The sequence below is a fragment of the Tamandua tetradactyla genome, chromosome 23, assembly GCF_023851605.1.
Source record: "Tamandua tetradactyla isolate mTamTet1 chromosome 23, mTamTet1.pri, whole genome shotgun sequence".
Taxonomy (NCBI): Eukaryota; Metazoa; Chordata; class Mammalia; order Pilosa; family Myrmecophagidae; genus Tamandua; species Tamandua tetradactyla.
Genome location: NC_135349.1, coordinates 42,431,206 through 42,983,173, shown reverse-complemented (window position 1 = coordinate 42,983,173; position 551,968 = coordinate 42,431,206). Strand labels below are relative to the sequence as shown.

Here is a 551,968-nt window from a genome sequence, read left to right as displayed (position 1 = left end):
AATTCTCTCCTCTCCCTTGAAAGTCTTCAAGTGATTGGATCAAATCCAACTGATTGGATTATTTCATTTATTGGAGGCATGCCCTTGGTTGATCATAAATGTAATCAGCCACAGTTGCAATTAGCTGACTGATGACCTAATATACGAGCCTTCCAATGTATCCACCAACCATAAAATACCCTTGCAGCAATGGTTAGGCCAGTGCTTGTCTGACTAGACAACTGGGTTTTATCACCTGGCCAAGCTGACACCAAAACCTAACCATCACACCTGGGAATGTCTAAATGTCTCCCTCATTTTATTATTATTATTATTAATTAAAAAAATTACAAGAAGGAAATGCAAACATTCTTAATATATGCTCATTCCGTTCTACAGATAAAATCAGTAATTCACAATATCATCGCATAGTTGAATACTCATCATCATGAGCATTTCTTACAACATTTGCATCAATTCTTACAACATTTGCATCAATTCCCTCATTTTTGGAAGACAATTTTGCTAGATGCAAAATTCTGAGTTGGCAATTTTTTGCTTTCAGCACTTTAAAGATGTCACCCCATTCCCATCTTGCTTTCATGGTTTCTGATTAGAAATCAGGATTTAATCTTATAGTGGCTCCCTTTTATATGACATGTTGTTTCTCTCTTGAGGTTTTCAGAATTCTCTATTTCTCGGCATTTGACAGTTTGATTATAATATGTTGTGGTGTTGTCTATTGGGTTTATTCTGTTTGGAGTTTATTGAGCATCTTGGCTGTGTACATGCATGCCTTTCATTAAAATCGGTAAGTGTTCAGCCATCATTTCTTTGAATATTCTCTCTTTTTTCTCCTTCTGGATCTCCCACAGGGTGTATAATGATACACTTGACGGTGACCACAGTTTCTTAGGCTGTGTTTATTTTTCTTCATTCTTTTCTCTTTCTGCTCCTCAAACTGGATGATTTCAGTTGTCTTATCTTCAAGGATTCTTTCTCTTGCCAGCTCCAATCTGTTGTTGACCCCCTCTAGGGAATTTTTAATTTCTGTTGCTCTAGTTTTCAGCTCTGTTTGGTTCCTTTGCATAATTTCCATCTCCATGTTGATATTCTCCTTGTTTTCCTCTATCATTTTCCTGATTTCCTTTAGTTCTTTGTCCATGATTTCCTTTAGCTCTTTGAACATATTTAAGGCCATGTTTTTAAAGTCTTTTTCTGGAATGTCCCATGTCTGATTCTCAAACTGATAATTTCTAATGCTTTAATCTTCTCCTTTGCCTGGGCCATCACTTTCTGTTTCTTTGTATGTTTTATAACATTTTGTTGAAACATTAACATTTTGATATTTTAATGTGTTATCACTGGAATTTAGACTGGAATTTTAGACTCTGAGGTTTCTTCAGTCTATATCCAGCCAGTATTATTACAGATTTTCTTGAATGCCAGGAGTTAAAAAAAGAAGTGGGAGGAGAAAGGAGGAGGAGGTGGAGGAGGAAGAGAAACACTTTTCCCAGTCTTTGCAGACTGACTTGTGAAAGTGCTGTCCTTCAAAACTTATCCATACAATGGGTTTGGAGAATAGCTAAAAGCCAAAGTGTAGGGCTTCTCTGATCTTTTCCACATGGAAGTCTTATCTGGGCATGCTTGCGTGGCCCTAGGAATTCCCACATTTGCATAGACAGGAGTTTCTCCTTTTGCCTAGAAACGGTTTCCTCATGATCCCAGACACCCACACTGTATGTCTTACTAGCCAGCATTCCCTTGCCACAGGCAGCACGACTTGACTGCTCTCACACAGAGTTTTGTAGGAGAGCTCTGTGAGCTGTCCTCTACATGCGGGGCAAGTTCTGGGGTAACAAGCCTGTGAGAAGTATCCTGGTTCAGTTCCTCAGGCTACCACCAGACATACATGCTCTCTTTTGTACACAATGATTACTCTGCTCCCTCCAAAACTGGGACCAGAGACCTGCCTTGGGATTGTGGGCCAGTTATATGCCAAGCCATTGAGAAGATGGGGGAAGGGCCAACAAGGATGCCACATGATCCTACCATTTTTAAGATATCTTTTCTTGATTCAGTGCTCGTCCTGTTATGCAATCCTTCAGCTGTTTTCTGGAGCTTATAGAAAGATATTTCTGCCAGTTCTTCCTTGTTGTTCTAAACTTATGTTGGGAACAGAACCTGGAAGCTTCTCGCTCTGCCATCTTGGTGGGTCTAAAGTATCTTTTGAGGATCAAAAGTTCTTAAAAGTATAAATATTTTCTTGTATAATTAATGTTTTATGTTTGAGATTTGAGGGGGGGTAGCTTGCAGGGGCCAGGTCCTGGTGGAATTTAGAACCATAGCAGGGTTTGATAATATTTATTAGTTGTGTTTTTCCCCTGATTTTACATGTAACATTATCTCATCAAATTTGAACTATGGATAAGAATATATAAAAAAGGGTGGGCCACGCTGGCTCAGTGGCAGAGTTCTCACCGGCCATGCCAGAGACCTGGTCATTCCCTGGTGCCTGCCCATGTTAAAAAAAAAAAAAAAAAGATGGAAAAAAAGAAAAACGTAACCCCACCACCCAAGCCTTTTCTTAACACATATTAATATGCAAATATGTTGATACACACATTGCTTGTTTTTCATGAAAGGTGGTCACCATTTATATTGCCTGGTAGCATTTATATACTTATAGTATTTTGTAAGATTTTTACCTAACATTGTCTATATTTTTCCAATGTCATAAGTGTTTGACATCATTATTTGAGTGGTACAGTGTATCTTGGTGTATGGATGAGATCTAAAATATTTATCAAGTGGTCATCACAGCTACCACTCAGATGGAAGCTTGCCAGACCATTCAAGGCTCCCATTCATTCCTACCAGCCTGGATTTTTTTAATAGACCAAGCTATATGTTAACCATTCCATTGTTTTCAATTGTTCCATATTAGAAATGATGATGAGTGAGTATATTTTAGGGTGGGCCATGGTGGCTCAGCAGGCAGAGTTCTCACTTGCCATGCTGGAGACCTGGATTCAATTCCTGGTACCTGCCCATGCTAAATAAATAAATAAATAAAAAATAAACCAAGGCCTTGTGCACAGTAATGATGATTTTCTCAGAATGAGTTCTAAGAAGTGGGAATGCCTAGTCAAAGGGTAAAAAGTATGTTTACCCTTTGACTTTAAATTGCCCTCTGAAAATATTCTACCAACTTGTATTTTCATTAGCAGGATATAAAAGAGCTCATTTTCCCATACCTTCACTAAGGATAGTGTTCTCATGCCTTTTATCATCAATATGTGAAATCAAAATGCCATTTCACTAATTTAATTTGTCTTTCTTCAATGACTTACTGAGGTTAAGCTTTTTCTCAGATGTTCATTGGCCATTTATGTGTGTGTGTGTTTTTGGTTTGTGTTGTGTGTGTGACTTTCCCATTGGTGCCCTTTGCCCTTTTATCAAATATTCTTTCTCTAATGTACTGTAGAATTCTATCTGTTAAGGTGTTACCAGTTTTCATCAGCAGTGCAGATATTTTTCTAAATTTATCCGTGTCTTTTTTCCTGTGCTTTTACCGTTCAGATTTTAAAAATTTATATATTGTTGAATCTTTCTGTATTTTACAAATTTCTCTTTCATTCTGAGAATGCATAAAATCCCCCAATTGTTTTCTTTTTACATTTAAATATCTATCGCATCTGAAACTTATGTGATACATGGCATGGTTCTAACTTTTTTCAAAATCATTAGCCAGTTGTCCTAACACACTTGCTAAAATATACATTCTTTACCTGATGATTTGAATTGACATCTTTTTCTTACACTGTTTCTATGTTTACACTTGAATATGTTTCTGCGCTTTCAATTTTGGTCCTTTGTTATATAAATTGTTCCTGTATTCACATCTTACATGTTTAATTTTCATTTTTATAATAAATTTTAATAATTTATTGGAAAATGCCTGTCCAAAATTTTTATTAGCTATCCTTAAGCATTTATTCTTCCAAAGGAACATTTAAGAATCTTTGGCCAAATCCCCACACACACACACACAATCATATTTAGATTTTTATTAGAATTGCATTACATTTATACTATTTATTGTTATATTATATTATTTACAATAATGGCTGTGGGGTGGGCCATGGTGGCTCAGCAGGCAAGAACACTTGCCTGCCATACCAGAGGACCTGGGTTCGATTCCCGGTGCCTGCCCATGTAAAAAAGAAATAATAATAATAATAATAATAATAATGGCTGTGTTTACAATATTAAAAAAGGCATGTTTTACCATTCATTGAAGTCTTGTTTCATGTTTCTCAAAAATATTTTGTAGCTTGATTCATATAGGCCCTGCACCTTTCTTGCCAAGTTATTTATTCTGCTTTTAAAGATAGAGGTAGGCAATCACTTCATTCAAACATAATAATGATAATGCTTTTATTTTTTAATATTTATACCTCTTTTATATTTTTTGTCATACGGCATGGGTTCAGAAATTCGGATACCCATAGGGCCTGAGTAAGTAACACAAATATGTTAATTGGGCCAGGTAAAGTCTCACTCTAACAAGAAACAGGCTTGTCAAAAGGGGAAAGCTCTTACTCAGCTCCGACCAAGTAGTGCCATTTGGGAAATAAACCTAGTGTTGAAAGAATGTCAGATTTAAAAAAAAAAAAAGATATGCCAGAGATCAGGGCTTTTTTAATGCAAAAGTTATGAATCTTTTGAGTGTTGAAAATGTATTCTAAATTTTTAGAACACCAAGCAAGTCAAATATAGAATGCTTAATGATCATATTCAGTCCAGACTCACAGTTTGCCCCTACTTTGGCTAGAACTTCTAGAATCGAAGAATGTATTGCTTTGAAATATTAGATATTCTTGCTTTAGCCTGGTTTAGTAAAGATGCCTCCATTAAATAACTCATAGCTATCCTGTAGGTGCTTAATTTGGGATAAATATTATTTATTATTCATGTGAAGTCTCTGTCTGTAATTTAACAGGTAGATTGAATAAAGAAAGAATTTTGAATTCTTCTAAGCTGATGTGGTTTTCTTCTTCGATCTGCGAATGTGATGAATCTGTAAATGTTTTAATATTGAGCCATCTTGCCTTCATGATTTGTGGAGTTTAACTATACTTAATCACATTATAATATTCTTTTAATCAAACCATTGTATTCTATTTTCTAATGGGAGAAATATAGCATTTTTAGCAGCAAAAAAACTCACTTATTGTCTCTCTACCACTACCTCCTACTTTTGGGGGTAAATAGTGGGATGCGCGGCTTTGAGGGAAAAGAGAAATGGCAAGACTTCATCACATCCAACCATTAGTGCTTGTGAACTAACAGATGATTCTCTGGCTTTTATTTTCCTGAGGGAAAAGGGTTAAAGCTGGATTGTTCTCAATAAAGAAACCTTGCTTTCCCCATGACTTTTGAAGGAGGGTGGGAGAAAGCACTTTAAGGACAGGACAGAGATATCAAACAGTTCCTGCTATGATAACATGGTTCCTTCCTCTGATATTCCCACCAGGTCATGCACGCAGTACCCTTTTGTCTTCAGCATGCCGTAGAGTTGGATCTTGTCTTGTAGTGGGACACACTGCTGAGCAGCCTCACCCTTGTAGAGACCCAGGCAAGGGTACTTCCACCTTTGCTTTAGAGGGTCTTCTCTGCCCCTCCTTTGACCACATCCTCCCCAACAGGTGAAGCCTCTGCAGGGCCAAGCAGGCAGACCCTGCAAGTGGATTCAAGCCCCTTTCCTTAATGAATTCTGGGACCCCAAGTACCTGGATCCTATGCTCCTTATCTTCAAGTATACGTTCTAGATGCCCAGGAGCCCAGAATTCTCTACCTAACGTCCCTACCCTGTTTCTAGGAACTCTTTCCAAGTTCATTCTTTGAGAGGGAACATGCTGCTGGTATTTGCACTTCTATGCCTGAAATGATGGGAGTGACCTAGGATGGCAGATTGCACGAAGGTGTAAACAAAGCTTGGACATGGGGGTGTCTATTCTTATTCACAGAAGACTCATCATGATGCGGAATGGCGCTGGGATAGAGAAGCAAAGGGCATCCAACTCTCCTTGTGCCGACAGCTCAGCGCTCTAAGGAGTTGTGGGGAATTCTAAATTCAAACATGACTTTCCAAGTTGTTTTGAAGGTATAGTTGTCAAAGTAGATGTATAGGACAAAGTGTTCAACAACAGTTTGTTAGCTTGATAAAAAGCTTTTAAGTACATTAGATTATGGTATATGGATCTCCTGTTCTACTCTTGCCCCAGGTCCCACAGTTGTTTGCTGACTAGATCCTCCAGGTGGACATGAGATCACCTATGGGAGATCTACACTAGTAAACAATATTGGGATTTTCTTCTTTTCTTTTGGGGGGGGGGGGTGCATGTGCAGGCACCGGGAATCGAACCTAGGTCTCTGGCATGGCAGGCAAGAACTCTGCCCGCTGAGCCACCGTGGCCCCCCCCATATTGGGATTTTTGTATTCATTGTTTCCAAGATGATAATCACAGCCTGAAATGACCAAAGGAAAGAAAAATATTTGCATCCCTATGCCTAAATATGTTTGCTCTATATTGCTTGCATTCTTTCTCACTGTTACTCTTAATCCTCTCAGTATTTAGTTATCAGGGTGAGGTTAGTTTTGCAAAATTAATTGCGACACTGTGGTAGTTTCCTAGGCTGCTCAAGCAAATACCATGAAATAATTCAGTTTAAACAGTGGGAATTTATTCACTCATGGTTTTGAGACCGGGTAAATGTCCAAATCAAGGCATCCTCAAGGCAATGCTTTCACCCCAAGAATATTACTGGGGCTGGTTGCTGATGATCCTCAGTTTGTCTTTCCGATGGCAAGGCACATTGTAGCATCTCCTTATCTCATCCTTCTCTTCCACGTTCTATTTCAGTTTCTTGCTTCTTACGACTTTCTCTGACTCTGTCTGAATTTCGTTCCATCATAAAGGATTAAGTAATAGGATTAAGACCCATCCTGAATCAGGCAGGTCACACCTTAATTGGAGTAACCTCATCAAAGGGCCCTATTTATTCACACCCACATGAATGGATTAACTTTAAAACCATGTTTTCTCAGATAAATACAGTTCCCACACTCCACCCTCTGGACCCCAAAAAGACATTCTTTCCACATGCAAAATACATTCATTCCATCACAACATACCAAAAGCCTTAAGTCATTTCAGTAGTAATGCTAAGTACAAAGTCTACCAAAATTAGTTATTGGTCTTTCCTGGGGCACAATTTCCCTCTGTCTGTGGATCTGCGAAACCTAGAGAACAAGTTATCTGTTTCTCATAGACAATGGAGACACAGGCATAGGATAAAGGGAAGAAATTGGAAGGAAAACTGGAGTCACAATCCCAAATACTTTCAAAACCCTGTAGGGTATTCTCTGTTAGATTTCAAGACCTGAGTCATCTATAGAATGGTGTTTTGTCCTCCAGGCCTGATAGAGTGATAGCCCCGACCCATCCAAGCATGTGCCCAGTGGCCTCAACACTGGGGTGAAGTTTCCACCCTCTGCAAGCATCAGGATGGTGGCCAAGTTCTCGGCAAATGCAAGAGTATGGGCTCCACCCTCTCTGAGCATTGTGGTGGCAGCACTCCTCTTGAACAACAGGGTAGGAATGTTCACCCTCTCTAAACTCCAGGGCAGATTCACTCTTTCCACACACATGTGTAGGTCCATTCTCTTGGCCTGAGAAGATGTCTTTGGTCCAGACCACAGCTTCCACAGTTCTGCCCTGAAGTTATTTTTTCCTTCAATTTGTCCCTTCTCTTCTTTGTCCCTTTAGTCCAAGCTGGTGGTGGTTCCGTTCATATAGACTATGCAAAATACTTGTCAGTTTCACATGTAGTACACAGAGGTCCCAACCTTAAGATAGTAGGACCTTCCACAAATTCTTCTTGAATAACTGTATTTCCAATCTTGGCTTCCTCTGAAATGGTTGTCTGGTTCCATGTTCAGTTAGGTCTTCATATGAAGCACTATTCTATGGGGATTCACTTTCCAGAAGCTTAGAATTTTCCAAACCATCAATTCCAGGTTTCTTTGTGCCCAGGAGTCCACTGCTCAGCTTATCCTTTCTGTTTTGCATTTTACTATAAGCTGCAAGTAGAAACCAGGCTGTACTTACCACGTTTAGCTTAGAAATCTCAGCTAAATATCCAAGGTCAAAACTTTTAAGTTTTGCCTTCTATTTGACATCAGAACTCATTTTCACCAAATTCTCTAATGTTTTAAGACAAGGAGTGCCTTTCCTTCAGTTTCCAATAACACAACCATCATTTCCTTCTAAGGCCTCATTGGAAGTACCTTTAGTATCTATATTTCTACCACCAATCTCTTCAAAGCTATCTAGGCCTTTTTTTCTCAAGTACCTCACAATTCTTCCAGCCTCTATCCATTGCCCAATTCCAAAGCTGCTTCCATATTTGCAATAACAGCACCTCACTTTCCTGGTACCAAAATCTGTTTTAGTTTCCTAGGCCTCTCCAGCAAATATCATCAAATAGTTAGGCTTAAACCATGAGAATTTATTTGCTCAGTTTTGAAGCTGGGAAAAAGTTCAAATCAAGGCAACATCAAGGGGATGCTTTCTCCCCAAAGACTGTGGCAGTCTGGGGCTGGCAGCAGCAATCCTTAGTCCTGATGCTTGTCACATGGCAAGGCACAAGGTGGCATCTCCTGGTCTCTTTTTCTCTTCCAGATTCCATCAATGTCCAACCTCTTGCTTCCTGTGGCTTTCTCTTTCTGTCTGTCTGAATTTTGATCTCTTATAAAGGACTCCAGTAATAGGATTAAAACACATCCTGATTGAGGTGGGCTACACCTTAACTGAAATAACCTCATCAAAAGGTCCCACTTATAATGGTTCAGACCTGCAAGAATGGATTAGCTTTAAGAAAATGTTTTTCTGGAGTACATACATTTTCAAACCAACATGGACACTTAAAACACATTTTATTTGTTGGAACCAATTGAATCATCTGGAATTTACCTCTTCCCTTAAGCTTTGACAGAACTTGACCCTTTCTCTCCACCCTCCTCCCCCAATAAATCATCTGAGCCCAATATACTTCATGGAAATGGTGAGAGTTCTGTATCATGTTCTTCCATGACTTTTCATCTAGTCAGACTTTTCTACTTCATCTTGAGTAAATTTTGAGCCTTTTGTGTGTGTGTGGCCAGTATTTCACTAGAATAAATGTAAATGCATTATGCTCTTAATTTTCATTTTCTTCCATCTTTGTGTTTCTAGTCCCTTTTTAATTCTAGCATTATTTATTTGTCTTTTTTTTTTCTTGAGTAAACTTACCAGAGGTTATATGGGTATTTTATTGGTCTTTTAAAATAACTAGATTTGGGGATTTATTTTATCAATTCAATTGTTTTTCTGTTTTCTTATTTGTTTTTTTCTGCTTTTGTTTTTTTTGTATTCTGTATGGCAGGGGTCACATTTCATTCTTTTCCCATTTTTGCAGCACCACTTATTGACTTTTTTGTTCGTTTGCTTGTCTGTCTGGGAGTGCATGGGCTGGTAATCGAATTCGGGTCTCCTGCTATGTCTGCTTCTTTCTATGACTATGACTTCTTTCTTCTCTTGTCCATAGATTTATTTTATTCATTTTATCTCAATTTTTGAGCTAAATGCTCCACTTCTGTGGTTTTTTAAAAAAATTTAATTCAAAACAATTTAAGTTTGGTCAAATATTTTTCTTCAACGATTTGTCAGAGTGATAGATGCACTGAGAGAACATGGTAGCTAGGACAGGAGGCCTGGAAATAGAAAGAACCAAACCCACATAACTCGTAAGCAAATTCATAGAGACAGAAGGTAGATTACAGGTTGCCAGGTTGGAAGGAGAGGAAATGGGAGTTAACACCTAATAGGAACAGAGTTTCAGATTTGGGTGATGATAAAGTTCAAGTAATGGATGGTGGTGATGGAAGCACACATTGTGAATATAATTAATGTCACTGAACTGTTCATTTAAAATGATTAAATGGCAAGTTTTGTTTTACATATATATTACCATAATACTTTATATATATTTATATATATATTTATATATATATAAAATATATATATATATATATTTTAAGTCCACATTTCTCTGATGGGGACCTGGTTATGCGTTTAAACTGCCAGTTCTCTTCATGTAGGGCTACTATTTGCGTAGTCTCATTTGAACTGTTGTTCCTGCCAAATGTTTACTCAAACTCAAGGTGTTCTCTGGTTAGGAGACTGGACTCCATGTTTCCAGCACTGATACTGCATACTGATACTTTGACCTTTTCAACTTTATCCCAATATGATTCAAGACCTTTCTGAATCAGTTTTATCTTATTCGGGGGCCCTAGGACCTAAGTGGTAATTGTTTGGAATTGCATCAGCCAGCCAGAGAACGCTACAGCTGTAAATGGCAGACAACTTAATGGCCTGGGTGTGTTTCTTACCCTCTGGCCTGAGAGGCTCCCTCTACCCAACCTTAACCTCCTCAGCACTAGCGCAATTTATGTAAGTGCTCATTGAGAAACATTAAGAAGACCAACTGGAGCCTGGGATGGGAACAGATTAAAAATATTAATTGTTGTAGTCATAGGTTTAAGAATGATGGTGGAAAGTAGAATGAAAAACACTTTTCAGCCAATCAGGTGATTCTGCTTAAATGTCTTGAAAAGGCTCAGTTACCTGCAGCCTCTACAAAGAATCACAAGGACCCGAGCTAGGATATTTGACACTGATCCCAGGCCTCTAAGTGGAATTTGATGGACAGTGTGAATATCCACTGGTCTTTTTCAGGTGATGGTCAATGTTTTAGCTTTTTGGAAGCCAAAACAAATAGCATATAGTGGGTTGTCTTAGCATCACGAATTTATTGGCTCTTGGTTTTGGAGAAGGTTTGCTTCCTCCTAGGATTGGTATCTTCTGGCTGGTCAGCAGTTTTGGGGGTACCTTGGCTTCTCTGTTACAAGGCAATGCACATGGTGGAGTCTTCTCCTGTCTCTCCCAGGTCCTGTTAGCTTCCAGTTCTGGCTGCTTCCTATGACTCTTTGTGTCCAATTTCCTTTGCTCATAAGGACTTCAGCCGTATTGGGTCAAGACCACCCTTATTGACTTTGGGCACACCCTACTTCAAAGATCCTATGTGTAAATGGGTTCACACCCATCAGACAAGGGGTTGGGCCCTGAACATGCCTTTTGTGGGGGACATGATTCATTCTAACAGTCACCTTAGAGGAAACACAAAATTTGGAGGTGAAAGAATGTGGGTGTCTGCCAACTCCCCAAATTCTTTCTCCTTCACTCTATGTAGATCCTGACTCCCAATCAATTCATGGCAGAATCTCAGTTCTGGAATTTCCTTCCTAAGACATGAATAGCAAACATTTACTGAGATGTTATGTGCCAGATATTATACTTAGTGTTTCTTTAGCTGCTTTATTGAGATATAATTTACATACCATGAAATCAACCTATCATAAGTGTACATTTTAATGATTTTTAGAAAACTTTAAAAGGTCTGAAGCCATTATCACAATCCAGTTTTAGAATATTTCTATCATCTCCAAGAGCACCCTGGAACTTTTCAATCCCCACTCCCACTCCCAGACCCAGGCAGTTACTGATCTGTTTTCTGTCTCTACAAATTTGCCTTTTCTGGACATTTCATATAATGAGAATCTTGTAATATGTAGTCTTTTGTATCTGGCTTCTTTCACTTAGTATAATATTTTTGAGGTTCATATAGTAGCATATATCATTCTTTCATTCCTTTTTTTTTGCTCTGTAGTATTCCATTATATAGATATATCATACTTTGTGTATATATCTACCAGTTGATGAACATTTGGATTGTTCAAGTTTGGATCTATTATGAATAATGTCACTGCCATAATTTGCAGACAAGTCTTTGTGTAAACATCTTTTGGTTAGATACCTAGGAGTGTGATTGTATGGTAAGGAGTGAGTTGTATGGTAAGCTTATGTTTAACTTCATTAAAAACTGACAAACTGTTTTCCAAAGTGGTTGTGCCATTTTACATTCTCATCAGCAATATACGAGGGTTCTGGTTTCTCTACATTTTTGCCAACATTGTATCATTTGCCTTTTTTATTATAGCCATGTTTGTGAGTATGTAGAGGTATCTTAGTTGTGCCTAGTTTTTTGTTTTTTGGAATTTTTACTTCTAATCCTTCCACCAACACTCTATTAGCCAGTAAAGACTATCTTATGCTTTGTAGCAAACAATCCCAAAATCTCAGTGGCTTAAAACAACAAAAAGGTTTATTTCTCAGTTATGCTATATACTCAGTGATGACTGGAGCTGAGGGAAAAGGGAAATCATCAATGACACTTATGGATCCAGGCTGATGGAAACTTCTGAGGTAGGAAAAGCAAACTGCTCAACAACTCTTCAAACCTCAACCAGAAAATGAAACATTACTCTCACTTACATTTCACTGGCATGGTTAACATGGTTAAAATGGTCATGGATAACCACAAAAGGCAAGAAGTATAGTAATCATTTTATCCTGTGTCTAGAAGGGGAGGAGAATTGGAATATTTATGAATAGCCTAATGACTTGCACAAACACTATGAGAAAGGTACTACTATCCTCAGTTTACAGATTAGGAAACTGAGGCTCAGCATTTAAGTGCCTTGATTAAGGGCTCACAGCTAATAAATTGAATCAAGGCAATCCAACTTTCAAGTACATTCTTAACCACTTCATTAAAGTTGTCATTGAGACAGTGTTCATTTTAAGATAGCTTTTTGAGACCTCTCTGTGGTAGTTAGATTCAGTTGTTAACTTGGCCAGGTAAAGGCACCTAGTTCTGTTACTGTGGACATGAGCCAGTGGTATGTGAACCTCATCTGTTGCTCTTTACATCTGAAGTCGGCTAGGAGACGTGCCTGCTGCAATGAATGATGTTTGATTTAATTGACTGGTGCTTAAATGAGAGAGCACAACGTAGCACAACCCAAGCAGCTCAGTATACCCCATCTCAGCACTCACAGCTCAGCCCAGGCCTTTGGAGATGCAGAAAGGAATCACCCCGGGGAAAGCTGTTGGAACCTAGAAGCCTGGAGAGAAGGCCAGCAGAGATCACCCTGTGCCTTCTCGCATAAGAAAGAACCTCAGTTGAAAGTTAGCTGCCTTTCCTCTGAAGAACTAATGAAATAAATCCCCTTTTTAAAAAGCCAATCCATCTCTGGTGTGTTGCATTCCGGCAGCTAGCAAATTAGAACACTCTCCATTGGTGCATGGTTTTGCTCTATCCCACAGTGGGATAGACCACATATCTAGAGAGATCTGTGACAAGGTTGCTAAGTTCTACTTGTGATATTGGTGACCTTCTAAACCAGGGTCCATGTAATCCTCTCCTAAAACTCAAGAAGACTTCCAATCTTTGTAAATTCAACTCCCTCTGCTCAGCCCCCAAACATGCACCATGTTCTTGCTCTCAAAACCCCCTCGAGACCATCTTCCAAATAGAGAACTGGGTAGTTGGATCTAATCGGATAAACTCCTTAATTGAAAGTCAATATAAAATCATCACTAGGAGAGAAAGGTATATTTTAGTGAGCAGGGCGTAGCAGCAGAGAACTCCAGGCCATAAGAGGGGAATGGTCCTGGGTTGCCAGGTACCGTGTGCTGAGAATAGTTTTGTAGTTTGGAGCCTAGGCTCCAGGATTAGACCAGATTTGGAAAGCTGGCTCTGCTCGGCCGGTTATGAAACCTCAGCCTAGGTACTCCCCCAAGCCTCAGTTCCTTCCTTTATAAAGGAGGATATTAGGAGGATCCATATTGGGATTTAATCAGAAAACATATGACAAGCACTCAGCGTGGTGCCTGAACTTGGTGAGTACTTGGTGATCACGTTAATAATACCAGTATCAGGAGAATAGCAAAGCAGTCTGGTAAATGAAAATAAGAAAATCTCCAGACTTGCTGGTTCAGGGATTTGCTGGTCTCTGAATTGTATTCTCGACTGAAGTTATCCCTAGATAGTTTTACTCACCTCTGCTCAGGTCTTCACTGCTGCTAACACTATTTCAAGACCATTTATGATAAATTGAGGAAAGGGAAGGGAATTTAAGAAGAACACAATAAATCTGAGAAGGATAGGATAGAGGCTCTTTTCCCTAAGAACAGGGAGAGACAGTAACTTTCTTGAGACTAGAAACACCATAGCACTGGGGTTAAGAACATGGCTCTCCCTTCTAAGAAGTTTATTTAACCTGCTGGCCTTCTGTCTAGAAGAACTCATGGGTGAAATCATCAAAGCAACTTTGGTTTTGTCTCCTACTGTCTCTTTAAAATCCCAACGGGGTAAGTCCTTACCCCAGCACTGGATAAAAACTCACCCCTGTGCCATGACTTTCCTTTGCACTCTTAGTTAAAAAAGAAAACAGTCCTATGATTTCTAAATCACAAATTGGTCTCAAAACCAAAATCAAAATGTCTTGCCCAAAATACTAATCAATACTTCAAACTTTATTTAAAGTTGAGCCTCTTTCCCGCTTCCTCTTTTTTGGCCCACTGTAATGGGCTGCTTGTCTTTAGGGAAGAGGGAACTAGCCACTCACTATCAACCCCATCCCCACCCCACCCCAACACACCCACAGGGTTGGAGGGGTAAAAAAGGTCAGACAAACAAGGGTGGGGAAGGAAAGTACTTACTTGACTGTTAGAGAAGAAAGAAGGCATCACATCCTCTGGTTATGCTCAAGTACCATTGGGGTACTTGAGTAGGAGGCTGGGAGAGTCCCCAGTATGGGAACTCCCACCCCTAGGAAGTTGGTGGCCCATCTCCAGCCTCTATCTGATGAGGGCTCGTTGTCCTTGTAGGCTGCCCTCTGGGTCAGTATTTAAGATGATCCATTGGCCAGCTCACTCGTGCACAGTCAACAGACAATCCATAGGAAACGCTCATACTCTTTTTCAGAACAAACTTTGGAGGTGCAAGCTGATGTCAGCAACCTAGCCACATGCTTTTATCCTCTGGACTGCTCAGGAGTGAGTCAAACACAGCCACTGTGCCTCCCGCTCTCCAACTGCTGGGTAAGCTTACCAAACTCTCCTTAGGATCTCGAAGAAGCTGCTCTCACTGGCCTCAAGGTGAGGGAGTCATTAAAGATCTTTTGTGCTTGGGGTGGAAGAGGAGGAATCAGAGGATAACATGTGCAAAAAATATATATATCTTTGTAAAATCCTCTCTTAAAATCTATTGATTCTTTTATATCCTCTTGGTGGGTTAGGAATTTTTAGAGTTATGAAACTAGTTCCAATCTATTTTGCTTTGAAAATCTACATCTTCAACTGGTAACTCACTTTGCCATTTCAGATCTATCTATTAGATCTTGGCATCTCGTGGTAACATCCTGATTTAACTCCCAGTTACGGGTAGAACCTGTGGGGTCATCAATGCATGTTTAATGCTAAGTAGGGTGTCTACACCTAGTAAGAGCTCAGATACAGGTTGATATTATTCGCCCTGAATTCTTAGCAACTAGCCCAGGATGTGACACAAAGGAAGTGTTCAATAAATGTTAATGAATGATTTGTAAATAACTAAATGCATTTCAAGGCAGAATAAAATCAGTGCTAAGTGTGGCAATCAGGGAAAGCAGTAGGTAATTCTGAAGGGTGCAATCCAAGAAAGCTTCAGCAGGGAGGTAGTGTCTGGGATTTTAGTAAGCAGAGAATAGAGTCAATGAGCAAGGGCATGGACACGGAATGGTCCACGTGCTTCTGGACTGACGAAGAGCCCAGCAGGGCTACGGAAAGTGCTGCTGAGGAGGTTCTCATTTGTGGATGAGGCGGAGATGTTGGCTGGGGACAAATCATGTTTGAGTGTGGGCCAGGCTCTCCCACTTAGATATCTTTCAGCTGTAAATGATAAAAAATCAACTCTAACCAACTTTAACATCAAAGAGGAACTAACTATTGGCTCATGAAACTGCAAAGTTCCAGGGTAGTTTCCAGCATCAGACCCAGCTGGATTCAGGGTTCAAATAGCTCTGCTTTCTCTGGGTACTGATTTCGGTACTACCCCTAAGGTAATAGGATGGTTGAGTCGGTTCTCAATGCTGCCTGCTTCCAGTTCAAATCCAGAGGAAACCCAGTGTGTCGTCATCCCAGCCTTCCCAGCATGAGTCCTAGATTCACTGTGTAGAATTGGCCTGGCCATATGGCCATGCCTGTCTGAGCCCCTGTGGACAGGTTGGTGCCAGCTTTGGCCTGGCCCCTCAGGTACTTCCCTCTGAGCCCAGGTTGGTGTTACCTTCACCAGAAACACACAGACTGAGAGTGCCCTGTGGTCACATGGGGAGGGAGGAAGAGCTCTTAGACACTAAAGACAGAGGCTAGGTATTAAAAGTCCTTGATTTTTAATAAGAGACCAGGCTCTGGAGCCAAACTGCCTGCCTCTGGATCTTGCTTTACCAGATGTGTGACCTGAAGCAAAGGACAATCTCTCCATGCCTCACTTTCCTCATCTGTAAAATCGAGACGATGATAATAGTGCCTACCGCATAGGGTTTCTTGAAAGAGTAATCAAGTTTTTTCCAAATGCTTAGAATAGGGCCTAGCTAAGTGCTGACTCAGTGGTGGTCGCTGTCATTATTAAAGCATGGTGATTCTAGATGCTTTACTGCTTTCTGTTATTCTCAGTCATTCCATGTGTTTCCAGGCCCCACTTGCCCACATGCTGGTGTGAGCACACCACATCCCAAGCACACCCTGCAGTGTGATTAAAGCCAAAACCACAGCAGCCCTCACTCCTGCCTGCCTGAAATCTCACCTTGCATGAGAAGGTCCCTTGAACCATGGCCAAGGTCTGCCATGGAGATCCTTGTCCTTCTTGTTCCTGACGGCATGCGGGAACCAAGAGGAAATCCCACCACTTGGTCCCTTCCCTTGGAGAGTTTGCAATCTAATCTAAAAGACCAGAACACTCTGTTACATACTCCCTTAAGCCAGGATCCGTTCCCAGAGGGAGCTGCCAAATGGCCTAGCAAGGATGTTTGCAGAGGGACATGGTTCCTCGGCCACTCTGTCTCAGTTATAGTATAAGTGAGCATTTAGAGATGAAGAAAAAATTGGGCCAATTCCCAATATCTGACTCACCTGCTTTTTTCTCCCCCTCCTGGTTAACACTTGGAAAGAAAATGGGCAGCCCTTCCCCTTGTCGTACCAGCAGGGTAACCCGAGAGCATCCATTGAGTGTGTCTGTCCCTGTGAAAAGGACCTTTTGGTGACACTGAGCTGAATGTATCTCCGCTCTATTTATAGATGCTGTTTGTTTAATTTGAGTCCAGTCTCCAAGAATAAATAATGAACTCATTCTGGGGACAAGCCAGAGCCTACAGCTCTGAGACGAATCATAAATCCCTTTTCCTTCCCTTCTGAATCAGGAAGGGAGTCTGTAGCTCACAGGTGAGCCCCTTTTGTTTGTTGGGTTAAGGTGGGTTTCAGACCTATGAATGTTTGAAGGTTTGGTTTTTCAGGATAGCTTTTGGGTGGGTTTTTTTCTTTTTTTGGTGTTTTGTTTTGGACTGGTAATTGAAAAACAGCACTGTGACCTCCCCATTATTCCCCAAAGGAAGAACAAAGACCTCTGAGCCCTTGAGCCCTTGGTTGGTTAAACTTCAGATGCAAAGAGGTCCAACTGGGACTCAGATATCCTTCAGTGAGGAGGGTGGAGCAATGGAGAAGAAAACTTCCTTTCTTTCCAATATCCTCCCAATCTGGTAGCAGAGGCTGGGGCCAGACTATCTCGTAAGGGACAGTAGCATCCCCAGGCTTTTTTTCAGGGTGTGTGATAAAGACCCAGAGCCGTGACCCACTTAAACTTTTAAGTATCAAACCCCGGAGGCTGTTGCCAGGAAGTCCAAAGAAGCATTGTCTCTAGCATTTTTGTTTACACTTTAAGTTCCCCCCTTTTGATCTGTTGGTTTAGTAAATCCCAGAGACAAACCTACCAAGTCTAAAGGGAATGCCCTGAATGGAACCTTTGAATTTGGCTCAATATGTTTACATATTGTAGCTTCCTTCCTTTACCCTCTCCATAAACTTATATTTAAGAAGGTAGCCAGGCTACTCTTGGAAGAGAAAGAACAGTACCATCCATTGATTTATTCTCCCAGTATCTACTGGGATCTCTCTTCTAGACCAGATGCTATTCTAGGCAGGGGAGATCCATCAATGAAGAAGATAAGGAGATGATAAGGTGATGAGGTGTGATCTTTGTTGAAAAAAATTCAGCCTCCTCTGTCTCTCTCTCTCTCTAGGCTGAGTCAGGCTGGCATGTGAGGTGCTCTCCTGGCAGGCTCTGGACTCCATTCATTTATCCATTCTTCCATTCAAAATATTTACTAGGTATACTCTATGGTTTAGGCACAGGGCCAAGTGACTGGATATAGTAGTGAGCTAAAGAGATCCGTCCCTGACCTTCAGAAGTTTTTGGTGTCCATGGAGGAAGATGGATATTAATCAAATAATCACCTAAATAAAGGTATTATAGAAAACAATGGTAAGACATGTAGAGCGAAGTTCAGGGTGCCATGTGAGCATAGAAGAGAGGGTGAGGAGAGAATTAGCAATGACTAAGAAAACACCAGTTGCCTCTGATGGCATGTTGTCTCCTGACCACAGAGATGACTGATCTTCACTTGGAGGCGTGTGCTTGTGAGTTTGTGTCAGCTGTGCTGGGCCTTCCAGACTCTCTTGACTGATTGTTCTCAAAGCTGTCACAGGAGAGCAGTTCTCCGTAGCCTGGGATAGCGCTCGTGTTCACGGAGGACGTGAGGGTCTCCATGTGGGGGTTGGCACATGGAGGTTTGACATGTTCTCATGGGTCTTCAACATCCGAGGTGAGACGTTCTCTTTCTCTAACTGGACAAAGGAGTAAACAACAGCATCACATCATCGCAGGTTGTTTTCGGGCTCTTCCTTGTGTGTAGTGGTCTCATCATCATACTCAGAGACTTGATAGAAAGATGGCCCATGTTCCCCTCTGCAATTTCATTCCTTCCAATGTTCACATGCATCAGCTTTGGAAAAGGAGCCCCTCAAAGAAACAGGGAGTGCCTCCAAGGTAGCCTTCTGTTCTAATTCGAGTGCGGTTTTGAGCAAATCCCTTAGCAAGAGCTTCAGCTTCTTCATATGCAAAATACAATATTTTTGTCTCTCTCTTTAAAATGTGTGTTAGAGAAGTTGTAGCGCTTACCAAAAAATCTAACAGAAAGTGCAGAGTTATAATATATGCCCCCATTATTAACACCATGCCTAAGTGTGGGACATTTGTTACAATTGATGGAAGAGTATTATATTAGTTGTACTATTTATTTAGTCCATTGTTTATATTAGGCTTCACTGTTTGTATTGGACAGTCCTATGTTTCTAAAATTTTTATTCTATAAACATATATACAACCTAAAATTTTCTCTTTTAACCATGTTTGGTGCCATTAATTACGTTCACAATATTGGGCTAACATAGCCACCATCCATTTGTCTTCTTTTATGACTAGCACCTTATTAGGGGCCAAGTTAAGAAAGAAAAGTGTAAGAAATTGCCCCTGCCCTGGAAAAGTTTACAACACTGTTCAGAAAAGGATTGTCATTTATTGAACACATATTTATTGGGTAACTACAATGAATGTACCAGATGCAGAATCAGGAATGGTGGATATACCTGTGAACAGGCTGAGCGGCTCCTCGCTTCGTGGAGCTTACATGCCAGCGAAGGAAGAGAGAAGCTCAACCACAAATGAACAAGATCATTTCGGATGGTTTTATGTGCCGGGTGGGCTGGTCAGAGAAGACCCCTGGGTGGGCATGACATCTGAGCACAGTCCTGCGAGAAGAGAGGGGCCAGACAGGCAAAGATGTAAGGGAAGGACATTCCAGACACAGAGGAGCAGCAAGTGGGAAGGCTGTGAGGCACAGAGGCAATGGGCTTGTTTAAGGAACAACAAGAAACTGGGAGTGGTTGTGGGAGCCAGTGAGAGGTGAGAGCGGGGGGGCAGGGGGCAGGGGCCAGAGCACGTGGCCAGGGTGTAGTGTGGATTTTATTTTGAATGCAGAGGAAGCCTTTGGCAGGTTAAAAGATGGCTTTTCAGCCTGTATCTTACTAGGATCCATTCCACAGCCTGAGATTCTGAGAACAAAGAACCCCAGGTAAACCTACAGATGGAAAGAGGTTGGCCTGTTTCTAGAAAGAAAGAAGCTTTCCTGCATAGTAGAAGATGAAACTGCAACATGCATAAACCACAAAGCAGACCTCCTGTTTGTTGTTCAACCTCCCTTCCCTCACCTTTTGGATGTCATGCCCTAAAATCTCCTTTGGGGAAAACCCTTGCTCCCCTGTTCTTAACCATGTGGTTTGGCTCAAGCTAATCAGCAATATATTCTTATTTTTTTTACATGGGCAGGTAACGGGAATCGAACCCGGGTCCTCTGGCATGGCAGGCAAGCATTCTTGCCTGCTGAGCCACCGTGGCCCGCCCAAACAATATTTTTTTTAAGTCCCACTGTCACACCAAAGTGATTGGCTCAGGGCTAGGCACACAATCCAGTCAGAGCCAGTGAAGCACAGGAAGACCTTCCCTAAGGCCTCTGGCCAAAAGAAGCTTCCTTCTTCCTTGGGAGCCCCCCAGACTGAGGATGTGATGTCTGGAATTACTGCAGCCGTCTGTGACCATGAGGGGAGGTCCTGGAACTGCTGGGGGTTGTGGCAGCAGAGGGTGGAGCCCGAGAATGAGGCCAGTGCCGCAGAAAGCAGAGCCCAGAGATGGAGGGAAACCGAGTCCTTGTGATGTCATTGCACTCCTGGACTAAGCCCTGCCTGAAGCTGGGATCCACTGCTGGACTTCAAGTGGCCTCCGCCCCATAAACGTTCCCGAGCATATACGCCAGTTTAAGTTAGGTTTTCTGCATCTTGCAACACGAAGCGCCCATATGACAGGCTCTTGAAATAGGTACTGACAGCCTCTGTGCCGGCAGATCTCTAGGAGGAAGTGAGACTGTTCCAGAACCCAAATAAAAGGTCTCGCCTCCCACTCCTCCCTTTCCACGTTTCCATGCCTCCTGTCACCATAGCGCTGTGACACGTGTGGAAAGGCAGGGGAACCAGAGGAGACAGGGGCCTGTTTCCAGGCTGTGTTGCCACAGATAATGGTTGGGGTGGGAGAAAGAGAGGCGGCTCCAAGCGTGACATTTCAGGATAGAGATAACAGGGTAAAAATAAACTCCCAAGCGCCTGTCTCAGCACCCACCCCACAGTCCTTATCTCTCTCCACTTCGGGGACAGAAAGGTTCCTTTCAGGCCACCACTTGGCCTGCCTCTCTCCAGCCCTGGAAGGTGAGGGAGAAGTATGGAGAGTTGGCTTCTGCCAGGCTGCACCTGCGCATTCACCTCTGGGCAAGTCAAGTGATTTGCAAATAATCCTTCAACATCCCGTCCTTGGGGGAGGGGTGGAGGGGGGGTGAGTGAAGCAGATGGAAGCAGCTGCACGTTGCAGATGGGAAAAGCAGTGCAGCTCAGAAAGATTAAATGCTTTGCCCACAGGGCGGGCCAGGGTGGCTCAGCAGGCAGTGTTCTCACCTGCCATGCCGGAGACCGAGGTTCGATTCCCGGTGCCTGCCCATGCAAAAAAGCTTTGTCCACAGTCCTCCAGCCAATGAGGACAGATGTGTCTGGGCTAAATCCAGGGGCTTTGCTGCATTCCTGTCTTTGACAAGGTGTAATGAGAGTTTTGATTTCTATCTGCAGGGCCCATGTAAGGGTCTGTGGCCTGGGTACTGTCCCCCTCCCGGGGGGAACAGCCACTTTACCTGTGCTGGCAGCCTCGAGTGCAACCCGGCAGCCCTGCCCTTTCCCCTGTTTACCTCCCCTCTAGGCACATATCCTGAGAGTGGTGTGTTTGCCAGGTGAACACACGATTTGCTGAGTGTAAGGGGGGGCAGGAGCTGGGACTACACAGTCTCTGGCACACACCCTGATTCTGCCACCGAGGTTCACAGAGGTTCCCCGAGCCTCAGTTTTCTCGTCTTTAAAATGGTAATAGAATTATACCTATTTGCTAGGATCATTCTGAGGATTGAATGAGCCATTGCGTGTGAAGTACCTAGCCTGTCCCTGGTGTACATCATCTAAAATTTGGAGCTTGGGTGGCTCGTGACAGCACCGCTTACCCATGTCAGCAGGACAGGCCCTTGGAGTTCTTTCTCGGCTGACAAGGATTTGCACTGAGCCGTTTCATCAGTTAAGACTCTTGCGGTTGCAAGTGACCGAAACCCTGATCCTAACCGGATTGCAGGAAAGGGGAATTTGTTGGCTCAGTGGGCAGCTCTGAATGCAGCCAAGGACAGAGCCTTGCTGCAGGCACAGCTGAACCCAGGGATGGAAAGGAAACAATTGGGATTGGGTTTCTCTCCCCCATTCTTGGCCCCCACCCTCTCACCATCAGTGTCCTCCTCGCGGTGGCAGAAATGCCTGTAGCGACTCCAGCTTCCCATCATCTCGGGTTCAAGACCAGTGGGAAGGAGTCCTGCCTGGGCATTCCCAGCCAAAGTCTCTCTGGCTGTCACTGACCATCCCTGAACCAGCACAGCGTTGTGGCCAGGGGGACACGCTATCCGGAGGGACGTCTCCCCTTCCAGGGCCAGAGGGAATCGGGAATGGTGGGAGAAAGTAGAGGTGTCTTCTGCAGCTGCCCACCCTCCCTGGTACGGCGCCCGAAGGGGGCCCTGCTGAGATGACAGCTGTAATTGCAGGGAGCAGGTCCGAGCACCCTGACCTGAGGCTCCCCCAGCACCCGCTGCTAACCCACCCACACACCAGCTGAGTGTCCCTGAGCTCCACCCGCAGCTCCCCACTGGCAGCCAGCTCCCCCGGCCAGGGGCACACAAACGGGGCTCTTTGCCAGGCCCCATGTCCTCGTGCCACCTCCTTAATCATTTACCAATGATTTGTCTTTCTTCTAAAAGGGAGTCAACCGTCCATGCATAGCCCCTCTCCTGGGCCACACAACCCAACACGGTGCAAACCAAGGTGATGACCAAATCGTGGCTCTTTGCTCGGCCCCGGGGCCCTGCTGAAAGGCAAGATTAGCAAGCATCGGAGGTGTTGAAGACACCCCCGGGAGCACCGCCTGAAGACATGATGAAATTAGAAGGGTAGAAACAAATAGGAAAGGGAATAAGTTTCCCCTTTTGTGATTCTGTTGTATCTGGTGCTAGGAAGGAGCTATTCTTGTTGGTTTCCTGGGCCATCCAAGTGGGTGCTGGGGGATCAGGGGCGGGCATAGGGTGGGTCTTGGGCTGCTGGAATAGTCCATGCAGGTCCACCTGCAACCCCAGGCCATGCTCACAGCTGCTTCTCTCTCCCCTCCTCCCCAAGGCTGCAGCCGAGGTGAAAAAGAAATGGGTAAGAGATCAAGAAAGATTGTTAAAATAATAATAATCACGGTAATCATGTATGTATTTCCAGTGGGAGAGTCTGGGAATTGTTCCTAACAGACTGGAAAGAATTTCCTCTTTTGATCTCCATTCTGAGCCAGAGAAAATCAAATTAAGAAAGAAAAGCAACAGAAAATTCTCAGTGGGGGAGAAGGAGCAGGGTTGGGACTGCTCGTGAGGTCCTGGGGAGAAGAAGATGCAAGGGGAAAGTCTCCAGAACTGCAGACACCACGATTCTTCTAGATGTGGGAGACAGGTCGGCTGGAAGAGCTGGGAGCTAGAGAAAAGCAGAGACGGGGGCGAGACTGTCTTCACCCCTTCCCTGCGGCACTCCCGGAGAACTTTCCCCGGGAGCCACCGGCCACCTTCCTGCAGTATCTTCCAGCAACAACCCCGGCTTCCAGGGGCGGCCTGCCGGTGTGTACACTCGAGGAGCCGCCACAACAAATCCGCCAGCGTAGGCGTGTGAGGAGTTTAAAAAAAAAAAAAAATCTTCCCTTTGGGACCTGGGAGAAATGGTCCTGTCACTTCTTTAAATTTTCTTCTGTGGTTGCTAAGCAGCACGCCTCTTCCCCCTTCCACTTCCCTCTGCTCCCACGTTGTCTCCCTCCACCCTCCGCCCCCACAGCCACAAGCATATTGGAAATGCAGAGAACAGTCCCTGAGCGTTTGCAAAGGCGGACTCCCTGCGGAGGTGGCCCGTCCCTCTCCGCAGGACCCGTGCAAAAGTCCTGGCAGGGAAGACCATTGCTCAGAGCCACCGAGAGAAGCGAAGGCTAACTCTCCCTCCTCCCACCTTCCTCTCACCCTTCCTTCCTCCCTTCCTTCCAAAATAACACTCAGTACTCACCATATGGCGGGAGTCCTCAAGGAGCTCATAGCCCACTGAGGGAGCAGGGCGTAAGCAACTGGAACACACGATGTGAAGCACGAAGAGTCTGTGACCCAGATGTCAGCTGGCCCAGTGCTCCCTGCCTCATGCCCTTGAGAGCCTCCATCCCCCACCCTGGCACCCACACATTAGTGAGGGCTGTAGGTTCTCCCAAGGGTGCCTCAGGAGCATGCTAAGATGGGCTTTACAGGCACACCTGCATCTCATTTCTCTCCTAGAACCCAAGGACTTGCTCCACCCTGAGTTCTCTCCTAGTTTTCTCTCTGATCGCCTCTCTGAAAAGCTCTCTCCCCATTCTGGCTCCTGCCCCAGTCTCCCTGCACCCATGTCGGCCCTTCCCATTTGTCCCTCCCCTGTCCGTTCTCGTGTCATGCAATTTACTGCTCTTCCAGCTTTTGCTCTCAGCCTTGCAGGAAGCTTCACCCACGGCTTCCCACACTCATGTTGCCAGCACCCATTAGCAAAGGATTATCCATTTTTGTAGACCCTGTCTGGTGTGTGTGTGTGTGTGTGGATGTGTGTACACGGGCACATACATGCAAAACACTACTCTGTATCATTTAAGGATGGATGCAGATTACAAAGAGAGGCACAGAAACGGTAACCCCGTTTATGTTAATGGTTTCCTCTGATGAGGAGCAGATCTCCATGCAGGCGGTGGGGGGGGGGGGGGGGGTGCGGAGGCTGCATGGGGTTGACCAGCCATCCCAGTCTGCCCAGAACTGAGGAGTTCCCAGGAAGCAGAACTTCCAGTACCAAAACCAGAAAGGCCTGGACAGACTGGGATGGGTCGCTCACCCTAGGGTGTGGTGTCTCTATAATGCTTTATTCTTTAAGGCAGGAGTTTGCTATATCATCGCCATACCTGTTTGTATACTTAGAACATTTCATTGCTGTGCTGGTTTGACATGATGTGTGTACCCTAGAAAAGCCACGTTTTAATCCTAATCCCGTTTTGTAAGGGCAGCCGTTTCTTCTAATCCCTATTCAGTATTGCATGTGTGAAACTGTAATGAGATCATCTCCCTGGAGATGTGATTTAATCAAGAGTGGTTGTTAAATTGGATTAAGTGGAGACCTGTCTCCACCCATTCTGGGTGGGTCTTTATTAGTCTTCTGGAATCCTATACAAGAGGAAACACTTTGGAGAAAGGGAGAGATTCAGAGAGAGCAGAGAATGCTGCAGAACCACAAAGCAGAGTCCACCAGCCAGTGACCTTTGGAGATGAAGAAGGAAGACACCTCCCGGGGAGCTTCATGAAACAGGAAGCCAGGAGAGAAAGCTAGCAGATGACGCCATGCTTGCCATGTGCCCTTCCAGCTGAGAGAGAAGCCCTGACTGTGTTCGCCATGTGCCTTCTCACTTGAGAGAACTTCATCGGCCTTCTTGAACCAAGGTATCTTTCCCTGGATGCCTTTGATTGGACTTTTCTATAGACTTGTTTTAATTCTCGGCCTTAGAACTGTAAACTAGCAACTCATTAAATTCCCCTTGTTAAAAGCCATTCCGTTTCTGGTATATTGCATTCCGGCAGCTAGCAAACTAGAACACAGAGTTTTGTAATTGTCCCCTTATCCCTCTTGCTGAGTGCTAAGCTGTGTGCTGCAGGACGGCCAGCCTGTAGCCCCAGCACCTAGTAGGTGCTCAGCATATGCCTGCTGAATGAGGCTATGGAAATGCAGGCAGGTGCAACTGCATAGGCTGTAGATGGAGGCTGGCTCCTGGCGTGAGCTGAGCAGAGAGAGATGAGTGAGGCCAGCACACTGGCAGGGGTAGGGGGTGGGGCTGGACAGTGGACAGGAAACGAGGCTGGAGAAGCAGGCAGGGGCCAGGTCATCAAGTACCTCCCAAGCCATACTGCGTGCTTCTTGCCTGGAAACTAGAGGAGGAAAACTCAGAAGCATGGCAGATGGTAGGCAGGTAGGGCCAATGAGGGAAGGAACCTGGATGTAAGAGAACCGGGAATGGTCGAAACTGTTTTCTAAGCTGCTCCTGCCCCTTCAAATCTAAGTGGCACTTGCCTAAGGAGGCAGTGGCTGCTCAGCTCCAGCTGCCTGGGAGATGCAAGAACAGGGCTTGGTATCCAAAGAGAAGTTGGAACGCCAGATTTGTATTTGAAACTTCCAGATTTAAAGAAAACAACAACCCTGTGGACCAAACAAAAACCCATCCGTGGGCTTGCAGCCTGGGAATGGTAGCCAAGCAAGGTCCTTACAGCAGGCAGGTGGCACACTCACATTGCAGTCTTAGCTGGGTGGCTTTGGTAGCAGAGTGATTGGTGGGGAGAACAACTCCCAAGAACTCCTCAGAGAAGCCAGAAGGCTGGTAGTGACCCTGGACCCTGATTTCTGTACGACCTTGATTTGGGACAGTGGCCCGGTGGAAACCAGGCAAGTAATTGGGTGAATGAGCTGTCACTCTTCCCTTGTTTCCCTAAGCCACCCATCCCACTCCATTCTGCTTCTCCCGAGTCCAGGAAGGCCACAGTTAAGAAGGACCAATCACTGGGCAGGTGTGGCCATGAATGATCCCAAAGGATCACAGGAGATGCTACAGTGATGCATCACTTTCCAGGCTAAGTTGCAACCAAAGGGAATCGCAATGGGGGTCACTGCAGGTCACTGGGAAGCGGGGTCCAGTACATTTGGGGATGTGTGACCAGGCTCTCTGTGGTGGTCAGGACCAGCTCACTGGATTTCACAGCTCACCCCTGACCCCTGCCATTTTTCCTTACCCACAAAGTCTTTGGATGCCAGAACCAAGCTCAGGGACTGCCACCCCGCCCCCAACAAGCCAACCAAGCCCCAGAGGGAGCAAAGGAATGGTCAGCAGCTGAGAGCTCTGTGAGAGAACTAACATTCGGAGGAGGAAACTTCAGAGCTCAGAGAGCACACGGCTGCCTGCGTTCGGTTCCATGCCTGGAATTCCCTCTGTGGGAGCCAATCCCCAGCAGCTCCCACGTGAAGCCAGATCCATCATCAACCCTGCTCAGCTACCAGCACAGCCCAGATCCCATCTGTACACCTAGCTCTCAGGCCCAGTTTCTGAGGCCTGCCTCCCCCAGCTTCTTTTCCGTCATCAGGAAAGGCTGAAGTGTGCCTGGATCTTACCTGCCAAGAGCCTGGCCCAAATCATCCAAGTTTCCAAGAAGGGCTGAGGGAGCCCCGCTGGCTGAATGGGGACGTTTTCTGTCCCACCACCTTCCTCCCCACGCACAGAGGCACACACAGCATCATCCCATCATCCCCTCCCCCGGGCTGGCCCTGCCCCCTGAGCCACAGGGAACTGATGAACAACAGCTGGGAGTACAAAAGGCATCCGTGGAGAAGGACAGAGCCAGCTTCTTTATATATTTCTCTGTTTTTAAAATTAGGGAAGGGAGTGCTCTTCATGGGCCTTTTTTCCATCTTGTGTGTTTTAAAGGAGTGAAGAAGGTGTGGGGGGGGCGGGTAGTTCTGGCTCATAAAGTCAATTCTACTCAGTGAGCATTGCTTGATGACCGACTGAGCACTAGGCAAAAGGAAGGTCGGTTCCAGCCCAGCTTGGATCTCCCGGCAGAACTTGGCAGGGAGGTGAGAGGAGAGCAGTGCAAGAGGCTCCTAACAGCAGGCAGGCACCGTGCAAGGGGTTTTGCGGTGCGTCTTCACTGGCCTTGTGAGGTAGGTGGTGGTATTTCCATTTGACAGGCAGGAAGGTGAGGCTCAGAGAGATCTGAACAAAGGTATGCTGCTCTAGAAGGCGGACTGAGTATTCGAACGCATGGCTGGCTGGCTGCACAGCTGAAGATCTTTGCAGGAACAGCCAGGCAGTCACTGCCAAGCTGAAGAAATAAATGTTGCAAATATAAGTTTAGCGCCCAGTGTATCCTTCATGCACTAACAACCCTCACCCCAAAACTACCATCATGAATGCATGTGTGTATCGCTCCCATGCACATCTTCATGCTTTCACTACTTCTGTGTGTTCCTGCACTGGTTGCCTAGCTCAGATTCTATAGGAATAGTAGCACGTTGTATGTATCCATATGCAACTTGCTTTTTAAAAACAGCTTTGAGATCTGTTCACATAGCATATCACCCCTTAAAGTACATAATTTGATGGCTTTTATTATATTCACAGGGTTATACGTCTATCACCACAATGAACTATAGAACAATTCATTATCCCAAGAAGAAACACTGCCCTCTCCTTTGCCATCACCCCCATCTCAATCTTCCTACCACCCACCCCATATCTACTTTCTATCTTTTTTGAGTTTGGACATTTGGACATTTCCTATAAATAGAATCCCATATGTGACCTTTGTGTCTGGCTTCTTTCACTTAGTATGATGTTTTGAAAGTTCATGCATGACATAGCATGTACCAGCACTTCATTATTGCCAGCTATTGCGTTGTATGTATGTACCACATTTTGTTTATCCAGTCATCAGCTGATGGCCATTTGGGTTATTTCCTCTTGGGGACTATTATTAGCAATTCTGCATGAACACTTACGTACAAGGTTTTGAGTGGATTTATGTTTTCATCTCTCTTGCGCATGTGCCTAGCAGTGGAATTGCTGAATCACATGTTAACTCTAGGTTTAATCCTTTGAGGAACTGCCAGAGAGTTTTCAAAGTAGCCGCACCATTTTACATTCCCATCAGCAATGTTTGAGGGTTCCAGTGTCTCCACATCCTTGTCAACATTTATTATTGTCTGTTTTTTTATTACAGCCACCTAGTTGATGTGAAATAATATCTCACTATAACTGATTTGCATTTTCCTCATGGCTAATAACAGTGAGCATCTTTTCATGTGCTTATTGACCATTTTTATATCTTCTTTGGAGAAATGTTTATTCAGATCCTTTGAGTATTTTTAAATTCATTTATTTGTCTTTTATTGTTAAATTGTAATACTTCTTTATATAGTCTGCATAAAGATATACAGTTTGCAAACATTTTCTCCCATTGTGTCTTTTCACCCTCTTGATGTTCTTTGAAGAACAAAAAAAAATTTTTTTTAATTTAATGATTTTCCAGTTGATCTATTTTTTTCTTTTGTCATTTGTGGTTTTGGTAAAGAGTGCAAATAATTATTGCCTAATCTAAGGTCATAAAGATTTACCCATGTATTTTTTTCTAAGAGGTATATAATTTTAATTCTTACATTTAGGTCTTTGATCTGTTTTGAGTTAATTTTTGTGAAAATGTAAGCTAGGGGCCCAACATCATTCTTTGCATGTGGATATCCAGTCACCCAGCACCAATTGTTGAATTGAATTGTCTTGGTACCCTTGTTGACAATCCTTGACCAAAAATATGACGATTTATTTCTGGATTCGCAATTCTATTCCATTGATCTATATACATATTCTTATGCCATTGCCATACTGTCTTGATTACTGTAACTTTGTAATAAGTTTTGAAATTGAGAAGTGTGAGCCCTCTAATTTTGTTCTTCTTTTTCACAAGTTTTGACTATTTTGGGTCCCTTGAATTTCCATATGAACTTTAGGATGAGCTTGCTGTTTTCTGCAAAGAAGTGAGCTGGTATTTTGATAGCGATTGCCATGAATTTGTAGAAAAGTTTGGGGAGTAGTCATCTTAACAATATTAGTTTTCTATTTCATGAACATGGGATGTCTTTCCAATTATTTATGTATTTTAAATTTTATTTCAACAATGTTTTGCGGTTTTCAGAGTTTAAGTTTTGCACTTCTTTTCTTAAGTTTAATCCTAAGTATTTTATTATTTTTGATGCTACTGTAAATGAATTTTTTATTTTACTTTTTATTTGTTGCTACTTAATATTGATTTTTGTAAATTGATCTAGTATCATGCAACATTGTTGAACTGACTTATTAGTTCTAACAGATTTTCAGGGGATTCCCTAAGATAGTCTGTATTCAGGATTATGTCATCTCTAAATGGAGAAAAATTTTCTTCTTCCTTTATAATCTGAATGCCTTTTCTTTCTTTTTTCTTTTTCTTTTTCCCTGATTGCCCTGGCTAGAATCTCTAGTACAGTGTTTAATAGAAGTGGTAAGAGTAGACATCCTTATCTTGCTCCTTATTGTAGGGGGAAAATACTCCATCTTTCACCGGTAAGTATGATGTCAGCTGTGGGAGTTTTGTAGCTGCCCTCTGTCTGGTTGAGGAAGTTGCCATCTATTCCTAGTTTGTTGGGTGTCTTTATCAGGAAGGGTGTAAGTTGCTTTTCTCTCTCAACATTGTTTAAGAGGTTTATCCATGTGTCACTGTAGTTTGTAATGTCTACTTTTACTGAAGATTTTGTAGGAGAGATGGAAGAGAAGGTTAAATCACACATCACCCATCTCCTTCCATTATGTCTTCTTTATCTCTCTCATACCACTTCCCAGATGTCTTTGCCACAACTCCTCCCACTTACTCCCTCCTCTCACAGCCACTCGCTCAGCAAAAGGCTTCTAACAAAACAGGAAGCTTCCTCCTTTGTTGTCCATAAGGGGACAAATTTAGGAGTATGGGATTTTGTAGAAGAACGTCTTCACTCTGCCTGGGGGTGAGGTCAATCAGAGAAGGCTTCCTGAAAAATGGTACATTTGAGTGGGACTTAGATTAGAAGAATGAATGCGATGTTGTCAGCGACAAGGCACCTCAGGCTGTGCCCTGCTACTCACGAAACTGAAGCCAGCCTCTAACAAGGTCCAGGTAACTTAGCCTCAACGTTAGGCCAAGAGTCTCTTCTACTCATCTGATAATTGCTCTGTAACTTTCAGAGAAATCACTTCCTCTCTCGGATTTTCCCATTTTCAGCACAATCCTAGGAGCCCATCCAGGGACTTCTAGATTCTATGGTTATTTGCCAGAAAAGAACATAATACGCTGCATTTCTTTCAGACATAGAGACAAGAGCTTTGGACTTAGAGATAGCAACAGCTGGTTCCAGCACTCAGCAGCTGAGCTATCCTGGACAAGTCACTTAGCCTCTCTGATCCCCAGTGTCCACATCTGTGAAGAGGGGATTATTGGGAGGATGAATTAAGAGGGATATAAAGAAAGCATTTAGAAAAAAGATGAAGGATTACAGGATGTCCCTAAATCAGATAAAGTTGGAAAAGTGATAACAAACAAAGCTAACGGGTTTACTTGCTGTGGGATTCCTTGGAGCCTTTAATATCCTAATGTGCACCATGAATCCTTAAGCATTTCCCATTGACATGACCACAGACTCCTTTTTTTTTTTTTAAATTCCCCCAAGGAATGGCTCACAGGAAATAATTAGAGTCACATGGAACACACCTGGGAATCGTCAGTCTCTAGCTTTCCTTGGCAGCAGTTTGCACTGATGGCTGTCGCCCAGAGTTGTCCCTGAGAAAGAGTCTGTCCTAAGGAAGAATGTGAACGATGGGGTGGGATAACATTCTAGAGATAGCTTCAAGTGAGGGCAGCTGTGAGAGAAAACCGGTGATGGAAGGGAGAGCATGGATCTGCAGAAAGGTGCAGGGGTGGCAGCGAGAGACTACGGTTGACCAAATGCAAATTATATGCCAGGCACTGACCTAGGCATTTTCTTATGCATCATCTCCCATCCTCAGAACAACTATGGAGGCAAGAAATATCATCCTCATTTTATAGCTGCAGAGACTGAAACTCAGAGAGGTTAAGCAACTTACGCATTGTAAGTGACAGCTAGGAATTGAGCCCCAGGCTGCCTGAGTCCAAAGCCCTGAGCCTAACCCCCCTCCCTCAGTGAGCCAAGAATGTCATGACCCCGGAGCTTTAAACCAATATAAGACGGGGAACAAGCTGCCTGTGGCTTATAAACCTAAATATTGTCATCATCTGGCTGTTTTCTTGTATCTGGAGTGAGCTCTTTTGACTGGAATAAGCTTAAGCCCTTATCCTACCCAAGTCTCTAATCAAAGATGCTTCAAAAGCCCCCAAAGCAGGGCTAAAATAAGCCTTTTATCCTTGCCACCTCCCCACCCCTTACTTCCTTGAGGATCTCCAGCACTTAGGAGGCCAATATTAAGCCTGAGATTTCAGGAACAATTTTTGTGAGCCTCTCACATACCCATGTCCTAAGGCCCGTGATGAAGCCCAGAGATACTGGGCAGGAGGCTGAGAGCCCGCACTCGCAGACAGTGAATTCTATGAGTTCTGTGAGGGTCTGTTGGTGGATTATGCGATCCTCCTCTTGGGGTCTGGAAATTGACCAATGGTGATCAAAAGCAGTTGTATCCATTTATTTGGAGAGCTCTAACTTCTTAAGGACATTGAACCTTGGTCTCGGTGGTGATCAGGCCAAAATAGACAACCAAACCCCTCAGGTACTCACTAGCACTTCAGCATTTAAAAACAGGCTGGTAGGTTGGCAACCTACAAAGAGAGAAGCAGGGAAAACGTTGTCAGTATTCGGTGCTTCTGACCACTTTGGCCCAACTTGAAAACAGACATTTTCATTTGCAAGTTAATTAGATTAACTCAGCTGTGATTACAAATGGAATCCCTTGCTTCAGCAACAACTAACGTTTGTTGGACATGGGTTGTAATCTTGTCTTTAAATACAACCACATGTATGACATATTTTGTTTTCTCTTGGCCATTGAACTGGAAAACTATTAAGACAACATCTGCTTTGCTTTCTGATTGAATCTGGAGCAAAGAACAGGTCTCTGTAGCGTCCTTCAGATTATGCCTGGGATATTGGGTTACAGCTGCTAACCACTTTCCCACTCCCAAAGAACCTGATCTTGAACATGAGTTTTCTACTGGAAACTCCAGTCTTACTCACTCTAGGACCAAATTGCTTTCTGACCTTGGCACCCGCCTATGAAGTCCACCCTCGCGTATTCCACATCTCGCCACTTCTCTATTGTAACCCCTTGTTGGTTTCTCAAATTGTACTTGACTCCATTTGAAATGATTGCATTTTCCATTCAGTTGTTTTGTCTGTCTTCACCATGAGAATATTCCCTGCAGGAGGGTGAGCTCCATGCCTATTCCCCATCTATCTCTTCCCTCTACGGCCAAGAACACTCAATAGGCAACTCAATAAGTATTTGTTCAGTATACCATGATGTTTCCCAAATTGGGTAGAGATTTCAGTAAGAGTGAACCATTTGGTGAGAAAGTTATTGCCTTTGCAATCATTACAGTCCTTCTGATAACATCCAGAGACTTCATTTGGTGTTAATATGCCTAACATCTTTTACACTGCTGTTCCCTTCCTTTACTCCCACCTCTTAATGGCAAATCCATTTCTGTGCTCAATGCTAAGAACAGTTATGCAGACTAGCTATGGCTTAAAAGCATTGTTTTGTCTTCTGAGTATTTCATTTTTTTCAATTAATATTACCGTCAATTTGTGATAAATGGTTTGTGCCTCTACATTTATGGTGATATGAAATTTCCTTTGAAAAGAAATTTAAGTTCAAGTGTATTGCTTTCCAGAAAAATCATAACAGTGGAATGAAGCAAAAAGGTCATGAAAGTGATATCTGCATAACTGAAGTTTGGGAATGAATGAATGCAGCAAGCATGGACAGTCACCTGTCGGAATACCCACATATAGTTCTGTTTGGCCACATCCTTGTGAAATGCAAATCAGCCAAGGAACTTGATCTTCCCTCTTCCCCCAAATAATTTAAGTCTGTGCTGTTAAGCCTTGCCTTTTAATCTTCTCTGTCCCTTCCTCCTTTCCCCAAGGCTGCCTTTTAGGGGGTTATAATTCAGAAATAGATCAGGTAAGATGGGGGACCTGGGATGATATTAGGTCTGACACATGCAATCCCTCAGGATGTTAAAGCAAATACCTGGTGCCACGTTCTTTGCTGTGGCTGGAAATTGCAGACAAAATGTACAATTTTCTGGAGAGAAGTTCTTTATCATTCATTCTTAATATGACCTACAACAGGATGGGATCCATTGGCTTGGAGGCTCCAATCAGAATAAGTCTTGGCTATGAAGTTCTGACTCTTGGTTTTCTGCCACACACACAGCTGGTCAGTTAATAATGCAGCGAATTAATAATTAAAATGGGGATTATATGATCCTTAACGATGCAGATTTGCTCAGTCCCACCTTCACTTGAAGAATATTGTCGCCATCAAAATCAGTGAGATCTCCCAGGCTCTGTCCTTACCTGTGTCATAAGAACAGGAAAACATCTACCTTTCGTCTGCATTCTCCACGAGGCAGTGAGCTCATACTGATAGGGATCAAGGATGTCTGGCTCAACCTTCTGCCATCATAATCTTTCATTTTTAAATGCTTGTACTTTCATCTCCCAAATTCCCCCGATATCTCTTGTTAGTACCCAGGGTCAGTGTGGGAGGGGGCAGGAGACTTTGGTTGGCTGTGTGACTTTAACCCAGTTACTTAACTTCTCTGACTCATAGGAATGTTGTTAAATTTAGATCAAATGAAGGAACAGATGTGGGAAAGCTATACAAAGTCAGAAGCTCCATAAGATAAGAATCTGTTCACACAGCAGCAGTGAAGTTTCCAGTAACTCCCAGGAGCCCCTGGAATAAGGCTCCTCCCAGTCAGAAATCAGCTTTTAGTTTTTGTAGTGTTTAAGCATGAATTTTTTTTTAGATGCTTCCACTCAAAGATTCTTCAAGGCTGGCATAATTTGTCCTCTGTCACTAACTAAGATGGGTATTAATGTTATTTTGGCAGGTCCCTTTTTATTCAGGTAAACCACATTGCCCAGTTCCCAAGCCGCGTGGCCTGAAGTGGTGTTGATTGGCTGCAGATGTGGTCATGTGACTCAAAATGGCCAATTAGATCACTGCATTCCCCTAGTCATAATCTAGTGGTTCAGACATGAAGATGTCATTCAGATTGGGCCAATCAGATGCAAGAATGCATTTACAAGTATATCTGAGGCAGCGTTCTGCTTAAAGAGACCAAAACCTCTCTTGATACGGGTTGAAGTTTTTGCAGCCTTCGGGTTAGCACAAGAAATGGAACAAAAGATGGAGAGAGAGGGAGATGTGAAGAAAATTAATAGACTCCTTGAATCCAGTTGTGCCTCAGTCATTGAGCTTTTTAATTATATGGGATAGGTTCTTTTTCTGAAGCCGTGATATAGGTTTTGTGTCACAATCATGAATCCTGGCTGATTACACGACTATTAGCATCTTTGTCAAAAGCTGTTTCTTTCTTGAGGTTGACCCCTTCCAACCATGGTTTTAGGCTACATCTGTACCCATGGACCCATCGAAATCACTCATTTTAATTTCTTTCTTTCTTTTTCTTTTTGAGCCTGGTTTAGCACCACAAAATGGTGACAACTATCTCTTATATTAATTCCGCACTTTACAGTTTACAGAAGGTTTCTATGAGTGCTATATAATTTAATTATGTATTGCCCCCACTTTACAGTTGAGAAAACTGAAGATCTAAGAATTGAAGTAACCTCAGGCCCAAGACCACACAATTAGCAGGTCATGAGCTTAGGGCTTCTGGTTTTCAAGAGTGTGTTCTCTCAAGGGTTCATAGCTGTGGACCCTTGTGGACGCATCAGAGAAGATGCAGGTCAAACCCTAATTTCATAACCAGGATTTATGTTTGTTCCATCCCGTGTTCCCTTCCTGCAGCCTCATTTGCATGTCCTCACTACTTTAATATTATGTATGGAGGGGAGGGGCACAACAAGCTCCCAGTAGTGTCAGGAGTACCAAAGCAACCCTAGGGCTTGTTCCTAAGCCAATGCCGTAACCTTCTCAGATGGTGGGAAAGTTTGCATCCCGAACTATTTATTATATTCTCCTGGCCATACTATTTTTTATCTGGTGGCATCTCTGCCCTCTTTCTCCCCATTTCCCCTATGTACTTAATCATCCTTTCCGTATGTATCAGGGTTCTTGGTTGTAAATATTAGAATTCACTTTAGCGATTTTGAGAAGAAAGGAAAAACGGTAGCTTGTATCAGATAGCACACAGAATCTGCCGCAGGATCAGAGAATCGAGTTGGAGGCTACGTGTCTAGGACCAACATCTGCATTCTAGCTGGAAGGAAGGCTAGGAATGTGAGTTTCTGGCTTCTAGCTTAAGGAGATGGGACTCAGTTGGAAAATTCCTCAGGCCTAGAAAGGAGATGCAAGAGGTGCGGTCAAAAGCTCAAGAATTTGTATGTTTAAACTTCCTAATTCTGCTTCGATGTCAATGCTGCCACTAAACTGCCCTCCCTACTGGGTCTGTAGTTGTGCACAGGATTCTTCATTGGACTGCCCCACCCCCACCCCCACCCCAGCTATTAATGCTCTTTCTCCATTCCTGACACACCTTGAAATCTGCTCTGCCTATAGGGTCTCTTCGCCTCCCAACCACCCCCAGGCACTTTTTCACCTAAGTAACTTCCATTCATTCTTGTCTCACTTCAAAAGTTTTAACCTCAAAACAGCTGAGGCTGACTTCTGTCACAAATTATGTACTCTCCTTTTAAATTCATCTACTTATCATAGTTTATATATTTTTGCATATTATATATTGTAGACCTGTGTCCCCTATTGGACTTTAAGATCCACGAGGGCAGAGGAACACTCCTGTTTGGTTTGCCATGGTACCTACAGCCCCTAGCCCAGCACTTGGCATGGCATACACTCAGAGTATAGCAGATGAATAAAATAAGGAACTGAGTGGATACATTGGTCCTAGATTGATGGCAGGGAGTATGTCTGAAGATTTCTGTCTGAACAAACAGATGATTGCACAGTTACTGGTTATTGGAAGTAACCTGTCTAGGTTTGTGTCTTCGTTTGTCAGGTCTGCTATTACAAATACTACACAATGGGTTGCCTTAAACAGGAATTTGTTGTCTCATGGTTTTGGAGGTTTGAAGTCCAACATCAAGGTATTGGAAGGGCTTGGCTTCTTCCAAAGTCTGTAGCATTCCAGCAATTCTCTGTCGCGAGGCAATCTCTCTCTCCTTATGTCTGCTCCTCTGATTTCCATTTATTTATCGTTTCCACTGACTTCGTGTCCAATTTCCTTTGCTTATAAGGACTCCAATCATATGGATTAAGACCCACCCTGATTCAGTTTGGCCTCATCTAAATAGGACCTTCAAAGAGCTTATTCGCAAACAGTCCTACATCACATCTTAACTAATAACAATTTCAAAGGTCCTATTTACAAATATGTTCATATCCACAGGAACGTGGTTTAAGATGTGAACTTGTCTTTTATGGGGAACATGATTCAATGCCCAAGAAGTTTGCCAGGGCTGCTATGACAAATACCACACCATGGGTTGACTTAAACAACTGCAAGTTATTGTCTCACAGTTTTTGGTGACTAGAAGTCCAAAATTGAGGTGTTGGCAAGACCACGCTCTCTATAAAGGCTGTAATGTTCTAGTGATCGCTTTCCAGTGATCCTCTATCACACATGTGGCAATCTGCCTCCTTGTGTCTCCAGCTCTGGTTTCCACTTCTGGCTTCTACTGACATGTGCAATTATCCTCAGCACATAAGGACTTCTGCCATATTGGATAAAGGCCCATCCTGATTCAATTTGTCCTCATCCAAACAGGATCTTTGAGGTTCTATTTACAGATGGGTTCATGCCCACAGGACTGGGGGCTAGAACATAAACATATCTTTGTGAGGGATACAATGCAATCCATTTCATTGTCATAGTATATTTTGAGAGCAATTGAAGCTGAGTGATATATTACACCAGAAGAACACAGCATGTCCAAGAAGGATGGGAGGCTGTTTCTCTTGGAGAGTGCGAGGAGGTGGTTATGAGTCCCCAGTCCTGGGTGAAAGTAGAAGCTGAGTGGTTGGATGACAGACATACCAGTAGATCTTCAAGGGCAGACTGACCCCAGCTGAGTAGTATGAGTGGGCCTGCTGGCAGGAGCCCCATGGCAGGAGCATGAAAGGGGTGGCGAGGTGGGAAAAGTTGTTTAGCTCAACCTTTTAGCTCGACTGAGAGACAGAGAAAAGGAAGGAAATCTATTCCCCTTTTGTCAAACCCTGTTTTACTTTAGCTCCACCAGCCACCTTGGGATCTTCATGCCTGGAGCCAAGGCATGTCCAAACTGCCCTGGCTGTGAGAGGACCGTCAATCTCTCATTCTCTCTCTCTCTCCAAGGCCTCTTCCTCAGCAGACAAACATGTCCTTATCTGAAAACATCATCCAGTACCCCTGCTTTCTTGTCAAGTTACTCTTTCCCTTCTCTCGGCCTCACTGCCAATTTTCTAGAAAGGGTCCTTACTGTCCACTTTCTCTTTAACCCCTGGCAACCCAGCTTCTGTTCCTCAGTCCACCGGAATTGGCTTCTGTGGCCCAAAAGTGGCTAGCCATGCCAGATCAGTCACTCTTCACCTTTCTGGGGTCTCTAACCCCTTTGAAAACTTTGTGGAAACTGTGGATTTCCTTTCTTAATAAAATATATACTTATACCCACAGAAACATTTCCGTGTAATTTCAGGATTTCACACGCCTCCTAAAGCCCATCCTTGATCCCCAGAATAATAGCCCCTTTCCCAAGTGTGAAACCCAGAGTCTTTTTCTTAGCCAGTTTTAGTGATAAAGAGCCCAGGCTCTGGAGCCAGACCAGCATGTGAAAATTCTGGCTCTAGCCTTACTAGCCACATGCGCGTGGGCCATGTGCCCTATTCTAAAAAGGAGATGGTAACACCTAACTCGGTAAGGTTATGGTGAAGCTTAAATGAGTTAATTCAGTAAAGCACTCAGAATGGTACTTCGCAGGTATTAAATGCTCAAATGTGAATCATCACCACCACGCTCATCATCATTATTGTTATTATTTGGTTTAATCATTTGTTATTCTCACCTACCTGATTAATTCCAGATCACGTGGGTCTACATCTGACTCACAGATATGTCTTGTGGGCTGCACGTTATTTATTTATTTTTTCCATGGATTCATTCACAATATTTAGAAACTAAAACAGTTCGTACAAAAATCTGGCTCTTCCGCTTTTCTTGAAAAGTCAGATCTGACCAGCCTGTGCTGCATGCTGTCTGGCAGCCTGGGCTGGTGCTGAGGAGCTCTCCAATTTGCACAGTCCCCACCACTCCCCAGCACTGAAGCAGGAAATTCATAGACCTAAATCATTGCATTGACACAGTCGTGTCCCTTATGGTCAAGAACTTGTTCTTGTACCCACAAAACATGAAAGACCAAGGAAGCTGTGTGTTTTATTTATTTGTTTGTTTGTTTATTTTGGCATGGGCAAGCTCTGGGAATTGAACCCAGGTCTCTGGCATGGCAGGTGAGAATTCTGCCACTGAGCCACCATTGTACCACCCTGTATTTTCTTTTTTTTTTTTTGTATTTTATTTATTTATTTGTGTTTTATTTTTAAAAGCATCAAATACTTTGTGTAAGTAAAGACTATGCCTATGAGTTTAAGGTTGCAGACAGCTTCACTGGCTTGCTTTACTGCTGGTTCCTGGGGGCATTTGAATTTCCAGTCCCTGGTTCCAGCATCTCTAACCAACAGCCCATTCCTTCTTTCTCACATTCTCTCCTCTACCGCAGATGAAAGCGTTTCTCTTTTTCTTTTCACTTCTGTTGTGGTGGAAACGATGTTTTAGAGCTAAAAAGTCCCAGGTGAAATCCTAACTCTTCTGAGCTTCAGGTTTTGCATCTATGAAATAGGTACAATGTTCCAACCTTGTAAGGTTATTTGAGGATTAAACAATAGGATTAACCTCCAGCCCTTAACACAATGCCTGGAAAAATAGTAGCTGCTTAATAGGGTTGGTTTGCTTCCGCTGGCTAAATAACAGGAGTTGTCATCAAGGTTGGTCTGCAGACCCCGTCTCTCAGTGTAGGGACTTCTTGGCTTTGGTGCCCCTTCCCATTCCTATAACTTTGACCTTTGACCTTTGACCTATGCTTGACATCTCTGACTTAGCTCTTTAACCTCGACCATACTTGCTGGGGCTCTCTCTCCTCTTCTTCCTCTTTGATTACCTCTTCATCTTTGACTTTAAAATACCATTTTCTACAGCAAGAACAGAAAGATGATCCAGTCTTCCTCATAGCATGTTGAGTGAGTGATGTTTTAAAATTATTGATAGGTTATCATTTTTCTTTGACCTTTATGCCTTGTTGGTAATATGTTAATCATGTATAGATTTTTTAGGATTATTGTTAAGTTTCGGAAAATCTCTCTCAAGTTTCTTTTGTATGTGCACTGAAAGATTTGGAATAATTTCCCACAAACCAGCCCCTGGCTCTGTATGTTGTAAACCTTGTTTCTCCTCTACTACCTGCATACTTTGGGACACACTCATATTGTGATGCATCTTCACATCGTAACTCCAGGTGAGTCAACCACCTGGATTGGGTGGTAGGCGTAAAAATTCTTGGAACTCATTCTGACACTAGGATAGCTATCAATTACTTAACAATGCAAAGAAGTGACTGTGGGCCACATAAATATATTCCTCTCACCCCAAATTAAATGTATCCCCAATTCAGCTTCCCTTTGCTAGAACCAAAAATATCCTCCCCCATTCCAGTGGTACCCAACGCAAGAGGAAGCCAGATGGGTGCTATGGAAGAGAAGGCAGGTGGAAGGAGACAATAGTCTCAACTGATTGCAGTTAAACCATCTTTTTGCATATTTTACAGAAACATATGACCATGTGTGGTAGGTTGAGTTATATACCCCAGCAAAAGGCATGTTCTTAATCTTAATCCACATTACTGTGGGTGTGAAACCATTTGTAAATAGGACTTTTGAGGATATTATTTTTGGTTAAGGAGTGGCCAGCGGAATCAAGGTTGGTCTTAATTCATATAAAGGGGGCCTCATAAAGAGAAGAAACCAGATGCCAAAAGTCAGGGAAGACCACACAGAGAGAAGTCAGAAGTCAGCAGAAATCAGACGAGCAGGCACAAGGAGAGAGAGCTCATCACCAGTTGGTAGGGAGAAACCCAAGCCAGGGAACTCCAAGGATTGTGACAAGCCAGTGCCAGAGCTACAGGGAGAAAGCCTGGCCTCGCCAATGCCTTCATTTGGACTTCTAGCCTTTGAAACTGAGAAACACTAAATGCTTATTGTTTAAGCCAACCCACTGTGTGATACTTGTCAGAGTAGCTCTGGCAAACGAAGGCCCCATGTGAACACAGCGTCAGGGCCCTAGCAGGGTCTTGGAAGTACCTGCACAAGTGGGGTCCCCGAGCATCACACCATATTCATCTCTGCCTATACACTCTTCATTCTGACCAAAATGGATTAACACCCACTACTCAAGCACCCCTGCCTCATCCCACTGCCTCGCCTTTGCTTGTGTTTCCCCCTCCTCTGGACCAAACCCTACCTGGGTCTAACACCCTGCCTCCCATGACATATCCTTGACCATTTCAATTAGTTTTCTTCCATGCTTTTCTATATGCTCATAGGATTTCATTCCTTATCTCTTTTATTGCATTTGTCAAACATTACCGTGTATTTTATTCTTAGGAAAATATTTACTAAATACCTGACCATGCGAGCGACATAATTTCAGAGAGTGATGGGGCCATGAAGATCAGAATGACTGGAGGAGAGGGACACTGCTTGTTATGGGTTGAATGGTGTCTTCCGCCAAAGATATGTACAAGTCCTAATCCCCAGGCCCATCGAGATAGGATAGCTGAGGATCTGATTAGTTTAAATGAGGCCAAATTGGATTAGGTGAGCCTTCATCCAACATGAGTGGCGTCCTTATAACAAGGGGAGAATTAGACACAGACACTGAGGAAAGGCCATGTAGGGATGCACAGGTTGGACTGATGCATTTGCAACCCAAGGAACATCAGTGATCGCCAGTGAACACCAGACGCTACAAGAGGCAAAGAAGGATTCTTCCCTACCGGTTTCGCCCTCCCTACTGACACCTTCATTTCCGACTTCTGGCCCCCAGATCTGTGAGACAATCAATTTATGTTATTTTAAGACACCCAGTTTATGGTACTTTGTTCTGCCACCCCTGGGAAACTAAGACACTGCTTTAGCCAGGTGGACATGGATGAGGTGATGCTGGAGCTAAGACTGAGTGGTAAGAGGGAGCCAGCCCTGAGAAGAAACGAGGGAAATGCACTCTCGGCAGAAGGAAAAATAAGTGCAAAGGCCGCCAGGCAGGAATTTCTACAAGGCCATCATGGCTCCAGATAAAATTGTTAAGGGGGCTAGTTTGGGGAGGGGGCGGGTATCTGCTCTCCTTCCTGTAGCAGCTGAGCCCTTGGTGCCTGCATGCTACTCAGAGTCCTCTAACTTCTGTCTTCAACCTATATCTTCTCTTTCAGAGCAGGATCCCTTTTGTCTGGAACTTTTGGCATCTACGCTCAAACATGCCTGTCTGGGTGTGGGAAACAACTCTGGTAGCCTGTTGGTTACTGAGAGGATGTTAATGCATGGCTTCATGTCACCGAGTGTCTGTGCTTATCCACAAGACTTTTGTTGAGAAAATGCCTTAATTTTAAAGGTGCCTTTGTAAGCAGGAATATCAGTCAATGTGGCAGGTCAGTAGAAGAGATATTTGCAGACAGAGAGAATGCCTGGACCCTGAAAATCAGTGTGGTGTGGTGTATTTGTTTCCCGTTGCTGCTATAACAAATTTCTGTGGGTCCCGAGTCCCGGTGCAAAGTGGCTCAGCTGGGCCCTCTGCTCAGAGCGTCACAAGAGTGAGATCAAGGTATCAGCAGGGCTGCCTTCCTTCCTGGAGACTAAGGGATGAGTCTGCTTCCCGGTCCACTCAGGTTGTTGGCCGAATTCACTGCCTTGGGTTGTAGAAATGAGGTCCCCGTGGCCATCTGGAGCTGGTGTTTGCTTCTAGAGTCTGCCTGCATTTCTTCTCGTGCTTTCCATGGGCCCCTTGTCCCCAGTAACAGCAGGTCAAATCCCAGGTCAAATTCCTCTCATACTTTCAATCTCTGACTTCTTCCACATCTCTCTGACTTCAGCCAGAGAAAGTCCTCTTCTCTTAAGGGCTCATGTAACTAAACTGAGCGTAATTAAATTGGATTACCCAGGTAATCCAAGAGACTTTCCCTCTCTTAAGTATTCATCAGGTTAATGAAATCGGCAAAGCGCCTTTTGCCGTGTAACACAGTGTATTCACAGGTTCCAGGGACTAGGTATGAACTTCTTTGGGGGGCCATTCTGCTACCACGCTGGGTAAGGAGACAGGCCAGTATAAAATGGCACCCAGACTCTCGTGTGTACTGTCACTGGGGGCGACTCTGTTAGTCCCCTCTGAGTTCCCGTCCCTACCTCTCTCAACGAGGGTTGAGGACTAAGGATTAAAAACCCTATCCTCATCTGATTTTGCAGTTTTCAGCTTAAATTAAGTTGCGTAGACAAATGCACTGCACTGATTCAGCATCCTCATGTGAGCCCCTGTTATTGTCCTGACAGTGCAGGGTACTGATTGCTCTTTACGTTGGGTGGTCCCCTCTCCTCCGCCTTCAGGAATTCTCTAGCAGGAAGTCGCAGCGGCAGCAGAGAGGGTTAAGATTATGGGCTCTGGAGGCAGAGAGCCTGCGTTTAAATCCTGGTTCCTCTGTTTACTGTGTGATCCTGGGCAAAGTTACTGAAACTCTGTGCCTCAGTGGCTTCATCCTAAAATGGAAATAGTAACATTTGTTATGAGGAGTAAGTGGGTTTCCTAGTGCAAAGTGCTGAGAATGTGCCTGGCACATGGGGGCAGCTGCTCTCGTCTCCATCCTCCAGGTATAGGCAGCAGCCACACCTCTGCATTCTGTTCCTGCCCTTTCACAGCTTCTTTATTATTTGCAGTCATAATTTTGTCTGTGTGTTTGCTCAGGGTCTATTACTCCCCCAAGGTTTAAGCTCTGTAAGGGCTATTTTGTTGAGGAAGTTGCTGATGATTAATTTTTTTTTTTTCATTTATTGAGGAGAAGAGTCACGTAACATAAAATTAAACATTTTATAGGGAATGATTCAGTGGTGTTGAATACATCCACAATTTTGTGCACCTACCACCTCCATCTAGTTCCAAAACATTTCCATCGCTCTAAAACAAAACCCTGTATCCATTAAGCAGTGTCTCCCTTTCCCCCAGCGCCTGGCAACCACCCATCTACATTCTGTCTCTATGGTCTGATCTATTGCTTATCATTAATTAAAAAATAATAATTTTACTATGGTAACATAAATACAACAAAACTTCCCATTTTTGCCACTTTCAAATATACAATTCATCAGTATTCATTACATTTACAATGTGCCACCCACAATAACCTCCATTACCAAACCTTTCTCATCACCCTTGACACTAATTCTTTGCCCATTAAGCCATCCCCCTACCACCAGCCTGTCCGTGGTAACCTGCATTCTAATTTCAGTCTCTAAGAAATTGCATATTGTGGTAGTTAGATTCAGTTGTCAACTTGGTCAGGTGAAGGCACCTAGTTCTGTTGCTGTGGACATGAGCCAATGATACGTGAACCTCATCTGTCGCTGATTACATCTGCAGTGGGCTAGGAGGCGTGCTTGCTGCAATAAATGACGTTTGACTTAATTGGCTTAATTGGCTTAAATGAGAGACTCAGCATAGCAGGGCCCAAGCAGCTCAGCATACCTCGTCTCAGCATTCGCAGCTCAGCCCAGGCCTTTGGAGATGCAGAAAGGAATCACCCAGGGAAAGTTGTTGGAACCCAGAGGCCTGGAGAGAGGGCCAGCAGAGATCACCCTGTGCCTTCCCACGTAAGAAAGAACCTCAGTGGAAAGTTAGCTGCCTTTCCTCTTAAGAACTAACGAAATAAATCCCCTTTTATTAAAAGCCAGTCCGTCTCTTGTGTGTTGTATTCCAGCAGCCAGCAAACTAGAACACACATTCTATTTATTTCACGTAAGTGAGATCATCCAGTATTTGCCCTTTCGTGCCTAGTTTATTTCACTCACATGATATCTTCAAGATTCATCCATGTTGTCGAATGTAACTTATGATTAATATTAAATTGCAGCAGTCATCATGAACACGCTTTTTAAATAAATTGGGGATAAAGCTCTTGGTCTCTTCAGATGCCATGCTTCCTCCCAGCCCTTCTCTCCTTCTGCAGTAGGTCTGACCATACCAAGTGCCATGCTGAGGATGGAGACATGGAAATGCCCAGACAATGTAAATTGATATGGCCACTGTGGCCTCCATGGAAGGCAATCTGGCAGATGCCATTAAAATAAAAAATGGGCATTTCTGATGACCCAGAAGTTTCACTTCTCAGAAGATACCCTAAAGCCACATTGGCACATATACCCAAGGAATCACGGTCAAAGACGATCATTGCTGAATTCTTCATAATAGTGAAAACGGGGCCACTAAAACATGCATCAGAAGAGGACAACAGTGCATCCTAAGTGGTAGTGCAAGAAGAAAATGTAGACCTTCTAGCTCTGTTTTTTTTCTTTCTTTCTTTTTGGGGGGTGCATGGTCTGGGAATCAAACCCAGGTTTCCCACATGGAAGGCGAGCATTCTACTACTGAACCACCCGTGCACCCTAGCTCTGTTTTCAAATTTCATATTTTTTTATTTGAATTTCCCATGCTTTAATAATAAGAGCAAACCTGCAGGAGTGGCTATGCATCAATCCTGGTTCTAGGCATTTACACAGGTTTACTCATTTAATTTTCACAACAACATCATGAGGTAGATACTATTATTATCTCTATGTTATAGATGGGTAAACCGAGGCACAGAGAACATAGGTAACTTTCCCGAGGTTATTCCTTGAAGCAGGGACTTGCACTCAGACAGTCTGATTCCCAAATCTATGGGATTATTCACTATGCAATACAGCTTTTCCTTTTTATAGGCACACAGTATATCAATACAGAGTTCATGTCTTAATATGTGAAAAAACAATATTCTTCTATTGAAGGTATGTGTTTGAAGCTTTAGGTGTGCCTATTCACTAAAGTTTGGAAATGGCTATAGAAGACTATATAGTCATAAAATAAGGATGAAGCAGACCTTTAGGGATTTAGAACCCCTAAAGGGATCAGTTCTGTACTATTTAACTGTCGTTTCCCCAGAGCTTATCCCAGCACCTAGCACATAGTAAGAACTCAGCAAGTGACTGTGGAATAAATGTGTGCCCTGTGTGCCCCAGTCTGACCTGAAGATAAGGAAAAAGAGCCCACACCAGGCCTTCTTGCTCTTTGCCGGCCATTCCCCAGGCCCTGTGGCCCTAGAATCCTGGCTGGGTGGTGCAGGGAGGCTTGGGTTTCCTGGATCAGAGAAATGGAGGTCTGCAAAGCTGAGTGGCAGAGCTGGGGATTCCTGGAAGAGTGAGAAGCAAGCTAAAAAAAATAGACTCCTGGAACTAAGAAGTGAATTTACAAAGGTGTCAGGATACAAGGTCAAAACACAAAACTCTATGTATTTCTATATTCCCAATAAACAATTGGAGCCAAGATTAAAAACACAAGACCATCTACAGTCTATCTACAATTGCTCCCAAAAAAAAGCCTTAGGTATAAATTTAACAAAACATGTTTACAATCTATAAGCTGAAAATTACAAAATGCTGATGGAAGAAGCCAAAGATCACAATAAATAGAAAGATACAATGTGTTCTTGGATTGGAAGACACAATCTGGTGACAATGCCAGTTCTCCCCAAATTAATTAATGGGTTTAATGCAATTCCTATCAAAATCCCAGGAGCTTTTTTTTTTCTTTTTGTAGATACAGACAATCTGATTCTAAAATGTATGTGGAAAGGCAATGTTGTTTTAAATTAGAGCTGGAAGGAAAAAGTGAGAAGAATCACCACCTAAGTTAAGGCATACTACATAGTCACAGTAATCAAGACTCGGGGCACTGACACATAAATCAGGGGAACAGAATAGAGAAGCCAGGAACTGACCACACAAATACACCCAGCTGATCTTTTTGTCATAAGCAATTGGCCATCCATAGGGAAAACTGAACCTTGAACTGTCTCACACCTTATACAAAAAAAATAACTTCAAATGGACCATAGATAAAAATCTAAATCAAAAGGCACACAACTTTTGGAAGAAAGATAGGAGAAATCTTTGTGACCGGGTTAGTTGAAGAGTTCTTAGAAGTGACACCAAAATCATAATCTGTAAAAAGAAAACATTGATAAAATGGACTTCATCAAAATCGAACACTTTAGCTTTGTGAAAGAACCAGTTAAGAGAAAGAAAAGATAAGCCCCAGACTGTGAGAAAATGTTTGCAAATATATATCTGACAGAGGACATGGGTCCTGAATATATAAAGAACTTTCAAAACTAGATACTAAAAAGTCAATCCAATTAGAAAATGGGCAAAATGGGTGAAACAGACGTTTCGCTGAAGAGGATATGCAGTTAGGTAACAAGCACATGAAAAGATTTTCAATATCGCTGGCCCTTAGGGAATGAAAAATAAAGCTGTAATGAGATATCACTACACACTTATCAGGATGGTTCAAATAAAAAATACTGACATACTAAGTGCTGACAAGGATATGGAGTAACTGGGTCACTCCTACATTGCTGGAGGGAGTTGTAAAATCTATAGTCACTCTGGAAAAATAGTTTGAAAGCTTCTTATAATGTGAAACATACACCTACCATATGACTCAAGAATTGCAGTCCTGGACATTTATACAAGAGAAATGAAGACATATGTCCAAACAGAAACCTGTATCCTAACATTCATGGCAGCTTTATGTGTAGTAGCTGAAATCGGAGACCACCCAAAAATCCTTTCACAGGCAAATGGATAAACCAAACTACTAAGCCAGAAAAAAGGAGCGAACTATTGATACATACAACTCAGAACGAGCTCAAGAATGTTCTGCTGAGTGAAAAAAAGACCGTCTCAAAAGGTTGCCTATTGTATGCTTCCATTTTTATAATGTCTTGAAATGACAAAATTAAAGAAGTAGATGTGAGATCCGTGGCTGTTAGGAGCTAAGGTTGGGAGGAGGGTCTCAGTATAAAAGGCAGCATGAGGGACTTTCTTTGTGGTCATGGAACAATCTGATTGTTGTGGTAGTTACACAAACGCATAATGATGAAATTTCAGATTATTATATACCAAAAAAAAAAAGTGCATGTGAAATCTGAATAAAGTCCCTAGTTTAGTGAAAGCTATTGTGCCAGTGTCAGTTTCCTTGTTTTGAAAATGTGCTCAGGTTATATAAGATGTTATCACTGGGAAAAGCTGGGTGAAGGTACATGGGAACTCTGTGTGCTATTTTTGCAACTTCTCCTGAGTCTAAAATTATTTCAAAATATAAAGTTAAAAAAAAACCTTTAAAAAAGGTTTTTGATCACAAAAATTTGGAGATCACTAGCTACAGAGACACATACAGCCAGAAAAAGGGATAAAACATCTCTTTAGAGACCAGTTCTGTCTTTTTAATTATCATCCCCTTAGAGCTTATCCCAGCACCTAGCACATTATAAGAACTCAGCAAGTGACTGTGGAATAAATGTGTGCCTTATGTGCCCCAGTCTGACCCTAAAGGAAAGTAAAAGGAGCCCAGACCAGGCCTCTTGCTCTGGTTCCAGCCCTGTGGCCCTAGAATCCTGGCTGGGTGGTGCAGGGAGCTCGGGTTTCCCGGGCCAGAGAGATGGAGGTCTGCAAAGCCGAGTGGCGGAGCTGGGGATTCCTGGAAGAGTGACAGGCAGGCGGGTGACCGGTGCCAGTGCTGGCCCTTTGCTGGGCTCCTTCTCCTGGCCCAATTTTTCCCCTGCCCATGCTGGGGCTTTGAGCTGCCTGCTCAGCTCTTTGAATTTCTCTGCCTTCCTGAGAAGCAGCTTAGGCTGCAGTGTGAATCCCCACTCCACGGCTTCCTTGCTGGGTCATTTTAGGACAAATCATTTCAACTTGTTGAGCCTCAGTGTTTGCATCTGTAAATTGGGAATGATATCCCCTCTGCCTTCTAGACTCTTGTGTGCAATTATGAGCTGATTCAGGTAGAAGTCCAGGCAGTTTGGGTGTACTCGGGGACAGGTTTGCCTTTCCCTCTCCTCTTCGTAACATTCATCAGACGCAAATGGAGGGGGATTGGGGCCAAGCATTCCAGATGGGTTTGTTTCTTAATCCATGCCAGGGCAATCACTAAGGGCCAGGGACATAGATGTCTTAAAAGGGCAGCCAGTGAGGCAGGGATACAGTTGGGGCTTTAGAGAGGGTAGTGAGATGCTTTCACTGGTTGTGTGCCAGGTTGCCGGTTCAAACCCCAGCCCTTCTCCTAATTAACCCATGGGCACGTTCCTGAAGGTCCTAAAGACTCGATTTCCATATTCTAAAATGGGGATAGTAGAGGCCACCGGCTCCCAGAGTGGTTGCATTAAATGAGATACTGTGTGCAAAGGCCCTGGCAATTTGCCTGGTACCTGCTGGGTGCTCATTACCGCGCATCACCAGCCTTCGCCATTATGGTGCGAGTGTACGTTTGGAAAGCAGCATTGGAGGATTTGCAAGTATTTTTAGCTGCTGGAACTACCGCCTCCTCCTCCCTCGTGGCTGTCTTAGGGAGTCACTGTCCAGCCCTCAGAGCGCAGCCCCTGCCCATTGTCCCCCGGGCACTGGAACTCTCATGGGCGGCATCCGCTGGGACAGTCGGTGACTATCTGGGTTACCTGTGGCCTCACGGGCCTCCTTCCCCGGAAACTCGGCCCCAGCGGTCAGGGCCAAATGGCTTTGTTGGGCCTGGAGATAACATCCTCCGTGTCCTCAGATGCCCTGAGAGTCGGGTAGATGCCTGGGCATGGGGAAGGAAGGGGAGGGGAGAGGGAGGAGTGCAAGCCGTAGGTGCTCAGCAAGCAGCGAGCCTCACTGGCATGGAGAGGAGGGAGCTCGGCGTCCATGCAGGACAGCTGCGGGCTGCCTTTGCAGAGCCCGTGGCTGCCTGACCCTCCAGCCCAGTCTCTTGCAGAGGACACAGGTCTTAGGAATCCACCAGGGCCTCAGAAAGCATTTGCCTCAAAGGCTTTGTTTTCTCATGGGGAAACTGAGGCCCATGGAGTGTTAGTAGTGATGTCCCTGCACGGGCAGCAACTCCTGACACCTGCTCCCTGGCTCCCAGCTCAAGTGCTTCCCTCTCGCCTCTAGCCTAGGGTGTTACAGAGTCAGGGGCAGCCAGGTTCAATCCCGAGTTCCATGACTTATTTTCTGTGGGAACTAAGGCTGCATGCAGGGGTCACCTCTCCAAGCCACCCTTCATCTATGTGAAATGGAATTATAACATGAACCCAACAGGATAGTTTTTCTTTTACATGGGCAGGCACTGGGAATCGAACCCGGGTCCTCTGGCATGGCAGGCGAGCATTCTTGCCTGCTGAGCCACCGTGGCCTGCCTCTAACAGGATAGTTTTGAGGATTAAATAAGACATGCAAGGGACGTGGATGGTACACTGTCAACAATTAAAACATGTAGGTGTGCTTTGAAGTTGATCCCAATTGCTTGCTGTGTGCTAGGCACTATTTAGAACCTTTGCACATATTAACTCGTACAATCCTCCCAACAGTCTCCTGAGGCAGGGACAAATTCAACCTCACTTTACAGAAGGGGAAACTGAGGCACAGAGACGTTGAGTAACTTACGCAACGTGGCAGCAGAGGTAATAAAATCAGGCAGTCTGGTTCCTGAGTCTGTGCTCTTAAGGAGACCTCAGTGTGAGCACACCTCCAGGGGGCTGTAAAATAAATTGATTTATCAGTAAAATGGTAAGACATAGAGAGCAGGCATCATGGTTAGGGACCAGGAACTGGATAGTTTTGACTAGGAACTTCTCCGGAGTGGTTCTCAACAGGGCGCTTTGAAAATGGTGGTATGGGGGGGGGCGGGGCTGGTTGTCATGTGTCAGGGGGCCCTTGGCTGGCATGTAGTGGGATGGGGTTAGAAATGATAAATGTCCTGCAATGAACAAGACAGTCTTACACGAAGAATTACCCAGCATTGAGAAAACGCTACATTCCAAAATGTCCAACAAAGAACCCAATTAAAATAATTGATGAAGGAAATGAATGGACATTTCTCCAAAGAAGATTACAGATGGCTACTAAGCACATGAAAAAATGCTCTGCATTGTTAGTTATTAGGGAAATGCAAATCAAAACCACAGTGAGATTCCACTTCATACCTATTGTGAAATAAATATGCAAAAAAAAGCAATACATTTCAAAATACACTGTAACAAGTAGTTATAGAACAGATTTCAGAGTTTGGTTACGGGTGACAGTTCCACATTTTAGGTTTTTCGTTTTAGCTGCTCCAAGACATTGGAGACTGAAAGAAATAGCAACATAATGATTCAGCAGTCATACTCATTTGTTAAATCCTATCTTCTGTGTTATGACTCCTCCTTCTCCTTTGATCCTTCTCCTAATCTTTAGGGGTATTTGAGCTATGCCCATTCTGACTTTTTCATGTTGGAAAGGGCTGTTGACTACATGGGATGGGGGGTGGAACTAGTTGATGTTCTTGGAGAGGCTAGTCCCTTTGGGTTTTAGAACTTTTCTGGCCTAGGAACCTTTCTGGAGGTTATAGTTTCCTAGAAAGTAATTTTAGAATCTTTTGTAGAATCTCAGACAGAGCCCTGGGTGTTCTTTAGGGTTAACAGGAATGCTTTTGGTTGGGGGTTGGCAAACCATAGTAAATAGCAATATCTAGCTGAAGCTTGCTTAAGAGCAGCTTACAGAGTAGCCTCTCAACTCTATTTGAACTCTCTTAGCTGTGAAGGATAACTTGCTGCAGCTTCTTTATCAGTACTTGCCACTTCACTTTGTACTTTTATGATATGGAGATGGCTTCTTTCCTTAAACCTCATGAACCAATCTCTGCTAGCTTCAACTTTTTTCTGCAGGCTCCTCACCTCTCTCAGCCTTCACAAAATTGAAGAGAGTTAGAGCCTTGCTCTGGATTAGGCTTTGGCTTAAAAGAATGTTGCAGCTGGTTTGTATTTCTATCCAGACCACTAACATTTTCTCCATATCAGCATAAGGTTATTTGACTTTCTTACCATGTGTATGTTCACTGGAAAAGCACTTTTCATTTCCTCCAGGAACTTTTCCTTTGCTTACAACCTGGCTAACTGGCATGAGAGGCCTAGCTTTGGGCCTATCTGGCTTTTGACATGCCTTCCTCACTAAGCTTAGTCATTTCCAGCTTTTGATTCAAACTGAGAAACGTTTGACTCTTCTTTTCGTTCGAACACCTAGAGGCCTTTGTGGGGTTATTAACTGGCCAAATTTCAATATCATTGTGTCTCAGGGAACAGGGAGGCCCAAGGAGAGGGAGAGGGAGAAGGGGGGGAGCAGCCAGTGAGTGCAGCTGTCAGAACACATGCAACATTTATCAGCTAAGTTCTCCTTTGGCTTGTGGTGCCCCCACAATGACAACTGTAATAGTAACATCGAAGACCACTGATCACTGGTCACCACAACAGTATAACAGATAGAATAGCAATGAAAAGTTGTGAAATAGTGCGAGGTTTACCAAAATGTGGCACAGAGACATGAAACATGCTGTTGGATAAATGGCATCAAGAGATTTGCTCAGTGCAGAGTTGCCACAGACCTTCAGTTTGTAAAATGAACGCAATATCCGTGAAGTGCAATAAAGCAAAGCACAATAAACCGAGGTGTGCTGGGACCAAAAACAGCTGTAGCCCCTGGACAGAACTTGACTCTGTAGAGTGGGTTAAAGGGAGTGCCTCCCTGAGCCCCTCCAGAACCGCCTTCCTACAAGCCAGGGACTGAGGCGCGGGAGAAATGCACAATGACAGGGTCACACAGCTGGCAGGTGGCAGGTCCCCAGGGGTGAGCCATCAGACCCCAGCCCTGCTTTTATTCCAACCACTTTGTACCTCGGTGACATGTCCTGCCTTTCTCTCTTGAATATTGTTACTTATTGAACAGGCAATTTTTGTGTCCTTGATGCAAAATGCAGAGCTGTCCTTTGCTTTTTGATGGCTGAAAGAGAAAGAGGAGGGGGCAGGATGAGGAGGAGGAGGAAAACAAGAAGGAGTACTACCACCACTGCTACTAAACAACTTACATCATACTCACTAAAAAGTGTGCCAGATACTGATATTTATTTATTTATTTATTTGCTAACTACAGATACTTTTCTTAAGGTTGATCATATATTAATCCTTGGGACACTATGAAGTAGGCACCATCACTTGCTCCACTTTTCAGATGGGAAAATGGAGGTGCCATTACGACTTGCCCAAGGCCACATAACCTGCAAGAGGCAGGCTGGCATCTGGCTGCAGAGCTTGTGCTCTTCCTGCTACGTCTCACTGTCTCCCACCTAAGCGTGTCTGATTGACTGATGGGCCTAAGTATGACCAGCATCCAATCTTTAGCTATTACTGTACTGCAGTGAATTTCCCCATACCCGTGTGTGTTTTCTGCATGCATGTAAACATATCCACTGGAGAAGGGCCTGGGAGTAGAATCGTTGGGTCCAAGGATAGGGGGGTGTATGTATTATCTTGTGTTTTTTTTAACCATGATTCTTTGTTTCTTTTGTTAGTGAGGGGAGAAGTAAATGGGGGAGCATAAGCTAAACTTGCCTTAGTCACTAATTTTTATTCAATGTGATTGAACAAACCTGTTTTGGACAGAGAAATGGGGAAGTCTTGAGTGCTGTCCTCATGACCGAGCAGGGGGCCTAGACCAACCCCTAAGCAACCCCTGCGGTCTGGGTGGCTGGGTCTTGGGCTGCCTGAGTGTCATAGCCCAGGGTTTCGTAGGCTTAGCGCTCCGGAGCCCAGTCTGGGAGAGGCTCCCGGCTCCACTGTACACTCTTCTGGCCCATCTCATGTTGTAGTTAACATTTGCCATTGCTGCTGTCACATCCCCCTCCAGCCAGCCTCCCCCCCTCCCCCCCGCCCCGCCAACACTCTCTACATCTGAGTCACGGCTGCCTCTTTTTATTATCCCTATCAAGTCCAAAGAAGTCAATTATCTTGCCAAAGTTATACTGCCAGATCATCTTGGTTTTTTTTTTCCTGGAGACTCTAGAAAATTGGCTTTTTAAATGTGAAATCTCCTGACTTTTTGATGTGAGCAACTAATTAGGATTGCTTTTTTTTAAAGAAAGCACACATACACACAAAACATCTCAGGCTAAACAGAACCCATCTGCAGACCAGATGTGGCCGTTGGGCCACCAGCTTGCCTTAGAATGGGGCAGTCTGAGGTTTGTGTCGCAGCTCTGCCACCCAGGAGCTCGGAAGTCTCTGCGTCCTCATCTGTAGAATGGTGGCGACTGTCCCACTCTCGGCCTTACTGTAAAGACCACAGTTCATGTGAGGCACCTGGCACGCTGTTGGCCCTCAATAGGGGTGGACTGCTATCATAGTTCTGAGATGACATTAAATGAAATAAGGACAGTGGGAAGTAGAGAAGTTAGAGATAGAAGAAGTATTCCATTTCGAGCTTACTAGGTTTTAGGTGTTAAGGACACCCAGATGGAAATGTCCGGAAGACAGCTGGAAGCGTGCATGGGTGCTGGAGATTGTATATGGGGGAGGGAGTGTCTTCCATGGAGAGTTTCTATTTCATTAGAGGTGAGGCTTTTGTCTATTTATTTTTTTTTAACTCTTTGTGAGTTTTGAAAAGTTTGTGGACTTCTGGCCACCTTCTTGTTGTCTGCTCTGATGGCTTGTTGCTGTTGTCTCTTGGAGAACTGTGCAATTCCCCGAAACGGCTCTTCTTCCTTTGGGAGGTAAACCTGAAAGAGAGTCAAACCCAGGCTGGTCCTTAAAAATAAACTGCAGGATGGGAAGCATCCTCGAAAGTCTTGCTTGGGACTGGATAATTCACTTGTAAGGTGGCTCAGGTTGGTACAGGCTGTTGGCAGGAGCCCCCAGGTTCCTTGTCATGGGGACCTCTTCACTGGCTGCTTGAGTGTCCTCACAGCATGGTGGCTGGCATCCCCCAGAGCAAGCAATGGAGAAAGCAAGAGAGTAAGGAAGAAGCTGCAATGTCTTTTATGATGTGCTGTCAGCCATATTCATTGTGGGAGGGAACTACCCAAGAGGGGGAACACCAGGAGGCAAGAAGCATTGGGGGTCAACTTAGACACTGGCGTACTAGAAGTTAGCAACATTTATTACTTGAGCAACTATTTTTCTGGTTATTGTGCCTATCCTTACATACACAGAAAATGTATATTAATAATTTTTACTCTATAAGTTTGCATGAATGACATGTTACCTGTATTATTCTGAAATCTCCTTTTTTTTCCACTCAATAATATGTTTTTGAGATCGGTTTGTGTTGATCTAAATAGATCTGGCTCATTCCTTTAAACCATCCATTCTCTTATTAATAGCCATTGAGATTGTTTCCAATTTTTGCTTTCATAACAATGATGACTGAGCTTCCTCATGCGTATCCTAGGATAGGCATTGAGAAGAGAATTTGCCCAGTTATATAGAATTATGTGTATTTTATGTTTTGTGACCTGGGGCCAATTGCCTTTCAGAAGATTGTACTGATTTACACTTCCACCTACCAAAGAGGAATATTTTCTTTTCCCTACAATATTACTAGCACTCATCATTGCCTGCGATATTAACATTTGACAGTCTGATGCATGCAAAAAACGGTATCTCAACATTTTAACTTTCCTTCTTACTGAGTATTGGTGAGCTTGGACATCTTTTCACAATTCCACTTTAACGATGGGGGAATTATAGTTCTGGGCAGTTAAATCAGTTGTCCCAAGGTGCATAGCTAGTCAAGGAATTAGAGCTGAATTAGAACCTTTCAGTTGTAAGGTTTATAAACGCGAGCTCCTTCCAGTCTGTTACCCTGCCTTTAAATAGGCAGTGTCTCTTTAAGAAAGGAGCGGGTGGGTGGGGGTGGGGGAGCAACTCCACACTTCTGAATTCCCGCCAGTTGTGCCTCTGACTAGTGGGGAATCCACAGAGCATTATTGTTCTTGGACCCGCAGGCCAAGTGGCGTTTACCTCCACCTAGGAGGAAGCAGCGCCTAAACTCATACCCCGGACGGGAAATGTGTGCCCAGAAGATTAGCTCCATTGTGTGGGGCTGGACGCTTTCCACTGGCTTTGTTTATGAGACAGATTGTTTTTGCAAAGTTGTTTGCTCCGGTGAGTCTCAAAGCTCTCGAGGCCTGCTGACCATGGAGAGGGTCAGATTTACGGGTAGTCCGGAGCTTGGGCAGGAAAGACCTGCAAAGGAGCAGGGTATCCAGAGTTTGGGCCGGAAAGAACTGCAATGGAGCAAGTCCCCCTTGGGGACTTCAGGAGTCTGGGGCTCCCTCAAAAAGCAAAATTGTGGCCCTATTTTCTTTTATTTTTAAAATTGAATGCACAACTCTTGGCTGTACAGGCTGATATTTTTGTGTTCCAGTCTACATCCAATGTCAGCTCACCTCTGCACATGTCCATATGCGTTGCTGGGACTTGGAGGGGTTTTTGTTTGGTTTGGTTTGGTTTTCCCAGTTCTCACTGCCAGAACCGTCATGCACCCAATGGCACCAACTCCCGGGCATCCATTTCTTCCAAATCAGTTAGCAGATGGGGCCTATGGATTACACGTAGTTAACATGGTCTCTGCCCAGAGACCACTAGGCATTTCTCCTTGGGTGGTCTCGGTGCTGTGGTCCTGCGCAGGAGAATGCATTGTGTCTGGCATCCCACTCAGATGCCACTGTTAACATGTGATCTCTCTTCATTGCTGAATCTTCCTACCCACCCAGCCAGCCAGCCAGCCAGACCAGACTGCCCCATCACCCTGAGCTTCCATCCTGTTTCCAAGCCTCAAGAATTCAGACCAGGAGCTCTAGCAAAGGATGCAGACATAGGAAGATACATCAAGCTTCTTCACTTTTCTGAGCCTCAACTTTCAAAGAAAGTTGGTACAAAGGTATGATAAGATCATCCTGGGTCCTGAGACAATTGAAGGAGTCAAGGATACTAACCTAGCACATTGCTAGTTAAGTGGGAAACACTCAATAAATGGTTATTATTTCCCGAATGTCCTTCTTGCTCATGACCCTGACAGGGACACAGGAAGTTGAGATGAGATCTAATCTTGTCTCTAAGAACTCACTGGAAAGTGAGAGAAGCCCAGTGAACAGGCCAGTATACATAGTACAATGACACAGGAGTACACAGGTTAGGTACCAAACCAGTTGGAAGACTTCCTGGAGGAGCTGGCAGCTGACTCAGGCTTAAAAGTGATCCCTCTGCTAATTAAGTTTTCCTGCCAAAAGCCTGCCAGAGCCTCACATGACACCACTTGATATCCATGTCCAATGGGAGACCTTTCCTATCTACCAGCCTTCACCTAGGATTCTGTGTGCCTGGAGGGCTTGCCACACACGAGCAGGCTATCTCCTTTGGACAGCCTTCTCCATTCCCCACTTCACTGGATTGATGGGGCAGTCTCTTCTTATTTCTTCTTTCTATCTGGTATGGAAAAGGCTCTGTCATACCCACTTCTTTCTCATTCACCTTATGAGTGGAGAGAAAGAGTTAAAGGGGAGAAGCGAGGTGTATATAAGTGCAATAAAGCAATATAAATTGCTTTACAAAAGGGCATAGACAAAAAAAAAAAAAATAGAAAAGATGCTGGAATTTTCCTGGAGTCAAACTACTTGGGTCCACTTTCTATCTCCACCCAGCTAGATGCTATGTGACCTTTGGCAAGTCGTTTTAACTCTCCAAATCTCAGTTTGCTCAGTTATAAAATGGGATGATATTAACCCCTACCTCATCAGCTTGTTGAGAATTAAATGAAACAATATCTATGGTTTCATTAAGAAGTGTGTTTGGATATAATAACAGAAACCCTCAATTTAATTCCAGGGATATGTAGTCCCTTGGTGCCACCTGGAATAAAAGTGAGTTCTTTTTATAATAAGAAAGAAGAAGGCAATGGATGTTGGGCAGGTTCCTAGCAAGTTGTCCCTGCCATGTTTGGTAAAGTGGATCAGCATAGCACCTGGTACAGAGTAAGTACTGGAAAATGCTAGTAAATAGTAGTAGTACTGGTTGTGGACTAAGTCAGGTGAGATCGGAAATTTGGGGCTGGCATCTGCTTCATATTTGGTTGTGAGGCAATAAGGGAAGAAAGACTTTGGGGTCCCTTGGCATCAACAAGTTGTACTCATTTCAGTAAAGGCTGCTTCCTGCCAGACCCCACTCTGCATGACACACAGCACTTGACAAATATTTTTGTTGAACGAATGGACATCTTCGCCCTAGCAGCTGTCCTTCCCTCCCCCAGAACTCATGTTGAATCTCTGTCCCTATATCCTCCAGTTGACCTCTGAATGGCTTTCACTGAGCACCGTCGTGAGGTCCAGTTCTCTTCTTCCCATGGTGTACAGCAGCAAAACTGCGTATTAGATTTCATTTCCAGCACTCCTTGGCCTGCACTTTGGAATAAGCCAGGCTTTATGCATGCCACCCTTTCGTGTGTCCGTGTCTGCCCCCTTTCCACCCTGCAAAGGTGCTAATCCAGCAGCTCAATGTAAATGATGTGAATTTCTTCCAACTGCTGTGGTCATGTTTCTTAATCAATAGCCTGCCTTGTCAGCAACAGGTAAACACCGCTTTGATTTGAGAAGGAGGAAGCCAAAGGAGCCACTGCACAAGCACATGGAGAAGGAATCCTTTCTTCCATGAAGTAGGTAATTCATTAAGTCAATAAATCATAGAAATTATTATATATCAGGCAGTATATATAGCATTCTAAACACTGTAGATGTACCGAATGTTTAATCCTTACAATCTTGTAGGTAGGTGGTGTAATTATCCCTACTTTGCGTATAGGGAACTAGGGCACAGATAAGTTAATAGTTGTTAAATTCTGCTAAGAGTCAGGACTTGCACCTAGAGGCTGAGAATATGGTGGTCAAATAAGACAGATGTGAATTTCTGCTTAGAATCTAGTGGGGAGCCATGGATGAAAAGCAAGCAGCTGATGAATGTAATTTGAAAGTCTTTCATTTAGGAGTGCTTTTGGCTGCAAGAACCATATAACCTAGTTACAGAGGCTTAGATTCTAGAGGTTTATTTTCTCTATTGAGTAGAAGGTAAGAGGATGCTGGAGTTGTTTCTATGGAACAAGGCCATTTGTGTGGCCTTTCTCTTATGATCATGGGACCATAAGAGCTCTAGTCATCACCCCTGCTATTAAGCAGGAAGGAGGAAGAAGGGGAATGGGCTGTGCCAGCAGATTTCTGCACCTCTCATTGGCCAGATTAGGGTCAGGCGACCACCTCTGCCTGGATGTCACTAGGGCCTAGGGAGCTGCCTTAGTTTCCTAGCTGTTAAAGCAAATAGCAGACGATGGTTTGGCTTAACAACAGGCATGTATTGACTCTTGGTTTCAGAGGCTAGAAGGATTGCTTCCTCCCAGGGTTGGTATCTTTTGACTGGCCAGCAATCTTTGTGATTCCTTGGCCTTTCACTCACATGGTAATGCATATGGTATCGTCTTTCTCTTTTGGATTCTTTAGACTTCCAACTTCTGTTTGCTCCCTGTGGCTTCCTCTTCCTGTATCCAATTTCCTTTGATTTTTAAGGACTTCAGTCATATTGGATTAAGGTCCACCCTCATTCAGTTTGGACACACCTTAACTAGTAACATCTTTGAAATTCCTCTTTGCAAATAGGTTCATACTCATGGGACCAGGGGTTGGGACCTGAACGTGACTTTTGTGGGGGACATAAGTTAATCCCCAACAGGAGCTGACAGCAGAGATTGGGTCAGTCAATGTCAGTGTCTGCCCCAGAAAGTGCCAGGAAGGAAATCAAATAGGATAATGGAATTAAGGGTAGTTGGGGAGATGACATTTGAACAGAAAACTGATGACAAGAAGGAGTCAGCCCTACAAACATCTGGGGTCAGAGCATTCTACACAAGGGATGACACAGTGCCAACCACCTCATTTGGAAACCAGCATGATGAGAACTTTGGAAGGAGAGAAGACCAGAGTGTCTGGAACAAGTGAGCAACGGGGAGCGAGGCAAACCAGGGCCAGAGAAGAAGACGGGAGGTAGATCGCACAGGGTCTTTTAGGTCCTATAAGGAGTTTGGCTTTTATTCCAAGTGTGAAGAGAAGTTCCTGGAGGTTCTTTATCAGGGAGGAATATGACTGGATTCTTGTTTTATAAAGAACTATTGGAGGGATGAGTTACGTGAGTCATGAGGAGTAAGAAGACTTAATTCTAGGTGATGGTGTGGTTTTACCCAGATCCTGCATCTCACGTTTATTTTTTCTGTCTCTTGGACATTCCCGCCCCAGTTTTATTTCACTGTGGCTCCTGGAGAGCACGGGTTATGTCATGCTCATCCCTGACTCTCCAGTCCTAAGATGGGACCATGCATGTGGCAGGAGTTGGTAAACATCAGTTGAGCTGAACTGGACAAAGTCGAGTTCTCTATGTCAAGCTTCCCAAATTTCACCCTCCACTCTGGTGGTTTTGGCTGAGGCCATGGGTCTTATTCCACGGCCAATTTTGCCCCCACTGGGGGACTTTGGACAATGTCTGGGGACATTTTTGGCTGTCAGAACTCAAGACATCTAGTGGGTAGAGCCAGAGATGTTATCGAACATCCTGACACCATAGCAAAGAATTATCTAGTGTTAATAGTGCCGAGCCAAGAAAACCTGGGCTGGGTTTACTTAGCACTTGTTCTGTTATTTCATTAATATTTTCCTTTAAATTAGTTCACTTTTTATATTTAAAATTTTAAAAACCCATGTATCACCACCATGAATAAGAAGCTTGTACCACTTGCCATAAATAGAAGGTATTTGGAAAGATAAATACTCAGCAAACAAAAATGTCTTATGTTCTAGCTAGACACCATTTCAAGCTCAAGGCTCTCAGGGAGTTGGTCAACATCATGAATGACAAGAAGGATTTAGGAAATGTTCCAGAGTAGAGGAGAGTGAAGAGAAATGACAGTTACATGCAATGTGTCATTCTGGACTGGATCCTGAGTCAGAAAAATTTAAATGACCAAAGTGGGCTTTATGGGGACAACCGGCAAATTTTGAATATGGACTGCATATTAGATAATGAATGGTGTAATAGCAATAGTAAATTTCCTGAATTTGATATTGACAATGTGGTTATGTAATGGCATGTCTTGTTCTTAGGAAACACTTGAAATATTTAGGATTAAAGGATCATAACATCAGCAACTTCCAAATTTTTTTTAAAAGTGTGTATATGTAAATTGTGTGTGTATGTGTGTGTGTGTGTATGGTATGTGTATATATTCATGTAAGTGTGTATGTAGATATGTATATCCATCTCTGTATATTTATATCTATCTATCTACAAGTTTATAAATATATATACATGGAACAGATGTTGCAAAAATGTGAGCAACTGGTGAATCTAGGCAAAGGGAATATGAAAGTTCATTGTACTGTCTTTGCAACTTTTCTGTAGGTTTGAAATTTTTGCAAAATAAAAATTAAAAGCAAGCAAACACAAAGCATCTCCCTCACAAGTCTCCATTTTAAAAAAGCTCAGGAGGGCTTCCATATTAATTACTTTCTAATGAATTGAATGCTTCCTATTTGATTCTTGAAATAATTAACAAAATTAAAACGTCTAGCAAATGAAGAAAATGCTACCTTCCATGTCATCATATTTATGTAGCTAAGACAGCCAAATTAACTAAAAAATGACCCTATAATTGGGGGGGTCTCCCACTGTTGTTGGGATGTCACATATCTGTAGAGGTGTCATTATAGTTACATATATGTCCATCTAGAGACTAAGGACCAGTGTGCATGAGGTTTGTGACACTTTTAACAGACATTGATTGATAATAAAGAAAAAAAATGGTTTCTTTAGAAAAAGGTTAAGTGTTAGAGAGGTGTTAAAGATAGGCTATCAGCAACCAGAGACTTTCTCCTTGAATTTATCAGGAGTGAAAGCCATTTGAGAGGGGGAATGATCTCCTCTCTGTATGATGCAGTCAAGGTTCAGTCCATCCTAGAGGCCGCTGGAAGCTGCTCATCAGTCTTAGGAAAGTACCAGCTGTGAGACTCAGTTTTCTCAGCTGCAAAATGGAGATAAACAGTGTCAGTCAGCTGCCAGCCTGGGGGCGGACCATTCTGCCCTCTTGGGTCTCTAGACAAATACTGACTTGACTCTCCACTCCCACCTGCATTCCAAATCCTGGGGAAATTCCAATGCCCTTGCAGAGATGTCATGGACTTCCTGGGGCCTTACATTCTTACTGTCACCTGGGGCTCTGACTTCCTCCCATCTGGGCTGAATTCTTCTTCTCCTTCAGACTGTTGGGGCACTTTATTATCTTCACTCTGGCAGGAATTCAGCTCCTTGGTGTGATTTCCACCACAGGCACCAACACAGAGACACAAACAGACACACCCAGATACAGACCGACGCAGGTGCACAGAGATGGAAACACTCACAAGCTCACAAACAGGGGCACAGAGAGATAAAGACACAACCAAACACAGACAGATGCAGACATACACATGGACAGAGACAGACAAAAACATTCACACACTCACAGACACACAAACATACAAAGACAGACATACCCACACCCACACCCGCCTTCCCACACCCCAGACTTGCATGTATGCCAAACTTTGTGAGAGCCTGGGGACATGCAAGGAGTTTGCAATGGAAACCACTTATTTATAAGTATTAGGTGTCTTCCTTCAAAGCCCCTTGAACATTCTGCCATCCTTTCCCCCCATTTTGTTCCCCTCACCCCCAAATATTCATCTTCACTTTTTTCTTATCAGAGCAATTGATTTTTCAGCTCCCTAATTTCAAACTCTGCTCTGGACATCCCTTTGCATATCTCTTCTCTCTTTAACTGCTCTGTTGAGAAACAGGTCTTCCATTCCAGTTCCTTCCCCTAGAACCAGGTTTTTGCAAAGGGAGAGAAGTGGGGAGATAAATAGGTAAAGTCAGCACCTTGTTTATTTTTAACTTTTTATTTTGAAATAATTTTAGGCTTATGGAAAAGTTGTAAAAATAGCAGATTTATTTCCCCAACAATATGAATTGGTCCCCACGTCCTCACATAACCTTAAAATGCTGGAAAGATTATCTCCACTTGGTTATTACCACTGAGAGAGGTTTTGGTGGTGGTGGAGGTATGTACCATGGATTTAGAATTCTAGTCTACGTCAACGACAGCCTGGTGCCCATGGTGTTCTGTGCCACGTCACCTCCAATATGCCAAGCTCCTTCCTGGCACAACATTTTGTACATGTTCTTCCCTCTGTCTGGGCCTCTTCCACCCACGCTCTTGTTGTGTTTGGTTCCTTCTCATTCTCAGGTCTCAGCCTCAGTGTCATCACCCTAGAAATGCTTTCCCTGACCTCCTTATTGATTTTCTTCATGGCGTCTTTTCAGTGCTCCCAGCTGATTACATTTTCCTTTCTTTCTTTTTTTACTTATTTTCAGTCTGTTTTCCTTCCCTAGAGAGTAAGCTCTATGAAGACAGGAACCATGCCTGTCTGTTCACCATCATATCCCCAGAGCCTAGCACAGTTCTTCATAGTATTTGTTGTTTGGTGATGCTCCCCCTGATAAACCCTCCCCCTGGAAATGGATAGCAATTAATAGCCTTATTTCTTATACCAGTTTTAGAATGGACAGTTTCCGGGTTCCGCCTGTTCCTAGAAAACCCTATCAGCAATAAATAGGTAAAGTCAGCACCTTGTTTATTTTTAACATTTTATTTTGAAATAATTTTAGGCTTATGGAAAAGTTGCAAAAATAGCAGAGCGGGCCATGCGACGGTGGCTCAGCAGGCAGACTTCTCGCCTGCCATGCCAGAGACCCAGGTTCAATTCCCAGTGCCTGCCTATGCAAAAAAACAAAAAAGGAAAAAAAAAAAGCACAGAATATTCCTATATACTCTCACCCAGCCTCTCTCAATGTTAACTTCTTTCATAACTATTGCACAATGATCCAAACTAAGAAATTAGTATAGGTATAGTACTATTAACTAACCTATGGGCTGTATTCAGATTTCATCAGTTTTTCCCTTAATGTCTTTTTTCTGTCCAGGATCCCATCCAGAATCAGACACTCCTTTCAGTTGTCATATCTCCTGGTTTCCTTCAATCAATCGGTAGCAGTTCCTCAGTCTTTCCTTGATTTTCATGACCTTGACACTTCTGAGGAAAAATGATTAAGTGTTTTGTAGAATGCTTTCAATTTGGATTTGTTTGATGTTTTCTCATGGTTAGACTGAGATTATGGGGGAAGATGTTAAGAGGTGGCATGCTGATTTCATCACACTCCTATCAGCACATATATCAACATGAGTTATTACATGGTTAACTTCAATCACTTGATTAAAGTAGTGTCTTTTGGGTTTCTTCACTGCAAAGTTATTATTTTCCCATTTGCAATGAATAAATCTTCTAGTTTGCTAGCTGCCAGACTGCAATATACCAGAAACAGAATGGTTTTTAAGAAGGGGGATTTAATAGGCTGCTAGTTTACACTTCTAAGGCCGAGAAAATATTCCGATTAAAACAAGTCTATAGAAATGTCCAATCAAAGGCATCCAGGGAAAGATGCCTTGGTTCAAGAAGGCAGATGAAGTTCAGGGTTTCTCTCTCAGCTGGAAGGGCACATGGCAAACATAGTGGGATCTGCTGACTTTCTTGTGGTTCTACAAAAAGGGACTGTCTCTAAAATGTTTCCTCTTTTAAAGGATTCCAGTAAGCAACTCCACCTTCAATGGGTGGAGACACACCTCCATGGAAATCATCTAATCAAAAGTTACCACCCACAATTGGATAGGTCACCTCCCCATGGGAACAATCAAAATGCTCCCACCCAGTGATACTGAATGAGGATTAAAGACATGGCTTTTCTGGGGTCCACCACAGATTCAAACCAGCACAATAAACATCTTGGGGGAGACTCTTTGAAACTATGCAACTCCTGTTTCTCCTTAAACTTTTGTCCACTAATTTTAGCATCCATTAGTGGATCTTGCCTACAACAATTATTACTATGGTGTTATAATGGTGATTTTTAAATTTATTCCCCTATTCCTTCTACATTAATTGATTTCCTCTTTAAGTACTGCCTCTCCTTCCTTGCTTCCCTCCCTTCCTCTCTCTCTCTCTCTCTCTCTCTCTCTCTCTCCTTCCGTTCCTACCTTTTTTCTTTGTTTCATCAGTATAGACTCATGGGTATTTATTTTATTCTATGGCTTATAATCCAATACTATCATTATTTATCTTGTTGCTCATACTATTCTAGTTTTGGCTATTGGAGCTCTTTCAAGTGGTTCCAGTGTCCTTTGACAAGCCTCCATCCCTGTTTGAGCACGTCCTTATTTTCTGGCACAACAATGTGTTCCAGGCTTATTTTGTATTATCCCTGCCCCAGCTCTGTAATCAACCACTTCTCCAAGGAGTCCTGGTTCCGTGTGTTGGAAAATGGTGTTTAGAAACCAAGATCTGGATAACAGTGTGCTATTGCTACTGGGGTATCCTTACTTCTAGGTCCTTTTAGTGTTCACAGCTGGGAAATATATTACGTATACCGATCTCTGTATAGACACATATTTATATCTGTAAGTATGTGTTTTGTATGTGTCTAGTCTATACTATGGTTCATACTGATACTACCAATTTCAATTTCAATTCCAGCCCTCCTCATTTCCTTATGTGAAATTTCTTTTGGGTTTTAATTGAAGAACTGAGCTTGACAATTTTTGTTGTTAAATTTCCCTCCCACTCCGCCCCACTTCCTTTCTCCTCTGCAAAGAGCTGACATGCAAACACAACATTTAATGCTAAATGTTGCTGTCAGAAGCTAGACAAGAGAACCCAGCAGATTGTCCACTGCTTCTTAGTATATTTTATCAACAGGGAGCTGTGTGAGGGCCAGCCCAGGCTCTGGAATGTGAGTTCACTGCTTTGGCCAAATGAGTCCTTTGAGATAAGAATGCAAATGTATTTGAACAGTTTGTGTCAACAAGACTCTGGAAGAAAAATTGTTCATTTTCTGCTCTAGCCCTCTAGAGAAACTTCTCACCCAGTGGTATTCTCATACTCCCAGCTACTGTCCCTGCTGCTGGAAGCATTTTGTCTCTTGCTGATTGCTTTTTAATCTCCACATCAATTTCCACCCTTTTCTCCCTCCCAACATGCATTCTGCCCATTTCCTTACTGACTTCCCATCTTTATTTTCCCTTTCACAGACCCTGTGAATTCTCACCCAAAAGCAGTTCCTAGCAGAAACTTGTCATCGCTGGGTCTTCAGAACTTTCTCAATCAGAAAAGCCCAGTTTACATCTTCCTCTATTTTACTGTCTGAGGTTTGGTTTTTCTGTTAGGTTCTTGTAACACTTGGCGTGTGGGGGAATTTTCTGCTTTTCCGTCCTTTCATAACCACCCAGAGTTGTTCAGCATGAAACCTCAAGGAATGCTTTGCTGAGAACCTAGATTTTGCCCACCACACACCGGATATGTGGAAGATAAGCAAGGAAGGGCAAGATTTGCTCACTCTGGTGGAGTACGGAGTACGTGTTATTTGAAACTCAAAAGCCTGACTCTTCTAGCTGCTGGGAAGAAAGAAAATAAGTCCATTCCAGTTATTATTCTTTCAGCATTATAATGATTCTGGAAGCCCATGGGCCTGTTTCGACTGGGATCCTGCCACTCCCACCGCTCAGGGTGGGGGCCACCTTTGTGGTGAACTGCTCTGACCAGGATATCCCTAGTGGGTGGGGGTAGGGAAGTCACTGAAAGAAGGAGTCTCAGGGGAGCACTTACTTTTCTTAGCTGTATCCAAGAAGTCAGAATGGAAAGGTCTTGGCAGCCACAAACTTCCTGAGGAGCAAACTGGGCAGCTTTCTGGGGGTACCAGGGGTGCTACGTTATTGCCAGGGCACTGAACCATGATGAGACAATGAAGAGCTCATTTTGAAAATTCCGAAAATACTATCTGTTCTTAAAAGGAATACTTAGCAAAGCCACTTAGGGTTGGCTGGAAGGGAGGGAGGATGTGGTAAGGAATAATATTAGTAATGATGGCTATAGGGCGCTGAGTGGTGGCAGAAGTAAGGATAAGAAGAAGAAGAGGAGGAGGAGGAGGTGACAGAATTGATTCAGTTTTTCCTTATGAGCCAGGCATTGTGCATAAGGGCATTACACATATTATAGCTCATGGAATTCTCACAACAGCTTTGGGAGGTGGACACGGCCATTACCCATTTTCTATCTGAGAAATTGAGGCCCAGAGAGATCAGATGTGGTGCTTAACAGTTACAGAGCTATAATGTAGCAGAGGCTGGATTAGAACCCCAAACCTGCTTCCTTAAATACTTTGCTATATTGCTTTCTCAGGAGGGTCTGTCCTATAACCTGTAGGACTTTGGGTTTTCTGAGCCTAGGTATTTGGGAGGCTGTGGCTAATGCTTTAGCACAAGTCCAGTGCTCACAATGCTAGTCAGATGGCATGAAAGAAAGAAGCCAAGGCCTGCCTTCTACATAGCTGTAATCTAATGGCAGAGGCACCCCTTCGGCAAGTGCAAAACCATTTGCAGGGCTACTCTGTGGAGGATGGTCTCAGCACCCAGGATGGAGCTATCAAGCCACATCTCGAGAACTGTGCAGGTGTTTGGAGGCAGGGCAGTAGAATGGAGAGCAGGCATGGTAGGCAGAGGGACCAGCATGAGCTCAAACACAGAGACATGAAATAGTATCGTGTGGACCCTGAATGATAAGCAGTTTTGTGTGGCTAGAAGTTAGGGTTCAGGGTGAAGGCAAGGGATGTGGGGGAGAAGGGGAAGACAAGAGTTAAAGCTGGAGAAATAAGCCAGGGCATTACATGAGTCTAGTGGTTAAGAACTTGGGCTCTAGGTTCGGAGAGACCTGGGTTTGAATTCCAGTTCTGCCATGGGCTAGTTTTAGAACTTGTCTTGGCTTCAATGTTCATATCTGGAAAACTGCGAGACAGACACTACTACATATGTTAGGATGAGGAAATGGAGACCCAAAGAACCTAAGTACCTGCTTGGTTCACACAGTTGGCGAATGGATTTGCCAGGATACAGACCCACTTTCTATTACATGTGGAGCTGCAAAGTCCATGAAGCACCTACATATATTTATGAGATTTGCAGATTTCAGATCACTTGCTATGTTTATGCGGTAATATTTCTATCTCTGCACCTGCCTCCCCCGCCCCAGTCTATGTGGCCTCAAAGGTGGAGGCTATTACTATTCTCCCAACATGGGGTTGGTCCATAGTAAGGTGGGAGGGGGGAGGAGTGTTCCAGTCTTGCCAGAGCATCAGAATCAGTGGGGAGCTTCAGAAAACTGCAAGCATCTGGGTCCCATCCCAGATATACATAACCAAAATCTTCACGGTTGTGGCCCAAGCTTTTTTTCTTGTGCAGAAGTGGTTTTGAGTCAAAGCAAAAAAAACAAAAAGTGTTTCTTGAGTGTCTAAATGAACTAGTGATAAAACTGAAGGTATCTGTGGGATAGGCTATATTCTAGTTTGCTAGCTGCCAGAATAACCAGCAGAATTAGAATGGCTTTTAAAAAGGAGAATTTAATAAGCTGCAGGTTTCCAGTTCTAAGGCCATGAAAATGTCCAGACTAAGGCATCCAGGGAATGATACCTTAATTCAGGGAAGGCCAATGGGTCAGAAACACCTCTGTCAGCTGGGTAGTCATGTGACTGGCATCTGCTGATCCCTTGCTCCTGGGCTCTGTTGCTTTCAGCCTCCAATTCTCTACCTTTGAAGACATTTTTCCTTCACTCTGTCTCTTTTCTGTCTCTTTTAGTCCAGACTGGCAGTGGTTCTGTTTATACAAATCCCACAATACTCTTGTTGTTTTTCTATGCAACACACTGGGATCATGCCCATCAGACAAAAGGACTTTCCACAAATCCTTTCTGGATTACTCCATCTCCATTCCTCACTTGTCCTGAAATGGCTAACTACTTCCATGCTTGCGTAAGTCCTCACATGGGGCCTTATTCACTGGGGTCTCACTTTATGGAAGCCCAGAATTTTCCAGAACATCACTTTCTGTTTTCTTTGTACCCAAGCATTAAGTTCTCAACTTACCTCTTAATGCAAGAGAAGCCAGACTGCTTTTCCATATTTATTTTGGAAATTTCCTCAGCTAAGTATCCTGGGTCATTGCCTTTAAATTCTAACTTCCATGCAACAGCACTACACAATTTGCAAGATTCTCTTCACTTTAAAACAAGAGTCGCCTTCCTTACAGTTTGCAATGGCACATTCCTCACTTTCATCTAAGGCCTTATCAGAAGTATCTTAGAGTCCATAATTCTACCAACAGTCTCTTCAAAATCTTCTAGGCCTTCTCCATCAAGCTTCTCACAACTCTTCTAAAATCCCTTAGCCATTTAAAAAGCCGTTCCAACGTGTTTTGTATTTGCAAACCGCAGCAGCACCCCACCCCTGTACCAAAATTTGTATTAGTTTGCAAGCTGCTAGAATGCGGTTTACCAGGAATAGAATGACTTTTACAAAGGAGAATTTAATAAGTTACAAGTTTACAGTTCTGAGGAAGTGAAAGTGTCCCAATTAAGGCACCAACAAGAGGCTACCTTCACTCAAGAAAGGCCCACTTCTACCAGCTGGGTAGTCACGTGGCTGGCATTTGCTGAAGCTCCGCTGCTTTCAGCCTCTGTGCCTGTGGGGTTCCTCACTTTACTTCTTCAGGGCTGGCTTTCATCTTTTGGCTTCCCTTGGTTGTCTCCAGGTTCTGGCTGGCTTAACAGCTCACGGCAATGTCTGCTGGGCTCTAAGCATCTCCAAACATCCGTGTCTCTGTTCTCTGAAGTCACTGTTCTCCAAGCATCTACCTTTGTTCTCTCTGTTGGCTCTGAGCCTTATGTCATTTCTGACACTTTCCAAAATGTTTCCTCTTTTAAAAGATTCCAGTAAACTAATCTAGACCATTTGGATTGGGTGGAGTCACAGCTCCATTTAATCAAAAGATCACACCCACAATTGGGTGTGACACGTGTCCATGGAGAAAATCTAATCAAAATTTTCAAACTACATATGAATCAGGATTCAAAGAAACAGCTGTCCCCACAAGATGGAATCAGGATTAAAACATGGCTTTTCTGGGGTACATAATACTTTCAGACCAGCACAGCCTAGTACATGGTATGACAAACAATAACCCCTTAATCTCAGTAGCTTAAAACAACAAAGGCTGGCTTTCTGCTCACATTATATGTCCAGGATGTATCCACTGGGGGCTCAACTGAACGAAACAGCTACCATCTCGCGTCACTGCTTGACATGCCTGAGAGCAGAGCGTTGCATTATGTCTAGCATTAATGACCCAGGCCCAGAAGGGACATGTATTCCCTCCATCCATACTCCTTGGCTAGGACCAGGTGCTACAATCCTACAAGAACACAGATAACTACCAGACTCTATGCAGCTAGCACCATTGGCTTCATTTCACAGTGACACTTAAGAAACTTGCTCAAGGCCGTATAGCAAGTATGGAGCTGGATTTGAGCTCTTTTCCCCTGGCTTAAGGCTATCCTTTTTTTTTTTTTTTTTTTTTTTTAAATATGTAATGAGGTTGGATGATGCAAAGCATTAAACCTTAGTGGTTAAAAAAGCCTAGGATATGGAATGCTCCCAGGACTTCAGTTCTCCCACTTACCGGATGTGTGAGCTGGGCAAATAATAGAACCATATTATGTACATTAAATTGATTAAAAGTGTCAAGGAAGGATGTGTTTTCTGCAACAAAGTGTTTGGAACCAGGTATGACTGATATTGAAGGGGAAGAGGGAGGCAGATTTAAAAGGTCGTATAGCTTTGCGATTGGCTCCTGATACAGCCAGGGAGGAGGCATGCTTGTTCCACATAAGTTGCTTTCTTCCTCCCTTCATCAGTGTGAACATTTAGGCTGCAAAGCACAGAGAATCCAACCCAAGCTGGTTTAACCACATGCATTATTAGCTCAGGGAGAGGATGTCCAGAAACCTTGTGGGTCTGGGGTCAGTCCAGCATCTGGTGATGTCATCAGAGCCAGGATCTGCTCTGCTTTGTGTTTCTCTGCTTTGCTCTCTGCTGTTCAGGCCCCATTCTAAGATTGGTTCCCATCACAGTGTGGGAAGAGCAACTGGTGGCAACTGAGGCTCCTGGAAGGGAAGGGGAGTAAGCTGACTTCCTGGGGCCTCTCTCTTACAGCAGGGAGAGTTCCCTACCCAGCATCCTCTAGCAAGCCTCTCTGCAGGCTCACTGAGTATGCTTAGCTTCAGCTTAGGAGGGGTCAGCATTCGTGGGTAGAAATGCTGGCTAGTTTAATCCAAAAAAGGAATGTATTAAAGGATGTTAGGTATCCCACAGAATCATTGGGAGGGCTGGAGAAAAGAACTTGAGGCTAAGCTTCTAGGAAAAATGCCCCAACCACACTGCGGGCCTGGCCCCAAGAACAAACCGCACCCGCTGCCTCTGCCACCGTGCAGGACCAAGTGCCAAGAGCTGCCCTCAATACAACCACTCTGCCGTCAGCACCAGGGTTGTTTCTCCAGCAGGAGCTGAACCCTGCAACCGCCATTCCCTGAGCTGGCTGCTTGTGCCACCGGTCGCAACAATAGAATGGAGGCTCACGTTGTTCGTCTCTGAAATCTGTTCTCTGTAGTGCCCCTGGCCAGCAGAGCCAACATCATGCTCCTTTCCCTAGCTGCAAGGAAGGCAGGAGATGGGCATTCTGATTTCTACTCTGGGGCATCCAGACTTAAAATGTGAGATTTCCTCAAATACAGGTAGGCTACAGATACAACAGTCCACTACAGCCTGCCTGTTCTCGACCAAGCCCTGGTGGGGCAGCAGTGGTAGGATATCATAATGAACTGTATTTATCTACGGGCAGGATGGGCATCTGCAGAGCATTGTCCATGACAGTGTTTTGCCTCCAGTTTGGTCCTTTTCTCATCTTTACCTGCTTAGGATGCATACATATCTAAAGGACCCTCTTAGGGCCTGGGCCGGGGCAACAGATGGTTTCGCCCCCACAGACACTTACTCATCCATGCTGTCCTGGGTCTGGAACGCGCTCCCCTCTCCTTCTTGCCTAAATTCACTCCAACACATCCTTTGGAACTCACTTCAAGCAAGTTCTTTTTGGGTCAATTGCTCTTCTTTTTCATTCCGCCCATCACATTATATTTTAACACTTATTTGTTCAATTATTTGATTAGCATCTCTCTCTCCCCCACTAGGCCATAAATGCAAGGCAAGCGTGATCTGTCTGTCTTGTTCATAACTACTAACACAGTAGCTGACGCTTAGGTGCTTAGTGGGTTTTGACTGAACAAATGGGTACTAAACTAATCCCACTATAGGTATTTATGAAATTCCTCTTGGATCAACAGATACTTAGTGCTCTTTGGAAACCATATCTTGAACCCTTAGAGGTCTTCATATTAGAATCATCCCAGCTTTGTTTGTGTTTGTTTTTTGTCAAAACACAATGCCCCCTTTGGATGCTGCTGTGCCCCAGCCTCTGTGTTGAGGCTCATATCCACAGAGACCCTTTGCCATTGAGGGGAACCCTTTGCATGCCTTGTGTCAGGGTGGATGCCTGGATTTAGGATACCATGATCCAAGGCTGGTGGCAGTAGCTATAAAACCTTTTCCCTGCAATCATGATGCCTCTAAGGTATTAACCCCAACCTTGCCAAAACTTTCTGGAAAAATCTGCAGCTTAATTTTTTTTGCCCATAAAGTGACTTTCAGAAGCTAAATCCCTGAAAAATATTTGGGTGGCTTTTCATCTAGCTCACCTAGGCCTGTATCAGGGGAACCCTTTATAAAACAAGCTGCCAGTCTCCCAGGAGAGGGGGAAGAGAGAGAGAGTGTCAGAGCTTCGGGAAAGCTGGTCTTCCTTCATGGTTAGGAGGAAGTGCTGAGGTAATTTTTTCCCATTTAAAATACATTTATTGATTGCAGCGTGCTACAAATTAAGTTTCTTCCCTTGTTTAAACAGATGAAGTCACATCCTCAACTTGATTTGGAATTTACATTACGAGATGGAGGAAAAGATCAAAATATCCCAAAGAACCCACCCCTGGTAATAACAACTATAATTTACTGACTACTTACTCTGTGCCAGGCACTTTTCTATATGTTTCACTTTTATTAACTGTTTTAGGCTACCAAAGCTGCCAGAATGCAACACACCAGAGATGGACTGGCTTTTAATAAAAGGGGATTTATTTAGTTAAAAATGCATAGTTCTTCAAAGGAAAGGCAGCTAACTTTCAACTGATGTTCTTCCTTACTCAGGAAGGCTCAGGGTGATCTCTGCTGGCCTTTTCTCCAGGCCTCTGGGTTCCAACAACTTGCCCTGGGGTGATTCCTTTCTGCATCTCCAAAGGCCTGGGCTGAGTTGCAAGTGCTGAGATGAGGTATGCTGAAATGCTTGGGCTGTGCTACGTTGCACTCTCTCATTTAAGCACCAGCCAATTAACTCAAATGTCATTCATTGCAGCAGGCATGCCTCCTAGCCAACTGCAGATGTAATCAGCAACAGGTGAGCTTCACATGCCATTGGCTCATGTCCACAGCAAAAGAACTAGGCACCTTCACCTGGCCAAGTTGACACGTGAACCTAACTACCACATTAACTAAGTTAATCCTCCCATCAACCCATCAGTATGCTTATTTTAGATGAGGTTACTGAGGCATGGTCCCTCCAGAGGAAAATATACAATATCCTAGCCTGGAAATCTGACTTCAGGGAATTCTAAGCTGTCAGATCATCTGGGGGCAGGGAAGGACACTTGGAGGTCACTGAGAGCATAGCTTTATGGATTTGGGGACAGGCTGACCTGGGATTGAACTCCAACCCTGCCAGTTACCTACTTGTGTGCCTTTGGGCCAGTTCTCGCATGTCTTAGACCCTTGGTTTCCTTAAATGTTTAATGGGGACAACTGTACCTTGTTAAGTGAGTTAACTAATAGCACCTGGTACAGTGCTTGGCGATTCAAAGCTGCCCATCAGATGTGACTTTCCTTCCTCGTTTACTTCCCCTGGCAGGTGGGTTGGGTGATGGTGACACATGGAGAGGCACCCATAAACTCTGGCTTGTAGAGAGGAGATTGTTCCTGGAGGCAGTGGACATGCTTGGAGGGTAGGTGGGCCAACTTTTGCTGACATTTATATGACTGTCACAGGTGGGCTGATGCAGGGTAAAGGGACAGTTAGAACCTCCAAAGCTCTTAATTTTACAGCAGCTTGTTTGGCCTAGGTGAGCTAGATGAACTAGCTCAGCTGGCTCATGGCAACTTAGTACAAGGCAGTGCTTGCTTCTGGACTCGAACCTAGGTGTAAATCCTATGGAACCTCAGGCCAGTTTTTTCATCTCCCGGAGTCACCATTTTCCAATGGTTTCTCCCTAACATCATGCACATTCTGGTTCTATGGCCCCTGTCCCATTCCATTGTGCTCTACCATTAAAGGTCACCAGTTTAAAGTGGGGACAGAACTGGAGATAGTTACACAGTTTTCAGGGCGATTAGCACAGAGAGGCTTTTGGAAGTTGGTGCAGTGAGAGCGAAACATTTTCCTTGGAGCAGCTCCATCAAAACCAGAGGGACTGTAGTGACCGACCTCCTACGAGCGCCTCCTCTCAGCTTAGTGAGCTCCGGGTTGTAGTGAGGACTGGGGTTGAGACAGGCGCCCTCAGCTGAAGGAGGCGCTAAAATGGGGCAGCGTTTGGCTCGGGCGCCAGACAATCCCAGATTCCAATCCTGGCTCTGCCAATTCCTAGCTATGTGACCTGGAGCCCGTGAATTATTCACCTTGCCAAGCCTCCATTTCTTCCTCTCTGGAATGGGGAGGATGTTACAATGCCCACTTCCAGGAGCCGGTGCGAGAACCGAAGGGGATTTATAAAGGCACCCGGCCGCAATCAGCCCTCACCGGCTGCTGTGTAACTGGTGTCACTGTTGTCAACGCTTTGGAGAAGGCTCGCAGGTCCAGGGGCCCGCGCATGCGCACGCACGCCCCGCTGGCCAGGTGAGGAGGCGGCCGTCTCGCACCTGGGTTTTAACTCTTCTCTGTCACGGGGGTGGGCGGAATGAATGGTGGGCGGAGGGTCGCGAGAAGGGCTAGGCTTGACCCTCAGGCTGGGGCCGGTGTGCAGGGAGCCGGCAGAGCCAGTTCCAGGCCAGGGTCCGCGCGCGCCGCGCAGAGGGAGGGGGAGCGGAGGGGAGCGAAATATCGCGAGATCGCGCGGCGGCGGCGGTAGCGGCGGCGGCGACGGCGGCGGCCCTGGAGGTGAGCTGCGGGAGGCGTCGACGGCCGGGGCCGTTGGGGGCTGAGGCGAGGGTGAGAGTCGAAGAGAGCGAGGGGTGGGGGTGTGGGGTGAGCGGGGCGACTGGCGCCTGGGGCCACAACCCCAGCTCGTCTCGTGGCTGCAGCGAAGCCGCTTGGTCCGCGCCGTCCTGGGACCCGCGCGGGGCGGGGCGGCCGGGCCGGGGCGGCCGGGCCAGTCCCCTTCGCAGCCGGTCCACGCGCTGGAGGGCGTCCCGGGACCCGCCTTTGTTGGCCCTGGCAGCGGGGTTGGAGCCGAGGAGATGGTGCTACTGGCCGTGGCAATCCCAATTTTATTGAGCCTTTACTGTAAGCCAGGCACTTCACTTATGCGATTGCGCGCCAGTGCTGCCCAGAGAGGTTAAGCGCCTTCGCCAAAGTCACACTGCTGGGAAGTGGTGGGATTGGGGTTCACACCCAGAAACGCTGACTCCGGAGCCCGCGCCCCTTCCTTGCCTCTCATCCTTCTCCCCACCCCCACTCGCAGCGTTTTGGGGCACGAGTCCTTTTCCAGGGGTCCTGTTTGGGCTACAGAGGGTGTGTCTGGGAATCCCTCGAAATTGGATGCCGCATGTTAGGAACTTCTTGGGAGAAGGTTCACAGCTTTAGTAAGATTCCCAGGAAGATCCCGGACCCCCTAATGGTCAAGAATCATTGTTTTGCCCCGTGGGAAGCAAAGTTGGGGTTAGAGCAGCGGTTTTGTGCTGTGTGGGTGGGAGGTGTCAGGCCGAATGTAGTGGCACCACCCGAGGCTAGGGCTTGCCTTAGTCAGAGGGAACTTTTAAGTTTGATTTTTGTTAAGCACGTGATTTCATTCTTTGAACCAGTAGTCTTCGACCTTGTCAGAACCAAGGCCCTCCCCCTTTGGAACAGACATTTGTGAAGCCCACTGTACTACTCTGAAATAAAACTCATTAATAATATAATCTAACTGCACACGTAATTGAAACTCAGTATGATGCACCAACTAAAACCTAAGGAAGAAACAAGGAAAATAGATCATATGTATTATTATATGTAAATGGTTAGCGCGACTCCGCTGGAAGACACCGTGTGCTGAGGTGTGTTGGTCTGGTTCTAATGGATACATTTGGAATGAAGAGAGTCAAGAAAAATCAGGAACTATTTCGCAGAATAACATTAAAATGAAAGAGCAGAGACATAGATGGACACTGGGGGAAAAGTACCTAGTGTTGGGACCACCCACTTATGAAATAAAGGAAACAACCTAAATTGAAGTAGGGATCACTTGTCAGGATTATTACGAACTGTCTCAAACACCACGTAACTAGTATAAATATGACCCTTCCATGGGTGCTATATTTTCAGATTACATCATAAGATGTCTTTTGTGTCTCAGACTTTGAGGTACTGCTACTTTGGGAGATTACTGGATTCTCTTGTCAGTAATGAATAAAATGTTAACAAGAGTAAAAATTTTAGGTTCGTTATTCTCTTGCTAACGTAAATGCTCAGTATTATGATACTGATTATATGAGTAAATATTATGTGAATAATTATACTGAGTATTATATCTTGAATTAATATGTGGTGTGAGGAAATGGTCAATAATTTTCAGTTTATCCTGTTTATACTTCCCTCTTTTTAGCTAATGTCTTCCAAATTACTGAGCTTTTCCATAATTTCTTATAAAACCTTTCAGTATTACGTTCTTAAGCAATGCCACATTATAATGGGGTTAATCCGGCTGGATATTGAAAGGACTCCCAGGACAAGGATGAATTTTCATTTTACAGGCATTGTGTGGAGTGTGGAGTCTAGCATTCTCAGTCCTCAAGCTGAGTACCAATGTGTTTCCCATCATTTTGTCACTAAAAATGTCCCTGAGAATCCTGTACCAGTTCCCTGGAGAACCACCCTACAGAACAATCTCCATTATCTAGTGAATGTAACAGGAAAGGGGGAAGAATTTTACTGACACTTAATTTTTGTTGGGAACTTTTTTTCTTTCCTTTCTGAATAGAAAAAAAAAAAGGCAGGTTCTTGACTGGCACCACTTTCATTGATTATTCTAGACTCTCATGGAGAGGTAAGACTAACACCTATGTCCATCTGTCACAAAAATTTGCTTTGTGTAATGGAAATTTTTGAATCAATTAGCAATTTTGGGTTAGAATAGATTTGTAATGGGATAGCAATTGTGTGCAGAATAACTGAAAAGTTAAGTAGAATACAAATTAGTGTAATCATTTTAAAAATAGGTTTCCTTTCTAATAATTAATGTTCATATTAGAGAATTTGGAACCTGGGAAAGTATACAAAGGTGAGAATTAAAATTACTTATACTCTCATATCCTCAGTCCTCCTGGTATGATTTGTTAGAAATTGACTTTACATTTGAAACTCTTCTAGTCTTGCTTCTTAGGAAAAAAAATGCAAATTGAGTTTAAAAAGTTCATCTTGGACTGTGATGGAGCTGTAATTTAACATTATAAATTTCTTCAACTCTTGTTTAAATTTTAAAAGGAAGTTATTTTTTTCCATTTTTGCTGAATGAATAAATTGCTTCTTGCTTTAAGATGTTTGCTTGTTATTTTTGAAAGGTGCTATGGAAACAAACATGTAAGTAAAGGCTGTTGTCAAAATAGGGTATATTTTAAATTATCTAGAGATGAACATTGAATACTTTTGGGTTGGAAAATTATCCAAATTGGAAGTAATTAATTTTTTATTACTTTGAGCAAGTAGTATCATGTTTCAGAGTAAAAGAGGTCACAACTTTTTTATATTCACTTAAATGAATCAAATAAATATGTATTGCACAAACATTGAAATTATTTCAGTTTTCTAGGCATGGGGGATAACGCTGTTGACAAAAATCCGTGTCTTACAAAGTTTTATGTCTTACAAAGTTTTACTTTTGGGAGACACAAGATGTTAACTAGAATGAAACTAAACCCAGTTAGTTTACTATATACATTTGTTACGCACATCTCTGTGATTTATAATTAAGGTATTTCAGTGATTTTTAAGTTGTACATCCGAGAAAGAATGTTATAAAATTGGCATGTCATGGTTTAATGGACAACTTTGTTTCTTTCTTAGTGGTACATGTAATTGAAACTGATGGTATCTTAGGTTCAGTGAAGAAGGGTGTATATAAAATTTTCAGGACATTTCATTTAATTAGTGTTAAACACTAAAAATCTTATCCAAAGGATGACTTACAAAATGAAAATATACAACATTTCTGGATTCTTCCACCTATTCTGTAATTTTTTACTCGAAAGATTCTTGTAGAGATTTTTCCCCCATGTTAAACAAATGGGGAATCAGTGTTTGTAAATAGAAGAACCATTTTCTGAAAATGTTTAGAAGGAAACAAACTGCTTCGTGATTTTTCATGGAAAGCAGATGGTGTCATTAATGTGTTTGAGGTAAACTTAATCAGACAGCATAACCAAGCAGTATGAATATGGCTGATTTTTTGCTTTATTCTTTTTCATTCTGGAAGTCTTGTAGGTCTACTTATAAATGAAAGTTTTCTCAAACAAGATATCCTTAAATTAGATTTCAGTGATTCATAGTTATTATTGTCTTAATTAGAAATTTGTTTGAAAATATATTTACTCTGTGAAGTACTCAATTTATGTGGGTGGCTACAAGATATCTCTTAGCCGGGAAACCTGGGTAAGGACTTTTTCAGCTTGGTAATGAGGGCACATTTCTTAGGAAATGCAACCACAAGAAGACTGGAAGACTGTTTGCATACATTACACCTCAGGTGGACTTCAGTTTTGCTTCTGAAAGTATGGTCCTTAAACCAGGAGGAAGTCAGCAGCATCCTAGAGCTTGTTTGAAATGCTGACTTTGGGGCCCACTGAATCAGAATCTGCATTTTAACAGGATCCTTCCCCAAGACATTCATGTGAAAGTTTGAGAAGTACTGGATGGAAACAGTGGCTTTCAAATTTGAGCATTAGTTTCACCTAGAGGGCTTGCTAAACTAAGGCTCGCTTAGCCTACAATTCCAGAGTTTCTGATTTAGTGAGTCTTGGCCTGGGGCCTGAGAATTTGCATTTCTAACAAGTTCCAAAGTGATTTTGGTGCTGCTGGCCCAGGGACCATATTCTGAGAACCACTGGACTAAAGAATCTTTTCCATTGTACCTTCCCATTCTGTCTTCTAATTTCTCAATCCAAATAGGTTTTTATAATCATATGCTTTATCTTGATTTTTAGAGAAGTCTACACTTAAGTTGCTTGTCAATATCTAATTTCAGAGAAAAGTTCTCCTTTTTTGTGCTTGTTGGATTTTGTTTCTGAATTATTAGGTAGGTAGTCTCCTTTCTGTAAGATAGTGTGTTAAAATTTTTCTATTATTTTTGTATAGATTATATATTTACAGTTCAAAAATGAAAACAATACAAGGCATGTTGTGAGTCTTGCTTCCAGCTCTGTCTTCTACTCCCTATTCTCCTCTGCTCCATAGATAATCTATTTTATTAGTTTCCTACGGTTGTCCAGTGTTTCTTTATGCAATTACAAGCAAACACTAATATACTCTATTTCTCCCTCCTTTTTATATAACATAAAGCATGCTATATAAATTATTCTGTCCTTTGCTTTTTTCTGTTTATATATCCTGAATATTTTTCCATATTAGTGTATAGGAAGTGTGTGTGTGTGTGTGTGTGTGTGTGTGTGTGTTAACAGATGAAGCATACTCCATATTACTGCTATGGAATATACTGCTTATTTAACTAGCCCCTTATTATATTTGAGCTACTTCTTTTGCAGTCAAAACAGTACAGCAGTGAATAACCTTTATGCGTATCAATAGTCTGTGTTCTCAGAGGTGGATTGCTGGCTCCATGGACAGTACATATATAATTTTTGAAAAATATTACCAAATTGCATTCCTTTGAAATTATTCCATTTTGTACTTTCTCAAGTAACATAATTGTTCCTCCGTAGCTTCTCCAGCAAATTGTGTTTACCAACCTTTGGATTTGTATTAGTAAAAATGATTTTATCAGATAATAATGGCATTTTAGTATAGTTTGAGTATGCATTGAGCATGTCTTATTAGGTATGAAGCTGATCTTTTCATCTGTTTAAAAACTGCATTTCGTTTTCTGTGAACTATTTATTCAGGTCTTTTGCACATTTTTCTTTTGGATTGCTTTTTTTTCGTTCCCTTTTTAGTTTTATTTTTAAAAGTTTTTTTTTGTAGAGAAGTTGTAGATTTACAGAAAAATCATGCATAAAATATAGTTTCCATATACCACCCTATTATTAACACCTTGTATTAATATAGTATATTTGTTACATTTCATGAAAGAGCATTATAATTTTACTATTAACTATAGTATGTTTACATTAGACTTCATGTTAGGTTCACCGTGTTGTACAGTCTTATTTTTTTTTAATTTTATTCTAAGATATATATATATACCTAAAATTTCCCCCTTTAAGCACATTCAATACTGTTAATTACATTCATAATATTGTGTTACAATCACAACCATCTGTTACCAAAATTTTACCGTCAACCCAAATAGAAACTGTGCATTTTAAGCCTTAATTCCCTATCCCTATTCCTACCCTGTCCCATGGTAACCTATATTCTAGATTCTGACACGTGAGTTTGTTTATATGGAATGATTGGATTTTAAAATCAATTCCTAGGAATTTATAAACTAGATTAAGTTTTTGTAATATCAGTTACAATTTCCCCAATTGTCACTTTTTTACTTTCATTTATTTTGACATTAAGTTAATATTTTTCTTTAAATTTTAGTAAAAAATGTTAATCTTTTAAGTATGTGTGTCATGTTTAGAAAGGCCTACAAGATTTTTGAAATTTGCCCATGTTTTCTTTTAGTATTGTTATGGTTTCTTTTTCACACTTTAATCTTTGATCCATTTAGAGTCTGTTCCAGTGTTCAGAGTGATAAAGTCGGATCTATCCAACTAAGATGTTTTTTTCCTTATGGCTACAAGATGTCTTTTTACGTTTGTTTCAAAGGCCATCTTTAAACATACATTTATTGTATTTTTGAACTTCTGGGTACCTTGGGGTGCATTTCTGGACTTTGTATTCTTTTCCATTAATCTTTCTCTTTATGTGCCAGCACCACGTTGTTTGTTTCATAAAATGTTTTAATACCATTTAAAACTAGTTTTTTCTTGTTACTCTTTACTTTCTTGGCAATCTTCTATGCTTATTTTTCTGTGTCAACTTTAGAACCATTTTATCTAGTTCAGAACAAAAAAACTTTTTGTAAAAAAAAATAGGATCATGTTAAATTTATAAACTAAAAGAGAATTGTTATCGTTCTGGTGTTGTGACTTCCTATCTAAGAACATTATATATCTTTTCATTTGTTTGGTTTTACTCTGAGTTCTTTTGGAACATTTTAAAGTTTTCCCAAAATAGGTTTTACAGTTTCTTATTGAATTTATTTCTATATACTTTATCTTTTTGTTGCTTTTGTAAGTTCGGTCATCTCTTTCTTTATTTGTTCCAAGTGGTTTTGATTATATGTAGAGAGGCTGTTTATTTCTGAATAAATACGGAAATTTATGTACCCTGAAGTATTTAGCAGACTTTAAATCCTGCAAAATCTCAGGTACATTTTTGCCTGAGTGAAGGAAAGACTTAGATTTTATTCTGTGTCTGCTTTTAGTAGTTCTGTGGACATTGGGGAAAATATTTGACTTCTCTGAGCCTCATTTCTTAATCTGTAAAAAAAAAAAATAAATACTGTCTTTATAAGAGTGTTGGAAAGATTGGTGTGAAGTTCATCATGTAGTGCCTCTTTCCACCTTTTTTTCTCCTCGATACCCACGTGGGTCTAGATTGTTGTTCTCTCTTCCTTTTTTCTACTTTTACCTCATCCACCTTTGAAAGAGAAAAAAAGAGAGAAACCGAGAAGAACAACATAAAAATTAGAATCGAAGTTAAAATTATGCTCTTATTAAAGTTAAGCAGGATGATCAGTGTACTTGAGAACAACAAACTCAGCCTGGCATTCAAGGCCTCCCTCCCACTTTCTAGTCTTGGTACTTACTGCTTGCCTTGATGTCCCTAGACAGGAGGCTACTTAGTGTTCCTCAAAGACCCGTGTTTCCTATACTATCCGATTTTAGTAACTTCTATTTTATTCTTTAAAATTTATCTCAGATTTACATTCTTCAGGAACCTTTTTCCAGCATTGCCTGACATGTAATAGATGTTCAATAAGAAGTAATTTTCACTTTTTTTTTTTTTTTTATTCTTTCAGGTTCTTAATAACGGTGCTAACAAGGAGAATGTAAGACAGGAAAATATTGAATATTTTTACTGAGGTAAGTTTTTTTCCAATTATAAGAAAACTTTCATTTTTTTTAGTCCTCTCTGTGGTGTTCTTTTTTTAAAAAAAAATTAATTTTTTCTTTTTTTGTGAAAAATAACATACAAAGAAGAGCAATGCATTTCAAAGCACATTGCAACAATTAGTTATAGAACAGATTTCAGAGTTTGGTATGGGTTACAATTCTACAATTTTAGGTTTTTGCTTCTAGCTGCTTTAAGGTACTGGAGATTAAAAGAAATACCAATATAATGATTTAGCAATCATACTTGTTGTTAAATCCTACCTTTTCTGTATAGCTCTATCATCTCCTTTGCTCTTTTTCCGACTCTTGAGGTATATTTAGGCTTCCAACTTTTTCATGTTGGAAGGGGCTATCGATACCATGGGATGGGGGAATGAAACTAGGTGATGTTCTAGAGAGGCTGGTCCCTCTGCATTTCAGGACTTCTCTGGGCCAGGGATCTATCTGGAAGTTGTAGATTTTTGAAAAGTTACCCTAGTGCATGGAACCTTTGTAGAATCTTAGTAATGCCCTAGGTATTCTTTAGGATTTGCAGAATCAATTTTGGTTGGGTTTTGGCAAGTTATGGTAGGTAGCAGTGTTTAACAGAAGCTTGCATGACAGTGACCTCCAGAATAACCTCTTGACTCGATTTGAACTATCTCAGCCACTGATGGCTTATTTGTTACACTTCTTTCCTTGCTTTTGGTCAGGATGGCATTGTTGATCCCACAGTACCAGGGCCAGACTCATCCCTGGGAATCATCTCCCACACCGCCAGGAAGACTTTCACCCCTGGATGTCATGTCCCATGTAGGAGGGAGGGCAGTGAGTTCACCTGCAGAATTAGGCTGAGAGAGAGAGAGAGGCCACATCTGAACAACCAAATAATTCCTCTGAAAGTAACCCTTAGGTATACTTATAGGTAGGCTAAGCTTCACAAGAGCAAGCCTCAAGATCAAGGGCTTGGCCTATTGATTTGGGTGTCCCTAATGTTTGACACAGTATCAGGGGATTCCCTGATGGTAAAGTTTAATAGTTTCATATTTTTTCTCCCATCTCTCAAGGGACTTTGTCATTTTGGTTATCTGCTTAATATATTCTAGGATGTGTTCAGGTATTACATTAAGCTATACAGGATTAAAGGAACTCATTCTTATTCTGGGTTCCCTGTGTTCGGATTGTTTAAATTATCTTTCCTGACAGATTGAGTTAGATTATTTGCTACAGAAAATTGAGGCTCTGGACAAAACAAACCTTTCTTCCTTTGGTCTCAAAAAAATAGATGAGGTTCTAAAGTATAGACAATGGCTTCCTTACCCCTGTATTCTGAATTACCTTAATCCTGACCTGATCGGTTTCATTCTTATCTCTAAATACCAAGTTATACATATGTAAAACAGCCTCTCAAAGTCCAGACATAACAATTATGTTGTGCTCTTTCTTAAAGTTTAACTGGTGTTGGTTCTAGGAGTGTTTAAGTTCCGAGAAGCTAGGATTTTTAAGATATATGCCAGGAATGTTGGCTGTTTTAATAAGGTCATTTGGCTTTCCCTACCTCTTTGAATCTAATCTTTAAATTCCCACTACCTCTATTTTAAAATGCGGTACTGAGAAAGAGGTCTAGAGGTAGAACCCATAGGCTGTTTGGTGGTACATATCCTTGCAATATTTAGTGAATACCTTCTTTTTGAAATAGAGAGTTGAAAAGTTTTGAAACTGTTTCTGATAAGATAGCAATTCTTCTTTTTATTAAATGGAAATTGTTGTCTTTTAAAATTATGATTATGTGAAAAACTTCCACCCATATGAAACAATATAATGAAAAAAGTGAGAACCTAAATTCTGCCACCCAGAGATTACTGCCATTAATATTTTCATGAACAAAATCCTAGAAACTATATATATACAATTATTATTATTATTTTTGGTGGGGGGCAGTACACGGTCTGGGAATTGAACCCAGGTCTCCTGCATGGAAGGTGAGCATTCTACTGTTGAACTACTACAAAATTATTTTTATACAAGATTTTAGATTAGTTGGATAACCGTATTCATGGTGTTCTTTTTTTTTTTTTAATGCAACTACATGTGAATTGGAAAGACAGGCATAATCATACCTAATCGTTTTACTGGCTATATAATATTCCATTGATAGAAGAACCATAATTTACTACTCTTTTGATGACCATTTAGATTATTTCTAGTTTTTCTTGTGGATAATAGTGTATTCATTATACTCATATCATTGTATACTTGCTCATTACCCTCTTAGACGTAACTAACTTAGTAAAGATGATAATACGTTTTATAAGCTACCCTTTGTAAAAGCTACCAGTTTGTACTTCCACCCAAAATTCCTGAGAATCCTATTTTCCTATCCTATTTATATCCTTGCCAACACTGAGTTTTGCTAATCATTTTAATGTTTTCTAATCCACCAGAAGAATGATTTCTTTTTGAGTTAGGTTTTTGATTGGAAGAAACTGTTTATGTTTTTGAAGACCTCTTTCATTTGATATTCGTACTGACATGAATTTTTTATTGAAAATGTGACTGTGGTTCTCATGTTTAAGTGAAACATCCCTTGAACATTAAATGTGATAACAATGTTAAAATATGTTGAGTTCTTTTTTCTAGGTCTGTCCCCTACTTAACTCATTATGGGTATTTAAAAATTATTGGTCAACTAACTGCAGTTCTTTTCAATACTTAAAGTTTTCCTCTACTTTATTTTCTGTTTGTTCATAGGGGGAGGTAAAAAGAAACTTTAAAATCTAATTTCTTAACGTCTTTGAAACACATACCCATTTCAAAATAGCATATGAAATATGATTTACAAACTTGGCGTTTATGGAATGTTAGAGAGTGTTTGAGTTCACATGCATACTTATGTATACTGACGTTGAGTGTCTTCTGTCCAAAGAATTTTACGTTTCTGATATGAATGTGATCTTTAATTTTATGTTTGCTTTAGATTTTATTTCAATCAAATAAGAGTTCCTTAGGGAAGGTCTCACATTAAGTAGATACCAACTTAGTCATTGGCCTATTGTTTGTCTTTGACTTAATAAAAAGCCAATTAAAATCCACCATTTTTTTCCTATACATGGGTACATCTCCTTATAATCTAGATTGCCCTTTGTTGAGGGTACTTCTCTTTTCACTCCTAGTTAACGTTGTTGACCTAATGCCACCAAAACAGGGACCAACTGTTTTAGTCACCAGTTTACATCTAGCACTTAATGAGGTTCCTGGCTTGTACATGGATGACATTCAGATAGTTTGGAAGTGTTGAATGGTTGGTGTATATTGTGTCATTATTAAATTAGGATTAAGATACTTTTGAACTCCTAAATTATTTCTTAGAAACTTTCAATGTAAATGAAAAGTTTTAAAATTTTAAATTGGAGAAGAAAACTATCATCTATGATTTTTTATCCAAACATAAATCTAGGCATACATAATTTTAGTGACATTATTTCCCATAACAGCATTTTGTGACATTTTGATTGGACTGTTGATTAGTGCTGTACTCCATTTATTTTCAAAATAATATATATATTGTCTTAAATCTGCTTTGTTTTTTGTTTTTGTGATTAAGGTTAAGTAAGTAGGCCAGGTGAGATACTAGCTTTTATTAAAAATCCTATTTTATATTATAGATACAGGAATTTTTTCACCATTGTATTATTTGAAGCCAAGGATAACGTGAAATGCTCCAAAACTTACTTTTAGTTAATATGGAAAGAAATTGAGCTATTTTTGAATTGTGTGGCTCAGCATTTATTAAAAATAAAAGTAGAGAAGGAGTGCCAGCCCTTGAGAAGAATGTGTAAATCTTTGTCCAATATCCTGCCTATTAAGCTTTTCTGACTTGTAACCACTTTTTCACAGCCAAAGTAAGCAGAAAGAATGGAATAATTATCTAATACATTTAAGCAGTGTTGCAGTCTCTCATTTCACCCATTTTGTTTCCATTGGAATATGAAATTCTAAAGACTGTCTGAGCTAGGTTTTTAAAAATGTTTTTTATTGTGAAATATAACATATATACAAAGCAAAGAAAGAAAACACAGTAATTTTCAAAACCCACTTGAATAAGTAGTTACAGAACAGATCCCAGAGTCTGTCGTGTGCTACCAATCCACCATCTCAGATTTTTCCTTCTAGCTGCTCCAAAACACTGGGGGCTGGGAGGAATATTAATACAGTGATTCAGCAGTCATACTTATTTTTTAAATCGTATGTTCTCTGTTATACTTCATCCTCCTCTTCCTCCTCTGATCCCTTTCCCAATCTATAGGGATCTTTAGGCAATGCCTATACTGACTTTTTCATCTTGAGAAGGGGTGTTGACACTAAAGAATAGGAGGATGTAATTAATCCATAATCTGGTCCCTCTGGGTTTCAGGGTTTATCTGACGTAGGAATACTCTGGAAATTATAGGTTCCTGGAAAGCATACTTAGTGCATGAAACCTTTATAGAGTCTGCCTAGCTGGTTTTAATAGGTATTTTTTATTTTATTTTAATATTGCAAAAAATAACATACACAAAAAAGCAATAAATTTCAAAGCACACCACAACAATGAATTATAAAACAGATTTCAGAGTTTGCTGTGGGTTATAGTTCCACGATTTTAGATTTTTCCTTCTAGCTGCTCCAATACACTGGAAACTAAAAGAAATATCATTAATTAGTATTTTAGCAGCAGTATATTTGCCTGTAAAATTTTAAAAATTGATTAAATAATCCTCTAGCCATTTTTATTTGCATTTTGCTTTGCTTAGCAACTCCCTTCTTAATAAACAGTGAAAAGTTAAATATACACAGACTTGAAAGAAAAATTGAGTTTTCATTAGTGGGGTCTGAATTGATAATGTTTTTCTGAACTTTTCCCTCTGATGTCATATTGTGGCTTATAGTATAATCTTTTTTTAAATTAATTTATTTTTTATGATACATAACCACATACAAACACAAACATTCTTATCATATGATCATTCCATTCTTGTTATATAATCAATAACTCACACTGTCATCACAAAGTTGTATATTCATCATCATGATCATTTCTTAGAACATCTGCATCAATTCAGAAAGAGCAATAAAAAGAAAACAGAACAAAAATTCATACCTACCATACCCCTTACCCCTCCCCTTCACAAATCACCAGCATTTCAATCTACTAAATTTATTTTAACATCTGTTCCCCCTATTATTTATTAATTTTTAATCCATATATTTTACTTGTCTGTCGATAAGGTAGATAAAAGGAGCATCAGACACAAGGCTGTCACAACCACAGAGTCACACTGTGACAGCCATATCATCATACAGTTATCTTCCAGAAACATGGCCACTGGAGCACAGCTCCACATTTTCAGGCAGTTCTTCTCCAGCCTCTCCATTACACCTTAACTAAACATGTGATATCTATTTAATGCATGAGAATAACCTCCAGGATAACCTCTAGACTCTGTTTGGAATCTCTCAGTCATTGACACTTTATTTTTATCTCATTTCACTCTTCGCCTTTTGGTCGAGAAGATTTTCTCAATCCCTTGATGCTGAGTTCCAGCTCATTTTAGGATTTCTGTCCCACGTTGCCAGGGTGGTCCACACCCCTGGGAGTCATGTCGCATGTAGAGAGGGGGAGGGCAGTGAGTTTGCTTGCTGTGTCAGCTGAGAGAGAGAGGCCACATCTGAGCAACAAAAGAGGTTCTCTTGGGGGTGACTCTTAGGCCTAATTTTAAGTAGGCTTAGCCTATCCTTTGCAGGATTAAATTTCTATGAACAAACCCCAAGATTGAAGGCTCGGCCTATTGCTTTGGCTGTCCCCACTGCCTGTGAGAATATCAAGAATTCTCCACTTGAGGAAGTTAATTTCCCTCTTTCTCACTAATCCCCCTAGGGACTCTGCAAATACTTCCCTATTTACTGTTCAAATCGCTCTGGGATTTATCTGGTCATCACTCTGGACAAACCTACAAAATCTCATGCCCTATGCAAGGTTCCAAGTACTGTGGTGGTCGATTAAGGTGTCCACGTAAGTTATATTTAATGGTATAATCTTGTATTTGTTTTCTAAAGTGCCCAAAGTTCTGGGTTCTTGAATCTCTTTTCTGCAGCACTATAGGGATTTGCCTTATAGTACCTTTCATTTTGCTGATGAGTTAATTTCTTTAATTGCATTAAAATCCTGATTCTAAAAACACTCTTGGAAAGGGAAGAATTACTAATAGTAGTTGAACAGAAGTCATAATTACAGTTAAGCCTTTATCATGTATTTCTCCTTTGCAGCATTTGTAAAAATTTTTATACTCTATTTAAATAGAAGATTATAAGACATTCTTGCATAGAAGGAATTGGATTTTGTGCTTTTGTAATAGTTTTTCCCTATTTTAGGCATAAAGCTTAAAGTTTAGACTGGCATTGTATAAGTGATTACTTATTTGATTAGAAAGTTGGGCAGAGGAGAAAAGTTGTCTTCATATATAGAATTTGTGGTGGTGGAATATTCAGATAAAACTTTTATGGTCGGGGTGAGAACATTGAACTGCAGTAGGAGGAAAAAATATTTATATGCTTGTATGCAGATAGAGAAGAGATTTCTAGCAAAACCAGCAGGCAGAGTTGAATTACATAGTATTTGTAACTTAGTTGGTCTCTCCCAGGGGTGTTATTAACTCAGGGTCTTAAAAGGGTAGTTTTGGGAAGAGGGGTAGAGAATAGCAGTTCCATAGGGAGCTCAGCCTTTAGTGAGCCTCCCATCATTCTTGAGAAATTTTCTTCCTTCTTAACCCTGGAAGCTTTGCCTAGTGTTGCAGCCATGCTGGAAATTTGTCTGGACCTGGGCAGAGAGCATTGGACCCTGTTGTTTGCTGCAAAATCTGGACATTCTTTTTCAGTAGGCTTCCAACATGGGAATACTGCTGAAAAGCACCATTTCCCCCTGTATTATAGCAATGTAATGATAAGTATTGGAATTTCACACAGACTTTTCCTTCATGTCAGTTTGTTCATAGAGGACAGTTGTGTTCATGGTGAGGGTTAAGTGTTTGTTAAGTCAGGTAAATATTGTTTTAAATATTTTTCATTCTATTCTAATGTAACAAAGTTCTTCATAGTGTGAATGTGCTAGCAGACATCACTCAAATGTTAATTGCTGTCAGTGGAAAAGGATATCCTCCTACGTCTCTTTTGGAGTGCTTGAAACCATCCCACTTCCTTTTTCTTTTACCTTAAGAACTGATTGCTGACACTTGGGAATTACAATCATATTGCATCAATCTTTATGGAAAGGTTACCAATTATTGCACTGCAAAACACGCATTTGCTTCTAATAGTGTTTCTCTTGGTGTGTCTCTCAGTTCAGTGCTTTTAAATGCCTCTTAGGTGAACGAATACTTTGTGTCATGCCCTGATTTAATACATTTAAAAGAGACTTTGATGGCTTTCTTACTGAGGGGGGGTGTGTGTGTGAGTGTGGGGGCGAGGGAATAATTTAATTAATATGAAATCTACATGGAATCTGTTGTTTGTGTAGATGTCCTTGGGGTAGAATAAGTATGGCCCCTGTCAATTATACTATACTATAAGTTCTATAATGAGTATTTGCTTTGAAGAGTTGACAGCAGTAAGGATTTTTATGGTGGGATGTACATTATTGAACATTGTGCTATGCCCTTGGCTTGCAGTGCCTTCTTTCATCCTCTAGCAGTCTGTAGAGAATAGATTTACCTCAGTTTTGGAGAACAGAGGGGCTCCATGAGATTGTGAAATTTATTTTGGGAAATGTGGATCTGTCTGGCTCCCAAGTCCAGGCTCTCTTCTTATGTACACTAACAGAGCAAAGGCTTTCAGAGTTCTTAGAATTTTTCCGTTATTGTAGAGAATTGAAATGTTGAGCAGAATGAGAATGAAGATCCCCATCACCATTTTCATCATCTTTATTTCAAATGTTCTCTAACGTCAACTGAGGAACTTTAACAGCCTGCCAGGGTGTCTGGCTCATTGTGTTCAATACCAAATAGGCTTGTTTAATTGAGTAGTGCTTAGAAATGAAAGGTTCATGGCTGCCAAGTACAAACAGATCTTCTGTGAGATGTTAATTTTGTTATAGGAGAGAATGCTGTTTTTCCTTGTTCTGTGTTAATAAAGAAGCTGGCACATTTTCTCACAAGTGGAAGGACTTTGAATTGTTTAAGTCTGTATAATCAAAGGGAAATGAGCAGTTCAGATAAACATTTTTGTTCGTGCAGTCTTTAACACCATTCCATACCTGCCAGCGAATTGCAAATTGTGTGCTCTTGTTCTTTCCTCTTTTTACTTTGGATTTGGTTTTATGGTTGGTTGCTGCAGGGATTCAGTGGTAGGGAAATAAGATTATTTCCTTGTTTGAACAGATTGTATGTTTTTGCAATAGGTTGTCCTGTAGCAGACAGGGTGATTCAAACAGGCTGACTTTGTGCAGCCATTTAAAAATATATATACCATAAAGTTCACCCTAATAAATGTGCAATTCAGTGGTTTTTAGTATGTTCACAGAACTGTACATCTAATTCCAAAACATTTTCTTGGCTCCAAAAAGAAACGTGATATCCATTAGCAGTCATTCCTCATTCACTCTCCAACCCCTGTCGAGCAATAATCTATTTTCTTTCTCTATGGATTTGCCTTTCTAGATGTCACGTACAAGGAATCACACAGTACAATATGCAGCCTTTCCATCTGGCTTCTTTCACTTAGGATAATATATAGGGGTTCATTGATGTGATAGCGTGCATCAATATTTTGTTCCTTTTTATTGATAAATAGTATTCCGTTGTTTGGATAGACCACATTTTGTGTATCTGCTCACCAGTTAGTGGGCATTTAGATGGTTTCCACCTTTTGGCTATTATGAATAATGCTACTATGAACATTTGTGTACAAATTTTTGTGTGGACATGTTTTCATTTCTCTTGGGTATACATTTAGGAGTGGCATTGCTGGGTCCTTGTGATAATTCTATGTTTAACTTTTTCAGGAACTTCCAAACTGTTTCCCAAAGTGACTGCACCATTGTACATTCTCACCAGTAATATCTGAGGGTTCTAATTTCTGCACATCCTCACTAATACTTGTTATTTCTGTTTTTCTGGTTATAGCCAGCTAAGTGGGTATGAAGATATCTCCTGGTTTGCTCATGACTAATGATGTGGAGCATCTTTTCATGTGCTTATTAGCTATTTGTATATCTTCTTTAGAGAAACATCCATTCAAACCCTTTGCCCATTTTTAAATTAGGTGATTTGTCTTATTAATGAATTTGTAATAGTTTATGCATTTTGGGTATGAGACTCTTAATCAGAAACATGATTTGTAAAATCCTCTCCCATCCTGTAGGTTGTGTTTTTATTTTCTTGATGGTGTCCTTTAACATATAAAAGTTTTTAATTAGGTCCAATTTATCTTTTTCTTTGGTTGCTTGTACAATTTTATATCTGTTTAAAGTTTTCTGTAACTTAAAAGAAATCATACCTTATCTCTAGATGTCTTCTTTTTAAAAAAATTGGTCCAAAATTAAATGGTCAGTTGGTTAACTGTATAGTGACTTAGAGATATTAAATATCTTTTGTATTTTCAGATATTCCCATCTAATCTAATTCGTTTTGGGAAGATTGAGTTTCCTAACCAAATAAATACCCAGTGTGCCTGTTATTATTATTATTGTTATTATAAATGTCTTTCAGTGTTCTGCATGAAATTAGCCCATGAACATTTATAAGCATCTATTGTGTATGAAGCACTTGGCTGGGATTTCGGATCCAGAGGTGATGTGGATGTAGGTGAAGGTGATGTTGATGCTGAGAAGTGAGCCTAAAGAAAACTTTTGTTCTTTAATTTCTTCAGATTTTCAAAGTTTTCAGAAAGGAAGATGTCCTAGATGCCGATAAGGTTAGCGTAGTATGTTTGTGTGTGTGTGTAACCCAAGTAATTCTGTGTAGTCAGAATATAAGCATGAGACAGGTGGTAGCAGGAGCTTGGCTGGAGAGGAAGATTAATTATAGAGAGTTGGGTATACCCCTGTTAAGGAATTTGGATTTTGCCTTTAATGATGGGGGGGGCCATTGCAGGATTGCTCTGGTTACCGTATTTGGTACCAAAGACTAGTTGGAATGTTACACTAGTCCAGGTGCGAGTTGATGAGACCCTGGACTGGGTCACTGATGGCAAAATTGAAGACAGGCTGGTAATAATTAGATTAAGTAGTACTAGTCAGAACTCTTGGCTGCAAGTAGCAGAAAGCCCTGTTCAAGCCATTTTAAGTTAAAAGAAGGGTTAAATTGGAAGATTATTGGAGAAACTTGTCAGAGGAATGAAATATGGCAGAAACTGGCAACTTCAGGGATCTCAGGGACGAGAAATGGTTCTCCTTATTACTGGGACTCTTTGCCTGCTTCTATTCCCTCAGGCTTCTCCACAGAGCAGGGGCATTCTGACACTCTCCATCCAAGAGGAAAGAAAGAGCTTCTCCCTTCCTAGCTTTAGTTGTTAAAATTCCAGGGGCACTCTTGGCCTTGGATGTTGTGCCCTGTGGCTGGGCACTGGGATCTTTGTTGAAGGTGCTGTACCACCATCACTGAAGGAGTTCCCGAACAAGTGGAGGAAGATTGTATGGGCAGAGCCAACTGTGTATATCCACTCGAGAAAATAGGCCGGATCCAATGATTTATATCTGAGGAAGAAGGAAGAGGCCAAGGATGCCTCCCTGGTGTGTAGCTTTGGTAACCTGTGATGCCATTTCTCTCCAAGTAGTAGGGTTCTGGGAAGGCAGAATAGAGTGCAGTGAGTTCACTGTTAGACCAGCTTAGTAGGAATATATAGCTAATAATAGTTTGTATGTTACATATTTTGTGTTTTTTTGTTTGTATTGATTTGGCTTCCTTTACTATAAGAAGTCCCGTGAGAGCGGGAACTTAACTGTTTTCTTTGCTGTGAATCTCCAGAACCTAGCACACTGTACTTGGGCAAAGAGTAGATATTTAGTAAATATCTGTGTGACTGAATGATTGCAGGCAGATATGTCCACTGGGCAGTTGGATGGATAATTTAGATTTCACATGAAGCTAGGAAATAGTGGTTTGGGAGCTATCAAAGTAGGGCTAGATGATAGACAAGCCTAAGAATTATCCCTATTAGCTAAGGGAGGCTTATAATGTAAAAGTTTCAATTTTTTGTTGACCTATACTCTTCATGTCCAGGTAATAAAATTGTGGCTCTTCTTCTTTTATCCTCACTAGCGTTTAATGCCAGTAACTATCTGCTGGCGATCTGCTAATATTTTTTTTTCTAAATTTTGTGACAGAAGAAAATTAGATTTGTGATAGCTAGGGAAATAAAGGTGATAAAGAGAGAGATTCTGTTTCCTTATAAGAATAACTGACTCATAGAATGGAACCTTGGATATGATTTCAGATGTCTCCTATAAGCTCTCACAAAAGATGTTTATAAAATACTTGAAACAATACAGATTGTACTAAGAAAATGTGCTTTGATTAACTCTGGAGATACAAAGCAGGGAACTTAATAAATCAAGCCCTATTTGTGAATGGAAAGGAATTGAAGTTCATCTTAATAATAATAATTCAGGGTGGTGCAGTGGTGGCTCAGGAGGCAGAGTTCATGCCTATCATGCCGGAGACCTTGCTTCGATTCCTGGTGTCTGCCCATGCCAAAAAAATAAAAATAAAAATAATGATAATAATAATTCAGTTCCCATAAGGACTTAAATGTTGTATTCTGAATAGCAAATGTTAACTTAGTTTCATCTTTTAAATAAAAATAAAATGAATTGTAGATTTCCAATCTTGGCATCTTAAAATCTGACTCCTGACCCCTATCTCTTAATAACTATTGGAACATAAATGTAGAAATGAAATTTGACTTTGGTTTTTTGTCCTTTGAGTTTGGAGTTGAATGTGCTTCTAGCTCTGTCTTCCTCTATAGTCAGGAAAACCAAACCACTATTAGTTTGGGTATGCCATAATTTTTATTGTTTAAGTATTAGAAAAGCATAGTAGTGTTTATATAAAGTAGTAATACGAGGTGGGTTTTTTAAGTTTTATTTTAAAGGCATGTGTACTTTTGTACTTTGTAGGCTAAACAGTTTTTTAGCCTACCATCCTGCCATATGACAAGATACTGTAGTGCTACGTGACAAGATACTGTAGTAAATTGTACATATTTTTAGTATCTTCATTTATTGTGTAGAGTCATCTTTTATACTGAAGTAGAGATGTGAACCAGTTTAAATTATTTATTTATTTACATTTTCACTAAAGAGCTTTCGTTAAATGTGCCTGGCTCAGTATTTAGGCTAGAGTTTTTTTAAGCAGGTCCTAATTTAAGAGCATTTCTATCTATCTAAGAATGTAAATAGATTATGACATCTCAGCCTTTTTAAAAAAAAACAACAGCTTTTTATTTTGAAATACTTTCAGACTTATGGGACAGGTATAAAAATAATACAAACTCCATACAGAGAACTCCACCACATCCCACCTCCCTGATCAATCAATCAAACTGTTTTTCTGTCTTTGTATCAATCCATTTTCTGAACACTTGAGTGTAGATTGTCTACATCATGCTCCTTGAACATTTAATACTGCCACGTACATTTTCTAAGAACAAGAATATTCACTTATGTAACCACTTTAAGTGCAGTTATGGAGTTCAAGAAAATTAACATTGATATAAGGTTTACGGTATATATTCCTTTTTTTTCATTTGTCCTAATAATGTCCACTGAAGCCTTTTCTCCTTCCTTATTGGCTCACACTCAGGATCGTGAATTGCATTTAGTTTAGCTCTTTGTTTTTTTAACTGTGGGAACATATATACAACATAAACTTTCCGATCTCAATCACTCCTAAACATACTATTCAGTGGGATTAATCACATTCACAATATTGCAGTACCCTCATTACTTTTCATTACTAAAGCTTTCCCATCTCCCCAAACAGAAGCCCTATACCCATTGTGCATTAACTCTCCGTTCTCCCTATGCTCTGTCTACCTGTACTCTAATTTCTGACTTTGTGAACCTGCATGTTCTCTGATACATTCTGTCATTACCGTGGGGCTTAAATTTAATAACTTTAAATCTATAACAATCTTGTGTGCTTTAATACCAACTAAACTTCAATAGTATATAAAAATTGTGTTCCTATACTCCTCCACCCCCACACTTTTATATAGTTCTTGTCTGTGTTAGGATTTTCTAGAGAAACAGAACCAACAGGAGAGATTTTTAAATATGAGATTTATAACACATATTTTCACACAACCATGGAAATGGAAAAGTCCATAATCTGTAGGGCAGGCTGTGAAATTGGTGACTCCAATGAAGGATCCGGACAGCCTCCACAGGAAAGGCTCGCTGGCTAAAAAAGCACTGAAAGAGTCTCTCTTCTTCTTTAAAAGCATCAGTGGATTGGATTATCTAGTTGTGGGAGACACATCTTAGTTGATTGCAGGTGTAATCAGCCACAAATGCAACTGATTGATGATTTAATCAGCTAGCCACTAAATAATTCCTTGCAGCCAGTGCTTGCCTAACCAGGCAATTGGGCATCATCACATGGTCAAGTTGGACACCAGAACCTAACCATCACAGTCTACCTCTAGTCAGCTTGGCAGCTATATATATCACCTTGAAACACGCTTAATTTCCAAATAGAACACAATAACAGACATATGTTTCACTTAACAATACTCAGCTGTCCTGTGTGCAACTGGAAATGCACTACATCTGTTCAGAATAGAATGCAAGTCCTTAGGTAACATTCATTTTTAAACTTCATATCCTATGACAAATACTATAATGTGAACAATACAACTTGTGCCGTATGATAAGAGGAAAACAAGATATTTGCTTATATACAAATGCAAACATACTTGAAACAGGAAGGAAATATTCATACAATCACAGTCCTTGTTTCTGTAACTGGTCATGGTGGTCATAGTTCATATTTATCACTACCTCCTTCTACTACCCATTCCATGTTCCCTTTACCCTCAGCAAGCACTTCAGCTGGTCATGGTTCTTTGCCAGGTGGGGTGACCCAGATCTTCATTCCTAAAGTTTCTGGGCTTTTGATAGTCCTTCCTGGATTGGGTTGTTGTACTTTTCCATTGACTTTAATCACAGGGCACGGTAATACTAAGAGACACTCTAGGGGATCTCCTATATTCTAGGAAAACTCTTCTTTACCTCCATTGTATAGTTGCAGTCCTGTTTCCCCTTGATAGTCAGGATCAGTCAACTCCAGACAGAATAATCCCCTTTCATGCCTTAGGATTCAGTGGCATGAGAAGCCCAAAATGGCCAGGTGGCAGTCTTAACTTTCAGTTTAATAGAATCATTGTTGTGTCTCCTGGAAGGAATACTCCTCTTTTTGGAGCTAAGATCTGTAGACCAGAAGAGCTTAAGGTTTCAGGGACAAGAAGCAAAAATTTTCCTAGTGGATCAGTAGGGATGATGCTGAGTGGTGTCACTCCCATTTCCACCCCTTGCTTCCTTGACCCATGAATCCTGGCTATGGGAGAAACATCATCATAGAGTGGATGTTGATTCAGAGCATACACAGCCTCCTGGAGAACATTACCCCAGCCCTGCAAGCTATCACCACCTAGTTGGTACCATAATTGAGTCTTCAAAAGGCCATTCCACCTTTCTATGAACCCAGCTGCCTCTGGGTGATGGAGAACATGGTAAGACCACAGAATTCCATGAGCATGTACCTATTCCCACACTTCATTTGCTATGAAGTGGGTTTCATGATCAGAAGCAATGCTGTGTAGAATACCATGACGGTGTATAAGGCATTCTGTAATTCCAAAGGTGGTAGTTTTTGCAGAAGCATTATGTGCAGAGACTGCAAACCCATATCAGGAGTGTGTGTCTATTCCAGTTAGAACAAATTGCTGCCCTTTCCATGATGAAAGTGGTCCCATGTAATCAACCTACAGCCAGGTAGCAGGCTAATCATCTTGGGGAATGGTGCCATCTTGGGGACTAAGTGTGCATCTCTGCTGCTGGCATATTGGGCATTCAGCAGTGGCCTTAGCCACGTTGGCCTTGGTAAGTGGAAGTCCATGTTGCTGAGCCCATGTACAACCTCCATCCCTATCACCATGCCTGCTTTGTTCATGAGCCCATTGGGTAATCCAGGAGTGGCTGAGGAAAGAGGATGATTTTGTATCCACAGAATGGGTCTTCGTATCCACAGGATGGGCCTTCTTATCCACTTGATTATTGAAACCTTCCTCTGCTGAAGTCACCCTCTGGTGTGCATTCACCCATGACACAGATATCTTCAAGTTCTTTGCCCAGTCAGAAAAGTCTATCCATATATCTCTTCCCCAGACCTCTTTGTCACCAGTTTTCTAAACCTGCTCTTTCCAATTCCCTGACCATCCAGCCAAACCATTAGCAACAGCCCATGAGTCAGTGTACAAATGCAGCTCTGGACAGTTCTCCTTCCAAGCAAAATGAATATAAACAGGTGTACTGCTCAAAGTTCCACCCGCTGGGAGGATTTCCTCTCACTACTCTCTTTAAAGGACATCCCAGAACGGAGTTGTAGTGCTGTAGCTGTCCACTTCCTGCATATCATGCTTAACCATCTGTAAACCAGGCCCGAGTTTTCTTTTCCTCAGTCCGCTGACTATAAGGAACTCGCCGAGAGGCCATAGCTCTGGTCTGGAAAAGAGAAGGTAATGTGACAGGAGTAGGGCCACTTCCTCATGTAACTTACATGTGCCTTCAGGACCTGCTGAAACCCTATCTCTAATATACCATTTCCATTTTATGATGGAGTGCTGCTGTGCATGCCCAACATTATAGCTTGGTGGGTCAGACAACACCCAGCTCATGATAGGCAACTCAGGTCTCATGGTAACTTGGTGGCCCATGGTTAAGAGTTTAGTCTCTACTAAGGCCCAGTAGCAGGCTAAAAGCTGTTTCTTAAAAGGAGAGTAGTTATCTGGAGGAGATGGTAAGGCTTTGCTCCCAAATCCTAAGGGTCCAAGTTGTGATTTTCCTATTGGGGCCTGCCAAATGCTTCAGATAGTGTCCCTATTTGCCCCTGACACTTCCAGCACCATTGGATCTGCTGGATCGTATGGTCCAATTGGAAGAGCAGCTTGCACAGCAGCTTGGACCTGTGGCAGAAATTCTTCTTGTTCCACTACCCACTCAAAACTAGCAGCTTTTCTGGTCACTCAGTAAATGGGCTGGAGTAGAACACCCAAATGAGGAATATGTTGTCTTCAAAATCCAAAGATGCCAAGTAGGCATTGTACCTCTTTTTTGGTCCTAGAAGAGGCCAGATACAACAGCTTATCCTTCACCTTAGAAGGAATATTTCAACAATTCCCATACCAGAAATTCTGACTGCTCAGAAATTTCACTGAGGTGGAAAGCCTTTGTATTTTTGTTGGATTTATCTCCTATCCCCGATACTCAAATATCTTACCAATACGTCTAGAGTAGTTGCTACTTCTTGCTCACTAGGTCCGGTTGGCATAATATCATCAATATAATGGACCAGTGTGATGGCTTATGGGAGGGAGAAATGATCAAGGTCCCTATGGACAAGATTGTGCCATAGGGCTGAAGAGTTGATAGGCCCCTGAGGCAAGACAGTGAAGGTATACTGCTGGCCTTGCCAGCTGAATGCAAATCATTTCTAGTGCTCTTACTGATAGCTATTGAGAAAAAAGCATTGCCAGCTCAATAGTTATATACCAGGTACCAGGTGATGTTGATTTACTCAAGCAATGATACCACATCTGGAGCAGCAGCTGCAATTGGAGTCACCACTGTCATCCTCCAAGTCCCATCTGTTTCCTGCACAGCCAAATAGGAGAGTTGAACAGAAATCACCACCCTGCATCCTTCAAGTCATGAAGAGTGGCACTAATCTTTGCAGTCCTTCCAGGAATACAATTTTCCTTCTGATTCACTGTTTTTCTAGGAAGGGGCAATTCTAGTAACTTTCACTTGGACTTTCCTACCATAACAGCCCTTACTCCATGAGTCAGAGAACCAGTGTGGGGATTCTGCAAGTCACTGAGTATGTTAGTTCCAATTTTGCATTCTGGAATTGGGGAAATGACCATAGAATGGGTCTGGACTCATTGTAAGATAGACCTGAGCTAAAACTCATCGATCACCTGACTTCCATAAGCCCCTACTCTGACTGGTGGGCTAGAGTGATGTTTTGGGTCTCCTGGAATTAGTGTCACTTCTGAGCCAGTGTCTACTAATACCCCAAATATCTGATCATTTCCTTCTCCCCAGTGCATGATCATCCTGGTAAAAGGCCATAGGTCTCCTTGGGGAAGGCTGGGAAGAAGGTTAACTGTGTAAATTTTGGGCAGTGTAAAATGATCCTTCCCCAAGAATACCCAGCCCTCCTTTCATTTGAGGGACTCTGGGTCTGTAAACTGTCTCAAGTCTGGGAATTGATTAAGGGGCCATGATTCTATGTTTTTGTAATTCAAGTTAGACTTTGTTCACTTGACCTAGAGTTCTTCTGCTTATATAGCTCAAACAAGAATTTAGTAGATTGTCCATCCAGTTTACTTCTAGGTACTCCATGATATACTAGCCAATGCCACAAGTCTCTGTGAATCAGATTATTTTGACTGCTGCTTTGATTCTGCTGTCCATTATGGTGGTCATGCCCACCTTGTCTATGGTTATTAACTGTTACCATATGGTGTCTGCCAACTTAGGATCTGATCATCATATTGTGTGTAAGGATTCCAGCTCAGTGACAGCAGTTTATACATGTGCTAGTTTATATAAAGGGTTTATGTAAGAAAAAGCCATGTTTTAATCCTAATCAGTTTTGTGGGAGTAGCTGTTTCATCTAATCCCTATTCAGAACTATAGGTTGGAAATTTGATTAGGTTATTTCCACAGAGATGTGATTCACCCAATTGTGGGTATCAACTTCTGAATAGAGGGAGCTGTGACTCCACCCCGTTTCACATGGGTTTTGATTAGTTTGCTGGAATCCTTTATTAGAGAAAACATTTTGGAGAAAGCTTGAGAATAATGAGAGCAGCAGAGACATGAGAACTACAGAGTCCACCAGCCAGTGACCTTTGGATATGAAGGAGAATGCCCCTGAATGAACTTCATGAAGCAAGAGGCCTGGAGAGGAAGCTAGAAGGTGTCGCTATGTTCTCCATGTTCCTTTCCAGTTGAGAGAGAAACCCTGAAGGTCAATGGCCTTCTTGAACCAGGGTATCTTTCCCTGGATACCTTAATTTGGACATTTTCTCAGTCTTAGAACTGTAAACTAGCAATTTGTTAAATTCTTCTTTTTAAAAGCCATTCCATTTCTGGCATATTGCATTCTGGCAACTAGCAAACTAGGACACCGCAGTAATATCTGATCTACAGAGAAGGGTGACTACAGTGCTCTTCAAGGATGATGGAGGTGGCTTCATGAATTTATTTCTCAAGGTTCTGGTGAAAGATGTGTCCTTTGGACATTCTTGGGGTGTATGAATAGTCTTCCTTGATACATCCATTCTAACATTCCCATCTCTCCAAGCCTCTGTATCCCCTCATCTACATTATACCAAGGTAGTTCTGGTAATGTTGGCCACTTTTGGATCCATGTTTCAGCAACAATCCAAACAAGCTGTTAACGTCCTTTCTAATCCCTTGAGCTACAACGTTGAATGCAGAATATCTGGTTAGTTGGCCCATATCAATAAATTCACCTTGATCCAACTTTATATTCCTTCCACCATTATTCCACACCCTTAATGTGCATTCTCACACATATTCCCCTGATTTCTGTCTATATAGATCAGAAAATTTATGCAGTTCTTTTGGAGTATAGCATACCTCCTCATGGGTCATACTTTGTACCCCACCTTTTGAGGCCTGTTGGGACTTTAGTCTAGTTACAGGTCTTCAAGTAAAGAGAGTGGTGGTGATGGCTCATAAAAAGAATTAGAAGTGTCTTTCAAGCCAGTTCTCAGGACATTCCATTGCTCTTTCATTTGGTGAAACAGGATTGGTTGCTCCAGATGGAAGAGTGACTGCTGTTTCCCCAGGGAAGGTGGTTACAGGGTTAGCAGGCAGTGAAGAGTTAATCTTATTATGTGGAGATTAGATGGAAGACTCCTCTGAGGAGACTGGAGGCCTGGAACCTCTTTCCTCAGGACAGTCCATTACATATCTATCTAGCAAAGGCTCAGCAGATTCCAGGGATCCTGTCTCCCCTTCATCATCATTATCAAGTCATATATCTCTATCTCACATTTCAGGATCCCATTCTTTTCCAATCAGAGTCCTTACTTTAACAGCAGACATCCTGCAAGATTGAGATTTTAATTTACGGTGTAAATCTACTACTTGCACAGTGAGGCTTTGTGTCTGGTTTTCAGACATCTCAAGTCTGTGACCCAGCAAATAAGATTTTCTTTCAGGTCACACATGCAAACTTTTACATTGTTCATATGGCACTGAAGTTTCAAATTTGAAGCTTTTTTTAAGGCTTTTGTTAGATTTGAGAAGTTTTCAGCTGTTATTTCTTTGAATGTTCTCTCTGCCCTTTCTCTCGTCTCCTTCTGGGACTCCCACAGTTCATATTTTGGTATGCTCGATTGTGATCCCCAGGTTCCTCAGGCTCTGTTCAATTTTCTTTATTCTTCTTCTCAGACTGGATGGTTTCAATGGTGTTATCTTCAATTCACTGAGTCTCTCTTCTGCCAGCTCCAGTCTGCTGTTAAATTTCTCCAGGGAATATTTAATTTCTGTCACTGTGGTCTTCAGCATGGTTTGGTTTCTTTTCATAATTTCCATCTCTCTACTGATATTCTCTTTGTGTTCCTCTTTTGTTTTCCTGATTTCCTTTAGTTCTTTGTCCCTGTTTTCCTTTAGCTCTTTGAGCATATTCAGAACCATATTTTAGAAGTCTTTGTTATGTACGTCCCGGGTCTTTTCTCTTCAATGATGGTTTCTATGCTTTAAACTTTTCCTTTGCCTGGGCCATCACTTCCTGTTTCTTTGAATGCTTTGTAACCTTTTGTTGAAATCTGAGCATTTTGATATTTTAATGTGTTATTACTAGAATTTAGAATTTGAGACATTTTTTCCTTCTCCTTGATTATCAGGAGCTAACCCACAGCCCTCCCCGCCCCCAGAGGAAAAAAGGAAAAGAAGAAGAAGAATGAAAAAAGAAAGCACCTTTCCCAATCTTTGCAGATTGACCTGTGCAAGTGCCTTCTTTCAGGGCTTATTCATACAGTGAGTTTGGGAATAACTCTAGGCCAAAGCTTCATGGCCTCCCTGGCCCTTTCAGTGCACCTGTCTTGTCTTGGGCATGTGTATATGGTGCTAGGAATTCTCCCATTTATATGATGCCAAATGTCTCCTCTAGGAAATGGTTTCATGGTCTTGCGCTGCACTCTGTGTTCTACAGCCAGCAATCCCTTGCCCCAGGAAACTATTCATGACATGACTGCTCTCCCACAGTATTCTGTAGGAAAGTTCTATGGGATGCCTTGTATACATAGGGCAAGTTCTGTAATGGTGAGTCCCTCAGGTCAGTACTAGACTGATTGGGCCAGACATATACATGCTCCCAGTAAGTGCATGGGGGTTATTTTGATCCATCCAGAAGTGGGACCAGAGATCTGCATGGGGAGCATAGGTAGAAGGTTGGGGAGAGACCAGCTGGTGTACCATGAGATCCTATCACTTCTTTAAAAAAATTTTTATTAGAGAAATTTTGTGTTTACAGAGCAATCATTCATAAAATACAAGATTCCCATATACCTCCCCACCACCAACGCTTGCATTGGTGTGGAAAATTTGTTATAGTTGATGGTAGCACTTTTCTTTGGTAATTCTGTTTTTAACAATAATTATATTATTACAGTTGATGAAAGATTATTAAAGTAGTACTGTTAACTGTTGTCATAATTTACGTGAGGGTTTTATTCTCCCATATTCCCAGCCTATTTTTTCATGCTGCTTTTCTGTTTTTTTTTTTTACAGGATTAAATGTTTTTATTATTGAATAATAAGGAGACAAAGCATTCAATTCAAGCATGTAAAAAGCAAGCAAGAAAGATGTAATAAACATACAACTAGAAACTAGTTAATAGCAAGTAAAATTAGAGTGATGGGTAAAACCAAGAGTTGGCATTTGGTGAATAAATGAAAGATAATTTTTTGGCAGAACAAATTGATTCTCAGAAAGAGTAAATGGAGACACCGGTTAGAGATGTTGAGTTGAATACATGACTTTAACTTCCATTCATGTCCCCTTTGAAACAACTGAAATACACAAGGGTCCTCGATTACCTGCAGGAAATACCAAAGGTCATTTTGGAGGCAAACTGATTCATTCTGGGTCTGACATTGGATTTGGGAGGTAGAAAATCTAGCATTCATTTAATTCATTTATCATTCATCCAACAACATGATATGTTTACTACTTATTATATGCCAAGGATTGGGCACAGGTTTGAAAAGATAAATAAGACTCAATCCTGCCATCAAACATATCTTGTGGTTCCTGCAAGTTTGGGCTTCTCTTATCCAATTTGTAAGAGGAAGGCCAATGAACTTCGATAACTTAGATGATCTCTTTCTTTTTAAAATTAGAGCAGTTGTAGATGATTTAAAAGAGATGATTTCTAAAGTGTTTTGCAGCCCAAATTATACTTTTCAAATGCTAATGCATATTTTACTATGTATATATATATATATTGGGTGCATGGACCAGGAATTATTGTATGTTTTAATGTATTTAATTTATCACTCATCTGCCCATCCACTAGGATAAAGGGAGTGTCAGTCACATGGTTTTTACTCACGTGGTCATAGATGAAGGCTGTATAGTTATACAATTGTTATCACAGATCAAGGCTACTGGATTACAGTTCAACAATTTCAGGTATTTTCTTTTGGCTATTCTAATATACTAGAAACGAAAATAAATTCTATATAATGAGTCAATAGTTATACTCATTTATTAAATCTTCTTAGTTACAGCGCCTCCCTCTCATTTGATCATTCTCTCAATCTTCAGTGACCATTCTAACTTCTTCATGCTGAAAAGGGATTTCAGCATTGTGGGGTCGAGGAAGAAACTGGTTGATGTTCTCGGAGAGAGCAGTACCTCTGCATTTAAGGGTTTATCTGGCATAGGAGCCATCTGGGGGCATTTCTGAAAAAATATACTTGAATAGGTAAAACTTTTATAGAGATCCTATCACTTTTAAGTTGCTTTTTTCTTGATTTGGCATGTGCCCTGTGACTGTAATCCTTTAACTGTTATCTGATACTTTGGAAAAGATGTTTCTGCCAGTTCTTGCTGGTTATCCAAAGCTTCCTAGCATCTCACTCCTCCTTCAACAGGACCATGTTAATTTTTCTGACCACTATTAAAGGTTATTTTTCAAATACAGGCATACCTTGGAGATTGTGGGTTCAGTTTCAGGTCAATGTAATACAGTGAATATTGCAGTAAAGCAAGTCACATGAATATTTTGTTTTCCCAGTATATACAAAAATTGTGATTACACTGTTCTATCGTCTATTAAGTGTGGAATAGTATTGTCTAAAAAAAAATAGCATATTTATCTTAATTAAAATGTGACACAGAGACAAAAAAGAAAGCATGTGCTATTGGAAAAATGGTGCTGATATATACTTGTTTGACACTGGGTTGCCACAAACCTTCAATTTGTAGAAAACGCAGTATCTGTGAAGCACAATAAAATGAAGCACAATAAAAAGAGGTACACCTGTAACTGAGATTATTTTCTTTTGGATTTTTAGAGTTTCAACAATTGTTTATGGACCAAAACTTTGTGTATTCTGAGTTTTACAAGCCACTCAGAGTGACCACATTTTGAATTTTGATGATAATGAGTTCAACTCATAAGTTTAATTCCTTCAGAGGTTAGTTGTGTAATTACATGGAATATCTCTGCCAAGGCCAAGACACTTGTGAAGTACCACATGTTAGATATTAGTTGCAAAGTTGAAGTTAAGAATGTTGACTTTTGGAGGTACCCCTTCTCAGCACCTGAATAAAGTAAAATGTAACTCGTGTAATGTATCATTTTTTATATTCTGAAATAATTATATTATTTAGGAGGTAGCTTTATTCTTCGCTATTTAATTCTTCCAAGATGGCATAATTCCAAATTGAGAGAAGAGTTCACAACCTAGATATGGAGGGAGGAAGTAAGAAGCCTTACGTGAGTAGGCAGCCTGATAGAAGGAGCCAGGGTCCCTCCTAAAGCTGGTTTCTGAACCTGTCCAGTCTCTCCTCTCCTGCATTGCCCCAAATGACAAGATTACCTTCACATACACTATGTTCCTCTTTATTTAATCTGGGATATTTTAATGACTGATAAATATAATTCAAAAGGACCATTAAATATTAGGGGTGGGGTGTGAGAATACAAATCAAAATTTTTTTTTCTCTACCTAGATTTAGTCTCTTTACAAGAAGAATTTGTCTGAATTATGGGGACTGTAAAGCAATTGAAATGCCATTCTGTTTGTGTGTATAGGCTAGTATGTTGCCTGGAGATACAAGGAACCTGATAAATGATTCTAAGTAGTATATACATATTCTGGAAGTAAATAGACAATTCTAATGTGCTTTAATCGTTTCTGAAGTCTAAGTAGCTGACAAATCTCATTCTCTACTACATAGTGTTTCTTAGTGGACGAGGAGAATGTAAAAGCTTTTCAACTAGTTTTAGTTCTAGACTGTATGCTAGTGAAGTCTAATTTTAGTTTTAAGCTTCATCTCAAAGATAGCAAAATAGTGTGCTAAAATTCTCTAAGGGATGCTGTTTGCGAACTTCTTTCCTGGATATGTTTGTTATCCATGAAACTCTAATATATGAAACAGGTATAGGAGTCAGTGGGGCAGTGGAAGACTCGGCTAGTGCTCCCCTGGGACTCCATGAGTGTCATTTAAAAACCACTGTTCTGTGCTATCACTAATAGAATAAAGTCTCTTTACTCATTTGTGACTCCTGAATGTTATAACTTTTACATTGTATTACCTGCTTATGTACTAAGCACTGGTATAATTTTATATCAGAATTGTTTTAAACATTTAAAGCCACTTTAAACATGGCTGGGAGTAATCACACCACTTGTTAGGCTACTGTATAGCTCTAAAATAGTCTTCTTGCAGAAAACACCTTGCCTGTATTTGAAAGATTATGGTTACAAAGGGTAACTGAAAACCAAAGCATAGAAGATAAAGCGTGGTGTGTTTCTTGTCCTGTCACTATGTTGTTTCTCATCCGTTTTAGGAATACAGTCAGTTTAAAGTGAATTAGAGAATAATAGCACTGAGAAAAATTAAGCACAAGGTGCTCATGGTCAGATGAGTCTGTATTCTCAAGGAGGTGTGGTCTCACTTGGGGCTTGGCCTGGGAGAGACTCCCTGCTGAACGGTTCAAGAGTTCCTCGGAGGTTTTAGTTATAGGGAAGTTTGGCCGTAGCTTAAAGTCATTGTTAGTCCACTCATCTGTAAAATAGTCCACATAGGATTGTTGGGAGGATGAACAGGGAAGTGGTATATGACGTGTTTAGCACAGTGACAAAGCCTGGCACTTTGTAAATTGCCAATATTTGTCCGACTATGAAATGATACTTTCTTTTAAAAGAAAATGTAATAGTCGGGCAATAATTGACAGTGGAGGTGCCATGAAAAAGCACAAATTTGGTTCTCAGTTTGAGTTTCATTCAAACCACAGCAGGTGTCATTTTGCCATCTTATTTAAACTAAATATAGGTGAGATGGAAAAGTTCCATGGTTAACTATCAGTTGTTGAATATATTTTTGATACTTTTCTTATCATTTTAGCTGAAACAAAACAATTTTCATTTTTCAAAATCTGAAAAACAAAAGTAGAAGGTAAAATGACTACTGTGGTTTGGTCTTTCACATTTAGTTATTATGGTTATTGCTTCTCTATGGGAATGAGAATATACACTATGCTTGCAGAAACTGGTCTGGAGTGCTGTGGTTTCTGAACACTTAGATTATTAGCAGTACTTAAAGTGGATATGATGCATTTAGAGCATGTAACAGGAAATCTCTATGTCAGTCAAAATTCACGTAAAGCTTATTGTTTGGTAAAATTGTTCTCTTGAGAACAAAAAGCATGGCAGTTTGGAGGCTATCCGAAAAATTTCAAAAGGAGTAACGTTTTCAAGAGAATTTGAAACACAATGTGGCATCCAGTTATCTCTAACAGCGTATTTATTGATCTTTATCTACTGCATCAGTTCATTGGATTCTTCTTCATAGAGTGTGAAAGATAAGTACCTCTACAAGGGATAAAAAAGAAAGTAAAAGAGTGTCAAATGATGCCCTTGGTAAACTGTAAGTTATCCTGTATTTTTATGGCAGGAGATGTGGACCTTTGGGGTTTTATGATGAGTAAATAAGCTTACCTTTCCATAAGATGTGATTACCATCCTTGGTCCAGTTAGCATAGAACTCCCTAAAATTGTTAGTAAGAAATATGCTGTGTATTGTCTTTTATACAACTTTTAGGAAATTTGTGTAAAACTTTATAGTTTTTGGTGTTTTTTTTTTTTAAATCGTTTTGGGTCTGGCTCCGTAAGCTTTTCATATCCTTTTATATTTCCAAGCCAGGAGGATCTTTTTGGGAGCTGACCATCTCCTTTTTTTCTGGCTGTGTATAGAAGTACTTTTTTAAAATACTAATTGTGAGTTCACTGAGGCTTCAAGAGATATTCCTCACTTCAAAATTCTAAGCTATGGGTATATGATTCTTTGTTCATTTTATCATTAATATTTATTATTTTAGTTTTGACTTTATTAGAGGAATAATTTTCTGAGTTTGCTACAGCTTGTTATTTCTGTTGATATTGTTTAGTTGTATTGTGTCTTTAAATGCAATGATTAAAACCTTACAACTTATTCCAAGAGTAGATGCAGAATGGTTTTGTAATTTGGTGCTGACCTTTCCACTTGAAATCTAACAGTCACAATAATGCCAGACATAGAGTACATGTGCAATAAATGTTTATTTGAATTAATGAATTGCTTTAGGGCAGTTTGTGGTTACAATATTTTCAATATTAAGTGACTTGAGATTTCGGTGTTGGTAACTTAGCTAAATGTTCAGCCTTCTTTCAAAGCCAATAAACAGCACTGTGTAATCCAGGGAGACCAGTTTGATCACTTTTCCATCCAATCGTAATTTACTTTTATAGTTGTGTTTATATAGAGTAAAGGTCAAAGGAAGAGGTGTATTTGAGGCAGTTATAGCAATTGCTTTTCTTTTCTTTGAGAGAAGATTTTCACTATGCTCAGGTAGAAGGGACAATTTAAAATGGGTAATATAAAATTTAGACAGCTCTTTTTCCTGCTTTTTTTTTTTTCATGGGCAGGCACCCAGGAATCGAACCCGGGTCTCCGACATGGTAGGCAAGAACTCTGCCTGCTGATCCATCATGGCCCGCCGTAGACAGCTCTTTTTAAACATCTTTATTGAGGTATAATTGACATGCAATAAACTAAACTTGTTTAAAGTGTACAACTTAATCAGTTCTGACACATATGTGTATCCATGAAACCATGATAATAATAAGGATAATGAATATATCCATTACCCCCCAATTTCTTGCTAACTTTGTAATCCTCCCCTCATGCTCCTCCCTGTGCCTCCTCCTCCACTCCTGTCTCCAGGCAACCACTGATCTGCTTTCTCTCACTGTAGATTAGTTTGCCTTTTCTAGAGTTTTATATAAATAGAATCATATAGTAAGTATTCTTTTTTTTGGTCTGACTTCTTTCACTCAGCATTATTGTTTTGAGATTCATCCATGTTAAGTATATGAGTGATTTCTTTTTATTGCCAAGAAGTGTTCTATTATATAAACATACAACAATTTGTGTATTTATTCATTATTGATAGCCATTTGACTTTCTGGGTTTTTGCTATTACAAATAAAACTGATCTGAGTATTTGTGTACAAGTCTTTGTATGGAAATAGGCTTTCTTGTCTCTTAGGTAAATACCTAGGAGTGGAGTGGAATGGAATGGAATGGCAGAAATCATTTGATAGGTATATGTTTAACCTTTTTTAAAACTGCCAAATTTCAATTTTTCCAAATTGTTGTGTTCTTTTCCATTCCCACCCATGGTACATGTGAGTTCCATTTGCTCTACATCCTTGTCATCTCTTGGTGTGGTCATTCTCTTTAATTTTAGCAATTCTAATAGGTATGTAATAATAACTTACTATGGTTTTTTTCTTTTCTCAGTTTTTTTTTTTTTTTTTTTTTTTGGGAGGGGGCCCGTGCATGGTCAGGAAATCGAACCCAGATCTCCTGCATGGAAGGCGGACATTCTAACCACTGAACTACCCATGCACCCTAGTTTTTGTTTTTTTGTTTTTTTTTTTCATGGGCAGGCACCAGAAATCGAACCCAGGTCTCTGACATGGCAGGCAAGAGCTCTGCCACTGAGCTACTGTTGCCTGCTATTGCGGTTTTAATTAGCATTTTCCCATTGACTAATGGTGTTGAATATATTTTCAGATGTTTATTTACCATCCTTTGGGGAATTCTCTGGTCAGATCTTTTGCCTGTTTATTTATTGGATTGTTTTCTTATTGAATTTTGAGAGTTCTTTCTATACTCAGAGTACAAGTTCTTTATTGGATATATAATTTTAAGATATTTTCTTCTAATCTCTGACTTGCTTTTCATTCACTTAACCATGTCTTTCAAAAAGTAGAGTTTTAATTTTGATGAGGTGCAATTTATTAGTTTGTTCTTGTGGATTGTGTTTTTGCTGTCATATCTAAGAAATTTCTACCTAAATCACACTCTCAGAGAATATCTCCCAAGTTTTTCTTTAGACATTTTATGGATTTAGATTTTACATTTAGGTGTATGATTTATTTTTATTTATTTATTTATTTGTTTGTTTATTTATTTTGCATGGGTGGACACTGGGAATCGAACCCGGGTCTCTGTCATGGCAGGTGAGAACTCTGCCTGCCTGCTGAGCCACCGTGGCCCACCCATTGATTTATTTTGAATTAATCTTTGCATGTGGTACAGAGTATGGATCAAAATTCATACATTTTGCATGTGGATTTCTAGTTTTCCAACACTGTTTGTTGAATAGACCATCTTCTTTTCACTGTATAGACTTCCAGAGTCTATTTCTAAACTCTGTTTTGTTCCCTTAGTCTATCTTTATACTAGTACTACTCTGTCTAAATTACTATGGCCTTATAGTAACTGTTGAAATCAGGTAGTGGTAGTCTTCCTGCTTTGTCCTTTTTCATGGTGTTTTGCCTATTCTGGGTCCTTTGCATAGCCATATAAAGCTCAGAGTCTACTTGTCAGTTTATAACAAACAGCCTGCCAGGATTTTTATTGGGATTTAATGTATAAATTTAGGGAGAATTGAGTTGTTAATAACATGATATATTTCTAAGAAAATTGAGATTTTCTTATGTTTTTCTCACTAATGTTTTATAGTCTTCAAAGTACAGATCTTGCACATCTTTTGTCAGATTTATCCCTAGGTACTTCATATCTTTAATATTATAAATGCTATTTAAAAAAATTTCAATGTACAATTCTTCATTGCTACCATTTAGAAGTACAATTCAGTTTTGTTTATAGAACTTATATCCTGCAGCTGTGGTAAATTCACTTGTTAGTTCTAGTAGCTTTTTTTTGTAGACATGACTGGTCCAGATCTCTTGCAATAAATATACAGGGTAATTTTTTGGCTCTTCAAGGGCATCCGTAGATGAGTGTGTCATTTTTTAATAAAGAAGGTTTAATTCTTCCTTTCCATCTGGATGCCTGCTACTTATTTTTCTTCCCTTACTGCACTGACCAGAATCTCCAGTATAATATTGAGTAGAAGTGGTAAGAGACATCTTTGTCTTGTTCTTCATCTTAGAGAGAAAACATTCAGTCTTTCACTACGAAGTGTGATGTTAGCTGTAGGTTTTTCATAGATGCCCTTTATCAGACGCAGGAAATTCTCTTCTGTTCCTAGTTTGCTAAAAGTTTTTTTTATCAGTAATGGATATAGAATTTTCTTAGATATTTTCTGCATCTACTGGGTTGGTCATATGTTTTTTATTTTTTTATTTTGTTAATATATTAAATTAGATTGGTTGTTTTTTAAATGTTAAACCAGCTTCTGTTTCTTGAGATAAACCCTACCTAGTGATGATGAATTATCCTTTTTATGTATTGTTGGATTTCATTTGCTAAAATTGTGTTTAGAACTCTTGAATGTATGTTCATGAGGGACATAGTAGCTTCTTGTAAATGTCTTAGTTGGGTTTTAGTATCAGATTAGTGCTGGCCTAAGAACTATAGAATAGTAACTATAGTACTGTAGGTTATAGAATAGTGTTTTAGTTTCCTAGGCTGCTCAAAGCAGATACCATGAAATGGGTTGGCTTAACAATGGGAATTTATTAGCTTAAAGTGTGAGGCCTGGAAAATGTCTAAATCAAGACATCATCAAGGCGATGCTTTCTTCCTGAAGACCAGCTGCCAGCGATCTTTGGTTCCTCTGCCACATGGTAAGTCATATGGTGGCATCCGCTGGTCTCTCCATTCTCTTCTGGGTTTTGTTAATTTCACCTTCTTGCTTCTGTGGCTTGTGTGCTTGTTCTCTCTCTCTCTCACTCTCTCTCTCTCACTCTATCTCTCTATTCATTCTGTTTATAAAGAACTCCATGAATATAGAATTGAGACCCATCCTGAATGAGGTGGGTCACACACTTAACTGAAGAAGCCTCATCAAAAGTTCCTACTTGTGTTATGTTTACACACACAGGAATGGTTTAAATTTGAAAACAATGTTTTTCTGGGGTACATACAACTTCAGACTACCACAAATAAAGTTGAAAGGTATTCCCTTTGTTCAGTTTTCTGAGAGTTTGCATAGAATTGGCTTTTTGTTTTTTTCTTAAATGTTAAGATTCACCAATGAGTCATGTAATTGATGTTTTCTTTGAGGGAAGGTTTTCAATTACAAATTCAATTTCATTAATAGATTTAGGACTATTCAGTTATCTAGCTTCTTGATTGAGTTTTAGTAGTTTGTATATGTCCATTTTATCTGAGTTGTTTAATTTGTTGGAATGAAGTTTTCATAATAATCTCTTATTGTCCTTTTCATATCTGTAGAATCTGTGTCGATATTACTGCTCTCATTTCTGGTATTAGTAATTTGTATCTTCTCTCTTTTTTCCTGATCAGTCCAACTGGAGATTTCACAATTTTATTTACCTTCTGAAAACAAAACAAAACAATATTTTGTTTCATTGATTTTTCTTTTTTCTTCTGTTTTCTAATTTATTGATTTTCAGTTCTGATCGTCCTTTATTGTTTCCTTTCTTCTGTTTCCTTTGTGTGTGTATAATTTTTTATTTTTATTTTTGTTTTTTGATTTTAACAATGTGATTCTATTAGCCTGCACATATAAAGTTCTGAGAACATGAAAATGTTCAAATTGAGGTATATGCAAGATGGTGCCTTCTTCCTGAAGACAGGCTACAGGCAATCTGGACCTCTGACATTTGCAAGGCTGATGTCTGCACCTGCTAGTCCTTCTCTCCCTCTCCCCAAAGACTAGCTAGCTACCAGTGATGGTCAGCTCCTCTGCCTCATGGCATTTACTCATCTCTTCCTTCTCCTCTGGATCTCTCTGACTTCAGATTCTGACTGCTCTGTCTGTGGCTTTCTTTCTGAGCTTCTGTGTGAGTCCTTTTCTCTCAGGTTCTCTTGCTTTTCTCTCTCAGCTTCTGTGTTCTCTCTCTTTTTTATGTTTTTATAAAGAACTCCAGTAAGAGGATTAAGGCTTACCCTGAATGAGGTGGGTCACATTTCAAGTTATGATCCTACTCATCAAAGATCCTCCTTATAATGCACACCCACAGGAATGCACTTGCTTTAGAAACATGTTTTTCTGGGGTACACACACCCCCAAACCATATCATCTAACATGTGATTAGAGTCCACTAAAGAGAGGAGAATAGAGATTTTAAAAATCCCACAGATCTAAGGAGGCCAGTGTACTCAAAGAAGAATAAACATAAAGGATATTAAATCAATATGTGTGTATAATTTAGAAATTTTTTCTCTTAGTAAATTCCTCTAATTGTAAGGATATATATATACTTTTTAAAGGTCTTGGGCTAAACTTTCTTCCCCAAAGCAGATAAGAATATTGAGGCCCAGAGAAGTTAAGACAGGCAAATAGTTAAATGTATAACCTTGGGTCCTTTTTCTTACAGCATAATAAATGCTGTGATGGAAGCAAGTAAGGCTGAAAGGGGGAGTTTATGAGAAGGATGCTTAGCCTGTAAGGAGTGGGACAGAGGACTTCCTTTGAGAAGCTTATGTCTGAGGTATCTTATTTGGTTGAAGTCAACATAATCCTTTACTTTTTAGTCTGATATACCTTAGTCCTAACCAGGTCAGCTTCATTGTATCTCTAATTGAAGTCTGATTTCTTTTTCAGCTTTTTGAACAGTTGCTGCATGGGGTAATGCTGGCTTTCATAGCTGTAGAACTCTAGCTCTGAGTCTCAGGTGTTATACAAAAAACCCAAGTTCCAGGAAATGTCCAAGTCATACACAAAGGGCTCAGCATCTCAAAATTTAGAAATAACTGTTATAACTCAGGAATAGATATGACTGCTATAAAAGCTTACAATCTAGGAACCTTTACAATAAGCCTTCCCCTAATAACCTTGAATTCAGTTTGCAGAGTTTGCACATTATAGTTAGTCCATATTACTGAGGTGTTATAGTATTTGTCTTTCATTTATGGCTCATTTCATTCAACATACTGTCTTCAAGTTTCGGTGAGGTTACTTCACAACTTCATTCTTGTAGCCACTCAGTATTCCATTGTGTGTATACACCACAGTTCACCCTCTGTTTATCACTCATTGTTCTAGTTTGCTAGCTGCCGGAATGCAATATACCAGAAATGGAATGGCTTTTAAAAAGGGGAATTTATTAAGTTGCTAGTTTGCAGTTCTAAGGCTGAGAAAATGTCCCAGTTACAACAAGTCTATAGAAGTGTCCAATCAAAGGCATCCAGGGAGATACCTTGGTTCAAGAAGGCCGATGAAGTTCAGGGTTTCTCTCTCAAGTGAGAAGACACATGGCAAACACAGTCAGTTTCTCTCTCAGCTGGAAGGGCACACGGTGAGCAAGGTGCCATCTGCTAGGTTTCTCTCCTGGCTTCCTGTTTCATGAAGCTCCCCGGGAGGCATTTTCCTTCTTCATCTCCAAAGGTCACTGGCTGTGGGCTTTCTGCTTCTCATGGCTGTGTCATTCTTCTCTGCTCTCTCCGAATCGCTCATTCTCCAAAATGTTTCCTCTTTTATAGGACTCCAGTAAACCATTCAAGACCCACCAAAATGGGTGGAGACACGCCTCCCCTAATCCAGTTTAACAACCACTCTTGATTGGGTTACATCTCCAAGGAGATTACATACAGTATTGAATACGGATTATTCTGCCTTTATGAAATGGGATTTTGATTAAAACATGGCTTTTCAAGGGTACTTACATCCTTTCAAACCAGGAAAGTCACTGTACACTTAGGCCACCCCATGCATTGCAAAATAGTGAATACTGTTGTCATAAACATCAGTGTGCAAATATCTTTGTGTCCCCACTCAGTTCCTCCAAGTATATACCTAGTAATGGGGTTGGTTGCAGGATCATATGTCAACCCCATTCCTAGCCTCCTGTGGAGCCACCATGCTGCCTTCCAGAGGGGCTGCACCATTCTACCTCCCTACCAACAGTGAATAGGTACATCTCTCTCTTCACATTTTCTCCAGCACTTGTATCTTTCTGTTTATTTTTTAAACAGTTTTATTCATACTTCATGCAATCCATCCTAAGTGAACAATCAGTGGTTCCTGGTATAATCACATAGTTATCACATAACTATGTGATTACCACTACAATCTATATGAGGACATTTCTATTTTTTCCACAAAGAAGAGGAAAATAAATTTTTTTTCATTAAAAAACATAATAAAATATAAAGGAGAAACAATAACAATAACACCAAGCATCAAATACCCATCTTGTGCTAGTGTGAAATTGTTGTGAACTCCAGAAAAGCCATTTTCTTTCAGTCCTGATCCAATCTTGTGGGGCCAGATCTCTTGTTTAGGGTGGAGCCTTTGATTAATTGTTCCATGGAGAATGGCTCGCCCAGTTGTGAGTGTGGCCTCTTGATTAGATTACACCTGTGGAGATGTGACATGCACAATTGTGAGTGTGACCTTTTGATTAGATGGAGATGTGACTGCCCAATTCAAGGTGGGTGATGATTAGTTTACTGGAGTCCTTTGAAAGGGGAGACATTTTGGAGGAAACACAGTTGCTTCACAACCAACACAGACACAGACATTGGAGATGCTTGGAATGCCAGTAGAGAGCAGACTTCTAGACATGTGCATTTGGAGATATAGAGCTCAGCAGATTTCACCATGTGCCTTTTCATTTGACAAACATTGACTTTTCTTGAGTCAAGGTATCTTAAAACTTGTAACTTAATAAATGTCCTTTATAAAAGCCAAGCCGTTCTGGTATATGCATTCCAGTGGCACTAGCAAACTGAAACACCATCCCTTCTATCCCCCTCTTATTGACACTTTGCTTTGGTATGTTACCTTTGTTATATTTAATGGAAGCATATTACACTGTTATTGTTAACCACAGACCGTAGTTTGCATTGATTGTATTTTTCCCATATGCCATCCCATTTTCAACACCTTGTAATGTTGACATTGATTTGTTCTCCCTCTTGTGAAAATTTATTATTTTTGTTCATGTGATCAACATCATTGTCCATAATAGTTTTGCTAAGTTAGACAGTCCCAGTTTTTATCTTCTATCTTTCCTGGTGTTATACATGTCCCTAGTTTTCCTATTGCAGCCCTACTCATACTCAGCTTTGTTCAGTGAATGAACAATAATGTGCTGCCATCAGATAGTATTGTGCTATCCATTTCTGGATCATTACAATCAATCCTATTGAACATTCTGTACTCTTTCAGCATTAAGTGCCCAATCTCTGCCCTCTTTCTATCTCCTAACAACCTTTGTTCTCCACTTTAACTCTCAGAGTTCACTCATTAATGTTAGTTCATACTAGTGAGACTATACAGTATTTGTCCTTTTGTTTCTGGCTAATTTCATTCAACATAATGTCCTCAAGCTTCATCCACAATGTTGCATGTTTCATGACCATATCTTGTCTTACAGCTGCATAATACTCCATCAGATAATACCACAGTTTGTTTATCGACTTGTCCATTAATGGACATTTGAGCTGTTTCCATGTCTTGGCAATAGTGAATAGTGCTACTGTAAATATCGAATATGTGCAAATGTCTGTTCATGTCCCTGCCTTCAGTTCCTCTGAATATACACCTAGCAATGGTATTGCTGGATCATATGGCGGTTCTATACTTAGCTTCCTGATGAACTGCCAAATTGCCTTCCAGAGTGGTTGCATCATTCCACATTCCCAGCAACAGTGAATGTGTGCCTCTTTCTCCACATCCTCTCCAGCACTTGGAGTTTCCTGTTTTTTTTTTTTTTTTATAATGGCCATTCTAGTAGGTGTAAGATGAGATATCTCATTGTGGTTTTGACTTGCATTTTTGTAATAGCCAGTGAAGTTGAGCATCTTTTCATATGTTTTTGAGGCATTTGTATTTCCTCTTTGGAAAAATGTCCTTGTGTTTTACCCATTTTTAAATTGGGTTGTTTGTCTTTGTTGTTGAGTTGTAGAATCTCTTGATATATTCTGCATGCTAAAACCTTATCTGAAAAATGATTTCCAGATATTGTCTCTCATTGTGTAGTCTTCCTTTTTATTTTCCTCACAAAGTACTTTGATACACAGAAATGTTCAGTTTTATTTCTTCTTTCATTTCTCATTCTTTGGGTATATGGTCTAGGAAGTCACCTCCTATCACAAGATTTTTAAGAATTTCCCTACATTTTGTTCTTAAAGTTTTATGTCGCTATCTTTAATTTTTTGTATAAGGTGTGAGACAGGGGTCCTCTTTCATTCTTTTAGGTATGAATAGCCATTTTTCCAAACACTGTTTTTTGAAGAGGGTGCTCTGTCCCAGTTGAGTCAACTTGACCACCTGATCAGAGATCAGTTACTGTACATGAGAGGGTCTATTTCTGAACACTCAGTTTGATTCCATTGGTCAGTATATCTATCTTTATGCCAGTACCATGCCATTTTGACTACTGCAGCTTCTTAATTGCTTTAAAGTCAGGTAGTATAAGACCTTCCACTTCATTCCTTTCTCTAAAGATACTTTTAGCTATTCAGGGCATTATTCCAAATAAATTTTGTTACTGGTTTTTCTATTTCTGAAAGTAAGTTGTTGGGATTTTAATTGGTATTGCATTGAATCTATAAATCAGTTTGGGTAGAATTGCCATCTTAACTATATTTAATCTTCAAATCCATGACCATGGCATGTACTTCCATTTATTTAGGTCTGATTTCTTTTAGTGATTTCTTGTAGTATTCTGTGAATAGCTCTTTTGTGGACATGGTTGCACTTATTCCTAAATATTTTATTCTTTTGGATGCTATTGTAAATGGAATTTTTTTCCTGATTTCCTCCTGTGATTGCTCATTACTAGTGTGTAGAAACACTACTGACTTTTGCATGTTGCTCTTGTACCCTGCCACTTTGCTGTACTCAGTTATTAGCTCTAGTAGCTTTGCTGTAGATGTTTTGGGGTTTTCTACATATATTATCATAACAACTTCAAACAGTGAAAGTTTTACTTCTTCCTTTTCAATTTAGATGCCTTTTATTTCTTTTTCTTGCCTAAGTGCTCTAGCTAGAATTTCCACCATAAAATGTTCCTAATCTTAGAGGGAAAGCTTTCAGTTTTTCCTCATTGAGTATGGTATTTGCTGTGGGTTTTTCATATATTTCCTTTATAATGTTGAGGATGTTTCTTCTGTTCCTGTCCTTTGAATTGTTTTCATCAAGAAAGGATGCTGAATTTTGTCACATGCCTTTTCTGCAGTGATCGAGATGATCATCTGGTTTTTCTTCTTTGATTTACTGATGCGGTGTAGTACGTTCATTGATTTTTTTGTGTTGGGCCAGACTTGCAAACCTGTAATAAATCCCACTTGGCCATGGTGGATAATTCTTTTCATGTGCTGCTGGATTCAATTTGTGAGTATTTTGTTGAGGATTTTTGCACCTGTATTCATTAAAGAGCTTGGTCTCTAATTTTGTTTTCTTGTAGTATCTTTGTCTGGCTTTCATATTCTAAAACCTCCTCTTCAATTTTTTGGAGAGTTTGAGCAGGATTTACTATTAATTCATCTTAGAATGTGTGACAGAATTCACATGTGAAGTCATCTGGTCCTGAACTTCTCTTTTGGGGGAGCTTTTTGATGACTAATTCAGTCTCTTTACTTGTAAATAGTTTGTTGAGGTCGTCTTTTTCTACTTGAGTCAATGTTGGTTGTTTAAGTTTTCTAGGAATTTGTTCATTTCATCTACATTGTCTAGTTTATTAGCATATAGTTGTTCATAGTATCCTCTCATTATCCCTTTATTTCTGTGGTGGATTCAGTAGTTATGTCCTCTCTTCCTTTTCTGGTTTTATTTACTTGCATCCTCTCTTTTTTCTTGTCAGCCTAGCTAAGAATCCATCAATTTTATTGATAGTCTCAAAGAACCAACTTCTGATTTTTTTTTAATCTCTGTATTGTTTTCATGTTCTCAATTTCATTCATTTCTGCTACAATCTTCATTATTTCCTTCCTCCTGTTTGATCTGGGAATTGGTTTGCTGTTCTTTCTCTGGGTCCTCCAGGTGAACAATTAGTTCCCTGATTTTTGCTCTTCTTTTTTAATACAGGGATTGAAGGCAAGAAATTTCCCTCTCAGCACTGCCTTTGCTACATCCCATAAACTTTGATATTTTGTGTTTTCATCTTCATTTGACAAAAAATATTTACTTTCTCTTGTAATTTCTTCCCTGACCCACTGGTTGTTTAAGAGTATGTTGTTTACCCTCCATATATTTGTGAATTTTCCAGTCTTCCACCAAATGTTGATTTCCACTCTTCCTTCTGTTATGATCTAAGAAAGTGTTTTGTATAATTTCAGTCTTTTAAAATTTATTGAACTTGTTTTGTAACCCAACATGTGGTCTATTCAGGAGAATGATCCATGGGCACTTGAGGAAAATGTGTATCCTGTTGTGGGGTATAATGTTCTGTAAAGGTCTAGGTCAATTTATCATACTGCTAAAAATCTCTCCTTCCTTATTGATCCGCTTTTTAGATGTTTAATCCATTGATGAAAGCAGTATATTGAAGTTTCCAGTTATTATTGTAGAGGTGTCTACTTCTCCCTTCAGCGTTGTCGGTATGTGCCTCATATATTTTGGGGTACTCTGGGTTGGTGCATAAATATTTATAATTGTTGTGTCTTGATAAATTGTCCCTTTTCTTAATATGTTGTGTCTTTCTTTGTCTCTTAATTGTTTTGCATTTGAAATACAATTTTTTAGATATTAGGATAGCTACCCCTGCTCTTTTCTGGTTGTTGTTTGGTGAAATATCTTTTTCCAACCTTTCACTTTCAACCTATTTTTGTCCTTGGCTTGTCAGTTTAACTAAGGGACCATTGATTTTATTGATTTCCTCAAAAAACCAACTTCTGGTTTTGTTGATTTTTGTCCTGTTTTTGTTCTGAAGTAAGTCTCTTTTGATTCTGTCATTTTGTCTTTTGGATTTTGTATGTAATTTTTTTTTCTCTCCCTCTTTTTACCCTTATTGGTAGTCTTCATTTCTACACTCTTCTCCAACCTCACTCTTGCGTATTTTCCTATCTGCCTGTAGTACTCCCTTTAGTATTTCTTGTGAGGTTGTCTCTTGTTCACAAACTCTCTGTTTCAGTGTCTGACAATCTTTAAAACTCTCCCTAATTTTTAAAATTTTTTGTTTTCTTCTTTAATTTTAATGTGGTTTTACTGAAATATATTCACATACCATGTAGTCATCCAAAGTGTCCAATCAGTGGTTCATGGTATCATCATATAACTATGCATTTTATCATCACAATTGACTCTTCTTGTGTGTGTGAAAATAACATATATTAGAAATAAATTTAAGGCATAAAATTCATTGTAGAACAGATATCGGAGTTTGCTGTGGGTTACAATTTGTTCTAAGACACTGGAGACTAAAAGAAATATCAATATAATGATTCAGCAATCATACTCATTTATTGAATCCGGCATTCTCTGTATAACTCCATCATCTCCTTTGATCTTTCTCCCATTCTTTAAGGGCAATTATGCTATACCTATTCTAGCTTTTTCATGTTGAAAGAGATTGTTGATAATATGAGATAGGGGTATGGAACTAGTTGATGTTCTGGAGAGGCTGGCTTTTCTGTATTTCAAGACTTATCTGGTCTAGGAACCCATCTCGAGGTTGTAGGTTTCTGGACCATTTGCTAAATTTTTGTTTGCTTGTTTTTTTTTTTTTTTTTTCATTTGTTTGTTTGGGATGTGCATGGGCTGGGGATTGAACCCAGGTCTCCTGCATGACAGGCAAGAATTGTACCACTGAACTACCCTTGTACCCTGCTTCCCTCCACCCCATTATTTATTTATTTATTTGTTATTTATTTTTAAATGCAAGCATTCCTATTTTGATCATTCTGTTCTACATATATAATCAGTAATTTTCAATATCATCACATAGTTGCATATTCATTATCATAATCATTTCTTGGAACATTTGCATCTATTCAGAAAAAGAAATGAAACGAAAACAGAAAAAAAAATTATACATACCATACTCTTTACTCCTCCCTTTCATTGATCACTAGCATTTCAAACTAAAGGATTTTAACATTTGTTCCCCCTATTATTTATTTTTATTCCATATGTTCTACTCGTCTGTTGACAAGGTAGATAAAAGAAGCATCAGACACAAGGTTTTCACAATCACATAGTCACATAGTGAAAGCTATACCATTATACAATCATCTTCAAGAAACATGGCCAGTGGAACACAGCTCTACATTTTCAGGCCGTTCCCTCCAGCCTCTCCACTACATCTTGAATAACAAGGTGATATCTATTTAATGTGTAAGAATAACCTCCAGGATAACCTCTCTACTCTGTTTGGAATCTCTCAGCCATTGACACTTAGTCTCATTTCACTCTTCCCCCTTTTCGTGGAGAAGGTTTTCTCAATCCCTTGATGCTGAGTCTCACCTCATTCTAGGGTTTTTCTCAATCCCTTGATGCTGAGTCTCAGCTCATTCTAGGATTTCTGTCCCACATTGCCAGGAAGGTCCACGCCCCTGGGAGTCATGTCCCACTTAGACAGGGAGAAGGTGTTGAGTTTGCTTGTTGTGTTGGCTGGAGAGAGAGGCCACATCTGAGCAACAAAAGAGTTTCTCTTGGGGGTGACTCTTAGGCCTAATTTTAAGTAGGCTTGACCTATCCTTTGTTGGGTTAAGTTTCATATGAACAAACCCCAAGCCTGGGGGTTCAGCCTTTGGCTTTGGTGTCCACACTGCTTGTGAGGATATCAAGAATTCAACTTGGGGAAGTTGAATTTTCCCCTGTTCTCACCATACCCTGAAGGGGACTTTGCAAATACTTTTTTATTCACTGATCAAATCACTCTCCTCCACCCCCTTTTTTGAAGGATAATTTTTCTGGATATAGAATTCTTGGTTGGCAGTTTTTCTCTTAGGACCTTAAATTTATCATACCATTGCCTTCTCACCTCCATGGTTTCTGCTGAGAAATCTACACATAGTCTCATTGAGTTCCCCTTGTATGTAATGGATTGTTTTTCTCTTGCTGCTTTCAAAATTCTCTCTTTCTCTTTAATGTCTGACAATCTCATTAGTAAGTGTCTTGGAGTATGTCTGGATCTTTTCTGTTTGGGGTGCACTGAACTTCTTGGATTTGGAATTTTATGTCTTTCATAAGAGATGGAAATTTTCAGTGATTGTTTCCTACATTAGTCTTTCTCCTCCTTTTTCCTTCTCTTCTCCTTGTGGGACATTCACAACACATATATTTGTGTGCTTCATTTTCTCATTTAATTCCCTGAGGCCCTGCTCATACTTTTCTGTTCTTTTCCCTGTATTTTCTCTGGTATGTTGGATTTCAGATGTCCAGTCCTCTAGTTCATTAAGCCTTTATTTTGCCTCTTCAAATCTATTGTTGTAGGTTTCTGTTGGTTTCTTTTCATCTCTTCTCTTGTGCCTTGCATTCCCATAAGTTCTGTGATTTGTTTTTTTCAAACTTTCAAGTTCTTTTTCTTTGCCCAATGTCTTCTTTATATCCTCCCTATCTCCTTGAGTTGATCTGTGATGGGGTTTTCATGTCTGTTCAAATATCCTGAATTAGTTGTTTCAACTCCTGTATCTCATTTAAAATATTGGTTTGTTCCTTTGACTGGGCCATATCTTCGATTTTCCTAGTATGACTTGTTATATTTGCTAGTGTCTAGACGTTAAATTTCCTTAATTAGTTTGTTCTGGAGGTCGTTTTTACTTTTACCTAGGATTTTATTGCTGAATGGCTTTGTTCTCTATCTGTTCTTTGACATTCAGTTCAACTTATTCTAGAGCACTTATTCTAGAGCACTCTAGCATAGGTTCTGTTTAACTGAAAAGAATTTTTCAGTTCTTGTTTTTCTGTTTCTTGCCCTGCTTAAATAGAGCCCCCCCCCCCCTTTTTTTTGGTGGAAAAGGGTCTCTTCAGCTATTATAGATCCCAGTCAGATTTTCCTTGATGAGATAGGCCCATGGAAATTGTAGCCAGCATCAGTTTCCCCTGAGGGAAAACTCAGGGAAAAACTTTCCTATATAGCCTCTAGAACGCTGTGCTTTACCCATCCTGCCCAACATGTGGCACTTGTCTGCCCGCAGCTTTCCACCAGTGTAAAGTGATGCAGTGCCTTTAACTTCAGCAGATTTTCCTTGCTAGGGCATGGTTGAGACAGAGATGGGATAATATGGTGGCTTTAACTGCTTCACTTTTCCAGTCCCTGGGTCCTGAATTCCTTGAAGGAGGGATTCCATGAACTGAGCCCCACCTTCCTCTTGGGGAAGGTGCAACCTTTAGGGAATTAACTCTTTTCACCTGAGTATTTAACTTTGTCTCTGAAACAAGCTTAGTTTCCCCTTTGCCTGGGGCACTGTTTGAGCCTGAAACACTTTGAGTTCTATCTAATGAGCTGTTAAGGAGCAGAAAAAGGCAAAAAATAAAAGCCTTTTCAGAGCCATACCTGCTCCTTGGATTTGTCAATCAAGAGCATAATTTGGTTCGTGTCTCTGAATATCTCTAGGTTCTGTGTGCCCCCTTTTATTGGGGTCCAGCCCTTTTCCAGTATTTGTGCTGCCCCACTCAAAAAGCCTCCATTTTTTGTTGTTGTTTTTTGTTTCTTGTCAACCCCACCCCCTCCCTCTCTGCCTGGGCAGAAACTCCTAGTACCTTTAAGGCTTAGTTCATCTGTGCTTGGGGCCTATTTTCAGTAGTCAGAATTTGTTAATTAATTCCACAATTGGAGCTTCATTCAGGTAAGCCCTTGCTGCTAGTAAAGCCTTTTTCCTTTCCCCTCAGGAACCATCTTGCTGTGGGTGAAGGCACCCGCCTCTGTGGCTTGGGGGCTTACCGTTCTGTGTAGGGTCACAGCCTGCCTACCTAGTCCAGACTGGTATACGTGGCGTGTCTGGTCACTAATGTTTCTCCAACAGTTGTTCTGTACCGTTCCTGGATATTTAGTAGCTGCGCTGGATGGTGAACTAAATTCCATACCTCAGTAAGCTGCCATCTTTCTCTCCCTCACTTTTGAAGGACAGTTTGGCTGGGTAGAGAATTCTTGGTTGGAAGTCTTTCTCTTTCAGGATCTTAAATATATCATACCACTGCCTTCTTGCCTATATAGTGCCTGTTGAGCAGTCCAAACTGAGTCTTATGTGGTTTCCCTTCTATGTAGTAGATCATTTTTCTCTTGCTGCTTTCAGGATTTTCTCCTTCTCTTCAACATTTGACAGACTGATTAGTGTGTCTTGATGTAAGCCTATATGGATTTATTCTATTTGGGGTTCATCAGCTTTCTTTTATTTACATATTTATGTCTTTGATAAGGATTGGGAAGTTTTCGCCCTTTGTCTCAGGTAATCTTCCTAGCCTTTTACTCTTCTCATCTCCTTCTGGGACACTGATAATTCCTATGCTTGCATGCTTTTTTTTGTCCATCATTTCCCTGAGATCCAGTTCAAAATTTTTCATCCCTTTTTCATTTTTCATTTGCTCTTTTGTATATTTGAAATCAGTTGTTCTGTCCTCTAGTTTGTTTCTTCTTTCTTCTGCCTCTTTAAATCTGCTGTTATGTGTCTCTAATCTATTTTAAATTTGATTTACAGCTTCTTTAATCTCTGTGATATCTGCAATTTTTCCTTTCCTTCTTTCAAATTCTTCTTTAGGCTCTTCTAGTATTTTCTTGATCTCCTTTATGTCCTTAGCCAGTCCATTGATTTTATTTAGTAGATTTATGTGAATATCTTTGATTAGTTGTTACAAGGTCTGTGTCTCGTCTGGTGTTTTAATTTTGTCATTAGGCTGGACCATATCTGTCTGCATGCTTTTTGATTTTCTGTGGTCTTTGAGGCATGTATATATCTTGATAGGGTTATTTTGGAAGTTAATTTCCTTCAGTAGTCTAAAGTTTTGTATTTGTGGGACAGATATGGGACAGCATGTGGAGTGAGGATGAAAGCACAACAGTGTGGTGATGGGTTACAGCACAAGTATTGGCATGGGTCAGGGGCGCTGGGAGCATGGGGCGTGGTTCACTGTGTTTTGAAGGGACAGTACAGGGGCTGTGGGTACAGGGCAGAGATCATGCAGGCCTTTGCAAAGGAACAGGGTGTGGTGTGGGGGATATTGAGGTAGGTTGCAGTGGGAAGTGGATCACAAGGTGCTGTGTGGATGCATGGGGCTGGTGTACAGGCAAGATGTAAGTGTGCATGTGTAACGCGGGGTTCATTAGTGTCAGAATGTGGGGATTGGGTGCAGAGATCGGGACATGGGAAGGGGAGGGTGCAGATGCGTCATGGCACAGGGAAAGGAGGTCCAGGTGGACCACTGTGCCGATGTGTGCGTGTGCAGGGATGGGGCATTTTTTTTCTTTCTTTTTTATTGTGAAATATATATATTAAAAAAAGCAATACATTTCAAAGTAAATTTTAACAAATACTTGTAGAACAGATTTTGAAGTTTGGTATGGCTTACAGTTCCGCAATTTCAGGTTTTTCCTTATAGCTGCTCCAAGAAACTGATGACATAAAAAGAAATATCAGTATAATGACTCAGTAGTTATACTCATTTGTTAAATCCTAACTTCTCTGTTGTAACTCCTCCAACTCCATTGATCCTTCTCCCAATCTTTAGGGATATTTGAGTTATGCCCATTCTAACTTTTTTCATGTATGTAAAGGAGTGTCATCAGTATGGCATGGGGAGTGCTGCCAGCAGCATGCATCTGTAGTGTGTTCAAGGAATGTGATTTGGCTTACTTCCTACTTCCTGTCTCCTATCCCCCGTCCCTGTCCTTCTGTCTACACTCATGAGGGCTCCAGGCCTCCATTTGGGTAGGGACGTGCTAGGCCGTCTACACGAGCTGGATGATCTTTGGTTCTCTGCATCTCGATTCCTCAGCTTTTGCAACCAGGGCCTCCCTAAGTGGTACAGAAGACCCTCTCAAGTCATACCCTGGAATCACAGTTCTGGTCATTTTTCTTTCACTTCTCTAGCTGTTCTTTGGAGCTGGGGTGAACTTGACCTATCCTATTCTCCCATCTTCCCAAAAGTTTCGCCCTCATTTTTTAAGGACATTGTTTTCAGATATAGAATTCTTAGTTGGCAGTTTTTCTCTTTCAGTGTCTTAAATATTTTATACCATTGCTTTCTCACTTCCATGGCTTCTCTTGAGAAATCCACACATAATCTTACTGAGCTTGCTTTGTATGTGATGGGTGGCTTTTCTCTTGCTGCATTCAGAATTCTCCCCTTGTCCTTGACATTTGAGAATCTTATTAGTAAGTGTCTTGGAGTAGGTCTGTTTGGATCTATTCTTTTTGGGGTATGCTGTTCTTCTTGGATCTGTAATTTTGTGTCTTTCGTAAGAGATCGGAATTTTTCAGTAACTATTTTCCCTATTCTTTCTGCCCCTTTTCTCATCTCTTTTTCTTCTGGGACACCCATAACATGTTTGTTCTTGCACTTTATGTTATGATTTAATTTCTTGAGGTCCTGCTTATATTTTTCCATTCTTTTCCCTGTCTGTTCTCTTGTGTGTAGGGTTTCAGATGCCCTGACCTCTAGTTCGCTAGTCTTTTCTTCTGCCTCTTCAAATCTGCTGTTAGAAGTCTCCATTGTGTTTTTCATCTCCTCTATTGTACCTTTCATTCCCATAAATTCTGCAGTTAGTTCAAGCTTTTCAGTTCTTTATGGTTGCCCAGTGTCTTCTTTATATCCTTCATCTCTTTTGCCATATCCTCCATCAACTCATTGATTTTTTATTTGATTTAGCATGTCTGTTTGAGCATCTTTAATTAGTTATTTCAACTCCTGCTTCTACTTTGAAGTGTTAGTTTGTTCCTTTGTGTGGGCCATATCTTCATTTTCCTTAATGTGAGTCATAAATCTAGGCATCTGATTTCTTTGATTAGTTGATCATAGTGGTCATTTTAACTGATCAGAATTTTTTAGCTTTTTCTTGTTCTTTCCTTGCCTAAATGGAGTCATTTTTTCGAAGAGGGTTTCCCCAGATATGATTGACTCCAGTCAGGTTTTCCCAGACCAGACAGGCCCAGGTTTTAGGTGGTGGCTGTTATCAGTATCCAGTTTCCCTGAGGATGAGACCCAGCAGGCTGCTAGTCTTTACTGTGAAGCCTCTTGATTCTGTGCTTTTCTTTTCGTGCCCAGCAGGTGGCACTTGCCAGGCCACAGCTCCCTGCTGGTATAATTTGGTGCAGTGCCTTTAGTTCTCAGTAGATCCTGTCCCTGCCAGGGGTTTGGTTTACACAGAGGCTGAGGTAGAAGGGAGACTTAAGCTGTTTCTCTTTTCCAGTCCCTGTGGCTGAATTCTCTGAATGAGGCCACCCCTTGTGCTGGGTTCTGCTGCGTTTTTTCTTGTTGAAGACAAGCCCTTTAGGGAGTTATCTCCTTCACCTGACACATTACATGGTCTCTCAGAGCTCTCTTAATTCTTCCCTGTGTGGGTCAGTGCGACAATTGAAAATTCCTCAGGCTTTCTCTGATGAGCTACTTAGGGTAGTTTCCAAGAAGAAAGGAAAAGAAAAGAAGAAAAAGAAATCCCTTTCAGAGCCAGCCCCCAGCTCCCAAAATTTGTGAGTCAAAAGTCAGCATTGGTACCTGGCTCTCAATACCCTTTTTCTTGGGGCATAGTGCTTTTCCAGTATTTTGAGCTTGGCCAACTCCAAGAATCTTTTGTCTTTTGCCCATCAGCCCTGCCTCCTCTCTGCTAGGAAAGACCTCTGGTTTCCTTTCCTGCTTGCTCTGGGCTTATCTGTGCTTGGAGCTTGTATTCAGCAGTCAAAATTTCTTAATTAAAACTGCAGTTGGAACTTGGTTGAGTTACTTTCCCATCCTCTAGAGACTAATTCTTTTTTGCCATGGAGAAGTATCTCCAACAGAGACTTCCATGCCAGTGGGGGAGGGGTTCCACCCCCCACAGTTTGGGGGATTTACTTAGAGTTTTGTTTTGTAATCTCGGCCCTTCCACCCATTCTTAACTGGTGTACAATGTGTGTCCGGTCAGGATGTCCCCCAAGCAGTTGTTCCAAACAGTTCCTAGCTATTTGCTAGATGTTCTAATGGATAAACCGTATTCAATATGTATATATGCTGCCATCATGTCCCACCCCCCCAAGACAGATTTTTAAAATGTAATTTTTGAGAAACAGTGAATTTTAAATTAGATCCTTTCCTTTAAGAGACCTAGTCACCCAGGGTATTTGGGTAGCAATTACATTCATTTGGTTGCTTTCCAAGTAGGATATATGATTCCTTTCTATGTTTTGTTGACCTGCCATGCTGAAGCTGCTATGGCTGAGCATATGTACTCTACAATTGAGATGTCTTTACATTTCTACTTTCTTATCCTTATTAGAACTTAGAGCTACTGTCAGTGCATTTTTATTGGCCTAAGATGTAAGGATTAGATGGAAGGGAGGAGGCCATCTATTAAAGAAAAATATGAATCAGTCCTCAGAGATTGGAAGCTTAATGTTTGGAAGTTGGTAAACTTTCAGAGAGTTAGCAGTCTAATTGAGAATGAAAACTGAACCATTTTTACTTGATTTTGAAGTAAGATTACTGAGTTGGTGGAGGACTTGAGAAGTTGTCTTCTTATCATTCCCTTTGCCTGATTTAGGCTATGTTTTAAATTAGCTGTGAGAGTCCTCTCTCATCTCTTTCTTAGAGAATTTTTCATGACATCTGTTATGAAAGGTCAACTGTCGAAGAGGGGTGTTTTTTTTTACTAAAATTCAACAATTTATGTCTTACAGTTTGTTGATCTCTGATATATTGCTATGACCTGATTGAATGTATTCTCAATATCTTAGATTTGTAAAGTAATAAGATGCTTTATTTGTAGACCATTATAGTCTACTTATGCTTGAAAAATAAATTTGCATTTACTGGTATTGGTGAAGTTAGAATGTTCTTAGAGAGGAAGTTACAGAAAGTTAAATGCTGTCATTCTGTCTCTTCATTCTCAGAACAAAAGCAAATGATTCTGAAGTATTTCAGTGGGTTGAACTTTTAGGTTAGAGCTTGTCTTTCCTGGCATTATAAGGAGCACTTTGCTTAGTTGCTATGGAAAAAAATTTAAATTATTGAGTTGAAAGTTATGATGTAGATCTTGATATTGTGCTGTGAAAGATGTTGCAAACTAAAAATTTTAATGGTATTCCAACAAATATTTCAAGATCAAATACTTTGCACTTGCTGTGTGCTAGGTAGTATGCTTGAGTCTTGAGGACATTGTACATAGATGAAAAATGAGGTTCTCAGTCACTAGTTGCTCACACTTCTCATGGGGAAGCAATACAGACATGGATACCAGGGGAGGACAGTTAATAGAATGACGGTGCCACCAAGGTGCAATTGGAGTGTTGCAGAAAGGAATTAGGGAATGATTGAGATAATATTTTTTCCTTTTTTCTTTCTTTTTATTGTGAAATATAACATATATACAAAAAAAATACATTTCAAGGTAAATTTTAACAAGTACTTGTAGAACAGATTTTAAAGTTTGGTATGGGTTACAGTCCCACAATTTCAGGTTTTTCCTTATAGCTGCTCCAAGATACTGAAGACTAAAAAGAAATGCCAATATAATGACTCAATAGTTATACTCATTTGTTAAATCCTAACTTCTGTGTTATAACTCCTCCTTCTCCATTGATCCTTCTCCCAATCTTTAGGTATATTTGTGTTATGCCCATTCTAACTTTTTTCATGTAGAAAAGGAATGCCAACAGTATGGGAGAGGGGGATGGAACTGGTTGACATTCTTGGAGATAATGGCACATCTGGGTTTCAGCACTCAACTGACATAGAAAACACCTGAAGGTTTTAGGTTTCTGAAAAGAAAACTTAGTGTATGCAACTTTTTAAGGATTTCAGAGCCCTGGGTGTTCTTTAGGGTTAACAGGAATGATGTTGGTAGGGGTGTGGCAAACTGTAATTAGCAATATCTAGCTGAAGCTCTAGCCTCTCAACTGTATTTGAACTCTCTTAGCCACTGATACCTTATTTTGTTACATTTCTTTTTCTCCTTTTGTTCAGGAAGGTGTTTTCAATCCATGGTGCTGGGGAAGGCTCATCTCTCAGAGTCATGTCCCACATTACCAGGAAGACTCATAGCCCTGGACGTGATATCCCACATAAGGGTCAGGGAAATGATTTTACTTGCAGTGTGTGGGTTAGAGAGAGGAAGAGAGGCCACATCTGAGCAACAGAAGTTCTCTGGAAGTAACTCTTAGGCAAAATTGTATGTAGCCTTAGACTTTCCACTACAGAAATTGTTTTCATAAGAGCAAGCCTCAAGAGCAAGAGCTTGCCTGTTGACTTGGGAGTCCCTAGTGTCTGAGATAATATCAGGGGTTTTGCAGGTGAGAAAATTTAATGGTTCCGTATTTTTTCTGCAGTCCCTTAAGGGACTTTGCCAATGTTTTAAAATTATGTGCCCAACATAGTCTGGGATATATCTGGGTATTACGTTATACTATGCAGAATTATAAGCCCTTGTTCCCGTTCTTGGCTCCATGTGTTTTGGTTGTTTAAACGAGCTGTCCAGACAAGTTGAGTTAGGTTGTGTACTACAGAAAATACAGGTGTTTTTTTTTTTTTAATTTTTTAATTTTATTTTTTTAAATACCGAAAAACACCTAATAAACACAAACATTCCTATTTTGATCATTCCATTCTACATATATAATCAGTAATTCACTGGTTATATCATCACATAGTTGTATATTCATCATCATGATCATTTCTTGGAACATTTACATCTATTTAGAAAAAGAAATAAAATGAAAACAGAAAAAAAATTGATATATACCATACCCTTTAGTGTCATTGATCACTAGCATTTCAGATTAAATTTATTTTAACATTTGTTCCCCCTATTATTTATTTTTATTCTGTATGTTCTACTCATTTGTTGACAAGGTAGATAAAGGTTTTCACAATCACACAGTCACGTTGTGAAAGCTATATCATTATACAATCATTTTCAAGACACATGGCTACTGGAACACAGCTCTACATTTTCAGGCTGTTCCCTCCAACCTCTCCATTACATCTTGACTAACAAGGTGATATCTACTTAATGCATAAGAATAACCTCCAGGATATCCTCTCAACTCTGTTTGGAATCTCTCAGCCATTGACACTTTGTCTCATTTCACTCTTCCCCCCTTTGGTCAAGAAGGTTTTCTCAATCGCTTGATGCTGAGTCTCAGCTCATTCTAGGATTTCTGTCCCACGTTGCCAGGAAGGTCCACACTCCTGGGAGTCATGTCCCACTTAGGCAGGCAGAAGGTGTTGAGTTTGCTTGTTGTGTTGGCTGGAGAGAGAGGCCACATCTGAGCAACAAAAGAGTTTCTCTTGAGGGTGACTCTTAGGCCTAATTTTAAGTAGACTTGACCTATCCTTTGTGGGGTTAAATTTCATATTAACAACCCCCAAGACTGGGGGCTCAGCCTATAGATTTGGTTGTCCACACTGCTTGTGAAAATATCAAGAATTCAACTTGGGGAAGTTGAATTTTCCCCCATTCTCACCATTTCCCAAAGGGGACTTTGCAAATACTTTTTTATTCACTGTTCAAATCACTATGGGATTTATCGGGGCACCACTCTGGACAAACCAACAAAATCTCATGTCCTATTCAAGGTTCCATCTACTTATGGTGTTCAATTAAGCTGTCTACATAAGTTATGAAAATATAGATTTTGTACAAAATAAAGCTCTCTTCCTTTGGACAGACACTCATCCATTACCCTGTATTCTGATTTACCTTAGTCCCAACCAAATCAACTTCATTCTTATCTCTAATTGAAGACTGATCACTTTTTTGGTTTCTTTAACAGTTGCTGTATGGAATAATGTTGACTTTCAGAACTGCAAAACTCCCAACTCTGAGTCTTAGATGTCACACAGGTATTAAAGTGCCAGAGTAGTACCAGGTTATACAGATATAGCACAGCATCTCAGAATCAAGAACTAACACTTAAAGCTCAGGAATAAATGTGGCTGCTGTAAGAGCTAGCAATCTAGGTCCCAATTTTCTTATAAGTATTTTCTAAAAGAGACTATACAATATTTTTCATTTCGTTTCTGGCTTATTTTGCCCAATATAATGTCCTTAGGGTTCATTCACCTTGTTGCCTGCCTCTTGACTTTGTTCCTTTCTGGAGCCACCCTATATTCTGTCATATGTAAGTACCACAGTTCACCTTTCTGCTTCTCAGTCATTGTACCCTTCAGCCACCTCTGTCCATTGGGCATCATGGTTATTGTCCAAAATAAACAATCCCTTTCTCACAGTGTCTTCTCTTGGTTGTCCAATCATCATCACTCTCAACTTTAGACACTGTTCATTGCTCCAAAGAGAAAAATAACGGATAAACACACCCTCACCAAAGAGAAAATCCCAAACTCCCCTGAACTCTTTTCCTTCCTCCCTCCCCTATGCTGTGGTACTGTTGATATCCTCCTGTTAAATATAGGCCATAGCAGGCAATAGTGGTTTCCTCCATACCCCTCTATTATTGATTTTTGTACAAAATTCATACCTTTGAAGTGGTTCATGCAAAAACTTATTTATATTTGTAGTGTTCTTCAGTGAGATACATGGCTCTATACAACTTTCAATCCTGTTCCCTTTCAGTATGGCAATGTTACCTATAAATCCACTAATGAACTACTGTCACTTCTATTCATTCCCTTACTTATAAGTTCAATCTCATTTAGGTAACCATTCACCTATCTCTAGCTTATGTGTATCTCTACGTCCCCTATAGTCTACTTTTGACTGAGTTTACGTTTGCCAGAGTCATATTAGCAAAATCATACAGCATCTGTCCTTTTATGTCTGGCTTATTTTACTCAGCATTATGTCCTCAAGGTTTATCCATTTTGTCTTATGCTTCAGGTCCTTATTTTGTCTTACTGCTGAATAATATTCTGTTGTATGTATATATCACTTTTTTTTAAATCCATTCCGTTGATGGCACGTGGATTGCTTCCATCTTTTGGCAATTGTGAACAGTGCTGCTATGAATTTCAGTGTTCAAATGTCTGTTTGTATCACTGCTTTCAGCTCTGCTGGGTATATACCAAGTAGTTGTATTGCCAGGTCGTAGGGCAACTTGATATTTAGTTTTCTGGGGAAGTGCCAAAATGTCTTCCACAGCAGTTTGTACCATTTAACATTCCCATCAGCAGTGGTTAAGTGTTCCAATTTCTCCACATCCTTTTCAACATTTGTAGTTTCCTGTTTGTTTAATAGCAGCAATTCTTATAGGTGTGAGGTGATATCTCATTGTAGTCTTGAGTCATTTCCCTTATAGCTAATGAAGATGAGCATTTCTTCATGTGCTTTTTAGCCATTTATATTTGCTCTTTGGAAAAATGCCTATTCCTATCTTTAGCCCTTATTATAATTGAGTTGTTTGTTCCTTTGTTGTTGAGTTGTATGAATTTTTACATATGCTGGGTATCAAACCCTTATCTGATACTGGTTTCCAAATATTTTCTCTCATTGAATTGGTTGCTCTTCACCTTCTTATCAAAGTCCTTTGAGGTACAGAGCATTTGATTTTGAAGCTTTCCCATTTATTTGTTTTTTTCTTTCTTTGCTTGTGCTTTGGGCGAAAAGTTTAAGAAGCTCCTTCCTACCACTAGGTCTTGAAGATGTTTCCCTATATTTTCTTTTAGGAGTTTCATGGTAGTGGCTATTATATTTAGGTTTTTTATCTACTTTGAGTTAATTTTTGTATAGAGTGTAAGGTAAAGGTCCTCTTTCATTCTTTTTGCTGTTGATATCCAATTCTCCCATGCCCGTTTATTGAAAAGACTATTTTGTCCCTGTTTGGTTAGAGGGCCTTGTTGAATATCAGTTGACCCTAGATTTGGTGGTCTATTTCTGCACTCAGTTTGATTCCATTAATCAATATGTCTATGTTTGTGCTAGTACCGTGCTGTTTTGATCACTGTGGCTTAATATTAAGCTTTACAATCAAGAAGTGTTAGTCTTCCCACTTCATTCTTCTTTTGTAGGATATTTTTGGCTATTCAAGGTCTCTTTCCCTTTGAAATAAATTTGATAACTACCTTTTCCATGTCTTCAAAGTAAGTTGTTGGAATTTTGATTGTTATTGCGTTGGATCTGTAGATCAATTTGAGTAGAATTGACATTTTAACGACATTTTACTTTTCTGTCCGTGAGCATGGAATGTCTTTCCACCTATTTAGATCTTTGATTTCTTTTAGCAATATTTTGTAGTTTTCTGTATATAGGTCCTTTACATCCCTGGTTAATTTTATTCCTAAATTCTTGATTCTTTTAGTTGCCTTTTTGAATGGAATTTTTTCCTCAATTGTCTCCTCCGTTAGGCAGTTACTTGTGTATAGAAACATTACTTATTTTGCACATTAGTCTTGTATCCCCCCACTTTGCAGAATTTGTTTATTAGATCAAGTAGCTTTGTCAGATTTCTCAGGATCTTCCAAGTATAGGGTCGTATTATCAGCAAATAATGAATCTTTTACTACTTTCTTTTCTATTTGGATGCCTTTTATTTATTTATTTTTTCTTGCCTGATTGCTGTAGCTAGAATGTCTAGCACAATGTTGAATAATAGTGGTGACAGTAGACGTCCTTGTCTTGTTCCTGATCTGAGGGGGAATGCTGTCAGTCTTTCAGTATTAAGTATGATGCTCTCTGTCACATATGACCTTTATCATATTGAGTAAGTTTCCTTTGATTCCTACCTTTTGAAAAGTTTTTTTTTCAGAAAGGAATACTGAATTTTGTTGAATGCTTTTCCAGCACCAATCGAGATGATTATGTGATTTTTCCCTTTTAATTTGTTAATTTGTATTATGTGGATTGATTTTCTTGTGTTGAATTACCCTTGGCCTGCATGCCCAGTATAAATCCATCTTTTCATGATGTATAATTCTTTTAATGTGTCATTGGATTTGATTTGCAAGTATTTTGTTGAGAATTTTTGCATCTGTATTCATTAGGAATATTGGCCTGTAGTTTTCTTTCTTGTAGCATCTTTATCCAGTTTTGGTATTAGAGTGATGTTAGGCTCATAAAATGAGTTAGGTAGTGTTCCTTTTTCCTCAAATTTTTGGATGTGTTTGAGCAGGATCTTTGTTAAGCCATTTTGGAATGTTTGGTAAAATTCCCCTGTGAGCCATTTGGCACTTGGGCTTTTCTTTGTAGGAACATTTTTGATGATTGAAATTTTTTACTTGTAATTCGTTTGTTGAGACCTTCTATTTCTTGTCAAGGCAGTGTAGGTTTCTCATGTGTTCCTGGGAATTTGTCCATTTTATCTAAGTTGTTTAGTTTGTTGGCATAAAATTGGTCATAGTATCCTCTTATTATTTCTTGAGTCAGTGTAGGTTGTGTTTTTCTAGGAATTTGTCTATTTTATTTAAGTTGTCTGGTTTGTAGGTGTATAGTTGCTCATAGTATCCTCATATGATTTTTTTTTTCTTCAGGGTACATGGTAACGACCCTCCTCTCATTTCTGATTTTATTTGCATCCTCGTTCTTTTTTTCTTTGTCAGCATAACCAGGGGTCCATGAATTTTATTGATTTTTTTCAAAGCACCAACTTGTGGTTTTATTAATTCTATTATTCTTGTGTTCTCCAATTCATTTATTTCTGCTTTGTTCTTTGTTATTTCTCTTCTGTTTGCTTTGGGATTAGTTTCTTGTCTTTTTTTCTAACTCCTCCAGGTGAGCAGTTAAGAACTAAATTTTTCTATTTCTTCTTTTTAAATATAGGCATTTAGGACAATAAATTTCCCTCTCAGCACTGCCTTTGTCACATTCCATAAGTTCTGATACAATGCATTCTCATTTTCATTCATTTCCAGATATTTAGAGATTTCTCTTGCAATTTCTTCTTTGACCTGCTGATTAAAAGTGTGTTATTTAATTTCCATGTATTTGTGTAAGTTCCAGTTCTTTGGTAGTTATTGATTTCTAGCATCATTCCATTGTGGCCAGCGAAAGTGCTTTGAATAATTTCAATCTTTTAATATTTACTAAAACCGGTTTGTTGCCCTAGCATATGATTTATCCTAGAGAATGTTCCATATGCACTAGAGTGGAATGTATATCCTGCTGTTTTGGGATATAATGATCTATATATGTCTGTTAGGTCTAAATCGTTTATCACATTGTTTAGGTTTTCTATTTCCTTGTTTATCCTCTGTCTGGTTGCTCTATCTATAGAGGAAATTTGTGTATGGAAGTCTCCCCTTATTATTGTAGAAATGTCTGTTGCTTCCTTCAATTTTGCCAATGTTTGCCTCATAGTTTGGAGCTGCTTTATTGGGAGTATAACATTTATGATTTTAATTTTTCTTGGTGGATTATCTCTTTTATTATTATGTAGTGTTCTTCTTTGTGTCTTTTGACATCTTTACAGGTAAAGTTTATTTTGTCTGATATTTAGTATAGCTACACCTGCTTTCTTTTGGTTATAGTTTGCATGGAGCATCTTTTTCCATCCTTTCACTTTCAATCTGTTTGTATCCTTAGGTCTAAAGTGAGCCTCTTATAAGCACATATAGATTCATGATATTTTTAAATCCATTTTGCCGTTCTTAATCTTATGTGGCTTCCCTTGTATGTTTTGAATTGCTTTTCTCTTTTTGCTGCTTTAAAGACTTACTGCTTCTCTTCAGCATTTGAGAGTCTAATTAGTATGTATCTTGGAGTGGGTCTATTTGGATTCATTCTATTTGGAGATTGTTGAGATTCTCTGATTTGCATTTTTATGTCTTTTATCAGGGTTGAGAAGTTTTCCCCCATTATTTCCTCAACAATCCTTCCTACCCCTTTAGTCTTCTCTTCTCCTTTTGGGACACCAATGATTTTTGTATATGTGTGCTTTGTGTTTTCCATCATTTCCCTGAGGTCCAGTTCCAATTTTTCTATCTTTTTTTTTGTCATTTGTTCTATTGTGCATTCGAATTCAGTTGTCCTGTCTTCTAGTTTGCTTATTCTTTCTTCTGGCTCTTCAAATCTGTTGTGTCTCTAGAATGTTTTTAATTTACTCTATAGTGTCTTTCGTCTCTGTGAGGGCCACTATTTTTCTATTTATTCTTTATGCTCTCCCAGTGCCTTTTTGACATCTTTTATGTCATTCACCATCCCATTGATTTTTGGGGGGGGAGGGTGGGGTCTGGGTGGTGCATGGGTCTCCCGCATGAAAGGCGAGCATTCTACCACTGAACTACCCGTGTACCCTGCATTAAATTTATTTAGGAGATTTGTATGAATGTCTTTGATTAGTTGTTCCAAATTCTGTCTCTTCCCGTGTTTTTTTTTTTTTTACATGGGCAGGCAGCAGGAATCGAACCCGGGTCCTCGGGCTTGGCAGGCAAGCATTCTTACCTGCTGAGCCACCGTGGCCCTCTTCCCGTGTTTTAATGTGGTCACTTGGCTGGGCCATATCTGCCTGCAGCTTTATGTGCTTTGTAAATTTCTGTTGACTTCAACACATTTGATTATCTTGATAAGGTTATTTTGAACCTTGATTTCCCTCGCTCATCTAAGGTTTTGTATTTGTGAGCAGTTGTGTTGAAGGTCTCCTTTTATTCTTGGCTTGTCAGTAATTCCCTGCCAAACCAAGGCCAGGTTTTCATGCAGGAGATGTAACTCTGCCTGAGGATCTGTTTAAACCTTGGCAGTTTGCAGATTGCACTTTCTGTGTCTTCTCAGTAGGTGACACGCTTGGGCGTGTCTCTTTCCCTCTGACCCACCTCTCTCAGACTGTGGTAGCCAGGTGAGCACAATGGAGACCTGGTGCAGTTCCAGCCAAGGCTGCTGATCTTGGTGCGCGCTGAAAACCACCAACACTGGGGCTCAGTGTCAGCAGTGTATACCATGGCATAAAAGTCACTTTTGGGCACGATGGGTCTGGTAGTAGCCAGATTCCATTTGGGATGACCTTGGCCTGTGGGACTGAGTATTTCAACTGCCCCTGCCCTCAGCCAACCTGGAGAAGCCTAGCAGTGCGATGCGGTTTGGTTTACTTCCTTGGCCATGCTTTTCTGCCTGCTCATGCCTGAGGCTCCGGACCTCAGTGTAGAAGGGGAAGCAGTAGCACGACCTAATGATTCTCTTTCATCTGCCAGTTGTCACACTGGCTCCACTCTGCGTCTCATTCCTTCTCCCAAAAGAGGGCACCTCAGTCTCTGCCAAAAAGCGAGGCACCCACTACAACCTGTCTCCGGGGCCAGGGACAGGCACTACACTAGCTGGAAGGTCTGTATACAAGCAAATCAAGTCTCTTGGCTTCTGGGTTCCCCATGGGGACTCCTGGCTGCGGATGTGAGAGGGAAGATCTCCCAAACTAGCTGCAGAGTCAGGTAGGTATGTTGGGGCGCTCCATGCCTTCAGGATCTGCTCCTGCCCATGCACCACCGCGTGCCCCAGATGGAGTCCTGACTGAGCACACTCATCCTGTTCTTTCCATTCCAATTTCTCCACTTTTTCACATAGGACTTCCCTATATAATGTAGAAGACCCTCTCTAGTCCCTTGTCCCCTAGAACTGCTAACCTGGTCATTTTTCTCTCACTTCTCTAGTTGTTCCATGGAGCAGGGCTGCACTCAGCCTATCCTGTTCCTCCATCTTCCCAGAAGTCTGATTGAGGGGAATTTAAGGATGTATAGGAATTTGACGGATAGACAGAGAGGTGGGATGAAGATGGTATTTCCACATAAGGGAGCCACATGGGTATGAGCTAAGAGGTAAAGTAGTTATTTTAAAGCAATTCTTTTTTAATCGCTATACTTCTTAGCCATATCATTAAGAAATAATTGGAGGATCTCACGTTTTTTAATTGATCTGTCAATTGAATGCAAGTTCTGGAATGAGACTGCCAGCTTCCACTTAATGACTGTGTATCCGTGAGTTATTTAACTTTCCAAACCCCACAAGGTTGCTACAAGGATTAACTGAGACTGTGTTTAAAGGGCATAGCTCAGATTTTGGCATTTAGTAAATTCTTAATTAATCTGAATTGCTTTTGAGTACCATCATATCTTTGTTGTTAATATCAGCTTTCTGATAATTTTGAGTGCTTTTGAAAGAGTATGGGTACTGGGTTTTTAACCATTCCAGTGCTTGCTGAAGTACCTCATTGAATATCTTCTGTGTGCTCAGCATCAGGCTAGGACTTGATGTCAAGTATATATGGTTTCTGTCCTTATGCAGCATCCAACTTAGTTGTTAGTGAAAATGGACAAATATGAAATAGCATAGTTCAGTGCTGAACTGTACTGTATGGCTATGTGTGCAGTTGTTCAATTTATTGATTAGATCAGTGTGATTGCTTGTGTGTCCAGATAATGTTTTTAAGAGAGTTTAGGCGTGGATTATCAGAAAGAGAACAGAGATTTGAGATAGTTTTTAGATAGGACTGAAGACTCTGAAGACTCAGGGAAAAAAAGCTAAATGGGAAAGAGCGTTTCCCTATGGTGGACCTGATGGGTATAAGAGAAGCAATTGCCCCTGTGGTGTGATTTCTGGGCTGCTGCCTAGAACCTTTCTCCCATTCATGATATAGCATTGAAAATCCATCATTTTGCAGGAGTAATAAGCAAGGCCTACCCCATAACTATCCTTGTCCTTTTGGAAAGAAGGGTTTTATCATCCTTTCCTGACAGAAGATTTTTTTATCAAATATAAGGAATGAGATCACTGGGCATGGAATAGAAAGCAGGCACCATGGGGGAAACGTGGCACTAGACATAGGATATACTGATAGACAAACTTCATTTTGGCCTGAGACTCTCCAACAAATATAGTTCAAGGGTCAATGCTGAGTGGCTGCCTTGTGGCAAATCCTCTGATAAAAACTAGAGGCAAACCCATGAATGAAAAGATGTGCTTAGAATCTTACAGGCAATTCTAAAGACAAACATAAACAGATAAATATAATGCACATGGATGGCAACAACTAGAGAAAAGGGTTCAGAGAGATCAGTGGTAGTCTAGTGCAAAGCACACTAGGGAAAGGGCACAGTAAGGGTGGTTGGGAACTCAGGAAGACTCACTGACCTTTGGTCTAACACAGCTTCATTATCTTCTCTAAGTATCTGAGTCATGGTAGAGACAGAAAGTGCTAATTCTCATTTCAGACATCTGCTACCAAGTGTCTTTTCTTCCATGACTGCTTCTCCAAAGACCCTTTACTTCCCGGGGTCCAGGCCCCAGCAGTAAACTGCGGTTTCTTCCTGGAGTTAGAGCCAACTTTCTGGCTGAGTTGAGCTGCTTTGTGACTGGCACTGCTCTTCAGAACAGGGTCATATGCCTCTCTAAGCCTTGATTTGGGAACATCTGCTGCTGGGCCTTGATGCTGTACTTTGAAAAGGGTAGGGCTACAGTGGGTTAAAGACATCCAGGAAACTTTAAATTACCTGAATTTTGTATGGCTGTCGTGTTCTTTCCTGAACAGTACAAATGTTTACAGTTCTCTAAGCGTAGTGGAATCTTGAATATTTGATAGGGTCTAAGATGAAATTTTAACATGCAGGAAAAAATACTGTGAGAATGAGAGATTGAATTTATTTATAAGCTTGAATTCATTTAGCAACTCTGTAGAAAATTTCTAAAGGCATAGTAGTAGTCCAGTAAATTATGCAGGGAGACAAGTTAGAGCCATTGAACACTGTACCCATCTTTCTGTTGTTATCTGTTTAATGAATGATAGTGGTGCAGGTGGACGCTGGATAACTTGGCCACTTTGTAGCAGTTTGGGAAAAGAAATTTAAGGCCTGTACTCCAAAGAGGTTACTTTTCTCTTCCTTGGAATGCAGGATTTTGGATGCATCTTACTTTGTTTAGTTTTTATTTTTTAAGAGCATACTCAATTATTTCTGGTTTAGTTAGAGCCTGAAGAGCTGTGGTTAATAATGAATTTGATGTGTGAGTTTCTTTGTGTGTCCTTTCATCAAACCAACATCAGTAGCAACAAAGATAATCTTTCCCCCCATCATCTCTCCCACCAAATGCTGTAGCTTTATCTCTGGGACCCTTAAAGCCAAAAGTTTTAATGTCTGTCATTTACTGGAAGAAAATGTGAACTTCTTTATAGTAATCTAAAAACTTTCAATCCATTTTCAACTTTTTACCACATTTCTGTTTTACTAGGCTCTTTTTCTATTCCCTGCTTGATTTAAATTTCAAAGTTATTGGAAGAAATTGTTCTGCAAAAGATTTGAAGCTTCAACTGTTTAAAGACATAAATATAATTTCTTCATTGTTTCTTAGCAATTCCTATGAAAATACAGTATTATTTTCATACAGGAAGCTGAAAAAGCAGGCTGTTCTAAAGGAAGCAGTCGTGTAGTTCCTTCCTTTCTAAATTTTAAGCTGAATGCTTTTCCTCACTCTTAAGTTCAAGGGCTTAGTTTACGTGCATGAAAATAAACTGAACAGCACCTGCCGCTTAGTCACAAAAGAAAATTTCTTTAAGCCATTAAGCAAACAGATGTACTTACAAAGCAATTTAAGCTTTTGAGATACTCAAAGCATGTGGTAGAAAAATTAAATTTCAAAATGAATAGTTTGAGGAAATAAAGTAAGAAGAAAACATAAACGAAAGGGCCAGATTTGATGCCTGCATTGTCTATATTTTAATCATAATATTGTCATCACTGCAGTGTGACTGGTACTTCAAAATTTTGTCATTGAAAAAACAGAATTGCCAATATTTACCACTGAAGGATATGGCATATTTTACAGGTTATTTTTCCTTCCTTTTTCTTAACTTGTTTCAACTTTTTGGAATAGCATGAGAAGAAAAAATAATAATACTAAACATTTTTGTTATAAAATTATTGAACATTATCTGTTGCCTTGATTCAGGCTCTTGGGTTCAGATAGTTCAGAACAGTCCTGTCTCACTATGATTTAATATGGACAGTTTGCTCAACTCAGAGGTACCTTGTTAGAGTTCTTATTGACACTGGCAGAGGAAATGATATTGTCAAGTTGTCCATTTTTATTGTCTAAATAATCATGCTTGGTTTCCATTAGAATGCTGGAAGCTATGTTCATGTAAACTTCTGTCCAGACTCATGGTTTACTAGGAAATTGTCTGGAAACTCCTATTTTCTATGAGCATGTTCTGGAAAGAAAATGTAGAAACACTGCTAGACTACTTTGTTATCAGTAGAGTACTCTGAGCTGGCAGTATGAAGAATACCAAACACACATACCAATCTTTGTTAGGGAATCATATATATGGCTCAAGACTTTGACAACAATGAGCCAAACAGTGTCTTAAATTCTGTAAATGAGTCTGAATAGGAGGGGAAGAAGGAAGCAATATGAGGTCAATATGGTCTGCCCTTTAATCACCAAATCATTTTAATGATCCCTAGAGTAGGGCTATGTCTTATTTACTCTGTTGCATTGAGACGTGGACTTACTTGAAACTTCAAAACAGCTTCTGGACAAATAGCCAAGTCCAAAATGGCCTTCCATTAAAGGACAAGACAGGGTTATCCCCAGGAAGGTCCTAGGGTGTAGTCAGTCCAACACCTTTGAAGCTGTTGATTGTTGACATCTCACTCTCCTGCACAGGATATGTGCAGATACCAAAAACAGGTGGCTGTTTCCACAATTTATATTTTTTCAGCGAAAGTTTGGCACCAGTGGGCAAATTGGAAACTTAGAATGAGATATAGAAAAGGTGGCAGAGTATAATGGAAGGAGATCTAATCACAGGAGACAGGGTTGAGTCCCAGCTCTGTCAGCAACTTGCTCTGGGATTTTTGACAAATCTTTTTACTTCTGTGGGCCTCAGCTTCCTCATTTATAAATTGAGAGAGCTGAACCACATGATCTAAAAGATCCTGGTCCCATCCAGCCTCAAAGTGCTGTGATTCTAAGAAATTGACCAGTGCAGCGCCATGCCTTTTGTCTCATTGTAACAATGACATCACTCTCCTCCCAGGTTTTAGGCTTGGAATTCATACACAATATACCAAATAGTGAGTTGCAGCCAGAGTTGGGTATTGGTATTTTTGAATAGGCTCTGTCCCCTTTGTTACCCCCTGCCAGGTTGTAGACTGGAAAAGAGACTAGTTAAGGCAGGAGCAGGCTGGTTGGCTTAGAAGAGGGAGACACTAAAACCCAAGAAAGGTATCAAGTCAATTCATTCTCCCACTCTTCTAGGTAACTATTTCATATTGTCTCCTCTACCCTCAGTTCTCTAATACCTCCTTCCCCATCTCATCCTTACTTGATGACCTTCTTTTCTATATACTGAGAAAATAGAAGAGAACTTCCACAAGCTTCCACAACCATTATCCCACCACCTAACTAAATGTGTGTCCTTGTATTCAGCTTTCTCTTCTTTTCTATGGATGAATGCTCTCTGCCCTTATTAAACGATTCCTTCAGTAGTGGATATCATCCCATATTACCTATTCAAAGATATCTTGCCACTGATTTTCTCCTTCCTATCATTTTTTTCTGTTGAAGGGCAAATGAAGCAGGGATAGACTGGGATTTAATCAGTTTGCAGTTCTGCGAAGCAGGTTTTTTTTTTTTTTATTAGTTAAAGAAAAAAGAAATTAAAACAACATTTAGAAATCATTCCATTTTACATATGCAGTCAGTAATTCTTAACATCATCACATAGATGCATGATCATCATTTCTTAGTACATTTGCATCGATTTAGGAAAAGGACTAGCAAAACAACAGAAAAAGATATAGAATGTTAATATAGAGAAAAAAATAAAAATAATAATAATAATAAAAAATAAAAAAAGACAAGGAAAAAGAAAGAAAAAAAACAAAAGACACAAACAAACAGACAAACAAAAAAAAACTATAGCTCAGATGCAGCTTCATTCAGTGTTTTAACATAATTACATTACAATTAGGTATTATTGTGCTGTCCATTTTTGAGTTTTTGTATCTAGTCCTGTTGCACAGTCTGTATCCCTTCAGCTCCAATTACCCATTATCTTACCCTGTTTCTAACTCCTGCTGGTCTCTGTTACCAATGACATATTCCAAGTTTATTCTCGAATGTCGGTTCACATCAGTGGGACCATACACTATTTGTCCTTTAGTTTTTGGCTACACTCACTCAGCATAATGTTCTCTAGGTCCATCCATGTTATTACATGCTTCATAAGTTTATTCTGTCTTAAAGCTGCATAATATTCCATCATATGTATATACCACAGTTTGTTTAGCCACTCTTCTGATGATGGACATTTTGGCTGTTTCCATCTCTTTGCAATTGTAAATAACGCTGCTATAAACATTGGTGTGCAAATGTCCATCTGTGTCTTTGCCCTTAAGTCCTTTGAGTAGATACCTAGCAATGGTATTGCTGGGTCGTACGGCAATTCTATATTCAGCTTTTTGAGGAACCGCCAAACTGCCTTCCACAGTGGTTGCACCATTTGACATTCCCACCAACAGTGGATAAGTGTGCCTCTTTCTCCGCATCCTCTCCAGCACTTGTCATTTTCTGTTTTGTTGATAATGGCCATTCTGGTGGGTGTGAGATGATATCTCATTGTGGCTTTGATTTGCATTTCTCTAATGGCCAGGGACATTGAGCATCTCTTCATGTGCCTTTTGGCCATTTGTATTTCCTCTTCTGAGAGGTGTCTGTTCAAGTCTTTTTCCCATTTTGTAATTGGGTTGGCTGTATTTTTGTTGTTGAGTTGAACAATCTCTTTATAAATTCTGGATACTAGACCTTTATCTGATATGTCGTTTCCAAATATTGTCTCCCATTGTGTAGGCTGTCTTTCTACTTTCTTGATGACATTCTTTGATGCACAAAAGTGTTTAATTTTGAGGAGCTCCCATTTCTTTCTTTCTTTCTTCAGTGCTCTTGCTTTAGGTTTAAGGTCCATAAAACCGCCTCCAATTGTAAGTTTCATAAGATATCTCCCTACATTTTCCTCTAATTGTTTTATGGTCTTAGACCTAATGTTTAGATCTTTGATCCATTTTGAGTTAACTTTTGTATAGGGTGTGAGATACAGGTCTTCTTTCATTCTTTTGCATATGGATATCCAGTTCTCTAGGCACCATTTAATGAAGAGACTGTTCTGTCCCAGGCGAGTTGGCTTGACTGCCTTATCAAAGATCAAATGTCCATAGATGAGAGGGTCTATATCTGAGCACTCTATTCGATTCCATTGGTTGATATATCTATCTTTATGCCAATACCATGCTGTTTTGACCACTGTGGCTTCATAATATGCCTTAAAGTCCGGCAGCGTGAGACCTCCAGCTTCGTTTTTTTCCCTCAAGATACTTTTAGCAATTCGGGGCAACCTGCCCTTCCAGATAAATTTGCTTATTGGTTTTTCTATTTCTGAAAAATAAGTTTTTTGGGATTTTGATTGGTATTGCATTGAATCTGTAAATCAATTTAGGTAGGATTGACATCTTAACTATATTTAGTCTTCCAATCCATGAACACGGTATGCCCTTCCATCTATTTAGGTCTTCTGTGATTTCGTTTAACAGTTTTTTTGTAGTTTTCTTTGTATAGGTTTTTTGTCTCTTTAGTTAAATTTATTCCTAGGTATTTTATTCTTTTAGTTGCAATTGTAAATGGGATTCGTTTCTTGATTTCCCCCTCAGCTTGTTCATTGCTAGTGTATAGAAATGCTACAGATTTTTGAATGTTGATCTTGTAACCTGCTACTTTGCTGTACTCATTTATTAGCTCTAGTAGTTTTGTTGTGGATTTTTCTGGGTTTTCGACATATAGTATCGTATCGTCTGCAAACAGTGATAGTTTTACTTCTTCCTTTCCAATTTTGATGCCTTGTATTTCTTTTTCTTGTCTAATTGCTCTGGCTAGAACCTCCAACACGATGTTGAATAATAGTGGTGATAATGGACATCCTTGTCTTGTTCCTGATCTTAGGGGGAAAGTTTTCAATTTTTCCCCATTGAGGATGATATTAGCTGTGGGTTTTTCATATATTCCCTCTATCATTTTAAAGAAGTTCCCTTGTATTCCTATCTTTTGAAGTGTTTTCAACAGGAAAGGATGTTGAATCTTGTGAAATCCCTTCTCTGCATCAGTTGAGATGATCATCTGATTTTTCTGCTTTGATTTGTTGATATGGTGTATTACATTAATTGATTTTCTTATGTTGAACCATCCTTGCATACCTGGGATGAATCCTACTTGGTCATGATGTATAATTCTTTTAATGTGTTGTTGGATACGATTTGCTAGAATTTTGTTAAGGATTTTTGCATCTATATTCATTAGAGAGATTGGCCTGTAGTTTTCTTTTGTTGTAATATCTTTGCCTGGTTTTGGTATGAGGGTGATGTTGACTTCATAGAATGAATTAGGTAGCTTTCCCTCCACTTCGATTTTTTTTGAAGAGTTTGAGGAGAGTTGGTACTAATTCTTTCTGGAATGTTTGGTAGTTTTCACATGTGAAGCCGTCTGGTCCTGGACTTTTCTTTTTAGGAAGCTTTTGAATGACTGCTTCAATTTCTTTACTTGTGATTGGTTTGTTGAGGTCATCTATTTCTTCTTGAGTCAAAGTTGGCTGTTCATGTCTTTCCAGGAACCCGTCCATTTCATCTAAATTGTTGTATTTATTAGCGTAAAGTTGTTCATAGTATCCTGTTATTACCTCCTTTATTTCTGTGAGGTCAGTGGTTATGTCTCCTCTTCCATTTCTGATCTTATTTATTTGCATCCTCTCTCTTCTTCTTTTTGTCAATCTTGCTAAGGGCCCATCAATCTTATTGATTTTCTCATAGAACCAACTTCTGGTCTTATTGATTTTCTCTATTGTTTTCATGTTTTCAATTTCATTTAGTTCTGCTCTAATCTTTGTTATGTCTTTCCTTTTGCTTGCTTTGGGGTTAGTTTGCTGTTCTTTCTCCAGTTCTTCCAAGTGGACAGTTAATTCCTGAATTTTTGCCTTTTCTTCTTCTCTGATATAGGCATTTAGGGCAATAAATTTCCCTCTTAGCACTACCTTTGCTGCGTCCCATAGGTTTTGATATGTTGTGTTTTCGTTTTTATTAACCACGAGATATTTACTAATTTCTCTTGTAATTTCTTCCTTGACCCACTCGTTGTTTAAGAGTGTGTTGTTGAGCCTCCACGTATTTGTGAATTTTCTGGCACTCTGTCTGTTACTGATTTCAACTTCATTCCTTTATGATCTGAGAAAGTGTTGTGTATGATTTCAATCTTTTTAAATTTGTTAAGACTTGCTTTGTGACCCAGAGTATGGTCTATCTTTGAGAATGATCCATGAGCTCTTGAGAAAAAGGTGTATCTTGCTGTTGTGGGATGTAATGTCCTATAAATGTCTGTTAAGTCTAGCTCATTTATAGAAATATTCAGATTCTCTATTTCTTTTTTGATCCTCTGTCTAGATGTTCTGTCCATTGGTGAGAGTGGTGAATTGAAGTCTCCAACTATTATGGTATATGTGTCTATTTCCCTTTTCAGTGTTTGCAGTGTATTCCTCACGTATTTTGGGGCATTCTGGTTCGGTGCATAAATATTTATGATTGTTATGTCTTCTTGTTTAATTGTTCCTTTTATTAGTATATAGTGTCCTTCTTTGTCTCTTTTAACTGTTTTACATTTGAAGTCTAATTTGTTGGATATTAGTATAGCTACTCCTGCTCTTTTCTGGTTGTTATTTGCATGAAATATCTTTTCCCAACCTTACACTTTCAACCTATGTTTATCTTTGGGTCTAAGATGTGTTTCCTGTAGACAGCATATAGAAGGTTCCTGTTTTTTAATCCATTCTGCCAGTCTGTGCCTTTTGATTGAGGAATTCAGTTCATTAACATTTAGTGTTATTACTGTTTGGATAATATTTTCCTCTGCCATTTTGCCTTTTGTATTATATATATCATATCTGATTTTCCTTCTTTCTACACTCTTCTCCATACCTCTCTCTTCTGTCTTTTTGTATCTGACTCTAGTGCTCCCTTTAGTATTTCTTGCAGAGCTGCTCTCTTGGTCACAAATTCTCTCAGTGACTTTTTGTCTGAGAATGTTTTAATTTCTCCCTCATTTTTGAAGGACAATTTTGCTGGATATAGAAGTCTTGGTTGGCAGTTTTTCTCTTTTAGTAATTTAAATATATCATTCCACTGTCTTCTAGCTTCCATGGTTTCTGCTGAGAAATCTACACATAGTCTTATTGGGTTACCCTTGTATGAGATGGATTGTTTTTCTCTTGCTGCTTTCAAGATCCTCTCTTTCTCTTTGACCTCTGACTTAACTAGTAAGTGTCTTGGAGAACGCCTATTTGGGTCTATTCTCTTTGGGGTGTGCTGCTCTTCTTGGATCTGTAACTTTAGGTCTTTCATAAGAGTTGGGAAATTTTCAGTGATAATTTCTTCCATTAGTTTTTCTCCTCTTTTTCCCTTCTCTTCTCCTTCTGGGACACCCGCAGCACGTATATTTGTGCACTTCATCTTGTCCTTGAGTTCCCTGATACCCTGTTCAAATTTTTCCATTCTTTTCCCTATAGTTTCTGTTTCTTTTTGGAATTCAGATGTTCCATCCTCCAATTCACTAATTCTAGCTTCTGTCTCTTTAAATCTACCATTGTAGGTATCCATTGTTTTTTCCATCTTTTCTACTTTGTCCTTCGCTCCCATAAGTTCTGTGATTTGTTTTTTCAGTTTTTCTATTTCTTCTTTTTGTTCAGGCCATGTCTTCTTCATGTCCTCCCTCAATTTATTGATTTGGTTTTTGAAGAGGTTTTCCATTTCTGTTCGTATATTTAGCATTAGTTGTCTCAGCTCCTGTATCTCATTTGAACTATTGGTTTTTTCCTTTGACTGGGCCATATTTTCAATTTTCCGAGCGTGATCCGTTATCTTCTGCTGGCGTCTGGGCATTTAATCAAGTTCCCTGAGTGTGGGACCCAGCAGTTTGAAAGATTTTTCTGTGAAATCTCTGGGCTCTGTTTTTCTTATCCTGCCCAGTAGGTAGCACTCGTGGCGCTCATCTGTCTGCGGGTCCCACCAGTAAAAGATGCTGTGGCTCCTTTAACTTTGGAAAACTCTCGCTGTAAGGGAGGGTCGCCGGCCAAAGCGGCTTGGGGAAGTGCCAATCTGAATCTCCCAGCCGGCCCAGGAATCCACGCGTGGGGAGGGTTGCCAGCCTCCGTGGCTTGGGGGAGCGCCTGTCCAAATTTCCCAGCCAGCCCGGGGCGCCAAGCGTGGCGGGGGGCCGTCGGCCACCGTGGCTTGAGGGAGTGCCTATCCACCGTTCCCAGCCGGACCGGGAAGCCACGTGTTTGGAAGGGACCCCGGTCGCCGTTCTCCACGGTTTGAGGTATCTCCGATCCAATTCTCCCAGCTGGTCTGGGGGGGCCGCGCATGGGGGGGCACCAGCTGCCGCGGCTTGAGGGGACCGCCTGTCCAATTCTCCCAGCCGGCCCGGGAAGAAGGGAGGGAGGGACTCCGGCCACCTGCCACCCCGGCATGGGGAAGCGTGCGCCCCTCGGCGATCTCACCGCAGCGGGTTCTCCCAGCCAGTAAGCCGTTCCAGAATGGGGTACGCTGTCTTCTCGGTCTCTGTCGTGGCTCCGGGAGCTGTTCTGTATTGTTTCTACTTCCCTAGTAGCTGTTCTGGAGGAGGAACTAAGACCCGCACGTCTTACTAAGCCGCCTCTTCTCCCAAGCAGGTTTAATGAAGCAATGGAGTTTGAGTGATTGACCATTAAGCAGAAGAGGGGAGAGACCACATTAAGGGCTGTCAACAAATCAAAAGGTGGTTGGACCTGTGACTTGGAGATCCCAGTAGAGAAAAAGCATGGATAGTTGGATTCATAATTGGAAAGAAAGTGAGCTGGAAAGATAGGAGGTGGTGGTTAGAGAATAGTGCTTGAACTTACCATGGTTAAGGAGTTGTTGTTGGTTTAGGAAATCATCATTGGGAAGAGTGGGGGTTGTTGGATGATAGTCACGGTCTGATAGAGTCTGATGATATGAGATTAAAAGCTGAGGGATTTTAGGAAACAGGGAGAGAGAATGATTTGATAGCAGTTACAAGCTGGGATAACACCTACTAGCCCAATAGTGTGAAGGTTATGAGAGAAAAAATAAACACTACCACTTGAAAGGATCACAAATGAAGCAATTTCTCCAAGGTTAGTTAGAGTCTGGTTTTCCTACTTCTGCCCGTAATCCCTTACATTCTGTTCTTAACAGCTAGAATAGGCCTAAGTGATCCGGTCCCTTGCCCTCTTCCTTTTGCTCCAGGTAAACTAGCATCTCCCTTATTCCTAGAATGCACCAGGAATATTCCTGCCTTGGGACCTTTGTACTTCCTGTAGTCTGTGAAATATTCTGTTTCCAGATATCTTTCTGCTTGCTCCCTTGTCTTCTTCAGGTTTTTGTTCATGTCTCTTTCTTTCCCAGGGCTTTTCTGACGCTTCTATTTGAAAAAATATTCTGTTTCCAGATATCTTTCTGCTTGCTCCCTTGTCTTCTTCAGGTTTTTGTTCATGTCTCTTTCTTTCCCAGGGCTTTTCTGACCCTTCTATTTGAAAAGATGTTTTTAAGTAGCCCATTTCAGAATTGAGGCTGTAGATGAAGTTTAGGATAGGATCATTGTGGAAAGTTGAAGTGGAGAAATTGGGAAGGCTCCGTTTTGAGAAGTTGAATCACTGGGAAACTGGATAATTAGAATTCTGACTCCTATAGCATGATGATAGGAGATGATATAGAAAGGAAACTATGAATCTGGGCTATAGTCACTGAGGAATTTAGGAAAGTGTCTGGGTGGTCATTTGATGACACCAACAAAAATAGGGAGAGAGGAAGGCAGGAAGGAGCACACCACATGGCTGTCCCCTTTCCCTGCCTTCTTCTACTCCTGATGCCGCCTGCATCTTCCTTCTGGGTGGACCCGAATGCCTCTGTGAGATGGCAGTTGAGATTCTGGCTCTCACCATGGCCACTGAAAAACCCCAGGGAGGAGTCAAGACTGAGAACAATGATCATACTAATTTGAAGGTAGCCGAGTAGGATGGTTTTGTTAAGCAGTTTAAGATTTGGAAGTGTCAACACTTAGTCAATTTATGAAAGCTATTTGTGACGCCCCAGGGTTTGTCAATGAGGCAGATCAACCATTTGAGGGGCAATCAGTGAAATAGATACCACTTGTACAATAGAAAATGGTAGATGAGGATACAATTGATGTGTTCCAGCAACAGACCTGAAGTGTCTACTAAAAAGAGAGCCTGCTGTTTTACTCCAGGACATTGTTCCTACAGACCAAGAATATTCTCTATAAGAAAAACCACAGTTGGGTCGTACCACATCTTCATTACTATAGGATAGTCTTCTCTATTCTTTTATTTTCCCCTTCCCCACTCCTTGATTGTGTATAAAGTAACTGATATATGTGCATAAGCATGTTGGTTTTGTTTTGTTTTTGCTAGGTGGCCAACAGTATGTTTTGGTTGACATCAGATGGGAGATGGGATGGGGAAAATTATGGGTTCTGTGAAAATGCCCTCTTTTTCCATTAGTGGCATCCTCACTCAGCTCTTACTTTTATATTCTAGTGAGTTGCTTTGATTTCACTCTTTAACAACAACCAGCAACATAAAAAATCCCGTGTATCCAATTCGAGTGGAGAATTTTAATGTTTTTTATTTATCATTGTAAAACCAGCGACTATTTTATAACTTTTTTTAAGATAGTGGTTACATGTAGGGCAATCTGCCTTTAAGTAGGGGTAAATTACTCTAAATGAAATGAGCGCCTTGCTGTTTAAATAAACTTCTTGTTTAAATAAAAGGGGGTGGAGTGGGGGAGGGATGGTTTTTAAAGAAACAAAGTACTAGTTGTAACATATTACGTTCCCATTACACCAAGCTTAGTTCTTTTCCAGTTCTCCTGTATACACTTAGTTAAATGTAAACTCTTTTGGTTTAGTAAGTCTCTTGAAGGTTCTCAGAATAAAAAAAATACGCAGACGTGTAAAATATGCTGACACTGGTTTTTAAGTTTGTTTATCTGGCATTTTGGGTAACAAAAATCTGTTAATAAAAATAGTTGTTATGCAACATAGATGGACCTTAAGGACATTATGCTGATTGAGATTAGCCAGAAACAAAAGGACGAATACTGTATGGTCTCACTGATATGAACTGACATTAGTGAATAAAGTTGGAGAATTTCAGTTGGTAACAGAAACCATCAGAAGATAGAAATAGGGTAAGATATTGGGTAATTGGAGTTGAAGTGATACAGATTGTGCAACAGGACTGATTGTAAAAATTCAGAAATGAATAGCACAATACTACCTAATTGTAATACAGTTATGTTGGAACACTGAATGAAACTGAATGTGAGAATGATAGAGGGAGAAGGCCTGATGGAACAAGTGAAATCAGAAAGAAAGATTAGACGCTAAAGATTGTGAGATGGAATGTCTGGAGTGTACAGTGATAGTGACTAAATGTACAAATTTAAAAATGTTTTTGCGTGAGAAAGAATAAAGAAATGTGAATACTGCAAGGTATTGAAAATGGATGGTAATTATATGAAATTTTAAAATTTCAACTTATGTGTGAGATGAAAGCAAAAAATGCTTATTTGGTACAAAATTTACATTTTGACTAGTGCATTTCCTATTATAACTTATGTGGACAGCTTAATTGAACACCATAAATACATGGAACCCTTGAGTAGGGCATAAGATTTTGTTGATTTGTCCAGAGTGATGTCCCAATAAGTCCCAGAGTGATTTGAACAGTGAGTAAAAAAAGTATTTGCAAAGCCCTGTTGGAGGAATGGTGAAAAAGGGGGAAAGTTCAACTTCCCCCAGTGGAGAGTTCTTAATATTATATCCACAAGCAGTGGGGACAACCAAAGTAATAGGCTGAGCCACCAGTCTTGGGGTTTGTTCATATGAAACTTAACCCCGCAAAGGATAGGTCAAGCCTACTTAAAATTAGGCTGAAGAATCACCCCCTAGAGAACCTTTGTTGTTGCTCAGATGCAGCCTCTCTCTACAGCCAATACAACAAACAAACTCACCGCCCTCCCCCTCTCTACGTGGGACATGACTCCCAGGACTGTGGACCTTCCTGGAAATGTAGGATAGAAATCCTAGAATGAGCTGGGACTCAACATCAAGGGATTGAGAAAACCTTCTTGACCAAAGGGGAAGAGTGAAATGAGACAAAATAAAGTGTGAATGGCTGAGATATTCCAGAGTCGAGAGGTTATCCTTGAGGTTATTCTTACACGTTAAATAGATATCACCTTGTTATTCAGGATGTAGTGGACAGGCTGGAGGGAAGTGCCTGAAAATGTAGAGCTGTGTTCCAGTAGCCATGTTTCTTGAAGATGGTTGTATAATGGTACAGCTTTCACAGTGTGACTGTGTGATTGTGAAAAACGTGTGTCTGATGCTCTGCTTGTCTACCTTATCAACAGGCGAGTAAAACATACAGAATAAAAACATAATAGGGGGAACAAATGTTAAAATAAATTTAGTGGATTGAAATGCTAGTCATCAATGAAAGGGAGGGGTGAGGGGTATGGTATGTATGAATTTTTTCTGTTGTCTTTATATTTCTTTTTCTGAATGGTTGCAGATATTCTGAGAAATGGTCATAATCTGGCATTTTGGGTAACAAAAGTCTATCAATAAAAATAGTTGTTATGCAACATGGGTGGAACTTAAGGTAACAGCTGGTGACAGAAATCAGTTCGTATGCAACTATGTGATGATATTGTAAATTACTGATTATATATGTAGAATGGAATGATCATATGTTAAGAATATTTGTGTTTGTTGTATTTTCAAAAAATTTAAAAATTAATTCAAAAATAGTTGTTATGGATTGCTGATTGCTTTGGATCTTTGGTGTAGAGTACTAGCACTTGCTTTTCAAACTGTCATGGGATCAAAATACAGATGATGATTTAACCTGACATATTTGTGTTTAGAAACTTTAATGTTGTCAGTGTCTTCTAGTTGACATCTGAATATCTCAATTATGTTTCTGGTAAATTTATTATTTTAAAATGCCCTGCCAGACCATAGTGTTTACAAAGTTGGCACTGTACTGCTGATGACCTAATTTATTGTTCAAACTCCTTGTAAGTTTTAATATACAGCTATTCATTTTATCCATTTGAAGTACATTTTAGGTATGCTTTATAACATGGAAGGTTGTTTTCCCCTAGCCCAAATAAGTATAAAGTAAATTTTAAAGTATTTGTGCTTGTTTGAAACTATTATGTATCCCAGGAAATGCCATGTTTTAGTCCATTCCTGAGGGTGCAGACCTGTTGTGAGAACTTTTGACTAGATTATTTCAATTGAGAAGTGACCTATCCAATTCAAGCTGTGTCTCAGTCCTTTTACTGGAGTCCCCTATGAAGAAAATAGAAAACAGTAAAGCTAAGAGAGTTCAGAGAGAAACACCAGAAAGCAAGCTCACAGAGGGAGAAAAGCCCTTGAGAAGCTGAGAGAGGACCCACAGATGCTCAGTGGAAAAGCTACTGGAATCAGAAGCTGAAAGCAATGGAACTGGAAGAGAAGGACTAATAGATAAATGCCAGCCATGTGCCTTCCCATGTGACAGAGGGGTCCTAGATGCCAGCAGCCTTTCTTCCGAGTCCAGGTATCATCTTCTTGATTCCTTAATTTGGACATTTTCATGGCCTAAATACTGTAAGCTGTAAAGTAATACATCCCACTGTAAAAGCTAACCCATCTCTAGTATATTGCATCGCAGCAGCCTTAGCAAACTGAAACAGTATTTAAAATTGCACTTCCCACATTTATTTTAAGTGCAAAGTACCTTCTAGATCATCAGAGGTGTCGATTTCAGATAGATTCCTTACTCCTTTCGGGGCCACACGAGAAGCTATATTCCACCATGCTTGTGCCATCTCTGAGTTTGTTTTAACTTCCACCTTTAGCTATCAACCATTATTTTCTCTATTCTCTGGTTTTTTCTTTAGTTTCTTCCTCTTTTACTAGTCTATTAGGATCAATAATCCCTAATTATCCTTCTTGACTCACTTTAAAGATGGTTCTGCTGGATTCTTTCTTCCTACTCTCTTAGGCCCTCTGCTATATCCATCATCATTGTGCTTTCCCATCATAGCTTTTCACACTTTATTTAATTTTATGCTTCTCATTCATGTACCACCAGAACCCAGAACCTCCAAGGACACATCTGTCTTTTTTTTTTTTTGCCCTGATTTTTTTTTTATTTTTTATTTTTTAAAATTTTTTTATTAACGGAAAGAAAGAGAAAAAAAAAAGAAATTAACACAACATTTAGAAATCATACCGTTCTACATATGCACTCAGTAATTCTTAACATCATCACATAGATGCATGATCATCGTTTCTTAGTACATTTGCATCGGTTTAGAGGAACTAGCAACACAACAGAAAAAGATATAAAATGTTAATATAGAGAAAAGAAATAAAAGTAGTAATAATAGTAAAAAAAAAAAAAAAAACCCTATAGCTCAGATGCAGCTTCATTCAGTGTTTTAACATGATTACTTTACAATTAGGTATTATTGTGCTGTCCATTTTTGAGTTTTTGTATCTAGTCCTGTTGCACAGTCTGTATCCCTTCCGCTCCAGTTATCCATTATCTTACCCTGTTTCTAACTACTGCTGGTCTCTGTTACCAATGACATATTTCAAGTTTATTCTCGAATGTCCGTTCACATCAGTGGGACCATACAGTATTTGTCCTTTAGTTTTTGGCTGGACTCACTCAGCATAATATTCTCTAGGTCCATCCATATTATTACATGCTTCATAAGTTTATCTTGTCTTAAAGCTGCATAATATTCCATCGTATGTATATACCACAGTTTATTTAGCCATTCTTCTGTTGATGGACATTTTGGCTGTTTCCATCTCTTTGCAATTGTAAATAACGCTGCTATAAACATTGGTGTGCAAATGTCCGTTTGTGTCTTTGCCCTTAAGTCCTTTGAGTAGATACCTAGCAATGGTATTGCTGGGTCGTATGGCAATTCTATATTCAGCTTTTTGAGGAACCGCCAAACTGCCTTCCACAGTGGTTGCACCCTTTGACATTCCCACCAACAGTGGATAAGTGTGCCTCTTTCTCCGCATCCTCTCCAGCACTTGTCATTTTGTTTTGTTGATAATGGCCATTCTGGTGGGTGTGAGATGATATCTCATTGTGGCTTTGATTTGCATTTCTCTAATGGCCAGGGACATTGAGCATCTCTTCATGTGCCTCTTGGCCATCTGTATTTCCTCTTCTGGTAGGTGTCTGTTCAAGTCTTTTTCCCATTTTGTAATTGGGTTGGCTGTATTTTTGTTGTTGAGTTGAACAATCTCTTTATATATTCTGGATACTAGACCTTTATCTGATATGTCATTTCCAAATATTATCTCCCATTGTGTAGGCTGTCTTTCTGCTTTCTTGATGAAGTTCTTTGATGCACAAAAGTGTTTAATTTTGAGGAGCTCCCATTTCTTTCTTTCCTTCTTCAGTGCTCTTGCTTTAGGTTTAAGGTCCATAAAACCGCCTCCAATTGTAAGTTTCATAAGATATCTCCCTACATTTTCCTCTAACTGTTTTATGGTCTTAGACCTAATGTTTAGATCTTTGATCCATTTTGAGTTAACTTTTGTATAAGGTGTGAGATGCGGGTCTTCTTTCATTCTTTTACATATGGATATCCAGTTCTCTAGGCACCATTTATTGAAGAGACTGTTCTGTCCCAGGCGAGTTGGCTTGACTGCCTTATCAAAGATCAAATGTCCATAGATGAGAGGGTCTATATCTGAACACTCTATTCGATTCCATTGGTCGATATATCTATCTTTATGCCAATACCATGCTGTTTTGACCACTGTGGCTTCATAATATGCCTTAAACTCCGGCATCGCGAGACCTCCAGCTTCGTTTTTTTTCCTCAAGATGTTTTTAACAATTCGGGGCAACCTGCCCTTCCAGATAAATTTGCTTATTGGTTTTTCTAATTCTGAAAAATAAGTTGTTGGGATTTTGATTGGTATTGCATTGAATCTGTAGATCAGTTTAGGTAGGATTGATATCTTAATTATATTTAGTCTTCCAATCCATGAACACGGTATGCCCTTCCATCTATTTAGGTCTTCTGTGATTTCTTTTAACAGTTTTTTGTAGTTTTCTTTATATAGGTTTTTTGTCTCTTTAGTTAAATTTATTCCTAGGTATTTTATTCTTTTAGTTGCAATTGTAAATGGGATTCGTTTCTTGATTTCCCCCTCAGCTTGTTCATTACTAGTGTATAGAAAAGCTACAGATTTTTGAATGTTGATCTTGTAGCCTGCTACTTTGCTGTACTCATTTATTAGCTCTAGTAGTTTTGTTGTGGATTTTTCTGCGTTTTCGATGTATAGTATCATATCGTCTGCAAACAGTGATAGTTTTACTTCTTCCTTTACAATTTTGATGCCTTGTATTTCTTTTTCTTGTCTAATTGCTCTGGCTAGAACCTCCAACACAATGTTGAATAATAGTGGTGATAGTGGGCATTCTTGTCTTGTTCCTGATCTTAGGGGGAAAATTTTCAATTTTTCCCCATTGAGGATGATATTAGCTGTGGGTTTTTCATATATTCCCTCTATCATTTTAAGGAAGTTCCCTTGTATTCCTATCTTTTGAAGTGTTTTCAACAGGAAAGGATGTTGAATCTTGTCAAATGCCTTCTCTGCATCAATTGAGATGATCATGTGATTTTTCTGCTTTGATTTGTTGATGTGGTGTATTACATTAATTGATTTTCTTATGTTGAACCATCCTTGCATACCTGGGATGAATCCTACTTGGTCATGATGTATAATTCTTTTAATGTGTTGTTGGATACGATTTGCTAGAATTTTATTGAGGATTTTTGCATGTATATTCATTAGAGAGATTGGTTTGTAGTTTTCTTTTTTTGTAATATCTTTGCCTGGTTTTGGTATGAGGGTGATGTTGGCTTCATAGAATGAATTAGGTAGTTTTCTCTCCACTTCGATTATTTTGAAGAGTTTGAGGAGAGTTGGTACTAATTCTTTCTGGAATGTTTGATAGAATTCACATGTGAAGCCGTCTGGTCCTGGAGTTTTCTTTTTAGGGAGCTTTTGAATGACTAATTCAATCTCTTTACTTGTGATTGGTTTGTTGAGGTCATCTATTTCTTCTTGAGTCAAAGTTGGTTGTTCATGTCTTTCCAGGAACCCATCCATTTCATCTAAATTGTTGTATTTATTAGCGTAAAGTTGTTCATAGTATCCTGTTATTACCTCCTTTATTTCTGTTATTGCCTCCTTTATTTCTGTGAGGTCAGTAGTTATGTCTGCTCTTCCATTTCTGATCTTATTTATTTGCATCCTCTCTCTTCTTCTTTTTGTCAGTCTTGTTAAGGGCCCATCAATCTTATTGATTTTCTCATAGAACCAACTTCTGGTCTTATTGATTTTCTCTATTGTTTTCATGTTTTCAATTTCATTTATTTCTGCTCTAATCTTTGTTATTTCTTTCCTTTTGCTTGCTTTGGGATTAGTTTGCTGTTCTTTCTCCAGTTCTTCCAAGTGGACAGTTAATTCCTGCATTTTTGCCTTTTCTTCTTTTCTGATAAAGGCATTTAGGGCAATAAATATCCCTCTTAGCACTGCCTTTGCTGCGTCCCATAAGTTTTGATATGTTGTGTTTTCGTTTTCATTCGCCTCTAGGTATTTACTAATTTCTCTTGCAATTTCTTCTTTGACCCACTTGTTGTTTAGGAGAGTGTTGTTGAGCCTCCATGTATTTGTGAATTTTCTGGCACTTCGCCTATTATTGATTTCCAACTTCATTCCTTTATGATCTGAGAAAGTGGTGTGTATGATTTCAGTCTTTTTAAATTTGTTAAGACTTGCTTTGTGACCCAGCATATGGTCTATCTTTGATTATGATCCATGAGCATTTGCATAAAAGGTGTATCCTGCTGTTGTGGGATGTAATGTCCTATAAATGTCTGTTAAGTCTAGCTCCTTTATAGTAATATTCAGATTCTCTATTTCTTTATTGATCCTCTGTCTAGATGTTCTGTCCATTGATGAGAGTGGTGAATTGAAGTCTCCAACTATTATAGTATATGTGTCTATTTCCCTTTTCAGTGTTTGCAGTGTATTCCTCATGTATTTTGGGTCATTCTGGTTCGGTGCGTAAATATTTATGATTGTTATGTCTTCTTGTTTAATTGTTCCTTTTATTAGTATATAGTGTCCTTCTTTGTCTCTTTTAACTGTTTTACATTTGAAGTCTAATTTGTTGGATATTAGTATAGCCACTCCTGCTCTTTTCTGGTTGTTATTTGCATGAAATATCTTTTCCCAACCTTTCACTTTCAACCTATATTTATCTTTTGGTCTAAGATGTGTTTCCTGTAGACAGCATATAGAAGGATCCTGTTTTTTAATCCATTCTGCCAGTCTTTGTCTTTTGATTGGGGAATTCAGTCCATTAACATTTAGAGTTATTACTGTTTGGATAATATTTTCCTCTACCATTTTGCCTTTTATATTATATATATCATTTCTGACTTTCCTTCTTTCTACACTCTTCTCCATGTCTCTCTCTTCTGTCTTTTTGTATCTGACTCTCGTGCTCCCTTTAGTATTTCTTGCACAGCTGGTCTCTTGGTCACAAATTCTCTCAGTGACTTTTTGTCTGAGAATGTTTTAATTTCTCCCTCATATTTGAAGGACAATTTTGCTGAATATAGGAGTCTTGGTTGGCAGTTTTTCTCTTTTAGTAATTTAAATATATCATTCCACTGTCTTCTAGCTTCCATGGTTTCTGCTGAGAAATCTACACATAGTCTTATTGGGTTTCCCTTGTATGTGATGGATTGTTTTTCTCTTGCTGCTTTCATGATCCTCTCTTTCACTTTGACCTCTGACATTCTAACTAATAAGTGTCTTGGGGAATGCCTATTTGTGTCTCATCTCTTTGGGGTGCGCTGCACTTCTTGGATCTGTAATTTTAGGTCTTTCATAAGAGTTGGGAAATTTTCAGTGATAATTTCTTCCATTAGTTTTTCTCCTCCTTTTCCCTTCTCTTCTCCTTCTGGGACACCCACAACACGTGTATTTGTGCGGTTCATATTGTCCTTGAGTTCCCTGATACCCTGTTCAAATTTTTCCATTCTTTTCCGGATAGTTTCTGTTTCTTTTTGGAATTCAGATGTTCCATCCTCCAAATCATTAATCCTATCTTCTGTTTCTTTAAATTTATCATTGTAGGTATCCGTTGTTTTTTCCATCTTTTCTACTTTATCCTTCACTTCCATAAGCTCTGTGATTTGTTTTTTCAGTTTTTCTATTTCTTCTTTATGTTCAGCCCATGTCTCCTTCATGTCCTCCCTCAATTTATCGATTTCGTTTTTGAAGAGGTTTTCCATTTCTGTTCGTATATTCAGCATTAGTTTTTTCCGCTCCTGTATCTCATTTGAACTATTGGTTTGTTCCTTTGACTGGGCCATATTTTCAATTTTCTGACCGTGATCCGTTATCTTCTGCTGGCGTCTGAGCATTTAGTCAGATTTCCCTGGGTGTTGGACCCCACAGGTTGAAAAATTTTTCTGTGAAATCTCTGGGTTCTGTTTTTCTTTACCTGCCCAGTAGGTGGCACTCGTGGCACACATTTGTCTACGGGATCCACCAGTGAAAGTAGCTGTGGGTCCTCTAACTCTGGAAAACTCTCGCCGTAGGGGAGGTTTGGCAGCCAAAGCGTCTTGGAAGAGTGCCAGCCGGCCCGGGGGTCCGAACGCGGGGAGGGTCGCCGGCCGCCGCAGCACGGGAGAGCGCCAGACCGAATTTCCTAGTCGGCCCGGGGCGCCAAGCGTGGCGGGAGGGCACCAGCTGTCGCAGCCCGGGAGAGTGCACTGTTCCCAGCCGGACCGGGCAGTCACGTGTTTGGAAGGGACCCCCTGGTCACCGTTTTCACAGTCTGGGGATTTTCGACCCAACTCTCTTAGTTGGTGCAGGGGGCTTCGCGTGGTGGGGGCGCCAGCTGCCGCGGCCCAAGGGGACCGCCTGCCCAATTCTTCCAGCTGGCCTGGGAAGGAGGGAGGGAGGGACTCCGGCTGCTTGCCGTCCCGCCCAGGAAAACCCGTGCCCCTCAGTGATCTCACCGGAACTGTTTCTCCCAGACAGTCAGCCGTTCCAGGATGGGGTACGCCGTCCCTTTGATCTCCGTCGTGGCTCTGGGAGCTGCTCTGTATTGTCTCCACTCCCCCAGTAGCTGTTCTGGAGAAGGAAAGGTGAGGGTGGCAAGGCTGTCGAGGCTGATGGCGGAGGAGCCAGTGAAGGCGGAAGAGGGCACTGTGGTGCTTGGAGAGCCGCTGGAGCAGGAGGGGGAAGAGGGGAGCGGCAGACCAGCGGACAAAGGGGAGAGGAGGGCGGGCGGGTCGGCTGCTGCGGGGCGTGGGCGTCGCGCGGTGGGCCGCCGGACAAAGAGGGGAGAGGAGGGCGGGCAGGTCGACTGCTGAGGGGCGTGGGCACCACGCGGTGTGCCGGCGGACAAATGGGAGAGGAGGGCGGGCCGGTCAGCTGCTCCACATCTGTCTTTTTAATCGCTATAATCTCAGCTCCTAGAATAGTGTCCTGCACCAAAAAAAAAAGCATTTGGTAGCTATTTGTTGAATGAAAGAAAGAATAAGGGTGAGTCCTAGTCGGTTCCTCCTTGCCTCTGTAGCCACTTCTGGTGATCATTTTATTTGCAGCATTACCATTTGGCTACCACACTCCTTGACACAAGTACAGAGGGACCAGGCCTCCTCTCCTGAGGAAGTTTCAAGTCACTGACATGTTTGTGGCTGGGCTGATTGGGAGGGTGACCTCAAATCTCTTTCAATTCCTAACTGATTTTACTTGAAATTATTCTACTGGGGTGATGATCTGGCTTTTGGTATGGATTGAACCCCCTTTTTCTTCTGTGTGGCAATCCCCGGAGGAGGAATAATGAAGTAAATAAATTTCTGTGAACTATATATATAGTCAGAATATAGATTGTAGTTACTGTAGACAGGGTGTGGATAAGGAATAGGAAGTTAATGCTTAAAATGTACAGTTTCTCTTTGGTATGATAGAAAAGTTTTGGTAATGGTGCTGTTGGTAGCACAACATTAGGAATGTAATTAACAGCACTGAATTGTATATTTGCATGTTTGTATGTTTGTTTGTCAAAATTTACAATGAATTGTATATTTGAATGTATTTAAAAAGGGAAATTTTATTTTTTGTGTTACTGAAATAAAAATTAAAAAAAAAATCTATGCAACTGCACACCATACAGTGACCCCTAAGTTAAACCATGGACTGCAGTTAATAGTACAATTGTAAAATGTGCTCTCATTAATTATATTACATGTAACACAGTGAAGATGTTAAAATAGGGTGATATATGGGAACCCCTGTATTTTATGCATAGTTTTTCTATAAATCCACTACTACTTTAACTAAAACACAAAACAAAACAACATCCTCACCTCAAGATGTTCCCAGCCTAGTTAGCAAGGCACTCTTTTTTTTTTTTTTTTAATTTTTCGTAAACATAACAACATACGAACACGAACATTCTTACCATTGATCATTCCATTCTTGGTATGTAATCAGTGACTCGTAATATCATCACATAGTTATATGCTCATCATCATGACCATTTCTTAGAACACTTACATCAATTCAGTAAAAGAAATTAAAAAAAAAAACTCATGCATACCAAACCCCTTACCCTTCCCTCTCATTGACTGCTAGTATTTCTATCTACCCAATATATTATAGCCTCGAGCAAGGCACTCTTGTGCATAAAATTATGATATAAGGCAGGGTTTTTTTCTGTCCATAAGGCCCTCTCACCTTTCCCTTCCCTTCCCAGCACATTCTTGTTCATTCTAACCAAGCTACATTTGGTTATCTCGTCCCATTGACCTATTCTTTTCCTTCACAATGTTCCTCACAATTTTAATTATGTTTTTTCCCTATGTCTGTTTAATGTTTCTGTTCCTTGAGACTAAGTTCTGTAGAGAAAGGGGCAATTTTGTTTTGCTCATATATGTGTTATTTGTTTCTGGCCCATTAATTGGCACATTGTAGGCTTCTAATACATAGTTTATGTATAAATGAAAATGCATGTGGTAGTTTCTTCAAGAACCCACTTTCCCCAGAGGAGACAGGACAGTGTCTATTATAATGCCAAGGTCTATACCCAAAAAAAAAAAAAAAAGAAAAATTGCAGTGGTTTGGGGGATAATTTGGGCTGGAAGAATCTGGGATGACTTTATGTAATGCATCATTTCTTATGTTTGGCTTTTTCAGTTTCCTCTTTTTGACTTGTTTGCTTTTATATGTATTTCTATTGGTCTATAATTTTTTCCTGATGGATCTTTAGTATTAATTATGCAGGACCTGTCATAAGAACCTTGAACATATGGTTATGGTTGAAACTTAGAGTCTGGAGATAAAAAAGAATAGGTGGCACTAGAAATGTATGTTGACACAATATTGTAAAGGGCTTTGAGGAAACTTGCGGGCCGGGATGAGACCTGTGTGTGGGAACAGGTCACTTGGTCCTGGCAGTGATAGCAGTTGTGATTACGGGTGTGAACTTTTGGCAGCAGTCTGGTTTTTGCAAAGGTAGCTTAAGATCTCAAGATATTATTATTTGTGAATTCCCCACAAATTTGTGCTTATGCCTTACTTTTTTTTTCTGGAGATCTTTCTATGATCTCTTTAAAATGTTACCCTCTAAAAATCTCACCAGATGCCTCCAACTTCTATTACAAAAGTCTTTAGAAACTGGTTATTATCAGCATTCATTCTTCGGTGTTATAATCTTCACTCAAAAACTGTTTTTTACCATCGCCATTTTCTTTTTCTGTTTAATTTTTTTAAACTTTAGGCATAATTTTTTTTTCTCAACTTTGTACTGAATTGAATCAGGAAAAAATGAATGCTATTTTTAAACGCCATTATTCTTTTGAAGAAAAAGCTTCAGTTTATAATGTTTATCTAAGGGGTCTCTGCTAAGACTGAATAACATGACCTTTTTAGATTTTAGAGAATAAGAGTGGATGTCACAATGCTGTAAATGCATGTCATTTTCCTTATTTTTGGTGGCATTTGAACTGTTTAGAATTCTGAGTATAACTTGCAGTTAGTAAGAATCAAATTAGGGAAAAATTGGCTAGTATACAGGTCATTAAGACTTTATGAAACCTCTGGTGCTTCTGTGATGTTTGAAAAGGAAGTATTTTCCCCAGTAGACTAGGGGTAAAACCCGAATTTTTTTTCCTCCAAATAGGAAATGTCTTTATTCTCTTTTCAGCCTTCATAGTACTGCACATTATAAGAGTTTTGCACAATACAGAAGAATACAGAATGGCACTCCCCGATAGAACTTTCTGCAATGATGAAAATATTCTTTTGTGTGCTCTCCAATACGGTAGCCATTAACCACATGTGGTTATTTGAGCACTTGAAATGTGGCTAGTGCAACTGTAAAACTGAATTTTAAATTTTAACTAATTAAAAAAAAATTTTTACTAATTTAAATTTAAATAGTCACATGAGGCTAGTGGCTACTGTATTGGACACTCAGTTATTGCCAGGTTGATGTATACACTCCGTGACTGTCTTTCTGTATTTATTGGTCTTTCTTTTTGTTTCCTGTCCCTTTTCGTTCTTTGTCTCCTGCACTATCTTTTTTGTCTTACTTCTCTCCATTTGTTTGGTGTTCAGCCTGTCATGCACACATGTATACACTCTCCCTGCCTGCCTGCCTGCCCTGACTTGCCAGCCTGCCTGCCACCCTCTCTGCCTGCCTCAGCCTGCCGCTCTCCCTTCCTGCCCCATTCTTTTCTTGTTTTCTCTGTGTATGTGTTATATATAAACATGTAGTACATTCTGTTCCATAACAGTTAAGTTTTTCTGCTTAATTATATATAATGGCTATTCTTTTCTTTATATATACATCTAATTTTTTTTTTTCCGGTTGTGGCATAATTTCAGTGGAATGAAGGTACTAACGTTTATTTAAACTACTGATAGACAATAATTTGTTGCTTTAGTTTCTCAGCTGTTAAAACAAATACTATACAATCGATTGGCTTAAACAACTGAAATTTATTGGCTTACAGTTTTGAGACTTGGAGAAGTCCAAAATCAAGACATCAACAAGGCAGTGCTTTCTGCTCCAAGACTGTGGTATTCTGAGACTGGCTGCTGGCGATCCTTGGTCCATTGCTTTCCTGTCACATAGTAGTGTACCTGGTAGCTACTTCTCCTTTCTCTTCCAGGTTCTGGCTACTCCTTGTGGCTTCTCCTTCTCTGGTCTGCTCTATAAGGCCTCCAGTAATGGGATTAAATTAATTTGCTTAGGTGACACCTTAACTCAAGTAACCTATCAAAAGGTCCTATTACAACAGTTTACATATTCAGGAATGGTTTAAGATCATGTTTTTCTGGAGTAAAATCTCCAAGCCACCACATGTGGTTTTGTTTTTAGTTTTTTCTCTATAGATATGTTCTTTTTTTAAAACTACTACACGTTTTTGTGTGTGTTCTTTTGTACTGCTGGTGTCCACTGGTTTGGGTTGTCAGAAGCTTCCCCTTTCCTTTGTACTGTGGTACCTTTTAGAGTTCTCTAAGAACTTCAAATAAAGACCCCACTGGAATCACTTGCTTGCAGCCTCCAGGACCATATTGAGGTTGGGAGTTGTTTAATAGTGCAAAGACATGATTCTGACTACTTATCATCGACAGTGCTAAGGAGAAAGAGATAAGGATATTATGTGAAGAAGAGTGTTTGCCAGCTGCTGCCTGTCTCAGATAGGTCTGCTGAGTGCAGTGCTTCTGCCTTCCATTAGGGTGCTTTGGCAAGGATAATGTATGGTAGCAGCACTAGGCATGCTTGCTGCCTGCCCTCCACAGGCCAGCTTCATTTTATGCTCAGAATTCCACTGGGGATAAATATTTTGGGCTTGAGATCTCTCAGATACAAAAGGAAATTTAAATTCCTACCTCAGGTGTAATGGAAATCCTGGTTGGCAAAGTGAACAGTCATGTCAGCCAAAGGGGGCAGCTAGGAGAGGAAGCCTTGGGTAATTGGTATTTGGTAGGGATAGATGAGGGTAAGTAGAATTCTTCTCTAAGTTCTGTTCAGTTGGTAATTTCTATAAGATCTCCCAGAAATTTTCTAAAACTATTTTAGTTTTACTCATCTTATAAATAAAAACCTTGAGTCTTTTTCTTTTTGGAGTAACTTGTGTATTGACATTCCAAGTAATAGTTGCTTTTCTTATTTGGTAGGTAAGTTTTCATGCTTTAAACCTGTTTTAGAAGGCTTATAATATTCTGAGTTCATTTCCAAGTGTGTACCAAGTGATGATTAAAGATTTTTAATATTTATCTGAAAATGATTTTTCTTAAGAACAATGATGTATTCATAAGAAGTAATTAAAATAATATTTGAAAAACAAAGGATTTGTGGAACATAAAAATCTGAGTTGCCTTCCCCTTTGTTAGTTTAGTCATTTCCAATACAGAGATTGTAACTCTGAATACTTATTTTCAAGGGCTAAATTAAATCCTGACCTTCTCTGGCTACTTTTAGAAAAAGCTTAAGAGACACTATGTAATAAGGAATAAAGAATGTATGGAGAGATTTTATTTTACTGATTGGGCAATCAGTAAGAAATGAGAAAACTTTGGGAAATCTCTGCAATCCATTGCAATTGATTTGGATTAAGAAGTGAGTTTAGGAACAATCCCCTTTTTTGAAAAAACAAGAGTTGTGTTTTATTTTCTCTCAGAAAATACTATTTCAATACATTTAATCACGTTGTGATACCAAATATCTATAAATCTAAATTCTTGTTGAGTCACAGATGTTGGAGAAAACATTGCACGATATAAATATTGATTTCAACCTCTATTACTTTTAGAGTTAGTCTATATCATTACTGTGTTAGAGACATTTTTAAAAACCTATTACCATTTATTCATCAGAATATTTTTGTCCAGAATATGTATGTGGAGTAGAGTTGGTAGGAATAAACTTTTTTATTTGAAAATTTTTTAGTATAATTAGAAAGTCAAGGCAAGCTAAAAATTAGATTTAGTATGAGGTTTTGAAAACAATTTAGATAGTAATTTTAATACTTTTTATGTTATTTCACATAGTAGATGTACAGAACCAGAAAATGTTTTTGGCAAAATAGTAACAGTAATTGCTGACATTTATTGCCTAATTACTATATCTGAAGCTCTGCTATCCACCTCAAATTTATTATCTCTTCAATTCTCGTATCAATCCTGTGAAATACGTGTCTTTGTCACCCCATTTTAAACTAAAGATCAAATGGCTTTGAAAGGTTAACTGACTTGCTCACCCCTAGTATTTTAGTTTGCTAGCTGCCAGAATGCAATATACCAGAAATGAAATGGCTTTTAAAAAGGAAATTTAATAAGTTGCTAGTTTACAGTTCTAAGGGTGAGAAAATGTCCCAATTAAAACAAGTCTATAGACATGTCCAATTTAAGGCATCCGGGGAAAGATACCTTGGTTCAAGAACGCCAAGGACGTTCAATGTTTCTCTCTCAGCTGGAAGGGCACAAGGCAAACATGGCAGTGTCTACTGGCTTTCACGTGGCTTTACCAAAAGGGGACCCTCTCCCAAATATTTCTTCTAAAGGATTCCAGTAAGCAACTCCACCTTCAGTGGGTGGAGACACATCTCCATGGAAATCATCTAATCAAAAGTTACCACCCACAATTGGGTGGGTCACATCTTCATGGAAATAATCAAAATGCTCCCACCTAGCAATATTGAATGAGGAGTAAAGGGCATGGTTTTTTCTGGGGTCCACCATAGATTCAGTCTGGCACACCTAGAGAATTTCAGAGCTGGAATTTGAACCCAAGTAGCCAAACAACAGAGTAGGAACTCTTCATCGCCACAGTTCTTCCTTGACAACATCTCTCATGGAATCAGGCTGAATCCTGTATTAGTTAGGTGACTACGTCAGCCAGGGAACCACCATGCCTAAAAACAAAGTCATTGAACAGTTATTCAATGTCTTCACAGTGCCAAGCATGACTGCAAGTACTTGACATATATTATCTCGTTTAATTTGCACCCTGCAAGAGAAATAATATTTATTCCCATTTTATAGAGAGGCTTAGGGAGATTCAGTAACTGGCCCATAGGCATGATTCTTGTAGAAAAGTATTAAAAAAAATTATTTTTGTTTTGATTAGTTTCCTTTTAAAACATAAATAATACATTCATTTGTTCAAAGATAATATTACTTTCACTTCTGTTGGCAGTCTCTCATGTTCACTGCTCACTCTCACACAGTCTAAACCTCTTTACTTTTTTGTGTTTTCATTTTAGCAAAAAAGGATGTATCTGTCTTCTTTCCTCCTTTTCTAAGTTACTGTTTCACTTAGCATCAGATTTTAGAGATCTTACTCTCACACATTCTAAGAGACTCTATTTTTTTGTGTCTTCATTCAGAATTTTCATTTTAATAAAAATAAATACATAGGGTGGGCCACATGGCTCAGCAGTCAGAGTTCTCGCCTGCCATGCAGGAGACCTGGGTTCAATTCCCTGTACCTGCCCATGCAAAAATAAATAAAGAAATATATATAGATATATATTTTTTCATTCTTTCCCCTTTTTCTAATTCAGTTTTTCACTTAGCAACAACTTTTAGAGATCTTTCCAACTCAGTATTACATAGAGAGTGTCCTTATTGTTTTATATAGCTGCACAGTATTCTATTGAATGTTTGTACAATAATTTAACCCATCTCCTATTGATGATGGGTTGTTTCTAATTGTTACCTATTAAAAATCCTATAACAGTGAATAATCTTATGTAATATCATTGCTTTATTTATTTTTAATTTACGTATGGTAAAATTCACTGATTTTTGACATTTGGTTTTGAGTTTTGACACAATCATGGAGCTCTTAACTACCACCATAATCAAGATATAGGACAGTTTCATCATCCAGAAAATTGGCTTAGATACCCCTCCTGCACCCACTGATCTTTTCTTAGTGTTTATAGCTTTAGCTTTTCCAAGAAGTCATACAAGTGGAATGAGATGGGATTGAAGTCCTTGAGTCTGGCTTTTCTCACTTAACATTAATGCATTTGAGATTCAGCCATGATTCTGTATATGTCAGTAGTTTGTTTCTTTTTGTTGTTTAGTAGTATTCCATTGTATGGATGTACCATAATTTGTTTATTCAGTCACCAGTTGAAGAAAATTTGAGTTGCTTCCAGTTTCTGATGATAGTGACTAGAGCTGCTATAAATGTTTCATACATAGATTCCAATATCATTTTTTATTTGTAACATATGTATAATCTAAAATGTCCCCCTTTAACCGTGTTCAGCTGTATAATTCGGTAGTGTTAACTATATTGACAGTGTGCTACCATTGTCATCATTCATCACACAACTTTCTATCACCCCCAACAGAAATTCCATACCCTTAAGTTTTTAACTCTCCATTCCCTAGCCCTCCCTAGCCACAGGGAAACTAATTTCAGCTTTCTAACTATGAATTTGCTTGTTCTAATTCTTTCATTTCTGTGAGATCATATAATATCTGTCCATTTGTGTCTGGCTTAGTTCACTCAACATGATATCTTCAGGGTTCATCCATGTTGGCACTTGTATTAGAAAATCTTGCCTTTTTGTGGCTGCATAATATTCCAGTATATGTATATACCACATTTTACTTATCCAGTCATTGTTTGATGAACACTTGGGCTGCTTCTTTTGGCAATTGTTAATACTACTGTTGTGAACACTGGTGTGCAAGTGTCTGTTCAAGTCTTGTTTTCCAGTTCGAGTATATACCTAGAAGGGGGGTTGCTGAGAAATACAGTAATTCTATACTTAATTTTATGAGGAACTGCCAAACTGTTTTTCACAGACATTGCACTGTTTTATAGTCCCACTAACAATGAATGTTCATTCCTGTTTGTCCACATACTCTCTAACACTTTTTTTTTTAAGGAGTAGCCGGTCTAGTGAGTGTGAAGTGGTGTCTCATTGTGGTTTTGAATTGCATTTCTCTCATAGCTAATGATGATGAGCATCTTTTTATGTATTTTAAAAATACTTTCTTTGTGGATTCTTGTGGTTTGTATTATACAGCCCAAGTCTATGGCATAGTATTTTGAGAAGATACCAACTTAACTTCAGAAGCCTGTACATTTTCTGCTCCCATGTCCCTCTGTTTTCCTTCTCTTTGTTGTTTTTGTCTTATATTACCTCTATATTTTGTGTGTCTGTTATCAGGAAGTAAGATTATTTTTTATTCAGTTATATTCTAATTCTTAAAGGAATTAAAGAGTAGAGTTATATATTGGCAATACAATACAACTGGGTTCTGAATTTACCTGTCTAGTTAGTGTTGCTCAAAGTCTATAGTTCTTCATATTGCTCCAAGCCATACTCTGCCATACTCTTCTGTCTTTTCCTTTCATCCTGAGGAACTCCCTTTAACAGTTCTTTTAGGGTATGCCTTTTGATGATGACTCTCTGTTTTTGTTTATCTGGGAATGTCTTAAATTTTTTTTTTTTTTGCATGGGTAGGCACTGGAAATCAAGCCTGGGTCTCTAGCATGGCAGGTGAGAATTCTGCCACTGAGCCACCGTTGCACTGCCCTATTTTTTTTTTTTCCTCCCTCCTTCATTTTTGGAGGACATTTTTTGCCAGATAAAGAATTTTGGGCTGGTAGTTTTACTCTTCAGTACCTGAAGTGTGTCATACCGCTGCCTTCTCGCCTCCAAGGTTTCTGATGAGAAATTGGTACTTAGTCTTATTGTGGTTCCCTTGTAAGAGACAAATATCTTTCTCTTGCTGCTTTCAGGATTCTCTGTTTATACTTAACACTTTGAATAGTGCATATCTTGAATTTTAGCCATTCTACTGGGTATGGAGTGGTATTTCATATACCATATTTCGGTGTAGTTTTAGTTGCATTTCCCTAAGAACTAGTGATGGTTAGCATCTTTTCCTGTGCTTTTTGGGCATTCATATATCTTGCTTAGTGAAAATGTCCATTGAAATCTTACTCTTTTTAAATTGGATTGTGTTATTGAGTTGTTAGAGTTCTTTTTGTTCTGGACAAGTCTTTGTCTGATTTGCAAAATATTACAAAATCCCTTATTCTTACTAAGGCTCAGTAGATTTTTCTTGAATAAATGCTTTTTTGGTCAATTTCCAGAGTTCTGAAATGGTTGTTTTGACAGTTTTGACAGTTTTATTCTTGCATTCTGTGGGGAAGATTTGTTGAGCTCTCCTTGCTGCCGTTCTGGAGGTTCGCACTTACAGTATATCATTTTAAAGTATACAAGTGTGTGTGTGTGTGTGTGTGTGTGTGTCTGTGTATAAGGAATGAATTCTCAAAAAATAATCGCTGGGTCAGAGGGTTCATGTGTTTTTAATTTTAGTAAGTATTGACAAAGTTTCTCCATGAGGTTGTAACAAGTAATACTCCTCTAATATATGAAATTTGGGAATACCATTTTCCCCTTAGCTTTCCAGTGGTATGTGTTATTAAACTTTCCAATTTTTGCCAATATGAAAAGTAAAAAATGATGTCTCATGGAAGTTTTACTTTACCTTTCTCCATCTTGAGTAGGGTTGAAAATCTTTTTATATTTTTAAATAACGTTTCCTATTCTGTGAACTTTGTTCGTAGCCCTAGACCCTTTTTTAAAAAATAGGGTTATTGGTCTTTTCTTAACTATAGGAGCTTAGTGGTTTATACTGTAAATTGCAAATACAAATTTCCCATTTTACTTTTGATCTTGTTTATGGTTTTCTTGCTATGCAGAAATTTATGTATATATGTATACACATATATTGCAAATGTATATTTATGTAGTTATATATGTCCAAATTTTTTTAATGGCTTGAAAAGTTTGAACAATAGAAAGGTCTTGTCTGCTACACACTGGTAGAGGACTTCCCATATTTTCTTCTATAACCTTGATAGTTGCTATATTCTAATCTATAAATCTCTGATTCATTTCCTGATGAATTGTGCCAGGTTGGGTTCCATGTTTTTTTTTTCCCAAAATAATTGCACAGTTATTCCAATATTTTCTTTGAAAAGTCTTTCAGCTCTAAATTACAGTGTCAACTTTGTCATATACTAAATTTCCGTGCGTATTTGGAGTATTTGGGGACATTCTCTCTGTGCCATTTGTAAGTTTGTTTCTTGCTTCATGTACTAATACCATACTATTTTAATTATTGAGGCTTTGTAAAATAGTTTAACATATGCTATTGCTACTGACGTTCTCTCCCATTTCTATTTTTTTAAACTTTGCAAATTTTTTATTTGAAATACTATCAAACTGAGAGGACACTTGCAAAAATAATTCAAAACTCACAGAGAATTCCAATATACTCCACACAATCCATATCTACTCACTTTTTTAAAAATGCAGTTTTATTGAGATATATTCATGCAATATAATCCATCCATCCATTTCTTTTTTTATCCTTAGAGTCTTTTTTTTTAATAGTTATCACCTTTATTACAGAGTTGTAAGCAACTTTTTCTTATTTATTTATATATTTCTCAACATACTTATTTGCTGTATGGGTTTTATCCAAAATTGAGAAAGGTAGTCCTTTGAAACTCAAGACACAAAAACCAAAGGGTTCAGTTATTAATAATGCGTTTAAATAACTATATTACATTTCTTCTGCTTTAACCAATTACCACAAATCTGGAAGCATAAATCAATGCAAATTATTTATTATTTGACAGTTTTGTAAGTCAAAAGTCCAACATGAGTCTCATTGGATTGAAATATAGACGTCAGCAGGTCTGCATTCCTTTGAGGCTCTAGTGTGTTGTTTCCTTGTGGTTCCCAGCATTTAGTGGCTGCCTGTATTCCTTAGCTTATGGCCCCTTTCTTCCATCTTCAAAGCCAGCAACTGTAGGCTGAGTCTTCCATGGTTTAAATCTCTCTTATTCTGGAGGACTTCCGGAGAAGATGGCGGCTTAGTAAGACGCGCGGGTCTTAGTTCCTCCTCCAGAACAGCTACTAGAGAAGGAGAAACGATTCAGAACAGCTCCCGGAACCACAACAGAGACCAAGAAGACAGCGTACCTCATTCTGGAATGGCTGACTGGCTGGGAGAACCCGCTCCGGTGAGATCGCCGAGGGGTGCGGGCTTCCCCGTGCCGGAGCGGCAGGTGGCCGGAGTCCCTCCCTCCCTCCTTACCGGGCCAGCTGGAAGAATTGGACAGGCGGTCCCCTCAAGCCGCGGTGGCTGGCACCCCCCCACACGCGCAGCCCCCTGGACCAGTTGGGAGAATTGGATCGGAGATCCCCAAGCCGCAGAGAACGGCGACCGGGGTGCCTTCCAAACACGTGGCTTCCCAGTCCGTCTGGAAACGGTGGATAGACACTTCCCCAAGCCGTGGCGGCTGGCACCCCCCCGCCACACTTGGCGCCCCGGGCCGGCTGGGAAATTTGAGCAGGCGTTCCCCCAAGCCATGGAGGCCGGCGACCCTCCCCGCGCGCGGATCCCCGGGCCGGCTGGGAGATTCGGATTGGCACTCCCCCAAGCCGGTTCGGCTAGAGACCCCTCCCCCCTACAGTGAGAGTTTTCCAGTTAAAGGAGCCACAGCATCTTTTACTGGTGGGACCCGCAGAAAGATGAGTGCCACGAGCGCCACCTACTGGGCAGGATAAGAAAAACAGAGCCCAGAGATTTCACAGAAAAATCTTTCAACCTGCGGGGTCTTACACCCAGGGAAATCTGATTAAATGCCCAGACACCAGCAGAAGATAACGGATCACGCTCAGAAAATTGAAAATATGGCCCAGTCAAAGGAAAAAACCAATAGTTCAAATGAGATACAGGAGCTGAGACAACTAATGCTGAATATACGAACAGAAATGGAAAACCTCTTCAAAAACCAAATCAATAAATTGAGGGAGGACATGAAGAAGACACGGCCTGAACAAAAAGAAGAAATAGAACAACAGAAAAAAAAATCACAGAACTTATGGGAGTGAAGGACAAAATAGAAAAGCTGGAAAAAACAATGGATACCTACAATGGTAGATTTAAAGAGACAGAAGCTAGAATTAGTGAATTGGAGGGTGGAACATCTGAATTCCAAAAAGAAACAGAAACTATAGGGAAAAGAATGGAAAAATTTGAACAGGGTATCAGGGAACTCAAGGACAATATGAAGTGCACAAATATACGTGCTGCGGGTGTCCCAGAAGGAGAAGAGAAGGGAAAAGGAGGAGAAAAACTAATGGAAGAAATTATCACTGAAAATTTCCCAACTATTATGAAAGACCTAAAATTACAGATCCAAGAAGTACAGTGCACTCCAAAGAGAATAGACTCAAATAGGCATTCTCCAAGACACTTACTAGTTAGAATGTCAGAGGTCAAAGAGAAAGAGAGGATCTTGAAAGCAGCAAGAGAAAAACAATCCATCACATACAAGGGAAACCCAATAAGACTATGTGTAGATTTCTCAGCAGAAACCATGGAAGCTAGAAGACAGTGGGATGACATATTTAAATTACTAAAAGAGAAAAACTGCCAACCAAGACTCCTATATCCAGCAAAATTGTCCTTCAAAAATGAGGGAGAAATTAAAGCATTCTCAGACAAAAAGTCACTGAGAGAATTTGTGACCAAGAGACCAACTCTGCAAGAAATACTGAAGGGAGCACTAGAGTCAGATACGAAAAGACAGAAGAGAGAGGTATGGAGAAGAGTGTAGAAAGAAGGAAAATCAGATATGATATATATAATACAAAAGGCAAAATGGTAAAGGAAAATATTATCCAAACAGTAATAACTCTAAATGTTAATGGACTGAATTCCCCAATCAGAAGACATAGACTGGCAGAATGGATTAAAAAACAGGATCCTTCTATATGCTATCTACAGGAAACACATCTTAGACCCAAAGATAAACATAGGATGAAAGTGAAAGGTTGGGAAAAGATATTTCATGCAAATAACAACCAGAAAAGAGCAGGAGTAGCTATACTAATATCCAACAAGTTAGACTTCAAATGTAAAACAGTTAAAAGAGACAAAGAAGGACACTATCTACTAATAAAAGGAACAATTAAACAAGAAGACATAACAATCATAAATATTTATGCACTGAACCAGAATGACCCAAAATACATGAGGAATACACTGCAAACACTGAAAAGGGGAATAGACACATATACCATAATAGTTGGAGAGTTCAATTCACCACTCTCACCAATGGACAGAACATCTAGACAGAGGATCAAAAAAGAAATAGAGAATCTGAATATTACTATTAGTGAGCTAGACTTAACAGACATTTATAGGACATTACATCCCACAACAGCAGGATACACCTTTTTCTCAAGTGCTCATGGATCATTCTCAAAGATAGACCATATACTGGGTCACAAACCAAGTCTTAACAAATTTAAAAAGATTGAAATCATACACAACACTTTCTCAGATCATAAAGGAATGAAGTTGAAATCAGTAACAGAGTGCCAGAAAATTCACAAATATGTGGAGGCTCAACAACACACTCTTAAACAACGAGTGGGTCAAAGAAGAAGTTGCAAGAGAAATTAGTAAATACCTCGTGGCTAATGAAATCGAAAACACAACATATCAAAACCTATGGACGCAGCAAAGGCAGTGCTAAGAGGGAAATTTATTGCCCTAAATGCCTATATCAGAGAAGAAGAAAAGGCAAAAATGCAGGAATTAACTGTCCACTTGGAAGAACTGGAGAAAGAACAGCAAACTAACCCCAAAGCAAGCAAAAGGAAAGACATAACAAAGATTAGAGCAGAACTAAATGAAATTGAAAACATGAAAACAATAGAGAAAATCAATAAGACCAGAAGTTGGTTCTATGAGAAAATCAATAAGATTGATGGGCCCTTAGCAAGATTGACAAAAAGAAGAAGAGAGAGGATGCAAATAAATAAGATCAGAAATGGAAGAGGAGACATAACCACTGACCTCACAGAAATAAAGGAGGTAATAACAGGATACTATGAACAACTTTACGCTAATAAATACAACAATTTAGATGAAATGGACGGGTTCCTGGAAAGACATGAACAGCCAACTTTGACTCAAGAAGAAATAGATGACCTCAACAAACCAATCACAAGTAAAGAAATTGAAGCAGTCATTCAAAAGCTTCCTAAAAAGAAAAGTCCAGGACCAGACGGCTTCACATGTGAAAACTACCAAACATTCCAGAAAGAATTAGTACCAACTCTCCTCAAACTCTTCAAAAAAAATCGAAGTGGAGGGAAAGCTACCTAATTCATTCTATGAAGCCAACATCACCCTCATACCAAAACCAGGCAAAGATATTACAACAAAAGAAAACTGCAGGCCAATCTCTCTAATGAATATAGATGCAAAAATCCTTAACAAAATTCTAGCAAATCGTATCCAACAACACATTAAAAGAATTATACATCATGACCAAGTAGAATTCATCCCAGGTATGCAAGGATGGTTCAACATAAGAAAATCAATTAATGTAATACACCATATCAACAAATCAAAGCAGAAAAATCAGATGATCATCTCAACTGATGCAGAGAAGGGATTTCACAAGATTCAACATCCTTTCCTGTTGAAAACACTTCAAAAGATAGGAATACAAGGGAACTTCTTTAAAATGATAGAGGGAATATATGAAAAACCCACAGCTAATATCATCCTCAATGGGGAAAAATTGAAAACTTTCCCCCTAAGATCAGGAACAAGACAAGGATGTCCATTATCACCACTATTATTCAACATCGTGTTGGAGGTTCTAGCCAGAGCAATTAGACAAGAAAAAGAAATACAAGGCATCAAAATTGGAAAGGAAGAAGTAAAACTATCACTGTTTGCAGACGATACGATACTATATGTCGAAAACCCAGAAAAATCTACAACAAAACTACTAGAGCTAATAAATGAGTACAGCAAAGTAGCAGGTTACAAGATCAACATTCAAAAATCTGTAGCATTTCTATACACTAGCAATGAACAAGCTGAGGGGGAAATCAAGAAACGAATCCCATTTACAATTGCAACTAAAAGAATAAAATACCTAGGAATAAATTTAACTAAAGAGACAAAAAACCTATACAAAGAAAACTACAAAAAAACTGTTAAACGAAATCACAGAAGACCTAAATAGATGGAAGGGCATACCGTGTTCATGGATTGGAAGACTAAATATAGTTAAGATGTCAATCCTACCTAAATTGATTTACAGATTCAATGCAATACCAATCAAAATCCCAAAAAACTTATTTTTCAGAAATAGAAAAACCAATAAGCAAATTTATCTGGAAGGGCAGGTTGCCCCGAATTGCTAAAAGTATCTTGAGGGAAAAAAACGAAGCTGGAGGTCTCACGCTGCCGGACTTTAAGGCATATTATGAAGCCACAGTGGTCAAAACAGCATGGTATTGGCATAAAGATAGATATATCAACCAATGGAATCGAATAGAGTGCTCAGATATAGACCCTCTCATCTATGGACATTTGATCTTTGATAAGGCAGTCAAGCCAACTCGCCTGGGACAGAACAGTCTCTTCATTAAATGGTGCCTAGAGAACTGGATATCCATATGCAAAAGAATGAAAGAAGACCTGTATCTCACACCCTATACAAAAGTTAACTCAAAATGGATCAAAGATCTAAACATTAGGTCTAAGACCATAAAACAATTAGAGGAAAATGTAGGGAGATATCTTATGAAACTTACAATTGGAGGCGGTTTTATGGACCTTAAACCTAAAGCAAGAGCACTGAAGAAAGAAAGAAAGAAATGGGAGCTCCTCAAAATTAAACACTTTTGTGCATCAAAGAACGTCATCAAGAAAGTAGAAAGACAGCCTACACAATGGGAGACAATATTTGGAAACGACATATCAGAGAAAGGTCTAGTATCCAGAATTTATAAAGAGATTGTTCAACTCAACAACAAAAATACAGCCAACCCAATTACAAAATGGGAAAAAGACTTGAACAGACACCTCTCAGAAGAGGAAATACAAATGGCCAAAAGGCACATGAAGAGATGCTCAATGTCCCTGGCCATTAGAGAAATGCAAATCAAAGCCACAATGAGATATCATCTCACACCCACCAGAATGGCCATTATCAACAAAACAGAAAATGACAAGTGCTGGAGAGGATGCGGAGAAAGAGGCACACTTATCCACTGTTGGTGGGAATGTCAAAGGGTGCAACCACTGTGGAAGGCAGTTTGGCGGTTCCTCAAAAAGCTGAATATAGAATTGCCGTACGACCCAGCAATACCATTGCTAGGTATCTACTCAAAGGACTTAAGGGCAAAGACACAGACGGACATTTGCACACCAATGTTTATAGCAGCGTTATTTACAATTGCAAAGAGATGGAAACAGCCAAAATGTCCATCATCAGAAGAGTGGCTAAACAAACTGTGGTATATACATACGATGAAATATTATGCAGCTTTAAGACAGAATAAACTTATGAAGCATGTAATAACATGGATGGACCTAGAGAACATTATGCTGAGTGAGTCTAGCCAAAAACTAAAGGACAAATAGTGTATGGTCCCACTGATGTGAACCGACATTCGAGAATAAACTTGGAATATGTCATTGGTAACAGAGACCAGCAGGAGTTAGAAACAGGGTAAGATAATGGGTAATTGGAGCTGAAGGGATACAGACTGTGCAACAGGACTAGATACAAAAACTCAAAAATGGACAGCACAATAATACCTAATTGTAATGTAATTATGTTAAAACACTGAATGAAGCTGCATCTGAGCTATAGTTTTTTTTTGTTTGTCTGTTTGTTTGTGTCTTTTGTTTTTTTTCTTTCTTTTTCCTTGTCTTTTTTTATTTTTTATTATTATTATTATTTTTATTTTTTTCTCTATATTAACATTCTATATCTTTTTCTGTTGTTTTGCTAGTCCTTTTCCTAAATCGATGCAAATGTACTAAGAAATGATGATCATGCATCTATGTGATGATGTTAAGAATTACTGATTGCATATGTTGAATGGAATGATTTCTAAATGTTTTGTTAATTTCTTTTTTTCTTTAATTAATAAAAAAAACTCTTATTCTGTCTTATTTCTCCAATTTGATTGTAGATTTTTTGTTTTTGTTTTTGCAATGTCTTGCTGAAGCTTGCATACGAGTAACCTCCAGAATGACCTCCCAACTCTATTTGAATTCTCTTAGCCACTGAAACCTTATTTTGTTTCATTTCTTTTCCCTATTTTGATCAAAAATGTTCTCAGTCCCATAATGCCAGGGCTAAGCTCATGCCTGGAAGTCATGTCCTACATTGCCAGGGAAACTTCAACCCCTGGGAGTCATGTCCCTTGTAGGGGGGAGGGTAGTGAATTTATTTTCAGAGTTTGGCTTAGAGAGAGAGGCTATATCTGAGCAACAAAAGAGGTTCTCTGATAGTGGCTCTTAGGCATAATTGTAAGTAGATTTAGCTTCTGCTTTGCAGGAGTAAGTTTCATATTCTATCCAAAGTATACAATCATTGTCTCATAGTATTCTCACTTAATTGTGCAATCATCGCACTGAATTTTAGACTATTTTCATTGTTTCAAAGAGAAATATAACAGACACACACACACAAGAAAATCCCAAACATCCCATGTCCCTTATCCCACCATTTATTTACCCCTAGTGTTGGTGTGGTAACATGCACTGTGGATTAAAGAATATTAAGTTATTGCTGTTAAATATAGTCCATTGCATGCAATAGGTAATTTTCCTTCATATACCACTCTATTATTAACTCTTTGTTCAAGTGTCATAAATTTGTAGTAATTCATGCAAGAACTTTCTTACATTTGTAGTGTTAACCAGTGACATACATGACTTTAAACAATACCCTTCAGTCAAATTCACCTATAATATGGCACTATTACTTATAATTCCATTAACAAACTATCACCTCATCTATCCATTCCCAAACATTTAAGTTCAACCTCATTGACAATTATGTACCTGTTAGGTAACCACTTCCCCCTCCCTATTTTCTGTCTCTAGGTCCCCTGAATTCTACATTTTAAGTCTCTGAGTTTACATTTCTAGGTAGTTCATGTTAGTGAAATAGTACAATATCTATCCTTTTGACTCTGGCTTATTTCACTAAGCATTATGTTCTCAAGTTTCATCCACATTGTCATATGCTTCAAAACTTCATTCCTTCTTACTGCAGCATAATATCCCATCATATCTATATACCACATTTTGTTGATCTACTCTTCTGTTGATGGGCTTTGGATTGTTTCCATCTTTTAGAAATTGTGAATAATTGTGAGCATTGGTGTGAAAATGTCTGTTTGTGTCACTGCTTCAACTCCAGTTCTTTGGTGATAATGGATTTCCAGCTTCATTCCGTTATGATCAGAGAAAGTGCTTTATATAAGGTGAGTCTTTGAAAATGAAGACCTGTTTTGTGCCCCAGCATATGATCTATCCTGGAGAATGTTCCATGAGCACTTGAGATCATCTTGGTGTTTGGGGATGCAGTGATCTGCCTATTAAGTCTAATTCATTTATCATATTGTTTAGGTTCTGTGTTTCCTTATTGATCCTCTGTATGGTTGTCTATCTATAGAAGAGAGTAGTGTGTTGAAATCTCCCACTATTATTGTAGAAGCATCTGCTGCTCCTTTTGGTTTTGCCGGTGCTTGCCTCATGTACTTTGGAGCTTCTTGATTGGGTGCATAGACATTCATGATTGTTATTTCTTCTTGGTGAACTATCCCTTTTATTAATATGCAGTATCTTTCCTTATCTCTTAGGACATTTTTGCATTTAAAGTCTATTTTGGTTGATATTAGTACAGCTAACCCTGCTTACTTTTGGCTACAACTTGCATGGAATATCTTTTTTCATCCTTTTACTTTCAACCAATTTGTATCCTTGGGTCTAAAATGAGTCTTTTGTGAACAGCATATAGATGGATCATATTTTTAAATCCATTCTACCAGTCTTTGTCTTTTAATTAGGGGATTTAATCTGTTGCTATTCAAAGTTATTACTGTAAAGGCAGTTCTTGATTCAGCCATCTTATCTTTCAGTTTTTATTTTTCAGATCTATTCTGGCCCATTGATTTGGGAGTCCCTATTATTTGAGACAGCACCAGGGGTTTCCCCAGTGGTAAAATCTAATAGTTCCACATTTTTTCCCTCATCCCTCAAGGGACTTTCTCAATAAATTTTAACTGTCTTCCTAACATACTCTGGGATGTATCCATGTATTACATTAAGCTATACAGCATTACAAGCCCTCATTCCCTTTCTGTGCTCCATGTGTTTGGGTTGTTTAAATGAGCTGTCTAGATGGGTTGAGTTAGATTATGTGCTACAGAAACTTTAGGTTTTGCACAAAATAAAGCTCTTGAGGTACTAAAATACCGATGATGTCATCCTTACTTGCATAGTCTGATTTACCTTAGTCCTGACCTAGTCAGCTTTGTTCTTATCTCTCAGTGAAGCCTGATCACTTTTTTTGGTTTCACTAATAGTTGTATATAGGAAAGCTGACTTTCAGAGTTGCAGAACTCCAACCCTGAGTCTTAGGTGTCACACAGGTAACCAAAGTTCCAGGGAGATACTAGATTTTACAAATGTAGCATGGCATCTCGAAATCTAGAAATAACATTTACAGCTCTAGAGTAAGTGTGACTGCTATAAGAACTTACAGTCTAGGCCCCAATTTACTTAAGTCTTTCCTGAAAGAGACAGTATAATATTTGCTCTTCTGTTGCTAGCTTATTTTACTCCACATAATGTCCTGAAGGTTCATTTTACCTCATTGCATACCTCATGCATTTGTTCATTTCTGTAGCTGCACAATATCCTACATCATTGTCTACATCAGTTGCCATTCTATTTCTCAGTCAATATATCCTTCAACCATCTCATGTATAAAGTCTATAGTCAACAATCCCTTTCTCACGTTTATCTGTGAAGATTTTAAACTCTCCCTCACTTTTGAAGGACAACTTTGCTTAATAAAAAAAAAATCCTTGGCTTTCAATTTTTTTCTATCAGAATTTTAAATATGACATACTACTGCCTTCTCACCTCCATGGTGTGTGATGTGTAGTGAGTGCTGTTTTATGTGACCTCCCTTGAATGTGGTGGTCACTTTTCTCTTGCTGCTTTCATGACTCACTCCTTCTTTTCAGCATTTGACAGTGTGATCATTATGTCTTGGAGTGGGTCTGTTTGGATTTATTCTATTTGGGATTTGTTGGGCTTCTTTGAGTTGCATATTTATGTCTTTTATAAAGGTTGAGAAGTTCTCTTCAAATATCTCCTCAACTAATCTTCCTAGCCCTTTATTCTTCTCTTCTCCTTCTGGGATAATAATGATTCTTACATTTGTACGCTCTGTGCTGTCCATTATTTCCCTGAGCTCCAATTCCAATTTTTTCCATCTTGTTCACCATTTGTTCTTTTGCTCATTTGAATTCAGTTGCCCTGTCCTTTTGTTTGCTTATACTTTCTTCTACCTCTTCAAATCTGAGGTTATGTGTCTTCAAATTTGATCTACAGTATCTTTCATTTCTATAAGACTTGTTATTTTTCTATTTATTCTTTCAAATTCTTCTTTATGCTCTTTAGCCAGCCCATTAAATTTATTTAGGAGAGTTGTTTGTACATCTTTGATTAGTAGTTCTGAATTCTTTTTCTCCTTGGGCTTTTTAATTTATTCATTTCTCTTAGCCATATCTTCTTACATCTTCATGTGCTTTGTGATTTTTTTGTTGGTTTCTTGGCATTTGATTATCTTGTACGGTTATTTTGAAAGTTGATTTCCTTGCTTGTCTAATATTTTGTAGTTGGCTTGAGTTTGTGCTGAAGGTCTGTCTCCTTTTGTACTTCTTTCTCAATCATTTCAGCCAAACCAGGGCCAGAGCCTCACATAGGAGGTGCAGACTTCCTTGGAAGTCCCTTAGGAGCTGGGCAGAAAAGCAGTTTGCTAAATTTCGCTTTCCCTGTCTCCCAGCAAGCAGCACTGTTCAGCCACCTCTTTCCACAAGCCCACTTCTCCCTGGCTAAGGCAACAAACCAATCAAAGCTACAGTTCCCCATAGGCACTGGAATCTGCTGACTCTGGGGGTAAGGCATCCCATTTCTCTTTTGGGGGGAAGGGCAAGGACTGGGAATCAAACCCAGGTCTCCTGCATGGCAGGCAAGAATTCTACCACTGAAGTATCCTTCCTCCCCACTCCCCCACCCCATTTCTTTTTAAACTGCTTTTCCAGGCTTCTTTTTATACCATGTGTTCTTTAAAATTGGTTTGTTCCAGTTCTCCACTCCCATCTCCAAAGGAAAAAAATCCTTTTTGTATGTTTATTTCAGTCATATTAATTTTATGAGCTAAATTTGGCAGATTAGACAACTTTGTTGTATGGAGTCTTCCTATCCAAGAATGTGGTCTCCTCTAGTTCTTTAAGCCTTCTTTTGAGTTCTTCACTAATGTTTTGAGATTTTCCTCCTGTAGATTTCATACATTTCCAATTATGCTAATTTCTAGATATATTATTTCTTTGTTGCTATTGTTAATGGATTCTTTTCTTCCACAACATCATCTACTATTGATTGATTGTTAAAGACCATAAATGGATGGAATAATGGGTTGTACATAACAAAATCTTATTTAATAAAGAGAAATATGAGGTCCTGATTTTGGATTAAAGCAGCAACAACAATCAGTTCAACAGAAAGAGGAGGAAGAACATTTTGGTGGGCAGAAACAAATAATATAATAGCAGGTACCTGTGTGTCTGTCTTTATGGAAATTCCGTAAGTTGGATACTATGAGCCCAGTTTAAAAATGAGGAATTAAGCTTTATTGAAGTTATGTACCCTGCTCAAGGCATGTAGCTTTTGGTGATAGTGCTGGATGTTTTTCCCCATATCTAACTCCAAAGCTTCAACTTTGAATTTATACCTGGTACTATACTATTTCCTCTGTGGAAATTGATTTTATTTAAAGTTTATTAAAGTGTAACCATGTAGTAGAATAAATAGTTAAATGAATTCATCATAAGCCTACAGAAGACTTAGAATCAGCCTTGGTTTTTTCCTTATCTCTAGTACTGGAAATTCACTGAATTTATTCTTTATTATCCCAAGTGTAATCCCAAGAATTAAGGAGCCTTGAGTGAATATTACAGTTACTGCTATTGTGTAACAAATCACTCCAAAATTTAGTAGCTGAAATCTGCAACAACTTTTATTGTCTCCTTCAGTTTATGTGGGTCAGGGATCTGGAAGGCTTAGGTGGGCAATTGTGGTTTGTCTGGTGTAGTTGCAGTCAGATAATGGATGGAGCTGGAATAGCAAGGGGTGGGGGGTTGTAACTAAAGTAGTAGGATGGCAGTGGCTATTTGGGCATCTCTCTGTATCATCTCAGGGCCTTTCATATGCTCTCAGACTGGTTTAACTCTGTTATATTCCCCATAAAAGGCTATGTTCTCTTAATCCATCCCTCTGGGGGCAGAACTATTGTGGGTGGGACCTTTTGGTTATATTATTTCCATGGAGATTCAAGGTGGGTCTTAATCTCCTTGCTGGAATCCTTTAAGAAAGGATAAAAGACAGATGAAACTGAAAGTTCCTAGAAAGAAAATGTCCCAGAAGCCAGGAGGACCCATAGGAGCTGAGAAAGCCATTTTATAACCAGAATCTAGGAAAGAAGGACCAACAAATGTCACCATGTACCTTCCCATGTGACTGAGGAACTCTGGATGCCAGCAGTCTTTCCTCAGAGAAGGTATCTCCCTGTTGATGTCTTAATTTGGACATTTTCATGGCCTTAGAGCTATAAATTTATAACCTAATAAATCCCCTTTGTAAAAGCCAGTCCATTTCTGGTATATTGCATTCTGGCAGTTTTAGCAAACCGAAACATGTGGCATCTCAGTAGTTCTAAAAATAAATGTTCCAAGAGACCCAGACAGGAATTGTGTTACCTTTTATGACCTAGTCTCAAATCTCAAAAGTCATATAACATCCTTTACCTTGTAGTCACAAACCAGCCCAAATTCAGGCAGAGGAAACATAAATGTCACCTGTCAATGAGAGGGATGTCAAACTCACAATGTAGAAAAAATTTGGGATGGGAGATAATGTCCTGTCCTTCTTTGGAAAATACATTCTTACACAGCAATGATTTTCTTTCAGTACTGAGAAGGTCTTATTCTAGTAGAACTTTCTGATATGGAAAGAACTATCCCTAGAGGAACAGGAAGTTTTCACCATTGGGTGTCCCTAGTGAAGGCTTGGTATCCAGAGGGTGGGGTGATTTTGATATTTTGATATCAAAGAAGTTACACAAATGGCCAACAAGAATATGAAAAGCTACTCAATGTCAGTTGCTGTTAAAGAAATGCAAATCAAAGTCACGATGAGATACCACTTAACATCCACTAGAATAGCTGTAATAATACAAATTGGAGCCCTTATGTATTGCTGGTAGAAATGTAAGATAGTACAGCTGCTTTTGAAAGTTTCGCAGTTCCTCAAATGGTTAAATGTAGAGTAACTATATGATCCAGCAATTCCTTTCCTAAATATATGGCCAATAAAATTGAAGCAGTATGTTCATGCAAAAAGACATATGTCAGAATTTATAGCAGCATTACTCTAAATAGCCAAAAAGTGGAAACAGTCCTAATATCCATGAATTATATAAACAAAATATTCCATATCCATACCAGGGAACATTATTCAGCCATAAAAAGGAATGAAGTACTGGTACATGGTACAACATGAATAGATCTTAAAAACATTATGCTAAGAAGCCAAACACAAAAGGTCACAAATTTTATGATTCTGTTTGTATAAATGGTATGGCTAAGAGGTTACACTGAAGTCTGGTGATGCAATTCTGTTCCTACTAATTGAGTTGTGTGCTAACCCAAACCAGCAGTGGCCATAATTATGGACTTTAAATATTATATAAACTGATGAAATATGAGTGTAAAAAAATTAAATTTTGTGGAAACATGGATACATGCTGCTGCTTAAATAACGCTATTCAATTGGGTGTGGGTAAGAAACTAAAAATATTGGGTTTATCTTTTTTTTTTTTTTTTTGTAATTTAGGCACATCTTGCACTCAGAATCCTTAAAATTTTTCTTCCACCTTGTAGAAATGGAAACTGGAAATCATAGACAGTGGTTCTTTGTGCCAGAGAGGTCATAGGCAGCTACAGTTAGCTGAAATATGTGCAAAGAGAGAGCCTTGGCCCTGTTCAGAAGACTGGCAAACAAACTGATATTTATGTACTCTAATGTAAAAGAAAGAGTTTTAAGGGCGGGCCACGGTGGCTCAGCAGGTAAGAGTGCTTGCCTGCCATGCCCGAGGACCCGGGTTCGATTCCCAGTGCCTCCCCATGTAAAATAAATAAATAAATAAAAATAAATAAAAGAAAGAGTTTTAAGATTCATGTGTATCATTTTCAATGACTTGTGTCTGAACTGAGTTTTTCAGTTTACCAGTCCACTTGGCAAGATTACCTCAGACAAGAGGGTTTCTCCTCTGGTTGAGTACAAAAGAGTGTGCTTAGAATTGTTTCTGAAAACCTATATCATAAGTTGAGGGACTCATGGTCCCACTTCTGCTACTTAATTTGTCATATCTTGGACAAGTAAATCAAGCTTAAGATTTTTTTAATGCATTTTGCAGTGATTTTGAATTTAGCTAATATCTTAATGTTTAAATTTTAATTCTACTTATGCCTAAAAAGGGAAGTACTAAGAGACTCTTCCCTTTATAGTTTCCCTTTCTCTCTTTTTCTCCCTTATTCCCTTCTTTTCTCCCTGCCTTAGAGAACTTGGAAATAGAAATACAGTGTACTTTTTATCTGTTGTAAAATTTTTCTTCTTTAATCTGTTTATAATGTTTACTTCTTAGCATTTAAATCCAAATGTGAATTATGGTTCTGCAAAATCAGAGTCTGTTGTAAACCCAGTATTTGGTAAATATGAAAATTATCCCAATTTAAAATTAATCCTCCAACTCTTATTCTCTGCGAAACATTCATTATGAATATACTTGGAGACACAAACTCCAGTCATTCAAGCTACAAAGATTTGATTTTTGGCCATTTTACCTACAGAACAAGTAAAACTTTGTAATTCTTTCTGTCTTTTTATGTAGTGTTTTAAAAGCCATGTGCATTTTTAAGACTTTTGCTAATTCAAGTTTTTATTTATAGATAGATCATAATGAATATTTCAGACCACGATTTGCTTAAGTATAGTTAAGTACTTGTTAAGAATATGTCATTCATGGAATGGTAACCCATAACAAACTCTTTAATCTGTTCTGTAACTACTAAGTGTACTTTGAAAATCATTGGTTTTTTTTCCTTTTCTTTGTATATGTTATATTTAACGGTAAAAGATGTTTAAATAAAAAAATACATCGTTTCGGGTGGTGGTAAGTATATAGTTTGCTCCATGTTATATTCGTTTGAACTAAATTTACTGTAAACAAGTTTAAAAATAAATCATCACATTGGCATTTTTAGAACTATAACAGCTACTTCCAGCATAGGAGAACAGTTATATAACTTTTTCCATACAGTATGTTGTCAGTGTTTTGGTGCATTTATGGTATGTTTTTGCTGTGCACTTAATGAGTAAACATAAAAAACCAACTGCTACAAAAAGAAAAACCTGTTTGGATATTGTTTGAAAGAATTTAATCTAGTGCCTAAAACATGCTGTGTTTATAGGCAGTACAGCTACAACTGTAGATTTCCTTTTCTTCTGGTCTGGAGTTTAATCTCATTCACACTGTCAGGGTTTGTTAAAATGGAGCAATAAGAGGAGTAGTGTTTCCTTAGGTCTGTGATGAAGCAAACCTACTGTACTTGCTCCTTTTACAGCACTTACATTGTAGGGTATATGCCTCTTAGACAAGGTCTTACTTTACCTCCTTAAGGACAGGGGTTACAGTTGATTCAACATTGTAACCCTAGCACCCACCACAGTCCCTAATGGGAATGGCCCTTCAATATGGGTTAAAGCATTGCATGAAAGGATCTTTTTTACAACTTGGCCTCATACTTCCCCACTGCTACCCCCACTCCCACATCTGTCTCTCAATCATTTGTTCCAATTTAATTTTATTTGGGGACATCATTGTCACGATATCATGAAAGGAATATGGATCTGAAGTCAGACAGACCTAAATTGGGATCCTGGCTTTAATGCCAGTCTCTCAAACTTGTTTAATCTTTTCAAGCCTTTAGGGTGAAATTAGGAAAGTTGTAAAAATACCATGCGAGTAGAAATGCAGTAAATATTCTTCCCTTTTCTTCTTTTCCTTTGTTATTCTGCTTTTTTAAATTAAGTCTAGAATTAGACTAAAATTAAGTCTAAAATTAACTAGAGCCCTGAGAGGTTAAATGATTTGCCTGAAGTCAAATAGCTGTCTCTTAAAACACAGCCTTTGTTCCAAGCCTCCTACCCAGGATACCTCTGGTTTTTCAAAGTGAGCACCCCCTTCTTCCCTGCACCCCTTACTCATTTTTGCCTTGGTGCAGTGATCCCGCCAGCCCTTTCAACTGCCCAAATGTAGAAACCTCAGTCACCCTCAATTCTTTAATCGCTTTTACTTTTCAAATGAGCCAGTCATCAAGCACTCAAATTTTGTCTTTTAAATAACATTTGGATAAATTCCGTTTTTCACATTTCCTCTCTCTGAACTCAGTCCCTCAGTATTTCAACATTAGACTTTATCAGTCACTGGCCTTGGCCAGAATTATCTTTCCAAAATACAAATCTGATCATATCACAAATTTTTTTTAGAACCCATATCCCTTCACAGTTGCGCTCTACTTTACCACACCAGCCTTGTCTTTGATTGCTCAGTCTCCTGCCTCTGTATTTTAGCCCCATCAAACTTGTTGCTTTTGATAGCTCTGTTCATAACACTGTGCTTTTTCTGATTAAAAGAAACTTTTCTTGCCTGACAAACTCCTGTTCTTTCTTGAAGATATTCTTAACTTACCCAAATACACTTAAACATTCAGTTCTCTAGGTTCCCCTAATACTTTTTGTTTTATTAGAGAAGTAGGATTACAGAAAAATCATGCAAAAAATACAGAGCTCTCATGTACTAACCTAATATTAACACCTTGCATTTGTGTACTTTTGTTACAACTTGTGAAATAACATTTTTATAATTGTTACTATTAACTATGGTCCATTCTTTACAATAGTTCTCTGTATTGTACATTCCAATATATGTTTTTTAAAAAGTTTTATTCTAGTAACATAATACAACCTAAAATTTCCTTTTAACCACAATCAAATATATAATTCAATGCTGTTAATTACATTCACATTCTTTTGCTCCCATCACCGCCCTGCATTGCCAAAACTTTATGATCAACCCAAATACAAAATCTGTACAATTTAAGCTTTAACTCCCCATTCCCTTCCCTCAGTTCATCCCCTGGTAACCTATATCCTTGATTCTGACTCGGTGAATTTCCCTGTTCTAATGATTTCATTTCAGTGAGGTCATACAATATTTGTCCCTTTATATCTGGCTTATTTCACTCAATATGATGTCTTCAAGATTCATCCATGTTGTTGCTTTTATCAGTACTTCATTCCTTTTTACGGCTGAATAATTTTCCACTTATTTTTTCCACATGTACCACCCTTTTTTTATCCATTCATCAGTTCATAGACACATGGGTTGCTTCCATCTGTAGGCCATTGTGAATAATACTGCTGCACACATTGGTGTGCAAATATCTGTTCGAATCCCTGCTATCAAATCTTTTGGATATATATCTAGAAGTGGGATTGCTAGGTCATATGGTAATTCTATACTTAATTTTCTGAGGAACGACCGAACTGTCTTCCACAGGAGCTGTGCCATTTTACATTCCAGCCAGCAATGAATGAGTGTCCCTATTTCTCTACATCCTCTCTAAAACTTGTAATGTTCCTTTTTTAAAAATGTTTTAAATATTTTTATTATGAACAACAAACAAACATACATTCTTGACATACAAACATTCTTGACATGGTTAGAATCAATGGCTCACAAGATCATCACATAGTTGTGTATTCATCATCATGATCATTTTTTTGAGCATTTGCATCTCTCCAGCAAAAGAAAGGAAAAAGAAAAAATTCGTACATGCCATACCCCTTACCCTTCTCTCTCATTGATCACTAATATTTCAATCTACTCAATTTATTTTAACCTTTGTTTCCCTTATTATTTGTTTATTTCTTATATATATATTTTTTAACTTATCTGTCCATAACTTAGATAAAGGGAGCATCTGACACAAGGTTTTCAACAATCACACAGTCACATTGCGAAAGCTATATCATTATACAATTATCTTCAAAAAACATGGCTACTGTAACACAGCTCTACAGTTTCAGGTACTTCCCTCTAGCCACTCTAATATACCATAAACTAAAAAGGAATGTCTATATGATGTGTAAGAATAACCTCCAGGATAACCTCTCCACTCTGAAATCTTTCAACCACTGACACTTGATTTGGTCTCATTTTTTCCTTCCCCTTTTGGTTGAGAAGATTTTCTCAGTCCCTTGAAGCCAAGTCCCAGCTCATTCTAGGGTTTCTGTCCCATGTTGCCAGGAAGGTTTAAACCCCTAGGAGTTATGTCCCATGCAGAGGAGGGGAGGACAGTGAGTTCACTTGCCATGTTGGCTGAGAGAGAGAGACCACATTTGAGCAACAAAAGAGGTTCTCTAGGGGTGACTCTTAGGTCTAATTTTAGCCTATCCTTTGTGGGGATAAGTTTCGTAGGAGTGAACCCCAAGATTGAGGACTCAGCCTGTTGGTGTGGTTATTCCCACTGCTTGCAAGAATATCAGGAATTCTACAAATGGCAAAGTTGAATTTTCCTTCTTTCTCACTAGTCCCCCAAGGGGACTTTGCAAATACCTCTTTGTTCACTGTTCAGATCACTCTGGGATTTATTGGGGCATCACACTAACCTGGACAAACCATCAAAATCTCATGTCCTATTCAAGGTTCCATGTACTTATGCTGTTCAATTAAACTGACCATATAAGTTAAATTAGGAAATGCACTAGTCAAAATATAAATTTTGTACCAAATAAACATTTCTTACTTTAGTCTCACACAGAAATTGAAGTTTTAAAATATGAAACACCATCTATTTTCAACACCCTGGAATATTGACATTCCTTTGTTCTTTCTTCCTCATGCAAAAACATTTTTTAATTTTTTATATTTAGTCACTATTATTTTACATTCTAGGCATTCCTTAATTATACCATCTCAATCTTTAATGTCTGTCTTTCTTTCTGGTTTCAGATGTACCCCTAGCCCTCCTCCCTCTATCATTCTTATATTCAGCTTCATTCAGTGTACTTACATTATTGTGCTACAATCAGGTAGTATTGTGCCATCTATTTCTTAATTTTTACAATCAGTCCTGTTACACAATCTGTATCTCTAAATTCCATACCTAAGCCGACATCTTGGAGCCTCAATCCTCCCCTTTTTTTTTTTTTGCATGGGCAGGCACCAGGAATCGAACCCAGGTTTCTGGCATGGCAAGCAAGAAATCTGTGTGCTGAGCCACTGTGGCCCGCCTCCGTTTTTTAATATTAGTCATTCTACGTCATGTGAAACAGTATTTTGTGATTTTTATTAGCATATCTAATTTGATTAGCATATCTCTAACAGCTAATGATGCTGTACATCTTTTCATGTGATTATTGGCCATTTGTATATCTTCTTTGGAGAAATGTCTTTCCCCCATTTTTTTTTTTTTTTTGAGGGGGTAGGGCATGGTCCAGGAATCAAACCTGGGTCTCCCGCATGGAAGGCAGGCATTCTATCCACTGAACTAACTACCTGTGCACCTCTCCCCATTTTTTAAAATGGGTTTTTATCTCCTTATTGTTGAGTGAAGAATTTCTTTATATATTCTTGATATTAAACTCTTTTAAGATATGTGATTTCCAAATATTTTCTCCCAATGAGTAGATTGTTTTTTTACTTTCATGGTAAGTTCTTTGCATGAAATTTTTAAATTTTAGTGAGGTCCTGTATTTATTTTATTTTCATTTCTTATGCTTTGGGTATAAAATCTAAGAAATCATTGTCTAACACAAGGTCTTGAAGATGCTTGCCTATGGTTTCTTCAAGGGGTTTTTAGTTCTGGGCTCTGATGTTTAGGATTTAGATCCACTTTGAGTTGATTTTTGTATGCAGTGTAAGGTAGGGGTACACCTTCATTCCTTTGTGCATGAACATCCGGTTTGCCCAGTGCCATTTTTTGAAGAGATTATTTTTTACCCATTGAGTGGATTTGATACCCTTGTAAAAAAAATTAGTTGGCTGTAAGTGATTGATTTCTGAACTTTCAGTTTTATTCCATTGTTCTATATGTCTGTCCTTGTGACAGTACCATGCTGTTTTAATTAATGTGGCTTTTACTAAGTTTTAACATGAGGAAATATTAGTCTTCCAACTTTTTTCTTCTTTCTCAAGCTGGCTTTGGCTATTCAGGGCCCTTACCTTTCCATATAAATGTGATGACTGACTTTTACATTTTTGCAAAGAAGGTTGTTGGAATTTTGATTGGGGTAGCATTGAGTTTGTAAATCTCTTTGGGTAGAATTGACATCTTCATAATACTAGTCTTCCAGTCCATGAACATTCATGTCTTTTCGTTTATTCAAGTCTTCTTTGATCTCTTTTAGCAATGTCTTGTGGTTTTCTGGATACAATTCGTTTACATCCTTTGTTAGACATTCCTATACATTTGATTTTTTTAGTTGCTATTGTAAATGGATTTTTTTTAATTTGTGTTTCAGATTGTTCTTTACTAGTATAAAGAAACACTACTGATTTTTGCATGTTGATCTTGTACCCTACCACTTTGCTGAATTCATTTTTAATTCTAGACCTTTGTTGTGCATTTTCAGGATTTTGTGTATATAGGCTCATACCATTTGCAAATTGGAAAATTTTGCTTCTTCCAGTTTGTATGCCTTTTATTTCTTTTTCTTGCCTAACTGCTCTAGTTAGAACTTCTAGCACAATGTTAAATAAAAAGTGGTGACAGTGGGCATCCTTGTCGTTGTCCAGGTCTTAGAGGGAAAGCGTTCGGTCTTTTACCATTGAGTATGACATGAGTGGTGGGATTTTCATATGTATTCTTCATCATGTTTAGGAAGTTCCCTTTCTTCCTAGCTATCATCAAGAAATGGTGCTGGATTTTGTCAGATACCTTTTCTGCATCAATTGAAATGGTTATGTATTTTTTCCTTTGTTCTGTTAATGTGATGGTACATTAATTGATTTTCTTATGTTAATCACCTTGCACTTGATCATGATATATAATTATTTTTACATGCTGTTGGATTTAGCTTGCTAGTATTTTGTTGAGGATTTTTACATATATTTTCATGAGGGTTATTGGCCTGTAATTTTCCTTTCTTATGGTATCTTTTTCAGGATTTGTTGCGAGGGTAATATTGCCCTCAGAATGAGCTAAGGAATCTTCCCTCTTCTTTAACTTTTTGGAAGACTTAGAGCAAATAGGTTTTAATTCTTGGAATGTTTGATGAAATTTCTCTGTTAAAGTCATCTAGTCCTGGGCTTTTTCGTTGTTGTTTTTGGGAGGTCTGTGATAAGTGATTTAATCTCTTTATTAGTTATTTGTGTGCTGACATCTTGTATTTCTTCTTGAGTCAGTGTAGGTAATTTGAGTGTTTCTAGGATGTTGTCCATTTCGTCTAGTTTATTTAATTTTTTAGCATACGAAAAATAGTATGCCAGTTCATAGTATCTTCTTACAGTTCTTTTTATTTCAGTGGGGTCAGTAGTAAGGTCCCCTTTTTCATTTTTTATTTTAGTTACTTGTGTCCTTTTTCTTTTTCACCAGTTTAGCTAGATCTGTTATATTGATCTTTTCACCAGTTTAGCTAGATCTGTTATATTGATCCTTTCAAACCAACTTTAGATTTTGTTTATTGTCTCCTTTTGTTTTGCATTCTCTATCTCATTTATCTCTGCTCTAATCTTTCTTTCCTTCCTTCTGCTGGCTTTGCATTTAGTTTATTCTTTTTCTAGATTGTCTAGTTTTGAGGTACGTCTTTGATTTGAGATTTTTCTTCTTTTGTAATGTAAGCATTTAGAGCTATAAATTTCTCTCTGAGCACTGCCTTTGGTGCATCACACAAGTCTTGGTTTGTAGTATTTTTATTTTCATTTGCCTCAAGATATTTCCTAATTTCCCTTGTGATTTCTTCTTTGACCCATAGACTGTTTTAGAATACATTTTTTTAATTTACATATTTGTGAATTTTCTGTTTCTCCCTTTGTTGCTGATTTCTCACTTCATTCCAGTATGGTCAGATAAGATACATTTATGATTTCAATATTTTTTAAATTTATTGAGATTTGTTTTTTGACCTGATGTGGTCTATCTTGGAGTATGATCCGTGTGCACTAGAGAAGAATGTGTATTCTGCTGCTTTTGGGTGAAGTGTTCTGTATATATCTATTAGGTCCAACTGGTTTAAAGTATCATTCTGGTCTATTTCCTTAATGATGCTCTGTCTAGATGTCCTGTCTGTTATTGAATGTGGTGTATTGAAATCTCCTTTTGGTTACTGTTTGCATGGGATATTTTTTTTCCTTCCTTTCAATTTCAGCCTATGCATGTCTTTGGATTTAAAGTGAATCTCTTGGGTCATGCTTTTTTTTAATTCATCCTGCCAATCTCTGTCTTTTGACTGAGGAATTTAATCCATTTGCTTTTAAAGTAACTACTAATGATATAGATTTTCTTTGGCCATTTTGCTGGTTGGCATTTGTAAGTCTTCTACGTTTTTGAACCTCAGTTCTTCCATTAATACCTACTTCCATATTTATTTGGAATTTTATGTTGTATCATTTTGAGTCCTTTCTCATTTCTTTCTGAATATTTTTTTTCAGGTATTTTCTTTGTGGTTATCCTGTAGTTAAAATTTAACATTCTAAGTCTGTGACACTCATATTTGATTTGATGCCAACTATCTTCAATAGTATACTGATAAATGTTTCAAGAAATGATCATGATGATGAATATGCAACTATGTGATGATATTGTGAATTACTGATTATATATGTAGAATGGCATGATCAAAATAGGAATGTTTGCAGTTGTTATGTGTTTTTTGGTATTAAAAAATAAAAAATAAATAAAGAAAAATAAAAAAGAAAAACAAAGAAAATGGCATACTGATAACACTGTTCCTATACCCATCTGACCCCCTGATAAATATTTTTGTATTTGTAGAAATTATATCTTTGTATATTGTATGTCAACAACCATTGATTTATCATACTTGTTATGTATTTGCATTTTAGCACCTTCTTATGAAGCAAGAAGTAGATTTACATAAGAATACAACAGAATAGAACTGGCATTTATAATTACCCATATGATTACGTTTACTACAGGTCCATTTCTTTGTGCTGCTTCAACTCGCTGTCTAGTGTTTTTTGCTTTCAGTCCAAAGAACTTCTTTTAGTATCACTTGAAGGGCAGGTCTAGTGATGAAAAATCTTCTCAGCTTTTATTTATCTGGAGATATTTTAATCCCTCCTCATTTTTAAAAGAAATTCTCATCAGATATAAAGTTCTTGGTTGACAGTTATTGTCTTTGTGCACTTTAAATTTTTTTTTTAACCTCTGCCTTCTTGTCTCCATGGTTTCTCTTGAGAAATCACTTAGTCTTATCAGAATGCCCTTGTACATAATTTGTTGCTTTTTTTTTTTTTTTTTTTCAGTTCTCAGAACTCTCTCCTTGACCTTGGCATTGATAATTTGGTTACAACATGTGTGGGTGTCATTCTCTTTGAACCTCCTATTTGCGATTCTTGGGACTTCTTGAATGTGTGTATTCATTTCTTTGGCTTAAATTTGGGAAATTTTCTGCTATTATTTCCTTGAATATTCTGTCTTCCCCTTTCCCTCTTTCTTCTTCTGGGGCATTCATCAAGTATATACTGGTACAGTTGATGGTGTCCCTAGATCTCTTAGGTTATTCATTTTTTTTCCCTTCTTTTGTCTTTCTGCTCCTCAGACTGAATAATTTCAGTTGTCTTGTCTTTGAGTTCACTCATTCTTAATTTTGCCATCTCCAATGTGATGTTTAAACCATCCAGGGAATTTTTCACTTCAGTTATTGTATTCTTCAACTCTAGTATTTCTCTGGAGAGATTCCCATATTGTTCTTTCATTGTTTTCTTCATATCCTTTAGTTCATTCTCCATGGTTGCCTTTATCTCCTTGAGCACATTGAGGATCATCATTTAAAGTCTTTTTCTGAAAGTCCAAAATGTGATCCTTTCCATTGATCGTTATGGATTTTTATCTTATTCTTTTGGATGGGCTATCATCTCTTGTTTCTTTGTCTTGTAATCTTTTTATATACTGTATCTTCTAATATTTTAAAGTTTTACCTCTGGCATTTAATTCCTTGGTTGTCCATTAATTTTGTATCTATCCATTGATATGACAGATTTTCTTGAATGCCAGGAACTAATGAGAACAAACAAAGGCAACAAAAAAGTACCTTTCAATCTCTGCAAATTGGCTCTGCTTTCACTGGTAGTCTCAGTCAGAGTTTAACCCTGCTATAAAACAGATCAGCCTCGCATATGGGAAATACAGGGACCTCTATGGTGTTAATCTGAGCCTGTCTTGTGCTGGGATCCTGTTTCTTTTCCTGGGCTTGTACTTGCTAGAAGCTTTAGGAATTCCCTGTTTATTACAGTCCACAGGAGTTTTAGTAAATGCTGCCTCTCCTTTCTCTTTGGAATAGTCCTCCTCCCCTTCCTGGGTGCTCTTTTGAATGCTTAATCCAGGTAGTTCTTTGCTCTGATCCTTTTAACTTAATTGTTTCTCCCACTGTGTCAGCTGTCTATATGCAGCTTCTCAGCCTCAGGACAAACTCTGGGAGGACAAGTTTAAGACATATTTGGGCTCAGTTTCTCAGACGTAACACCCAGTAGGTTGCCAATGATGTACATACATGTCGGTATGCACACAGGCCACTCTGTTTCCTATGGAACAGGGCCAGAGACCCACAATGGGAGCACAGTGTAGCTCCACCCTTTAAATTGGGGGTTGGGGAGTGGGAAGGACCAGCAAATACCAGGAGCTTCTTCTACTGCTTTTGAAACTGCATTTTCTTAATTCAACAATTACCCAGTTAATGTACTCCTTTAACTGTTTTCCATAGTTTTGGGGGAGGGTTACTTTTTAAGTTTTCTGCCACTTTTGCCCCAGGGGATTTGGAGCATAGTGTGGGTCGCTAAAGAGCTGAAGTAGCTGATTAAAGGTAGAGATCTGGGTTTAGACTACACCTTTCTGGAGTTTGGAGGACTAGTTCTTTATGTCCCACCCTGGCATCAGGTTGTTGAGCAGTGCTCATCAGTCTTTATAGCAATTTACCAGCCTCTTCCTTTAGCTCTGTCCTGGATGCTACATCTTGAAACTTACTTAGCTTTTGGTTTTGCTGACATGGGACTTAGCACAGGGTGCATCTGGATGGGCCTACTAGGTTTTATTTATCAACACTTAATTCTGAATTCTTGATACAATTAAGAAATTTCATATAGAATAGAATTATACAGAAAAAACATTATTAAGAAAATATTTTTGATACATACTACTGACATAATCTTGTTATACTAGTAAGTGAATAATAAACTGTAACATCAGATATTTAAAAAATTAGCATCAGGATGATTTGGAGGAAGAATAGGTAACATAAAATAACCCATGGTTTACATCACTAATTTACTTAATCCAGTGACACAAAGTTATTTTTCCAATAGTGCATTTGACCTGAAAATTTCAACTTGTTTGATCATAGGACTTAATGATAAATACTTTTCTAATGTAAGGAATTACTTTGCATGTGTAATTAACTTTGTCTTTGAACATTCTAAAACCAAGTCTGATGTTTTATCTTGTTTGAATTTAGACGTTTTTTTAAATGGGCTGTTAACCAGGTGTTTTCCTAATGTTTGAAATTCAGTGGAGCTTTAAAGGATAGGGACAACTGTTTTGCTGTTGCTAAAACTGTTTGTGTTGAATATATTTGGATAATCTACCTGTCAGCATTAGGCTGATTATATATTAAACTTGTGAAATTTGACATTATGTCCTTTAAACTCTTTTATTATTTACAGCCACTTGTATATAGCAGTGATTGTGTACCATCTTATTTAGTAGTATTCCATCTAAATTATTCATTATAGGCAATAAAATGGGGTAGACAGGGATTTAGCTTTGGTCTTGTACTCAGTTAAGAACAAATGTTAGCACTGACTTCAGGATCCCCTTGGTCTGATAGCCCAGCAACCTTTTAAGTTTTAGATCTTTTTTTTTTTTTTGATGTTATCATGACTCTATTCAGAGAAAATGAATAGATGAGCAAATAAAGGTGTGATACCTCTTGCTTTTTTTTGTATTTTTTCCCTATCTCTGGCAATGTAATATCTGATAATGAAGTGTTTGTTTTTTTGTTTTGAGAGCAGGAACCATATCCCAGATTGAGTTAGTGCTTTCCCACTATTGGCTAAATGTTGAGTTGGTTTGATTTTGGAATGCAGATATGTTATTGGGACTTATAATTTAACTCCATTTTCATTCATTTTATTAGTTCTAGCTAAATAATATTTTGTACCAGTTCTTCAAGATTAAATGATAATGAATGCCTTACTCTAAGTTGTGACCTAATGAAAGAATCAGTTCTAATGCTATTTATTTAACATCTCAATTAGAAACTACTGGATGGAGAGTGTTTCAGTTGCAAAAGAAAATTATCAGGCAGTTAAGTAGTTTCAGATGCTAGCTGGCAAATTTGGTAGTAAAATTTCAGAAAGGATATAGCCTATAATCCATCAAAAATGTTCAGGAAAATATTAACTTAAAAATTTTTTGAGCACTTATTCTCTCCCTTTTGCTACATTTTGTAAAGATTTTCTTTGCTTATAATTTTCTTAATTTGGAGGGATGTGTGGGAATTTAAGGTGAACATGGTGTCAAGGTATAATAGATTGAAGAAAATTCTTCAAAATGAAGAACTGATGAAAGTGCACATTTTAAAATCTTATGCCAAAAATAATCTTCTAAATCATTATCAATAATATTCAGAGTTTGTCTATTTTGCCATTATATGTGCATTATAGTACTTGTCTGAGAATTAATTTGGTGTGAACAGATTTTATTTTATATGAATGAATACTACAAAAGGAAATTCATAGTTTTGAAAATATCTAAGACTCATATTTTAATATTCCTTAGTGAAAAAAGCCATTTTTGCATGCAAATTCACATACCTAACACATGTTTGTGAAGTCTACTCTATTTGATAATAAGATAGTCATTCCAGCCTTGTTAGTCTTTTTGCATGATGTATCTTTTTTCATCCACTCATTTTCATCATATTTTGTGTCTTCGTATTTAAATGTATCACTTTTAGGACATACCTTTTATCTATTCTGTCCATCTCTACCTTTTAATCAGAGTATAATTCATTTACATTTAATGTAATTATTGATAAGGTTGGATTTAGGTCTACTATTTTACTATTTGTCTTTTTGTTTTTCCCATCTCTTTTTTGTTTCTCTATTCCTCCTTTTTTTGGGGGGGGTTAACTAACTTTTTAGAATTCTGTTTTATTTCAGTATTGGCTTTTTTTTTTTTTAATTAATTAACGGAAAAAAGAAAAAAAAGAAATTAACCCAACATTTAGAAATCATACCATTCTACATATGCAATCAGTAATTCTTAACATCATCACATAGATGCATGATCATGGTTTCTTGGTACATTTGCATCGGTTTAGAAGAACTAGCAACACAACAGAAAAATATATAGAATGTTAATATAGAGAAAAAAATAAAAGTAATAATAATAGTAAAAACAAAAAAAAAACAAAAAAAAAACAACCAGACAGACAAAAACAAACAAAAAACAAAAAACAACAACAAAAAAAAAACCTATACCTCAGATGCAGCTTCATTCAGTGTTTTAACATGATTACTTTACAATTAGGTATTATTGTGTTGTCCATTTTAGAGTTTTTGTATCTAGTACTGCTGCACAGTCTGTATCCCTTCAGCTCCAATTACCCATTATCCTACCCTGTTTCTAACTCCTGCTGGTCTCTGTTACCAATGACATATTCCAAGTTTATTCTCAAATGTCGGTTCACATCAGTGGGACCATACAGTATTTGTCCTTTAGTTTTTGGCTAGACTCACTCAGCATAATGTTCTCTAGGTCCATCCATGTTATTACATGCTTCATAAGTTTATCCTGTCTTAAAGCTGTATAATATTCCATCGTATATATATACCACAGTTTGTTTAGCCACTCTTCTGATGATGGACATTTTGGCTGTTTCCATCTCTTTGCAATTGTAAATAACGCTGCTATAAACATTGGTGTGCAAATGTCCATTTGTGTCTTTGCCCTTAAGTCCTTTGAGTAGATACCCAGCAATGGTATTGCTGGGTCGTATGGCAATTCTATATTCAGCTTTTTGAGGAACCGCCAAACTGCCTTCCACAGTGGTTGCACCATTTGACATTCCCACCAACAGTGGATAAGTGTGCCTCTTTCTCCGCATCCTCTCCAGCACTTGTCATTTTCTGTTTTGTTGATAATGGCCATTCTGGTGGGTGTGAGATGATATCTCATTGTGGCTTTGATTTGCATTTCTCTAATGGCCAGGGACATTGAGCATCTCTTCATGTGCCTTTTGGCCATTTGTATTTCCTCTTCTGAGAGGTGTCTGTTCAAGTCTTTTTCCCATTTTGTAATTGGGTTGGCTGTCTTTTTGTTGTTGAGTTGAACAATCTCTTTATAAATTCTGGATACTAGACCTTTATCTGATTCAGTATTGGCTTTTTAACTATAATATAAATCTTTGCTTTCTTTTTTGGTCTTATTTTGTGTTTAGTTTTTTCTTTGTTTTCCTAGAGTTTCTTTTTAATTAGAAAAGTTGTGGGTTACAGAAAAATCCTGCACAATTGTTCCCATATACCTCCCTATGGTTAACACCTTGCATTAGTGTGGTACATTTCTTACAAGTCATGAAAGGGCTTTTTTAAAAAACTTTTTTTATTGTGTAGTATAACATATATGCAAAGCAAAGAAATAAAAAAAGCAATAGTTTTCAAAGCACTCTTCAACAAGTAGTTACAGGACAGATCCCAGAGTTTGTCACGGGTTACCATATGATCCTCCTTCTAGCTATTCCAGAATTTAGGAGGCTAGAGGGCTTAAATATTTTTTATCATCACAATCAACATTTTTCCTTCTTTTTTGTGAAAAATAACATATACAAAAAAGCAATAAATTTCAAAGCACAGCACCACAATTAGTTGTAGAACATATTTCAGAGTTTGAAATGGGTTACAGTTTCACAATTTTAGGCTTTTATTTTTAGCTGCTGTAAAATGCTGGAGACTAAGAGATAGCAATTTAATGATTCAGCATTCATATTCATTTGTTAATTCCTATCTTCTCGGTATAATTCCACCATCACTTTTGATCTTTCCATCCCTCTCTTTAGGGATGTTTGGGCTATGGTGATTCTAAAGTTTTCATCTTGGAATGTGTTCTAGTTTGCTAGATGCCTGAATGCAACACACCAGAAACAGATTGGATTTAATAAAACGGGATTTATTTTGTTAACTCTTCAGAGGAAAGGCAGCTAACTTTCCACTGAGGTTCTTTCTTACATGGGAAGGCATAAAGTGATCTCTGCTGGCCTTCCCTCCAGGCCTCTAGGTTCCAGCATCTTTCCCTGGAGTGATTCCTTTCTGCATCTCCAAAGGCCTGGGCTGAGCTACAAGTGCTTGGATGAGGTATGCTGAGCTGCTTAGGCTGTGCTACATTGAGCTGTCTCATTTAAGCACCAACCAATTAAGTCAAATGTCATTCATTGCAGCAGGCACACCTCCTAGCCGACTGAAAATGTAACTAGCAACAAATGAGTACCATTGGCTCATGTCCACAGCAACAAAACTAGATGCCTTCACCTGACCAAGTTGACAACTGAATCTAACCACCACAGAAGTGTCTGTCACTAATATAGGGTAGGAAGATGGAACTATCTGATGTTCTGAAGAGGCTGGGCTAGGTTTCAAGAATTATCTGGACCAGGGACCTAACTTGAGGTTATAGCTTTCTGGAAAGTTACTCTAGTGCATGGAACCCTTGTGGAATCTTCTTTATTGCCCTAGGTGTTCTTTAGGATTGGCTGGAATGGTCCTGGTTGGGGGTTGTCAGATTATGATAGGTAATAAGGTCTAACTGAAGCTTCTGTAAGAGCAAACTCCAGAGTAGCCTCTCGATTCTATTTGAACTCTCTCTGATAGTTTTATTAATTACACTTCTTTTCTTCCATTTGGTCAGAATAGAATTGTTGATCACCTGGTGCCAGGTCTGAATTCATCCCTGGAAGTCATCTCCCTCGTCGCCAGGGTGACTTTACCCCTGGATGTCATGTCCCACGTAGTGGGGAAGGCAATGATTTCTTTTGCAGAGTTGGACTTAGAGAGGCTGAGGCCACATCTCAGGAACACAAAAGGTTCTCCAGAAGTAATTCTTAGGCATGCCTGTAGGTAGTGTAAGCTTCTCTGCTACCTACATAAGGCTCACAAGAGTACGCCTCCTGATCGAGGGCATGGCCTATTAATTTGGGTGTCCCTAAAGTTTGACATAGTATCAGGGGATTCCCTGATGGTAAGTTTAATAGTTCCATATTTTTCTCCCATCACTCAGGGGACTTTGCCAATACTTTTTGATTATCTGCTTAATAAGCTCTAGGATGTATGCAGGCATTACAATTATCTATACAGGGTTAAAGAACCACTTTCTTATTCTGTGCTCCCTGTGTTTTCAGTTGTTCAAATGAGCTATGCAAATAGGTTGAATTAGATTATACGCTACAGAAAATTTCAGGTCCAGACCAAATAAACCATTCTTCCATTGGTCTGAAAGAATATGTGTGGTTCTAAAATACAGACGCTGTCCTCCTTACTCCTATGTTCTGAATTACTTTAATCCCAACCTTTTTGGCTTCATTCTTATCTCTAAATATCAGGTTATATATAAAACACCCTCTCAAAATCCAGAAATAATAATCTCCACTCTGAACTTCATGAGTCTGTTCTAAAAGCTTACAATCTGGGCCCCTGTTTTCTTACAGCATTTTCTAAAGGTGACCATACCATTCTTGTTCTTTTGATTCTGGCTTATTTTGTCTCACCAAATTTTCCACATTCACATCATTCAATGCCTCATTACTTGTTCTTTTTAGTAGCAGCACAACCTTCGTTCATAGGTATACACCATCCTTCAGCAATCTATTCTCCATCTGTGCATCCTTTAGCCACCTGCATTCTTTGGACATCATGTAGAGGGCCCAAAGTCCACAGTCCATCAACATTTTCAATTTTAAGTAATTTCATTGTTCCCAAGAGAAAGAAAACTAATAAACACACCCTCACTGAATAGGAAATCAAAACCTCCTCTTAACTCTTGTTCTTCCCCCCTTATTTACCTCTGCTGTTGCTGTGGTGGTGCAGATGGTTTCCTTTTGAACGTAGCTCATACCATATAATAGCAGTTTTCCCTCTGTACCGTGGCCTTTAATACTCTTTGTACAACCATCATGTCTTTGAAGAATTTCTTGTGAGAACTCCTTCATACTTCCAGTGTTAATCAGTGGGACACGTAGGTCTATACAACCCCTTTCAATCTGGTTCGTTTTCAATATGGTAATATTGCTTATAGACCCACTAGAGAACCACCGTCACTCCTGTCTATTCCCTTACATTGAAATTCATCCTCCTTAGCTAACAGTTCACCCCTCTCTAGTTTCTATGTATCTCTGAGTCCCCTATATTCTGTATTATAAGCCTCTGATTATACTTTTATGCTGGTCATAAAAGTGGAATCATAGTGTCTATCCTTTTGTGTGTGGCTAACTTCACTCAGCATTATGTCCTCAAGGCTCATCCATCTTATCATGTGATTCAGGATATCATTTTGTCTTACTGTTGCATAATATTACATCATATGTACGTACCACATTTTGTTGATTCACTTGTCTGTTAATGGGCATTTGGTTTGTTTCTATCTTTTGGCAATAGTGAATAATGCTGCTATGAACATTGGTATGCAAATGTCTGTCGGTGTCATTGCTTTCAGCTCTTCTGGGTATATACCAAGTAGTGCTATTGCTGGGTCATAGGGCAACTTGATATTTAGTTTCCTAAGGAACCGCCAAACTGTCTTCCATTGTGGCTGCACCATTATACATTCCCACCAGCAGTGCATACGTGTCCCAGTTTCTCCACCTCCTCTCCAACATTATAGCTTCCTGTTTGTGTAATAGCAGCCATTCTTCTAGGTATGAGGTGGTATCTCATTATAGTCTTGATCTGTATTTCCCTTATAGTCAGTAAAAATGAGCAGCTCTTCATGTGCTTTTGAGCCATCTGTATTTGCTCTTCAGAAAAAATGCCTATCATATCTTTATCCCACTTTATAATTGGGTTGTTTGTTCTTTTGTTGTTGAGTTGTATGATGTCTTTGTATATAAAGTAAATCAAACCTTTTTCCAATATGTGATTTCCAAATATTTTCTCCCATTGAATTAGATGCCTGTTCACCTTTTTGACAAAGTCTTTTGTAGTGCGGACGCATTTGATTTTGAGGAGTTCCCATTTATTTACTTTTTTCTTTTGTTGCTTGTGCTTTGGGTGTAAAGTTTAGGAAGCTACCTCCTATTACTAGGTCTTGAAGGTGTTTCCCTACATTTTCTTCTAGAAGCTTTATGGTGATAGTTCTTTTATGTGTTTGATCCACTTTGAGTTAATATTTGTGCAGGGTGTAAGATAGGGGTCCTCTTTCATTCTTTTGGCTATTGATATCCAATCCTTCCATGCCCAGTTATTGAAAGGACTGTTTTGTCCGAGTTCAGAGGATTTGGGGGCCTTGTCAAAAATCAGTTGACCATAGATATGGTGGTCTATTTCTGCACTCTTGATTTGATTCCATTGGTCAGTGCTTTTATCTTTGTGCCAGTACCATGCTGTTTTGACCACTGTGGCTTTATAATAGGTTTTAAAGTCAGGTAGTGCTAATCCTCCCATTTAGTTCTTTTTTAGGATGCTTTTATTATTCGTGGTCTCTTTCCCTTCCAGTTGAATTTGGTAGTTAGCTTTTCCAAATATTCAAAGTAGGTTTTTAGAATTTTGATTGCTATTGTGTTGAATCTGTAGATCAGTTTGGGGAGACATTGTAACTATATTTAGCCTTCCTATCCATTAGCAGAGAATGTCTTTCCACCTATCTAGATCTCCTTTGATTTCTTTTAGCAATTTTATGTAGTTTTCTGTGTACAAATACTTTACATCCCTAGTTAAGTTCATTCCTAAGTATTTGATTCTTTTAGTTGCTATTTTAAATGGTATTTTTTCCTTAACTGACTCCTCAGCTAGGTCATTGCTTGTGTATAGAAATGTTACTGATTTTTACACATGAATTTTATATCCCACTACCTTGTTGAATTTGTTTATTAGCTCAAGTTACTTTACTGTAGAATTCTCAGGTTCTTCCAAGTATAGTATCATATCATCTGTAAGTAATGAGAGTTTTGGCATTTAAATGATATTAGCTTCATAGTTTTACTATTTCTTTGTCCTGCCTGATGGCTCTAGCTAGAACTTCTAGCACAATGTTGAATAATAGTGGTGACAGTTGGCATCCTTGTCGTGTACATGATCTTAGGGGGAAAGCTTTCAGTCTCTCTCCATTGAATACAATGCTGGCTATTGGTTTTTCATATATTCCCTTTATCATATTGAGGTAGTTAACTTTGATTCCCATCTCTTAGAATGTTTTATCAGAAAAGGATGCTGAATTTTGTCAAATGCTTTTTCAGCCTCAATTGAGATGATCATGTGATTTTTCCATTTTGATTTGTTAATGTGCTGTATTACATTGATTGATTTTCTTGTGTTGAACCATCCTTGCATTCCTGGTATAAATCCCACTTGGTCATGATGTGTAATTCTTTTAACGTGCTGTTGAATTTGGTTTGCTAATATTTTATTGAGAATGTTTGCATCTATGGGCATGAGGGAGATTGGCCTGTAGTTTTCCTTTCTTATAGCATCTTTACCTGTTTTTGACATTAAAATGATATTAGCTTCATAAAATGAGTTAGGTAGAGTTCTTTTTTCTTCAGTTTTTTTGGAAAAGTTTGAGCAAGATTGGTGTTAGTTCTTTCTGGAATGTTTGATAAAATTCCCCTGTGAAGCCGTCTGGTCCTGGGCTTTTCTTTGTAGGAAGATTTTTGATGACTGATTGAATCTCTTTACTTGTGATTGATTTGTTGAGATGCACAGAGCTCAGGGGGATCAGAATGAGGCTGTTTGACACTATGTACAGGGGAGCAGGGGGACAGGGGTAACCTAGGTATGAAGGTTAGTGCCCGCAGCCTTTATGGGCTGGTGACAGCCTGTGGAGAACAGAAATGGGAGGTAGTGCTTGGGAGGGTGCAGGAGAGGTAGGTTGGATTGCATTTGGGGTAGGGGTGGGGGGCATGTAGGTGCAGTGGGAGCTGGTGGCGTAGGGGTGCCTGGATTGTGGGTAATAGGAGCAGGTGATGGACAGGGTTTGGGAGCATGGGATGTGGGGTGAGTCACCAGTCATGGGGCTGTGTTGGTGAGGGTAGCGCGCCCAAAGAATGCGGACTGCCATACTCTCTAGTCCCGGGCTCCCATCTGTGCAGTTCGGCGGGCTCCCCGTCTCCATGCTTCCATGCCTCTGCACCAGGCTCCATCTTTCTGCCTCTTGGTTCCTCAGCCTCTGCAAGCAAGGCTGCCCCATGTGGTGCAGAAGGGTCTCCCAGGTCAACCGCATTCCTGAATCACTGCCTCAGTTGCCCTCGTGTCCCTTCTCTAATTTTTCCATGGAGCAAGGCTAATCTTGAGCTACTCTATTTGGCCATCCTCTGAAAGTCCTTGAAAGAGCATTTTTATAATTGCTCTTAACTAGAGTCCATCCTTTACAGTAAAATTCATTGTTTGTGTTTTGCAGTCCTATGTTTGCTTGTATTTAAATTTTTAGTGTAGTAATATATATACAACCTAAAATTGCTTCTTTTAAGTACATTTGCATATGCAATTCAGTGTTGTTAATTACATTCACAATGTTGTGTTCCCAGCACCACTGTCCATTCCCAAAACCTTGCAGTGAAAGCAAATAGAAGCTACACAGTGTAATCATTAACTCCTCATTCTCTATCCCCACCCTAGCTCCTCATAACCTATAATCTAGATTCAGACTTAGTGAGTTTGATTATTCTAATAGTTTCATATCAGTGAGAACATACAATTTTTGTTCTTTTCTGTCTCATTTATTTCAACATCATGTCTTCAAAATTCATCCATATTGGTACATATGTCAGAACTTAATTCCTTTTTGCAGCTGAATAATATTCCTCTGTATATATATAGCACAGTTTGTTTATTCATTCATCAGTTAATGGACACCTGGGTTTCTTCCATCTTTGGACAATTGTGAGTAATACCACCCTGAACATTGGTGTGCAAGTATCTGTTTGAGTCCCTGCTTTCAAATCTTTTGGATATTTATCTAGAAGTGGGATTGTTGAATCATATGGTAATTGTATATCTAACTTTCCAAGGAGCTGCTAAACTGCTGTAGGGACTACAGTTAACTTCTGAGTCTACTTGAAATTAAAAATTTACTACTATTCATAAAATATGAGAATCTTGCAAGTCTTTTAAGTCCATTTATCCCTCCTCCATCCTTTGTGTTATAATTATTATATATATATAATGTCTATATACATTATAAACCCCATAGTACAGTGTTGAAGTTTTGTTTTGAATGGTCATATTAAAAAAAGTAAGAGGAAAAACTAGTCTTTCTTGTGCTGCATATTTATCATTTCTCATGCTCTTCATTCCTAAGATCCAGACTTCTGTCTGATATCACTTCCCTTCAGCCTGAAGAACTTCTTTTAGATTTTTTTTTATTTTAAAATTTTTCTTAGTTTTTATTTAAACAATTTTATTCCCACACCTCCATCCTAAGTGTACAATCAGTGGCTCTTTGGTATAATCACATAATTATACATTCACTACCATAGTCAATTTGAAGAGCATTCACATTTCTTTTGAAAGTACAAACAAAAAAAAGTCCCATACCTTTTATATCCTCCTATTATTGACATTTGGTTTTGGTATAGTGCCTTTGTTACAATTAATGAAAGAATATTACAATGTTACTTTTGACTAAAGATCTTAATTTGCATTAGTTGTATTTTTTTCATAAAGCCTCTGTTCTAGTTTGCTAGCTGCCAGAATGCAGTATACCAGAAACGAAATGGCTTTTAAAAAGGGAAGTTTAATCAGATGCTAGTTCACAGTTCCAAGGCCGAGAAAATGTCCCAATTAAAGCAAGTCTATAGGAATTTCCAATTTAAGGCATCTGGAGAACAATACCTTGGTTCAAGAAGGCCGATGACGTTCAATGTTTGTTTCTCAGCTGGAAGGGCATGTGGCGAACATGGCGGCATCTGCCAGCTTTCTTGTGGCTCTACCAAAAGGGACTCTCTCCAAAATTTTTCCTCTTTTAAAGGATTCCAGTAAGCAACTCCACCTTCAGTTGGTGGAGACACACCTCCATGGAAATCATCTAACCAAGTTACCACCCACAATTGTGTGGGTCACATCTTCATGGAAACAATCAGTATGCTCCCACCCAGCAATATTGAATCAGGATTGAAGGGCATGGCTTTTCTGGGGTCCACCACAGATTCAGACCAGCACAGCCTCCATTATTAACACCTTGTAATAGTGATTTGAGTTTGCTCTAGTTCTTGTAAGAACTTTCTCATATTTGTACAATTAGCCATCGTCATCATCCACTCTTAAGTTTTGTGAAGTTGTACAGTCCAGTTTTACCCTCTAGCTTTCCTTCTGGGTACATACATGACCCTGGCCTTCCTCTATCAACTATACTTACACTTAAAGTTACTTAAAGTATTGTGCGACCATCACACAGTATTGTGTTATCCCTTTTTGAACCTTTACAATCAACCTTATTAAACATTCCATACCCCTTAAGCATCAGTTCCCAATTTCTACTCTCTTTTTATTGCCTGATAACCTATACTCTCAAATTTAACTTCCACAGTTTGCTCATGTTAGTGAGACCATATAATATTTGTCCTTTTGTCTCTGGCTTATTTCACTCAACATATGGTCCTGAAGGTCATCCACATCATCATATGCACCACAGTTTTATTCCTTCCTACAGCTCCACAGTTTCCCTACCACTCATCTATCAATGGACATTTGGGCCTCCTCCATCTTTTGGCAATTGTGAATAATGCCTCCACAAACATTGGTGTGCAAATGTCTATTCGTGTCCCTACTTACAGTTCTTCTGAATTATACCTAGTAATGGATTTGCGGGATCATTGATAATTGTATGCTTAGCTTCTTGTGGAACCCCCAAACTGTTCCAGAGCATCTGCATCATTCTACATTCCCACCAACAGTGAAGAAGAGTAACTATTTCTCCACATCCTTGCCAACACTTGTAGTTGTCTGTTTTTTGATAATGGCCATTCTAGTAGGTTTGAAATGTATCTCGTGGTTTTGATTTACATTTCCCTAGTAGTGACATTGAGCATCTTTTCAGCCGTTTATATTTCCTCTTTGGAAAGCATTTCTTTTAATGTGTGTCTTTGGTAACAAATTGTTTTGGTTTTCTTTTACCTGAATATATTTTGCCTTCATTATTAAAGGGTATTTTAATGCTTATATAATTCTGGATTGACAACTGTAGATGCTGTAGTTCCCTCTCAAGAGTGTTTTTTTGTTTTGGCAGACAGTTAACTTTGCTGAACTCCAACTGCAAACTCTTGTCTTTTTTGTGGTAGATAGAATCGAAAATCTTAATTCATTTGTGTTGCATTATCTGGACTGCTCTGCCCATGCACAGATTAGGGGTCAGAAATAGTTTGTTCACAGAATTTAGGTCTTTCCCCCTTTGACTCTACCCTTTCTAGGAACATCAATAGAGAGAAAAGAAAGAAATCCACACATAAATGGTGAATTGACTTTCAACAAAGATGTGAAGACAACTGAGTAGAGAAAAAGTCTTTTCAACAAATGATGCTGGAACAATTGGATTCCAAAGGCAAAAAACACAAACAAGCAAAAAAAGAAAAGAAAAAAACCCAACAATTTTCATCCATGTCCTCCAGAATAAAGAAACAAACACGTACTCAAAGTGAATCATGGACTGAAATGTAAATCCAAAAACTATAAAATGCCTGGGAAGAAAAGCATAGGAGATAATCTTTGTGACTTTGGCTTAATCAAAGGTTTCTTAGCTATAAGACCAAAAGCATAATTGCTAAAAGAAAAAAATTGATACACTGGACTTCCTCAAACTAAAAGATCTGTTCTTATACTAATAAGAACATAAAAAGCTTTAAGAGCATGAAAAGATAAGCCATCAGCTAGGAGAAAGTATTTGCAAATCATGTATCTGATAATGGAATTGTGTCCAGAATGTTAAGAACTCTTAAAACTTATTAATAAGAGCACATACTATCTAATTTTTTTAAGTGGACAAAAGATTTGATCAAAAACTTAACCACATAAGCTATATGGATGGCAACTAAGCACATTAAAATATGTTCAGCATCATTACTCATTAGAGGAATGCAAATTAAAAATCAATGAGATAGCACTACACACCCATTAAAATGGTTAAAATTAAAAAGGTTTAGCATATCAAGTCTTGGTGAGGATGTGGAACAACTGAAACTCTCCAATGCTGCTGATAGGAATGCAAAATGTTACAGCTACTTTTGAAAACAATTTGTCAGTTTCTTAAAAATTTAAACACCTGCCATATGATCTAGTCACTCGTTTCATAGATATTTGCCCAGGAGAAATGAAAGCATATATCCATATAAAGACTTTTAGAGAAATGTTTATAGCAACTTTATTTGTAATAGACAATAACTAGAAACAACCCAAATGGCCGTCAATGGGTGAACGGATTAACAAACTTGATGTGGAATGCTTCTAAGCAGGCAACCATTTTATCAAATGTTGGGCTATAAATAACGCTGACTGCTTCCTAGGTTCTGATAACAGGTTTATTATTGCCCACCACTCAGCTCTGAAGCCAGTGCTACAGTTTAGGGATTTTGTTATATCTTTGGTACTTATGGTACCAATTTCTCTATTAGTCAGAATGGGCCAGCTTATGCTCATTTAAGCCATCTCAGTGGCTTAAAATAAGGATTTGTTTCTTTGTCATATGCTGTTTGTTCATCATGGATTAGGTGAGAGTTCTGTCCCTATAGTTCTCACTCTGAGAGTTGGGCGTTAGAACAATCATTATCTGAAACATTTGCATTTGCTGAGAATGTTGACTAATTTAAAGTTGCTTGATATGTAGGAGTTAAGATGGTTTTTCAAGCTGAACTGCTTTTTTTATATGCATCACCATTTGTTGGCTTTCTTCTCATTTTAGTATGCGTTAAAATCTTATTTTAAGTAATGACACCAATAGCTATATCTTTAATCTGTGGCACTAAAAGCTGTTCGAAATACTTTAAAGCTACTATTTACCTTATAAGTACTTTTTTTAGAGGGGAAGTATGTTGTTCCTGTATTTTGGACAGAAAGGGCAAATGAATTGGTAATGGGTACACAACTATGAATCTAGACTAGAACCCAGGGTTCCCATTTTAATACTTTTGTGTAAATTGCAAAATAAATAAGTATATCATCTAATTATACATTCTTTATTTCAACAGTTTCTTTAACAGGCCACTTTGAAGAGGTGTCTTGTATACCCTGTTTGTTGTCAGTGGCTGGAAAACAATGGATCATACAGGAGTAATAGACACTGAGGATGAATTGGGACCTTTAGCCCATCTTGCTCCAAGTCCTCAAAGTGAAGCCGTTGCTCATGAATTCCAGGAACTCTCCTTGCAGCCCAGTCAGCACTTACCCCCTCTGAATGAAAGGAAGAATGGTAAGTTACCTAACATGTGCAGCAGGACCTTTGTAAGCCTAATCTATTCCTCTTTGTTAGGAAATTTTGTCAATTACATAATGGCAGTCTGTCACTAAGGAGAACCTCAAAGGTACTGGCTAGTTTTGAAAAGCAGACAGAATTTCACTTAACATCCGATTCTTTTATTATTTCCTCAGTAAATATCTTTGGTAGCAACATTATCTTTGGAAATAAGTTCTAGATTCAACCAATTTAGCACAAGCAGATGATTCATGCTGGAATACATTGAAAAGTAGCTTCCTATGCAGATTCCAGGAAAAATATATGGTATAGCACTATGGTTAATTATATGGTGTGTGAATGTATTTCCGTAAAATTGCATTAAAAAATAGATGGTATAGGAATAGATTTTCCTCCTTTCTCTCTGATGCATGTTATATCTTAGTTTCAGAAATGGCAAAATATAATCTATCTTAATGATCACTATAAGAACTTCTTATTTATTTTTTATGTCATGTTTCTTTGGGTGTAGTATATGACCATATTTTCAGTCTTTAACTGGTCTATCCTTATATGAAATAAATATTTTCTATTCATTTGCTGTCTGTTCATGAAATGTGCATTGTTCACAGAGGCAGCCCACACTCTCTAGTAAACACCACATTGTCCATTTTCAATATAAATGAAGAGAAATAGATAATACTAAGTTTGTTTAACATGTAAAACATTAAAACTAATGAAAACAAAATGCTAAAATTTATAAATGAATTAAGCATACATATATAAAAAACAGAATTAAGAATTTCTACTGGATTTATTTCACTTTCCGCAGTTCTGATGAGTCTTACATTTACAAATGTATTTTTTAATTTCAATTTTAAAGACCAGAAGAAATAAATATGTGTCCCTGTGGAACATTTCTGTATGTACCTTGCTACTTATTTTTCTGGGTTCTGAGCTTTTCCCAATCTTAGTCATTATTGACTTTATCTTATTCAAGAAAGTTGATAGACTTATATTACTATTCTTAATTATTTAGTACATGTTTCTGAAGTGTACTCATTCTAACTTCAGATAAGGTTTTTATTTGTATCTGATACTTGTCATGCACAGTCCTTGCCTAGTTTAATTATATTAAACATTTTAACTAAGGCAGTTCCAGAGCCTTCAGGTGGTGTGGTTGACTGGTGATGGCTTTAGAACCTTCCAATAGTTAGGAATCTAACTCAGACAGTGGCTGAGAGAATCTAAGTACATTTACTGCAGCATAACTAAAAATGTGATCAGATTTATACAATAAATTTGGAACAGTGTGATGTTTAAATTATAACTCTCAAAGAAAATAAGAGTTGAAATGGTATAAAATTAGAATATATAATTGCTCAAGAAGACAGCTATATGTTAGCAGGGGAGGGAAGTACATGAAGAAAGTCTGCACTTTGATACAGCTCACCACATTCCCTTGCAAAAGTTACTACATATGCCTGAATATATGGTAAGCCCAATATAAAGTGGTCTTCCCTTATGAACTTTTAAGAAGGTAAATGAAATGATCAGATTTTTAATTGATTAATTTAGTTATATGTACATAATTAAAATCGTGTTTTATGAAGCAATGCAGGAATATAGAAATAATACTTTTATCCAGTTTCTTATTTCATGAACGCATCATGCTTAAGCTCTATACATCAATCTTTGTGGTCAGTATTTTTATCATCAGTAGAACCCCTTTAAATTATCCATCTAGCACTAATTTCCAGGGCATATCTTTATTTCTGTCTCTTTTAAGTTATAATTTTTTAATACATGTCTGATCTGACTGAAAATTACCTATTCACTAAACAGTGGATCTTTTTAAATAAATTGTCATGTAGTTGTATATTCATGATCTCTACAGTGTAATCACTTATGTTTGATTTGTTGTTGGTTGTAGCATTTTGCGGGGGTATGATTTCTATTTTAGAATTTAGCATTATTTATTATTTTTTTTAGTAGGCAATACATTCATATGATTTAAAATTTAAAGAATACAGAGGGTATGTGGTGAAAAGTAGATAACTTTCCAATTTTTGTCCCTCAACTGCCCAGTTACTCTCCCAGAATTAACTACTTTTCAGTATCCTTCCTGTGAGAGTATTATTGACTTTTAAAAAAGTGTTCTTTAAAAGGCTGCTTTGTAACATCTAACACTTTCATTTTTAAAGTTACTTACTTGGATAAAAACAGTGTTTTAAGTTTTGCTCTTCTTTCTCTTTTTCTGATTCTGTTAGGATATTTCTATAAGCATCTTCAAATGAGTTTTGAATGAATTTGTTTTTTAAGCAAATATGTTTTCTCCAAGTACTTTTTTGCTTAATATGAAGTAAATGAAACTCTGTAAGGATTCAACTATGAGACATTTCCTTCCTTGCAAATGAATAATTCAGGTTAAAAACCTCACCTTATATTCAGGCATATACTGTGATTTCAGGCTTCTGATATATCAGCTTAATTTGCATACACATTTCAAGACTAAAAGGAATCCTTGTACAGCTATCTGAGATCTAAATCTTTGTTACAGTTATATTGCATAGTTTTGACATCAAGCAGTATATAGATGAAAGAATTTGCATAGTTATGCAAATTTTTTAGATCTTCTTAGTGCCATGTTAAATCATATCATATACAAAATGAGTTAGCTTCAAAATTAATCTAAACAAAGTATTGTTTAGATATTATGAAATCAAATTTAGATAGTTTCTTGGTTGTTGTCTTTGTTATTCTTAAGCATCTGAATTTTACTTTTTAGAATGATTTTCTATGGAGGAAAAATAGAGATATTTCGGTTTGGGGTTAATGTATAGAAGGATTATGTCATCAGACAATTTATAAATAAACTTTACAAGATAAATGAAGTTTACATTTAAGTAATGATTCCAGGGTCTTCCCTCATTTTTAGTTATTATTTATGTTGGCAATGGTGTTGGAGTAGCAAAATATTCCCACTGCTGGAATAAATAGGAATGATATTTTAGTAATTTTAAGCTAGAGTTTTCCTTTACCCTTCGAAGTAGCCAAAAATAATTCTTTAGGTAGTAGAACCTCAAAAGTAAGGCAACCATTTAGGCAGTTAATTTTTCCCAACAAATTAGCCCTTCTTAAAGGAAAAATGGGTATACACAAACACCTAAGTAATGTACTTTTATTAAAACAACATATGCCCAGGGAAACTGAGTGTCATTTTGACATACACACAGTAGTTCCATTTTCATGTTTCAATATTAACATGAAACATGATCAGCATGGTCAGCATTGACCATGAAAGAAAGGAAAATCAAAGGACAAGTTCTGTTGGTATCTAAATAGGGAAAATTTAGATTTATAAAGCAAGGAAAGACAAAATAAAATGGAAACAACATACCTGAAGGTTTACTTTTTGCAGCTACAGCTCTTTCCTTGTGCCTATTCTTTGCCAGAGCCCTAAGAGGAGAGGCTTTTCATTCAGGAAGTGGTTGCAATACTCAAACTGTCGGGCAGAAGGACTCTCTGAGTATGCTGGTTGGCAAATTTAAGTTTTTCAATTACAACCAGTATTATTATAGAGTAAGTGGATAAATTGATTTTAATTTTAAAAAACTCTTTGGTGTTTTAATTCATTTTGGTTGTCTCTAAGTTCAGGGATTTTTAAGATAAGGATCAGTTATGTTTGTGTATTTACTATATGACCACAGATATGCTGTAGTCAAGTAGCATCAATTAAGTATAAAATTAGTATTTGCCACCTTTCTCTTGCTATATTAAAAGGCTTTTGGAAATTCTATTTACTACAAAATAATCAGTGTGTTTTAGGCTCCACCGAAGAAGAGCAAGCGACTTATTAATCTTACTTAAAAATATTAAAATTACTAGTTGTTGCAGTTGTTACAGTTTTAGCTTATTGTCCCACCCTGATTTTTTTCCTAAGATTTTTCCACCCATTAAATTTATAACATTGAACAATTTTAGACCATGTCTTATTCTGTTCCTGAATGATCGCTTACTAAAGAGAAAATAATTTATACAAAATTCATAAATTTGTTTCCACAAGGGAACACAGGTGTCTTTTTGCATTGGATTCAATGCATGTATTAATATATATTTGGGAATAGTCAGGTGACCTTTGCTTAGCTGTGGAACCCAGCCAAAGAAAACTAAATGCATTGCACCATAGAAAATAAATGGCATGTGTTCATAGCTGGTCTTTTCTTCTGGTTTTACTTTGAAAACTTTTTACTTTGCCTCATTAACATGTCAAGTTTACAGTTACTCCAGGTGTTTGACAATGCCCAAAGGTGATAAGAGTTTGACTTGGGCAAAACCGTGCTCCTTATCATGTACATGAGCTGGCATAGTTCAGTGGAGATTGATGAGGCAAAGAAAGAAAATTTCCATTTTCCTCCTTTACGGCCAACCAGACAGAAAGTTCTTTTAGTGTCATTATTGGCAAGGAAATAAATAGATGTTAAATAACCAAGACATAGAACTATGGGATTCTTGCTTTTCCTTTCTATTACTGGAGATAATAGAAATGAGTAATTTTCTGTAAAACAATCTTGCTGACTTTGCTGTTAACCTATTTTGAATCTTGACTGTCTGAAGTAATTCTCAGAGACGTCAATAAATATATTCAGATGATACATGTAGATATTTTTTAATGCTTTCAGGAGTTACTTCAGAATATTTAGACTGAGAAGAGAAATATATACTCCTTGAATGTAATTTTCCTTAATCAGTTTACTAGTTGTTTTTTCTTTTAAGAGCTTTAGGACTTCTGCTAAACACAATTGTAAAGTTAAAAAGCAAGCTCTATACTTCCTGACAACTTCAAATAAAATTTGTGATTGTGGTAGCTCTCATGTTTTTTGTTTATAGCAATCTCTTAAAACCTTCAAAATGGAAAAGACAGCCTATAAGTAGCTTAATTATAGGAAGTCTCCTGTTAAAATAACAAACTTTGTTTCACAAGATAAATAAGAACCTGTAGTGCTGTCTCCTTCCTTTTTTTCTATTTTGGGTTTCTTGTTGAGATAGTTTTGCTGTTACTGAAGATTTAGTTTGCTTCAGTACATTGCTGAACACAACCAAAAGGTATGTTGGGGGAGGGGCAGCTGTGTTCATTTATATTCTCATTTGTAGCTGGCAGTGATTCTGATCTCTGGGCCAAAGCAGTGTCAGAATGCTAACATAACATAAGCGTCCTTTAGTTATCACTAAGGTAGTGAATGAAGATTATCATTTCAGAAGTGCATCAGCAAGATCATAGACCCCATATCACTCCTAAAGCCTTACTTTAAATTATTTATATAGTTGTTAAATTGTGTCCTTTCACAGAAATGCCCTTGGAGTGTCAACAGTTGGCATATTCATTATAAGATGTACACATAATAGCAATTAGCATTTTAACTAGCATGAGACTACATTGTCTTAAACTTACAAAAAAAATATTTTTGTAAGACTTCTCTAGAGTTACTAGAGTCATAGAAGTACGTTATTTCTTATGTAGATTGAGATCATTTTTATAAAACTAGAGTCCATGATATTTATTTTAGACCACTGAGTAAACAAATTTATTAATAAACACTCTTTACTGTTCCTCAGAAAGTTGTTATGAAGAATAGCATATAATAAATATTACTCAACTGTAACCCCTTGGCTATTTAGACTTCTCAAGGCTACCTGTAAATGAATAGTTAATCGGTCCCTCAGCTAGACTAGAGACTTAGTTATAATTGAGTTAGGGCTCTTTTCACTTGTGTCTGCCCCTAACCCAACCACAAAGACCTCTTAAAACTAAAAAGAAGAGAAAAGAATAGATATTTGACACCTGCTCTCTACTATACCTCTAAAAGGTACTGATAAATATAGAGAGTGGAAAGGTGACCCATGATTATTTTTCCTGTGTTAGTTAACTTATGTTTTAAGATGGGGAACAATAAGACAAATATGGTAGAATAACAAATGTATTGTAGTTTTCTTTTTGGTTTGTAGTTAATAATCACCCAGACTTATTAGCAGATATCATACGTAATGTTTTTCTAACTCCGTTAACTTAATCCATACTGTTGGCTCTCCTACCCTTACCTGCTGCCCTCACTATTATTAACAGGAAGTGTAGTCTTTTGGGAGTCAGGACTCCAGTCTCCTCTGCTGACTCTGTCTGTGAGCACAGGTAAGTCTCAGAAGCTCTCTGTGTCACAGTATGCCCATCGTAATATCTGTATGGTAGCTTTCAGCCCATGTGTCTTTCTCTGGCTGCCCTTCCTCATTACATCATGTGTTCTTATATCTCATCATCACTTTTGCCTTGTGCTATTCATTGGGCAGCAAAAACAGAAAGAAAGGAAGATAACTTCTATCTCAGTTAACAAATGGAATTATCCATAGATACCAGTTAATAAAGTTGCTGTTTAATATGTGCTTCATGGATGTATTACTAAACATACATGCCAGCTCTCTCTATTAGTCTGAATTTCCCCCCATATTTAAAAGGAAAGAGAAATACTGACTCAATTTATGTTGTTCTAAAAATTAGCATATCTAATTTAGAATATGCAACATGATCCTATTGGTTTTCAAGTGTTGGCAGGTATGTTTCAATTTATTTATAGTCATATCAAATTATCAGTTAAAAGGACAATATTTCAGGTTTTTTAAAGGCCTAAATTATTCATACTATTTTCTGGTCATTTCTCTCATTGCTTTCATTAAGAAACTGCTATTAGCTGGGTGTCTGTTTTCACTAACTTAAATTTTTGCTGTATATACTCTATAATATCTTAATTAAGATATAACAAGAAAATTAAAACTTTGAAAACAATTTGCCTTTGATTCTTGTAGAATTAGTTTAAGAACTGACAACTGCACTCTCTGCTGACTTGAGATTCATAGCTATAAAATAGAAGACTCTTTGACAGAAGCCTAAGTCCTAATATAGTAGTTAAAAACTTAATCTATTGTACTGCTTGATCAAGCCATCATCATTTATTACATAAAAGAAAAGTTGGCTATGTTGGAATTCCAGCTCTCCCAACGTAGTAAAAAAATCAGTATTTTAAGGGTGGAAGTGGGACACTTTTTTTATTGTTAGCAAACATTTTAAATGATCATTCTGTATTCTACCCAAAAATAATTCCTAGATTTTAAGTCTCTAGTACAATGTTGGCAGTTCAAAATGTTGTATATTCTCATAAAATTATTGAACACATAGATCTTTAAAAGTAATTCCACATACTATAAACAGAAAATTAATTTGGAGGTGATTCTTGCAGATATCTGAGGAAAAGTAACTAGTTTAAAGAAAAGGGGCTATAGTCTCAGGCTCAGACCCTGTTCTATCACACTAGATGTATGATACCATGCCACTCAAAGTTCATGCCTCTCATCTATAAACAGGAAAAATATTACATGTACCTCAAGGTTGTTGGGAGGATTAAATGAAATAAAGCCTTTAACTTGATAAGCGCATAGATGGTACATCATAAGCACTAGGTGCATGTTATAGGTATCCAGCATTGGGTGCCTGATTACAAGTACCATGAAAGAGGCAGCATGTACTGTGGCTAACATACCAACTCTAGAGCCACCTGTCTGAGCCTAGATCCTGACTGTACCACTCCTAGCCATGTAAACTTGAGCAAATTATGTTTTTTTCCCTTTTGCCTCAGTTTCCTCATCTGCAAAATGGGGATCATATTAGTCTCTGCAACTTAGAGTTACTATGAAGAGTAAATCAGTTAATATAGAAACAGTACCGACAAGTGGTTAGCACTTTATTTGCTATTAAGTACACATATTTTGAATATGCAAAATATGGACATCACCATGTTTGCCATGTGCCTTTTCAGTTGAGAGAAAAGCCGTGAACTTCATTGACCTTTCTTGAGTAAACCTCTTGATGATGCCTTAAGTTGGACATTTTTATACACTTACTTTAATTTGATGATTTTCAGGGCTTTAGAACTGTAAAAATAACTTTTAAAAGGCTGTTCTGTTTCTGGTATATTGCATTGTGGCAACTAGCAAATTAGAACAGATTTTAGTACCAGGAGTGGGGTGCTCCTGTGGTCTGCAAATACCAAACATGTTGGAATGCTTTTTAAATGAATAAGGGGAAGATTCTGTAGGAGTTGTGAGAAGCTTGATAGAGAAGGCCTAGAATGCTTTGAAGAGATTGTTGGTAGAAGTGTGGACTCTAAAAGATGCTTCTCATAAGACCTTAGACAGAAATGAGGCATGTATTATTGTAAACTGGAAGAAAGAAGATCCTTGTTTTAAAATGGCAGATAATCTGGCAAAATTGACTAGTGGCTTTGGCTGGATGGCAGATTTTAAAAGCCATGAACTTGGTTATTTAGCAGAAGAGATTTCCAAATTAAATATGAAAGTGCAGCCTGGTTTCTCCTCACAGCTTATAGTGAAATGTAACAGGAAAGCGATAAGCTGAAAACTGAACTCCTGGGTACAAATAAACTAGAAATTGATGTTCTGGAAAATTCCGGGCTTCCAGGAAAGGAGACTCCAGAGAAAAATGCCCCATGTGAGGATTTAACAAATGTGGGGTCAGTCAGCCATTTCAGAGAAAGCCAGTATTGGAAATGGAGTTATCCAGGAAGGATTTGTGGAAAGTCCTTCTGTCTGAAGAGCACAATCCTTACTAACTACATAAAAAGCCAACAAGAGTGCTGTGGGACCTGTATAAATGGAACCACTGGCAGTCTTGACTTAGGTACTCAGAAAAGGGGAAAAGTGAAGGTAAAATGTCTTCAGAGCAGAACCATGGAGGCTGCTGGGGTCGGAAGTCAAGAAGCCTCAGGCCAGGAAAGCAGATCCACCCAAACACGTGGAGAAGGGTGAGTTTGTCCCAAAGGCAGAGAATGGGCCTTCCACCTCATTGCAATGGAAGAATGGTGCCATCTTGAAGAGGGCAGAGCACATTCCTTGGGGATTGCAGAGAGCCTGGCTGTCTCCACATAGAGGGGTTGAGCGTGTGCCCCAGAGATGGTAGAGAGCCTGGGTGCAGCCCTGATGCTTAGAGAAGGTAGAGCTGAGAAAATGTCCCCCAAGGTTGCATTCAGAGAGAGGTGGGCCACTGCCTAGGCCTTTGGAAAGGGTGGGACTGCCACTTTCTAAAGCCCAAGGATAAATGACTCTCAAACTTTGAAATCTAATGGAGTTTGCCCTGCAGATTTTCGAAACTGCTTGGATCCAGTGACCCCTGTGTTCCTTTCAATTTCTTCCTATGCAAATGGAAATATGTATTCTATGACTGTCCCTCCTGTTATGTTGGCAGCAAATAACTTGTTCTGAGTTTTACAGGTCCAGAGCCAGAGGAGAATTTTGCCCTAGGACAGACCATGCCTGTATCTGACTTTGAAATTTTGTAATGGTTCTAACTTTGTATTGCATTTGTATTGTTACTGTAATGCTGTAAGGCTTTCTGTTATTGTGATGGAATGAATGTATTTTGTATATGGGAAGAAGATGTCTTTTTTAGGGTCCAGAGGGTAAAGTGTAATGATTATGTTCCCTAGAAAAGCCATGTTTTAATCCTAATCCATCAGGGGGAGGCACCCTTTTCTTTTAATCCCTATTCAGCACTGTAGGCTGGGAACCTGATTAGATTATCCCTGCAGAAATGTGACCCCGCCCATTCCAGGTGGGTCTTGATTAATTTACAGGAAGCCTTTAAAAGTAGAAGCATTTTGGAGAGAGCCACAGATTCATGAGAGCCCAGGCAGCCAGAGACCTTTGGAGAGGTAGAAGGAAAACACCCCTGCAGAAGCTTCATGAAACAAGCCTGGAGGGAAAGCTAGCAGAAGTTGCCAAGTTTGCCATGTGCTTATCCAGTTGAGAGAGAAAACCTAAACTTCATCGGCCATTCTTGAGTGAAGGTAACCTCTTAATGGTGCCTTAATTTGGACATTTTTATAGACTTGCATTAATTTGGAGATTTTCCTAGCTTTAGAACTGTAAACTTGCAACTTAGTAAGTTCCCCCTTTTTAAAAGCCATTCTGTTTCTAGTATATTGATTGCATTCTATCAGCTAGTATACTAGAACAGAGACTTAACTGAATGAATACAGCTTTTCAGGATTCCACCCTGGTGTTTCTTTGATTAGTCCCAATAATTTTTAGGCCTGTTTTCCACAAGTATTTCTTGGTAAAGAAGTCAAAATAGCATTCAGGTGTACACAAGGTGTTTCAGTGGTAGAATGCTTGCTCTCCATGTGGGAGACCCAGGTTCAATTCCCAGACCATGTACCCCCCCAAAAATAAATTAATAAAAATAACATTCAGTGTCTCGTCATGTTCCTCCATAACATTTGAAGAGCAGCTTATCTGATGAGTGCTGAGAGGGCAAATGCAGTAGGCACTGATTTCCCATGAAGTTTGTCTCTCTTGTCGGTACTGCCAGTTCCCACAATCCTAACATTCCCTGGGCATCAGTCAGTGTCTACAAGGAATGATTTTCAAATATTAAAGCATGTGAAAAGACAAACAGGCCAAAACTCATAGCTCTCTAGGGACTGTGACCTCCAAAACAGACTCCATTCTGACATTTTCACAGGCTACTTGAAGGAATTCCAGCAGGGTCATTCCATTTGGTAAACTCCTAAACAAACCCTCTGTCATCAAGGACTGATTTATAAATTTTTCTTCTTATATACTTGTTTCTGAAGAGATTAAGATGGTAGATATGGTTGCTGAGAGTCTTCTAAGGCATTTGATGTATATGATAAATACTGTAAAGAAGATTTTTGGTATTTTGAAGTAATAAAACTGTTATTTGTTATGTTTAAAGAGATTTCTTGCTCAGATTGTCTTTTTAATTCCATGAAAGATATGGGATAATCATATCTCTAAATTTAAAAAATTTCATTAACTCAATTATTTAACAGACATTAATTTCAGAAGGGATCTTTTAAAAAACAAATGGATGTGTATTTTAAAGCATATAAATATATATGTGAATGTAGGTATGTATATATGGTTACTTGTTTCACAGTGACCTTCGGAATATGTGAAAACAGAAACAGTTCTAGTGTTTTAGAATATTCCTTGAAATCTTGGTGTGATGGCCATTGTTTAAATGTTGCTTTAATGTTACTAGAGGCGGTGGATCTATAAATTGTTTTTTCAGTTAATCTGAATCCCCTTAAAATTATGTTATTGTATATTATTAAGCATTTCATTTAAAAAAGAATATAATGCTAAAAATAAATGAGAAGAGCAGAACCCAAGAGATTTGGAGCCTGGAAAGCTTAAGGGAATGTGTAATTAGGATTTATTTGGTTTATAGTTAACCTTAAATGTTAACAGTCCTTATAACTGTTACAATCTGAGGTCTGTGAGTGGCATATATGAAATTTCCAGGCGTGAACAACATTCCACATTTGAAGGGTAGGTTTGTTGGGAGGATTTTATATGGTTTGTTTCTTCCTTTGCATGTTTCTTTTTTACAAGTTAATCCTTTGGGTGAATCCACAGAATTTTGACTATTAAATAAAAAAATTCCGATCAGAAATGTCTTATGATTTAATAGCTAATGTTGCTGGAATATGATTTGAACAAATTTAATATGTGGGACTGGCAAATAAATAGATATGTACTCTCAACCAAGCCTCTTAAAATTAATAGTAAAAATAAAAGTTAAATATTTTCATTTTCTAATAACCTTTCAGAAACCTAGCATATTTTAGAGGTCTCATTAGGAGAATAAAATAGAAACAAAAGTGAAATAATAAATTGTTTAGTAATTGGTCACAAATAATTACTGAGAATTTTGTTTAAAATATAAATAAATATAAATGATAAAAGGTATATATAATATATATGTTACCATTTTTCTTAAGCCAGTAATAACAGATATTTAACTTGACATGTTCTTAATGTAAAAGAAAATTCCGCTTACTAGATTTTTCTAATATAGATTTCTCTCTCTGTCTCTCTATTTGTCTCCCTCTCTCCCTCTCCCTTTCTCTTCATTTTTCCATTAAGTGCTCTCTTCATTTTTGAAATAAAAGAAATTTGGTTAAATAACAACTTGCTGATAAACTAGTGAAAACTCTGGGTGCATAGTTGTTTGTTTATTTGTGCTAGAGGTAGAGTAGCTGCTTGATTGGTTGCCAGATGCTTTCCGAACACTTAACAGAAACAAAATGCATATGTTTCCCAAAAATTGAAGGTTGTTCTCGACCAAAAGAGGGAAGAGTGAAATGAGACTAAGTGTCAATGGCTGAAAGATTCCAGACAGAGTCAAGAGGTTATCCTGGAGGTTATTCTTACGCATTAAGATGTAGCAGAGAGGCTGGAGGGAACTGCCTGAAAATGTAGAGCTGAGTTCCAGTAGCCATGTTTCTTGATGATGATTGAACAATGATATAGCTGTCACAATGTGACTCCGTGATTGTGAAAACCTTGTGTCTGATGATCCTTTTATCTACCATATCAACAGATGAGTAGAACATATGGAATAAAAATAAATAATAGGGGGAACAAATGTTAAAATAAATTTAGTTTAAAATGCTAGTGATCAATGAAAGTGAGGGGTAGGAGGTATGGTATGTATAATCTTTTTTTTCTCTGTTGTCATTTTATTTCTTTTTCTGCTTTTTATTTCTTTTTCTAAATCAATGCAAATGTTCTAAGAAATGATGAATATGCAACTAAGTGATGATATTAAGAATTACTGATTATATATGTAGAATGGAATGATATGTTAATATTTTTGTTAATTTTTTTAATTAATAAAAACTGGAAGGTTATAGTTTGTTGTAGTTTGTTAAAGCTGCTATAATGCAATATATCAGAAATGGAACAGCTTTTAAAAAGGGAATTTATTAAATTGCAAGTTTATAGTTCTAAGGTCATTAAAATGTCCAAACTAAGGCATCCAGAGAAAGATACCTTGATTCAAGAAAGGCTGATGGGTCTGGAACACCTCTGTCAGCTGGGAAGTTACATGGCTGGTGTTGCTGGGGTCTTTGGCTTTTCATTTCAAACAACTTCCCCAGAGGTGTTTTATTCCTTCACCTCTAAATGTCTAGGTCTCATGTTGGCTCTGTCGGCACTGAAGCTTTTTCCAAAATGGTTCCCTCTTAAAGGTCTCCAGTAAGCGACCCTACTTTGAATGGCTGTAGAGACACCTCCATGGAAACCAAATCAAAAGATCCCACCCAACAATATTGAATGAAGATTAAAGAGCATGGCTTTTCTTGGGGTACAAAACAATTTCAGACCAGCACATGTTTTGGACATCCAAATAGAATTTGGAAGATTTTACAAAAAAAACAAATTTAAACTTACATCAATCAGATGAGTTATTGCTAAAAATATTGAAATTTAAAAGAAGTCCATAAACTCAGTCTTAAACTATAAATGTCAGAGTCCGGTGGGTTTTAGAAAGTAGTTTGATTTTGCTTTCTTTGGATATTGTGTTGAAATTGTTTAGTGTATATGCTCTCATGAAAATGTATACGTTTCTTAAATGGCCATGAATGTCTTTATATACCTTTGACAAGATGTGTATTCTGCTTTTGTTGGGCGGTGAGTTCTCTAAATGTCAACCTGGTTTAATTGGTTGACGAGGTTGCTTCTCTGTCCTTACTTATTTTCTTTTTACTCGTTCTATTGACTACTCAGAGAAGAATGTTGAAAACTCCAACTAACATTGTGGGTAAATTTATTTGTTCCTTCTTTCAGTTCTGATTGTGCTTCATGCATTTTGGTATTTTATGGCTCTATTATCTCTTTTTGATAAATTGATCCCTTTAGATTATGAAATATCCTCCCATCCTTGGTAATGATTCTTTTTCTGACGTCTCCTGTTTTTTGTATTAGCATAGCCCTTCTAGGTTTCTTAAGTTTAGCATCACATGTTATACCTTCTCCCATGCTTTTACGTTTAACCCATTGTATCTTTATAGTTAAAGTAGATTTTTTATAGACAGCCTAGAGCTGATTAACAAACTATCTTTAAATTGGCCTGTTTATATCATTTATATTTAAGGCAGTTATTGAGATGGTTCATGTGCTGGTTTGAAAGGATGTATGTCCCCTAGAAAAGCCATGTTTTAATCAAAATCCCATTTCATAAAGGCAGAATAATCCCTATTCAATGCTGTATGTTTGAAACTGCAATCAGATCATCTCCCTGGAGATGTGATTTAATCAAGAATGGTTGTTAAGCTGGATTAGGTGACAACATGTCTCCACCCATTTGGGTAGATCTTGATAAGTTTCTGGAGTCCTATAAAAGAGAAAACATTTTGGAGAATGAAAGTGATTCAGAAAGAGCAGAGCAGAATGACATAGCCACAAGAAGCAGAGTCCACTAGCCAGCAACCTTTGGAAATGAAGAAGGAAAACGCCTCCTGGGGAGCTTCATGAAACCAAAAGCCAGGAGAGAAGGCTAGCAGATGACGCCATGTTCACCATGTGCCCTTCCAGCTGAGAGAGAAGCCCTGACTGTGTTCACCATGTGCCTTCCCACTTGAGAGAGAAACCCTGAACTTCACCAGCCTTCTTGAACCAAGTTATCTTTCCCTGGATGCCTTAGATTGGGTATTTCTATAGACTTAATGGTGACATTTTCTTGGCCTTAGAACTATAAACCAGCAACTTATTAAATTCCCCTTTTTAAAAGCCATTCTGTTTCTGGTATATTGTATTCTGGCAGCTAGCAAACTAGAACAGTTCATGTATTAGTTTGCTGTGTGACAAATTACTTCAAAGTTTAGCAGCTTGCCACACACATTTATTACCTCATTGTTTCTGTGAGTCAGGAATTCAAACCTGGCTTAGAGCTCTCATGAACCTGCAGTCAAGGTGTCAGGCAGGGCTGCAGTTTCATCTGAAGGTCAACTGGAAAAGGATCCATTTTCAAGCTTACTACATGATTCTTGGCAGGTTTCAGTTCCTTGAAGGCTGTTGAACTGACGCCTTCACTTTCTCATTGGTTGTTGGCCAGAGTCCACCCACAGTTTCTGCCATTTACTTCATCAAAGCCAGTGAGGGAGGAGAGTCAGCTAGCAAGACAAAAGTCATGAGCTTTTGTACACTAATCACAGAAGTGACATTGCTTCCATATACTCTTTTGATTAGAAGCAAGTTACTCAAGGAGAGAGGATTGTACACGGTCATAGACACCAGAAAGCAAGGGCTTTGGGGAACCATCTCAGAAGCTGCTTACGAGAGTTGAGTTTAAATCTGGCTATTTGTTGCCTTTTGTTCTATCTTTCTCTGTACCTTTCTTCCTGTTTTCTTGTCTTTTAAAAATTATATTTTAGGGTTTCATTTCATTTTTGTGTTCACTATTGGCTTATTAGCTATAACTTTTTTTTTTTTTTGTAAGTGTTCACTGATCTTTCCAAACAGGTCTAATATGTTACTTATCCCACCCAATAAAATGTTCATTTCAGATATTGTAATTTTTATCTCTAGAAGTTACATTTTGCTCTTTTTTGCGGTCTGTTTTTCCATTATGTTCATTTTTCCTTTTAAATACTTATGTATCATTATATTAGCTACCAGTAGTTCCATTTTTTTCTGTCATTTCTGTGTCTGTTTTAATTCTGTGTCTAATTTTTTTTCCATTTACGGGTCACAATTTCCTGCCTCTTGGCAAGTAGTCTAGTGATTTTTTATTGAATATAACATTGTGAATGTTAGATTGTTGAGTGTCTGGATTTTGTTTTTGCTGTCTTCCTTTTAAGCTTGAGCTTTGGTTTGAAAGGCAGCTAAGTTACTTTCAGATCACCCTTGATCTTCTTAAAACTTTGTTAGGGAAGACCTAGGGTAGCATTCATGCCAGGGATGGTACTCTAACTACTAAGGCTTAACCTCTCTGGAGTCTCTGTTGAATGCCCCATTTTTAAATGCCCTGGGGAGGACTTTTCACTCAGGCTGGTTGGAGCTCAAATATCTCCCAATCTTGTATGTGTCCTGGGAATTTTTTAGCTTACAGTTCCCTAGACATTTTTGCCAAGCCTTGTGAAATTTCATTCTATGCACATGTGACTTATTATTCAGCAAAGATTCAAGAGGACCCTTATACAGATTCGTGGAGCTGTTTTTCAGCACAGGTCCCTCCTTTTCAGAAATGCAATATCCAGCTGCATTAGCCTTCCCCAGCACCAAGCTCTGCTGTCTCCTCAGCTCAGAGAGCCTAATTGGCTCTTTGGGAGTTATCCCTCCTTACATACACAGTCTGGAAATTGCCTTCACGCAGAAAACTAGAACAGTTGAAGGGCTCAACTCATTTGTTCCCCTTCTTTTGGGTATCACAGTCCTCCATTGCCTGTTTTCCAATGTGTGAGAGCAGTTGTTTCATGGGTTTTGTCCTGTTTTCTAATTTCTTATGGTAGAGGTTAAGTCCAGTCCCTGTTATTTCATCATGGCCAAAATTGGGATTCGAGTTGAGATTTTTAACACAAGTCTTGTGGTTTGTTTGTTTTTTTTTCACTGAAACATGCTGCCTCTTCATATACATATGTGTAACTGAGCTTTCTGACTAAACTACAGCACCAAGGTCATTTTATTTTTTAATCCACCCAAACACTCAGACCTTGCTGATCACACTAAGTAGCTCTGTGTTTTTTGACCAATGAATAAGTGACTCATGTTGTTCACTGAGGCTGATTGTTATAGTTGTTTGTCACAGCAAGTAGCTTTCCAGCTTTACGGTGGGTCAGGAGTGGTCAGCAGGATTGTCATAAAAGATAGCATATTAGGACCTCTTGGGTCTCTTGAAGCCAGTGACCCATTATTCACTCGGTTAAAGTCATCTTTTTTTTTTTCCTTTTTCACTTTCTCTTTACAGAAAAATTGAAATTTTAAAAAATTCTTTTTGCCTTGGTGTTTTGAGTCAATTTGGGAAAAGACTTAAAGATTATATTTTCATACTGCACATATAGGAATTTGCTTGTCAGAATTACCTAGATTATATTAAAAGTGGAGAATAGGAATAAAATTGTAGATTCATCATGAGCAAACTAATCATCCTCTTTACACTCTCCCATCAACCCCTGCCTCTCCCCAAAAAAGGACACCTGTACGTAGGAAAAAAAGTCCTGGAAGGAAATATGTCATATTTTGAGGGAAATTTACTTACATATACAATACTCCCATCTCCTTTCTTTTCTATATTTTGCACTTTTCATAACATACTTATATTTTATATCAGTGAAGACAGACACCTTTTTAAAATGCCATATTTTACAAGCAGCCTTCAGGAGTGTCAGGGAGATTTAATAGTTCATGCTCATATTACGATATTAGGGGGATTCTGCTACATCAACTGAATGTTAAGCTGAATCCTCACAACATGTCTTGGATTCTCATTCTTTATTGATGAACAGATCTCTTAAGGAGAATTTGTGTTGGTACAAAGTTTTGAGTGATGAGATAGGAATAAAATAGAATATCACTGAGGTAACCTGGGAAGCATGGAAAGATAATTAGATCAAAATCTCTGTAGTCTGCCTCCCATATTTTGTACTTCTTATTTTATCCTTGGGCCCAGTGGCTTAAGGCTCCACCTCTCAATTCACACCACGGTCACCTTCACTGCCCACATATGCTCTTGTGTGACTGTCTCACTGTCACTGAGGAGCTGGGGTGGGAGTTAGTGAGGACAGATCAAGGTCTCTAATAGTGGGCTGACTTCACATGGGCAAACTGGCCCCAGAAAGCCAGAATAATCACTTTCCACCTAGGAGCTATCAGTTCTGGTTCTAGCTCTTACTGGTTTAGGTGATTGATAGCAGGTAGAAACCAATTAAATAAGAAACTATTGACTAAGTGCAAAGTAAATAGACATTATTATTTTTTAATCACGGCCCTTGAGGTATACTTTGTTCTTAGGAATATATTTGGTTTTTACCAAATGTTTTGTATATGCAATTCCATCTTATTGGCCTAGATGTTTGCAAACATAAGTATTTAAATTCATGTATTAAGTTGTTTATATATGCTAATACAGAATATTTTCCAAAAGACTTTTTAGTTTCATACTATAAACTCTTTAAAAGGTGCTTTTCAAACTTACTGTCCTCCCCCTGTCTACATGGGACTTGACTCCCAGGGGTGTGGACCTTCCTGGCAACATGGGACAGAAATCCTAGAATGAGCTGGGACTCCGCACCAAGGGATTGAGAAAACCTTCTTAACAGAACAGGGAAAGAAAGAAATGAGACAAAGTAAAGTGTCAATGGCTGAGAGATTCCAGAGTCAATAGGTTATCCTGGAGGTTATTCTTACGCATTAAATAGATATCACCTCTTTAGTTAAGGTGTAACAGACTGGAGGGAACTGTCTGAAAAAGTAGAGCTGTGTTCCAATAGCCATGTTCCTTGTAGATGATTGTATAATGATATAGCTTTCGCAGTGTGACTGTGAGATTGTGAAAAAAATAAGTGTTTTTCCCCACCTTTACTTTTCTAATGAAAGTAATCATGTAAATTAAATACCGTTCATTTTGGCCTTCTTAGTTACTATTTGCCTTGTAACAAAATTCAAACCACTTTTTTTTTCTCATTCCCTTCTTCCATAATATAACAAGTCAGCACTTATTTTTTCAGATCCAAACTACAAACAAGGCACTGTGTTAGGTTTTTCCCTGTGTTTCTTTCTCCATGTTCCTTTACATTCTTCTCCCTTGTCCACATAGTACACATGGAACCCAAACTGATAAAGAGCCAATGAAAAGTACTAAATTCTGCCAGTAGAGAGAAGTTTTCTTCCTTGAGTAGGAAAAGGCATTGTTCCTATGAGGTGGGTTTAATTTGTTTCCATTTTATAGGATTTATAAATTCAGGGTCAGAGAGCTTACATAATGCAAGGACTCAGCTAGTAAAGTTTTAAGATATATTTGGTTTAAAGCTGCCTTTAAAGATTATGAAGGGTGCTTGTGCTGATTTAAAATGATGTATGTACCCTAGAAAAGCCATGTTTTAATCCTAATCCCATTTTGTAAAGGCAGCTGTTTCTTCTAACCCTATTCAGTATTGTATGTTTGAAATTGTAATTAGATCATCTCCTTGGAGATGTGATTTAATCAAGAGTGGTTGTTAATCTGGGTTAGGTGATGACATGTCTCCATCCATTTGGGTGGGTCTTGATTAGTTTATGAGAATCCTATAAAAGGGGAGACATTTTGGAGAAAGGGAGATTCAGAAAGAGCAGAAAACAACAACATAGCCACAAGAAGCAGAGTCCACCAGCCAGCGACCTTTGGAGATAAAGAAGAAAAGCACTTCCCGGGGAGCTTCATGAAACAGGAAGCCAGGAGAGAAAGCTAGCATATGATGCTGTGTTCGCCATGTGCCTTCTCACTTGAAAGAGAAACCCTGAACTTCATCAGCCTTCTTGAACCAAGGTATCTTCCCCTGGATGGATACCTTTGATTGGACATTTTTATAGACTTTTTTTAATTGGGACATTTTCTTGGCCTTAGAACTATAAACTAGCAATTTATTAAATTTCCCTTTTTAAAAACTATACCATTTTGGGTATATTTCATTCCAGCAGCTAGCACACTAGAACAGTGCTATTGCAATGGGGTAGATTAGTTCTGTTTGAAGAAAGAAGTTAAAAGTATTTTTTAAGGTAGACTACTTTTAACGTTTATATAAAAAAAAAGTTACAAAAGACATAACCGCATATAAAAACTACAAAAAATGTTAAGATTTGGCTTGAGCAGGATAGTTTTACTTTGTAAGTAAAAGCCTGTGTAAAGTTAAGACATTTTAATCACCACTTCCTGAGCCTGTAAGAACTGCCTTCTCTTTAAATTCAATGAACATATATGATGAATTCTATATAAAGTATTCATGTGGAAGGACAAAAAGAACCATGTTTACTGCTCTTTTCTGATGTCACATTGCAACTTAATATTATTCTTAGAAGATATTGCCATGCTGGGAAGAATTACTTTATGACTGAGCATGTTGATAGTTCAGAACAGAGAAATTGAATCAACTTGTTGTTCCTTTTCATTCTAGCCTAATACTTTTGAAGATACTCAGCGAAATGAATGAAGAAATCTTTAAAAAAATCTTTTTAACATTTCAAACAAATGTGTTTCCAGAATTGGGGGTAAAATTGAGAGCCTAATAATAGATTACCCTGTCATGACAAATTACTTCTTAACAAAGTATTTCACATTTAAAGACTAAAATAGAAATCTACTTTTAATAGTTCTATAAATCAATTGTATCTTTTCTATGGAAAAATATAAATGTACAAATTTCTCTTCTAATTTACAATAGTAGGGTAAGCATCTTTTCGTATAATACTTTAATTCCTGGAATTAGATCAATTTATTACCTCTTTTTTAAAAGAACTGTTTAAAAGTAAGCTGCAGGCATAAATATGTTAGAATGAGTCTTCTAAGAATAAATATTTTGTATAATCACAAGATAGTTATCAACCTCAAGAAATGTAACAGGGACACAGTGGTATTATTGATCATATTTCCCACTTTTCCTGAAGTTGTCCTTTGTAGTTTTGTTTTGTTTTTAATCCAAAATCTAAGCAGATATCACTCATCACATTTCATTGTCATATCCCAGTTTTAGAACTGTTTGCCTACTTTTTTAGGTTTTTAATCTTTCACAACTTGGCAATTTTGAAGACTCCTGGCCAATTATTTTGCAAAATAAACCTCAAATTTGTGTTTGTCTGATTGTGTCCTTTGTAAACTGTTCAGGTTAAAAATTTTTATGAGGTTCTATATAGGTGGTGTTATGTCCTCAATGAATCACATCAGGAGGAGCATGATAGTCTGTCCCATTATTGGTTATTAAAAATAATATGGTCACTTGGTTAAGGTGCTGTCCCTCTTCCCCCTACTCCTCTTATATATACGTGCCCCTCTTCTTTGTAATTAGTAATGAGTGAGAAAGTACTTCGAGAATATATGACTTCTGTTTTTCCAACCACCTTTCAGCCAATAGTTTTAACGTCCATTAATGGATTTTGCCTAAATGATTATGAGTAGTTCAAACTGATGATTTTCTGATTCTCACACTCCTTTTCTGTCTATTGGCTGGCATTCTTCTGGGGGTGGGGAAGAGCCTTCTTGTCTTAAGTGAACTATTGCTATGGACTCAGTTTATTTTTTTAATTGGAAAGGTATTATCCATTGCTGCCATCCTTTTGTTTGTTTTATTAAAGAAGTTGTACAGGAAAGTCGTGCAGAAAATACAGTTCCCAAATACCTGCCCCTATTTTTGACATGTTGGTGTATTACCTTTCTTTCAATATTATTATAACGTACTATTAACTATAGTCTGTAGTTTACAATGGTTGTTGATTTTTAAAAATTTTTATCTTAACATATATACCACCTAAAATTTCCCCTTTTAACCACATTCAGATGTATAATTCAGTGGTGTTAATTACATTCAGTGTTGGTTTAATACCACATTACTAAAACTTTTCCATCACTCCAAATAGAAACTCTGCACCAATTAAGAATTAACTTCCCATTCTTTACCCCCACTGTATACCAGTTTCTGCCTTTATGAGTTGGCTTATTCTAATTTTTTAATAACAGTGAGATTATAAAATATTTGTCCTTTTGTGTCTAGCTTAGTTCATGCAATATGATGTCTTCATGGTTCATCGATGTTGCTGCATGTATCAGAACATCATTCCTTTTTATGGCTGAATAATATGCCACTGTATATATGTGCCACATTTTGTGTATTAGTCATGTATTGGGGGACACTTGAGTTGCTTCCATTTTTGGCATTTATGAATAATTCTGGTACAAACATCAGTGTGAAATATCTGTTCACATCCCTGCTTTCACTTCTTTTGGGTATGTAACTAATAGTGGGATTGCTAGGTCTTACAGTAATTCTGTAATTAACTTTCTAAGGAACACCAACTATTTCCACAGCAGCTGCACCATTTACATTGCCTCCAGAAATGAAGAAGTGTTCCCATTTTTCCACATCCTCTCTGAGAGTGTATTTTTCCATTTTTTAAGCAGTAACCATTCTAGTAAGTGGGAAATGGCATCTCATTGTGGTTTAATTTGCATTGGCTAATGATGTTGAGCATCTTTTCATATGTTTATAGATCATTTCTTTATCTTCTGTGGAGATATGTCCGTTAAGTGTTTTGCCCATTTTCTAGTTTGGTTCTGTTTTGTTGTTGATTGTAGAACTTCATACTAAACCTTTATCAGATATGTGCTTTTCAAATTTTTGTCCCATTCTGTAGGTTGTTTTTATGCTTTAATGACAAAGTCCTATGTTGTACAAAAGTTTTGAATTTTGATGAGGTCCCACTAAACTGTTTTTTCTTTTGTTACTCATGCTTTTGGTGTAAAATCCAAGAAAACATTGCCTAACACAAGGTCCTGCAGCTGCTTCATTTTCTTCTAGGAGTTTTAAAGTCTTGATTCTTATATTTAGGTCTTTGATCAATTTTAAGTTAATCTTTGTATATGGTGTATGGTTGGTTGCACCTTCATTCTTTTGCACATAAACGGTTTTCCCTGTACCATTTGTTGAAGAGTCTGTTCTTTCCCAATTGAATAGATTTAGCACCCTTGTCAAAAATCAACTGCCCATAAATGTAAGGATCTAATTCTTAACTCAGTTCAATTCCATTGGTTAGTATAGCTGTCCTTGTGCCAATATCATGCTGCTTTGACCACTATAGCTTTACAGTAAGTTTGAAAATCAGTAAGTGTGAATCTTCCTACTTTGTTTTTTTAAAAGATGGTTTTGGCTATTTGGGACCCTTTACTTTTCTATGTAAATTTGATGACTGGCTTTTAATCTCTGCAGAGAAGGCTGCTAGGATTTTTATTGGGATTACATTAAATCTATAAATTGCTTTGGATAAAATTGACATCTTAACAATACTTAGTCTTCCAATCCATGAGTATCATATGTCCTTCCATTTATTTATGTCTTCTTTGATTTCTTTTAATAGTGTTTTGTAATTTTTGGGTATAAGTCCTTTACAACCTTGGTTAAATTTCTTCCTAGATATTTGATTGTTTTATTTGCTATTTTAAATGGAATTATTCTCTGAATTTCCTCTTCAGATTATTCATTGCTGGTATATGGAAAAACTACTGATTTCTGCATGTTGTAACTGTAACCTACACTAAACTTTAAAATCTGTTCTATAACTACTTGTTAAAATGTACTTGGAAACTTTTTGCTTTTTTGCATATATGTTATATTTCACACACAAAAAAAAACATTAAAAAAAACCCACCACTAAATCATATAATCAAAAATCATTGAATCTTATACCATGCCACTTTGCCGAATTCGTTTATTAGTTCTAGGAGATTTGGTGTGGATTGTTTAGTATTTTCTATATATATAGGATCACGACATCTGCAAATAGAAAAAATTTTACTTTTTCCTTTCCATTTTGGATGTGTTTTATTCCTTTTTCTCACCTAATTGTTCTGTCGAACTTCCAGTACAATGTTGAATAGCACTGGTAACAAGTTACCAACATCCTTGTCTTTTGCCTGATATTAGAGGGAAAGCTTTTTGGTCTTTCACCATTGAGTATGATTTAGTGGTGGGTTTTTAAAATGTTTGTGTGTGTGTGTGTGTGAAATATAACATATATACAAAAAAGCAAAAAGTTTCCAAGTACATTTTAACAAATAGTTATAGAACAGATTTTAAAGTTTAGTGTGGGTTACAGTTCCACTTTTTTTTTCTTTTTTTCTTTAGCTGCTCCAAGACCATAGAGATCAAAAGAAATATCAGTATAATGATTCAGTAGTCATACTCATTTGTTAAATCCTATATTCTCTGTTACACTCTTCTTTCTTTTTCTTTTTTGTGAAAAATAGCATATATACAAAAAAGCAATAAATTTCAAAGCGCATTGCAACAGATTTCAGAGTTTGGTATGGGTTACAATTCCACAATTTTAGATTTTTATTTCTAGCTGCTCTAAGGTACTAGAAATAGAAACTAAAAGAAATATCAGTATAATGATTCAGCACTCATACTCATTTTTTTTTTAATAATTTTTTATTAATTAAAAAGAAATTACAAGAAAGAAACACAAACATCCGTAATATATGCTCATTCCATTCTACATATATAATCAGTAATTCACAATATCATCACATAGTTGCATATTCATCATCATGATAATTTCTGAGAACATTTGCATCAATTCAGAAAAAGAAATAAAAAGGCAACAGAAAAATAAAACAAAAACAGAAAAAGAAAAAGAATTTTTACATACCATATTCCTTATCCCTCCCTTTCATTGATCGCTAGTATTTCAAACTGAATTTATTTTAACATTTTTTTCCTCTATTATTTATTTATTTTTTTTCCTGAATCTACTATGTGCTTTTATTTTTTTATCCAATTTTTAAAATTTTTTTTAATTAATCAAAAAAAAAGAAAAGAAATTAACACAACATTTAGAAATCATTCCATTCTACACATGCACTCAGTAATTCTTAGTATCATCACATAGATGTATGATCATCATTTCTTAGTACATTTGCATCGATTTAGGAAAAGAACTAGCAAAACAGCAGAAAAAGATATAGAATGTTAATATAGAGAAGAGAATTAAAATAATAATACTAATAAAATATATATATATATAAAAAGGAAAAAGAAAAAAACAAAAACAGAAGATACAAACAAACAAACAAACAAACAAAAAACCATATTTCAGGTGCAGCTTCATTCAGTGTTCCAACATAGTTACATTACACTTAGGTATTATTGTGCTGTCCATTTTTGAGTTTTTGTATCTAGTCCTGTTGCACAGTCTGTATCCCTTCAGCTCCAATTACCCGTTATCTTACCCTGTTTCTAACTCCTGCTGGTCTCTGTTACCAATGATATATTCCAAGCTGATTCTCGAATGTCGGTTCACATCAGTGGGACCATACAGTATTTGTCCTTTAGTTTTTGGCTAGACTCACTCAGCATAATGTTCTCTAGGTGCATCCATGTTATTACATGCTTCATAAGTTTATTCTGTCTTAAAGCTGCATAATATTCCATCGTAGGTATACGCCACAGTTTGTTTAGCCACTATAAAAACCTAGTAGTGGTATTGCTGGGTCGTAATCCATTCTGCCATTCTATGTCTTTTGATTGGGAAATTCAGTCCATTACCTTTTAGTGTTATTACTGTTTGGATAATATTTTCCTCTACCATTTTGGCTTCTGTATTATATATATCATATCTGATTTTCCTTCTTTCTACACTTTACTCCATACCTCTCTCTTCTGTCTTTTCGTATCTGACTCTAGTGCTCCCTTTAGTATTTCTTGCAGAGCTGGTCTCTTGGTCACAAATTCTCTCAGTCACTTTTTGTCTATAAATGTTTTAATTTCTCCTTCATTTTTGAAGGACAATTTTGCTGGATATAGAAGCCTTGGTTGGAAGTTTTTCTCTTTTAGTAATTTAAATATATCATCCCACTGTCTTCTAGCTTCCATGGTTTCTGCTGAGAAATCTACACATAGTCTTATTGGGTTTCCCTTGTATGTGACGGATTGTTTTTCTCTTGCTGCTTTCAAGATCCTCTCTTTCTCTTTGACCTCTGACATTCTAACTAGTAAGTGTCTTGGAGAACGCCTATTTGGGTCTATTCTCTTTGGGGTGCGCTGCACTTCTTGGATCTGCAAATTTAGGTCTTTCATAAGAGTTGGGAAATTTTCAGTGATAATTTCTTCCATTAGTTTTTCTCCTCCTTTTCCCTTCTCTTCTCCTTCTGGGACACCCACAACACGTATATTTGTGCGCTTCATATTGTCATTCAGTTCCCTGATCCCCTGCTCAAGTTTTCCCATTCTTTTCCCTATAGTTTCTGTTTCTTTTTGGAATTCAGATGTTCCATCCTCCAGTTCACTAATTGTAGCTTCTGTCTCTTTAGATCTACCATTGTAGGTATCCATTGTTTTTTCCATTTTTTCTTCTTTGTCCTTCACTCCCATAAGTTCTGTGATTTGTTTTTTTAGATTTTCTATTTCTTCTTTTTGTTCAGCCCATGTCTTCTTCATGTCCTCCCTCAATTTATTGATTTGGTTTTTGAAGAAGTTTTCCATTTCTGTTCGTATATTCAACATTAGTTGTCTCAGCTCCTGTATCTCATTTGAACTATTGGTTTGTTCCTTTGACTGGGCCATATCTTTAATTTTCCGAGCGTCATCCATTATTTTCTGCTGGTGTCTGGGCATTTGATCAGATTTCCCTGGGTGTGGGACCCGGCTGGTTGAAAGATTTTTCTGTGAAATCTCTGGGCTGTTTTTCTTTTCCTGCCCGGTAGGTGGCACTCGTGGCGCTCGTCTGTCTGCGGGGCCCACCAGTAAAAGATGCCGTGGCTCCTTTAACTGGCCAGTCCGAATCTTGCAGTCAGCCCGGGAAACCACGCGTGGAGGGGGTGGATCGCCGGCCGCCGTGGCTTGGGGGACTCCGGTCCAAATTGCCCAGCTGGCCCGAGACGCCAAGCGTGGCGGGAGGGCCCCACTATCCAACGTTCCCACTCAGACCGGGGAGCCACGTGCGTGGAGGGGACCCCAGTCGCCAGCCGCCCCGGCCGGGAAAACGCGCGCCCCTTGGATATCTCACCGCAGCGGATTCTCCAGCCCCGTGGGATACTGGGAAGAAAGCAGAATATATTAAACTTCCCCATCTGGGGAATTCCTTATGTTCTCACAAGCAGTGGGGACAATGAATTCAATACGCTGAGCCCTCAACCTTGGGGCTGGAGAAGGGTGAATGGTTAGCTAATAAGGTTGAACTTAAATGTAAGGGGATGGATAGAAGTGAAAGCAGTTCATTGGTGGGTTTATAAGTAATATTGCCATATTGAAGTTGAACGTGATTGAAAGGGATTGTATAGAGCCAAGTATCCCACTGATTAACACTACAAATACAAATAAGTTCTTGCGTGAACTACTTCAAAGTTATGAATTTTTTACAAAGAGTCGATAATAGAGGGGAAAACTACTATTGCATGATATGGCCTGTGTTTAACAGGAAGACATCAACAGTATCACAGCAATACCCAGGGTAAATAATTATAGGAAAGGACAGGAGTTGTGGGGAGGTTTGAATTTTCTATCTGGTAAGAGTGTGTTTATTGTTTTCTTTTGTTTTGTTTTTTGAGTGATGAAAATTGTCTAAAATTGAGAGCATTGATTGTATAATTAAATGAGGATATAGTGGGACATGGATTGTTGACTTTTATACCTGAAGTTCGGTAGATGTAAGTGACTGAAGTATATACTGAGAAGTAGAATGGCAAACTATAGTATAGACATATGATGAAATACTGTGTGGCTACAGAAATGAATGAAGTCTTGAAGCATGCAATGAGGTGAATGAACCTTGGGAACATTGTGTGGTACAAAATAAGTCAGAAACAAAAGAACAAATATTGTATGGTCTCATTTAGAAAACACTTGCAAGAATATTGGGGCCTAGATTATAAACTCTTATACCAGTCACATTTAGTCTGGAGCTGTAAATGTTATTACTAGATTTTGAGATGCTGTGCTATATATGTATAATCTACTATCTCCCTGGAACTGTGGCTACCTGCATAACATTTAAGAGAGCTGGGGGAGTTCTGCAGCTCTCAAAGTCACCCGTGCCACATACAACAACTGTTAAAGAAACTAGGAAGGAAATCAGCCTTCAGTTAGAGGTAAGAACAAAACCAATCAGGTCAGGACTATGGTAAATCAGAATGCATTTCTGGTATATTGATATACCAGAAATGGAATGGTTCTTAAAAGGGGGAATTTATGAAGTTGCTAGTTTACAGTTCTAAGGCTGTGAAAATGTTCCAATTAAAGCAAGTCTATAAAAATGTCCAAATTAAGGCACCATCAAGAGGTTACCTTCACTCAAGAAAGGCTGATGAAGTTCAAGTTTTCTCTCTTAACTGCAAAAGCATGTGGTGAACATGGTGACGTCCATTAGCTTTCTCTCTATGCTTCTTGCTTCATGAAGCTCCCCAGGGGGCATTTTCTTTCTTTGTCTCCAAAGGTCTCTGGCTGTGTGGGCTCTCATGGTTCTCGTGGCTCTGCTTGTGGCTCTCTCCAAAATGTTTCCTCTTTTAAAGGATTCCAGTAAATTAATCAAGTCCCACCTGGAATGGGTGAGTCACATCTCCTTCTAATCAAAAGTTAATACCCACATTGGGTAAGCCACATCTCTGTGGAGATAATATAATCAAGTTTCTGGCATATAGTACTGAATAGGATTCAAAAGAAACGGCTGCTTCCACAAAATTGGATTAAGATTAAAGCATGGCTTTTCCAGGGTACATAAGTCATTTCAAAATAGCACAAGGGGTAGGGATCACACTGTGTGTACTTTAGAACTTCACCTACACTGTGAGACCAAAGGAAGAGAAGTTTATGTTGTCCAAAACGTAAATAATCTGTCTCAGTCTGTCTGGATAGCTCATTTAAACAACCCAAACTCAAGAAGCCCAGAAAGGGAATGAGCACTTGTAATGCTGTATAGCTTAATGTAATACCTGGATACATCCCAGAGTATGTTGGGCAGATAATTAAAAAGTATTCGCAAGGTCACCTGAGGGAATGGAGAAAAAATACAGAACAATTAAACTTTTCCACCTGGGTACTATCTTAAACATTAGGGACTACCAAGTCAATAGGCCAAGCCCTTGATTTTGAGGCTTGCTTATGTGAAGCTTGTTTCTGTAGCAGAGAGGCTGAGCCTACCTATAGTTATTCCTAAGAGTAACTTCCAGGAAACCTCTTTTGTTGCTCAGATGTGGCCTCTTTCTAAGCCCAATTCTACAAGTAAAATCATTACCCTCCCCACTACATGGGACATGACTTCCAGGGGTGAGAATCTCCCTGGCCACGTGGGACATGACTCCCAGGCATGAACCTAACACATGAGATCAGCAACATCTTCTTGATCAAAATCAGGGAAAGAGATGTAGCAGAATAAGGTGTTAGTGGCTGAAAGTTCAAATAGAGTCGACACACTATTCTGGAGGCTGCTCTTAAGCTTCTGCTAGATCTTGCTGATTACCAGTTTGCCAATCCCCAACCCAAACCATTCCTGTTAACCCAAAAGAACAAATAGGGCTCTATCTGAGATTCTACATGTTTCATGCACTAAGTTTTCTTTCCAAAAACCTATAACCTCCAGGTGGTTCCTAGACCAGATAAGTCCTGAAACCCAGATGGGCCAGCCTCTCCAGGAACATCAACTAGTTCCATCCTCCTATCCCATAATATTGACACCCCTTTCCATCATGAAAAAGTTAGAATGGGCCATTGGTAGTATATTATGTCATCTGACTCCTTCAGACAAACTACGTAGTATCTTTGTTATGTAGAAGTATTTTGTGGGTTTTTAAAAATAATCTTAATTCTTTTCAAATGGCTTCATTCTTAATGTTTTAAAAGGTATGTCATGCATAATTTATTTGCCAAACAATATGGAGAATAGCTATAGCGTATAATATTTCAGAGTTGTTTCTTGGGACAGTATCAGTCATATAGATAAGGAAACTTCCATTTTGCAGAGATAGGGAATGCAAAGATTTGTTAATAGCACTGACAAAATACGTTACTCATTTCTTTTCGATTTTAAATCTAAAGAAATACTTTAAAATTGTTGAGTCCTCTGAGAAAACCCCTAGAATGAACTGAGACTCAGCATCAGGGGATTGAAAAAACCTTCTTGACCAAAAGGGGGAAGAGTGAAATGAGACAAAATAAAGTGTCAATGGCTGAGAGTTTCCAAACAAAGTCGAGAGGTTATTCTGGAGGTTATTCTTACGCATTAAATAGATATCACCTTGTTAGTTGGCTTTCACAGTGTGACTGTGTGATTGTGAAAACCTTGTGTCTGATGCTCCTTTTATCTGCCTTATCAACAGATGAGTAAAACATATGGGATAAAGATGAATAATGGGGGAACAAATGTTAAAATAAATTTAGATTGAAATGCTGGTGATCGGTGAGGGGGAGGGGTGGGGGTATAGTATGTATGAATTTTTTTCTGTTTTCTTTTTATTTATTTTTCTGAATAGATGCAAATGTTCCAAGAAATGATCATGATGATGAATATGCAACTATGTGTTGATATTGTGAATTACTGATTATATATGTAGAATGGAATGATCAAAAGTTAGAATGTTTGCATTTGGTGTTTTTTTTGGTATTTTAAAAAAAATTTTAATTAATAAAAAAATTGTTGAGTCTTCTCAGTGACACTCTGACTTCTTTTTTATAAGAGTTATGTATTTATCAAGATCTATAATACCTTAAAATGTTTAAATGAATTATAAACAGACAGTTACTATAAAAAGACAGTTTGGATTACCAGTTCAGCAAATTTTAATATGGAAAACATCTTCTTAAAATGTGGTCTTTTTTCATCGTAAAAGTAGTACATGATCATTATAGACCATTTTTTAATTCAGAAGGATAAAAAGTGAGGAATTTAAATAATTCTAAGTCCTACCACTGAGAAACAAACACTGCTGTAACATTTTGGAATATTTTCTCCTGGTTTTTTATTTGTTCATATAACTTTTTAGAAAAGCAAAATGAAAAGCTTACTGAACATACATTTCTTTTGTGTGCTGTATGGCGGGGTCACATTTCATTATTTTTCCATGTGAGTATCCCCTGCAATATTTTATTGCAGCACTATTTGTTGAATTTTTGTTTGTTTGTCTTCTGTTTATTTTATTTTTGAGGGGAGAAGTGCATGGACCAGGAATCGAACCCGGGTCTCCCACATGGCAGGTGAGAATTCTACCACTGAACTACCCTTGCACAACCTTGAATGTACATTTTTATGGCCTCCTTTTCTCCCCTCAGGCTGATAGCAAACACTTCCTCATGTTACTAAATATTCCTCTGAAAACAAAATCACTTTTTGTTTTTTAGCCCATCGTAAGCCCACCCAGTTATTTTTGATGGTTTTTAAGCTATTATTATCAGTGGCTCTTCAACATTTCACTATTACATATGCACCATAATTCAGTCATTGCCTTATTGGTTAACCTTTAGATTGTGTCCTGAGTTTAGAGTTAATTCTGGGATGAATCATTAATATATTCCAGAATATTTTTTAGAATAAAGTTACAGATATTAAATTAGAAAGCCAGTGAGTTTAGACCTTTCTGGATTCCTGAACGTATTTCCAAATGCTGTTTAGAAATATTATACTAATTTACACTCTTATTAGTGGTGTTTGAAAATATTTCACAGCATGCTTATCTATTTGAAAAACATTTTGTCCTTAAGTTTTTTGAGTTTATATTTTATTTACACTGAAATGCACAGATCTCAAAAGTATAGAATGAGGAATTTTAAAAAACTATTTTGAAATAATTTCTGACTTAAAGTTGCAAGAATTGTACAAAGAATTCCTGAATATCCTTCATCACTGTTTCTCAGATGTTACTATCTTAACCTGACACTTGCTTTATCATATTCTTTCCCTATCTATATGTTGTTGGTTTTTTTCCAGAACCATTTTGGAGTAAGTTGCAGGTGGGACACTTTTTTTGCCCCTAAATACTTTTGTGTTTCCTAAAATAAGATCTTAATCCAATTTTGCCAGTTGTCCTTTTATGGTGAAAGGAAATAAAAACTTGCTTTCCTTGATCCATAATTCATTCCTGGATCACATGTTGCATTTAATTGTTAGGTTTCTAAGTCTACATAAAACAGTTCTTTAGTCCTTTTGTTTTTGTTTTTTTGTCTTTAGTGACATTTTTGAAGAGTATAGGTCAGCTATTATGTGGTTCAATTTGGTTTCATCCCTTGGTTTCTCATGATTAGATTCAGGTTATGCACTTTTGGCAGGAATACCTCAGAAATGATGTTATATCTTCCTGGTAGGGTCATATCAGGAGGCATATATCTGTTTGCCCCATTACTGGTGATGTTAACTTTGATTAGTTGGTTAAGGTGGTATCTTCCAGATTTCTCTACTGTAAAATTACTGTTTTTCCCTTTGTATTTTTGTAATAACTATCATGTGAGAAAATAGTTTGATCTCTATAAATATCCTATTTCTCATCAAACTCTAACCTAGTCTTAGTATACATTAAGAATTCCTGTCTAAAACAGTTATTACTCTGGTAATTACTAAGTGGTGATTTTCTAATTCCATCATTCCTTCTATATTTATTAGATGATATTCTGTTTTAAGGATGAGCTTTCCTTTCTCCATTTATGTATTCATTCATATGAGAATGGAATGATGGACTCATTTTATATAATGGTTTACAATTTTGTTGTTATCATTATTTTGATGTTGATATCAAATTGTTCCAGATTTGGCCACTGGGAGCTCCTTCAAGCTGGCTTCTGTGTCCTTTTACAGGTTCCCATCATTCTTTTAGCAACCTCCTTACTTTTTGGTACTGCAAGATGTTCCTGGCTCTAGTTGTACCTTCCCCACCTTAGCTGTGGAATCAGGAATTTCACCAACGAAGTTCAGTTCCTTTGAGTATTTAGAACCCAAAAAATTGATAACTAAGAGTATTCATTAACTATTGTTCATTACTACTGCTTCTGGACTTTCTTAGCAGACAGAAATAGGAAATATGTATATAGAGGCACACACACAACTGCGACTATTTCTATCTACCTCTATTTCTGTGTCTATTTAAAAACCATGTATCCTTACTGATATCTCCAATTTCCCTCCAAAATCACACAGGTTTTAATCTAGCCTTCCCCCTTTCCATATTTGTAACTCCTTTCTCAGACAATGAGAAACCTTACTTCTGTTACTACTAATATGTTTTCTTATGTATTCAATTCTAAATACACATAAAGTAGTTGCAGCATTGCTAGCTCATATCATTGTGAAAAACAGATCTGCTGTGCTCTAAACAGAGGAACTTTATGGTTTATAAACTATACTTCAATAAAGCTGTTTTAAAAATCTGCTAACTTGCGGGGTGCAAGTATAGTTCAGTGGTAGCATTCTTGCGTGCCATGCGGAAGACCTGGGTTTGATTGCCTGCCCTTGCACTTCCCACCTTCAAAAAAAAAATTACAACAAATGGTGCTTCAGTAACAGGGTAGTCACGTGGAAAAAGAGTGAAATGTGACATTCACAATACAGCATACAAAAAAAACCTAACTAGGGTTGAATATTTATTTATTTTCTTTTTGTCTTTAGCCCACAGGTATATAGTCAAAAGTTGCTATATGCATGATTTTTTCTGTAAACCCACAACTTCTCTAAAAAAAAAAAAAAAGATTAACCCCAATTCTGTACCTTCATCAGTGTGTCCATGCAATTTGTTTGAAATACAGTTGGATTCATTTATTTTTGTATTCAAATTTGGGTTTTCCGGCTCCTCATTGCTGATTTCATTCATTTTTTTAAAGGTAATTTTAATTGCATTTCTCTAATTATGAGTAAGGTTATCTTTGAGAGCAGTTTTAGGTTTACAGAAAGCTTGTACAGAAGGTAGAATTCCATACCCTCCATTCATTTATTTTTGAATATGTGAAATATTAACATGGCTTTAAAAGTCAAAATAATACAAAAAATGTATGTTTAGAAAAGTGTCACTCCCTCCCCCATCTCTCCTATCCCATCCCCATCACTCATTCATCTACCCTGTTCCCTCCACCTCTAGAGGTAGTCAATCTCATTAGTTTCTACTTTATCCTTCCTTTGTTTCTTTTTTGCACAAACCAGCAGCACTAAGTGTATTTTCTTATTTTCCCTCTTTCTTACATAGACGATAACATATAGATACTGTTTTCATTTGATATGAATGTATATTCTGAAAATCGTATCTGTTCACAGAGATTACCCTCATTGCTCTTTTTTTTTGGGGGGGGGTGCATGATTCAGGAATCAAATTTGGGTCCTCATTGCTTTTTATAGCTGTATTATATCTCATACTATGGCTGCACCTTAGTTCATTCAACTAGTATCCTTTCTTGGGGGTATTTAAATTCTTTCCTCTATTTTACAGTATTAAGTCATGCTTCAGTGAATAAATTCAGACATAGGTATATTTTAAAGTTGAAGTATTGCTTTCAGGTAAATTCTTAGAAGTGGGGTTGCTGGTCATAAGATACATGCATATACAATTTTGTTAGGTATTGCCAAAGTCTTCTCCAAAGGTTCATATCAATTTATATTCCAATCAGCAGTGTGTGAGGATGTTTATTTCCCCCTCAGCCTGGCCAGCAGAATATGCTGTCACACATTTTTTGCCAACTGAGAGGTGAGAAATGACATTTCAATGTAATTTTTTTGACATAACAACATACAAACACGAACATTCTTACCATATGACCATTCTATCCTTGGTATATGATTAATAACTCACAATATCATCACATAGTTGTATATTCATCACCATGATCATTTCTTAGAACATTTGCACCAATTCAGAAAAGAAATAAAAAGAAAAAAACTCATACATACCATACCACTTACCCCTCCCTCTCATTGACTGCTAGTATTTCCATCTACCCAATATATTTTAGTCTGTTTCCCCTGTTTTTTTCCTTACCACTCCCTTTCATTGATCACTAGCATTTCAATCTACTAAATTTATTTTAACATTTGTTCCCCTTATTATTTATTTTTAATCCATATGTTTATTCATCTGTCCATACTGTAGGTAAAAGGAGCATCAGATACAAGGTTTTCGCTGTGACACAGTCATATTGTGAAAGCAGTATCATTACACAATAATCTTCAAGAAACATGGCTACTGGAACACACTTCCCTCCAGCCTCTCCAATATACCTTAACTAAAAAGGTGATATCTATATAATGTATAAGAATAACTTCAGGATAATCTCTCAGCCATTGCAGCCATTGACACTTTATTTTGTCTCACTTCTCTCTTCCCCCTTTTGGTCGAGATTTTCTCAATCCCTTGATGCTGAGTCCCATCTCATTCTAGGATTTCTGTCCCACATTGCCAGGAAGGTTTACATCCCTGGGAGTCATGTCCCATGTAGAGAGGGGGAGGGCAGTGAGTTTGCTTGTCCTGTTGTCTCACAGAAAGAGGCCACATCTGAGCAACAAAAGAGGTTCTCTGGGGGTGACTCTTAGGCCTAATTTTAAGTAGGCTTAGCCTGTCCTTTGTGGGGATAAGTTTCATATGAACAAACCCCAAGATTGTGGGCTTGGCCTATTGCTTTGGTTGTTCCCACTGCTTGTGAGAATATTAGGAAATCTCCACATAAGAAAGTTGAATTTTCTCCCTTTCTCGCCGTTCCCCAAAGGGGACTTTGCAAATACTTTTTATTCACTATTCAAATCACTCTGGGATTTATCAGGGTATCATTCTGGACCAACCTACAAAATCTCATGCCCTACTCAAGATTCCATATACTTATGGTGTTCAATCAAACTGTCCACATAAGTTATATTAGGAAATGCACTAGTCAAAATTTAAATTTTGTACCAAATAAACATTTTTTGCCTTGGTCTCACACATAAATTAAAGTTTTTAAATATGAATTACCATCTATTTTCAACACCCTGCAATATGGATGTTTCTTTGTTCTTCCTCATGCAAAAACATTTTTTAATTTGTGCATTTAGTCACTATCATTGTCCACTCTAAGCATTCCTAGATTATACCATCTCAGTCTTTATCATCTCTCTTTCCTTCTAATTTCATCTGTGCCCCCAGCCTTCCTCCCTCTGTCATTCTCACATTCAGCTTCATTCAGTATACTAACATTATTGTGTTACAGTTAGGTAGTATTGTGCTATCCATTTCTGAATTTTTACAGTCAGTTCTGTTGCACAATCTCTATCCCTTCAGTCATTGTAATTTTAATTGCAGTTCTCTAATTATGAGTAAGGTTGAACACCTTTTCATATTTAAGGCCATTTCAATGTCATGTGTGTATATTTATACATGTGAGTGAATTGTCTGTTCGTGTCTTTTATTGATTTCTCTATCAGGTTTTTTCCTAATTGTTTTCAATTGTAAAAAGTTAATTATATATGAGGGGTATTAGCCCTTCATCTTCAGTATATATTGCAAATTATTTCTCCTAGTGAGCAGTTGTCTTGCATTTAGGCTATGGTATTATTTTGCTATGTAACAGTTTTTTAGTTTGTTTTTAATGTAGCCAAAATTTATCACTTTTCTTTTATTGCATTTGAATTTTGAATCACAGTCAGAAAACCTTTCCTTATGCCATGTTTTAGAAGAATACCATCCATGTTTACTTAGAATATTCACATGATTTATATTTTTTACATTTAGATCCCTGAATTAGTCATTTTTACTGAGATTATTTAAAATTTGTAAATTAACTTAGAAAGAACTGACATCATTATGATGTTGTGTTATCCTATCCAAGAACAAGGACTGTCATTCTATTTGTTTAAGCCTACTTTTGTATTTTTCAGGAGTTTAGCACATTTCTTACTGTTTATTCCTAAGGGTTTTATCTTCTTTCCTATTATTAATGGGTTTTTCTATTACTATATTCTCTAACTGCTTTTTGTTTGTGTATCAGAAGGCCACTGATTGTTATATATGCTTGAATTTATCCTACTTGAGGTTTGCTAAGTTTATTGATTATATAAATTTATGCTTTTCATCAAATTTAGGGAATTTTCATCCATTATATTTGCAAATATATTTTCTGCCCCATTTTCTCTTTGCCCTCCTTCTGGGGCTCCAAGATGGAACTTGTAATATTATCCCATGGGTTACTGAGACACTGTTTGTTTTGGCTTTTTTTTTTAATCTGTTTTTTCTCTTTGGCCTATAGTTTATTTTCATTCTTTCATTTTTATTGACATAACAGTTTAGGATTTGAATTGTTCTCTGACCATGTCTTTGAATGTATGCCTTAGATTTTGATATATGGTGTTTTGACTATCAAAATTTTTTTTAGAAATTCTTTTGTTTCTGTTTGTATTTTTGCTCTTCCGTATGAGTTAATAGCAGATGTTATTAATTTCCAGGTAGATGTGCCTTTTTAACTTTTTATTTTATTAATAATTTCTGGTTTTATTGCATTAAGATCAGAGTGTTTGCAGTATTTTTTTATTTTATGAAACTCATTGAAGTTTTGTGACTTAATATGTTGATTTTTTAATATCCCATGTATATTTGAGAAGGTGTGTTCTCTATCATCAGATATGAAGTTTGATATATATCAATATATTGATTTTACTGTTTAGGTTATATATATCCTTACTTATTTTTCATCCACTCGATCTGTCTTATATTAGGAGTAGTGGATTATAAAGTCTCCTATTTTATGTGTGTTCCTACCTATATCACATTGCATCTGCTGTCATTTTCATTATGTTTAGTGGGTCTTGCTGTGTTGTTTTGTGCATATTCATAACTTTTACATATTCATTGTTCATAGCAGTTGTTAGCATTAAGTAGTATATTTTGTCATATTTAATGTTTTTTGTTCTGTTTTTTATTTAATGTTTTTTTTTAACTGGACTTCTGTGCTTTCTGCTGTCAAGACCACTGCCCCTTCACCATCTTGCGTGTGTAACACAGATTAACCAACCATAAGAGTACAGCCATGCCTGTCAAACTGGGTTGCTGCACTATCATCATGCATTTTAGAAGTCATTTTTAAAATTATTATTGATGTGATTTCTTTTCATGGATAAGTAGTTTGTTTTGTTTTAAGACCCTCTAGAATAGTTCTGCTCAGTTGTTACCAGAGTTTAGATGCCTTCAGGGTTCAGGTGGCCAAATAAATAATATTTTATTGTATTAAAGTTTTATAAGTAAGTAGAGACTGTTTCAAGGTTATCATATTTCATAAAGGAATTTCTCTGTTTGTTTCCTCAAGTACTCTAGTGGGTTTTGGGGGACAACTTTTTTATCACTGTATAATTGATGTACAATAAACTGCACATATTTAAAGTCTTCAGCTTGACATATGTACACACCTGTAAAACCATCACCACAATCAAGATAATAAGCATTTTCATCACCCTTAAAAATTTCCTTATGCTCCTTTATAATCTACCCTGCTTTCCACCATAGTCCCCAGGCAAATACTGTTCTGCTTTCTGTCATTATTGATTAGTTTGCATTTTCTGCAATTTTATATAAATGGAATCATATAGTATATGCTCTTAGTTTGTTTGGCTTCTTTGATCCAGCATAAATATTCATGTTGTTACATATAATTTATTCTTTTTTATTGCTGAGTGGTATTTGCATTGCATGGTTAAAATTCATTTATTCATTTATGGAAGTTTGAGTTGTTTGCAGTTTGGGGCTAATACAAATAAAGCTACTATGAACATTGTTATACTTGTGCATATCCTTGTGTGGACATATGTTATGATGTCTTTTGGGTAAATAGGAATAGAATGGCTGAGTGATGTGGTTGGTATGTTTACCTTTCTAGGAAATTGCCAAACTGTTTATAGGGTAATTTTATAATTTACATTCACACCAGCAGTATATGAGACTTAGGTTGCTCCACATCCTTGCCAACCCTCATTTTAAAATTTGACTCCTTCTATAAGTATGTAGTGGCATATTGTGGTGGTCTTGATTTGCATTTCCTTGATGACTACTGATGTTGATCATCTTTTCATGTGCATATGGGTCATTCATATATCTTCAATTGTATTCTTACACACCAACAGTAAAAAATTGGGAAGTGATATTAATTTGTTCTCATTTATAGTAGCATTAAAAATCATAAAGTTTTGGGGATGATAGTATATGGATAGAGATCTCTAGGATTCACTTCAGTCCTTCAGAGCAGCTAGTAGTCAACCAGGAACTGTCTGAAACAGCTGTTTGGTGGCTCTAGAGACAAGAAGAACACCATACACTGTCCAGGGAAGAGGAGGGAAGGGAGTGATGAACCACAATGAAGATCTACGAGTTGATCTCTTCACACTGCGGCAGCTGGTGCCCATCACCCATTGGCATGGCAGGTTGTCTCAGGAGATACTCCCTAGCTGAAAATAGAAGTCCTCTTTCCCAAGAACTGGGGTTGGTGAGTGGGGGTGGGGGTGACACAGCCAGGTACGGATTGCAGCTTTTGATTAACAAAGTTGGATTGCTGGGTGTGGTAATTAGATTCTGGTGTCAGCTTGGCTAGGTGAAGGTACTTAGTTCTATTGCTGTGGACATGAGCCAATGGCATGTGAACCTCATCTGTTGTTGATTACATGTGCAGTCGGCTAGGAGACATGCCTGCTGCAGTGAATGATGTTTGATTAATTGGCTGGTGCGTAAATGAGAGACTCAGTGTAGCACAGCCAAAGCAGCTCAGCATACCTCATCTCAGCACTCACAGCTCAGCCCAGGCCTTTGGAGAGGCAGAAAGAAAACACCCCAGGGAAAGATGTTGGAACCCAGAGGCCTAGAGAGAAGGCCAGCAGAGATTACCCTGAGCCTTCCCATGTAAGAAAGTTACTGCCTTTCCTCTGAAGAACTAATGAATTAAATCCCCTTTTATTAAAAGCCAATCTGTTTCTGATGTGTTGCATTCCAGAAGCTAGCAAACTAGAACACTGGGTTTCAGCTCTTTAGATACAGCTTCAATCTACCCAGGACAGAAAGCAGCTGGATCCTCTATGTTAACCCCTCCTCTGCAGAGGAGGAAGTGGGGCTGAATTAGAGATACAATAACTTCTCAAGGCAGTGGGAAACAGTTTCCTGAAGGGCAGCTCTTGTCCAAGAAAAGGGTGGGGGTAGATGGGCACTCGGCCCAGTGTAGTTTGTAACTTTTGATTAGATAATTCAAATAGCAGGGTCTGGATCTGGGCAACAGTTTTAACCCACTCGGGAAAAGCCACTGGTAGCCTTTGTCTCAACCATGCCCCAAAAGAGCTGAAGTCTCTTGAGAATTAAAGGTAGTGGCATGTCAAGGCTATGGGTAGCAGTTGGCTAAAGAGCACCATCTGCTTGTTAGGCCAGGAAAACACACATTTGGGGAGCCATCAAAGAGAAGATTGGTGTCGGTCTGGGACTCCTCCCCAAGATACTTTTTAACTGACCTACACCGCCTTCATAAACCCTGGGTCTGTTTTAACTGGGAAAAACTGACTTGGGAAAGTCTTTTCCTGGAGATCCCTCTTCCCAGAATTAGCCCTCTACGTAAAAGCAGCTAGAGATAATGAAAGGAGTTTTAAAAAATATACAGAGGCAAATCAAAAGTAGACAGAACAGATCAACATTACCAGAAGGGGAACAAAACAGGGAAAATAAGCTTTCTCCTGGGAGTGAAACAATTACACAAATGGTGAAGTCTGAAAAATATGATCAGTTAAATACAAGTTGTTATAAAGGTCTAGAAAAAGTACAGCAGACTAACCAAAGAACAAGCAGAAAGAAAGATTAAAGCAAAAATAAATGAAATAGAGAATTTAAAAAGACAATAGAGGGAATCAATAAACTGGAAGTTGGTTCTTTGGGAAAACCAATAAAATTAATGAACCTTTAGCTAGATTGACAAAGAGAAAAAGAAAAAAGATGCAAATAAATAAAATCAGAGATAAGATCGGGGACATTCTGTGCCCACACAGAAATTTTAAAATATCGTAAGACGATGCTATGAACAACTGTATGCCAACAAGTTGGGCAACTTAAATGAAATGGGCAACTTCCTAGAAACACATGAACAACCTACATTGATTCTAGAATAAATAAAAGACCTCAACAACCAGTCATAAGTTGAGATTAAAAGTGTCGTCAGAAACCTCCCAAGAAAGAAAAGCCCAGGACTAGATAGCCTCATAGGTAAATTTCATCAAGCATTCAATAAAGAATTAGCACTAATCTTGCTCAAACTCTTCCAAAAATTGAAACACCAACTAGCTCATTCTATGAAGTCAACATCACCCTAACACCAAAGCCAGGTAAAGATAATACAAGAAAAGAAAATTACAAACCAATTTCTCTAATGAATATATATGTAAAAATCCTAAAAAATACTAGCAAATCAAATCCAAGATCACATCCAAGGATTGCACAGTATGACCAAGTAGTGTCTATGCAAAAGTGGTTCAGTCAAGAAAATCAATTAATGTAGACACCACATTAGCAAGTTAAAAGGGGAAAACCACATAATGTTCTCAATGGGCCCAGAAGAAGTGCTTGACGAATTTCAGCATCCTTTCCTGTTAAAAACACTCCAAAAGATAAGAATAGAAGGAAACTTCGTCAGCATGATAAAGGGCATATATAAAACACCCACAGCTAAAAGTGTACTCAGTGGTGAAAGGCTACATCTTTCCGTATAAGATCAGGCATAAGACAAGGATGTCCATTGTCACCATTGTTATTGAAATTGTTGTAAAAGTTCCAGCCAGAGTAATTATGCAAGAAAAGCAAATAAAAGGCATCCACAACATAAAGGAAGAAGTAAAACTTTGACTATTTGCAGATGACATGATCCTATATAATGAGAGTCCCCAAAATCTACAGCAAAACTACTACAGCTAATAAATGAGTTAGCAAAGTGACAGGATACAAAATCAACAAACAAAAATCCATAGTTTCTCTATACACTAGTAATGAGCGGTTTGAGGAGAAAAAAAAAAGTCCACCTAAATAGGAGCTAAAAGAATTAAATATCTATGCATAAATTTAACTAAGAATGTAGAGGACCTATATTGAGAAAACTGCGAAACATTGCTTAAAAGAAATCATAGAAGATCTAAATAAAGGGAAGGACATTCCATGTTCATGAATTGGAAGACTAAATATTTTTAAGATATCAATTCTACAGATTCAATGCATTCCCAATCAAAATTCTAACAGCCTACTTTGTAGAAATGGAGAAGTCAATTGTTACATGTATTTGGAATGGTAAGGGGCCCCGAATAGCCAAAAAACATCTTGAGAAAGAAGAGCAAAGTTGGATGACTCACGCTTCCTGCCTTTAAGGCATATTACAAAGCTTCAGTGGTCAAAATAGCATGGTACAGGCAGAAAGATAGATATATTGACCAATGAAATACAATTGAGAGTTCAGAAATAGACCTTCACATCTGTGGTTAATTGATTTTTAACAAGGATGTCAAATTCACTCAACTGAGACAGAACAGTCTCTTCAACAAATGGTGTTGGATGAACTAGATATCCATAGCCAAAAAAAAGAAATAGGACCCCTATCTCGTACCTTATACAAAATTTAGCTCACAGTGGATCAAAGAGCCAGGACTATAAAACTCCTAAAAGAATGTGTGGGGGAGCATCTTCAAGATCTTGTGGTAGGTTGTGGTTTCTTAGACTTTCACCCAAAGCAAAAGCTATGAAAGAAAAAAAAAAAACAGATAAATGGGACTCTCTCCAAATTAAATACATTTGTGCTTCAAAAGACTATCTCAAAAAAGTGAAAAGGTAGCCTACTCAATGGGAAAAATAAACATATGGAAACCACATTTTTGATATCCAAAATATATAAAGAAATCCTACAACTTAACAATAAGAAGACAGTCCAATTAATAAATGGGTTAAAGATCAGAGAAAAATGACTATTTTTCCAAAGAAATGAAAATGGCAAGAAAGCACATGAAAAGATGCTCAGCATCCCTAGCAGCTGGGGAAAAGCAATTCAAAACCACAGTGAGATATATTTCATACCTACTAGATTGGCCACTGTTAAAAAAAAAACAAAATTACAAGTGTTGGATAGGATGTGGAGAAATAGGAACATGTATTCATTGATGGTGGGAATGTAGAATAGTGCAGCTGCTGTTGAAGACAGTTTGGTAGTTCCTCAGGAAGCTAAGTGTAGAATTGCACATGATCTGGCAATGCTGCTACTAGTTATGTAGGTGAAAGAACTGAAAGTAGAGACACGAACAGACATTTGCACACAGATGTTCATAGTGGCATTATTCACAATTGCCAAAAGATGGAAACAACCTAAGTGTCCATCAGCCGATGAATGGATAAACAAAATGTGATATATACATACCATGGAATATTATTCAGCTGGGTAAGAAGAAAAAAGTCCTGATGCATGCAGCAACATGAATAAACTTTGAGGGCATTATAGTTGGATGAAATAAGTCAAACACAAAAGGACAAATAATGTATGTTTCCACTAATTTAAACATATTATAATGAGCAAACTCATGGAATTAGAATCTAGAATATGGGTTACCAGGTGATAGAATATGGATAGAGAATAGGGAGCTACTGCTTAATCTGTGCAGAATTTCTAACTGGGTTGATTGTAAATGTTTGAAAATGGATAGAGGTGATGGTAATACATTATTGTGAGTGTACTTTAACAGACCTGAATTTTGCTGCATCCCATAAGTTTTGATATGTTGTGTTTTCATTTTCATTTGCCTCGAGGTATTTACTAATTTCTCTTGCAATTTCTTCTTTGACCCACTCGTTGTTTAAGAGTGTGTTGTTGAGCCTCCACATATTTGTGAATTTTCTGGCATTCCGCCTATTATTGATTTCCAACTTCATTCCTTTATGATCCGAGAAAGTGTTGTGTATGATTTCAATCTTTTTAAATTTGTTAAGACTTGCTTTGTGACCCAGCATATGGTCTATCTTTGAGAATGATCCATGAGCACTTGAGAAAAAGGTGTATCCTGCTGTTGTGGGATTTAATGTCCTATAAATGTCTGTTAAGTCTAGCTCCTTTATAGTAATATTCAGATTCTCTATTTCTTTTTTGATCCTCTGTCTAGATGTTCTGTCCATTGATGAGAGTGGTGAATTGAAGTCTCCAACTATTATGGTATTTGTGTCTATTTCTCTTTTCAGTGTTTGCAGTGTATTCCTCACGTATTTTGGGGCATTCTGGTTCGGTGCGTAAATATTTATGATTGTTATGTCTTCTTGTTTAATTGTTCCTTTTATTAGTATATAGTGTCCTTCTTTGTCTCTTTCAACTGTTTTACATTTGAAGTCTAACTTGTTGGATATTAGTATAGCCACTCCTGCTCTTTTCTGGTTGTTATTTGCATGAAATATCTTTTCCCAACCTTTCACTTTCAACCTATGTTTATCTTTGGGTCTAAGATGTGTTTCCTGTAGACAGCATATAGAAGGATCCTGTTTTTTAATCCATTCTGCCAGTCTATGTCTTTTGATTGGGGAATTCAGTCCATTAACATTTAGTGTTATTACTGTTTGGATAATATTTTCCTCTACCATTTTGCCTTTTGTATTATATATATCATATCTGACTTTCCTTCTTTCTACACTCTTCTCCATACCTCTCTCTTCTGTCTTTTCGGTTCTGATTCTAGTGCTCCCTTTAGTATTTCTTGCAGAGCTGGTCTCTTGGTCACAAATTCTCTCAGTCACTTTTTGTCTGAGAATGTTTTAATTTCTCCCTCATTTTTGAAGGACAATTTTGCTGGATATAGGAGTCTTGGTTGGCAGTTTTTCTCTTTTAGTAATTTAAATATATCATCCCAGTGTCTTCTAGCCTCCATGGTTTCTGCTGAGAAATCTACACATAGTCTTATTGGGTTTCCCTTGTATGTGATGGATTGTTTTTCTCTTGCTGCTTTCAAGATCCTCTCTTTCTCTTTGACCTCTGACATTCTAACTAGTAAGTGTCTTGGAGAACGCCTATTTAGGTCTAATCTCTTTGGGGTGCGCTGCACTTCTTGGATCTGTAATTTTAGGTCTTTCATAAGAGTTGGGAAATTTTCAGTGAAAATTTCTTCCATTAGTTTTTCTCCTCCTTTTCCCTTCTCTTCTCCTTCTGGGACACCCACAACACGTATATTTGTGCGCTTCATATTGTCCTTGAGTTCCCTGATACCCTGTTCAAATTTTTCCATTCTTTTCCCGATAGTTTCTGTTTCTTTTTGGAATTCAGATGTTCCATCCTCCAAATCACTAATTCTATCTTCTGTCTCTTTGAATCTATCATTGTAGGTATCCATTGTTTTTTCTATCTTTTCTACTTTGTCCTTCACTTCCATAAGTTCTGTGATTTGTTTTTTCAGTTTTTCTATTTCTTCTTTATGTTCAGCCCATGTCTTCTTCATGTCCTCCCTCAATTTATCGATTTCGTTTTTGAAGAGGTTTTCCATTTCTGTTCGTATATTCAGCATTAGTTGTCTCAGCTCCTGTATCTCATTTGAACTATTGGTTTGTTCCTTTGACTGGGCCATATTTTCAATTATTTGAGCGTGATCCGTTATCTTCTGTTGGCGTCTGCGCATTTAGACAGATTTCCCTGGGTATTGGATCCAAAAGTTTGGAAGATTTTTCTGTGCAATCTCTGGGTTCTGTTTTTCTTATCCTGCCCAGTAGGTGGCGCTCGTGGCACATGTTTGTCTGCGGGTCCCACCAGTAAAAGGTGCTGTGGGACCTTTAACTTTGGAAAACTCTCGCCGTCCGGGAGGTTCGCTAGCCGAAGCGGCTTGGAAGAGTGCGAGCCGGCCCAGGGCCCAAACACGGGGAGGGTTGCTGGCCGCCGCAGCCCGGGAAAGTGCCCGTCCAAATTTCCTAGTCGGCCCGGGGCGACAAGCGTGGCGGGAGGGTGCCAGCGGCAGCAGCCCGCCCGGGAGAGTGCACGTTCCCGGGGAGTCACGGGTTTGGAAGGGGCCTCCCCCACCCGTCACCGTTCTCCGCAGCCTGGGGATTTCCGATCCAATTCTCTCAGTTGGTCCGGGGGGCCGTGCATGGTGTGGGCGCCAGCCGCCGCAGTTTCAGGGGACCGCCTCTCCAATTCTCCCCGCCGGCCCGGGAAGGGGGAAGGGAGTGACTCTGGCCACTTGCCGCCCCACCCGGTGAAGCCCGCGCGCCTCGGCGATCTCACCCGAGCGGCTTCTCTCAGCCAGCCAGCCGTTCCAGGATGGGGTACGCTGTCTTTTTTATCTCTGTTGTGGCTTTGGGAGCTGTTCTGTATCGTTTCTATTCCACTAGTAGCTGTCCTGGAGAAGAAACTAAGATCCGCGCGTCTTACTAAGCCGCCATCTTCTCCCTGCCCTCCCAGAGCTGAATTTTGGATGTGAATTTGGTTGAAATGGAAAGTTTGGGGTCATGTATGTCACTTGAAAGGAAAGCTAGAGGATAAAACATGGGACTGTGTAACATAGCGAACCTGGTTGTAGATGATGATTATAGTCAGTAGTATAAATAAATACAAGAATGTTCTTCCAAGAACTTGAACAAATATGTCTCTATTACAAGGTGTTAATAATAGGCTGGTATATGGAAAAACAAATATACCTAATTTAAAGTATGGACTATACTTAACAGTAATATTTAAATATTCTTTCATTAGTGGTAACAAAGGCACCATGCTCATGCTAAGTGTCGATAATAAGGGGGTATAAAGGGAATGGGAGTTTTCTTTCTGGAGCAGTGAAAATTTCTCAAATTTACTGTGGTGATGAATGTACAGCTCTGTGATTATACCAAGAGCCATTGGTAATACACTTTAGATGGATTGTATGGTGTGTGAATAAAACTGCATTAAAAAGAAAACAGTAAATCAAGAATATGGAAAGTATGCAGACAAGCGTTGAGAGAATGTACAGAGTAGCAATTAAAATCATGTGGTCTATCTCAACTAAGGTTCTGTGTGAGGATTAAATCCTATAAATGTGATTTGTGTGACTATTTTCTCATTTCTCTCAAGGATGATATAGCTAATACCACTTTAGTTAGATAGGAAAGAAGTTAATTCCTTACATACAATGCTTGCCTCTAAACATTAATGCTTAATTCTCTCATGGAACCCATCGAGAAAGGCTAGTAGACTGAAGCTATACTGCCTTGGCTAGATATCTCTGTTCTTCTCCTTCAAACTAAGTAGCTGGATGAATTATATAACATGTTGGTGTCTCACTGTAAAATGGAGATAGTAGTAGAGGTACCAAGTTGAGTTAATATACATAAAGCACTTAGCCCATGCATAAATACAGTGTTCAAGTAAACAGTAAGTGCTATATAAATGTTACAGATAAGCAGCAGCATCATTATCCAGAATGCTGAGTCTTCTGATAACAGGTATCAAGCATGAGTGTTCACAGTGTGCAGAGGAAAAAGGCCTGATCTGGGGTGGAGAGAAACGTCCTGGAAAGCTTCTGAAGGAGATTAATACTTTTTCTTGAAGATTGTTTAAGTACAATTTCCTTGGGCAGAGATCAAAAATGTGAAAATCCAGGCAGAAGAAAAAACTTGAGCAAAAACGAGGAAAACTCAGAAAGTATTCAGGAGCAATAAACAGTGCGATTTAGCAGAAGCATAGGGAACATGGGCTTAAAAATGCTACTCAGGAAGATGGGAGCCAAGGCATTGATGGCTTTGAATGCTAAGCTAAGAAATGTGAGCTGAATTAGATAGTAGATGTTTTAGTTTGTAAGCTGCCAGAATGCAGTATACCAGAAATGGAATGGTTTTTTTTTTTCACAGGCAGGCACTGGAAATTGAACCCAGGTCTCCAGCATGGCAGGCGAGAACTCTGCCACTGCACCACCATTGCCTGCCTAGGAATGGCTTTGAAAAGGGAATTTATTAAGTTGCAAATTTACAATTCTAAAGCCTTGAAAATGTTCAAATTAAGGCACCAACAAGAGGTTAGCATCACTCAAGAAAAGCTGATGCTGTCCAGAACCCTCTATCAGCTGGGAAGGCATCTAGCTGACATCTGCTGGGGTCTCTGGCTTCTGTACACCTCTCTCAGCTGGGAAGGCACATGGTGACATGTGAGAGAGCTTTCTCTCCTCTTTTCATAAGGCCACCCCGGGGGCATTTCCCTTCTGCATCTCCAAAGATCTCTGGCTGAGTGGGCTAGATTGGCCCAGAGCTTTTTCCAAAAATGGTTTCCTCTTAAAGGGCTTCAGTAAGCAACCCCACCTTAAATGGGTGGAGACACATTTCCATGGAAACCATTTAATCAAAAGTTACAACCAATAATTGGTTGGGTCACATCTCCATGTAAACAATAAAAGAGATTCCTCCCAATAATATTGAATGAGGATTAAAGAGCATGCATGGCTTTTCTGGGATACATGACAATTTCAAACCCGCATAGTAGGGGAAAGATTTTGATCAATTGAGTGGCATCTGTTTATTTATTCAAGCAGCATTAATGGAGCAGTTTTCATATCCTAGGCATTGGCACTACAAAGATAGATACAACAGCATGGTATAGTTTTTAAGAGCATTGTCTGGAGCTGGACCAATCTGAGGTCTAGCTTAGCTTAGTCGCTTGCCATTGTTATTTTTGTTATCTTTGTTTTCCCACTAAAATCAAAGTGTGTTATAAAATTTGGATGATTTAGTCCTGAGTCTGGTATATAGCCTCAAATCAAGGATATCTTAACTCTATAAAGCAAACTCATTTAGAGAGCAAGAAGCTTGTGATCCAGAGGTAGTGTGTGTGTGTATTGGTATGTGTTTAGAGCTAATAGTTGAAGCCAGTGCAAGATGGTCAAAATCTTAGGAGATTAGAAAAAGGAGGCATTCAAAGGGAAATATGAATATCTTCCAGGGCACAAAGGATCCAAATGGAGAGGAGTAATGTGTTGATCACAGTTTTGTAGATAGGCAGAAGAGGACTATAGTCCTAAACGAATGTGTCTAGAGTCTCCAGAAGAAAAAGAATTACTTCTTCTTCCAACACACTTGATAGAATGGGAGTGGGAAGGTGAAGTGGAGTTTGTGTCTGAAGATCTCAATATTGTTAGTAACCTAGGAGTCCAAGCTACCTGTTAAGTATGGCCTTGAGTAAAAATAGAAGTGCTTTGGAACAGTGATGCAGGTTATTCAAAGTAGAGTCAATAAGAGATAAAGGGACTTCCAGAGAAGATGGCGGCTTAGTAAGACGCGCGGGTCTTAGTTCCTCCTCCAGAAAAGCAACTAAAGAAACAGAAACAATACGAAACAGCTCCCAGAGTCACGACAGAGACCAAAAAGACAGCGTATCCCATTCTGGAACAGCTGAATGGGCAGGGAGAATCTGCTGCGGTGAGATACCCGAGGGGCGCGCGTTTTCCTGGCCGGGGCGGCTGGCAACTGGGGTCCCCTCCACGCACATGGCTCCCCAGTCTGACTGGGAACGTTGGATAGCGGGGCCCTCCCGTCACGCTTGGCGTTTCGGGCCAGCTGGGCAATTAGGACCAGCACTCTCCCAAGCCGTGGCGGCCAGCGACCCCCGCCTCCACGCGCGGTTTCCCCGGGCCGACTGCCCCGCAGACAGACGAGCTCCACGAGCGCCACCTACTGGGCAGGAAAAGAAAAACAGAGCCCAGAGATTTCACAGAAAAAGCTTTCAACCAGCCGGATCCCACACCCAGGGAAATCTGATCAAATGCCCAGACACCAGCAGAAGATAATGGATGACGCTCGGAAAATTGAAGATATGGCCGAGTCAAAGGAACAAACCAATAGTTCAAATGAGATACAGGAGCTGAGACAACTAATGCTGAATATACGCACAGAAATGGAAAAACTCTTCAAAAACCAAATCAATAAATTGAGGGAGGACATGAAGAAGACATGGGCTGAACAAAAAGAAGAAATAGAAAATCTGAAAAACAAATCACAGAACTTATGGGAGTGAAGGACAAAGAAGAAAAAATGGAAAAAACAATGGATACCTACAATGGTAGATCTAAAGAGACAGAAGCTACAATTAGTGAACTGGAGGATGGAACATCTGAATTCCAAAAAGAAACAGAAACTATAGGGAAAAGAATGGAAAAACTTGAGCAGGGGATCAGGGAACTGAATGACAATATGAAGCGCACAAATATACATGTTGTGGGTGTCCCAGAAGGAGAAGAGAAGGGAAAAGGAGGAGAAAAACTAATGGAAGAAATTATCACTGAAAATTTCCCAACTCTTATGAAAGACCTAAATTTGCAGATCCAAGAAGTGCAGCGCACCCCAAAGAGAATAGACCCAAATAGGCGTTCTCCAAGACACTTACTAGTTAGAATGTCAGAGGTCAAAGAGAAAGAGAGGATCTTGAAAGCAGCAAGAGAAAAACAATCCATTACATACAAGGGAAACCCAATAAGACTATGTGTAGATTTCTCAGCAGAAACCATGGAAGCTAGAAGACAGTGGGATGATATATTTAAATTACTAAAAGAGAAAAACTGCCAACCAAGACTCCTATATCCAGCAAAATTGTCCTTCAAAAATGAGGGAGAAATTAAAACATTCTCAGACAAAAAGTGACTGAGAGAATTTGTGACCAAGAGACCAGCTCTGCAAGAAATACTAAAGGGAGCACTAGAGTCAGATACGAAAAGACAGAAGAGAGAGGTATGGAGTAAAGTGTAGAAAGAAGGAAAATCAGATATGATATATATAATACAAAAGCCAAAATGGTAGAGGAAAATATTATCCAAACAGTAATAATACTAAAAGTTAATGGACTGAATTTCCCAATCAAAAGACATAGAATGGCAGAATGGATTACGACCCAGCAATACCACTGCTAGGTATCTACTCAAGGGACTTAAGGGCAAAGACACAGACGGACATTTGCACACCAGTGTTTATAGCAGCATTATCTACAATTGCAAAGAGATGGAAACAGCCAAAATGTTCATCAACAGACGAGTGGCTAAACAAACTGTGGCGTATACCTACGATGGAATATTATGCAGCTTTAAGACAGACTAAAGTTATGAAGCATGTAATAACATGGATGGACCTAGAGAACATTATGCTGAGTGAGTCTAGCCCAAAACTAAAGGACAAATACTGTATGGTCCCACTGATGTGAACCGACATTCGAGAATCAGCTTGGAATATATCATTGGTAACAGAGACCAGCAGGAGTTAGAAACAGGGTAAGATAATGGGTAATTGGAGCTGAAGGGATACAGACTGTGCAACAGGACTAGATACAAAAACTCAAAAATGGACAGCACAATAATACCTAAGTGTAATGTAACTAGGTTGGAACATTGAATGAAGCTGCGCCTGAAATATGGTTTTTTGTTTGTTTGTGTGTTTGTATCTTTTGTTTTTGTTTTTTTCTTTTTCCTTTTTATATATATATATTATTAGTATTATTATTTTAATTCTCTTCTCTATATTAACATTCTATATCTTTTTCTGCTGTTTTGCTAGTTCTTTTCCTAAATCGATGCAAATGTACTAAGAAATGATGATCATACATCTATGTGATGATACTAAGAATTACTGAGTGCATTTGTGGAATGGAATGATTTCTAAATGTTGTGTTAATTTCTTTTCTTTTTTTTGATTAATAAAAAAATTTAAAAAAAAAAAAGAGATAAAGGAACTTGTGTGAGGGTATAATGTCATTTAATATTGGATTCAGATAGGTCATCTTGACTCCTTAATTTCTCAAGCCATGTTGGTGTTATCTTCACTTTGTCATGACTCCCAAGGTGGCAAAATAGGTTGCACAGTCATGTTAGATAAACAAAGGCAAATGTTTCATTTCTAATTGAGGATAACATTCTGGGGCCATGAAAGGCAGTAAAAACTAACTGTGAAAGCCAACTAGTCAATTAAATGGGTCCCTTCTCCCCATTTGAATTATACAGTGAAGTTAAGTAATATACAGACCCTTTTAATAACAATTAGTAGAATCCCAAGGATGACTTAAATTTTATTAGTATAATGTTGCTTAACTGTGTATAAACATAAATGAAGTATCCTTATGCTTAGTAGCACTTACACACTACTGAACAGCAGCAGTTTGTATATTAATCACAAGAACAACTAAACTAATGAAATGAAAATTTGTATTTATTGTGATATGATGTTTCTTTTGCCTAAATGATATTGCTGTTTGACACCTGACAAAGGTACTCACTAGCACAGGCTCAGAATCTGTACTGCCAGATACCATGATGACTCACTTTTCCCATACCTTTTCTCTTTCAAAGCACGACAGGCTGGGATCATTTTGCCTTCTCTACGGGTTTGAATCAGTCATCATCACAATGTCCAACTCTCTTTATTTTTCACTAGTATATGGCAACACTTGATTATAAAACAATACCCATTCAAGTGATTAAAAAGATTCCTTTTTGTTTTCCTGGTTATAAACAAAAGGAAAACACAAAATTTAAAAATTTTTATGAACAACTCATGAGGCCCCAAAAATGCATCCTTAGACTCCTGACATTTTGTCCTAGTGTTGTTCAGCCTAATTTTCACACCCTACAATTGACTGCTCAGCCATGATTAGTCCACTTTGGGTCAGAGGAGAGGCAAAAAACAATGACAAGCTGTGAAGAAGAGGCTGAGATCATTTATACTAGATTCAACGATAATTAAAGAATTGAAAAGAGGGACATGAGCTCATACTCTGGAGAGAGACGAAGAAGTTGGAAAGAAGTTAAGATGAATGTGTAAAGCACTGAATTAGTGCCAGTCCACAAGCTTTTTCTTCACAGTCTGCTGTGAGATAACTTCTGAAACTGAGAGTGTTTAGAAACTTTGATGGCAGTGTGACACAGGTACAACATTTAGGTACATAAACAGCGGACCTCTCTTGTTGAACGGAGTGGAGACCAGTTTTAGTATTGTCAAGTAAACATGGTCCTAATTATCATGTATGGTACAGCCATGTATTGGTCCATAACAGATTGGAAATTTTAAATTGCCCTTAACCACAGACAGTTGGAGAAACATAAAAAGAATGTTCTAATTAGAGTAAAAGAATGAAATAGAAATAAGGGAAATCAGAAAGGGATTTTTAAGATTGCTAGACCATGATTGGGAGCAAAAATTGTGCCTCTGCTGCCTAACATGATCCCCAGTCCAAAGAATGCTCTTAGAAAATGTGTGTTGACCTTCAGTGAGTTGTTTTAAGTGATGGTGAGACCTTAGATGTGTTAGTATCAAAGTGGTGATAACATGACATTGAAAGAAAAATCCTTTAAAATATCAATTTCTTAGCCATTTGATTTTTATGTTTCTTAAACCAGTTTTTCTATCATTCCAATTGAGGAAAAAATATCAGCAGGACTCTCTGCATGTATAAAAATTTAATTTTAATGTAATAAATTAAATCTCTAGTAGGAAAACACTAGAAAATATGGAATGCCAAGCCAAAAAAAAAAAAAAGATTAGCTTTATATCTACTTAAAACTTTCAATGTAAAGTGTTTTACTGAGTTTTCGTAAATGTTTTTTAAATGAAGTATATGTAAGAGAAAATTAAATCACTTTAAAATTCTACCTCCCACAGAAACCAGTGCTAACACTTTTTTTTTTTTTTTTTTTTTAAAGAGAGAGGAAGGAAGGGAAGGAAAGACAGAGAGAAGGAAGGAAGGGAGGAAGAAAGGGAGACATCTTTAAACATTTTCTTGTTTTATTATATTTTGTTTGTTTGTTTGTTTCTTACATGGGCTGGGGCCGGGAATCGAACCGGGGTCCTCCGGCATAGCAGGCAAGCACTCTTGCCCGCTGAGCCACCGCGGCCCGCCCAGTGCTAACACTTTTGCATAGGTTTTTCTATCCTCATGTCTATATATTTTTGTGTGTATAATTTTTATTGCAAACGTGAGATAGTCATGAAAATGAAGAAATTAAAAAGACACACTGTGTTCCTGAATGAGCAGCCTCAATATTCCCAAGATGTCAGTTCTCCCCTACTCAATCAATAAAGTTTATTACAATTTTGATAAGAATCTCAGTTATAAAGTTAAATGAGAAGAATAAAGAAGAAAGATCGTTTGTACCATCTCCTCCTGTCCATACTCCTCATGCTCCATCTGTGTGGAAAGATACAGATGTTGAAAGATAAATGACAAACTTGGAAAGCATTGCCACAGATGACAGAGTTAATGTCCTTGATACCTAAAAATAATTTAGGGGGTGCAGTGGTAGAATTCTCACCTGCTATGCAGGAGATCCAGGTGTAATCCCTGACCCATGTACCACCCCCCCACCCAAAAAAAAGAAAATTCAACAAATGGTGCTATAATACAGGATAGTCACATGAAATGTGACCCCAGCCATACAGCATGCAAAATGATAATTTAGAAATCAATAAAATATAAACAAAATAGCAAAATGGTTAAAAAACACAGGCAGGTTACAGAAGAAGAAGCACAGATGACCAGAAGACATTTTAAAATGTGCTCAAACTCACTAGTAATTTAAAATCAGCAAATTAAAACCTAGATAATAGATTGGTAAAGGGGAAAACAATTTGTAATGTCCCGTGTTGGCAAGAATATAGTAAGAAGACATTCTTCTACACATTTGGTGAAAATGTAGATCGATAACCTTTCAGGAAGTCAATTTGATAATATTAGTATTTCCCCTTAAAAAGTAACTGAATATGTGTGTTTTTAAAGATATTAATGCAGCATTACTTATTAAAGTGAATAATAGACTTAGGAAGTTCTCAAAGTCATTCAGCACAGGTTTTGTTAAAATAAGTTTGGTATCACTGTATAGTAGACACTGCAATTCTGAGTGACAAAAAAACCTTTACTCACAGCTACATTTTTTGTTTTTATTAATTAAAAAAAAATTAACTAACACAACGTTTAGAAATCATTCCATTCTACATATGCAATCAGTAATTCTTAATATCATCACATAGATGTGTGATCATCATTTCTTAGTACATTTGCATCAATTTAGGAAAAGAACTAGCAAAACAACAGAAAAAGATATAGAATGATAATATAGAGAAAAAAATAAAAATAATAATAAAAATAAAAAATATATAAAAGGAAAAAAACAAAAAACACAAACAAACAAACAAAAAAACTATAGCTCAGATGCAGCTTCATTCAGTGTTTTAACATAATTACAATTAGATAGTATTGTGCTGTCTATTTTTGAGTTTTTGTATCTAGTTCTGTTGCACAGTCTGTAACCCTTCAGCTCTAATTACCCATTGTCTTACCCTGATCCTAACTCCTGATGGTCTCTGTTACCAATGACATATTCCAAGTTTATTCTCGAATGTCGGTTCACATCAGTGGGACCATACAGTATTTGTCCAAACTGCCTTCCACAGTGGTTGCACCATTTGACATTCCCACCAACAGTGAATAAGTGTGCCTCTTTCTCCGCATCCTCTCCAGCACTTGTCATTTTTTGTTTTGTTGATAATGGCCATTTTGGTGGGTGTGAGATGATATCTCATTGTGGTTTTTTTTTTTTATTAATTAAAAAAAAAATTAACTAACACAACATTTAGAAATCATTCCATTCTACATATGCAATCAGTAATTCTTAATATCATCACATAGATGTGTGATCATCATTTCTTAGTACATTTGCATCGATTTAGGAAAAGAACTAGCAAAACAACAGAAAAAGATATAGAATGATAATATAGAGAAAAAAATAAAAATAATAATAAAAATAAAAAATATATATAAAAAAAGGAAAAAACAAAAAACACAAACAAACAAACAAAAACTATAGCTCAGATGCCACAGCTCCATTTTATGCCAATGATAGTAAGTTGTGTTATATTGGTATGCAGTCCATATATCCACCTAGGCTGCACTTTGGGCATGGTTGGAAAATGTAGAATGTATATACAATGTGGTAGCTAGTGTGTTGGTCTTTATGTGTATGTATGTGTATCTTGCCAGAGAAACCCCAAATCTAGCAAACATCTAGCCATGGAAGATAAGGGAAATCCTTCCAGAAATGAGTCCTGACAGACACCACCATTTGGGGAATGCCTGTTACACCTGTGCTGAGTATTTTATATGCATTTTTCCAATTATAGGAAATGGCTATAATTATTAGTTATTATTGTTGCACTTCCATAGATGAGGCAGCCAAGACACTAGGACGTTGTTGCTTTTATGCCACTTCCAAGCCACTAAGTGGCATCACTAGGACTTATATTGAATTATGTCTAACTTTAAAGACACAAAGCCATCCTACCTCTAAATTTCATGAAATCATCTGTGTTGTTACTATCCCCCTGCAATTAAATAACCAATTTTTCTTAATAAATGCCTTTGAAAATCATACATAAAACTAGTAAAAAGAAACAAGATACATACAGCCTTTGTTTTTGGCAAAAAGAGTCTTAGAGTTAGAAACCTGGATTAAAGATGTATGTTCAGCCAAGTGGCATGGAAGCATGTCATTTTATATCTAAACTGTAATTTTTATTTTTTAATAAAACATAAATATCACCTTATACCTCAGCGCTACTGAAGATCCAAAAGATCTTAAATGCTAATTTTAGTTGCAATCTAAAAGTCATTATTAGAGATGGTGAACATTTTTATTTTCTCATTGACGGTTTCCTACACTAATCTTATTATCTTACAATATTTTTCTCAGCAAAATAGAAAACATTGACTTTCATTCTGTCTTCGAGATTTAACATTCTCAGTGGATGAAAATTGGTCCTTGGGCAGTGAAGCAAAAACAGTCTTACTCTTTTTATATAAAAGGTACAGGTAAAACATTTAGTACACCATGTTTTACCTGGACCTTTTATATATAGTATATCTGTGGTATTGAAATGTCATGGGAGGAGATTAAGAAAAAACTATATAAAAAGTTTCCCTAGGGCGGGCCATGGTGGCTCAGCAGGCAGAGTTCTTGCCTGCCATGCCAGAGACCCGGTGCCTGCCCACACAGGAAAAAAAAAAAAAGATTCCCTAGCTGGGAGGAGACAATAATGAAACAAAGGTTGAGAAACTCTGTTGTGTATTGTTTTCTTATCATAAGTAACTGCTGACCTCAGCACCACACCGAATATAGCTTAATCATCTACATTTCAGTCTGTGCTTGGATTTCACTGTAGCTTTTCACTCAGTCCTTCTGTCTATGCTAAACTTTCATTCCATTCCATTCCATAAGTAGGGAAGTCATCTCAGAATCAAGGATGCTAATGTAAGGATATCATCTCATCTAAGGAAAGATTAGCATTTATGTTTATAAATGACTATAAAACTTAGAAGCAGAAAAAGGATTTGAATGACTTTTATTTTAAGCTGAAAAAAAAAAAGCATAAATTCTGTCATCCCTTGATTACCTATGCCAGTGATTTGGGCAAGAGGAGACAAATGGCATCCAGACTCTCCTTTATGAGGAGAACACTCCAATTGAGTGACACCACTATAATGTGGAAACTTAGCTGAGAATTAGCTCAGAAATATGTTCTTGCCTAACCCTGCCATTTGCCCCCATCCCATATGAAGTTCTCTTCTCTTGGTCTATGCAGAAGTTCATCAGCAGACCATGAGATGGTACAATTCCAATCTCAAAGCCTTGTCATAGTTGGAGGTCTCATTTTCAGAGAGGGTAAAGGAGTAGTACTGTATGTCAGTCATATCGGTTTGTATTCTAGGGTAAAAGATAAGTACAAATTACAGACCAAATAATTAATTCATTAAGCTGTTTTCCCTTATTGTAGTGGTGTAAAGTCCCTTTTCTTTAAATGACTAATGCTTTTCTTTAAAATCTTAATATTTTAGAAATATTAAAAAAAATTATCCCCTTTCCATGAAATAGTGTTTCCTTAAGGGCCAATTTGTTAAATTGTTTACATCTTACATACTGTAGATTCAATATCCGTGCATTTAAAGAGTGATAAAAATGAAGGACTTTCAAGATCAATATCTGATTTCTCGATCTTTAGAGACAAGTGTGAATTCTACAAGAAAAGTACGAACCTATGTTTAGCATTCTTTTTGCAGTCAGTTGCTAATTATTTTATTCATTATTTTTAGATACTCATACTGGTGAAACATTGCCCAACTGGTAATATTCTCAGATTTTCCTTATTGAAATACCACATCATCAGAGCAATAATCTTTTTATCAGTAGTGTAATAAGCATATGTTTTCTCTGCCAAGGTTTTGTATAGGTCCCTTGAGCCATGTTTGAGTTGTAATTCTCTGAAGCCTTTCTTGGATTGTTTCTAGTCACTAAGCCATACAGTTTTTCTCACGCTTATTGAGTATTCATGCTGGGGGTGGTGGGAAAATTGACTTGATTTATGGTAGCCTCTTTCATACTAACACAGCTCTTTTGAGTATGTATACACACAAACACTGTCAAAGCAGATTTATCATAGCATAAATTACTTTAATCACATCATTCGAAGTTAAATGTCCCTCGTGGCAATACAGCCAAATGACAGCAAAGATAATATAGTATGTAAAGAACTAGAGTAGATTTACTAGAAAGGAATTCATGTGGCAATTAAGGACTTCTCTCTCTTAGTTAGAGACAGTGTTTGTTTGTTTGTTTCATTTGGGTCCTACTTACCTCCTTTTTACTTAGAGATAATGTTTGTTTGTTTGTTTTCTTTAGGTTCTACCTATCTCCTTTCTTCCACCCTAATTCAATGTGGGGCTGAGTGAGGCAGCTGCCCAGGTGAGGGGTGGGGGAAATACAGGTCCTTGGAGCCTGTGGCGGCTGAGGTGGCATCTGTACAGGGTTTGGCTACAACAGTGACATTTGTGAGGTCAATAGGGAAGAGACCAAGGGGACAGGCTTCTCACTGTGGGAGAAGGGAGATGCAGATATGGGAAAGATAAAAAACGAGGATGAACCTTGTGGCAGTGGGTTGAAATTGGAGGCAACAAGGTGAACTCATTTTCAATATGTAAATATAGACGTAAATATATGTGTATGTGTCTTTATGTACACACACCTACATATGTATTCCCTAGCTTTGTCTACAGGGAAGGTCTGGAACAGTGACACCTTAATAGCAAAGAAAACACCTAGCATTCAGACCTTTCTTTCTAAATACCTTTCTCTATTAAAAGTAGACAAGACTCCTTAGAGAAATAATTTATTCCAGTGCTGGGACAGGAAAATTACAAGATAAGCCTGGAACATCTTGTTGTGCCAGAAAGTCAGAAAGTGTTCAAAGAATGATAGGGTCATGAGTTTGAAGGGACTCCCACTGGCCAAATCTGGATAGTCTGAGCATCAAAATAATGATCATAGCAAGTTATAACCCATTGAATAACACAGGACTCCATGAGTGCATGCTGATATAAATAAATAAATTGGGCAAAGATAATTCCTCACAGTAAGATATGCTACTAATGTAAAAGGAATGATGGAATTTTTAAAATCACCATTTGGCAGCAATCATAGCAATAAATAATTCAGCCAAGAACATCAATGGATTGGTCTCAAAGTACCTCTCCACAAAATAATTACAAAGGGAAAACTAAACTTTACTGTGGAGAAACCTGGCAGTTACCGTCTTGATTAATTGATCAAAATAAACATCATTAGTAGGGGGACAAATTGAATTTGTACTACCTGGTAGGATCCAGCAAGCAATCATTTCTCCTGTGGTATTCCTGCCAAAAATGCAACACCCAAATTTGATTGTGAGGGCATATCAGACAAAATCAAATTGAGGCTAACTCTAAGAAGTAGTAATTATCAAAAATTTCCAGGAAAAATTTCCTTGTGATTTTCAAAATTCATGGAAAGGGAAGTCAAAGATTGAGTAAATATTCAAGATGTAAGGAAACTAAAGAACCTTAATAACTAAATGTGTGTATATAATCCTGATTTAGATCCTTTTGTTATAAAGGATATTGGTACAGTTGGTGAAACCTGAATGGGGTCTGTGGATTAGATAGTAATGATGTATCAGTGCTACTTTCCTAATATTGGTGATTATATTACCATATGTAAGAGAAACAAGAATATCCATGTTTGTAGGAAATGCACACCCATGTACTCTGGGGTAAAGAAATATCATGTCAAAAACTTCCTTACAGATAGTTCAGAGGGAAAATATTCTCTGTATTTGTAATTATCCTTAAATTTTAAAATAATAATAGCAAGATAAATATTCTGTAAAGCCTATTCACCACTAGAGAAATTATTTCCTTTCAAAACTACAAAGGCAAGGGCGGGCCACAGTGGCTCAGCAGGAAAAGTTCTCGCCTGCCATGCCGAAGACCTGGGTTCAATTCCCGGTGCCTGTCCATGGAGAAAAAAAAAAAAAACATTAATAAAAACTACAAAGGCAAGACTCCTGATATAAACTTACCATAGGACAATGAATTTCCTTTATTGGGATTTTGATACTTATTGATATAAAAATCTATATGTATTTATATATATAAAAATAATAAGCTTACAGAGGATCCTTAAAAAGGAACTGATTTGAAAAAAAAAACAGCCCACTCACAACCAGAATATCATTTTTAAATGACTTATGTAATTAACATATCTACTCGGGTTTCTGGGCTTATGACCTAAAAACAGTTGGGCAAGATTTAAAAGCAACATTCTGAAAAGGAGAATATTAGGGTTTGTTGTTTTTGTTGTTCTTTTTGCAAAGTCATGAAGACTTAGGCCCTAGAGCCAGGCTGCCTGCTTTGGAATCCTGACCACCACTTACAAGATAGGAGAACTCAAAGTATTTGATTTCTCCAAATCTCACTTTCCTCATCTGTAAATCAGGATAACGATATTGAACTCACAGGTCTGTTGGCATGGTAAATGAGAATATACAGAAAGCACTTAGACTGTGGCACAGAGTAAGCACTAAATAAAGTTGACTGCTTTTGTTATTAGTTTATGAAAGTTAAAAGGTGTTCTGGTATGATTATGTTGACTTCCTTCTCTGTCACCAGGAGTGGAATTATTAGAGGCCATAAAGTTTATGGCCTTTTGCTGTTAAACCTTTTGCTTTTCAAAATGAAACTAAAACTCAGAAATGGGACTTATTTTAGAAGACAGCACTCTGCAATGCACTATAAAGAACTTGGGCTTTGGAGAACTAAGACTCTGGTTAATTCCAGACTTCCCACTTAAAAGTTTTGTGACTTTGGTCTTGGTCTTTAAAATGTCTAGCATACAAATAACCCTAGAGATCACACAGCGCTGTTTGGAATTAAATGAGATAAACTCACAGAGCATCTAACAGACATAATGTCCTCAAAAAATGGTTATTTTCACTACTCCTTTGAAAGGACATGAGTAGTTAATTTAGAAGAAGGCCTTTAGGATCCGATATAGTAGCAGAGCATTTGAGGGCATTTATGAGAAGTGTCATAAGTATGTCAGTGTTTGTTTTGGACTGCCACGAATGGTCTTAACTTGCTTCAGAAGGGATTTCAGATGACAAGAAGCATGTCCTGTGTTGTATAATCTTACTCTCAATAGATGCTGGAGGATAGATAACTATCTTTCTAGAACAGCATGGGTTTAATGCATACCAGCCTTGGAACCAGGGACAAGGAACAGAGTGCTTCATCCAGTCCCCTGCCTCTCCCATCTATGTTTAAACAGAGAAAAGAATATTGAATATTCTTCTGGCTGTAAAAACGTGAGCCTTTATCCCTCAGGAGGATCCTGTCAGTGCACATTCAAAAGATATTTGTACATGTTCTTTTAAAAAGAAAGTTAACTTCCCTTAGAGAATCTTGAATTGTTCAACTAAAATTATTGGTTCTCTATCTTTGATCTGGGATTCTATAGAACTCTGAGTTTTCCTGTTGAGCTTTCTTCTGCTTTAATTCATTCACTCATTCATACAACAAATATTTATTAAGAATTCCCAGTAATCCTGACACTTTACTGAGATTGGTAATAAAAAAATGAATAAAACAGATTCCTGATGGAACAGATTCACAGTCTACTGCTTTTATAACCTCTAATGGATTTTATGGGTGCTCTTTGCAAATATATATACCTTGAACGATTAAAAATTTTTCTTTGGGCTCAGCTATAGATAGATACATGGATAGGCAAACTTGAGGCTTTCTCCCCCATTTCCTGGACAGACATACCTAGAGATTCCCTTCAAGCAGCATCCCTGGTATATAGTGAACAGCAGTCTGTGACTTGCCAGAGAGGTGACCATCATTGATACTCACATGAAATTCAACGTGGGCTGGTTACTGGCTGCATCTGTTGTGAATGAAGCTATTTACAGCACTGCTTTTAATCCATGGGAAAAGATTTTTCCTTAGAAAACTCATGGCGATGCTAACTCTCTCAGCCAACTAGTGGCATGAAGGAAAACTGCTGCTTAGATCTGAATTGCCAGAGGAAGAAAGCTGCAATCACAGTGCATTTCCCTGTTACAAAGAGCATTGGCTTAGCCAGGGAGGGTTGAACACAGCAAAAAGTACACCATAAAAGAACTTTCGTGGTGAAATGATTTTGCTTATATCCAGATATGCTACTACCGTGTTTATTCAGTGTGGTGCCTCAGGCGTGATAAGACCTGCTTCCTTCAGATGCCCTAGACTGCCGTTTGTTTAGCTGGGGAACTTAATGAGTAATGAATGTGCTTGTCTGGCTGATATAAAGTATTTCCATAGCCTGCGGCTGTGTTTATAGAGAGGAGAGGGAGACCACAGGCAGCAATTTTTCTTCTTAGGTATCAGCAAAGTCTTCTCCTTTAACAACTAGAGGATTTATTTTTAACTGCTTGACTCAGTGTTTGTCAGATGATTCGGACCGTCAAACTGCAGATTGAAGACCCAGCGCAGGGGAAGCTGGAATGGCAGAGGAAAGGGGGCTGGCTGGGAAAAGGGGTGGGATTTTAGAATCGTGCCTCCGTGGCTCTGCCTCCCAATGTGAGAGAGAGTTGAGGGCTTACAGCAGCATGAGTTATTTGCAGGTCAAGCTGGGAACTAAAGGGTAATGGCTGCCTTCGTTTCCTTAAAGACATAATTGCCCAATGATTGGGATATTGTGAGGAGGGATCGGAGGACCCAGGGACCAGAGTAACCTGAGCATCATTCTCTGCTGTTTGGCAAATTGAGCTTTTCTCCTGCTTGATGCTGCCTGTCTGGAGAAGCCTCTCACCATGATCGATAGCTCCAAGAAGCAGCACCAGGGCTTCCCAGAGATATTAACTGCTGGGGATTTTGAACCATTAAAAGAAAAGGAATGCCTTGAGGGGAGCAACCAGAAAAGTCTTAAGGAAGGTCAGTCTGCCTGTGGACAGGGCAAAACTGCCACATTCCTATTCCTGCCAACCAGGCTGAGCATGTCTGTCTCTTACTGTGCCGTGTGTCTGCACCTCTATCCAGTCATGTACCTTACATCCAAGTTCTTTGCAATGAAAGCTAAATGTTGTTCTTGGTAGCTGTTACTAAAGATTCATTAGCTGATAGAACTGTATAGAACTCGAGGGATTTTGCAATAATTGATAGAGAAATGGGGCCTTATGAAGCCAGTCCTTATTTCATTATTATCTTTCTAGTTTCATTTTATGTATTTTTTCATATTTTCCTTTTTTTTTTCTTTTTTGCCTTCTATGTCCCTCATTCCCCATCCCACCCCCCTTTTTTTTTAAGAAGAAGCCATTTCCTTTTCAATGTTAGTCAGAAGTCTGTTTATTTTAGGTTGGTAAATTCATGATATAGGAAAATTCATTCTTTTCAATTAGCATATTTGTAGGTTTCATTGTTTAAAAGGATTGGCTTAATTCGTTTTGATGCATATTTCTTAATTTTTTCCAAAGCAAGTAATATACTTGAAAATGCTATCAGTTATTGTTTGTGACCACTGTACAGGTACCTCACTGACTTATTTAAGCAAATGGATAAAGGTAAGGGCATTTCTGTTCTTTGTCCTGGCATACTAAAGTGTGGCAAGACTATTGGACACTTGCTTTATTTTGGCAGTGGAGATCAAGGGCCATGGCCAAGGGCCAGGATGTACAGAGAATAAGTTTCTCCTAAATTTAAGACATGAATATCACCGCCCTTAATTCAAAAACTGATTTTCTAGTCCTCTTTGAGGAAAATAAAACCACAGAATAACGTTTTGCCTGTTATCTGTTTTTACCTTCGCCATCAGCCACCCCCTCACCTTTCCACAGTCTCCTTCTAATCTCATAGCGATCCAGAGAGTAAATGTAGAGTTATCTGCCTAAGTAGAGCTTCTTCCAGAAGGATATCCCCGCTTTTTCCCTTAGACATTAGGAATAGGAGAATTTGACTTCAGATTGGTACAGATTTGAAAGAGAATAATAAGAAACAATAATTGGAATTAAACTACTTTTGGGTAGGGGTGAAAAAAAAAAACACTTAAGATGAAAACAAATGACACACAATGAAGTATAAATAGCTGTTGCTAGGAGCCAAACAATGGAGTTGCCTCTGCTTGTGCACAGCAAGCTTATTGTAAATGTCTTACAAAATCAATACCAGTGGAATTTTTAGGACACAATTCTGAAAAGTTGGAGAAATAAGGAGAGCTCATTAAGTGCAACTTAAATTTTTCAAGATCATTAATTTAAAATTATTTATGCATCATTTAAGTCAAGTTCAGTTGCCAAGTTCCTATTAGTACCTTACAGTTAAATGTTTGTGCTACTTGTAAAACTGGCAAAGTATTAGAAAATGGAGTAGGAAAAATAAAAAGATGTCATAATAGTGGAGTATGATAAAACATATAAAGCAAGGATTAAAAATAGAAAAACAAAGCAGGAGAATTATTAACAGCAACAGCAGAGTAGAGTTGAGATTACTACATTTATGATGTATAGATTCTTTCCCTAACAAATCCGACCCTGCTTTCTGTTCATACATGTACAGTACTATAATGTCAGGAGAGCATGGACCCTGCAGTTAGATAGATGTTCTTGGATTCAAATCTCAATTGCACCATTTACTAGCTTTGTGACCCAGGATTAGTTCACTGCTCAAACTTTGATTTCCTCATGTATACAATGAGGATAAATAATAACTACTTCATAGTGTTTTTATGTAATACCTGGTGTAATGTCAGTTTCTCATCCTTCTTCATGTTTATTTTTTTAACCCTGTTATTTTCCCCTTCTATTTAAAATTTTAATTTAAAAATTAAAAACATTTTATACATTTATAAAATAGAATACATTTATAAAATAGTACAGATTTGCATGCTGTGATGTAAATTGATAGGTGTAAAGAGGTAGGGGAGAAAATTTTCATATTTCAAAATACTGTACAGAAGTAACTGTATAATAAAATTCATCTATCTCACCACAATTTCACTGAATTGGAATTTGCTTTATATCTTTTTTTTTTTTTTTTTTTTTTTTTTTTTTTTTAAAGACAGAGAGAAGGAAGGAAGGAAGGAAGAAAGGGAAACATCTTTAAACATTTTCTTGTTTTTATTGTATTCTGTTTCTCCGTTTTTGGTACATGGGCTGGGGCCGGGAATCGAACCGAGGTCCTCCGGCATAGCAGGCAAGCACTTTGCCCGCTGAGCCACCGCGGCCCGCCCTGCTTTATATCTTAACAGACTATATTTCTACTCATTTTCTGCTGTAGATAGGCTTACAGTTAAAAAAATAACGTAGACATCAAGGATGGTCTGTTACCTAAAAGTTTAATGACACTGAAAGAAGATTAGATCTGAGTTTAATAGCAATGGATAAAAAAGATTGTCGACAGCCACCTTCTTATCTGATAATAGTATGGAAGTAACTCGGTTCTGTGTTTAAAATTGAATACCTGAAGCTCAGTCTGTCAGTTATTGCCTGCAGATGGGCACGATGGTCACATCATCAGACTCAGAACATTGGGATAAGGCACTGATGAGTTCCATATATATTTGGGTCATAAGTCAATTTTATTTGATTATGAAAATCAATTGATGTGGCAGCAGTTCTTCACACACCTTTGTGTGAAGATGTGTCTCTTTAAAACTCCTTAGAGACTACTTAGATCCTATGCTGTTTGGTCAATAGAGACGCAAATACAAGTGACTTTTGGTAATAGTATATGCCTTGTGTGTTATGGGACATTAATTTAAAATACTATATTTCACATTAACAGTGTTAGATTTTCCACTCATTTTTGGCAGAGGTGTTTTTATATTTTTGTGTGTTTGTTTGAAAGAGCAGCCTCTGGAATTCTTTTTTTTTTTTTAAGTGTCTGAATCATAAGTTTCCAGATAATAAAGGAAGGATAAATTTGGGGCAGTTTAATTCTTATTACATAAACACGTAAACACACATTATCTTAGGTGTTTCTGACATATGTCCACTGTCAGAGATTGAAAGTCCATTTTGCTTCTTAAGTGATTGCTTTATTTCTTGCTTATATTGGGATATTTTGGAATTTGCATTATTATTTACAAACTACTTAGTGCTAGTTTGCTGAAAACTATTGTGGGGGGCGCTAGGGAGACAGACTTTGTATACAGAAATAATTGTAGGTTTCGGGCCAGCCTTTCCAGAACATCAGCTAATTCCATCTCCCTACCCCTTATTATTGACAGTTCATCCAACATGAAAAAGTTAGAATGGGCATAGCCCCAGTACCCTTAAAGAGTGGGAGAAAGCTCAAGGGTGATGGTGAAATTATACAGAGAAGGTAGGGTTTAACAAGCGAATATGATTGCTGGATCATTAATTTGATGTTTCTTTTAGTCTGCAGTACCTCAGAGCAGCTAAAATACCACAAAAATTGTGGTGTTAGAACCCGTACGAAACTCTGAAATCTGTTCTGCAACTAATTGTTGTGTTGTGCATTGAAACTTACTGCTTTTTTGTATATGTTATTTTTCACAAAAAAGAAAAAAAAATGTTGATTGTGATGATAAAAAATATGCATTCCTTCTAGCCATTAATGTTCTGGAGTAGCTAGAAGGAAATATCTGAGATGATGGTATGGAAGCCCATGACAGACTCTGGGATCTGTCCTGTAGCTACTTGTTGAAGAGCACTTTGAAAACTATTGCTTTTCTTTCTTTGCTTTGTATATACAGTATATTATACAATAAAAAAGTTTAAAAACATGATTTCAAATTCCATTAAAATGTTGTGGTTCCCCAATTTACAATGAATTTCTTTTGTACCGCCAAAAAAAATAATAATAATAATCATAGGTTTCATGAGTTTATGTGATACCTTTACTACCTTCACTAAAAGTTTAGTAAGACCTATTGAAAATTTAAAAGGGGAAAATGTTCTAAGTATAAACTCCTTATAAATAGTCATCATCACATACCAGGTTATCGTTTGAATAATACAGCTTATAATCTCACAGTTTTGTTAAAGCTTATACAAATTTTTTGATAAATTCCAACCAACATATGTAGCTAAATAGTTCAGTTATTTTCTGCTTTAGGTGACAATAGCAATAAATGTCATTAGTTCTTCTCATCAAATTCAAGATAGGAAATTTTTCTTAGGCTTGTTTTCTTTTATCAGAGCAGCAATAGGGAATATCACACTTCTGGCTTGTAAACAAAGGCTGAGACCATTTTCTAATTATGCTCAATGGGGATGAGATTTAAATTTAATATTTGGTTTTGCTACTCAAGAAGGATATTCTAAACTGTTTTGATTTAACATCTGAAGACTTGATAATTATGAATTTTGAAGAAAAATAAAATAAATTCAGATTATTTGATTCAGGGAAAAGATTTAAGTTGAATCATTGAGATAAGCAAATCATAATACCGATGCTATTAGCTACCCATATTCCACATTTATCTAAGGCAAAATGAGTTCAAAGAGGAAAACGTCCATTGTGTTTTAATTACATTGACTAAAACTAACTACATTCCCAAAACTCAGTGGTTGAACGTAAGCAAACTGCATTTCTTACACACAACCCCAGTCCAATATGGGTTGGGTAGCTATTCCTGAGCAGCTGTCCTCTAAGAAGTGATCTGGGGAGCTGGGCTCCTTTCATTGTATAGCTCAATCATGTGTATGGATGAGGGGAAGTTATAGAATTGGGTACCACATTCCCAATTCTGCCATAGATTGGTTAGTTACAATTGTCAAACTATGTGAAAGGTTGTGGTAGATTGCATAGTAAACAGTGGAGTAGGTTAGTGAGATAAACGGGAATATGCCTGTAGTAGATTAGTTTTAGAAGAAAATGAACATTTGTCTGAGATATTCTGAAAACCTGGGGAAGATAGATTGAATAAGTACCTTTACCAGCCACAAAACTCTTTAAAATGTTGGGAATAATCTCATACATACTACCTGCCCTGCTCATTATGGTAGTCTCTAGTCACCTGTGACTGTTTAAATTTTAAAGAACTAAATTGAAATAAAATTTAAAATGCAGCTTCTGAGTCACACTAGTCACATTTCAAGTATTCAGTTGCTACATATGGTTAGTGGCTACCATATTGAACGGTACAGATTATAGAATATTTCCATCATTGCAGAAAATTCTACTGAACAACACTGCTGTATACTTTCCTTTTCCATGCCTTTACTCACCTCATCCTTGCAGGTCCAAAGTCTATTAAAACCCAATTCCTGTGCCATTTCTAAGAAAATCACTTGAGCCTGCCAGCCAAAATTAATTTCTTCTATCCTGTATATTTCCAGTGACTTAGTCTGCATCTTTTTATGGGATTTATCCCATATCACCTTGTGCCATTGTGATCTTTATCTGTACCATCTTCATTATGAGACCATAGTGTCCTTAAGAGATAGAATCATTGTTTGGTTCATTTTTGTACCCTACTGCCAGTGTCCTGCATCCCATAGTAACATTATCATTATACAACAATTATTTAAAAAGTTTTTTACCCTTCCCTACCTTCTTAAACAGAGTATAATAACTATTATCTTAAGACATAATTTATAATTCAATTATAAACTAATGACTAACAGAATATAATGCATTGGTGCTTTTATGGACTGTCAAGGTATATAGAACTGTTTACCCAAGCATGGAATGATCCCTAGATGATTACTAGATCACTTGAATTTTTATGTATTGCTTTTTATTTTTGTCATCTACCACTTCTGGCTGTTCTCCTTTTTCTGATTTGCTGTTTCTAAATCCTCTTTAAAATTGTAACAAATTAACAAAATATGATAACACAAAAAGTAAAGCACATGAATTTTGCATCATTTATTTTGATTTTTCTGGGAGTTTTTTCCTTCCAACATTCTACAGAATAGAGGATGTTGTATAAGTGATGTGTTAACTAAATTTATATATATATTTAAATAAACTATGTATAGATATGAAGGAAAAAGTAAAAGATCCCTTTTACCAGACGTGATTCAATATTTTTAAAAAATGGATACATGCTACTTTTTTTTTTTTTTTTTAATTATGGGTCAGTGTGGTTTCTTTTTTTTTTTTTTTCACTTTTTTTTTTATTAATTAAAAACAGAATTAACAAAACAATTAGAAATCATTCCAATCTACATGTACAATCAGTAATTCTTAATAACATCACATAGTTGCATATTCATCATTTCTTAGTACATTTACATCGATTTAGAAAAAGAAATAAAAAGACAACAGAATAAGAATTAAAACAATAATAGAAAGAAAAAAAAACAAAAACAAAAAACTTATACCTCACATGCAGCTTCATTCAGTGTTTTAACATAATTGCATTACAATTGGGTGGTATTGTGCTGTCCATTTCTGAGTCTTTATATCCAGTCCCGTTGTACAGTCTGTATCCCTTCATCTCCAATTATCCCTTCTCTTTTTTTTTTTTTTTAATTAACGGAAAAAAAGAAATTAACCCAACATTTAGAGATCATACCATTCTACACATGCAATCATTAATTCTTAACATCATCACATAGATGCATGATCATCATTTCTTAGTACATTTGCATTGGTTTAGAAGAACTAGCAACATAACCGAAAAAGATATAGAATGTTAATATAGAGAAAAAAATAAAAGTAATAATAGTAAAATCAAAACAAAACAAAACAAAACAAAACAAAAACCTATAGCTCAGATGCAGCTTCATTCAGTGTTTTAACATGATTACTTTACAATTAGGTATTATTGTGCTGTCCATTTTTGAGTTTTTGTATCTAGTCCTGTTGCACAGTCTGTATCCCTTCAGCTTCAATTACCCATTGTCTTACCCTGTTTCTAACTCCTGCTGGACTCTGTTACCAATGACATATTTCAAGTTTATTCTCGAATGTCCGTTCACATCAGTGGGACCATACAGTATTTGTCCTTTAGTTTTTGGCTGGATTCACTCAGCATAATATTCTCTAGGTCCATCCATGTTATTACATGGTTCATAAGTTTATCTTGTCTTAAAGCTGCATAATATTCCATCGTATGTATATACCACAGTTTGTTTAGCCACTCTTCTGTTGATGGAGATTTTGGCTGTTTCCATCTCTTTGCAATTGTAAATAATGCTGCTATAAACATTGGTGTGCAAATGTCCGTTTGTGTCTTTGCCCTTAAGTCCTTTGAGTAGATACCTAGCAATGGTATTGCTGGGTCGTATGGCAATTCTATATTCAGCTTTTTGAGGAACCGCCAAACTGCCTTCCACAGTGGTTGCACCCTTTGACATTCCCACCAACAGTGGATAAGTGTGCCTCTTTCTCCGCATCCTCTCCAGCACTTGTCATTTTCTGTTTTGTTGATAATGGCCATTCTGGTGGGTGTGAGATGATATCTCATTGTGGTTTTGATTTGCATTTCTCTAATGGCCAGGGACATTGAGCATCTCTTCATGTGCCTCTTGGCCATCCGTATTTCCTCTTCTGAGAGGTGTCTGTTCAAGTCTTTTTCCCATTTTGTAATTGGGTTGGCTGTCTTTTTGTTGTTGAGATGAACAATCTCTTTATAAATTCTAGATACTAGACCTTTATCTGATATATCATTTCCAAATATTGTCTCCCATTGTGAAGGCTGTCTTTCTACTTTCTTGATGAAGTTCTTTGATGCACAAAAGTGTTTAATTTTGAGGAGTTCCCATTTATTTATTTCCTTCTTCAGTGCTCTTGCTTTAGGTTTAAGGTCCATAAAACCGCCTCCAGTTGTAAGATCCATAAGATATCTCCCAACATTTTCCTCTAACTGTTTTATGGTCTTAGACCTAATGTTTAGATCTTTGATCCATTTTGAGTTAACTTTTGTATAGGGTGTGAGAGATGGGTCTTCTTTCATTCTTTTGCATATGGATATCCAGTTCTCTAGGCACCATTTATTGAAGAGACTGCTCTGTCCCAGGTGAGTTGGCTTGACTGCCTTATCAAAGATCAAATGTCCATAGATGAGAGGGTCTATATCTGAGCACTCTATTCGATTCCATTGGTCGATATATCTATCTTTATGCCAATACCATGCTGTTTTGACCACTGTGGCTTCATAATATGCCTTAAAGTCAGGCAGCGCGAGACCTCCAGCTTTGTTTTTTTTCCTCAAGATGTTTTTAGCAATTCGGGGCACCCTGCCCTTCCAGATAAATTTGCTTATTGGTTTTTCTATTTCTGAAAAATAAGTTGTTGGGATTTTGATTGGTATTGCATTGAATCTGTAAATCAATTTAGGTAGGATTGACATCTTAACTATATTTAGTCTTCCAATCCATGAACACGGTATGCCCTTCCATCTATTTAGGTCTTCTGTGATTTCTTTTAGCAGTTTTTTGTAGTTTTCTTTATATAGGTTTTTTGTCTCTTTAGTTAAATTTATTCCTAGGTATTTTATTCTTTTAGTTGCAATTGTAAATGGGATTCGTTTCTTGATTTCCCCCTCAGTTTGTTCATTACTAGTGTATAGAAATGCTACAGATTTTTGAATGTTGATCTTGTAACCTGCTACTTTGCTGTACTCATTTATTAGCTCTAGTAGTTTTGTTGTGGATTTTTCCGGGTTTTCGACGTATAGTATCATATCGTCTGCAAACAGTGATAGTTTTACTTCTTCCTTTCCAATTTTCATGCCTTGTATTTCTTTTTCTTGTCTAATTGCTCTGGCTAGAACCTCCAACACAATGTTGAATAATAGTGGTGATAGTGGACATCCTTGTCTTGTTCCTGATCTTAGGGGGAAAGTTTTCAATTTTTCCCCATTGAGGATGATATTAGCTGTGGGTTTTTCATATATTCCCTCTATCATTTTAAGGAAGTTCCCTTGTATTCCTATCTTTTGAAGTGTTTTCAACAGGAAAGGATGTTGAATCTTGTCGAATGCCTTCTCTGCATCAATTGAGATGATCATGTGATTTTTCTGCTTTGATTTGTTGATATGGTGTATTACATTAATTGATTTTCTTATGCTGAACCATCCTTGCATACCTGGGATGAATCCTACTTGGTCATGATGTATAATTCTTTTAATGTGTTGTTGGATACGATTTGCTAGAATTTTATTGAGGATTTTTGCATCTGTATTCATTAGAGAGATTGGTCTGTAGTTTTCTTTTTTTGTAATATCTTTGCCTGGTTTTGGTATGAGGGTGATGTTGGCTTCATAGAATGAATTAGGTAGTTTTCCCTCCACTTCGATTTTTTTGAAGAGTTTGAAGAGAATTGGTACTAATTCTTTCTGGAACGTTTGGTAGAATTCACATGTGAAGCCATCTGGTCCTGGACTTTTTTTTTTAGGAAGCTTTTGAATGACTAATTCAATTTCTTTACTTGTGATTGGTTTGTTGAGGTCATCTATGTCTTCTTGAGTCAAAGTTGGTTGTTCATGTCTTTCCAGGAATCCGTCCATTTCCTCTAAATTGTTGTATTTATTAGCGTAAAGTTGCTCATAGTATCCTGTTATTACCTCCTTTATTTCTGTGAGGTCAGTAGTTATGTCTCCTCTTCCATTTCTGATCTTATTTATTTGCATCCTCTCTCTTCTTCTTTTTGTCAATCTTGCTAAGGGCCCATCAATCTTATTGATTTTCTCATAGAACCAACTTCTGGCCTTATTGATTTTCTCTATTGTTTTCATGTTTTCAATTTCATTTATTTGTGCTCTAATCTTTGTTATTTCTTTCCTTTTGCTTGCTTTGGGGTTAGCTTGCTGTTCTTTCTCCAGTTCTTCCAAATGGATAGTTAATTCCTGAATTTTTGCCTTTTCTTCTTTTCTGATATAGGCATTTAGAGCAATAAATTTCCCTCTTAGCACTGCCTTTGCTGCGTCCCATAAGTTTTGATATGTTGTGTTTTCATTTTCATTCGCCTCGAGGTATTTGCTAATTTCTCTTGCAATTTCTTCTTTGACCCAGTCGTTGTTTAGGAGTGTGTTGTTGAGCCTCCACGTATTTGTGAATTTTCTGGCACTCTGCCTATTATTGATTTCCAACATCATTCCTTTATGGTCCGAGAAAGTGTTGTGTAAGATTTCAATCTTTTTAAATTTGTTGAGACTTGCTTTGTGACCCAGCATATGGTCTATCTTTGAGAATGATCCATGAGCACTTGAGAAAAAGGTGTATCCTGCTGTTGTGGGATGTAATGTCCTATAAATGTCTATTAAGTCTAGTTCATTTATAGTAATATTCAGATTCTCTATTTCTTTGTTGATCCTCTGTCTAGATGTTCTGTCCCTTGATGAGAGTGGTGAGTTGAAGTCTCCAACTATTATGGTATATGAGTCTATTTCCCTTTTCAGTGTTTGCAGTATATTCCTCACGTATTTTGGGGCATTCTGATTCGGTGCGTAAATATTTATGATTGTTATGTCTTCTTGTTTAATTGTTCCTTTTATTAGTATATAGTGTCCTTCTTTGTCTCTTTTAACTGTTTTACATTTGAAGTCTAATTTGTTGGATATTAGTATAGCCACTCCTGCTCTTTTCTGGTTGTTATTTGCATGAAATATCTTTTCCCAACCTTTCACTTTCAACCTATGTTTATCTTTGGGTCTAAGATGTGTTTCCTGTAGACAGCATATCGAAGGATCCTGTTTTTTAATCCATTCTGCCAATCTATGTCTTTTGATTGGGGAATTCAGTCCATTGACATTTAGTGTTATTACTGTTTGGATAATATTTTCCTCTAACATTTTGCCTTTTGTATTATATATATCATATCTGATTTTCCTTCTTTCTACACTCTTTTCCATATCTCTCTCTTCTGTCTTTTTGTATCTGACTCTAGTGCTCCCTTTAGTATTTCTTGCAGAGCTGGTCTCTTGGTCACAAATTCTTTCAGTGACTTTTTGTCTGAGAATGTTTTAATTTCTCCCTCATTTTTGAAGGATAATTTTGCTGGATATAGGAGTCTTGGTTGGCAGTTTTTCTCTTTTAGTATTTTAAATATATCATCCCACTGTCTTCTAGCTTCCATGGTTTCTGCTGAGAAATCTACACAAAGTCTTATTGGGTTTCCCTTGTATGTAATGGATTGTTTTTCTCTTGCTGCTTTCAAGATCTTCTCTTTCTCTTTGACCTCTGACATTCTAACTAGTAAGTGTCTTGGAGAACGCCTATTTGGGTCTAATCTCTTTGGGGTGCGCTGCACTTCTTGGATCTGTAATTTTAGGTCTTTCATAAGAGTTGGGAAATTTTCAGTGATAATTTCTTCCATTAGTTTTTCTCCTCCTTTTCCCTTCTCTTCTCCTTCTGGGACACCCACAACACGTATATTTGTGCGGTTCATATTGTCCTTGAGTTCCCTGATACCCTGTTCAAATTTTTCCATTCTTTTCCCTATAGTTTCTGTTTCTTTTTGGAATTCAGATGTTCCATCCTCCAAATCACTAATTCTATCTTCTGTCTCTTTAAATCTATCATTGTAGCTATCCATTATTTTTTCTATGTTTGCTACTTTATCCTTCACTTCCATAAGTTCTGCGATTTGTTTTTTCAGTTTTTCTATTTCTTCTTTATGTTCAGCCCATGTCCTCTTCATGTCCTCCCTCAATTTATCGATTTCATTTTTGAAGAGGTTTTCCATTTCTGTTCGTATATTCAGCATTAGTTGTCTCAGCTCTTGTGTCTCATTTGAGCTATTGGTTTGTTCCTTTGACTGAGCCATATTCTCAATCTTTTGAGCGTGGACAGTTATCTTCTGCTGCTGGCGTCTGGGCATTTATTCAGATTTCTCTTGGTGTTGGACCCAGCAAGGTTGTAATATTTTTCTGTGAAATCTCTGGATTCTGTTTTTCTTATCCTGCCCAGTAGGTGGCGCTCGTGGCACACGTTTGTCTGCGGGTCCCACCAGTAAAAGGTGCTGTGGGACCTTAAACTTTGGAAAACTCTCGCCGTCCTGGGGGTTCGCTAGCCGAAGCGGCTTGAGCCGGCCCGCGGTCCGAACGCAGGGAGGGTGTCCGAACGCAGGGAGGGTTGCTGGTCGCCGCAGCCAGGGAAAGAGCCCGTCCGAATTTCCTAGTCGGCCCTGGGCAACAAGCGTGGCGGGAGGGCGCCAGCGGCAGCGGCCCGCCCGAGAGAGTGCACGTTCCCCGGGAGTCACGGGGTCACTGTTCTCCGCGGCCTGGGGGTTTCCGATCCAATTCTCTCAGTTGGTCCGGGGGCTGCGCGTGGTGTGGGCGCCAGTCGCCTTGGTTTCAGGGGACCACCTCTCCAATTCTCCCAGCCGGCCCGGGAAGGGGGAAGGGAGTAACTCCGGCCGCTTGCCACCCCGCCCGGTAAGGCCCGCGCGCCTCGGCGATCTCACCCGAGCTGCTTCTCTCAGCCAGCCAGCCGTTCCAGGATGGGGTACGCTGTCTTCTTTATCTCTGTTGTGGCTTTGGGCGCTTTCTGTATCGTTTCTACTCCCCTAGTAGGTGTCCTGGAGAAGAAACTAAGATCCGCGCGTCTTACTAAGCCGCCATCTTCCAGGAAGTCCTCACAGTGTCTACATGCTACTTTTGAGATGAAATTGTATAATTTTTTATTAGAAATCATTATTTAGCAGTAAATTGAGTGCTTCTACATAGCACCATGCCAGATGTTGTAAACCTCCCTAAGCCACTGTGTTCAAGGAACAATGATGACCTAAACAGCAAGAAACTAAATGATAATACAGGGGCTTAGGGGAAAAAAAAGTTTATAAAAGCGATAACAGAACACAACCATTTTATGATATGGTCCAGATGAGTGAGGATTACAGACCTGTGTAGCCATCTGCTTTACCAGTGGCTCCAGTGAGCGTTTTAGTCTTCCCATGGAGCATATTTCTCCAGGGTTTTCTATCGGTAAATGGCACTTATGCTCCCTTAGTGGTTCATGCCAGAAACCTACATGGAACTGATCCTTGACACTGTCCTTGACCTCCTCCCCACTTACAGTGTTTCACCAAATATAATTCTACTTTAAAAATATTTCATTTTTCCACAGCATTTAGCAGCATGACCACCACCCTTGACCTGTTTCCCTTTCAGTCTCAGCTGAAAATAGAGCTGAAATAGCTGATCCCTACCCACCACTCCAGCCGCCTTCTTCCATCATCCTCCATTAATCTCAAGAGTGATCATTTTTAAATGTAATCTTAATTATGTCACTGCTTTATACCCTGCAATGGGTCTTCATTGTACTTCAGGATAAAAATCCAAAATTCATGGAATTAAAGGTCCTGCTTATCTCTCCAGAAGCCTTTTGTACTTCTCTCTCCCTCTGTCTCTGTTCTTTCTCAGAATGCCTCACCCTTCCTTGCCCACCCCATTCCATTGGCCTGGATGACTGTGGAACATCTTTTCTACTTCAATTCAGGTGTCACCTTCTTACAGAGGCCTTTTGGTCCCACTGCCCCATCCTCACACTAAATTAGGTCCTTTTATTCTTTGTAGCATTAGTCACAATTATATTATTAAATGTTCATCTCCCCTTGTAGACCATCAGTTCCATAAGAGCAGGGGCTGTGTCTGTTTTGCTCACACTGTGTTCACAGCTCATACCCATAGTGTGTGCTTCTCATTCAATAAATGTTATGAGATTTCAAAAGAGGGAAAGATTTCCTGGGGTGAAATAATTGGAAATCCCGTGTGGCTGCCATGGTTATCTCAATTCTATCATCTCAAAGAAAAAAGTTACACAAAATTACCATTTGAAAACATTTTTAAAGTCTCTAAGTGGCATTGGGATAGGCATTGACTACTATTTTATATCACTATCACAGAAATAGTAAATAACATGCTATCATTGCATTCTAATTTTTATTAAAAGGTTTCAGAAAAAATATAGGTCTAGGTTTCAACATTGGGTTTTCAAATATTTCCCAGTGATAGTTTTATTAGGATTTTTTAAACAGGCTTCAGAATGGCAAAAAAAAGGATAATGTTATAATTTGTTTGTGTCTTCCCAGGGAATTCTTTTCATGTATGCTTCTATTGGAATTCATATGGGATTTCTTATAAGGTTAAGGCAATGCGATAAAAAAGATTGCTGAGGTTGTTTGGTGTGGTGGCCAAGATTTTAATAGAATATCAGGAAATATTTCTTTTTGTTTGCTTAGGTTTTTTGGTTTGTTTTTTTTTTTAAGAAAAAATACCCTACAAAAACACCACCCAACTTACCTTGTTAATTCTGGCTCTGCCTTCCACTAGCTGTGTGATCTTTGATAACTGCTTAATTTCAGTATAAAAATAAACATTAATACCCACCTCATAGGGTTGTTGTGAAGATTAAATGAGGAAGATTAAAACTCATAATGATGCCTGACACACAGTAAGCCCTCAGTAACTATTAAAGGGAAAAATTCCTGTTGGTCCTATTAGCAATCTTTAGGGCAAAGTAAAACAAATTTCAAGGCTTCCTAAGCTGGTGCACACACAAGAGGCTGATGATTTTCCAGCTGAATAACATTTCTGAGGAGATATAAGTGTCCAGTCTCTGCCTATTGGCTAATATGAATGTGAATGCAAATACATTTCTCATATAGAGAATTACAGCAGTGGTGAGTTCGGGCATGTGTGTTCATCTGCTCGTTTTGCACATGGAAACAAAGGTCATAGCACACAAGTAGACTGTCTCGGACTCTAAATAAAAACATCCAAACATCAGAATCTTTCTCCATGTACTACACTTATAAAACATGCCCTTATAATAACTGAAGAACAGTTTGCTGTCATGTGTGGCAAGAGATGATGGCATGATCCTCCAGGCTTTCATGGTGGTTTGGCACAGTGCCTTCTGAATCTTAATGCATAGTTGCTTTGATATTAGCATAACACCCAACTCTTGACAGTTCTCAGTGGTCTTTATGTTTGGGTGGGCAAATTGCACCCACATGTATGATACACATATCTAGGTGGGTGTATATTTTATATACATACATACATATACATATATATATTGGTGTATATATTTGTGTATGTACATATACTTACGTCCCATTCTCGAATCCACAAAGTGAGAAGAAAAATAAAGATATTGGCCTGGATTAAGTGACCTTAAAAGAGTGACATGTGCTTACTATTCTGGGAAAAATTGGAGGTAAACAATATTTCACTGCTTTCCTTTTCATTGTTAATTGTTCTTTTATTCAGAGAGCCTGCCTTAGGAATTTATGTTAAGGCATTTCAGAATCTTTCATACAACCTACATTTTTCCGTTCTATGGAGTGATTAGCCCATAAGTACTTCTAACTTTAGCTGCATCCTGAAATTCTAATGCAGTCGTGGAATAGGAAATTTCTGATTATCACAAATATCAAAAAATAAATATTATCTTCTTTTCAAACTGTATGCATAAGATATGTAGAAGTTCAGTTTTAGAATCAACATGGTCCTACAAATTAAAGACTGATTGATTGCTCAAGAAGTTAAATCAAATATTTTATTAACCTTTCTGCATTGCTGTTGCTTAGACAGGTGAGTGGATTAATTTTGCTTTTGAAGTGCCTTGCTATTTGTGTTAAATTTCGTTGCACTTTATTTACAATACTTTTTAAACAAGTAAGATGTTTTTAAATGCATATATGTAGGATATCTTTCTGTGTGTCTGCCATGGGCTAATGTTTTCCTGCCCATCTGTGCTAGGCCCCCTGGCTTGACATTATATTGTCACACAAGAGGAAAACGCTTTAAATTCATTCTAACTTTTGACAAAAAGGAGAAGGAAATTTGTGTGAAGCTATGATCAGTTTAAAGAAACATGCCCCATTTTTAGCAGTTTGTTTCTATGGTTACAGAAGCAGCAGCCAACCACAGAGTTACCAAAGCTGCTGTAAATTTCCAAAGCTCAATGATGAAAACATTGTCTTCCTGACCTCATGCTGCAGATCAATGCAGGGAACCTGAGTATGTTGACCTGGAATAATGATAATTCTGTTAGCATTTCAGTTTTTTCCCTTTATTTTTGCTCTTTAGTTCATAAAAGAGGCTAAATACTGCATTCTGGACTGTGACCTCTTATGGGCAAGGGACAGTTTGTAAGGAATTCCACCTTTTGTACCATCTATCTCTTCCTGGTGTTCTCCCAACCCCGGAGATGCAATTGATCTTCTTACATTGAAATGAATGGTGGTATTTCCTAATACTCTAAAACTTTATTTTTCTATCAAACACTAATTTGTGCCATTTTTTAGTTTTGTTATTCTCTCCCTTTTTTAAACTCAAGATAATCATAATTATAAAAATTCCTGATCAAATGCTATTTGCTCTTTCCAGTGTCTGAGGTTTAGATTTATGTGCAAATTTTGTAATTCAGCTTTTGTTTCAGACAGGAAGTGGTGATGAACTTTGTTTAATGAATACAGATAGCATGGCTCTTACAAAACAAACCAAATACCATCTTATTTTTAGCCTTTTTGAATTCCACTTTTTAAAAATCACTTTAAGAAGAACTGTACTTTATAACTAACAAATTAGACCCTTGAAAATATAACCAAAAATCTGTGATCTTTGGTTGCTACTTTTAATCATCTATAAGAATATTTAAGGGCTTTGTCTCTTTTTTAATGCAACATGAGTTCCACATTAATTGTAAGTGGAGCTGAAACGAAATTACTGTCTGCCACTTTTTCATGGTTTTCTTTACTCCTTTGCCCTTAGCCTTTCCTTTTTAGTCTTCTTTTACCCTTCAAAATGGCTTGGATTTTATCTTCTATCCCTACCACCAGCACCAATTCAAAAATAACCCCAATCCCAAATTCACAAAATGAAGGGAAAGTATTCATTTTACCCCATGATAATCATTTGCCCATTGAAAATCCTTTTGGTTATTTATTCTTAAATTTGACACAGTATTCTCTTTTCTTAGAAAGTAGTAACTCAGTTATATATGCTTAAGTATTCCAGGTAAGATTAAGAAAAACAAATGAGCTAGCATTGTGGAAAGTTCTAGGTATATAAGGATGAGGTCTAGTGGAACAAATAAGCAAAAGCAAATACTTAGAATTTCAGTATGATGGAGAATATGTAATATAGCTATTCTTGCGGTTATCAGATTATCAAAGATGAATTCACCATTGATGGTTAATAGTATTATGTGCTGAGAGAGGGCCAGCCATGGGTAGGTGAGAAGTAAGAAATTTGATTACTGAAAAATTAGTTTCTTAAAGTCTTTAGTTTCTGCTAACTGTTCTTCACTATGAGCTTTAGAAAGAACTGCTAAAAGTTCTGGTTTTGTATCTCGTTTTTTTTTCTGATAAGAAATTATATAGTTCAGAGCCAACAAATGACTTCCTAAACAGTTTCCTGACTGACTTCTCTCCCCTAGCTCTTGGCATTATTCATTGGAGTTAATAATGTTTCTCTTTTTAACTTACTCTTAACCGCAAACAGTGATTATTTCAAACTGCCTTCACTCTAAAAATTTTCCCTTCATTCCTGTTGTCTTCAACAGATGACCTTCCTTCCTACTTCTCTGAGAAAATAAAAGCCAACATCTAAGAATTCCCTGGCTATCCAGACCAAATCTATAAACCTACCTGCAGCTCTATCCATCTTCATTACCCTCCAGTCATAACAGAGAAGTATATCTGATCAAAGTATGTCCTTATGTGCTCTGACTTACTGCCTTCACAAGACCTGCTGTCTTTTACCCTCTTATTCATTCTTATATTCTCATTAATTCCTTCTCATTCTTTTTTCTCCTCTCCTATTCCCTCCTTTCTCCCCCTACCCTTACTTTAATTTTAAAATTTTAATTTTTCTCTTTTTTCTCTCTCTGCTTGTGCTCCATCAGTTATAAATATGCTCAGTTTTTTCCAACGTAAAGTTCCACATTATTAAGCTTTATCTTCTCTACCCTTCTTCATGGGCAACATTTTGAAAGCATCACTGCTGTTAACTGCATTCACACTTTTGCATCTCCTGACCTCCCTGTCTGACTTCTACCCATCATTCCACAAAAGCAGCTCCTCCCTGTATTAAAGCAGCAGCATTTGACCCAGTTGATCATGTCCCCCCTTTAGAAACACTCTTCAGGCACACCCTTCAAGCTCCTCCTATTTCTTTGACAGCTTCCTCTGACTTCCTTTGTTGGGTCTTCATCCCTTATCTAATCTATAAATGGACTTTTTAATTGTTGTCTTTTCTAAGAGCTCAGCCCAGGACTTTTTGTTTTGTTTTGTTTTGTTTTTTCCCCTTGCCTTCTCCATCTAATTCCTCTATATTAGTAAACTCCCATGGCTTCATATACAACATAAGTGATGACTTCTAAGTTTCAGGCTCCAGGCAAGACCTACCTTCTGAAATATGGATCCATAAAACCAGTTTCTACTTGGACATTTCAACTTCCAGGTCAAACATGTCAAAGACTGATCCCTGTAATGGCCAACATGTATTCTTTATGTCAGTAAATGGTCTACCAGGTGTTTAAGCCAAAAACCCTGTCATCTTTGTTGTCTCTTTCTCTTTCAAACCCAACATCCAATCCCTTACCAAGTCCTCTTAATTTCATTCTAAATATATTCTGGATCTGTCCATTAAATCTTTTAACTGTGTTAGAGCTTAAGAAAAAATTGAGAATTCCTGGGTTGAAGGCGTCTACCTTGAAACATCAGTAAAAAATGATACCAAATTTCTCAACATTCATAGTTTGCAAGAAAAAACTTAACCTGAGTTTCTTACAGTCACTGTAAATGTCCCCCTGTTCAGTGAAAAATACCTACCTAATTCATTTGGTATTTTTTTTGTTCCTTGCTGCTTATTAGTTATAATAACATTATTATTCTGATATGGTAATGACACTGTCCTTGAGGTAAGAGGAGGTAAACTTTGTTTCTGAATTTAAAGTTACCTTAAAATATTATGATGCACATTGTGTGGTAGGGTGTACTCTCTTACCTTGTAAGTGGGAATACAGATTGGTAGAGCCATTTGGATGGCAAAGTGACCCTATCAATATTTTAAATACATTTTCAATTATTAGCAATTTAATCTGTAGCTGTATCATCAGACAATGCCAAAATAAATGAGTGAGGTTATTCTTTGCAGTATTTGTTTACAATAACAAAAGTCTAGAAACTTAAAGGTACACATATTGATACAAGCAATATTTTGGAAATCAGTGTAGCCATTTAAAAAAAGAGATAGATTTTGTTTTTCTAAAAAAAAATTTTTTTTTTGAACTGCATGAATAATATGATCCCATCCCATGTATTTCCTTTGGAATATATATAAATTTTTGGAATATACACAAAACATTTTCTGGAGCCATACAAAACTTTGGAGAGAAGGACTGTATGTCTAGGGAAGAACTGATTTTTACTTTTCTTTTTAATACCTTTTTATTATATTTATGTACCACTTTTAACAAATAAACAACAAATTTTATTTTAAAAATACAGATTTTTTAAAAATAGAGTTGTTGGTGGTACATATAGTGGTCTGTTTCTGAACCCCACGCTTCAGGAAGGGACTTCTTGTCCTTTGAGTGTAAAATAGAAAAAGTTATGAAGTATGTAACAACATGGATGGACCTTAAGGACATTATGCTAAGTGAGATTAGCCAGAAACAAAAGGAAAAATACTGTATGGTCTCACTGATATGAACTGACATTAGTGAATAAACTTGGAGAATTTCATTGCTAACAGAGACCATCAGGAGATAGAAATAGGGTAAGATATTGGGTAATTGGAGCTGAAGGGAAACAGATTGTGTATCTGAATGTAAAAACTCAGAAATGGACAGCACAATACTACCTAATTGTAATACAATTATGTTAAAACACTGAATGAAGCTGAATGTGAGAATGATAGAAGGAGGGCTGAGGGCACAAAAGAAATCAGAAAGAAAGATAGACAATAAAGACTGAGATGGTATAATCTAGGAATGCCTAGAGTGTGTAATGATAGTGACTAAATGTGCAAATTTTAAAAATGTTTTTGCATGAGGAAGAACAAAGGAATGTCATTACTGCAGGGTGCTGAAAATAGATGGTAATTAATATCTTAAAATTTCACCTTATGTGTGAGACTAAAGCAAAAAATGTTTATTTGGTACAAAACTTATATTTTGACCAGTGCGTTTCCTGATATAATTTATGTGGACAGCTTAATTGAACACCATAAGTACATGGAACCTTGAGTAGGACATGAGATTTTGTTGGTTTGTCCAGAGTTATGCCCCGATAAATCCCAGAGTAATTTGAACAGTGAATAAAAAAGTATTTGCAAAGTCCCCTTTGGGAAATGGTGAGAACGGGGAGAAATTCAACTTCCCCAAGTTGAATTCTTGATATTCTCACAAGCAGTGTGGACAACCAAAGCCATAGGCTGAGCCCCGGTCTTGGGGTTTGTTCATATGAAACTTAACTCCAAAAAGGATAGATCAAGCCTACTTAAAATTAGGCCTAAAATTCACCCCCAGGAGAACCTCTTTTGTTGCTCAGATGTGGCCTCTCTCTCCAGCAACACAACAAGCAAACTCACCACTCTCCCCCTGTCTACGTGGGACATGACTTCCAGGGGTGTGGCCCTTCCTGGCAATGTGGGACAGAAATCCTAGGATGAGCTGAGACTCAACATCAAGGGATTGAAAAAAACCCTTAAATGAGCTGAGACTCAGAATCAAGGGATTGAGAAAACCTTCTCGACCAAAAGGGGGAAGAGTGAAATGAGACAAAGTGTCAATGGCTGAGAGATTCCAAACAGAGTCCAGAGGTTTTCCTGGAGTTATTCTTACGCATTAATTAGATATCACCTTGTTATTCAAGATTTAATGCAGAGGAGGGGCCAAGATGGCAGCTTAACAATGTGCGCATTTTAGTTCGTCCTCCAGAACAACTACTAAATAACCAGACACAGTATAGAACAACTCCTGGGGTCACGTCAGTGACAGGACACACAGCATACCCCAGTCTGGACCAGCTGGACCGGCTGCGAGCCCCCACAGAACTGTGAGCTCCCCAAGTTGCGGCAGCCCGTGCCCCTCCCCCACAGGCTGCTTCCCAGAGGGGAAAGGAAAGAAACTACCAGCACCAGGGGCTGAGCCCAACCAAATGCCAATTATGGAATTAATTAACAAATTCTGACTACTAAAAAATAGGCCCCCAGCTCAGGTGAACCTGGTCAAAGTGGAGGTCTCTCATTTTTGCCCCAGCGCCAAGGGGGCAGGGCTGATGGAAAAAGGAAAAAAAAAAAAGAAAGAAACAGAGGTTTTTGTGACTGTATTTCTACAAAGGCTTGACTGCCTTTGGATGCAGTGGCAGGGCTCCTCAGACTGCAACTGCCCCAGGCATAGGCAGAAACAAACTCCTTTGAGGGCTTCTCTGGAGCCTGAACCTTCCCCCAGGGAAGGGGTGAAGCTCCACTCAGGTGGAATCTGTCTCTCAGGGAATTCAGACACCAGGGCTTGGTAATTTGAAGCCATTAAAACCAGCCTACAATCTCTCCTCTGTCTCCACCACGCCCCCAGCCAAAGTTAAAGGTACCGCATCATCTTATGCTGGTGGGACCTTCAGGCAAACAAACACCACATACTGGGCAGGATACTAAAAAGTCCAGAGACTTCACAGGAAAGTCTTTCAACCTGCTGGGTCTCACCCTCAGGAATAACCGACACAGGTGACTCTTTCCTCCTTATAGGCCAGTTTGGTCTGGGAAAATCCAGCTACAGTCTATAATAGCTAAGTAGACCCTCCTAAGTGTGGGGGGAAAAAGGCATCATACAAGCAGGGCAAGAAACAAGAAACAAGAACTGAGAAATTCTCCTCTGTTAAACAAAACTTAAGCTAGAGGTTCAGATAAAGCTGAATTGAATGTTAAAAAACAGATAGACAACAAATTCATCCAGCAAGAAAACCCTAAGTAAAAGAAGTGCAAGCATTCTCCAGAATAAACTAATTAAGGTAATTAAATGCCTAGACACCAGCAAAAATTAACAACTCACACTAGAAAAACTGAAGATACAGCCCAATCAAAGGAACAAACCAACAATTCAAATGAGATACAGGAGCTGAAACATTTAATTCAGAATATATGAACAGACATGGAAAACCTCATCAAAAACCAAATCAATGAATTGAGGGAGGATATAAAGAAGGCAAGGAATGAACAAAAAGAAGAAATCAAAAGTCTGAAAAAATAAATCAGAGAACTTATGGGAATGAAAGGCATGGTAGCAGAGATGAAAAAAATACAGTGGAAACCTACAATGATAGATTTTGAGAGACAGAATATAGGATTTCTGAACTGGAGGAAGGAACATCTGAAATCTGGCAAGAGAAAGAAAATATAGGGAAAAAAATGAAAAAATATGAGCAGGGACTCAGGGAACTGAAAGACAATATGAAGCGCATGAGTATACGTGTTGTGGGTGTCCCAGAAGGAGAAGAAAGGGAAAAGGAGGAGAAAAACTAATGGAGGAAATTATCACTGAAAATTTCCCAACTCTTATGAAAGACATAAAATTACAGATCCAAGAAGTGCAGCGTACCCCAAAGAGAACAAATCCAAATAGACGTACTCCAAGACATTTACTAATCAGAATATCAGAGGTCAAAGAGAAAGAGAGAATCTTGAAAGCAGCAAGAGAAAAGCAAACCATCACATACAAGGGAAGTCCAATAAGACTATGTGTAGATCTCTCAGCAGAAACCATGGAGGCGAGAAGACAGTGGGATGATATATTTAAATTATTAAAAGAGGAAAACTGCAAACCAAGAATTCTATATCCAGCAAAACTGTCCTTCAAAAATGAGGGAGAAATTAAAACATTGTCAGACAAAAAATCACCGAGAGAATTTGTGACCAAGAAACCAGCTCTGCAAGAAATACTAAAGGGAGCACTAGAGACAGATACGAAAAAACAGAAGAGAGAGGTGTGGAGAAGAGTGTAGAAACGAAGACTATGAGTAAAGGTAAAAAGAAGGAAAATTAGATATGACATATAAAATCCAGAAGGCAAAATAGTAGAAAAAAGTACTACCCATGCTGTAATAACACTAAATGTTAATGGATTAAATTCCCCAATCAAAAGACATAGACTGGCAGAATGGATTAGAAAACAAGACCCATCTATATGCTGGGTCTTGATATAGACCTATCAAGGACACAAATGGACATTTGCACACCAATGTTTATAGCAGCACTATTTACAGTTACCAAGAGATGGAAACAGCCAAAATGTCCATCAACCGACGAGTGGCTAAACAAACTGTGGTATATTTACATACGATGGAATATTATGCAGCTGTAAGAATGAAGTTATGAAGTATGTAACAACATGGATGGACCTTAAGGACATTATGCTGAGTGTGATTAGCCAAAAACAAAAGGACAAATACTGTATGGTCTCACTGATATGAACTGACATTAGTGAATAAACTTGGAATATGTCGTTGGTAACACAGACCATCAGGACATAGAAATAGGGTAAGATATTGGGTAACTGGAGCTGAAGGGATACAGATTGTGCAACAGGACTGAATATAAAAACTCAGAAATCAACAGCACAACACTACTTAACTGTAATACAATTATGTTAAAGCACTGAATGAAGCTGAATGTGAGAATGATAGAGGGAGGAGGGCTGGGGGCATAAATGAAATCACAAAGAAAGATAGATGATAAAGATTGAGATGGTATAATCTAGGAATGCCTAGAGTGTATAATGATAATGACTAAATATGCAAATTTAAAAATGTTTTTGCATGAGGAAGAACAAAGGAATGCCATTACTGCAGGGTGCTGAGAATAGATGGTAATTAATATTTTAAAATTTCAACTTATGTGTGAGACTAAATCAAAAAATGTTTATTTGGTACAAAATTTATATTTTGACTAGTGCATCTCCTAATATAACTTATGTAGATAGTTGGTTGAACAACATAAGTACATGGAACCTTGGGTAGGACATTAGATTTTATTGGCTTGTCCAGAGTGATGCCCCAATGAATCCCAGAGTGATTTGATCAGTGAGTGGAAAAGTATTTGCAAAGTCCTTCAGGGAATGGTGAGAACGGGGGAAAATTCAACTTCCCCAAGTTGAATTCTTGATATTCTCACGAGCAGTGTGGACAACCAAAGCTATAGGCTGAGCCCCTAGTCTTGGGGTTTGTTCACATGAAACTTAACCCCACAAAGGATAGGCCAAGCCTACTTAAAATTAGGCCTAAGAATCACCCCCAAGAGAACCTCTTTTGTTACTCAGATGTGGCCTCTCTCTCCAGCCAGTACAACAAGCAAACTCACCACTCTCCCCCTGTCTATGTGGGACATGACTCCCAGGGGTGTAGACCTTCCTGGCAACGTGGGACAGAAATCCTAGAATGAGCTGAGACCCAGCATTAAGGGATTGAGAAAACCTTCTCGACCAAAAGGGGGAAGAGTGAAATGAGACAAAGCATCAATGGCTGTGAGATTCCAAACAGAGTTGAGAGGTTATCCTGGAGGTTATTCTTACACATTAAGTAGATATCACCTTGTTTGTCAAGATGTAATGGAGAGGCTGGAGGGAAGTGCCTGAAAATGTAGAGCTGTGTTCCAGTAGCCATGTTTCTTGATGATGATTGTATAATGATATAGCTTTCACAATGTGTCTGTGTGATTGTGAAAACCTTATGTCTGATGCTCCTTTTATCTACCTTGTCAACAGACGAGTAGAACATGGAATAAAAATAAATAATAGGGGAACAAATGTTAAAATAAATTTAGTCTGAAATGCTAGTGATGAGTAAAAGGGAGGGTAAGGCGTATGGTATGTTTAATTCTTTTTTTCTGTTGTCTTTTTATTTCTTTTTCTGAATAGATACAAATGTTCCAAGAAATGATCATGATTATGAATATGCAACTATGTGATGATATTGTGAATTACCGATTATATATGTAGAACGGAGTGATCAAAATAGAAGTATTTGCCTTTGGTGGTTTTTCGTATTTAAAAAAATAAAATAAAATAAATTATAAATAAATAGTTCACAACAAAGAACTATAAGTGTGTGAACCTTTGGGAAATTAAAATTTTTAAATGTTTGGTTTTATCTGTTTTTAAAAATTGGTTGTCTGCACTAAGTATCTAAAGTAATAATTTTAGAAACCACCACCACCTTTTTAAGAAATAGTAAGAGTTTGTCAGTATTTTGCTCTGGCGATATACATTTTTTCAAGATGTGGTTTGCCCATACCTGATTAAACAAATGCAATCCTAAACTAAAATGCTGCTTGATCAACAATGAAACCAGAATTGAATGGGTCGCTCAAACTTAATTGTTTTAAGGTGTTCTTCCTGTATCAAAGCTCAAAGATAATAAGAGGATGTTGGCTTTTATAAATTGTCTTGTTTTTATAGGATCTGCCACCCAGTTAATGCTCTTTGAACAGTGCTTAATAAATTTTTGCCAAAGTGCAGCCACTTCATTCTCTTGTCTTAACTACTCAAACATCTGTTTGAAAAAAATTAAACTGAAACCAGGATCTTTTTTTTGCCTGGTATTTTAGAGTATTTTTAGTCCTCCCTTTGTTTTTGCCATGGTTTTCCAGCCTTACTTCACTGTTCTGGTTTTTTCACTTTCATAACTCTGATCTTTATTCTATCTATTGCTCTCTGATCAAATAATGTACATCATATCCTCTCACTAACCTGCAAACAGCTTCTCATCTCCACTGCCCTCCTCCAGCTACTTTCCTGAGATCTTTAACTGAAATCTAACTTGTTATAAAGAATTTCCAAGACCATGACTGACTGCCATTCTTTTTCCCAGAAAGTGGCATTTCTTCCTTGTTTTTGAAATGTGCAGTCCTTAAGTATTCCCTTGCAACCCTTCTGAGCCAGAAGCTGTGCTTTGTTTTGGCTTGTTCAACTCATGCTAAACTCCTACATATTATTAAAATGTTGCATAATGCACTTTCTTTTCTTTAGAGTGTAAAAGTACTTTAGTTAGGTCATATTAAGAAAATATTTTAAATATCCTACTTACAGAAAAAATAGAGAATAGACATATCTTAGTTAAAAAATAGCTGAAAATTTAAGTGATGTAGGTATAAGTGTTATGTGAAAAGAATTTATTATATTCAAGTTTTGTTTATATTGCAAACTAATCTTAAAATTCTGTTCTAAAAGCACTTTACACTATTTAATAAGCAGAAGAAAGAAGATAGTTTTAAAAATCTAAACTGTGGTGCTAAGAATGACAGTTAAGTTTAATGTTATGTAAATGTTTTCTTTTGGAGAGAGGTAAATAAAATCTAATTTTTACCTTATGTAAAAATATAGCAGATTCAAAAATATCAACATAATATTGTTTTTATTTGTAATAACAAGGAATGAGCATTTTTAGTGTAAATTTTTAAAAAATTGTATCTGTATTTCTCTTTGAAATGTAATAAGAAACCATGACTGTTAGCATAAGATATAATAAAAGACATTATCTTGGAAAGGTTCAATGATTAATTTAAAATTTTCTCTAAAAGAAATGGATATAAAGTCATTTTTATCATGTTCTCACTCATCTGTAATTTCAAAGATGATGTTTGCAAACAAAGAAATTAGTCTTATTACTTTATGTTGATGGTTGTAGACCACATAGAGGTGTTCCTCCTTCCAGTAATTTAAATTAAGAAAATAGCTGGAAATAAGGAATGAATTTTATGCACAAAAATCCCACTGCAGCCTTATTTATAGTTGGAAAAATGAAAACAATCTAAATGACAAACAGTAGGGGGCTATTTAGTAAACGGTGACATGTTCCAACCCAACAAAATATTTTATGTAGCCCTTTAAATAATAAGAATGCTATCATTGTTGCTCTAGAAAAACAGAATAAAAAATCATGCTGAGAAAGCACAGAAAATACGCTAATCTGAGAACTGTAGTTGTCTTTGAGTGGTGACGTTATTAGTGACTTTCTTTTTTAATTTCTTCCTCCTATTTGTTTTATTTCCTTATTTTATGTAATGAACATATACCAGTTACTCTTACAGGGGTGAAAAGTTGTTTTTTATTTTGTATTGTTTTGTTAATAAAAAGATAGCCTTAGACTCACTGGTGAAAAAAAGATGTAATAACAGCCTGCAGGCAAATAAGCTCTGCAACCTCACTCTTCTGCCTCCTTTGTTGGGGCTCCTTTGCTCAGTTCTTGTGAATTTTGTCTTCTGGAAATACACAGCTGTTATAGAATTCTTAACATGTGATATATGTTTTTGCTAAAAGAATATAATTCTAGCTGTACAAAGATATTTACTTATTTATATCTGCCCCCTCCCCCCTTTTTTTGAGGAAACCAGACAGATTTAAACACAACCATTTTACACTTAAGAACTTCTTAGGTTTATGTACTTGATTGTTGTAGTTTCTACATATTCCAAAGAGAAAGCCATTCTTTAAAAACGTTCAAGTGTGAGCAATTGTAACATGAATTCTATTTCACTCCATTACTTATTTGTGTTCCTTTGTTTTCTAAGAGGATGTAGCTACTTAGTCACTGAGTTTTTAGAACTGCTTTTGCCAGAATTCTCTAGATTTATTTATATGTATTCCTTTCTTGTGTGCAGTTACTTGTAGGATTGTTGTGCAGTGGAATATACTAAATTTTAGCCAATTTATTAATAGGTTAGAGGCAGGGACCTCAGCCCAGTGGCACAGTTCACCAACTCAGCCACCTTGCAAGAAAAGAATGTGGTCAGGTTCTGTTTTCTGGTTGCTTAGGCAGCTGCAACACCCCCACCCTCGCCACCACAGTGGTAGGCCAGCATCTGGTCTCGTTTGTAGCCACAGAAAGGCAGTCTTGTCCTCACATCCAGAATGTGTAAGGTTTTCCAGAGATCAACCAGCATTCCAATTTATTCCTTTGTCTTGAGAGCTACAATATGTAACAGTCCCAGTAGAGATAGTGACCTGGGTCTTCTCTCACTCCACACAGAAGTGAGCACACGTAGGGCAAGCAAGGAGGCTACAAAGGGGGCGAGTTTGTCTCCAGGCTTAATTCATAAAGGTCTCAGAGAAACTTGATGAAGTGTCATGATCCCATAAACCATGAATGCTTCTCTGATTGTTGACTCGGCCCTCTTAATCCCTTCACAGTCCTAGATAAACATTACCAAATTCTGCCCAACTCCTGTTTTCCCGTGTTGCACGACAGCTAAGCTGTCTAGATCATTCAAGTCTTATTCTTAGCCCTGGACGTTGTCTTTTAAGGTGCAGATATCTGTTATTCATCATGCATTAATTTGATGAGTGGGATGTACTGAAAGGAAGTTTGCTACTTTCTCAAATTATAAGCCTGTACTTATTTGGTCAGTACTTTTTATAACTGGTAGTTCTCAGAAGAGCCATTGTCAAAGTTGCAAGTGACTGTTGTATTTGATATGAATGAATACTGTAATTGTGTTTTAACATTGACTGAAGGTGACATAATACCTGAGTCTCTTCATAGGACTTTCTGTTCATATTAGATATAATGTGTCCAATGTTGTCTTCCTAATTGTACAAATGAAAACCAAATCAGGCTGATAACCAACAGTGTTAACAACATGACTGATTATTTGCAAGTCTGCCAACTCTTCCATTCATTTCTTTGTAATGTTTTTAAAAAACAGAACTTCTACTCACAGCTGCTATTTCTCTTTCCAATGTTTGAATCCCAAAAACCACTTTGCATACAGCCCCTAATAGCCACCCAATATTCCCTAAATAAATGAACATGATTGGAGAAGGCTAATGGTGTTGGTGCTGTGACTTAATACTTGTAGTGTGTTATTCTTTTTTCTCAGAAAAATTATTCAGGCAGTCGTGAGAGCGTTGATTGTGAACATTATCTTCCTGCTTTCAGGCAGTATGACATATGAAGGGGTTTTTTGTTTGTTTTGCCGTCTAGAAAATTGGATGGGTAATAGTTTCTGTTTGCCTTGTGTTTTTTAAAAATTGGTAATTGGTGACATATAACCATTTTGTATGTTACTTTTGTCAGAGCAGGAATCTTCAGCATAAAAATGTGTGATTTCTAGTCAAAATGCTATAGGCAACAAGGCTGCTATCATAGTGCATGAAATGACCTGTGATGGTCAGGAGATGCTTCCAGGACTAAAAAGCTCTTATCATCAGTGTTAGCTTGCAAATCAAATTGTTGCGATGTATACATCATCCAAATATGCCGTCCTCCAAAAAATAACTATTGTCTTTAATACATTTGGCTTAAAAGTATAGAGCTTTTTGTTGGTTGGATGGTTGGTTTTAAATTTAAAAAAGAGGACTTTTGATATTTTCATTACCATTTTTCTTTTTTTACTCCTTTCTTTGAGGACTCCCTTGGTAAAAGGAAGGAGTCTTCTGCTAGAAATTCTCCAACAGACATAGACCATCATGTTCCAGAATGTCAGTCTTTGAACTGGAGAGCTGTTCTAACCCTTTTCTCCTCTCAATATTCCTTTGCTTGGGATTCTGCCTCTTTAATAAGTGGCAAGCATTAACTTTAGCATTCCTAAGAGAATGCTAGAGTATGCCAGCATTTGGGTGCTATCAGATCCACAGGTCATCTCCTTGGTTATTTTTGTTCCTAGTAAAGTACAGAGGGAACATACTAACCCCAATAAACTATAAATTATCAGGGGAAAGATCTTTATGTTAGAGCACAATTGATTCAAAATACCACAAAACATTTTAATGTGAGAAACGTAATATTTTAAGACTCGTTATATTTTTATTTTGTTTTACAGAGAGAATCTTATGTCACTTGTTTCTGTCCTAAATGAGATGTTAGTGAAGTTTTGTGACCCTGTGGCCCCAAAGAAGCCAAAAACAAACAATAACAACAAATACTTATTTCTGTGTTAATAAAGAATGGCATTCCTATCTAGCATGAATAAAAGAATATATTTTACAGTTTAGTACCTTTTTGATGTATATCTAAGATTGTGCTCTCTGTGCTCTGCACTCAGCACACAGCAAAGCAAAAACAAACAAACAAACAAAAAAGGATCTGAGGGCCATGGTCTCTGTATCTTCAGGTCTCAGGGTTTTATTTGCCACATGCACTGCATTTGAGGCTGGGTAAGAGACTGGCCTTAGCCAGCTGCTTCTTCCAGTCATCATGCTCGTACCAAAAATGTTCTCTGTCTTCTTTCTCCACCTAGCATTGACCTGAAATTTAAGAAATATACATAGGTAATTTTTTAGCATATTAACAGTCCTTAAGCAGATCCTTAATAAATCTAACCTCAGTTTTTACCCATGGTTAAAAACAAAAATCAAAATGGAAATTCAAAATTAATTGTAAGTTATATCAAAAATATGTTTTCAAAATTACTTCATATTTTCCTCTTTTATGAAATAGGCTTATTTTCCAGAAAAAAAATATACAGATGCTATAAAAGAAAGAACAAAAAATAGGTTTAAAACATTTAGGAAAAAATTTAATTTTGATCTAATTTGGCACATCAGATTTCTATATTTCATGACATATACCTCATTCTCTATCACTTCTGGAATTTCAGTCTTTAATTAAAATGATATGTTGTCAATTGATTTGACTTTTTTAGAACTTATATACTGGGTTATGGTGTTATTCTTATGCCAAGGTTATTAAACTTTAAATTCTTAATTTAGAAATTTTCCTTTGGGTAATTAGTAATATGTCAGAGGTCTAATTTTTATTTTCCAGTTAGCCTTCATAAAGCTCCTGAAAATGTGCTCCAAATGGAGTAAGTCCCTTCAAACAAGTCGCCACTCTTTCTTTAAAATATATTTTTCACTATTAACTTCAGAAAAAAAACAAACTAAGGAATGTCAAGGAATCTGACATTTCTATTTCCAAAAACTATTAGTTGGCTTAATGTTTAAGCCAACTGTTTTTATTTTCTGGTTACTATTTGAATGTATTTAAACAAGAAATGCTTAACTTTTTTTTTTACCAAATTAAGATTTTTAATTAACTATATGAAAAATGTGTAGAGTAAACTTCAGAGTTCACCAAAGAGGTAGAATCACAAAATAATTTCTTTTTTCACAAATTGGATAGTGCCAGGTAATAGTCTTCTGCTCAGTTATGAAATAAAAGATGTTTAATAAAGCTTAATAGTATTTTCTCTGGAATTTTTTAGTTAGATTCTAAAGTTGCCTATAAATTCCAACAGTAATGATTTCCTTTTTACAGTGCTCCAGCTGAGGCTGCAACAGAGAAGAACAAGAGAACAACTAGTGGACCAGGGCATCATGCCACGTAAGATTTGCAGTGTCATTGTCATCTCTAACTTGATACAACAAATGGGTGTGCCCTAGGAGAGCCTTTATCATACTTTCCTTTCATTTGTATCCATTTAGTCAATGTACAATTGCCAGACTGATTTATAAGAAAAAATCAAGTGTCAGCATTGCCAACCTGAGAGAATCATTTAGAATACATTTTTTTCAATAGATACACCATAATAAGAAAAAATGCAAAAAATATATAGATGTAGCATAAAAGATGGACTTGAATTTTATATTATATAAAGTATACCCATAAAGCTCTTTAATTAGGCTGATGTCAGTTTTTATTTCAAATGTCAACATTTGTTTTAGTTCTAAAACAATTTTTGCAAGATTGGACTTGTAAAAATACGACAAAATTAATTCACAACTTTGTTCTGCTTTATCTTATTGATTTCAAATTAATTATCTTTGGTGTTACAGTGTGGTTTATATAATAAAGTATTTCTCAGTTACAGGACTGATAAGCATTCTATTTATAATTAATAAAATATTTCTTTCCCAACTCAGATATTTTCCGAGTAGCCCTAGGCTTTATTCCTTTAAGAGACTGAGAGTTGATTAATTTTACAATATTTGTCCAAATTGTCTTCTTTGCCCTTTTGTAGTTTGGAGGTAACTTTATATGTTAGAAGGGAAGAGTGGTTGTTTTGTGTAGGCCATTAGTATTATTCTCCATCACCACATTACTGCCTAAGAACCAGTCAAACAGAATTAAATGTTAAACCTGCTCTAGTCTGCTAGGAGTTGATCTCGAGCCAAACCTGACTGGTGTAGGCTTCTGGGAATATCTGCAGTGCTTCAAGAACCAAAGCTGAAAATAGTGCTGATCAGGAGCCAGTTAGTCAAATCTGAGAGGTAATAGCACAAGTGAGCCTAGATCTGTGTCCTATCTACCTCATCTGACTGCCCATGGTAATTAGTGCAATGCGTTATCAGGCAGTGGTGGAGACAGATAGAAAAGATTTAGCAAAGATAATTAATAGAAAGCCTAGATTAGGTGATGTTTTGGTAAACTCTGCTTACCCTTACTCTAGGATTTTGAAATATTTAATGTACTTGCAGTTAATATATTAAAGATCACTATTTTGTTAGAGTTAGTTGCATTGTGGTAGAGTGAGCATGCCCTTTCAAATTCAGAATCGTAGATTTAAATCCCACTTGAACAACCATCCAACTTTATGACTTCAAGAATTCATTTACCTTCTCTGAGCCTTTCACCTGTACTGGGCTGCTGATTTTCACCCAGCAAGGCTGTTGAGAAGATGAATGGTAGTGTAACTGTGATTGACCACTGTGCACAAGGCTAAGTACATTGTGGACTCTCAGGAAATAGTAACTCTGATTTGTTGAACTTGAAGTGCAATGTGCTGTCCTCATGTTAGTGATGAGTCACACTCAAGAACACTTGGGCCTCTCCCAGGAGCTTACATGGCTCCTAAGAGTGAAAAGATCTGTCAAGGAATCATTACATGGCTCTCTCAGTACTGGAAATTTGCTCCAGCTAGAGGTTGGGACTAGTCTGACCTTATATTTTGCAATGTCATTATGTATACAACTCTATTTTAAATGTATACTCACTTTACTCATGAAATACATCATTTTAGTTCTTTATCATTTATGGTTTCAAATTTTGCAGATTTCATAAAGAAACTAATAAATTAATGGAACTGTAGCTATGAACTAATAAGATTAAGAGGAAATATGAACACGATATACCATAAATTTTGACTTAAGTATTAACTTCACTATTTATACTGTGGAAACTATTTTTTTTCCTTTTGCAGCTTTGAAGAGCCCAGCTGCATTCCATGAACAGATAAAAAGCTTGGAACGAGCTAGAGTAAGAAATTTCAGTTTAAAATGTTCTACTTTTCTCTTTTATCCTAAAATACCTGTAGACAGTCTTGCTCCTAACCATGTTCTTTAGAGAAAATACAGTGTCCACTCAGGATACGTGATGTATAGAGTAATATATTTGGGGATAGTTTTATCTTGGAGTATTATATTTGTAGACATTCCAATCTTGTAAGTAGTTTTTACATGAAGGACCAATCACGTCTTTACTTTCTTCCTCTTCAGGTCATAACAACAGTTTTAAAGACTTATTAGGGGAATAATTCTGCCATTTGTTACCCCTGCAGAGGGACAGCTCAAGCAATGAAGTGATACCAGATTCTTAGGTGGTTTCCCTGTTGTATTTATGTTACCTGTACATTTGATCAAGGGTAGGAGGGTTTGGCTAATTGAAAGAATATTGCTGTATTTTCTCTGCTTTATTCTTTGCGATGATTCTATCATTGTTGCACACTGACTTGACATTTATTATTTTTCTTAAAAGTACTGTTTTCCACATGCATTCTTTATGGGGTTTTTTGTTGGGAAAAACTCCTATTATGTAATATGAAAATAAGCATGATACAAAAAAATCCTTAAGAATTTTCCCAGAATACCATTAATCTCTTAGAGTCGTAAAAAATATAAAACCTATTTTAAAGCCCTATATTTACAGTTGAAGTACAGTTCTGAGTAAGAAAATAAAACCAAGGATGTGAACTCATCAAAGAAAATACATTGGAATTTTTGGAAAATTTCTTATCATCTGAGTGGATTTTTACTTAACCTAAAGTGTGTATTTTATTGATTTTATTTTGTTTGTTTGTTTGTTTTTTTCACATGGGCAGGCACCGGGACTCGAACCCGGGTCCTTGGGCATGGCAGGCAAGCACTCTTACCTGCTGAGCCACCGTGGCCCGCCCTATTTTATTGATTTTAAACATTTAAATGATCCAAATCCTATCTGTTCTAAAATCTTCAAAATTATGATCTCCTGCCTTTGCTGAGTTTTAGGATATAAGTCTAAAAGTGCTTACTTAATACCAATATATATATTTCAAGTACCTGTGAGATTTAAATCCTGTATCAGATATTAGTTTGCCTAAATGCTAATTTCTACTAATTTCTTCCTCTCAAAAGAAAAAAAAAAAGGATATACAGTGTATTTAAAGGGAGGTCCTTGAGAAAAAAATTTAAAACCACAATAAATCAGATTATAAGAATTTCTCTCTTCTTTTTAAAGACTGAAAACTTTTTGAAGCACAAGATTCGGAGCCGACCAGATCGTTCTGAACTTGTCAGGATGCACATTTTAGAAGGTAAAAGTTCTATTTATGCATATTTTGCTGCATTTTTCTCACAAAAAGAAGTGCGAATTCTACCATTTCTATTTATCCCCACTTTAAAACATTTTTACCACCTCACGTGCCAACATCTTCCAAATTGGATAGCAACATGAAGACCCAAAACTGAAAGGTTGTGTTAGATACTTGGGGAAGGTTTGATTTTCCAAATAACCAGTTGATGGACTGATTCATCCCCACCAACTAGAAAAACATTTTTAGCCCAGAGGATTTCTTCATCAGTGAACAACCATTTCCTACTTTGGAAATGGTCTATTTCCTACCCAAAGTCTCTGACTAATAAAGCTTTTCCAGAACTCTAGTAGTAGGATCGAAGTAGCTACCAGCTATCAGGGATAAGTGAATCCTCAGAGAAGCAAGTTTACTGATAAGTAACTGGGTGAATGGCTCCTTCCATTCCTGAAAATATCTTGACCTATAAGGAGAAATAGACAATATTGTCTGTTCAACTTGTCTTCCATCTGTAACACGTTTTATTAATATAATTAAAACCAAGGCAAATACCAAGAAGAATCATATTTGCCTTTAAAAAAAAAAAAGAAAAAACTACCCCACATGTCAAAGCTTAACAGTGTATATCAATGAGATGTAAAAGAGTTTTTAGGACAGCTATTCTCAAATTGGATTTTTCCAGTAAGAAGGAATGTGTCATCTACGATTTTTAAAATGCCTTAGAACTACCCCCACTGTATTCTAACATTAACTCAATTTTGATTGGATTGGATATTTGGCATGCAAAAGTATAAATTATTTTCTGAAGTTCAGCAGCTAAAATCCAGTCATGGGCATCAGCCAGGCCATTTTACCTTCAAAATGGAGAACTTCAGTTAACCCTCAGATTACTTAAGGCAAATTTCATTAAAAGATCTCTAGTATTTCAAAGGCACATAGCTTTCAACTTAGAGTTTTGGGTTGACATCTCATCATTATCATTATAATCAATTATAATTGATCTTTACGGGAAAAAATGTTCAGGTAGTTACCCAAAACAAGTAAATGACAGATGAAGCAAATGAATTAGTTATGATATTTATAGCAGTTCCACTTCTGTCATGCCAGCTTTATACATCTGTAAGTCAATGAGTTAATGTTGCTATGTGACTATGCCTGTGTAATTGAATGCTTCTAACAGACAGAAGGGTATTTAATCAGAAATAAATCCAAATACTTAATTATGATGATTGACTTGAGACACATAGGGATCAGTTCAAGAATGTAAATTACAGTTCTCCCATTGACCCCTGCAGAGAAGTTTCTGTCCTAAGCTGCAATGTCTTCTCTTCTAGGAATTGATATTCCAAAGAAGCTAAGTTTGTTTTGAAAACCTCAACGGTCTTGTTCATGTTCCATATCCCCAGTAGAGAAAATGTGAATCCGTCCCTCCTACCATAAACAAATAATAACAACACCCCATTTAAGTTTAAGTTCTTGTTAATTTGAGTCTACAGGCATCTATATTGTCCAGCCAGTATAAAGCTATCCATAACTAAAAATATAAAATATGTTCTGGATTGTCTTAAACAGTCATTTTCTCTTTCCATTAATATATTGAGAAAACATAAATATGTTTAAACTAGTCTAAATTAAATTAGATGTTCTGGAATGATATTATGGAATAGAAATAGTTATTCAAGTAATGGTTAAAACCATGTTTCCCTGTTGAACTGTGTTCCAGTAGCCTTGATTCTTGAAGACGATTGTATAACTATATACCTATTACAATGTGACCGTGTAATTGTGAAAACCTTGCATCTGATGCTCCCTTTATCCAGGGTATGGACAGATGACTAAAGAAATAAGGACAGTAAATAAATAAATAATGGGGGGGGCGATAAGGGGGAAAATTGGGTAGATTGAAATGCTAGTGGTCATTGAGAGAGGGATATGGGATGTATGAGTTTTTTTCTGTTTTCTTTGTATTTTTTTTTGAAGTGATATAAATGTTCTAAAAATGATCGTGGTGGTAAATACATACTATGTAGCTATATTATGATCCATTAATTGGAAACTTTGGATGGGTTGTATATGTGTGAAGATATCTCAATAAAAATATTTTTAAAAAAACAAACTATGCTTCCTCTTTTAGAAACATTTGCTGAACCATCCCTGCAGGCTACGCAGATGAAGTTGAAAAGAGCTCGGCTAGCCGATGATCTCAATGAAAAGATTGCTCAAAGACCTGGTCCTATGGAACTGGTAGAGAAAAACATCCTTCCTGTAGACTCCAGTGTTAAGGAAGCAATTATAGGCAAGACTAAAAATTTACTATTTTACTGTGAGAGAAAGTATTTAAAACTTATCATTTTTTTTAGATAAAACAAATTTAATTTTAAAAAGCCAGCATCAGTCATGGGTATTCTTTTCTAGGTTATTAGAAATTGACTAGCATTTGCAGTGATTCTTATTATTGTTGTTGATAATTATGTAAGATTAACGTCTGTTACCAATTAACTACAAAGATTCCCCTTCTTACATTTGAAATTTAAGTCCTATTTTCTGATTTAATTATCTTGTTTTCTAAGTTAATCTTATCATATTGTACTGTTTAGTTTTTGTTCTTTTTGTTTAATATTTTTACAAACATTCAGTTATTTTACTCCTATTTACTTCTAGTTATCTAGAATGTTCAATTTAGGTCAGAAATGTGAAAAACATATAACTGTAGATCCATTCATTAAGAATAATATCTTGGGCGGGTCACAGTGGCTCAGCAGGCAGAATTCTCGCCTGCCATGCCGGAGACCTAGGTCTGATTTCCGGTGCCTGCCCATGCAAAAGAAAAAGAGTAATATCTATCTGTTTTTACATAATCTGATCAACTTAATTACTAACATTTATTCTTCTCCCTCATCATTTTTTTTCCTGGCATAAATTTTAGCAGAAAAAAAAAATGATTTCAAGGATAATGTTATTCAGCAAACAATTTTGGAACTAATATCCTATTTTTAAAACTGTTAAAGTCTCAATTACTCATGGAAATTTCATATTTTTAATTAATATGAATTTAAGTCTTTAAGAAATTTGTGTTCAGTAATTCTGATTGGTGCAATCCACTTATAACTCCATTTAATCCCAAAGAGATAGGCCCCTAACAATAAAATACCAGTATAGTTGGGCTGTTCCTGGAAGTGGGAACAGATAAATCATAGTCTCATTTCCTGACTATTGCATGATGTTTTTTAATTGTTGGGTTCAAATCAGTTTGAAACAAAGTCCACACGTCGCCTTTGGTTGATATGGCTTTTATGTCTTACTCTTCTGGTCTCCCTCCCTCTTTCTTCCCATACTTAATTATTTATTGACGAAATGGGATTGTTTTGTCCGCTAGCATTTCCCATATTCTGGGTTTTACTGATTGCATTTACATCCCCAGGTGTCATAAAAACATTTCTTTCTCCTGTACTTCCTGTAACTGTTAGTTAGATATAGCGACTTAAATAATTCAAGTTTGACACCCCCCCAGAACACATCATAGGTAGTGATATGTTCTTCCACTCCACAAAATGTTCAATAATATGGTGTTTTTTTTACCCAACTTCTTAAGTTCTTACAGAAAACAACGTTTCTCCCTCTTTTTCATTTTAAATGTGTATTCCAAGGTCAAAGTAATTTAAGAATACTTTCTCATTTTAGGTGTTGGGAAGGAGGACTATCCCCAAACTCAGGGTGATTTCTCGTTTGACGAAGACAGCAGTGATGCTCTGTCTCCGGACCAACCAGGTAGCCAGGAGTCACAGGGGTCAGCTGCATCCCCAAGTGAGCCAAAAGTTAGTGAATCGCCATCTCCTGTGACTATGAACACTCCAGCCCAGGTATTCTTTTTGTTTTTACTTCTTACTAGAGAAATTCCCTTTTTTTTTATATGTCAGGATGATTCATTTTCACCAGAAAAAAATTCTGGAAGTGCTGAAAATTATAAGGATTTTCCACCTGTAATCTAACCACTATTAACATTTTTTAGTACATCCTTGTTATTATATATATCTTATTTCTGTTCTACATACATATTTTTATTTTACATATAAAAATTTTCATGTAACTCCTTTTTTTAACTAAGATATAATTCACATATCATATCCTTTTGAAATGTACAATTCAGTGATTTTTGCTATATTTACAAGGTTGTGCAACCGTCACCAACTATCTAATGCGAGAACATTTTCATCATTCCAAAAAGAAAACATGTACCCATTAGTAGTCACTCCCCACTACCCTACCCCTTCCAGCCCCTGGCAATCACTAATCTGTTTTCTGTCTCCATGGATTTGCCTATTGTGACATTTTGTATAAATAGAAATAAACAATTTGTGATCTTTTTTGACTGACTTCTTTCCCCTACCATAATGTTTTCAAGGGTCATCCATATTGTATCATGTATCAGAACTTCATTCCTTTTGATGGCTAGACAATATTTGATGGCTAAACAATATTTAATGGCTTGAATTTATTTTTGTTTTATCCATTCATCAATTGATAGACATTTGAGTTGTTTCTACTTTTTGGTTATGAATAACACTGCTACAAACCTTCCTGCTCAAGTTTTTATGTGAACATATGTGTCCAGTTCTCCTTGGGTATACTTAGAAATAGAATTGCTGGGTCATATGTAACTCTTTGTAACTTGCATTTATACTTTATACCTTAATAATAATCATAAATAGCTTTCCTTGTCAATAAGTATACGACTATATCATTTTTATATATAGTATTTGATTGAACTAATATACTGTATCTCTTTTAGCCAGTTCCCTATTGTTAGTTATCTAGATTTGTTTCCTGTTTTTTTCACTCTGATACATACATTTTTATACTAGTCTTTGTTCTATTCTCACATCTTTACTGTACCCTGATTTTTTTTTTTTTACATATATTGTTTGGTATTTGTTGATTATTTCTTCAGATAAATTACCAGATACTGAAATGGACTTGTTAGACAAAAGTTAGGCCCTCTGTCAACTGCCTTCCATAAAGGTAATGCAGATTTCCTCAATCACAGTGTCTTTACCACAAATAGGTAATACCATTGCTTTAAATTTTGTCACACTATTTGCAGATTTGAATGCTTTGACTCTGATTATTGGTGAGATTGAATTCATTTGTTCAGTAGCTATTTATCAAGCACCTACTATGTGTCAGTTATATTCAGAACTAGAGATCTAATGCATGCAAAGGAATAAAATATTTTTTAATAATTGCATTGAAAATTTGCATTTCTTATTTCTTCATGGGTGTTCATATTCTTTGTCCATATTTGCTTTGATTTCATAAGAACTCTTGTGCTGCACATACTCTCCACTGGTTTGTTGTTTGGTATTTCTTCTCATGGCATTTTGCCTTACTAAAATAATAATATTTAGTTATTATAAAGTCAAAACCATTGAACTACTTAATGGGAGTGATCAAGTTCAGCAGAAAATGTTCTTGTTAAAATAAAGCATGGTGACATAGAATTTTTGAGATTGAACATAATTTGGAAATTATCTGCCTTAACCCATAGACAAGAGGAGGCCTGGACCCAGAGAGTATCAGAGTTTGAGGATTAAAGCTATTTTCTTACAACGTTCCTTCTCATCCATAAACATCTTTTTTTGTTAGGAACCATGTCTTTCAGTATTGTTTTCTTCATTGCACTTATCACCGTGATCTGAAATATGTTAGTTTGTTATTTCTATGCCCCAGCTAAAATGTGAGCCTAGTGAAGACAAGGACTTTGACTCTTACAGAACAACAGCTATTTTATGTTGTGTGTCTTCATCTTCTATCACAGGGCCTGGTACAAAAAAGGTGCTCAGTGAATGTTGAATTGAGCTAAGACTGATAGAGAACATTTGTGTTCTCCTTCCATTTAAGAGAAGAGACTCTCCAGCTTAGATTCATCAAGGTGGTGTGGGTGGCTACAGCTCACATTCTCCGTCAAAGTTCAACATCAGCCAGGGCAAGAGTGACTTTGACCCCTTGGCTTTGCTGGGACCTGCCCTGGAGGGCAGATGAGGGTCACTGACCAGCATATCCTCTGAACAGAAAGAGAGAGTAAGGGAGACCAGCCCCAACAGTATTCTCACATATTTGCTGCACCTTGGTTTTGAACGTTAAAAATAGGACTAAAAAGAATGTTAACTATGCAAGTAAATACTATTAAAAAACAATTCTATTAATCTATTTGGGCTGTTTGTTCTCTGCTTCTGTCTGAAGAAGTCAGGATATTAGACAGTTCTCAGCATGCCCTTAGCTTTTAATTAGTAAAGCAGAATTTTGTCTCCTTTGGTAATGGCTTCATGGCAGTTCCACCTGCATAAGAGATTACCATTCTTTTCCCTGTATTGCTTGTATTCTTGTATTATCTATGATGTTTTTTACTTAGCTCTTGAAACTTCGCCTCAAGCTAAATTTATAAGTGAGAAACTTTAACCAGAAGCAGTCCCACCCAGTGGAGTTGACATTCCAGAATTCCTTGAAGGAAAGTAGGAATAGCAACATTTCTTGAAGAATAAATGTGACCTGTTTATCACCAGTGCTATACACACAAAACTCAGGTCACTCCTGAACTTAGCTGGTTTTTATAATGCACTTGTTTTAGTTTGCTAGTGCTGCTGAATGCAATATACCAGAAATGTGATGGCTTTCATAAAGGGGATTTATTAAATTACAGGTTTACAGTTCTAAGGCCATAAAAATGTCCAAACTAAAGGGTCCAGAGAAAGACACCTTGACTCAAGAAAGGCCAATGGCATCCAGAACACCTTTGTCAGCTGGAAAGGCACGTAGCTCGTGTCTGCTGGTCCTTTAGCTTTTGGTTTCAAACAGCTTCCCTGGGGGCATTTTTTTTAACATCTCCAAGTGTCTCTCCCAGGGTCTGCCTGAGGTTTTTCCAAAATGGTACCCTCTTGAAGGACTCCCGTAAGATTAAGACCCACATTGAATGGGCAGAAATACATCGCCATCGAAACCACTTCACAAGGTCCCACTCCCAATTGGGTGGGTCTCATCTCCATGGAAACAATCTAATCAAAAGGTCCCACCTTAAACAATTGGTCTGCTCTCACAAGACTGGATTAGGAAAAAGCAAAAAAAAAAAAAAAAAAAAAAAAGGCTTTTCTGGGACAACAGTTTCAAACCAGCACAACTCTGAAGAAAAAAAAACCCAGAGTCTGTCTCCACTACAGCTGTACCAAAGTAATTAAACTGTCTTTCAGAAACTTCCATTGTGTTAAGAGTTCTGATATCTGTAAGTCAGGAATTTGACAAAGTTTCTTATTTAATATACATATAGCCATGAAATTAAAGAAGCATCTCTTTAATAACTGCTATATTGACATTGAGGAAAGATAATCTGTAAGTAGCAATAGGAGTTAAATTGATTTTAAGTATGTTTTAGGGTTTGTTTTTGTTTTGGTGTTTATGTGTGTGTGGTTTTTTTATCGACTACAGAGGCAAACTTTATGATGTCTGTGAAGTCTTTAGGGTTTTTGCATCATCTGGAAATGATAATTTGGTTTTGTCTGGCAAATTCTGTAGTTTAATTACATTGTGTTACCAGTATTTGTTTATAGAAAATGGCATCTCACTTGATAGATATAAAATATATTCATCTATCTAAATATAATTACTTTTTTTGCATTTGTAACTCAGGTAGGAAAGTAACTTAAAACATTGTTTCTCAATAGATAGTGACATGCTTATTGATTTCATGAATGAAAGACCTTAGGAGATTATCTGTACAATTTTTTTTTTCCTTCTTTAGAATTAGCAATACATGTGTAAAGGGCAGTCTCATCATTATTTATTATAATAGTCCCTTTAAAACAAAGATAATAAAAGAGTAATGTAAGCTTCTTGTATTTTTAGGTATTCTTTAAGTTCTTAATTTTTAATCTTTAAAATGGAAACTCAGTTTAAAGTTTGGTGGTAAGTTTATAAGCCAGTATTTCTCAAACTGCCTAGAATAAAGGACTAGTGTGTGTTTGCTTGCTTTTAAATAGTTGTTTGTTTAATTTCCAAATCATTGCAGACTAATCCTCTCCTAAGATACAATGAAAGTTTTGGGGTAACATCCGATTTTTGTAAGACTTTTCTATAGTTATCTTGTCACAGGTTGGTAACCAAGGACCACAGACCACACACTGAGTAGCCCTGCTATGGACTTTGCTTTTCTTCTTCTTTACCTGAGCCAAAATTTTTCATGTTAATTAATCATCATTTTGTCCAAAAGTTATATTTACAGATTATTAGTTAAGAGAAAAATACACTCAAGATTTCATCATGCTCTGCTTTATTCCAAAATATTTTATGACATGTAATCTCCTTAATTCTTTTTCACAACGTACAGATACCAGAAGAGTAAGTTATAGAAAACGATTCAAATATAAGAAGCATTCTCTATGAAAATTATTGTAATTCGTAACATCTAGGTAAAGAACAGATTTTTCAGGTACTTCTGTTACAAACCCAGTGCTAAAATAATAATGACTTCACAATGTATACAGTACAAAACACCACTGTGTCCTTTTCTCAAAATGTAAATTTTAATAGTGAAAAAATTCTTCTTTGAAATACGCATTTCTGTGTGGTCTGTAAGAGGCAAAAACTACTTATCCTTGGATTTTTCTCTTCTTTTTTCAATTTTGATCAAGTGCAGCTGGAAAATATTTTGCCAAAATATTAATGTAACACACTTCACATGTTGGAGCTCAGTTTATTTTAATGCTAAGCAGCTCTTCAACAATAGTAAGCTGTAGGATATTGGGAACAGCAAGTACGTGTGGGCACCAGGAGCTGTTACGTTGGCCCTCCTAACTGAAGACTTCTTTCTCTCAGCCATCTCTTAAGCCCATTGATTAATCACTTATGATAAATACCCAAATGTGTAACTTTAAGTGTGGCCAAACAGGACCTGTGTTAATTCTCAAAGACTGTCAGTGCTGAAATGAACCTTGTTGATCAACTACTTTGTATATTTTCAGAAAGGCAAGTTTAGGAGAATTTGGTGAACTATTTGCTTTTTTTCCCATTGTACCAAGTAACATTTAAGTACATGACCTTTTTGCCAAATATTATAGAAACCTCAGGTTTAAGCTAACAGAGAGAATGATCAGGGTTTCATGGATAAGCCATATACATATATGTTAAAAAATGAAAATTATTCTAATTCTTTTTTTATAAATACTTAGAAATATCAGTAAATTTCCAAATAGGGCACAGATGAATGACTTTAATTTCTATTGTTGGCCTTTCAATTACACCCTTTACGCAAGAGGACCCTGCCATTGTTAATACTTAGATTTTGGATTGGATTCCAACAGGGATTTTTTATTTAACATTTTTATTGTCAAACCTTAACAAACAAAGGTACAAATATTCTTGACATACATTCTATACATGGTATACAATCAGGGCACACAATACCGTTACATAGTTGTATATTCATCACCATGATCATGTTTTTGAACATCTGCATCTCTCCAGCAAAAGAAAGAAGAAAGAAAAAAGAAAAAACTTATACATACCATACCTCTTACCCCACCCTCTCATTGACCACTAGTATTTCAATCTACTCAATTTATTTTAACCTTTGTTCCCCCTATTATTTTTGTTTCGTTTTGTTTTGTTTGCATGGGCAGGCAAGAATTCTGCCTGCTGAGCCACCATGGCCCACCATTATTTGTTTATTTTTTATTCATATTTTTTACTCATCTGTCCATACCCTAGATAAAAGGAGCATCAGACACAAGGTTTTTACAATCACACAGTCGCATTGTAAAAGGTATATCATCATACAATCATCTTCAGAAAACATGGCTACTGGAACACAGCTCTACAGTTTCAGGTACTTCCCTCTAGCCACTGCAATACACCATAAAACTAAAAAGAGGATATCTATATAATGTGTAAGAGTAACCTCCAGGATAACCTCTCTACTGTTTGAAATCTCTCAGCCACTGACATTTTATTTTGTTTCATTTCTCTCTTCCCCCTTTTGGTCGAGAAGGTTTTCTCAATCCCTTGATGCCAAGTCCCAGCTCATCCCAGGATTTCTGTCCCATGTTGCCAAGGAGGTTTACATCCCTGGCTGTCATGTTCCACGTAGAGGGGGCAGGCAGTGAATTTGCTTGCTTTGTCTGCTTAGAGAGATAGAGCCCACATCTGAGCAATGAAAGAGGTTCTTTTAGGCCTAATATAAAGCAAGCTTAGCCTATCCTTTACAGGAATAAGTCTTACAGGGGCGAACCCCAAAATTGATGGTTTGGCCTATTGATTTGGTTGCTGCTTGTGAGAATATTAGGAATTCTCCACATGGGAAAGTTGAATCTTTCCCCCTTTCTCCCTATTCACCCAAGGAGACTTTGCAAAAACTTGTTTATTCACTATCCACTCACTCTGGGATTTATCGGGCACCGCATTAACCTGGACAAACCAACAAAATCTCATTTCCTGTTCAAGAGTCCATGTACTTACAGTGTTCAATTAAACTGACCTTATAAGTTAAATTAGGAAATGCACTAGTCAAAATATAAATTTTGCACCAAATAAACATGTCTTCCTTAGTGTTTGCTTCATGTATTTTGGAGCACTCTGGCTCAGTGCATGAATATTTATGATTGTTATGTCTTCCTGTTGAGTTGTTCCTTTTATTAATACATTGTGTCCTTTGTGTCTTATAATTGTTTTGCATTTGAAGTCTAATTTGTCAGGTATTAATAGAGCTACTCCTGCTCTTTTCTGATTGTTGTTTGCACAAAATATCTTTTTTCAACCTTTCACTTTCAACCTATTTTTTGTCCTTGGGACTAAAATGCATCTCCTGTAGATGGCATATAGATGGGTCCTGTTTTTTAATCTATTCTGCTGTGTCATTTGATTGGGGAGTTTAATCCATTAACATTTAGTGTTATTACCATAAAGGCAGTACTTTCTTCTACTATTTTTCTTTTCAAATTTTGTATGTCATACCTATTTTTTTCTCTTTTTACCTTTACTGATAGTCTTCATTTTACACTCTTCTCCACACCTCTCACTCCTGCCTTTTCCTGTCTACCTCTAGTGCTCCCTTTAGTATTTCTTACAGAGCCAGTCTCTTGATCACAGATTCTAAATGTTTTAATGTCCCCCTCTTTTTTTTTTTTTTTGGCTTTTTAAAAGGGGAATTTAATAAGTTGCTAGTTTATAGTTCAAAGGCCGAGAAAACGTCCCAAATAAAACAAGTCTATAGAAATGTCCAATCAAAGGCATCCAGAGAAAGATACCTTGGTTCAGTAAGGCTGATGACTTTTGGGATTTCTCTCTCAAGTGAGAAGGCACATGGTAAACATAGTCAGTGTTTCTCTCTCAGCTGGAAGGGCACATGGTGAACATGGTGCCAGCTTTCTCTTCTGGCTTCCTATTTCATGAAGCTCCCCGGGAGGCGTTTTCCTTCTTCATCTCTAAAGTTTGCTGGCTGGTAGACTGCTTCTCATGGCTGTGTCGTTCTCTGCTCTCTGAGATCGCCCATTCTCTAAAATGTTTCCTCTTTTATAGAACTCTAGTAAACCAATCAAGATCCACCCAAATGGGTGGAGACACATCTCCCCTAATCCATCTTAACAACCACTCTTGACTGGGTTACATCTCCATGGAGATGATCTAATTACAGATTCAAACATAGAGTATTGACTAGAGATTTCTCTGCCTTTATGAAATGGGATTTTGATTAAAACATGGCTTTTCTAAAGTCCATACATCCTTTCAAACCAGCATACTTATCTAGTGCTTGCATAAGCCTGGTAATAGTGCCTGTTCCTACCAGCCATACTGGAAAACTTGAGATTTGTGGGATGCTGGGTAGAGTCTTTACTCATTAGTGGGGAGTACTTAGCTTTAGACTGAGCACTGCTCCAGTCCCACCTAAAAAAAAAAAAAAAATCACAAAAGCAACACCCAAAAGAATCAAACTAATTTAAATTTAAGTAATTTAACTACATCCCACAATAAGCTCAGGTATATTCACAGGAACACGAAATTCTCCAGCATTCAGCAAGGTACAATTCACAATCAGACATCCAATCAAAAATTAACAGGCATGCAAATAAGCAAGAAAATATGACCCAAAATGGAAAGGTAAATCAAGCCATTGAAACCGACCCAGAATTGATACATGTTAGAAATAACAGATAAGGATATTAAAAACGGTTATTGAATTGTGATTTATACATTCAAAAGGTTAAGTAGAGACATGGAAAATATCCAAAAGATATAAATTGAACAAGGAATGAGAGCTGCAATGTGAAACATGAAAAATACAGTGGATGGGATTAATGACAGATGGGACATTGCAGGGAAAAAATGCTGACCTTTAAGACATAGAAAAAGAAACTATCCAAATGAAAGCCAGGTAGAAAAGGCAATAGTTTTTAAAATTTGGTAGAATATCATTGAGCTGTGGGACCCTTCAGTGGGCCTAAAATTGTGTAACTAGAGTCTCTAAAAAAGTGAAGCAAGAGGTGGGGACAGATAAAATTTTGAAGAAATAATTGGAAACATTTTTCCAAATTTAATGAAAACTATAAGCTCAGAGAGCCAAGATGTTCCACAAACCCCAAGTACAAGGCACTTGTGGAAAACTACACTGAGGCACTGGTAAAGAGAAAATCTTAAAAACAGGCAGAGAAATAAGACATGTTAATTACAGAGGAAAAAATATTTCTCAGAAACGAAAGAAGCAATGACAGTGGAGTAGTATCTTTAAAGTATCGAAAGATTAATCTCATTAGCCTAGAATTCTATACACAAGGAAAACATTTTTCAAAAATGGTGGCAAGATAAAGACCTGTACAGACATAAAAATCAGAGTTCATTGCTGACTTGCAAAGGAAAGTAACTGGACCAAGTTTAGTACAACCAATAAGTGAGAAAGCATTGATTCAGCACTTCAACATGTGAATTTCCAGGAAAATACTGACAGTTCTGAGAACAGTGTATTATAGCTGAAACTCAAATAAGTGATGGGCAGCTAATAGACAGATATGAATAGTTGGCCTGTTCCTTGTTTGTTCAACTGAGCGTAAAGCTTCTTGGGAATCTGAAATGAAATTTTTAAATCATACCATATAGAATATAATAGAAGCCCATTACAAGCACCCTGAATGGAACAAGATCTAATTTTGCCTCTTATAAAGGTAATTAGAAACATAACTTTTACATGACAGATTTATGCAGCCTAAGAGATAACCTACAAACTTCTCATTTTCTGTCAGATACAAATTGTATTACATAAAATAGCCTATTTTGTTTGAAAATTTTTTCATGTTATTTTATTGGCTGTTTCTTTTTAATTAAATAAAGGTAGAATATTCAGAGTCACAAATCTTCAAATACACAAAAAGGAAAATAACCTATAGCAAACACTATTAACATTTTGGCATAATTCTGTCCAGCCATTTTTCTGTCTCTATGAGTTTGTGTCTGTGTGTATATATATGCATATTTTACCAAATTGAAATCATACATTACGTCCAATTTTTTTGCCCAGCATGTCTTGTTAAATTGTTTTATTTTTATTTTTTTATTTAAATTAATTTTTTATTTATGGTATATAACCACATACAAACACAAACATTCTTATCATATGATCATTCCATTCTTGTTATATAATGGAATAATCACATAGTTTATATTCATCATCATGATCATTTCTTAGAACATCTGCATCAATTCAGAAAAAGCAATAAAAAGAAAACAAAAAAATTCACACATACCATACCTCTTACCCCTCCCCTTCACCAATCACCAGCATTTCAATCTACTAAATTTATTTTAACATTTGTTCCCCCTATTATTTATTTATTTTTAATGCATATGTTTTACTTGTCCATTGAGAAGGTAGACAAAAGGAGCATCAGACACAAGGCTCTCACAACCACACAGTCACACTGTGACAGCCATATCATCATACAGTTATCTTCAAGGAACATGGCCACTGGAGCACAGCTGCACATTTTCAGGCAGTTTTGCTGGAGATAGAATTCTTGGTTGATAGTTTTTCTCTTTTAGAATCTTAAATATATCATACCACTGCCTTCTCATTGCCATGGTTTCTGCTGAAAAATCCACATGTAGTCTTATTGGACTTCCCTTGTAAGTGATGGATTGTTTTTCTCTGGCTGCTTTCAAAATCCTTTCTTTCTCTTTGACATCTGACAGTATGATTAGTACGTGTCTTGGAGTATGTCTGTTTGGATCTGTTCTGTTTGGGGTATGCTACACTTCTTAGATCTTTAATTTTATGTTTTTCATAAGAGATGGAAAATTTTCAGTGATAATTTCCTCCATTAGTCTTTCTCCTCCTTTTCCCTTCCTCTTCACCTTTGGGACACCCACAACATGTATATTCATGTGCTTCATGTTGTCATTCAGTTCCCTGAGACCCTGCTCATATTTTTCCATTCTTTTCTCTGTATTTCCTTTTGCTTGTCAGATTTCAGATGTCCAGCCCTCCAGTTCACTGATCCTTCCTTCTGCCTCTTCAGATCATTGGAGGTCTCCATTGTTTTTTTCATCTCTTCTACTATGCCTTTCATTCCCCTAAGTTCTGTGATTTGTTTTTCCTAGCTTTCAGTTTCTTCTTTTTGTTTGCCATTGCCTTCTTTATATCCTCCCTTGACTCCTTAATTTGATTTTTGATGAGATTTTCCAAGTCTCTTCGAACATCCTGAATTAGTTGTTTCAACTCCTGTATCTCATTTGAATTGTTGGTTTGTTCCTTTGACTGGGCCATATCTTTGATTTTCCTAGTATGATTCATTATTTTTTGCTGATGTCTAGGCATTTGATTTCCTTAATTAATTTATTCTGGAGATTGTTTTCACTCTTTTACCTAGATTTTCTTGCTAGGTGGCTTTGTTCTCTATCTGTTCTTTGACATTCAGTTCAGCTTATTTTAGACCTCTAGCTTAGGTTTTTTTTTAACAGAATTTTTCAGTTGTTGTTTTTCTGTTTCTTGCCCTGCCTGTACGGACCCTTTTTTTTTTTTTTTTTAAGCAGGGTCTACTCAGATATTATAGACCCCAGTCAGATTTTCCCACGCTGGACTGGCCTGCTCTCAGGAGGAGCAAGTCACCTGTATCAGTTTTCCCTGAGGGTAAGACCCAGCAGATTGACAGACTTTCCTGTGATGCCTCTAGACTCTTTGCTTTTCCTGTCCTGCCCAGTATGTGGTGCTTGTTTGCCTGCGGCTTCCCACCAGCATAAAGTGATATGGTGCTTTTAACTTCAGCAGACTCTCCCTGAGTTCTGTGTAGGGTTTCAGCTGCTCCAGCTTATCTAGACTTTTGTACACTGTGGGTCCAGTCACTGATTTGTCCCAAGCAGTTGTTCTGTACTGTCTCTGGCTATTTACCACCTGTTCTGGAGGACAAACTAGATTCCATACCTCACTAAGCTACCATGTTGCCTCTACTCCAGTTTCCAGGGGTTTTGGCTACGAATTTGTATTCCATCCCTCTTATTAACTTAGTTCTCCTATGACCATATAGCAAAGTGCCTCAAATAGTGTATTATACAGAATAGACCTTGCGTATTTCTTTATAAATAATTTTTTGCTGAATATAATTGAGATGATGAAAATAATGCCCAATACTTGCTGAGCACTCACTAAAGCCAGACTCTGAGATATATGCTTTACCTGGGTCAGATGCCATGAAAAACTGTCTGTCTGTCCACATAAGATTTGTACTAAGGACCGTGTTCTCATTAGGGCAGCAGTTTGAGATCATTTTTCCTCACTTCATCCTGTGTTACACTGTTCTTATTCTTGGTGACTCTATCATGTATGTTACTGAATGTGTTACATATATTCAGTATGTATTTCCTCTACCCCACATAGTTTACATAAGTATCATAACTCAGTTACCAAAAATGAATAGTAATTCTAATACTTATTATGTATCCACATTTTGGCCTATAACGGTCACTTTGACTAACTTGTAAATCACCAGCATGGTCACAGCAGGCTTATAATAATCATTCCACATGATTTGGGAGAATATGATGGATAATACATGTCAACTTTATAAAAGGAACTGTATTTAATATAAGCTAGACATTGGCTCAGGGTTATCCCAAGTCAATCCAAAGTATTAATGAAATTTTTGTCTGGTTGCTTACTAATGGTTAGAGTAAGTTGGTGATACTCTAAATGATTAAATCGCCCTTTGGCTTTGTGGCACTACTTTATTTTGTAGTAATGGTGGTTATAATAGAACTATTCAAAATTAGAAGCACTTAAAAAACAGACTCACATTTTGTAATTTTATGCATGTTATTGAAATGCTTTTACACTGTCTTAACACAAATGATAGAAAATCTCACTACAAAAGGTAATGCATTTTTAAAGCAGGATGAGGGATACATGGAACCCTCACTGCTAATCAGGTACAAGCTGAATATCCACTATCATGCCAGCGATCAATTTACTTTTAATGGTCAAATACTTGTTCTAAAAATGAACACCTAAGTTCACAATTATATACTACAGAAATAAGTAATTGATGAGTAATGCATTTTGAAGAGCTAGAATTTTACATAAACTATTCAACATACAAAGCATAAGTTTTTTATTTGTATTCACACATTCACTGACTGGGTATTCATTTGATTTCTCTGTATATTAGAATATGAAAATAGCATTTAAAGAATAATTGTATTTTCAGTTTCTTCTTTATTGCATCTTAATTAAGAACTCTGCTGCATTTTAAATTAGAAACACATCTGTAGATTTAAATCTGTAATGCAAAAAAGCTTTGTTATTACCTATTTTTAGTAGAGGTTTTCTTTTTCTAATTTCTGAACCTCAAGTTTGAATAAAGAAAGTCTAATTTCAAGAGAGAGGAAATTCACTGGAGAAAAATGATTGGTCCTTGACAAGTATTATGTTCTTCAGAAAGAACCAGTCAGAAAACTGAAACATACAAAACTTTAATCACCTTAGACATTTGTTCTTTTACTTTTTATTTTGTGCCTGAACTTCCCTATAGCAATTTCTAGTAAAAGGAAAGTCAGTCTTTAAGACTGAAAGTGCTTTATTTTGCATTTTATTTAAAACATAAATATCCATCATTAGACAATAATTTTTCTGGCATATTCTTTTATGGTATAATGATAAAATTTAAAGAATGGTAATCATGAGACCTGTGTTTGTAATGGAAACAATGATCAGATCCAATAAAACGAAGCCACGCTTACAACTTTTTTGTATCTTTGAGGAAAAGATTCTGAGTTGTTTTGAAATTAATTTTGATAGTATAAAGGTGAACTTAAGTCTTTGTGACAGCTTAAACATATTTAACATAGCATTCTTTTTAAGATTTTAACACATTGTTCAATATACTATGGAGCAATATTACAGTAAGTATTCTTTATGGCCTGGATCATCCTTACTGTAATATTGTAACTTCAGAATTACTAGCATTTAGATTCTTTTGGTAACTTTAGTCAATAGGATCCCAATACATAGATCTAAGATTTTTGGGTGAGGAGGGGGCTCCATTCTGTGACACATTGCAAAGGCTTGCAAAATTTAGAAAGGAGTTTAGCCATTTCCCCATTTTAATCAGAATTTATCTTCAGATGAGGTAAAGTTAAAAATCACTGTACTAACCACTGTGGAAGGCAGTTTGGCAGTTCCTCAAAAAGCTAAATATAGAATTACCATATGACCCGGCAATACCATTACTAGATATCTACTCAGAGGACATGAGGGCAAGGACACAAACGGACATTTGCACACCAGTGTTTATAGCAGCATTATTTACAGTTGGGAAGAGAAGGAAACAGCCAAAATGTCCATCAATAGACGAGTAGCTAAACAAACTGTGGTATATACATACGATGGAATATTATGCAGCCGTAAGACAGAATAAAATTATGAAGTATGTAACAACATGGATGGATCTTAAGGACATTATGCTGAGTGAGATTAGCCAGAAGCAAAAGGACAAATACAGTATGGTCTCACTGATATGAACCGACATTAGTGAATAAACTTGGAGAATTTCATTGGTAACAGAGACCATCAGGAGATAGAAATAGGGTAAGATATTGGGTAATTGGAGCTGAAGGGATACAGATTGCGCAACAGGACTGAATGTAAAAACTCAGAAATGGACAGCACAATACTACCTAACTGTAATACAATTAAGTTAAAACACTGAATGAAGCTGAATGTGAGAATGATATAGAGAGGTGGGCTGAGGGCACAAATGAAATCAGAAAGAAAGATAGACGTTAAAGATTGAGATGGTACAATCTAGGGATGCCTAGAGTGTATAATGATAGTGACTAAATGTACAAAGTTAAAAAATGTTTTTGCATGAGGAAGAACAAAGGAATGTCATTACTGCAGGGTGCTGAACATAGATGGTAATTAATATTTTAAAGTTTTAACTTAGCGTGAGACTAAAGCAAAAAATGTTTATTTGGTACAAAAATAATATTTGGTCTAGTGCATTTCCTGATATAACTTATGTATCTAGCTTAACTGAACACCATAAGTACATGGAACCTTGAGTAGGACATGAGATTTTGTTGGTTTGTCCAGAGTGATGCCCGGATAAATCCCAGAGTGATTTGAACAGTGAATAAAAAAGTATTTGCAAAGTCCCCTTCAGGGAACGGTGAGAAAGGGGTAAAATTCAACTTCCCCAAGTTGAATTCTTGATATTCTCACAAGCAGTGTGGACAACCAAAGCTATAGGCTGAGCCCCCGATCTTGGTGTTTGTTCATATGAAACTTGACCCCACAAAGAATAGGTCAAGCCTACTTAAAATTAGGCCTAAAAGTCACCCCCAAGAGAACCTCTTTTGTTGCTCAGATGTGGCCTCTCTCTCCAGCCAACACAACAAGCAAACTCACCACCCTCCCCCTGTCTGCGTGGGACATGACTCCCAGGGGTGTGGACCTTCCTGGCAATGTGGGACAGAAATCCTAGAATGAGCTGAGACTCAGCGTCAAGGGATTGAGAAAACCTTCTTCACCAAAAAGGGGAAGAGTGAAATGAGACAAAATAAAGTGTCAATGGCTGAGAGATCCCAAACAGAGTTGACAGGTTATCCTGGAGGTTATTCTTATGCATTAAATAGATATCACCTTGTTAGTCAAGATGTAGTGGAGAGGCTGGAGGGAAGTGCCTGAAAATGTAGAGCTGTGTTCCAGTAGCCATGTTTCTTGAAGATGATAGTATAATGATACAGTTTTCACAATGTGACTGTGTGATTGTGAAAACCTTGTGTCTGATGCTCCTTTTATCTTATCAACAGAGAAGTAAAACATATGGAATAAAAATGAATAATAGGGGGAAAAAATCACTGTACTTCAGTTGGGTTATTCTTGTACTATGCTTGAGTCTTGGTTTTCTGGGTAACAGATTCGCACTGAAAAACATCAAAGAGCTAATGAGATGGTAGAATCAATAATTAAAGCTGAAATAAATAAGGCAACATATACACACATAGGCAAAACATTTGTAATGAATATTATAATTGATACCACATCTTTGCTTCCAGGTTATGTTTCAGATTATTAACACTGCTCTCAAATGCGTCATTACTATATTATATCAGTCGGGATAGGGAGGGTAGACAGGTAAAATAGCTTGCCACATTATTAGAATCTGTCTGCAAGGAATTATATGTACAGTACAAAATTTAAACATCCGGGGCAGGCCATGGTGACTCAGTAGGCACAGTTCTTGCCTGCCATGCCAGAGACCCGAGTTCAATTCCAGGTGCCTGCCCATGAAAAAAAAAAAATTCAGACATCTGATTCTACTTTATATAGCAGTTATATAATAGGCAAGGAATTTATTTTTTCCCTTGTACAAAAATTGACCAGGGGTTTTAGTGTTCTCATTTTCAAAAAATATTCAAGGTGAAAGGAAAACAAATAACACAAAAGTACATCCTTTATGGAATTCATCAACTAGCCCTCATCTTTCATTTTATGTGTGAAGTTTGGGTGGTCAGAGAGGGTCTTTGAGGAGTTGGCTATCTCAGGGATGGATGAGGACAGAAGCCTGCCTAGAATATAAATATCCAGACTTTTGGATGAGTGCTTTCCTTTATTTCCATTTGAAAATTAAATTGAGTATAGCCATCTATACAAAGGGAGTAAGAGTTGTTCTTTTATATTATCAGTGCTGCCATTATTAGCAATTACTCAAAAGCTGAAGTAGATGGCAAAATGAAAACAATTTCTGGGAAGAGTAGGCCTGGGCATGCACAATTAATTTGCGCACTCACACACATAGTCATAATCTCATCTAGGTTTGGGAGTCTGCACTAGCATGAGCAAAGCCACAAGAAATTTCCATTTATCCAATAAACAAATATTTATTGAGTAACTGATGTATACCAAACTTCATATTCCTTGCTGTTAATAGCCCTTTGAGTTTTCAGGTCATTTATTTTAAGGACAGAAAATATAATCTGTTATTTTAAAACCCAAATACTTCAACAAGAAAACTGATATTGATTATTGGTAATAGTAATTTGAGAATTGTTCAGGGAAGTGGAAGTGATAAAGGAAGAAATTATTCCTTAAGATAAGACTAGTAATAAGTCCAAGCAGTAACTAATATGCAAAATTTGACTGATTTATTATAATAGTAATATCTCTTTCCAATAAATGAATACTTAAAATCTATTTAAAGTAGATTATTAGTGGGACCTCAAAATCTAATAAAGTCTCCTGTAGCCTCCTTTGTTAATATATGACTCTAAATTGAGATTCAATAATCGTTTTTTTTGGCCTCGATAACAAATTAGCTCTTGTTTTAAGTGAGGTGGTCTGTCGAGAAAACATGTCAGTCTTATCAAAACATTCTTCAGATCTTCTCTTATTGCACAAGAAATGGCGGAAGTGATTCATGAGTGCTAGTTAGATTTGGAGAGAGTAAGATCAGCTGTCAGGCATCTTTAAGGATGTGTACACCTAGTGGGCTTCCAGTCAGCAGTAGTGCTATCACCACAGGCCACAGGGCCATGTAGCTGAGGTGAGGCAAAGTGGGTCATCTGACTCTGGGACGAAGACTGAATATCCCATTTAAATTAGCCAGGCTTGGTGTGACCTGTAAGGCAAGAAAACCTTATGAAACTATAGATGATCTATAAATCTATAGATATATAAATGATCAAATTTATTTTTGATCATTTTTTACAAGTCTTAGGTTTTTTTCTTTTGTTGCTTTTTTTTTTTTTTGCCACAAAAGGGTTCTGTGACCATATTTTTGAGAAACCATTTACCACAATTTAGTCTGTTTAGCTTTTGCATTTCATTGCTTTTGAAGCAAAAACTAAATAATTGGCTCCACCGTTGTAAGGCATGTTATTCCACCATTGGGGTCTCAGACACAATAGTCTGTTTTTCTTTTGTTTCTTTTCTAGCAGACTTAAAAAAAGAAAGAAAAAGAAACATTCCCTTCCTTTTTTTTTTCTTTTCTCTTTTTATGGTCATTGATTTCACAGACTTGTTCCCTTTCTGCCTTTTCCACCAGTTTACTTCCGTGTCCCCAGCAGTTCCTGAATTCTTGAAAACTCCTCCTGCAGATCAGCCTCCCACAAGGTCCACAGCTCCTGTCCTTCCCACAAACACTGTGTCCTCAGCAAAGCCTGGGCCAACACTGGTAAAGGTAGGTACCTCAGAAGCACACTACTTTGAGTATCTTCACTTAAAGTATTGTCTGTGGCCTCTTGAACAGAAAACAAATCTTCAGGCATTTATCAAAGTCACCCAGCCTGCCTTTTTAGCCTGCAGTGTTGAACACTAAACCATGGAAAGACTTAGTAGTACTGGGCTTTATGACTAAATTGAGATTCAATAATTGCTTTTCTCAGCCTAGGTAACAAATGACCTATTGTCCTATAGTCACAGAAATACCACAGAATTTAGTGTAGGTAAAATGACAGGATCTGTGCAGAAAGGTTTCGGGAGGCATTTTATCAGCAGTTCCCAATTCTGCTACCACCCAGGCCACTAAGATGAAATAGGGAAAAGTAGTGAAAGGAAGAATTGCTTCAGCACAGCATTTGTGATTCATGAATCTCAAAACAGATGTTTTTCCTAGTAACGTGGTTTTAGAGTTAATACACAAGGTCATGATCAGTGGTATTCTAGATATATTACATGATAGGGTAAAGGTTTTAAAGAAGCAAATACAGTTCTTGATTTAGTGGATTTGGCCACATGAGGCTTGGTTTGTTCTTCAGATAAGCTGCACATTTGTGGCACTGTTCCCAATGTTTTACTTAGTAGAAATGATTTAGTTAGAATAATTCCCAAGGAAGATTAAAAATTTTAATATATAATACATTTTTTTAAAGTTTTTAAAAGTGTATTTAGAGCTGCTAAATAAAGGGGAGGGGCATGTAAACAGTACTAATTTAATCATTTTAGATTTGGTTTAGCCAGAACTGGAACACAGATATCAAATTTTTAGAACTAAAAATAAAAAAAAGATATGAGAGCTAGCTACCTCTCTTGCCACCTTCAGATGAGGATACTGAGGTCCAAAGAAGCAAAGTGACAAAGCCAGGAAGATTCCCAGTCTCCCTAGTAACAGTCTGACCTTCTTTCAGCCTCCTCAGATCATCAGTTGTGACACTTTTCTGAGCCAAGGGAATGTCTTTCAGATTAGCATGGTGTATATTCCACACTTCTGTCCGCCTAGAAGTGTTCTTGCCACTTGGCCTCCCTGGATTTCTACTCCAAAGGCTGTCTTTTTCAGTAAAGCCAAGTGTGCATGTCTTCAGGGTTTATCAGTGCATTTCACAGTCTTCCCTTGCTTAGCAGTGGAGCCAGACATTTCAGACGGCAACGGTGCCAATAAAATCAGCTCTTACCTACCTCTTCCAAAACTCCGTTTTTTATACCACTGATGGCACAAAGAGGATGTGAATACCAAACTGTCTGCCCTGTGAATTTGTTCTCTGCCTCTCCTATTCTCTGAATATCTGTTCCTCACTAGTGTCTTTCTTTAGGTTCTAGGGGAAGAAGTATTGTTTAAGAATGTAAAATTGAGGCATTGGTTAGAGAATCCTAAGACTATACCAGTAGAGAAAAGAGCATGTACATATTAGGAAATAGACTACAATTCTTTGGGCCTTTATGAGGAAAGCTGCTTCCCAGCCTCACTTACTGAGAGAACAGACTCATACCATCTAATAGATAATGTTAGATTTAGTCTAGCAGTTATGTTTATGCCTCCCTCCATCTCCCAACAGATGCCTTCCTGATTGTGGTTGAGTCAGCAATTTTATCATTACATTACAGTTACACTCAAGCTTCCTGAACTCAGACCCCATTTATTGTTATGATTAATTTGAAAACACTGGAAATAAAATTTATTAATAACAAAATAAGTGTTGGTCAGTGAGTTGATTAATGCCTTGAGCTTGTATGGGGATGTTTAAGCAAGTAAGAAAATGTTCTGACATTTGTGATGTAATTTAAGTGCTTGATAATTATAGTGATTTCTAACCAGCATACACAATCACCATTCATTTTCAGCAGATTTTTTTCAAGCACCTTCTATGTGCCAGGCCATGTTTTGGGTGCTAGAGGTAGATAACACAGTGAACCAAACAGCACAAATCCCCACCCTTGGTTAAGAGTGGGGAGGTAATCAAAGAATAAAATAAGGAGTATCACAAGTGGTGAAGAATAAAGTGAAAATAGAAGGGAAACAAGGGAAGACATTTCTTTTTTAAATAGGGCAGTCTGGGGTGGTGCGACAGTGGCTCAGCAAGCAGAATTCTTGCCTGCCATGTCAGAGACTCAGGTTTGATTCCCAGTGCCTGCCCATGCCAAAAAAAAAAAAAAAAAAACACTTAAATAGGGCAGTCTGGTAAAATAAGCAGATGACATATGGGCAGAGATTTAAATGAGGTGAGGAAGTGGACCACAAAGATATCTGGGAAAAAATTTTAAGCTTCTGAACAAGGAAGCCAGTATCGTTGAACACAGATGACCAGAGGGTAAAAAGTAAACTAGGAGGCCTGCATGTGACCAGGGACCAGATTCCATAGAGCCTTGTTAGAAGTTAGGCTTTTTACTGCAACTAAGATATGAATCTGCTGTAAACTTTGAGCTGATGTGTTAAAAACAATAAAGGTGGAAGTAGAGACCAGTTACAAGATATTATCCACAGCAGAAGACGATCATAGCAGTTCAAAAAGTGGCTATATTTTGAAGACTGAGACAAAAAGATTGGCTGATGGATTGAATATGTGGTGAGGAAAAAAGAAGTCATGAACCAGTCTACTGTTTTTTATGTGATAAACTAGAAATTTGGAGTTGTCATTTCTTGTGATGGGATGGAACACACCTGAAATTTAAGATGCTTATTAGACACCTGAGGAAGGTGTCATAGAGGTAATTAGATAGACAAATCCAGACTTCACGAGAGAAGTCTAGACTCAAAATAGAAATGTGGAAGCCACCACTCTATAAATGACATATAAAGCCATGAGACCTAGGAAAGTTACCTAGGAACTAATTGTAGATAAAGAAGAGACACAAGAACTGAGTCCTTGGGCACTCACATTTTAGGGAGATAGGAAGAACCAGCAAAGGAGTTTAAGAAGAAACAGCCAGTAAGGTAAGACAGTGTGGCCTGGAAGCCAAACAAAACATTTCAAGAAGAGAGAGATCAACTGTGTCAAATGCTGCTCTAGGTCAGTTGAGATGAATATTGTGGACGGGCCTTGGGTTTAACAAGCAGAAGTTACAGTAACTTTGAGAAGAATAGTTTCAGTTGAGCAATAGAGGCAAAATCTGGATAGAAGGAGTACGAGAGAGATCATAAGGGAGAAACTGGAGATAATGTGTATATAGGAAATGTTTTTGAGGACCTTTATTGGAAAGGGTTGCAGGGAAATGGGTCAATAAGTAGCTCATCAAGATGTGGGATCAAGAAAGCCAATGGCAGTTGTCCCAAGAGGGGAGAAGCAAGATTGGGTGGAGTGTTGTACTGGAGAGAAAGTGCTGGCTTTAGGCACCAGCCCAGACAGTCCATAGCAGCAGAAAGGAAAACCACATACCGAGTGCAGACAGAGACAGGTGGTTAGATGCCAGTGTGGGAATATGTGGAAGTTCTTTGCTGGTCTCTTATTTTCTTGGTGTTTAGGAAGCAAAGCCATCAGTTGAGGCTGGAGAAGGAGGAATTAAAAATTTAAGAGGAGAGATTAAAGTAGTAGAGTAAGGAAATAAACAGGACTAGAACAAATGCACTAGGTTGGCCAGGTAGCACTAAAGCGCACTTTCTTTGGTGGTCATGAAGTTAAAGCGAGGTTGATCAGCATGATTTTATGTTTTTCTGTAGCTACTTTAAGCTGTGTGTAGGCATGTAGACTAATTGTTCTCAGTAGGGGGTGATTTTGCCCCCACCCCTCCTGGGGATATTTGGCAATTTCAGGAAGCATTTTTGGTTGTCACAAGGTGGTGGGAGGTGCTGCTGGCATCTAGTGTGTAGATAGAGTCCAGGGATGTCACTAAACATTGTACAATAAACAGCAAAGTATCAATTTAAACTGTCCATAGAGCCACTGTTGAGAAACCCTAAATGTTGACAAAGAGTTTGATTGGGTTTTGCCAAGTGAGTATGACAAAGGGTGGGCCATGGGACATAATTAGGGTCAGAGGAAAGTGAGGGGCAGTGTAAAGGTAGGAAGATAAATGAACTGTTGATACCAGTGGCATTAAATAATTATTGGAGATGAGGGCCCTAGATGGAGTGAGGTGAAGGTGGTGGTTGTCAGAGAATAGGATCCTGGAAAGTGAGAAGGAACGATTTTTGGGTTGTGACAAGTTCCAGGTTATGACTATAGAGTGAGTGGCTGAGGTAGTAGATGAGATACTTAGAAGAAAGGCAGCCAAGGCACTGAGAGACCAGAATATTAGAAGAATTGTGCATGTTATTAAGATCACCAAGAACCATGAACGGAGTAGAGAAAGTAAGAGGTGGGTAGGTGTGGCCTAGGGCCTGGGAATCAGTAAAGAACTAAAAAGGACAGGTCCCAAGTCCCAGTGGGCAAGTCTGAGACCTGAGATTCACAAGAACACATCATTTCTGATACATATTTACTTTTTACAAATCCTCACAAATGTTCAAAATAGGCTCCTAATTAGTTGGATTATGCTGTATCCAGTGGTGTGCTGGTAAATGTTTAACAACTGACTCTGGGATGGGGGTGGTTTGTAGCCTTTGCTGATTCCCAAGGTGTAAATATTCCCACCATGGTGAATTTTGAACTGCTTAATGGGATGTCACTGAATGGGAAGTGGGAGAAAGGCACAGTGCTGGCTCTCATGAGCCAGTCATAGCTGGCCCCAGCACACCATTGCTTATGTTCATAAACTGTTAGGAAATACAACCATCAAATCTTGTTGCAGAATCATTCTTTTATGATAAAGGAAGAAGTTCATGGCGTATTAAGTGATGGGAGGGAAAAGGTATGTTTCTGAAAGGTATCATTCCAATTATGTTAAAAACTTTAACACATTTATGCATATGCATAAGACGGATATAACAATTTTAATAGTGACTATTTCTAGTCTGGAATTATGGTGAGTTTTATTTCCTATGTGTGTTGTTTGTAATTTCTAACTTTTTTGAACATTGACTTATTTAGCATGATTGTATCAATAGCTATATTTAATATAGTATATCTCAAAGTATCCTATTATTGTTTGGTGTTTTACCTAAAATAGCTTAGGAATAATTTCCTAAACCTTGTTTTGGGGGAGAGATTTTTTTTTTTCAAAGGAAGTTATTTTATGAATAAATATGAATTAAATACCGACGAAATAGAAAATTATCTGATAACATAAATTGAGAAGACGAAAACAACTCAGAAAAAAGAATCATCTGATTCTTAATTGTAAGATAAGGGGTACAGAGTCTCCTTTATATTATATTTTGAAAGTAAGTAATATATTTTGAAAATATTTTTAATATTCATCTTCATGTTATTCAGTGTTTTCATTTTTGAGTTATTTTCTATAAAATTCTGCTTCATTCTCATTAGAAGCATTTTTCTGTGTTTACATGTCCTCATAGATATTTTTAATGACTATAGTGAAATTTTCTTAATCTTTTCCCCAGTGTATATTTATTATACAGCCTGTTTTTCCACTATGAGGTAATATATGTAAGCACTTAGTAATGTGTCCCCATAGGAGACCCAAAGTAAATGTTTGTTGAATTTTACCCTAAGGGAACAGTACAGCAGGAGAAAATAGTTCTTAGAAGCAAGATTTCTTAGTCAAAGTAAGTATGCCAATGCTTTCATGGCTCCTGAAATGTATTTAGCATATTTCTGTCCAAAGTGGCTATACTAGTTTCTAAGGGTGCACTGCTTTTTCATTTCAAATCACTTAGGCACGTGGTAGAATAGATTTTCCTGTGGTGACATCTTTTAATATCATCTGATTTTCTTGTCCTCAAAAATAGCAAAGCCATCCCAAGAACCCAAATGACAAACATCGTAGCAAAAAGTGCAAAGATCCTAAACCACGGGTAAAGAAGTTGAAGTACCACCAATACATTCCACCAGATCAGAAAGGTGAGAAGAATGAGCCGCAGATGGACTCCAACTACGCCCGCCTGCTTCAGCAGCAGCAGCTGTTCCTGCAGCTGCAGATCCTGAGCCAGCAGCAGCAGCACTACAACTACCAGACCATCCTGCCTGCGCCCCTCAAGTACGGGCTGGGGGCCAATGCTTTCTTCATAAGGGGGCTGGACTGTGGTATTTTATGAGGCATCATAAGTTACTAAAAGGATTTGCAGTCAAGGATTATTTTCATTTTATTGTCAGCAAAGCTTATCACCCAGTGCCTAAAGTCACCCTGGTAAAATGGCCCACGTTCCAGTCTAGTTTGTCTTCCAGAATAGATTTTGAACTTTTCAAATGATAAATGCCTTTTCACATTATTCGTCTAGGAGAGATTTGACCATTATATATTCAAAGCAGTACTGACGCTTTGTCAGGGAAATAAGACGTACAAAGCCTGAGGTAAACAAGTTAAAAAGATAAATGAGCACAAAAGCTGGAGAGGTCAAGGAAAGCTTTGTGAAAAAGACAGGATTTGCTTATGTGGAAGAGCTCAGGAGGGGCTCTTCCAAGTAGAGGGAAATTATATGAGTGCAAATACTGAGGGAGGGATGAGCAATGCCAATTTATTGCATTGGTTAAGAATTTTGCAATAAATTAGACATGAGATGATAAAAGGGAACTGATGGAAAGGAATAGATAATAGACATTTCAAAACACAATAAGTTCTTGGTGACCAACAACTGGAGAAGGAAGATGTTTCCAAAGTTTGAGCCCTGGATGATTGGGAGAATGGTGTACCACAAATTATCAGTTCAAAATAGGAGAGACAGAAGGAAGTTCGTTCTGACAGTTGCTAAGAATGAATTCATAGCAAGAAATCCATAGCTAATTTTAATTATTCTAGACATACACCCCCAATCTGCTTTTTCTAGGAAATACAGATTTTTAAAATGCTAACACCCTGTTCTTCATTTTTCCCATTGCTCAGAGGAAAAGTAATATTTGCATTTAACTCTAGAAAAAGAGATATAAGCAATGTCCCATTACAAGGAAAAAGTATCTTTGATCAAGCCATTCATTTTATTATAATGTGATCCTTAGAACTCTGCTTCTTTTTCCTACACATAGGCTAAGGATACCTTTCCTTAAGTGGCCCCTATTTTCTAGGAGTCAAAAGGCTAGTGGAGGATAAGGACCGACTAAAAAGTTTCTGTTTAAAAAAAAAAAATCTCATATGGTAATGATTATCAATTCATTTTTTTCTTCTAAGATTCAAATATCTCAAAAAAAGTTAAACCTACTTGTAATTCAGACTTTATCATGAAGCCCTTAAATTTAAAACCTCAGGACATACAGATGAAAAAAGAAATAATTTTGTAGAGCATGTTATGTTGAGAGAGCGAGCAAGCAGGCCTGAGTGAGCTGTGGATATCATAAGGGAACCAGGAAAGAACAAAGAGAATTGGAAGAGTATCAGAATTAAATTGCTGCTATTTTACAGTTTTGGCCAGGACAGAGGGAGGCATCCTCCACTGCTGCTGTCCTTTAACACCAATGGTAATAACAACAGTGATGATAGCTAATATTTATTTACTATTTGCCCCAAGCTCAGCACTTTAATAATCGTCCTCACAAAATCTGGGAGGAGTTGATAGTATTGACCCCATTTTACCGATGAGGAAACCTAAGCACATAAAAGGATTGTTTTGTGGTATAATCTATGGAACAGTCTTTGCTGTAATGAAAGAATTTGGCTGTGTGAAGCTGACTGTGTAGATGGGAAGAGTATATCTGAGGTGTGGGGTAGCTGAACTCTAAACACGTTTCTTGTCCTTCCCTTAGGTCTTAACTCCTTTCACCTCCTCAAGCATTCCCACCATTAGAACAATCAAGCCACCAGCCCAAAGAAAAATCGATACAAAAAGATCCAGAAACTAGGAGGAGGAAAGAACCCTTATTTTTGTGTATTATTTCACCACACAAAGTCTGAACATAAGTTCTGTTTAATTTCCAAAACCAAACACTGGAGATGTTTTCTAGCACATTTAATTTTACCATATTCCATTATAAGAAACTGAATTTGGAAGTCCTGTGGAACTCACAGTAGTGGAATTTTATCTGTATAAAGTTTCCCCTTGGTACACTGGAAAGAGCAAAAACCTAAAAAGATTGGGATTTAGTGTCAGCTTTTCCACACACGGCCCAATAGGTCCTGGAAGGTCACTTTTCTCTGAACTTCAAGTTCTTGTCTACATAGTTATCACGTTCACCAGGCCCCCCTTTTTTTTATTCTGTTGATTTGGGGGAAACAAAACTTAGTTTTGTTATTTTAAAGATTAAATTACTCAACTGTTAATCTTGGGACCAAGTACAGTACTATAGATTCCCAACCCAAAAGACAGCCTGAATAATTACTTCAAGCCAAACATTCCTGATGGGGACAATATTGCCCTTAGGGAGTGAAAGTTGATTTGGAGGCAGAGTTGGAGAAGGTGAAAAAATCTCATTCTTTTTTATGTACAACGTGCAAACATAGAGTACCTAATAGATATACAGTATATCTGTGGAAATAAAATTTCATGGGGAGGGTTATTTGGAAAAAAATGTCTTAAAAGGGCTCCTTGATTCCGGACCATGCACCCCCACCCCAACCCCAAAAAGGGGGATTGCTCCTTAAGTTGACAGTAATGAAAATAAGGCTAAGAAACACTAATTTAAATAATTTATTTTTGTAATTCTAACAGAGTTTAAAAGTAGAATTTTTAGGGCAATAAGAATACATAAAATATTTGTCATTTCATCGAAACTTCAAGAAACTTCATCTCAGATACTTCAGTATTTAGCTTGAGGCAGGTTTGTAAAGACCCCAAAATGAATGGCAAAAGGTAGCTGTTGACAAGCACAGATCAGCTTCAATACAGACTTCCTACAACTCATTTAAGGACACTCATCCAGTTGTGTTGCATGTGCACTTGGGAAGAACATGTATTCTGCTTTTAATGATGGCATGTTCTGTGTATGTGTGCTAGGACTATTTGATTTATATAGTATTGTTCAAGTCCTCTGTTACCTTGTTGATCTTCTACCTGCTTGTTCTCTCAATCTGCTTATTGAAAGATTCTGACTATTATTGTGTACTTTCTGTTCCTCCAGTTCTGTCCATTTTTACTTCATATATTTTAGGGCTCTGGTGTTAGGTATGTACAGGCTTATAATTGTTATATCTTCTTGATAATTGAATCTTATCAATATATAATGTTATTCCTTGTCTTCTGTAACTTTTTTTTACCTAAAGGCTATTTTTTCTGACAAGAATATAGCTACCCCATTCTCTTTTGGTTATTATTTGCATGACATATCTTTTTACAGCCTTTCATTTTCAATAAAAGTCTTTGCATCTAAAGTGTCTTTCATAAACAACATATAGATGGACCATGTGTTTGTGTTTGCCCATTCTACCAATTTCCGCCTTTCAATTGGAGAGTTTAATATATTCATATTTTTTTCATTCACTTTTTTTAGAATTTCTCACTTCATTTTAATTCCAACAAAATTCATCATTCAGTATAATACCAATGACACTTTATTCTACATTGTTGTCCTACATTTCATTAGAAAATCTTGTTCAGAATTCTTGAATCTTTGCTGATTGAGTGCTAAAGGATCTGTATAAAAGATTTCATATTTACACTGAATTTTCTGATGTGAAATCCAACTGAAGAGTTTCCAAAATTGACTTTAGGATTGTTGATTCCTCAGCATAAGAATATTAATGCTAAGGCTGAGTGATCACTGAAGACATGCCTTCATTCGTGACACCTATGAGTCTTATACAGTGTGAATTTGCACTTGGCGTACAAGTGTTGTTTGAATAAATGATTTTGTTATTTTTCATGAATAACATCCCCAGCTTGCATTATCTGGCACTGTCTCAAGGAGCTTCATCCTGTGTTACAGACTTGCCTGTTCATCAGGAGGAGCAGTAGATACAGACTCTTCCACTTTCATTACATGCACATTATGATTTTTCTCATGTTGTATGACTATTGAAGGCTTTTATACACGTGTGACATTTATACTGATCTTCTCCAGTACAAATTGGTTAGATTGATGTAGTAGTCAGGGTAACTAAAAGCACTAACCAAATTTATTACAGTGTTTTTTGCTCAGTGTGTGCGTTTTCTACCATGTTTATAGGTTCACTCAAGGCCTGAAATCACTTCCATATACAAGACTCTTTTGTATGAGTTATCTTATGTCATCTAAGATCAGAGTATTGACTGAAGCCTTTCACATATATGGCATTCATAGGGTTTCTCTCCAGTTTGGGATTTATCCTGTTGCCTAAGGTTATAGAAATAAACTGTTTCCCCACATAGATGATATTCTATGGTCTCTCTGAAGAGTGAGTTTTCTCATGTTTTCTAAAGGCAAAATGATAAGTGAAGGCTTTCCCACAAAGATGATACCAATAGGGTCACTACACTGTGAGCAGTCTCATGTTGTCCAAGGACAGAACACCGAGTGGCGGCCTTCCCACACAGATGGCAGTCATACTGTTTCTGTCCAGGGTGAGTTCTCTCATGGTGTCTAATCCATTCACATTGAATTACTGATAAGGATGGATTTGCTTCTTCCACTTGGCAATTTGTTTTCCGCATAGCGTGTTTTTTTATTTCTCAATTCTTCTATTACTGCCTTTTTGTATTTAGTTAATTTTAGTAGTGTCCCATTTTCATTCCCTTTCCTTTTCTGTATATTTTCTAGTTATTTTCTTAGTGGCTACCTTGAAGATTACAATTTACAACAATGGAGTTTCAGTATACAAATACTCTGCTTCTATACATCTCTGTCCCTTCTCCTTCATAGTGTTATTTTCACAAATTAAATCTTTATATGTTGTGTGCTTATTAAAACGCATTTATAATCATTGTTATCATTTGCCTTTTAAATCACATAGGGAACAAAAGAGGAGTTATAATTCAAAAGTACAATAATACTGGCTTTTACATTTACCCAAATAGTTATCTTTACTAGTGTTCTTTACTTCTGCTTAAGGCTTTGAGTTACTGTCTAGTGTCCTTTCCTTTCAGCCTAAAGGACTCATCATTTTAGCATTTCTCATTGGATAGCTATATTAGTAATAAACTCCCTCAGCTTTTCTTTATCTGGAAATGTCTTAATCTCTCCTTCATTCGTGAAGGATAATTTTGTCAAATATAGAATTCTTGCTAGACAAATGTTTTTCTTTCTGGACTTTAAATGTGTCATCCTTATGGATTCTTCATGGTATCCATGGTTTCTGATCAGAAATTAGCTGTTAATCTTTGAGGATGGGTTGTATGTGATGAATCAGTTCTTGCTGCTCTCAAAATTCTGTCTGGCTTTTGACATTTTTGACTATAATGTGTCTTGGTGTGGGGTCTCTGAGTTTATCCTGCTTGGAGTTAATAGAGCTTCTTGGATGTGCATATTCATGCCTATAATGAAATTTAGGAAGTTTGGGCCATTATTTCTTCAAACAGTTTTCCAGCCCTTGTCTCTTCCTGCTACTACTTTAATGAGTATGTTGGTATGCCTGATGGTGTCCCATACGTCCGTCTGTTCATTGTCTTCATTATTTTTTCTTTCAGCTCCTCAGTTGCCTTTATGTTCAAGACCTCTGATCCTTTCTCCTGCCTGTTCAAATCTGAATTTTTTACTTGTTATTGTGCTTTTCAGCTCCAGAATTTGTTTGGTTCCTTTTCATAATTTGTCTCCTTACTGATATTCTCATTTTGTTCCTACTTCATATTCCCAATTTTCATTAGTTATTCATGATTTCCTTTAGCTCATTGTGCATTTTTAAGACAGCTGATTTAATGGCTTTGGCTATCAATTTTAACATTGGGCTTCTTCAGGAAGGATTTCTGCCAAATTCATTTTTTTTCCCTGCAAATGGGCCACATGTCCTATTTCTTTGTATGCTTTGTTATTTTTGTTGACAACTGGACTTTAAGTATTATAATGTGGTACCTCTAAAAATCTGATTCTCCCACTCCTCAGGGATTGCAGATTTTTTTCCTTATTGAGTACTGGAGCCATTTGTGACTTTTACTTACTATTTTTGTAAAATGTGTATTCCTTGTAATTTGTAGTCACTGATAATTTCCTTAAATGTCTGGTTCCAAAAAGGAGGTAGAGGAGCATGTGCTCATTTAATCTTCTGATAGGCTTTACCACGAGGATAAGCCACTGTAGCCCAAGAGGGCCAAAACCAAGGCAAACATTTGTACCAGTCTCTGGGAATACCACTAGACCAACCAAAACACCAATCCCCAATTTTTGGAGAACAAGGTCCCCATTGCCACCACTCCAGAAATGTAGATTGCTTGCCAAAGCTGTGGCAAGGCTGAGAAATGAAGGACATTAGCTGGTCCATGAACACTGCACGCTTAATAAAAGATCAGCAGTCTTTCCATCAGGCACTCACCTTGTTGTTTTAGGTGTCTCATCAGTTTTCAGAGTTCCAAAATAATTGATTTCAAGCACTCTTTCCAGCTCAATAGTTGCTTCAGTGGAGGTATCAAGCCCAAGAATTTCCTACTCTGACATTTTGCGGATTGAGTCTCATCCAACTATGGATCTCACCCCATAAGCATTGTTAACCTTAGATCTCTATTTCAGAATGGTGAATTAAGAATCTATTTGGTTTTTACACCAAAGCTTTGCAACAACCATAAAGCTGCAGTGTAGGTGCATGTGTATCTTTTAATAGGCATTGACCTCCCAGAAAAGGAAATGCTAATGCTTCCAAGAATATCACAGATGGAAGAGGTTAAGGAAAGATCTGCCTTTGATATGGAAAGGGGTTTAGGGAAGTTAATACAAAGCACCCATCTTTTACGACTTGACAACTGATTTGCTAACATTTTTTAAATAAACTTTTTAATTGAAATATATATACATAAAAGTGTGTAAGTAGAAATTGATACCAAAGTAAACATGCCCCTATAACCACCACCTAAATTAATAAATGAAACATTATCAGTTTCCCTGCAGAATCCCCCTTATATCCCCAAAGAATAGTTTTGCCTGTTTTTGAACTTTATATAAATGCAATTTTTTAGTACTTTTGTGTGTCTGGCTTTTTTTGCTCAACATTATGTTTGAAAGATACAGCTTTCTTGTTGCAGATGACAGTAGTTACTTTTTATTGCTGTTTAGTATTCCATGTATGACTATATCATAATTTATCCCTCATATTCTTGATGGACAGGTTGCTTCCAATTGGAATAATGCTATAATAAGTACTCTGATCTTTGACTTTTGGTACACATATATGTGTCTTTCTGTTGGGTATCTGTTTAGGAATGGAATTGCTGGGTCATAGGATAGGTATATGTTTAACTTTAGTAGATACTATAAAATAGTTTTCCAAAGTTATACCGATTTACATTTCTACCTCCAGTGTACAAGAGTTCTAGTTGCTCTAAGTACTTGGTATTGCCAATGCCATTCATTATAGCAGTTCTACTGGGTACTGATTGGCATTTCTTTGTGATTTTAATTTTCCTCATACTTAATGAAGTTGAGTACTTGTCCATATATTTATTGACCACTTAGATATACTCATTTTCTTTAAGATAATAGTTGATAATGATCTCTCTCTGCCCCCCCCCCGCCCATTTTTCACTGGGTTTTCTCTTTTTCTTACTGATTTGTAGGGCTTTTTAATATATTTTAGATATGAGGCCTGTGTCAGAAATGTCTTACAAGTTTCTTCTGTTCTGTGGCTTAACTTTTCACTATCTTAAGGTGTCCCTTTTAGTTACTAGTTTTTGTGTCCTGCTTAATAAATCTTTGCCTATCCAAAGAACATGAAGATAATATCCTAAGTTTTATTCTAGAAGCTTCATTGTTGTTTTGGTGTTTTTTCTTCCAGCATGGCAGGAGACAGTTCTGCCACTGAGCCACTGTCGCACCACCCTAGAAGCTTCATTGTTTTACCATTCACGTTTAGATTTGGGAAATTATATGATGTATAGAGATCAATCAAGAGGCTCTTTTTTCCTGAATGAATATCCAGCTGGCCCAGCACCATGTATTTCAAGGACCACCTTTCTCCATCGCCTTGGAGTGTGATCTTTGTGATAACTCAGGAACCTGTATATGTGGTCTCTGTTTCTCAGTTCTCTTTTCCATTTATTTGTCTTTCTGTCCTTGCATCAACACTACACTGTTTTGATTACTGTGGCTTTGTAATAAATGTTGGTATCTGGTGATGTGATTCTTCTAACTTTACTTCTTCAAGGATGCCACAGCCATTCTTGGCCATTTTCATTTCCATATAAAGCTTAGAAACACCTTCTAAATTGCCACCAAACAAAACCCTTAGGTATTTTTATTGGGATCTAATTTAATTGACATTTTATTGAGTCTTGTAGTCTATGACTATGTTTTTTTTTCTATTCAAAAATTAACAGTCAAACTGATAATAGAAAGCGACAGCAAACCCAGAAATTATTTTATTATGAACTTTAATTTTCCTTTTCTCTTGAAGGCCACTCAATGACAAAAATAACAACAGTGGGAATTCAGCTTTGAATAGTACCACGCCAAACACACCAAGACAGAACACATCTGCTCCTGTGAGGAAGCCAGGACCACTGCCTTCTAGCTTGGATGAGTTAAAGGTGATAATTAATTCTAAGTAGAGCTTATTCACCCATAAGCACCACAAAATGTAAATAATTTTCCAGATTTGTCTAGCAGATTTAAGTAGTTTGAATAGACATACAATTTACCAAAACCATGATAACGTTTACAGAGACACTTTCTTTTTACTTTCAGTAAGGTTCTTTTAAAACAATAACTCTCATTTATTGAGGACATATTATATACCAAGCCCATACCACTTCTGTTTGCCTCCAGAGGCTGTAATTTTCTTCTTCCCTGCCCATGCCAAGTTTGAGAGAACCAAGAATTGTAACAGTTAAAAACATGAACTCTAGGGCCAAGCCTTCCTGGGTTCTCCTAGCTCAGCCTTCTAGTATCTGTGGTACCTCAGGCCAGTAATTTAAACTCTCTCTGCCTCAATCTTTTCATATGTAAAATACAGCTAATAATAAAACCTACTTCATAGAGTCATGTGAAGATTAAATTGAAAGAATACGTGCAAAGCACTCGCACAGTGTCTGGCACATGATTACTAGTCAATAAAGGTGCCTGTTTTCATCATCATAATGCCTAGTAGTAAATCTTTTCTTTGACCTAAAGGAAGAGTTACCCTTAGAATCCCTTACTTTATCATGGGCTCTCAAGTTCTTCAGTTCTCCAGTTTAATGTGTAAAAAAAAAAAAAAAGAAAGAACTGTCCCATTTTTAGATATGCAGTAACACCAAGGTCTCTGTCTCTGCCTTTTTCCATCATGAAAAATACCATAGGTTTATCAGAAAGTTAAATACCAAAAGAGGAAATCTGATATGTTTGTACTATTTCTAGGTATCAGAACTCAAGACAGAACTGAAGTTAAGGGGTCTGCCAGTGTCGGGCACCAAACCCAACCTTATTGAACGCCTGAAACCCTACCAGGAATTGAACAGCAGCGGCCTTGCTGCAGGTGGTATCGTGGCAGTGTCAACCTCTGCCGTCGTCACCAATAACCCTGAAGTCACCATGGCCTTGCCTGTTACTACACTACATAACTCTGTAACTAACTCAGTCTCCACTTTCAAGGCAGAATTGTCATCTGCTGGAACTAGCAACTTGGCTCCTGTTGAAAGTGTTACTTCTCCTCTGCCAATCTCACCATCTCCCTCCGAACAGTCTAGTCTCAGTACTGATGACACAAACATGGCAGACACTTTCACTGAGATTATGACCATGATGTCTCCTTCACAGTTCTTGTGTTCTTCTCCTTTGAGAGTGACAAATACTGAAGACAGCTTAAGTCCAACCAGCAGCACTCTGTCCAGTCTGGAACTGGATGCAGCTGAAAAGGATCGCAAGCTCCAGGAGAAAGAGAAGCAGATTGAAGAGCTAAAGAGGAAACTGGAACAAGAGCAGAAGCTCGTGGAAGTACTTAAAATGCAACTTGAGGTTGAAAAACGGGGCCAGCAGCAGCGGCCACCGGAACCCCAGCCCAGCACATCAGCTAATTCTGCCAATAAGTTAGATCAAAAACAAGGCAATGTTGCTTCTGCTGTCAAAGATGAGACTTCACTCACTGACTGTTGCAGCTCAAGGCAACCCATCCCTGTAGCCAGCCATTCTGTAGGCCAACCTGTCTCTACAGGCAGCCAGACCCTTGTTGCCAAAAAGGCTGTAGTTATCAAGCAAGAGGTACCTGTGGCTCAAGCAGAGCAGCAGAGCATCGTCTCACAGTTTTACGCGAGTTCCCAGGGACAGCCTTCGCCTGCCGTTGTTGCTCAGCCTCAGGCTTTACTGACCACACAAACTGCTCAGCTGCTGCTCCCCGTATCCATCCAGGGCTCAAATGTCACCTCAGTCCAGCTCCCAGTAGGCAGCCTCAAACTCCAGGTGTGAAGTGTGTCTTCTAACTTCCTTGTCTTACAGCACATGTAGAACAGAAACTCTGCTAATGATAAAACCATAACTGAGTGTCCTCCTATGTGCATCCAAATTAGGTCTCACAATTATAGAAAACTTGTGGTAGTGGGGGAGTAGTAAAGATTTAGAATAGCTAGCACTGCCTTTATACAGTAAAAACAAATGTGGAATGCTTTTCTATCTCTATTACCTTTTTTCTTTTGGTGCATGGTCTGGGAATTGAACCCATCGCAAGCATTCTACCACTGAACCACCCATGCACCCCTTATCTCTATTACCTTTTATCTTTTAATGAACATAGTCTATCATATATGTTGACATTTTAAAATACCAGTAATGTCATAAAATAGCTACGGCTGTTGAGCACTTCTCATGTGTAAGGCACAGCATCCAGTACTTTTTGGCTTACTTCACTTAATCCTCCCTCTCGCCCGAAGAACCAAGTGATATTCCCACTTCTAGATAAGGAAACAGAGGCCTAGGAAGATTTAGTAAGTTACCAAAGGACACAGCTAGGATGTAACAGAGCTAGCATTTGGAGCTTTGACTCCAGAGCTTTTACTCTCATACCTTTTCCTATATTCTGTCTCTCAAAATTAGTTCTAGAAAGCCATCATTAATGTCAAGATATCTAAACTAAGGAAAATATTACTTCAAATTTAGGACTGACAATGTTATTGAGAGATAATAAAACACTAATTAATGTAAAATTTCATTTTATGCCTATATAACCTATGTAATTATATTACATTCTTTTATGTAATGCAGTATCGGTGGGTTTGTATGGTTTTTTTGTGGGGGTGCATGATCTGGGAATCGAACCCAGGACTCCCGCATTGAAGGCAGGCATTCTAACCACCGAACTACCTGTACACCCAGTATTGGTAGGTTTGAACCAAGTGTGAAACACAGGTAAACAGGAAATCCTTTGGAGCACTGTTCTTCAATCTTGACTACCAAAATACCCTTAACAGCAGAGAGGAATACGCTTGTACCCCTAGGGTTAACAGGCTTGGCTCAAAAGATCCTTGGCATGTGCAAAAATTCTGATTCTCCTCTTTTAGCTTTAAAGCACCAGCAAATTTAAAAATCTGCATCATAACATATCTTTTGGAAAATATTTTTGTCCAACTCTTCCATTAGATTTGATTTTCTAAGAACAAGAACTACTTTTTATATTGTGGCTGTGTGTACCCCTGCACACTGCTGCCTATATCCAGAGAGTGCACATACTCCAGCTTAAGAAGCAGGAATTTGGACAAGGAAATAGAATTTGTGGCTATTAAAAGTGCTGCAGAAAGGGCGCGCGGGTAGTGCAGTGGTTAGAATGTCCACCTTCCATGTGGGAGACCCGAGTTCGATTCCCAGACCATGCACCCAAAAAAAAAAAAAGTACTGCAGTTCCTGACCTATGTATATGCATAGCTGTAATAGGTTCTTTTTATTTCAGTTTTCTATTTTCCCCAGATTTCCAAATGATGACCTTAGCCACATAAACAATAAGAACATAAAAATACTTCTGTGGTGTTTAAATCTCTGATTTAAAATTAAGATTCAAATTTATATACATATAAATTGAAGTCATTTAATCTGAAATGCCAGTCAGCAATCTATTACTAAACAGTCTTAGGACATATATTTCTCTATTCAAATAAATCTGATTTTAAATACTCATTAAAATCTGAAGAGGGCCATGAAAACTGTCTGCAAACATTTTGTCTTATTTTGTTCTAGATAAAATCCCCAAGTGAACGTTTATTCCATATCTAAACTTTTGATTCTAACGATAAAATTTATTATTTTTATTCACCTCCTAGACTCCACCACAAGCAGGCATCCAGACTCAGCCTCAAATAGCAACTCCTGCACAAATGTCAACTGCTCCTGCCTTGTCCTCTGGGTTGGCCCAGACCATACCTCAGAAACAAGACACTTTCACACAGCATGTTCTCAATCAGCCTCAACAAGTCAGAAAGGTTAGTGGATGCTAGCAAGTAACAACAGCTTGTTGCTTGATTTTACTATCACCCAGTCATCCATTCAACAAGCATCTTCTGAAGTCTCCTCGGAGTGGGAAACTCCCTGCTTGGTCTTCTCTATGATCACTCTCTCATCAGGGGGGTCTTAGGTCAGATGCCATTTGGTTATAGATTATCCAATGATTTGGGATGGAAAAAGAAGTTCTTACTACTAAAAGAGAGCTCACCTTAACAGTCAAACCCTTTATCCAAGTTTTTTTTTTTTTAATTCTCCTATTTACTGGGTTTTTTAGAAATTCTTTTCAAAGTAAAACATTTTATGGGAAAAAAATTACTGTTCCCAGGGAAACGATATTTGAAGATGAAAAAATACTTCTGAAATTTTTATCTTGACAATGATCTTTATAATGTTACGTTTAGGATTTTGTCATCCTACAAATTATTAGCCAGAGGATCTAGGTCTGGTTATCATTCTGGTTCACTATTTTCTGCATATTTAGTCTTTAACAAAATGTACTCACTTTCTCTGCATATTGGTCTAGTACTTAGTGTCCTCTATACAAGTTCTTACCAAAATAGGGTGTTAAATAGCTCCAAAAGTTAAAAAAAACTCCCCCTCATCCAGTAGGTGGAGCTAAATGCACGTCTCTTTGTCAAAAAGATACCTGAGGGCCTTAAAAGTAGGTCTTACTTTTTTTTTGCGGGGGGGGGGGGGGGGGGGGGGCCGGGGGAGTGGGGGCCGGGAATCAAACCTTGGGTCTCCAGCATGGCCAGTGAGCATTCTACCACTGACCCCTGTGCACCTGGGTCTTACAATTTTAAACCTCGAGAATAATTACTAGTCCCAGAGTTTTAATCTTCAACATTAAAGGACCCAGATAATTAATACACCTGTAGAGAAGCCAGAAGTAGTTTGAACTGCTTAGGCTAAGGCAAATTTAAGAAGAGACAAAAGGCCTCTCGCCTCAGCAACAGTCACAATTAATGCATGTTCTCTTTAGGAAGCTCCTCTGAGAAATGCAGTGAGGAAGAAATTATGCTTGCATATTCTTTAGCTTGAGGAAAGCGCAAAATATCATGTTAGTGTAGCTATAAGCTCAGGAAATATTCAAATATTAGGACAGATTTTTGGGGGCGTTTTAGGGAAGAAAGGGATAAACAGTTTCTTGACAGGTAAATATGGGCTTAATCACTAAGTCTCAAAATTCTAGACTTTAGAATCATTCCAGTTTTTAACAAATATAAGGAAATGTATCTTTTTCAAATAGATATGTTTATAGAACTCATCACCCAAAGAAGTTGTACTGTTTGGAAAGGACATATATATATATGCATGTATCCTCTCACACTAAAAAAACATGTATATGTATTCATAATAAAAATATAAGGGAAGAGGTTTTCTCTTTCGGAATAATATTAGTATAAAGTACATTAAATATTCCTATGGAGAAACCAGGTTCTTTGAAATACATCTGTAAAAGCCCTAAAGCCTGACAGGACTAAACATTTCGGGATTCCATGGGAAGAAAGTCCCATCTCTGTCTGATACAGCAAAGGACTGCCTCTCAGAAGGGGGTGGATTTTAGACAGGGCCTTGAATTTAAAAGATTAGAACAAGTTTTCAGAAAACTATGGGGAATTCAGCATGGCCTACATGGTTTAGGGTAGGATGGAAGAGGAGCCAGGTAGGAAGAATTACATGCAAGCCGGAGAGGTAGAGCTTAAACACAGGCCAGTGGAGTTTTAGGCAGGAGTGTGGTAGCAACTCAGGTTTGTGTCTAAGAATATAATTTTAGTGGAGGGTTGTTAGCCTGGGAGGCACAGCTAGGCGGCTGTGGCATTATTCGAGTGAAAGATACCGACCTGTGTCAGGATAGCAATTAAGAGAACAGAGCCTCCTTCAAGAGACAGCTCTAAAACATGTGAGTGCTGGGGAAGAAAACAGGGGTGACTGATGGCTCCATTTTCCAAAGTTTAAAACATTAAATAAAACAGAAGGCAAAACCAAGAATTATTTTCCCTCAAATGTTGGGGATGGTGGGAGGAAAGGGAGAGTTTCATTTGGAATATATTAAATTTGAGATGTCCAGGAAGAAATATGTTGTAAATGTGGCTTTAGCTTTTGGGACTAATGTTGGAAGTGGAGAGGTACGTTTGGGGATTATTAGCATAATTGTAAAAATTAAAGACATGAGAATTGATGTACTCGCTCAGGAGGAATATATGGAATTCGGGTGTCATTTAAAAGGAAAATTACACTGAGCAAATGCTATGTTCTCCCACAGAGCACTGCCCACACTGTCATCAAAGACAGGCTACTGCATAAAGGGACTGCTTGTGCTCAAACTGGAGTCAGCAAATCATGGCCTGAGGGCCAAATCCAGTTTACCACCTGTTTTATAAATCAGGCGGTATTTATAAAATACACCATGCCCATTTGGGCTGTCTAGTGCTTCAATGACAGGGTTGATTGAGTAGTTGTCACAAAGACCACGTGGCCCATATATTTATAGAAAAGTTTGAACTATGCTTTGAAACATAGTTGTGTCTTTACTTCATTAATAAGAGCAAAAGAACAAGTTGATGAGAAAATATTTATTAATTTCAGATTTTCACAAACTCAGCATCAAATACAGCCCTTCCCTATCAAAGACAACCTGCCCCAGCAGTCCAGCAGCCATTTATTAGTAAAACGTCCAACAGCGTTCTTCAGTCCAGAAGTGCTCCACTTCCATCAGTGCAAAACGGACCTAACACTCCCAACAAGGTAATCCTGTGATGACTGTGCAGCCATAAAAACGCTTGCTTGGGCATAAAATCATTACAAAGCTGAGGGCTTTTAGATGAGAAATGACAGTATCAATTTTAATTGTGTGAAATAGCAGAAAATACAAGGATAATAACTTGATAAGGGGCAGCTTAGCAATTATAACAGTGAATACAAACCTCCCCACATGCTGTGGTCCACCAGTGCTGTCATCCTCACAGATGTTAATTTAGCTACCAAGCAAAGAATAATAGCAGAGCCAAGTCTAGCCAGGGCATGAGGAAGGAAATTGTGAAGAGCTAATGTGTTTCATCTCTGTTCGTCCCCTCCACCCCAACAATTTGTTGTCCAGCACTTGCTGTTTTGTAGCCCAGTCACCAAAACAAAAGACCCTCCCCGCTACGAGGAGGCCATCAAGCAGACTCGCAGTGCACAGTCTTCCCTTCCAGAGGTGAGTAAGAATAGTGGTCACAGCTTGTAAGTGGTGTTTCCACATTTCAATTTAAAAATAAAATTTATGTTTGATGTGGCATCCTCAAATCTTGATATACCTTGTTATGAGTTCCTTGTCTAAGATTGTCTTGCCTCAATAGAAATATGAATTTTATAGTAAAGAGCCTTTTTTTATTTAAAAATGGTTATTTAAAAGCAAAATGTTAGGCAGGCAGAGTTCTCTCCTGCCATGCCAGAGACCCAGGTTCAATTCCTGGTGCCTACCCATGCAAAAAAAAAAACCACAAAATGTCATTCAATTGAAGTGTCCTCAATAGCTTTCAGCAGCTGTATAACCTACAGTTACTACTTATTTGGAAATCCAGGTCTTGTCTTTTCATTTTTCCTTTGGGACAGAAGATCAGATGTGTGAGGCATAGATATGATTATGACCAGGGCACATATTTTTATACAGGCCCTTCTTTTTTAAAGCTACCATCTGTCAGGCTGGCATCCACTTGACATTCTTCCACCTGGCTGGCATCCATGACTGCCCACTGCCTAAATCTACTCTGTCCTGCTTCATTCCTCTCCAGTCTCCAGCACCTTCTGCTCTTGGCAAACCAGCCCATGCAAGTAACGTTGCTTGTCCATTGAACCAGTGCACTTTGGAGGTTACAGATCTGAGGTCCTCTTGATAACCACGTGGCTTTGGACAAGGTGCTTAGTCTCACATCTGGGCCTTCCTTATTTCGTTGATTAAAATAGGAGCAGCAGCACTATTCTCAGGAATAGGAACTGAGCTCCTAATTTTAAAAATATCTGCCTATAGGGCAGTGCAGCAGTGGCTCAGTGGCAGAGTACTCACCTGCCATGCCAGAGACCCAGGTTGGATTCCCAGTGCCTGCCCATGCAAAAAAATATGTATATATGTATGTATGTATGTAGGTATCTGCCTATGGTGGTGTCCAGCAACAATAGCACTTGCCATACCTTACCCTAAACACTCTTCCTAGTCTCCCTGCCTATCTAAACCTTTCTTTCAAGGCTTAAAACAAAGCTCTCTATCAAGAAGAACCCCAGCCTCATAGAGATGGTAAGGAAAAAATCTGACACCACTCCATGGGTGCTGAAAGTAGACAAGGGGTCATAAGACATCAAAGGAGATTATTACTTACAGCAAACATCAAGAACATCAACACAATTGTGACGGCAACCCCATGCTCCCGTATTCCATAGGGTTACTCACTGGGGCCACATAGTGGCTGTACATGCAACAGGCTGTGCTGCACCTAAGGAACATAGCAAAGACTTAGCATTTTTTTGCAGAAAGCAGCAAACAGTCCTCACCTAGGGAGTGAGCACAGTCATTCTGTGGTTGCCTTGACCTACTTAATTGCCAAAGTGAATAGCTCCAGAAGTGCTGAGTACCAGGGGCAGTGTGTAGTTTGGTACTCTTAGAAAGGACATTCAGGGATGTTCAGGGCCTGTGGTGGGCTGTACGGACCATTCGATACTACATGGGCACATACAGTTACCCTATGCTTCTCTGTATTCACGTAGTGCCAAGTAAAATAACTTTTCTAGTTATAAACCATTCCTTTAGTTCCAGACTCAGAGCCTTTTTATCTGTGAGAGAAAAGCCAAATTTTAGAAGTAGATTTAAACATTTACAGTAAGAATTGAAATGGTGGTACTAAACTAGACCACCCACCCCCATGGTCCATTCCAAACTGACTTCTGTTCTCTTTACAGAGAACCAGAGCTGAAGTGAATTGCCAAGACCTTAACTGCAATTTTTAAGAGAATAAAAATGTAGCACCCTGGTTCTGGTGTGTATATTAATATATACTACTGATTTATGTAACAACAACAACAAAGAAGAATCTTTCATTTTAACTTAAGATAGTTGATAGGCATCACTAGCATTTATACATCTCTGGGTTCGTTTTTATAGATGGAAGGAGCCAAGCTCTATATCAGTCTAGTATTTGAATGAGTAGCTATTATCTCTTTATATGCCCCTGATCACCAAACTCCAGGAATTTGGGGGTGGCTTTTTTTTTTTTTTTAATACATTTACTCAGACTTCCACTTCTACTATTGGCTAAGTAAGGCCCTACTGGTCCAACCTTCCCACACATAACTGTAAATAATATAAAAATCAACTACATGAAGGCATTGAAGAATGAATAAAAACAGTCATATTATAATGGTGGCGTCTGTGGGTCTTTCTCTTTTCTTCCGGGTATTGTTGATTTCAGCTACTTGTTTTGTGGCTCTCTTTTTGTCTGAATTTCATTCCACTTATAAAGGACTCTATAAGGAGATTAAGAACCATCCTCATTGAGGTGGGTCACACCCTAACTGAAATAATTCCTCAAAAGACTCTACTTAAAATGAGTTTACTTTAAAAAGTATTTGCAAAGTCCCCTTGGGGGAATGGTGAGAAAGGGGGAAAATTCAACTTCCCCAAGTTGATTTCTTGATATTCTCACAAGCAGTACAGACAACCAAAGATATAGGCTGAACCCCCAATCTTGGGGTCTGTTCATATGAAACTTAACCCCACAAAGGATAGGTCAAATCTACTTAAAATTAGGCCTAAGAGTCACCCCCAAGAGAACCTCTTTTGTTGCTCAGATGTGGCCTCTGTCTCCAGCCAACACAACAAGTATAAACTCACCACCCTCGCCCTGTCTGCGTGGGACATGACTCCCAGGGGTGTGGACCTTCCTGGCAACGTGGGACAGAGATCCTGGAATGAGCTGAGACTCAGCATCAGGGGATTGAGAAAACCTTCTCGACCAAAAGGGGGAAGAGTAAAATGAGAAATCAAGTGTCAATGGCTGACAATCAAGTCAGATTGTCAAATCAAGTCAGACAAGAATCAAGTAAAAATCAAGTGTCAATGGCTGAGAGATTCCAGACAGAGTCGACAGGTTATCCTGGAGGTTATTCTTACGCATTAAATAGATACCACCTCGTTAGTCAAGATGTAGTGGAGAGGCTGGAGGGAAGTGCCTGAAAATGTAGAGCTGTGTTCCAGTAGCCATGTTTCTTGAAGATGATTGTGTAATGATACAGTTTTCACAATGTGACTGTGTGATTATGAAAACCTTGTGTCTGATGCTCCTTTTATCTACCTTGTCAACAGATGAGTAGAACATGGAATAAAAATAAATAATAGGGGGAACAAATGTTAAAATAAATTTAGATTGAAATGCTGGTGATCGGTGAGGGGGAGGGGTGGGGGGTATATGAATTTTTTTCTGTTTTCTTTTTATTTCTTTTTCTGAATAGATGCAAATGTTCCAAGAAATGATCATGATGATGAATATGCAACTATGTAATGATATTGTGAATTACTGGTTATATATGTAGAACAGAATGATCAAAAGTTAAGAATGTTTACGTTTGTTTGGTGTTTTTTGGTATTTAAAAAAAATTTTTTAATTTAAAAAAAATGAGTTTACACCTACTGGAATGGATCAGATTTAAGAACATGTTTTTCTGGGATACATACAACTTCAAACCACTACAACTTCTCAGCAATAAAACAGAATGAAATGTTCCTAAGGTAGATGCTACAACATGGATAAATCTCTAAGTAAATAGGCTGAGTGAAAGAAACCAACCCTCCCACCCTCCAAAAAAGAGTACATCCTCTTTTTTAAAATGAATCAATTTATTTAAAATTCTAGAAAATGCAAACTATAGTGAAAGAAAGCAGGTGAGTGTTTGTCTGGGAATGAAGGGAGGTTTACAAAGCAGCACAAGGAAACTTTTGGGGTGATGGTTTCATGGATCTATACATGTGTTAGAACTTACCAAATTGTATACTTTATGTATATACAGTTTATTATATGTCAGTTAAAACTCAAAGCTGATGAAACACATGTATAGTATGATCAGCTTTAGACATGCAAATGTTTACCTAAATGCAAATGAATAGACAGTTTTAAAATAAAGTTTTGGAGGCCTCTGAAAAATGCAATCAATGACAGAAAGCAGGAACTGAAACAGATACTTGTACACCAATGTCCATAGCAGTGTTATTCAGAATAGCCAAAAGGTGAAAAGCTAGGTGTCCATCAACAAATGACTGGATAAATGCTGTGTGGTTTATACATATTGTGGATTATTATTCAGCAATAAAAAGGAATGGAGTTCTGGTACTTGCTACTATGCAGATGAACTTTGAGAACATACTGTTTCATGAAATAAGTCATACACAAAAGGACAAATATTGTATGATACTATTTATATGAAATACCTAGGATAAGCAAATCCATAGAAACAGGAAGTATATTGGTGGTTTCCAGGGGCTGTGGAGAAGGAGAAGAACGGGGACTAACTGCTCCATGGGCACAGAGTTTGTGTCTTGGGCAATGAAGAAGTTCTGATAATGGATGGTGCATTTTAGTAATGGCAGTACAACACTGTAAATATAGTTAATACCATTGAATTAGACACTGATAAATGTCTAAATTGGCAAATTTTATGACATATATGTAACTACAATTAAAAAATTGTTTAAAAAAACACAATCAATGATAGAAAATAAGCAAAGTGTAAAAGTCAGTCAAGCTCAGTACTAGCCCCAACTGTGACATGTTGGGTACAATGCTTAACTTCTCAGGGTGGAGTGTTTTCAAATTATTACACAATAATTTAGAATTAGATGTTCTATAAGATCATTTAGCACTCCCAATTGTATTATACTTCCAGGATTGTATGACCAAAAGCTAATTTATGATCTCCTTTGTTGTAGATTTCCAATGCTCACAGTCAGCAGATGGACGACCTCTTTGATATCCTCATTAAGAGTGGAGGTAGGTGAAAAGTCACATCAGACCAATATATAATAATCTCTTTATCACAAGTATGTGAAAATTTTTCTTTAGAGCTCACAGCTTTTCTTTGGGTACTAAGAAATACATTCTTCTAATTCTAACTGAATTTACCATTTTAATTTTTGTTAAATTTAGGCCATTATAACAACTTAATAGTGTAAATGAGGGAAAAGCCATTGACTTGGTTTAAAATAGTAATATAGTGTTAGAAGTAGCCATAGAGTATGCCAGCTGAAAACGAAAGACCATCTCAAAATAGCAAAGTAGAACCAGACTTAAATTCAATGAGAAGTTTCAAACTTGTCTTTGTATTTCAGTCATTGTAGTAAGATAAAAACATTCCAATTCATGCGTTAATTTTGTGACAAGCTTTACCTATTTTGGGCTCTGATAACTTGTTCTGGTTTGCTAGCTGCCAGAATGCAACACACCAGAGACGGATTGACTTTTAATAGAAGGGGATTTATTTTATTAGTTCTTCAGAGGAAAGGCAGCTAGCTTTCATCTGAGGTTCTTTCTTATGTGGGAAGGCTCAGGGTAATCTCTGCTGGCCTTCTCTCCAGGCCTCTGGGTTCCAACAACTTTCCCTGGGGTGATTCCTTTCTGCATCTTCAAAGGCCTGGGCTGAGCTGCGAGTGCTGAGATGAGGTATGCTGAGCTGCTTGGGCTGTGCTATGTTGAGCTCTCTCATTGAAGCACCAGCCAATTAACTCAAATGTCATTCATTGCAGCAGGCACGCCTCCTAGCCGACTGCAGATGTAATCAGCAACAGATGAGGTTCACGTACCATTGGCTCATGTCCACAGCAACAGAACTAGGTGCCTTCACCTGGCCAACTTGACAACTGAATCTAACTACCACATAACTTAAAATTCAAAAGCAATGCTAAAGCACTTTCTACATCTAATATAAACTGTTAAGATTTTATAATATATATAGTTTTAAAAAGGGCTACAGGGTATTAACCATAAAAAAGTCAAGGACATCTCTGCCTCAGTTTATATATCTTTAAAAAGTATAAACTCTATATTTCAAAAATTAAAATACTATTTTAAGATAGCCTAATGTATCCTTAAATTACCCTGATGAAAAAAATACCCTGATGAGTTTTTAAATAACAATCAAAATTTCTCTATTCATAGCTAGTACTATTTGATATTGAGGTTAATATTCTGATTATAATATTTGTCATGACAGAATTATTGATGTTTGAATTATTGATGCACAGCTCTACATGTGCAAATAGGATTTTTTGCTAAGAACTGTATTGGCCTTGTGAAATAATTTATACTCATGGTGTGTCTAAACTATGGAAATTAAAGAGATAAACCTTCTATGCCCTGATTTGGAAATTTAAATATATATATATATGGATAATTTTTACAGCTTAAATTTGAAAATTAAAATGTGACCAAGTCATCAATTTTTAGTTATTTTTGAAAGGAATGATTTTTGTTATGACAAGGTATCCGGTAAATGTAGTATTTCATCTTCTTATATTCTAATACCAGAAATAATGAAAACTGAAATTTAAATAGCTGATTATAAGATTAGTTGCTTGGATTGAACTTAGAGCTTTCAGAACAATTCGAGATGACTATAGATAGTGAAAAGAACATGAGTTGACCTAAAAACCCAAGCATTAGCAGTTCACCTATAAGAATCAAATCATAGGTTCTTCTCTCACTGATTTTATCCATCCCAGTCATTGAGCTTGAAGAGCTATCATTAAACCTATTTTTCCTTGTGCATCTGCATGCTATAGGTATATAGATAAACAAAACCAATCAGATGCTCCTAAGAGTAAAAAAGATATTTTATCAAACATGTAACTAAGTGAACACTAGTATCTGTAGCAGACGGTCCATTTATTTTCTATTTGATCTGACAAGGATTGGTAAATGTCTTATTAGGCACTCAGTTTCTCAAGGTTTTATGCAGACTCAAAAAAAAGTAAGAAATAAACAGATGATCCCCCTCATCATAAAGAGAAAGGTCAAAGGAGCATATATTAGCTTTAATTCAGAAATGACAGATGCTGGTCATTTCAAAATGTATAAAGAATATATTTGGTCAAATCCAGCACAGTCCAACTATAATGATATAAAAAGGAAAAATAATTAACTAGGTTTTTCATAATATTAAGGATGTACTTTATGTCTCTGCACAAGCTGAGGAAAGCACTGTCAGTATTAAAATACATTTCAAAACCTTAAGGGTGTCCTCTGCTATGATAGCAAATGGTGGGATATAAGGCACAAGCCCTGTCTTGAGCCTAAAATGACTGAGAATAAGGACCCAAAGATAACCATTTACTCCCACCTAGTGGGTTATAACTGCTTTTAATGCTTAATTTTCCTAAAAAGAATTCAAAACCTATCAGAATGTTATAAACTTGTATATTTACCTATTTAGTGAAAATGATCCATCATCCTTAAGGTTTTCAGGGATTGTACTGGCCGATAGCATTCTCCTTCTAGCTGTAAGATCGATGTGTATAGAAGGAGTTGCAAGATAACAAAATAATTGTCCTGGTAAGTAATAATTTTTTCTAAATAATAGTAAACATTTACTTACTAATTACTTCCATTATTTTGCACAGAGATCTCCCTCCCTATAAAAGAAGAGCCATCTCCTATTTCTAAAATGAGACCAGTAACAGCCAGTATCACCACAATGCCAGTCAATACAGTAGTATCCCGGCCACCACCCCAAGTCCAAATGGCACCACCTATAGCCTTAGAACCTATGAGCAGTTTAGCCGCCAGCTTAGAGAACCAACTAGAAGCCTTCCTGGATGGAACTTTACCTTCAGCCAACGAAATTGCTCCACTGCAAAGCAGCAGTGAAGACAGAGAGTCCTTCTCTCTAATTGAGGATCTCCAGAATGATCTTCTGAGTCACTCAAGCGTGCTGGACCATTCACATTCACCCATGGAAACTTCCGAGGCCCAATTTGCTGCAACTACTTCCTGTCTGTCACTTGACCTTTCTGACACCAATTTGGACAACATGGAATGGTTAGACATTACCATGCCTAACCCATCATCAGGACTCACCCCTCTCAGCGCCACTGCTCCAAGTGTGTTTTCTACTGACTTTCTAGATCCACAGGATCTACCATTGCCCTGGGACTAAAGTAACAGATTTCTGGGCTCAGAGTTTATGAGTTTTAAGAACAAGAAAAGGACTCTAAAAGGTCCATTTTTAGAGGTAGATCCATAGTTGCATTGTTGCAATTAAAACAGGTTGTCACAGAAAGAATGGATAGAAGGTTATGGCCTGGAAACCAAGTCTGAAAACTTTTCATTGCATTCCGCAGTGAGTTTTTATGATTTTATATATAGCACAGGGCCTTCTAAAAATATACGCTAGTTACGGAAGACTCATCTGTTACTCCAGACTTCAGTAAAGAATGAAAATACTTTTAGATAAAAACATGAAGAAATGTATGCAGGAAAATGCCATTTGGATTCTCTGGTAATCAACTACATTTAAACCTCCATGTCACTTGAAGACCCTAAACAAAAGGCAGATGGCTCCACTGAAAAAGTAAGGCTACTGTGAGGGAGGCAAGAGCAGTGGAGAGCACTAGCCGTCTGGGGAAAGTGACACTTCTAGCTGAAGACTTTTGGTTCCACCCAGAAGCCTATGTAATTTTGTGTGTGTTATAGTTCATTTTGTGATCTGGGGAATCTTACTTTAGATTTCTAAATTTAACTTTAAATAGAAGATCTTTCACTATAACCAGAAGATGTCTATAAAATACTGTCATAAACAATCAGCTGTAAAAAGTCCAGGTATACTGATAACACTGAAAATTCTATTAGCAACCCTTTGGGTTGATTATTTTGATTTTAATGTGTATATTTGACATTTGTATGTATGCTCTGACCTTGTAATTTGTACAGCCTACATTGGAGTAAGGAAATGGGTATCCAATGGTCCTACTTCTTTTAATAATTTGAATAATTATTCTTGAGTACTTGAGCCACATGTATTTCTGTATGTTAATTAAAGAATTGCTGGCTAATCTTCAGGTAACCAGACCCATCTCAAAGAACCAAGAAAAGGCTTTAGCCCAAAATATCTTTCTGAGCCGGTGAGTTACTAATAGAGGACAAGGGGAAAGCTTGTGGCGAGGATTTTCCCGTGGTGGTTGCAGGTTAGACTGTGCCACAGGCCGGCCTTCAAAGCCCAGGCCTGGCTGTCCCTCTTCTCTGGAGCTATTCCTTAGTTATCATTTTACAGGCTTGTAACTGGATGGCATATCCCGGCTCTCACTTTATTATCAAGCCTAAGATTGAAAACTGGAGGTTTTATTAGTTTTTTATACAGAAAAAAAGTTACTACATATTTACCGTGTAGTTTCTTTAGAATTTTCTAAAATGCCAACTATTACAGGATTTCTGAAATTAATTCAAGGTATTTAAGTATATGACAAAATATAAATTTAAAAAAAAAATCTGCCACAAGAGGCTGGGAGTTTCTATTGAATAATATTATGTGCCCTCCACTTCACTCTTGTATAAATTCTAGGCTCAGAGGTTGATGTCCCTGGGTCATTTAATGGTGAATATTCCCATAGTGACCTGCAGGAAGGTAACTTGATCCATTATTTGGAAAAAAATGTGTGAATTATTTCTGGGGTTGTACTTTGTCTAAGTGCTAATCTTATTTCAGTTGTTTTTGTTTTTCCACCACCCTTCTCCAGCCCCCCCCCCCCAACTTATACATTTTACTCCATGTAAAAAAGTATGGTTTTCCAGCATTCAGTCAACCAGAACACTGGAGCTATCTCTTCACTGGCACTGCCTAACTTGAAAGCACTAAAAGAGCCGACATGCCTTCAGTATCATTCAAGGCATAGGCTGTAGGGAGTAATGTTTGCCTTTAGAAATTGTTAGTCCAGTGTATGAGATACAGTGACTTCGTGTTAACCAGAACCATTGTCATCTTACCAAACCTAACAGGAGAGTTTCCTGTATTAAATGTGATAAAAATCCTTGGGTCGGGTTCCATGGAGAGAGAAGGGTCCTCACTCCAGGGCTGGGGCATTTACTTGGGAAGGTACTTTTTTATGGTAGGTTTTGGTTATGGAATTTCTGCTAAGGGTTTTTGTCTGCGGTTTATCAGGTCCATCCTTATACTCTGAGCATCATCTTCATTCAGATCTGAATGGCTTATTAGATTAACACCAATTATTAGTGAGAACATAGCAGGCAACTGAACAACTAGTACTGTTAACTCTTGTTGAGCAACTTTATATCTCCATGATCCTAAGTTGTATACATAAGTAATTTTCTAGCCCTTCGATCCCTGTATTGCTTTTTTTAAAAGGGTTTGAAATTTGCCACAGGAAGGTTGCTCTCCAAAATTACCTGATGCAGTGCAAAGAATACTATCTCATTGGCCTGTTCTCTTTTGACTATGAATTGCTAAAGTTACATGTTCAGTCCTTTATGTACCAATATTTAATTTATAAAAAGGCAAGGAGTCTTGAATTATTAACTCTATAAGCCATCCCACTTGCATCATTCCACTAAGCCTCCTCTCCTGGCTTGGGAAGCAAGCCAGGCATCTGTGACAAAAGTGCTGCTCTCCAGGATATTACCTACATGTTCCAATTTGGAATGAATATACTGAAAATGTGCAGCCTGTGATATGACCAAAGATGATACTCTATAGTCAAGGCCCCTTTGACCTGACTCAGTGTATATAATGGTAAGTATATGTTTACTAAAGAAAACTGTTGTTGTTTAAGGTTGGTTTCACAGCCATTCAAGCACAGGTCAAAACAGCCTGGTTGAATTTTCAATATGCATGTGTGTAATTTAGAAATGGTACTGTTGTATATCATATCGTAGAATATCATACATTGCCAAGAAGATAACTCCTAGAGATGTATTCTCCCATATCCCAGGCTTATTTTCATATATATTCTTGAAACACGGTAGTATCATCCTTTTCTACTGTATATAGGTTATCAGATCATGTTATTGGGGGTAGGATGAATAAAAAATTTATCAGAGCTTCTCTAAAGCCTTGGAAGTCTAGGGGTATGTGGTCATCTTGTACATTTCAGCAAAGCACTACTAGGAAACTTCTTAGAACAGCATTCACAGTCTTGTGTTTTTCCTGAAATGTGCAATCTACTGTATAGTATTTGCCACTTATTTGCTCATGGAATTTCTTGCTCAGATACTATTGTGTTTGTTTTATATGAATATTTTTATAATACTAAATAGACCTTATTTAAATTTCTTTTTTAAAAAAATTCATGGTTCTGTGATCAGCACCATGTAACTGACACTTTTCAGTTTTTAAGTGTAGTGTATTCTTAAATAATAACAGTCTGGTGTTGACTCTAAGCTGCTATCTACTGAGGGCAAAGTCGTAGCCATGAAATAGCTCCACCAGACTGTGCAGTCAGCAAACACTATTATTCCCCATTTTGAAAACAAAGCTGACTCAGGCTGTGTCGCCCTTGGCCCAGATCATCCCAGGCAGCAAAGCTATCAGAGTTCCCAGACTGAGGCCAGCATAGCAGCTGACACAACAGCTGTGCCCACAAGTGATAGGACAGTCCCTTTACTGTCCTCAAATGGACTTGGACTTAGAGAAGTGGTAGTGCACTTTGGTAGGTTTGAAAATATTTGTAAGAAGCTCACATTTCAGTGCCCTGCCACCGTGTCAGTAGGCTCGCACAGATGTGCTCACAGACACTTCTGGCTGTCGGTAAGGTAGGGATCTTGTGGCATCCTCTGGGGCTTTAGAAGAGAAATTTTGGGAGAATTGATATTCAGTGTTTGCAGCAGAGCAACACAGATCAGTTTAAACATATTCACAAGTAACCCTCCATTTTTTGCTATCCCACTGCAAACATGAATGCGGAATGTTGGCAACAGAGCAGAATACACAGCACAAGTTGTCCTGCTGCCCTGGAGGCCACAGAGCACAGCCACAGTCATCAAAGAACGTTAACTGGAAGGTCAGGTTTATCACGAACATAAATGTATATTTGGAGAGCATCCTAACTGCATTTCAGCGAACATTTTATGTGATTTCAGTCAAAACTGGAAAATAACAATTGATGTCTTTTTTTCCTGGTTCAAACCTCAGTAACTTGCTTCTTCAGCAATCTTTCTGGGCTACATTTTAATCTGTAAAGTGACTGAATGGTAAAAAGCAGGTCCGCATTTTTTCCCATTCACCCTTTCTTGCAGTATCTGAGGAAATATGTGCCTCATTGCAAAGGGTTTCTACCTGAAATCTTTCGTACTTGGCCTGTAATTTTAAAAGCTGCACATGTTTACAAAAGAGCCCTTATGCTCCATGCAAACACACTGCTTTGTAAATCATTATTGGAAAAGGTCACAATTGTGTTGTCACATAGAGGCAATCTCAGATCTAAAAGGTGCTGTCTGAACTCAAATGAAACCTGTCATTGGAAGCAACACAACTGTAGTGTTTCACAGAGCTTATGCCAACCACTAAGATAAGGCTTTGACAAAAACAAAGTTTATGGAATCACGGAAATTCATTACAATTACCTCTCTACATTGTGCTGTAAGAAAACTTGCTAATTTGATAGAAGTTGGAGAAAGCATTTAGGAAAGGGTTTAGGATCTACCAAAAGTACTTAACCTCACCTAACCAGTGGAAATGCAAACTTTTTAAAGGAACCAAAGGCACTGCCAAGTATTTGCCAAAAGGAGGCACTTTTTATTTAAAATGTGAGACTAATGAGATCTCAAAGTTCAGTCCCAAAAATATATTATCCATTTAAAGTTATAATTGTCACAGAGATGTAGATATTTCTATATTGTTTTCATGTAAAATAGTATAGATTTGTTCTGTTGGTTTAAGGATAATACACATTTAATAGTAATGCAGTTTTTTTCCTTTCTACATAGAAATTAGTTTTCTTGCTTGCAGTAGAAATGCTTAACGTGATAGGTGTTTCTCTTCTTATTTTCATTGTCACATTATGTCTTAGCATCTCACTTTATGAAAAAAAGGAGAAAGATACCAATCCACAAAGCCCTGCTTTTTGAAGCACTAGTTTAATAAACAAAAAATTATGGCCATCGGAGTCCCTTCATGTCTTGCCTTGATGTTGTTTTATAAAAAGAAAAACCATGATGCCTTTGTATTTGCTGTTTGCACCCTGAAGTCAATTCCATATCATGTTTGAATGCCATACATTTTGCACATGTACTGTATATAGGTAATGCATACTGTATTTTTATATGTGTGCACATTTATCATTAGATCTTTTGTACATAGTGGCAGTATTGTAGCTGATCGGGATATGTTTGATATGTCAGCAATTTTGCATTTTTGTGTCTCAAATAAAAAAAACATTTTGACATACCATGATTCTTGCTATGCAGAGAAAAGACCCCACGACTGTGGGTGGATAGAACCATGGAAGACTGTGGGAAGGAAGCAGAGGATTTGGGAGAGGCACCACCTTTAGAACAGCAGCTCACCGCAGAGCCTCCACAGGGGTCGGTAGGACACATACAAAGCGAGCCGTTTCCGCCAGGCCCGGGTCCATGAGGCAGAAGCAGAAACTCAGAGGCTAGTTAAACTTGAAAACATCAGTATTCACAGCAAAATCATGTTCTTTCTTCCACAATCATAAGGAAATGATGCATAAATATCATGATAAAGTAGTAGTTGATATACACACATGCACAGTGAAAACTGATTCGCATTCTGATAGTGATAAATGTATCACCAGTGAAATTCCAGAAAGACCCAGGAATTTCAATTTAGCTAACCCTCTATGTGAAACATTTTTATAGACCATTTCAAATGGTCTTTAGAATTCAGAATTCTTTTAGTAAGATGCCATTTCGTTTTTAACCCAGAAGCCTTTAAAAAGAGTTTCAAAAACGATATTAAAATTTCCCTCCATGCTTTGAAGGAATATAATGGTAATATAATGAGTAAACTTGATTGACAACCATAACACTCACGTCAGCGTGGACAGAGTATCAACCACAGATGAGGTAAAGAGAAACAATTACCCATGCACAACAAGTGTTCATTATGACATTCAGGGAGCAAAAGAGCAGCTTCAACAGATAGTCACAAGTAGGTGGTGCTTCAGAAAGGCTAAAACATTCATAGCGCACCACATGTCATCAGAGGTGGATCCTGCCTTTGGCAGGGAAAATGTGAACATTAACCACTCATGTGAGAGAAGATTATGTCAAAAGATGCACACAAAATCTCTCGGAGCTCAGAGAAGCAAGTGGGGGATTTAACGGGCTTGAGCAAAGGGGTTATAGAAGAAACTGTTTGAACATGGAAAGGATAGTCTAAGCAGAGAAAACTGCTTGGGCAATGTCCGAGTTAACTGGGAGAATTGTGACTGAGCCCCTGCTGTGTGTGAGGTGCCAGGCTGGGTGCTGGAGTTTGGCTGCAGGACATCCATGATGGAGGTGCCAAGAAACAAATCTAGGAAGGCAGGAGATAGTTCAAAATTCAAGGCTCTCCAGGCCAAGGATTTAAGGGCATAAGAATCTTATGTAAATAGATCATTCTGTTTTCTCTGAGTAGTACAGAGCCTTGGAAAGCTTTTCAGCTGTTGGACAAAGTCATCATTTAGCATCTTTAATCCTGTACAGCACATTTGCTCTAGAAATTAGATGGATACCAAAGCATTCTACACAGACATATGTGCACATCCTTAGGGATGACTGTAATGAGTGATACCCAGTCCAAATTACAATAAAATACCAGTACTGAACCAGGAGCAGACTAGTTTCAGAACAGATATAAATTACATGTCACCAACAATATTATGTTGTCACACAGTCCTCTTGAAGTCTTCTAGTCATACAGTTAAAGACCGTTCATTCCCTCATCTCTCCTTCTACAAAAAAGGTTATCTTCCATTTTGGAATCATGGTTACTGGCATCAATCTAGTTTGCAGAAAGAAACCTCATCTTGATAGCTTAACTATATCTTCCCTGTTAATTTTTATAACAAGCTATTGAAATTAAACCCACATTGTGCAACTAAACAAGAAACAAGGATGCTCATTAACTTTTTGCATGTACCTCTTGGTGTTCTGTCACTAGTAGCTGAATGGAGCCTAAGTTATGTTCAGCAGAATCACAATGAAATCTTGTCTACGTATGAAGTTCTCTAGACAAAGAGTGCAGTTACAATGGTTTTATTTTGTTTTAATACTTCCTTAAGCACTAGAAGATGTGCAAAAGTTGTTTAAAGAAATAGCCTTACTTTATTTTCTTAAAGCATGTCTATTAACTTAGAAAGTTAATGAGGCATCAAATTCACAGGAGACACAGAAGCCATACTAGGGAAACCAAAAAAAAACAAAAAGATGCTAAGACCAAATGCAACTTACCCTGCTGCCCGCTCATACTGCTCTGTGGTTGGAGACGAGATAATAGTAACAGAAATCTATTACGTGCTGCCATATGTTAGGCCCTATGTCAAACATTTTATATCTATAATCCTCATTTAATCATGTCTATGAGGTAGGAACCCTTACTATCTCCATTTCACAGATGTGGCAACTCAGGACAGAAAGGGTAAATGACTTCCCAAAAATTACAAAAGAAGCAGAACCCAGATTCCAGACCAAGCTTCTGAAACCCAAGAAGCCAGACCATTTCAGTCGAGTTAGGTCATACAAGTCTTCACATGTTGGCCATCTTTGTTCACATCCAGTGTGAACACAAGTGATCACTTGATTTCATGTCAGCTGTGAGTTCACCCTAACTACCTTGATTAGAACGGGGTGTCTCTCAAGCCTCCTCGATCTCACACATCTCACAAAGCAGTTACATGGGTGGCTAATGGCATCTAGTATGTGGGTTTTACTGGGTTAACTACAGCCCAAACCTGGGCTCCAAGACTGGGGCATCTTATGTCAACCACTGACCAGGCCACGCATGATGATTTGCTATTAAATGCTATCCTATGCTGTGTACACCATGTATGGACTGTGTGTGCAAAGATGTGTCAATACAAATTTTTTTTAAATAAAAAATAAATGCTATCTGTACTAGACTTCTGTTACTGCTTGAGCACATACAACAGCCAACATGCTATAGAACAATTTTACAGTATCTGGCAAAACTGAAGATATACAAACTCTGTGACCCGGCAATTAAACATTTTTTTTGTAAATATCCTTGTAAAACCTATGTACACAGACTCATGTAAAAGACTAAACACTCATGCACTCTTTTCAAAGCCATTATTGACAACAATCTATATGCCTTTTGATTGGAGACAAATGCACACAGCAGTTCAAACACAAAAACTAAATCTAAGGAGTCATTGTGAAAGAATCTTGAAACAAAATGCTGACAGGAAAAAAAAGTTGCAGAATAAAGCACAGACAGTTCAAGTAACATTTTAAAATACAAAAGAATAAAAGCTGTGTATTTTTTTATATGCAAAGATATAAAATATAAAAACATGGGTGACAAGAACTATTATCAGTTTCAAGAGTCTGAATACATCTGGAATGAAAAGGAATGAGATTGGCGAAAGTATAAGAGGCTTCAACTTTTTAATCTATTTCTTTTAAAATCCTTTAGCCATATGGCAAATAGTAACATTTGTTAACTGTTGATTTTTAAAATTCTACCTGTTCTTTTCTATGAGTTGGGAATAATTTATGTAGAAAAGTTTAGTTTAAATATAAATAAATGAAAAGAATTATGAACAGCTTTGCCAATAAATTAGATAACAGATGAAATGAACAAATGCCTAAGAAGACACAAACTACCAAAACTGATGCAAAAAGGGTCAAAACCATCCCAACAAAGAAAAACCCAGGCCCAAATGGCTTTGCAGCTGAATTCTACACAGACATTTAAAGAATTAATACCACCAATTCTTCATAAACAATTCCAAAAAAATAAAAAAGGAGAGAACACTTCCCAACTCATTTTATGAGGCCAGTATTATCCTGATAACAAAATTAGACAAATCATTTAAAAAGACTAATATTTTCTATGAAAATAAATACAAAAATCCTTTATCAGATACTAGCAAACCAAATCCAGCAATATATGTAAAGTATTATACCCCAGAATAAATGGGGTTTATCCAAGGAATGCAATGCTGATTTAACATTCGAAAAACAATTGATGTAATATCCCATATGTGGTGATTTGAAGCTGTATGTACCCCAGAAAAACCTGTTCTTAAATTTAACCCCTTCCTGTGGATGTGAACCCATTGTAAGTAGGAACTTCTGATGAGGTTACTTCCATTAAGAAGTGGGGCCCCCCTCGGTCAGGATGGGTCTTAATCCTATTACTGGTATCCGTTATAGGTGGAGTCAGACACAGAGAGAGAAAGCCACAGAGGGAGCAGCCAGAAAATGAAGCAATGAAACCAGGAAGAGGACAGAGAGGCCAGGAGAGGCTGCTATGTGCGTTGCTATGTGACAAACTAAGGATCACCAGCAGCCAGCCCAGAGCGCCACAGTCTTCGGGCAGAAAGCATCACCTTGATGACACCTTGATTTGAGCCTCAAAAATTCCCATTGTTTAACCCAAACTATTTCCTGGTATTTGCTGGAACAGCCCGGAAACTAAAATACTCTTATCAATAGAATAAAAGACAAAAGCCACATGATCATCTCAGCAGATGCAGAAAAAACATTTGACAAAATTCAACACCATTTTATAACTTAAAAAAAAAAATACATTCAAACCAGTATAGGAGGGAATTTAACCTGAGAAAAGTCAACTACAGAGCAGGCCACAGTGGCTCAACAAGCCGAGTTCCTACCTGCCATGCCGGAGACCTGGGTTCATTTCCTGGTGCCTGCCCATGCAAAAAAAAAAAAAATTCAACCACAAAAAATCCCACACCTAACAATGGTAAAAGACCAAATACTTGCCCCCTACGATCAGGAACCCTTCTACTCCACATTGTACTGAAAGTTCTAGCCAGGACATTAGGTAAGAAAAAGAATAGATCTATCCAGACTGGAAGGAAAGAAGAAAACAATCTTTATTTGCAGACAATGTTAATTTATAGATATATATTAATTTCTATTCATATATCAAACATTTATTGATATATATATATAGAGAGAGAGTATATATATATATATATATATATATATATATAGAGAGAGAGAGAGAGAGAGAGAGAGAGAGAGAGAAATGCATATAGGAAATCCTCAGGAATCCACTAAAAATCTGTTAGAACTAATAAATGAGATCAGAAACACTGCAGGACACAAATCAATATGGAAAAATCAATTATATTTCTATGAAGTAGCAATGAACAAGTTGAAAATTAAATTAAGAAAAGTCCTTTTACAAAAGCATCAGAAAGGATAAAATATTAAAGACCTATATAAATGGAGAGGCATAGTTTGGAATAGTTAATATTGTAAAGAAAGCATTATTCCCCCAAACTGATCTACAGATCAATGCAACCCCTCTCAACATTGAAGCTAAGTTGTTTGCAGAAATTGACAAGCTGATTCTAAAATTCATATGGAAATTCAAGAGATACAAAATAGCCAAAACAGTCTTAAAAAAGAAAAAGTTGGAAGAGTCACGTCTCCATTTTAATGCTTACTTTAAAGCTACAATAATGAGACAGAATGCTCCTGGCATAAGGATAGCCATATAGGTCAATGAAATAGAATTAAGAGTCCAGAAATAATCCTTAATATTTATGATCAATTGATTTTTGATGAGGGTGCCAAAACAATTCAATAAGGAGAGAATATTTTTTCAATATACAGTGCTAAGACAACTGGACATCCATAGGCAAAAGAATGAACTCAGATCCCTATGTCACACGAAATATGAAAACTAACCCAAAAGCAAACCAAAGACTAAAAGTAAGAGCTAAAACCATAAAACTCTTAGAAGAAAATGCAAGGGGAAAGCATGGCCTTGGCGATGGACTCTTAGATGTGACACCAGAATACACGTGCTACCAACCAAAATGGAGCATCGGCGACCTGATTAACCCTCCCATCTCATACAACCTAAAATGGGCAAAATAGATGAAACCACAGTTTGGAAGACACTCTGGAGATCTGCAGAATTCCTCTAAGTATTCAGCAGACTCCTGAGAAGTGCAAACTACACAAGAACCACTCCAAAAAAATAGCGTATCAGCTCCCAGCATTCATACAGGGTCAGAATAGGGTCTTTTTCCACCAGCCAGACTGGAAAACTCACAATACAAGGGACAATGGGGGAAGTACTCAAGAAGGTCCTTCCTCAACAATAGGAAATAATTAGCCTGGACTGAGCTCTGTCCAGACCCATCTAAAAGTCATACGAACTAAGTGGCAGCAAAATACGACCCATTTAATAAAAACATAAATCAGTCGAAACTGACCAGAACTGACAAAAATATTAGAATTAGAAGACAAGGAAATTAATAGTTATTACAATTGAATTCCATCTGATCAAAAAACTAAGTAGAGACATGGAGATTCTATTTTTTAATTGAACTTCTGGAGATAAAGAATACAACATCTGAGATGAAAAATACACTGGGTGGCATTAGTGGAAGATTAGACACTGCAGAGGAAAAAAAATCAGTGAATTTACAGGTATAATTAACACCATCCAAAATGAAAGAAAAGAGAATTTTAAAAAGGACACAGCATCAGTAAGCTGTGAGACAACTTGAAGCAGCCTAATACATGTTAATTTGAGTCCCTGAAGGACACAGGAAACAAAAATTATTTGAAGAAATAATGACTGAAATTATTACAGATTTGATTTAAAAAACTATATATGCACAGATCCAAGAAGCTCAATGAACTCCGAGCACAAGAAACTAACAAAAATACACCAAGATATAGTATAATTAAATTTTTTAAAACCAGTGATTAAGAAATTTAAAATAAGTCGGGGGTGGTCAGGGGTGTGTGGAGGTAAGCTGTAATATGAACGATGGTAGATTTCTCGTTGGAAATGATACAGGCTACAAGGCAATGAGGCACTGATGTAAAGTACTGAAAGAAAAAAATCCTATCAACCTAGAGTTCTATAGCATGTAAAAATATATTTTTGAATATGAAGGCAAGAATTAGTGTTGGGGGACATCCAGGAAGATGGTGGAATAAGGAGAGGCAGCGCTCTCTCTGCTTTACCATAAACACCCAGACAACAGACAAAAACTGTCCAAAGCAGCAGTTCTGGGGCTTGGAAGATGAGGAAAAGACGATTAAAACATACCAGGAAGAGCTGGATGAAAAAGCAAATGGAGAGATTGTGGTGAGTGAACTCAGCTGTGGTTCCCGGCACCCACCTCCACCCCATAGCCAGCAGCTTCGGGTCAGCCTGGTTCTCACCCAGCTGGCAGCAGTGGACTGGAAGAAACAGGGAGGCCTTCTCCCGGGAAAAGAGGGGAAAATGGCACAGTCCTGATCCAAACTTCTGACCAGCAAAGTTGACATTCTGGGCCCTGCACTTGAACTGCTCCATGCAGAAGCCTGGGGCAAATGCAGCTCTGTTATTTCCACACACAGAGAAACTTCAGTGACAGACCAAGCTCCACCGTGGCTCCTATCCTTCACCCTGAGGCCAGCAGCTTCGGGTTGGCCTGGTTCCTGCCTGGCTGGCTGCTGTAGTCTGGAGGAGACAGGAAGGCCCTCACCCCAGGATAAGAAGGAAATGCAGCCTGGTCCGGATCCAATTTTTGATCAGCAAAATTGGAGTACATGGTCCCACAGCCTTGGTCATTTCTGGACAGGTGCCTGCATACTGCCAGGCCGCTATTTCCACCCGCTTAGAAACAGAGGGGACAGAAGACTTAAAAATAATTTACCTTTGTAGGGCTGTGGGAATTAGGTTGCTGAAGAGCGCCTCCTTGTGGGAAGTCTGGGAAAGTGACCTCTTGAGAAGCTGTTTTTCTGAACCTCTCTCCAGAGCCACTTGGAACTGGTTTGTACCTCCCGTATGGGACTTTGGCCCTATTTTGGCTGAGTAATGCTGACGAACCAAGTGCCAAAGAAGACCTTTAACACAAACCCAATCAACTAAGAAATTTTAGATGAAAGGGAAATCTTTCAAAATGAACTTATCAAGATAATCAGAGGCCCAAATACCAGCAAAAAATTACAAGACATTGAGAAACAAGAAGAAATGGCCAAGCCAAATGATCAAATTTTAAAATTGGAGGAGACACAGAATTTGGAACTAATCAAAGATGTTCACACAAATCTCCTAAATAATTTCAACGAGATGACTGAAGAGATAAAGGGTATCAAGAAAACAATAAGAATTCAAAAGACTACATAGAAAAATAACAGATCTTACAGAAATGAAAGATTAGATGAAACTGAAAATATACTAGAGATACACAATAGCAGATGTGAAGAGGCAGAAAAAAGGATCAGTGAACTAAGAAACAAAGCAACCAAATTTTTATACAAAAAAAGAACAAATGGAGAAAAAAATGGAAAAATTTGAGCAAAGTCTCAGAGAAATTATTGACAACATGAACCTACAAACATATGCATCATAGGTGTCCCAGAAAGAGAAGAGAAGGGAAAAGTGCCAGGAAGAATATTTGAGGAAATAATGACTAAAAAATTTCCCAACGCTTATAAAAGAAATAACTATGCAAATACAAGAAGCCCAACATACTCCAAACAGAATAAATCCAAATAGGCCCAATCCATCCCATATAATAGACTGTCAAATGCCAAAGAGAAAGAGAGAATTCTGAAAGCAGCTCACCATATATACGCAAAGGAAGGCATATGAGGCTGAGCACAGATTTCTCATGGCACACCATGGAGGCCTGAGGGCAGTAGTACAGTATATTTAAGATATAAAAGAAAAATTTCCAACCAAGAATTCTTCATCCAGCCAAGCTGTACTTCAAAAGAGGAAGAATTTAAGATATTCACAGATAAACAAAAACTGGGAGAGTCTGTTAACATAGACATGCCCTGTAAGAAATACTAAAGAAATACTTTGGGCTGAAAAAAAAAAGACAGGAGAGAGAGGTTTGGAGGAGAATGCAGAAATGAAGATTATGTAAGGTGCTCTAGTTTGCTAGCTGCTGGAATGCAATATACCAGAAACTGAATGACTTTTCAAAAGGGGAATTTAATAAGTTGCTAGTTTAAAGTTCTAAGGCCAAGAAAATGTCCCAATTAAAACAAGTGTTTAGAAATGTCCAATCTAAGCCATCCAGGGAAAGATACCTTGGTTCATGGAGGCTGATGAAGTTCACAGTTTCTATCTCAAGTGGACAGGCACATGGTGAACACAGAGTTTCTCTGTCATCTGGAAAGGCACATGGCGAACATGGCATCATCTGCTAGCTTCTTCTCCTGGCTTCTTGTTTCATGAACCTCCCCAAGAGGCATTTTCCTTCCTCATCTCCAAAGGTCCCTGGCTGGTGGACTCTGTTTCTCATGGCTATGTCATTCTGCTCTGCTCTCTCTGAATCTCTCATTCTCCAAAATGTTTCCTTTTTTGTAGGGCTTCAGAAACTAATCAAGACCCACCCAAATGGGTGGAGACATGCCTGTACCCAATCCATCTTAACAACCACTCTTGATTATATCACATCTCCAGGGAGATGATCTAATTACAGTTTCAAACATACAATATTGAATAGAGATTAGAAGAAATGGCTGCCTCTACAAAATGGGATTAGGATTAAAACATGGCTTTTCTAGGGTATATACATCATTTCAAACCAGCAGGTAAGGTCATCTAAAAGGATAAAAAGAGAGAGAGAGAGAGAGAGAGAAAAAAAAGATCTCACAATAAAAGCCAAAGGATAAAATAGTCGAAGTAAGGACTGCTTTTACAGTAATAACATTGAATGTATTAAACTTTCCAATAAAAAGACAGAGATTGGCAGAATGGATAAAAATATATATATATTATCTATCTCCATGTTGCTTACAAGAGACTCATTCTAGACCCAAAGATACAAATAGCTAGAAAGTGAACTGATAGAAAAGAACATTCATGCAAGCAGTAATCAAAAACAAAGCTGGGGTAGTGATGCCAATATCAGACAAAATAGACTTTAAATGCAAAAAAATATATATTATAAGAGACAAAGACAGACACTATATACTAATAAAAGGAGTAATTTACCAAGAAGAAATAACAATCATAAATACTTATGCACCTAATCAAGATGCCCCAAAGTACATGAGGCAAATACTGGCAGGACCAAAGGCAGTAGTAATTTACATCTCTACAATAACAGTGGGAGACATCAACATGCTCTACACTAGATAGAAGGTTTAAACAGAGGACCAGTAAGGAAACAGAGGACCTCATTATGATAAGTGATAATACGATAAGTCCATTAGACCTAACAGACATAAATAGAACTTTGCACCCCAACACAGCAGGATATACGTTCTTCTGGAGCGTTCACGGAACATTCCTCAGGGTAGACCACATGCTGCGGCACAAAAAGATTGAAATTATACAACTGACTTTCTCTGATCATAATGGAATGTAGCTGGAAATTAATAATAGGTAGAAAACTGAAAATTTAAAAATATATGGAGGTTAAACAACATGCTCTTAAACAATTAGTGAGTCAAAGAAGAAATCACAGGAAAAAATCAGTAAATATCTCAAGACAAATGAGAATGAGTACACAATATATCAAAACATATGAGATGCAGCAAAGGCAGTGCTGACAGGGAAATTATAACCCCAAATGCCTCCATTACAAAGGAAGGCAGAGCTAAAATCAAAGACCTAACTGAATCTTTTGGAGAAACAAGAAGAACAGCAAACCAATCCCAAAATAAGCAAAAGGAAACAAATAGCCAAAATTAGAGTGGAAATGAATGAATAAAAAAACCAATAGGGTAAAGGTCTGAAAATCCGGATCCTAAGTCTGAGCTAGGGCACAGAGGAAGAAGACAGAAGAGTTCGAAGAGCATAGAAACTCAGATGCCATATTTCTGGGACTCCAGAAATACTAATTTATATATATTTATGTATATTATATATATATATGCTTTTTTATCATTAAACAATTTGATTAGGAAAAAACAACAGAGAGGAACTTCCAGGAAAATGATGGAGTGGGGTAGACAGAATTCACCCTGCCCCATGGGACAAGACGGGCGATGGGGAGAGAGTGACCGGGACTGCGGCCTGGGGGCTGAGTAACTGAAGAGGGTCTGCAGGGTTTCGTGTGGAGGAGAGGCGGGGGTCGGGCCAGAACAGGGAGAGGGCGGCGGGTTGGATCGGCCATGACGCCCACCCGGGCTGACAGCAGCATGCAGGGCCATGCGGGTTGGAGGGAACTGGCCATCCCTGCACTCCAGCCTGCGCCAGCCGAGCATCTCAGCCGCGGGCAGTGCACGCGGGGAGCCCGGAGACACGCCTTGCCATCCACCACGAAGAGCCACGCCCCGAGGGGCTGGGAGCAGTGGCTGTCCCGTGGGTGCGGTGGGTGGCGCATCCGACGAACACCGGGAACTATGGGCCACTGGTTCCCCAGGCGTTGGTTGGCTCCCCTGCCGCTCCACTGCAGCGGTGCGCAGCCCCGGGCCATACATACCACCCTCCAGCCACGGCTGCAGTCGGGGAGGTGGGGTCTAAGGGAGGAGGTGCCTCAGGAGCCCCGCCTGCTGGTGAGAAGCGGCAAGTGCAAGTAGGCAAACTCCCATTCTGGAAGATTTTTTTTCTTTTTTTAAATACATTTTAACTATATATATTTCACAGTAATATTGTGTTTTAATTTTATTATGTATATTTTTATTTTCTATTTATTTATTTTTTATTATTCTATCATATGATAACATTTCATATTATTTATTTATTTTTTAATTTTTTTCTCCCTTCTGTGGACACCAACCTGAATTCATTCCCAATATATCTTGAGGCATCTCCTTCTGCCTTTGGGGCCTACTACTGTTGAGGTGTACTTTGTTGTAGTTGTTTTCATACTTAATTTAATTTTTATTATTATCGTTATTCTGGTGTATGGGCTAGGAATCCAGCCCGAGTCTTCCACGTGGCAGGCTGGAACGCTGCCACTGAAGTACTTGTGTACCCCAGCCAAGCTTTTAATACACCCTCAAATAGAACTGTACCCCTCTCTTTTTGGGGTACAATCTGGCCCCATGCCTTGGACCAATGCACACCAGGGTTACGCCCCCAGACCGGTGCACCCGAATAGCTGCATCCTCCCTGGCTGCTTGGCACCCACATCCACAGGCATCAGAGTAACATCCCCAACCCATGCCTACCTGCCCTGAAACAAATCACTATGCCAGAGACACATGTTTGACTTCCCATGCCTGCCCATGCAAAAAAAAAAAAAAAAAAAATTAGGGAGAGATTAAAGTTTTCACAGACAAAGAAGTCCTGTAAGAATTTGTCAACAAGAGACCAGTACTTCAAGAAATACTAAAAGGAATTCTGCCAGCTTGGGGAAAAAAAACAAAAAAGACAGGAGAGGGAGGCCTGGAGGATTGAAGAGTACCACTAAGGGTAATTTTATGAATGCAGAGAGAAAGAAGGAAATGAATATATAGATCTGAAAATAAAGTTAAAAAGATAAGATGGTAGAATCAAGAAACACCTTTTCAGTAATAACTTTAAATGTTAACGGACTAAACTTACCAACTAAAAGATACAGATTGGTAGAATGGATTAAGAAACATAATCCAGCTATATGCTGCTCACAAGAGACTCATCTTAGACAGAAGGATACAAATAGATTGAAAGGGAAAGGATGGAAAAAGATTTTCCACACAAGTTGTAACCAAAAGAAAGCCGGAGTAGCTATACTAATACCGGACAAAATAGACTTTAAATGTCAAGACATCATAAAAGACAAAGGCGATTCTTTTTTTAATTAATAAAAAAAAAAAAAAAAAAAAAAAAAAAAAAGACAAAGGCGGACACTATATACTAATTAAAGGGTCAATTCATCAAGAAGATATAACAATCATAAATGTTTGTGCTCCCAATCAAGGAGCTCCAAAGTACATGAGACAGACAGTGACAAAACTGAAGGGAGCGATGGATGTTTCAACAATTATAGTAGGAGACTTCAATACACCCCTCTCCTCTATAGACAGAACAACCAGACAGAAGATCAACAAGGAAACAGAGAAGTTAAATAAGTTGATAAATGAATTAGATCTAACAGACATATATAGGTCATTGCATCCTAAACCACAAGGATATACATTCTTCCCTAGGACTCATGGAACATTCTCCAGGATAGATCATATGCTGGGGCATAAAACAGGTCTTTATAAATATAAAAACACTGAAATTATTCAAAGCATTTTCTCTGATCACCATGGGATGAAGCTGGATCTCAATAACCACCAAAGAATGAGAAAATTCACAAATACATGGAGATTAAATAACACACTCTTAAGCAATCAGTGAGTCAAGAAGAAGTTGCTAGACAAATCAGTAGCTATCTGGAGATGAATAAAAATCAGAATACAACTTATAAGAACTTGTGGGATGTGGCACAGGCTCTGCTGAGAGGGAAACTTATTGCCTTAAATACCTGTATTAAAAAAAAACAAGAAAGAGCAAAAATTGAAGATTTAGCAGCACACCCGGAGGAACTTGAGAAAGAACAGCAAACTAACCCCAAAGCAAATAGGAGAAGACAAATAACAAAGATTAAAGCAGAGATAAATGAAAGGGAAAACAAAAGAACAAGAGAAAAAAAAATCAATAAAACCAAAAGTTGATTCTTTGAGAAAATGAAGAAAATTGATGGGCCACTAGCAAGACTGTCAAAGAAAAAAAGAGAGAGAATGCAAATAAACAAAATTAGAAATGAAAAGGGTGCATTACCACAGACCCTGAAGAAATGAAAGAAATCATAAAAGAATACTATGAACAACTATATGCCAACAAACTAGACAACTTAGATGAAATGGACAAATTCCCAGAGACACACAAACAAGCTACACTGACTCATGAAGAAATAGAAGATCTCAACAAACCAATCATAAGTAAAGAGATTCAATCAGTCACCAGAAATCTGCCTACAAAGAAAAGCCCAGGACCAGATGGCTTCACAGGGGAATTTTATCAAACATTCCATAAAGAACTAACACCAATCCTGCTCAAACTTTCCAAAAAAATTGAGGAAAAAGGAACTCTACCTAACTCATTTTATGACACTAATATCATTTTAATGCCAAAACCGGGTAAAGATGTTATAAGAAAGGAAAACTACAGATCAATCTCCCTAATGGCAATAGATGCAAAAATTCTCAATAAAATATTAGCAAATCAAATCCAACAGCACATTAAAATAATTATATACCATGACTAAATGGGGTTTATACCAGGTATGCAAGGATGGTTCAATGCAAGAAAATTAATTAATGTAATACAGCACATTAGCAAATCAAAAGGGAAAAAAATCACATGATCATCTCCATTAAGGCTGAAAAAGCATTCAACAAAATTCAGCATCCTTTTCTGATAAAAACACTCCAAAAGATAGGAATCATGGGTAATTATCTCCATATGACAAAGGGAATATATGAAAAACCAATAGCCAGCATCGTACTCAATGAAGAGAGACTGAAAGTTTTCCCCTAAGATTAGGTACAAGACAAGGATGCCCACTGTCACCACTATTATTCAACATTATGCTAGAAGTTCTAGCTAGAGCAACCAGGCAGGACGAAGAAATAAAAGGCATCCAAATTGGAAAGGAAGACGTAAAACTCTCATTATTTGCAGATGATATGATACTATACTTGGAAGATCCTGAGAAATCTACAGCAAAGTTATTTAAGATAATAAACAAATTCAGCAAGGTAGCAGGATATAAAATTAATGTGCAAAAACTCAGTAACATTTCTATACACAAGCAATGACCTAGCTGAGGAGTCAGTTAAGGAAAAAATTCCATTCAAAATAGCAACTAAAAGAATCAAATACTTAGGAATGAACTTAACTAGGAATGTAAAGGACTTGTACACAGAAAACTACATAACATTGCTAAAAGAAATCAAAGGAGATTTAAATAGGTGGAAAGACATTCTGTGCTCATGAATAGGAAGGTTAAATATAGTTAAGATGTCAATTCTCTCCAAATTGATTTACAGATTCAACACAGTACCAATCAAAATTCCAATAACCTACTTTGAAGATTTGGAAAAACTAACTTCCAAATTCATCTGGAAGGGAAAGAGACCCAGAATAGCTAAAAGCATCCTAAAAAAGAAGAACAAGGGGGAAGGATTAACACTCCCTGACTTTAAAACATATTATAAAGCCACAGTGGTCAAAACAGCATGGTACTGACACAAAGACAGAAGCATAGACCAATGGAATCAAATCGAGAGTGCAGAAACAGACCACCAAATCTATGGTCAACTGATTTTTGACAAGGCCCCCAAAGCCTCTGAACTGAGACAAAATAGTCTTTTCAATAAATGGACATGGAAGAACTGGATATCAATAGCTAAAAGAATGAAAGAGGACCCCTATCTTACACCCTACACAAAAATTAATTCAAAGTGGGTCAAACACCTAAATATAAGAACTAGCACCATAAAGCTTCTAGAAGAAAATGTAGGGAAACATCTACAAGACCTAGTAATAGGAGGTAGCTTCCTAAACTTTTCACCCAAAGCACAAGCAACAAAAGAAAAAATAGATAAAAGGGAACTCCTCAAAATCAAATGCTTCTGCACCTCAAAAGACTTTGTCAAAAAGGTGAAAAGGCAGCCAACTCAATGGGAGAAAATATTTGGTAATCACATATCAGACAAAAGTTTGATTTCCGGTATATACAAAGAAATCATACAACTCAACAACAAAAGAACAAACAACCCAATTATAAAATGGGCTAAAGATATGAACAGGCATTTTTCTGAAGAGCAAATACAGATAGATCAAAAGCACATGAAGAGATGCTCATTTTCCTTGGCTATAAGGGAAATACAGATCAAGACTACAATGAGATACCAACCCACACCTATAAGAATGGCTGCTATTAAACAAACAGGAAACTATAAATGTTAGAGAGGATGTGGAGAAACCGGGACACTTATGCCCTGCTGGTGGGAATGTATAATGGTGCAGCCACTATGGAAGACTGTTTGGTGGTTCCATAGGAAACTAAATATCCAGGTGTCTTATGGCCCAGCAATAGCACTATTTGGTATATACCCAGAAAAGCTGAAAGCAACGACACAAACAGACATTTGCACACCAATGTTCATAGCAGCATTATTCACAATCACCAAAAGATGGAAAGAAACCAAATGCCCAACAGACGAGTGGATCAACAAAATGTGGTATATATTTATGATGGAATATTATGCAGCAGTAAGACAAAATGACATCCTGCAGCACATGACAAGAAGGATGAGCCTTGAGGACATAATGCTGAGTGAAATTAGCCAGACACAAAGGGATGGATACTGTATGATTCCAGTTTTATGACCAGCATAAAGGTATAATCAGAGGCTTATACTACAGAATAAAGGGAATTCAGAGATATGTAGAAGCTAGAGATGGGTGAACCGTTAGCTAATGAGGTTCAACTCCAATGTAAGGGAATAGATAGGAGTGAAGGTGATTCTCTAGTGGGTCTAGAAGTATTATGACCACATTGAAGATGAACAAGATTGAAGGGTTGTATAGACCTACGTGTCCCACTGACTCACACTAGAAATATGAATGAGTTCTCGCAAGAATTACTTCAAAGAAATTATTCTTCCACAAAGAGTGTTTAAGCCCAGGGTACAGGGGGAGAACTGCTATTGCATGCTATGGGCTATGTTCAAAAGGAAACCATCAGCACTACCACAGCAACAGCAGAGGTAAATAATGGGGCAAGGGACAAGATTTTAAAAGGAGGTTTAGATGTCCTGTTTGCCAAGAGTGTGTTTATGGTTTTCTCTTGGGAACGATGAAATTATGTAAAATTGAGAATGTTGACGGACTGTGGACTTTGGGCCCTCTACATGATGCCCGATGAAAGCAGGTGGCTGAAGGATGCACTGACGGAGAAGTAGATTGGTGAACGATGGTGTATACTTATGAACAAAGGTTGTGCTGCTACCAAAAGGGACAATGTCGGGAGGCATGCAACGATGTGAATGAACATGTGGGACATTTGGTGACAAAAAATAAGCCAGAAACAAAAGAACAAGAATGGTATGTCATCTTTAGAAAATGCTTATAAGAAAACAGGGGCCTAGATTTTAAGCTTTTAGAGCAGACATATTATATCGGAGTGGTAATTATTATTTCTGGATTTTGAGGGGCTGTTTTTTATATAAACTGATATTAAGAGATAGGAACGAAGCTGAACAGGTTGGGGTTAAAGTAATTCAGAACGTAGGGGTAAGGAAGACCGTGTCTATATTTTAGAACCACACATACTCTTTGAGACCAGTGGAAGGTTTATTTGGTCTGGAACGGAAATTTTGTGTAGTACGTGATCTAACTCAACCTATCTGTATAGCTCATTTGAACAAATGAAACACAGAATAAGAAAGAGGTCCTTTAATACTGTATAGATTACTCTAATGCCTGGATACATCCTAGAGTATATCAAGCAGATAATCAAAAAGTATCAGCAAAGTTCCCTGAAGGAGGGGAGAAAGACTATGGAACTATTAAACCTTACCATCAGGGAATCCCCTGATACTGTGTCAAACTTTAGGGACACCCAAATCAATAGGCCATGCCCTCGATCATGAGGCTTACTCTTCTGAAGCTTATGTAGGTAGCAGAGAAGCTTAGACTACCTATAGGCATGCATAACAGTTACTTCTGGAGGACCTCTTTTGTTGCTCAGATGTGGCCTCACCCTCTTGAAGCCCAACTCTGCAAGTGAAATCATTGCCCACCCCGCTATGTGGGACATGACATCCAGGGTGAAAGTCTCCCTGGAAATGTGGGAGAGGACTCCCAGGGATGAATCCCGACCTGGCACTGTGGGATCAACAATTACATCCTGACCAAAAGGGGGAAAAGAAGTGTAATTAATAAAGTATCAGTGGCAGAGAGAGTTCAAATAGAGTTGAGAGGCTACTCTGGAGGTTGCTCTTATACAAGCGTCATTAGACCTTGCTACCTGTCCTAACCTGCCAACCCCCAACCAGGACCATTCCAGCCAATCCTAAAGAACACCTAGGGCAATGCATGGAATTCACGGGGTTCCATACACTAGAATAACTTTCCAGAAACCTACAATCTTTCCAGAAATGTACAACTTCCAGATGGGTCCCTGGTCCAGATAAGTAGTGAAACCTAGCCCAGCCTCTCCAGAACATATAAGTTCCATCTACCCATCCCATGTTGGTGACAGATCCTTCCAATATGAAAAATTTATAGTGTATATAGCCCAAACACCCCTAAAGAGAGGGATGGAAGGATCAAAGGTGATGGTGGAGTCATACAGAGAAGATGGAATTTGACAATGAATATGAATGCTGAATCATTAAATTGATCTCTCTTTTAGTCTCTAGTATTTTAGAGCAGCTAGAAGTAAAAATCTAAAATTGTGGAACTGCAACCCATGTCAAACTCTGAAATATGTTCCACAACTAATTGTGGTGCTGTGCTTTGAAATGTATAGCTTTTTTGTATATATGTTCTTTTTCACAAAAAAAAAAGAAAAAAAGTAATTAAAAAAATGAATGAGAGTATTGACTTTTTATGGCCCTTTGATAGATGTTCACTACATATAAAAAGTCATAACATCCTAATACAAAAAAAAAAAAAACACTGAGAACCAATAAACACCAAAGTTGGTTATCTGACATGGTCTTTCCCAGAAACTTCAGGTATTTATGTTACACCTGAGACTCAGAGTTAGAGCTCTGAAACTATGAAAGTCAGCAATACCACATACAAAGCACTGTTTAAAAAGTTGAAAAAGTGATCAGACCTCAAGTAGAGATATGAATTAAGCTGATCGGGATAGGACTAAGGTATATCAGAAAACTGGGTAAAGGATGATACTGTCCATTTTTAAAAACTTCAACTTCTGTGTGAGACTTAAGGGGGGAGCTGTTTATTTGGTGCAAAATTTATATTTTGCATTTCCTAATTTAACTTGTATGTTCAGTTTAGTTGAACACTGTAAGTACATAGAATCTTGAATAGGGCATGAGATTTTGTTGGTTTGTCTAAGTTAGTGTGATGCCCCAATAAACCTCAGTGATTTGGACAGTGAATAAGGAAGCACTTGCGATGTCCCCTTGGGGGAATGAGGAGTAAGGGGGAAATATTCAACTTCCCCATCTGGAGAATTTCTGATATTCTCACAAGCAGTGGGGACAACCAAATCAATGGGCCGAGCCCTCAATCTTGAGGTTCGCCCCTATGAAATTTATTCCTGCAAAGGATAGACTAAGCCTACTTAAAATTAAGCCTAAGAGTCACCCCCAGAGAACTTCTTTTGTTCCTCAGATGTGGCCTCTAAGCCGACACGGCAAGTGAACTAACTCACTGCCCTCCCCCTCTACATAGGACATGACTCCCAGGGGGTAAATCTCCCTGGCAACATGGGATAGAAATCCCAGGATGAGTCAGAATTCAGCATTAAGGGATTAAGAAAAACTTCTTGACCAAAATGGGGAGAGAGAGAAATGAGAAAAAAGATTCGGTGGCCGAGAGATTTCAGAGTCAAGAGGTTATCCTGGAGGTTATTCTCATGCATTATATAGATATCCCTTTTTAATTTATGGAATATAGGAGTGGCTAGAAGGAAGTACCTTAAATGGTGGAGCTGTGTTCCAGTAGCCTTATTTCTTGAAGATGATTGTATAATGATATAACTTTTACAATGTGACTGTATGATTGTAAAAACCTTGTGTCTGATGCTCCTTTTATCTAGGGTATGAGCAGATTAGTAAAAACTAGGATAAAAGCAAACAAATAATAGAGGAGATAAAGGTTAAAATAAATTGGGTAGATGGAACTACTAGTGGTCAATGAGAGGGAGGGGTAAAGGGTATGGTATGTATGAGTTTTTTCGTTTTTCTCCCTTTCTTTTTCTGGAATGATGCAAAGTTCAAAAAAGTGATCATGGTGATGAATGCACATGAGAGACATTGATTGTACACCATGTGTGTTAGATTCAGTTGTCAACTTGGCAAGGTGAGCATACCTAATCTTGTTGCTGTGGACATAAGCCAATGGTACGTGAACCTCATCTGTTGCCAATTACATCTGCAGTCAGCTAAGAGGCGTGTCTGCTGTAACGAGTGACGTTTGACTTAATTGGTTGGTGCTTAAATGAGAGATTGCAACGTAGCACTGCTAAGCAGTTCGGCATTCTTCATCTCAGCACTTGCAGCTCAGCCCAGGCCTTTTGAGATGCAGAAAGAAGTCAGCCCGGGGAAAGATGTTGGAACCCAGGGGCCTGGAGAGAAGACCAGCAGAGACCATCCTGTGCCTTCCACATAAGAAGGAACCTCAGTGGAAAGTTAGCTGCCTTTCCTCTGAAGAACCAACGAAATAAATCCCCTTTTATTAAAAGCCAATCCGTCTCTGGTATGTTGCATTCCGGCAGCTAGCAAACTAGAACACCATGTAAGGAATGTTTGTATGTTAAGAATGTTTGTATGTTTACATGTTGTTTTACCAATAAAAATATTTTTATAAGGTTGGTTATTTGAGAAAACCAATAAAATTGGCAAACCCTTGTCTAGACTGAAAGACAAAAGAAGAGAAGATGCAAATAAATAAAATCATAAATGAAAGAGAAGTCATTACCATGGACCTGAAGAAATAAAAAAAAATCATAAGAGGATACTATGAACAATTATATGCCAATAAACTAAGCAACTTAGATGAAATGGACAATTTCCTAGAAACACATCAACAACCTACATTGACTCAAGAAGAAACAAAAGAGATATCCGGGCCAAGATGGTGACTTAGCAAGATGTGGGATTTAGTTCGTCCTCCAGAGCTCCTACTAAATAACAAGAAACAGTACAGAACAGCTCCTGGGGCCACGTCAGTGACCGGACACACAGCGTACCCCAGTCTGGACCAGCTGGACCGGCTGCGAGCCCACCCAGAACCATGAGTTCCAAGTCACAGAGGCCGGGGCCCTGCTCCCACAGGCTGCTTTCCAGAGGGGAAAGGAAAGAGAGTTTACCAGCAGCAGGGGCTGAGCACAACTAAGCTTCAAGTATGGAATTAATTCACAAATTCTGACTACTAAAAATAGGCCCCCAGCTCACGTAACCTGGTCAAAGTAGAGGTAGCTGATTTTTGCCCCCACGCCAAGGGACAGGGATGACAGAAAAAGAAAAAAAAAAAAAAAAAGAGCAACAGAGGTTTTTCTGGCTGTGTTTCTACAAAGGCTTGACTGCCTTTGGGTACTGCCTCAGGCTGCAACTGCCCCAGGCATAGGCAGAAACAAGCTTGTTTGAGGGCTTGTCTGGAGCCTGTGCCTTCCCCAGGGGAGGGGTGAGGCACAGCTCAGGTGGATTCCCTCCCTCAAAGAATTCAGACACCAGGGCTTGGTAATTTGAAGCCATTAAAACCAGCATACAACTTCTCCTCTGTCTCCACCACTCCCCTAGCAGGGAGAGTCCGCCAAAGTCAAAGGTACCACATCATCTTATGCTGGTGAGACCTGCAGGCAGACAAGCACCACATACTGGGCAGGATAAGGAAAACAGAGTCCAGAGACTTCACAGGAAACTCTTTCAACCTACTGGGTCTCACCCTCAGGGAAAACTGACACAGGTGACTCATTCCTCCTGACAGGAGGCCAGTTTGGTCTGGGAAAATCCAGATGGGGTCTATAATACCTATGTAGACCCTCCTAAGGTGGGGGGCAGGGGGGAAGGCACCATACAGGCAGGACAAAAAACAAGAAAACAAGAACTGAAAATTTCTCCTCTGTTAAACAAAACCTAAGCTAGAGGTCCAGAAAAAGTTGAAATGAATGTCAAAGAACAGACAGACAACAAATTCATCCAGCAAGAAAACCCTAGGTAAAAGAAGTGAAAGTAATCTCCAGAATAAACTAATCAAGGTAATTAAATGCCTAGAAGCCAGAAAAAAATAACAAATCACATAGGAAAACTGAAGATATGGCCCAGTCAAAGGAACAATCCAAAAATTCAAATGACATACAGGAGCTGGAACAATTAATTCAGAATGTACGAACAGACATGGAAAACCTCATCAAAAATCAAATCAATGAATTGAGGGAGGATATAAAGCAGGGAAGGAATGAACAAAAAGAAGAAATCGAAAGTCTGAAAAAACAAATCACAGAACTTATGGGAATGAAAGGCATAGTAGAAGAGATGAAAAAAACAATGGAAACCTACAATGGTAGATTTTAAGAGGCAGAACATAAGATTAATGAACTGGAGGATGGAACATCTGAAATCCGACAAGCAAAAGAAAATATAGGGGAGAAAGTGGGAAAATATGAGCAGGGACTCAGGGAATTGAATGACAATATGAAGCACATGAATATACATGCTGTGGGTGTCCCAGAAGGAGAAGAGAAAGGAAAGGGAGGAGAAAAACTAATGGAGGAAATTATAACTGAAAATTTCACAACTCTTACGAAAGACTTAAAATTACAGATCCAAGAAGTGCAGCATACACCAAAGAGAATAGATCCAAATAGAGGTACTCCAAGACACTTACTAATCAGAATGTCAGAGGTCAAAGAGAAAGAGAGAATCTTGAAAGCAGTAAGAAAAAAGCAATCCAACACATACAAGGGAAACCCAATAAGACTATGCATAGATTTCTCAGTAGAAACCATGGAGGCAAGAAGACAATGGGATGATATATTTAAATTACTAAAAGAGAAAAACTGCCAACCAAGAATTCTATATCCAGCAAAACTGCCCTTCAATAATGAGGGAGAAATTAAAACATTTTCAGACAAAAAAATCACTGAGAGAACTTGTGACCAAGAGATCATCAGCTCTGCAAGAAATACTAAAGGGAGCAATAGAGGCAGATACAAAAAGACAGGAGAGAAAGGTGTGGAGAAGAGTGAAGAAAGAAAGACTATGAGTAAAGGTAACAAGAAGAAAAATTAGATATGACATATAAAATCCAAAAGGCAAAATGGTAGAAGAAAGTACTACCATACAGTAATAACACTAAATGTTAATGGATTAAACTCCCCAATCAAAAGACATAGACTGGCAGAATGGATTAAAAGACAGGACTCATGTATATGCTGTCTACAGGAAACACATCTTAGACCCAAGGATAAACATAGGTTGAAAGCGAAAGGTTGGAAAAAGATATTTCATGCAAATAACAACCAGAAAAGAGCAGGAGTAGCTATACTAATATCCAACAAGTTAGGCTTCAATTGTAAAACAGTTGAAAGAGACAAAGAAGGACTCTATGTATTAATAAAAGGAACAATTCAACAGGAAGACATAACAATCATAAATATTTATGCACTGAGCCAGAATGCTTCAAAATACATGAGGCAAACACTGAAAACATTGAAAAAGAGAAATAGACACAACTACCATAATAGTTGGAGACTTCAATTCCACACTCTCATCAATGGACAGAACATCTGGACAGAGAATCAATACAGAAACAGAGAATTTGAATAATACAATAAATGAGCTAGACTTAATAGACATTTATAGAACATTACACCCCACAACAGCAGGATACACCTTTTTGTCAAGTGCTCATGGATCATGCTCAAGGATAGACCATATGCTGGGTCACAAAGCAAGTCTCAACAAATTTAAAAAGATTGAAATCATACACAACACTTTCTTGGATCATAAAGGAATGAAGTTGGAAATCAATAATAGGCAGAGTGCCAGAAAATTCACAAGTATGTGGAGGCTCAACAGCACACTCTTAAACAACCAGTGGGTCAAGGAAGAAATTACAAGAGAAATCAGTAAATATCTTAAGGCAAGTGAAAATGAAAAGAAAGCATATAAAAACTTATGGGACACAGCAAAGGCAGTGCTAAGAGGGAAATTTATTGCCCTAAATGCCTTTATCAAAAAAGAAGAAAGGGCAAAAATTCAGGAATTAACTGTCCACTTGGAAGAACTAGAGAAAGAACAGCAAACTAACCCCAAAGCAAGCAAAAGGAAAAAAATAATGAAGATTAGAGCAGAAATAAATGAAATTGAGAACATGAAAACAATTAAGAAAATTAATAAAACCAGAAGCTGGTTTTATGAGAAAATCAATAAGACTGATGGACCCTTAGCAAGACTCACAAAAAGAAGAAGAGAATGGAAATAAATAAGATCAGAAATGGAAGAGGAGACATAATCACTGACCCCACAGAAATAAAGGAAGTAATGATGACACTATGAACAACTTTATGCTAATAAACTCGACAATGTAGATGAAATGGACAACTTCCTAGAAAGGCATGAACAACCAACTGTGACTCGAGAAGAAATAGATGACCTCAACAAACCAATCACAAGTAAAGAAACTGAATCAGTCATTCAAAAGCTCCCCAAAAAGAAAAGCCCAGGACCAGACTGGTAGAATTCACATGTGAAGCCAAACATTCCAGAAAAAATTAGTACCAATCCTGCTAAAACTCTTCAAAAAAATTGAAGAGGAGGGAAAGCTAGCTAACTCATTCTATGAAGCCAACATCACCCTCATACCAAAGCCAGGGAAAGATATTACAAAAAAAGAAAACTACAGACCAATCTCTCTAATGAATATAGATGCAAAAATCCTCAACAAAATTCTAGCAAATCAAATCCAACAACACATTAAAAGAATTATACATCATGACCAAGTAGGATTCATCCCAGGTATGTAAGGATGGTTCAACATAAGAAAATCAATTAATGTAATACACCATATCAACAAATCAAAGCAGAAAAACCACATGATCATCTCGATTGACGCAGAAAAGGCATTTGACAAAATTCAACATCCTTTCCTGTTGAAAACACTTCAAAGGATAGGAATACAAGGGAACTTCCTTAAAATGATAAAGGGAGTATATGAAAAACCCACAGCTAACATCATCCTCAATGGGGAAAAACTGAAAACTTTCCCCCTAAGATCAGGAACAAGACAAGGATGTCCACTATCACCACTGTTATTAAACACTGTGTTGGAAGTTCTAGCCAGAGCAATTAGACAAGAAAAAGAAATACAAGGCATCAAAATTGAAAAGGAAGAAGTAAAACTCTCACTGTTTGCAGATGATATGATACTATATGTCGAAGACTCCGAAAAATCCACAGCAAAACTACTAGAGCCAATAAATGAGTACAGCGAAGTGGCAAGTTACATGATCAACACTCAAAAATCTGTAGTGTTTCTATACACTAGTAATGAACAATCTGAGGAGGAAATCAAGAAATAAATTCCATTTACAATTGCAGCCAAAAGAATAAAATATTTAGGAATAAATTTAACTAAAGAGACAAAAGACCTATACAAAGAAAACTACAAGAAATTGTTAAAAGAAATCACAGGAGGCCTAAACAGATGGAAGGGCATACCATGTTCATGGATTGGAACAGTAAATATAGATAAGATGTCAATTCTACCTAAACTGATTTACAGATTCAATGCGATACCAATTAAAATCCCAAAAACTTAGTTTTCAGAAATAGAAAAACCAATAAGCAAATTTATCTGGAAGGGCAGGGTGCCCTGAATAGCTAAAAGCATCCTGAGGAAAAAAAATGAAGTCGGAGGTCTCATGCTCCCTGACTTTAAGGCGTATTATGAAGCTACAGCAGTCAAAACAGCATGGTACTGGCATAAAGATAGATATACTGACCAATGGAATAGAATAGAATGTTCAGATATAGACACTCTCATCTATGGACAACTGATCTTTGATAAGGCAGTCAAGCCAACTCACCTGGGACAGAACAATCTCTTCAATAAATGGTGCCTAGAAAACTGGATATCCATATGCAAAAGAATGAAAGAGGGCCCATATCTCACACTCTATACAAAAGTTAACTCAAAATGGATCAAAGACCTAAACATTAGAGCTAAAACCACAAAACTTTTAGAAGAAATGTAGGGAAATATCTTATAAATCTTATACTAGGAGGTGGTTTCCTAGACCTTACACCCAAAGCACCAGCATTGAAGAAAGAAAGAAAGAAATGGGAACTCCTCAAAATTAAACACTTTTGCGCATCGAAGAACTTCGTCAAGAAAGTAAAAAGACAGCCTGCACAATGGGAGACAATAGTTGGAAACAATATATCAGACAAAGGTCTAGTATCTAGAATTTATAAAGAGATTGTTCAGCTCAACAACAAAAAAAGACAGACAACCCAATTACAAAATGGGCAAAAGACTTGAACAGACACTTCTCAGAAGAGGAAATACAAATGGCCAAAAGGCACATGAAGAGATGCTCAAGTTCCCTGGCTACTAGAGAAATGCAAATGAAAACCACAATGAGATATCATCTCACACCCACCAGAATGGCCATTATCAATAAAACAGAAAATGACACGTGCTGGAGAGGATGTGGAGAAAGAGGCAGACTTATTCACTGTTGGTGGGAATGTCAAATGGTACAACTGCTGTGGAAGGCAGTTTGGTGGTTCCTCAAAAAGCTAAATGCAGAAATGCCATATAACCCAGCAATACCATTGCTAGGTATCTACTCAGAGGGCATGAGGGCAAGGACACAAACGGGCATTTGCACACCAATGTTTATAGCAGCATTATTTACAACTGCGAAGATTTGGAAACACCCAAAATGTCCATCAACAGACTAGTGGCTAAACAAACTGTGGTGTGTATGTGTATATATATATACAAAACATTGCCAAAAGAGATCAAAGATGACCTAAATAAATAGGACATTGCGTGGCCATGGATTGGAAAACTAAATGTCATTAAGATGCCAGTTCTACCCAAACTGACCTACAGATTCAATGCAATTCCAAAATTCCAACAGCCTTTAAAAGGTCAAACTCAAATGTTTGGAAATGGAAGAGGTGAGGGTAAATCGTTGTTGGCATTATAAGTAATAGTGCTGAAATGTAGGTGCATTTGGTTGAAAGGGGTTGTTTAGAATCATCTATGTCACCAGAAGGAAAGCTAGAAATTAAAACATGGGATTGTATAACACAGTGAACCTTGAGGTGGGCATTATTTAAGACTAACACTACAAATACGAATAAAGTATTTAATGAACTAGTACAAATGTATGACATTTGTACAGAGTTAATAATAGAGTGGCATATAGGGAAAAAGTACCTATTCCAAGCTACAAACTACAGTTGATAGTAAAGGCTGAATATTTTTTCATAAACAGTAGCAAGTATACCACACCAATACTAGGGGTCAATAATGGGGATGGATAAGGGGTATGGAGTGTTTTGGGTTTTCTTTTTATGTCTGTTCTTTTTCTTTTTGGAGCAAAGAAAATGTTTAAAATTGAGTGTGATGATTGCACAATTAGAAGATGACACCATGAGACACAGGTTGTACACTTTAGATGGATTATATGGTATGTGGATATATCTCAACAAAATTTGCAGTTAAATTTAAAAACTTTTTTTTAAAAATCAAAAAAAATTTCTCACAGCTTACTTTGCAGAAATAGAAGTGCTAATCATCAAATTTATTTGGAAAAGTAAGGGGCCTTGAATAGCCAAAGACATCTTGTAAAAGAAGAATGAAGTGGGAGGACTCACACTTCTGATCTTAAAGCATATTATAAAGCTACTGTGGTCAAAACAGCTTGGTACTGGCATAAAGATAAACATATTGATCAATGGAATCAAATTGAGACTTCAGAGCTAGACCTTCTGATCTATGGTCAATTGATTTTTGACAAGGCTCCCAAATCCACTCAACTGGGACAGAACAGTCTATTCAATAAATGGGCCTGGGAGAAGTGGATACCCATATCCAAAAGAGGACCCCTAGCTCATGCCCTATACCAAAAAGAACTCAAAATCAATCAAAGACCTAAATATAATACCCATTACCATAAAACTCCTGGAAGAAAATGTAGGGAAACACCTTCAAGATCTAGTGATAAGTGGTAGCTTCTTAGACCTTACACCCAAAGTACAAGCAACAAAAGAAATACTAGATACATTTTAACTCCTCAAAGTTGAATACTTCTGTGTTGCAAAGGGCTTTTCAAAAGGGTTAAAAGGCAGCCAACTCAATGGGAGAAAATATTTGGAGACCAAATGCGTTGGTTTGAAAATATTATGCACCGCAGAAAAGTCATGTTTTAATCCTGACTCAACCGTGTGTAAGCAGCTGGTTGTTTTAAAAAATCCTAATGCAATACTGTAGGGCAGTAACTTTTGATTAGGTTATTGCAATGGAGATGTGGCACACCCAATTGTGGGTGTGACTTTTGACATTTAGAGATGTAACTACACCCATTCCAGGGTTAGTTTACTGGAATTCTTTAAAAGAGGAAAAACACTGGAGGAAGCCAGAAATGACAGAGGCCACAGAAACTTCAGAGCAGAGCTGACACAGATGCCGACACTTGGAAAACAGAGACACAGATGTTTGGGGATGCTTGGAATCCAGCCATGATGTCGCCATGAGACGTTAAGCAAGCTAGAATGTGGAGAGAGCCAAGGGAAGCCAAGGGAAGCCAAGAGATGAAAGCCAGCCCTGGAGAAGCAAAGTGAGGAGCCCCCACAGGAACAAGGGCTGAAAGCAATGGACCCCTGGAGCAAGGGACCAGCAGATGCCAGTACATGACTTCTCAACTGACAGAGGTGTTCTATACTCATCGGCCTTCCTTAAATTATGGTAACTTTCCCTGGGTGATTTGTCCAAAAATTATTTGGACATTTTTGTTGGGTTTAGAACTGTGAACTTATAACTTATTAAACTCCCCATTTTTAAGAGCTGTTCCAGTTCTGATATACTTCATTCCACAGCATTTAAGAAACTAACATACCACATATCTGATAAGGGTTTGATACCCAGAATATATAATAAAGAAATCCTACAACTAAACAATAAAAAGACAAACAACCAATTTTAAAAATGGGCAAATGATACAAATAGACATTTATCCAAAAAGGAAATATTAATGGCTAACAAGCACATGAAAAGACACTCATCTTCAGTAACTATTAGGGAAATGCAAATCAAAACCACAATGAGATATCATTTTACACCTACTAGAATGGCCACTATTAAACAACAGGAAACTATATGTGTTAGAGAGGATGTGAAGAAATAGGAACACTTATTCACTGCTGGTGGGGGTGTAAAATGGTACAGCTGCTGTGGAAGATGGTTTGGTGGTTCCTTAGTAAACTAAGTATAGAATTGCCTTATGATCTGGCAATGTTGCTAACCAGTATATACCCAGAAGAACTGAAAGCAGGGTCGCAAACAGACATTTGCACACTGATGTTCACAGTGGCATTATTCACAATTGCCAAAAGATGGGGAAAAAACCCAAGTATCTATCAATCAATGAATGTATAAACAAAATATGGTAAATGCATGTAATGGAATACTATTCAGCTGTAAGAAGGAATGACCTTCTGAAGCAGGTAACAACACGGTTGAACCTTGAGGACATTACGCTGAGTGAAATAAGTCCGACCCAAAAGGACAAATATTGTTTGATCTCACTAAGATGAACTAATTAAATTATGTAAACTTATCGACATCAAACCTAGAATATAGGTTATCAGGATATAGAATGAGGCTACAGAATGGGTAAGGAGTTGCTTAATACATACAGAATTTTCAACTAGGATGAATTTAAATATTTAGAAATGGACAGAGGTGATGGAAGCACATTACCATAAGTACAATTAACCAGGCTGAATTGTGTGTGAATGTGGCTGAAAGGGGAGGTTTGGAGTCATGTGTGTCACTAGAATGAAAGCTAGAGGTTAATGGGACTATAAAATACAGTGAATCTTGTTGTGGGTGATGACTGTAATTAACAGTACAAATATCAGAAAGTTCTTCCATGAGCTAGAAATGTACATCACTATGACAAGCAGTTAATAATAAAGTGGGGTATAAACAGTTAACAGAAATATTTTAATATTCTTTCATTAACTATAATAAACATACCACACCAATGCTAGGCATCAATAATGAGGTGAGATAGAGGCATGGGAGGTAGGGGTATGGGATGTTTTGAAGGGTTTTTTGTTTGTTTTTAGTAATGAAAATGTTCTAAAATTGATTGTGGTGATGAATGTACAATTAATTCATGTGAGCCACTGATTGTTTACATGGATGGATTATATACTGTGTGAATATATCTCAGTAAAATTGAATTAAAACAAAATAGAAGAGCTCAAATCAGAGCCCTAACCTCACATCTGGAGTAAATAGAAAAAGAAGAGCAAACTAAAACCAAAGTGGGCAAAAAGAAAAAAATAGCAAAATTCAGAACATAGATAAATGAAATAGAGAATAAAAAGTAGAGAGAATCAACAAAGCTAAAAATTACAAAGATCAATAAAATCAGTAAACCTTTAGATAGACTGACAAAGGAAAAAAAGAGAGAAGATACAAATAACTAAGATGAGCTAATTATATTATGTAAATCAAATCTAGAATATAGGTTACCAGGAGACAGAATAAGGCTAGAGAATGGGGAGCAGTTGTTTAATACGTAAAATCAGAAATGAAAGGGGAGAAATTACTACTGGTCCCACAGAGAAAAAAAGGATTATAAGATGCTAGCATGAACAAGTGGACAGTGGCCCGTGGGGATCCCAGAGATGGATGGATTGTCCACCCTGAAGCCTTGGCCTCGGATATCAGGGTGGGGAGGGAGTGAGCACCCAGCCTGGTTCAGGAGTAGTCTGCCCACAGTCACGATATCACCAGGCCCACCAGCACTGCAGATCAGCTGATTCCCCAGGCATTAGTTGGCTCCCCCAAACCCATTACCCCCTCACCCCCTGCAACCAGCTACCCCTGACGGAACAACCACCTGCCTAGCACACCAACCTCGAGTCACTTTGGCCATGGGGGGTGAGGCTGAGGGAGGAGGAGACTCTAGCTTGCCATTTGCCAGCCATACACAGCTGAGAGTTGAGCCTGGGTCTCCCGAGTCGTGGGCAGCCAATCTGACACTGGAGTACCTGTGCACCCTGGCCTAGCTTCTAATAGACCCTTAAGTTGAACTGTGTCCCCTGCATGAGATCCAGACCTTGATTTGGTGGAGAATAAATGACAAAGTACAAAGGAAACATTCAGCAAAATTGAACTAAATACAAAACTTTAAAAGAGTGGAGAAAACCAACTTGCAAAATAACCATATCAAGATAATCAAATGTCCTGAAAGCAACAACAACAAAAAAATCACAAAGCACATGAAGATCCAAGTGGAAATGGCCTAGCAAACTGACCAAATCAAAATTCCAAAGGGGACACAAAATATGGAAACTACTCAAGGATAGTGATAAAGAAATAGAGGATATCAGGAAGACACTAGAAAAGCATAAGAAGAATTTGGGAGGTTAAACAGAAAAATGGCAGATCTTACAGAAATAAAAGATACAGTAGACCAAATTAAAAATATACTAGAGACACACAATAGCAGATTCAAAGAAGCAGAAGGAAGAATAAGTGAGCTAAATGACAGAACAATAGAAGTAGAGCACACAAAAGAACAAGTGGCAAAAAAGGATGAAAAAAATGCAACTGGATCTTAGGGAAATGACAGATAACAAGAGGCAAACAAATATAAGAATCATTAGTGTCCCAGAAGGAGAAGAGAAGAGTAAAGGGTTGCGAAAGTTAGTTGAAGATATAAAAGACATGAATATGCAAATCAAAGAGGCCCAGAGAACTCCAAATAGAATAAATCCAAACAGGCCTAATCCAAGACACATACTAATCAAACTATCAGGTGTTGAAGAAAAACAGAAAATCCTGAAAGCAGCATGAGAAAAGCAATCTACTACATACAAGAGAAAACACATAAGACTGACTTCAGACTACTCAACAGGCACCATGGAAGCAAGAAAGAAGTGGTATATTTTCAAGATCCTGAATGAGAAAGGCTTTCAACCAAGAATTCTTTATCCAGCCAAGTTATCCTTCAAAACTGAGGGAGAGATTAAAATCTTCAAGGACAAAGAAAGATTGAGAGAACTAGTCGACAAGAGACAAGCCCTATGAGAAATACTAAAGGGAGCCATGTCAGCTGATAAAACAAAAGACAGGAGAGGGAGGTCTGGAGGAGGACACATTATTGATGAATATAAGTAAAGGTAATTTAAAGGAAAAGAGAGAAAAGGAAAAAAAGATGCAGATCTGACAAATAAAAACTCAAGGACAAGATGGTACAGTCAAGAACTGCTTCTACAGTAATGACTTTGAATGTTAATGGAATAAACTCAGCAATTAAAAGACACAGAGACAGAATGGATCAAAAAGCACAATCCATCTATATGCTGTAGAGCTGGATCTTAGGCTCAAGGACATAGTTAGATTGAAAGTGGAAGGATGGAAAAAGATTTTCTATGCACGCTGTAACCAAAAGAAAGCAGGAGTAGCTATAATATTAGACAAAACAGATTTTAAATGTAAAGGTGTCATAAGAGACAAAGAAGAACACCACATATTAATAAAAGGGACAATTCACCAGGAAGAAATAACAATCATAAATGTGTATGCTCCCAATCAAGGAGCTACAAAGTACATGAGGCACATATTGGAAAAACTGAAGGGAGCTATAGACATAGCAACAGTAACAGTGGGAGACTTCAATATACCACTCTCTGCTATAGACAGAGTCACAGAGAGGATCAACAAGGAAATAGAGAACCTCAACAATAGAAAAAAAGAATGAGATCTAATAGATATACATAGATCATGGCATCCCCAAAACACAAGGATATATATTCTTCTCTAGTATACATGGAACGTTCTCCAGGATAGATCATATGCTGGGACACAAACTGAGTCTCTATCAATTTAATAAGATTGATATTATCCACAGCACTTTATCTGATAGCAACAGAATAAAGTTGGAAATTAATAATCACCAAAGAACCAGAGCTTCTACAAATATATGGAGATTAAACAACACACTCTACATAATCAGTGGGTCAAGGAAGAAATAGCTAGAGAAACTGGTAAATATCTGGAGATGAATGATAATGATAATACAACAGATCAAAACTTACAGGATGTGGCAAAGGCAGAGCTGAGAGGGAAATTTATTGCCCTAAACGCCTGTATTAAAAAACAAGACTGAGCAAAACTTGAAGATTTAACTGTTCACCTGGAGAATTTAGAGAAATAACAGCAAACTAACCCCAAAAGCAAATAAAAGAAGAGAAATGATAAAGACTAAAGCAGACATAAACAACTGGAGAACAAAAAACAATAGAAAGAACCAACAAAACTAAAAGTTGGTTCTTTGAGAAAATCAATAAAATTGATAGTCCCCTGTGGTAGTTAGGTTCAGGTGTCAACTTGGCCAAGTGAAGGTGCCTAGTTCTGTTGCTGTGGACATGAGCCAATGGTATGTGAATGTCATTTGTTGCTGATTAAATCTGCAGTCAGCTAGGAGGTGTGCCTACTGCAATGAATGATGTTTGATTTAATAGGCTGGTGCTTAAATGAGAGAGCTTAATGTAGCACAGCCAAAGCAGCTCAGCATACCTCATCTCAGCACTCACAGCTTAGCCCAGGCCTTTGGAGATGCAGAAAGGAATCACCCCAGGAAAGTTGTTGAAACCCAGAGGCCTGGAGAGAAGGCCAGCAGAGATCGCCCTGTGCCTTCCCACGTAAGAAAGACCTCAGTTGAAAGTTAGATGCCTTTCCTTTCAAGAACTATACGTTAACTAAATAAATCCCCTGTGCTGGCTTGAAATGATATATTACTCTAGAAAAACCACGTTTTAATCCTAATCCCATTTTGTAAAGGCAGCCATTTCTTCTAATCCCTATTCAATATTGTATGTTTGAAACTGTAATTAGATCATCTCCCTGAAGATGTGATTTAATCAATAGTGGTTGTTAAACTGAATTAGGTGATGACATGTCTCTACCCATTCGGGTGGGTCTTGATTAGTTCTGAAGTCCTATAAAAGAGGAAATATTTTTGGAGAATGAGAGATTCGGAGAGAGCAGAGAATGCTGCAGCACCACGAAGCAGAGAGTCCACAGTCAACGACCTTTGGAGATGAAGAAGGAAAAGGCCTCCCACTGAGCTTCATGAAACAGAAAGCCAGGAGAGAAAGCTAGCAGATGATGCTGTGTTCACCATGTGCCCTTCCAGATGAGAGAGGAACCCTGACTGTGTTCACCATGTGCCTTCCAGATGAGAGAGAAACTCTGACTGTGTTCGCTATGTGCCCTTCCATTTGAGAGAGAAACCCTGAACTTCATCGGCCTTCTTGAACCAAGGTATCTTTCCCTGGATGCCTTAGATTGAACATTTCTATAGACTTGTTTTAATTGGGACATTTCCTTGACCTTAGGACTGTAAACTAGAAACTTATTAAATCTCCCCTTTTAAAAGCCATTCTGTTTCTGGTATATTGCATTCTGGCAGCTAGCAAACTTGAACATCCCCTAACTAGACTAACAAAGAAAAAAAGAGAGGACACAAATAAACAAAATCAGAAATGAGAGGGGTGTCATTACCACAAATCATGAAGAAATTTTAAAAATCATAAGAGAATATTATGAACAACTATACGCCACAAACTAATTTATATGAAATGGACAAATTCCTAGAAAGACACAAATTATCTATACCAACTCGAGAAGAAGTAGAAGATCTCAACAAACCAATTACAAGTAAAGAGATCCAATCAGTCATCAAAAATCATCCCACAAAAATAAAAAGCCCGGGACCAGATGGTTTCACGGGAGAATTTTATCAAACATTTAAAAAATAACTAACACCAATCCTGCTCAAACTCTTCCAAAAAAAATGAAGAAAAAGGAACATTCACTTTAGGAAGCTATCATTATCTAATACCAAAATCGGATAAAGATGATACAAGAAAACTACAGACCAATCTCCCTAATGAACAAAGATATGAAAATTCTTAACAAAATACTAGCAAATCGTATCCAAAGCCACGTTAAAAGAATTATATGGGCAGGCCACAGTGGCTCAGCAGGCAGAATTCTCGCCTGCCATCCCATAGACCCAGGTTTGATTCCCGGTGCCTGCCCATGCCAAAAAAAAAAAATTATACAAAATGATCAAGTGGGATTCAGACCAGAAATGCAAGGGCGGTTCACATAAGAAAATCAATCAACATAATAAAGCACATTAACAAATTCCCTTTCAAAGGGAAAAGTCACATGATCATATCAATTGATGCTGGAAAAGCATTTCACAAAATCAAGCATCCTTTCCTGATAAAAACACTTCAAAAGTTAGGTATTAAAGAAAATTTTCTTAACATCATAAATGGCATAAATGAAAACCCATAGCCAGTATCATACTCAATGGTGAAAAATTGAAAGTATTTCCCTTGTGATCAGGGATCTAGCCAGAGCAATTAGATAGGAGAAAGAAATAAAAGGCATCCAAATAGGAAAGGAAAAAGTAAAAGTTTCATTATTTTCAGATAATATGATCAAACACTTAGAAAACTCAGAAATCTACAGCAAAACTACTTGAGCAAATAAATTCAGCAAAGTGGCAGAAAACAAAATTAATGTATAAAAATCAGTAATGTTTCTATACACAAACAATGACCTACCTGAGGTAACAACTAAGGAAAAAAATCCATTCAGAATAGTGACCAGGAGAATTAGGTATCTAGGAATAAGCCTAATCAGGGATGTCAAGGACTTATATACAGAAAACCACAGAAACTTGCTAAAAGAAATTTTAAAATGACCTAAACAGAAGGAAAGATATTCCATGCTCATGGTTGGGAAGGTTGAATATCATCAAGATGTCAATTCTACCCAAACTGATCTACAGATTCAATGTAATAAAAATCCCAAGAACCGATTTTGAAGACTTGGAAAAGCTGGTTATCGAATTTATATGGCAGGGAAAGAGAACAGCTAAAGATATCCTTAAAAAGAGGAGTGAACTGGGAGGCCCTTCACTTCCTGACTTCAAGGCTTACTATAAAGTCACAGTGGTCAAGACAGCACAATACTTGCACAAAGATGGAAGGACTGGCCAGTGGAATACAATCAAGAGTGCAGAGATTGACCACCAAATTTATGGACATTTGACCTTTGATAAGCCCCCAAATACACTGAATTGGAACAGAATAGTCTTTTCAATAAAAGGGCATGGGACAACTGGATTTCAATAGGCAAAAGAATGAAAGAGGACCCCTACCTTACACACTATACAAAAATTAATTCAAAATGGATCAAAGACCTAAATTTAAGAGCCAGTACCATAAAACTTCTGGAAAAAAATGTAGGGAAACATCTTCAGGATCTAGTAATAGGAGGTAGCTTCTTAAACTTTATACCTAAAATACAAGCTGTGAAAGAAAAAGTAGACAAATTTGAACTCTTAAGGTCAAGAGCTTCTGTGCCTCAAAGGACTGTCAAAAAGGTGAAGAGGCAGCCAATTCAATGGGAGAAAATATTTGGAAGCCACTTATTGGATAAAAGCTTGATAGCCTGTGTACATAAAGAAATTATACAGCTCAACAATGAAAGAACAAATGACCCAATTATAAAATGGCCAGAGGAAATGAATAGGCACTTTTCTGAAGAGCAAACACAGATGGCTAAAGAGCACATGAAGAGCTCTCGTTCTTTGGCTGTAAGGCAAATGCAGATGACAATGAGATTTCACCCTACACCTACAAGAATGGCTGCTATTAAACAAACAGGAAAACATGATGCAGAAAAATTGCAACACTTATTCCCTGTTGGTGGGAATGTAAAATGGTTCAGCCACTGTGGAAGTCAGTTTGGCAATTCCTCAGAAAACTAAATTTGACCTGCCCAAGACCCGGCAATACCAATACTTGGTGTATACCCAGAAGAGTTGAGGACAGTAACACAAACAGACAGTTGCACACCAATGTTCATAGCGGCGCTTGATCACCAAGAGATGGAAACAATCCAGGTGCCCATCAACAGACAAGTGGATCAAAAAATGTGGTATATACATACGATGGATTGTGTAGCGTTGAGACAAAATGGTGTCCTGAAACATATGACAATGTTAATGAACCTTGAGGACATAATGCTAAGTGAAATAAGTCAGATATAAAAGAACAAATACTATATGATTCCATTATTATGACTCTGATAAAGCCGCCCATGTTTTGGAGCAGCTAGAAGGAAAAATCTGAGATGAGGGCATGGCAGCCCATGACAAACTCTGGGACCTGTTCTGTAGCTGCTTGTTGAAGTGTGCTTTGAAAATTACTGCTTTTTCTTTCTTTTCTTTGTGTATGTGTGTGTATATACATATACACACATATATGTATATATGTTATATATTACAACAAAAAAGGTATTAAAAAACTATAGGCAGCTATAGTAATATTAGATAAAATAAATTTCCGAAATCAAAAATTTGAAAATATTTAATAACATAGCTCACTACTATAGCAAAGTTGATATTTGTAAAAACTTTTTACTTGATATTTTGAGAATGCACACAGTTTTGATAGTTAATCAAATGGTACTTAAGATAGTGCTTAATATTTAGAATTTAAGTAACTCTGATATCTGTATCTATAGTTTTTTTTTCCTTCTTTGCTTTAATTTTAAATTGGTTTATGAAACATATTGTATATTGTACAAACAGGCTTTGCGATGATTACTTAGATATTTTTTAATATGCCTATGGATAAACTAACTAAGATATCCATTTTAGGTGGTTAAGATTTTCATATGTTTATTGTAAAAATACAAATATAGCAATGCAGATATTTGCAAGAACATTCTACTCAATATTTTGAGAACATTCACAGTTTTGACAGCTGACCAAATGGTATCTAAGTTAGTGTTTAATGTTTAGAATTTAAGAACTTTGCTATTTGAATTTGTAGATTTTTTTCTTGTTACCTTAATTTTAAATTGGTTTATGAATCTTACTGCACAAACCCAGGTTTTACAATGATTACATGGATACTTTATTTAAATATGCCTATGGCTCAGCTAATTAAGATACCCATTTTTGGCGGTTCTAAGTGTATTGCTTGTTTTCTTAAATTAAAAAAAATTGAGAAAAAAAATACTACCATGAACAATTTTAATTTCCAAAAATCAGATAGCTTAGATGAAATGGACAAATTCCTAGAAGCATATGAACTACCTTCACTAAATCAAGAAGTTATAGAGGACCAATAACAAGTAAAGAGATTAACACATATCCTGTTTAAACGCTTACGAAAAATTCAAGAGAAGGGAGCTCCTCTAACTTATTCTATCAGGCCAGCATTACCATAATACTAAAGCCAGATAAAGATGTCCCAAGAAAAGAAAATCATAGACCAATATCTTTTATGAATATAGATACAAAAATTGCCAGCAAAATATTAGCAAACCAGATCTATGAGCACATTAAAAGAATTATACACCATGATCAAGTGAGATTTATCCCAGGAATGCAAGGTGATTCAACATAAGAAAAATCAGTGTAATACACCACATTAATAGACCAAAAGGGGAAAAAAACACATGATCTTCTCAACTGATGCAGAAAAGGAATCTGACAAAACCCAGCAGCCCTACTTGATAAAAATATTTAGGACACTAGGAATAGAAGGAAACTTCCTTAACATGATAAAGGCATTGTGATGGTTGGGTTCATGTGTCAACTTGGCTAGGTGATGGTGCCCAGTTGTCTGGTCAAACCAGCACTGGCTTATCTGATGCTGGGAGGATATTCTGTGGACTTATATCATCAGTATGTAGATTGCATCTGTGGCTGTTTACATCTGCAGTAGGCTAAGGGGAGTGACAAAGGCTTTAAAACAGGAACCAGAGGAGAGAATCTCTCTCCACTTCAGCCAGCCAGCCTCTCCTGGGGAATTCAAAGACCTTCATTGGAATTGCCAGTTTACAGACTTCCCTGTGGAATTTGGACTCGTGCATCTCCATGGTTGTATGAGACACTTCTATAAAATCTCATATTTGCAGATAACTCCTATCGGTTCTGTTTCCTTATAGAACTCTGACTACTAAAGGCACATATGAAGAGCCCATAGTTAATATCCTGCTGAATATGAAACACTGAAAGCTTTCCCTTTAAGATCAGGAATAAGACAAGAATGCCTACTGTTGCCACTGTTATTCAACATTGTACTGGAAGTTGCAACCAGAGCAATTAGGTAAATAAAGAGAAATAAAAGGCATTCGAATTGTAAAGAAGAAGTAAAACCTTCCCTATTTGCAAGTAATATGACCCTATATACAGAAAATTTTGAAATATCCACAACAAAGCTCCTAGAGCTAATAAATGAATTCAGCAAAGTTGTTCTAGTTTGCTAGCTGCTGGAATGCAACACACCAGAGATGGATTGGCTTTTAATAAAGGGGGATTTATTTCATTAGTTCTTCAGAGGAAAGGCAGCTAACTTTCAACTGAGGTTCTTTCTTACATGGGAAGGCACAGGGTGATCTCTGCTGGCCTTCTCTCCGGGCCTCTGGGTTCCAACAACTTCCCCCGAGGTGATTTCTTTCTGCATCTCCAAAGGCCTGGGCTGAGCTGCGAGTGCTGAGATGAGGTATGCTGAGCTACTTGGGCTGTGCTATGTTGAGTGCTCTCATGTAAGCACCAGCCAATTAAATCACACATCATTCACTGCAGCAGGCACACCTCCTATCCGACTGCAGATGTAATGAGCAACAGATGAGGTTCATGTACCATTGGCTCATAGCCACAGCAACAGAACTAGGCACCTTCACCTGGCCAAGTTGACACCTGAACCTAACTACCACAAAAGGAATGGAGTAAATATCCAAATATCCAAAAATCTATAGAGTTTCTATATACAAACAACAAATAAGCAGAAGACATCAAGAAAAAAACAATTCATTCACAATAGCAACAAAAAGAATCAAATATCTAGGAATAAATATAACCAAGGATGTCATGGACTTGTACACAGAAAACTACAAAACATTGCTAAAAAAAAAAAAAAAATCAAAGACGACCTAAATAAACGGAGAGACATTTTGTGTTCATGGATTAGAGGATCAAGTATTGCTAAACTGTCAATTCTACAAAAAGCAGTATACAGATTCAACACGATTCCAAACAAAATTTCAACAGGCTACTTCACAGAAAAGGAAAAGAATAATAAAATTCGTATGGAAGGGTAAGAGACCCCGACTAGCCAAAGCCATCTTGCAAAAGGAGAAACTGGAAGACTCGCACTCCCCAATTTTAAAACGTATTACAAAGCAACAATAATCAAAACAGTTTGTACTGACACAGGGAAAGACAAACAGACAATTGGAATTGTCAATTCAATTCAGAAAAGAGCTCAGAAGCATACTCTTTGAGCTATGGCTAATTGATTTTTTTTTTTTTAAATAACCTCTGGCCAGTTATAATAAGGAAAAAAATTATATCATTACTCTTTGCCACTCTGTTCTGACATGCTTAGAATAATGTCAGTATCGCCTGTATAGCTAGTGTGCATACTATATATTATTTTCCACATACTGTGCCCAATTCAATATTATTGCCACTGTAGTCATGGGTACCAGTTTGGCCAACATGGCCTAGTATTCTATTTAGATTTCTTGAAGGTTGGGCAATTGTTGACAATGATGCCAATTTCGCTTTGCCTTACCTGATGGACTTCAGAATCTGCTTGCACCCCAGAACATACCTTTCACTTTTCATAATGAATGGGAGACTAGATTTGATCTACTTCATTGGCTTTTTTTTTTTTTTTTGTCTCTTTTGGACCATTCATTTTCTTGCCTTATGTGCAGGCCCAGCTCCAAACAAGGGTTGCTGCCAAGATGGTGAGGGCGCAAAAAAGGTGCCAAATCATTTTTAGGAAGGGTGTCAAGTCCACTCAATGGGAAAAGAATAGGCTTCTCAACAAATAAGGCTGGGAAAACTGGATATCCACATGCAAAAGAATGAAAGTAAACTCCTAACTTATACCACATACAAAACTTAATACAGGGCAGTCCAATGGTGGCTCAGAGGCAGAATTCTCATCTGCCATGCCAGAAACCCAGGTTGGGTTCCTGGAACCTCCCCATGCCAAAAAAAAAACCCCACAAAAACAAAACAAACAAAAAAACCCCACAGAAATGGATCAAAGACCTAAATATATTATCTAAAATATAGAACTCCTGGACAAATACATAGGGAAACAGCTTCAGGACCTTGTATTAGGTAATGGTTTCCCAGACTTTACACCAAAAACACAAGCAACAACAAGAAAAATAAAATGGGACTTCATCAAAATTAAAAACTTTTGTGTAAAGGACATTTTCAAGAAAAATGAAAAAGAACGTATTCAATGGGAGAAAATATTTGGAAACCACATATCTGATGACAGATTAATATCCAGAATATATAAAGCAATCCTTCAATTCAACAAAAAGACAAACAACCCAATTTTTAAAATGAGCAAAGTAATTGAATAGACATTTCCCCAAAGAATACATACAAATGTCCAATAAGCACATGAAAAGATGTTCAACATCATTATCCATCAGGAAAATGCAAATCAGAATTAGGAGATACCACTTCATACCCATTAGAATACTTATTTTTGTGTGTGTGGAAAATAAATGTTGACGAGGGTGTAGAGAAATAGGAATCCACATTTTTGATGGTGGGAATGTAAAATGGCCCAGCTGCTGTGGAAAAATTTGGCAGTTCCTCAGAAAATTAAGTATAGATTACCATATAACCTGACAATTCAACTTTATTAGGTATATACCAAAAAAACAGAGAGCAGGGACTCCTACAGATATTTTCACATCAGTATTCACAGGAGCATTATTCACAATTCAAAGGATGGAAGCAACCCAATTTCTCATCAACAGAAGAGTGGATAAAGAAAATAGGGGATTTACATAAAAGGGAATATTATTCAACATTAATAAAGAGGAAATTTCTGATACATACAACAACATGCATGAACCTTGAAGATACCACATTGAGTGTACTAAGCCAGACACAAAAGGACAAGCATAGTATGATCTCACTTACATAAAATATTTAGGACATGCAATTGTTAGAAACTAGAATATAGATTATAAAGAGTCAGGGTAGGGAATTGTGGAGTCAATACTTACTTGATATAGGGTTTCTGGTGAGGTGATGGAAAATTTTCAGTAATGGATGGTGGTAATGAACCACAACATTGTGATATAATTAACAACAATGAACTGTCTACTTGGCAGCGGTTAACAATGGGAAATTTTATCCTGTATGTATCTTACTAGAATTTAAAAAACAAACATAAAACTGGACAACACAAAAAGTGAACTCTACAAAGGAAAAAAAACAACCTTTATGTTTCCATGAATTAAATTCTAATGTGTCCACAATGGAATGAGAAAGAAGGGCAAGGTGATATCTCATGTTCAACATTTTATACCTCTAGTTTTCAGCACTAAGGCAAAGCCACAAGGGAAAACTGCAAAAGGTATGTTCAGCTGTATAAGTAAATTCATCATCACATTTGTTCTCACTCCCTTCCACCCATCTATCTTTTCAAGTTGCTAAGAACAGCCCTGGGAATAATCACCTCCCACACCAAAAGCTGGGAAAATGATAATTGGTATCTGATGACAGGAGATGACATTTTTGAATAGTTGCTTTAAACTTCATAACGTATATTTCATCTTTAACCATTTATATACTGCTTTTACTCCTAGATTTTCAAAAGGGTATGTATGAAGAAGATAGCTAAATAGCAAGCAAAAATTCATCAAAATTTTGTACTGGTTAAAAAAAATTGCAACCTAGATGATCATGGATATAAAGTCTAGAAAAGGCCAGAATATGCCTATATTTATATCCATACCTGTTTCTATCAGTGTGTTCATGTGTACATATATATGTAAATCTACATATATTTATGTATATTTATGTTTATATACATGTGGCTAGAAAGTCAAATCTTAAGCTCAAAATGACTTTCTGGATAATATAAGAACAAAAAATTGTATCACTCATAGCTGCCAACTCCATCTTGTGCTGGCTCTGGAATGAACCAACTTAAACACACTTTTCTAGATTAGAGGTTCAAACATCAATTTGATGGGGTGATAACCAGGGCATTCTGCACGGTTATTTTTTTCTTTAGAAAAAAATTTACTTTTCATCTCTACAACATTTTGCATACGGTTGTGTTTTAGTTTCCTAACTGCTAAAGCAAATGTCGTACGAGTTGGGTTAAGCAATGGGAATTTATTGGCTCATGGTTTTGAGCCTAGGAGAAGTCCAAAGTTGAGGTGTCAGCTAGGCAATGCTTCCTCGCCAAACACCGTGGCATTCCGGGGCTGGGTCCCTGCAATCCTTGGTCCTTGGCTTTGCTGTCACATGACAGTGCACATAGCTATACCTTCTCCTTTCTCTTTCGGTTTCCATTAACTTCCAGATTCTGGGTCTGTTCCGTGGATTCTCTTTCTGTGTCCAATTTCTTTGCTTATTGTAAGGTTCAAGAGGCGAAAGAGAGAAGAGGCAGACCTAGAAACCTTAGCGTGAGCGAGTTTATTCCTGTGCTCCCGGGCAGAGCTCACAGAACTCAAGGTAGGGAGTTGTGAGTTTGCTGCTGGGTCCTGGTGTGGGTGGTTTTTAAGCACGGGGGTTAAGTGACGGCTAGAAGGGGTGGCACATTTTACACAGCTCGAGTCATGGTGACCTTCCCTGTTCCCCCAACCTAAGATTTATAAACGCTTTAGCCATATTGGGTTAAGACCCACCCTCATTAGTTTGTTCACACCTTAATTAATAACATCTTCAAAGGTCGTATTTACAGATGGGATCCCACTGGAAAAGATTAAGGTTAAGAACATGTTTTTCTGGGGTACAAGCCACCAGGGGTTGCCATTACTTGTTAAGGGTGTTAAATCAATAATCACCTTAGGGTCTCCTGAATTGTGTCACAGCAGTTTCACAGGAAACCCATAGGTAAAAAAAAAACAATAGATAACCAAGAAAAAAACCTCATAAGCACTAGCAATAAAACAACTGAAAAATGAAATATTCACAGATAGGAAGACTTAATATCGTTAAGGCATCAATTCTCCCCAAATTCAACTATAGATTCAATGCAATCCTGATCAAAATCCCAGAAGGCATTTTGCAAAAATTGATGAGCTCAGTTTAAATCTTAAGTGAATATTTTATTAGAATAAGTAAAAGGATTTTGTTAAGCAAGGAACAAAGGCAGAGGATTTCCAATATAGGTTTTGATACCATAAAGAGACAGAAATGCAAGATGGTGTGGTATTAGAATAAAGACAGACATAAGGATCATTGGAACAGAATATAAAGTCTAGAAACAGACTACATATACATGGTCAAGTGATTTTTGGCAAACGTATCCAAGACAATTCAATGGGGAGATGCTAATCATTTCAACAAATGGTTATGGAACAATCATAAAAAACAAACATCAAGCCTTACCTTAAACCATACTCAAAAATTGATTTGAAATGGATCACAGAAAACTTGTCATGGATCACAAAAATATCAAATGATAAAACTTTGGGAATAAAACATAAGAGAAAACCTTTGTGACCTTGGCAGGCAGAAATAGGACCTAAAAGCATGAAGCATAAAAGCTAAAAATCACTAAATTGGACTTCATTAAAATTAAAATCGTCTGCACTTGGAAAGACACCATTGAGAAAATGAAAGGCAACCACAGACTAGGAGAAAATACTTATGACACACATACCAGACAAAAAACTCGTATCCAGAACATATAAAGAACCCTGATGATTTTATAAGACAACCAAGCTATTAAAATGGGCAAAATGTTTGAACAGACACTTTGCAAAAGAAGATATATAAATGGCCAATAAGCATATGATCGACTGCTCAACATCATCAGTCATCAGGGAAATGCAAATTAAAACGCCAAGATACCACTATATACCCCAGGATAGCTAAAACTAAAAAGCCTGACAGCATGTGAAAGACATGAAGGGACCTGAAATCACCTGTTACGGATTGAACCGTGTTCCCTATGAAAACATGCCCAAGCCCTAACCAGTCTTATGGATGTAAACTCATTTGAAAAGAGGTTCTATGAAGATCCCATTAGTGAAGGCGAGGCCACACTGACTCAGGGTGGCCCTTACTGCCATATGACTGGAGTCCTTACAAATGGAAGACATTTGGACACAGTTGGAGACAGATGGTACGAGAGCCGGCCATGTGACAGAGGCAGAGGCTGAGTGATGCCACCCCCAGAACCAAGGCTTCAGAGAAAGCCTGGCCTTGCTGACTCCCTGGTTTTGGACTACTAGCCTCCAAACAGGGAGACCACAATTTGTATTACTTAAGCCAACTAGTCTGGAATCCAGCAGTCCTTTGAAACTAAAACTATAGAATGGTAGAGCATCAGCCAGCCCCAGCCCCCACCCTCCCTATACCCTACACCCACCCAGGTTTATGTAATCTGCCCAGCCCCACCAAGCATCTGAGGTGCCCACACCTGCTCTAAATCACTGAACTAAATTATTCGGATAAAATGGAAAGGGGGTCAGCTTGGCCTCAGCTCAGCTGGCTCTGGGTACTAAACTGTCCATCACCAGGAACGCATTTGCACTGCCCAGAGGAGCTGGGCTACTGCGCAGAGTTAAGCGAGCTTACTTAAAGTCCTGAGGTAAGGTATTAACAAAATAGCCTGTCATCACCATCCAAGCCTGAGGGATTTTTCTCTCTTGCACAAGCAAATGATTTTCTCCAAGAATATTCTGAGCAGTGGTTCTGCAAGGTCCCCAGCCCGGCAGCTACACCACCACCTGGGAGGTGGTTAGAGGCACAGAGCCTCGGGCCCCAGCCCAGACCTACTGAATCAGAGTCTGCATTTTAATGAACTCTGCAGGTGGCCTGTGGGCGCAGTTAAGTGCGGGAGGCACGGCCAGGCCACAGCTGCAGGTGAAAGCACCTGTGAGGTGCTAGGAAAATGAATCGGGGGAGGGGGAGGTAGGCAGCAGAGGAGGTGAGGGGAAGCAGGAGGGAGGTGAAGGCTGCCGGCCAAAGCGTCCTCATCCCTAGAAAGGGAGAGCCTCCCTGAGGGAGACATATTCATGGAATTGGTTGGAACGTTTTTTCAGGTAACCTCAACTGTAGCTGAAAACAGTGAGAAGGGAATTTCAGCTCAGTGAGGTTTGGAAGAATCACGCACCAGTGGGAGGGAGGAAGTAAAAAGACTTGATGGCAAGGCTTCTAAGACCTCCACAACATCTTTTGGAAAACCTGATAAGAATTGTGACATCCTTCTCCCAGAAAAAATGCACACCCATTTTATATATACTTTTGGGGGATTCACAGATAATCTAGGGGCCTGAATGCACAGGCCCCTAGGTTAAGAATTCCCACTCTGGAAGACAGGGGCAGGGAAACAAAGAGGGAGAGAAAAAAAGATTTTAATACTATATATATTTTTTTTTTTCTAAAATAGAAAAAAAAAGTGCCTAAGTTTCAACACAAAAGAAATGTGCATGCTTATAAATTATTCAGACCGAGGCATCTTAATTATACTGATGAAATAAAAAGATCAAAAGTATTCCATCACGTCACCTGGTTTGGTCCCCAGATCAATTTGACACATTCTCAGTTAAAATGAGACTTCTCAAAGCATCCTTTGCCTTAGCTGACCCTGGCTTCTCTCCCTAACATTTCAATTTCCTGTAGGGACCTGAGATCAGGCTATATTTATGTGACATCGGGACCCACCTGCACCAGGGACCCTATAAGGGCTCAGGAAGCATTTGCTGGATTTAAGTTCATTCCTTATAGACAGTTCCTGATTACCAAAGAGGTTGAAGGTTTCAGCTTGTTCATGAAAGGATCTACGCATAGTTCAGTACCTGGAGAGTGCCTGGTGCAGTGGCTGGAGAGCACTAGCCAGAGATTTTCCTGCAACAGTATTTTTTTTGAAGGCCTACTGTGTGCAGACACTGCTTTAAGATGCTGAAGCCATGACAGACAGACAGACAGACTCCCCACCCGGGGTCCATGATCTTCTTGGGGCCTCTTTAAACCTATATGAGAAGTTGGCTTATACCACCTAACACTCTGCTCTCTAGGTTAGGACTCACAGAGGGTCAGAAGGGCCAGCCTTTTTCAGCATGGATACCTAGGGCAGCACACCCAGCCAGCAGCACCCCACCTCCTTCCTCCCCTTTTGCCTGGAGCCCCCAAATCACTCAACCACCTCCCTTCCCTTAGAAGGCAAAGACCAAAAAAAATAATAATAACCTGCTAGAATCTGATTTCCATCCTACCTGCCAGTTGGTTCTTGGCTCAGCGCCACTGATTTTTTTCTCTCAATTGATCATTTCTTTTCACATTTTAGAAGCCCCTGTCACCTCTGCACAGTAATTCCAACATCCCTATGAACACACAAATGGTGTGGTGAGGGGGCAGGCATGGAACCAATTTTATCATCAACTAGTCAGAGGTGATGCTCTGTAGTACGTTTTAATTCCAAAATTATCCTTCAATGTTTTTGTTATGTTTTTAAATTGGGGAACTGCACATAGATCCCAAGCGCCCAGGTACATCGCTCAGGATGAAAGCCCTAGTGGCTGGAGATTAGATTCCCAGTGTCTGGAGGGTAAATGTCAGTGCCTTTTACACTCACCTACCAAGAACTTGACATTCAATGTTGACTTGGTGAACACAATTTCCTGGTATTTTTAGGCCTCCTATTTGCTTCTATAAACGTGAATGGATGAGCTGTAGATATTCTTTAAATTACTGAATACGTCCCCATATGCCCTACTGTATCACTGGTACCAGCAGACAAAAGCAAAAATGGTAGCAGTTTCTAATGCAAGGAAGAAAAAAAAAAAAAAAAAAAAGCTGCAGACAACCCAATGCCTACCTCCCAGAAACCGAGGAGATCAATTGTGGAATAGCCAGTCAGTGGAAAACCGTGAGCTATTAAAGAGGATAAACTGACCCATTCGTGTATAATGATCATACTAATTATAGTATATAATTACATATAATTTACTATAAAATGTCGTGTTACTATACACCACATTAAAGAGTAATAGAAATTGTTAATATTTATCAACTAATGTACGCCATTATTTGTTGTGGTGATTACACTGCATTACGTATCACAAGCCATTGAGTTAATGAACACATCATACATTAATTCATGGAAATTTAAAGTGCAGAGAACCTTGTCAGTCCATTTGGATTAAAAGTGCACGTTTGCATACATAACTATGAATACGCGTATGAACTGTTTAGAGTAGCGGGCTCAGACTCGAGCATGTAATCGGCATCACCAGGGGAGGTAAAACCCAGATGCTGGCCTCTGCCCCCAGGTCCTCTAAGTCGGCAGGTCCGGAGCCGAGCTAGAGGATTTGCATTTCCAACAAGCTCCCAGACGCTGCTGTGGTCCTGCGACCGGGAACCACACCAGGCTAAGCAGTGGTGATGTGTGGGAAGAGAGCTCTTGAATTTTTTCATTCATTCATTCCCCACCCCCTGCTGAGCGTCGACTGCCGCCGAGGTCCGGCCCCGGCCCACCCTCGCCTTGGACTGCCCAGGGGACGGACCAACATCGAGCCCCGGCTTCCTCGGCGACCAGCGTCCCACCCGCGCCATTTCGCGGAAACCTCACTCCAGGGGGCAGAACTGAGGCTTCGAGGCAGCCGCCAGGGTCACGCACACGATCCCGACCGGGGATTCGAACCGCAGTCTCTGAGACCCAGACGGGCGGAACGGGACGCGCCCCCTGACGAGGCCGTGGGGCCTCCGAGGACGCCTCTCGGGCAGTGCCCGGCACGCGAGAAACCTGGAGCCGGCGGTGGAGGCCGGAGATCCCGCGGGCCGCAACTCCCGCCCACCCCGCGCCCCCGAGGCGTGGCCGAGCGCCCCGAGCCCGCGGAGGAGCGGCCGGCTGGCGCGCGCACTTCCTCGAGTCTCACCCCGTCCGCGGCGGGGAGGGGCGGGGCGGGGCTGCGGCTGCGCGTGCTCCTCCGGGACCGCGCGCGAGCCGTGCGGACGCGCTCGCGCTCGTGCCCGCGGGGCAAACTCACGGGAGTGAAGCCAGGATACAGGTTCGCCGGGCCACCACGCGAACGCAGGCGCGGTGGCCAAGTGGTAAGGCGTCGGTCTCGTAAACCGAAGATCACGGGTTCGAACCCCGTCCGTGCCTCTCGCGGGCTCCCTCTGCCGGGCGGAGACTTTTTAGGGGAGGAGCCACTTTTCAGAGTGGTCGTCGGTAATCTACGCCACCTGCACTCCGGACAAAAGTCCCTTGGCCACGGGCTCCCCCACCGTTTTCACTCAGTGTGGGTTCAAACTCTCCACCAGACCTTGCAAAAAGGTAAAACTCTCGGTGAGAGTCCAGCCCCGCCGCATCTTTGCGGCAGATTCCGCCCGCAATGAGCTGAATGCCGGGCGGGCCGACCTCCCCGGCGCCTGGTTCTCCGAGAGGCTGCGGGGTATGCGGGGTCGCAAACGCGAACGCCGTGGGGGGTGTCCTAAAGAACGCGGCGCCAAGGGGGGAGACCGAGCGTGGACCCCCAGCGAAGGCCCAGCCCGCTTCGTGCGGAAGCCCCATAGTTGATGGCACCTGTCCTAAGAGCCACGTCAGGTTTTTGTGAAAATTAAAATCCCGTTGGATTTTAACTCTAAGGAAAGCGGCCCGTGACGTGGAGCCCACACGCCGCACCCCAGTCAGCTGGTGCCTGGCTTACTGTTTTTGAAAGGAAATCCGCTGCAGGCATTGCATTGGAGAGGAACTCCGCCATGAAAATCTAAACCTCTCTCTGCGCCTCCGTTTCCCCGCCTGTAGAATGGGTACGTGGCCCGCGCTGACGCGTGTGAAGCGGCTGGCAGAGGGGAGCTGCCCAGGCGGCCTCGGTGCGCGGAGCCACCGTCGTCCGGCGCGGGTTTTCTTTGCACCACAAAGGGCCTCCTTTAAACACCCCAGCCGCCAGTAACGGGCGCATTTATAAACTGAAAAATCAGCTTGCCCGAGATTGGGGAAACCTGTACCAGCCCGAGATTCCTAATTGGAGAAAGCATTGGTGGGGTTTCTGTGTGCCGGGAGGAGCCGGGGCCGGCCTTCCTGATGTGACCCGGGGGGCGGGGGGAGCGGTCACAGGAGGAGGGGCTGCTTCCCACACTTAAAACTTGCTTCAAACCCCCTCGGAGGGCTTGAGAAAACACAGATGGGTGGGCCCCACCTCCGGAGTTTTGGATTCAGTTGATCTGGGGTGGGGCCGCGAGTTTGCATTTCTAACAAGCCCCCACGTGGTGCTGCAGCTGCGGTCCGAGCCCACAATGAGGAGCCAGTAGCGAGGGATAAGAGGACACGACCGAAGTAACAAGTTGCCTCCCGGGAGGAAAGTACAGCGGGGGAGTTTCTGAAAGGATTCCTTGACGTCTTAACCCTGCAAAGTTACACATCATTGGGGTTCTCTACAAAGGACGTTTGCTTGTATTAGTTGTGCAGTTCCTCCCCCCCCTCTCCAGAATCTCCTTCAGAGCTCTGAAACACAGATTAACTATCAGCGCACCGGCAAATTAGAAAACCCAGAATTGAGAAAGAGTGGCATTTTTTTCTTTTTTAAAGAAATGCCACAAAAGAGCACTTATGTTCCCCCGTTTTTAAAAAAAAAAAAAAAAGTCCACTATGCCTGGACAGACAGCCCAGTATCTGTGAAGCAGGGAATTTCATGAATTTTCCTGTCTTTTCGTTTGGTCTTAGTTTCCCAGGTGTTATTGCAGATACCTCAAACTGGTTTGGGCTGAAACAACAGAAATGTATTGCTTTACGGGTTTGAGGCTGGGAGAAGTCCAAAATCTAGATACTGGCAAGGCTTGCTTTCTCCTTAAGGGCTGCAGTTTGCTGGTGCTGGCTACAGCTGCTCCTCCGCTCTCTGGTCCCTCTCCCTTCTCTTCCCAGCTCCCGGTGACTTCCTGCTTCTGGCTCCCGTGGCATTCTCTTGATTATCATTTTCCCCACTCTTATTTAGGTGGGCTGCACCTGCGCTAAAAATAGCATCTTCAAGAGGTCCTATTTGCAATGGGTTCCCACCTACAGGACTGCTTTTTAGGATTAAGGACATGTCTAAACTAAACTGAGGTACAGAGCTCAACTTTGCACACCTTCCAATCCCAAAATGGCCCAACACTCCTTTTCTGGTTTTATACCCTCCGCCCTACCCCCCCACCTCCTGGCAGGTCACATAATACCACTTGGGGGGGGAAATAGCACAGAATAAGGGTCCATATTCACACACAGAGACGTGCTTATTGGCTGGTTTGTTAATGGGGATGGGGGGCGGCGGCAGGTGGGTGCGTGGTTAGACCCTTGCATTATACACGACCTCAAAGCCAGATTTCTGGTTGAAATCTGGGGGTGCTAGGGAGCCCTAAAACCTGTTTGGCACATTTTACAAGTCTGATTCTGGGTCAGATTCAGAAAATAGCAAGCAAAATCCTGAATTCAGGTTCTGTTTACACTTACATGGATAAAGCTGCTCGTATCTGAATAAGCAATGTTTTATGTTAATTTAAACCACTTGTGTTCATGGATCCACAAAACCGTGTTTGGGTTTCATAGCTTCAGTATGAATTTCATGTCTGAAAGTTACCTTGAAGTCCACCCTCTTTGTTCTGGGAAGTGTCGCTCCCTGGCCTCCCTTAGTTATGAAAAGGAGAGATGGAAAGGCCCTTGGTGCAGTGGGGTAGGGAGGAGACAGAAGTGGGCGCAGAAACTAGAGTGACCCTCGGAGACCAAACTGTGCCAAATTGTCCACTGGGGAGAAGGTGGATTTTCACCAGGAGCTCTGAATTCCAATTAGGGAGACCTGAGTGATTAGATCATGTCACGGTAGCAAGTGGCAAAAAAGGGTACCAGGACATCTGAAACAAAAGAGGATCCTGGGGTTAGCAGGGAAGGGCTTTCCCTCCAGGCTGCCTGAGTTGGAAGGAGGAGGGGGGCGGGGGAAAGAGGGGGGCAGCGGGGAGGGGGGTGAGGGCAGAGGGGCGCAGCTTCAACAGTGACATCATGTGGCCACATGAAGCAGGGCAGTGCTGATTGAGTTTGCTCTGCCCCTCATCTGCCAGGAACTAGTGCTCGCTGAGTGACCATCACCTCACTTCTCTGTGCCTCGGTTTCTCACTCGGTGAAATGGGAAGGACACACATTCTCTTGCTCCCTCACTGATGGAATTCTCCTGACCACACTCACGTCTGTTCAGTAAACGGTGACGCATCGCCCCATGACATCATGGGCAGCTGTTAAAAGGAATGAGGTCGACGTGTACTTATTGACCCAACGGGGACGTAATGATGTGCAATTAAGTGAAAACATTGATACCCTGATAAATACATTTCTCAAAATAAATAAACATATTTATTGATATGCATGTGCATGCATGTACATGGGTTTCCTGGAAAGTGAAGAGAGCCCATAGGCCACATGGAAGGTTCCACATCAGGCTATTGACAATCAACACCTCCAAGTGAGGCAGGAGGTGGAGAGGGGTGGCAGGAAGAGTTATTCATTTTTCCCTCATCTCGTGGTATTAGCAAAGAGAGGCCGTGTTACTCTTGGATTTTCTATTTTTGCAACAAAACAAAATATTAACATCAGCAGCAAAAAAATAAATAAAAAAATAAAAAGAATGTAAAGAGTCAAGAGATGTCCGGGCTCTGGACGCAAAGCTGGCACTGACATTGAGATGATGCCAAGTGGAAATGTTCATCCGCTGAGCTGACCCTCTCCAAGAGGTCAGGGAGAAGGGATCTGGTGGGCAGGCACGTCCAGTTCATTGCTATTTACCCCCACAGTCCGGTCCACACAGCCTTGGCACATTGCCCATTGGGGCTGGCATCATGTGCTGAGAAAACTTACATAAAAGAATAAAAAATGGACTCTTCATAAGACAGTGAGTGAGGGGTCTGTATACACACGCAAGTTGAGAACCACATTTCAAAACCAGAAGCGTATTTTAGGCGTGAGTAGCACTTAAAAGAAAATATTGTGGCAGGCCCCTGGAAGCAGCAGACGCTGTTTATAACACATCAGCTTGAGTTTAGTTTAGCAACTCACCGGCTGGCACCCGACAAACATTTCCTATGCCTGTCTTCCTGCTGCCTCAGCCCTGTCCTTCCAACCCAGGTGAGTGTAGCTGGCTTTTAGTAGCCCCGGGTGAACCACAGCCCCCAAGCGGGAGAGCTGTCTAGATGTAAAATCTATAACAGTTCTCCAAGCATGCTCAAAGAAGAAGCCTCACTTCTTTCTTTGAGAAGCGTGGTGGATAAACTCTAAAATGGCCCCCAATTATCCCTAACCCCATCTTGGGACCTGGGACCTGCTTTGAGCCAATGGAGTGCAGGAAAGGTGACCAGATGTCACCCCTGGGATGATAATACACAAGATTGCAATGCCTGTCTCACTAGCAGACTCTCCTCCTCTTCACTGGTTTGATGAGATGAGGGGCCACGATGTGAGGGCATCCTCCAGCCCACAGCCAACAAGAAACTGAAGCCATCGGCCCAACAGGTTGCAAGGAACGGAATTCTGACTACAGCCACATGAACTTGGAAGAGAGTCCCTCCCCAGGTGTGCCTCAGGTGAGCCCTACCCCTGGCCGACACCTTGGTTGCAACCTTGCAGAGAACCCGTGCCTGGGCTCCAGATCCACAGAAACTGCAAGACCATAAATGTGGGTTCTTGTAAGCCTCTCAGTCTGTGGGATGTTCTGGTGCAATAGGTGACAAATGTAAGCAGGGTCTGCTATGGACACCATGCAGCTTCCCCATTCTATCCATCATGACCTTTACCCTATAACCCCAGTGAGAAACCTGAGATTAACCCCCATATTCATTTTCTGCTGCTGCCAATATTACCACAAACTCAGCGGCATCAAAAACACAATTCGAGGCCCCCGTCTCCTTGGTGGCCGCCAGCTGGGGGGCTGCCCTTAGCTCCTGGGAGCCTCTGTCCTGTCCTTGCTCAAGGCCTCGACATCTCAGAACCCACAATGGTGCACCAGACCCTGCGCATGTTTCAAATCTCTCTGACATCTTCCTCTACTGCACCGCTCTCACGCCAGCCAGGGAAAGTTCTCTGTTTTTAAGCATTCTGGGATTAGACTGGACATCATCAGAATGACCCATAATAATCTCCCTATTTTAAAGTACGTAACCTTAATTATACTTTGGAACCCACATGGCAAAAATGATGTGGATGTCTGGGGAGGCCATTACTCTGTCTACCACAATTCTTGTGCTTTCAGCCAATGGAATGCAGGAAAGGTGACCAGATATCACCCCTGGGATGATGTTACACAAGATTGCCTCCTACCTCACCTTCCAATACAACTGATCATTGCCTAAACTTCTTTCCTCTGCCTTACTTTATCACCCTCCCATTTTATCCACTGCTCTCTGGTAGCTGGACTGTTGTCGTAGACTCCTAACTGGTCTCCCATGCTCTCAGTCCCATCATTCTCCCCTCCCCCTTTGGCTGTCACGGTGACTTCTCTCAAACACGACAGGGAACATGTCACTCCCTTCCTTTAATACTTCACAAGAGACCCCCCCCCCATCACCAAAATCAATCCCAACTCCTCAGCATGACATTCCTGGCTCCAATTACCCCCCACATGCCCCCGCTTGCTCCAGCCACACCAACCTTTGTTATTCCTTCAGTTCAACCAGTTCAACTTCTCTTCTGTGTGCATGTGATGCTCCCTCTGCCTATAATATTCTCCCAAACCACCACCACCATCTGTCTGGAAAACTCCTACTCATGCTGCAAAACCTTGCTTAACTATTACCAACTTAATTATTACTTTGAAATGTTCCTCAGCCTCTAAGTTGGAGTTCGTTGCTATTTCCTCCATGCACCTTGGATTTATTGCTTTTGCAACACCTATCACAAGATATTGCAATTATTAGTTTACATGACTGTGTACCTCCCAAGACACTAGTTGAAAACCCAAATGTCAACAGGAGCCAGATCATGTGAACAGTGAAGTTGCTTGGTTATAACAGAACAGGGAAGAGTATGGGCTGAGCAGAACTTGAGGTGACATGCCAGTCTAAAAGCCACCTCGTTACTGAAAACTCTGTGTGGCCGAGGCCCAGCAATCCTGTCCTCAACATAAACCCTGCAGAAACCCTCAGACGTGTGCACCAGGAGAGAGGCATCAGGCACCAGGCTGTTCACAGCTAAATGTCCATCAAGGAGAAGGACATTTAGGACCTGGAAGGACAGGTCCTAGTGTGTTCACGTGGCAAGTTTTCCAGTGGAAAACCACACCTACAAATCTCAACATGGATAAAAACCACAAGCTGGTGAAAGATGATACACTATGATGCCATTTATTCAGAGTTATCATTACACAAATAATGCTCTCCATTGTTTATGGATGTGTTAAAAATAATTAATTAAAATTTAAAAAAATTAAAAATGACCCATGAGTCCAGTGTGGCCCAAGAACCCCCAGTTATGTGTTTCTCAAGGGCAAAATCCACTTCTACCACCTAGCACAGAGCCTGGCACATAAACAGCATTTCCAGTTTACAGATGGAATAATCAAGACAAGGAGAAGGGAGGTAATTTTCCCAGGCCCAGGAGGAGTTACTGGTATTGGGTACATGGCTGGACAACCATGAGCAGGTGCTGAGAAGCCTGGTCCCTAGGCAATTTCCAAGGGCCTCCCTCAGAAGCCCCACTTCCCTGTAGGATTCATGTAGATGTTTCCAGAATGCAGCATCTAAGGCCACACCGGCCCAGTATCTGAAAGGAAGTGAACAGCCCTTGGCAGCTTGCTGGACCCACTTGTTTCAGCGGGACGCTGCCTCACTCCCCAGACCCTCTCCCAGCCCCGCCAGGCTGGCTCTTCTCCCTCTCATCAGCCCCTCCTTTCTCACTTGCACAATCTAGTCTCTTTCCCGGACTCTGTGACCCGTCCCAGTATAGCAATTTCCGATCTGTCTAGGCTCCTTTTGATTGGCTCCCCCCATTTCCCATCCGGGCATGTTGAGACCTGGGAACACAGCAAGGTCAAGACAGAATTCTTCTGAGCCATGGGGGGTGGGGGAGTGGCAGGGGGTATGCTAAAAGATACTGTTTGTTTTCTTTACAGACCTCAACCAGCAATTCCCCATGTCACCCATGCAGCCCCTGTACAGTTAGGGTGACCTGGGAATGTCCCAGTTTTATCACTGAAAGTCCCAGGATGTGGGAAACCCCCTCAGTTCCAGGCAAACTCATCCTTCTGAAGGAAGCCAGGGACTTGAGAGCCTTTTTGACTTTTTATTTTCCACTTTTTTGCCATTGGTTTTATGTATGCATATCCACAAATAGGCATATACGTATATATAATACACATTTGCCATGTTAACCATTTTCAAGCACACAATTCAATGGCATTACTTTTACAATGTTGTGCTACCATTGCCATGTTTCAGTACTAAAACTTTTTCATCACCCAGGACTTGGGAACATTTTTTTTTTTTGTATGGGCAGGCACCGGGAATCGAACCTGGTCTCCGGCATGGCAGGTGAGAACTCTGCCACTGCACCACTATCGTCCACCCTCTGGGGACCTTTTAAAAGGTGTGGTGACAAGCCACCCCAGCTCTCATCACCTGTTACGAATGTCCACCAACCTCTGACCACCTGGGATGGCCCTGCCCACGTTGGAACCCCAGGTCCAGGGTTTTTCCTGCCCCAGCTGATATGTGCCTGGAAATGGGATCTGTCACCCCTCACCTTCTTGTTTTCTGCCATACGATGTACCTCCTGCCTTATATTTGACTATATAGTTATTCATATATATTTTTATTTTGATTTAACATAACTCACTATTTTAACGTGCCAGGGCTGCTGTAACAAAGCATCACATGCTAATTGGCTTAAACAACAGAAATTGATTGTGTCACAGTTCTGGAGGCTGGAAATCCAAAACAGAGGTGACAGAAGGGCCATGCTTCCTTGGAAACCTGCGGCCTGGGGCCATCTCACCTGGACCCGTCACTCGGGCTCTGCCTCTGTCACGTGACACTCTGTCTCCCTCCGTCTCCCACTCTGTGCCCACGTCCCCTCTGCTTTTAAGGACTCCAGCCCTGATTCCCTTTGGCCTCATCTTAACTAATAACGTCTTCAAAAATCCAATTTACAAAAGGGCTTACGCCTACAGGAACCGGGGTTAGGACTTGAACATGTCTTGGTGGTTGACACGAGTCCACCCATTATTCTCACCTTTATAATTTGATTTTTTTCCAAAGGGAAATTGTCTTCTCATCTCCACACACACAAAAGCACCACTTGCCATAAATAGATAACTACTTGAAAAAATACGATGAAAACACAACAGTGATCCTGTACTCTGCCTTGGTGCTGCTATCGATCAAATGTTCTGAGTCGGAAGCCTGGGCTCCATCCAGGAACTGTTTAAAAAGTTGAAAAAGGGATCAGACTTCAACTAGACTTCCACTACTTGAAGCTATATAGTTATACAACTAGAGACATCAACTAGAGTTATGAATGAAACTGATCTGGATAGGACTCAGGTAAATCAGAATACAGGGTAAAGGATGATATGGTCCATATTTTAAAACTTCAACTTCTGTGTGAAACTAAAGGGAAAGATGTTTATGTGGTGCCAGATTTATATTTTCGGTAGCACATTACCTAATTTAACTTGCATAGTCAGTTTAGTTGAACACCAGAAGTACATGGAATCTTGAATAGGGCATGAGATTTTCTTGGTTTGTCCAGGTTCATGTGATACCCCAATATATCCCAGATTAATACGGGCAGTGAATAAAAAAATATTTGCAAAGTCTCCTTGGGGGGCTGGGGAGAAAGGAGGAAATATTCAGCTTTCCCCATTTGCGGAATTCCTAATATTCTAGCAAGCAGTGGGGACAACCAAATCAATAGGCTGAACCCTCAATCTTGGGGTTCACCCCTATGAAACTTATTCCTGTAAAGGATAGGCTAAGCCTACCTATAATTATGCCTAAGTGTCACCCCAGAGAACCTCTTTTGTTGCTCAGGTGTGGTCTCTCTCTCTAAGCCAACTCAGCAGGTGAACTCACTGCCCTCCCCACTAGTGGGACATGACTCCCAGGGGTGTAAAATTCCCTGGCAATGAGGGACATAACTCCCAGGATAAGCCAGGACCTGGCATCGTCGGAACGAGAAAGTCTTCTCAACCAAACGGGGGAAGAGAAAAATGAGACAAAATAAAGTCTCAGTGGCTGGGAGATTTTCAAACAGAGCCGAGAGGTTATCCTGGAGGTTATTCTTATGCATTGTATAACTATCCCTTTTTAGTTTATGATGTATTGGAGTGGCTGGGGGAAGTACCTGAAACTGTTGAGCTGTGTTCCAGTAGCCTTGATTCTTGAAGATGATGTATAACTATATAGCTTTTACAATGTGACCGTGTGATGCTCCTTTTATCCGGGCTATGGACAGATGAGTAAAAAAAAAAATACGGATAAAAAAGAAATAAATAATAGGGGGGACAAAGGGTAAAATAAATTGGGTAGATTGCAATACTAGTGGTCAATGAGAGGGAGAGGTAAAGGGTATAGTATGTAAGAGTTTTTTCTTTTTATTTCCTTTTCTGGAGTGATGCAAATGTTCTAAAAATTATCATGGCGATGAATACACAACTATGTGATGATATTGTGAGCCATTAAGTGTATACTGTGTATGGACTATATGTGTGTGAAGATTTCTCAATAAAAATATTAAAACAATAAAAAATTTACCAGCAAAAACAAAACAAAATTCCTTAAAGAATGGGAGGTGGGGTTGCGTAGTCAGGAGTAGGGGGGCATTAAAGACCCAGCTGATACTTTCTCCTTCACAAGATCAGGAGGCGTATCAGAAAAGTGAAAAGGGAATACATTTCTACCCGATTATTCAGAGCTCCCTCACGCCACCTCTGTGGAGGATCTAAAATCAGCCTGGCTCCCCGACAGCACACGTCTCACCCTTTCGGACCGGGGCTTCCTAATTGGGCGGCGCTTCCCCTAACGACCCAACAGTTGGCAGGAAACTTTCCACCATGTGATCACACAGTGGTCTCTGCTGCCCGGCAGACACGTACCTCCAGCCAGTGTTTACTGTGAATCCTGTGGCTGCTGAGCCCTGGGAGAGAGCCTTTACGTGGTGACTCATCGAATCATCCCAGAAAAGTAATTGCTAGCTTTGTCTTCAGCTGAGGAAACTGAGGCCCAGAGAGGTTAACTGACTTGCCTACGTTTACACAGCCAATTAGTACAGGTGGCTAAAAATCCATACCTGCACATCTTCTGGTCAGTGTCACACCAGAACTGCTGCGTCCTTGAGCTGCAAGTGGCGCCCCAGGGCCCTGGATGGGGACCACTGTCCCAGGAAGAACTTCTATTCCAGGGAGTGAAGGTCAGGGCTGGCTAAATTTACCTCTACATGGTTAAGTCAGGGGTCAAAATTCATTACCATACATGACCAGGTGGGTGGCCTAAGTGAAGCCAGCCAGGTAGAAACCATGCATTTATCATATTATAAGGAACAGAACCCCTCTCTTCCTTTCCACTGAAACTGACTTAAGACTATAATTATGCAATTATCAGGAAATCTAGAGGGAAAGCAGGTTTCTGTGTCGGTTGCTTGAAGCTCCACCAGGCCATCACAGACCCATGTTCCTTCCATCCCCCTTCTCTTCCATTACTGTGTTGGCTTTGCCTCGAGGCTGGTCCCAAAGTGGCTGCTGCAGTTCCTGGCATCACATCTAAATGCATCTCATCTCATTGGCCAGGGCTGGGTTACAGGCCTGTTCTCTAACCAAGGGCTGGTAATTTCTCCTAAGCCACTCGGCTAGATGGGGGAGTTGAGGATTTTCCATAACACTGGGATGATAGGAAGAATGGAACTACCATGACCAACGGGAGAAAGTATGCCCTGCCTAGGACAGCCACAGAGACTGTGTAGGACAGAGACAGAGCCCCTGGTGCTCACCAGCCTTTGTGTTCTCCTCTTCCTCCTGGGCCCAGAGCCAGGCATTACATTTCATGGCCCCCCCGCACCCCTGCTGGTCTTGTGACTGGTCCTCATCCACGTGGACGCTTCTGAGCTGGTGCAGTTAAGAGTTGGTGTGCCTTCCCCACATCCTCCTTCCCCATCCTCCAGCTCATTGTAGAAAGGATGAAGCCCTAGAAGCTATCAGAATCATGCAATGGAAGGAGTCTGGATCCCTGAATGACTTGGGAAATGCCTCCCTCCCCACCTTTTTCCTTGGGCTGTAACATGAGCAAAACCCGTATTGTGTTCAGTGAATGAGGGCTCGGGGTTGTTTGTTACAGCAGCTAGCCTACACTGCCTGATACACCTTCTGCTCTAGCTGACTGTTGGCCTGTGGGAATACATGCCCACTGTTGCCAGATCTTTCCATTTTCTGTCTCTGTGTGTGTGCTTTTCTTTTTTCAGCAAAGCCAGAAATCTGGATATTTTTAAAATATGAAATTTCCTGATTTAAAATGTTGGCAACCAAATTAAATTTATTATTATTTTTTTAAACGCTCTGCAGCCAAACGAAACACATCTGTGGGCTGAACTTGGCCTGTGGGCTGCCAGTTGCAACCACTGGTCAAAAATACTCCAAATCTACCAGCTTTTATTTTTAAGTTGGTCTTCTCAATGGAACTGAGACATGGTGCTATCATTGATCCTTTTTTTTTTTCATTTCCACCTGGGCTGAACTTCCTAGCATGCTTCTAGTATTTCTTGACACACTTTGGCCACTGGCAAAACTCCAAGAAGCCGCCTCTGCATCTCTGGGCAACCAGGTCCCCCCAGGTCAGGCTGGCCCACCCACCCAGGTGGTGGTGCTTCTTCCACTTTGGTTTCTACTGGATTGAGGTGCAGGGATGAAGCGGATTCCAGGCACAACCAGCCACATCTTGGAGGAGAGAAGAGCACACCTCTTGCACATAAAAGTTTCTGTGTGGCATACACAGGCACAGGGCCTGCTCATCAGCACTTCACATTGCTAATGATAATACTGCAATTTTTATGCATTTATACACAAGAATCTATTTTTCTATAAATCCTGCTGTGCAAGCACTTCATGTGACTCATGCCATTCGATTCTTTTAACATCCCCGTTGTTGCCAACAAAGAAACTGAAGCTCAAGGTGGCAGAGGAGTTTAAAATTTACAGGTCACACGACCAGATTTCTGGATTCTTTTTCTGTTGCAAAGCCAGGCTCTCCACTAGCCTTACAAGTGCCCTGCAACATTATCCATTGAGCAGAGAGGTCCTTGTTCCCAGCCCAACAGGAGACCCAGATCCCCGTGTCTCACCAACTGGTGTTTGTATGTCTGTCCAGCTGGGGCCTTGAGTTCTCTGCCTCCTGGGAGCCTCGATGTCTTTCCCAAAGGGATGTCACCCCAATCCCAGGTGTTCTGGGAAGACAGCCTGAGCCCCAAAGGTGGGGAGGAATCTAAGCAGAGAACGTGGGAGAAAAGCCCTTAGACAAGTCACCACCCCTTTCCACCAAGTAGGGGTGGCTCTCCCTGCCTTGGGCTCTGAAGTTGGTGGCTGGCTGGGGGAGGTGGTGCAGCCTGGCCTGAACAGGTGCTCCCCACCACTTTTCCAGCAATTTCCTCGCCAAGGGAACTTGAGCAAGTTACCTTGCTACTGTGGCCTCGATGTCCTCATCTGTAACATGGGGATAAATGACAGGTCCTGCTTCATGGGGCTGTTTAGATGATATCTGGTGTGTAAAATGCTGAACACGCAGGAAGCCCCAGATAACAGTTTGTTATTATATGATCTCTCTCGAACACCAACTGAGCAGAACAGAAGCATCCTAGGGCTCTGATGTCGCCTGAGTTTTCACAAGGCCTGTGAAGGCTCTGCAGGACCCTAAGGGAAACCCAGCCTGGCAGCACCTGGGCCACCCAATGTGCATTTCCCTTTCACTACCTTGACCCAAATTTCCACTCGCTCTTATAGCAGGGAGCCGGTCGTGGCTGGTGGACCAGGAAAGGACAGGTATGAAAACCTTCTAGTTGTTTCCATCACTTGGCACTCTGTCAAGGGTCTCAGGTTAGGATGGGGTGTGGAGAGACTGCTGGTTTTCAGGGCACTCCAGCTCTAACCTGTGAGGGCCATTCGGTCTAAGACTCCTATTCAGAAAGTTTTTTTCAGACCTTATTCCTGACATTATCTCTGGAAGATATTAGGAGTTGGGACAGCCTCATTCTGATGTGGTTGATAGAGGAAAATGCCCACCAAACCACTTTAAAATTGTGTCCCAGGAACCCCACTGGAAGTACACACAAATATATTTTGCTATATAACCTATCATTGCCCCGTGTCTAGCATAACTCCATTGCAATGTATGTGTGTGTGTATTTTTTAAAAAACATACTTTTGTTCTATATGCACATTTTAAACCTATCATACAATAATGTTTGTAATCCTGCTTTGGACACTTCTCAGTTTCTGATGTTCTGGGAGATGGCAGCGACTGGGCATTGCTGCTGCTCTCCCCCTCCCATTCGCCCCCCACCCCAGATATCCCCACTTGAGGACAACCCACAGAGGCAGGGTGGGGCCTGTGCACCCCCTCTCGGGGGGCGGGGAGCCAGAGTCTAGGCCTTTCCCGGAGGCCCAGACCCAGCCCAAGGCTCCTTTGGCACAGCGTGGCGTCTCCCCACTCTGGTGCGGCCTCGACACTGCCCTCGGGCAGAAGCCTGGGTGCGGGTGGGGCTCCTTCCTGGGAGAAGGCCAGAGCCGGCCTCCGAGGCTTCTCGCCGCCAAGGAGCAGTTGCTTTCCGGTGTCTGGCTGCGCTTCCGGTGTTGAACTGGATCTCGGGCCCACTGCTAGCTTGAGTCACGGGCCGCCGAGCCAGCCCTGGCAAGGGCAGGTCTCAAAGGCATCACGGCGGCATCTCTCAGGGGGCTTGGAAAGTGCCAGAGAAAGGCAGGGTGCTGGCTGCATTCGGCGGGGTCTCACCCACAGCCCTGGCCAGTCCTTCCAAGCCTGCATTTTCCTTCTGCATTCAGGTGTCCCGGCGTCCCGGCAGAAGCAGAAGGGGTGGGGGTCGGTACCTGCAGGCCCCTGAGCCCAGGCTGCCGCAGCAGACCGAGTTATTTCAGTTCCCCAGGGGGCCGGCCTTTGCCCACTTGCACCTGCTCCCCGGACCCTGCCCCTCCCACTGGCCCAATCCTGCTTCTCTGTCCTGTCTCAGCCTATTTATCCCGGCTTCAGGCAATAATACCAGCACCCACCATCTTGGTGGGCTCTTCCCCCACTTTTTTCTTGTTTAATCCCTTAGCCCCATGAGGCAGGTACCATAACCCCATTTTACAGATGAGGAAATTGAGGGTTAGAGAGGCTAAGCAGTGCCCAGGGGCTCCCAGGGGGAGAGGAGCAGCAGGTGGACATGATCTTTTTCTCGCTCCAGCCTACAGGAGGGGACGGAGAGGATGCTGTGGCTTTGGTGGGGACTGTGCCAGAGCAGCAACTGGCAGGGAGGGCCCAGCTAGGACATGCCAGCCTAGCCTTGGTCTTTCCCGGGGCCCTGAGAACTCCTGCGGCTGCCTGTTGAATTGCCTCTTCTCCTGGGTCTCTCCCAGGTGACAACAAGTTCCTTGGGAGGAACCTGTCTGGTCAGTAACTGTAGCCCCAGCACCAGCTCAGAGTCTGGCATACGGAAGGCAGGGAAGTGTCTGTTCAGCGAGTAACTGACCTTCTTTTGGCCTCCGTCTTCTCATCTGGAAAATGGGGCGAGTTTGGTGAGCTATCCCATGGGTCAGGCCCATTGTAGGCCTTTGGGAGGAGATGGTTACTTTCAGGGAGGGTCTTACAGGTCTCACTTTTCCCACATACCCTCCCTCCCCCCCACCCCCACCCCCACCCCACCCCCGCCTCTAAATTGCTATGGGAGAAGCCATCCCACCTCTGGGGTCTCTGGCCCCCAGCCCAGAGTTGAACCCAGACACCCCAGCCGGCCCCACCCAAACTCCGCTTGGGCACTGCCCTCCTGGTTTCTGGAATTATGGCCCAATAACGGAGAAGGGGCATGAGCCATAGGGCAAGTGGTCAAAGTCCTGTGCAGCGGCTGCAAACCAGGGCCACACTCCTAGCAGGAGAGGAGGGGGCTGCCTGGCTTCCTCCCCTGGCTGGGGTCCCCGGGATGCCAGCAGGAGCACCCGCTGGGTTGGGCAATGTGTTTTCTGAGTGTGACGAGCAGTGGCCAACAGAGGACAGCAAATACATTTTTTATGATCCTGGGAGGCTCAGTCCAGTCACGTTCACGCGCAGAGAGGCTGGGCGGGACAAATCGTGTCTCAGTTATTTGGGATCCTCTGTGGAAAAGAGGGGGCATCTTCTATGACGATCTGGGGGTCCCTGGGCAAGGGGTGGGGCAGATTTTCATACAGGGGCTGAGCTGGGGTGTGGAGACCCCCTTACTGCCGGAACTGAAAAGTGGCTTACAAGGGGGAGGAGGGCTGTCAGTGTCAAAAGCCACATCTTTGGGGGACGGGGTAGAGGACACCCTCAAGCCTCCCCCTCCTCCCCCAATATCCAGCCCAGCAAGCTTCTAAGGCAGCAGCAAAGTGACACTGGATGGGGGAGCTTGGGAAGGGGGAAGCTCAACTTTGTATTTTGGGTTGAAGGTAGCTTGGCATTTTGGGGAGTTCTTGGGAATAGCTCGTGTCCTTCCCCTGGCGGTGTCGGGTGTCGAGGGGAGTGTCATCCCAAAGGACGTTAGAGGCGGCCGACGTTTGGAAGGGGCGTGGGGGCCGGTAGTGCGGCTGCTCCTACTTCGACTGTCCGTTCGGGGCGGGGGTAGGGTGGCGGTGATAGAAATTGGAGGCAGGACTGGAAGTGCCTGCTGGCCGTACCACTAGGTGTTCCCGAAAAGGGGGGCGGGGGTAGGTCTGAGGGCGGATCTGAATCCTCAGTGGATGTGTCCCTATTTCGAGCACCCCTGCGTCCCCAGCTCAGGGATCCCTCGAGCGCATTTAGGGGAATCCTGCCCGTCCCCCCGCAACGCCGCCCCCCCCCCTTCTCCAGGAGAGAGGCCCAGCCTCGGCTCCCTCCTCCGGGCAATGGGAATATTGGAAATGGGGAAGCTTCCCCTCCCGTCCCCCCCACTTTGGAGAACCCCAGGCACTGCCCCCACAGGTCGAGGCTGACGTCGCCGCCGCATTTCTAGGAATGCCCCTATCCGCTGACTATATTTGGCAAAGGTTTCTAGGAAGGGGCCCCCCCCAACCCGCCGGCCCCCGCCGCCATCCCCCACCTCCCACCCCCGGGAGGGCGCGCTCGGCTCCCAGGCTCTCACCCTGTCTCCCCGGCCCGGGAGGAGCCGCCCCGCCGCCTGGGCCGCCGCCGCCGCCTCCCCAGCGCGGCCAACCCCGGGCGGGCCCAGCCCCCGCCCCGGGCCGGCCATAGGGCGCAGAGGGGGGGGCGGGGGCCGGGCCGGGGCTGGTGGGGGGGGCGGCGGGGGCGCGGCTTTGTGGCGGCAGCGGACCGTGGAGGCCGGCTGCAGCCCCGTCGGCTCCGCGCTTTCTGCAAAAAAGGATTTTCTACGCACGCCCCCCCCTTCCTCCCCCCGCCCATCACTTGGATCCTGTCTGGGGAGGGGTGGATTTTTTTTTTTTTCTGGAAGTACCCCCACCCCCACCCCACTCCACCCCAAGGTGAAGGATTTGAGGCTGGGCTCCAATCGAGGCGGAGGCTGCAGGGCCCGCGGGGTGCACCCCGCCCCGCACACACCTCCCGGGAGCCCCGGAAGGCGTAGCCCCGGGGAGCCCCCTGCACCCCCGGAGGAGGCAGCGGCGGTGAGTCTTCCCCTTTTTTTCCCTGCCTGGTGCCCCTCCCCCGGGCCAGGACGGGGGCGGCGGCAGGTGGGTGTCCAGGCCCCGGGGGCCTGGGGTGGGAGTGGGGGGGCGCGTGGCGGCCGCCGGAGGGTGGGTGGGAACGGGAGCCGGGAGTGGCGGCGGGGACAGCACGCGGCTCTCCGGGGACCCGGCGCTAGACGCTTGTCTGGGTTGCGATCCGCCCCCACCCGGGGCGACAGGGCAGGGCCACCCGCCGACCCCCTCCCTCGCTCCCAAGAGGGGCGTGTTAGGCGATGAGGTGGGATGGGGGCCGAGGCAGCCCCCCCACCTCTCTTATGCACGGGGCTGGAAATTAATGAGACTGTGAGCGCGCCAGCCACCCCGCCCCCACCCCGGAAAGCCCGTTCGGGAAACTGACTCGCTGCGTGACCCCGGTATCAATGCCGTGCGGAGAGCAGGCCGCCCGCTAGCCGGTGCGCGCCCGCTGGGCCCCGCGCCTCCACGTGCGCCCCAGGTGGCGTGGACAGGGGGGTCAGCGGGAGCCTCGCAGGGGCCCAGGCCTGGGGACGCACGGAGAAGCAGGGACGCGCAGCCCCCAGAGAGTTGCCGTCTCTCCCAGATAAAGTTGGCTGGCCCCTCCTCCCAAGGAGCAGGCGGCCCCAGCACGTTGGCTTTAGCTTTTGCTCCATCCGGAGTTTAAAAAACAAACAACAACAACAACAAAAAACTGGGTTCCGGGATGCGGATCGGGGTGTCAGGGCCCGAAAGGACGCAAAGTTGCTCTGGCAAAAGTTAGGAAAAGAAAAAAAAAAGCATTTGCATTTGAGAGGGGGGAGCGCTGTTTCTGGTTTCTCCTTCCATTCCCCACCAACGGGAGCGTTGGAATGTGCGGCTCAGATCCTCTGAGGACACATCCATATTTATAATTTATTTTTAGGAGAAGTTGTGAAAAAGAGAGAGGGGTTAAAATGGGGGGAGGGGCGGGCGGACGGGGCAAGCGAGTATGTGGGAGGAGAGGTGAACCTTCCAGAGCCCAAGGCTAACTGAGCTATTAAAATGGAAACAATTTTCCCCCATCTCGGCAAGCAACAAATTTGACCTTAATGAGAGAACACTTAAGGGCACAAATAACTAAACTTTAGCTAGAGATGAAGCGGGGGTGGGGTGGGGACTTGGAGCTTTTGAGGCACCCCAGTTTGCGCTTTGCTAAAGGACACTTGAGGCAACTGGTGCCTGTATGTCGGAAGGTAAATAGGACCCCATCTCCCTGGCATTTCGGTTTGGGCCGCCATCCCGACCTGGAAACTCAAAAATGATTCCTTCAGTTATCCAGGATTCTCCAAAATCCCGACCCAAAGGCAGCCTGCCCTCCTGCAGAGAGCTGTGGAGTGAGACATGCTTCTTGGGGAAAGGAGTCTTTGGAGGCTGTGGCCCCAGAATCGGGGTTTTGAGGGCGAGATGAGTTTATGTTTTATCCAACTGGCCCACAAAGTCCCGCTTTTGGGGTCACTCTGAACAGCAGGGGATTCAGGCCCCAGCAGCTCCTGGAGGGTGAGGGCAGAGAGCTGACATCCCTAGTCTGGGGAAAAGGGGAAGGTTTACTACTTTCTGTAAAAGTGAAAGGCCAGTGGAAGGCTATTCTAATATGGGGAATATTCGTGTGTGTGTGTGTGTGTGTGTGTGTGTGTGTGTGTGTGTGTGTGTGTGTGTGTGTGTGTGTGTGTGTGTGTGCGTGCGTCTTCTTGGGAAACCAAAAAGAGAAGTGGGAAGGCGAAAGTGCAATTATTTTCCAATGGTTTAATGAGATGTTTCGGTGAGCAGGATTTGAAGGGAATGAGTGACATATGTGTAGCTGAATTAAAGTGTTTGAAATCCCCCAAATAAAACCCCACTGAAATCACAAATTGTAATTACACTAGATTTGTCTTTACATCTTGTAAAGATGTAAACCCTCTGCTGGCTTCCACCTGGAATCGCAGTATTTCTTTGCAGTACTTTGCTGTCTGGCTATAAGTCATTTTTAAAGAAAATCGGGGCAATCTGTTCATGGAGAAGTATGTCTCTAAGGCAAGGACAATGCCCCTCCCAGAAAATGACCCTTCTAAGTTGAATTAATTTACAGCCCTCTGCTTGTAACCTATGTCAGCATCCACACCCCCTAAATTATTTGCAAACCTGGATTTAAATCAAGTGTTCACAGCAGGGAATAGAAAAGTGAGCTGTACCTGGAAAACTTGTGAACACAAAGTCCTTGATACAAGATTCAGTGTTGGATAGACAGGGCACATGTACATGCACATGACATTTGTACTCCCGGGCCTTGGCAAAAACAGCTCTTTACTTCCAAAGTTCTTTCTCTTTGTTACGGGGCACGATGAAACAGCACAATTTTCAGCAGTCCACAATTCCAGAGTGGCTCGTTGGTAGGAAATTGTCATGTTGTGAACTGTCTGTCCTTTGCTGAATTGTCACCCTCCCCTTCTCGCCCCAGAGAGAGCTGACTGTCAAATCATATTTGCTTTGCTAAATAAGGATATCTCACCAAATTAGCCCTTAAGGGTACATCTACACAGCGCGTTATTTGTGAATTAACAAGGCCGGAACGCTGGTTTGTTGTGCCAAGATACTGAGCTATAATCGCAGCGATGAAGCCGAATGTTAAAATGACTGAATTAAGTGTGGAAAATCAGACAGAATTTAGTTGCTAAATGTGAAACGATTTCTGCTTTCCTGCAAGCATTAGAAACAGCACAGCCAGCGCTTATACACAGCCCTCTGAAATGGTGCATGTAATTACGAATACATGCAGCAAAGTTTTTTCCCTCCTCCGAGTCTGGAAACAGGCAAAGTAGTATGGCGAAGAGATTATAAATCAGTACTTTGCAGTGAGAAGTCGCCATTAATTTAGCAAAGAATCACAGCTCCTTTTCAGATTCTCGCCACCATCCTCCCTCCGCCCCAACCAATAAGAAAAAAATTCAACGTGGAACTGCTGAATTTACTGAATACATTTTGGCTTTTCTCCTTTTGCCTCTCTGTGTGAAATTTCATTAAGCAGTTGCTATTTTTCGCCAAAGAAGTGTGGATTTAGAGATGGGGTGGGGGAAGCAACTTTGAATTTAGTTCTTAGCAATACACACAAAGCATCGCAATCTCATAGGGAAAAAAAGTTTCTCTAGTAAAGAATGAGGTAGAGCTGGGGGTAAAATATTTAGACGTGGTGCTGCAGTGAAAAAATATTTCCTTAAAAATAAAATATGCATGTATGAGTCAAGCCAGTGAAAGTTGGAAAAGTCCCTACAGGGGACATTCCCTTTAATTCTTCCTTACCAGCCCCTGACTTTACATGAAGAACAGAAAGAAGATTCTTGCCAGAAAAACCTATAGCTCCCTGAGAGTAAGTGTGCTCACCCTCCTTTAATTCAGATTATAGAGTAAATAGAGCTATTTTTAGGCATGAAGATACAAATTCATTTTAGGAAAAGTAAAGCAAACTAGTTACTTAGAATCACTTGCCAGAAAATAAGGCAGCACACAAACAAAGTAAAGCATTGCTGATTGCAGTCAGGTTAAGGTATAATTTTTTTTCTTGCCCAGCATCCCAAACTCAGGGAAATGTAAAGCCCTTTTTGCTTCTTTTATTTGGAACGTGATGAAAATAAACCTGAACAAAAACATCGACACCCACAAATATGGTTTAAGCAAACCGTCGGCTTTTCAGGCACAGTAGCCAAGCAGACTTTTCAGGGAAACAATGTTGAAGAAAGCAAATTAGAAGAAAGAGACCACCAGGACCTCCTCATCGTCCCTCAGCCCCCAGCCCTTCTCATGGTCTCTTGGAAGCAGCTACTTTCCAGTGCTGTTTTCCTAGACTATTCCATGGTAGGGGACATGCATACAGGTTTACAAAACTTACAATTAAAAAAACGAACAAAAAAAAAAAAACTTCTGATTTTTACATCATCTTCCTTATATAAAACACCTGAGTTTAAGGAACCACAAAGCAAAGTTTTCTGTGTCCCTGGGTGGCTGCACTTAAAGGGAAGCACACCTAGAAAATGAGAGCTCCCGATGCTGGCTGGTGTCACAGAAAGCCATTTGAAAAATGCATCGGGAAGGCAGGAGAGCCGGCGGCAAATTTCAGCTTCTCTCTAGGGTTTGGCCTAGGCAGGGGCAGGAGTTAGTGGCTGGCTTTAGCTGCTCGGGGTGGTATGAACATTTTCTCAAGGAATTGCAGAAAATGAGGCTCTCCTTTTGGAATCAGGCAGGAGATAAGTGCCTGGGCCTGTTGACATCTCTGCCCAAGAAAGCCTGAGCCTCTGCCAGCCGAGGCCTGAGCATGGCCCAGCTTTGCCCGGGACCCGCCGGCGGCAGTCCTTGGCTGGGAAGTGGGGGTTTGGCATCCGAGAGCAGTCTCCCCCCAAGAGTCTGCAGGGGAACTGCCAGGAAAACCTCGGGCAGGTAGTCTAGGGCTGTAGCCTTGAGCGGAAAGGAGAAGGCTTTTGGAGGTCGAGCAGAGAGCCTGAAGGGGTAGCTGAGAGAGAAACCGGATGGGCATACAGGGAGAAGCCCGCAGCCTGCTCTGCCTCGGGGTCAGAGTGTGCCCGCTATGGGTGCCAGGGAGTCAGCCAACCCCATGGGTCTCCCATGTGGCCCCCATCGCAGGACCCCAGGCCAGCGCAAGGCCCCGTGGGTTCCCGATTGATCGTATCTTAGGGCCAAAAAGGTGTGAGCCGGGCACCGCAGGCCACGCCGTTTTTAGGCTGGGGCTGACCGCGAGAGGATTTTAGGTGCTGCATGAAAGCCGAGCTCTGGGTGGTGAAGGCTGCCCCGCGGGCCTGGCCGAGAGCGCCCGCAGGCAGTGCCCATTCGCAGTCCTGCACGGTGGTGACAGACGGGGGCAGATGCTCGCTGTCCCCGCCAGAGCCTCGGGGCCCCGCGACGGGGTGCCAAGGAGCCAGCGAGCGCCCAGTCCAGGGAGCTTTGCGCCCAGTCTCCCCACGGATGGCGATAAGGCCGCTTCCATTCACACACCGCACAGATGCTGTTTTCAGCCTGCGGTGATGGCCCGGTGCGATATGCCAGCTTGCTGAGCGAGCAGCCTCCTTCTCGGGTGTCAGCAACTCGGGAGGGGTTAACCCTTTCCAGGCCAGGGATGCTGGGGGTGGGTGGGGGGGAGCAGGAGCGTGCGGAGTCCTCCACGTGCGCGCTGGGACAGACGCGCCTGATCCCTTAATCCGCAGCCGCTACTGGCCAGGCGGAGAGAAGGGAAAGGAGTGGCTCCCAGGACCTTGGCCGTGACTTTTTCTTTTTCGCTCCATCGGTGATAACCACCCAGCGCCCAGGCCCTCGGCCTTCAGCTGGGCGCTGGACTCAGCTGTGTGCTTTTCAGATAGTTTCATCTGGGTTTCCAAGTCAGCTAACTTCTCCCCATTCCAGAGTAGGAGCTATTCGTGGATTCGTGGTTTAATTAGCTGGTGAACAAGGGTTTGGAATAGTCATTCAGGATCCCGGGAAACACGGCAGGTTCTCGAGAGTCGCAGGCTTCAAAGAGTTGTCACGATGCGGCGAACCTGCCCTAGGCTTCCAGCTCCTGGGTTTCCTGGGAGTAGAGGACGTCGCGTCTGTGTTGAGACACTTTCAGCCAATTAAGGAGAGGACCAGGTCCCTTTCCGGAGCCTGAGCAGAGCCGCCTGTCCACAATGAAAGCTTTCACTTGTTTAAAGTTTGCTCTTAACTTCGTACGTTTTTTTCCCTTTTTAGTTTTGGCTCTTAGTGTTCCAAGAGCCACTGCTTCCTGCCCAGCTGGTTCATTACCGCAGGGAAAATGAGGGACTTTTGGGGGCAGATGTGTTTCCATTCCACTATCATAATGCCCCTAAAAATCCTTATTGCTCTTGCAGTATTCCTCGGGGTTCTCTGGGCCGGGAAGACCACTGCTCTGAGTTCCTCCAGCAACTCAAAGAAGAGAGAAAGATGTTCCCCCAGCGCGCCCAGCCCAGTTCCTTCCCTTCCCCTCCAGTCTTGTCCTCGCTGTGCTCAGAACTGGTTACCGCTGTGAAAAAGCAAAAGATGCTAGCCACAGGCAGTGGTGGCTGAGACTGCTGCTTTGCCCTCCAGGGACAGACCGTGTTGATAAGGCCTGGGAAATGGGACTTCTGTGGCCACTACAGGCAGCATCTGCTCCTGGGATTGGTGTGGGGAGGTGGGGAAAGTGGAAAAGAAACAAGCCTTACCTGTTTGACCAGCGAATTTCACATTCAGCCTGGACCCTCTAGCAGGGCCTCTGGGCCCTTCACCTTGGCAGGGGGCCCTGGCTCTCTGACCAGCTCCCTGACACAGGCCACTGTCCTGCTCACCACCTTAGTTTCCCCATGTGCCAAGGGAGGGGCCACACCCCCTGCTCTGGCCTCAAAGGGTTCTTGGATTTACCTACTAATTATAATAAGATCAAATAAGGTACAAGCTGTGAAGGTCCTTTGGAAAAAGGGAAGTGAAAAAATTAAGTGTCTCAGTAGCTGGAGACAACTCAGACAGGAGGGGGAGAACGCAGCTGGGCACAGGGCCTGGGTTTCTAGAGCCAGCCAGGCCTGCATTCCAGCCCGAACCCTGTTGCTCTCTCGCTGTATCCCTCTGGGCAGGCAAATCAACCTCTCTGGACCTCCAGTTCCTCATCCATGAAACCCATGGCTTAGAGTAGGGACTCTGCAAATCTGCCATGCTCATCCACCCTGATGATTTTAAGTGGTTCACAGCTAAGGATGTCAACTATTTTAATGGGTATTTATGGGTATAGCTAATTTCTATGGCAAGTAGTTGGTTTTCCATACAGAGTAAGGAACGCATGGTATAAGGGTCCCTTTACATCCATTTACTTAAGTAAAAAAAAGAACAGGTTGCTTGAAAGAAAAATATCAAGCGAACTATATAGTAAAGGCAGCTTGAGAATGGGGCAGAGATTAAGACAGTGGTTTGCAAAGGACTAGATACGTTGGTCAACTTCCTTAAGAATGTTATGTTTCTTTTAGAGATTTTCTGTAGCATACTGGTGTGGGGAGGGAAGTGGAGGGGTGGGTTGCCAATTCAAATCCTGGAGGAGGACGCCACCCATCCTGACAACGTGGGGTGGGGGGGTGGGGGGGCATGTCTCTATTTGGAGGGTGGGTACTGGGGGCGGGGCTCACCGGTGAGACCCCTCGGCCCCCATCCCCACCCCCTACACCATCCATCTCTCTCATCTGTCTTCATTTTAGGACCACGATGACCCAGCACCCTCCTTCCTGGCTGGGGCACCTCTCTGAGCCTCTGTTTCCTCTGTGCAGCGGCAGGATTAATAAACCCCTGTCCTGGAATGGCATGGCAATCAGAAGGCTCAGGAGGCTCTATAAAGGCGGCTACGATTGTGCACGAACAGGGCTGTAGCCCGAAGGGCAGTGGGCAGCACAGCGTCCTTAGCCGGAGGACTCAACCCCCATCCTCCCCCAGGCCCAGGGACCAGCTCCCTTCCTGCCCCATTCCCCCCAGGCATGGTGATCTTGCAGGGAAGCAGCGGGTGCTTGGTCCCAGCCAGGAGGGGCCGACTCCAGTTTCACTTTGTGCTGTGTCATGGGGTGAGGGTGGGGGTGGCCCAGGGCCCAACTGGCCGACTGGGGTGGGCACCAAGGCTGGGTGGTCAGCTGCCGGTCCAGCTGCTAGAGCACACCGGGCCTGCTGCCCACCCTCCCTTGCCCTGCCCTGCAGCCTGCCAGGATACAGGCTGGGTCCACAGGGCACCCCTTGATTGCCCCCTGACCGTTCGGTAGGGAGAGCCCCAAGGAGAGTGGGTGAAATGGTTTCTTTAGCTGTTGGGCTCTCCAGAATCAAGTTCTCAAGCCATGTGGGCTCAAAGTTTGGGTTGTTCATTCTCAGTCAGATTCTCTGGCTGGACATCTGCTTCCTCTCTGCCTTTATTGAACAGATATTTGTTGAGATCTCCTTCGTGCTGTGCTGGCTGCCGAGAGGTGGCAGGGAGCAAGGCTAGCCTCTGCCCTCAAGGGGCTCACAGTTGAGAAAGATGGGCCAAAGAACAAGCAAAGAAATCAAGAATTCCATGTTACGGAGGAATGTTCCACACTGAACATTCCTGTTAAGCCCTCAAGGCAGGGACGTGTGTGTGTGTGTGTGTGCGCGTTCACGTACTGGGGTCTGTGAGTGTGTGCAGGGGTGTGTGCGTGTGTGTAGGGAGGGGCGTGTGTGTACAAGGATGTGTGGGGGGCAAGTATGCAAAAGCGGTGTGTGTCTTCAGGGTGTGTGCAGGGGTGTGTGAGTGCAGGAGTGTGCATGGGTATGTTGAGTGTGTGTAGGGGTGTGTGTGCATGTGTATAAGGAGTGTGAATGTGTGTGTGTGTGCGGGGGTATGTGTGAGTGTGTACACAAAAGGTATGTGTCTGCGGGGGTGTGAGTGTGTGCAGGAGTGTGCGGGGGGTGTGTACATGTGTGCAAGCATGTGAGCCTCAGTGAGGTGTCACCTCCTGGGACACATGGGTAAATCCCCGGGGCCGGTCTCCCGGGTTTGCATCTGGGTTGACTGTGATCTCAGGCAAGTTGCTTCGACACTCTCCCATCTGAAGGTACCAAAATAATAGAACCTGCATCGCAGGCTTGAGTGAGCAGCACGTAACTGAACTCCTGAGTGCACCGCCAGCACTGATGTGCTGTGTGAGAACCCTGAGTGAGAACTGTTACTGTAGCACGACATGTGACCCCCACGGTGGCCCGAGGGTGTCAGTAATACTAATGGGTCCTTCAGCATTTTTCACATCGCGTCTCACCTGAGAGACACCACCCACCCCTCAAGTGGGCATCCACATGTGGACACTGAGGCTCCGGCAGGTGGAGAGATGTGTCCCAGGATACCAAGGCTGGGGTCTGACCCCCGATCACAGGCTGGTTTCCCAGGGGACAACCCTGCCCCTAGAAGGACTCACACTTGGTTGAATACCCTGTTGTCACCGTCTTGAAATTTCTAATAATTTTGGAACAAGAGGCCCCACGAGTTATGTAGCCAGTCCTGCCTAGAACTAACATTCTCCCAAACTGTCACTCTTAACCACCGTCATCCATACACCATACAGCTGGAACCGGGTGAATTCTCCAATTCATCAGCAGAGGATGTACTAGCGGGAGCAAAATTCTGGGGAGGATTATGAAGACTCTTCAAGGGGTGACTTACTCAAATACTGCCCCCACTAGAAGGCAGGCAGGGGCGGTTCAGAGTGCCATGCCCTACTCATTGCTGCATCCCAGGGTATAGGATGTACTGCATGCCCAGTTAATATTTCTGTAATGAAGCAGATGCGCGGGAGGCTGCTGCATCTCCCCTATTTAAATGACACCTTCCAGGGAAGCAGGACGCGAGCAGTGCCGTGTCAGCCCTGGCTGTCCCCAGCAGGCGTCTCCACAACCCCTGAAGGGTGCGGACCCCCAGGTCTCTCTCCTGCTCCTGCCCCTGCCCAGAACACTGTGTGTGCCATCTCTTTGTAGCACAGTTCAGGTAGGAAGCTTAGAGGCAGCCTGCATGTTTGAATGGATTTGAGAGTGCCTGCTAATGGATTCCTGTGCCCAAAATGCACAGGACAGATGAAAGAAGATTTGGGTTTGTGTCCTAGGCGGGTTCAAGTCCCAGCCAGGGGGCAGGGGACACCATTTCTTGGGCTATTAAATGAGATATTTGGTTGAAAGGTCCCTTTTCCTCTAAAATTAGAGTTCCTCTCCACTCTCAAAACTCCACATTATAAATATTATTAAGAAGCAAAGAATCATTTCAAAAGCCTGTAGGCTATTTTATAACAATGGTAAACATTTATACGGTTCTCAGGCAGCCGCTTCCACAGGCATCATCTGCACGATTTCAGACAACAACCTGATAAAGTAAGAATTGTTGTCCTCATTTTTGAAATGACATTATAACCACCAGCATATATTGAGCGCTGTGTCGATGCCAGGCACTCCATATGGATGAGCTCTCCTCAGTTGCACCAGCAACAGTTAAGGGTGGGACCTTATTATCTCTGGTTTGCTGGCGAGAAAACGGAGGCTGAGCGAGATGACCCGACTTGTCCCAGATCACACACCCAGGATGCAAGGAGCTGGGATTCAAGCCCAGATCTCCCAGCCCAGGAGTCAGCAAACTTTTTCTGCAAGGGGCCAGACCATAAATAGTTCAGGCTTTGCCAGCCCAGACGGTCTCAACGTGCCACCATAGCAGGAAAGCAACCATAGACACTATGGAAACTGGTGAACGGGGGGGGGGGGGGGGGGGGGGGGGCTGTGTTCTAATAAAACTTTATTTATAATAACAGGGAGCGGGCCGGATTTGGCCCACAGGCCATAGTGGGCCAATCCCTGTACCGGACCCAGAGGCCTGCATTTGGGTCATGACGTCATGCTTCGGCGCTCGCAGCGACCTTCCTCGATGCACTTCTGAAGCTCTCAGAATCACCACTGTTTGGACTTGTAGTCTTGGCACACCGTGGGAATTTCAAAAAATTGTCATTTTAATAGCGGTCAACGGAGTAACTCTTGGACCAGTGTTGTAGTTGAGGAAAGTACCCAGTAGGGCGCTTGGCTGTGGAAGGGGGCTCTCTGGAGACAGGGAGGGAGTCTGGGGATGAAAATGCGAGGCATGTGGAGGTGACCAGAAGAGGGCCTGGCTGCTGGACGTGTGTGTGCAGAAGGAGGCTGGAGGAGAAGAGGGAATTTCCCAGCCTGGCAGGAGGCAGGAGCCAAATGATTCCTGGCAGGGGCTGAGGTGAGGGGAGAAGGAACTTTTTTTTTTTTTAAGTAGCTGCCTACTAGTATAGCTACCTACTACTATGATAGGTGAAAAAATTCACCTACCATACGATGCACCCATTTAATGTGTGCAGTTCAATGGTTTTTAGTACGTTCACAGAGCTGGGCAGACATCGGTGTCAATTTTAGAACATTCTCATCACCTCAGAAAGAAATCCTGTACCCTTTCACTGTCACCCCCAACCCCTCCCACCCCTCCCACCCTAGGCACCCATGAATTTACTTTCTTTCCCTAAGAAGTTGCCTGTTGTGCACATTTCATATCAGTGGAATCGTACAAGGTGTGGGTCTTTCCACCGGGCCCCTCTCACACAGCGTGGTGTTTCCAAGGCGTATCCATGTTGTAGCATGTATCAGGATTTCATTTCCTTCTATGGCCAGATAATCCACATTTTATTTATCCATTTGTCCGTCGCTGGACATTTAAGAATTTTTTAAACATTAAAGAACTTTTTGACGGATATTGAAGAACTATTAAACCTAATGCTGCTAAGAATATTCATGCATAAGATTGTGGGAACTAGGTTTTCCTGTCTCTTGGGTTTACACCTAGTGGTGCAATTGCTAGGTCGTATGGGAATTTCATGTTTAACATTTTGAGGAACTGCCAGAGGCACATCTTATATTTCCTTTTTCAACCCTATATTATGGAAAATTTTCCAACATACCGAAAATAGAGAAAATGCTGTAGTGAGTAGCCTGTACCCAACCTCCAGCCTCAACAGCTTTCAACCTTAGGTCCTCTACCGCCCCCTCCCCCACTTTTCTTTTCCACTGGGTATTTTAAAGCCAAGTCAAACACTGCCTTTTATGTTGTTTCCTTGGCTGAGAGGTCAACATTTTCTCTTGCTGCAGACCTTCAGTCAAAACCTCCCATGCCCACATCCTTGGGGGGATGGAGCATGGGGAGAATGGAGGAGTTGGGGCAGAGTCCAGAGTGGGGCAGTGTGGGCTGGAAAAGGACCAGCCCCCGAGTTAGGCAGGACAGGCTACACGATTTGCGGGAGCCAGGCAAGAATGAAAATACGGAGCGCTTTGTTCAAAAATTATTAGGAGGTTTGAGACGGTGACAGCAGAGCATTGAACTAAGTGTGCAGACACTGTGCCCCCTGCACCGGTCAAGTGAGGCCAGCACACCCTGAGGCTGGCAAAAAGCAAGATTCCTTCTTGTGCAGGAATTGAGAGACTTGCGTGACTGCGAGAGACAAGCCACCACCACCCCCATCCGTGGAAAGATTCCAAAGAAAGTTGGGTCTCCCATGGCATGTGGGACAGGGTTCAGGCCAATCTCAGTTGAATCTCCAAAAATAAGATGACCCCAGCTGACATGTAGGTTATAAGTGCTTAAAAAAAAAAATAACCATTTGTCTTAAGCCTTCTTCCCTGAGAGCCCGCAGTTGTTTTATTTGGCTGCACCATTTTGTCCTGGGCTCTGAGTGTACTCTGATACCATAGCAGATGACACGGCTGCAGCCTTCGGATCAGGAGCCCGCTGGTCAGCAAGCCATCTGGGGCAGCGGCAGGACTGGGGATGCCCGATAAAAGCAGGTGGCTGTGGGAGACACTGGCCACCAGTCACAGCATCGAATCCCTCCCAGCTCAGACAGACACTCATTATCTTCAATCTGCCTCCCCTGACCACATAGCCTTGTTTTCTCTTCTTAGCTGGACTGACCACCCAGAAGTCTATAATCTCCTTTGCTCGAGACTCCCTGAGATTCAGACCCCCTGGTGTGTGTTGGAATGACCCCAAAGGTGTCAGGAAGGGACATACAACCCGGGGTGGAGGGTGGGGTGGGCAGAGAGGGTGGAGGGACAGGAGGGACTCAATGGGGAGAGAACAGGTACGGTGACAGGACCTTCCAGCTCACCCCATTCTCTGCCCCGCCATTCATTCGTTTGTTCATTCATTCAACTCTGGGAGTACCTGCTGTCCATAAGGCTCTGGGTAGCTTAAGTAACCTGGTGGACTCTCCCAGGTCCTGCCCTCATGGAGATGGCATTAAGAGAGCCCATCACACACCAAGCCATGACAACACGTTTTCCATTCAATTAAAAGGATGCAATGACACTGGGAGAAGACAACTATTAACTGTAGATCTAAGTAAACCCTGCTGGCAGCTTTGGGGCTTGTAGACAGCCAGAGTGGGGTCCTAAAGCAAAGCCCGGCTGCTTATTGAGATAACTCCCAGCAGAAACAAGGGTAGGAGAAGGCCTGGGAGGAGGCAGGTGGCTCTGAGTGGGGTTTTTGTTTGTTTGTTTCTGGCCTGTCCCCACTCTTCTCCTGATAACAGACCTGCCCTTGTGACTGCAGAAGCAGAAACACAGCCAAAGTCAGGCTCGTCAAAATACTCAACCCTCGGCCACACTGATGAATCCTGGCCCGGCCAGGTGGCCAGTACAGTTGGTGGCAGCAGCTCACTTTTGAGCCTGGCCACCCTGAAGGGTCCTTGGTGATCATGTGAAGGAAGGCCGGCCAATCCAGGATTATCCAAATTGGGGTGGGGGTTGCTTTTTCCCTCTCTCTGGCATCCACTCAGGGAGGTGGGCTCTGCCTGTTTGTGGCCCCGGAGAGGAGGGTAATGAGAGAGGAGGAGGGAGAGGGGTGGGGGTTGCAGAGAGACTCCGGGGCTGAATCCTGCTGAGAGCAGCTCAGCCTTTTCCCCTTTCCTCGCCTCGCTACCTGAATGAATAAATCCCCTATTCTCCTCCAGTCAGATAACTTAGCCTTTGTTGCTTGCTGTCAAAAGGGCCCCATTTCAGGACTGGGGGCACTCCTTCCCTCTTCACGGGAGTGTGGGAAACTTCAAAGGCATCTGTTTATCCTCAGAACTCATAATCTCACCCCAGGGTGCCGGCTGGACCTTCAGGTCAGAGAACCCTGGGGTGCATCTCCACGTGTCCCCTCCAAGGGCTCCTCATTTCCAGCTCAATCAGAGCTAAACACTCTTGCTTGGGTTTCAAGCCTGCTCTTTGGCTTGCCTCCACTTGCCCAATCTCACTACCCACCCCCCACCTATGTCCTCCCCCATCCTGGCCAGGGTGCTCTCCACCAGGGGCAGAGAAAGCAGCTTTCCCTGTCTCCTGCTCTGATGCTCCCCGCCATGTATCCGTAATAGCTTCTTTAGGACCCGTTCCCCCAATAAGTGGGGCCCTCAAACATGGAAGCCAGGCCTCATTCATCTTTGGACCCGAGCATACAGCAGGCAGGCAGTAAATGGAAGGAGGAAGGGAGGGAAGGAAGGATGTGAGGTGAAAGGGGAGGTTATTCCTGCTCGTTATTCAGGTTCAACTCTTTGGTCATGAGTAGGTCCAAGACCTCTTCCAGAACATTCTTTCCACAGGTAGACGCACAAGCTCGTACCCTCACTGCCTTCAGGCCTCAACTCCAATGTCACCCTCCTAGTTAACTGCACTCTCCCAGCTTCCTTCCTCGACCCCCTGACCCTCTTCTCTGCTGTCTTGTTCTTGTAGCTTCTTCTACCATTGACTCTCTTCTAGGTTCTATTTATTTCCTATCTGTCTCCCCCTGTGAAATGTCAGCTCCAGGCAGGCAGGCAACTTTGTTTTGTTCTCTCCTATCTCCACGGCAACTGTTCCTGTCACTTAGTAGATGCTCTATAAATATCTGTGGAATGAATGAATGAATCTTTTTTGCGCATCAAAACACCTGGCCCTACCAAACTGATGGAGAGACTTTTTAAGTACTTGTTTGAAAAATGAGTTCATGCATTTTACAAGGGTTCTGAAAGTTGGGTTACGCACTGGTTTCTTAGGGCTACTGTAACCCAGGAAACACAGACCGGGGGACTTAAAATAGTAGACACTTATTCCTTCAGTTTGGGGTGCCAGGGGTCCCAAATTCGGCAAGGCAGAGCTCCCTCCCAGCACTGTCATGGAGAACATGTCCCTCACCACTTGGCTGCAGGCATCCCTTGGCTTGTGGCTGCATCACTCCCTCCTCTGGCTGTGTGGTCACGTGGCCTCCCCTTCTCCACATCTGTATCTGCTTCTCTTTTTATAAATGTGATCACATTTACTGTCCACCTGGAAAATCTGGCTAATCGTCTCGAGATCCTTGATTTTAATCACATCTGTTGCCAAGTAAGGCACTATCCACAGACTCTGGGGATTCGGAAGTGGACGTCTCTTTCTGGGGCCATCAATTAGCCCTACCACAAGGTTTTCACATCAAGGAACTAGAAAAGCAAAGACTCTTCCTCTCACCCCATTGTCCGGGCAGATATGCAATGAAAAGAGCATGATTGTATTATTACTGCTCCAGAGAGCAGAAACAATTTCAAAAACACTACTTTATGGTTTTTAGTTGTCCCCAAATTTTAAAATAATACCACACTTATGGTTAGAAAACAAAAGTGCAGAAAGAGCACGCTATTCTTGTAACTCCAATCTCGCTTTCTAGAAAAGTAACCACGACGTGCAGTTCGCATCACCGCCCTACATCTCCTAAGCACGTTGGAGTGCATGCATGTGTTTTTGCTCACGGCATTAAGACAAGTCCGGGGGCCTTACAAGATATCCCGAAGACACGAGAGCCTCCGGACCCACTTCATTCTTCCTGGGGGCGTCTAGCATTGCCGCTTACTGACCCTACTGGCTAACGCTTTGATTAACGCCAGGATTTGCCTTTATACTATATAGGCACGTTGGCATGTGGCCAAGTATACTGGTGGGATAAATTCCTAGAAGTGGAATTGCTGGGTTAGAGGCTATGTGCATTTTTAATCTCCACAGCTCTTGCCCTGTGCTCTTCAAGGGGATTGTACCCACGTCCACACCCATCGACATTGCCTGGAGTGTGTGTGTGTGTGTGTGTGTGTGTGTACTTATTTCGCACAGTCGAGAACGCAGTTCTAAGGCGTGTCGGGGGAAGCAGATCCCAGAAGAGGTAAGTGGACTTTCTGTGTGGACCTGGGTGGGGTGGACACGGCCGCCGAGGCTGTCCCTGGAGCTCTCTGGGGAGACAGGCATTCGGAACTCTTGTTGTTTGGGCTTTTATAAACAGAGGCAGAGCCGGGGGAGGCGTGCCAGAAGCATGCAGCCAGAAACATTGGGCAACTCTGTATTTATATCTTCAACGGGGTTAGAACGTAAATATGGTCAAAACATACTCTCCTTTCAATTTACACAAACAAATATGTTCCCAGGCTGACACTTCCAGTGCCAAGTTTCTAGGGGAAACAAAATTCTACTGTGAGATTATAAACCACTAGAGAGAAGAAGAGAATGGAAAAGCTGCCACGAGGCTAGCTTTAATCACCCAGAACTGGGCTGCTGAGAGGTGTCTCTTTCTGTCTTGGTTGCAGATAAACCTGCCAGTAAATTTCAGCAAATGCAACGTGGACCGTGTAAAGGCCAGAGGATGGAAAATGCTCCGGTTTTGATAAAAGGCGGTTCGCTCAACTTGGAATCTTCCTCCCGCCGGGTCAGGAGGTGCAGAATGCTTCCAGCGGAGGGGCTGATGGATTGAGAGGCAAAGAAACAAAGCCAGTGTGAGTTGTCTTTCAAGCGCCGTGCTAATACAAAACCAAGCAACTTGAAATTGTTCCAAGAGGGGATTAAAGCAACATGTTATTTTGAGTGATTGCTTAATTTATTGAGCCGGGGCTAGATCTGTAATGAAATACAGCCGTTGTAACTGATAACCTCCCGCTGCAATTGAATTTCTACAATTAAGGAATATTTTCCGAGAGTTTCTCTGGCACAGCTCAGAATTTTTAGTCTCAGTGGTAGGTGCTTTTGAGTACTCGTTTTCCAGGCAAGGTTTTGTGTTCTTTTTTTTTAAAGAGTGACAGCTTGATGCTATTCAAGAAAATAAGCAGCATTTTATTGAGACGCTTTATATATGTTATCTCTGATCCTGACAACAGTCCAGCAAAGTAACTCTTATATTCCTTGTTTCACAGATGCAAGGCTTGGAGAGACATTGAGTAACTTTCCGGAGTGATACTGGCCAAAACAGTAGCTACAGACCACTCGTGGCTTTTTAAATGTTAGTTAAAATTAAATTAAATTAACAGTTAAATTACTAGGGTGCACTAGCCAGAGTTCACGCTCTTAAGAGCCATACATGGTTAGGAACTACCTTACTGGGAAGGGCAGATACAGATCATTTCCATCATCACAGAAAATTCTGCTGGTCAGTGCTGTCCCAGAGATTCCACAGTTAGGAACCGACTGTGCCAGAATTCAAGCCATAGCTAGTGGGCTTTGAAGCTTATTCTACCACTGCACTTTGCTTCTTTCTTCTCCCCATTCTGCTGAGAAATGGCAATGAAGCAATGGTTCCAAATGCCGACTGCACATTCTCCAAGGAATTCTGATGCCAGGGTCCTCGCCCCAGAAATTCTGATTTAATTGGTATAGGACTGGGAAGGCATCAGGGTTTTTTATAATCCCCACATGCAGCCAGAAGAGACAACAGCTAAGGTGGAGCCACACACGATGGTGGAGAGAACTGGTTCCTCTGCCATGAAAATGTAGTCCTTGTAGAACCAGAAGATGGCTGTTCCCTTCTAGAGGTTTCCACCTCCTAACAAAGAACCCAGGTTTATTTCTGACAGAATGACTTAAATGCTTTCTCACACACTTCCTGCTTGATGGGGAACGTGATAGGGAGCTTTTGCTTTTATTAACAGCATTGGTTACATCATCATGAGAGGAGGAGTTGTAGATGTAAAGTCACAGAGACTAGGTGAAAAATCTTGTAGTCCCAAATTTGAACTTCACCTTAAAAAAGAAACTACGTCTTTCCTAGCTCTTCCATGGAAGAGGTTAGAAAGAGTGAGCAACACAGTAGTAATCGGCACCCCAAGCACCCAGTTTAGGATGTCTAAATCCACTTCTAATGGAAAGAAGTCAGGGCCCTAAGGAGAAGTGATTGGTTCTAAGTTAGAGGCAGAAAATGTACAAGATAAGCCTGGAACCACTTGTCACCGAGAAATTGAGGAAGTTGTCAAAGACTTTCAAGGTCGTGTTAAAAAGGATACAAGAAACAATGTGAAGTGGTTTCCACTGGCCAAAGATGGGACAATTTGAGCATTGTGCCAGTTTGAAAGGATTATATGCCCTAGAAAAGCCATGTTTTAATTCTGATCCATCTCATGGAGGCAGCTGTTTCTTTTAATCCCTATTCAGCATTATAGGTTGGAAACTTGATTAGATTATCCCACAGGGATGTGATGTGCCCAATTGTGAGTATTAACCTTTGATTAGAGGGAGCTGTGACTCCACCCATTGCAGGTGGGTCTTGATTAGTTCACTGGAATCTTTTAAAAGAGGAAACATTTTGGAGAGAGCCACGAGAACCACCAGAGCCCATGCAGCCAGAGACCTTTGGAGATGAAGAAGGAAAACTCCCCTTGGGGAGCTTCATGGAACAAGAAGCCTGGAGAGAAAGCTAGCAGTCATCACCATGTTCACCATGTGCCTTTCCAGTTGAGAGAGAAACGCTGAACTTCATCGGACTTTCTTGAGTGATGGTAAGCTCTTCTTGGTGCCTTAATTTGGACATTTTTATAGACTTGCTTTAACTGGGACATTTTCACGGCCTTAGAACTGTAAACCAGCAACGTATTAAATTCCCCCTTTTAAAATCCATTCCATTTCTGGTATATCGCATCCTGGCAGCTAGCAAACTAGAATAAGCATTAATCCGAATAAAAGGTCTAATGGATTGAGACACTTCACCCATATCCAAATGTATGAGTTCAGAATGCCACATAAGAAGAAAAAGAAAAGATAAAAGGTAAACTCCTAGGTCACCTTTGGAGGATGTTGGGGACCTGACTCATTATTTTGAAAACTGTCAAATAAAGGTAAAGAATCACACCCTTATCCTTTCTGCTATGAACCATGCTGAAAGGTGACCAAACAGTTGACATATTTTTCTTTATAGACATATCCCAGCTAATAAACAAAGACAGATGACAGGATTGGTAGACCACCATTTTGCAGCCGCTAATGAAAGAATGGATCTAGGCAATCAACCTCGATGGCTGCCACCATCACAAAGAGGGACAAGCAAGACACTATGTACCTCTGAATGGAAAGACAAATCAGCCACAAGGAAGTAGTGATAAAACATCAGAGAACATGTATCCAAGCAAGCTTCGAGATGTAACTACCAGTTCATCAGAAGTATAGTATTGGGAGAGGAACATGTATATTATCACTTACAGGGATGCAAGAAGCAAAACCCAGATTGTGGGAAACGTTAGAGAACAAACAACCCAGTTTCTTCAGCATATAAGTAGCAAGGGAAGAAAAAAGAGAGGGAGGGTTGACTAAGATCTAAGAGATGTATCAACCAACTGCAATGTATGAACCTTATTTGGATCCTGATTTTAACCAACTATAAAGAAAACATTAGTGAGACAACCAGAGAAATCTAAACACTGATTGGATATTTAGGGATTATTGTACATTTTTGTACATCATCAGTAAGACTGATGATGGTAAAAAAGAAAATCCCTTTTTTTTTTTTTGAAGTTATACTGAAATATTTGCCAAAGGAATGCAATGTCTGGAATTTGTTTCAAAATAATCGGGGGGGGGGGGGGAGGGTAGGGGGGAGGGTGTAGGGTATGTATAGATAGAACAAGATTGGCCAAGAGTTGGTGATTGTTGAAGCTGGGTGATGGGTACTGGCTTGATTGTATCATATGCTCTCTTGTGCGTGCTTGATATTTACAAAACAAAGAAAATAAGAAGTAATGACTGACAAGCCTTTTCCTTCCCTTCTCTCAAGGGTGTCGGGCTCATCTACTCACCCCACTGCTGGCATGTCTGGGGCAAGCCCTAAGCATACCACCTGCCCCACAGCCTCCCTGGCCACCACTGGGGAGGGAAAGCAGCATCTAAAAGGGTCCTCTCGACAGGGAGTTCAGGCTGGACTGCCAGGGTTATGCTCGGCCCGCCACAGCTTCTCCCTTTGGGAGTTCCTAAACTGATTGTCACAGAAAGTCACCCCCCATCAGAGCTGCCTCCCTGAACACGTCACCGTAGGAAGTCGAGGCCACTTAGAGGAGAGAACAGGACCTTGAATTCTATACGGGCTCAAGTTCCAACTTCATTACTGACAAGACCCTTAACTTTCCTGAGCCTCAGTTTCCTCATCTGTAAGATGGACGCAAAATGACCTCAACTAATTCAGCAAATCTTTGTGGTGGGGGGACAGTGGATAAAAGGACCTTATCTCCACCTCATGGAACTAGACTTTCGTGGGTGAAGGGCAATCTTAATAGAGTGTAGGTACAATGGTAAAGTACATTTTGTGAAACTTGACATCCCATCCCAAATTTTTGAAAATTGGCAGCAACCACTTAGGCGATACTGTAACTCTCATACTATCTCGTGAACCATAATATTCACGCCTGGCTATGCCAAACAGAATAATTTCACTTAAATTAATCCTGACATTTCCATGAGGGAATGGGAGAGGGAACATGGAAGGGGTAGTAGAAGGAAGGCCAGCTACGACCACATGATCGGTTGCAGGAACAAGGACTGTAATTGTTATGAGAATTTCTTCCTTATTTTGTTATTAGTGTTTGCACGTGTGTGTATAAAGCAAATATCTTTTTCTTCCCTCTCTTATCCCCTTATCATATAACACAAGATGTATTAACTTTACATCATAGAATTGAAGTTACAGGATTCCAAGGTGAAGGGTGAACGACATACCAGAACTTTGTATCATCTTCTGGGGAAGGGGTTAGTGAGTTTACGGTTGAACACAGGAGAGTCGTATCATGGTAAATGAAAGTATGACTCTATTGTTGTCTTTATTTGGAGATTAAGTATGGTTTAACGAGATGTGTGTGGGCGATGCCAAGTTGACAAGGGGTCAATTGTGATGGTTGATTTTATGTGTCAACTTGGCCAGGCTGCAGTGCTAGTTGTTTGTCTAGATGTTGCTGCAAAGGTATTTTGTAGATGTGATTAACCTCTACAGTCAGTTGACTTAAAGTAAAGAAGCGTATGCTTGATAATGCCGTGGGCCTCATCCAATCAGTTGAAGGCCTTAGGAGCAAAAATCTGAGGTTTCCTGGAGGAGAAGAAACTCCGCCTCAAGATTACGTCAACTCTTGCTTGAGTTTCCAGACTGATGACCTGCCCTACAAATTTTGAGCTTGCCAGTCTCCTCAATTACTCAAGCCAATTCCTTAAAATAAGTCTCTTAAAAACAACAACAACAACTTATTGGTTCTCTGTTCTCTGGAGAACCTGGACTGATGGTTTTGGTACTTGTTATTCCCAATTTATAGAAGAGGAAACCGGACGTAGAAAGGTGAGTAACCTGTTGGTATATGCCCCCCCCCCCCACTTTTGTATTCTGCCCACTGGGCACTGATTAAGCTGGGAAATGCAGCAGCATGGCTGGGGAGAAGGGGCCCAGAAGTCTCCCGTGGTGACGGAAGGTGACTCTTCCTGCCCCATTTAATTCTGTCCCAGAGTGGGTAACCAGTTGCCCCAATTTGCCTGGGACACAAGTTTTCTGGGATTGGGGTCTCAAGTGCTAGGGGATGAGGTGGTCACCCTACCCCATAGCAAGGTATCTAGGTGGACATTTTCCAGGAAATAAAGCCCAGGATGGAGCCATTGGGAAGGGCCATCAGCAAGGCCCTGTACAAATACTGGGGTTTTTTTTGTACCCATAGTCTCCTGGAGGGGACGCCCTGCCCCCGGTGATTTATCACCCTTCACCCTCCTTGCCCCACTCCAGTACATTCTCCCCACCACCCTCCCTCAGCCAGGATGCTCTTTTTAAAATGTAGATCTCATGTCACAATCCAGTTTATAATCTTAAAAAGTTTCTCAGTTTCTGCATTGCTTTAGGACAAACTCTAAATTTTACAAACATAGGAGGCTCTTGGTGGCTGGCCCCTGTCCACCTATCTGGCCTCCCTCTTGGGACCCCAGTACTCCCATGATCGGGACCATGATGGGGACAGATCCCGCTGCACCATCCAGATCCCATTTGAATATCACTTCCTCCTAGAAGCCCTCCGAGCCACACCCCTCCCATTTTTTTCCTAGCACCCTACCCTTTTCTGCTACAACTGCGGGCACAACTGTAGCCATATAACTATTTACGCAGCAGAGTACAATTGATTTTTAACATCTAATCTTCCCCTACCTGAGGCTAGATCATCAGCTCGCCGGGGCAGTGGCGGGTCTGAGACGTTTACTTCTCTTTTACAGCCCCTGGTTCGCTGGTGACGCATGAATGACACTTAATAAAGAGTCATCGAGTGGATAATCCATCCCACCACTTTCCACTGTGCCTCCCTGCGAAATGTCCAAACCTTCCAGCAGCCACTCTGGTGGCGAGTTCTTGTCTTAGGACGGTGTCCAGGACGTTGCCTGGGAGGAAATTATTCCAGAAACAGACTGGCACACAGGTTCCTGCAGGAAGATACGGCAGCCAGGATTGGATGTGTTGTTTCTTAAGTTATTATATCTACTCTGTCCAGTGTTCCTAAGCTCTGTTCACATCCCTATCCGGGCGGGGGGCAGAGGGGAGCGTTTGGGGGGGGGGGGTGTGGGGGAGTGAGCCCCAGGATTTAAGAAGATCAGAGAGCGCACTCCTTCCCTCTCTGCTGGTAATTGACGCTGGGAATGTTTATCACCAGCCGTGGCTGCAAAGTTAATAATAAAAATGTAAAACTGTGCTGCAAATTCCCATCTTAATTCCCCCCCGTCCTTAAATTAATTCCAGAGTTCTTCCAGATTTCTCGTTGCTAGGCTATAAAGCGCCAGGTTCGGCAGCGCCGATGCCGATTGGCCGGGCGGGCCCCGGCGGCTCCAATCAGAAGCCGGCAGCTGAGAGGCACGTCCGCACCGCCGCTCGCCCAGGGTTTTTGGAATTTTCTCGCTGACGTTACGAACCGCAAACGTCTTTGTCCAACTTTGCAGAACCTGTTCTCTTGATCTTGTCTCTTGCCGGAGTGCAGGCCGTTGGGGGATGCCAGAGGTCCTGGAATTTTCCCCGGGGAAGGGGGAGTCCCTGGGTCTCTGGGTTCGGGATGTGGGTCACAGAGCCTCAGCGAGGTGCCCCCCTGTCCCCCGCCTCCCGGCAAGTGGGAAACTTCAAACCCCCCCCAGGACTGAAGCCTACTGCACCACCTCCTGGGTTGAGGAAAACAGGATGCCACCGAACTTGGGGCTGTTGAGGCGGAGGCCACATCTGTGAAGACTCATACGCGTGCACGGAGAGGGAAGGCACCGCCATCCGGCCGCCCAGCCTGCCCAGCCTCGAGAATCACAATAAAAACCACCGCCTACTGAATTCCTCCTGGGCGCCAGGACCTTTACATATACTTTACTTTCCATCCAGGAATCTGTGCCAGCCCAGGGGACAGACAGAAAATGCATGGACATCTGCTACTTTTGCTTGCAGGGCGTCCATCTTTCGCTAATGACCCCTTTTTTCCCTAGGGAGTGATCATGTGACTCAGGCCTGATCCGGTGATTAGCTCTGGGATGGACACATGACCAAGCTGGACCAATCAGAATCTTCCCTGAGATTTTTTTTCCACCAGGACTATAGGAAAAGATCTTTCCCCCCAGAGACACGGCACCCACGTGACACTCCTGGAGCCCTAGGTGCAGCAGCGGCTATGGGGGAAGCCAGAACTTCCATGACTTGTAAGGTTATAGGCACAATACATTCTTTTTCTTGCTTAAGCCACGTGTCTGCCGCTTCTAAATGGCAGAGTGCTGAGTAATAGGCCCCACACCCTCCTTGGATAATGTCACCCTCTGGCTCCAGCAATATGCATATATTCCTGCCTACTGTGCTCACAAGCATCTGGTGAGATATCCCATTTTGCGGATGGGGAAACTGAGGCTCGGTGGGCTGAGGGAGGCTGCCCAGGTAGCCCTTCTAGAGGTCTAGGCATTCAAGTCCGGCCCATCTAATTCTTTTTGGATACCATGAGGGTCCCTCAAACTCAACTTGTCCAAAACTGAATTCATTCAAGAGCTTCCCCCCAAAAGTGATGCCCCATCAATGTCCCCCATTTCAGGGAGGGCACTTTCCTCGGTCTAGCTGTGCCACTCAGAAATCAAGTGTCATCTTTGACTTCTCCCTGCCCTCACTCCCAGACCCAAGCCTCCCTGGTGTTGTCTCATCTAATTCTCTGCAGCCCTGGGGACAGTTCCTTCTCTCCAAGCATTTCTTCCTTTACCTTCAAGAATTGCCTCCCACTTGGGCCTCCTATATCCAGCCATTTTTGCCCCTCCTCCAATGTAGCTCCCCTCAGAAGAAGTGGCTGAAAATGCATGTGTGACCTTACTGCCTGCTGTTAGAGGCTGGGCTTTATGAAGTGATGGCACACATTTGCCTGTGGGGACAATTCTGAGAATCATTCAACCCCTCAGTCACACCAGGCTTCCTGGCACCAAGTCTGCAAGCCCAAGAAATGGGGAGGACGCAGCTTCCTGCAGCCTCGGCTGGGTTCTCATTTGCTCCCCAAGAGTCTGCTAGTTCTCTCCAGGCACTGTTCCCTGGACTAGGGCTGCAGCAGGGGCTGGCAGTAGCAAGGAGGAGAGCAAAGCTCACAGCATCCTGCCCTGCCAGGCCGTGCCAGTGGGTGTGTGCTCCATGTATATCAACCCTTTTCTCCCTCAGAGGTTCTATGAGGCAGAGCTATTATTAATCCCATTTTACGAAGGAGAGGAAGAAGGTCCCTCTTGTCATGAAGCTTATGTTCTAGTGGAGGAGATAGAGAAAACAAAAAAAAGTTTAAAAAAAATCATACAAATGACAATTCAGAGAATCTGCCCAGAAAGTTCCAGATGCCTCCATTTCAACTCTTCTCCCATAATGTGTGTGAGGCCCAGGGCAAGCATTCAAATGGAGGTCAAGTATTGTATGTCTATGTATTTAGAAGGTATAACTCGAGCTAACAAACCGTGTAAATAAAACGCAGCCTCTCCTCCCTCTTTGTATACAACCAGGGATGTCAGGTTTGAATACAGAATTCCCCCACACTCCTTGGAGGCCCGCAGATTGCCCCCTTCTCTTCCCACCATCCTTTGTCCTGCGCCCTGACGGTTCCCTACGGCTCCCGGGTCCGTATGGACGTGGCACTCTGCAAGTTCAAGCTCTGTCCGCCAGCCCACAAGCGCCCCAGGCTCAGGAGTGAAACTGCTGGTAACTGTGCACCTTCAGCAAGGCAGGTCTCAGGAGGAGAACCAAGCAGGCCTTGGAAATGGCTCAGTGCCACTGGGACAGGTGCTTTGGGGTCCTGGGTATCTGGAACATGATCAATAAGTGGGGAGAGCTTGGCAGCCAGATGGCACATGCCCCTGGCTCCACGGCTCCTCTCACTGGGGGCAGGGGCCTGGCTGGAGAAGGACCCACAAGGGTCCCCTCCAAATTTGGGGACCAGCCTTGCCCAAGTCTAAATAGGCAGACTGCTCACGGCTTGGTAGTTGAGATCTGCCCCCTGGCTCGCCCTTCCCCACCGTGACCCCTCACCTTCCCCTACTGCCTCTCCCATACCCGGCATCAGGCTGGCATGGAGAGCAGGTCTCCAATGGGAGCCGATGTTTCCCAGCCCTTCACACCTCACCCTGCCAATCTGGAGCCGAATGGTCTCCAAAGTCATCGTTTCCAAGAAGAATATCTCCACCCTCACCCTCGGCAACCCAGGACCAGACTTCAGACTCCGGGAGGAAATCCCGGGTCCCTGAAGCAGGAGCTGTGCTCGGGAGGGGCCAGCCAGGGAGCTGCTCACAGCCACGCATCAGCTGCACCCCCCGCCCGGGCTGCCTGGAAGAATGCGTGCCAGTAGCCCGTGTTGTGTCCCAGTTGCGTGTGCGTTGCTGTTTAACTTTTCGGTGGGAAGCTGAGCTGTGTTCATCCTAGTGTTAGTGTTTGGTTGCATTTAAACAAGACTGTGGAGGTGAGTGTGTGTGAGAAAGAGTACACTTGTGCATAGTCTCTTCAACACAAAGCCTGCAGTAGAATCACCTGGACCCTCTCTCCTCAGACGAATGCAGATGATGACAAACTAAACTGAGCAAGAGGTCAGGTCTCTTTAGAAATCAGGGTGTTTGAAGGCAACAGCAGAGAGCTGTTGTTCTAAGTCCCATGAAATGGGACGACTCCTCATCACCAGATAAGGCGGAGTTAGAATGTTAAAAGCCACTTTGTCCATCCATCTGTCCATCCATCCATCCACCTAATATTTGCTAAGTTCCCACTATGATTACTGTAATACTACTAATAGCAGTGATTCTAATTCACTGGGCACTTCCTAAGGGGCAGCCTGTGTGCTGAGTGCTTTATAAGCCTCATCTGTTCTCACAATCTTATGAAGTAGATACCAATAGACCTGGTTAACAGATGGGACAAGTAAGCCACAGAGAACAGGTGACTGGTCTTAGACTTCACAGCCTACTTGTGGCAGATTAAATGTAGCCAGAAATGGTCTGTTGTTCCCTCCACCAAGAGGTGCAGTTTATTTCCCCACCTCCTAAATGTAGGCTGGCCTCAAAAGTTGCTTTGACCAATAGAATGTGCTGGAAAAGGCTGTGCCAGCCCCAAGCCCTGGTCTCATGAAGGCTTGCAGCTTCAGTTTTGCTGACTTGGAATGCTGACCTGAAACCACCACGTAAGGAAGCCAGTCTCGCTTACTGAATGGTGAGAGGCTTGTGAAGACCCGAAGCCCCTCAGCCAGCACCATGTGTGTGAGGCCCTCTTGGAACTTGCAACTACCCTCCAGCTGGATGCATCCACGTGAGCAAACCCACATCAGAGCAGCAGGATCATGAGAAATACTAATTTGTTGTTGCTTTAAACCACTAAATTCTGGGTGACGTTTGTTAACACAGCAAAAGCTTAACTGAAGCACGTTACAGGAGGCCAAGCGGGATTCTAGCCCAGGTCTCCCATTTCTAGAATCTGGGTCTCTTGGAGTCAGAGATTACGGCCATAGGTTGACGTGGACACAACCTCTGAGCATGGGGAGCTCAGAGGAAAACACATCCAACAGACGCACTGCTGCCCATCCATGTGAAGGAGCTGGGCCCAAGGAAGTGGGTGCCCGGAACACTCGTTTAAGTTTTTCCCTTTTCTAAAGCAATCGATTGCCACGTATCTACTATGTGCTAGGCGTGGGGCTGTGAGCAAAACAGACATAGTCTTTGAGCTTGTGAAGCTTGAAATTTAGGGCAGACTGACAAGAGCGAACCAATAAGCAAACAACTACAGATTGTGAAGAGTGTTGTGAAAGAAACCAACGGGCGCTGGCGAGAGAGGAAAGACTTCTGCATAATGGTGATGTTTAAGCTGTGTCTAAAAGAATGACAAAGAGACATACAAAGAGTTACAGGGAAAATAATAAATAATACAGGTTGAAGGGAAAAGGCCCTGAGGAAGAACAGAGATTGAGATTTTCTAGAAACCACAAAAGCTAGGTATGGCCGGGGCAGAGTGGGCAAGGAGGAGAATGGACAAAGACAAGGCTGGAAGGAAGGGCCGGGTCAAATCATGCCACGCCCTGTAAGCTGTGGGGAAGAGTCGGGAATTTACTTCAAGTGTTTTGGGAAAGCACTAGGGAGTTTTGAGCAGAAGAGAAACAGGATTTGATCTAGATTTTAATAGATACCATGTTGTGTGGGGAATGGATTGAACAGAGGGAAGAATGGAAGCAGGGAGAGTAAGAGAGACGTCACCACAGGTGTCCCAAGCAGAGATGGTAGTGGCTTGGGCCAGGGTGGCAGCTGTGGAGTTGAGAAATGGATGCACTAGGGATCTATCTTAGAGGAAGAACTGATTGGGCTTGGAGATTGGATTGGGGGCTGAGAAGAAGTAATCAACCCTTCGCTTGAGCTCTGCAAGAAGCAGATGCCAAGACGAAGATTTGCGTGGTGCAAGCAGTTTATGGGGAAGAGGATTCCAGAAAGCACTGGTGGGGAGTGGGAAAGTGAGGGGGGAGGGGGGGGAGAAAAGAGCCAGTAGGGACATGTTGTGAAGCAAGTTACTCATGGGCACCTGGGGCTCGACCCACCGAGGAACATCAGGAGACAGCATTGAACATACACTATGGAAATATCCCATCTGAGAGGCGAGGGAGCTGGGGTATTTATACTCCAGATGGTATCGGTCCCCGGGTGAGTGCTACCATGTGTGAGAGCACAGAGCTGGTTGCAGGAGCCAGAGAATGTCCTCCAAACAAAGAAAGGCATGTGGTGTAGATGGAATCTGGGTGGGGGCACTGAGGCAGATTGGCTTGATGGGGTCACGGTGGGCAACAGAAGCCCCTGCTACCATTAGCAATGACTCCAGTGTTCCTGAATTGAGAGAGCGGAGTTGGGTTCTAGGCACACAGAGACCTCAGGCTCTATGAGACATTTGGTTTATTGACTTCCCCCTGACCTCCCCCAACACACACACTCCCATGTCTCCCTTTTCCTTTCATACAGTCCTGCTGCTACCAGGCTCTTGGATTAAGTTGTTTCTGGCACCCACCCCCCAAACCTCCTCCTTCCCAGGTTTCTCTGTCCCAGTCAATGGCTCCACTGTCCACCCAGCCTGCTCAGACCAAAAAGACAGAAGATGTCCAAGAAATCCTTCTCTTTCTCTCACCTTAAATCCAATCCCAGGATCTGACTTCCACAATAGCCTGAATTCAACCAAGTTTCTCTGCATCCCTTGCCATCACTTTAGTCTAAGCCGCCTCTATCTATTGTCTGGACGATTGCAGCAACGCCTTAGCTCATTTCTCTGCATCCACCCTCGGCCTCCTCAATCCATTCTCTACTCAGCTGCCAGAGTGGTCTTTTACAGTAAATAAGACCACATCCCTCCCCTGCTTACTAGCCTCAGTGGCTCCTCATTGTAATTATAATAAAATCTAAATCCTTACCCTGATTTACAAGTTCACATGACCTGGTCCCGGCCCCACCTCCAACCTCATTCCCTTCCACCTCCCTCTAGCTTACCTTGCTCCCCCCTCACCGGAGCCCTGTCTATCCTCAAACACAGCAAGCTTGTTTCTGCCTCTGGACCTTTGCACTTGCTCTTCCTTCTGTATGAAATACCATTTCTCTAAGATTTGCAGGGTTGATCCCTTCTTATCATTTATGTCTTAACTCAAATCACAATTCATTCATTCATTTGTGCAGTGGTCTTTGTCTTCCCCCATCAGAATGGAGGCTCCATGAGGTTCACTGCTATATTTGTAGGGTGTGCACATGCCTGATACATAGCAGGCACTCGCAAAATAATTATTGACTGAATTTTTGTAGTATTGAAATCCCTTATTTCCCTATCTGGTTTCTAACCACAGCTAGGTGTTTCCAACCATCAGCCAGGATGCCTCACGTGGCGGTCAGCTTGTGGGCACAGTTCACACATACAATGTCCAGTACCGTTTACAGAGGCTCTGGAGAGAAACTGAACCCAACAGCCATCACTAGAGTGGAGCCTGCTTCACTGTCCTGCCAGGTGCTGCCCACCTGTTGGCGTGGCCCTCCCTGGGAAGGCAGCCTTTGGGCACTGCAACCCTGTGGCTTGGCTGGGGTGGGGGAAGGGAAGTGCTGCCTTCCAGAACCACACAGCTTCTGGCCAAATCCCAGGTCTGAAGCCTTCTCCCTGGAGTAGGGGTAAGGAAAGAAGGAGATTGCACAATGTGGCTTTTCTCCTACTGGCCCCGTAAACCCTGATTTATGCTGAAAGACACCAAGTTGAGTGGGAAGGCTGGGGAAATTAGACCTCGCTCAAACGTGGATGGCCAATCCCTTCAGACCACATGTGGGGCTGCTTATAGCTACTCAGCAGACAATGAAGATGTAGGCACTCCCACCTACCCCTCCATAGATAAGGGCTACTTCTTCATCTCCAACCCTTGTCTCCCAGCTCCCTGGTGATGACATAAGACCTGCCTTGCCCCTTTCTATCCTAGACACCAGCTCTGACGCTTGCCAGCTGTGTCTCCGTGGGCAAGTCACTCAACCTCTCTGAGCCTCCATCTCCTCTTGCAAAAAGTCAGGGTGATAAAAGCAACTGCCCCATTCCCAGGAGCTAAGGGTGGCAACCACCCAAATGTTCATCAACAGACGAATATGGACCAACAAAATGTGGTCTCTCCATACACAGGAATATCACTCAGCCACAAAAGGAAGGAAGTGCTGATGCATGCGGCGACGTGGCTGAGTCTTAGAAACATTATTTTAAGTGAAAGAAGCCAGTCACAAAGGACAAATGTGGTATGAATCCACTTATACATGATAATTGGAATAAGCAACTTCGTAGAGTCTGATTAGAGATTCTCAGAAGGAGGAAGGAATGGGGGACAGAGTTTGGGGTTACAAAAAGTCTTGGTAATGGTTGATGGTGATGATAGCACAACATTGTAAATACCAGTGAAATGTATGGTTAAAATGACAAATTGTATGTTCATATATGTACGTGTGTGTGTGTATATATGTGTGTGTGTATATAGGTATGCATATATGTATGTGTGTATGTATGTATTTATATATATGGAAGGATGTATATCCACAGTAATACTTTTAAGAAGGCACTCAACCCACAGTGCTCATAAAATGCCCATAAGTGTTAAGGCACCAACAGGGCACTCAACAAAGGCAGCCACTACTGCGTTAGCACAGAGCCTAGCTCAGGGAATTTCTAAAAATATGCTTTATCGGATTTTCCTTTTGAGCCACAGAAGCAATATACGCTCCTTGAAAAAAAGCCAAACAGCAGAGAGGTTAACAAAGAAAGATCCAAATCTCCCTTTCCCTCTTCCCTCTAAGCTCACAACCCCCTTGGCCCCTTCTCCCAGCCCACCACCCCACTTCACGGACAAGGTCACAGTCTTGCATTCTTCCTTTCAAACTTTTCACTCTGTACAGTCACCCCTCTGCATCTATCCAAAGGCACAGGTGAGGTTTGTTTGTTTCATTTGTAGAAAAATGGGCTGATTCCATATATATTTTTTCAGGCTAATATAAAACATGGGCATCAACTTCATTCTTTGCAGCAGCCTCTTGAAATACCTTGTATTTAATATAATACCTAGTATTGGCCCAATCCCCTAGTAATGGAGAGTCAGGCTGTTCCCAGTCCTTCACGCAGCTGATGATGCTGCACTGATTTCCCTGAACCTCCCTCCTCTTCTCTATAGGACTGTGTTGGGGACTGAATCATGTCCCCCATGAAAGACACGCTCAAGTCTTAATGCCCATCTCTGTGGGTGTGAAGCCATCTGTAAATAGTGTCTTTCACGGTGTTATAAGGTGAGTCAGGGTTTTGACTCATTTATGAAAAGGAACTTCGGTGATTCTATTTAGATGTGGCCAAATTGAACCAGGGTGGGTCTTCATCCATAAAACCAGAGTCCTTGTAAGGCAGAGGAAATTCTGAGTAGTCAGTAGAAGCCCGAAGCCAGTGGAAATCAGAGGAAGAGACCCAAGGAGAGCGAAATGGCCATGTGACAATCAAGGAGAATTGTGGCAAGCCGGCATCTGAACGCTATGGATTCTGGGAGAAAGCATGGCCTGTTGAGACCCTAATTTTGAACGTCTAGCCTCCAAAACCCTGATAATAGATTCCTGTTGTTTAAGTCAACCCAATGTCTGGTATTTGTCATAGCGACCATGGCAAACTAAGACATGCTCCAGAGTGGTTATTGAATCATAGGGTTCAGCTTTGTTTTGCTTTAATAAAAGTGTGTGTTGAAGGATCCTGAGTGGCCAGAATGCACACCAGGGTCACGAGAGTCTGAGCAGTGGGCAGGATGTCCACTCCAGCCTGCTGCAGGAACAAGAAGAAGATTTCTGCAAATCAAAACTACAAGGAGATACCACTTCATACCTACCAGGATGGCTATTATTTTTTTAAAAGGAAAATAAGTGTTGGCAAGGATGTGAGGTGCATTGTCGTGGGAATTTCAAAAAGTGCAGCCACTGTGGGAAATAGTCTGGACCTTCCTCAAAAGATTAAGCAGAGAGTTTCCAAATGACCCAGCAGTTCCACTCTTGAGCATATACCCCAAAGAACTAAAACAGGGACTCACATATTTGTGCACCAAAGTTCATAGCGGCATTATTCACACTAGCCTAAACCCCCTAAGTGTCTATCAACTGGTGATGGATAAATAAAATGTGATATATGCACGCAATGGGATATTATTCCGCCATAAAAAGGAATGAAGTTCTGACATGCTTGGATGCACCTAGAAGGCATTATGCTAAGTGAAATAAGTCAGACTACAAAAGGACAAATATTGTATGATTCCACTTATGTGAAATATCTAGAATAGGCAAATTCAAAAGGCTTGAAAGTAGATTAGAGGTTACCAAGGGCTCCGGAGAGGGAGATAATTGCTTACTGGGGTACTGCAAAGGTTTTACTGGTGGAAGGTGTTGATGTAGCACAAAACTGTAAATGTAATTAATGCCACTTAATTGTATACTTGAAATGTACAAATGGAAAATTTTATATTACATATATGTTACCACAATTGTTTAAAAAAAAAATTGGCCCACGGGAGGGAAAAGAAAGTCCAGTAGCCTACTTTTAGGGCTTGAGAAAGACCTGGGGAAGCGGAAAGGAACTGGGTAAGCTTTATCACTGATTCCCAGGATAAAGCTGATCACACTGTCAGCTCCGCAGCATGTTAATGAAGACAAATGTCACCCGTGTCCTTGCCAATACCCTGGGGGACAAGAGGTGGCCCCAGCAGCACACAGGCAAAACTAGGAGATGGGATGGACACAGAGCAGGGAGGGGAGGCCAGGGTGCAGGGGCTGCCTGCCTGGGGAGCAGGTTGCCAGAGAAGCTGCTAGACAAGCATTCCTTGACTTGAGGGCCAGGAAGATGCGGCATAGGGCTGGACCCGATGGTGCATGAGGTGTCATGACTTCTTGGCATGGAGGAAACCTTGCTCTTCATTTTACAAAGTGAAAAACTGAGGCCCTGGCTGTGGTTTTCCAGCCTGCAGGACTTCTGGCAAGTTGCTGAGCCTGTGTCTCAGTCCCCACATTGGTAAAATAGGGCTATGCAAATGCATTGATAGCCTCCACCATCTCAGCACGTTGGGACTCCACTCGGAGTCAGGGCAGACTTGGGGAGCTGAGAGCCCTGATGCCCTTCAGACCCCAGGTCAAGTCTGGGGGCTCCCAGGCCACCCATACTTCCTGCCAGCTGCCTACAAATTCGGGGGTTCCCACCAGCCCCTCAGGTTTGATCATTTGCTGGAATGACTCACAGAACTCACTGAGAGCTCTGTACTTAAGGTAGCAAAAGGATACAGATAAGAAGGAGCGCCTGGGCCGAGGGCCCCAGAAAGCTTCCGTGGTCTCTCCCCTTGGGGGTCACAACCCCCCACGACCCCAGCACATTTCCTTCATGGAAGCTCCCCCAGCTGTGGGTGTCCAGAGTTATGATTGGGCTTTCATGACGTAGGTGTGACCCATGGAATTAGTGCCCATGAGGTTGAACTTGACCTCCAGCCTCCCCACCCCAGAGGTCTGGCTGAGAGCCCCACCCCTGAGCCATCCCATTAGCCTGAACCATCAGGAGACGGTCGGGGTGGGGGGGGACATGAAAAACAAGACCCTCCTATCACAGGAAGTTCTGGAGATTTAGAAGTCCACCCCCACCCTGAGAGCCAAGCATAGGCCAATCCTCTTTATTTTTGGAGGCCACATTCATTGCCGTGGGGAGGAGGCAGGCGCGCTGGGAGCTCAGGGCCACCTCTCCCTCCCACCATCCCTGCTGGCCGTCCAGGAGCCTCGGGGACTCTGGCATTTCAATATTACCGGGCCCACGTTGCTGTAGGAATTTGGGGGAGGCCGAGGGGCACTCCCTGAGGAGGCTTCCTGCACAGTCCGTGATGCGGTGATGTAGGGAAAGCCCGCAGCCCAGGGGAGGGGGTGCAGGGCCTGTGTACGGCCTTCGCTCCTTAACTCATTCACAACACGTGGGCGCTCGTGGGCAGGGCAGGGCTCGATCCTGCCAGGGAGCAGAGAAGACAGAGAACCGAGCCGGGAGTGGGGAGGCCGGGAGGCCCGCAGTCAGCGGTGGTTAGAGACCCGCCTCGGCTACGGGGTTGGTCAGGCTGCAGGTGGGCAGTAAGGGGTGACGTCCAAAGCATTTGGCCTTGACAGTGCAGACGCCCGACAGAGTTTTCTCCATTGCCCTGGAGCCCCCCATCATGCCAAGTATGAACCCTTTTAGTTGCTGGGTCTTGGGGAGCTCCAGGGGTGCAGCCTGGTGGCCGGCGGGGGGGACACCCAGGGAGCTCACAGGGTTGCAGCCATTTGCCAGTGGTCTGGAAGTGTTTCACGATGGCAGTGTTTTAACCACAGGTGCCCCGAGAGGACAGGGTGGTGGAGAGAGCCAGGAGGAAGGACACTCGGGCTAAGGCTTTATGCCCGGCCTGCAGCAAGCAGGGGCCTGCGGGAAACCCACACCTCCCAGCTCCAGCCCCCAGGCCGGGCCTTTCTCCCAGGGCAGGGCTGGATGTCCATCTACAAACCCGCTCCCTGGCACAACCCTGGTGGGGTCAGCTGTGCCCAACCTCTGGGAGGCTTCAGAACAACCAGGGGCTTGGAGGGCCCAGGGGTGTCCTCGTGGGGGGCCCATTCTCTGCAGACTTCTCCAGGTGCACTCTGTCTACTCGGGGTGGGGCGGGGCGGAGCCTGGCATGGCCCCAGCCCAGCAGAGCTTATGGGTCCACAGGCCTCGATGTCCCCAGGCTTTCTTTTTAAAGGGACACGTGGTATTGGCAGGAGGTGGCAGGGGTGGGGACGGAGGGGATCCTGTCTTCTGCCCCGGCTGGGCGCAGCGCCCCTACTTCAGAATGAATGACTGACACTCCCCCAGGTGTCAAGGCTTCCCTGGGGATGGAGACGGAGGGAGCTGGAGCTGGGCTCGGGGCCCCGTCCGGCTGCATGGGGCGGCCTGAATTGTGGTCACCAAGTGTGATGGGTTCTTGGTCCTAGTCCGCAGTCTGGTGCGTGGGGACCCCTTGTCAAAGATCAGCCCATTGGGTCTGTTCAAGATGCCTCTTCAGTTAGGGTGTGGCCCAACCGGGTCATGGTGAATTTAATCTGGACACTGGAGTCCTTTATAAGGAGAATGAAAGTCAGACAGAGAGCTCGCAGAGAGAGCACATGTGTGCCGGTTTGAAAGTATATACCCAAGAAAAGCCATGTTTTAATTCTGATTCAATCTTGTGGGGACAGCCGTTTCTTTTAATCCTAATTCAATATTGTAGGGCGGAAACTTTGATTAAATTTTCTCCATGGAGATGCGACGCGCCCAATTGTGAGTGTGACCTTTGATTAGATGGAGATGTGACTCCACCCATTCTAGATGGGTTCTTGATTAGCTTATCAGAATCCTTTAAAAGTGGAAACATTTTGGAGAGAGTCAGAAATGACAGAGAGAGCAGAGACACGGATGTCTGGAGACGCTTGGAGCCCAGCACACATTACCATGTGCCTTCCTGTGAGACCATAAGCAAACCAGAACCTATAAAGAGCCAAGGGAAGCCAAGAGAGGAAGGCCAGCCCCAGAGAAGCAAAGTGAGGAGCCCCCACAGGAACAGAGGCTGAAAACAACGGAGCCCAGGAGCAAGGGACCAGCAGATGCCAGCACGCGCCTTCCCAGCTGACAGAGGTGTTCCTGACCCATCTGCCTTCCTTGAGTTAAGGTATCTTTCCCTGGATGTCTTAGTTTGGACAATTTTATAGGTTTAGAACTGTAAACATGTAACCTATTAAATTCCTTTTATAAAAGCCATTCCAGTTCTGGTATATCACACTCCAGCAGCTTGCGATCCAACACACCACAGGAAGGAGCAGAAGCTGAAGTCAGCAGAACAAGGAACCCGGGAGAGAAAGGAGAAGACGCCGCCATGTGCATTACCAGGCGATGGAAAAGCCAAGGACCTACATCGTGGGCAAAGAAGGCCACAGTCTTTGGGGAGAAAGCACCACCTTGCTGACGCCTTGACTTTAGACTTCTCCTTGCCTCAAAACCATGAGCCAAAAATTCCCATCGTTGAAGCCAGCCCCTGGTATGGTATTTATTTTAGCAGCTGAGAAACTGAGGCTTTGGGGGACCCCAAAGGATGGCTTGGCTGGGGAGTGGGGCTCTCACATCCAACAGCCTCGCTGGATTCACCTCCAGAGTGTTTTCCAAATAGATCTCCTTCTCCCACCCTCCATCCCTCCCTTTTCCCCCAGTTTGCACAGCCTCCCTGCCATCTCCCTGCTCCCTTAGCACCTTCCTCTGTCCCTTCTCCTCTCAGCACCCAGCACAGCCTGCAAGGCTTTAGAAGAGGCCCCTCTCGCACCTCACCCTCTCTCTGCCCACCTGTGGCTGAGCCCAGACCTCTCCTGCCTCCAGGCTTTGCTTTTGTCACCCCCTCTGCCTGCAGCCCCCTCTCTCCCTCTCTGCACAGCTGGTGGCCCTGGTCTTGCAGAGCTCGGCTCAGAGAGGCTGTGGCCAGCCTGTCCACGGGGGTCCCTCACCCAGAGGATAGAATGTTAACATGAAGCTTTTTTTCACAGCGTTTAGCACTCTTCCAGAATAATCCTAATCGTTTCCTTGCCTCTCATTCTCAGTATGGGATATGCTGAATGCTCTGCCAGAAAAGGAGGCCGTTTGGGGTCTGGAAAGCACGTGTGCCATGCCAGCAGCCGGTGCCACTGAAACCATCACAGAGACTGGGGGTCCTCGGAAGGGCGGAGGAGAGCCAAGGCCAGCCTGCGGCCAGAGCCAGCCTCCCTCTCTGGGCTCTGCCGAGCAGCTGTGCAGGGCCGGCTCCATCTGGTCAACACGCACTCAAAATGACTTTGTCTCATAGGCCCTGGCTATGTGCCGGGCATTGGGCATCATCTCATGGAAACCTCGCAAAGTTGATCCCCGTGTCACAGATGAGGAAACTGAGGGTCAGAGAAGTGACATGACTTGCTCAGGGACACACAGAAGTAAGTGGGACCTGACCAATTCAACCCGCCTGCTGCTATCACGTCTCCCTGCTAAACATCTCTCCCCTCTGCTGCCTCAAGTCTCCACCCAAGGGAATTGGGGGTTGACACTCACCAATGCCAGGCATCTTACATACCTTGGGACAACCCTGAGAGTAAGTGACGAGAGTTTCCCACAGCTTACAAAATTGGCAACTGAGGCACAGAGAGGTGCGGTATCCTGCCCAAGGTCACACAGGTAGAAAGGGGCAGGACAAGGGCTACACTCCTGACCAGCTGAAGCTGCCCCCCAGCAAGAGGTCCTAGCCTCACACATGGGGTGCTTGGGATTTATGGAAACTCAGGAAGTTCATAAAAGAGCTTTGGAGGAGATTCTGACCCAACAGCCTCAAGGACAGGTAGCTTTAGGCAAATCACTGTAGGAAAATGTATATTTGACTTACAAAAATATTCACGGAACAGCAGGTGTCTGAGGACGAATACTGGATTTTCTTTTTTATCCCCCAGGCATTAGACCCGGCACTGTTCACAGCCTCCGGGGAGAGGCGTGGCAGATTGGGTAGCAAAAACAAACAAACAAACAAAAAAACTGTCTGGGCTTCTGTAAAAGGCTCTGGCACGCAAAGGTACAGACTAGGGGTCAGCGAACTACAGCCTGGGGGCCAAATCCGGCCCATTGCCTGTTTTTGTAAATAAAGTCTTATTGGGACGCAGCCACGCCCATTCTTGAATGTCCTGCATTGGCTGGTTTTGCCCTACATGGGCAGACTTGAGGCATTGCCATGGAAACCATACGGCCTGCAAAGCCGAATTCTCCGGCCCTTTACTGAAAAAGTTTGCTGACTCTTGAATTGAGGAGAGGAATATACTGGAAGGAAGAAGGTAACGACCGTACTAAGTGGGGGAGAGTGGAAGGAGGGGGACACCCAGGAGGCGGGTGAGCGACTGCAGAGGGAACAGGGTCCTGCCCCAAGCAGGGCTGTGGCCCTCACCTCTGAACAGGCAGCCCCGAAACCCCAGATCTCCAGGGGCCCCTGACATCCCCCAGGCATCCCTGGTTCGTGTCTGCTGTCAAGGCCAGAGGATCACAGCGTTGAGTCCACGAGAGGGTTTAGCCCCAAAAATTCCAGACTAGAGTCATCCATGTGCCTGTCAGGCAGAGGCATAAGCACAAATGAAGTGAATTTATAGAAAAATTCTAATTCCCACACACCTGAGTCTGGGGTGTGCCTTATGCACCTACCCACACTCGGCACCTTTTAAAGGGCAGCCGGGTGACAGGGAGTACGTCGACTCATGTTTCAAGAACATCTCCACTGGGTAACTGCAGACTCGCTGACAGATCAAAGCGACCGTGGGCCTCACCTTGTCCCCACAAGGGAGGAGGCCGGTGGACAAAGTGAGGCACAGAGGGCTGTTTACTCAGTGAAACCAGCCCTCAAAGTCTGGAAGAGCTTTCTGGAAATAGCCCTTGCTGGGCAAGAAGTGAGATGACCTCCGAGCTAGGTGCCATAGTCTGGTTCACTGCATGTTTGCTGCTTGACTTTGGGCAGGTGGTGGCTCTCTCTGCTATTCTCATTAGACAGTACAAAGACTGGGTGATGTCGCAGGGCTGAGATGGCTTTTAAGGTATCCAGAAAGTACAGCCAAAGGGTCAGGCAGGACCAGAGGCTGGAGCCGGCTCCAAGGGAGACTATCTTCATACATCAGGCATCCTAATGGATGTCCGCATGCTTAGCTCAACGCTTTTGCCCCGAGTACCTGACCAGTGACCATGCAGGACTCAAGTCTATGGGGTCTCCTCAGCGAGGGAAGAGGAAGAGGAGGGAGTCCCACGGTCACTTAATGAGTAGCTCCTACCAAGCTGGGGGCCCTAAGGCACAGAGAAGAAAAGTGCTGGGTGGCCATCAGGCAGGAGGGGGCTCACAGTGGTTCTGAGGGTCACAGCCTGCTACCTGGACCTGTTCCAAACCATATTGCTTTCAGGGAGCCCACTGAGGCCACCACCAACACCAGCACCATCATCACCACCACCATCACCATCACCATCTCCACCAAAACCAAACCCACCACCAATACCATAACAATCATCACCACCACCACCACCACCACCATCACCATCATCACCACCATCACCACCACCACCATCACCATCAACAACCAATCACCACCACCACCACCATCACCACTACAACTACCACCACCATTACCACCACCACCACCACACCATCACCATCTCCACCAAAACCAAACACACCACCAATACCATAACAACCATCACCACCACCACCGATCACTGCAGCTCACTTTTTAAAAAAATTTATTTATTAATTAAAAAAATATAACAAACGAAATAAAACATTAACATGTATAATCAGTAATTCACAATATCATCACTTAGTTGCATATTCATCATTTCTTAGAACATTTGCATCCATTCAGAAAAAGAAATAAAAAGACAATAGAAAAAGAAATAAAATGAAAACAGAAAAAAAAATTATATCTACCATACCCCTTACCCCTTGCTTTCACTGATCACTAGCATTTCAAACCAAGTTTATTTTAACATTTGTTCCCCCTATTATTTATTTTTATTCCATATGCTCTACTCGTTTGTTGACAAGGTAGATAAAAGGAGCATCAGACACAAGGTTTTCACAGTCACACAGTCACATTGTGACACCTGTATCATTACTCAATCATCGTCAAGAAACATGGCTACTGGAACACAGCTCTACATGTTCAGGCAGTTCCCTCCAGCCTCTCCACTACATCTTGAACAACAAGGTGATATCTACTTAATGCATAAGAATAACCTCCAGGATAACCTCTCGACTCTGTTTGGAATCTCTCAGCCATTGAAACTTTGTCTCATTTCACTCTTCCTTCTTTTCGTGGAGAAGGTTTTCTCAATCCCTTGATGTTTAGTCTCAGCTCATTCTAGGATTTCTGTCCCACGTTGCCAGGAAGGTCCACACCCCTGGGAGTCATGTCCCACGTAGACAGGGGAAGGTTGGTGAGTTTTTTGCTGTGGTGGCTGGAGAGAGAGGCCACATCTGAGCAACAAAAGAGGTTCTCTTGGGGGTGACTCTTAGGCCTAAAGTTTAAGTAGACTTGACTTATCTTTTGTGGGGTTAAGTTTCATATGAACAAACCCCAAGACTGGGGGCTCAGCCTATAGCTTTGGTTGTCCCCACTGCTTGTGAGAATATCAAGAATTCAACTTGGGGAAGTTGAATTTCTCCCCGTTCTCACCATTCTCCAAAGGGGGCTTTGCAAATACTTTTCCACTCACTGATCGAATCACTCTGGGATTCATCGGGGCATCACTCTGGACAAACCAACAAAATCTCATGTCCTACCTGAGATTCCAAGTACTTATGGTGTTCAATCAAACTATCTACATAAGTTATATCAGGAAATGCACTAGTCAAAATATAAATTTTTTACCAAATAAACATTTTTTGCTTTAGTCTCACACATATGGTGACATTTTAAAATATTAATTATCATCTATTTTCGCTGCAGCTCACTCTTGCTGCATGCCTACTGCCTTCCAGGCATTGGGCACAGTTTCATTTAATCCTTTCAACAACCCAAGGTTGAAACTGCTCTTACCCCCCATTTCATAAACGGAGGAACCAAAACACAGAGACATCAAGTGACTTGCCCAAGACCACACAGCGATAAGAAGGTGAATGAGATTTAAACAGTGTGCCACTCGAACACAACCTGTTGCTTCTGTAAAACTTGCTTTGTTGTAAAGATGCCACATTTTTTCTCAATTTGAAAAGTAGTAAATTCACATGGGTCAAAAATAGAAAGGCATGGACAGATTCCTTCCTCATGCATGTCCCCTGACCATGGCTTTATCCCCACCCCACAAGCAGCATTTAGTGATTTAGTGGCTAGCTGGTTTCTTTATGCAAAATAAGTTAAAATATATATATCCTTCTCCCATTTTTATGTAAAGAGGAATACACTATAGTCTGTTTTGTACCTTGCTTTTCTTATGTATTAAAGCTTAGAGATGTACCTTGCTCATTTTTAATGTGGTTTACATATATATTCACATTTGAACCATGTTTAAGTGTATGATTCAATGGTATTAATTACTTCTGCAATGTTGTGCTACATTGCAGCACCTTCCATAACAAAACCTTTTTCATCTCCCAAAACAGAAACTCTGGACCCATTGAGCACTTACTCCCCACCTCTCTCCACCACCCCAGGTAAGCTCTGATCTACAATCTTTCTCTATGAATCTTCTCACTCATTTTTACCAGGCACATAGTATTCCACTATATGAACAGTGTCCATTTATTTATCAGCCCTCTACTGAGTGGGGTTTAGCTTGTTTTCAAGCTTTCGTTTTTACACACAATGTTGCAAGAATAACCTTGTACATAAATGCTGTCCCCAAGTCCAAGTTACCCTGTAGGATGACAGCTGGGAAGCAGGCCAGCTGGGCCAGAGGGTTTATGCATTTGTCATCTGGGCAGCTATTGCAAAGGAGGCCAGGTTTCAAACACAGCACGGCCCCAAATCCCAAAGCCCTGAGATGGTGGGGCTAGGAAACAGGTGGAAGCAGAGACCTGGCCCAAGTCCCCCCTCCAGGGACATGGCCTATGCCCCCGGCTGGATTAGCCTCCCCAGGGATGGGGGAACCAAAAGAACTCCTCTGCCCCTGCCTTCTCTAGTCCTTCCATCTGCCTCTACCTGCTTCCTCTAAGACGTCCTATTACAGCCTAACCATCATGACAGTACATTGCCCTAAACACACACAGTGCAAGAGTGCACGGCGGTGACAAATGAGGGAGGTTGGCAGGGAAGGATCGCCAAGATTTATTAAAAAGGGGAACATGGGAAAGATGCTGGGGAAGGGCACCCCCACAGTGGTGCTGCCCCTTTCCGCCTTCCCCAGGGATGACCCGGTGAGGCCTCAGCTACTGGACTTTTTCCAACAAGTTGGGCCAGTAACCAGGGACCCCTGAGATACCTGCTACGTCAGGGTGGGTATTTGTGGCAGCCCCTCCCCTGTGCCAGGTCCCTGTGCAAAGGGCTTCACGGGCTCAGCCCAGTGACCCCTCCCAGGGACCATGAGGTCACTTCTATTAATACCCTCGACCTCTGCAAGGGGACACAGGTGAGGGCACCCAGCTCCTGTCACAGAAAGCCTGTTCTGATAACCAGGGCCCCAATGCACCAGCGGGACATTTGAAGGGGGCGGGTCACAGGGCTAAAAATATTTATTTGGAATGGATTTTAAGGGCAGACCAAATTCCAATTCTAATCTCCACCTCCTATTACAATGGCTTTGGGGACAGAAAAGAATTGGTGAATGAGGACATCACACCAGCTCTTCTTTTTGGGGGGATGTTAACATATATGACATAAAATTTGCTATTTTAACCTTTTTTCTTTTTGCCTGGACAGGCTCCTGGGAATCGAACCAAGGTCTCCAGCCTGGCAAGTGAGAACTCTGCCACTGAGCCACCATTGCCTGGCCTTTAACCATTTTTAAGTGTGAAATTCAGCAGCATTAATCACCTTTAGGATATTGTGCTATCATCACCACCTTTCATCCTTTCAGTATTAAAACTTTTCAATCACCCCAAACAGAAACTCTGCACCCATTAAGCCATGATTCCCCATTCGCCCCCCCCCCCCGAGTCCTGGTGTCTCTATGAATTTGCTTATTCTAGATATTTCATACGAGTGACTCACACAATGTCTGCCCTTTGGTGTCTGGCTTATTTCACTTACCCAGCCCTTGTTTTACGATATGCATTTATTTATTGTTCAATAAAGTTAACGCATGTTTATCACAGAAAATTTGGAACATATGGGGAAGAAAATTAAATGAATCCATAAACCCACCACCAGGGAAAACTATTAATGCCGTGTTGCGTCAGCTGCAAGTCTTTGTTCTCTGCATATAATAAAATATATTTTAAAATACTTTAACTGAAACATAACAGATATGCAGAAGAGTGCATGCATCATAAAAGCATGGCTTGATGAATTTTCAGAGTAAGATTCCCCTGTAACCAGCACCCAGATGAAGAGACAGGACATGTCCATGCATGTTTTCTCGAAACAAAATTGGAATCCTGTGATGTATGCAATTCAACGTGTTTTCTGGCTTGGAAAGTCATACCAGTCTGTCCCTCATCTGGACATGTGTACCAGACCTCAGACTGATCCAAGAATGTCACCTCCTGTGGCCTGCGTGACCACTGCAGACACATCAGCCCTGCTGAAAGCCCTTCAGTGGTTCCCCAGGGCCCCTGCCATCTGTCTCCAGCACCCTCCAGCCTCATCTTGTACCTCACTCTCTGTGCAGCCACACAGGCCTCCTCCCAGCCCCTTGTCTCTGTCCTTGCTGCCACAGGACCTTAGCACATACTGTGCAGTCTGCTGTCCCACTCCCTGCTCGACGTGTGCCCAGCTCATCTTCATCCTTCAGATCTAAACCCTTCCTTGGTCATAACCCGCCCCTGCCCCATGCACCTTCTTAACATTAGTGACTCTCCCTTTGGTGCATGGAGACAGGGAGGGAAGCTTCAGAAAAGTATTCCCAAGAGAATGCTGCTATGTTTCTTGGCTGCCCTGCCCCAGGTCCTGGCCTGGGATGGCACCACCCCCACCTCCCAGATCAGGCAGCCCCTCCTGCGTCCATCACAGGCCATCCTAAGTGTCTCCCTCCACTAGCCCTTCCTCATTACCCCACGGCCACCCCTTGCATATTGCAATAGCACCCCCCATCCTCGTGTCTTACACTCTTTGTAGAACACGTCACCCTCTTACTGAAAATCCTTCGATTTCTCCCCATTGCCACTTGGGTCCATTTCTAACTCCCTGACCCTCCTCTGCTCTGGCCACAAAGTCATTTTGATCAGGAATTCATTGACCACTTACTGCACTGGCCTCACCTCCCCCCTCAGGTGACACCGACAATCCAGCCACAAGCGGGGAACTATCTTGCCTTGATGCCTTCTCTTTTGCATCTTCTGTTTCCTTTGCCTGAACCCCACCTCCCTGTCAGCTTCTCCTAGCTAACTGCTCACTTCATCCTTCAGAACTCCCACTGAGGCGTCACCTCCTCCAGGAAGCCTTCCCTGAGAGCTAGGCTGGTGGAAACCCAAAAGTATGTCCACAGAGAACGCCTATCAGACAAATGGTAATCCAAATGACAAGATCTGTGACATCATACATGCAAATTATAATTACCCTTACCGGTATCAAGATTTTATCCAAGATGCTCAAGTTAAGTATCCCCCCACGTGCCAGACACAGGACGTTCTAGACCACCCTCCACCAGCCACAGATGGGGCTGTCGGGAGCCCCCAGACCCATAATCAGAGCAGCTCTGAAACCCTCCTGTTGTCCTGCAACCCACCTGCACCTAAGGCGATGGATGCAGCGTTTCCACCCCCTGCCCCCACCCCAAGATCCAAGAGACCTCAGTGCTTCAGATGCCCCCAGAGCTTGAGGATGTTGTTTCTCACCCTGGCCTCACATGGATTTCTTTCCAGGCCAAGGAGCTGGGAGTGCTCATTCCCTTCCAGGAGGACCCCGCCCCATAAGCAAGGGCCGGGCCCATTGCATTCTGTGACACACTTGGGGTCACTCAGGGCCACCCGGGCAACAAATGTGACAGTGGGAGGCAGCAGCTGTCCCTTCTCTCTTGACCTTTAGCAAGCCCAGGCCAGCTTCCTTCCATGCTTTTCTGCATCGTGGAGCAGGGTAGAGTGCACATTCCATCTGAATGAACAGCCCTGCTGGCCCTAGCCGCCCCTGACAGGCGAGCACATGGCAGGACATTGGCGCGGGCAGATCTCCAGGAAGAAGCCCATGTCGTGGGCCTCCAGTTTTAGGGACACCACAAAGGATCCATAGAGGCTAGTGATGCCTTCAGCTTTCCCAAGAACCTCCAGCGGGAATGGCTTTAAGCCACATGTCTCAAAAGGCCACTGAGAGCTCTGAGACCAGTGGGGAATGGGCTATCAAAGGCTGTATGGGGAGAGGGAACATCTGGCATTTTGTCTGGAAATCCAAAGGCCTGCGGTGGGGTGGAAAAGCTAAATGTCTCACCGGCAGGGACTAAGCGTGCCCGAGTTCACATCGGCGGCGGCTCCTGGGGGCAGCGTGGCCACCTGTGGTCCTGGTTGGCCTCCTCACCCTCTGTCTGGGGAGGGGACGCTGCTCTCTGGAGCAGAGTGTCAGGGACAGTTTCCCAAGCTGAGAATGAGAGCCACCTCCCTTCTAACAAGACCAGGCAGCCCGGGCGAAGGCGGGATTCCTGGGGCAAGTTAGCGCCCATCTTGGGCGGGGCCCCAGCATGGGGTGAAGCAAACCTCAGCCCACAGCTGCTCATTACGTGTCTGTAATCTTCCCCGGGGAAGGCTCTGCTGAGTGGGCAATGTCAGCTGGCAATGCTGATAGAGTATCTGCACCCAATAAATTCTTGTTGGCTGGCCGGCTACATGGATGGATGGATGGGTGGATGGATGGATGGATAGGTGGGTGAGTGGGTGGGTGAGTGGGTGGGTGGAAGGATGGGTAGATGGATCGATGGGTGGACGGATGGGTGGATGGATGGATGGATGGATGGGTGGGTGAGTGGGTGGGTGGAAGGATGGGTAGATGGATGGATGGGTGGACGGATGGGTGGATGGATGGATGGATGGATGGGTGGGTGAGTAGGTGGGTGAGTAGGTGGGTGGAAGGATGGGTAGATGGATGAATGGGTGGGTGGATGGATGGATGGGTGGGTGAGTGGGCAGGTGAGTAGGTGGGTGGAAGGATGGGTAGATGGATGAATGGGTGGGTGGATGGATGGATGGGTGGGTGAGTGGGTGGGTGAGTGGGTGAGTGGGCGGGTGGATGGATGGATGGGTAGATGAATGGAAGGATGGATGGAGGGGTAGATGGGTAGTTGGGTGGCTGGTTGGTGACTGGATAGATGGATGGAGTGGGAAACCTTTAAGAATAGGGAAGAACACTCTGTAGGCCCAAGGTGCAAACTGGTTATGGTAGAAACAACCTAGTCCTAAGGCAAACCTCAGCCCCCAGATGAGAGACCACTATGGAGGGTGATTTTGGCAATTAACACCCCGGGACACCTGGAGATGAGGGAAGAGTGTGTTATTCGACTTTCGTACCTCCAGGCCTTCATCTGTGCTGTTCCTTCTGCCTGGGACACCCCTCTCCATTTCTTTTCTTGCCCAAATTCTACCCATTTTGTATGTGTGGTGGGTGGTGGGGGAATGTTGGTTAAATACACATAAAATTTACCAATTTAACCATCTGAAAGTATGCAGTTCAGGGGCATTTACTACATACACGAGGCTGTAGAATCATCACCACTATCGAGGTCCATAACTTTCTATCACCACAAAAGGGAACCCTATACCCACTAGAGCAGTCACTCCCCCTCCCCTTCCCACTCCCCACCCCCTAATCTGCTTCCTGTCACTGTGAATTTACCTACTTTGGGCATTTCATACAGATGGAGTCATATAATATGTAGCCTTTTGCATCTCTCTCATTTTGCTCAATATGCCTTCAAGTCTCCTTCATTCCTTTTTTGTCACCGAATAATATTCCATTGTGGGAATGCCACACATTTTGTTCACCCAATGATCTACTGAAGGACTCTTAGGCTGTTTCCACTTTTTAATAATTGTGAATTCGGCCACCGTGAGCATCAGAGTGCAGGGCTCTGTGTGTGGGCAGAGACCCCGCGCGGCCCCACCTCTGTCCCCAGCCAGGGCTGGCTCACCGGGGTCCTTGGGAGATGCTATTGCTGAAACCACGCCCACAGAGGACAGAATCCTGTTCTGCACCCCCCCAGCTGTATAGAATGCAATTTGATCAGAAACATGTTTGCCCAACTAGACTTTATAAAACAAAATCAGAGCGTGGTCGATGGTGGCGCAGTGGCAGAGTTCTTGCCTGCCATCCTGGAGATCTGGATTTGATTCCCGGTACCTGCCCATGCAAAAAAAAAAAAGAGGCATAGACGGGAAGCAGCTTCAGAAATAAAAATCCAGAGCCTCCGTGGAGAGCATCTGGACCACAAAGGACCTGCCCTGGACAGACAGGCAACTCTTTCCAGGGGCCCTGGGATGCATGAGAGAGAAGCTCCCCTTAGTGAAGCTGGCGAGGAGCCCTCCTACCTGGCTCCGTCCAGGGAGGGACCCGACTTTGGGGTCGAATCCCAGCTCTGCCACCAACAAGTTGGGTTCGCCTCATTCCTCTGAGCCCTCGGTCCTAATACCTGATTGCAGGGTGGTCACGCCGATCCCATGAAATTATTCATTCAAGCACCAGCCCCCCAGGCCCAGTAAATGGTAGGTATTTCCCTCCTCACCCCCAAGGGCCTCTTCACCCCACAGCACAGAGGGGACCGGCTCAGAACCATCTGCTGGGAAGAGGTGGGCAATAAAGCCTGAGTTTTCTGTGTGTCGCCCGCTGGTACTCACGCTGCTTGGACCTGGGGTCCAAGGGTACCAATGGGGCCGAGATGCCAGGGCAGTCAGGGCTGTCCTTCGGTGCCTAGGGGGCCCCACTGGCAACAGGAGAGCCCCTCCATGTGTGATGGCCAGGCAGAGAGAGAGGACGGGTCTGGGGCTGAAAGATCAGACCTCTTGCCTCCCATTTTCCACTCAACTGGACTTGCTCTTTCCCTGCCAGACTCCCCGACTCCCCCGGTCTGCTCATTGTCCCCCCCACCCCCATATATTAGCAATCAGCTCCTGCCACCCAACAAGGCCCTCCTCAATCCCTCGGGTTGCAGAGCCTGGTAAGGCTGGAGGCAAATCCTGCTGCTCCCACTTGCTGACTGTGGCCTCGGACAAGTCTCTCCACCCACTGAGCTTCAGCTCCCCCTTCTGTAAAGGGGACTCAACGCCCCAGGTGTGAAAGGAGCCTCACAAGCTCCAGGTACATAGTGCATGCGTGAGTTAAGGGGCTGTTAGGGGACCATGGCCAGCTCATCGGGCCCCTGGGGACATGTGCTTCTCTTAGAAACGATGAGCCCCTTCCAGTCCCTCTAGAAGAGAACTTGACAGCTTCTTAGAAACGGAGCATACTCTTAAGACAATCACGTCCCCGGGCATTTATCCCAGAGAAATGAAAACGACATCCACGTAAAAACCCTACACACAGGCTCAAAGCAGCTTTATTTGTAATACCAATAGGCTGGAGTCAGCCAGGTGAATGGGGAAGCAAACTGCAGTACATCTAGAATGTGGAATATTACACAGCAGTAAAAAGGAACAAAATACTGATACATGCAACAAGTGGGGTGGTTCTCAGGAGAGGTGCACTGAGAGAAAAAAGCCAATCTCGGTAGATTAGATAGAAAGATAGCTAGAAAGATAGATCAATAGAGATAGGAAGACAGAGATAGGTGAAAGATTAGATAGATGATATAGATCATAAATAGATAATAACTATATGGTAGTTAGATAGAATGATACAGCAAATTCGGCAATATGTCAAAATTGATGAATCTGGATATATGAGTGGGGGTATACTGAAGTTCTCTATATGGATTGCGTATTATTTTTGCAACTGTCCTGTAAATTTGAAATTATTTCAGAACACAAAGTTTAAGAAAAAAGTGCCACTCTCAAAGGACACATACTGTACAATCGCACTTCATAGCATTCTGGAAATGACAAAGTTGTACACATAGAGAAGAGGTTGGGGCAGTGGGGAGAATGGGGGGGGCAGGGGGTGTGGGGGGATGACCTCGTAAAGGGGAGGCCTCCATGGTGAGGGAATAGTTCCATATTCCGAATGCAGCAGTGGCTACATAAATCTATGCCTGAGACAAAATGACACAGAAGCGCACACATCATTCCAATGTCAATTTCTGGGTTTCCCCATTGTACCATAATTCTATAATGTGTAACCGCGGTGGGGGCGGGAACTGGGGGGGGCACACAGGAACTCTGAGTTGTTTTCGCAACTTCCTGTGAGTCTGAACCTATAATTATTTCCAACTGAAAAGTTTAAAAATATGATACGCATGACATGATACGTGCAATTTGCCTTAGGTTATTCCAACCCAAAGGAAAAATGCAGAAGAGGGTACTGGCAAGGAAGTGATAAAAACGATGGGCGAAATGTTGCTGGTGATGAATCTGAGGGGGGAGGGTGTGGGAATCACTGTCCTGTCTGATCTACTTCTGTCAATTTTGAAATTTTCCAAAATAAAAAAAGTTAAATTAAAAAAGCCCAAATACTTCCTACACACTAGGATGGCTGCTATTAAAAAAAAAAAAAAAAAGAAAATAACAAGAGTTGGCAAGGATGAGGAGACATTGGTGGAGACATTGGTACGTTGTTGGTGGAAATGTGAGATGGTGCAGCTGCCACGAGAAAGTTTCCTCCTAAAGTTAAACGTAGAATTACTGTATGACCCGGGTGGGAGATTTGCCCCCACAAAAATATGCTCAAGTTCTCACCCCGTTCCTGGGGGTGTGAGCTCCTTTGTTAAGCGGGATCTTTGAAGATCCAATTGAGATGAGACAAAGTGAGTCAGGGTGAGGCTTAACCTGGTATGACAGGGTCCTTATGATCAGAGGAAACATGGACACAGAAACATGTGCCACAAGAGGAGACAGGGAGAGGCAGGCAGCCACATGACAGGGGGGACAGGGAGAGGCAGGCGGCCACGTGACAGAGGGGACAGGGAGAGGTAGGTGGCCACGTGGCAGAGGGGACAGGGAGAGGCAAGCGGTCACATGACAGATGCAGAGACTGATGGCCAGCAGGCCACCACCAGAATGCTAAGGCATCAAGAGAAGGCACGGGCTGCCATACCTTGATTTTTGGATTTCCAGCCTCCCTACCATGAGTCAATGAATTCCCATTGTTCGGGCCACCCAGTATGTGGCATTTGTCATGGCAGCCCTGGCTGACTAAGTCACTGAACATTTTCACTCCTAGGTCCAAACCCAAAAGAATTGAAAGCAGGGGTTCAAACAGATCCTTGTCCATCGGTGTCCACAGCAGTGTTATTCGCACCAAGCAAAAGGTGGAAAGAACCAAGTGTCCATCAATGGATGGATGGATAAACAGAAAATACTGCAGCCGCACACAAGAGCACCGTTCTGCTGTGAAAAGGGATGGAGCTGTGATACATGCAGCAACATGGCTGAACCATGAAGAAAGCATGTCGAATGAAAAAAGCCAGACGTAAAAGGATAAGCATTGCACGATTCCACCTATACGAAATATGTAGAACAAGCAAATTCACAGGGACAGAAGGTAAATCAGAGGTTACTAGGGGCGGGGGGAGAAATGAGGAGTCCTTGCTTATTGGGTAAAAAGCTTCTGCTGTGATGGTGAAAAAGTCTTGGTAGCAGACGACGGTGATGGTAGCACAGTATCATGAATGTAATTAGTACCAGTGAACCGTACATTTAAAAGTGGTTAAGCCAACCAAAACCATCCCTGCCAGTCCTAAAGGACACCTAGGGTGTTATAGAAGATTCTACAAAAGGTTCCATGCACTAGGGTAGCTCTCCAAAACGTACAACCTCCCGATGGGTCCCTGGACCAGGTAAGTCCTGAAATGCAGAGGGGCCAGCCTCTCCAGAACATCAACTAGTTCCATCCCCCATCCCATATTATCAATAGCCCCTTCCAACATGAAAAAGTTAGAATGGGCATAGCCCAACTACCCCTAAAGAGCAGGAGAAAGATCAAAGGTGATGGTGGAGGTGTACAGAGAAGGTGGGGTTTAACAAATGAGTATGAGTGCTAAATCATTATATTGATATTTCTTTTAGCCTCCAGCACCTTAGAGCAGCTAGAAACAAAAACCTAAAATTGTGGAGTTGTAACCCATACCAAACTCTGGAATCTATTGTACAACTAATTGTTGTGATGTACTTTGAAATTTATTGCTCTTCTGTATATATGTTATTTAAAGAGAAGGAAGAGTATAACAGAGAAGACAGGATTTAATAAAAGACTGCTAAATCATTATATTGTTATCTCTGTTGGTCTCCAGTGTCTTGGAGCAGCTAGAAGGAAAAAACAAAAAATCATGCAACTGTAACCCACACCAAACTTTAAAATCTGTTCTATAACTACTTGTTAAAATGTACTTGGAAATTCACTGCTTTTTTTGTATAGATGTTGTATTTCAGAATTTATAAAGCCATTAAAATTTTGAAAAAAAAAGTGGTAAAAATCGGAATTTTTGTGTTTTTTATATATACAACACCACTGTTTTAAAAGAAAGCCAGTGTGCAGGGGCGAGTGGGCACGGACACCCAGACGCCCACCGGCAGGTGTGCACGGGGCACGCTGACTCACTCTGCTCTCAGCCCAGGAATCTTCCAGACGCCGTGTGTGCACATGCGTGCTAAGGAAACACCGTCGTGGAATCCAGCCACTCCAGGTCACCTGCAGGGTGGGGCCGAGAAGCGGCCGGTGCTCTCTGGAACACCCAGGGCAGCTGAGCTGGCTCCTAATGGGGGAGGGGGGTAGAAGAGGATGACCCCCCGATAACAGTGGGGATCCACAGCAGTTTCCCCTGGGCTGGGGGTTGGAGGGCAGCCAGCTTTGAGAGGGGGGTGGACACTGTGCCTGTCCACCTGCTGATGTCCTGGATGGTGATATTGCATGATTTTTAAATGAAGGCTTGACTTTGGGGGATTCGCTGAATTGCTTGAGCCTCAGTTTCCTCAATGAGAAAATGAGTCCAATCACAACAAGAATCTCGTGGGCATGTAAAGGTCAGGCGAGGTGGCTCCAGCCACGCACGACGCTGACTCGGAGCCAGACCCTGCACTCAGGGTGAAATCCTTCGCCAGGCAGCACCGTTACCGCCTCCGCTTGCCAGGGAGAAAGCCAGGCACAGAGAGCTTGAGAAACGTGCCCAAGGTCACACAGGAAGAGAGGTCTGAGGAGCTGCGATTCAACCTGCAGTAAAAGCACTTAGCCCAAGGCCCTGATAGCAATTCTTATCATTGGTTTGGTGTTAAAGCATGCGTGCAGCTGAAGCACCTGCTGCGGGGAAAGGCAGGATGTGCTGGTTTGAAATGATGTATGGACCCTAGAAAAGCCATCTTTTAATCCTAATCCCATTTTGTAAAGGCAGCCGTTTCTTCTAATCTCTATCCAGTACTGTATGTTTGAAGCTGTAATCAGATCATTTCCCTGGAAATGTGATTTAATCAACAGTGGTGTTAAGCTGGATTAGGTGACGACATGTCTCCACCCATTTGGGTGGGTCTTGATAAATTTCTGGAGTCCTATAAAAGAGGAAACATTTTGGAGAATAAAGGAGATTCAGAGAGAGCAGAGCAGAATGACATAGCCATGAGAAGCAGAGTCCACCAGCCAGCGACCTTTGGAGATGAAGAAGGAAAATACCTCCCGGGAGCTTCATGAAACAGGAAGCCAGGAGGAGAAGCTAGCAGATGATGCCGTGCTCGCCATGTGCCCTTCCAGATGAGAGAGGAACCCTGACCGTGTCCACCATGTGCCTTTTCTTTCCAGATGAGGGGGAACTCTGTGTTCGCCTCGTGCCCTTCCACTTGAAAGAGAAAACCTGAACTTCATCAGCCTTCTTGAACCAAGGTATCTTTTCCCGGATGCCTTAGATTGGACATTTCTATAGACTTGTTTTAATTGGGACATTTTCTCAGCCTTAGAACTGCAAACTAGCAACTTATTAAATACCCCTTTTTAAAAGCCATGCCGTTTCTGGTATATTGCAGTCTGGCAGCTAGCGAATTAGAACAGTGGAGCATGTCAGACTGTTCCCACCTGAAGACGTGCCACCAGCTTGGCCCTGGCCGCAGCCACTGTGACAGGAAAGGCCTGCCCCCCGCCCCCAGCCCCCAGCCCCTCTCCCACCACAGAGGGCCTTTACTCACAGTAGCTGGGCGTCCCCCCAGCCCCCCACAGTGCCTGGCTTTCTTGCACATCACAAATGAACCAGATGTGAGGCAGGGCTGCAGGGGCTTCAGGCCGCATGGGAGGTCTCCTGGCTGTGTGGCTGGGCCCACGGTCACCCCTGATTTCCCTTCCGTCCTGAAGCACAGTTTCCTCACAGAGAAGAAAGGCCGTCCTGACCCAGGGAGGGCAAAAGGGCGATGTGCAGGGAGAAAGGAGCAGCCGAGCGGAACCGAAGCCAGGGCCTCCGCCCCAAGGCCCGCAGGGACAGGAATGTCTGTGCACGGGGTTGGGGGGCCTCGGGGAACCCTGAAACCCACTCAGCTCCCCTCAAGTCCCTCAAGTGGTGTCGGGGCAGAGATGCCAGACTGGAAATTACATTCTGAGCCCCACAGGCTCCTTCTGGAAAGTTCTGAGTGGCCCTGGATTCCACTGATGCTGGGGCCACGGGGCATGGAGCCCGAGAACCTTGGTGGCGCCTAAGGGGAGCCGGGGCACATGGGAGTGGGGCGGGGATGGTGAGGCCAGCGGTGACCGAGGCCTCCCTGCCTCCCACACGGCCAGGAAAGGCGGCTCCCAGCACCGGGGAAGCCCCGAGGAGGTGGGGGCAGGAAACCTTCAACTAAGGCCCACCGCAGCCTCGGCTCAGGGTGCAATTTATGGGGAATTCCTTCCAGGCATGAGGAGGCTCCTTGTGGGTCCTCTGAAGGGGTGAAGGGGAGGGGGCAGCAAAACGAAGGAAGGGGGTGGGGGGAGGAGACGTCCCAGGGGAAGGAGACAAAGCCACGCGGTGTCAGCCGGAGAAACTGAGCCAGGCTGCAACGCCCCCTCCTCCCGCCCTGCACCACTGCTTGGGGCCAGACCTTGCGGGCACCACCAAGCGCTGGCCTCCTGGCACAGCTCGTCCCCACAGAGACCCCACCCCAGCCTCCGTGGTCCATCTCAAGACCACCACCCACCTCCCATCCCCAGCGGGCATGGCAAACCCAAATGCCCAGGAGGCCAGGCAAGGCGATGGCTGGAGACAGCAGGGAGGGTGGGACTGGGCAGCAGGAGCTCGCGGGTCCCTTCTGCGGATGCGGACACGGGGTGCTGTCCCTCAATTCCCACTGGTGCTGGTCTTGCGGGAATGTGGGCCCAGGGCTGCCAGGGTGTGCCATTGTTCCAGCCAAACCTGGGTTTGGGTTTGTTTGTTTGTTTGTTTTTTAATAATCCTGATTTCTAAACACTGCAATTTCAAAAAACAATTAAAACCTCAGCTTGGTGCGAGCCACACAAAGTTCGTCTGTGGCCAGCTCTGTCCCGCAGCTGCAGATGGGGGTGCCCTGCAGCCCCCTCCCCAGGGCACTCTCCCCTCCGGGAATCCTGAAGTAGCAGCAGCTGCCCAGACCCCGGCCTCTGCCCATCACTCCCAGAGAGCAGCACCTGGGACCCCTACTATAAGCACGCAGCCCCTCGGGCTGACTTCACCTCCATTCCTCCATCTAAGTACCACGGATCTGATAACAGCCCGCGGAGGGTTGAAAACATGTATACTGGTCGTATTTGTTTTCAGTGGCTGCTATAACAAATTATCACACACTTGGTGGCTTCAACCCCCAGAAATTTAGTCTCTCACAGTTCTGGGTGCCAGAAGTCTGAAATCAAGGTGTCAGTATGTCTATGCGCCCTCCACAGGCTTGAGGGAAGCTTCTGCTGGCTCTGTGCACTCCTCAGCTTGTGGCCACATCGCTCCAAGCTCTGCTCCCTTCTCTTCTCACTGTGTGTCTCTCATAAGGACACCTGTCAGTGGCTATAGGGTCACCCAGGATGATCTCCTCATGTCCAAATCCTTAATTATATCTGCAAAGACCGTTTTTCTAAATAAAGTTACCCGTCCAGGCTCAGGGCTCAGAGCGTGGCTATATCTTTCGGGGGCCACAGTGGAACCCACTACCATGGTTCAAATCCCAACTCTTCCCCAAGGCCCACAGGTCTAGTGTGTGGCCTCCACCAAACTCCCTGCAATAGCTCTCTGGTCTCCTTTTGGCTCCAAACGTGCCAGGCTCATGCCTGCCTCAGGACCTTTGCATGTGCCATTCCCTCTCCCTGGAATGCTTTCCTCGCAGTCTGTGCTGCACTTGAGCTGCATGTGTGTGTGGGGAGAGGGGCACATCCTCAGCCGACCCCAGCCTTACTCCCCTCTAAAGTGTCAGCTTCATCAGCTTCAAGCTGGCCCCTCAAGCAGGTCAATAGCACAGGCTATTTCACACCTTTGGCCCTTTTGCCCGGGAGGTTTCCTAAGCCAGGGATGCCTGTTCTGTTTTTATTTTGTCCCAAGACCAACTCCTTCTCAGACATATATTCGTCTCCCTTACGCCCTCCTAGTGACAGAATGAGCCCTTTGGCACCCTGTCCCAATTCTTACCCTTTGGGGTTCAATCAAATGTCACCTCTTCAGTGAGGCTGTTCTGAATTGACCTGTGTCCCCCTAAAAGAGATGTCCAACCCTCATGGGCACCTGTGCATGACTCAACTTTGTGACAGTCATCAAGTTGAGGCCAGAGTGGATTACGGTGGGCCCAAAGTCCACTGTGACTGTGTCTTATAAGAGGGAAACGTGGACACAGGCTTGCAGGGAGGAGGCCAGGTAACGCTGGGGACTGCAGAAGGCCGAGAAGGGTTCTCTCAGGAAGCCTCCAGAGGGACAGTGGCCCTGTCGATTGCTTGACATCAGCCTCTGCCCTTCAGAGCTGTGAAAAAATAAACCTTTGTTGTTTCCAGCTCCCCCACCCCAAGTGTGTGGCACTTTGTTACGGTGGCCCCAGGACACTGTGACAGAGGCTTCCCAGGAAAAGTCTCTATAAAGGGCTTCTCCAAATTCCTCTCCAGTCACTCTCTATCCCTTACCCTCATTTTTAAAAATTAGTTTAAGTATTTATTTTTTGAAATATAAAATCCACTCTAGGGCGGGCCACAGTGGCTCAGCAGGCAGAGTCCTTGCCTGCCATTCCAGCCATCCGGGTTCGATTCCCAGTGCCTGCCCATGCAAAAAAAAAAAAAAAAAAAAAATTCAATCTAAGTAACACACAAATAACACAATAAGAGTAACAATATTTGGAAATAAATAACAATGGAAAATAATGAAAAGTGAACGTAAAGGTAAATTATGTCCCACAAATTACAATTTTATGTAGATGTCTGAGTTTAAATGCATAAGCTCAAAATGAAAAATCAGAGTAAGCCTAACTAAAGTAAAAAGAAGACTATAACAAAGACAACATATTCATGCAACAGAAAGCAAACAAAAAACCAAAGACTATGAATAGAGTCAATACACAAAAAATCTAATTATTTTAAAAAGCTAAAGCAGTCCCCTAACTTTGAAAACTACTGATACAGGGAAATGAGACTGCGGAAAAATGGAAGGCAAGGGAAGAGAAGACAGGGGAAGCGAAGGTTCCCTTGCCTTATTTTATCTAGAAATCACAGCGCCCTGCGATTGTCTTGCTGATGTGTTCATTTCCTTCCTCTCGGTCGCCCCCACCACAAGCGGCGGGGCCAGGGCAGGGGCTGTGTCCGTCCCCTTGTGGATGCCTCCGTGGCGCCCCGTGGGGCGGCCGGCCGCGAGTGGAGGCCCCTGAGCGTGGGTGAGGGGGTCAGAACCCCCAAGTGGGAGGGGGAAAGCTGCGTGCGAGAGGCGAAGGCACGCGTGACCCGCGCGCCCCCCGGCCACCCCCCACCCCCAGGCCTGCTAGGAGGCGCCCGCGGCGGGTTCCCAGGCCAGGCCGCCCCAGGGACAAAGGCAGCGAGGCCCCGCAGCCGGCCACCGGGTGTCAGGCCCAGCTCCGACGCCGGGCACCGTGCTCCGGGCAGCCCGGCCCACAGCGGGCGGGCGTTGCCCCTCTAACCCTCGTGGGGCGGCCTGGTCCCCATGTCCTGACTCAGCGAGGCAGGGGCCCTCTCACCCTCCGGGCCGCGCGGCTCCCAGGCCAGAGCTGGGCTCCAAACCCGGCTGAGGGCCCTCGGCTTTGGCTGCGGAGAAGGCCCACGGTCCGGCCCCACGAGCGCAGAAGCGGAGCCAGACTGGGGGCTTGGGGGCTTCGTCCTCTGCCCAGGAGCCCTCGCACAGCAGCCTGGGCCACAGACCAGGGGCCTTCTGGAATGTTCCATCCCTGTCCTCAGGGCACGTGCACGGGCCTGGCGCCGGGACAGCTTGTTCTCAGGGGCTGGTCACGAGGGGTAGGACCTTCGCCCTCTGTCTTGAGGAGCTGCCTTCTGGCCGGGCTCCAAACGCAGGAAATGGTTTTTATTTTTTTATTCTTTAGTCCTCAGATGATAAAGTTCCATAGCGATAAAGAAAGGCACTAAGGAGCTTTCTGTAGAGACCAGAGATCCCTGGGGCTTGAGGCGGGCATGGAAGGCACACAGTGCCTAGGGTTCTGGAAGGCTCCGGAAGGCTCCAGAAAGCTCCAGAAGGGCAGTCCGCCCATCTCTCAGCTAACCCCGAGCTCACCTCTGTAAAGCAGCACCTCGGTGGGCTGCAAGCCCCAGCAGACCCAACATCACAGCCTTCATCGGTGGCTCCCTCCACCTGCGATACCTTTTCCACTTGGTCTCAAAATCAACTTCTTTTCAAACATCTCCTCCCTGAATTTTCCCCAGACCCCTTTACTTTCCCTAAGCGGCCAGTGGCATTTCCATCACGCTGCCCCCACAACCGGTAGACATCTGCTCTGCCGCTTACACGTATACATCCCCTGGCTGTGCTCCTGACACTTGAAAGGGGTCAAGGACGTGGCCACGGTCCAGCAGATGCATCCACGACAGCAGGGCCACAGCGCCACGGAGCCCAGAGGCTGGGGTGCCAGGTCTCCTCACCCCCCCAGATGGGTCTGCCCCATTTATGGGTCTCCTGGACGCCCTGCTCCATCTCCCTGGCTTGGCCAGGGTGGACGAAAATGCCTCACCTGTGTGCCTCCCCAGGGCAGCACCTGCTTCTGTGCCTGATGCCTAACGACAGGGAGGAGTAAACAGTTGTACGCACTTACATGGCACTTGCTGTATGCCAGGATGCTCTTGTCTCAGCCTTTCCAGGCCTCGGAGATGCTCAGTGCAGGGGTGGCGGAGCAGGGATTCTGGCCCCTGGAGGCTGAGCTGGGGTGCCACGTTAGATGCCCCAGTTGGTGCAGTGGGCTATGCCTGCGCTCCCTTACCTCCTACCATCTGGCGAGAGGACGAGAGAGTGTTCCACACGCGGGGCAGGCTGAGGCCATGTGAGCAGCAGGGGAAATGAGGGGAGTCGACCCCAGCCTCGAAGACCCCCCCAGACATCAGCACTGGGAGTCTGAGCTCCCAGTGGGGCTGAGGCAGTGGGCAGGGTGGTTAGGCTCACACTTGCCAAAGCAGCCCCGGGCAGGTTGGCCTTAGTGACTCTTTCCAGCCCCATCGGCAGAGATCGGCTGTGGCTGCGGCCAGAAGCCCAGGGTAGAGGAGACAATGGACTTTACTTCCAGCTGTTTCCACTGAGGCCTCGTCTGCCAGACCCCATTGCCAGCTCCCACATATCTGGAGGTTTGCGTGACCACACATATTTTCACCATCACCTATCATTTTTGTAATGCCCAGGTCACAATAGAGCCACTTAAAAAGAAATTCATTATTCATTTGAAATAGAAATTTTCTACCACTCCCGGGTGAAAGCATCATTTGAAGGGCTACTTATATTTTTCTCCTATGGCTTAGTGATAAATGCACACAACTGTGACATGACTTCTCCATATACCACCTAAAGCCATCATGCATTCCACCAGGGTCCCAGGGACCCCATTCTGTGCAACTTCCTAGAGGGCAGTCTCAGTCCCTCCTTCCTCAACCCCCAGCCCCCTCCCAGGTTTTCAAAAACAGGGGAGAATTCCAGTGCATTCCTTCTGCTCTGCGTGCAACAAGCACACAGCAGGGAATACAATGCTGAGCTCCTCCACATCTTCCCTGGGAAACCCAAGTTCAGTTGGCAGTAGGCTGTTGAGTAGAAACAACCCCACCTGCATCAGCAGCCAGGAGCCCCAGACTCGAGCCCCAGGTTTGCTGCTAGGTCACCATGTGACCAGGGCTGGGTTTCCCTGGTTTGAGCTCCCACTGCAAGCAGAGATAACCTACCGCTGCAGGCGTGGAGCATCCAAGACAGCTGCTGGATTTCTTGGGTTCCCAGTAAACCACCCAGCGAAATCGCAGACACTAACAGATAAAGAGCGGCCTACCTAGTGCTGCTCAGTAGCTGAGCTATTCGTGGTCTTTTGCCATCCGCTACGCTTCCCAGGTTCCCGGCCTCGGTTCCTCTGTCTGTGAAAGGGGTGTCATGTCCGTTTGAAATAGGGGTAAGGAAAGACTGTTTGCACTTATGGGCTTGTTCAGGATGAAGTCTCCCTGGCAGCTCTATTTGGTAGAAGGGGAGGGGGCAGGGGCAGGGTGGCACAGTAACTGGCACCTTCCCAATTTGGGGTTTGGGGATGGTCTCCCCAGCCTCCCCTCTAGCCAGGTGATTGCAAAGGAGGTTGACCCCCATACCTTGCGCTGCTCCAACTCCAAGGTGGACCAATCAGAGAAATCTCATTCCCGACACTGTCCCAGTCCGTCGGCCCATGGCTGATCCCCAGCCCAGGAATTGGTTCAGGACGAGGCTTTGGATTAGGGATGCCAGAGTTAGCAAAGAAAAATACAGATGCCTGGCTAAATATGAACTTCAGATAAATGGTGAATAATTATATTTGTATAACTATGTCCCATGCAATAGCTCATAATATTTTTTCAGTATAAGTATATCTCATGTAATGCTTGGGACATACTTACACTAAAAATGTGTTCATCATTTATCTCGATGACTGGGTGCCCCCCTATATTTTATCTGGACCCTTCTTAGCCAATTATGGGAGGAAACTCCCCCCCCACACCACCACTGCAGGATATCAAACAAGAAGACTGTGACCCCCATAGCTGCTGCTGCCACCCCAATCCATGGGGAAGGGGAGGCCAGAGCACAAAGGAAGCTGGAGGGAAGGCTCAGAGAGGGGGGCTTCGCTGGGTCTCCTCCGCAGTCAGCTGATGGCCCCTTCACTCATTTAGCCAGCGCTTTTGCCCTGGGCACTATGCTAAGCATACTTTCATTACATTATTTCTTGCTATCTTCACATGAAAGCCAGAACAGGTCAGGAAACTGAGGCTCAGAGAGGTAAAGTAAATTAATCATGAACAGTCCAAGGGTGGATTTGAATGCAGGCGATTCGACTCCAGCTGGGATAGCCTCGTCCACTGCACTCCCCTTTTTAAATGTTTCCACGTCCCTCATCTCGCTATGGGTGAGGGGCGTGTTGACTGCTAGCAATTAATATGTGTTTAACCTCAATTTTACGGGCCAGGAAACGCCCAGAACTGGATATCACACGACACTCATCGACGTTGAGAAGGGAGCAGGGGGGCAGCCAGACCACCGTGGTCTGGCTGCTCCCCACCAGATGCTGCTCCTTTTAGGAAAGGAAGAGTCATGGCCCCAAACCCCCTGGGGGTGTTGCATCCCCTGAGGGAATCTCGCCCTTGAGCAAGAAGGGTCCAGGCCACGCGGGGCAGGGGAGGTGGGAGGTTGAGAAATCTTCCCATGGGAAGCCAGTGACAAGCCAGGATGGGGAGACAGACAGACAGGACAGCACTGCGTGCTTGGGACCCAGGCGGGCACCCAGGACTGCGGATCCAAAGGGGAGCACCTGGCGCCTGCCTGGAGGAGGAGCAGCTGTGGAGGGTCTTGGTGGATGAAGAGTCATTAGATGAAAAAGGGGGAAGCCCCCAGGCTGCCTCCTCATTATTTCTTGCCTGGCCTGATTGCGGGGCCATGTCCCATTTTGTGAAAGAGGAAATAGTTTGCAGAGCGACAAGGATGCTGGGTGGACAGGAAGAATTTGAACCAGCTCCTGACTCAGTTGTCCCCCCATGCCCCATCCCCACCCCCGGAGGCACTTCGGGAAGCAACGACGGAAACCCCTCTTTCCGGGCTATTTTCTCCAGTGAAGGGTCACACTTTGCAGGATGCAGGCCCAAAGCACTAGTCGTGGACCGGGGCCAGGGTGCTGGGAGCGTATCCCATTCTCCCCAAATCTGCGCTGGGTGGACACACGGGGCCCCGGGAGACCTTTAAACCAGCAGCTCATGCACTGGGCATCTGATGGCTCCCAGCCCAGGGCTCTGTGGCTGCAGTGACCCCTGAGGCTGTTTTGAGGGGTCCTCTGGAGGGAACTGAGGCCCAGAAGGGCTTAGAGGCTCTGGAGGAGACAGGCTCAGGGTTCTGGGGACCCCTTGGCTGGAAGGGAGAAGGGGTGGGGCAGGGCCAGAGGCGAAACCCCATTCCAAGCAACACACCCTGAGCCGGGGCCAAGAGGGTGTTGGCTGAATGTACCCCAGACCCTGCCTCCCCAACCTCCAGCTGTAACCCAAGCCAGCTGGGACCCAGGGAACCCAGGAACCCTGAAGCTTCCCTCTGAGCACTGCCCAGCTGAGCCACAAGAGGCTGGTTCCATGTATGTGTCGAGGCACATTTTGGGGTCTCACCTCACTCAAGTGTGGGCTTGCACTGGAATCAGAGAACGTTCCCATGAAGAACCCTTACAACTCAATAATAAAGCGATTTAAAAAAACAGGCAAAAGATTCAAATAGACATTTCACCAAAGAAGCTTAACAAATGGCAACAAGCTCATAAAAAGCTTGGCATCATCGGTCAGCAGGCAGATGCCGACCAAACCACAATGCGATGCCACTTCACACACACTAGGATGGCTAAAGTAAAAAAGATGGCAACTCAGAAGTGTCGGACAGGATGTGGAGAAATTGGAGCCTTCACACACTGCTGCTGGGGGTGTAGAGAGGTGCAGCTGCTCGAGAAAACTGTTTTCCAAAGAGTTACTAGCTGACCCAGCAATTCTACTCCTAGGTAAATACCCAAGAGAAATAAAAGCATGTGTGCACACATAGTTTTGTACACAAATATTAATAGCCCAAGAGTGGAAATAACCCAAATGCCCACCAGCAGCTGAATGGAGAGCCACGGGGTGGGATGCCATGCAATGGAATGTCATTGGTGGTAAGAAGGAACCAACGGCTGCTACGAGCTCCGGCATGGGTGAACCTCAAAAACAAGTCAAGTAAAAGAAGCCAGACACTAGATGACCATATACTGATGATTCTATTTGTTGAAAATGTCCAGAAAAGGCAGTTCAAGAGGGATGGAAAGGTGACCAGTGGTTTCTTGGGGCTGGGGCAGGGCTGGGGAGCGGGTACAAACCGGCACCAGTTTCTTTGGGGGACGATGGAAATGTTGCAAAATCAGATCCTGGCTGTGGTTGCACAACTCTGTACATTTACCAAAAAGCATAAAACTGTACCCTTTATAAGAGTGAATTTTATGGCACGTAAAATAGATCTCCATAAACCTATTTCAAAAGATGTCCTTCCGAGAGCCCAGAGAGGTGCTGAAGACCCCCTGGCCAGCCCTTCCTGGGGTGTGACCCCGGCCGGGTCACAGCCCTCGGCTTCCTCATCAGTCAGGTGAGATGAGTGCGCCTGGGCTCAGCCAGCCTCCCCTCCCTACTCCAGCTGAGGACAAGCCTCCAGGGCAAGGCTGGCAGGAGATCCAAGGAGGGGAAAGGGTGCTGCTGTTTGGGTAATCAGCTCATTCTGATGTTCCCAGGTCCAGAGCCCCATGACTAATTGGCCAGATGTTTTGGCTAGCGTGAACCGATGGTCGGTGCCAGCGGAGCCAAGGGGCATGGGGCGGGAAGCTGGGCCACTGGCAGCATGCCCCCCCCCTTTCTTCTCCCAGGTGGGGTAAAAGGAGGCTGCTTGGCCTCAGCAGTGAACCTCTACCCCCAGGTCCTCTGACCAGATAAGGAGCCCCTTTGCCCATGAAATGCCGGAGGGCAGTGAGTGCCACCCCTGCCTCAGTTTCCACCAGCTCAGAGTCAAGGGGCGTTGGCAATGTAGACTAATGGTTATGGGCACAAACTTTTGGAACCAGGATGCCTGAGTTCACATTCCAGTGCAAATACTGTTTGGCTGTTTAACATGAAGTAAGCTACGTGCTCTGAGCCCCCACTTCCTTACCCCCAAAATGGGCATCATCATGATCATGCCCATGCATGGGCCCGAGCAAGGATGAAAGCAATGGACGGGGAGCTTCCTGGGATTCTTATCAGCTCTGATCCCCAACTGCTGTAGGAGCTGGGACACTGCAGGGCCCCAAAGGTGGAACTGCTGAACTGGAGGAAGGGACAAGCTTCGGCTTGGGCAATCTGTTAGCTCTGTATCTAGACAGGGGCCCCTTCTTCTCCCACTTTTTTAAACCTTGGGAATGCTGTAAGGGACGTGAACTCAATGGCGAATTGGAACTTCCATGTAAAACGGGGCAACCACTGTGGAAGACATTTTGGCCATCCCCCAAACAATTAAACATATGACCCATCAGTCCTACCCCTGGGTGTATACCCGGGAGAAATGAAAACATAAAAACTCCTACATCAATGTTCATAGCAGCATTATTTACAAGAGCCAAAAAGTGGAAACAACTCAAATGTCCATCAACGGGTGAACGGACAGACACAATGCAGTTTGTCCTGACGGTGGAGCGCGACTCAGCCACAGAAGGAAGGAAGCTCTGATCCACATGACAATGGCTGAACCCTGGAAACATGCTGAGTGAGCGAAGGCAGGCACATGCATCCATGCACTAGAGGATTCCACTTACATGTAATGTCCAGAAGAGACAAATCCGCAATGAAGGAAAGGAGATTAGTGGTTTCCAGCGGAGGGGAGCAGGGGGTATGGGGGTAGCCGGGAGGCAACAGCTAAAGAGGTCAGAGGTTTTTTTGAGGTGAAGAAAATGCTCTAAAATTGTGGTGATGGTTGTGCTTATCTGTGAGTACACTAAAAACCATTGAAATTGGGGGTGCAAGGGTAGTTCCGTGGCAGAATTCCCACCTGCCATGTGGGAAACCCGGGTTCTATTCCCATGTACTTCCCCCAAAACAACCAGACAAGCAATCAAAGAAAGAAAAAAAACAAACGAAAATTAAAAATTCAACAAATGGTGCTGTAATAACAGGATACTCACATGGAAAAAGAATAAAATGTGACCCCAGGCATATAGTGTACAAAAAAACAAACAAACAACATTGAAATGTACTTTAAATGGGTGAAATGTGTGCTTTGTGGATTATAGTTCAATAAAGCTGCTAAATTGTTTAGAAACACAAAAGAATCCTGGGGATTGGACACTAGCAAGGACTTCCAGGCCGTGAGTCCAGGTCTGCTCCAGATGGGCACACGGGGCTGGGGCAGGGGAGGGGGGGGTAGATTTGCCCAATCCCCACGCGGGATTTCCTGTTGCTTGACAGCCAGAAGAGGGGCTCCCCGGTGGGCACCAGACACCTGTAACGCGGGCAGGGGTGACTGGGGACACTGGGATGGTAGGTGTCTCCTGACCATCCGATGGGCTTCATGCACTGCCCCCCACCTCCCCCAGTCCTTCACGCAGCCCTGGGCACGTCCTCTCTGCCAGGATGCAGAGGAGGGAGAGAAAATGCAGAAGCCACCGAGACTACTGGGGACTGCGGGTGACCCCGGTGGACAGAGGAGGAGAGAGATGGAGAGGTGACGGGCTCACCTGGCCTGGGCCACAGAGCAGACGAGACACAGTCTGGGGGGAGCCCGGCCCTCATGGCCCCAGACAATGGGGGTGTGCCCTTCCTCCTCTACCCCGCTGGCACAGGGTCCATCTGGGCAGGGCCAGCCTGCCTAGGAGAAAGGGCTGCTCGCTGATGGGCCCCAGAGCGGGTGGGAGGGGGACCTCTCCACCGAGCTGACAGGTTGAGCAAGCCAGTGAGTCACAGGGACCCGCTGAACCTAGTCAGGAGGCCCGGCAGCCCATTCCACCCTGTGCAGCCCTTTGACCTCCTGGAGCAACCCATGGGACAGGGGCCTCCCTGGCCAGGTCCCAGCCCTCCCCTGGGAGCTGGCCTCCGTGACAGCCGCCTCTCCTGCCTCTGCCATCAGAGCTGCTCAGGGGCCCGGGGCCAGTCTTCTCGGTGCCATTCGTGGTCCCCAGGATGGCCGGGCGGGGCCTCAGGGCTCAGGCCTGAGGGCTGAGGGAGCCCTGGAAGGAGCAGCTGGGCATGGCCAAGGGGTCCCGAGGCTCCTCCTGCTCGTTTCCCCAAGGGCCCTGGACGCCTGCACTGCCCACCCTCACCCCACAGTCCCTCCCGTGACCCTGTCCCACCAGGGTAGAGGCTGCTGCCAAGGAAAGCATGATCCCAGAGCCAAGGGCCTTGCAAACAGGGTGCGCCATCTTAATCTGGTCCGCATGTGGCAGGAGCTTCCGGAGAGGAAACTGCCTAAGCCATCCCAGGGGCCGGGGAGGAAGACACCTCAGGATACACCAGGATTGCCCTTGACTCTGAACTTAAAAGCCGGGAGTCTGGAAGGAAATGGGGGAACCTCTCAGACAGGACCCCTACCCTGCCCCCATCAGCAGTTGCCTCCCCATCTCGCCCCGAGGCATCAGGCCAAACCAGGGCAAATCAGACCACAAAACCTGATTTTTTTTTCAGGGGGCACCGAAGGAGGGGGCTGTACCAACTCCCTCTCCCCGTCAAAGCTGGGACCCTTTCCCACCCCCATCCCTGCCCCAGTCTTAGGAACTTGGCCCTGAGCCCCATCCCCACCTGCCCTTTTCCCTTCTCTGCCCAGAAAAATTCTATTTGATCTTTGAACCTGAGCCCCCACTCCATGGCGGTCGTCTCTGGGGACCTTGCCTTCATCATCTTGGCATCTTCAGCATCTAAAACAGTGCCTGGCACAGAGAAGGAGTCGCCTGAAGATACCACGTGGACCCCCGAAGGGGAGAGGTACGGCCTGGGGCCCCCTTCGCGTTTACTGTCCCAGCTGTGGCCCTGCACCAGCCCCCCTCCCCCCCAGCTCCCATCAGGCCCCAGCACCCGGGATGGGATTTAAAGATCACACCACAGAGACTGGGAATAAGTATTAACACCGCGAGCAGACAGGTTGATGGGCTCGAACGGAGCCCAGAGACACCGGAGCTCTCTCAAGAAGTTACTCTGGAGTGGAGGCAGCTCTCACAGCAGTGGGCAAAGCGACGGCGTGAAGTGTTGGCCAGATGCGGGCATGACCAAACTTAGGTTCCTCCTTCACAGCCGTAAACACAGCGGTTAAAGAGAGGCTTGAAGTAAATGTGGGTGACAGCAGAAGCCATCAAGCAGGGTGATGGATAAAACTGGCCACTTACAAATTTTCACTTCCTGTATTTACGAAAAAAAGATTATGTGATGAAAAGCAAATGATAAACTCTGAAAAACTAATTACAGCATTTGATAAAGTGTTAATATTCCTTATAATTTTAGGTGGAGAACACAAAAATACAGAACAGTGGATATAGTATATTATTTTTGCGTAAGGAAAAGAAGAAATAAGAATGTATGTATCGACTTCGGTTTACTATGGTAAAAAGAAATATGGAAACTAAGAGCTTTCAACAATGTGAATATTTACCCAAAGGGAGCTGGGTGGGAATTGGTACAGGGGCAGGGATCAGAGCGGGACTTCTTTTGATTCACGTAGTATCTTACAGATTTGTGTAGTGTTTATTTTACTCAAATAGAATGAAATACAAAAGGAAAATCAAGTAAATCCCAAGACTGAATGCAGAACAGAAACCAGTGAACCTAATTATGTATCAAATTGATAATCACACTAAGCGAAGTATTTCTTGCAACTTTTGAACACAGTGACCTGATTGCAACTCCTTAAAGGGACAAGTTGTAAGGACACAAAGAACTGCAAAGGAAACTTGATTTATAATAGTGATGGCTGTTGAAAGCCATCACTATTATAATTCTGTGCTGGTTTGAAACTGTCCTGGACCCTCAGAAAAGCCATGCTCTTTTAATATAATCTTGCGTGGGGGCAGATCTACTGTCGGATGGGAAGCATTGATTAGTTGTTCCTATGGAGATGTGGCCCCACCCATTGAGGGCGGGTCTTAATCCACTTATTGGAGTCCTATAAGAGAGAGATCTTCTGGAGGAAGCAAAGATGCTTGGAGACAGGAAAATGCCCTGAGAGATGCTAAGCTAAGAAATGCAATCCAGAGTTTGCCCCGGAAAAGCTGAGAGAGGACCCACAGACACTGAGAGAAAGAAAATGACCCAGGAGATGTCAGAAGGACCCACTGGACCTGAGAGAGCCATTTTGACACCAACCTAGAAGAGAGGGGCCAACACATGTCCCCATGTGACAGGGGAACCCTCAATGCAATCGTCATTTCTTGAGTGAAGGTATCCTCTTGCTGATGCCTTAATTTAGACATTTTCATGGACTTAAAACTGTAAACTTGCAACCTAATAAATCCCCTTTGTAAAAGCCAACCCACTTCTGATATATTGCATTCCGACAGTGTTAGCAAACCAAAACAAATTCTGAAATTATTTTATGCATATGGTAGGATAAAGCAAATAGACAAAACAAATGTTTTCAGGCACCAAGATTTTCAGTGTAAGAGTAAAGACATACAAATATAATATAAAAGAAGTTAAGAAAACACTCTGTACATGTGAAATTTGTATAGAAAATAGCCACACATATATGTGTGGCTATTTAAAAAAAAATACATGTCCCACCTCTGTCCCATGAAAGGACTCAGGAGCAGTGACACTCCAGCAGCAATGAACACATCTAATGTCAAGATCTTGGATTCTACGTACTGTTTCCTCTTAACTGAGGGTCCCTGGAGAAATGGGTAATTCCAGGTGAGCCTGGGATATCTTGTGTCAAAAAGCAAGAAAACTACCTAAGACAAAAAGAATCACATCAGGGCGGGCCATGGTGGCTCAGCAGGCAAGAATGCTTGCCTGCCATGCCAGAGGACCCGGGTTCGATTCCTGGTGCCTGCCCATGTAAAAAAAAAAAAAGAATCACATCAAAGGAACACAGGAAATTTGAAGGGACTCCCGCAGGCTAAATTGGGATATGTGAACATCTGAAAGGATAGAGTGACAGTGAACTGTAATATACAGAATTAATAAAAAGCCATGAGTCTATACAAGTACTTAAAAAGCAAAGTGGGTGAAAAGCTCTTTTCCATAGAAGAATATCAGCTAAAAACATAGAAGGGTTTGGTTGTTCCTCAGTAAGTGAGACAGAATTATCATATAACCCAGCAATTCCACGTCTAGGTATATAGCCAAAAGCATTAAAAAGGACTCAGATACTTAAATGCCAGTATTCATAGCAGGATTATTCATAATCACCAAAAAGTGGAAACAATTCAATGCCCACCAAAGGATGAATAGAAAATAAAAAGTGGTCTATCCACGCTATAGGATATTATTCTACCGTAAAAAGGAAAGAAGTACTGATATATGCAATAACAGGGATGAATTTGAAAACAATAGGCTAAATGAGAGACGCCAAACACAAAAGGCCACATATGGTACGATTCCACTGATATGAAATGTCCAGAATAGAAAAAACAGAGAGACGGAAAGAAGGTTGGTAGCTGCCAGGGCCTGAGGGGGAGGGGAACTGGAGAGCGGCCACTTAATGAGTATCAGGTTTTTTGGGAAAAAGTTCTGGAACTAGAGAATGGTAATGTTGCACAACCACTGTGAATGCACTTAATGCCATTGAATTGTACACTTAACATGGTTAAAAGGGTAAATTTTATGTAATGTGTATTTTACTACATTTTTTTTTTGTATGATTGGGGGTCGCATTTCATTGTTTTTCCATGTGAGTATCCTGTGATTGCAGCACCATGTGTTGAATTTTTATTTGTTTGTTTTGCTTATTTGTTTGTTTTTGGGGGAAGCGCATGGCCTGGAAACCAAACCCAGGTCTCCCGCAAGGCCGGCGAGAATCTACCACTAACCTACCCTTACACCCCCCCACCACAATTTTTAAACATGTAGAAGGAATGGTAAAGTTAGAAAAATCAGTTTTGCAAACACTAGTGCAATCACTGATTGAGGCAAAGACCACTACTGGGTGCCAGAGCACTGGGTGAAAGGTGAGTAGAGAGCAGGACATTTACCCAGTGCCAAGACCTCACCCTACAGATTATTCATTACACCAGGGAAAAGAGACTTCACAGTGGAGGCACTGGGCAGTAAGCACCCAAGTGAAGTAATCAGCCGGCATGACTGAGGGGTGCAATCTGCCAGTGATGCAATTTGAAGGACATAACATTATGTTCTTGCTTTGAAAATCCTCATCACGATCTAGTTTGGCCTTTCAGCCAAACTCCTAGGTTACAGCAAATACAGGTGATAGAGGAACAAGTTAAAAGTTGCCTTGTGAGGAAATAAATAGGCAAATACAGAGTTTGAGCTAGTTTGCAAGAGAAGGAGAGATCTGTGGTCTTGGAGAGTCAGTGTAGTGCGGAGACAAATGTGGCAGAAAAAAATTGGCTAAGAGGATGAACAGGTGTGATCAGATGCCCGGTGTGACTTGTGAGAGGATCCTGGTTTTAAAAGGCAGTGATAAAATATATTTTGGGGGTCACTGGTAAGATTTGAATGTGGACCAAATACTGAAATCTTGCTCCTTTTCCTGGGTATAATGTCAGTACTGCGGTTAGGTAACAGATGAACCTATCACTAGGAGATGACTGCTGTTGTATTTAGGGGAGAAGTCTCAGAAAGTCTGTAACTTATTTCTAAGTAATTCATCCCCCCAGAGCGAGAAGAAGCAGAATAAATACTAACAAGTATTGACTCAAGATAAAGCCCTATGGGTGTATGAGGTACTATTTTTTTCAAGTTTTGTATGTGTATAAAAATGTTCATAAGAGAAAGTTGAGAGGGGGATGACAAAACACCTACAGAGTGATCTGAAAAATCTAAAATTAAAAAAAATGCAGTTCTGGGGAAGATGGTGGAGTAGGGAGCTCCAGGACTCAGTCCCTCCACCAAAACCACTATTAAACAGGCAGCAACTGTCTGAAACAACTATGTGAAACTCTGGAGGCCAAAAGAGCACACTGTACAGCAGCCAAGGAAGAGAGGGTGGAAGAGACTGATGGATGACGCTGAAGAACTGCAAATGTTCTCTTTGCACAGTTGCTGCTGGCCCCCAGACCCAACTCTCACAGCAGGCCACTGTGGGGCCCAGCGACTGGCTGGCTGCTGTTGACAGCAAGGGACATGAAAAGCCTCTTCCCCAAGAACAGGGGTGTGCAGGGCAAGTCGTTGATCACAGGTCTTGGTTAGTGAATTTGGATCACTGGGTCCCAGCTCTGACGGCAGCTATTCTTTCAACCCTCCCCAGGCAGGGGCACGGGCAGAGGCAGTGGAGATTTAAAGAGACAGGGCTTCCTCAGGACTGTAGGGCATAGTTTGATGAAGGGCTTTGCATTTGCTGGGCGGGCCAGGAGAGCTCAGCTTTGGGGAGCCACCAGAGAAGTTTTGGGTGTCCTTTCTGACCCTTAGGGCACTTTGGAGCTGTTCTGTACCCCCTTCATGGGCCCCTGGCCCTGCTTTGGCTGGGAAGGACGGAACTGGGGAAGTGTTCCACAGGGTGACTCTCCTTCCAGAATTTGTCTTCCAGGCAAAAGCAGCATAAGACAATGAGAAGAATGTAAAAAACTGTAGAGGTGAATGGTCTGAGACAAAGGCCTGCTGACTTCAGATACCCGGAGAGGGAGGTTTGTCCCCTGAGAAACAGAGGGGACACCAAATGCCTATAAACAGGTAAGACAACTAACAAGCAAAAGGACAAGACAGAGGCCCAGAGAGATGGGGAAAACCTGCACACTGCATCCGCCCTGGACAGACCTTCCAGAGAGGAGGCTGAAGCTCAAGAAAATCTCTGTGTTATCATCAGATGTTCAAAAATCAGGAAACAGACATCTCAGGGAATAAATCTCAGACTTAACATTTTAAAATGCTAAAATATATAGTGTGCAGCAAAAGAGTACAAGACAAACAAAGAAACAGGAAATGATGACCCATCAAAGGAAGAGAATAAAAATACAGAAAACACCAACAAAGAAGGCAAGAATGTGGACACACCAAACAAAGCTTTTAAAAACAGATCTTAAAAAAAAAAAGGAGATGAGAAAGTACAGAGAAAGAACTACAAGATATCATGAATGCAATGAATGAACACTATGAGGGTCTAAGTAAAGAGACAGGAATTTTAAAAGGAACCGAACAGAACTACTACAGTTGAAAACCACAGTAACTGAAATGAAAAATGCCCAGGACGGTTTCAAGAGAAGAATGGAGTTGGCAGAAGAAAGAAACAGTGAACTTGAAGGCAAGGCACTTGAAATGAGTCAGGCTGAGGGGCAGAAAGAAAAAAGAAATATTAAAAGTGAAAATAACCTAAGACAGCTTTGGGACACCATCAAGCACACAAATATGCACATTATAAGAGTCCCAGAAGAAGGAGAGAAAAAGAGGCAGAAGGAATAGGCAAAGAAATAATAACAGAGAACTTCCCAAACTTAGGAAAAGATGTGAATATGTATATCCGAAAAGCTCATAGAACCACAAACAGGATAAACATGAATCATAGATTGATTATACCATCAAATGCAAAAGAGAAGCAGATACCCATCACAGCTTGCCAAGCTCCAACAAAAGCCATTCCAGTCAATCCTAAATAATACATAAGGCAATATATAAGATTCTACAACAATTCCATGCACAAGGATACTTCCCAGAAACCTACAACCTGCAGACCCTTAGATCAGGGTAAGTTCTGAAATGCAGAGGGGTTGGCCTCTCCAGAACATCAGATAGTTCCATTCCCTACCCTACATTATTGACAGCCCCTTCCAACATGGAAAAGTTAGAATGGGCATAGCCCAAAAACCCCTAAAGAGTGGGAGAAAGATCAAAGGTGATGGTGGAGTTATACAGAGAAGGCCGGGTTTAACAAATGAATATGATTGCTGAATCATTATATTGATTTTTTTTTAATCACCAGTACCCTAGAGCAGCTAGAAGTAAAAGTCTAAAATTGTGGAATTGTAACCCATACCAGACTCTGAAATCTGTTCTGGAACTAATTGCTGTGCTGTACTTTGAAATTTATTGCTTTTGTGTATAGATGTTATTTTTTACAAAAGAGAAAAAATGTCAATTGCGATGATAAATGCCCAGCTATATGATGATATTATGAACCACTGATTGTACACTTTGGATGACTACTTGCTATGTGAATATATAATATGTATCAATAAAAAAATAAAAATACAACAACAACAAAAAAGAGAACAGAGAGTTCTGAAAGCTGCAAGAGAAAAGCAACGTGTTATATACAAGGAAATCCCAGTAAGATTAGGTACTGATTTCTTATCGGAAACCATGGAGGCAAGAAGGCAAGGGGTTGAAATACTTAAAATGGTGCTGAAGAAAAATAGCTGCCAGCCATGAATTTTATCCAGTGAGACACTCTTTCAAAAATGAGGGAGGGTGGGCCATGATGACTCAGCGGGCAGAGTTCTCACCTGCCATGCCGGAGACCTGGGTTCGATTCCTGGTGCCTGCCCATGCAAAAAAAAGAGGGAGTGATTAAGACATTCTCAGATAAACAATAGCAAAGGGGGTACCTCCCCACTAGACCAGGCTGACCAGCAATAAGAAAGGGGCTTCTTCAGACTGAAAGGAAAGGACAATAGACAGTGGTTCCAAGCAGCATAAAGACTTGGGGCAAAGATAACCATTCGGGTAATTATAAATGCCAGTATTATTGCACTGTATCGTATGGTACGTAGCTCCACTTCTTACTTCCTATAGGTGCGAAAATGCACATGCATAAGAAGGAATGATAAATGGAGGTTTTTGGACATACAATGTACAAAGATGTTAAGTGGTAGTAAGTATGGACAAGGTGGTGGGGGGACAGAGGGGTACAGGAAAACTAAGTGTGCATGCAATTAAAGTTAAGTTGGTTTCAAACCAAATATGACTGTTGTATATTTAGAACATTAAATTATAACCCTATGGTAGTCGCAAAGAAAAGAGATGAAAAATATATCCAGATAGCAATGAGAAGGCACTTAATGCAGTACAACATAAGAAAGTAAACAAATATAAAAGTAGGCATTAACATCACTGAGGGACAAAAAAGGGTTAAGACATAAAAAGTCTAAGTAGTGGTATAGACAGATGAGTAAAACATATGGATTAAAAATAAATAGAGAATAGGGGAACAAACAAAATAAATTGAGTAGATTGAAATACTAGTGATCAATGAAAGAGAGTGGTAAAGGGTATAGGAAAGATAAGGGAACAAAGATTAAAATATATTGGATAGATGGAAATACTAGCGGACAATGAGAGGGAGGGGTAAGGGGTATGGAATGTATGAGGAATTGTTTTTTTTTCTTTTTATTTCTTTTTCTGGAGTGTTCTAAGAAATGATCATGGTGATGAATATACAACTATGTGATGGTATTGTGAGTCATTGATTATATACAAGAATGAAATATTCATATGTTAAGAATGTCATGCTTGTACATTGTTATGTTTTGTCAATAAAAATTTAAAAATAAAAAATAAATACATAAAGCTCAAAAAAAAAAGTCTAAGTAGCAAAATGGCAAAAGAGAGACCTGTATTATCAGTAGTGACTTTAAATGTAAGTCTATTAAACTCTCTAGTCAAAAGGCTGGGATTGGCAGAATGGATAAAAAAGCATGACCAACTTTTGAGTCTCTCTGCAAGAGACTCACCTTAAAGTCAAAGATACAAGTAGGTTGAGGGTGAAAGGATGTGAAAAATAAACATGCAAGTAGTAACCAAAAGAGAACTGGGGTGGCTGTACTAATATCAGATAAAATAGACCTTAAGACAAAAACAGTTATGCGGGAGAAAAAAAGCTCACTGCTTACTGATAAAGGGAATTCAACAGGAGGATACAGCAATTATAAATATACCTACATCTAACAACAGAGCCCCAAAATATATGATGCACATACTGATAAGTTTGAATGGAGAGACTGATGATTCTACAATTAATTGTGGGAAACATTAACACAATATTCTTAATAATGGATAAAACATCTAGTCAGAAGACCAAAAAAGTACAGGCTCTGAACGATACACTTAATCAACCAGACCTAACAGACTTGTATAGAACACTGGACATTCTTCTCGAAAGCACATGAATCATTCCCCAAGTTAGACCATATGTTGGGCCACAAAACAAGTCTCACAAATTCAAAAATACTGAAATCATACAACATACATTCTCTGGTCACAATGGAATAAAGTTAGAAATCAATAGCAGAGGGAGAAACAGAAAATTCATACATATCTGGAAATTAAACACTATACTCTTAAACAACCAATGGGGTAAAGAGGAAATCAGAAGCAAATTTAGGAAATATCTTGAAGCGAATGAAAATGAAGTTACAACATACCAAAACTTATGGGAAACAGCAAAGGCAGTGCTGACAGGGAAATTCATTGCTCTAAATGCTTATAGTAAAAAAAGAAAGACTTCAACTCAGAGCCTTAACCTCAAAACTCAAAGAACTAGAAAAAGAGCAAACTAATCTCAAAGCAAGTAGAAGGGAGGAAATACCAAAGATTAGAGTGGACATAAATTCAGTAGAAAACATAAAAACAAGAGTGAGAATCAACAAAACCAAAAATTGGTTCCTTGAAAAGATCGATAAAATTGACAAACCTTTAGCTAGACTGACAAAAAAAGAGAGAGAGGATATAAAAAGGAAAACCAGAACTGAAAATGGGACATTACTATTAACCCCACTGAAATAAAAAGTCCTATAAGTGGATACTGTGAACAGCTATATGCCAATAAATTAGACAACCTGGATTTGAAATGGACAAAATTTTTAGAAACACACAAATGACCTAGACTGACTCAAGAAGAAATAGACGATCTCAACTAACCAATTACTAGTTAAGCGATTGAATCAGTAATAAAAACCTCCCAACAAGGAAAAGTCCAGGACATTTCACAGAGGAATGTCCCACACATTCCAAGAAGACTTAACACCAATCATCAGATTCGCATGAAGGTTAAGTGGCCCCAAATAGCTGAAGCCATCTTGAAAAAGAAGAACAAAGTTGAAGGACTCACACTTCCTGATCTTAAAACCTAATACGAGGCAAACCCACAACAACAACCTGCACTTTTCATTACTCGTGAGAAGAAGGAATTGTGTCTGAAACGACTCATGGCACCCAGGAGGCATGGAAAGAGAGACGCTTATACATGACCGGTGAGAAGGGGAGGGAGACAACAGTGGGTCCAGACCCCTCCCTCACCCAGCTCGTCACAGTCATTCACTTAATCGAGGTAATGACTGGTCCAGGTAGGTCCCCCTTTGCTGACCAGAGAGGACTGTTCCTTGAAGCCCGGCTCCTCGGAGCTTGCTTGCAGATGGCTCCTTCTGGCTGGACTGAAGTATGTGCCAGAGGAGGTAGAGATGGGGGGCAGAATCTAACATGCAAAATTTCAGGCTTATTCTACGACTAATGTAGGGACAAGTCCACTTTCCATAAGCTACAGCCTCCGAGGTGGGGAGACCCTTGGGTTTCAGTTCCCTGCCTCCATTTCCCCTTCTGGACCAGGTTCTCTGGGAGGGAACCCCAGAGCCCAGCATGGTTTCTGATATGAGCTAGGTACTCTGTAGAGTAAGGAATTTGGCCTCCACAAAGGTGTCTGTTCCTTGCCCTGGCTCCTGAAGAGGTAGCCCCTAAATCTTTGGGATTTCCCTGGGTGATAAGAGAGTCTTTGTTTTTCACAGTGGGTCATGAGCCCACACCTGATAGTTCAGGCAAAGGAGAAGACCCAGGATGGGGTGGTGGTCACCGTCGGTGGCTGCTGGCCACACCAGAGACCAACCATGTGTGATGTAGGGGTTGGAGCTTTGAGCCAGGGGACATCTGCCCGACGTCCGGGGAGGGAAGGGGAGCTGGAGGTTACGTGCGACCACGAGTCATTGATTCAGCTGGTCATGTCTATGTAAAGAAACCCCAATAAAAACTGGACACCGAAGCTCTGGTGAGTTTTCCCCCATTGGTAATATACACCGATATTGGGAGGTAGAGAGGACCCAGGAGGTTTGGGTTGGGGACCCTCCCAGAACTCGCTCTCTGTGGGTCTTTTTTTGGCTGGTCCTCATTTGTATCCTTCACAATAACAAAACTGTAATTGAAAGGACGAAGTTTTTTCCTGAGTTCTGTGAGTCATTCTAGCAAATTTTCAAACCTGAAAGGGTGGTGGGAACTCCTGAAGTTGTAGCCAGCTGGTTGGAAGTGTGGGTGGTCCAGGAACCCCCAAACGTGCACTGGTGTCTCAAGAGGGCAATCTTGGGACCGTGTCCTGAACCTGCAGAGTTTGACCTAACTCCAGGTAGTTTGAGCCAGAATTGCATCATAGTTGGTGTCAGAAAATGTATTGCATGCTCAATAAAGGGTTCTTGAATAACCCCAGGACTATTTCTGTACTCTTTGGTGGCTGCCTTTTATTGATCAACAAATAATACTAATGACTAAAGCATGTGTATTAGCTATGGTTCTCTAGAGAAACAGAATCAGCAGGAGATACCAGTAAATAAAAAATTTATAAAAGTGTCTCACATAACCATGGGGATGTAGAGTCCCAGGTCTGTAGGGTAGGCCATGAACTGGCAGCTCCAATGAAGGTCCTCAGCAAGCTCTCAGAAGAGGCTGCTGGCTGAAGGAGGAAGAGTGATTGTCTCTTCTGATTCCTCCTTAAAAGTCTTCCAGTGATTAGATTAAGCATCACTCATTGTAGAAGACACTCACATTGGATGCAGCCAACGTGATCATGATTTAAGTCCATGAAATGTCCTTATACATTTCATGCAACGTTCAAGCAACAGACAGGTCAGCGCTTGCCTGACCAGGCAACCCAGCACCACCACCTGGCTGAGTTGACACATGAACCTGACCATGACCAGCATGTAATATGGAAAGGGGATGGAGGAAGCAGAGGTGGAACAAAAAAAAAAGGTATCAATTGAATATGCCTGCCTATCTGCCAGGTACTTTAATTCATTATATCATTTAAAACACCCAGCAATCTGGCCAAGTAGGTATTATCATGACCCTCCTGTATCAAGGGGGTAACTGAGAGGCTGTCCCCTGCCTGATGAAAGAGCCCCACTTCCAGCCCTGCTCTGACTTTGAAGCTCAGAACATACTCCCCACCCACCCCCACCTTGAAATGGGGATTCTCACAGAACAGGTGGGAACAAGACAGTTTTATGTGGTACATGGACCAGTGCCTTTGCATTTAGATCATTTGCTTTTTATTATACATCACAGTTAGAAGTGCACATATAAATATATGTTTATTTGCATTGTATTACATGTGTCATATATAGACACAAATATGACTGAATCAAATATTAGTGTTGTGATCATAGACTACAAATAGTCAAGTGTTAGTAATTTCATATGGTTCACCCTAATATTTATGTGTGCATTTGTATTTATATTTACAATGGCCTCATTTTATAGCAAGTGACACTTCTTTTATTGATGGTAGAAAAGAGAGTCTCCTTTTTGCACAAGTTCACTGTGAGCAACAAAAGGTGGGTGGGTTGAAAGGAGAACAGTGTTGGAATGGAAGTCCAGGCAGCACTCTTGGAAATGGCACAAGAGGCAGAGGACAATGGCCTGTGGCTGGAATTTGGAATCACTGGTCTATGACAGACATTGCTTGCAGACTGCAGGGACTTGGTCGGTGACGGCAATGCTCACAAAAAGGAAGCAGTGGAGGCAAGCAAGATGCAGAAACAGAAAGCGGCTTTCCCAGGATCCAGGCTTTGAGATCCAGTTGGCCAAGCAGAAAAATTCTGAGCAGCAAGTCAGAGGCCTTGGGATCCCCTTTCTGCCCTCTGGTCAACCCCCCATGGTGCCGAGTCCAGTCTAAGCAGCTCTTCACTAGGGCAGCTGAATGGCTTAGGGATGCTTCCAGCTACAAGTAACAGGAAACTCAACCAGCAATGACTTAAATAGTGCAAAATATTTATTATCTCACTTAATAAGATTGGAGGTAGGTGGCTTTGGGGCTGGCTTGTACAGCAGCTCTCTGACCTCAAGGACCCCAGTATTGCCCATTTTCTCCCATGGCCACACTTAGGGTATTGACTTTTCCTCCTAATCATGTCACCTCCTGGTTGCAAGATGGCCACATCCATGTTCAAGGCAGAAAGGAGATGGAAGAAACAGCTGTCCCTTATATTGGCCAAAGTCAGATCACAAGGTCACATTTAGCTGCAAGAGAGGCCAGGATGCAAGTGTCCTGCAAAAGGGAAGGAGGTCGCCATGAGGGCTTGGACCACTCATGGGTCGGCCCCCGGAGCTGTGCATACAGTCACTCCACCCAAGTCAGAGTACTGTTAGCAAGAGAAGTGAAGGAATGGCTGGTGGAAGCCTAAGCAACCAACATCACTCACCCCCTGTCTACTAGCCGAGGCCAGAATGTCGCCTGATGTGCGTCTTGGTAGCTCCCACCACAGCTGCTATTGATTGGGTCTTGATTTGGGCACATGGCAGCTGGGTGTTTGTGTGTCCTGTGAACGGGGAACCCTGTGAGAGCAGGACCTGCTTGTACATCCTCTGCTAAATCCCCAGGGCCTGGCTTTGCACCTGGCAGGTGGAAAATACTGGAATCATATGAATGAGTGAATGATTTAAAGAAGTTCTCTTCCTGTTTAGGTTGATAGAAGAACTCCAGAGTCTCTTTTGGGTCTGCCATCCTACGGCCTGTAGGTGGCCAAGCTAAAACCACTCAATATCAGGTACTATCTTCTAAGCATTCACATAACCCAAGGGCTTTACACAGGTTCACCTCCTGCCAGGCAGCTCAGGGCCAAATCCTGCTCAGCAGACACCAGCTATTGCTATCACTTCTCTGTGTCAGTTCTGGGCAAGGGGTGTGGCATGCATGGTGTCAGTTGCTTGGGTTTTCATCCTTGTCTACCACCAGCTGGCTGTGTGACAATGGGCAACTTACTTAACCTCTCCGAGCCTTGTTCGTAACATGGGGATAAAAAATAGTAGCAAAATCATAGCACTGCTGCAAGGATTAAATGAGATAGGGCCTCTGAAGTGTTTCAATCAGACAGGGACAGAGTAAGTTCTCAATAATGTAATATGCTTATCTGCAAAGAAATATAGCAGTTTCCTTCCTGCAGGATGCTTCCAGCCAATGACTGAGCAGGGTTCCTAAGGCAGCCCTCTGCCAGGAAGATTTTATATATACACGTGTGTGTACATATATGTAAGCTTATATAATAAATATAATATAAATACATTGAATAAATATATTATCAATAGAATAAATTGTGCATCTTTGTGGTAGGGGTCTTTACCCTTCCTATTATGCAGAGGGAAAAAATCAGGCTCGGAAGGGTTAAATCCCTTTTCAAGGTCATAACACCAACCAGCAGCAGATGTGGGTGCTGACCCAGGCCCGGGACTCCAACCAGGTCTGTGGGTGCCAGTTCTGCCCCCCTCCCTGCCTGCCCCCCAGCCCAGGCGTCTGTGGCCTTGGGTGGGGGGTCGTGCTCCCCCTTCACATCTCTGCCAGGCTGCCTGTCCCTTTCGCGAAGCACCCACGAGGCACTCGTGATTTCCTGCTTTGGTGGGTGGTGGTGGTGGGGAGCCATTTCCCCCCCCAGCCTGGCCAGTGATTAGGGGTAGGGTGAGGTAAAAGACTGCCTGTTTGCTGGAGACGCAGGCGGTGGTGGGGCCGTCGGGATAGCGCGGCGTGGGGTGGGGAAGGTGCGGCTCGCAGAAGGTGAGCCCGGGGTCCAAGGAGGCACTGAGAGGCGAGTGCGAAATCCGCTCTGCACTTGCTGGCTGTGACCACAAGCAAGTCCCTCGATGCCCCGAGTCCCTGCTACCTTATCTTGCTTCGGGGACGGGGGTGGGGAGTGCACCCTAGAGAGAGTCTCCCTCCCACTACAGAGGCTGGGCTGAGGCCGGGGTTCCCTAGGAACTCAGAGCCACCTCAGGGAGACGCGGGCCGCACCCCCTCCACGTCGCCCTAAGCAAGCCCTGCCCCCACCCCGCAGCGCCCCTCCCCGGGACCTAGCCGCTGTGGGCAAGGGCGTGGGGGTGCTCAGAACCCCCCGGATTACAAAGAAGAAAACTGTAGGGGGTCCTGCCCATAAGAAAAATGTTGCATTTGATTTTTTTCTTAGCCAGTTTCTTCCTCTGAGGTGAAGAAAGCCTCTAAGGCTGGGCACAGCCTTGGGTGTTTGCTTGTCCTTCTCCTCCCATGTCCCAAGCACTGGGCTGGGCACCCACAGACGTGATGCCTGGATGCAGCCCTGGGAGGCACCAGTCTATTAGGGTCTCCAAACCCCCACGCACCAGGGGCTGGCGAGGCCAAACGCAAACACTTCTACATTGACAGTACAGCGTTGAAGCCGTTTCCACCTGCACAACTAGTGCCACCTTGGAAGAAACTGAGTCTCAGGAGGGGCTCTGGGGCAGGGTCGGGGTCGGGTGGGGCAGTAAGTATGACAGAGGTGGGGGGCCCAGAGCACGTGTTCTAGAACAGAGGTTGGTGCAGGTGGTCAGCAATGTGCTTTTGTAAATAAAGTTTTATTGCAACACAGCCAGGCCCACTTGCTGACAATTACCTGTGGCTACTTTTTTTTTTTTTTTAAATTTTTCTTGTATAGTATAACATATATACAAAGCAAAGAAATAAAAAAGCAATAGTTTTCAAAGCACTCTTCAACCAGTGGTTACAGGACAGATCCCAGAGTCTGTCATGGGCTACCATACGATCCTCTCAGGTTTTTCCTTCTAGCTGCTCCAGAATATAGGAGGCTAGAACGAATAAATATTTTTTTATCATCACAACTGACTTTTTTTTTCCTTCTTTTTTTAATGAAAAATACAAAAAAGCTATAAATTTCCAAGCATAGCACCACAATTAGTTGTAGAACATATTTCAGACTTTGATATGGGCTATAATTTCACGATTTTAGGTTTTTACTTCTAGCTGCTCTAAAATACTGGAGACTAAAAGAGATGTCAATTTAATGACTCAGCATTCGTATTCATTTGTTAAATCCTACCTTCACTGTATAACTCCACCATCACCTTTGATCTTTCCATACCTCTCTTTAGGGGTGTTTGGGCTATGGCAATTCCAAATTTTTCACATTGGAAGGGGCTGTCACTAATCTGGGGTAGGGAGATGGAACTAGCTGATGCTCTGGAGAGGCTGGGCTAGGACTCAGGACTTCTCTGGACCAGGGACCCATCTGGAGTTGTCGGGTTCTGGAAAGTTACCCTAGTGCCTGGAACCCTTGTGGAATCTTATGAATTGCCCTAGGGGTCCTTTAGGGTTGGCTGGAATGGTCCTGGTTGGGGGTTGGCAGAGTAGGACAGGTTGTGGCTGCTTTTGTGGAGCCAATGCCCCCAGACCGCGTGGCCTGTCTGGCCCCCCAGTAAATGATCCCCTGGCCCCTTAGGAGGCCTGCAGGGGATTAGGGCTCGTGGGCTTTGTTCTCTGCCGTCCCCCCAGCACCCAGCACGGTGCCTGGGCCAGAGGAGAGGCTTTACAAAGTGATCCCAGGCTGCTTGTGACATCGTTTTCTAATTCTGTCCACATGAGCTATTTTCAAGCCTTTATTTGAAAAGGCATCTTCTAGATAAAGTCACGGGGGGCAGGAACGCGTCCAGCCCCACGACCCATGGCGGAGGGACCGAAAGCTGGGACCAGCACCCCACCCCACCCCGGTGGGCACAGCCCTCACCCCCTTCTCAGCCCCCTGCGCGGCGAGCCCAGCCGGCCCGTGAGTCACCACACTGACTCACTCTGTCTAAAAATACACATTGTCTCATGTTGGCGGCCGCTGCTCCGATCACTGTTTGCATTCAACGTGGTCTTTTTCTGCTAGACTTTGAGCTCTTTGGGGGCAGGGTCCGGGTTGGGGTCGCTCTGGATCCCCGGGGGGCTAGTCCTGCCTGCAGCCTGGAGCAGGAAAGGCTTTGGAGGGTGGGGGTGGAGAGAGCCTGGGTGCTGCGGGCAGCAGACTGGGGTGCAGATTCCGCCCCAACATGCATTTGCTGTGTGACTGTGGGCAAATCTCCCAACTTCTCTGAGCCCTAGTTTCCTCATGTGCGAGTGGGGACCCTAATAACTGCCTTGCAGGGTTGTCTGCAGGAGGCAGAGAAAAGCAGCTCCGCCCTGCAGCCCCCAATGGCGTCCTGGGAGGCACCGCCCATACGCCATGCCCCTTCCCTACCAGAAGACAAGACACCTCCAGGGGAATGAGGGAGCATCTTCCCAGCCCCGGACCCCCCCACCCTGGCCCGGACTTGTCTCCATCAAGGAAATCATCTGAACTCATCTCAGCATCCAAGGGAATCATCCAAGGGAATCAGGAACCTGAGCAGTCGCCGAGTCACCAAGATTGCTGCCAAGCGCTGGGGAGCTCCAGTTACAGAAAACAAGTGGAAACCACAGGCCCGGACTGAATGTGGAACTAATTTGGGAGGTGATGAGGATGGGCAGACCAGAACAGCAGAGCCTGGGGTGTGGGGGTGCAGGTGGGGCACCCCCTTCTCCCCACTCCAGGCCACTGCCCAGTGTGGCGCATCCGGGAGAGAGACCAAGGGCTGAGTGGGGCCCCACCTCTGGGTGGTGGTTCGGAGCATGGGCCTTGGGGTAGGAGCCCTTTCAGATAAAATCCTGGCTTCACGACTCGATGCTGTGTGACCTGGGACCAGTTGCCCCACCTCTCTGAGCAACAGCTGCCATGTCTGTGAAATGCAGGTCTGAGGGGTACTACCCTCACCGGGCTGCCTCATGGAGTGAATGAGGTAATGCATGTGGAAGGCTTAGCCCCATGCCTGGCACATAGAAAATCCTCAATAAACCAGAAAACTTAAAACCTGTTTGGGGGGTGGGGGTGGGCAGTGAAATGGCTGGGGAGCAAAGGCCGGTACCATTCATCATTCATTTGCTCATTCAACAAATATTTGCTGAGCATCCTCTCTGGGCTGGGCAGGCACCGGGGACACAGCAGGAGGCAAGGCTGACCCAGCCCTGCCCCTGCGGGAGCTGCAGTCTTGTTGGGAGATGGGGGCAGCTCTGCTTTGGGTGAGGACTGGGGGGCAGGATGGGGGCAGGTGAGGAAAGGACCTTGTAAAGTCAAGATTTGAGCTGAGGCCTGAATGATGAAAAGGACACAGAGAAAGGAAGAGTAGGGGTGGGGAGGGCAGGGGAGGGGAGGTTCCAGGTAGAGGGAACAGCACTGCAGAGGCCCTGAGGCAGGAGAGCACAGGTCAGCACAGGTATGGATGAGGTGGCCCTGGCTGGGAAACACCTCCACTAAAGGATTCCAGCCACAGGCGGCTCACCTCCAGGCCACCTCCTCTTCCTCCTGCTTAGACTCCCATACCCACCCCCTACCCCCACCCACACACTTCCCAGCCGTCATCCAAGTTCAGGAAGCTACTAGGGTGACTAACCCTCTGAGTTTTCCCAGAGCAGAGGTTTTCTGGAATTCTGGTTCTAAAACCAGGACAATTCCTGGCAAACCAGAGCATGTATCCCCCTAGCAGTAGCCCTGATTCCCAGATTATCTCACCTTCCTTGTTAGTCTGCTATAGGCACCTAGAATCCCATATTATATATATATATGGAATATCATATATATATTCCATATTGTACAGTTAAGTTTTCTCAATATGCTCAACCATGCTGTAATCAGGAAAAACAAAAAACAAATTAAACCAGTTCTATATAAACCCCTACAACTGCTCCAGAGAAAACGTAATAGTAAGTGCAGGCCTTGGGAAATGGCCCTTTTCATACACCATTGGTAGGAGTATAAACTGGTCCAGCTCTCAGGTGGACAGCTCCCTAGGGCCCAGTGTCTCCACCTCTAGGGCCTCCTTGGAGGGATACTGCATAAGGAGCACATGACAGGATGCTCGCTGCATCTGGTTAGCAATGGCGAGACCCAGCAAGCTCCTGGATGTGTGTCCAGAGGCTTTCCAGGCCCCTGATACCAAGTGCCTGAGTCAGGGGAGCTGAGAGGAAGGTAGAGTGGGAAAACCCTTGATCTCAACCTGCACATGGCCCTGTCTTCACGTGTGGGTGTCGAAGAGAACCAGGGCTTGTGGGATGGGTACAAAAGGAGCCCCTCAGGTGGGCTGGGTTGCTCATGGCTGACCATCTTGAGCCTGGCTGGCTCAGTATCTTCATATTCCACAGTTGAGCTGGGCCAGATCGCTCACCAGCCCACCAGCCTCAGATGGGTCCTGGGAGCCCAGCTACCCAGAGATAACCAAAGAGGCCTCTAGGTCAAACTTGTTCATGAAAAAATGTACAGGTGAGATGATATGGTGTCTGGGATTTGCATAACACCCTCCAGAAAAACATGGAGGTTGGAGGAAGGTAGGGGAAACAGGAAAGGTGAAATAGTCATTGTTGAAGCAGGGCACATGGGAGGGGGGTGTAATATGTTCTTCTCCCTCTTTTGTGTCTGTTTGAAAATTTTTATAATGAAAAGTAAAAATACTGCACCCATAATAGGATGGTTGGTGGATAGATGGATGGATGGATAGATATGTGAAAAATCAAGCTTAGCAAAATATTAATGAATCTGTGCTTCTGTAAGATTGACCATTTTCATCATAAAATGGTGGTGGAAAATTAGCAAAACCAAAAAAAGAAAAAGTGTAAATAAAAAGTTGTCAGTGGCCCTCATTTCCTACAAGACACTGTCTGAGTGCTTGGCCTGGCACCCAACCCACCAATCCCTACCTCACACTCTTTATTCCCTTAGCAGGCAGGGGCTTGGGGTGTCTTACTTAACCTCTTTGAGCCTCGGGACTCTGCCAAGCTGGGATGCGAGAGTGCCCTTGGTGAGATGAAATGAGAAGATGCCTGCACAGCATTCAGCAGGCGTACAGGAAATACTGATTCCTATCAGGGCTATTAATACCCCTTCAGTGTCTCCCAGGTCCTTTGGGAAGAGTGGACAGCCAGCCTTTACCAGGAGAGGCTCCATTAATAAAAGTTCCCTTCTTGTTTCACTGGGATCTCACAATCCCTTGGTTATTCATTCATGGGTCCAGAAAAGACTATGTGTGTCCTGGGTATCAGAGACCCAGTGGCACCAAGCCTGACATGCTCCCTTTATTTAAGGGGCTCACAGTCTGGAAAAGGAGAATATATTATGAATTGAATTGTGTCCCCCCAAAATATATGTTCTACCCCCTACATGGGACATGGCATTCAGGGGTGAAAATCTCCCTGACAACATAGGGGATGAGTCTGACCCTGGCACCATGGGATTGACAATGCCTTCCAGACAAAAAGGGGGAAAAGAAGTGTAATAAAATAAGGCATCAGTGGCTAAGAGAGATCAAATGGAGTCCAGAGGCTATTCTGGAGGCTACTCTTATGCAAGCTTCAGTTAGATGGTACTAATTGCCATGGTTTGCTGAACCTCAATCAACATCACTCCTATTGATTCTTAAGAACACCTAGGGCTCAAACTGAGACTCTTTAAAATATTCATATGCTAAGTTTGCTTTCCTGGAACATATTATTCCCAGAGGGTTCCTAGGTCAAATAAATCCTAAAAGGCAGAGGAACCAGCCTCTCCAAGATTATCAACAAATTACATCCCCCTATCCTTTAGTGATGATACCCCTTTTCAACATGAAAAAGTCAAAACGGGCATTGTTTAAAGATCCCTATAGATCGTGAGAAAGATCAAAGGTGAGGGAGGAGATATAGGATTTAATGAACAATTATTACTACTGAATCACAATATTACTATTCTTTCTAGCCTCCAGAGTTTTGGAGCAGCTAGAAGGAAAAATCTGAAATAGTAGAATGATAACCAACAACAAACTTTGAATCTGTTCTGTAACTACTTGTTGAAGTGTACTTTCAAAATTATTGCTTTTTTCTTTCTTTACTTTGTATGTATATTTTGTAATAAAAAATGTTATAAAAAAAGATAATGAATGGGAGACTTCCTCTTCCAAGAAGATGGAATAGACATACTTTTCCCTATCCCTCCCACTGAGATCAACTGAAAACTCTGAATGCTAAAGCATAAGAAGACTCTGAAAGGAGGACAGAAGAAGGAAGACCTGCTAGGAAACTTGGGACCTGAAGAACAAACTGATGATGTGTTCCCTGGGTTTCTTTTTGCCTAATATATGTTAGACTGGGAGCTGAAGAAGCAAACAATCCTTAAATGCCAAAAGTACAGACCAAAAAAATAAAATAAAAAATAAAAAACCCACAAAGGACCAGAAAAAGGGCAGCCTACAAAATGGAAAAATTTTAGACCAAGAAAGCACTGAACAACATTGAAACCCACAGAAAAAAACAAAACAAAACTGTAGTCCCACCCAGATTCGCATCAGCAAAGGCCAAATGGAGAACTCAGACTTCTCCCCTAACAAGGTTGTATCAAACATCCCGACAGTGCTCACTTCACCAGCACATATACTAAAAATGGAATGATACAGAGAAGATTAGCATGGTCCCTATCCAATGATGACATGCAAATTCATGAAACTTTCCATATTTTTGTGAGGCTTACATAGGTAGTGGAGAAGCTTAGACTACCTATAGGTATGCCTAAGAGTTACTCCTGGAGGACCTCTTTTGTTGCTCAGATGTGGCCTCAGTCTCTCTAAGCCCAACTCTGCAAATGAAATCATTGCCCTCTCCACTACCTGGGATATGACATCCAGGGGTGAAAGTCTCCCTGGCGACGTGGGAGAAGACACCCAGGGATGAATCCAGACCTGGCACCATGGGATCAACAATTAAAACATCCTGACCAAAAGAGGTAAAAGAAGTGTAATTAATAAAGTATCAGTGGCAGAGAGAGTTCAAATAGAGTCGAGAGGCTATTCTGGAGGTTGCTTTTACACAAGTTTCAGGTAGACCTTGCTACCTATCATAACCTGGCAACCCCCAACCAGGACCATTCCAGCCAATCCTAAAGAACACCTAAGGCAATATATAAGATTCCACAAGGGTTCCATGCACTAGAATAACTTTCTAGAAACCCCCAGATGGGTGCCTGGTTCAAATAAGTCCCAAAGCCTAGAGGGCCCAGCCTCTCCAGAACATCAGATAGTTCCATCTTTCTACCCCATATTATTGACAGACCCTTCCAATATCAAAAATTTAGAATTTCCATAGCCCAAACAAACCCAAAGAGAGGTATGGAAAGATCAAAGTTGATGGTGGAATTATACATAGAAGATAGGACTTAACAAATGAATATGAATGCTGAATCATTAAATTGATATAATTTTTAGTCTCCAGAATTTTAAAGTAGCTTGTGAAATTGTAACCCATGCCAAAGTCTGAAATATGTTCTACAACTAATTGTGGTGCCTAGTTTGGAAATTTATAGCTTTTTTGTATATATGTTATTGTTCACAAAAAAAGAAGGAAATAAATTGTATGGACGTGGTGTGTGAATATATAATAAACATCAATAAAATTGCCAGGGTGGAGTCAGAGAAGGTCAAGAGAGAGCAGGAACTTTCATCTCTTATGGGTGGTGATGCACTTCCACCCCCACAGTATGAATGGAGACTACACAGGAAGCCCAGACTTCCACCCCTAAGCGGAAGTTAAGAGACACCCTCCTACCTGCTCACTGGGTGGTATCAGAGGTCTACTGGAGAGTCGAGGCTTTCACCATCACCCGGTGGTGATGAGGCCAGCCCTGCAGCATCAGGAGAGGACATGGGGAATTAAAACTCCCAACCTTACCTATCAATTCAGCATTTCCCTCCTGAACTTGGGCATCAAAGAAGGCTTAGCGGGGAACCTGGACTGAAACTTCACCTAGAAGCAATGAGGTGGAGCATCTTCCTTCCCTGCCACAGAAATTAACATAGAAGATTTAAATAAGATCTAGAATTTTATAACATAATATGAAAATGCCCAATGGAATGAAAAGGACAAAATCACTCATCATACCAAGAACCAGCAAGATCTCAAACTGAGTGAAAAAGCACATCAACAAATGCCAATACCAATATGACAGAGATGTTTAAATTATCTGACAAAGATTTTAAAGCATCCATGATAAAAAAAAAAACTCCAGCAAGCTTGAAACACATGAAAAGTAGGTCTCAGAAAAGAAAGTCTCAGCAAAAAAGAAGGAAAGAAAAAGAAAAAAGAAGATAGAAGAAGGACCAAATATAAATTTTAGAACTGAAAAATATAATAAATGAAATAAAAAGCTCAGTGGATGGGTTCAACAGCAAAATGAAGGTGACAAAGGAAAGAATCAATAAACTGGAAAATAGAACAACAGAAATTATACAATCTGAAAACAGAGAGATAATAGACTGAGAAAAGTGAAGGGATTTGTGGGACTATTAAAAAGATCTAATATTTGTGTCAATGGAGTCCTGAAAGGACTGGAGAAAGAGAGTGGAACTAAAAAAGTACTCAAAGAAGTATTGACTGGAAATTTCCAAGATTTGGTTGAATGCATAAACCTGAAGATTCAAGAAGCTGAGTGAACCTCAGCCCAAAGAAATCCACAGCAAGATATATCATAATTAATCTCTAAAAACTAAAGGATGAGGGAAATCTTGACAGCAGCCAGAAAAAAATGGCAAATCCTTCTAGAGTATGCCCTATAACAACTCAAGTAACAGGGATGTCTCATCATAAACCACGGAGATCAGAAAGCAGCAGCACAATATTTTTCAAGTGCTGACAGAAAAGAATTGTTAACCCAGAATCCTTTATCCAGTTCAAATATTCTTCATAAATAAAGGGGAAATGAAAGCATTCTCAGATGAAGGAAAACTAGGAGAATTTGTCACCAGCAGTTCTTTTCTAAAAGAAAAAAAAATCTAAAGAAAGTTCTCTAAATAGAAATAAACAATAAAGGAAGGAACGTTGGACCATCTAGAAGGAAGAAAGAATGCCGTAAGCAAATATGGGTAAATACAATAAGTTTCTTTTTTCCTCTTGAGTTTTCTGAATTATGTTTGATGATTGAACAAGAATTATAACACTGTTTGAGGTGATTCTAGATATATATATAAAGGAAATATTTAAGACATTTATAATAAACATGCAAGGATAAGAGGAACATGAAGTATTTCGATATTTCACTCATGTGGTAAAATGGCAACACCTGTTGACTTTTTATGTTATAACATAAATTGTAATGTTATATAATGTAATACCTAGAGAACCACTTTAAAAAGGTATAGGAAGAGATACATTGAAAAACACTACAGACAGGTCAAAATGAAATTCAAAGAAATGCTTAAGTCACAGGATGGCAGTAAAATAAAACAGAGAAATGAAAAACAGAAAACAAAAACAAAATAAAATAAATAGCAGACTTTACCCCTAACATATCAATAATTACAATCAATATGAACAGTCTAAATATTCTGTTTTCGGTAGAATTGGGTCACTCAAAAAGACATGTTCACATCCTAACTTCCATTCCTGCAGATATGACCCTATTGAGATATAGGGTCTTTGAAGATGTTATTAGCTAAGATGAGGCCAGACTAGATTAGGACTAGTGTCCTTATAAGAAGGATAGAATTGGACACAGAAAGACAGACACAGAGGAGAATGCCATGTGATAATGGAGGCAGAGAGTGAAGCCCAAGGATTTCCAGCAAACCACCCAAGGAAGGACTAAGGACTCTCCCCTTCAGATTTCAGACTTCTAGCCTACAGAACTTGGAGACAAAACACTTTTGTTTTAGAACACCACAGCTAGTGGTACTTTGTTATGACAAACTTAGGAAACCAAGATATACACCAAGTAAAATACAGAGAGTAGCAGAGTAAACGAACATGACCCAACTATATACTCTTTGGAGGAAACTCACTTTGAGTATAAAGATATAGGCAAGCTGAAAGTGGAACAAGATGTATTATGCAAATATTAATCAAAGGAAAGTAAGAATGACTATATTAATATCAGAAAAAAAGTAGATTTCGGAGTAAAGAGAATTACCAGGGACAGGCAGAAAGGGACAATTATATGAGGATAAAGGGGCCGATAAGAAGAAGGTATAGCAATTCTTAGGTAGGGGAGTGGAGAACCGCACTGCAACTGGAGCTGTGGAGTCTGTGTTGCCCCTCCCAACATGGCTTCTGGAACCACCCCTTCCGGACACCTGACTTCCGGAACTGGTGAACCGCCCCTTCTGACCACCTGACTTCTGGAGAACCGCCCCTTCCGGAGGTCAACTGACCCCCCCCCCCCACTTCCTTAAAAACCGCCCATGCCATCACCCAGGCACTGATTCACCTCCTTCCATCTTGGGTTTGGTGAGCTCAGCCCGGAGCGCAGAAATAAACCCACCCACTTTAAATTTCCGGGTCTACCGTCCTTCTTTCTCACCCTTTCGCCTCCTAAACCTTTCAGCAGTCCTAAATCCTGACACATTGTGTATGCGTCAAACAACAGAGCTGCAAAAGCGAGGTCACAGGATACAAGATAAATGTACAAAACTCCATTGTATTTCTATATACTAGCAATTAACATGTGGAAACCAAAATGAAAAATTCTGTACTGCTTAAATCAGTGAAAAAGAGGGAAATGCTTAAGTATAAATCTAACAAGATGTGCTTGGAACTTGTTTGCTGAAAATCACAGAATGGTGATGATAGAAATTTTAAAAAAGAGTTAAATAAATGGAGAGACATACCATGTGCATGGATTTAAAGATTCCACAGAGTAAAAATACCAATTCTCCCCAAACTGATATACATTCCCTATCAAAATCTCAGGAAGATTATTTATAGATATAGACAAGATTTTTCTAAAATTTACATGGGGAAAATGATCAGGAACTAGATTAGCTAAAACAATTTTATAAAATAAAAAATTGTGACAAATCACTTTGATTTCAGCACTCATTATATAGCTAAGCTATCAAAGCTGTGTGTTATGGGTGAAGGGATAAACATGGATCAATGGAATGAAATAAAGAAGCCAGAAACAGATCCACCCAAATATTCCTGACTGTTTCATTGGTTTTTTTTAAGTCATAAAAGTAATTTCAATGGAGCAAAGATCATTGTTCCAAAAAATGGTGCTGAAACAATTTGATATGTGTAGGCAGAAAAAAAGACCCTCAACTTCGCTCTCATGTCTTACACACAAATTAATTTAAAATGGATCACAGACTTAAATATAAAAGGTAAAACTAAAAATTTTTAGGAAAAAGAAAAGCAGAGGAGAAGGTCTTCAGGATTTAGCGCTAGACAAGCTATGCGGGTCTTGGCACCAAAATCTCAATCTATAAAAGGAAAGATTGAGAAATTGTACTACATCAAAACTAAAAACCTTTGTTCTACAAAGACCCTTTTAAGAGGATGAAAAGAGAAGCTACAAATAGGGGGAAAATATTTCCAAACCACAATCCTAACAATGGACTTATATCTAGAATATATTAAGAACTCTGAAAACACAACAGTAAAATATCAAGCAACCGAATTAGAAAATGGGCAAAACATGTGAAGAGATATTTCACTAAGGGGATACATAGATGATGTCAAATAAACACACAAAAAATATGTGCACTATCATAAGGGAAATGCAAATTAAAACCACAGAGGATAATCACTGTACACCTATCAGAACGGCTAAAATTAAAAAGCAACATCAAATGCTGAAAAAGGTGGGGAGAAATAAGATCTGTCATACTTTGCTGGTGGAAATGTAAAATGATACAACCACTCTCAAAAACAGTTTGGTAGTTTCTTAAGAAAAACTAAACATGCAAGTACCATATGACCCAGCATTTGCACTTTGGGACATTTATTTCAGAGAAATGGAAGTTGATGTTCACGCAAACTTGTGCAGGAATGTCTGCAGCAGTTTTATTTGTAAGAGTGCAAAACTGGAAACAACAGAGATGTACTCCAACCGGTGAATGGTTACACGAACGGTGGTACATACTTCCCACGGAATTCTACCCAGCAATAAAAGGGGGTGAACTAGTGATAGAGCACCATGAATGAATCTCCAAAGAGTGGAGCTGGGTAGGGGGAGAAAAAAAGATCCTCAATATTATATACCATAGGCTTCTGTTTACATAACATTTTTGAAATGACAAAATTATAGAAACGTAGAACAGGTTAGTAGTTACCTGTGGTTATGATAAGCGTGGCTGTAAAAGGGCAACTGGAGAGATCTTTGATGCTGGGAATATCCGGTATTTCGATTGTATCAGCATCAATATCACGGTGATGATATGGTACCACAGTTTTTACAAGGTCTGACTGCTGGGGGAAACTGGGTAAAGGGTACATAGGATCTGTCCCTATCATCATCATTATTATTTGTTTTTGTATGCTGTATGGTGGGGCCACATTTTTTTTCCATGTGAGTATCCCGTTATTGCAGCACCATTTGTTGAATTTTTGTTTGCGTTTTGTTTGTTTAACTCGGTTGTTTTTGGGAAGTGCATGGACCAGGAATCGAACCTGGGTCTCCCGCATGGCAAATGAGAATTCTCCTACTGAGCTACCCTTGCACCCCCCGTCCGCATTATTTTTTACAACTACGTGTGAATCTACAATTATCTCAGAATAAAATTTTTTTTAACTTTTTTTATCGTATAGTATAACATATATACAAAACAAAGAAATACAAAAGCAATAGTTTTCAAAGCACTCTTCAACAAGTGGTTACAGGGCAGATCCCAGAGTGTGTCATGGGCTACCATATGATCCTCTCAGATTTTTCCTTCCAGCTGCTCCAGAATATAGGAGGCTAGCGGGCTTAAATGCTTTTTTATCATCACAATCGCCTTTTTTCTTTCTTTTTTTTTTTGCGAACAATAACATATATACAAAAAAGCTATAAATTTCCAAGCACAGCACCACAGTTAGTTGTAGAACATATTTCAGAGTTTGACATGGGTTACAATTTCACAATTTTAGGTTTTTACTTCCAGCTGCTCTAAAATACTGGAGACTAAAAGAGTTATCAATTTAATGATTCAGCAATCATATCCATTTGTTAAGTCCTATCTTCTATATATAACTCCACCATCACCTTTGATCCTTCCATACCTCTCATTGGGGTTGTTTGGGCTATGGCAATTCTAAATTTTTGATATAGGAAGGGTCTGTCACTAATGTGGGGTGGGGAGATGGAACTATCTGATGTTCTGGAGAGGCTAGGCTAGGTTTAAGACTTCTCTGGACCAGGGACCCATGTGGAGGTTGTAAGTTTCTGGAAAGTTACTCTAGTGCCTGGGACTCAAAATAAAATTTTAATCAATTAAAAAACAAACAAACAAAAGACACGTTCCAGCTGTAAGCCCTGATCTCGTGCATGTGACCCTATTTCGCCAAACTGGATCCGTTGGATTCTAACCCAATGGGAGGCAACTCAGTCTCGGCCAGTAGGAGGTGGCCCCGAGCTCCGCCCAGCGGGGGGCAGGACTTGGCCAGGAGCGCGGGGCTTCACGGCCACCCAGGTGCTGGCGCCGCCTGCCCTGGACGCGTGGCCCCGAACCGAAGCCATAACTGGCTGCTGCGGAAGCCACCCGCCTGTGCTCTTTGTTCCGCAGCCCCAGGAGGCGGCGACAAGGCGGGGCGCTGTTGCAAACACCGCAGGTGGCGGGACTGTCCAGCCCTGGGCTCTGCCCAGTGCCCCTCGACCCCGTGTGGTGGGAAACCCCGGGACACCTGGAGAGGCGACCCGGCGGGAGTGCAGCGTGCGATTGTGTTCCCACGACCGGTGCCCCGCGATCGTGCTCCTGCGACTGTGCTCCTGCACAAGGCGCTCAAACCACCGCCTCCCGGTGCGTGGACTGGGCCCTGCCCCACCCCACCCGGACCCCAATCACAGCATCGCTAAGGGCCTGCCCGGCCCAGAGTGGAACTGGCTCCACCCGCTCCAGCTTGGCCACAGCCACACTTGCAGCCTCTTCAATCACCGAGCAGGGGGACAGCTAAGCTCAGGGTCTTGGCTTGGCTTCACTGCCCCTTGGGGCGTCAGCCACGCCGTGGTCCCCGCTGTGGGTGTGGAAACGAAAGTTCAACACAACGCACAGCCAGGCTGGCACCAGTGACAGCAGCTGCCTTTGAGCCCTGAGAAGCTGCCGCTCCACCCGCCTTTTCTCGGTCCATCCTCACAATGACCTTGGGAAGGCAGAAAAGTGACCATCTCCTTTCCGCAGAGGAGGAAACTGAGGTTCTCAGAGGTCCCACAACTCGCCTGAAACAACGAACCCAGTAAACGGCACTCAACAAACACCAGAGAATAGTGGTTTGGAAGCGCTTTGGGTTTCTTGTTGCTGCTGTAACAAAATGTCACAAACCTAGCGCACAGAGGTAGTCACCCACAGTTGTGGAGGTGAGAAGTCTCCCATGCAGGGGTCTGCAGTTCCTTCTGAAGGCTCTAGGGGAGGATCTGTTTCCTTCCTTTCTCCAGCTTTCCTTCCTTCAGCCCCTTTCTCCTTCAAAGCACAAGGAACTCTGCTTCCGTCCTCACTTCTTGTTCTTCTTTGACCCCTCTGCCTCCCTCTTCTAAGGACCCTTGTGATGCCATTGGGCCCCTCTGGATACACCCCCCAGAGGCCTTAGCTTCACCACACCTGCAAAGCACCTTTTCCCGTGTAAGGAACAGGACAGTCACAGGTTCATGGGATTAGGGCACGGGCATCTTCGCCGGGGCATTTTTCAGGCGGCCACAACAGCTGATATTTCTTGAGCTCTTGCTGAGTACCAAGCTCAGTTCTGAGCATTGAACGTTCATCATCTCAGTGCTGTACTCCTCACCCTTAAAATGCACATAAATCTGGTTAAAAGCCAGATTCTGGCTCAGGAGGTCTGGGGTGGGGCCTGAGAGTCTGCATTTCTAACAAGCATCCAGCTGCTGTGGCTGGTCCCCAGACCACGTTTCCAGCAGCCGGGGATCTAGAGCAGGGGCTGGCAAACCTGTTCTGTAAATGGCGGAGAGTCAACATTTTTCGTTTTCAGGCCATAGGGTCTCTGTTGCAACTACACAACTCTACCGCTGTAAGCACAAAACACGTTGTGTCCAACACAACCTTCCTTATGGATGCTGAAGTTTGAATTTCATTTGTTTTTCCTTTGTCATGAACTGTTACTCTTCTTTTGATTATTTCTAAATATTTGAAAATGCAAACACCATTCTTAGTCCACAGTCCCTATAAAAACAAACAAGGATCCAGATTTGGCCCCTGGTCACAAACCCCAAATCCAGGGTGTCTGTTCCAGGGGAGCTTGTGTTTCCATCTGCTTTGCCTGCTGTGCGGTGGCCTGCAGCTAGAGCAGTGCCTGGCACGTAGCAGCTGCTCAAGGAAGATTTGTTGAATGAAGAGTAAATCATCTCATTTAATTCTCACAACAGCTTTACTAAGGAGGTATTGTATGAACCATATTTAACAGAGAGGAGCTGATGAGAGGAGTTCCTCTGGATTTCTAGAAGGGAAAACAGGCTCAGGGCCAGTGGGTCCCTCCCAGCTGCACAGCTGGCCTCCTGGAGGAACCAGAGCCACTGGGGGCCCACACTTAGCCTCCTCCCCTCAAAGCCTAAGGGCCCTTCTTAGGCCCTTCTCACCACCCAGAGGCCCCGCCCACCACCATCCTGAGGCCCTCCCAGTAACCAGAGGACCCTCCCAGCACCCTGATGCCCTCCCAGCAACCATAGGCCCCTCCCTACCATCCTGAGGCCCCTCCTACCACTCAGAGGCCCTCTGAGCATCCAGAGGCCCCGCCCATCACCCACAGACCTCTCCCACCACCATCCGGAGGCCCCTCCCATCACCCATAGACCTCTCCCACCACCATCTGGAGGCCTCTCCCATCACCCATAGAGCCCTCCCACCACCATCCTGAGGCCTTCCCAGCACCCAAAATCCCTCCCCCAAAGGTCCCTCCCAGTACCCATAGGCCCCTCCCCACCATCCCGAGGCCCTTCCCACCACCCAGTGACCCTCTGAGCACCCACAGGCCCCTCCCATCACCCTGAGGCCTCTCCCAGCATCTGAGATTTTTTCCTCAGAAGCAAGACTCACTGAATTGGCTGCATCCTCAACTCATGCAAGAAATATTCTGCTCCCCCATAGGTCTGGGACCCTTCTCCAGAGCCACATCTTAAGCCCGGCTTCGCAGGGCACCTCACAGGCAAAGACACCCAGCAATAAATTCTCTCCTTTGTTGGGAACAGCAAAACGCCCAGCACAGCCAACTTGGCCACAGGCACGGGGGAGGCCCCACGTTCTCCCGCTGGGGCAGGCACGGGTCAGGGGTTGTGGGTGGAGCAGTGCCAGCAGCCCAGGGCCGGGCTCACGGGGCCAGCCGGGAACATGAGCACCGGGAAGGTGTGGTGAGGAGCTGCAGGGGCCAGCTGGTCGCTACTACCTGTCCAGTTCCAGGGCTTTTTTTCTTTCTTTCCTTCAATCCAGGTGAAAGTCACATCACATAAAATTAAGCATTTTAAAGTGAACAATTGAGTGGTATTTAGTACATTCACAACGTTGTGCGACCACCATCTCTATCTAGTTCCAAAATCTTTTCATCACCCTCCAAAAGACACATGGCCAAGAATACACATTAGAGAGTCCCGCGTGGCCTGAACATCGCGTGTGTGTGTGTGTGTGTGTGTGTGTGCGTGCGTGCGTGTGTGCGTGCATGCATGTATCCCCCCTTGATTTTACACACAGTGCCCCCACCTCAGGGCCTTTGCCCACGCTCCCCCCTCGGCCTGGAATGTTCTCGCTTCCACTTAGGCATCGAGTCTCAAAGAAGCCACGGCTCACGGGCCCTGTGGCAGCCGGCGCCTCTCCCGTGTCGCCCTTATCACACTAGCAATTTCACGTTTGTCTGTGCGATCATTGAATCAATATCTGCCTACCTTCCTGGGCTGTAAACTCCCCGAGTCCAGGGACCACATCAGGCCTTTTCCTCTGCTGTGTCCCTGCTACTTGCCACAGAGCCTCGGTCCTCCTGATGCTCAGGAAGTACCTAGTGGAGGCAGGAGGGCCCACTGCAAGAGGAAAATGCAGGATCCCTCGTCCAAAAATGAGTAGGAATTCCAAGACGTCGACAGCAGAGCATCAGACTTGGAGTGGGGCTCGAAGGCACAGGCACAGGGTGCAGGCTTGAGAGGCAGGCCCTGCTGGCACAAGCAAGTGTGACCCCACTGAACGCGACTGCAAACTTGCTAGGCACACTGAGGGGATCAGGAGAACTCGTTTCCAGCCCCGGCTCCAGGCAGTTAAGCCCTTGTTCTTATTTTCCAGAAGGGGAACTGAGGCACGGGGAGTTCAGGATGCCCCAGTTCAGAGGGGTTCAGAGGGACCCCAGGTGGGTCCTTCTTCCCACCTGGGCAGGGGGGCTCCCCACGCAACACTTCCAGCCTCCCCACCAGCCCCGGGACATTCAAAACCGGTGCCCACCATTTAATCCGATCACCTGCGTGGCCTGAGACACAGGCCCATCTGATGGCGCTCACCCTGGAGCCGGCCCCAGCAGAGCTCGCTGCCATGCGCCTGCTCGGTGGTAAATGGAATGATGTGGCCCAATTTAGACGTGCTCCTGCTGTTAACCTGAGTCCCTGTGGGTGTGAACCCATTGCAGATAGGACCTCCTGAGGACGGTATTTTTAGCTGAGGGGTGGCCCGGGTGAAGGAGGGTGGATCTTAATCCAAAGGAGGCTTTAGAAAGAGAATGAAACCAGAAATCAGGGTGAGAGAGAGCAGGAAGTCAGCAGAAAGGGAAAGGGCATTGGCCTGTAACTCAAGGCAGCTTTTCAAGCCAGGGGATCCCAAGGATTGCAGCAAGTCAGCACCGGAGCTGCCCACCCAGGGAGGAAGCGAGCCTGCCAGCCTCCGAAGTCGGGAGATGATAAACTCCTGCTGTTTAAGCCACCCGCTGCCTGGTACTTGTATAGCAGCCTGGAGAACGAAAAGAGTCTCCTTCAGTCTTTTCCTTATTTTGCAGAGGGGAGGCTCAAGCTCAGGGGGCCTGAGGTCTGCAGCCAGCTGCGTCAGACTCGAGGCCTCGAGGCCTGGGTCTCTCAGCCACTAATAATTACAGTGATAGCCAGCACCTCCCATGCAGCCCCCAGGGAGCCCTGCAAGAATACGGTATCCTTTTTAGACAAGGAAACCAGGGCACAGAGAAGTAACTTGCCCAAGGTTGGTAAGAGGCAGGTTAGAAAGTCAAACTCAAGCAATGGGCTTCCCGGGTCCTTACTGGTTTGCCTTGTGAGCCTCAGGTGGGATGGTGAGCAGGATCCACACAAGAGAAGGTGTTAAGGGGAGATGCTAACCGTACCCCCATAGTCACTGATCCAGTCCATGTGGGAGGGTCCCCCACCCCTCCAAGCGGGTCCAGTGTAGATAGAGGCGTCCCATGCTGAGTAAACTGACCTGTTTGCAATGTCTACATGCTGTGTGGTTTAACCTCTCCTGGAGCCTCCTTTTGTGAAATGGGGACAACAGTAGCAACTACCTTTCAGATGTGCTGTGAGGACTGGAGAGCTGATAAAATGCCAAGCATGCTGCCAGGCACAAACTTGGCATTCAGGAAAGATTTAAGAACATGCCTGACTTGCCTCTATGAAACTTATTCCTGCAATGGTGAAGCTAAGCCTACTTAGAATTATGCTTAAGAGTCACCTCCAGAGAACCCCTTTTGTTGCTCAGATGTGGCCTCTCTAAGCCAACTCTGCAAATGAATTACCCCTGGCCTGGGACATGACTCCCAGGGATGAGCCTGGCCCTGGCATTAAGAGATTGAGAATGCCTTCTTGACCAAAAGGGGGAAGAGAAATGAAACAAAGTTTCAGTGGGTAAGAGATTTCAAACAGAATCCAGAGGTCATTCTGGAGGTTACTTTTATGCAAGCTTCAGCCAGATGTTGCAAATTGCCACAGTATAGGAAGCCATAACCAACAGGATTCCTGAAAACCCTAAAGAATACCCAGGGCTCTAAGTCTCCATGAAAGTTTTTCTTAGTAAGTTTATTTTTGCAGAAACTTAAGGCCTCCAGAATGTTCGTATGCCAGATAAGCCCTGAAACCCAGAGGTATCAGTTTCTCCAAGAACATCAACCAGTTTCATTTCTCTATCCCTACAAGGTCAACACCTCTTTCCAGCACAAAGAAGCTAAAATGGTCATTGCCCAGATGACCTTGAAGACTGAGAAAATGATTATTGAGAGAGGAGAAGTAACTGAGAAATTAGGATTTAATAAATGACTATAACTGCCAACTCATTATATAGCTATTTCTTTTGTTTCTAGTGTATTAGAATAGCTAGAAGGAAATACCTGAAATTGCTGAAATTTCAGTAGCCTTGGTTCTTGAAGATGATTGTATTAACTAAATACCTTTTATCATGTGAACATGTAACTGTGAAAACCTTGTGACTGACAGTCCCTTTATCCAGAATATGGGTAGATGAGTAATGAAATAAAGACAAAAATAATCATGAGGAGGGGATAAACGGTATAGGATGTTCTGGGTTTTCCTTTTTCTTTTTTTTTTTTAAGTAATAAAAATGTTCTAAAATCAATTGTGGTGATGAATGCACAGCTATATGGTGATATTGTGAGCCACTGATTGTATACCTTGGATGGACTCTATGGTGTGTGAATATGTCTCAGTAAAATTGCATTAAAAAGAAAAGCATGCCTGAAGGCACAGAACGTAAGACACGTGGGACGTTTGAGCATGTCCTGTCCCCAGGGGGCCAAACCCGACCCCATCCCTAACTCGGGTGACGGCTCATCCCGGTTTGCTGGGGACTGAGGGGGTTCCCGGGAAGCAGGACTTTTAGCACTAAAACCAGTCACCGAGGCCTGGCTGCCCAAGGCTGCACCCTCAGCAGAGCCCTTTCCTGTCTTTAAGTCTGCTCTGAGATTGGAGGGTGGGACTGCTGCTTTCTAAAGCTCGGAGAATAAACAACTCCCAGACTTTGAAATCCAGTGGAGTTTGCTCTGCCGGTTTTTGGTACTGTTGACCCCTGTTTACCTTTCGATTTCTTCCTCTGGCCATGGAAACATGTATCCCATGACTGTCCCTCCTTTGTATGTTGGCAGCAGATAACTTTTTCTGAGTTTCGCAGGTCCACAGCCAGGGGAGAATTTTGCCTTAGAACAGACCATGCCTGTAGCTGACTTTGATGAGATTTTGTACTGGTTTTGACTTTGTATTGTTACTGAAATGGTTTAAGGCTTTTGTATTATTGTAATGAAATTAATGTATTTTGCATATGGAAGGAATATATCTTTTTTGGGGGTCCAGAGGATGGAATGGGCCAGTTTGAATATATTATGTACCCCAGAAAAACCATGCTCTAATCCTGATCCAGTTTTGTGGGAGCAGCCCTTTCTTTTAATCCTGATTGAATACTGGAGAAAGGAAACTTTTGATCAGATTATCTCCACAGAGATGTGATGTGCCCAGTTGTGGATGTGCCCTTTGATGAGATGGAGATGTGACACTACTCATTTCAGGTGGTTCCTTATTAGTCTCTGGAGTCCTTTAAAAGAGGAAATGTTTTGAAGAAACTTCAGAACAGATGCAGACGCTTGGAGAAGTTACTTCAGAGCTGACAGAGCCCACACAACCAGGGATCTTTGGAGATACAGAAGGAAAACACTCCCAGGGAAGCTTTATGAAACGAGAAGCCAGGAGAGAAAGCTAGCAGGCAACACCACGTGCCTCACAGCTGACAGAAGTGTTCTGGATGGCATCAGCCTTTCTTGAGTGAAGGTAACCTCTTGTGGGTGCCTTCATTCTCACAGTCTTTGAACTGTAAACTTGCAACTTATTCAATTCCCTTTTTAAAAGATGTTCCATTTCTGGTATATTACATTCTGACAGCTTAACAAATGAATACACTTGGCTTTAAGTCTGTTTTGAGATTGGAGCAGTCAAGGTCTAGTTTTTTTTCTTTTTTTTTGCAGCAAGGGCCACTTCAAAGGGAAATCCCTTCCCCAGGCTCAAGCCTGAGGCTTAGCAGTTCATTTTCCATGGGGACAGCCCTGGACAGCATTGCCCTCACTTACTAACCCCCTCCATCCCTTCCCCAGCTGCTCCCACCGACTGGATCAATACTAAAACATGGCATTTTCTTTGAAGATTCGCCCCTTCACCACTCTTGGTCCTGTGGTTTGGGTGGAGATGACACCATTTCTAGCTCCAGGGACAGCCATGTGCCTCAGGCCTGGCCAATCAAGGCAGTGCATCCCACTTGTCAAAGTGATTGTCCAGGACTTCCAGGTCAAGATGGCGGCTTAACAACGTGCGCGTTTTAGTTCTTCCTCCAGAACAACTACTAAATAACCAGAAACAGTACAGAACAGCTCCCAGAGCCACAATAGTGACCAGACACACAGCGTACCCCAGTCTGGACCAGCTGGACCAGCTGCGAGCACCCCCCAGAACCGTGAGTTCCCAAAGCTGCGGCGGCCAGTGCCCCTCCCCCACAGGCTGCTTCCCAGAGGGGAAAGGAAAGGACTTTACCAGCAGCAGGGACTGGGCACAATCAAACGCCAGTTGTGGAACTAATTAACAAATTCTGACTACAAAAATTAGGCCCCCAGCTTAGGTGAACCCGATCAAAGCAGAGGTTGCTCATTTTTGCCCCGGCACCAAGGGGGCAGGAATGACAGAAAAAGGGGGGAAAAAAAAAAGAAGGAATCAGAGGTTTTTGTGGCTGTGTATCTACAAAGGCTTGACTGCCTCTGGATACAGTGGCAGGACTTTTCAGGCTGCAACTGCCCCAGGCATAGCCAGAAGTGAGCTCTTTTGGGGGCTTATTTGGAGCCTGTGCCTTCCCCAGGGGAGGGGTGAAGCCCAACTCAGGTGGAATCCCTCCATCAAGGAATAGACCCCAGGGCTTGGTAATTTGAAGCCATTAAAACCAGCCTACAACCTCTCCTCTGTCTCCACCACACCCCCAGCAGGGAGAGTCCACCAAAGTTAAAGGAGCCACATCATCTTATGCTGGTGGGACCTGCAGTCAGACAAGCACCACACACAAGGCAGGATAAGAAAAACAGAGTCCAGAGACTTCACAGGAAAGTCTTTCAACCTGCTGGGTCTCACCCTCAGGGAAAACCGATGCAGGTGACTCTTTCCTCCTGATAGGAGGCCAGTTTGGTCTGGGAAAATCTGGCTGGGGTCTATAATATCTAAGTAGACCCTCCTAAGTGTGTGTGTGTGGGAAAGGCACCACACAAGCAGGGCAAGAAACAAGAAAACAAGAACTGAAATTTTCTCCTCTGTTAAACAAAACTTAAGCTAAAGGTCCAGATAAAGCTGAACGGAATGTCAAAGAACAGATAGACAACAAATTCATCCAGCAAGAAAACCCTAGATAAAACAAGTGAAAGCAATCTCCAGAATAAACTAATTAAGGTAATTAAATGCCTAGACGCCAGCAAAAAATAACAAATCACACTAGGAAAATTGAAGATATGGCCCAGTCAAAGGAACAAACCAACAATTCAAATGACATACAGGAACTGAAACAATTAATTCAGAATGTACGAAGAGACATGGAAAACCTCATCAAAAACAAAATCAATGAATTGAGGGAGGATATAAAGAAGGCAAGGAAAGAACAAAAAGAAGAAACTGAAAGTCTGAAAAAACAAATCACAGAACTTATGGGAATGAAAGGCACAGTAGAAGAGATGAAAAAAACAATGGAAACCTACAATGGTAGATTTCGAGAGACAGAACATAGGATTTCAAAACTGGAGGATGGAACATCTGAAATCTGACAAGAAACAGAAACTATAAGAAAAAAATGGAAAAATATGAGCAGGGACTCAGGGAATTGAAAGACAATATGAAGCACACGAATATACGTGTTGTGGGTATCCCAGAAGGAGAAGAGAAGGGAAAAGGAAGAGAAAAACTAATGGAGGAAATTATCACTGAAAATTTCCCAACTCTTATGAAAGACTTAAAATTACAGATCCAAGAAGTGCAGCGTACCCCAAAGAGAATAGATCCAAATAGACATACTCCAAGACATTTAATAATCAGAATGTCAGAGGTCAAAGAGAAAGAGAGGATCTTGAAAGCAGCAAGAGAAAAGCAATCCATCACATACAAGGGAAGCCCAATAAGACTATGCATAGATCTCTCAGCAGAAACCATGGAGGCAAGAAGACAGTGGGATAATGTATTTAAATTATTAAAAGAGAAAAACTGCCAACCAAGAATTCTATACCCAGCAAAGCTGTCCTTCAAAAACAAGGGAGAAATTAGAACATTTTCAGACAAAAAAATCACTGAGAGAATTTGTGACCAAGAGACCAGCTCTGCAAGAAATACTAAAGGGAACACTAGAGACAGATACGAAGACAGAAGAGAGCGGTGTGGAGAAGAGTGTAGAAAGGAAGACTATGAGTAAAGGTAAAAAGAAGGAAAATTAGATATGACATATAAAATCCAGAAGACAAAATAGTAGAAGAAAGTACTACACATGCAGTAATGACACTGAATGTTAATGGATTAAACTCTCCAATCAAAAGACATAGTCTGGCAGAATGGATTAAAAAACAGGACCCATCTATATGCTGTCTCTACTCAAAGGACACGAGGCCAAGGACACAAATGGACATTTACACACCAGTGTTTATAGCAGCATTATTAGCAATTACCAAGAGATTGAAACAGCCAAAATATCCATCAACAGTTGACTGAACAAACTGTGGCATTTACATAAGATGGAATATTATGCAGCTGTAAGACAGAATAAAGTTGTGAAGTATGTAACAACGTGAATGGACCTTAAGGACATTATGCTGAGTGTGATTAGCCAGGAACAAAAGGACAAATACTGTATGGTCTCACTGATATGAACTGACATTAGTGAATAAACTTGGAATATTTCCTTGGTAAAAGAGACCATCAGGAGATAGAAATAGGGTGAGATATTGGGTAATTGGAGCTGAAGGGATACAGATTGTGCAACAGGACTGAATATAAAAACTCAGAAATGGACAGCACAATACTACCTAACTGTAATGTAATTATGTTAAAACACTGAATGAAGCTGCATGTGAGAATGATAGAGGGAGGAGGGCTGGGGACATAAATGAAATCAGAAAGAAAGATAGATGGTAAAGATCAAGATGGTATAATCTAGGAATGCCTAGAGTGTATAATAATAGTGAAATGTACAATGTACAAATTTTAAAAATATTTTTGCATGAGGAAGAACAAAGGAATGTCATTATTGCAGGATGCTGAAAAGAGATGATAATTAATACTTTAAAATGTCACCTTATGTTTGAGACTAAAGCAAAAAATGTTTATTTGTTACAAAATTTATATTTTGACTAGAGCATTTCCTAATATAACTCATGTAGATAGTTTGATTGAATGTCATAAGTACTTGGAATCTCAGGTAGGACAGGAGATTTTGTTGGTTTGTCCAGAGTGATGCCCTGATGAATCCCAGAGTGATTTGATCAGTGACTGGAAAAGTATTTGCAATCCCCCTTCGGGGAACGGTGAGAGTGGGGAGAAATTCAACTTCCCCAAGTTGAATTCTTGATATTATCACAAACAGTGTGGACAACCAAAGCTATAGGCTGAGCCCCCAGTCTTGGAGCTTGTTCATATGAAACTTAACCCCACAAAGGATAGGTCAAGTCTACTTAAAATTTAGGCCTAAGAGTCACCCCCAAGAGAGCCTCTTTTGTTGCTCAGATGTGGCCTCTCTCTCCAGCCAACACGACGAGCAGTCTCACCACCCTCCCCCTCTCTGACTGGGACATGACTCCCAGGGGTGTGGACCTTCCTGGCAACATGGGACAGAGATCCTGGAATGAGCTGAGACTCAGCATCAAGGGACTGAGAAAAACCCTAGAATGAGCTGAGAATTAACATCAAGGGATTGAGAGAACCTTCTCCACCAAAGGGGGAAGAGTGAAATGAGACTAAGTGTCAATGGCTGAGAGATTCCAAACAGAGTCGAGAGGTTATCCTGGAGGTTATTCTTATGCATTAAGTAGATATCACCTTGTTGTTCAAGATGTAGCGGAGAGGCTGGAGGGAACTGCCTGAAAATGTAGAGCTGTGTTCCAGTAGCCATGTTTCTTGATGATGATTGAACAAAGATATAGCTTTCACAATGAGACTCTGTGAATGTGAAAACCTTGTGTCTGATGCTCCTTTTAGCTACTATATTAACAGAAGAGTAGAACATATGGAATAAAAATAAATAATAGGGGGAACAAATGTTAAAATAAATTTAGTTTGAAATGCTAGTGGTAAATGAAAGCGAGGGGTAAGGGGTATGGTATGTATAATCTTTTTTTTTTTCCTCTGTTATTGTTTTCCTTTTTCTGTTGTCTTTTTATTTCTTTTTCTAAATCAATGCAAATGTTCTAAGAAATGATGAATAAGCAACTATGTGATGATATTAAGAATTACTGATTGTATATGTAGAATGGAATGATATCTTAATGTTTCGTTTGTTAATTTTTTTAATTAATAAAAAAAGTTAAAAAAAAAAACAACAGAGGTTATCAGGAGATAGAAATAGGGTAGATATTGAGTAATTGGAACTGAAGAGATACAGATTGTGCAACAGGACTGATTGCAAAAATTCAGAAACGGATAGAATAATACTACCTAACTATAATACAATAATGTTAGTACACTGAATGAAGCTGAATGTGAGAATGATAGAGGGAGGAGGCTTGGGGGCACAAATGAAATCAAAAGGAAAGATACATGATAAAGACTGAGATGGTATAATCTAGGAATGCCTAGAGCATATAATGATAGTGACTAATTGTACAAATTTTAAAATGTTTTGCATGAGGAAGAACAAAGGAATGTCAGTAATGCAGGGTGTTGAAAATAGATGATAACTAATATTTTAAAACTTTAACTTATGTGTGAGACTAAAGCAAAAATGTTTATTTGGTACAAAATTTATATTTTGACTAGTGCATTTCCTAATATAACTTATGTGGACAGCTTAACTGAACACCACAAGTACATGGAACCTGAGTAGGGCATGAGATTTTGTAGGTTTGTCCAGAGTGATGCCTCAATAAATCCCAGAAGGATTTGAACAGTGAATAAAAAACTATTTGCAAAGTCCCCTTGGGGGAATGACGAGAAAGGGGGAAAATTCAACTTTCCCAAGTAGAGAATTCTTGATATTCTCACAGCAATGGGGACAATCAAAGCAATAGGCTGAGCCCCCAATCTTGGGGTTTGTTCATATGAACTTAACCCCGCAAAGGAGAGGCTAAGCTTACTTAAAATTAGAGTCACCCCCAGAGAACCTCTTTTGTTGCTCAGATGTGGCCTCTCTCTCTCAGACAACACGACAAGCAAACTCACTGCCCTCCCCCTGTCTACGTGGGACATGACTCCCAGGGGTGTGGACCTTCCTGACAACGTGGGACAGAAATCCTAGAATGAGCTGGGACTCAGCATCAAGGGATTGAGAAAACCTTCTCGACAGAAAGGGGGAAGAGAGAAATGAGAGAAAATAAAGTGTCAGTGGCTGGGAGATTCCAAACAGAGTCGAGAGGTTATCCTGGAGGTTATTCTTATGCATCAAGTAGATATCATCTTGTTATTCAAGATGTAATGGAGAGGCTGGAGGGAACTGCCTGAAAATGTAGAGCTGTGTTCCAGTAACCATGTTTCTTGAAGATGATTGTATAATGATATAGCTTTCACAGTGTGACTGTGTGATTGTGAAAACCTTGTGTCTGATGCTTCTTTTATCTACCTTATGGACAGATGAGTAAAACATATGGATCAAAAATAAATAAATAATAGGGGGAACAAATGTTAAAATAAATTTAGTAAATTGAAATGCTAGTGATCAATGAAAGGGAGGGGGGTAAGGGGTACGGCATGTATGAATTTTTTTTCTGTTATCTTTTTATTGCTCTTTCTGAATTGATGCAAATGTTCTAACAAATGATCATTGTGCTGGTTTGAAAGGAAGTATGCCCCCTAAGAAAAGCCATGTTTTAATATAAATCCCATTTCATAAAGGTAGAATAATCTCTATTCAATACTGTATGTTTGAAACTGTAATGAGATCATCTCCCTGGTTGATGTGATTTAGTCAAGAATGGTTGTTAAACTGGATTAGGAGATGACATGTCTCCACCCATTTGAATGGGTCTTGATTAGTTTCTGAAGTCCTATAAAAGAGGAAACATTTTGGAGAATGAGAGATTCAGAGAGAGCAACACTACAAAGCAGAGAGTCCACAAGCCAGTGACCTTTGGAGATGAAGAAGAAAGACACCTCCTGGGGAGCTTCATGAAACAGGAAGCCAGGAGAGAAAACCAGCAGATGACGCAGTGTTCGCCATGTGCCCTTCCAGCTGAGAGAGAAGCCCTGACTGTGTTGGCCATGTGCCTTCTCACTTGAGAGAGAAACCCTGAACTTCATCAGCCTTCTTGAACGAAGGTATCTTTCCCTGGATGCCTTTGATTGGACATTTCTATAGACTTGTTTTAATTGGGACATTTTCTCGGCCTTAGAACTGTAAACTAGCAACTCATTAAATACCTCTTGTTAAAAGCCATTCCGTTCTGGTATATTGCATTCCGGCAGCTAGCAAGCTAGAACAATCATGATGACAAATATACCACTATGTAACGAGAAAAAGAAGAATGTTCCTATTGTATGTGGATTGGTTTTATTAATGAAAAATTTAAAAAAAGATGTAAGGTTTATGAAAGTGTAAATTCTGTGATTAATGATAGAAATTGAATCAGAGGTCCTAGAAGAATATTCAGAATTTACCACACACCCATTCCAACCAAACTTTATTTAAATAAAGAAAAAGTTGTACAAAAAAAATAATAGGTTTTTTTTGTTGGACTTCATCAAAAGTAAAGAGTTTTGTACTGCAAAGTACACAATCAGAAAAGTGAGAAGACAAGTCACAGGATGCGAAGAAATAGTTGCAAATCATGTATCTGATAAGGGTCCAGCATTCAACTATATAAAGAACTCTCAAAACAATAATACAAAGATAAACGACTGAAGTTGAAACGGGCAAAGGAGCTGAATAGATATTCCGCCAAAGGTGATATTCAAATGGCCAAAAAGCACGTGTATTAGCTAGGGTTCTGTAGAGAAACAGAATCAACAGGAAATATCCAGAAATATAAAATTTATAAAAGTGTCTCAGGTAACCGTGGAGTCCAAAATCCACAGGGATTTCATAATAGTCCAAAAGTAAAAAGAACTCAAATGTCCATCAACTGATGAATGGATAAACAAAGTGTGATCTACCTATACATGGAATATTATTCACTGTAAAAAGGAATAAAGCACTGTAGGCGACAAAACATGCATGCTAAGGGAAAACATATAAGACTAAATGAAAGAAGGCAGTCACAAAAGATCACATATTGTGTGACTCCATTTATATGAAGTATCCAAAACAGGCAAGTCTATAGAGACAGAAGCCAGGAGCTGGAGGGAGAAAGGGGTGGGGAATGACTGCTAAATGGCTGCGGGGGTCTCTCTTTGGGTGGGGGGCGCCGAAAATATTCTGGAACTAGATGGTGATGATGGTTTCATGACACTGAGAATGTACGAAATGCTACCGATGGTAAATTTGATGTCCTGTGCATTGCACCATAATGAAAAAATAAATAATTTGTTTGCTCAAAAAAAAGTGAGTGTCCAGGCCTGGACAAATGACTCCGTCAGCACCAACAAGACTTGACCTGGGCTTCTGCTGGAACTTCCCCTTGAGAAGCTGAGAGCTGGGATGTAAGCCTGGAGTGATGGGGAAACCTTTTGCCACCTTGAGAAGAGAACCTGCACTAGTACGAAATCATCATGAGGAAAAGCAGAGTCAAAAGACACAGAAAGGGATTCCTGATACCATATCTGAGCACCTGGATCCAGGCATTTCTGATGCCACATCTACACCTGCACTGTTCATTTTCCTGGCCCTTTTTGCCTGAGCCAGTTTCAGCTGGTTTTCCATCAGGGACAACAGAATGTACTGTCACATAGCATGAAGGCTGCTGCACTGTGGAATTGATGTGGAATGTGGGGTTCAGGGTGGACTGGGCCGCTTTCCTCAGAGCCAGATGTCTTGTGAAGGGGAGCATCTCCGGGTTCATCGTTCTGGCTTTGTAGCAGGCACTGGCAGGCAGAGAAGGGCCCCTGTTTAATGGGAGACAAGGAACCATTGCAGTGTCAAGGAATGCGGTCCGTTCATTTCAGTTTCCAAGTATATCCAGAAAGGAAGAGAACCTTAAGGATGGGACTAAATGCAGGAGAGAAGGTTGTAGGGTGGGGGTGAGAAGGAAGTGGATGTGCTAAAGGGATGTCCGGAGAATGGTCCCCAAGACTGGGAAGGGGACTGGGCCTTGGCAGAGGTCACTGAGGTGAGGCAGCGGGAGTGAGGGCCTCAGTGCAGGGTTCCTTCTGGCTGCTGGGGAACGCCCTGGTCCCCAAGCGCGGCTCGTGGACGGTTGAGCTGCCACCTCCGAAGCTCCTGGGCTTGGAGTCGGAGCACAGAGCAGTCCCCGTGTGGATTTGAGACCAGAGGGCCTTTTCACAGAAGCTCTGACCGTCTCTGACCCTTTGACGTTCTCCCAACTTTGGGGAGTAAGCGTGGGAAGCCCCAGTTGCCAGTTCTGTGGGATGGCAGCTCAGAACACATCTATTTGATTTAGGGAAATGAAAGATTGTGACATTTCCTAAACCCAGGCTTGTAGAGTGAAACTCACACATCTGTTGAGTGCCTGGGGCCACTCCCTGCCCACACTCTGGGTTCTGCGCTCCCTGTCGGTTCTCAGCCAGGAGTCACCAGCTCAGGTGCACGTCTTGACACATGCAAAGCACTCAGAACAACACCTGGCATGTAGGAAGGTTACACAAGTGCCTGTTCTATTATCACTCTTAGGATTCTGTCTGGCACGTCACAAGCTTCAGGTGAGAAGTTGCAGTTTGGTAAAACACCAGCATGTCCTTCAAGGGTGAAGAGTAAAAAATCTCTTTATGTCAGGGGGTAAAAATCAAGTTTTCTTCCAAATGTGTAAGGAGAAAAGCATAAAGATAAGCTTTTCCAAAAGGCATTGGTGAGTCCGAGAATCATTACGTAACACCACTGGCTTCATTCTCTTTAGGTCACTGGTGTGAGGACCAACTAGTTGAGTCTTGTCGTTATTCACTTCCTGCTTGTTACTGGTTTTAGTAATCATGTCCAATGGCCACCCCTCTCCTCCTGCAGCCCCCAACTTAGAAAAACTCTTCAGAAGTCCAAGATTTCCCTCTAGCTTCACACCACAAACCCTGTCACCCACTGCATGAACAAGGGTGAGCCCGCCATATTCTCGTCCATCTGGACTCCCCTGTTCAGCCAAAAACAGCCATCCACTCGGCCCCTTGTTACCTTCTAGTTGAAGTTAACGTTCATATTCTGAAAAGCCAAGAGAATATGAGCTCACTGCAAATGCCTGATGGCCTGCAGGACTGAGAGACAGGTGTGCACAGGGAGCAACAGGGAGAGGGAACTGGATGAAGGGGTGGGAAACCTGTCCCCAAACGAAGGTAGTGTGGCTCCCGTACCAACAGTGACACGCTGTTTACTGTCCAGGGGATGCTATAACTGGGTGGATTAAAACAACAGAGAGCCATTGCCTCGCAGTTCTGCAGGCCAGAAGTCCAAAATTAAGGTGCCATCAGGGCCACCCCCTTCCCTCTGAAATTTGTAGAGGAAAATCTTTCCTTATCTCTTCCTAGCTTTTGGTGGTGGGATCCTTAGAGATCCTGGGCTCTCCTTGGCTTGTGGCTGTAGCATTTCAATTTCTGCCTTATTGTCACATGGTGTTGTTCTCCCTAGGCCTGTCTGTGTCCAAATTTCCCTCTTCTTACATGAATACAAGTCACCGGATCTGGGCCCACCCAAGTCCAGTTTGGTGTCATCTTCACTAATCATTTTTAAAAAAAATTTTTTAATTGAGAAATCTTCACACACACACAGTCCATACATAGCATACAATCAGTGGTCCCCAGTATCATCATATAGTTGTGTATTCATCACCATGATCATTTTTCTAACATTTGTATCATTACAGAAAAAGAAAAAAAAAGAAAAAACTCATACATCCCATACCCCTTACCCCTCCCTCTCACCGACCACTAGTGTTTCCATCTACCCAATTTTTTTACCCATTGCTCCCTCACCCCCACTATTTACTTATTTTTTCCTCATTGTTAAAATTCATATCCATACCCTGGATAAAAGGAGCATCAGACCCAAGGTTTTCACAATTACATAGTCACATTGTAAAAGCAATATCATTATACAATCATATTCCAGAATCAAGGCTACTAGAACACAGCTCTACAGTTTCAGGCAGTCTAGCCACTCCAATACACCATAAACTAAAAGGGATATCTATATAATGCATAAGAATAACCTCCAGGATGACCTCTCAACTCTGTTTCAGCCACTGAAAATTTATTTTTTCTCATTCCTCTCTTCCCCATTTTAGTGAAACCTTTCTCAGTCCCGTGATGCTGGGTCCTGGCTCATTCCGGCACTTCTGTCACATGTTGTCAGGCAGATTGACAGCCCTGGGAGTTGTGTCCTATGTTGGGGGGGGGGGCGGGGAGGGCAGTGAATTCACCTGCCAAGTTGGCTTAGAGACGCCACATCTGAGCAACAAAAGAAGCTTTCTGGGGGTGATTCTAAGGCATGATCATCAATAGGCTTAGTTTCTCCTTTGCAGGAATAAGTTTCATAGAGGTGAGCCTGAAGATTGAGGGCTTGGCCTATTAAATTGGTTGTTCCCACTGCGTATAAGAATATCAGGAATTCCCCAGATGGCAGAGTTTAATATTTCCTCCTTTCTCCCCTGTCCTCTTAGGGGATTTTTGCAAATACTTTTTTATTCATTGCCCAGATTACTCTGGGATATATTGGGGCATCACATTAATCTGTACAAACCAACAAGATCCCACGCCCTATCCAAGTTAAGCACATTTTAGAAGATTTATTTCCAAATAAAGTCACATTCATGGGTCTGGGGATTAGGACCTGAGCATGGGTTTTTGGGAGACTCGTCAGTTCAATCCACAATAAACCCGTTGACCGTAACGACCTCTGCGCATGCAGCTTAAGCTCTGGGGTTAGGAATCAACACCATGAAGTCTGCATAGGTGAGTGCTGGAGAGTTGCCACCAGGTGAAGCTACTGGATGCTGGAGTGGCAAAAACCCAATGGTACCTTTTCCTGTGGATGACACCATCTGAAAGAGGCCTGTTGTTAAGCAAACTGTCCACTCACTATCTCCTTTGAGCATATAAATGGATACATCTCAAATTCCTAATGAGGATCTTAATGGCAGCAGGCTGTGTCAAACAGAAATAGTCACCCAAGCACCAGGTCCCTGACTCTGTCATGAGGCTAAACTGCTATTAGTTACTTATCACAAAGACTTATGCTGGACACATACCCAACCTTGGCTGCTTAATACACGCTCCCGCTCTTAATCAGAATAATAGTATTAATTGCTTCCTTAACATTCTTCTCTCAGCCAAAGCCCCCCTGCGCGTGCGCGTGCTTATGCACACGCACACACACACACACACACACACACACACACACACACACACACACACACACACAATGTTTCCTGCTTAGTCTGCTCTCCTTTCTAAGAAGAGTGGGCTCAAACTCTGTATCATTTTTTTGCAACAACTTTCTATACTGAGAGGGCTCAACCTTCCAACTTTATCCTACAGTGCTGGCTGGAATTTTTTGGGGGGGACTTCGTCTTTTTTTTTTTTATATGCCATATGGTGGGGTCACATTATTCTTCCATGTGAGTATCCCGATATTGTAGCACCATTTGTTGAATTTTTGTTTGTTTGTTTGTTTTTGCTTATTTGTTTGTTTTTTGGGAAGTACACGGACCAGGAATAGAACCCGGTCTCCCGTGTGGTAGGTGAGAATTCTACCACTGAACTACCCGAGCAGCCCCTCGCTGGATTTTTAAAGTTAGGCATGGGAAGGGACGCTAGCAGTGAGAATCCAGTCACACAGCTTTACGTTTGCAGATGTTCTCTGCATTTTATAATCAGGCCCCTGATAAGCTTCTGCAACTTCATGCTAAAGATTTGTAAAGTCAAATTTTCAATTTATAAAAGCATGTTAAAACAGCAATTAAGGAAGATGGCGGCTTAGTAAGACGCGTGGGTCTTAGTTCCTCCTCCAGAAAAGCAACTAAAGAAACAGAAACAATACGAAACAGCTCCCGGAGTCACGACAGAGACCAAAAAAGACAGCGTACCCCATTCTGGAACGGCTGAACGGGTAGGGAGAATCCGCTGCTGTGAGATACCCGAGGGGTGCACGTTTTCCCGGCTGGGGTGGCTGGCGTCTGGGGTCCCCTCCACGCACGTGGCTCCCCGGTCTGACTGGGAACGTTGGATAGCGGGGCCCTCCCGTCACGCTTGGCGTCTCGGGCCAGCTGGGCAATTTGGACCGGCACTCCCCCAAGCCACGGCCAGCGACCCCCGCCTCCACGCGCGGTTTCCCGGGCCGACTGCCCCGCAGACAGACGACCGCCACGAGCGCCACCTACTGGGCAGGAAAAGAAAAACAGAGCCCAGAGATTCCACAGAAAAACCTTTCAACCAGCTGGGTCCCACACCCAGGGAGATCTGATCAAATGCCCAGACACCAGCAGAAAATAATGGATGACGCTCGGAAAATTGAAGATATGGCCCAATCAAAGGAACAAACCAATAGTTCAAATGAGATACAGGAGCTGAGACAACTAATGCTGAATATACGAACAGAAATGGAAAAACTCTTCAAAAACCAAATCAATAAATTGAGGGAGGACATGAAGAAGATATGGGCTGAACAAAAAGAAGAAATAGAAAATCTGAAAAAACAAATCACAGAACTTGTGGGAGTGAAGGACAAAGAAGAAAAAATGGAAAAAACAATGGATACCTACAATGGTAGATCTAAAGAGACAGAAGCTACAATTAGTGAACTGGAGGATGGAACAACTGAATTCCAAAAAGAAACAGAAACTATAGGGAAAAGAATGGAAAAACTTGAGCAGGGAATCAGGGAACTGAATGACAATATGAAGCGCACAAATATACGTGTTGTGGGTGTCCCAGAAGGAGAAGAGAAGGGAAAAGGAGGAGAAAAACTAATGGAAGAAATTATCACTGAAAATTTCCCAACTCTTATGAAAGACCTAAATATACAGATCCAAGAAGTGCAGCGCACCCCAAAGAGAATAGACCCAAATAGGCGTTCTCCAAGACATTTACTAGTTAGAATGTCAGAGGTCAAAGAGAGAGAGAGGATCTTGAAAGCAGCAAGAGAAAAACAATCTGTCACATACAAGGGAAACCCAATAAGACTAAGTGTAGATTTCTCAGCAGAAACCATGGAAGCTAGAAGACAGTGGGATGATATATTTAAATCACTAAAAGAGAAAAACTGCCAACCAAGACTCCTATATCCAGCAAAATTGTCCTTCAAAAATGAAGGAGAAATTAAAACATTTATAGACAAAAAGTCACTGAGAGAATTTGTGACCAAGAGACCAGCTCTGCAAGAAATACTAAAGGGAGCACTAGAGTCAGATACGAAAAGACAGAAGAGAGAGGTATGGAGTAAAGTGTAGAAAGAAGGAAAATCAGATATGATATATATAATACAAAAGCCAAAATGGTAGAGGAAAATATTATCCAAACAGTAATAACACTAAAAGTTAATGGACTGAATTTCCCAATCAAAAGACATAGAATGGCAGAATGGATTACGACCCAGCAATACCACTGCTAGGTATCTACTCAAAGGACTTAAGGGCAAAGACACAGACGGACATTTGCACACCAGTGTTTATAGCAGCATTATCTACAATTTCAAAGAGATGGAAACAGCCAAAATGCCCATCAACAGACGAGTGGCTAAACAAACTGTGGTGTATACCTACGATGGAATATTATGCAGCTTTAAGACAGACTAAACTTATGAAGCATGTAATAACATAGATGGACCTAGAGAACATTATGCTGAGTGAGTCTAGCCAAAAACTAAAGGACAAATACTGTAAGGTCCCACTGATGTGAACCGACATTCGAGAATCAGCTTGGAATATATCATTGGTAACAGAGACCAGCAGGAGTTAGAAACAGGGTAAGATAATGGGTAATTGGAGCTGAAGGGATACAGACTGTGCAACAGGACTAGATACAAAAACTCAAAAATGGACAGCACAATAATACCTAAGTGTAATGTAACTAGGTTGGAACACTGAATGAAGCTGCACCTGAAATATGGTTTTTTGTTTGTTTGTTTGTGTGTTTGTATCTTTTGTTTTTGTTTTTTTCTTTTTCCTTTTTATATATATATATATTATTAGTATTATTATTTTAATTCTCTTCTCTATATTAACATTCTATATCTTTTTCTGCTGTTTTGCTAGTTCTTTTCCTAAATCGATGCAAATGTACTAAGAAATGATGATCATACATCTATGTGATGATACTAAGAATTACTGAGTGCATGTGTAGAATGGAATGATTTCTAAATGTTGTGTTAATTTCTTTTCTTTTTTTTGATTAATAAAAAAATTAAAAAAAAAAAAACAGCAATTAAAAGAGAATTGTAGCCCCCCCCCCACATTTCCCCAATCCAAACTGATTTTAATGAAAATGCTGCTTTCATGAAATTCATGACTGATAAGGATTTTTTCTTTCAATTAAAAAGCCATTTAACGAAAGACTAGTTTATACACTCCTTTCAATTATGTCCATAAAAATTTTAAATATACAAATCACATTCCAAAGCCCAAAAGAAATTTTCTAAACAAATGAAATACATAGACAAATTCAAGATGAAAATCATTAAAGAATTTTTTTTTAAATCACAGGAAATTGTACTTTGTAACTAGAAATGAAACAACAACAAAAAATAGCTATATTTAATAAAGTTTCAAAAACCTCAAAGATGGAGCAGCAGTGCCACATTTTATCTAAATGTATGGTTCATTAATGCTTGTATATGATACCTACTTTAATTTTCTGTGAAATAATAGATTTAAAGAACAAACGTTGAAAACCCCAAAATTGAATTACAGTTATTCTTAAAACTTCCTAATTATGCCCATGTGTCCAAAGTCATGAATTACAGTAACAGCCTCCAAAAAATGCAGGATTTTTGGTGGAGTAAGATACATAGAACCAGATTTTGATAATGGCACCTTTTCTTTGGTCTCGTAATTATTTTAAATACAATAAGTTATTGGAGATTCTTAAGATTACTTTCAATACAAAATAACTTCTGTAAATGTTTTTTGACATAAAGTATACATGAAATTAAACAGTATCACAACATTGAGAGTATAAATAAAATGAGTGATGCCAAACCCGGTAGAAAAAAAAGCAAAACTTGGTTGTATGACTATACCATGACATTTTTTTAAAAGTCCAATAATGTGATATGTAGAAAAAGTGCATCAATTCTTAAGAATAGTCAGTTTTATACTAAGTGTACTGATGAGCACAGAGTCAAAGTTCCTTTTAAATTCTTAATTCCTTAGAATCTAGATTAATTACCTTTCCTTCAATGAAACTCTGTGACATTCAAAATAAATTGATGTTAACATTTAACTCTTGCATCTCAAAGCTGTTTTCTATCATAAAATGGCCTGCAAGTTCTCTAGAATAAGTACAAGAATTTATATTATTGTTGAAACATCGACTTGTTGCATTTCAAACTTTTCTTCCCAAATACCATGTTCTCAATTTTTGTGAAGACCATCAAGCAGCACATTTTCACAAAGAACAAAATAGATGGGAGCTAAACTCGTAACAAGCATAGTAACTTCAAGAATCAAGGATTCATCATTATGAAGGATTGACAAAGCAAGCCCTCTGGAGGTCAAAAAGGTGATGAAGACACACCACGCACAGACGCAAACGGCATCATCTGTGTATAGGCCCTGACCCAGCCACAGGTCCACTCTCCCAAATATATTTATTTCTTCATGAATTAAAAATTATGAACCACACAGCCCAATCTTTAATAACATTTTCAAACCTACTAGAAAAGCAAAATTTTAAATTAGGCCTGTCTAATAAAACTTTGCTTTGATAATATGCTTTAGAAGATTTTGTCCTTTCTTATATCTCTTGATGTTTATAAACTTTGTTAGGAATCCTGAAAACTTCGTTATTTTGGGCACCTAAAAATGTATTATTATCATTATAAGTAGCATGCATAATATCAATAATTAACTTGTCTCATGTTTTGAAGTGTTAAAACGAAAGGCAGACCAAACCTGACTTAACAACTGATTGTGAATATGCACTGAATTAATACATGAGCAACCAATCAGTACTTTGATGTGGCTGAATGTAAATCTTTATATTTACTCGTGAATTCAGTGCACTTGTAGGATTTAGATTTTACATGGAATTTCAAGTAGGTAATAAGATATACAAGTCTGTCCTGGCACCGTGGGATCAACAATGCCATCCGAGGAGTGAGGAAAAGAAGTGTAGCAAATAAAGTATCTGTGGCTGAGGAGTTCAAATAGAGTCGAGAGAGGCTACTCTGGAGGTCAGTCTTATGCAAGCTTCAGTTACATATTGCTATCTATCATAACTTGCCAACCCCCAACCAAAACCATTCCTGCCAATCCTAAAGAATACCTAGGGCGTTATATAAGATTCTACAAAGGTTTCATGTACTAGGGTAGCTTTCCAGAAACCTACAACCTCCAGAAGGGTCCCTGGACCAGATATGTTTGAAATGCAAAGAGGCCAGCCTCTCCACAACATCAGATAGTTCCATCCCCCTATCCCATGTTATCAACAGCCCTTTCTAACACGAAAAAGCTAGAATGGGCATAGCCCAAATACCCCTAAAGAGGCCCAAATACCACTAAAGAGTGGGAGAAAGATCAAAGGTGATGGTGGAGTTATACAGAGAAGGCAGGGTTTAACAAATGAGTATGGTTGCTGAATCATTACACTGATATTTCTTCTAGCCTCCAGTACCTAAGAGCAGCTAGAAAAAAAAGCCTAAAATTGTGGAATTGTAACCCATACCAAACTCTAAAATCTGTTCTACAGCTAATTGTTATGATGTACTTTGAAATTTATTGCTTTTATGTATATATGTTATTTAAAGATGAGGAATATAACAGAGAAGATAGGATTTAACAAAATGAATATGACTGCTGAGTCATTGCAGTCCATTAATATTTCTGTTGGTCTCCAGTGTCTTGGAGCATATAGAAGGAAAAACCGAAAACTGTGGAACTATAACCCATACTCTGAAATCTGTTCTATAACTGCTTGTTAAAATGTACTTGAAAACTTGTTGCTTTTGTATTGGTATGTATGTTGTATTTCACAATAAAAAAAAGATATGAAAGTCTGAGTTTGTTGCAGTTTAAAAATACCATGCTCAAAATGTGGTAAAAGTTATTAAACAAATACTCTAGTTGGTGATTGCTGAAAATTCCAAGCTGGCAACCAGAAAGTTTGCTCGGTGCAGTTTGGAATCACCAGCAAATTGATTTAAAATGTTTTGTATTTTTAAACACTTAAAATTCTGGATGAAATAGATTAGGCATGTGTACTGTAGAGGCTAGGTTTTCATCAGCCAGGTAATGTAGTTCTAATTAGCTAAAAGTACTCAACAGTTTGTAACATAATCTTTTTGAGCCAAATTCTGTTTAACAAAATCCATTAGGATTATATAAAAAATAGTTGTTTTTAACAGTTTTAATATCTATAAGAACAGGTGACTTTAAAAAATATATACAATACAAATGAAAACAAATTAAAATATTCCTTATATTCAATAGGTAATTCTACCTATATTTAGTAATTAAATTTAAACCCACATTCCAATTTTGGAAAACATTTTTGCCCACTAATTCATCTTACCATTTCTGATACTTTCTCTTTCCTATTAACTGACTTACTTATTAGATAAATCGTAATTTACAACCTCAACCCCAATGTTTCAATAGAACTGTTTAAAAGAAACCACTATTTTAAAGCAAAGTGGTGGTTCCTTCCCAGCAGCTCTTGTTACCCTGCAGAAAGGGAACTCAGAATTCATCTGCTCTGCCTAAACATGGGATCAGAGCACTCCTGGGGCACTGGCTTTAGGAGAAGACTCGAAAGTTCTTTTGAGCAGCCTTAGATTTAAAGATATAACGTTATTTCAAATAAGAAATACATGGCAATCTGAAAGTCTCCAAGAAAAGTTGTTTTGGTCTCAAATCACAGATGTATACTATTTTTGTTGTTCTTGCTACTGTTAATAGTTGTAGATTAAAGGAAGTTTGTAGAGATCAATGAGCCAAATTTTCACTTTAAACTGCCCTAGATTTATGTACAGTATATGCTTAATATGCTGAAATTCTTCAAAT

At 40.6% G+C, this 551,968-nt stretch overlaps 1 protein-coding gene, 2 long non-coding RNA genes and 3 other non-coding genes across 19 annotated transcripts; 3 read left to right on the top strand and 3 right to left on the bottom strand.

Annotated features, from left to right (window-relative positions):
* Positions 1 to 75,028: 75,028 nt before the first annotated feature.
* MRTFB (myocardin related transcription factor B) lies at positions 75,029 to 369,836 on the top strand. 12 transcript variants are annotated; one of them, XM_077141746.1, is made up of 20 exons: positions 75,630 to 75,667; positions 82,953 to 83,016; positions 88,943 to 89,077; positions 109,517 to 109,621; positions 213,152 to 213,372; positions 219,479 to 219,541; positions 307,356 to 307,421; positions 309,238 to 309,293; positions 310,530 to 310,605; positions 312,737 to 312,898; positions 314,284 to 314,462; positions 332,169 to 332,303; positions 338,124 to 338,371; positions 346,769 to 346,901; positions 347,710 to 348,747; positions 350,595 to 350,753; positions 353,365 to 353,523; positions 353,876 to 353,974; positions 358,730 to 358,790; positions 361,415 to 369,836. In XM_077141746.1, exons 5-20 carry the CDS (start codon positions 213,219 to 213,221, stop codon positions 361,948 to 361,950), a joined length of 3,324 nt encoding a protein of 1,107 aa, XP_076997861.1. In that variant the 5' UTR covers positions 75,630 to 75,667; positions 82,953 to 83,016; positions 88,943 to 89,077; positions 109,517 to 109,621; positions 213,152 to 213,218; the 3' UTR covers positions 361,951 to 369,836. The 12 variants fall into 12 exon arrangements, with proteins under 12 accessions (XP_076997859.1, XP_076997861.1, XP_076997863.1 ...); XM_077141748.1 differs by lacking the exon at positions 88,943 to 89,077; XM_077141745.1 differs by lacking the exon at positions 109,517 to 109,621.
* On the bottom strand, positions 121,733 to 121,803 carry TRNAD-GUC (transfer RNA aspartic acid (anticodon GUC)). Its single transcript has one exon. It is a non-coding gene; the product is annotated as a tRNA-Asp (tRNA).
* On the bottom strand, positions 357,371 to 455,081 carry LOC143667482 (uncharacterized). Of its 2 annotated transcripts, none has more exons than XR_013168055.1 (4): positions 454,694 to 455,081; positions 414,136 to 414,243; positions 361,220 to 361,292; positions 357,371 to 359,562 (listed from the first exon to the last, which is right to left on the bottom strand). It is a non-coding gene; the product is annotated as an uncharacterized LOC143667482 (long non-coding RNA). The 2 variants fall into 2 exon arrangements; XR_013168056.1 differs by lacking the exon at positions 454,694 to 455,081 and adding an exon at positions 414,495 to 414,700.
* Positions 415,956 to 416,027, top strand: TRNAT-CGU (transfer RNA threonine (anticodon CGU)). The gene has a single exon. It is a non-coding gene; the product is annotated as a tRNA-Thr (tRNA).
* Positions 455,082 to 491,993: 36,912 nt separating the features above from the next.
* LOC143666645 (uncharacterized) lies at positions 491,994 to 522,656 on the bottom strand. 2 transcript variants are annotated; one of them, XR_013167719.1, is made up of 4 exons: positions 522,519 to 522,656; positions 520,163 to 520,238; positions 510,948 to 511,064; positions 510,205 to 510,793 (listed from the first exon to the last, which is right to left on the bottom strand). It is a non-coding gene; the product is annotated as an uncharacterized LOC143666645 (long non-coding RNA). The 2 variants fall into 2 exon arrangements; XR_013167718.1 differs by lacking the exons at positions 510,205 to 510,793; positions 510,948 to 511,064 and adding an exon at positions 491,994 to 492,107.
* Positions 518,975 to 519,081, top strand: LOC143667882 (U6 spliceosomal RNA). Its single transcript, XR_013168189.1, has one exon. It is a non-coding gene; the product is annotated as a U6 spliceosomal RNA (small nuclear RNA).
* Positions 522,657 to 551,968: the final 29,312 nt, after the last annotated feature.

Bases quoted from the DNA above. Each gene is read 5' to 3' on its own strand.
- MRTFB (XM_077141744.1), top strand. From the start codon at position 213,219: ATGGATCATACAGGAGTAATAGACACTGAGGATGAATTGGGACCTTTA. The intron at 307,422-309,237 runs GTAAGATTTGCA...TTCCTTTTGCAG, and splicing joins GGACCAGGGCATCATGCCAC to CTTTGAAGAGCCCAGCTGCA. The intron at 353,975-358,729 runs GTGAGTAAGAAT...CCTTTGTTGTAG, and splicing joins CACAGTCTTCCCTTCCAGAG to ATTTCCAATGCTCACAGTCA.